General features: G+C 37.8%; 6 protein-coding genes and 2 long non-coding RNA genes across 19 annotated transcripts; 5 read left to right on the forward strand and 3 right to left on the reverse strand.

Annotated features, from left to right (window-relative positions):
* Window positions 1-162,225: 162,225 nt before the first annotated feature.
* LOC110675272 lies at window positions 162,226-163,135 on the forward strand. Its single transcript, XR_002499321.1, has 3 exons — window positions 162,226-162,342; window positions 162,407-162,546; window positions 162,606-163,135. It is a non-coding gene; the product is annotated as an uncharacterized LOC110675272 (long non-coding RNA).
* Window positions 163,136-220,347: 57,212 nt separating this feature from the next.
* Window positions 220,348-297,291, forward strand: LOC5567757 (molybdenum cofactor biosynthesis protein 1). 3 transcript variants are annotated; one of them, XR_002499906.1, is made up of 6 exons: window positions 220,348-220,519; window positions 221,161-221,394; window positions 262,800-263,385; window positions 271,127-271,561; window positions 272,073-272,223; window positions 295,504-295,625. XR_002499906.1 is itself a non-coding variant. In XM_021841914.1 (4 exons), the coding sequence occupies exons 2-4, from the start codon at window positions 221,182-221,184 to the stop codon at window positions 296,148-296,150; spliced, it is 1,446 nt and encodes a 481-aa protein (XP_021697606.1). In that variant the 5' UTR covers window positions 220,351-220,519; window positions 221,161-221,181; the 3' UTR covers window positions 296,151-297,291. The 3 variants fall into 3 exon arrangements, 2 of the variants coding, with proteins under 2 accessions (XP_021697606.1, XP_001657654.1); XM_021841914.1 differs by lacking the exons at window positions 271,127-271,561; window positions 272,073-272,223 and having other exon boundaries at window positions 220,351-220,519; window positions 295,504-297,291; XM_001657604.2 differs by lacking the exons at window positions 220,348-220,519; window positions 271,127-271,561; window positions 272,073-272,223 and having other exon boundaries at window positions 221,067-221,394; window positions 295,504-297,291.
* Window positions 243,600-244,777, reverse strand: LOC110675908. The gene is made up of 2 exons (XR_002499907.1): window positions 244,138-244,777; window positions 243,600-244,073 (listed from the first exon to the last, which is right to left on the reverse strand). It is a non-coding gene; the product is annotated as an uncharacterized LOC110675908 (long non-coding RNA).
* LOC5567753 (B9 domain-containing protein 1) lies at window positions 296,184-297,306 on the reverse strand. The gene has a single exon (XM_001657603.2). The coding sequence runs from the start codon at window positions 296,923-296,925 to the stop codon at window positions 296,299-296,301; it is 627 nt and encodes a 208-aa protein (XP_001657653.1). The 5' UTR covers window positions 296,926-297,306; the 3' UTR covers window positions 296,184-296,298.
* Window positions 297,307-303,138: 5,832 nt separating this feature from the next.
* Window positions 303,139-348,005, forward strand: LOC5567758 (retinoblastoma-like protein 2). 2 transcript variants are annotated; one of them, XM_021841913.1, is made up of 10 exons: window positions 303,139-303,271; window positions 306,709-307,260; window positions 316,820-316,959; window positions 317,027-318,347; window positions 330,559-330,742; window positions 330,816-331,019; window positions 331,084-331,193; window positions 331,610-332,098; window positions 332,166-332,336; window positions 346,754-348,005. In XM_021841913.1, the coding sequence occupies exons 2-10, from the start codon at window positions 307,126-307,128 to the stop codon at window positions 346,937-346,939; spliced, it is 2,940 nt and encodes a 979-aa protein (XP_021697605.1). In that variant the 5' UTR covers window positions 303,139-303,271; window positions 306,709-307,125; the 3' UTR covers window positions 346,940-348,005. The 2 variants fall into 2 exon arrangements, with proteins under 2 accessions (XP_021697605.1, XP_021697604.1); XM_021841912.1 differs by having other exon boundaries at window positions 303,140-303,271; window positions 306,691-307,260.
* A 4,425-nt stretch (window positions 348,006-352,430) lies between these two features.
* On the forward strand, window positions 352,431-471,015 carry LOC5567755 (voltage-dependent calcium channel subunit alpha-2/delta-3). Of its 8 annotated transcripts, none has more exons than XM_021841923.1 (23): window positions 352,431-352,995; window positions 394,917-394,998; window positions 395,138-395,242; window positions 408,313-408,580; window positions 408,647-409,488; window positions 409,551-409,691; window positions 420,144-420,227; window positions 420,553-420,609; window positions 421,604-421,684; window positions 421,763-421,837; window positions 437,181-437,285; window positions 437,365-437,436; window positions 437,545-437,747; window positions 438,030-438,178; window positions 438,976-439,017; window positions 453,061-453,163; window positions 453,496-453,534; window positions 453,673-453,783; window positions 468,564-469,122; window positions 469,188-469,287; window positions 469,347-469,548; window positions 469,844-470,045; window positions 470,109-471,015. In XM_021841923.1, the coding sequence occupies exons 3-23, from the start codon at window positions 395,192-395,194 to the stop codon at window positions 470,217-470,219; spliced, it is 3,597 nt and encodes a 1,198-aa protein (XP_021697615.1). In that variant the 5' UTR covers window positions 352,431-352,995; window positions 394,917-394,998; window positions 395,138-395,191; the 3' UTR covers window positions 470,220-471,015. The 8 variants fall into 8 exon arrangements, with proteins under 8 accessions (XP_021697615.1, XP_021697608.1, XP_021697609.1 ...); XM_021841916.1 differs by lacking the exon at window positions 352,431-352,995 and adding an exon at window positions 394,350-394,850; XM_021841917.1 differs by lacking the exons at window positions 352,431-352,995; window positions 453,496-453,534 and adding an exon at window positions 394,350-394,850 and having other exon boundaries at window positions 453,646-453,783.
* Window positions 382,919-384,248, reverse strand: LOC5567756. 2 transcript variants are annotated; one of them, XM_021841924.1, is made up of 3 exons: window positions 383,410-384,248; window positions 383,131-383,327; window positions 382,919-383,072 (listed from the first exon to the last, which is right to left on the reverse strand). In XM_021841924.1, the coding sequence occupies exon 1, from the start codon at window positions 384,138-384,140 to the stop codon at window positions 383,535-383,537; it is 606 nt and encodes a 201-aa protein (XP_021697616.1). In that variant the 5' UTR covers window positions 384,141-384,248; the 3' UTR covers window positions 382,919-383,072; window positions 383,131-383,327; window positions 383,410-383,534. The 2 variants fall into 2 exon arrangements, with proteins under 2 accessions (XP_021697616.1, XP_001657650.1); XM_001657600.2 differs by having other exon boundaries at window positions 383,131-383,307; window positions 383,410-384,246.
* A 7,866-nt stretch (window positions 471,016-478,881) lies between the features above and the next one.
* Window positions 478,882-479,715, forward strand: LOC5567754. Its single transcript, XM_001657598.2, has 2 exons — window positions 478,882-479,380; window positions 479,446-479,715. Exons 1-2 carry the CDS (start codon window positions 478,884-478,886, stop codon window positions 479,558-479,560), a joined length of 612 nt encoding a protein of 203 aa, XP_001657648.1. The 5' UTR covers window positions 478,882-478,883; the 3' UTR covers window positions 479,561-479,715.
* Window positions 479,716-530,715: the final 51,000 nt, after the last annotated feature.

Genomic DNA, 530,715 nt, shown 5'->3' on the forward strand with positions numbered 1-530,715 from the left:
TAATTGCTTCTTACTGTTTGGAACATAAGGCGAATTGTATTTTTCTATGCGGGGTGGTATATCTGTCAAAACACTGGATGGCATTTAAACATGCCCTGTATTCGAATATAAAGCCAATATAGTGCTTATTTAATGCCTGTATGCATCAGGCTTAGAAGCATTAATGATGCTGTAATAGGGTTTCTATGCAGCGGAAGTGCTGTTATGAGGTGTGTGAGCATTTGTGGTGCTATTATAATGCATGTACGCATCTATGATGCTGATTAAGGGCTTATTATTAGTGCTTATGGTTACTTGGGAATAACGACCAAATTATATTCCTGAAATTTAAAAAAAGTAAAAGGTTGTTTCCGAGATACGACCGCCAAGTTAACGTTGGATAACGTTAGCCTTCTATTTCCTGGCTTGAGACCGTCACGAACTTATATGAAAGATTTCTACTTATAAAAATCCAATCAATTTTCATACTAATTGTTGCATGTGTGCATTGAGTTTGAGCTTGATTGACCGCCCGTGGATGCTACTCCAGTATAGCCAGATCAGCTGTACTTACACAAGGAGCCAACCGAATGACTGCTTGGGACTAACAGGCATCCAGTGTATAAGTGCTGGTGATCTTCTATTTTAAGCGACAATGGTGCCTGCCACGTCAGAATGCAGACCAATGTGGGGAAAGGTAAGGAATTGATGATGCATTGGCTCCCACGTAGACCGCATATACCACTGCGTCTAAGCCAGTTCATGCGGGAGTGTATGGATTGGGGGAAAGGCATGGCAGAGAGGTTTGCTTTTGTGGTTAGCAGACTGCCTATGTATCAGGCGTAAGGAAAGGCATGCGCGTGGAAGAATGGAAGCGTTAGGGAAACGGTTTCTTGTCCGTCTCTGGTCTGGTTCTAGCGTTGGCTATGAACGAATAGGTTGGCCGTGATAGATTTAAAATGGAACATAGAAGCAAGTGAGAGATATACAACTACAAAGTACGAAGAAAAGGACGGGCCTGGGATTGAACCAATGACCTTCTGCTTATGAAGCAGAAGCGGTAGCCATCAGACCACCAACCCCGTCATCATTGTTGCATATGTGCATTATAGACATTGTGTGTTATTATTTGGTTGGTTCGGTTACCACTTCAACACCGATAGGGCTTATTCATTTTTTTCATAACGCTGAAATAGATCATTTTGGACACCCACCCACCCCCTTGTAACGCTTTTTGTATGAATATCATTCAGTTTTTGTATGGGCCGTAACATCGTTAGGATACCCACCCACCCCCTCCAGCGTTATGAAATTTTTGAATGGGCCCATAGAATCGGTCGATGGAAGAAGAAGCATGAGCGGTAACTCTTGCTCCCTAAACAAAGATTCCGGTTGAACGTTAGGTCCACGCATGATCAACTAAGATTAGTTGCTTTAGTGAGTTTCGAAGCCAGTTTGAGGTTGAGATACTTAAGGGGCCCAGATAGCCGTAGCGGTAAATGCGCAGCTATTCAGCATGACCATGCTGAGGGTCGTGGGTCCAAATCCCGCTGGTCGAGGATCTTTTCGTAAAGGAAATTTTCTCGATTCCCAGGGCAAAGAGTATCCTCGTAACTGCCACACGATATACACATGCAAAAATGGTCAATCGGCAAAGAAAGCTCTCAGTTAATAACTGTGGAAGTGCCCATAAGAACACTAATCTGAGAAGCAGGCTTTGTCCCAGTTGGGACGCAACGCCAGAAAGAAGAAGAAGAAGATACTTCTCCATGAACTGCGAACCCTATGTTCTCCTCTTTGCTCAAATCGATGTTCAAGTTGCGTCCACATGTAAACTTCATAACGTAAAAACCTTATAACAGCAAGAAAAATGTGCTTTCCTATGAAAAATAAGACATAACTCGATATTTCCCAATTTTGCAATAGTTTAGTCATGAACATCAATAGTTTTCATTGTTGGAGTAGATTCGTAGAAAGATTTCCAATCGATTGGTGCAAGAATCTTGAAAATCTATCCGGGTGTTAGTAAGTTATTAAAAGTCAAAATCTAACCACTTTTCGCGACGCGAGCGATTTTTCCTTTTTCGAAATTGTACCCCAGTATGTTGCCGCAAGACGTGATCCAACGTCAAAAATTGGTTCCGATTTTGGCACGGTTCCGTTTTTGGCAACTGAAAATTTCGCTTTTGTTGCCAAAAACGGAATCCCACTGTATTACATCGAGGGCATTCCAGCCAAAGGTATCAAATGCATAAAATGCCTGTATCCACTTATTAACAGAAAAAAAAATGAAACTTTGTCTTGACGAAAAAAGACGTTCACTGCCGTACTATGCATATTATAGGGCAGAATAACTATTGTACTCCAGAAACAATCGCGGATGGTTCTCGTTTCACTTTGATCCTCCTCTCCGTACTCAATTCCGTACAAAAACCGTAGTCCAATTTGAATCAAGTTAAGGTAATTTGCAAAACGAGCATCTTCGAAGCGATAGGTATCCGAAATGAGAGTTTGTATAATAGATTGAGGAATTAGTGTTTTCCAAACAGTACGAAATTTCACACCGAGCTCTTTCATCATCCCGCCTGTATGGAAAGAAACGCCGCATCACTGACGCAAACATATCCTCGCAAATTACACTTCCGGCTTCGGATCCGTCGGTCTTAGCGGCCCATTCGGTAGTATGAATATCCCGTTTCAACACCAGTAGCAGCTCTTCATAGCAGACAAACAGACGTAGCACTTGGAACACATTTTAGTAAAATCCATTGCCCAGTTTCCACAATCATCACAAGCGAAATACTTCGTTCAGATGACGATAGTGTAAAACATCAAATACGAAGAAAAACGATGCGCGCGTCTCTGGGTGTGAGGTTTGAAACAAAATTGAATTGATCGTTAAGCGAGTGCTCTATGGAAATTTCTTCAGTGCAACCCCTGTTTGTCTGTGTCTCCATCATCAACAGCAGCATCAGCAACATCAGCGGGGAGTTGGTCGGCCCAATTGGAAGCCTATTTCCTTGCTCGTTTCCTCAATTGTTTGGCCCGTGGTATTTTCCGGCAATTATCATCACTTGACTGAGCTGCGGCTAGTTATGAGCTCATCATACATGTGCGCCGCCGCTGCCGAAGTCAGTCAGCCAGTGGCCAATTATCACGCAGGAAGCGAACAGGAAATTACCGCAGCAGCATTCGAACCAGTCGATGCATAGTCCCGAAGCGCCATGGTATTCAAGGGGAGCGAAGAGGGATAAGGGGGAACGGGCCTCAACAAGTTCTTGGCGCAGCGTGGCTGTGGCTTCGGCGAGACTTATTTCCGAGAGTATTCGGACAATTGCTCGCCCCTTGGGAGGGAGAGAGCTGTACCTTCCGAAATAATTTCGTATGGAATTTGAACCACGCTAAACGGTCTCTCTTTTGGTACGTTTTGTGTGAGCTTTCATGCTCGAACATTACGGACAAGTCATGCCTCACGGTGTGCCTGAAACCGTTATTAACGGTTAACGGATAAAATATTATCATTGATCCTGCACCCACCATTTGAAAGATATGGTATCCTAGTAAGAAAGGTGTACCGGTGTGCGCCAAAACACCAGTATTTGCCACCCCATGTTACCGTCTAACAAAAGACGAAAAAAGACATAGAAGTCGGGCTCTGAATGAGTAGCACTTAACGTACTATATACGGTTCCTTAGTAATGCAAAAGTTACCCAAGTTTGACTGATCATTCTATATGTAGGTACGTTTAGATACTTCCGATACATCGATATTTTTTTCTCTATATTCGATATTTTGGTATCGATATTTCCTATTCAGTATATCGGAGATAACGATATTTCTTCTTCTTCTTCTTCTTCTTTGTGACGTAACGTCCCCACTGGGACAGAGCCTGCTTCTCAGCTTAGTGTTCTTATGAGCACTTCCACAGTTATTAACTGAGAGCTTACTATGCCAATGACCATTTTTGCATGCGTATATCGTGTGGCAGTTACGAATATACTAGGTATATGCCCTGGGAAGTCGAGAAAATTTCCAACTGAAAAGATCCTCGACCGGTGGGATTCGAACCCACGACCCTCAGCTTGGTGCTGAATAGCTGCGCGTTTACCGCTACGGCTATCTGGGCCCCCATATCGATATTTCCTTTCGATATTTCACTAAATGGTAAAATATACAGTGTCAGGCCAACTCAAGACGCAAGATCTCTCCGAAAATCTCAGGGTCGACTAGCTACTGAGTAATCAAGGACTTTCGCGTACAAAAAACTAACACGGGGAACTTTTACTTTACTTAATTTTATTAAAATTTCATAATTTTGGCGTGTGCGTGTTGTTCCTAATCTAAATGCTGGACCACAGATAACATACTTTGAAATCCGATTGAAAAACTATGTAAGACAAATAACGTTAATTTTGAATGGCAGCACAAGTAGCAACATCGTGGTGGTGCTGTCATCGCTAAGTTCCCATAACGATGTCAGAGGTGAATATGAAATATTTCAAGATACTGATATTCACCACTGACTGACGCAATTCGCTGGGGCCTTCCTTAGCCGAGTGGCTAGAGTCCACGGCTACAAAGCAAAGCCATGCTGAAGGTGTCTAGGTTCGATTCCCGGTCGGTCCAAGATCTTTTCGTAATGGAAATTTCCTTGACTTCCCTGAGCATAGAGTATCATCGTACCTGCCCCACGATATACGAATGCGAAAATGGCAACTTTGGCAAAGAAAACTCTTAGTTAATAACTGTGGAAGTGCTCATTGAACACTAAGCTGAGAAACAGGCTCTGTCCCAGTGAGAACGTAATGCCAAGAAGAAGAAGACGCAATTCACCGTGTGGCTGCGCTAGTGATTGCAAGGAGTCTCAATTTGAATATTTACACAGGTTTTCAGAAAAAAATTGTTCCAGCATAAACATCTGTTATCTGTGGCTGGACCGATACATACCGCTGCCGTTAGTTGGTGGATGACGAATGACCGACACAGCGACTCCAATCCTGCTGTGCGGCCGGAACTTTCGCCGGAATGACGAAGCGGGCGGATGTATGGACGGGTACACAGGTCCGTTGACGGGCCAGCTGGCGTTGCTGTACTAGGTGGGTAGATGTCTTCCCTATTAGACGCAATCGGCCGGCCGTGGCATGGCCACCTTTAACGGCCGAGAGGGAAATCTTCTTTACGATCTGTGGAGGACAAGTTCCTTCAGTTTTAGGCCCGGAAGCCTAATGGCTTTACGAGCCGAACCGTGTGCTGGACGGTGGATCCTAAGGTCAGAAATGAAAATACAAGACAAGAGCAAGACACGAGGTCCAACGAGGAATTGAAGATAAATGTCGTTTAGTGCAGGGTTGACAATTTATCTGAGTTAGGTTTCTTGGGGCTTTCCTTAGCCGTGTGATTAAAGTCAGCGGCTACAAAGCAAATCCATGTTGAAAGTGTCTGGGTTCGATTCCCGGACGGTCCAGGATCTTTTCGTAATGTAAATTTCCTTGACTTCCCTGGGCATAACGTATCATCGTACCGGGTGCACGACGTTAGGCATAAATGCGATAGGCATAATGGACGTTAGGCATAATGGATATTTGGCATAATGGTCATTAGGCATAATGGACGATAGGCATAATTTCCAAAATGAAAATTGAAATTGTTGGTGTGAAAAGTGAGCTGACTTTTTTGGTAATTGTGGAGCGCTTCAAAGATCAAAAGTATGTCCTTTGAAATGCGATTGCCTTACAGTCGTCTCATATTTGTGAAACCTTTGAGGTTAATTTCTAGGACAAAACTTGATTAAATGATTAGCATGAAAATGCTGTTAATTGCCTTTATAAGCTTTGTGGTAACTTCTGTGATCATAGAGTAAAGCCATGCTGACGGTATTTTAGTTCGGTTTCAAACCGATCCATGATCCTTGGCCATGAAGTATAATCGTGTTCATGTATCGTGCACAAATAAGAATGGGAAAAGGCAAAGTAAATTTGGTTAGTAACTTGTTTAATAACTGTAAAAGTGCTTCTAGAACACTAAACTGAGAACTTGGGTTGGGGCGTAATGCCAAGAATAAGAACGACGCTGTAACTGCTGTTCATCTTTTGGGTTTGGTTGTACACATATTATTGGCAAATATTTCATCAGAGATTACCCTTCTTAAAATTGAAGGCTGTTCTTTATAGTTATACTGTCGACATAATTACTGGGGTTTTTTTGACGTTGGATAACGTCTTACGGCAACATACTGGGGTACAATTTCGAAAAACGAAAAATCGCTCGCGTCACGAAAAGTGGTTAGATTTTGACTGTTAATAACTTACTAACGCCCGGATAGATTTTCAAGATTCTTGCACCAATCGATTGGAAATCTTTCTACGAATCGACTCCAATAATAAAAACTATTGATTTTCATGACAAAACTATTGAAAAATAGGTAAATATCGAGGCATGTCTTATTTTTCATAGAAAAGCACATTTTCTTGCTGTTATAAGGTTTTGACGTTTTGAAGTTACATGTACCGTAAAACGGGGTAATTTTGATAGTTTTTTCGAAGAAAACTTTAATATTTATGGATGCTGTTTCATAGAATTATTATTTACATTTTTAAAACAAGTACTGGTGTCCTAGCTATCGATTGCAGTCGATAAATTGCCAAAAGATTTATTTTGAATGGATATATAATTTTTCATATAATCGAAAGTTGGTTTTCGGTTTTGGGGTAACTTTGATAATGGAGCATAATTCAAACAAAATTGAATGAATAACTAACATTTGTAGGGCATTGCATACCTCTAGGCGTTTAACGTTATATGGAAATTTCTAACTTAGATTACAAAAATGGTCCCAGTTTGTAAAAATGCTTTTCGCTAAGAGATTTGAGACCGTATTCAAGTTCTATGATAACTAGGCTATCAAAAATAAGTGGCCAACTATTCAAAACTACATCAAATAGTGATCGTAGAACAGATTGTTTGTAAGCGTTTCAAAAATGCTAAAATTGTGTCAATTATTAATATTCATATAAAAAGCCTCAAATGTTCTTGATTCAAATGAAAACCGCTCTTACATGAAGTGTCATACTGATATACTTTAGTTTTGCATTCGTTTTGCTTAACTGATTAACAGAAATTATGATATTTCGTTTAGTATGTGGTGGGTCTCGCACTATCAAAGTTACCCGCATTATCAAAGATACCCCGTTTTACGGTACCGTGATTTCGGGTAAAATTGATCATTTTTCATGCTTTTTCTTGTCTGTTTTCAATTATGTTCAAAATGCCAAACAACTGAATGCAGGAAAACAAGTACGACGGTCAACTTCTTTGACTCATGTGACAAAATTTTCTAACAAATGTGTTTGACGTTGGATAACATCCCTCGTACAATTCCAAAAAACGAAAAATTGAGCATGTAATGAAAAATGGTCAGGTTCTGACCGCCATTTATCGATAGATTTTCAATATTTATCCATCAATCGATCGGAAATTTACCTACGCGTTGATTCAAATGGAGAACACTAATGATTATTAGCAACAAACTATTGAAAAATCGTAAAATGTTGACCCCTTTCTTATCTAACCAATTACGTTCAAGCACATTTTTAGTTTCCGCTTCCCACTACACAGAGCCAAAAATTACGTACGAATTCTATAAGAGAACGCTTGTGAATTGCTCTCTTGACTGGGTTTCCCTCTTTCATAAGATTATTTTGAAACACAAAACGTCCGATAATCACAAGAAATTCTTCTCGTTGTCATTAGCGATCTTATGAAAATCTCTCTTTGCTTAAATTCAAAGAGCGATTATCTCATGATATTATACTTAATTAATCTTAGGTGTATATATATGTATTTTGTATTTATTTTATGTTACTTAGCTAGCTTCAGTTTATCATGTGTTCATTTTATGTAATTCTGCTGCTGTCAGCTAGTTGGATTATGCTCTTAGGTTTTCTATATATATGTCTCTGTCTCGGCTGCTAAAATAATGTGTTATATAGGCACTTAGGTTGAGTTGGCAACAACTTCTGAAATGGTTTAGGTAAATCGATGATCAGTGATAATCCCTCACTGACGTGCTGCGCGCAGGCGGCGCTCTAAGGCACTCATGCCTATTACGCTAGGCTGCGGAGTCAAAACTGATGTTGTAGTACCATGTGGTTTTAAGGTGACAGCCGCTGATGGGACTGGGCCAGCACCTTGAGAAACAGGGGTCTTCATGGGCGTCATGAACTGAGTCAATATATACCTGATGGGGCTCTTGGTAGCTGGGGGCATGGTGTCTATATAGGGTTCTAAAATGCTGCGGGTGCGAGAGAACTTACTCTTTTGCTCCTGATCTAAAGCCATATTGATGCCAAAAAGGTATGCTATAGAAAATAAGCCTTTACACTCCATCTCCAATGCTTGGTAATATTCCAAGTATTGGGGCTTGGTGTTCAACAGAGTCATTATCGCCGACTCTGTATTTGCTGCATTTCCAGACGAATAGGCAGAGAGATCTTTGGCCAGCGCCTGTTTTAATTGACCCAGCTGCTGTTCAGCTGATGGAGCAGCAGGTGTTAGTATCGATGCTGTAGGAGGGACAATGGTAGTGCGAGGTATGCGTGTATCGGTCTGGATAGCATCCTGCTGTTTAGCAAACCCAGACTGGGCAACAATAGTCGACAAGTTGTGCACTTGTGTAGTCAGGGCGCTCACGGATGATGTCAAGGTTTCTAGCTGGGTTGTTATTTGGATCATTTTGTCGTTCAAGTCAAGTCTCTGGGCATGATCATGATCTAACTGCTCTTGCAGATCCTGGAAACATGTCTTTAGGCTATCCACAAATCCACCTGCTTTCCCTGACACTTCATCATGTAAGATATTCAGATATTTCTTTAGTTCGCCATGATCTTGCCGGTGGATGTCGGATCCCCACTTGAACAATAGAAGGGTGTGCATCATCGTGCCGGACGGTGTTAATGGTATGTAATCGATCTTGGTGCTGTAATTGCCGTAGGTTACCAGGAACTGAGATAGCCCGCAGAGGAGCTTATGTGACAGTCCAGCTGGGTAATTTTGTGTCCGCTTCAGCTCCCTGATATCTTTGATAACTTTATTGTTCATTTCATTACGAGTTGCTTCTATGCGCTCCAACACTTTAATGGCGGTGATGTGATCAGTCACCTCAGGCATACCTGCATCAGCCAACTTATAAACGGTTGCCGAAGCATCCCGCAACTTGGTGATCACCTCCACAGGAGTCATGTCATTGGTAGTATACCGGTCGACGATTGCCTGATTTGTCCGGATCCACTCAAGTTCGTCTTCCTCGGAATGTCTGGAGGGAGTGACAGGATGCGGGGCTAACATGTGATCATCAATCGGTGATAACGGAGTCGGAGCTCGTGATTTCGGTATGGCACCGGTGTGCAGTGCCGGCAGCTTGATCTGGTCGGGCAGTGTTGCGGCAGATCGAGGTTTAGACTGTGCTGGATGAGGGGATGACTGATAATCCGAGCCTTTTGCAACAGAATCAATTGGCTCAGCTAGTACCTGATCAACAGCCATAGTGGTCAGCCGGCTAGCATGTGCCATTCGATCCATTGCTTCGGCCAGCTGATCCAAGCCGTCTGAGCCCGGGAGATCCTGCAGCACACCTTTGAGAGCGGGATCTATTGTAGCCTGCATGCATTGCATTGAATAACGGGTTGCGGGGAAAACCTTTCCGCAATTGTTCAAATGGGACTTCTCTCAGTGCAGAAATACTAGAGGTCGTATCAGGGGCAGAAGATGTCAATGTGCCCACTCTAGCTGGGTTTATGAAAAAACCGGCAGGATTAACAGTGGGGGTGTCAGGATGCATTCAACTATATCAACCCCTATTAGAAGGCAATAGAAGGGAAACAATTAACAGCTAAATTACTTGTAGTGTATGATGTAAACAGATTGATTTTGATCACTCAGACTCATTTGTATTATGAACGCAATGATCGATGGAACTTCACAAGTTTTTTATGAGTCTCATTAGCTGCTTCTTATGTCTTTATTCCATAAGAAATTCGTATGAAATTCCTACATTTTGATAGGAAGTTGACTCTTTTTCACAAGTGTTACTAATCATTGTCATACGCACGCTTATGAATCTCTATCAGTAATATTATTCACTGAGGAAATGGAACGTATGAGGTACATAAGATTTTCTTATGGAATAACGACATGAGAAGTATTTTTTTTGACGTTAACTACGTCTTACGGCAATATACTGGGTGTCAATAGAAAATCTAAAATGTTGCAACCGTCACGAAATTATGTAAGATTTTAAATACTAATAACTCAGCCATTTATCGGTAGATTTTCAATATTTTCCCACCAATCGGTCGGAGATTTATACAACATTTTACTCAAATGGAGAAAACATTTGATTTTTGACGACAGACTGTCGAAAATTGGGAAAATGTCGACCCCTTTCTTACGCAACCAAACTCGTTCATATTATCTTCCACGAATGTTTTGGGCTGGGAAGCGCACTATAAAAGCAGACCATTTTCAGCTTCTTCGCTCATTCTTATTTTGATGTTAACTACATCTTGCGGCAATATACTGGGTGTCAATTAAAAATTTAAAATGTTGGGACCGTCACGATATTATGTTAGAGTTTGAACTAAAGGAAGGCTGCAACTATGAAAATCGACTAAAATTCAAATGCAAAAAATCACTTGGCGTAGTTGACGTCATGCGGTCGTGTCTTGTACACAACCCGCTCTGATTTTTCATTCGAGAATCTTATAATATTCCATAAAAGACTCATAACATAAACAGACATAATTTTATAAGAAACTCTTTTTGGTAATCATATGCATTGATCGTTGGCTTTCATAAGACAATCTAATGAAGTACGATTTTTGTAAAAAAAAATCATGCCTAAATCATATGAATTACGAGGAGCGATGTCAATAACATAATATTAAAAATAGAGATTCATAAGTGTGCGTATGACAATGATTAGTAACATTTGTGAAAAAACTTTCTATCAAAAAACACGTAGGAGTTTCATACGAATTTCTAATGGAATAAAGACATAAGAAGCAGCTAATGGAACTCGTAAGAGAAACTTGTGAACTTCCATCGATCATTGCGTTCATAATACAAATGAGTGTAATATCATAAGATACTCTTACGAAGGATTATAGATTTCAATTATGGAATTCTTTAGGACTATTATGTATTTAGAGAATCGCTCTTTGAATTTAAGCAAAGAGAGATTTTCATAAGATCTCTAATGACACCGACAAGAACTTCTTGTGATTACCGGACTTTATGTGTTTCATAAGAATCATTCATTATGAAAGAGGGAAACCAATTCAAGAAAGCAATTCACAAACGTTCTCTTATGAAATTCGTACGTAATTTTTGGCTCCGTGTAGTGGGAAGCGGAAACCAAAAATGAACGTGGATCAACCGTAATATTTGTTTCAAGAGCAAAAGTTACCGCTCATGCTTCTTCTTTCGTCGACTGGTTCTATTGTTGAAGTGTTAATCGAACCAAACAAATAATAACACAAAATGTCCATTATAGGTCAGAATTGACATGCACCAAATAGTGTGGAAATTGATTAGATTTTTAGCAGTGGAAATCTTTCACAGGTTCGTGATGGTCTCAAACCAGGAAATAGAAGAAAATAACGTTATCCAACGTGAATTTGGCGGTCGTATCTCGGAAACAACCTCTTACTTTTAATAATAGTTCTCACTTCTTCCAAATCAGTCTCCCAGGCATTTTCGAAAACGTTCTCTTGATTGAGAATATTTTCGAACTCCTGAGTAATTTCATTTTCAATTGGACTAGTAAGTCCTAAATTAAAATTGTGCGCACTTTCAAACTGCATAGCAAGTTTTTGAGCTTTTTCGCAATTAAGTAGTTATTAATAATTTGTTTTCCTCTTTCAATGCCGGTATTGGCTTCTGAGGTTTTTTCAAGATTTTAGATAATTTCCAAAAGGGCTTAGAGCCAGGGTTCAATTGAGAAATTTTATTTTCAAAATTTTTGTTTCTTAATTGAGCAAAACGCTTTTTGATTTCTTTCTGCAAATCCTGCCATATAATTTTCATAGCAGGATCGCGAGTGCGTTGAAATTGCCTTCTCCTCACGTTTTTAAGACGGATCAAGAGTTTAAGATCATCGTCTATAATCACGGATTCAAATTTTACTTCACATTTTGGAATTGCAAAGCTCCTGGCTTCAACAATGGAATTTGTTAAAGTTTCAAGAGCATTGTCAATATCAAGTTTAGTTTCTAAAGAAATGTTAACATCAAGATTAGAGTCAACATACGTTTTATATATATTCCAGTCGGCTCGTAAATAATTGAAAGTGGAGCTGATAGGATTGAGAATCGCTTCTTGGGATATTTGAAATGTAACAGGGACATGATCAGAATCAAAATCAGCATGAGTAATCAGTTGGCTACAAAGATGACTAGAGTCGGTTAAGACCAAATCAATCGTAGATGGATTTCTAGAAGAGGAAAAACATGTGGGGCTATCAGGGTATTGAATTGAGAAATATCCTGAGGAGCACTCATCAAATAAAATTCTGCCGTTGGAATTACTTTGAGAATTATTCCATGACCGATGTTTGGCATTAAGTAAAGTCACCAATGACAAAAAGTAAGAGGTTGTTTCCGAGATATGACCGCCAAAGTGACGTTGGATAACTTTAGCTTCTTCTATTTCCTGGCTTGAAACTGTCACGAACTTATGAAAGATTTCTAAGAGAGCAGCATCAATTTTCGACCCAACACTAGGTTTCGACCGTTTTTCGACCGATCGATTTTCGATACGGTTTTGGCCTACTTTGTATGAAAATCCGAAAATAGGCACAGAATTCTTGTAGGTCGAAAATAAGTGCTCTTCTAATCAATTTTCACACTATTTGTTGCATGTCAATTCTGACCTATTATGAACATTTTGTATTATTATTTGGTTGGTTCGATTAGCACTTCAATTGGTCGATGGAAGCAGAAGCATGAGCGGTAACTTTTGCTCAACAAACAAATATTCCGCTTGAGGATCCACGCATGATCCACTAAGATTGATTGCTTAAGTTCCGAAGCCTTTCGATACTCGTCGTATCCGTGGCGAACGCGCTTGAATTGCATTGAATCACAGCTTCAAACAACTGCCCTTTTCAGGGCCACAATTGATTAAATAATTTATTTAGTTATCATTATAGTTTCGGATGATTAGTTTTCAACAATGATAAAGATAAATGGCAAACAAAGTTTAACATAGGTTCCCGCCGTTCAGTCGGGCGGCGGTAGCATTTTCGCAGTCTTTTCTGTGTGCGTATTTCCATTCGATCGACAATGTCTTACCATATCGAAACGTCAACAAAGCTGTTGCTGATTAGTTTTAGCTCTGTGTTCGACGAGTTGATATTGATCGCTCTAGTATCATGTAGGTAGCGACGGCGATAACGGCATTATGCAATCATCACTAAATGCGAAACAAACCGGGAGGGATTCTTCATTCAAGTGCCGTTCGCAATTTATCCGACTCATGCACACACTGTCGACGATTGCCCCGCGCGCGCACAATCGGAAATTCATGTCCCATTTATGGTTGCGTGTAAATGACTGACCAAAATCTGAATCAATTACATCCAGTCATCAGTAATTGTCGGTGGAAAATTCTCACAACTTTTTTAAAATGTAATTGTCGTCCTGAAAAGGACGGTTGGTGGTAGTCACCGTCGATCAAACTGGGTTTTCATTCCATTGTTAGACAGAAACACACCAAAAGCTCACCGAAGACGATTAAATTGAAATGCGGTCGGTAATTTTGTGCTTTCTTGTCCATCCTTGTATTCGATGGTTTGCTCACTCCTCCGACGGTAATTATCAAGGTTTCTGGACGAATTCGATGGGCGAGCTGGATGCCAAGGGCCATGATGAGCGATAACACGGAACCCGCAGTTTTTAGCTTGGGAATAAACAGCAGCAGCAGCAGCGACGAACGTGTAAAATTTATTCCGATATGAGTCCTTCTCCGGTTGCTGGTCTACGATTGACTGATGCGCGCGTGAAGTCGAGTTTGGTTGGCTTCGACTGAACACGAGATAATAAGAGAAGTAAGAAGAAGACCGAAAGGGGCGTTTCCCTTTGAATGACGAAAGTGGCTAAGATATCGCGCAATGATGTCTGTGTCAGGAATACACAAGAAAAATGTGCTTTTCTATGAAAAATAAGACATGCTTCGATATTTCCCAATTTTTCAATAGCTTAGTCATGAGAATCAATAGTTTTCATTGTTGGAGTAGATTCGTAGAAAGATTTCCAATCGATTGGTGCAAGAATCTTGAAAATCTATCCGGGCGTTAGTAAGTTATTAACATTCAAAATCTAACCACTTTTCGTGACGCGAGCGATTTTTCGGTTTTCGAAATTGTACCCCAGTATGTTGCCGTAAGACGTTATCCAACGTCAAAAATTTTGACTTATTGCGAGTGAAAATTGATTGACCGCAAATTAACTTGCTGTCCAGAGCATTGAAAAGGCAAATAGGCAGCTATGAAAGTATATTTACCAAACTGTGTTTCAACAGAAACACCTAAAGTTTCAAAAACTTTAGTTTCAAATGATGAAAACAGGTTGATGTTTTATACGCCTATGAATGATGATTGCAACTCCCCCACATGCCCCATCAAGTCGATCATTACGATAAACAAAAAAGTTAGGATCTCTTTTGAGTTTGGATCCAGGTTTTAAATACGTTTCGGTAATAACTGCTATATGCACGTTATTAGTTGTAAGAAAATTAAACAGCTCGTCCTCTTTACCATTCAGAGAACGAGCATTCCAATTTAAAATATTTAAATTATTATTTGGATCCATTAGAAAAACGTAATCCAATAACAATTTGATTTGTAAATTTTACACCTACTTGGATTGCTTCAGTCATAGTGGTGGCTTTGAACATTGCATCAATCATTAGATTCAATTGTTCAGTTAGAAAATTAAAATCAGAGACAGACATGTCATGTGATTTCCCATTAGAATTTCCGGTAGACGAAGAAACGGAATTACCTGTGGCGGTAGGGTTTTTTTCCATTTGATTTGAAACAAGTAGAATGGGTACCCATGGATCGAAAGGGGAGGAGTTCAAATTTCCTGCTACGATATCGGCAAAGGATTTACCGTGGGTAGATACATTCGAAATTGAAAGATTCGAACGGCTACCCGACGGATTAAAATTAGTTTGTGAATGAGCATGATTATGATCTTCCTGATGGGTATGATTCATGATCAAGCGATCGTTAACTGAAAAATGAGCATTGTTCGATACTCTACCAGGCAAATTGCGGAAACGACCATTATCGTAACGGATATTATCTTTCATCTGCCTAGCACGAGCCTCAATGACCCTTTTGCGTGAAGGGCATTCCCAAAAGTTAGCTTTATGAGGGCCCTTGCAATTGGCGCATTCAAACTTTCTGGTATCTTCTTTCACAGGACAGACATCCTTAGCGTGAGAAGAACCTCCGCAAATCATGCATTTAGCATCCATGCGACAATTTTTTGTACCATGACCCCACTTTTGGCACCGACGGCACTGAGTGGGGTTCTGGTAATTTCCTCCAGGTTTCTGGAAATGTTCCCATGTCACACGGACATCAAACAAAAGTTTTGCTTTTTCTAAAGCTTTAATATTATTTAGTTCTTTTGACGTTGGATAACGTCTTACGGCAACATACTGGGGTACAATTTCGAAAAACGAAAAATCGCTCGCGTCACGAAAAGTGGTTAGATTTTGACTGTTAATAACTTACTAACGCCCGGATAGATTTTCAAGATTCTTGCACCAATCGATTGGAAATCTTTCTACGAATCTACTCCAACAATGAAAACTATTGATTCTCATGACTTAACTATTGAAAAATTGAGAAATATCGAAGCATGTCTTATTTTTCATAAAAAAGCACATTTTTCTTGCTGTTATAAGGTTTTAACGTTTTGAAGTTAACATATACCGTAATTTCGGGTGAAAATGATCATTTCATGGTTTTTCTTGTCTGTTTTCAATAAAGTTGAAAATGCCAAACAACTGAATGCAGGAATACAAGTACGACGGTCAGCCTTTTTGGCTCATGTGCCAACATTTTCTAACAAATGTGTTTTTAGTGCTAAAAATTATCCCTTAAATAAAAAATTGGGGAATCCCATTTCGGAGTGAAATTGATCACTTGTCAGTGCGATTATTGTTATTTCTTGAAACGACTCTACATAATAAATATGAGCTCCCTGAATCCGAATATGCTTGCTAAATTCTTCATCATATATATAAAATCCCAGAGTTGTCTGTCTGTCAAAAACGCTTTGAAATATTTCACCGAAAAGTTTCACTGAGCGCTAAAACAGCAATTTTAGAGGACTACAACAGTATATTTGATTGTAAGAACATTACAATTGCAAATTGTAGAGCACTACAATAGCTCTTTGACAGAATATTCTGGAGTTCTCTGGAACTTTGTTCATTCCAATTTGTAGAATATTCTCGAACCCTTCGTCATTGTCGTCTGTTTGAAAATTTGGTTGGTGACTAAAACGTGAACAAATCAACTTCAAGCAAATTGTAATTCGGTCGAACTTGAATCGGGTTGGAGTTGAAAATGTAAAATAGGTTTCCACAGTTCCAGCTCAGGTTCAAAAACGAGCTCGACACATATAAAAGCAAGATAAACATGAATGAGATGAATGTGCGCCGAATATTCGAGATTTATTAATTTACAGTGGAACCTCTATGAGTCGATGTTCCGACTCGATATCGACTCATGGATGCATACTAAAAAAAACAAGATTTTATGCTTACTATGATGATCCCTTAAAACAGCTTTCCAAAACATTCCTGTTCCATGACTCGATATTTCCTTGAGTCGGTAGTCTTTTCACCACAACTGTGATTTTGGAAAATGACAGTGAATCATACTAAACTGCGGCAACTATTCGGGAGAACATGCTAGAATTTTTGGTAAGATTCTACTCTCTAAATAATAGAATTTTCTGGAACTTCTGAAATATTTCACAACAGAAAAAACACTACAACAGCATATAAGGCTGTAATTATTTCAGATTAGAACACTACAACAGTTTGTAGGCCACGTGCTCTATGGAGTATGGCCAGTGCATAAATTTAGGCGATTTTGTACTCATCAATATCATGCGATTTGAATCGTACCGTAATCCGGGGTATCATTGATCATTTCTTAGGATATTTCTTAAAAAATTTATTTGAAAATGCATATGTGGCAAGTTTTATATTTTCAAAACAAGTACTGACACCCAATGCTCGTGTCTATATACTGTATTTTGTTTTCTCAAAGTTTGAAGCATGTTGATTAAAATGTTATAAGTGATTTTTTGATTTAGCTGATATGGGGTAACATTGATAACCCATGAAAACAACATTCGGTTATATTTAAAACATCATTACTAACTAAAATCATGGTCCCTGAAGCCGAATATGAAGACCAAACTCTTTAAATTCATTTACTTCTTGAGTTATTTCAAAATAAAAAAAAACACCTTGAATTGTGAAATACGCCTAAATGTAGGCAATTTCCTAAGGAATATTTGCATTCTTAATAGTAATTTGTGAATTGTGCTTAACTGAACATATTTATAAAAAAATTGGAAACTGAATCGTTTTCAGCGATGTCATTTTTAGTAACAAAAGCTTTTCTTCTGCTCATATCGTTTTCAGAACTCATGTGAGACATGATTCATTGAGCATTGCATCCATATCCATGAAAATCAATATTTCCAAAAATTGAAAAAAATACGCATAGACACAACTCAATTTTTGCAAAAACCATAATGTTCAATAGATCGTGCATAGAAGGAAGGAAATCACCATTCACGCATTGAGAATATTTCATCGATAAATGTTGAGTGGAACTTTTTACGAGAAGGGTCATTGCGATCAATGTTACCCCGGATTACGGTACGTATAATATTAGAGTGATGCAAATTTTGAAATTTTAGCTCCCCTATGCTTAAACGATTTTAATTATGGTAAATAGCTTCTTCTCAAAGTTTGAAGTGATTCGGAAGAAATTTGACTGTGCACACGCCATTTGAAGTTCATATGGAGATTACTATGGAAAACGCCAATCTTTTGTGCTCAGCCCTCTATCTCTTCGTCATAACATTTTATGAAAAAGTTTACACACTCATCTCATGTGGAAACTTCCCAGCTACAACTTTGCCGAAGACCACTTTTTGATTGGACGTCTGGATAAATTGTTATTCATAATCATAAAGTTGGTTTGCATGTAGCATGCTTCACCAACTGTTCGGCAGGCAACAGTGGTGCTCTTGGTGGGAAGCATAGATCAAAGTAATCCAGGCTACTATGTTCTATAGCAAAAAAGCAGTGTTGCTCTGAAAGTAATTGAATGATCATCTAAGCATGGTTTAGACTTTGGAATCAAGAATAGCAAATTATCCTTACGTCGCATCAAAATGTGGTCTTCAGCAAAGTTGTAGCTGGGAAGTTTTCACATGAGATGAGTGTGTTCACTTTTTCATAAAATGTTATGACGAAGAGATTGAGAGCTGAACACAAAAGATTGGAGTTTTCCATAGTAATCTCCATATAAACTTCAAACAGCGTGTGCACAATCAAATTTCTTCCGAATCTCTTCAAATTTTGGGAGGATCATTTTCATCATAATTGACATCGTTTAAGCATAGGGGAGCAAAAACTTCAAAATTTGTATCAGTCTAGTATAATATACTTAGCTTTTAACTTTAAAATTTCGTTGGAACGTGGCTAACCACGTCGGGTAAGCTAGTAATGCAATATTTAAATAAATAATGAATAGTAGTTTTTCCTCGAATACGACGAGTCAGCAGGATGTCCTTCGGCATGATGCTGACACGTTGGCGTGGATCGCGCACAGGTTGGTATCCTCAAACAAACCGATCAGTTAGGCCACTCACTTCCTGCAGGACCATGACAATCGAGCTCTGGAATCGCAGATTTGCTTCTACATTTCCCCGGAAACCACGACCAAGCAGAAGAAGTTCTTCATGGCGCGGAACTTCTTCGAGTATCAAAAGAAGATCATGCCAATCATCGTGATTGGCAACTTTAACATCGATTTGAGCAAAAAGGAGAACATGGAGCTCGCGGACTTCATTGAGAAGTACCTAAACCTCAAACTGGCTTCGGAACCCACTAAAGCAACCAATCTTAGTGGACCTAACATTCACCCGGAATATTTGTCTGGAGAACAAGAGTTACCACTTATGCTTCTTCTTCCATCGACCGATTCTATCGGTGTTGAAGTGTTAAACGAACCAACCAAATAGTAACACACAATATCCGTAATAGGTCAGAATTAACTTGCAAGAAATAGTATGAAAAATTATTGGATTTTTATCAGTAGAAATCTTTCATAAGTTCGTGACGGTCTCAAGCCACGAAATATAAGAAGCTAACGTTATCCAACGTCAACTTGGCGGTTGTAACTCGGAAACAACCTCTTACTTTTTTGTTAAAGTGAACTAAATAAAATTCTTGAGAAAGCCCTTTCCGAACAATGCCAGATTGGGTTCTCTTTTTCATAATGATTATTCGGACTGGGGGAAAATCCAAGTAAATCATTTATTCCATTTTTGATCTCTTCAGGTGATTTATAGTCACTTGAGAGACCTTTCAAGACAACTTTGAACAAACGTTCAGTTTTGTCGTCATAAGTAAAAAAAATTGTGCGTCTTCTCTTCAAGATGTCTGAGAAGAAGTTCACGATCTTTAAGAGTTTCCGGCAAAACGCGACAGTCTCCTTTCTTTGCGATTTGAAAGGAAACCTTGATTCCCCTAATGGAGTTCAAGATCTCCTGCCTAAATCCCCCAAATTCGGAACAACTGACCACGATAGGCGGCACTCTTTGCTTCCTCACTTGAATCAAAGAGCCTGGGCTAGAGGCTGCTTCAATTTGGTGTTCGGAAAATTTGTCTAGAGCATCGAACTGATTGCTCATTTCGATACAATTATTCATTTCACCCTTGGAAGAAACTTCGCATTCCGGGGAAGCGTCCTTCCTTCCATTCTTGCCACGTGTAGCGACAATTTTAAAACCCACTTTTTTGGAAGGAAGTAGTGAATTCAGAGATTCACCCTTCCTTTTGTTTGTTGTTGATACCATGTTTAGTTAATACCATGTTTAGTTAATAATGAAAGAAGACGTGACCTTCGAGAGGTTTTTTCCCAAGACGGTGTCCAAGAAGGTTTACCACCGCTAGCTTTCGCCAACGGGTCCAACGAAAAATCGAAGGCACGGGTCCAAACAAGGATCGTAAAGGGATCAATAGTAGAAAAAGTAGTACTGAAAAGTACTGTTTATGTAGTACTGAAAAGTACTGATTTATTGCTTTAGGTAGTTTTAAGAAAACTTCCAAGAGCAGAGAGAATTCGTGTACGCACAACACGAAGGTACGATGCGCGATCTGGGCCCCTTAAGTATCTCAACCTCAAACTGGCTTCGAAACTCACTAAAGCAACTAATCTTAGTTGATCATGCGTGGACCTAACGTTCAACCGGAATCTTTGTTTAGGGAGCAAGAGTTACCGCTCATGCTTCTTCTTCCATCGACCGATTCTATGGGCCCATTCAAAAATTTCATAACGCTGGAGGGGGTGGGTGGGTATCCTAACGATGTTACGGCCCATACAAAAACTGAATGATATTCATACAAAAAGCGTTACAAGGGGGTGGGTGGGTGTCCAAAATGATCTATTTCAGCGTTATGAAAAAAATGAATAAGCCCTATCGGTGTTGAAGTGGTAACCGAACCAACCAAATAATAACACACAATGTCTATAATGCACATATGCAACAATGATGACGGGGTTGGTGGTCTGATGGCTACCGCTTCTGCTTCATAAGCAGAAGGTCATTGGATCAATCCCAGGCCCGTCCTTTTCTTCGTACTTTGTAGTTGTATATCTCTCACTTGCTTCTATGTTCCATTTTAAATCTATCACGGCCAACCTATTCGTTCATAGCCAACGCTAGAACCAGACCAGAGACGGACAAGAAACCGTTTCCCTAACGCTTCCATTCTTCCACGCGCATGCCTTTCCTTACGCCTGATACATAGGCAGTCTGCTAACCACAAAAGCAAACCTCTCTGCCATGCCTTTCCCCCAATCCATACACTCCCGCATGAACTGGCTTAGACGCAGTGGTATATGCGGTCTACGTGGGAGCCAATGCATCATCAATTCCTTACCTTTCCCCACATTGGTCTGCATTCTGACGTGGCAGGCACCATTGTCGCTTAAAATAGAAGATCACCAGCACTTATACACTGGATGCCTGTTAGTCCCAAGCAGTCATTCGGTTGGTTGCTTGTGTAAGTGCAGCTGATCTGGCTATACTGGAGTAGCATCCACGGGCGGTCAATCAAGCTCAAGCTCAATGCACACATGCAACAAATAGTATGAAAATTGATTGGATTTTTATAAGTAGAAATCTTTCATATAAGTTCGTGACGGTCTCATGCCATGAAATAGAAGGCTAACGTTATCCAACGTTAACTTGGCGGTCGTATCTCGGAAACAACCTCTTACTTTTTTTTGTTAATATCAGACACAATCACACCGTGCCCTCATGTTCGTTGTTTTAACCCGAGCACGTTTAAGGTCGTTTTGGTATGCGCCTAGGTTCCTGGGCCCAAAACCGTGGCAGCGCGCGAAGACGCCGAACTCCAAGCTGATTGATCAATTGTCGATAGTTATGAGTCTGATGCTCCAACCCCGGGCTCTTCACCCGCAGAAGAGAGTTTTGAATTGGCGTTGATTGTGTGTAAATGGCCGCCGCCACTCGGTCAGCCAGCCCAACCAGCCGCTGTAATTCCCAATTTCCTTTCAATTTCCCTCGGGCTAGAAAATTCCGGGGCGTTTCGGCAAGAACACACGAAACACAAATTTCCCAATCAAAATTCCTCGAAACGAACAATTTCGGAATCTACGGGGCGCGCAATACCGGCGAGAAGCAGCAGAGCAGTTTGGCGGGCGGCTGACTGGAAAGAAGAGTAAAATTGTTGAAATTAGATAATGAGTAACAAACAAAGCAGCATTAGGCTTCGGAAACAATAATTATGCAATAAAATACCGTGCGGCTCCATTTTTGGGGGGCGATCCGCTGGAAAATTTACGATGATTGGCGCGAAAATGTGGGCGAACGGAGAACGCCTTTGTGCCAAAGCCGAATGATTTGCGTGAGATCAGAGAAGGCGCAAGAAAATTGGGGCTTACCGTCACTTATTTAGTGTAATTACGGTATACAGTTAAATTCTATGCGCATTGATCATGCTGTTTAGCACTAATTACAACGTACGTGCTCTTCAACGTCAATCGGCGCTTTCAGGGTGATTTCGATTGGATCTCACTGAAAATGAAATCAAAAATAAAAACTTTTCAACCTCGTCATTCGAAACCGCAAATGTTTAAAATTGTGTTTTTCTCAAAATGCCTTTAAATGTTTAACCCTTAAATCAGACACCTGTTGAAAAGTAATTATTCAACAAATTTTCTCAAAGTCAACGGAATTTGATCCAGTTTAAATATGAAATGAATGAAATGTTCAGAATGATACTATTAAACCAATTGAGCCGAAGAATTGTTGTCTCGGAATTGCCTTGTGACGAGACAAACCTACTGATCGTGGGAGGTCGTCTGACTGTCACCGGTGATGGAAAGAGACCACCTTCGACGAAAGGCTCATCCGTCCTGTCGGGCTTTCTAAGAATGTCCTATCCTAGCAAATGTATCGCCACACTCAGTAGGATGCACATTATACGCTAGCTGTGCACCTTCATAGTACCGGAGGACTATTTCAATGCGAGGCCACTTGACCTCTGTCTGAACGACAATTCCTTTGCCAGCAGGCCTGCAATAAACGTAAAAATGGGAGAGAAAAAGCAATTCTTCCTAAATACTCCGGCTGTTTGGCCGATCGGTTGGTCGGTTGGCGGTACGGGTCCTTTGATCTCGGATCGAAATCTGAATATAATCCTAACCTGATCCTCGAAAACAAATAAAAAGGATCCTCTTCAAGTGCTAACGTGCGGCGGTACGATGAAAGGGCAATCGAAATGTACGACCCCGGCAAGGGTCTGAGCTGGGTGTGAGTGTGAGTGCTGTAGGTATGTCTCCCTCTCTGTTCCTCTCAGGTCTCAAACCGCCGCACAGTGGCCCAGAGCTGTCCAAAAGTCAGATAAATGATGTTTGCAGCTGTCTTCATGGATATTTGTTTAGTATTGAATAACAATTCCCCAAAATTTTAGATCGATTGGAGTATATTTTGATTTTCCCTATCATGTGAACTTAAGGGCCTTCCTTAGCCGAGTGGTTAGCGTCCGCGGCTACAAAGCAGATCTCTCAGTTAATAACTGTGGAAGTTGTACGCTGAGTAGCCGGCTCTGTTCCAATGAAGACGTTGATCTTGCCTTGAACTTTTTCAACAACTGTTTAACGGAACTTTTCAATTCTTGTTCTAGTTCCGTTAAGAACTGCTAAGCTCAAGAAAAATTGGTTTAATGATGAAATTTGTAGTGCAATGATAGTCAGAGATATTTCTTGTGCTCATTGGAAACGTACGAAAAATATCATTGACTTCAATAATTATAAGCGATTTCGTAACCGAGTGACTCATTTCATTAATACTGCTAAATCAAATCACCTAGCATCTTCTAACTCGAATAAAGACTTGTGGCATAAACTAAAGCAGATTAATGTAAGAAGTGGTTCTGACCATTTGGTTGAAGTGACGAATAGCGCTAATGAAATAAATGACTATATTGGTTCGAATTTTACTGCATGTGATCAGAATCTGTCTATCATTCCTTCTCAGTATAACAATTTTAGTTTTTCAACTGTTGTGGAGAGTGATATTGTATTTGCAATCAAGTACATTAAGTCAAATGCAGTTGGGATCCACAAGCCTGGAAAGTTGCAAAATAATTCCTATAAAGAAAAAAACCTAGAATAAGTTGTTTGGAAAATTTAAGACCAATAAGTATACTTTGCGGTTTATCGAAAGTGTTTGAAAAAATTATGAAAAATCAAATTTTCCAATTTGTTAAATCATTTAATTTACTCAGTGAATGTCAATCTGGTGTGAGACCAGCGCATAGCACTACATCTGCGATTCTAAAATTAAATGACGATATTCTTGCTTTAATAAGTTAACTTTAGTGATTTACCCATTTATGGCCAAATTTGCTGATACACCATCCTTTCACTCCCAGCAAAAGAGAAAAGTAAAAAGCGTGTTCAAAACTAGTTTGGATTACTAAAGAAACTATATTAGTATAAACGAAAGCTAAATCGTGAGATTAAACCACAGTCTTAAGTATAAATTTTACTGTTTATGGTAGTTTTACTAAAAAGTCTCATACTTTTAAAATCATGTACGCATATTTATCGATCTACAGCAAATTGTAAACAGTTTTCTCCGAATTTTTCAATTGGTAATCTCAGAATAACATATTATGTTAATAATATGTGGAAAATAAAATCGATTTTATTACAGCAGTGTTGCCAATTTTGATGATTGTCAATGTACTTTGATAGGTCTTCTAAGAATAAAACAATTGTGTTTCTGTTGTGCTTTGAATGTGACGTGGGGACTTACTAAGTAACTCTATGAAGGCGTAAGTTATTTTTCATATTAATACTATATAAGGACTTCCGTCAGGACGTACTTTTACACAAAAAATTCTACTCATATCAATTCCCATCAAATTAAGAAAAAAAATTCTTCAAAAATATACGGGAAAATTGATTTTATTATATCTGTAAAATTGTTGCTCCAAAAATAACTTGATTTTTTCCATCAGGCTTCTGATTGATGATGCTTTCGAAGAACAAGCCTTTTTTGAAAATAGAAAATATAAATTATCGAATTTTCCAGCCAATTTCTTACAATCATTGATTTTGATAACCTCAAAAAATCGACCGATCTAACCGTTGTTCCATATTCGTGTGAAATTTAATTATTTTGGAGAATTTTTGTTATCACAACATTGTACAATACTAGTCGAACGATGTGCAAAAAAACGATTGAAATTTCATTGATTAATAAGAAAGATACAGCATGCATAAGGTGTCCACTTTATAAAATGAACAGTCCTTAGTTAACGAAGTTTTCTTTGAATTCTGCATAGGGTAAAATTTTGATATACTCAATAGATTATACAGTACTGCCAAAAATGAAGTATATGAAGACTGATTTTTATACTAAAATAATCAAATTTAGGGAACTGTATAACAGCTTCCAATGAACAATGATTGGCCTGAAAATTGGACTACATCTCACAAATAACTTGAAACGGGGAATCAATCAAATTCTATTCAAGAGTTTTAGAAGCTATTAAAAAATACTATTTTGAGAAAAATGACAAAATTTTCAGTTTGAAATATTTTTTGAAAAGTGAACATTAAGCAAAAATCATGTTTTCTGTTTTCAAAAAATATCTAAGTGTCAAAATTTTGTCATTTTTGTCAAAATAGATGGAGTTTAAAAACTTAGACACTTTTGCATAGAATTTAATGATTTATTTACAAATCTAATTTGAAGTTATTTTCAACATGCTATTTAAATTTCAGGTCAATCGGCCTTGTATATTTTATTTTTGCTAGTACTGTAAATACTTTGTTTTTTTGGAAAATGCGGAAACCAGAGAAAAACTGGAAACTTGTACCAAATAGAATCATAAGCAGAAGGTCATGGGTTCAATCCCAGGCCCGTCCCTTTCCTCGTACTTTGTAGTTGTATCTCCGAGCAAATGCGAATAACTGGATGATACCAAAATGATAACAGCTTTCATTATCACTGTTATCAATTTGATATTCTGTTACCAAAGATAACCCAATGATAACAAAATTGGTTATCATTGTATCCGCAACAGACATTATTGGTAACAGGTTGATAACAAAATATGTTATCACACATCTTTTCAATAACATTTTTACAAAGTGTGTGTTAAACAAAGTTGACTTTTCGTCATACAAAATTTCGTAAAATTATTTGAAGCGTAAGTTTAATCCAAAATACTCATTTGGAGTTACGTTCTTTTCAAGCGTACCCATTGAAAACACTAATTTCCAATAGATTAATTAGGCATTCTTTTGAGCAGGCATTCCGTTAAGCATGTTAAAATGTTTTTTAATGACACATTGCACTTCTATGTCGCCAAAGCCTTTCACAATTGATTATTTTTTCAAAGACTCAAGCGCTATAAGACATTATAGAGCAATTTTCGTGTCATTATTATTATTCATAAAATATTGTTATGGCCCAACTAGCTACCTTGGGCCTTCCATAGCCGAGTGGTTAGAGTCTGCGGCTACAAAGCAAAGCCATGCTGGAGGTAATTGGGTTCAATTCCCGGTCGGTCCAGGATCTTTTTGTAATGGAAATTTCCTTGACTTCCCTTGGCATAGAGTATGTTCGTACCTGCCACACTCTATGATGCGAAAATGGCAACTTTGGCAAAGAAAGCTCTGGGGACGGACCTGGTGTAGTGGTTATAACACTCGCCTCTCACGCCGAGGACCTGGGATCGAATCCCATTCCCGACATAGTCACTTATGACGTAAAAAGTTATAGTGTCGACTTCCTTCGGAAGGGAAGTAAAGCCGTTGGTCCCGAGATGAACTAGCCCAGGGCTAAAAATCTCGTTAATAAAGTCAAACCAAACCAAAGAAAGCTCTCAGTTATTAATTGTGGAAGAGCTTATTGAACACGAGTAGAGAAGCAAGCTTTGTCCCAGTGGGGACGTAATGTGCCAATAAGAAGAAGCAGAAGCTACCGGCTTTTGCGCCTAATTTTGTACTACCTCAGAACATAAACTTCAATTGCTGAGTAATGCAAAATTGGCCAAACAATAAAACTCTAGACCCCTGTCAATACATTTGTGATCATTTGTAGCACACATTACTACATTTGTATTTTTCAAAAATCTACAATTTTACCTTTGGGTTTCGGTCTTTTCGGTTACACAAACACGTTAAAGCTCTGTATAAATACAATAGTGAAAGAATTGTATAAATCAATCAATCCATTCTCATGCTAACTGGTGAAGAGAGAGCCTCAGTACTTGAAATATGTTTAGGAAAGTAAGAAACATTCGTTATTATTTGGTTTCATTGAATTTAAAATTATAACACTTTCAGAGCTTTATGTTACATGTCTCCCTTGAAATTCAAACTCTCTTGAGAAGATTAACTCCGAATTTCATTACCCCAGAACGCACTATTACACTGAATGCTATTGTTAAGAATATATTATTACCTTGTATAACATTGTCCCGTGATAAAGGGGGATTTTTTTTTTATTATCGTACAAATTGGGCCGAAGGGTCTCAGATTTTCATGAAACTTTTTCTACAGGCAGGGCTCATGGATATATGAATGAAAAAAAAATTGAGAAAAATTCAGGGTCGCCTATTTTTCCGGAAAACTCAGGTGGAATTTTTTTGTTTTCCCTTGACACTACTTACTTTGAAAAATCATAACTCAAGAACGAAGCATCGTAGAAACAAAGTTTCTATATGAAAATTTAAGCAAATTTTCTCAAAAATCAAAAAAAAAATATGAACTGGAAAAAGTTTTCCACAAAATTTTCCACCGTTGGGGAAATTCATAAAGAAAAGCTGGAAAATCTATGCCCGAACTCGCGGAAAATTTTTATTAAAATATTTTTGAGAAGGAAACTTTATAAACTTCAATTCTAGTAACCTTTAGGATGTACTTTTTTTTTGTTCCTGAGTTATGGTCAATTTTGTGAAAAATGACCATATTAGCCTTTTCTTTGAAAACCCATATTTCAATCGAAGCATCAGAAAAACAAGGTTTTTTTTTTATCAAAGCAATTGCAATTTTTCTAAAAGATCTGAAAGAAACGATATGGGATTGGTTTTAATGAAGTATAAGTCGGATTGGATTATATTTTTCATGAAACATTACACCGTTAAGCAAAGCTGAAAAAACTGTTTCTTTTCCATTCCAAGGGATTCTTTCTTTTCTATGGAACAAATAAGATTCTTTTTATATTTTTCTTTAATTTTATTTATTCAATTATTCAGTACATAACTTACATTTTGTCTTAAAACTATCTATTTTTTCAACCGGGAAGATTGCCTTTGGTTGCTACCACCAGAAGATTTTCGTTTCTTTGTAGTATTAAGAACAAAGCATGCTGTATTTTCTTGGTTTTCATGTGCATCTGAGAATTCACTCGCAAAAATGCTTCGTTCGTCTTTTGGAATAAATGAATGATATTTTTTTGTTGCTGGAATTGGAACAAGGTTAGAAAATCTCTCCTGAAGTAATTTTTCAGCCTCTGAATAGTCATTTTCAGTTGCATAGATGAATTCCCAATCTTTTTTAAATTGGTCTTTCACCTTTTGCGACACAGCCCAGTCAAAAAATTGTTTGGCGTTATTAATTTCCGCTGACTTTCTAATACTAGCAAATCTAGCCATTCGCTTAATATTGCCACCGATACCATCACATGGACCTTTTCCATGTGAGGTTGGGAAAAAGTGCCATTCTGCTCTAATTTTAAAATCATTTTCATGGTTGCATACATTTTTGAAATTTGATTCATTTTTGTACTGCTCTCCGCAACCATCAGAAAGATAAATGATTTTTTCAAGCTAAGGAAATTTATTTTTCAATCTTGAAATTAGTTTTGTTTGAAAAGCATAAACTGATGTCGTGTTATGCTTTTTTATGTCAGCAATTACAACAAAATTTAAGACTTTGATCGAAGATTTGTCTTAGTAATAAATTACAAATGGATGTATTGTTACTTGAGGTCGTACAAAGTAATGGCTTTGAATGGAATCTTGTATCACGCACGAATAATTTTCCGCGAAATCCATCTGGCACATTATTTCTTTGTTTTCAACTAGTGATTCCTTTTTAACTCTTATAAATTTATTTTGTTTATCTACTTTGAATTGATGCACAAGAAACTTCTCTGTGAGATTTTTCAAGTTTTCTATAAAATCATTTACATTTTCCTCTTTGTTGATAATTTCACAACGAGGAGAAATAATCCAAAAACAATACTTAACTTCTTCAACGTTGTTTTCATCTAAGCGATTGGCAACAAAATTGGTAACAATCATCTGTACTATCTGGACATATCATTTGACTAGTCAAAAAGGTGTTAAGTTTTTTTTCTGTATTATGAACTTCAAAGAAATTAGTTTTTTTCAATGCATCAACCATGAATATCATATTCTCATGTATCATGCAAACACAAACATCCATGGCCGATGAATCCTTTGTATAAACACATTGTTTTGGTTTAAGTTTCCAGAACGATGTGAATAAGACAGATTCCTGTTCACTCTTACAGGTTTCCAAATATTGTTTATATAAAGTATCCAAAGGGTCAAGCAAAAGGCGTTTTTGAACATTTTGGCGCACTCCATTGGATAACTTAATAGATATGGTATCTTTCAAGCCAGGAAATGGCCGACTGATATCATCCCTTAGGTAAAAATTTGAAACTATGTCTTGGACATCTGATCCATGCGAGGGTCGTCCTACTTTTGAAAGTGGTTGGTTGAATCCCTAAATTGTATTTTTTTGATTCAGTTATAACGTGTTGAGACACGTCAAAATGAGCTTTAACTTTGGCATATGACCAATTCCTAGGAAGTAATTTTAGAAGTTCAATTTGCTTTTCAGGTTCGGCTTTTGTAACAGCTGTGTTCAAATTTAATAAAACGGAATTAAAATCCTCTGTAACATCGACAATATTAGGCGGAAACCAAGTCTTTATTTTACTCAAAATTTGATTGAACATTTCGTCCATAGAAGCATTGCGATAGTTACTACTAGAAGCATCCAAACGTGAAGATTTTACTTGAAAAGAAATTTCCATGAATTTAGCAAGCTCTTGTATTTTTTGTACATTATTTATAGAACCAACTGACTCACCCGAGGAAGGAGTTTCCTTTGGCGACGCCAACGAAGATAGTGGTGAAACATGTTCCTCAAACGCCATTGCTTCTGGAAGATCCGTTACGAGAGCCTTCTGGTCACCGGTAATGGAGCACTTCACGCAAATTTTCATCTTTTCCGTAATCCACCGAACTCCATTCGAATGAAGCTTACTGATGAGGCCTTGGCTGATCGATCGTAGATTTGTCCTTACTGATTTGTGGCCGTCCAGTCCGAAGGGGTTACAGCATAAAGAATTATATTCGTAATATTGAACTTTGTCCATTTCAACAGCTTCGGGAAAACTTTTTTCACTTTACAAAAAATAATAACCAGGAATATACAGCTGATAGACAACGCTTGCACTTTCTCACTGCTCTTTGTTAGTTTTTGGTAAACTTATGATTCTCAAGCCATTTCAACGATTTAAACTTGAATTGGTAAATACCTATTTGTCATATTGTCTACCCATTTATTTAACTGTCAATTTTGTAGTTACCTAACAGGAAAAAATTGCCTACATTCTGATTGAAGAAAACTTTGTTTCTATGTAGTTTCGTTCTTAAGAAATTTTGTTTATGAACTTATAAATTTGTAAATATATGATTCAAACAGCTCATCCTAGCAATATTTGATCATGTTTTAGGAATGAAAAATGAGCGTATTGAAAAATATTGTAGGATTGGATCTTATTGATCGCTCTTTTCAAATATACTTTGTTTGACAGCTGGAATAGCTAATCGGGTTTTCATTATTTGTTTCCATAAACAGTGAAAAATGTCCTGGGAAACTGATTCCATTTCAAAAATTTCATATTTTTGAGACAATTTGAATCCGGTTCGACAAGTCATGTGATGAGTCTTGAGTCATGATTTTTAAACGAAAAGGCATGTATGGCAAATCTTTGCATTTTTTACAAAATTGACCATAGATCAGGAACTAAAGAAAAGTACATCCTAAAAGTTTCCAGAATTGAAGTTTATAAAGTTTCTTTCTTAAAAATATTTTATTAAAAAATTTCCGCGAGTTCGGGCATAGATTTTCCAGCTTTTCTTTATGAATTTCCCCAACGGTGGAAAATTTTGTGAAAAACTTTTTCCAGTTCATATTTTTTTTTTGATTTCTGAGAAAATTTGCTTAAATTTTCATATAAAAACTTTGTTTCTACAATGTTTCGTTCTTGAGTTATGATTTTTCAAAGAAAAGTCTTATATGGCACATCTGGACATTTTTCACAAAATTGGCCATAACTCAAAAACGAAAAAAAAAGTGCATTCCAAAAATTTCAGTGATGAAAGCTTATAAAATTACCTTCTCAAAAATATTATTTTGAAAATTTTCCACGAGTTCGGGCATAGTTTTCCTGGCTTTTCTTTACGAATTTCCCCAACGGTGGAAAATTTTGTGGAAAATTTTTTCCAGTTCATATTTTTTTTGGATTTTTGAGAAAATTTGCTTAAATTTTCATATAAAAACTTTGTTTCTATGATGCTTCGTTCTTGAGTTATGATTTTTCAAAGTAAGTAGTGTCAAGGGAAAACGGAAAATTTCCACCTGAGTTTTCCGGAAAAATTGGCGACCCTGAATTTTTCTCAATATTTTTTTTATTCATATATCCATGAGCCCTGCCTGTGGAAAAAGTTTCATGAAAATCTGAGACCCTTCGGCCCAAACCCGTACGGTAATAAAAAAAAAATCCCCAAAGGCATTCAAAGTAATGCTATTCTAGAAAATGGAACTTGCGGAGATGGTCTTAGGGTATTCGGGGTAATGGAATTCAAAGTCAAGGGGTATAATTTAGAAAAGATATATAAAATATGGTTAAAACAGAGTTGTTCATGGATTTTATGTAAATTCCGGTTTTGATTACCGGAAAATCGTAAATTGTTCTGTGGCCCTGTTAATAACCTGCTGGTCTACCTACCAAAATATGGTTTTAATCCTACACAAACTGAAGATTTCCATGTAAACTTTTATTTGCTTTCGATCGCAGACTGTGCTTGTGAAGTAAAGACTCACCAGCTGCTATGACTTATCACAAACCAAAAAAAAATCACTTTGGGAGCTTCACAAAGTTTTCCAAATTGACAAAGACATACATTTAAAATTAAGCTCTGTAAATGCTACAATTTTGAACTCCATTAAACAAAATAACAACGGATGTTCTAAACTTTGCATTGTTTTCTTCCATTTTGTGTCGCTGCTTTCTACGTTGTTAATTTTATTTTATTTCATGCACCGAAAACATAACTCGTAAAGTATTCCTTGACGTATACTTCGCTTCGATGTACAACAGGTAACAATCAATTGCATGTAAAATAATCTGAATCGTGTGTACATGGGTTCACCAAGCTAGTCAGAATATTGTGCTACAAGAACTAATTTGGTTACATGATGAAATTAGCTCCGTAGTGCCTTAAAACACTTGAGCTTATGGAAAATCAGTTGATTGTGAAATACTTTGGCGGCAAATAAGTGCATTGTGCCATTGGAAACATTTGAATATGCTCAAAGGTATAAGAATGCCTAATTAATCTAATGGAAATTTGTGTATTCAATGGTTACGCTTCCAAAAGGACGTAACTTCAAATTTCGTCTATCTTCTCATTCAAAACTCCTCCCAGAAGTTATAAATAACTATATAAACCAACTTTGGTTCAAATTTTAGTATTATATCTATCCTGATAATCACGGCCAATGAAAACTCGTTCAAATATCTCCGATTTACTTTGAATTAGTGGACTTATACATTCAAAAGGGCGTAACTTCAAAACGGGCCCTACGTTTTTTTTTTCAAAATTTTGCCCAGACATGCAGCTTAGCTATAGAAATCGACTGGTGAGCACAGATTTGATGGTGATTTTTTTCTGATAATAACGGTCCGGGAGCACCGCGGATATCAAAATCAATTATCAAATGATGATAACCAGGTAACAAGATTTATTATCATTTTGCTATTCAACTTTCTTCGGGTCATTCACTTGCTTCTATCTACCACTCTTAATATATCACAGTTGATCTATCACAGTTCATAATATTTGCTAGAACCCGAGACGGAAATAAACCGTTTCCCTACGCTTCCATTCTTTAATCATTATAGCACGCCTTTCCTTATGCCTGATGCATAGGCAGTCTGCTTATCAAACCAGCAAGCCTCTCTACCATAAAAAATACCCCACTCCTTCACTCTTCCCGTATGAACTGGCGTAGACGCAGTGGTACGGTCTACCGTGGGAGCCAATTGAATGCATCATCAACTCCTTCCCCTTCTCCACATTGCTCTGCATTCTGACGTAGCAGGCACTATTGTTGTCTAAAACTGAAAAGATCACCAGCAGTTATACACCGAGGGTGCCTGTTGATCCCGTTGATCCGAAGCAGTCATCTAGTTCAGCGGTTCTCAACCTTTTCAGAGTTGCGGCCCATTTCGAGGTCTTACAAACATTCCACGGCCCCTAGAAACTAAATCTTGAAAAGTATTTCAAATCAAATTGATAATTTGTCAACATAAAGATAAAAAGAATTTATCTAAACATCAGGATCGCGACAAGCCGTGCGCGCGGGCGGCTGCGTTTTTAATTTTCTTCGGTTCTAACAAAAAAATGTTTTTAAAAGTTATCAGTGTCTTTCTGTTTTTGATTTTTTGCAAAAATGTTTGGAAACCTTTTGTTTTACACGACTTATGCAAAATTTACCGGAAATATCATTTTTTATGTACACTGGGATTCCGGTTTTGCATGCTCCAAGTTAGCACCAAGGCACGGTACCAGCAAACCAGAAGGCCGCGACCCAGTGCGTCAGCAGCAGTCAAATCAGTTGCTAGGGACAAAGTGCACTATAATATAAAATAGCTAGGTTAGCAATAATATGTTTCAACGATATAATAAATCCAATAAACGATTAGTCTCTGTCAGAACTAGTTAGGTCTATTTCAAAAACCCCGAAACTTCGTCTCGGATGTAACATTTTTGGCACCCACCGATTTTGGAAACATTTTTGAAAACTATTGAAATTTGTAAATTGTTGTGAATATTATTGTGTCTGTTGCTTCAGTCTTTTGATTAGTAAGTCAACAACACACCGACCTAAGGGGTCTCATACTCGTCTATTTACTTCGGGATGGTCAATGATCATTCCTTCGCAACGTTGCATGAGGTCAATAATCTCCATCAGTACCTCAACTATAGAACAATCTCTTTTCTTAGGCATTCATACTGAGTGGTTAGCCCACATGAATCTGCCAGTAGGTGGTACAGTGCGTCCCAGCTAATTTGAACGGTACCTCATGCAAACCATCTGGGTTCATTTTTAACTTGAATTTGTAATTAGCTTACGCACTACTAAAACACTTAATTCTATTCACCTTATTGGCTGTTTTGTTTTGATTCTACGTATGGTTTCACATCGTTCCATGCCACTTCATTGCGTTCCATGAGCTAAATGCCGTTTGAACCATTTTCAATTTGAACTAGGGTGGCTGACCAAGTGGTAGTGTGTGTACTAAAAATAGTGGTAGTGTCGTTTCAAGCGTGCTGTAGGAATTTTAATTTTTATATGCATTTTTCATACATGGCCATTGTCAAAATGATATGAATGTGTGAAAAAATCTTGGAAATTAGTAAGGAAATGGTAGAAAACAATTAAAAACCTCAACTTTTTTGTTCCTGTAATAGTGAGTCTCAATGGGAAATCAATGGAAACCGGCGATTTAGGTATGATAGGCAAACAGTTTCAACACAAAATAAATCACACTCGCTCTGCGCGCGTGTGTAGTAAACAAGAGATGGATGGATGTGGGTTATGAAAAGGTCTGTCTGGTCTGTGGGGATCTGAATTCTAAACTTGTAATCAACTGAGTTATTGGGTCACCAAAAGGTACGGTAGCTTAGTTGGTAAAGCACTCGTCTAGCATACAAGAGTCCTGGGTTCAAATCCCAGCCGAGCACGTGGATTTTTTTCCTTAATTTCACCCATAATTTATCCATCTTTACCACGCGTAATTAGTTAATCAATCTACACTCTATTCTTAATTATATAATTGAAGCGTGCGATAGATGCGATTGAGAGTGTTTGAACTTGTTGTCTCTGGTATTAGTTGGTTGGTTGGTTTGACTTTATTAACGAGATTTTTAGCCCTGGGCTAGTTCATCTCGGGACCAACGGCTTTACTTCCCTTCCGAAGGAAGTCGTCACTATAACTTTTTACGTCATAAGTGACTATGTCGGGATGGGATTCGATCCCAGGTCCTCGGCGTGAGAGGCGAGTGTTCTAACCACTACACCAGGTCCGTCCCCTCTGGTATTAGTGTGTATTGCCCATTGCACGGTAACGTCTTTAGCAATTCGCTCTTTTTCTCTCTTTTGGATAACCTGAAAACAACGGTGCCAGTATCTTTCAAAGTCGACAGGTACCGTTGTTTTCAAGCTTTGTTGAAGAGCAAAAGCGAGAGAATTTCACCGTGGAACGAATTATATTGGTCTTTCTGCGTCTACTATTTAAAGCTACAAATGGGGAATTTTGTTAGAGATTCTGTAAGACGTTAAATTTGTTAAGAGACGATCCAACATTCCATATAATATTTAAAATTCATGGATATGGGTTTCGTAATATAATGATAATGGTCTTTACGAGCTGGATCTATGTTCCTTAACTGATCCCTGGAGAAACCTTAGAGGATTCTTGCTTTCAGGGGACTTCTCAGAAATTTCAACTTTTTTTTTGCAGATTCCTAGCGCACACTGAGGGTTTCTTGCGGGATCCTGAGCATGTATAATTAATTATTGGAGATTATGTCCAATAACTGGTGATTCCTGGTGAACTCTTAAGATTTCTAAGGCGTCCTGAGAATTTCTAGCAGGATAATGGATTTCCATTATTTGAGTAGTCCTTGAGAAATTTTGGGAATTTTGAAAAGTTGATTTCCAGAGGAATTAGGGAAGTTCCGAAGCCTGTGGTAGCCGAAGAATAATGAACTTTTAAAAATTTTCATCCGATAATAGAGAATTTTCAGCAATATCGAAGCGAAATTCTAAGTTAGTTCCTGAGAATTTTGACGGGATCCTGCGGATTCCTAGCAAGATGTTTCAGAGTCCTAGCGTGTTCCTATTGATTCCTTACGAGCACCCAAACATTTCTATCAGGTTCTTGGGATTTCATAGCAGGATTCTGTAAATCTTCGTTGAATTTATAAGGTAGGTTTATAACATACAACGAGCTCAATTAAAACTCATCTATCTATAAGAATAAAAATGGAGTGGTGTTTGTATGTCACAAAATGGCTTGAGAACGGATAAACGTAAGTTATTCACTGTTGCACTCGATAAGGCCACGTTTCTCAACAGGGGGTCCGCGGACCCCCGACCAAGTTAAAAGCACGCTGAAACGAACACCTCACAGCGAGTCGTTTTTTCGCTGTTACCAAGGTTGAGAAACAGTGCGATAAGGGATGTGACGTGATCCTGCGAGGAAAAAAAATGGGAAAGTCTTCGGAATAATTGAGGAAATAGAAGAATGCTAATGTGCCATTTTGTATGACGGATTACAAGTCGTTTTACATCAGCCTACTTGATGACAAGACAAAGTTTGCCGGGATCACTAGTTTCAAAAAAATAATATAAGAAGCTTGTTTGTGCATTCTACAAGATCAGGTTCAGGATCTTTTCGTAATGGAAATTTCCTTGACTTTCCTGGACATAGAGTATCATCGTGCTTGCCACACGATAAACGAATGGTAAAGAAAGCTCTTAGGTAATAATTGTGGAAGTGCTCATAAGAACACTAAGCAGAAGAGAAGGCTCTGTCCCAGTGATGACGTTAATGCCAAGAAGAGGAAGAAGAATGTATCTTTTTGGACGTTTTGAGTGTACTTTTGGCCAGCATATGCATGGAGTGCGGCCACTGTGTGCCTTTGCTCCGGCAATGAATGCCTCTCATAAGAGGAACCCGAGCGAGACAGATGTGGCAAACATTTGAATCCGAGAAATTTTTCACTTTTTTTTGTTTTCAGAACATTGAAAAGTTAATTTACGAAACCGGCGGAATCCTCAAGGTATAGTGGGGCATTTGTTAGTCGGACAATAAAACAATAAAATATTCACAACTGCTTTACGACAGCGAGCCGATCGTTTTTCTCTCCCCTGCTGACTGGTGCAGTTCTGAAAAGGACCGACCGGAGATCGGAGACAGATCGTGCGATGATAGTTTATTTTGGTAGCAAGTAGCACGGCGCAAATTGGGTCGTGGTTTAAAATTATTATTGGCTAATCTATATATGTCAATAGTGACAATACTCTCGAAACTTTAGCAAGTACCACTGATGAAGCAAGGGGCATTGCAATACCAAAACGTGAAGTACAATTCGAATTTGTGATTACAGATGATGATCTTAAACTCTTGATCCGTCTTTGAAACGTGAGGGTAAGGCTATTTCAACGCACTCGCGATCCTACTATGAAGTGATAAAGCAGTATCTGCAGAAATAAAATGAATAACGTTTTTCTCAATTAAGAAACAAAAATTTTGAAAATAAAATTTCTCAATTGGATTTCAACTCTAAGCTATTTTGAAAATTATCAAAAATATTGAAAAAAAAAATACTTAGGAGCCCATTCCGGCATTGAAAGAGGAAATATTAGATTACGGAACAAGTTGCAGAATGATGATTTTTACAGCACGAGTCGTAAATTTATCCTACGAGGCTTGCCGAGCACTTCCCTTCATTACAGCACTGATTTCAGTTCCGTAATGACTATTCCCGCACTGCATACTTCAGTGCAGGAAAGTAGGCCGTTTCATGACAGATTGGCGTGATGGAAAACAGCCTATTACGATGAGAAATTGCAAAAACACATTATTACCAACTAATTTCAAAAAAGCTCAAAAACTTGCTATGCAGTTTTGAAGAGCACACAATTTTTATTTAAGACTTAGTTACTCAGGAAACGTTTTGGACGACTCCAGTTGGACTGATTTGGAAGGAATGAGAACTATTATTAAAAAAAAATATGGAAGCCCCTAGCGATAATGGAATTTTTGACATCCTCATCAAGAAACTTTCAGAGAGTAGCTTATCGTTCTTGGTTGATGTATTTAACAAATGTTTTCAGTTGGCATATTTTCCTGACAAATGGAAAAAATTTCAAGGTTGTACCAATTTTATAACTGGACAAAAATCCTGCAGAAGCTTCTAGCTATCGTCTAAGCAGTTTGCTTTTCTGTATGAGTAAATTTTTGGAAAGGTAATTTTGAACAGAATGGTTGTCCACATCATCGAAAGTTCAATTTTTGCCAAAGAACATTTCGGATTTCGACTTGAACATTCGACCACTCATCATCTTTTACGTGTAACAAATTTGATTCGTTCCAACAAATCTGAAGACTATTCAACTGATCTTGCTCTTATAGACATATACAAAGCATTCGACAGTATTACTGTAAAATAAAAAAACCTTTAATTTTACAACAAACCTTGTAAGAGTAATCAAAAATTATCTGTCAAATTGAGGAGTCTCGTAACAGACAGATGATCCGAAACGTTTATCGTACTCGTAGTTCCGTAGGTTGAATCTCCAACAATTCTCAATCAGTGATAAACAATCATACCCATCACAAGGTAAGTTTGAATCATTCAAATCAACAAACTATTTTTTACATCCATCTGATTCTGAATAATATACAATATTTTTGATTAAAAAAATCTCTACTTGAACTAGAAGAAAACTATACTATTAATTTTTACGATCAGCAAAGAAGAGAGCATTTATTCGGATCCTTTACCTTCCTCCTTAACCTCACGGGCGGCTCAAACACGATGACGGTGTCTGCTAATGTGCTTCTTTCTCCTGCTGCGCTTCCACCTTCGCTCATCTGGCTGACTGCTGGGCAAGGCATTATTCCTACACAACCTGTGCTGCCCAGGTAGGGAAGGTGTATACACATATAATCTTAATGTCAGAAGCAATTTAGTCACCACACGGGGGCTACCGAACTACGCAGCGCTTGAACCAACCACCGACTCGACTTGGCATCGATCGTACGCTGTTGATCACCGATCCTCCTACGGTGTTGCTTAGCACTATGGGCGATCAGGTGACCAAAAGTCGAAAAAAATACTTGTAATTTAACTCTAACTTGTTTTTTGAAGATATTAAATCTTCAAGCTGTTTTGTGAAATACCTGTAAAAAATAAATGAAAACCCGAATTTAGTAGCATACAATTTCATACCACTAGAATTTGTATCCTCTGACAGAAACGCGTATTTCTACCTTAAATGAAAGGCCATATAGACTCTAGTAGACGGCCTTACAGTTGAGGTCGTAATAAGCGAAGGAATACAAATGCTAGTGGATTCCAATGTTATAGGACTAAATTTGGGTTTTTTGAAAACAAAATATCGAATCAAAATAGTATCACGAAACTCATAAGTATAACACAAGACGGCGAAAATAATTGTGACCACTAGGTTACATAAAAACCACCCATAGTGTTTAGTCGGGGTACCTGCTGCAGTGCACACACAAGGACAAAACCAATGATCAGCGGGGGAGGAACAGGAGATGGTGGAGGCGGACCAAGATCGGAGGAACGGCACGGATCAAAGAGAAGTGACGGAGAGATATTAGGTTTTATGATTTCTCGGTTTCATGTTCGGAACTGGAAGGAGGTTCAGCGTGGTGCAGTTCATATTTATATTTTTTTTGTTCCGAACTGTAATTTTGAAAACGATAAAAGTTTTGGATTGTTTTTGGAAGAGTTGTGCGAATCAAAATAGAATTGCGTAGTATGGTACCCCGGGGCAAATGGGACATAAAAAAACGATAGTTCAAACCGATTCTTCAACATAATTTGAAAATTTCAATATTTTGCAAATCCAACAACACGGTCACATTTTGGCAACATATTTGCTTCTAAGGTTTTCACAATTTCGAAATTATTCGATCAAATTCATGCACACGAATTTGATCGAATAATTTCGAAATTGTGAAAACCTTAGAAGAAAGATGGACAATGAGCCAGTTACCCCGCTAAACGGGGTAAGTAGGACACATCCAGTTTCATGCGTCAAACCACATCAGTAAGTCAACCATTTCAATAATAGGATTGATAAATCATGGATTTTCAATTCTGAGTGCATATTTGATGTACAGAAGGGATAAACCATAAAATACGTAATGTTTAAGGAAGAAAACGTAAATGTAAGGTTATGTCACATCGCATTTAATTTTAACTGAAAATTCCTCACTAAAAGCGTGAAGAGGTATAAAACATGTTCAAAATATATCATTTATAAGTCATCAATCGAAATGCAGCACGGCTCACTTACCCCGTGGTACCTTACATCGTATAGTCCGAATATATACAATTCAATAAACGTGCTATGTATAATCACGTTATCACCATCAATTGCAGCTCAAATTCAAGCTATCTAAGCCGAGGAAGGAAGTCTTCTGTTGGTAAACGGGATAACTTTGACAGGTTTTCAGAAGACTTACTGCATCCTAAATCTTGGTAAACGAGCAGCTATTCAACAAGATCAAGCTGAGAGTCGTTACCTGTAACGCAGGTAGACCACCTTTTTAAATAGAATTTTCGCACTGCTAGCAAATCTTCGACGAAGATTTCCCCGGTGGCGGAAGATCTTCCGAACCGAAGCTATCCGGACAGATGCCGAGGACGGTCCTGCCATTCCGGTGGAGGGAAACTTCCGGTTCACAGGCGCCACGACGACCATTTGCCGGTGCTTTTACGCGATCTACTCAACTAGTCTCCGGCGGAGGATCTAGCCTACTCCGACTCGATGGTGGTCGGCGAAGTGTTAGGGTCGGTTCTGCAGTTCGGGTTGGAGGGTGACTTCCGGTTTTCAGGCGCCTATTACGACCTATTACCGATACCACGGTGTACTATATTAAGAAGGTGATATATTCCGAAAACTGACAGCTGCTTGACGACGTCATTCCTATCCACCTCGAACAAATTTGCGAAAAAAAATGATCTAGTGGTCCGGAAGGTATATGGTACGATAGGAGTGACGTCACATGTTTACAATCGAACTTGATATTTACATCAGTAAAGAGCCTGCCTTGTTAATTTTTATGCCGTGACCGATACTACGTTACGCTCGTTCTACTCGGTCTAGCCGATGGTCTCCTCTCATCAACAGACTGACTTGTTGAGTGCCGAGGTCGGTCCGACAATTCCAGTGGGAGGTTGGCTTCCGGTTCATCAGCGCCCCGACGATCCGACGTCAAGCGACAAATCTTTATACACTCAGAACAGAATGATGAAGACGCATGTCCGAATCGATGCAGATACTACTTGAAGCAGCCGTAACCTTACAGAAATTGTTGATACCTTCGACTTCACAGTCAACAGTTTTTTGGTGGGCAATCTTCAGCTTGACTCTCTTCATCCAATCTTCGCCCAGATCAATTGCCTCTGCATTTCTACTTCCTTCTGCGTCTCACCTATTACCGCTAGGACTACGTAATTGGCCAAGCTGACTATCTCGACCCCCTTAGGTAGCTCCAGCAATAGGATCCCGTCGTACATTGCATTCCACACCGTCCGTTCTCACTCTATGTGCATTTCATCACCCTGCTGCACCCGTTCCAAGAGTTTACCGAGTGTCTCCAGTAAACATATAGGCCTATATGATCATGGATACCCGTGCGGTTTTCCTAATTTCGGCAACAATGCCAGTTTCTGAATTTTCCATATTTCTGGAAATTGACCTTCGTCCAGGCATTTCTGCATAACCTTCCTTGCCATATCTGGATACGCAAGGACCGCTGCTTTAAGTGTCACGTTGGGGATTCCGTACAGACCAGGAGCCTTGTTCAGCTTCAGCGCTTCCACTGCTGCTAGAAGCTCATCGTTGGAGATCTGACGAGTTTTGGCATTTCCTATCTCTTCATTGCCATATGGTGAGGCCGGCCAGTTTGTAGGGTCATATTTTGGGAATAGACAGCTTTCCGAAGCAGTCAGACTTGCTCAGCTTAATCTCACGTTTGAAAGCCGCTCTGGCTTGCTGGACTTCCTCGTGTCTCGCTCTGGGGTATCGTCCTCTGGCTTTAAGACGAAAGATCACCTTTACGTAGTGCGTTACGGGGTAAGATCTACTACAGGGATAAAAGTCCAAAGGCTTAACGGACCCAGCACCCAGGATAGCCCAAACTAATAGGAGTGCCAACCGGCACATCAGGATTGATGCCAGTAAGATCCTGATTATGGCATACTGGTCGCGACACAAACGGACAAGGCATGGAGCTACGAGTAGAAGTTACAGTGTCCATTTCCCGGCCATTTTTGTCGTCCCGGGATTCGGGACAAAAATCTTAGCTTATCCCGGGAAATTCCGGGGTCCCGGGATTTATATAATTTTCAATGAAACCAGTATTTTGTTAGAAATGGAAGTACAAATTCAACAATACAATGTTTTCAAATGAAATAAAAAGATAATGTAGCTTTACAATAATTATAACAAATCATATTTCATATATGGTGTTTGTATTTTGTTGAAGTAACAGCAAAAATCAAAACTTAGCTTGACTAAATACCCGACTAGAGGTATATAACAAAAATAAAATAAAATTTTATCAGAATATGTTTAACATATCTTATTATGATATAATTTTGTTAGACACTGTTATCCACAGAAAATATGAAAACAAAAATACAGTCGACTCTCCACATCTCGATGTTCTACATCTCGATATCTTTCCCTATGTCGATGATTTCGGTCCCTTCACTCTGCATACATTTTCACTCTCCATATCTCGATATCCTCCTTATCTCGATATCTCCACATCTCGATGTGATTTTCGTTCCCAATTTTCTCTCCGTATGTCGATATGCCCATTATCAAAGGTTACTAGAATAGATTTTAGAGATTCAAAACAATTTGCGAAGACGAAATGACATCTGTTTGTTTTTGATTTTCCTGGCAACGGGGTGATTTTCAATCTAGTATTCGTTAAAACTTTGTTCTACGTCTCGATCTCTCCCTATCTCGATGGTCCCTTCGATATCGAGATGTGGAGAGGCGACTGTATATCATAATATGTTATATTAATTTTGAACATGTTCCTATTTGTTTATTTTTAACAGTTTTATAATAAAATTGAACACAATATTTGGAAATTCCCTTTTTTTCTAGACTTACGATTGTTTGGTTTAAAGTTTTTTCATCCATTTCTCGCATAACTTGTGATCTCAACCTAAAAGCCATTGGTGACCGAGTGTGTATCACCTTGTTTCTAAACAAATGAATGGACCATGATGAAAACTATCACCACTGGGAGATAGATGAGAATCTTCTCTTCATCGTAGTATTTATGAATAACGTGTAAATCCATTCGTTTGCTCGGTAACAACAACCTACACACACACACACGGTTACCAATGGCCTTTAGGGCGAGAACACATGTTATGCGAGATTTCATTACAATCCAATTCTTTATAGTTTCAACATTTACACAAAATGTATATCTATATTGTTGTTAATCATCGTTATATACTGGTTTGAAGTTAATGGGTTGTAAATCTTTCTCGGTACTGGCAAATGAAGTTTTCAGGTCATCTTTTTTTTTTGTAAATATTAACTAACTTATGATAAAAACGAGTTACTTTGTTTTTATTTGGGGAGAATAAACGAAAAATCTCTTGGATTTGTTAACAAAATGTTATGATCATCATTTAATAATTGAATAAACGCAAGTGATTAAAAATTCACTTGTTGCTACACAATTCCAATATTAAATTGCTTGTTTTATAGCAAAACATTTTTTTTGTTTATTGTGTGGAATATCATGTAATATTAGAATTTTCTTATGATTGATGAAAAAACTCGTAAATAAATGAGTTACCCCGTATATTACACAGTATTAAAATTTTGATACATTGTATCAATAATTATAGCTGAGTTTGATATGTTTTTGATAGATTTAAAAACATTTAATTATATTTATTATACAATTCATATTTTTTTTTGTTATAATTTCAGTTAATATAACAAAATTCTGCATCAAAATTGTATCAACCTATGTTCGATAAAATATTTATATCATAATATCATAAGGTGATATAATTTTATTATGTACTCATAGTCAGGTATGGTTTTACTAGGGTTTTTTTTATCTCAAATTTGCTAAAACACTTATGAATGGAAATATGGTAAAAATTAAGTCATAATATTAAATCAATTTGTTTCAGGCATTGGAAAACTCATCGAAACTTTAGAACAAAAGAAACAATTAAAGATAATTGAAGGTATTGTAGAATATCATGCTAAAAGTTAATAACTTAAAATTATTGACTGAAGTTTAGATGTACTTTTAAATTAACTTTCTCAACATTGGCTTATAAAATGGCTAATGTTGAAGAGAAAAGCATTGCCCATCATTCGTTTTGGCAGCCATGTTGATTTTGCAGCTCGCAATTTCAAAGTGATAAAAATAAAACTTAGTCAACATAAATAATATTGATCATAATCACTACTTGCGCTTACATGCAGAAAGTATGTTGATACTTTTTCAGTTATGTCAGTGGAAAACCAAGCGATTTTCATTAATTCGTAATTATGAGGTGAATTAGCCACAATCATCGATGCCAAGTACAAATTTCAATAACAGCGCACGACTAAGGATAAGTAACGGTATATGTTCTGGGTTATATGCGTTGAGGCTGAAAGCGGCGACATTCTACTCCCTTAGTAGGGTCGGGTGATACTGGTCTGAAACGACGAGTGAACTGAAGGCGCAGGCCCGTCCCATAAAACCGTGACAACCCTTACCCTTAGTACATTCCAAATCTGTCTCCTGGTTGTTCCAATTCGCTAGGCTCAGATCCCATTACCTGACTTGCGCCGATCCGGTTCTGAATATAGTACCCCATGAAGGACTATGTCAACCCTAGCATGGCCTTCCTGCTTGCATAGATAACCATGAGATTACAAAGGTGACTATTTCAGCGGCTCTTAGGGGGACCCATTAGAGATGATTCATCGAAACAAACAACTAGCGGAATATGAAGGGGAGGCTTCTGGACCCATCAGTAACCAGCTAAGAATCCCGCCAATAAAGGAGGCGGCCAACATCAACTTAAGTGAGAACAGTGTATAACGGGTCAGCCTGTCGAGCTTACTTTTTGAAATTGGGTAGCTAATGCGCCACTCCGAAAGGAGACCACCCAACAGAGATTACGTTGCCCGGCTTGAGACCTTCCTGCACGGATAAAAATCTGATCCCCACACCATGATTTACAAATCATGAAATTCATAAATTCTCGAAAACTTATTCATACAGACTCAAGTGAAAAAAGTATACAAACTTACTTTATCGATCCTACGTGTTAAGCAGGCGGAATTCTACACGTACCGCTCTGTACCAATTCAACTTTTCACTTTTAGAACGTTTAATTTCCGGATTTACAAAACGACGAAAGTAACATTTTCAACTTTCGCAACCTAACCACTACTTTCGCCGCCCCGCTGTATGGAGAGACAAAGTGACTTAACCACGAATCAAAACAAAACACTACTTGAGCCGATTTTACACTGGTAGAAAACGTCGAAAGTAACTGAATGAAACGGCTTATCATTTTCTTATAATTATTTTTGTGGGAAATAATAGAAACTACCTAGTTTTTGAACGTGAGCTGAGTGTATGCAAAATTTGAGCGAAGTACACGGCAAAAAAATGTTAAAAAGGTGATTCATTTTAAAACAGTTTTAGAAGATAGATTGTGATTTTTCCTAATTAATTTTCTCAAAGCCGTATAAAAGTTACTTACGTCGATTTGAAAAAGTAATCGAGAATTGGTTAGGTCATAATATCAGGATCACAAATCATGGTTCCTGGAGTCATAATCATGATTCCTCATAAGCGTAACATCCAGTGTGAAAACACTAAGCGGCGCACTTTGCTTCATCACATTCGTATCGATCACTCTGAATTCAAGATGATGAAGCGATTAACTGGTAGAGTACGTGGCTCACAATCGGAAGGTTCTTGGCTCGAATCTCAATGTATGCTATTTATAACTTTTTTTTATTTTGTCGATCATAAACGGATGCGCGACTCAGCATTTTTGGCATTTGAATCATGATTCCGAGCAATCAGCTACAAAAACCTAACGCGTGTGTTGCGTTATGGCAATCTGACTCATAAGATCATGAGTCCAAATCATGGTGTATTTTCATAAGACGAAAACACGCTTGAATCATGATATCATGAGTCATAATCTTGTTTTTGGATTCTGATTTCTACCCGTGTGGGGAAGGGTCACTTTATTAGTGAGTAAGCTGACTGGCTGACTCAAATAGGAATCAAATGAGGACTGCTGGAGTAGTCTCAAAGCAGCCATTAACAACGCAGCGGAAGGTGCCGTTGGGTTCGTGGAAGGAAATCGACGGAACGATTGGTTCGACGAGGAGTGTCGAACGAGAAGAATGCAGCGCGGGCGATGATGCTGCAGCAAGGCACCCGTCAAAACGTGGAACGATACAAACAGAAGCGAAGACAGCAAACCCATCTATTCCGGGATAAAAAGCGCCGTCTGGAAGAGTTGGAGTGCGAAGAGATGGAGCAGCTGTATCGTTCTCAAGACACGCGTAAGTTCTACAAGAAACTCAATGCATCCCGCAAAGGCTTTGTGCCGCGAGCCGAAATGTGCCGGGATAAGGATGGAGGTATCTTGACGGACGAACGTGAGGTGATTGAAAGGTGGAAGCAGCACTACGATGAACACCTAAAGTGGGCTTCGTGGCCTTGCGGTTAGCGGCGTCAGTCGTCTAGGCGTATTGTACCACGGGGTGTGGGTTCGATTCCCGCTCCAGTCGGTGAAAACTTTTCGTCAAATGAAAAATTCATCGTTGGGCTACTGGGTGTTTCGTGTTGTCCGTTGCCTAATGTTAGTGATCGTTTAGTCTGTGTAGCCTATGTGCTGAAGACGTATAAATTGTCTTTTCTTAACGGCGCAGAGGAGGAAGATCAAGATAGCAGGAGGAATGGCTTCATCAGTATGGTGGATGAAGGAGACGTGCCAACTCCCACAATAGTTGAAGTTAAGGATGTTATCAAACAGCTCAAGAACAACAAAGCAGCTGGGAAGGATGGTATTGGAGCGGAACTTATTAAAATGGGCCCGGGCAGATTGGCCACTTGTCTACACCGATTGATAGCCAGGATCTGGGATACAGAACAGCTACCGGAGGAGTGGAAGGAGGGAATAATATACCCAATATACAAAAAGGGTGACAAGTTACCAAGACAACCAAAATGTACGTATAACGAAATCACCTGGAGGCTTTGTATGTGCAAAATTTCATTTATAAGATGTCGCGAAAAGGCCTTCTACGCACAAAAGTGGAGGCGATATGCGTGCATATATTATGTGATGAATAATAACATACAATGCGAGTGTAAAAATTTGCTACCGAACTAACCTGTGATCTTATGCGACTTAACTTATGATAACAAACGTTGATTTGACAGCTGCCTCGAATTAATTCGACTTACCTTGTACGAGTGTACGAGACGAAACAAAATGTACAAATGAATTCAGAAAAAAAGTGTTTTATGCGAGGAAACTCATCAATCTGACGAGTTTATCCACAATGTTTTGCGGGTTTGATGTAATTAGTATGAATAAACGAGTTGTAACGTGAACTTTCATGCGATTTCTGGTTGTCTGGGTAGAATGTGAGAACTATCGAGCAATCACCATTCTTAACGCAGCCTTCAAAGTGCTTTCCCAGATGATCTTCCGTCGTCCATCGCCACTGGCAAGCAGATTTGTGGGAAGTTATCAAGCCGGTTTTGTGGACGGGCGATCGACGACAGATCAAATCTTTATGTTGCGGCAGATCCTCCAAAAGTGTCGCGAATATCAAGTCCCTACGCACCACCTATTCATCGATTTCAATGCGGCCTATGATACCATCGACCGCGAAGAGCTATGGAAGATTATGGACGAGAATGGTTTTCCCAGGAAACTGCTTCCTGTTCAATTTTGCGCTAGAAGGTGTTATGAAACGGGCGGGCTTCAATATGCGGGGCTCGATCTTCAATAAATCCAGCCAGTTCATTTGTTTCGCTGACGACGTGGACATTGTCGGAAGAACGTTCCAGGTGGTTGCTGAACAGTATACCAGGCTGAAACGTGAAGCAGATCGGGTTGGATTGAAGGTAAATACGTCGAAGACGAAATATCTGCTGGCTGGAGGAACCGAGCGCGATAGAGCTCGCATAGGCAGACGCGTGACGATCGACGGGGATGAGTTCGAGGTGGTGGACGAATTTGTCTACCTCGGATCATTGATAACGTCGGATAACAACTGCAGCAGTGAAATTCGAAAACGTATCATTGCCGGAAGTCGTGATTACTACGGACTCCACAAGACCTTGCGGTCTGGCAAACTTCACTTCCGTACTAAGTGTACCATGTACAAGACGCTAAGACCGGTAGTCCTCTACGGGCATGAGACGTGGACAATGCTCGAAGAGGACCTGCAACGACGTGTGCTTAGGACGATCTTCGGCGGAGTATGTGAGAACGGCGTATGGAGGAGAAGAATGAATCCCGAGCTTGCGCAACTCTACGGTGAACTCAGTATCCAGAAAGTCGCCAAAGCTGGGAGGGTACGATGGGTGGGTCACGTTGTGAGAATGCCAAACAACAATCCCGCAAAAATGGTGTAAAAATCTGGATGAGGTCACCGATGCAGTAGAGGTCTCGGCTGCCCTCCAAGAGCATTGCGACATCGATGTAGCCGTAAGGCCATTCACTTTAGAAAGGGCACCCAGATGGCAGCGATAAGGCTGCCGGATGCAGAGGCCAACAAAGGGAAGAGCTTGGGCGTACTCAAGGTAGGCTGGTCGATTTGCCGGCTGAGCATATAACAGCCTCCTGAAGTTTGCTTCAAGTGTTTCGGGCCATAAGTCGTGGAATTGCAATGGTCCCGACAGAAGTAAGATGTGCAGAAAATGCGGCACCGAAGGCCATAGGGCAAGCGATTGTAAGCAAATCGCTAAGTGCCTAATATGTGTCGACAGAGCAGACAACGGACACTCAAAGGGCGGACCCAAATGTCCGGGCACAAGCGGAGTATCAAAGCAGCCAAAACGGAAGTAACACATTTGAATTTAAACCACTGTGATGCAGTCCAGCAGCTGCTTTGGCAGTCAGTCTCGGAAACCAAGACTGACGTGGTGTTACTATCGGACCCATACCGCATACCAGCCAACAACGGGAACTGGGTGGCGGATAGGTGTTGAGACCTTGCAGCTATGCGGACGACAGGACGATACCCAATCCAAGAAGTAGTCTCTATAGCTTTAGCTGAAATGACGATTTTGCGATAGCAAAAATCAACAGCGTGTTCTATTGTAGTTGTTACGCGCCCCCAAGGTGGTCGATTGAGGAATTTTCCCACACACGGTGTCTTTGTGGAGCAACTTTATTACAAAAAAATAGGTAAGTCTGAAATTTCAAACTAAAAACAATTAGATTTTTCTCTGTCATTTGCGACCACAATCAAAATAATCGGTCGGGGGTCCAGAACATTTTTTAAATTTTGTGTAAAGTGTTTATGGATATACGTTGTTGTACCGACGCACATTGCGTGGAACGTATGGAGGTACGGGACAAACTGCAAGATCAAACCATTTGAATATCTTGGCACGGAAATTAAAGTTGCTCTTAATCAAAAGAGCTGTAATACGCATAATCGCAAAACTGTCTCAAGCATCATTTTAATAATTTTACACGAAAACCCTTGAAAATCGTACCTAAATTGATCATAATGATGTAAGAAGTTATTAGGAAATATTTCTCGCATAACTTATGATCTCGTCCTAAGGTGAAGATGCATTGAAGTCAAACCTCGAATTTTCAAGAGCACAAATCTAGAGAACCAGACAACTTTTTACGTCGAACATTTTATTGATTGGTCGCCACCAGCGAGTGACTAGTGAGTTACCGGTTGTCTGCTTCTCTACACTTGTGCTTTTGAAAATTCGAGGTTTGGCTTCTATGTATCTTCACCCTTAAAACCATTGGTAACTGAGTGTGTAGCTCGTTGTTATTAAGCAGATAAACAGACAAAAAAAAACTGTCACCGCTGAGAGACAGAGGAGGATCTTCTCTTCATCGTAGCATTGTGAAATAAAGTGTAAATCCATTCGTTTGCTCAGTAACCTATGACTTTTAGGACGAGATCACACATTATGCGAATTTTCTCATTTTACTCGTAGATACAAAGGTGAAATACCGGAATCTTTTCAAATGTGTTACATACTTGCACATAAATTACAAAACTTGATAATTTAATGTTTTTATTGGAAATAGTTGCTTCAATTGTTATTCTAATAGGAGAATACTTAAAGATGAATAACAGTTTTATGAAATGACCGGTCGCATTTGAAAAAAAAGCGCTGACTAATATCCATTCTCCAGTAATCCTAGTATAATTAAATATTTACTAACAGATATACATACGTACATTCATTTATATATACATCAAAACATATGAACAATAGGGCGATTACAATATGAAAATTGTTTGAAAATCTAATCTTCCATATGCTCCTTAGCATCGTTACCATAAAAATAGTGTTCTGTGAAATTTTCAGCTTTCTAAGTGGTGATTTAAAGGTGGCCCAAAGACAATGTAGGTCTATATGGAAATTACTATGGAGAATTTTTGAGAAATGTTCCAAACACGCTATTACTGTAATGTAAGAAAAAACTTATCATCCCATATTGAAAACTCATTCTTTAAATCTTAATGAAGGATGTTGCTGAAGAACCAAATCCCATCGAGCTAATTTTGTTTGGGATTTTTGTACATGTTTACAGGACTATAATCCCATATTAAGCTAAATAATAGCAAACAAACTCATGAATATCTCTTCTGCTATCCGTTGGATTGAATTTCTCTCTTGAGCAAATTTCTTTGTTATGGTAGAAGAATGAGTTTTTATAATGGGATAATAAGTTTGTACTTATATTACATTACAAGCGTGTTTGCATATCTCAAAATTTCTTTTTTGTAATTTCCATATAAACCTACATTGTCTTTGGCCCACCTTTAAATCACCACCTAGAAAGCTGAAAATTTCATAGAACACTATTTATATAGTAAGGATGACAAGAAACATATGGAAGATTGGATTCTCAAACATTTTTAAATTTTGAACCACCCCAATGTACATAAACACACGGATACGCAAATACAATATGTGCAAGTCTCTCGAAATCAAACAAAAAAAAATTTACTCTAGACCCCCCCGTCCGATTATTTTGGTTTTTGCAGCAAATGAACGCGAGAGACCTAGATTTTATTGTGACGAAGTTTCAGACTTACCTATTTTTTTTTGTAATAAAGTTGTTCTACGAAACACACCCCAGTCAACATTTTGGTTGGTATATTTTTTGTTATACATCATTATATCTGAATCAAATCACTCGTATAAAATGCATGAAAACGCTATATACACACCAAAGTGGAGGCCATATACGCACTTCCCACGATTTTTTCAGACTTTTCATGGTCAGCAATACGATGCAACAAAATTCCGATAAAAATTAAAAAAAAGTTTCCAGCGAGATTCGAACACCGAACCTTTAGATTCCCTAACCCGGTGCCAAACCACTACACCACAGAATGCTTCATGAATGAGATGTGATTATTTGGCAATATGAAAGGAAGCTTGCTATACAGCACTCACGCTTTGTTGTTCTTTGAAAACCACCGCCAGATGATATCAACCTCGGGTGGCAAATTTTGCTAAGTAATTGCGATTTCATTTGATGCTTGTCTGCATTGATATATACAACTTGACGCGATTCTAGATTATACTATTTACGGCATGGTTTGTTGTCAACAAAGCTTGTCGACAATGAATCGTAGTGGAGAATTATATACAATTTGTGTTAACATTTATTCGTTTTGATTTTGCATATTGTGCGATTCTGATTTTTGACGTATGAATATGAGATTTTTGTCGCACATTCTTATACGATACGTGGTTCACTGGGACCGTACCACATGGTCGACTGGATGATAGTCGAACTAGCTAATCGGCAGCCAGTAGTGATAGTTGGCGATTTTAATGAATTGGCAGTGGAGTGGGGTAGCCGCTGCACCAATCAAAGAAGCCAGCTAGTTTTGAAATCCCTGGCCGCATTAAATGTAGAGCTGGCAAATATGGGTTCAGTGAGTACCTTCCGCAGAAATGGTGGAGAATTAATTATCGACGTGACGTATGTAGTCCTAACCTTTTAGGTACCATAAACTGGCGCGTTAATGACGGTTATACACATAGCTATAGTATAATACCAGGCGGGCGGAAGGCAGCGCGATGTAACTCGACCCAAGCCCGAGGATTTAAAACAGCGGGCTTCGACGGCGCAGCGTTCGGAACACTCTGGACTTAAACGGTGAAGAGCTGGTTGCTGTGATATAACGAGCGTGTGATGCTTCCATGCCGAGAAAAGCCCCTCTTAGAGAGAACAGGCCACCGGTGTACTAGTGATGCGAATCAATTGCAAATCTTCGAGCAATATGGCTTCGGGCTAGAGGAAGAATGCAACGCGCACGCACAAAAGCACAAAGTGAAGAACGTGGTGCAGCATTGAGAGAGGCAAAGTTGGCTCTCAAAAAGGAAATCAAGAGTCGCAAATGGACAGAGAAATCACCCGAGCTGCTGTGATCGTTAACCGATATACTCTTCTTGCATCACCTCACAAGCCCATGGCCTCCAGTATGCGGCAGATGAAGGAGAAGAAGTGGCGAGGGTGACGAACGAAGAACTGGCAGAAGTCGAGAAATCATTCGCGTCAAACGAGGCACCGGAACCCGATGGTATCCCGCATGTTGCCTTAAAAGCAGCAGTCAATGTGGATCTGGACATGTTCAGAACTACGATGCAACGCTGGATAGATCAAGGAATCTTCCTGGATGTATGGAAGCGACAGAAATTGGTGCTACTACCCAGGGCGTTGACGTATAGACCTATCTGTCGACTAGATACGTCAGGCAAGTTATTGGAGAGGTTGATCCTCAACACGCTAGTAACGTTTTCGGTAGGTTTGGATTCAGGAAAAGTAAATCCAGTTGGCTGATCAGACAGCTGAGGTGGCAATCGAGCATAAAAGGAGCGGCATCCGTTACTGCACGGTTGTCACTCTGGATGTGAAGAATGCGTTCAATAGCGCAAGCTCGGAAGCGATAGCACGCGCACTTCACCGCCTCAAGGTAGCGGTGCAGTTGTGTAAGCTTCTAGAAAGCTATTTTGATGGTAGGATTCTACTGTATGACACAGAGGAGGGACAGAAAAGCGTTTGAATTACCGCGGGAGTACCTCAAGGTGCGATCCTGTGCCCGCTGTTATGGGATGCGATGTACGATGATGTATTGAGGCTGCCCCTTCCGACGGATGTTAAGATTGCAGACTTCGCCGATGATATCACCCTAGTGGTCTATGGTGAATCGATGGAGGAGGTAGAGTTGACAGCAGCGCACTCTATTTTTATAGTTGAGAAATGGATGAAGTCTAGAAAACTAGGACTGGCACGTCACAAGGCTAGATAGGTGATTGCACCATAGAGTACAAGCGATCCCTCAGGCATTTTGGGATAATGACAAGCTCAGCTTCGCTAGCCACGTTGAATATACCTATAAAAGGGCATCTACGGCTACAGCGGCACTATCGAGGATTATGTTTAACAGCTCTGCTGTAGTTGCCAGCAACCCGTCGGGCTCATCATTGAGGAAGATTTTCAATGCTTCAACCAAAGAGGTACCAAATGCGTGTAAAAGGCAACGCTCAGAGGTTGGTAGCAGGAATGGGATAACTCCACTAAAGGTAGATGGATCCATCGGCTAATACCAAATGTGTCAGATTGGTATAAAAGAAACCATGGGGTAGTGAACTTCCACATGACGCAGTTTCTACAGGACATGTTTGAGATCGCATACTCGGTGCATGCTGAAGGGATACATGCCCGGATAATATGATCAACGAATTGCTTGCTTTTCCCATAGTAATTCCTATACAAATTTTGAAGGGCTTATGCGGTCTAAGTTTTCATCCAAATGAGTTCATATTTTGCGAGGACACTCGCAATTTGATCTAGAATTGAATGAGTGATGTGGAGTGAAAACATTTTTTGAATCACCTCAAAAACTATTCAGTTTATAGCCTATTTTAGAGTGGGCCAACTAGGTACGATCTAGTCTTCAAGAGGTTTTTGAGGATGCAATGGAGGCGGAAGTACCTTGACCGTGGTTTTATGACCGTTTATTTTAAGCACCCTGGAAGTAATTCGGTTATTTGGGATATCTTCTACAAAACGGAAGAACTCAAAACATCGGAAGCAAAATGGTAAACGTATCGGAAATGAGTGGAAATCTCTTTCTCCTTGATCCTCACATACGTATGTGTGATCAATACCAAGATCTATACGGCAGTACAAGCGCTCAACGCCCCTCTAAGAGAAGGTTCCAACCGTCGTCATCCTCAAGAAACTCGTGGTGGAGACGGAGGCCAACAAAAGGTAAATTTTACTTCCCTTTCGGAAATTGTTTACCTTGAAAACCACTAAAGCCGCAAGAACCCGGCCAGAGTAGTACCTAAGCCTCTAGCAGAAGAAAAGCTGTTGAAGGATGAGGCGGCAAAAGTGCGCCCGGATTTGTTTACATCGGCGGGATCAAAGGAGAAGGCCGCCTCAGCACGCTTATTAGACCGATTTATGATCGGATTGTTATACCCATCTGAAGAGCGTTTTTACTTCTCTTCTTCAGCAGAAGACTGCATGCAATCCCGAGAAAGGAGCCACCTCAGAGAGAGGGAGCAAAAAAAGTGGTGCACGCCTGTCCAATTCGAAGTGCAACGGTTCGGCGTCGGAGAGGTTAATGTAGGACTTCAATTCGAACCCATACTGATTGCTTTCATTTATTGCTTTTTTAATGTGATTTTTGTAACAATGTAAAGAGCAGTTTCAGGGAAGTTATTGATCACATATCGGTTCGAAGGATCGTATTATTTCAAAATCTTCCGAGAAAAAAACTGGTTGAGATAATTTTTTCTTTTATATTTATCATTTCATAAATAACATTAATTACTTATATCTAGGTGTTCTGTATAAGGCAACACTGTCATTCTAATTTGGTAAAACCAAATGTGTCATTTATTAACAACATATTACATTCCAATGTATCGTAGCAGTTCAGAATATTTTCAGAGAAGTTTATTCCATCTGCTTATAAGAGAAAACACACGTTTTCAATTAGCTTAATGTAACTTAACCTACATAAATAACGTATTTATCGTGGCAATATAAGATTGTAACGATTTTTGTCTGAAGTTATTAATAAGTTTATTCGACATTTTCTATGTACCGTTTTGTCTCAAATTCCGAACAGACTCATATTCCGAACACTTGGTTTTTGTATGGCGATGTGGTTGAAATGTTTCGCTGAAATATGTCATCAAATTATCACCAAATGATAGTCAATTGCAATTCAATTTAAACATATTCCAATCTATTTTAGACCTCGTGAGTAGTGATGATTCTCTAGTTCGAGGTCAGTAGAACTAGCCCAGATAAATTTATTTGCGAAATTGTTTATTTGAATACCGTTTTGACTCATATTCCGAACACTTAAGGCCAAGCGTGTCTTCAAATGCATTTCATGGACATAAATTACATGATATCTGTAAAAATTTCAATTCATTCGTCAAATCTGATTGTTAGCTGTTGGGTGTGTTGGTAAAAATGTTTATTTTAACGAGTTTAGTATTGTTTTTATGCAAAAGTATGGAACAACATTTTGATTCAAATGCCGAACACTGTGTTCATTCTGTCTCATATTGCGAACACCTTGATTCAAATTCCGAACAGCATGAATAAAACGTATTCAAATCAATAATTTCGCAAATAAATTTATCTGAGCTGGTTTTACTAGCCTCGAACTAGAGAATCATCACTACTCCCGAGGACTACAATAGATTGGAATATGTTTAAATTGAATTTCAATTGACTGCCATTTCCTAGTAATTTGATGACATATTTCAGTGAAACATTTCAACCAAATTGCCATACAAAAAGCGGGTGTTCGGAATATGAGTCTGTTCGGAATTTGAGACAAAACGGTACATTTTATTCTTGCTGTTCGGAATTTGAATCAAGGTGTTCGGAATATGAGACAGAATGAGCACAGTGTTCGGCATTTGAATCAAAATGTTGTTTCATACTTTTGCTTTAAAACAATACTTAACAAGTTACAATAAACATTATTAACGGCACACTCAACAGCTAACAGTTAGGCGCTGCGAAGAAAATAAAATTTTCACAAATATCGACTAATTTGTGCCTCTCAGATGCATTTGAAGTCACAGCTGGCCTTAAGTGTTCGGAATATGAGTCAAAACGGTAACTCATTAGTACTATACCAGGGAGGGAGCTTCAGGATCATTTCCAAAATTTGATTTTCAATCCTCTGCAAAGCTCTCTTTCTGGTATTACAACAGCTAGCCCATATTGTTACATAGCATAGCATAGCATAGCATAGCATAGACTGACTGTACATGTCAATGGTTGCTACTCCGTGATTGATCGGAACTGGTAAGAATTGCACTACGATCCAAATGAATAAGGGATGGGAGTTTCCGCTTACTCTCGAAGTGCAATTTTAGCAGATCTAATATTATTGATCAATAACGGCGCCGGCCAAGTCCTTACAGTCAGTTGGGAAGGGGAAGGAATGTTAGGGTGTAATGATTGTTGCTTCTAGAGACCGAGAATACCTCTGCATCTCCACAATCACCACGGGAAGGGTGATTATTATTGAAGGTGGAAAAGATCTGGGAGTCACCTCTGGTCGATGATGCGATCCATGGAAAAGGGGGAAAAATACGACTCATATTTAAAGCTAGTGTTGTATTTTTGTCTCGAGAAGGTAGAAGCTTTAAAAAATACGTCAACATCTATAATGTCGAACAATTCAAAAGAGGTTTTTATTAATGACGAAAATTACATGTATATATTTTAAATTATATGAAACAGGAATAATGCCGACACTTGTAGTGACGAACTATACATAGTTTGTTTGAAAATTACATATGAGTATTACTGTGCATTTTGTCTCGATATGGTAGAAGTTTTAAAAAAATACGTCAACATTCACAATGTCGAACAATTCAAAAGATAATTTTTAATAATGTCAAAAAGAGACAAATATATGTATATTGAAATTGTATAAGAAAAAAGCATAATGCCGACACTTATAGTGACGAACCATACAAAGTTTGTTTTAAAATTACTTAAAAGTTACGCTTTCAAGAAAATATGTGTTATCACAAGCATGAAACGAACTCACCAGTTGGTAATCCATCCTCGACTGAACACAAAACTGATACTGACAGCAAAACTTCTTGGCGTCCCGAAAACAAACCGTCTTGCTTGTGCCTTCCAAATACCTAACCAGCAAGACGCTCCAAAACAGAAAAAAAATCTATGGAGACGAAAACACGCGCGAAACCGTGAGCCAAATCTATCGGACGACGCAAAATCGAACTGTCCTGCTTGGGCTTCACGAAGCACTGACAACAGCTAGCCCACATTGTTACAGCATACATAGCTGGCCTGAAAATTAATTTGAAGATCTAAACCTTCTCGTAAGACTGCATCCAAAGTAAATAATATCGAAGGAAGATATGAAGAAAAAATGGACTGCCACGCAAAAAAAGTTGGTCTAAGTGTTGTACAGGTCCTTATGTGTAGTGTGAAGAGAAAAGTTCGTGCATTTGGATATGGAATTGCAATTGAATGAAACAAACATAGAAAAATATTCTTAACATGTTTAATTTAACTCCCTCAAGGTTTGAAGATAATTGGTTGAACGTGCGAATTTTGCCAAATATTTGTGTTTGTGTCGCAATTTGATTCCGTGCACCCTTTATGACTTATTATTGCTACATGCGTATCTTAAATTTGCTCTACAAGAAACTGCTTGACCGCTTCTCTCAGAGTCGTAGGAATATCAAAGGGACATGGAATGAAATTTTATGTTCCTTATGGAAGATAAAAAAAAACTAGAGTACAAGAAAGTGCGTGGCGAAACCGAAATCGATCAAGCAAAGGGAGCATAAAAAGACAGATAACAAAATACTACAAATACAGCCATACATACATACGCGCGCACGCTAATAATAAGGCATGCCGTCAAAGTAATAAACCAATTACGAAAAGATCAAACGAGCCGCCAAGTCAGTGGGCGCAGAGAGCAAACGAACCGACCGAAACCTTATTCCAGCCATCAACCAATCACGCTGACTGCTGTGCTGCTCGCTCACTGCTGCCGATTGAATGTTGGGCTCTTTGGGAGAGATGACCAAGGAGAGAAAATCTGTCGTTCCGGCAAGACCCGAGGCACAGACAAGCAGACGTAACACTGACGAATTTCCCATCGACCACTCATTCAACGATCGTTTCAAATTTGCTATGTTTCAAACCTTACAACCAGAGGCTCCCGCATCGTTTCTCCTCGTGTTTGGCGTTTCACCCTAACGCCATCTGCAGGTCTTGTTGCCCAAATTGTTGCTTGTGCATCATACTCACCACATGATGATGGTGTGAGCTAGGCTATGCATTTCGATGAAATTGTCATCCAAGTGTTACATCCGTTTGTCTGTGCCTGGGACAAACAATCCACGAGGGCGAGGGTTTATAAAGGGGCCAGAATCCATCCTGGTTAACAATGGGAAGAAATTTTGCTACTTTTCTCGCCGATATTGATGATTGGGCTTCCAGTGTCCTCTCTCGACGATCGTAATGGAAGATAAGTGCTCTGCCCAAGGGGATACACTGAAAACTCCATTTACGTCGGAGGCTTCTAAATAAGGTTCATTATAACAAGTTTTGAGTTCAACGGCTGACCAGCGTTATCCAAAACCTCCGTAGAAGAATTCGGATCACAAATCGTGACTAATGGTGTCTTGGAAATAAATAAATAAGTTTACACTCATGAGGACTCATCCCGAGGAGGAAAGAATAACTCGCAATAACTTATGCATACCATATTTTGGTATCATACCACAATGAGGTATTGTTCAGTTATCAATACCTCATTTTGGTATTACAATGGTATTTGAAAAAAATGTTTAAAACAATTAAAAACACTTCATTTTGGTATTCGGTAGCTATTGAGGACTGCTGGAGGTATTGAACTATTATTGAAAAATTTCACTTTTATATGAAAATCCATCAAGTATTATTTAGGTATTGCAATACCTGATCTAATTATCAACTTGGTATTTGTAGAACATGCAGAAGGTATTATTTGAGGTATTTTACCTCTTATGCAGGGGTCATTCATACCTCATTCAGGTTGTAAGTATTGGAAATTATCTGGTATGGAATACCTCAATTTGGTATTCAGTAGTTATTTTCTTCTGCTCGGGATACAAGGATCAAGTTTTGGTTCCGACTACACTTTCAGATTATCATTGAAAAGGATAAAGGCCTCCAGCTCTGCTTCATAACTGGTTATCTCTTGAATGTTAACGAATAAGGATTTTACCCAAACAAGCAAAATAAAATATATCTCACTCAAATTTGAGTTCAACAACTGTCTTAACCCACCGTCGGTCGCCCTAGTGTACTGAGTACACGCATTTTGCGCAAAGTCGAAAAACACGTTGAAAATCCCTTCAAATTGATCCGGGTGTTGGTCCTATTCCAAGATCTACTCTTCTTCTTGCTTGTAGAGAAGAAATTTTTCGAACAAATCAACGAAAAGTATTCGAGAACATCGTGTATGACAGAAAACACTTTGGAAACATCCTCATCTTCCTGATGCCATCGGATTGTGCCCCGGGGGAACCGATGTAGTGGACATTTCGCAATGCAACATCTCTTACACAAATATATCAGGATCTAGATTTGTTAGCAAGATGATGTCTTCGACAAAGTTGTTTAGTAGGTCAAGGACTGACATATGATAACCTACCTAACAAGAAAAACTGCCACAAGATGGTGCTAGTGAGCAAGCAATATTTTAATCACGGATATCTCAGGATCCCGATTTTTTAGAAAGATGGTGTTTTCGGCAAAGTTGTTCAGTAGTTCAAGGGCTACCATGTGATGATCTTCTTGATTCGGAATTCTTTCAATAGATGGCGCTAGTGAGCATGATATTTTGCGAACACAGATATCTCAGGATCCTGGTTACCTATAAAGTTGACGTCTTCGACAAAAGTGTTGAATAGGTCAAGGTCTAGCATGTAATAAGCCACCCAACTTGAAATTCTACCAACAGATGGCGTATTTTGATCGCGAATATCTCAGGATAACGATATTTTAGCAAGATGGTGTTTTCGGCAAAGATGTTTAGTAGATTAAGGACTAAACATGTGATGTGCCGTTTGATTCGGATTTCTTCCACAAACGACGCTGAAGATGCCATTTTTCGAACGCATATATTTTTGGATCCTGATCGCTTAGAAAAATGATCTTGAGATATTTTCATTACTAAGAAATATTACCCCTTCGGTAAGGTTTTTCTAAGATGAAGGCCTAAATGCAAGGAACCTCAAGTTTTAAAATTCTTTCAACTGGTGGCGCTATTCAGCATGCATATTTTGATTGCTAATATCTGAGGATCCCGATTACATCCAAATATAAACTTCTCGGCTCAAAAGTTCAGTAAGTCAAGTACAAACTTGTGATGGGCCACACTTGTTTGGGAATTCTTCCACTAGATGGTGCCACTGAGTATGCTAAATTTTCAACCCAAACATCTAGGATCGTGATTGCTTAATCATGAAAATGACGTCTTCCACTGAGTTGTATATTCTGTTCAAGACTGAAGCATGTTGGACATGTAATAAACCGTTTGATTCGAAAACGGTGCTCTTCAGCATAAAAATCCCATCAGAATATACTTCAGAATTTCAGGGACAGTCAAATTTCCAGTCGATACTCAAAAGATCATCGACTCATGGAACAGATGTTCTTTAGAAAGCTGATAAAAGAGAGCATTATAGTAATTATGATTTTTTTGTTTTAATTATATTTTTATGAGTCGATATCGAACTATGGAACATCGAGTAATACAGGTTTGACTATATTTAAAAATAGGACGATCAAAATCATTGCAGCCTGCAGTTGGTCGCATATTTACGAATCGGCCTTTTGTCTGAAATCAAAGAACTGTCAATGGTGGTTACAATTGAGCAGTAGGCCTTTTCACGAGACGTCTCAAATCAGCTGATTCAGAAGGTCTTTGACAGTTCTTCTATGCAAATGCCGAACAATAATAATAATAATAATAATAATAATAATACAAAATAACGATCAAATAACTATGAAGGCGTAATCGGTTTTCTAGAAAACATCTATTCTGTGATTTCAATTGAATTTTCTGATAAAATAATCAATAGGATACTGCAGTAGCACGTAGTATTTTTCTGCTTTCAAACAGTATATTTCAAGCACATTGATTGGTTTAAATAATGCGAATAATAGCCTTAAATCTGGTGCTAGACTTAGTACACGCGGCTTTTCATTTTTACTTCCATTTGAAAAAAAATTAAAAGGCCTATCATATATCTAATGAGCCTATGCATGCTATAAAACGTTTTACTTTTTCTGTGCGCGCTGATGTCGAGTTGCCCGTGAGAGAGAGCGAGACAGCTCCAACACACGGCGCACAGTAAAAGTTAAAAGAACAAAAGAATTTATGGCACGTACAGAGGCTCATGGGCGGCAGAAAGCTGTTACACAATAACAAAGATGGATGTGTGTAAGTGCAAAGTGATATGAGAAACTCGGTCTCTCATGGCGACTCACGGAATGGCACGCACACTACAACATTGTTCGAATCACCTTGAATGTGATAGTCTTTTTTTTTTTTGTAAGGCACTCCGTGCTCGTGGCCACTACTATGCCGGAATCAGTTGATCTGTAGCTTCTTAACCGATACAGATCTATTTTTAACTTATCCATATTTACATCTACACTCTCTCCTACTCTTTTTACTCTCACACCGAGCAGGTAGGAGAGAGCTCTGCTGTTAGTGAGGCTAGTTGCCTGCGAAGAGGGTCAGTTTGTCTCAGTCACCATCTGATACTGACGGAGGGTGGATGTACTCCCCAAAGCACGGTCCTCCGTGAGGCGTCTTCTGGTGGCTGGGCGGGTTTTTTTTTGTGGAGGGGCTGGGAATCGAACCCATGACCTTCCGCTTATGAAGCGAAAGCGTAACCTCAAGGCTACAGAACCCCCCCCCCCCCTATGTGATAGTCATTGCCTGTGTTGTTTAGAAATCAATTCAAAGTGCTCTTTGTGCTAGTATAACCATATTATGACCAGTAAGTAAAATTATCGGTCACGGCGATAATCATAAGCCTATCTCTCAAGCTGATTTTCCGGAGGAGGGTGTGCTCTCACGAGATGTGCAGCAACGAGTTTAGATTATCACCAGCAACGACAAGTTTGCGTCCTACTTTTCTACTAAATATAAAAATAATATTGTTCAATTTGAATCTAGAATTTGAAGAAGAATGAACCCTACATGTTTAATTTTATGTTGTGCTTATCTATTAATTTACTGGTAGCGAAATGTTTTAACATTTGACAAAACGTGTATTGATGAACCCAAATGATCAGTATCATAAGATGTTCAGAAAATTAAATGCTTACTGGCGCAGGATTACATAATTCAAAATATAATTGCCAATAACATGTAATTGCCAATAACAGATATTCGCGATCAAAATACAGCATGATCACTAGTGTATGGTGGTAGAATTTCAAGTTGGGTGGCCTATTACATACTAGACCTTGACCTATTCAACACTTTTGTCGAAGACATCAACTTTGTAGGTAACCAGGATCCTGAGACATCTGTGTTCGCAAAACACCATGCTCACTAGCGCCATCTATTGAAAGAATTCTGTATCAAGAAGATCATCACATGGTAGCCCTTGAACTACTGAACAGCTTTGCTGAAAACACCATCTTTCTAAAAAATCGGAATCCTGAGATATTCGTAATTGTAATATTGCATGCTCACTAGCGCCATCTTGTGGCAGTTTTTCTTGTTAGGTAGGTTATCATATTTTAGTCCTTGACCTACTAAACAACTTTGTCGAAGACATCATCTTTCTAGGTAATCAGGATCTTGAGATATCGGTGTTTGAAAAATTAAATGCTCACTAGCACCATCTGGTGGCAAAATTTCGAAACAAGCAGCCTATCACATGTTAGCCCTTGACCTACTGAACAACTTTGCCGAAGACTCCATCTTGCTAACAAATCTAGATCCTGATATATTTGTGTAAGAGATGTTGCATTGCGAAATGTCCACTACATCGGTTCCCCCGGGGCACAATCCGATGGCATCAGGAAGATGAGAATGTTTCCAAAGTGTTTTCTATCCACTGACCAATTGGTACCGTTGGACTGGAGAAATTTGTCGAAGAATCCATATTCTATCTTGCCTAGCTTTGGATGTACAATCAAAATTGCTCCGCGTGTACTCAGTACACGATGCGACCGCTGGTGTAGGGGAAGGGGTGGTAAAATGAACACCTTAAGGAAATCATCTTATTTCTGATAGATAAACGAGGAATTTGTGTAGTTCTTTCGCATAACATTGAATATAGGGATGTAATCTATAGCAGCGACACGGATTCAGACTAAAATAGCTTAATTTTCACGTATTTTCATCGCTATCAAAAAGCGATGCAAATGTTCATTTTACCTGCAATATGTGGGTAAAATGAACAGCAGTTGGTGGTAAAATGAACACCACACAAAAAAACGTGAGTAAAACAAATATTTCTGAAAATTTTCAATGCCCCACCGAAAATACATCCATTAATGATTGTAACCCATTCAAAAAGAATTATAAAGGTATCAGGTTTGACATCATATCATAACAATATTCACCTCACTGAAAAACCTCAAGCCTTCCGAGCTAAAAGTTACGTCAGTTCTAATTTTCAAACGTGGTTTTCTAAAATCTTAGTTTTTGTTGGTATTTTCACTTCAATTGACCTCCGTATCAACTCGAACACTCAGATTTATGCTCTAAATCGTCCGTGCGTGATAAAAATTCATCGAAATTGTTTTTTTCTCGGTGAAAGAAACGGTGTTCATTTTACCACCACTTCCCCTAACTTTTTTTTGAGCGACTGACGGAAGGTTAATGTTATCCGGAACACTCCATTAGGAACAGGAAGGACTTTGGATCTACAAGCGTGACTAATGCAGGATATATATGGTTAGGGTAAAAGCACCGGTTTTGGCCAGTCTAAGAGGAAATGTCAATAAAAATTATATGGGAAACCGTAGTTATACTACAAACATGTCAAATGCAAGCTTTTAATCCATATTATGTGTGTAAAATATCACAACTGAGCTAAAACCATCGTTTCGCTTCGAAAATATCGTTGGTCAATATCAGCCACCAGAACCACTTTTGGCCAGTAACTTAACTTCGGTTCCCAATTTGGCCAATCACATTGATTTCTTATGAGAGTGGCCAAATTAGGAGCACCCTGGCAAAATTAGGTGTATGAGAGTTAAAATTATAAGTAAAATGAATTGTTTTTCATATGTTTTGAATCAATTCGGACGAGTAAATGATTGTAGCTCTATTGTATGAATGTGATCTACTGAGAACAAGTTTCTTGCTGATTGACTATGTTAAAATAATGTATAATTCACTATGGCTACAACTGGCGTATGGCCAAAACCGGTGCTTCTGCCCTATAAATGTTTTTTTTTTTATCTTGATTAACCCGTATCCGACCGGGTTAAGAAAAAAAAATCAAAAAATTCTCGTGAAGCTATTTTCTATCCGATTTGCAAACTTCTTTCACTATATGAAATCCAAACTCTTCTTTTTTCCTATGGTGGAGAAAGTGGTCCAAAATTTTGCCTGTGGCCGGAGTTATTCCGGTGTCCTCCTGGGTCAAGTCGGGTGAAAAAATGATCAACTTCCTTTCCTGAACAGTTTTATAATACTAAACTGTCATTTAACTACTTAAGTTTTGTAGGAACAGTCAATCGTGCAACATGAAAGATATTCAAGTGATTTAAGGAGTCACTTTCATGGAAGTTTCCTTGAAAAACTGAAATATGCCTTCCGGAAGATCCGGAACATCCGGTAAAGTGGTCAAATCGTTAAACATGACTTGGAAAGCCGCGGTTTTTTTCAATCTCACTTGTTTTCAACATATATGGACATTAACAATGCTTCGAGTGCATAAGACTCTGTATGGCCATTGGGGGGCTCACCGGAAGATCCGGAACATCCGGTGAAGTGGTCAAATCGTTAAACATGACTTAAAAAGTCGCGGTTTTTTTCAATGTCGCTATTTTTCAACATACATGGACATAAACGACGCTTTGAGTGCATAAGACCCTGTATGGCCATTGGGGACTCACCGGAAGATCCGGAACATCCGGTAAAGTGGTCAAATCGTTAAAAATGACTTGGAAAGCCGCGATTTTTTTTTCAATCTCACTTGTTTTCAACATATATGGACATAAACAATGCTTCGAGTGCATAAGACTCTGTATGGCCATTGGGAGGCTCACCGGAAGATCCGGAACATCCGGTAAAGTGGTCAAATCGTTAAAAATGACTTGGAAAGCCGCGATTTTTTTTTCAATCTCACTTGTTTTCAACATATATGGACATAAACAATGCTTCGAGTGCATAAGACTCTGTATGGCCATTGGGAGGCTCACCGGAAGATCCGGAACATCCGGTAAAGTGGTCAAATCGTTAAAAATGACTTAAAAAGCCGCGGTTTTTTTTTAATGTCGCTATTTTTTAACATACATGGACATAAACGACGCTTTGAGTGCATAAGACCCTGTATGGCCATTGGGGACTCACCGGAAGATCCGGAACATCCGGTAAAGTGGTCAAATCGTTAAAAATGACTTGGAAAGCCGCGATTTTTTTTTCAATCTCACTTGTTTTCAACATATATGGACATAAACAATGCTTCGAGTGCATAAGACTCTGTATGGCCATTGGGAGGCTCACCGGAAGATCCGGAACATCCGGTAAAGTGGTCAAATCGTTAAAAATGACTTAAAAAGCCGCGGTTTTTTTTCAATGTCGCTAGTTTTCAACATACATGGACATAAACGACGCTTTGAGTGCATAAGACCCTGTATGGCCATTGGGGGCTCACCAGAAGATCCGGAACATCCGGTAAAGTGGTCAAATCGTTAAAAATGACTCGGAAAGCCGCGATTTTTTTTTCAATCTCACTTGTTTTCAACATATATGGACATAAACAATGCTTCGAGTGCATAAGACTCTGTATGGCCATTGGGAGGCTCACCGGAAGATCCGGAACACCCGGTAAAGTGGTCAAATCGTTAAAAATGACTTAAAAAGCCGCGGTTTTTTTTCAATGTCGCTAGTTTTCAACATACATGGACATAAACGACGCTTTGAGTGCATAAGACCCTGTATGGCCATTGGGGACTCACCGGAAGATCCGGAACATCCGGTAAAGTGGTCAAATCGTTAAAAATGACTTGGAAAGCCGCGATTTTTTTTTCAATCTCACTTGTTTTCAACATATATGGACATAAACAATGCTTCGAGTGCATAAGACTCTGTATGGCCATTGGGAGGCTCACCGGAAGATCCGGAACATCCGGTAAAGTGGTCAAATCGTTAAAAATGACTTGGAAAGCCGCGATTTTTTTTTCAATCTCACTTGTTTTCAACATATATGGACATAAACAATGCTTCGAGTGCATAAGACTCTGTATGGCCATTGGGAGGCTCACCGGAAGATCCGGAACATCCGGTAAAGTGGTCAAATCGTTAAAAATGACTTAAAAAGCCGCGGTTTTTTTTTAATGTCGCTATTTTTTAACAAACATGGACATAAACGACGCTTTGAGTGCATAAGACCCTGTATGGCCATTGGGGACTCACCGGAAGATCCGGAACATCCGGTAAAGTGGTCAAATCGTTAAAAATGACTTGGAAAGCCGCGATTTTTTTTTCAATCTCACTTGTTTTCAACATATATGGACATAAACAATGCTTCGAGTGCATAAGACTCTGTATGGCCATTGGGAGGCTCACCGGAAGATCCGGAACATCCGGTAAAGTGGTCAAATCGTTAAAAATGACTTGGAAAGCCGCGGTTTTTTTTTTAATGTCACTAGTTTTCAGCATACATGGACATAAACGATGCTTGAGTGCATAAGACCCTGTATGGCCATTGGGGGCTCACCAGAAGATCCGGAACATCCGGTAAAGTGGTCAAATCGTTAAAAATGACTCGGAAAGCCGCGATTTTTTTTTCAATCTCACTTGTTTTCAACATATATGGACATAAACAATGATTCGAGTGCATAAGACTCTGTATGGCCATTGGGAGGCTCACCGGAAGATCCGGAACATCCGGTAAAGTGGTCAAATCGTTAAAAATGACTTAAAAAGCCGCGGTTTTTTTTCAATGTCGCTAGTTTTCAACATACATGGACATAAACGACGCTTTGAGTGCATAAGACCCTGTATGGCCATTGGGGGCTCACCAGAAGATCCGGAACATCCGGTAAAGTGGTCAAATCGTTAAAAATGACTCGGAAAGCCGCGATTTTTTTTTCAATCTCACTTGTTTTCAACATATATGGACATAAACAATGCTTCGAGTGCATAAGACTCTGTATGGCCATTGGGAGGCTCACCGGAAGATCCGGAACACCCGGTAAAGTGGTCAAATCGTTAAAAATGACTTAAAAAGCCGCGGTTTTTTTTCAATGTCGCTAGTTTTCAACATACATGGACATAAACGACGCTTTGAGTGCATAAGACCCTGTATGGCCATTGGGGACTCACCGGAAGATCCGGAACATCCGGTAAAGTGGTCAAATCGTTAAAAATGACTTGGAAAGCCGCGATTTTTTTTTCAATCTCACTTGTTTTCAACATATATGGACATAAACAATGCTTCGAGTGCATAAGACTCTGTATGGCCATTGGGAGGCTCACCAGAAGATCCGGAACATCCGTAAATGTGATAAAATCGTTAAAAATGACTTGGAAAGCCGCGGTTTTTTTTCAATTTCACTAGTTTTTAACATACATGGACATAACCAATGCTTTGAATGCCTAAGAGTGCAAAAACCCAGTATGGCCATTGGAGCCCCCCATTCTATTTATTAGGTTCGTCCTTGAATGTAGAAAACTAATGTAATAAAAAACAACGAGAATTTCCGAGACATCTTCTATAATAAGGCCAGTTTAACGGATGTTCCGGATCGTTCGGGGGACCAATCAGCCATCTAGAGTCACATGGTGGGCTAAATACTGAAAACAATAAATTTTCAAAAAATTGTAGTGTTGTAGGGTAAGTCACGTTAATTGTCCACTTTTCCGGATACACCCGATTCTGTTTTTGCACGGGGGATGCGTACCGTGCAAAAAAAGTTTTCAGTTCAAAATTCCAAAAACCGTGCAAAAAAAGTAACACCAGTTCTCGACGTTTCACGCAAAAATAAGGTTTTGGCGGGAAAAAATGTATGGAAACTTTATTTTGCACGGCCGTGTAAAAAAAATCCGTGCAAAAACAGAATCGAGTGTATTCCGGATCTTCCGGTGAGCCCCCCGATGGCCATACAGGGTCTTATGCAATCAAAGCATCGTTTATGTCCATGTATGCTGAAAACTAGTGAGATTGAAAAAAACCGCGGCTTTCCAAGTCATTTTTAACGATTTGACCACTTTATCGGATGTTCCGGATCTTCCGGTGAGCCCCCCAATGGCCATACAGAGTCTTATGCACTCGAAGCATTGTTAATGTCCATGTATGTTGAAAACAAGTGAGATTGAAAAAAACCGCGGCTTTCCAAGTCATGTTTAACGATTTGACCACTTTTACGGATGTTCCGGATCTTCCGGAAGGCATATTTCAGTTTTTCAAGGAAACTTCCATGAAAGTGACTCCTTAAACACTTGAATATCTTTCATGTTGCACGATTGACTGTTCCTACAAAACTTGAGTAGTTAAATGACAGTTAAGTGTTATAAAACTGTTCAGGAAAGGGAGTTGATCATTTTTTCACCCGACTTGACCCAGGAGGACACCGGAATAACTCCGGCCACAGGCAAAATTTTGGACCACTTTCCCTAGCATAGAAAAATAGAAGAGTTTGGATTTCATATAGTGAAAGAAGTTTGCAAATCGGATAGAAAATAGCTTCACGAGAATTTTTTGAATTTTTTTTTCTTAACCCGGTCGGATACGGGTTAACGAGGTTTTTACCCTTGTTTGTTTGTGGTTTGTTTTTCTCTGAACAAACGGCTTTACTTACCCCGAAGGAAGTCGTTATTATAACTTCCTAAGTTGTATGTGACTTTCTTCGTGTTTGATGTTTCCTACTACCGTCATCTGCAGATCTTGTTGTGTCGAACAGGATTTCGTGCAGAGTGCTCACTAGACGATGACGGTGTAAAATGGACGATGAACTTTCATGAAATTTGTTCTGACCTGGTGTAGTGGTTAGAACATTCGCCTCTCACGCCGAGGACCTGGGATCGTATCCCATCCCCGACATAGTCCCTTATGACGTAAAAAAGTTATAGTGACGACTTCCTTCGGAAGGGAAGTAAAGCCGTTGGTCCCGAGATGAACTAGCCCAGGGCTAAAAATCTCGTTAATAAAGATAGAAAAAAATGCCCATGACCAGCTGCTTGATCCTGAGGTGGACATTGTATTGGATTTTGTCGAACTTGCTCGTTCGTTGAGATTCCTCTTTACTTCTAACAACTCCGACTTCTCATGCTGCCAGTCGTCTTGAACAGTGCTACTCCCTAACTTTGGTGTGAACACTTGACTCAGGAAGTCTGCATCCTGCTAGTTTCCTGGTGGCTCATTCAATGTGCTGCATCTGCTAGCTGCTACCGCCTGTGGTATCGCTGCATCTTTCCACTCCTTGCAAACATTATCGAATCTTCCCCAAGTAACCACGAAGCTATATATGAATACTTTATGTTTGCTCTGTAGCGTGCTATCAGATTTTGTTTTAAAGTGACATAACCTTTAAGAGCTTTATAAAGCATAATTGAAGTGGAAAAGGGCCCCACAACAACCAAATTAATGCAATACTTGGTAAAGCAGTTTTAATGCACAAGCCCTACTAAAGCATTTATGTTTGTATATTTAGGGTTCATGAGCTTAAATTATGTATGTATAGGGCTTGCGTTAAAAATAAACAAAACAATGAATCCATTGACTACCTTCCAATGGTTTTCCTTACCAGCTTAATGATTTTTTTTTTGTTGGAATCAGGATTCGAACCCACAACTAGGATGATGGTGTGCTGGATGCATGGCGCGTTAATGTCCTGTGCTAAAGCTGCTGATGTAATAAGGTAGAATAAAAGTTCCTTATAAACGAAGCCACTGTGTGTGTTAACATTACTATTCGCCCAGTTATTACGAATAGAAAGAATAGAAAGAATTATTCTCTTCGGCGATTGATTTCCTTCCCTCACCAAATGAAACATCAATAAAAAGAATTTGATCACCATTCTTTCTCGTAGAGGAAATAACAGAACTTAACCCACAAAACAAAGCCCTATCGCATTAAACAGATTTCAGGTGAGAGAAATTGATCTACATTTCCTCTCGCTCCTTATGAATAAAAGAGTCTCATAGATAAAATACAACAATTTTGAATGAATACATATATCCTTAGATCATGAAATGGGGGTTCGAGATGAGAGAAAGTCATTTCAATATTCTTCCATATCCCACAAAACGTAATGAGCGAGTGCAAACGTGCTCGATCGTCTTACTTATTTATTACAGATTCGAGTGCGTTTAATGAGGTTATGTAATCTTGTATGACAGCATAACTGTATATTCACTCTAAACGCTTAGCATAATGCTATATTAAAATAATGCTACAAAGCATTTACAATTTTAATCAAATGCATCATTGCTTGACAGTTATTGAATAAATGCATGATAACATTATTAATGCAAAAAATGTTGACTTTCGACCAAACTAATGCAATGGTATAATTCTTGTGGTTACTTGAGTCGTTTCATCCACTAGGTTCGGTTTTTGAGTTTTTCGTTTTCTCCGTGTATGGGATTTTGACGTTTACTGGCCTTGCTGTTTACAAATTTCAAAATAGAGTGAAAGAGAGAAATAGATTTTTGTGCAGAGCCCAATACTGTCCATAAAGGCATAACTGTCCCATATGGAAAAAGTAGGCATTGAGAAAATGGCACTCAAAGTTTGAAGTTTGTCTTCTCATACAAATATTCATAATTTTCTAGTACATTTCTACATACCATATTCATTGAACACAATCGCTCATATAAGTCATATTGCTTGTATTGATCAGCGAAAAATATAAACTTGAACGCAATTCCCACTTTGCAGTTGTTATTAGGGTTAAATGTGCATATAAAGTAACTGTTAAGCCTTTATTTTTCAATATGGGACTGCATTAACTTCATATTTTTCCACAACATTTTCAAACAAAGTAAGTTAATTTTTATATGCAAAGTAAAATATACATTAAAACATGAATATTGCGACGAAAAAAGGTGTTGGCTCGAAAATCAATATGGGACAGTTATGCTTTTATGGGCAGTATAGCTCAAAGTAAGTAATCCAGGCCACTATTTTCGATAGCAAAAAAGCAGTGTTGCTCTGAAAGTAATTGAATGATCATATAAGCATGATTTAGGCTTTGTTATCAACAATAACAAATTATCCTTACGTCCTACCAAAATGTAGTCTTCGGCAAAGTTGTGGCTGGAAAGATTTCACACGAGAAGAGTTTGTTCACTTCTGCAAAGATTATTATGACAAGTGGGAGGACTGAACACAAAAGGATTTCCTTTCCATAGTAATTTCCATATAAACTTCAAATGGGATGTGCACAACCAAATTTCTTACAAATTCCTTTTCAGTAACATAAATTTTATTTACGTACCCCGACCAAATAACATGAATAGAGGTTTCAGTGTAGCTCGCTCAACATGTTAAGATATCGTCTGTGGTCCAGGTATTGGGTCAAAGCAGTGTGAAAGTATGAAATCTGAAAGAGGAAAAAATGGTTGAGTAATTGTCAAACATTGAAAATAAGAACAAGTTGTACCAGATAATTGCTGACCACGGTATTCTGGCAAAACTTATCAGGTTCGGGTAAGTGTAATATTAGATGAAGAGAGGAAGTATTACTGATTTGCGAATCCAGCTTTTGAAATTGAATACGATTGATGATATATAGGCTTGGATGATTATTATATGAATTTTCTATTTTAGGTTTGTTTTTTTTTGTCGCAGAAAGCAAAACTCTACTACGATAAGTATTCCCCAACGGCAACACAGGGATCTCTCCATTTTTACAAGTTTTTCTCTCTTTACTGAACCATCTCTACAAAATTTCCGCTGCTCATTGCTGCAGTACCTACACCATCGTGTGCAAGTTGCTGCCGCCTCTGCTTGCTACTACTACCGCCGCCGAGGTATCGAAATGAATAAATAAGGTATACATTTTTCGGGGCACACGCCATTCCAAAGATCAAAGAGCGAATGCCGCCGAATAAAAGTTCTGCTTACGTTCCTGCCAACACCGAAAAGCTCTCTTCTCCCGTGGCGTGGTGGCGATGGTTGTTATTCAGTACCTTTGTAGGCTAGACGTTTTGGACGTTTATTAAATCTAATATATTTTCCTGACAAATGGAAAAATGCCAAGGTTGTACGTATTTAAAAATCGGACAAAACCCTTCCAAAGCTTCAAGCTATCGTCCAATCAGCTTACTTTCCTCCAAACTTTTTTAGAAGCTCATTTTGAACAGAATGATGGTCAACACGCTATTCAGCAAGACCAAGCTGAGGGTCGTGGGTTCGAATCCCACCGGTCGAGAATCTTTTCGGGCTGGAAATTTTCTCGACTTCGTAGGGCATAGAGTATCTTCGTACCTGCCACACGATATACACATGCAAAAATGGTTATTGGCATGGTAAGCTATCAGTTATTAATTGTGGAAGTGCTCATAAGAACACTATGCTGAGAAGCCGGCTCTGTCCCAGTAGGGACGTAACGCCAGAAAGAAGAAGAAGATGGTCAACACGACAGTGTTTGGCATGAAGGCTTTATTGTGAAGTCGAACAAAAAACAAATTTTCCAACCTACATTGTCATAATAGTCCAAAGTTATCTGTCAAATCGTACACTTCAGGTTAATTATCAAAACTCCAAGTCTGAAAGACTTCCTATAAGAGCTGGTGTTCCTCATGGCAGCAGTTTGTGGCCAATATCATACAATATTTTTACATTTGACTTAGCTGAATTACCTCAGGGATGTCAAAAATCTTTGTTTACGGATGACACATGCCTCTCCGCCAAAGGACGAAGTCTGCGTGTCAACTGTAGTAGATTACAAAAAAAGTTTGGATAATTTTTCTTCATACTTGTAATGCTTCCAAACCTCAACTTATAATATTCCCACATATACCAAAATCTCTTGATTTGAAATTTTCAAGTAGAGGGTCTTGTTCCAAATCGACCTCCACACGCAATAGAAACCGAAACAGAGTAAGAAAGAGGCAAGGGATCAACCGACAAACGGACGACGGTCGCGCCGGGTGGGAAAAATACGATACCTCTACGCAAGTTTTTCCCTTTGATCTTTTGCCGCCTGTGACAGATTGCGTATTTTATAGGGTAACCGTAAAAACTAGAAAGACCATCCACACATAACCAGGCAGGTATACCCAGGGCTGGCAGCGAAAAGTGGTGTTAAAAATAGTTATTTTAGTGAGCGGATTTGAGAAAAAGTTTCTGACAGATTTCAAAAAGTGATTAACAGTGACTTTAAAACCAATCATTCAGTTAAATTTAAACTCAATTCAGTTCAAGTTCAGTTAACTTGGATATTTCTGTTAAAACAGATTTTTTATATGATTGGTGGACCACACAATTTAAAAAGGTGAATATTTCTCGCTGAAACCAGCCCGCCATCGGCACATATCGTTGGAATTCCAATTTCGTTGCGGAACACGTTTCTGTCTCAAGCACCAAAATAGCACTGTTCACATAAATAGTTGCTGAATTCATATTCGTTTTCATAAATTTCACAGCACGCCTAGTTTCTGAGATATTGGCTGTTGAAAATGCAGAATTAGACTATTTCAACCAACTTGCATGCAAGTTTACCAGCTTGTATGGTAATTTATTTGCTTAATTTGTCACAGAATTTAAACTTCATGTGTATAACAAAACAAATCAACAAATTTCATATTACTTGTTTTTAATTATGATTCGTGGTTAACGGCTAACCTGCCGAATGGAAGTTTAACAACTACCGAAAAGCTAAACATTACATATACTTTGCAATTGTATTAAATGGACAAATTGATGTGAAATTTTGCAAAAAAGTTACATGTCTTCTCGGTGAGAATCGAGCTCACGACTCCCTGATCTCTAGTAAGGGCGCGTTACCCCTACGCCACGAGAGGACTCATGGACGCAGAAGTTAACCTGAATTCGATTTCAGCTCAAAGAATAACGTGGTCCTTTTTTCGCAAAGTGCACCTCTTTCGGAAGAATTAGATGCCCATCCAAACACAACGCATTCTATTTAGGCAGCCCATTTATTGCGTAACGCTAAAATTGGAAATTTTTAACACCAGCCACACCCCCCCCCCCCCCTAACGCTTTTTGTATGAAAAATTTCGAAATTTGTGTGAACTGTAAGGCTTGAGCCTACTCCCTCCCCTCCCCCTAGAGATTGTTGCTTGAATTCAATATATTCTCTTAGCGTCTCTTTTTTTTTGACAACGATCCATTGTGATCGCTTCTCTGGCCGTTTAAACGCGTGTCAAGTACTATCATGCATGTCATTGTTTCCGAGGTATCCAACGAAACCAGAAGCCTATCCGTGTGTCTTTCTTTTTGCAAGTTTCCTACAGTGATTGTGACAATCTATAACATTGAAAATTTTCAATTCTTCAAAAAAGGTTTTTGTAACTACTTTTATTTATCGAAAGATGAATCATCTTTTTATCGACAGTTTTTGTTGTTTCAGCGATGTACTCTGACGAAGATACCCTTTTATCAAGCCCGCAGACAAGTGCAACTCAACATGCTGGAGCCTCCTCTGGCACGTCCGCTAACATTGGAGACAACAATTTTGGGAAACGCCCCTCTACTAGCGACCATCTCAAGTTGGTTTTGAAGCGACCAAATGGAAATGTGGACGATTATTATTTCGGCAAAATTGCTCACTGAGCTGGTGGGATTGCAACGTTCAATACCATCAGGTCGTCCCCTTAATGCTACAACTAGATAACTCGAAAATCAAAATTTTGAGATGTGCAACTTTGAAAGTATGACCGTTTAACAAGGTGATGGTTAATCGCAGAGGTTATGATTGAAAAATAATCTCTAACTTGTGTATTTTGAATCACACGCTTAAGACCTGTGGATATTTTGCAGATCTAATTAAGAAAAATGTTTTGACATATTGAAGTCAAAAATTTCAAATTTCGAGTTATCTAGTTGTAGCATCAAGGGGACGAGGTGATCCCCAACCAAGATTTCATGGATCGGGTCACACGTGTGGTATAGCGTGGTTTCATGCAGTTGATGATGCCAGTCTAAACCGGCTGAAGTCATCTCTGACGATGGTAAAAGAGAATGGGGTTGTGAGTGACTTTATTATACTACCATATACACCGATCCCTAATTGAGACGTGTGTCGCTTTCCTTTCCGTATGTGTCCCGACTGAAAAGAACTGGTCCGTCCTTTGTTTTACAAACAATCGGTAAGTTGAACAAAAACTTGAACACTGGCTTTTGGAAAGTGTTAAAGATGTGTGCTCCAGAAAACGGCAAACAGCTTGTCATTGAACATTTGAACAACAATCAAACAAGATTTACTTCTTGCTTTCAAAAACCTATGTTAAAATTTATCCTAAAACTAAGCAAGCATAAACTAGTACAAATATAATATATGATCAAGAAGATCTGAAATAAATAATGTGAACTCAAAGTTTGGTTCTTTACTTTATTTCATCCCAGAAACAGCTACTTGCGTCTCCCATAAGTTGGTTGCTTTGTTGATTAGCCTCACTGTTAGCTTTGTGCTACAAATGTGATTTTGATTGACTGCAAGATACTTCCCAGGTAACATTGGTGGCGGTATAAAAGTTTATTCAGTTGAAAAAAAGGCTGTATAAACAGTATTTTAGCTGTATAAGCTATTATTCAGCTACCAATGTGGCTTGGGTTATGTTTACATTTATATTTAGTAGTTTATTGAAAATATCATGAACCCTTTTTCCTCATTTCTTATATTTGATATTTTAATATTTGTACGTTACCATTAATATCCCAATGTGGCTTTGAGCTAATGCTCAATATCGCTTAGTCGTTACAGTGATCATGTATATTTTACGCGATAATTCGAAGATTTTAATTTGCAATCTACCACATTATTGGATTGATTAAAAACAATTACCTTGTTGTACCTACAGTAAATCCAACCGTGCAATTCTGTTTTACAGTCGAACATACTACGAGCTAATAAAAGTTCAACTATGATGCCGAATATTAGGCAACCGCTGTGATAAGGCAAACTTTGCGTTCATACATATTGCAATGCCTTTTTTTCCGAACCCATTGTGGTATGGAGCTGCATGCCCTCATTTCGCTTATGCGATTTTCCCTCTTCAAGGGACCCCACTCCTATTTCCTCCCATCTTTCCCTTCCCTTTCCCATCGGGTAGGGTAGGTGTGCCAATAGTGGAGGTACTAAGCACGATTGAACTTCATTTAATCGCCTAAATTCAATAAGTGCATTTAAGGCGAAGTAGGCCGTCATTGAAATTTGTACGCGTTGTTGATGATTGTTGCTATTTCATATTACGATTTCGAATCAAAGAAAATCAGTTGGTTTTGCACTGACACAGCTGAAAAAGTATCAGCATACCTTATGCATGTTAGCGCGTACAGTGATACATGTTCAAGTAGATATAAACTATCAAGACTAAGTTTTATCACTTTGAAATGCAAGCTGAAAAGTCATCATTGTTGCCAAAACGAATGACGGGCTACTTAGCCTTAATGTACATGTTTATGTTGTAACGCGAGGAAACGATCATTGACTTAATGAGAAAAATGATTTCATCGCAGTAATCCACGGCATGTCAGTGAAAAATAATACCTCCACTATTGGTACACTGTTCCTTTAGTTGCGGTATATTTTTAATTTGTGTTCCTATAGTTGCGGTATCCGTACTTTTCTTATGCGATCCTCCACTATAGGAACACTTTACCGCAACTATTGGTACATGTAAGTAAAGGTTTAGCAATTTTAGTGATATTTAATCAGTTTCTAAGCAATTTGAACGCTCGTTTTAGCTATTCCGTGTATCAACAAGCCAATACGTCGATTGGCAGTGTCGGTTATGTGGCTAATGTAATAGAATCAGTAAAAAACGGCACTACCGCAACTATAGTAACACCCACAACTAAAGGAACACTTACCCTAGATGATGAAATAGGCTCAAATATGGCGATGGCACAAATCTCCCTAATGGTGGGGAACGTGTCTCTGGAGCCGGCCTTCTAATACCTGATACCCATTTATTGCGTAACGCTAAAATTGGAAATTATTTGCAAATATTTGCATAAAGTCTGACAAAAGCTAGTAGGTAAATGAAGTTCATAAAAGCTGACAAAAATCAGTGAATGAAGTAAATTTAGGGGTCTATTTTGTATTTTGAGCAGATTCAAGTGAGTCATCTGTAGTCACTGTCGATCAAAGTAAGTATGCATATTTTAGATGTCACCATTCGACAGCCATAGAAATTCAGTTACATAGAGTGACAATTCTCGCATAACCTGTGATCTCGCCCTAAAAGCCATTGGTAACCGAGTGTGTAGCTCCATGTTTCTAAGCAAATGTATGGACCAAGATGAAAACTATCACCACTGGGAGATATAAGAGGATCCTCTCTACATCATAGCTTTGATGAATAACATGTAAATCCATTCGTTTGCTCAGTAGCATCAAGCTACACACTCGGTTACCAATGGCTTTTAGGGCGAGATCACAAGTTATGCGAGAATTGTCGAAAAACTCGAATGAGCCGCTTCGAGCGAATTTTTTGGTCGACAGTAACTCCAGTCGAATAATTTTGTTCGACTCGAGTTATAAAATAGACCCCTTAATATGAAGAAATCGAAAAAAAGAGATAATAGGGTCCTAAAGCCATGTCTTAATTTTAGTGCCAAACGCTTAAGTTTAGGCTAAAAACAATGTCTACTCAATTTTTTAATGTTTTTCGTTTGTTTAAGTTCAAAAAACATGTTTTTATGTTTATTTAGATTTTGTCATAAACTCAAATTTTGTTTTTTTTTCCGTGTCCCTATCGACATGTCAGATAGGAACAACCCCAGCACAGACAAACAGACGTAACACTTGGATTATTTTCATCGTACAGCAGAATAGCGCTCAATTCTATTATTTGGTAGTTGGCCGACGGGCCACTCGTGGCGCTCGCATCAGTTTTGTTTGAGTTTGACGTTTGCACACTAGCGCCACCTAGTTCGCGTTTTGCCAACCTTAGTGGTTTTAGCATTGTGCGTTAATGTTCACGAGACTATGTTTTGAATTAATAATTGTTCCAGCTGTTACGTCTGTTTGTCTGTGACCCCAGTGTTAATACTACAATCCCTGTGGTGTTTTTGTCGACTTAGCAAACGTCATACATGATCAAAAGTGTCTGGGGACGGACCTGGTGTAGTGCTCTAGTAGCACGCGTGTTATAATTGAGGCAGAATAACTCATATATAACTAGATCTGGTCATATAATAGTTATTCTGCCTCAATTATAACATGTGTGTTACTCGGGTGGTTAGAACACACGCCTCTCACGCTGAGGACCTGGGATCGAATCCCATCCCCGAGATAGTCACCAAAAATTTCAGTGACGACATCCTTCGGAAGGGAAGTAAAGCCGTTGGTCCCGAGATGAACTAGCCTAGGGCTTAAAATCTCGTTAATAAAGATAAAAAAAATAAAAATAAAAAAATATCAAAAGTGTCAAGATTCATTTATGGACCTAAATTTTAAAATAAAGTTTAAATATGATATAACCGTTATTTGAGCGAAAAAAATTGCTAAAGTAGTTGCAGTAACATGCTCTTCCATGTTATCAGATAAAAACACGATTTCATTAAACATTTTTGGACCCTATTGCTGCAAAGCATTCTGTTGTATATTGTGAGAATCCCTTTCAATATTTTAGAACAATCTATTCCTGAAATGTTGGATCCTGTGAGAATACCCAGGATTTTTTGGTGTCTATTTTGTAAATCGAGCAGATTCATGTGACTTGTCTTTAGTCACTGTCGATCAAAACAACCATGCATATTTCAGATGTCACCCGTCGACTCCCATAGTAATCCAGTCACATTGAGTGATAACTGTCGAAAGACTCGAGTGACAGAGCCGTGTCGAGTGAATATTTTGATCGACAATGACTCCAGTCGAGTCATTTTGATCGACTCGACTTATAAAATATGGCCCTATAAAAATCATCCGAATTCTGTTAGAATCCGTCCTAGTATTATTAGCATGGCCAGAAATGGGATAAAATCCTGATCTAGCTTTCACAAAATTCTTGGTCAGAATGTCCAGGGTTTAACAAGAATCGTGCATAGGACTCCTTCAGAATCTCAATCAATAGTCATTCTGAAATGCAACCCTGAAATCTTTTGAGAATGCTAAAAAGTATTTCAAAAGAAACCTACTCAAAATTTTATTGTAATTTAGCTTAAGGTTCTGGCAAAATGTTACATAGTAACATAGTAATAGTTTAATCTTGCCCAGAATTAAAAAAAATGTGTTTATTCCAATGAAAATTCTGGCTAGCAGTCTTTTAACTCAATGAGAATCTTGCAAATGTTATCCGTGAAAGTCGTTTGCAGAATTTCAAACAAATCCTGATCAACATTTTGTTGAAAGCCTGTCTTCTTTATAATCCTGTAAAGAATTGTGCGTGAAATATGCCAAGGTGTTGGCAAAATTTATTCACAAGATTCTGTGAGAATAATAGACTTAAGTGAAATTATGTATGAAAATTTAGCCTTTTATGCATAAGTTTTGTTCAGGCTGCATTTTTTGAGTATTGAAGGAAGTCTTGGTAGAAACATTGTCGAAACACCCAGAATTCGACGTTTCATAAAATATAGTATCTTAAAAGATTGAAAAAAAACGAGTTTAAATAATTATCCAAGCTAAAATATTAGGATGAAACTAAATTGAAAATAAAATAGTCTTGGTATGTTCTAACTTCGGTTCGGTACAATAGTCTACGGGCCAAATATGAGAAGAATCTTCGAATCCTCCTCGGGCCGCATAAAATGAGGTCGCGGGCCGGATGCGGCCCGCGGGCCGTACGTTGGGCAGCCCTGCCATAGAGCGTTACGTAATTTGTGGATGCCGCCTTATTTCCAATGCCTAGCTCGAGAGCAGGTCCGTCGTACTCTGGCTCAGATTGGGTACCACTTCTAATACTGCATTTGGTCCCTCGGTAGTGTAAAAGGTACCCAAGTTTGACAGATCGCAGTACACTTTTCACGGCATTCTAGATTACCTTATGAGCCATAAAATTTTGGGCAACTGCAAGGGACATGGAGGTCTTTAATTTGTCTTTGCCGAGAGCTCATTATTTTTTTTTTCAATACCCAAAAAATAATGCGCTCGTTTATGGCTTAGCAAGAGAAAAGTATTGTGTTCAAAATAAACTATTATTAAAAACCTCAGTCAGCGGAGCAGTTTTTCCAAGCATGCTGATAAATATAAACACAAGACTAGTTATTTATAATGTCTGCTACGTTTGCTAGCATGATATTTCACTAAAAATGCCGTTTATTCTTCGGTGTAATTCAAATGAAACAGTTTTTTGCTGAGATGGCCATGTGAGAGCTTGAACGGCTTGCGCAAGATTGATATAAACACTGAATGGAATAAGAAAAAACTCAGCAATCCCAGAAAAAGAAGACCGTCTCCGCGAGTCTCGTCTTAGGGTTTTACTAAACGCACTCTTTTTATAATCTAACGCACAATTTCCAAAATCAATCGATACACTCACGACGGTACAAAACGACGAAGTCCAATCGATTCGCGGTGGTTCCCAATAACTTACGATGGACAAAAATATTTTTTACCTACAAACAGCACTATTTATTAAATACAAGAGAATGGAACTTTAAATAGTTGCACTTATCAAGAAATTTGATTAGTAAAACCGTTTTGCGATTCCGCCAGCAGAAATATTTTGTTTTAAGCTAAGTAATTTTGTTCAGCTCAAGAAAAGTAAAAATTTCTGCTCAAGAAATGATCAAGAAATTTTTTACAGTGAGCTCCATTTGAATTGACATTTCTTTTCAACTGCGTACTGCGATCAAAGAAAAATGGTTTTCTTGAGCATTTCTTGCAAGAAATTTCCCACGCATCGAGATAGGCGATTACTTTTCTGTCGAAGTGCATACTTCGCTTTACGGAGAAAAAACGCGACAGAAAAGTTGAAACACGTCAGTTTGCACGCGTGGCCTGCTGCGATCCATCTGTCTGTGCAGAGTGATATTATGGAAAAAAAACTTTTCTGCAATGCTATTTTACTTTTGCAAATAGCTTTAGTCCAGGAGTTAGAAGGTGATAGCTCTATTGCAGATCCAGTGACCCATTTTAGAATGGCTGGAGAGACAGGTTCATGCAGAAGTCACCTTCACATACAATAAGCTCCGCATGTATGCATTACAAGGGGTGGATCACTTCTTCGATGTATTGCAATTTCAGAGAAAACTTTCCGTTTTACGGTTCAACGGAAAGCTACCGCAGCTGTCACATCACTGATTTGCACTGGTAAATCATCAGTAGGCTTCAATGATACCTTGGATACCGTCTTGATGATTGTTGTTTGTTGGTGTTTTTCATAGCGCTTTCTCTTTCAAGCATACTATGATTGAATTGTTTACTTCAATGATAGAATGATTTCGAAGCCTGCGGTAGAACTTTGACAGCTGCGGTAGAACTCGGCGGCTACCGCAAAACGGAAAATTTTCTTAACAACCGTAATACATCAAATGTACATTTATTTGCATCAAATGCATTTCTTCAACATTCCCATCAACTCAGCTTTGACGTTAACAACACCAACTTATCAACCTATCATTCTATGGCAACGCGTAATTGTTTGTTGTTAATGTTTCAAAATTGTTTGCTCTTTCTAATTAAAATTTGTTGCATTTTGAATTGGGGATAGAACATGTTTAAAACATTATGTAAAAGTTGTTGTTTTAGCAAGCAACTAGGTCGAAAGTCCACGAATTTTCTGTTAGTGAACGTGGGCAAGTGTAAAATGCTTCTGTAGTAAAAATATACCTTGTCCAGCTTTAAAGCATAAATCTGGACAAACATTTGAAAAGGGCTCAAGAGGTCTTGGGCCTTTTTTTCGGAAACGTTGCTGTTGAGTAGTGGTATTGGTGAGCGCGATCGAGTTGAATTGGGCTCAACAGCGTCTTGCAAAGCCATTGTTTACCAATGTCGATGTGCCCTTTTGAAATGTTTATCCAGAAATATACAGTCATTTATAACATGCGGCACTCAGAATCACTTTATTATTCAACGCAGACGCTAACTCTTCCCTCTTCAAATGTATTTTGTTCAAATCAGATTTAGAATTTTGTTTCACAATTATTGGAATTTGATATACAGACGACGATAATCTGGAAGTATTGCGAAACCTATTGTTAAGTCTTGGAAAACGAAATAGCTCTTTCCAATTTGGAAATAACAAGATTGACACTTCGACAAGGTCAACACCCAACCAAATAACATCTTTCTTCGAATTATCTTCTGGATGGCATAGCACCATAAACCGTTTAAGCACTTCACCAGCCGAATTTAAAATTACGCGGATTCGATATAAACGCGACATCCACGCACAGCCTGCTGCGATCTTCTTTCAATTAGCAACAATGGACCGATGCACGGGTTCACTAAATTGATATTTGAGCGGTGCCTAATTCATTGATTTCCATGGTCACATAAATAACACGGCACCGCTAAAACGTCAAATAATGAACCCGTGCATAGGTCCATACATATTGGTCCAAAAATCGAATGTTCATTTCAATCAACTCAACGGTTTTGAGCGAAACAGTAAATGCTATTCCTGAGTCCAAAAATATGTCGAAGAATCATTCTGGTGGCATTATAAACACAGAGTGGCCAAAAGTATAACTTGTCAAATCAAACATGTTTATAGTCATAAATACTGCAACTGTGGTTAAATAAACCGATTATATTTTCTTGTGTAGAGATGTTGACTATATTTTGGTAGAGTTAACAGATTAATGTAGTCGGTTGAAAATCGTTGGTGCAGTTCTTAATTTTACCATGGATTTCGTCATTTCTACAATAAAATTCGTTTCAGTGTACCTCGTCGGGAGCTTGGAAAATTAGCCAAAATTGATTAATTTGACTCAACTACGGAATTGCGTTGAAACAACCCAAAATTGAGGGGAAACACGCGTGCAGTTTTCAGCAGTAGCCTCAGAAAAACTCAATCTACCACCTAAATTCATGATGGCGTCAAACTCTAAGATAACAGCCAAAGTTTTTTTTAATCCTGACGATAGTCCTATTTCCTACTTGGATCAAGGAAAAACGGGGCTTTCTTAACCGAGTAATCAAAGCCATGCTGAAGGTGTCTGGGTTCGATTCCCGGTCGGTCCAGGACCTTTTCGAAATGGAAATTTCCTTGATTTTCTTGGGCATAGAGTATCATCGTACCTGCCACATGATACACGAATGCGAAAATGGCAAGTTTGGCAAAGAAAGCTCTCAGTTAATAACTGCGCTCATAAGATCACTAAGCTGAGAAGCAGGCTCTACCTTAGCTTGGACGTAATCCCAAGTAGAAGAAGATGAAGACGAATTGAAGCCAAGATTCAAAATTCAAAGATCACAAATCTAGAGATCCGAACATCCGTTTAAGCTGAAAACTTAATAAATCGATCACTCGCTTCGCTAGTGGTAACTAATCGATTAAGTTTTGTTCGGTTCTTGAGATTTCTGCTCTTGAAATTTGAGGTTTGGCTTCGATTTATCTTCACCTTGAGTAGAACTGACTTAAAAAGAGACTTAGAAAAGAGAATAAAAGTGACGAAGTCACTAGAAGTGACTCGCTAACAGCCCTGCATAAACTGCTCTACCTGTATCACAAGGAACGAGAGCAGACCCCAATGATTCGTCACACGGCACGCACAAAGAGGTTAGAGAGCTTTGGGATCTTTTCTTCGCTGGAATTGGATGGATATAGGTACGCAACGCACGCAGGCACGCACCTCTCGCCGGCGTCATCGAAAGACGGCGGCGGAGTTCAGAGAACGACCAAAAACGGTTTAGTTAGAGGTTTAGAGTTTCCCACTGGCCTCGGGGCAAGTTTTACAAATTTGATGAGCCAGTCGCGTTACCGTTGGTGAATTGGTGAACCCCACTAGCATAACTTCCTTGATAGAAATATTATTTAAATACAATAGATTTTATTGTGACAACACAGCATTTATCAACAGATGAAGCTTCATTTTATTTCTTAATTAGTATCATTTCAAACTTTACATTCATTTCCTATATCTAGGTGATCTGTGTTGGGCAATGGATGATAGTATCCTAATTTGGTAACACAAAATTAAACTTTTATTAACATTTTGTTACTTTCTTACCTACATATTACATATCATTTGATTGAACAATGCAAGCTGCAGGATTTTGCTCACTTTTAAAATTGGTACAACCTTTGCGTTTTTCCTTTTGTCAGGAAAATATGCTAATTGAATGCATTTGTTAAATATATCCACGACGAATGATATGTTACTATGCTATACTATAGGTTGTAAAAAATTACATTTTTCCCAGGGACTTACATATTTTTGATTTTTTTAATAATAGGGTAGATGTACCAATAGTGGAGGTACTAAGCACTATTGACCTTCATTTAACCGCCTAAGTTCAAGAAGCGCAATTAATGTACATGTTAATGTTGTAACGGGAAGAGACGACCATTGACTTAAGCCTGATTTGCTACTGAAAAGGAATCGCTAAAGAAATTTCTCGCCGATTCCTTGCAGAAATTTTCTACAGCGACTCCCATTTGAAGTGACAGTTCTTTTGAAATGCGTACTGCGATCAGAAAAAAGCGCATTCTTGATCGATTCCTTGCAGAAATTTCCCATGCATCAAGATAGGCCGAGAAATTACTTGTCAGCAGCGAATCAGGCTTTAATGAGGAATAATATTTCATCGAAGTAATCCACGGTATAACAGTGAAAAATATTACCTCCACTATTGGTACACTGTTCCTTTAGTTGCGGTTTGTTTTTAATTTGTGTTCCTATAGTTGCGGTATCCGTTGTTTTTTACGGGATCCTCCACTATACACACTTAAACAGACTGTGACTGTTCGGTAAACAAAACTACCGAAACTGATCGGTAAATCTTCAAATTACCGACGTTTCAGTAAACGATCACATTTTGACAGCGCGCCATAATTGAAATTACAGATTTGCGGTGAATCATGGTTTATCTGTCAAATATTTTACCGACGGGTCTGTGAATCTTCAATGTTACCGAAAACTGTAAAATATTGAACTGAAATTTCGGTAATCAATCTCATGGATTACCGACATCGGTAGTTGGCTAGTTGACAGCATAAAACCCTCAGGGATTTTTTTTTTCGTATTGTCGTGGGGTTGTTATTAGTGTTTGGTCGTTATTAATCTACTAATTGCACATATAAATGCGATGGAGGTAAGTCATTCTAGTTTGTGCATGCTTCATGTGATAACTATCAAACGAATTTGCAGTCCAGATATCAACGACGGAAGTTTTTGTGCGCTGCTGGATCTCTTCGATTGCCGTGGATCGCGCGTCAAGAAAAATCATCGACGGCGTCCCTCTCCTTGTTTTGATGGATCCTACAAATTATTATTTCCTTTTCTAGGCAGCAGGTTGAATAGGGTGCAGAGCTACTTGGGCACTTCCAAGATTCACTTTGGCATGAGGGGTTTTTCTCGACCGAATTGTCTGAATCTTTGCACAAAGAAGCACTTCAATACGACGCTTTCAAAAAACCCCACTGCCGAAGTGAATCAAAAGTGTCAAGAATAGGATCCAGCTTTCTACATTGAATGTATCATTTGTTTGTCAAAATAAAGTTTTGGGATGAGAAAAAAATATCAAGTTCGGTTCTTTTTTTCAGTAAAAATGTGAGATTCCCAGAAAAAAAACATGTACAGCTAGATTACCGTTCTTCGGTAAACGATTACCGAAGCGTCGGTGATTTTTGACAGCTGAGCAGCAATATCCGAATTACCGAACGATCTGTAAATTTTTCATTTACCGAACGCATTACCGAACGTTCAGCTGTTGAGATTTCGGTAAACAGATTACCGACTTCGGCGATTTGGGCTGAGTGCGTAGGAACATTTTACCGCAACTAATGGTACGAGCAAGCACAGTTTCAGCAATTTTAGCGATATTTCATCAGTTTTAAAGCAATTTGAACAGTGTTTTCAACTATTCTGTGTATCAACAAGCCAATACGTCGATTGGCAGTGTCGGTTCTGTGGCTAATATAATAAAATCAGTGAAAACGGCACTAGCGCAACTATAGGAACACCCACAACTAGGGGAACACTTACCCTAGTTCTCACTTCTCCCAAATCAGTCTCCAAGGAATTTTCGAAAACGTTCTCTTGATTGAGAATGCTATCGATATCCTCAATAACTTGATTTTCAAATGGAACAAAAAATAGATTATAAATTGTGTTGTACACCTTAGGTTTTATAATGTATGAATAGGATCAACAATTGAATTAATGGTAATTTTCTTTTCGGGTTAATTCAATCCGCTTCCAAATTCCAAGGACCCCCTCTCATTTTATATGAACTTTGGTTTGTCACTTCCCCGGCACACAAGTCTTTGGTTTCGCAGCCGACGACTCGCGGGAAAAATCACCACTCATTAATCAAACGTTTGATGAAACTATTGGAGCGCCTGTGAGAACCACCAAAAACCGGATTCTCCACGAATTCTTCGGCGAGAATATCTTCCTGGAAGAATCGAGCCGAAAGTTTAGAAAATTAAATCAGATTTTTCTCCCAGATCAGTATCACACATCTGATAGTTTATCTCCGCCAGCAGCAATATCTTGATTAACCGATCAGTGTTGTAGAGTAGAGGCCGAAAGCGTCAATGATGGCCGGCGACACCGTAGGCATGTTTATTGTGGTCATAAATCCGATGCTTGATTGTTTTCCTAAATGGCGAAAAATGATCCCTTTGTCGGCGACTAACGATGATCGTTCAAATTCATATTGCGGACAGTATACTTCGCATGGGAAATTTTGTTGAAATATTCGACCAGAAGTGTTTCGGCTATTATTTTTCTGAATTGTCGTTAATTAATACCTATATATATAACAAATTTCCACTTCCACTTTGATTTTGATAAGATATGATTCAACTACGACAAATGTTGCTTCACAGTTTTATAACAGCATGATCTTGGCATTACGTCCTCACTGGGACAAGGCTTGCTTTCCAGCTTAGTGTTCTTATGAGCACTTCCATAGTTATTAACTGAGAGCTTTCTTTGCCAAAGTTACCATTTTCGCATTCGTATATCGCATGATAGGTACGATGATACTCTATGCCCAAAGAAAAATTTCTATAACGATAAGATCCTGGACCTTCAGCATGGCTTTGCTTTGTAGCCGCAGACTCTACACGGCGTGTATACGGGAGAGGTTTATCACAAAAAATAGGCATCGCTAAATCTTTCACCATTCGAAAATAAAGGTTTTTAGCTTTCATTTGACATGTTCCCCAAAAAAATCCACCGAGGGATCCCGAACATTTTTTTTTTATTTTAGATTTTTGTTCTTTCAAGTACATTATTTTTTAATGTAATCATTGTGAAAGACTGTTTCATTGTTATTTAGCTCGATTAATACTTCAATTCCAAATAAAAGTTCATAAAATAAATATATATTAGGTTTTATTTTGTAAAAAAACAAAACTGTCCTATGTGATTTTACGGATTTAATGAACCATAGGACACTTTTTCGATTAGATATGGTAAAAGTTCGACTGTTGGACACTTATTAGTACTGTGGAAGTATATTGATCCGAGCACTGTTTCCTATCATGATTAGAATACATTGAATTTCTTCTTCTTCCTTTTCTGTTTGGCAATCAACCGTTAGTGCATTTGTATTTTGTGTATTGAAACCAATCTGCCATTTGATCGTGCGGTCTATTAATGCGATCTTGTCAGGCTGAAATGCTGAAATGAGTTATTTGCGAATTATCCCGGTCATCGTCTCATAAACTGCGCAATAAAACTCATAGATGCCTCGAAAATACCCAAGACGATAGTGTTTTTTCCATAAATTATTGTCTGTATTGGTTTATTATGAGGTTCATTAAAAGTAGAATGGATCAACATTCCAACAGCCTGCGAAACGAAACGTAATATGCTTAAACGCCCTTTACCCGAAGCCTTGGTAAAAAGCTTCAAAAATCCTCATTATGTAGCAAGTAACTATCCGAGGGCTTTTTTAATAGTATTGAAATTGTTTTGATGTTTGTAATATAGAATTTCAAAATTTAAAAAGAATATAGTGGAAGATATTTCCTGTTCAATCAAAATTTTTCCATCGTAAAAGTGGTTTTCTGAAAAACATAACAGCAATCACACAATCTTTACTAGTATTACGGTTGTTAAGAAAATTTTCCGTTTTGCGGTAGCCGCCGAGTTCTACCGCAGCTGTCAAAGTTCTACCGCAGGCTTCGAAATCATTCTATCATTGAAGCAAACAATTCAATCATAGTATGCTTGAAAGAGAAAGCGCTATGAAAAACACCAACAAACAACAATCATCAAGACGGTATCCAAGGTATCATTGAAGCCTACTGATGATTTACCAGTGCAAATCAGTGATGTGACAGCTGCGGTAGCTTTCCGTTGAACCGTAAAACGGAAAATTTTCTCTGAAATTGCAATACTGCAGTAATTGAAACACGTAAGCAGCCCAAAAATACGATTAATTATGTGATTAACAGGTCAAATTTCATTTGGCCCACTTGCCCCACAGATTGAAACTTATTATAGATTTTTAAGATTTTCTTCTAAGAGTTTCAATACCTCGAAAAGATACCTTCCCCATCGCTCGCACATCAGTGCAATCATAAGATGATGAATGGATCCAATGAGATATTAAAAATATTTGGAATTGAAAATTTTATTGGAAAATTTATCTGAATTACTAATTTCTATGTTCCACTAGCACATCAACCATAATACAAAATAAAAAACACAGTTTTCAACAGACTGAAAGATTTATCTTATATCACTTGTTTTTCCACTACTAAATTAGTAAATCTTCGTGTATCATATTAAATGTGAAAAAGATGAAATTATCAACACAGCAGCAAGTTTTATTGGTAATTAAAAATTGTTTATAAGAGCTATCGTATCAATCGTTTTCAGCTTGAATTTCAACGGAATTTAACACTAAAATATGTAATTGAAGGAAAAGCTACGCCAAATTGTTATGAATTACGCAGTGAAACAATTGTCACCTAACACGCAGCAACGAAGACATTGTCATCTCCTATTCTTGTTGCAACCATTCTATTCCGCAACATCAGTTTATCATCACTTGAACAGAATACGACAATGATCGATCACTACCGTTTTGATTCATATTACGGACACTTAAGGACTCAGGGAAATATAACCCAGCATAGAGCATACAAAATAAATCATTCTGTATGATTCCTTAGCGCTATCGAGCGTCGGAAGCCCTTACTTTCGAACGGTGGGTGAAGAATACGCTTCCTCAACTTCAATAATTTTAAATAAATGAAAATGTGTGGCCTTTTCATGATTCTTATTCCGGACGCTTCCTCACTTTTGCTTCATATTCCGGACACTTTGAATCGAATTCCGGACAGCTCATGATAATCATTAATGGAACAGTCAAATCATCAATCGAAATCGTTAAACCACCAAAGAGACATCTAAGGTAGTTGGGCATTATAAATTTTCAAAGATATTTGTGGAAAAAGTTTACTAAAACGAGCCTTGAAATTGAGAACTTTTGAACAGCAAAAATTGAAACATTTCGCGTGAAATGTTTCCCATACAAAGTAGAGTGTCCGGAATTTGAAGCTGTCCGTAATATGAATCAAAACGGTACGTACACAACAATTTTCTGGGCTTCTTATTGCAATTTTCGAGAACTTTACCTGTGTTGGTAAACATTGACACTTTATCGAATAGCATTCCTAAAATGAATTTGCTTATGTGTTTGAAACGTTTAATTAATCGCGAGTGAAAAGGTTGCAACAATGTTGCGCCCTGCGATTGTCATGACAATTATGCTTTTGATTGTATCCCAATCCACAAAAGTTAGGATAAACTGTTGTGAGAGGGTTCGCATTGTTGCATATTTTCCGTCTTCTTTCTTCAGGACAATTTGATTCACTGGAATTACGTATTTGTTTCTGGATGGTTGGTTCGATCTCACCGGTGGAGAATATTTTTCCTACATACAATATAAAAACACATTGATGAACCATTGGCGAAGCAAATTCTCAGTTAATAAGTATTAGAAGAAGCTGAGAAGCTGTCTTTGTCCCAATAGGGGTGTAATTCCAGGCAGAAGAAGAACAAAGTTCATGTATGCTAACCATGAAAAGAAACAGTTATACGCTAGAATCAAATACACATTTGAATCAGAAAACTGATCTCAGCTGTGTAAATCTTGGTTAAAGGTCGTTTGCTGACATCTCAGCAAAAAATACGATTGTTGTCAGCAGTATCCTGCATTAAATAAACTTGATTTTTTGCTGGCATATCAGTTAAAATTCATGTACTGACCGTTCGGCTATGCGGATCTTGGTAGAAAAATGAAAAATTCTAGGGCTCAACTGACTGTGTACTTCCACTGTACGAATAAGTGTCCTATGGCTCATTGAATCCACAAGATCACATAGGTCAGTGATGTTTTTTACAACATATAACCCTATATATCTTTGTTTTATCAACTTTCATTGAAATTAAGACCACCATTGAACTAGAGAGAGAAAAAAAACTGCCTTTCACCATGATTACATTTGAAAATAGTGTACTTTAAGGAACAAAAATTTAAAATAAAAAAAATGTTCCGGATCCCTCGGTGGATTATTTTGGGGAACACGTCAAATGAAAGCTTAAAACCTATATTTTCGAATGGTGAAAGATTTAGCGATGCCTATTTTTTTTGTGATAATATTGTTCTACCAGACACGCCGTGTCTGTTTTTTATGAAATTCACTGTTTTTGGATGCGCTCATTCAACCCTGAAGCTGAGAAGCAGACGCTGCCCCAATAAGGATGAGGAAGAGGAAGAAGAAGTACCGTGGTGAATCAAAACATCATTCTGATAATATTAAATCATTTTGGCCTAATTTGAATGTTAATAAGACTGGATTGCATTTACATTTTTATTGACGTTTAATATGTAATATTAATTACTACCATTTTCAATCTAGTTAGCATTGCCAAATAATTTATAGAAATAAAAATAAGTTAGTTGTTTCTGTCGGACGTCATTTCATCGCAGTCCGATTTGGTTCAATTTTGACGAGCTGTGATCGCACAAACTAGGGCACGAACAAAGTTTAGTGTAATAATAAGTGTGTGAAGCATATTTTTGTGAATTGTTCGAACAGAATTAAGTCCTGAAAAATACTTTTAGTGTTTGATAACACTAATGATGTGAAAAATAATGCGAATATGTATTCAACGGTGTAAAAAGAGACTGTCCGGAATTACGAGCCAGTGATTTTATATCCGGACATCATATGGGAAATCTAATTTGAACAAGCTTCTTCTTTCTTCTTTCTGGCGTTACGTCCCAACTGGGACAAAGCCTGCTTCTCAGATTAGTGTTCTTATGAGCACTTCCACAGTTATTAACTGAGAGCTTTCTTTGCCGATTCACCATTTTTGCTTGTGTATATCGTGTGGCAGGCAGGCTTGATAGAAACTCCTCTGCGATGCTAAGAGGAGGCGATTTTGCCGTTTTTCTGAGGAGAAAAAAATAAACTCAAAATTTTCAACACAGATCCTCAAGCGATTCGAGTGAGAGTGTAGAAAAATGCGAGGATTTTTTCAGGCACTCTCTCTCTCTTTCGTTGCGATGCTCACCATCACTCACACTTCAAACGAACTCTCGAGTCTGTCGCCCAAACAGACAGTCCTCGGGGAGTTGTGAAAGCACCCTTTTTTGATGGAATTTTACTCGTTTTTGACGTAGAAGTACGTCTTTCTTCTCTATACAGGAGTGAAATTGGAATTTCAAAACCAGGAGCGTTACGTTGGCATGAAATATTTTAAACGTTTATAACTTTGCACTGGCTTAACGGAATTTCTTGATTAGCACCTCAATCGAAAGCCAAGACATCAAAGCTTCATGTCGTTTACTTACTGAATCCCACATACCTGTCTAAATAGTTTAATAACTGTTTTAAAAGAGAACGTTGAATTCAAGCAAATCTATAAATAGGGGTGGCTAGAGAAAATTTGACGTCATTTGCTTTTCACTCTCCGATTGGCTCGCATCTCAGCAGGCGACAGATCGGCTTGCTCTGACCGCTCTGCTTTTCTAGCACAGACATCGATAGCGAAGGACGCCCCCGTTTGTCTTGCTTCGCTCAAATCAAACTGTCGAGCGAGCGAGAGAAGATGCCGTCCGAAGCTAAAGCCATCACCGCTGTCGCCGCCTAGAAGAAGAAGAGGAAGCAGTCCACAGGAGAAATTGCGGTCGAACTGTGAACACGGTCGGGCGAGTCATTCTCGCTTTGTGGTTCACCGCTTGTTTGCGTTCACCCAGCCATCGTCATCGCCGCCGCAAATTTAATCGGCCGAGAAGCTGTTGACCCGCGCTTCAAAATTTCGACTCGTGATGAAATCATCATTGGTGGTCAAGAAGCAATCCCGTTAGGAGCAAATACCAGAAGCCCCCTGAGTTTTGCTGGTCCGAGCAGTGTTTTTATCCGTAACAACATCGAAGCTAACAAAGCCATCGGTTCTTTTCAGAGCCATCAAATTTGTGGAAAAGAGTTAAAAGAGAAATATTTCCGATTTTATTTATAACTTCTAATATTCCTAAATCAATTTCACAGCTTCATACAAAATTTCATTTGTCACGAATAATTTATGACTCAACCATTTGAGATTGTACTCGCGGACGCTGCTGCAGTGCCGTCGGGGTGAGTGCTCAACATTTCACAACGATTGCAAAATAGAGTGGCTTTTCCAACAGCGCCTTTTATGTTCCATATTTTATGGGAACACTTTGATTAGGAAAATTATCCCATGTGACAAAATTGCGACATATTTAGAATGCTTTTGAAAAGACATTGTCATTGAACAATTTTTATAATTTTGGCACCCATGGATCAGAAATTTACCGTCATAATAAAGAAAACTATTAATTATCAATAGCTCGTATTGAATATTTAGGGAAATGCCAATCATTCCAACAATTCATGTTCGACCAATTTCTCACGTAATAGTATTCTCCGCAATTTTCAAGTAATTCCAAGCCCAACACATTATTGGCACATACCCATTTCCCAGATTGGTCGTTTAGAAAGCGAAGAGCACAAAAGGGAGGAGCATCATCTGCTATTCCAAGGTTATAAAACATGCTGCCTTCGTTGGATTCAGTTTCATTCCATTTCCGCTTTCGAGCTGGTAAGAGCTCCTCCGAACTTGCTTAGCGAGAAGTACCTCGCTGCTAGAAGCTTGCTGAGCTGTTAATCCAGAATCTGGTTTGTGAAATCACTCAAGATTTCAAGATTGAGCTACGTTTCCAGATTTCAACTAAATCCCTGTGATCCGCTACCCTGTTTCTGTTGTGCACCCATGAATTAATCAGCTGGTTTGTCGAATAAACTGAGAAATTATTCACATCTTCTTCTTCTTGGCATAACGTCCTCACTGGAACAGAGCCTGCTTCTCAGCTTAGTGTTCTTATGACACTTCCACAGTTATTAACTGAGAGCTTTCTTTGCCAAAGTTTCCATTTTTGCATTCGTATATCGTGTGACAGGTACGATTATACTCTATGCCAAGGGAAGTCATAAAAATTTCCATTCCGAAAAGATCCTGGACCGACCGGGAATCGAACCAAGACACCTTCAGCATGGCTTTGCTTTGTAGCCGCGGACACTAACCACTCGGCTAAGGAAGGCCCCAACTTATTCGCATGCATTTGCAACTTTTTCGACTTTCCATACAAAATGACCAACTTTGGTAAGTTAGATCTCAGTTATCATGGAAATATTTTCGAATGAAACTTTCACAGAACATCAGATGTAACTTGAATTTTAACATATATTTTTGAATAATTTTTCCAATCACAAGTTTATAAGTAATAACGGTTTGACTAAACTGTAATTTTCGACGAAAAATTCAAAACTTTTTATCTTAAAATTTCATAGCCTTACACAAAAACTGTCTTCAGCAAACTTATTCATCTCGTCAAAGTCTACAACTTTGCTGAAGATACCATCATAACAAATCGTCAAAAAATTCACTTTAGTCAAACCGTAACTGCTTTTCAACGTGTGATTGGAAAAATCACTCAAAAACATATGTTAAAATTTAAGTTATGTCTGATATTCTGTGAAAATTTCATTCAAATCGGTCCATAAATAACTGAGATATAGTTTATCAAAGTCGGTCATTTTGCATGAAAAATCAATAGAGTTGCATTTTTTTTTCTCAGCGAAGAATTACACCATCAACGAAAATAGCGCGAAAGCAATGACCAATCGCGTGCGAGTAGCGAACGGAGTGACGAAACAATCAAGCGAGAACCCCAACACTCGCCATCGGTGAACGGAGCTCGAGCAAATAAAACCACTGGTTGTTCTGCTCCCAGCTCATTCACAAATCGAACGGCATAATGAACGGATCAAGCAGCGGAGCAGCAAAGAAGAGCGCGTGAAAGCCACAGCAGTGTGCGAGTAGCGAACGGAACCAGAGAGCAACGAAGCGAAAGCAACAACTGAAAAACATTCAGTGGACGGATTAGTAGTCAGCGCCAACCGGCGACCTGTTGGAAACTAACGCCAGCGATATATACACCATCTGCCTCTCCTTACCATTCATATTTTTGTACTTGATGAATTCAATGAAATGGTTTGGTTTGGCGATGGAGCAAAGAGTTATTTAGGATGATTTTACTTGACAGAGTTGTTGATAAATATTCCAATCAAAAAGAGTTGTTTTGAAAAAGTTCACTTTTATCAGAATTTTCCTCGGAAAATTTCTGCTTTACCAAAGAGTTGTTAATGAAATTCCTGCAGTAAAGGGTCGAGTTTCTCCCCACGAATATATCCAGCCAGGACCAGTCATGGAGGACAATCCATCCAGAGCATCACGGCCCCCGCTTCCAAAATTCTCGAGTACGGAAATTGGAAAATGTATTAAAATTGCGACATTAAAATCAATAAATTGTTTCTTGACCAATTGTAATGAGCAACTATTGATCTGAATTGATTTTTCTACATGTTGTCTATTGCGTTAATCTGAAAAATAGGCTATATGAAATTGATTTCTTGGCAAGGGATGTACAAGATGAGCATTATGCTGTTATTGCATCCCGACGGCACTGCAGCAGCGTTCTTGGAACATCCTCAAATTGTCGTATTGTCGATTATTCGTGATAAATCAGATATTGTATGATGCTACGAGATGAATTAAGAGATTATAGCAAGTTTTTGGTAAGCACATTAAGAAATATTACTAGCTATATTATCACGAGAAATTCTTACTAGCTCGAAAGTGTAAATTAAATGAACCGAATCCTGTTGTTGTTACAGAGGGATTTTAATCCGAAGGTCATTCGTCCCTTAAATGAACCGAATCTGTCAAAGATAGTATGTTTTACATAATTTGAATTGCAGATGATGCTCCTCCCTTTCGTATTCTTCGCCTTCTTCTGATTGACCAATCTAGGATAAGGTACATGAAGTTGATGTCTTGGTTAGGGATTTACATATCTTGTAAAATTCACATGCGCGTTCGTATGGACAGTAAAAATATCAACATTATTTTAATAGCTTACAATAAATTAAAATCACGCATGATGTTCAATAGTTTTCTTTATTATGACGGTAAATTTCTGATCCATGGGTGCCAAAATTATTACAATTGTTCAATGAGAATGTCTATTCGAATGCATTCTTAAAATGTCGCAATTTTGTTACATGTGATAATTTTGCTAATCAAAGTGTTCCCACAAAATATGGAACATCAAAGACGCTGTTGGAAATGCCACTCTATTTTACAATTGTTGTGGAATGTTGAGCACTCACCCCGACGGCACTGAAGCAGCGTCCGCGAGTACAATCTCAAATGGTTGAGTCATAAATTATTCATGACAAATGAAATTTAGTATGAAGCTGTGAAATTGATTTAGGAATATAAGAAGTCATATATAAAGTCGGAAATATTTCTCTTTTAACTCTTTTCCACCAACTTGATGGCCCTGAAAAGGGCCGATGGCTTTGTTAGCTTTGATGCTCTTACAGATAAATAACACTGCGGGATGTTATCAGTTGATTGCCATGGTCAAACGGGGAATCCTCAACTCAAATGTATAAATTTGAGCAAGTTATTTGCTTATACGACGAACCGAAAGATTCGTGGCGTGGATGACGCACAACAATAACAGGTAGTGGATCACCGGGCTTAAGTTGAAATCTGATGATGGCGGCGATGACAATGACTGGGTGAATGCAAACAAGCGGTGAAGCACAAAGCCAGAATGACTTGCCCGACCGTGTTCACAGTTCGACCGCAAATTTTTCTGTGGACTGCTTCCTCTTCTTCTTCTTCTTTTTCTTGGCGGCGGCAGCGGTGATGACTTTGGCTTTGGACGGCATCTTCTCTCGCTCGCTCGACAGTTTGATTTGAGCGAAGCAAGACAAACGGGGAAGTCCTTCGCTATCGATGTCTGTGCCTGAGAAGCACGTCCGGTCAGAGCAAGACGATCTGTCGCCTGCTGAAATGCGATCCAAGCGGAGAATGGAAAGCAAATGACGTCAAATTTTCTCTAGCCACCCCTATTTATAGATTTGCTTGAAATCAACGTTCTCTTCTAAAACAGTTATTAAACTATTTAGACAGGTATGTGGGATTCAGTAAGTAAACGACATGACCCTTTGATGTCTTGTCTTTCAATTGAGGTGCCATTCAAGGAATTTCGTTAAACCAGAAAACAGTTATAAGAGTTCAAAATATTTCATGCCAACGTAAGGCTCTTGGTTTTGAAACTCCAATTTCACTCCTGTATAGAGAATTTTTATTTTACTTTCAAACTGTGCGGCATAATCAAATGCAAACGCATTCAGTTCCCGATGGTTAGTGCCTGTGCTTTTACTGTTCATAAGTCGCAAGGTGGAACTTTCCCCGAGGTCGTGTACGACTATGACAAAAGCCAGGATCAGCAATTGGTATATGTTGGTTTGTCGCGGGTTACTTCACTGCAAGGGCTATTTTTGACAAACTCTTCCAATTTTTTGACGTTGGATAACGTCTTACGGCAACATACTGGGGTACAATTTCGAAAAACGAAAAATCGCTCGCGTCACGAAAAGTTGTTAGATTTTGACTTTTAATAACTTACTAACGCCCGGATAGATTTTCAAGATTCTTGCACCAATCGATTGGAAATCTTTCGAATCTACTCCAACAATGAAAACTATTGATTATCATGACTAAACTATTGAAAAATTGGGAAATATCTAAGCATGTCTTATTTTTTATAGAAAAGCACATTTTTCTTGTGTATTCCTGACACAGACATCATTGCGCGATATCTTAGCCACTTTCGTCATTCAAAGGGAAACGCCCCTTTCGGTCTTCTTCTTACTTCTCTTTATTATCTCGTGTTCAGTCGAAGCCAACCAAACTCGACTTCACGCGCGCATCAGTCAATCGTTGACCAGCAACCGGAGAAGGACTCATATCGGAATAAAATTTACACGTTCGTCGCTGCTGCTGCTGTTTATTCCCAAGCTAAAAGCTGCGGGTTCCGTGTAATCGCTCATCATGGCCCTTGGCATCCAGCTAGCCCATCGAATTCGTGGAGAATGCGTCCAGAAACCTTGATAATTACCGTCGGAGGAGTGAGCAAACCATCGAATACAAGGATGGACAAGAGAGCACAAAATTACCGACCGCATTTTAATTTAATCGTTTTCGGTGATCTTTTGGTGTGTTTCTGTCTAACAATGGAATGAAAACCCAGTTTGATCGACGGTGACTACCACCAACCGTCCTTTTCAGGACGACAATTTCATTTTAAAAGAGTTGTGAGAATTTTCCGCCGTGAAGAGCGACATTACTGATGATTGAATGTGATTGATTCAGATTTTGGTCAGTCATTTGCACGCAACCATAAATGGGAAACAAATTTCCCATTGTGCGCGCGCGGGGCGATCCTCGACAGTGTGTGCATGAGTCGGATAAATTGCGAACGGCACTTGAATGAAGAATTCCTCCCGGTTTGTTTCGCATTTAGAGATGATCGCATAATGCCGTTGTCGCCATCGCTACCTTAATGATACTAGAGCGATCAGTATCAACTCGTCGAACACAGAGCTAAAACTAATAAGAAACAGCTTTGTTGTCTTTCGATTTGGTAAGACATTGTCGAACGAATGGAAATACGCACACAGAAAAGACTGCTACCGCCGCCCGACCCGAACGACGGGAACCTATGTTAAACTTTGTTTGCCATTTATCTCCGTTGAAAACTAATCATCCGAAACTATAATTGATAACTAAATAAATTATTGAATCAATTGAGGCCCTGAAAAGGGCAGTTGTTTGAAATTGTGCTTCAATGCAATTTCAGCATGTTCGCCACGGATACGACGAGTATCGAAAGGCTTCGGAACCCACTTAAGCAATCAATCTTAGTGGATCAAGCGTGGACCTTCAAGCGGAATATTTGTTTGTTGAGCAAAAGTTATCGCTCATGCTTCTTCTTCCATCGACCGGTTGAAGAGTTAATCGAACCAACCAAATAATAAAACAAAATGTTCATAATAGGTCAACAATGGCAACAAATGCAACAAATAGTGTGAAAATTGATTAGAAGAGCACTTATTTTCCTCCTACAAGAATTCTATGCCAATTTTCGGATTTTCATACAAAGTAGGCCAAAACCGTATCGAAAATCGGTCGAAAGTTAGTGTTGGGTCGAAAATTGGTGCTGTTCTCTCAGAAATCTTTCATAAGTTCGTGACGGTCTCAAGCCAGGAAATAGAAGATGCTAATGTTATCCAACGTCACTTTGGCGGTCGTATCTCGGAAACAACCTCTTACTTTTTAAGTTCAATCACGCCAAAGGCATCAATTCTACCAAGAGGGTTGACTTGAGGAATGAGCTGCAGCGCTTAGGCAACCATCGATTAGTGACTCTTTGAGACAAACTGCGTGAAATACGGGATCATAGCGGCCAAGCCTGCATATTGATGAGTATCAATGTACAGAGCCTAAATGCTCATGCAATGGATATTGCTACAGACCAAAGCACTGGACCGATTCTATCGATTATCACGATCGAAGCACCCGAGCTATCAAACATCTAATCTACTGGAGGAGTTTGGCGAAACCGGCCAGAAACCGATCACCCAACCAAGCAACACAAGGAAGCAACGACCAAACAAACAAATTCAATCATCTGGCATTATTCCTGGAACACCAAACACTGGTTCTCGGAACCACAGAACGACAAATGGTTCTTTTCAGGACTACCAAAATAAGTCCAAAAAAAGTTAACTTCTGAAAACTTCATCCGATCAATAACAACACAAAACTAGTACACTTACAAATTCATACACTTGACACTTCTACGTCAACCCCGCGGTAATGTAATAGACATTACCCACCCCAATTTTTTTGACGTAGAAGTACGTCTCTCTTCTCTATACAGGAGTAAAATTGGAATTTCAAAACCAAGAGCGTTACGTTGGCATGAAATATTTTAAACGTTTATAACTTTTCGCTGGCTTAACGAAATTTCTTGATTAGCATCTCAATCGAAAGCCAAGACATCAAAGCTTCATGTCGTTTACTTACTGAATCCCACATACCTGTCCAAATAGTTTAATAACTGTTTTAAAAGAGAACGTTGATTTCAAGCAAATCTATAAATAGGGGTGACTAGAGAAAATTTGACGTCATTTGCTTTTCACTCTCCGATTGGCTCGCATCTCAGCAGGTGACAGATCGGCTTGTTCTGACCGGGCGTGCTTCTCAGGCACAGACATCGATAGCGAAGGACGCCCCCGTTTGTCTTGCTTCGCTCAAATCAAACTGTCGAGCGAGCGAGAGAAGATGCCGTCCGAAGCTAAAGCCATCACCGCTGCCGCCGCCTAGAAGAAGTAGAGGAAGCAGTCCACAGGAGAAATTGCGGTCGAACTGTGAACACGGTCGGGCGAGTCATTCTCGCTTTGTGGTTCACCGCTTGTTTGCGTTCACCCAGCCATCGTCATCGCCGCCGCAAATTTCATCGGCCGAGGAGCTGTTGACCCGCGCTTCAAAATTTCGACTCGTGATGAAATCATCATTGGTGGTCAAGAAGCAATCCCGTTAGGAGCAAATACCAGAAGCCCCCTGAGTTTTGCTGGTCCGAGCAGTTATTCGTAACAACATCGAAGCTAACAAAGCCATCGGTTCTTTTCAGAGCCAACAAATTTGTGGAAAAGAGTTAAAAGAGAAATATTTCCGACTTTATTTATAACTTCTAGTATTCCTAAATCAATTTCACGGCCTCATACAAAATTTCATTTGTCGTGAATAATTTATGACTCAACCATTTGAGATTGTACTCGTGGACGCTGCTGCAGTGCCGTCGGGGTGAGTGCTCAACATTTCACAACGATTGCAAAATAGAGTGGCTTTTCCAACAGCGCCTTTTATGTTCCATATTTTGTGGGAACACTTTGATTAGGAAAATTATCCCATGTGACAAAATTGCGACATATTTAGAATGCTTTTGAAAAGACATTCTCATTGAACAATTGTAATAATTTTGGCACCCATGGATCAGAAATTTACCGTCATAATAAAGAAAACTATTAATTATCAATAGCTCGTATTGAATATTTAGGGAATGCCAATCATTCCAACAATTCATGTTCGACCAATTTCTCACGTATTAGTATTCTCCGCAATTTTCAAGTAATTCCAAGCAAAACACATTATTGGCACATATTCATTTCCCAGATTGGTCGATCAGAAAGCAAAGAGCACAAAAGGGAGGAGCATCATCTTCTATTCCAAGGTTATAAAACATGCTGCCTTCGTTGGATTCAGTTTCATTCCATTTCCGCTTTCGAGCTGGTAAGAGCTCCTCCGAACTTGCTTAGTGAGAAGTACCTCGCTGCTAGAAGCCTGCTGAGCTGTTAATCCAGAATCTGGTTTGTGAAATTGCTCAAGATTTCAAGATTGAGCTACGTTTCCAGATTTCAACTAAATCCCTGTGTATGTACTCTGTTGCTGTTGTGTACCCATGAAATATTAGGTTTGTTTGTCGAATAAACAGAGAACTTATTCACATCTTCTTCTTCTTCTTCTTCTTCTTGGCATTAACGTCCTCACTGGGACAGAGCCTGCTTCTCAGCTTAGTGTTCTTATGACACTTCCACAGTTATTAACTGAGAGCTTTATTTGCCAAGGTTTCCATTTTTGCATTCGTATATCGTGTGGCAGGTACGATTATACTCTATGCCCAGGGAAGTCAAGAAAATTTCTATTACGAAAAGATCCTGGACCGACCGGGAATCGAACCCAGACACCTTCAGCATGGCTTTGCTTTGTAGCCGCGGACTCTAACCACTCGGCTAAGGAAGGCCCCAACTTATTCGCATGCATTTGCAACTCTTTCGATTTTCCATACAAAATGACCAACTTTGGTAAGTTAGATCTCAGTTATTTATGGAAATATTTTCGAATGAAACATTCACAGAACATCAGATGTAACTTGAATTTTAACATATATTTTTGAAAATTTTTCCAATCACAAGTTTATAAGTAATAACGGTTTGACTAAACTGTAATTTTCGACGAAAAATTCAAAACTTTTTATCTTAAAATCTGATAGCCTTACACAAAAACTGTCTTCAGCAAACTTATTCATCTCGTCAAAATCTACAACTTTTCTGAAGATACCATGAAGCTATTCCTTCAATATATTTAGTTATGTCAATCATAAAAAATCGTCAAAAAATTCGCTTTAGTCAAACCGTTACTGCTTTTCAACGTGTGATTGGAAAAATCACTCAAAAACATATGGTAAAATTTAAGTTATTTCTGATATTTTGTTAAAATTTCATTCAAATCAGTCCATAAATAACTGAGATATAGTTTATCAAAGTTGGTCACTTTGCATGAAAAATTAAAAGAGTTGAAGTTTTTATTTCTCAGCGAAGAATCACACCATCAACGAAAATAGCGCGAAAGCAATAACCAATCGCGTGCGAGTAGCGAACGGAGTGACGAAACAACCAAGCGAGAGCCCCACCACTCGCCATCGGTGAACGAAGCTCGAGCAAATAAAACCACTGGTTGTTCTGCTCCCAGCTCATTCACAAATCGAACGGCATAACGAACGGATCAAGCAGCGGAGCAGCAAAGAAGAGCGCGTGAAAGCCACAGCAGTGTGCGAGTAGCGAACGGAACCAGAGAGCGAAAGCAACAACTGAAAATCATTCAGTGGACGGATTAGCAGTCAGCGCCAACCGGCGACCTGTTGGAAAGTAACGCCAGCAAAATATACACCATCTGCCTCTCCTTACCATTCATATTCTTGTACTTGATTAATTCAATGAAATGGTTTGGTTTGGCGATGGAGCAAAGAGTTATTAAGGATGATTTTACTTAACAAAGAGTTGTTGATAAATATTCCATGGGCCCAAATAGCCGTAGCGGTAAACGCGCAGCTATTCAGCATGACCAAGCTGAGGGTCGTGGGTTCGAATCCCACCGGTCGAGGATCTTTTCGGGTTGAAAATTTTCTCGACTTCCCAGGGCATAGAGTATCTTCGTACCTGCCACACGATATACACATGCAAAAATGGTCATTGGCATAGTAAGCTCTCAGTGAATAACTGTGGAAGTGCTCATAAGAACACTAAGCTGAGAAGCAGGCTCTGTCCCAGTGGGGACGTAACGCCAGAAAGAAGAAGAAGATGATAAATATTCCAATCAATAAGAGTTGTTTTGAAAAAGTTCACTTTTATCAGAAATTTCTGCTTTACCAAAGAGTTGTTAATGAAATTCCTGCATCAAAGGGTCGAGTTTCTCCCCACGAATATTTCCAGCCAGGACCAGTCATGGAGGACAATCCATCCCGAGCATCACGGCCCCCGCTTCCAAAATTCTCGAGTACGGAAATTGGAAAATTAATACATAATGCTCATCTTGTACATCCCTTGCCAAGGCATCAATTTCATATAGCCTATTTCTCAGATTAACGCAATAGACTAACATGTAGAAAAATTTCAGATCAATAGTTGCTTATTACAATTGGTCAGGAAACAGTTTATTGAACAGTATTTAAAATCTGTCGCAATTTTAATACATTTTCCAATTTAATACTCGAGAATTTAGGAAGTGTCCCCCATTATATGATAAATCAACGATGCTGTTAGAAATACCATACAATGCTGAGTAGCATGATGTTATTACGGTCCGACGGCGCTGCAGTGGTAAATTCTCAAATTCATGTAATTATGTGGGGTAAATTATGTGAACCAAATTGTAGTATACCGCGATATTTAGATCATTATAGATAAATCAGTAAATATCATCCAATAAACCGTTTTATGAACGTATGTTGGCCCTGAAAAGGGCCGATTGAGCTTGGATGCTGTGACCACGAGTTTACCACGAGGCGAAATCTAGAAGCGCGGATCGGTCAACCTAGAAATCTTGAGCGATTTCACAGACCAGATGCTGGATTGGCAGCTTGAAGAATGACAGCTCAGCAGATTTCTAGCAGCGAGGTACTTCTCGCTGAGCAAGTTCGGAGGAGCTCTTACCAGCTCGAAAGCGGAAATGGAATGTAACTGAATCCAACGAAGGCAGCATGTTTTATAACCTCAGAATAGCAGATGATGCTCCTCCCTTTTGTGCTCTTCGCTTTCTGATCGACCAATCTGGGAAATGAATATGTGCCAATAATGTGTTGGGCTTAGAATTACTTGAAAATTGCGGAGAATGCTAATGCGTGAGAAATTGGTCGAACATGAATTGCTGGAAGGGTTGACATTAACTAAATATTCAATAAGAGATATTGATAATCAATAGTTTTCTTTATTATGACGGTAAATTTCTGATCCATGGGTGCCAAAATTATTAAAATTGTTCAATGAAAATTTCTTTTCAAAAGCATTCTTAATATGTCACAATTTTGTTACATGTGATAATTTTGCTAATCAAAGTGTTCCCACAAAATATGGAACATCAAAGACGCTGTTGGAAATGCCACTCTATTTTACAATTGTTGTGGAATGCTGAGCACTCACCCCGATGGCACTGCAGCAGCGTCTTGTGGACTGGTTCATATTCTTCTTCTTCTTGGCGGCGGCAGCGGTGATGACTTTGGCTTCGGACGGCATCTTCTCTCGCTCGCTTGACAGTTTGATTTGAGCGAAGCAAGACAAACGGGGAGGTCCCTCGCTGTCGATGTCTGTGCCTGAGAAGCACGCCCGGTCAGAGCAAGACGATCTGTTGCCTGCTGAGATGCGATCGAAGCGGAGAATTGAAAGCAAATGACGTCAAATTTTCTCTAGCACCCCTATTTATAAATTTGCTTGAAATCAACGTTCTGTTTTAAAACAGTTATTAAACTATTTGGACAGGTATGTGGGATTCAGTAAGTAAACGACATGATTCTTTGATGTCTTGTCTTTCAATTGAGGTGCCATTCAAGGAATTTCGTTGAACCAGCAAACAGTTATAAGAGTTCAAAATATTTCATGCCAATGTAAGGCTCTTGGTTTTGAAATTCCAATTTCACTCCTGTATAGAGAATTTTTATTTTACTTTCAAACTGTGCGGCATAATCAAATGCAAACGCATTCAGTTCCCGATGGTTAGTGCCTGTGCTTTAACTGTTCATAAGTCGCAAGGTGGAACTTTCCCCGAGGTCGTGTACGACTATGACAAAAGCCAGGATCAGCAATTGGTATATGTTGGTTTGTCGCGGGTTACATCACTGCAAGGACTATTTTTGACAAACTCTACCAATTCTTCCCAGTTCCATCACGCCAAAGGCAGCAATTCCAAGGGTTGACTTGAGGAATGAGCTGCAGCGCTTAGGCAATCATCGATTAGTGACGCTTTGAGACGAACTGCGTGAAATACTGGATCATAGCGGCCAAGCCTGCATATTGATGAGTATCAATGTACAGAGCCTAAATGCTCATGCAATGGATATTGCTACAGACCAAAGCACTGGACCGATTCAATCGATTACCACGATCGAAGCACCCGAGCTATCAAACATCTAATCTACTGGAGGAGTTTGGTGAACTACAGCTGGAGCCAGAAACCGATCACCCAACCAAGCAACACAAGGAAGCAACGACCAAACAAACAAATTCAATCATCTGGCATTATTCCTGGAACACCATACACTGGTTCTCGAAACCACAGAACGACAAAATGGTTCTTTTCAGGACTACCAAAATGAGTCCAAAAAGAGTTAACTTCTGAAAACTTCATCCGATCAATAACAACACAAAACTAGTACACTTACAAATTCATGCACATGACAAATCAAATTACTAATCATCGTAGTTCTACGTCAACCCCGCGGTAATGTAATAGACATTACCCACCCCAATTTTTTTGTGCTGCATTTTCCTCGCTCATTTTTCGTTGCCTCTCTGCTTTGCATTTTTTCGCTCCCTCGCAAAGAGGCAAAGGCAGCACGCTGCTCTAGAGTAGGTCACCGAACTCTGATGATGTTGAGGAGAATTATCAAGCCTGGTGGCAGGTACGATGATACTCTACACTGAAAATATTTCTTGGTATTTTATTCAAAATCTATTTCGTAAAATAATATTTCGTACATATTACGCTATTTTCATTCACCGTACGAAATATTTGTATTTGACAGAATGTCGCGATTCAGTTAGTTTATGAAATATTCGTAGGTTGCACGAATCTCAATTCGCGGATATGCGTTTTCGATATTTTAACTTTTGTTTCTCATTTATGCTACTCACACCGGATGAAAATTCTCGAATACATATTCAAACAGCCGTAAGTCGAAAAAGTATTCAAACTTAGATTTCACTCTGAACCTACTTGATTATCACTTTTATTACGTTTAAGTTTCAGAATTACGACGTAACCATAAATCAAAACAGAACAATACTTGAGTCAATCTTACATTGTAAAGTGGTCCAGAAAACAGATTTACGTGAAAAAAATGCATTCAGAGCTTTGGAATGCAAACAGTCTTCTACAAAGTTATTAATATTTGTTAAGCCCTTTGATGTTTGATGTTATTCAAAATAGGGTGGTCCACATTATCATAGAATTGAAAAAGCCAACTTTCTTATTTGTAGGAATTATGGTATACATGCTTTAGCAAAGTAATCAACCATTCCATTTAAAAAAAATTAAATAAAAAAAAATATTTTGCAGCTCTTAAATTCATCGATTTATAGATTTTTCCTATGTTCACATCCACCCTATGCATATAGATAACAGGTTTCCTGGCTCCAGTCTATTCAATTCTAATATCTCATCAAAGTAGTCTATGAACCACTTTTAGAAATTTTAAAAGTACTTAAATTTGGTGAGTGGAGGAACTCGGTAGATAGGAGCTCACTGACAGTTGGCATGTTTTCTTGCCTTCTTTGACTTATTTCTATAATTCTTGGGTTGTGCACAACGGTCAAATGAACTTATTTTGGTCAAAATCATATTCAATTCTTGTTGTTCACTATGAAAAAGGATATGAATATAAACAAATCAAATCAGTTTGCCAACACACAACTATGCTTAGGTATTCTACTTTTTTAAATGTAATATTGCATGGGGTTTCAATGATTTTACCAAACCGGAGGCTGCCATTTGGCTTTCAAAATGGCGTCGGTCATCGATTTCTGTCATCCTCTCGTCACACCCGTTCCGAAAATACCCGTATTGCATTGGTTTTCAATGATTTTCTTTAACCGGAGACCGCCATCTTGGATTTCAAAATGGCGTCGAATATAGATTTTCGTCATCCCCTCATCGTGCCCGTTTCAAAAATACCCATATTGCATGGGTTTTCTACCATTTTCCTTGGCCGGAGGCCGCCATCTTGGATTTCAAAATGGCGTCGGACATAAATTTCCGTCATCCCCTCACCATGCCCGTATTGAAAATAGCCATATTGCATGAGTTTTCAATGATTTTACCAAACCGGAGCCCGCAATCTTAGATTTCAAAATGGTGTCGCACATCGATTTCCGTCATTCCGTCGTCGTGCCCGTTCCGAAAATATCCATGAGAACATACATTGAGTTATTTCTATTAGCGCAAGATTTTGGTTTCGGTTTTTGTATCAATGATAGGATAGATCTGTTTCTGTTCGGGATGAACCACTGCGACCAGTTTCCTTTAATCTTTGATCTTTACCCGTGTCCTTTGTTTAATGCATGTCGTTCTACTCCATTACTATTGAGAAATAATGAAATAGTCGTTTTTTTATACAAATATCATTCTTTACCATTTTGCATAGAGCCTCTTTAGAAAAAGATACCGCTATTTATACCTTTTAAAGAAAACAGTTTGTCACCATTAAACTCTCAAAAGCGCGCCCCTTAATCAGATTCGGCCTCTAAACTGGTTGAATGATACTGATTTTGACCACGCATCGGTACTCTAGCGTATCAAATTATTGCTTCTACTTATAAGGTTCAAAGTCGTTTTTTGAAACTGTGAACAGGTTCCATCGCATGAGACATTTAGGTTCCTTGAAACAAAAAGCTTATTTTAGAAGTTAAGAAGTCTGCTGCTCCACTGATTCGGAATTGTTTCCCTCCTAGATATCGAAAGATATACTCCTGAACTCGGAAAGAACCAACCTCAGATGCTGACTGAGCCATTTTTCCACTTCAACCTCTTCATCATCTAAGACAAATAGGTGGGTCTTAGTGGCTTGTTACTCTCTTATACTCTTCCGACCGTAAGTTATAAGTATTCTCAAGAACAGATACAACAAGAGTACAATATGGTAGACCTTACCCCGTAACGCAGCTCGAAAAGGTGATCTACCCGCGTTACGGGTAATAATAGGATAGATAGGGATAGCTATAGAATTTTGCAGATAGTATATTTTTCTATCCATCATTTTTCAAGATCCCTATCACTACCCATAGTGATAGTATCATTTGATAGTATCAAAAGATAGACGTGATAATGGTAAATGAGAGGGATAAATTTGGTCTGGTCTAGGTTCGATTCCCGGTCGGTCCAGGATCTTTTCGTAATGGAAGAACTGATAAGCATGCTTTGTCCCAATGGGGACGTAATGCCAAGAAGAAGTAGAAGGTGTGATTTTTAATCTAGTTATCATTAAAAACATTTGTTCTATGTCTCGATTTCTCCCTACCTCGATAATCTCTTCGATATCGAAATGTTGAGAATCGACTGTAATTCAAAATAAATTACGAAAAGTGAAGTGAAAAGTGTTATTTCCTCTCAATCATTTGTTTTTTTCTCCAAACCATGGGAAAGTAATCTACGTTGATTTTAAAAAGTAATCGAGAATTGTCGTTTGTTCTACGAAATCATTCGTTGTTTTCTGCAACGAAATGTTTCGTAGACACATTTCGTAGAATGAACTTATTTACGATGACGTCACACTGCATCTTCCAGCGGGAAAAAAACTTTACTGCAGGCCGTGTTTACAAATCTCAAGCCGGGAATGATCAACCACTACCTTAAGGAGTTATCACAAGGACCGGCTAGCTCGGAAGATCCGGTATTGGTGGCACCTACAGATCCCGTTTCATTCCTCTGAAGTAGAGTGGGCTGGTGTTTTTATTTTTATGTTTCAGGTATCGTAAAACGGGGTAACTTTGATAGTTTTTTCGAAGAAAACTTGAATATTTATGCGTGCTGTTTCAAAAAATTACAGTTTATATTTTTAAAACAAGTACTGACATCCTAGCTATCGATTGCACTTGATAGATTACCAAAAGATTTATTCTGAATAGATTTATAATTTTTCATATAATCGAAAGTCGGTTTTCTGTTTTGGGGTAACTTTGATAGTCGAACGAAATTGGATGAATTACAGAACATTTATAGGGCGTTGCATACCTCTAGGCGTTTAACGCTATATGGAAATTTCTGACTTAGATTACAAAAATGGTCCCAGTTTGTAAACATGGTTTTCGCTAAGAGATTTGAGACCGAATTCATGGTCTATTATAACTAGGCTGTCATAGACAAGTGACGAATTCGTTATGACTTTATCAAATAGTGATCGTAGAACAGATTATTTGTAAGCGTTGCAAAAATGCTAAAATCTTGTAAATTTTTAATATATGCTTATAAACCCTCAAATAAACTTGATTCCAACGAAAATAGCTGTGACATGAAGTGTCATACTAATATTCTTTTCTTTTGCATTCGGATTTCTTAACTGATTGACAGAAACTTCGTTATTTCGTTTAATATGTTGTGGGTCTCGCACTATCAAAGTTACCCGCATTATCAAAGTTACCCCGTTAGATTGATCTAGTGAAAGCGAAAAAAAAAATACAAAAAGCATATATGCCCTGGGAATCGAGAAAATTTCCTTTACGAAAAGATACTCGACCGGCGGGATTCAAGCCCACGACCCTCAGCATGGTCATGCTGAATAGGCCTCTGCACTGTTTTGGTTTTGTATGGGGTTTTGACGTTTACTGGCCTTGTTGTTTACTAATTTTATGTAAGTGTGGAAGAGCGAGAGAATGATTTTTGTGCAGAGCCCAAAAGCTGCGCGTTTACCGCTACGGCTATCTGGGCCGTTTGAACAGGCGTAAATTTTTTAAAAGGTTGGAAAAGAGAAAAGATAAAATAATATTCATAAACAGCGATCAAACAACGTTTTGATCTTTGTACAATTATGGAAGAATACATACATCGAATTGATACCAGAACGATATTTAAACGAGTTTGTGTGGCTTTCTTGAAAAGATATTGTATTAAATGTGTCCGGATTTCGATCCATAAGTGTCCGGATTTAAAAACAAGATAGATTCTAATATTTCATCAATTAATATTTTATCCGTCGCTCTCGTGAAGATTCGAAGTATAAAAATGTGTTGAATAATAAAACTTTAAGTAAATTCTTTAGGCTTTAGCGTAAAATATGATAAAATTCGATAAATTTAGAATTGCTCCTTTAATTTATGATCCTGATAAAGTAAAGCATTTTATAATGAATGATTGACTGCAGTCAAAAAGGCAAACATAAACACCTACATATCATGATCCATAAATTCGGCACGTAATTTTGTAGAATACACTAACAAGCTCTTATCATTTTTACTTGAAATGAGTTTTAATTGAGCTTGATAATTGTAATGAAATCAACGTAAATTTACAGGATCCTGCTATGAAACCGGTTGTAAGTAATCTACAGGAAAACGCTAGGGCTCTGAAGCATCTTGCAAGGAATCTGTAGGATCTCACCTAGAATACTCAGGATCTCGCAACATATTTTGCAAGGAATTACAATCTTGGGACTCCGCAGCAATATTGCTAAAAACTCTCAAGTCACTGATGAAAATTTTCAAAAATTTATTATTCTTAGGCTACCACTAGCACTCCTCAAATTATTCTGGAAACCTTTTCAAAATCCCCAAGTTTTTGCCAGAAATACTCAAAATACCACTAGAAATCCACATTACTCCGCTAAGAATTTACAGGATGCTCTAGAAATCGTAAGAATTTCTAAGAAAGCCCAACATTTAGTCCATATCGCCAATAACCAATTATACATTCTCTGGATCCCGCAAGAAACCCTTAGTGGCCGCTAGGAACCTACAAACATCCTCAAGAATCCGTTAAAATTTCTGAGAAGTCGCCTAAAAACCAAGAATTCCTCATGGGTTCCCCTTCCCCATGGTACAGTAAGGAAACTCATAGACCAAGCTCGTAAGGAACATTTTGATTATGTTTAGACTTGATTAAAAATCTTGTATAGAGTTCTGGATCGTCTCTTAACAAATCTAACGTCTTACAGAATCTCTAAGAAAGATGAAAAAATGATTCCGGGGGCTACTTGCTTCTTTGTTGTACATAAAATTATGTTTTCATTGATTGCACTCACCATATAATTTAAAATCGTAGAACATGATTTAGAAAATCATTCATTTCATAGGCTAAATACCATTGCTGACCTAGTTTGTGTAGCTTATTTTACTCAGTTTTTCCTCAACTTTCAGATGGTGACCTCAGAATTCTAAACGAGCGGTGCGCTTATGGTGAAAAATCGGGTTTTCTAACGAAATTCAAGATGGCGGCCAAATTCGAAATGGCCGTCAAAATTATTTTAGTGTCAGATAAAAGCCATATCCTTCCTCTATACGATGCCACTAAGTTTGCTATGTGTTCCAAGCGAAATATGAGGCATAGCACGTGAAGAAATACCCAAGATTTATCAAAAAATGGGCTTTTTTTGCAAACCGTTTAGCTAGCTGGCGCACGAGGGGTCCACCTATTTGAGAAAACTGAAAGGACCACCCTTTAGTTTTAGCATATACTAGCTATCAGTGACATAAAATTGGAATTCCAACGATGGGTGCCGATGGCGGCCTGGTTTCAACGAGAATTGCTCTACTCCAAAAATACAACACTATATAGAATCTCAAGAAACGGTTAATTATAGGAGTTCCGAAATTTTGCAGAATTCTTAAACGTATGGTTCCTAATGTCTGAAAGGCCATCAGGAATTCCTAATCAAATTTTCAAAGTAATGAACAAATTTCCAACAAGATTTAGTTACAGTAAAATCTTACATTACGAATTTCATAATAAGACATGTTTGTTGATGCTCTTAAGAAATATCGCCAATATATTCACGTTAAACTTATACAGTTCTACTACAATAATTGGTAATAGTCCCTCAAAAAAAGTTAGTTTGGAATATTTTCAAGTTGGAAAAAAGAATAAGAATGTCTGTAGTAGATCCGAGAGTTTCCAACCTCGGTAACATTTCCCGGGGAATAAGAATCATAAATTATAATCATAGCGAGCTGGTGGGAAATAAACGCTCTCTTTCGATACCGACATTCAAGTAGTCAACACGTGTTTTACTGAGTTGGGATTTTTTTTCTGGAGCATCGGCGGAAGTCAAACGAAGAGATCAGTACCAATTTGGAAAAATGACATCGGTAAAGTATAGAATTCAATTTTGTGTGATGGTAAAATTAGAAAAAAAAAGTACATTCGTGAGTGTGAACTGAAAATGGGATACTTATTCCTATCGTCAAATCCAAATGGAAAATCTATTTTTCATAGGAAAGACGATAAGAAAATGTTCTAGTTAGTTTCCATGAGCAACACAAACGGTGTGGGATCTTCGATTTCCAGCCCACTGGAAGGAAAAAGGAACAAGCGAAGGGGATTCAAGTTCGCAGTTTTTTTAATAATTATAGGAGGTTTAAAGAACCTCAGTCTTATTCCTGGAAGAAACGTAGGGAACTTTCCGGAAGTTCTATGCCGTTTCTACATTCAAGTTTAAAGGGAATAAAGCTATTCCAGTCTGCTTGGGTTGAAAAAAAAGAAAAAAACGGAAAAATTGTTGCTATGGAAACAGCATGCGTTCACGTTACGTAAAACGAAAAATAATGAATTTGAAAATCATCACTCTGAGTCTGACAGATACATACATGCTGCTATAGTAACTAGGAAGCATTATTTTTGTTGTGAAAACATATATGTTATGTTTCAATTGAGTTACAACATTACACCTTTTTGTGAATCTGGAGCTGGCCACGTTAGTTCTCGTTGGAAAGAAGTTTATTGCATACCTCGACCTGAAAAAAATATGTGACGTAGATGAAAAGCATAAAGCACTAATATGTTTTGGTGGACCTGACGTGAGGAAGATTGCCAAGGATGTGACTATAAGCGGAAATATTTTGGACAATGCTTATCGTGCTGTATTGGAAGCACTCGACAATTATTATTCACCTCGAAATGGTGAGCATCGCAACGAGATAGAGAGAGAACCTGAAAAAAATCCTCGCATTTTTTTTTTTGCACTCTCACTCGAATCGCCTGAGGATCTGTGTTGAAAATTTTGAGTTCATTCAGTAACCACATTCAGTCTCCTCAGTAAAAACGGCTAAACCGCCTCCTCTTTGCATCGCATAGGAGTTTCTATCAAGCCTGAGCCATCCTGAATCATGGTAAGCATTCGCTATTTTCCGGACGTAGCGCAGAAAAGCTCGGTGTAGTTAAATTTCTGAGATCGGTGAGTGAAGAGATTTTCCCGGTTATCAAAGGTAAGAATCTGTAATTGAAATAGGTTAAGTTATTATATTGTTAATTCATTATGCAGATATGAGTGCAAGCATTAAAATAGACATGACAGTACCCCTGTTCGTCAGAGTTATCGCCGTATCCCAATTCCTCTAGAAGAAGTTACTATTCTGAAACTATCCTACAATGGAACAAATGATGGCTAAATTAAGGGACAGTACAGTTTTTGGAAAACTTGATATAAAACAAGCTTTCCACCAACTTCTACTACGAGAAGATTGTCGATATATGTCGTAATCTTCGGAATCCGGATGGTCTCCGGAATTATGAGACTCCATTTTGTTTTCGGACGAAACTCTTAAGATGATACGCGCACAACTTTACTGCCCGAATTTACGCTAGTGAATGATCGTTTTTTCCTTCGTTCCGCGAAGCGGTTGGAAGCTTTCGCAGTCTTCGTTCATTTCAAAAGCTTTTAACGTCGCTGCATCAAGACTGCTGTCGTTCGCTACCAACACAGGGTTTGGAGTTATCGTAAAGCAATCGATACACAATAAACGCAATGTAGGTAAACTGCCAAACAATTCAATAATTTCAAAACTGGTTCTATAATATATTTTATAGTTCATTTTATTTGATCCAACCATTTATTAGTCCAGTATTTATGGCGTTCTTAATTATAGATTTTTTATTTAATTTAGTTTAAACATTTATTGTTCTGCATATGGGTACTACAACACCCTCCTTGTCTATTCTAACAATAAACATGATACAAAAATTTGTCGGTTTTCTAATCACATTTTTCGGTTGAAGAATTCTTGTGACCGAAACACTTCCCTCATCTCGAATGTTAGAAAAATTATCATTGTTATGATCATGTCCTCCTTCACCAACACTATTTCCATGAGCTCTTCCTTGATTACCAGAATCGAACAATTTTTCTGGAGCTTGTTTCACGTCGTTTATACTTCGGGTATATTGCACTCCATTTTTGTTAACTACAACTATTTTTGACCCATCTCTTGAAATAACCGTGTATTGTTCTGCCGAAAAGTTAGGATCTACTTTGTTACGTTTCTGTTGCAGTATCAAAACTTTATCACCAACCATGATATTAGAGTCTTTTGCCATACGTGCCGAATCTGCATATTTCTTATTTATTAACTTCGATTCGGCATCACGCTCTCTTATTTCAGCTCTGTCCACCTTGTTGTAAGAGCCACTCCAAAGGCTTGGGAATGTTCCATGGAACTTCCACCCTGTCATTAATTCAAAAGGAGTAACTAATAGCCGTGAATGGGAAATTAATGTATTGTGATGGTGTACATAACGCTGAAGAGCTACTTTCCAGTTTACTCCATCTAGTTTGGATCCAGCTACTGCTTTTATTAAACCCTGATTTTGCCTCTCCACTAGTCCGTTTGTTTTAGGGCAAAGAGGGATAGATTTTCGAACCCGTACTCCTTTTTTGACATTGGATAACGTCCTTTGGGGGTACAATTTCAAAAAAACGAAAAATTGAGCATGTAACGAAAAATGGTCAGGTTTTGACCGCTAATAACTCAGCCATTTGTCGATAAATTTTCAATATTTATACATCAATCGATCGGAAATTTATCTACGCGTCGATTCAAATGGAGGACACTATTGATTATTGGCAACAAACTATTGAAAAATCGTAAAATGTTGACTCCTTTCTTATCTAACCAATCACGTTCAAGCACATTTTTGGGTTCCGCTTCCCACTATAAAAGCGCACCGGTCCTGCTTCTTCCCTCAGTCTTCTTTTTGCGGTCGGACTGTTTACACGGTCGGGCGAGACATTTTCGCTTTGCGTTTGCTCGCGCCGTCACAGTTCAATTTGTGTCGTCGGAAGAGGAAGACGCAAGATTGATTTACGGCGGCGATGACGATGGCTTTGGAGCGTCCAAGCCATCGTCATCGCCGCCGCAAATTTATCCGCGCTTGCAGATTTCAACCCGTGATAAATTCAGTTTCGGTGGTTAAGAAGCAAGCCCGCTAGGAACGAAATACCGCAGGCCCTCTGAGTTGCTGATCCGAGGAGCTGCTGCTAATCGTGCGTCGGATTGGTGAAATCGCACAAGATTTCAAAAGTGAGCATCGTTTTTTCGACTAATGCCCGGTGATCCACAACCCGCTGGTCTTGTGCGCCATCCACGTCACGAAACATTTAGCTGGTTCGTCGTATAAGCAAATCGGCGCTTTTCAGGGCCATCAAATGTGTTGAAAAGAGTTAAGAGAATAATATTTCCGACCTTATTACATCTTATATTTCTCAATCAATCTCACAGCTTCATACAAAATTTAATTTGTCATGAATAATTGATGGCACGACAATTTGATATTGTATTCGCGGACGCAGCTGCAGTGCCGTCGGGGTAAGTGCTCAACATTTCACAACGATTGTAAAATAGACAGGGTGTCTACTACCTGGAAAAACCTGGAAAACCTGGAATTCTCAGGGAATTTTATTCAACCTGGAAAAAACCTGGAATTCTCAGGGAATTTTGGCCACACTCAGGGAAATAATTTTGAAACAGTAATTCATGGTTGAATATGTCCACAATTAACTATTTCGAAACTATTTTTGCACACTTGATTCAATATAAAAAATTTCGGCTGCGCCGCTTAAAAATGCTACTAAAACGATTCAGTTCATTAATAAACTTGGACGTGTTCCGTGAAATGCTTTCAAATAATTCACCATATATTTATCATAAGGTACTAAAATCATCAATTATTCGTAGTTCCGGAAAAAATGTCTGTTTGTTGCTGGTTATGAATAAGCATGATTAAAAATTTCAAAGGTAGCAGTACAGTTTAACAAAGATAACATTTTTGCGTGTCTTAAAGATTAAATCATGTGCCTAGTGAATTTGGAGTTGATGAATTTGAAGCTGATTTTGAAAATGTTTCAGCACGTTTTGAATTACGGGGTCCTCAAAGTTGTAAATGCTGTTTTTTAATGTTGAAAGTTAAACTATGATTGGTATATTAGATCACTATATACCATCATAGTTTAACTTTGAGGACCCGTAGCTCAAAATTGTAATGTGCTGGAACATTTTTGAAATCAGCTTCAAATTCACCAACCCCAAATCCAATAATCATCAGAATTGGATTATGTAGGATTCAATTTGGGTTGAATGCCAAATAAATGTTGAATAGGGGCAATGGGGGCAATATGAACATACGGGGCAATATGAGCCACCCCGGTTTTGACCTCAAAAACAGTGTTTCTATGACACTAGACATGATCTGCTAAAGGATGCCTCAAATAGCCACCACAATAAAAACCGTAAGATTATTTGTTTGAACACTCAATATACAGGGGATAGGCAAAATGATTGAGATAGGCAAAATTTTGCCCAAATTCAAATGCTTATAACTTTATGAAAAATGGATGAAATTGGATGCATCTGGAAGCAGTCGACGGCAAATTTGGTCCAGTTCTAGGAACTTCCTTGGCCATGCATATTGGCCACTAGACACCGGAGATGTTCCGGATTTTCTGAGGTCATGTCCAAATGTCATTTTTTCTGTCGCTTGTATTTTTGTGTGGTGTAAAGTTAGATAGATGTTTGCAATTTTCCTAGAAACTAGAACTAATAGGAAGTTGAATGCCACCGGACGCATTAAGATTGGTTGGAAATCTTCAGAAATATGACCATTTCCGTAAAACTGGTTCCGGAAAGCATGGTCAGTCATGTTTGTATTTCCAATCATGTAAATATTATCCGGAGCTTTATCCAAGTGGACATCAACCTTAAAAATGATATTTCCTGCAGCGTATTCAGAACCATTAGATGCACAGACCACTCTATAGAAGGTTTCAGGTGCCCTGGGGAAGTGGTCAATTAGGAACATATCTGGAACCATATCAATATGGGCATCAATCTTCATGATTTTCAAAGGTTATGGCAAATGGAGCAGTTGTAGTAACATAGTGCTGGCGCAATAATACTCGAATTATGCAATAATTACCCATGTTAAAACTGAAGTGTAGTGCACAAATAATCGATAACCAACCTATTTAATCGTGAACTGTGATATTCTTTCTCAATTACTCTTCTGTGGTGTGAAAAACTCGGAATTGCTGTCTGTCTGAGGACTGGTGATATAATCTATCCGTCATCAACTTCGTCTGTACCGGTTGGCGGTGTAATTCATCGAAATGAACACAAGAAGAGATGTATCTACAAAACGCACTAAGCCAGACGAGACATCCAACAGTACCGATGAAATGTCTGTCGCTCAACTCGCTCAGTGGATTTCTAACAAGTTAGACAGTACAAAAGATGAGTTGGCAAAACAAATCAACGATGGGATGCTGAGTGTGAAGATGGAGATTAAATCTGAGCTGGACTCTATGCGCTCTCAACTGGACAAATCGATCAGCGATCTCAACCGATCGGTCCAAGCCAACAAGGAGGCAATACATTCTACAGCATCTACCCTCTCGCGCTCTCAGTATTCGAACGATCTCATCGTGAGTGGCGTTCCGTACACGAAAGACGAGAACCTAATGGAATACTTCGATGTATGGTGCAATCAGCTTGGATATAGCAGCACACCTCTTGTGGATATCCGTCGACTTTCAAAGCAACCTATGACCGTTGGCAAAAGCTACAAAATCCTTCTGCAATTTGCAATAACAAATCAACGATGTGATTTCTATTACAAGTATATTCGCACGAGAACGCTAACGCTTGATCAGATCGGGTTCAAGAGCAACGATAGGATTTTTGTGAACGAGAATCTCACACCGATCGCAAGAGAAATTAAAAATAAAGCACTACTGGCTAGAAAGGATGGCAAGTTGCAAGCTGTGTTCTCCAGAAACGGTGAAATATGCATCAAGAAGACGGTGGAGGCTGGAGTGATTCCTATATCGTCTGTGGATCATCTGAACAACATAATACATCAATCTTAACCTTTCCTAGTTAGTGCTCTCTTTTCCTTTGCTTCCATTCCTGATTGCTCCCGTGATTTCTTTCCTGAAAGTCAACAACATGATACCTATCCAATAAGAGCTCTCTGTCCTTCCACTCCTTCCTGCAGTTACTCCTTGTATCCTCTCCTAAAAGTTATCAACGTAGGGTAACTCGGTATAATATGCCCCCCCTTAAGCAAAAATGGATATATCTCAGTCAAAAGCATTATCTCTAATGAAAAAAGCACTTCAATAGGACCATTATCTTACTAGTTGTTGGAAAAATGTAAGCTTTTCCGCAACATATATTTAATTATCTGAAAATAACATCTTTTTTACAATCATCTGAATCACGCACTTCAAAAAGAGCCTGGGCAATATGCCCCAGTATCAGTATAATATGCCCCACAACAAACGGATAGTACGCCCCATGACAAATGGACAGTATGCCCCACAACACAGGGGTTATATGCCCCAGAACTGTCAGCTGCTTATGCACGCTGAAAAACTGCTAACGAGCTTGCTCGGGAATAGATGGCATCAAGAGTGGGGCATATCATCCGGCCCGTGATGGGGCATATTGCCCAGGGATGAGAAGTTGTTGGAAAATGAATATATCAGTGAATTTCCACTCTTTTTGGTCATTCTAACTAATGATATTTGTTCATTAGTTCAAGAGTCAACGTTTTACAATTGGTTGCTTTGATGTTGTGGTATTTGACTCAAAAAAATGCTTAAAAACACTGCGTGAAAAATTACATCGAAATTCAACTTTTGATACTTTTTGCATTATCTCTGTTTTGCTGCGCGTTATAACTGTCAAATTTTCATAGTGAGACAGTCTCATGAATTGGTAAGGATTCTCAGTCATTTTCAATTTCATATTGAATCTGGTTCGTTAAATATCGAGGAGGGGCGTATTGTCCGGGTGGGGCGTATAACACCGAGTTACCCTAACTCATCAATGGATACTGCTGGGCGGACTGCGTGATGTTGCTGTTGCTGCTGTCGTTGTTGCTGTTGGCTGAGCTGCTGGGAATTTACTTTCATTTGTCTTGAAGCTACTACGATGTTAATATTGAATATCTATTGAAATTGCTACACATGAAATTATCAAGCATTTTTTGAGTTTTATTTGCGTCATTATGAATGAATTTAATTGATTCGAGTTATGTTTTGGTTAGACTGTTTTTGTACAATGCATTGCTTCTTAAACATTCTCTCCAGTGATTATGGCTAGTCATCATAATTCTGACACCTCAACGGATTTATGTTTACCTGGGATTGTAATGAAATCTATGCTTGTTGCTGAAAAATTATCCATTATGTCTTTGAACGTTCAAAGTCTATGCGCTAGGGATATGACTAAGTTTGATGAACTGCGCCAAATTATGAGTGTATCCAACGTAGATGTTGCATGCGTGAACGAAACATGGTTGAATGACAGAACTGGTATGGGAACTATTAATATCGATGGATACAACATGATAAGGAATGATCGTTGTGGGAAAATTGGTGGTGGCTTAATAATATATTTGAAAAAGTGGTTGAAATACAAAACTATTGAAGCGTCGCAAGTTTTGATTGGAAACCATACCATCGAGTTTATTTTTTGTGAAGTTTTGTGCAACGGTAGTAAGTTATTAATTGGTAATTTTTATAACCATCCAGATTTGGAATGTTCCGATTCAATCAGCCATAAACTAACTGAATTTGGGATACTGTATGATGAAATTATACTGATGGGAGATTTTAACATAAATATTTTGAAACAGTGTGGAAAAACCGATCGGTTTTTGGATACTTTAAACGCGTTTGGTCTTCGGAATGTCGGTCAAGAACCAACTTTTTTTCATTCTCATGGAGCCTCACAGCTTGATTTAATTATCAGTAATAACCCAGATAAAATCCTTAAATTTGGACAAATTAGCGTTCCTCTTATCTCCCATCATGATCTCATCTTTGCCTCTGTTGATTTTAACACAACTTCTGAAACAAATGAGTTCTACTATCGTGATTATAAAAATATCAATCCAAACATTGTGATTGCTGAATTCCATGAACTTAATTGGAATATTTTTTATTCGAATACAGATCCCATTACATTAATAAACATATTTAATCAGTACATTAAATCTTTGCACGACAAATGTGTTCCATTGAGACGTGTTAAAAATTCTGTTGCTAGGCACAATCCATGGTTCAATGCAGAAGTTCAAAGAGCAATCATTGATCGGGATCGACAATACAAGAAATGGAAGCGTACAAACGTTGAAGATGATTTTAAGCTATTCAAAAAACTAAGAAATGCTGCATACACATTGATTTTAAGAGCTAAACGTAATTATTTTAAAAGTCAGTTAGATGTAAAAATGCCTTCGAAACAACTTTGGTTAAAACTATGTGAGCTAGGTTTCTCCACTCGTCCTTCCAGTGCTGAAATTGACTTCAGTGCAGATGAAATCAACAAGTCGTTTCATCAACACTTTTCTTCACCCTCTGAAGATATAGCTGGAGGTCACAGTGTTGCACAAAATGGTTTTACATTTCAGAACATCAATGACTACGACACAATTAATGCAATTTTTAAAGTAAATTCCAACGCTGTCGGGCTCGATGAACTACCTATAAGATTCATCAAATTCATTTTACCATTGCTCCTTCAGCCAATAACTTTCCTTTTCAACTGCATAATCAACTCATCAGTTTATCCCGATGCATGGAAACTTTCGAAAGTAATACCTATTAAGAAGAAGCATAATTGCAATACGCTTGAGAATCTGCGGCCGTTAAGTATTCTTAGCGCACTGTCCAAGGCTTTCGAACGAATTTTAAAAAAGCAAATTTGTGCTTATGTTCACGATAAGCAATTACTTTCCGATTATCAATCGGGGTATCGTCCAGGTCACAGTACCAAAACTGCAATGATAAAGATCTGCGATGACATTGGTATCGTCTTGGATAAAGGAAATAAAGTCATTATGATATTACTGGATTTCTCAAAGGCCTTCGATTCCATATCACATTCAATGGTGTGTAATAAGCTTGCAGAACAATTTTTATTTTGTAGGCAATCTGTGCAATTGATTCAATCATATTTGCAGAATCGTAAGCAGGCCGTTTTTTCTAATGGTATTTTATCAAGTTTTCTTAATGTCAGCTCGGGCGTTCCGCAAGGATCTGTTCTAGGTCCTATCTTGTTCAGTTTATACATAAATGATCTCCCATCTGTTATTAAATATTGTTCTATACATTTATTCGCTGATGATGTTCAGTTGTATTTTGATTGTAAAAAATATGATGCAGAGACTATTGCATGTTTCATTAATGAAGATCTTGAATCTATCAGGAAATGGTCTGAACTGAACTCTCTCAAACTGAATGCTCGAAAAACCAATGCTCTTTTAATAAATCGTGGAAATAGCTGTGAATGTCCAAAAATTCAAATAGGTTCTGACCCCGTAAGATTTGTTGATAGTGCAACCAGTTTAGGGTACACTGTTGAAACTTCTTTCAAATGGGACAAATACGTTTTAGGTCAGTGCGGTAAAATTTATGGTGTTTTACGATCTCTTTATTCAAAGGCTAATCTGTTCAGCTTCGATATGAAATTGAAATTGTTCAAAACTTTCATTTTACCATATTTTATATCTTGTGATTTTTTGTTCTTCAGTGTAACGTCTAGAACTCAAGAAAAACTTAGAGTAGCGCTTAATTCATGTGTTCGTTTTGTATATGGTTTAAAACGTCTGGACCATGTTTCTCACCTTCAACAAACACTGTTGGACAACTCCTTTCATGGTTTTTACAAGGCACGTATTAGTATCATAGTCCATAAGTTAATTCTTACCAAAAATCCTAGATATTTGCACACAAAATTGAGATCCTTAAGAAGTAATAGAAGCAGAAATTTTTCCATCTAAGTTCATTATACGTCACAATATACAATATTCAGGTACATTTTTCGTGAAGGGTGTCGGTTTATGGAATGCTCTGCCGAATTTCTTAAAGGAAATAAATTCAATTATAGTGTTTAAGAAGCAATGCAAAGTACACTTTAATTAGTTTTAGTATATTTTTTTTTCTGTAATATGTAAAAGTAAAAGTGATTGTTACCATGACGCACTCCATAACTACTTTGTGGCAATTATAAGATTTATATCTTACGCTGCTTGTGAAAAAAAAAAAAAAAAAAAAAAATGCTTCGGAAAGCATAACCTTTGAAAATCATGAAGTTTGATGCCCATATTGATATGGTTCCAGATATGTTCCTAATTGACCACTTCCCCCAGGGCACCTGGAACCTTCTATAGAGTGGTCTGTGCATCTAATGGTTCTGAATACGCTGCAGGAAACTTAATTTTTAAGGTTGATGTCCACTTGGATATAGCTCCGGATAATATTTACATGATTGGAAATACAAACATGACTGACCATGCTTTCCGGAACCAGTTTTACGGAAATGGTCATATTTCTGAAGATTTCCAACCAATCTTAATGCGTCCGGTGGCATTCAACTTCCTATTAGTTCTAGTTTCTAGGAAAATTGCAAACATCTATCTAACTTTACACCGCACAAAAATACAAGCGACAGAAAAAATGACATTTGGACATGACCTCAGAAAATCCGGAACATCTCCGGTGTCCAGTGGCCAATATGCATGGCCAAGGAAGTTCCTAAAACTGGACCAAATTTGCCGTCGACTGCTTCTAGATGCATCCAATTTCATTCATTTTTCATAAAGTTATAAGCATTTGAATTTGGGCAAAATTTTGCCTATCTCAATCATTTTGCCTATCCCCTGTATTTATAAAAATGTAGAAATTTATCCTTCGTCATGAAAAGCTTATAATTTTGTCAGTTATTAATTAAGCCTGTAAGACTATTATATTTATAATTCTGGTAATTTTTACCAATCCATTGAAACTTCTGATCATAATGAACAGTTCATGAGCGAAATTAGAATTGTTCGTAAACAAAATTATTGAAAAACAATATATTATTTTCAAGATGAAAGGGCGGGGCAAAATGAGCCACCTAGATTTAAGCAAAACTAACGATGTTTTGAACATAAAAATACATTGCCTAAATATACCAGATTATTTTTTTATTTTTTTATCTTTATGCACCATTACAAGTGGAACACTTTGCTAGAAAATACGTTGAACCATGTATCGCAATTTAGTACTAGTATAACATGATCTGTTTACTATGTATTATGTATCTTTAAAAAATAAGCCGCTAGAATCAATAATTTCAAGCAAAGCTAATACAATTACCTTTCCAATAATGTACTCTTCACGACTAACTCTTCTCTATACTGTTTTAAATTAAAACCATTCGATTGAATGAGGTGGCTCATACTGCCCCATATGGTTGGTGACCACGTAGAAAAACATGGTTGTCCAAAAAGTTCCTGAAGTAATTTGTAAGTTGATGTCAACATTAATTATCGACGTAACATGGAAGATAACATATTATAGTACAAGTCACTTGCATTTAAACTATAATTTTTGCTGTTTTTCTATGCATTCCATGACGTTTTCACCCCTAAATCGATTTTTTCAACATGCCGCCATCGTCACACAAAATTATTCGTTCCTATTATATGGCTAGATTCCATACTTTTCTAATACATCAACTAACAACTTTTGTGCTTTGAAAGTATTATGAAATTTGTTGAAAAGCATTTTCTAACACATTAAACTTGAATTCTGTAGTAAACTAAGCAAATAAATCTTCATAAAAGCTGGTTCTTGCATGTAAGTTGACTGTAGTCGTTAAACAATGCATTTCAACACCCAATATCTCAAAAACTAGAAAATATTTTTGAAAACGGCCATGGTTTCAGTAACTCTAATTTAAGTAAATAGCGATATTTTGATGCTTGAAACAAAGACCAGACTAGCTGTTTAGAGCCCGCTCTCAGAATATATTTTAAGCATTCCCGTTTTTAGTAAAACTTCTAATGTAATGCAAAAAAAACTTACAGTCTTTTGTAGAGTTGGTAGCAGGTCTCTTTCAGAATACTTAGTGTCTATTTCAATGCAAGTCTTGAAAAAGTTACTATTTTTTAAGGAAGCTCTGATGCAAAATTATACACAGCAACATTCATAGACTATAATGCGACTATTCAACAGGCTCAGTAATTCCAAGAGATTTGAACTGGAATACTTTCAAAGATGTTCTCTTGAATTTTATAGAGTTCTCTCTACCAATAATCCCAGAAATTCATACAGCGATTTTTTGAAGGATGCTTAGAGGAATTTCTCCAGATTGTGCTCCCGTAATTTCTTAATTTGTTTCTTTGATTCATTTTTTCGAAAACTATCCCAAACTATGCACTAATTCTTCAATCGATTCCTCTAGTTGTTGCTCTATAGAATTTTGTAAGATTCATATGTAAAAATTTCTTCAAGAAAACCCACAAATATTTATTCCATAGTTTTGAAGAACTTCGCTTAGATATTTTACCAAGAAAACCGCACAAAAATTCCTACGCTTTTTCATGTGAATTCCTTTAGAGTTCATCTATGGGTTCTTCCAGAAATTGCTCCAACAGTTTCTCGAAAGGTTATAATAGATTTAGGAAGGAAGGATTTCCCAATAAACTCGATCGTCGATTTATCATAATGCTGCTATATTTTTTTTCTAGAAGTTTCTTCAGCATTTCATCCAAACGTTTTCCAATGAATTTCTCGTATAAAATTCCCTTGAAATCTTCTAAAGTTTGTTAACACCACTGCAAATTTCCAGTAATTCCTCCGATCATTCTTACACAAACTTCTTTGGGAATTCCTTCCGATGTTATTCAAGGAATTAGAATTCAGAAAATCCTACGTGATAAGCTATATCGATTGATTTTTGTTTACAATATCTTAACAATTGATCTAGGAAATCTTCTAAAACTTCCTCAAGTTTCCAGGAGTTCTTTCAGGGATCCTTGTTCATCAAGAGTTATGTACTTTCAACCTTTTATAAGCTTCACCAGAGTTTACTTTAGGTTTTCTTCTAAAATATTACTCGTCAAAATTTTGTATCAAAGATTTATTTAATAATTTCTAAAAAATTTTCATGAACTTATTTTGGAGATATTCTTTTAAAAATGCTTGAAAAATATTCGAAGACTTATTTGGGAAATATCTCAATGAATTACTAGAGTAATTCCTTAAGAAATCATAGAAGGAATCTCTAGGATACATCCAGAAAATATCCATAGAGAAATTTCAAGTTGAAATGTTTAAGGTATCCTGAAAAACAATGTTGTGGGGAATACTTAGGTGCTTTCTGGAGAAGATATTGTTTTTTAGATGTTCTAAATGGGTATTTTGAAAATGCCCAAAAGGAAGCGATGGAAGAATCATTGTATGAAAGTCTGGAGGACTTAAGACTTTTTTGGAGAATCTTCGAACAATTTTTATCGAAATATCTGAAGTGTTTTCTGTGGTTCTCCTTCAAAAAATCCATATTGTATTCTTGAGGTTTCTAAAATGACATTGGAGGGGGAATTTTTTGGGATATAATCACTAAAGAACTAAAGAAATCTTTGTTTTTTTGTTCAAGTGTTTTAAAGCCACCTACTGTTAGAAATGAATTCATATTCATTCAACATTGATAATTTAATAATCATTAGTATTTAAGAGGTTTTCTTGAACCTGGAATTATTTCTTAAGACCTGGAAAAAACCTGGAAATATCAGGGAATTTCATTTCAGTAAACGAGTAGACACTCTGATAGAGTGGCGTTTCCAACAGCTTCTTGAACTTACCATATTTTATGAGAACATATGTAACAAAATTGCGACATATTTAGAATGTTTCTGAAAAGAAATTCTCATAGAACAATTTTCATCATTTTGGCACCCATGGATCAGAAATTTTCCTTCATACTAAAGATAACTATTGATTATCAATAGGAAATCTTTCTACGAATCAACTCCAATAATTAAAACTATTGATATTCATGAATAAACTTTTGATAAATTGATAAATATCAAGGCATGTCTTATTGCCCATAGAAAAGCACATTTTTCTTGTGTATTCCTAGCACAGACATCATTGCTCGATATCTTAGCCACTTTCATCATGCAAAAGGAAACTCCCCTTTCGGTCTTCTTCTTACTCCTCTTTATTCTATCATGTTCAGTCGAATCCAACCAAGCTTCAATGAGCCCCGCGCACATCAGTCAATCGTCGACCAGCAATTGGAGATGGACTCCTATCGGAATAAATTTTACACATTCGTCGCTGCCGCTGCTTCTGCTCTTGTTTATTCCCAACCCATGCTAAATGCTGCGGGTTCCGTGAAATCGCTCATCATGGCCATGGGCATCCAGCTAGACCATCATATTCGTGGAGAATGCGTCTAGAAACCTTGAAAATTGCCATCGGAGGAGCGAGAAAACCATCGAAAACAAGGAAGCACAAAATTACCGACCGCATTTCGATTTAATCGTCTTTGGTAATCTTTTGGTGTGTTTCTGTCCAACAATGGATTGACAACCCAGTTCGATCGACGGTGACTAGCCCCAACCGTCCTTTTCAGGACGACCATTTCATTTTGAAAGAGTTGTGAGAATTTTCTACCGTGAAGAGCGACATTACTGGTGATTGGATGTGATTGATTCAGATTTTGATCAGTAATTAGCATGCAATTATTTATGACGGCTAAATAATGCTTCTCGAGAATCATAGTGTCAACAAATAAAATTTCCATTGTGCGTGCGCTGACAATCGTCGACAGTGTGTGCATGAGTCGGATAAATCGCGAACGACACTTGAATTAAGAATCCATCACGGTTTGCCTCGCATTTAGTGATGATTGAATGATGCCGTTGTCGTCGTCGCATGCTAGAGCGATTAGTATCAACTTGGCGAACAAAGAGCTAAAACTTATCAGCAACAGCTTTGTTGACGTTTTGATTTGGTAAGAAATTGTCGAATCGAAATACACACACAGAGAAGACTGCGACGGGAACCTAGATAAAACTTTGTTTGCCATTTATCTCCGTTGAAAAATTATCATTCGAAATTACAATTGATAACTAAATAAATTAATTAATCAAGTGTGGCCCTGTAAAGGGTTGTTGTTTGAAATTGTGCTTCAATGCAATTTAAGCGCGTTTGCCACGGATACGACGAGCCAGCTGGATGTACTTCGGTATGATGGTGACACGCTTGGCGTGGATCGCGTACAGGTTGGTATCCTCAAACAAACCGACCAGTTAGGCCACGCTCGCTTCCTGCAGGGCCATGATGGCCGAGCTCTGGAATCGCAGATCGGTCTTGATCAAGAAGTCCTGCGCGATTCCACGACTAGGCGCTGGAATGGCAACTGCCGCACACGATCCACAAACTCTGCACCAGTTATAACGTAGAGCTGGGCTTGTCAGATGATTATGGTGACATCTACGCTGCCGAGATCACTACAATGAATTGTTGGGCACTACTGGTTTGTCTTTACATTTCCCCGGATACAACGAAGAAGCAGAAGAAGTTCTTCATGGCGCGGAACTTGTACAAGTATCAAAATGGCATGGTCTCCTGCCAATCATCGTGACAGGAAACTTCAACATCGATTTGAGCAAAGAGGAGAACATGGGGTTAGCGGACTTCATGGACAAGTACTTGAACCTAAAACTGGCTTCGGAACGCACTAAAGCAACCAATCTTAGTGGATCATGCGTGGAACTAACGTTCAACCGGAATATTTGTCTAGAGAGCAAAAGTTGCTGCTCATGCTTCTTCTTCCATCGACCGGTTCACACAATATCCATAATAGGTCAGATTTGACATGCAACAAATAGTGTGAAAAATGATTATATGTTTATCAGTATCAGCACTAATTTTGAGCTACAAGAATTGACCATTTTCGGATTTTGATACAAAGTAGGCCAAAATCGTATGAAAGGGTCGAAAACCAGTGTTGGGTTGAAAATTGGTGCTCTTCCCCTAGAAATCTTTCATAAGTTCGTGACGGTCTCAAGCCGCGAAATAGAAGAAGCTAACGTTATCCAACGTCAACTTGGCGGTCGTATCTTGGAAACAACCTCTTACTTTTTTTTTCTATCTTTATTAACGAGATTTTTAGCCCTGGGCTAGTTCATCTCGGGACCAACGGCTTTACTTCCCTTCCGAAGGAAGTCGTCACTGAGAATTTTTTAGTGACTATCTCAAGGATGGGATTCGATCCCAGGTCCTCGGCGTGAGAGGCGTGTGTTCTAACCACTACACCAGGTCCGTCCCCCCGTACTCCTTTTTCTTCCCAGAAGTGCACAAACTTATCGTAAAGCAATCGATACACAATAAACACAATGTAGGTAAACTGCCAAACAATTCAATAATTTCAAAAACTGGTTCAATAATATATTTTATAGTTCATTTTATTTGATCCAACCATTTATTAGTCCAGTATTTATGGCGTTCTTAATTATAGATTTTTTATTTAATTTAGTTTAAACATTTATTATTCTGCATATGGGTACTACAATATATCACAACTTTTATATCGCCTTTGGGCCTAATGCGTTACAAACGATTAGTATTTGGATTGTCGGCAGCACTAGAAATTTTCCAGAAATGTATGGAAACCATACTTGCAGATTTTCCATTGTAGGTAATTTTCATTGACGACGTTCTGGTTCATGCTCCAAATAAGGAATCACTAGAATAAGGAATGAGTTTGGTGAAGAATCGTTTGAAGCAGTATGGTATTGTTTTGAACGAAAATAAGACGGTAGAATGTGCTACAGAGATAGATTTTCTTGGATATCAATAATCTGCTGAAGGTATCAAAATCTCACCTGGAAAATTAGAAGCCATAAAAACATTTCGAATGCCAAAATCTGCCGAAGAAGTTAGAAGTAATTTGGGGTTAGCTACCTTTATAAGTCGGCATATACCAAGCTTCTTAACAATAAGTAGTCCTTTGAATGCATTAACAAGCATAGGTACACCATTTGAATGGAAAGATTCACATCAAGAAGCTTTTGAAGGATTTGATGAGCAAATCTGAAACATTGGCGTTTTTCAACCCAAATCTAGAGACGTATGTAGAAACCGATGCGAGTCCAGTTGGGTTGGGTGCTGTCCTGTACCAGAAATCTGTAAACGGGATGTTTAACATTATATGTTACGCCTCAAAGACCCTTTCTGAGGTAGAAAGACGCTACGCTCAAACAGAGAGAGAAGCTTTATCATTAGTATGGGCTCCAGAGAATGTCACTGATCACAAACCTTTGGTTTCAATATTTGGCGATAGAATCAAACCTTCAGCAAGAATCGAACGGTGGAAGATTTGGTTAATGTCCAACGACTAGTAAGTTCTCTATTGACTGAATTGATGCGTTGGCTGCCATATCCGCCAAGACGTTGGCCGAGCACTCTTACACGATATAGACCAATAGCTGATGATCTTTCGAGTGACGGTGATATTGTTCTGAAAAATAAGAAGATTATCATTCCACGAAAACTATATGATAAGATACTTAAGCTAGGTCATGAGCCACATTTGGGAAAAACAGCTATGAATAAGCGGTTATGAGAAAAAGTCGGATGGGTACAAATGGACTCGATGGTAGAAGATTACGTCAGTTCATGCAATGGATGCGTTCTAGTTTCCGAACCGGCTATTAATTCAATGGTAAGGTCCCCATTACCTGACAAATCATGGAACTGACTAAAGGAATTCATTTGTTGGTAATTGTTGATTATTATTCAAGGTATCCCGAAGTTGAAATCATTACTTTTATGACTGCCAAATCCACGATATTCAAACTCCGTACAACATTTGCAAGATTTGGTTACCCTCACGAAATTGTGTGTGACAATGGGCCACATTTTACATCAGACGAGTTCGTACATTTTTGCACCGCTTTTAGTATAGTTCTTAAGCATTTGATCCCATATGCCCCTTTTCAAAATGTACTAGTAGAGAGACATAACAGAACTCTTCTGAAAACAGTCAAGATAAGCGTAGCAATGGGAAGAGATTGGAATAACGACCTTTATGATTTTCTTCTGGCTTACCGGAATACACCGCATACGGTCACAAACATTTCTCCAGCAAAACTCATGTTTGGTAGAAATTTGAAAGACAAAATACCTGATATGCTGACAGAGTAATCGGAGGAAAAGGATAATGTAACCAGCATAGGTGACAAGATTAAAGAAAAAGGGAAGAAATATGGCGATCGGAAGCGGAAAGCAAAGCACTCTACAGTCGATATCGGTGATCACGTGTTGATTAAAAATGTGGTTAAAAAAAATAAGCTCACCTCAGCCTCACATCGTGGTGAAGAAAACCGGAACCCGCCTTACGTTAAGGAATCTCGATACAGGAGTTGAGCTAGATAGGCATGTTAATCATGTAAAGATCCTTATTTCTAACAGTCCATTCCGCAGCCTGGAACTTTCTGACCTTACAATGAACAACACAGTACAGTCTCTGATTTTAGAAAATTCTTGTACTAAACCGAAGACTACCCGTTGAAAGCGACAGCGCGAAAATGTCTAATCAGAACCAGTTACACTATAACCTCAATTTACGAACTAGATCGGAGGTGCGTAAATTGGGTTGGTGCGTAAATTGCATCAGTGCGTAAAACGAGGGAGCTCAGTTCGTAAAACGAGGTTTTGCCGCTTGGAATCTACTTGTATGAAATTAATTTATATTACTTAGAAAAAATATGTTCTTTTAGCACCATTGACATATTATTAATACATTGGGTTCTAAATCAGGCAAGTTAAGGTCTTCCAAGATCTCTTTGAGTTTGGGCATGTGATTCTACATGAGTTAACGGAGATCAATTTATCATTTCTTAGAAGAATGTCTCACAATACTGGACCCCAGAAGATTGTTATATTTTTAAGAAGCGTTTGTATTGTCAGATCCAAGTTTTGGTAATTAAGTGAGTACAACAGGTGTTCTAGTTGATCCAAAAACTTCCTGGAATATTTACCTGCAATGTACTGGCATATTTAGCGATCCTTTGATGTTTTTTGATATGCCACAGGCCCTTATCTATTCATAGTAGCAAAATGAGTATTTTTATAATTTGTGCCGATGTCCTAGGTCCTCCAAGGCCTCCATTGCATACAGGCCTTGGGATCTAGACCGTAATTAGAGATTAGAGGTTAGTTTCCAAATACTCCACAGGCCCTAACCATTCAAGTGAGTAAACGGTGTATTGTAATAATTTGTGCGGATGTCCTAGTTCCTCCAAGGACTCCATTGAATATAAGCCTTGGGATCTACGACCGTAATAAGAGATTAGAGGTTAGTTTTCAAATACTCCACAGACCCCTAACCATTCCTGTGAGTAAACAGTTAATTGTATTAATTTGTGTGGATGTACTAGGTCCTCCAAGATCTATATCGAATATAGGTCTTAGGATCTACAAGCGTAACCAATTATCAATAGATGCTTTTTTGATATGGCACAGGCCCTTATCTATATGTAGCAGTAAAATGAGTATTGTTATAATTTGTACCGATATCCTAGGTCCTCCAAAGACTTCATTGAATATAGGCCTTTGAATCTACAAACGTGATCAATGATCCATAGGTAGTTTTTTAATATGACACAGTCTTTAAACCATTCATTCAAGTCAACGGAATATTTTATTGATTTATACGGATGTTTTTGGTGCTCCAAGGACTCCATTGAATAAAATCCTTTAGATCTACGGCCATAATAAGTGATTAGAAGATAGTTTTCAAATACTCCAAAGGCCCCTTACCATTCCTGTGGGTAAACGGTGAATTGTATGAATTTGTGCGGATGTCCTTGGTCCTCTAAGATCTCTATTGAATATGGGCATTAGGATATACAAGCGTAACCAATCATCAATAGATAGTTCTTCAATATTGCAAAGGCCTTTTACTATCCATATTAGCAAACGAAGTGTTGTGTTGAGTTGTGTCGATGTTTTTGTACTTCCAAGTACTCCACAATATATAAGCCTGAGTATCTACAAACTTAAGTAGTTGTACATTGATGATACTTAATAAAGCTTAAAATCTTAGCTCTTAAGGCTAAGTAGCCATGTTGATTTTGCAGATTGCAATTTTAAAGTGATAAAACTCAGTAATCTTAAGTAATATTAATTCATAAAAGTATCACTACTTGCGCTTACATACAGAAAATATGCTGATACATTTTAAACAATGTCAGTGCAAAACCTAGTGATTTTCTTAGATTCGCAATCGTGAAACGGATTGGCCACAATCATCGATGCCCACTACAATTTTCAATGACGGCCTACTTTGCCTTAATATAAGCAAATGGATCAATGTACTGATCCGTACTGATGTTTATGAATTTACTTCGTTAAACAAGTGACGTCAATTGAATTTGCGTAAAAACAGACTTCGTTGATTGAGGTTCTGGTGAATGAATTTGAATGGCGTCAGACATCGATTTTCGTCAACAATATTCTCCAAACGTAGGTCGCCATCTTGAATTCCCAAATTGGGTCGGACATCGATTTTCGTCATCCCCTTGTCGTGCTTGTTCCGAAAATACCCATATTACATGTGTTTCCAACTATTTTCTCCAACCGGAGGTCGCCATCTTGGACTCCAAAATGGCGTTGGACATCGATTTTTGTCATCCCCTCGTCGTGCCCATTCCGAAAATACCCATATTGTATGGGTTTCCCTAAACCAGAGGTCGCCATCTTGGATTCCAAAATGGCGTCGGACATCGATTTTTGTTATCCCCTCGTCATGCCTGTTCCGAAAATACCCATATTGTATGGATTTCCAACGATTTCCCAACGGTTTTCCCAAACCAGAGGTCACCATCTTGGATTCCAAAATGGCGTCGCACATCGTTTTTCGTTATCCCCTCGTCGTGCCCGCTCCGAAAATACTCATATTGCATGAGTTTCCAACGATTTTCCCAAACCAGAGGTCGCCATCTTGGATTCCAAAATGGCGTCGCACATCGATTTTCGTTATCCCCTCGTCGTGCCCGTTCCGAAAATACCCATATTGTATGAATTACCAACGGTTTTCCCCAACCGGAGATCAATAATTTCCCACAGAATTGTCAAAACTCAATTTACGCACTGCGTAAAAAAGTGACGTAAATTGAGTTTACTTCGTAAAAAAAGTGACTTAAATTGAGGTAGCGTAAAAAAAGATTTCGTAAATTAAGGTTTTAGTGTATCAAATTCAGGTCCAATACGAAACAGATTAACAAGAAATCATCGAAAACCAGATTTTCTTAAAAACTGTGTAAAGTAAATAAAAATATAAAATGTAATAATTCATAATATAAAAATAGATTATTTAATATAAACTAAGGGAGAGATGTAGTAGGCTAAGAATCATAAATTATAATCATAGTAAGCTGGTGGGAAATAGGGTAACGTATATAATTTGGACATGCATATAATTTGGACAGGCTAGTCGTTCTATGCTTATTTCCAATGAAATGGTGAGGAAAACATGTACGGGAAATCATGTTTTGTATTATTAATACACTATGCTACTTATTAATGATGTCCATTTTCATAACAATTACAAATTGGCTTCAAAAATATAAAAATTGTAAATTGTATCTACAGAACATCTGTGAAACCTACGAATGCAAGAGGATGTGCATTTCAAGAACATACATTAAATGCAATAATAGCGCTCAGAATTGGCATTTATAAAAAGTTTGAAAGTGGAAACATGATTAAATATGTCTAAAATTTAAGCTAAGGTCATCTAAAATCTTAACATGAGTATATAAGGCATAAATCAAGTGTTGTCCAAAATACATTATGGTTTTTGTTCAGTTAATATAATTTGGCCATCTGATGAAACACACTGGAATGTCGCATGCTTGCATACTTGCAGGCGTTTTTCGTGGATCTGATATTTGCTTGCATTATATTAAATTATTAATTTTTACTAATATACACATCCAATAAGCGAAAAAATGCATAAGTCACATGTAAACTCTTAAAGTTTTATGATATACCGTCGGACGGGGCTACTTTTGATTCCAGGGGCCAGTGCCGTAGCGTGCGGTTGGCCAGGTTGGCACCCGCCAAGGGCGCCAGCCTAAAGGGGGCGCCAAAATGCGTGAATCACTCGGTAAAATTCTCAAAGTTGCATATTAGATTAGGGCTTATTATTAGTAACAATTCAACAAAACAGGTTTTGAAAGGCCTTAACAAAATATGCAATAAGTATTTCAAAAGATATTGTTTATTCCTATATATATTTTTAAAGTTTGAAGTTCAAATAAATACACATAAATTTAGTTTGTTAATGAGAAGAAACAAAGATCTGTATCATTCAGATTTGTATGTATGCCAAAAATTAGACTGTATGTTTCGATCACTCGTTTTTTTAGTAAAATTACAAGAAATATTTTCACAGAATACTGAACATGAATCTAAGATTATCCTGAGTGGGATCCACGAAATTATGAGCAGATTTTCAACAGAAAATTGGGCAAGATTCTCACAGAATCAATTACAAGATTCTAAGCAGCAGGCTCTTGCTTTATCTTGATCGGTCTTTCACATAATTCTAGGCGTCATTCTGATATAACGTTGCGTATTTTTTTCATAACTCTAATTATTTTGTAAACTGGTCTATACCTAGACGAACATTCTCACACCAGACATAATTCTAGAATTTGTAATATATTTTTAACTAGTGTTCCCAGCAAACTTCGTCTTGCCATCAAGTAGTCTGTTGAAAAACGCTATGAATCGTCGCATACAAAATGACAGTTCCGTGCACTCTCGTTTTTTTCAACGTTCCCTGGGATTTTTATACACACAAACTCGTTGGAACCCTTGACGAACAAACCGGAGAAAAAATCATTCAAATCCGTTGACCCGTTCGTAAACCATTTCGTGACATACAAACACCATTTCATTTTTATTTATATATATATAGATAACCGTAAACATGTTCTACACTAGATGAAACTCGTTTGGTTTAAAAAAAAAATGCGGTGGAAAAGTTGAATGTAACTATTTAGACTTCTTCATTTACATTATTGTTAATATTTGATCACCTTTCAAGAAGTTTGCATGATTGACATTTTCCATGTTCAACTTCTCTTCCACCATAAAGGTTCTTGAAAAAAAACTTTAGATTTTTTGTGAATATTTCCATTTTTCGATATCTCACTGTGAAGAATGCTTTCAATTTGAATGGTAATAGCAATTCCTTGAAAATAAATTGAAAACTCTTCGATATATTTCAAATATTTTTTAATTGATTTACTAACAGCAGTTTTGCAATAAAGCTTTTAAATAATGTCTTGACTAAATCTACGCAAAATTTCAAATAAAAATATTTCCTTTTAAATCCTAGTGTTTTAAATCCTTTCTCTTTGCTTTCCCTATGAATTTCCTGAAAAATGATATTTCTATAAAAGTCCAAAGAATCTAAACCATCCTATCACATCTCAGAAAATATAACAATTTTTCCTTTACAATTACTATTATGAGGTCGGTCTTTGTTTAAGAATCATAATTTTGTAAAGGATTGCTATGGCTTTCGAGTTGTATTTCTGGCATAAGCTCTAAAATTCCATAATAAACAAAGCAAACAGCATGCTTGGCTTCATTAAGAGGTTCAGTAACAATTTTCAAGACCCATATACTATTAAACTATTGTATGTTACATATGAAAGACCAATTCTGGAATATTGTCACCTAGTATGGAACCCGTACCATGTTGTACACGAAGAACGCATAGAATCAGTACAGAAGCAATTCCTTTTATACGCCCTTCGGAAATTGAATTGGACTGTACTGCCCCTTCCGTCGTATGAAGCACGCTGCATGCTCATCAACTTGGAAACACTTAAGCAACGCCGGGAGTTCGCAATGATTCTCTTTATAAACAACATTATTTCAAACCGTGTAGACTCTGCTGCACTTCTTTCTCAACCTAACTTCTACACACCCTCTCGGCATTTAAGAACAAGAAAATTATTTTCAGAAAAATCATGCAGGACGCATTATGCTCAAAACGGACCAATAAACCGTATGATGCGTCAGTATAATGTACATTGCGAATTCATTGGCATTACTATGTCCAAAGAGCAGCTTAAAACACGACTAAAAAACAATAGAAGTAATCCATAGCATGTAAGAAAGTATTGTAATTATTTTATGTAGTCTACCTATGCTTGACGAAATAAATAAATAAATAAATAAAATTCTTTCCAGTTATTCAGAGCGAAAAGTTTTAAAACTCTGCTTGAAAGCAAATGGTCTTTAAAAATTTGCATTTCACCAAAATTTACAATTTTTGTTTGAAACATCTAGTAGAAACTGTAAATTTGTTCTTAGCTATAGAAACTCTATATTTCTTCGGAATTTGTCAATGCATCTTTCAGATTTATTCAAAAGTACTCAGAAAATTTTCATTTAAAAATAAAAGAATACTTTTTTTTTTCTTGCAGGAGATTTAGTCAATAATTTAATATGTTCTGATCTCAAGGAAATTATATAACCTTTTGACGATTTTCATAAAAATTCTCGTAGAAATCGCTCAGAATTTATTTTTATTTTTTTGTTGAGCTTTGATTAAGGGGCGCTGAAATGGAGGTTCGCCAAGGGCGCCATGAAGCCACGCTACGGCTTTGCCAGGGGCTACTTTGGACGCTCACCTTTTGTATTTATTAGCAGCGTAAATATTAATCTGAGCAATTTTGTGTCTTCAGCACTTTTATTAACCAATATATGCTCTACCACTAGGCATGATTTTTTCTTGGAACAACATCAACAATAACAGGATAAACAAGAAAACATTTCAAAAAAGCTCGAATAAATATTCACAAGGTATAAAACATTGGCTTTACAAACATTGTTTGAATTTTACCCATGTCGTGGAAACTTATTGGGAGCATCACAAAACTATCAAATCGTCATGTTTCATAAAAACCTTGTGATTTGTTTTGCTTAAAATTGTTGTTTTATCATAATAATTGATCAAAGGTCTTATTTTTGCGACTTTAATTTTATTATAATGTTTTGGTTTGTGTATTTTACAACATAAAAATAAATAAAATAAATGTTTGTTCAAGTGAATAGACACAAAACACACATATTTCAGTACGTACCAATGCCAAATTCACAACATCATCTCTATAAAACTATTTTTCGTCATATTTTACATGAATTTGTAGTACAGAACAGTTGCATCTTTCAAATGCTTAAATTAAACTGTTCTTAAGCCAGCTCTAAACTGCTAAGAAGCTAAAAGCATATTACAAAAGCAAACTTACTTCTTTACGATCTTGCGAAACTTTACTTCATAGATTGCGTTTTTAATGAAAATAACATGCTGGTAGTAAATAAGTTACCGGTAATAATGTAATCCTTCTACATATCGTTCATATTACTGTAAGAATAGAAAAAAAAAGAGTTTTTGTACATAACTCATTTATCATCGCAGTACCTAGTAGTTACGTCGTTCCTTTATGTCAACTTGAATATCGAGCATTCGTAACGGATAGTTCCATTTAAGAGGAAGTTGAAAATTTAAGTTTCATACTTCAAACTGAGAATAGTGAATGGCATGTTTCGTTGAAATTTGTTATATATGTGTAATTGATTCTTGCTTTGCGATTTTCTACATTAAGTTTATCAATGAAAAACGTTCAATAACATCACAGCGGACGACAATTTATTGAATCAGTTTGAAAGTTATAGAGAAAAACCATTTCATTAGCAAATTGTGAAAATCTCGAAAAATTATTCATATAGACTCAAGTCAAAAAAGTATACAAACTTACTTTATCGATCCTACGTGTTTCGCAGACGAAATTCTACACGTTTTGCTCTGAACCAACTCAATTTTTCACTTTTAGAACGTTTAATTTCCGGATTTGCAAAACGACGAAAGTAAGATTTTCAACTTTCGCATCCTAACCACTACTTTCGCCGCCCCGCTGTATGGAGAGATAAAGTGACTTAACCACAAATCAAAACAAAACACTACTTGAGTCTATTTTACACTGGTAGAAAAACGTCGCAAGTAACTGAATAAAACGGCTTATAATGTTGTCATAAAATTTTTGTGTGAAATAATAGGAACTCCATAGTTTTTGAACGCGAGCTCATTGTATGCAAAATTTAAGCAATGTACACGTCGAAAAAATGTTTAAAAGGTGATTAATTTTAAAACAGTTTTAGAAGACAGGTTTATGTTAAAATAAGCCCCGTTTGCTGTAATCGTCTTTGTAAGAAACCATTGTATGGATATTGAGATAACGCCTCTGTCCAAATTATATTCACATGAGGGTGTCCAAAATGTATAATAGGTGTCCGAAATGTATGACAGACAAGCCGCCAATAAACGCTATTATGGAAGCTAATACTACAGTTTGTAAGCTTTTTATCCCCAGAAACTCAAGGTACAATGGGACATTAAGCAGATAAGTAACATTACGTAATGAAATATTTGTATCTAATGCAGTTAATCGATCGCCGTTTCCAGACATATCCTTAGCCTGTCCAAAATACATAATTTACCCTAAACGCTCTCTTTCGATACCGACATTCAAGTAGTCAACACGTGTTTTACTGAGTTCCTACATGAGATTTCGCGGAATTCCCGTTTCCTGAGAAATGATTTTCTGTATCCCGGCCATCTTTTTCTTTGTTTTTTTTTGACAAAAACCATCGCACATATAATTTTAACCAATGACCTCACTTGATCACTAGTTATATTTCTATGTTTATTTATTGTTTTTCTTCATCAAATAGTTGTTGTAGTAGTTGATAAACGAAATAAATATATTTGGCAATACGTTTTTCAAAAAAAAAAGATTATGTAGAATAAAGGATGTTTCGCGGGATCTTTTCCGTGAATTGAGTAGGTTTACACACTTAAATGATTTTACCGTAATCCAAATACGGTGAAAATCTCAACAACTTTCAGTGAAATTTTACCGAAAACTGTAAAAATTTACCGTATTCCGTTAATTTATTTCACCGAACTTTTCAGCTGTTGAGATTACGGTGAAATTCATGGATTACGGTAAAATAATTTAACTGTGTATAATGTTTTCAAGTCAACAGTCACAATTTTCATTATAAGACTCTAGTTGGTTTTTATTCTAGTGCTTGAAAAGATTGAATTAATGTTTGTATATATTATGTGAGTTTCATACGATTTTTCAAGAATAAGCTCCACATGGACTGTTGCTTAATGATGCAATTGAAACTGAAATAGCCTAACAATTTTTCTTAGAAGTTCTTGCAAAACGTTTGCATGTTTTACTTTAGAAATGAGAATAAATTTAATTCAAGAATTCAAGAATAAATTGCACAATTCGCTTGTAAATCAATTGATTTTTTTTAAATCCCAAGAAGATTCGCTAACGATGTTTAAAGAAAACAATCTCTGGATGATACTTTGACGAATGTCTGATGAATTTTTCGGAAGATTCCAAAAACCACATCCCAGGGGAAACCATAATTTATTTCTCTGAAAAAATTCTCGGGGATTGTAGTTCAACGTATTCCGTCAGAAACTGTATAGGCAGTTTTAATGAAGTTTTAAATAGGAAGATCTAATTGAGATCTTACAAAATTTGCTGTGAAAATATGCAGAAAGATGCAGAGAACTACTCTGAGAAATCGTTAAGAACAGTTTACAACTTGAATTATTTTTAATTGCTCAAGAAAATCTCGTGGAATATTAGGAAGAAGCTTCAGAATTGCATCAGGAAGAATTATATAATGCTTTTTAATATGAAGTCTTGGATAATTTTTGCCGTGATTTTTCTAAAAAAAACTATGAGGGTACATCCCTATGGGGTTGTACGAACTGGTGACGTAGGACCACGATGGTTAATTTAACTGAATTTGATGTCGTTCTTGTTGCTCGTTTTGGCTTCATACTGTTTTCAGTGCTCGAAACTTTCGTAAATATTTATGCATATAACGATTTGCAGCCAAGTGTACGTTTAATCATGTCCCAAATATACATTATCTTTATCCGATGAATTCGTCATATTTATCTATGAAAATGTGAAATTTCACATCAGGTTGTATGATCATTTTGAAATTATATTAGTAACCTCCTATGAAATATAAGGTAGCATTGGAAAGAACAGTAGTGATTGAGGCTTGTTCAGTATGCTGAAGCAAAATCAAATTAATTCTAATTAAAGAATATTTAACAGCAATGTGTCTATAGGAAGTTATTCGAGGATTATAATGAAAGCTTCAGTCATCGCTTTGTTGATCCTATGGTTTGAGAGAAATATTATTCATCGCTTGGCAATGTGATAAATAAAGTCTGAAATATTACTCTGTTAACTCTCTTACACACATTTGGTGGCCCTGAAAAGAGCCAAAGGCTTTGTTAGCTCGGATGCTTTCATAGATGAATCGCACTACAGGATGTTATCAGTTGATTGCCATGTTAAACGAAGAATCCCCAACGCAAGTGTAGAAATTTGTATAAGTTCTCTGCTTATAAGACGAACCAGGTGAATGTTTCGTGGTGTGGATGGCACACATCAGCAACAGGTATTAGATCACACGGCTGAAGTCGAAATCTGAAAACGTAGCTTAAGTTTGAAATCTTGAGCGATACCACAAGCCGGACGCTCGATTTGTCTAATAATAGTAGTAATGATGCCTAACGGGCTTGATTCTTGACTGCACCACAGATGAGTTTATCACGAGCCGAAATCTCATAAACCAGATGCTGATCAACAGCTTGGAGGTTAGCAGGTGCGGACGTCGCTGCACAGGATCGGAGGAGCTCGTGCCAGCTCGGAAGTCGAAACGGAATGAAACCGAATCCAACGAAGGGAGCATGCTATATACCCTTAGATTAGCAGATTATGCTCCTCCCCTTCGTGCTCTTCTCTTTCTAATCGACCAATCTGGGAAATGCATATGTGCCAATAATGAGTTGGACTTAGAATTACTTGATAATTGCGAAAAATGATAATGCGTGAGAAATTGGGCAAACATGAATGAAAGGGTTGACAATTACTAAATATTCAATAGTTCGCTATTGATAATCAATAGTTTTCTTTAATATGAAGGTAAATTTCTGATCCATGGTGCCAAAATTATGAAAATTGTTCGATGGGAAATTCATTCAATGGGAAAGCATTCTAAACATGTCGCAATTTTGTTACATGTGATCATTTTCGTAATCGAAGTGTTCTCATAAAATATGGCAAATCAAAGACACTGTCGGAAATTCCACTCTAGTTTACAATCGTTGTGAAATTTTGAGCACTCACCCCGACGGCACTGCAGCAGCGTCCACGAATAGTCTCAAATTGACGTGCCATCAATTATTCATAACAAATTAAATTTTGTACGAAGCTGCGAGATTGATTGAGGAATATAAGATGTAATAAGGTTGGAAATATTATTCCTTCAACTCTTTTCCACAAATATTATGGCCCTGACAAGGGCCGATGGCTTTCTTAGCCTCGATACGGTTACAGATAAATAGCACTACGGGATGTTATCAGTTGATTGCCATGGGAGCGCGGATAAATTTGCGGCGGCGATGACGATGGCTTGGACGCTTCTCCGAGCGGCAGTAGTTCGCCGCTCGGAGAAGCGCCCAAGCCATCGTCATTGCCACCGCAAATCAATATTGCGTCTTCCTCTTCCGACGACACAAATTGGACTGTGACGCGGGTGCAAAAGCAAAGTGAGAATGACTCGCCCGGTCGTGTTCACAGTCCGACCGCAATAAGAAGACTGAGGAAAGAAGCAGGGACCATAAGAAAGAGGTCAACTTTTATCAATTTTTCAATAGTTTAACAACAAAATTCACTTATCGGATATATTGCTAACGATGCGTAGATACATTTCTGATCGAATGATACTAAAATCGTAATAATTGGTTCATAAACAACTGAGTTATTAACGTTCAAAATCTCCCCTAATTTCGTTACATGTCTCATTTTCCGTACTTTTAAAGTGCACCCCGATATAGAAAACAAAGACGTAGTCCTACGTCAAAATCTTGAAGAATTTCCAAGTGATTTTCTGAATGATTTTTTTTTTTTTTTTTTTTGAAGGAATCTGAAGAGAAACTTCAAGAGATCCTCAAAAGCAAAGTTGAAATAACTATTGATGGACTCTCTGAAGATTTTTTTGTGGTGGTGACTTTGAAGACATTTTTGATGAGATTCCTAGAATTTATTGGAGAAATCCTAAGTAGTTAAAGAAAATCATAAAAAAGTTATTAAAGAACTGGATGATATTTTGAACAAAAAAAATGGATTTATATGTAATTAGAACGTAGCGGTCTTTCTTAGAGAAATGGTTAAAAGAATTTCCAAAGTTTTCTCGGGCGGACTTTATCAAGATAGTTTTTTTAAGACTCTAGATAGATATTTTTCGAGAAATTTCAGGTACAATCACGAAGCCTTAAAAATCTGTTGAACTACTACTAATCCCGAGTAGATGCAAATGCGAATGCGATCCAAGGGACATCGATGTAGCCATGAAAACCAACTTTTACTATGGTTCTCTAACTCGACATCGATATACGACATATCGAGTAAGGGCAGATTGTCTGTATTACTTATTTGAAACTTGGATCCCAACTCAAAAGAGATCTAGGGTTTTAAATGAAACTAATGAAGAAGTTAAAAACAATATAACAATGATATCTTGGGTTACGGTACTAAATTATGAATCACTCTTAGCTTTTCCATTGAAGTCGGCAACAGATTTTTTTGGAAATGTCAGTAATTAATCAGTGAACAAACAATAAATCCCTCAACGGTGTGGTCGTCTAGATCAACTCATTTGAGTCACACCACCGCGCCAACCATCCTGCGTGCATCAAAGACCACTTTCCTTGAATTGAAAATCATAAAAACTCAGCATGACTCCTCAAACAACACCTACTGACTGACTGGCTCTTCGATCGTCATTATGGGTGCCGTTTGGGAAAAGACGATCATAATATTTGCTTAGACATTGTTTCCTCCCGCTGCTTGAGGTTGAAACGTTCCGAACCGGCATGAAATATGGGCCCTCTGAATGAGGCTTCCCGATAGAGATCAATTTGATTCGAGGAATTTGGTACAACGAAGTCAGCCTACTAACAAGCATCTTCATCGTCGTGTGCGGCAACTTTTAGGCGGCGGCGGCGGGATAACAATCAATCCTGATTCCTGATCGGAACACCTAAAACAAGCAATGAGTACCGACCCCAGCGCCACAGTGGTTCAGTTTTCTAAAGCTACTCTCAAGTAGACATGTTGTTACGATGAGAAGGGTTCCAATAAATTGGTCAGATGAAGTTAAGTATCTAGGGCTCATGCTAGATAAAAATTTAACTTTCAAAAATCACATTGAGGGCATTGAAGCCAAATGTAACAAATATAAGAAATGTCTGTATCCACACAGGAACAAATTTCAAATAAAATCATTAATAATTTTAGACAAAAAAAAACGTTGCAATCTTCTATAGCCACGATTACTAGGTTATATAAGTAGCTTAAGTTTATTGCAAGCGTTTATTTCTCTCTTATAAGCAGGTGAAACCAACTCACCTGTAAATCTGAATTGCTACGGCAAATGAAATGTAATATGTTGTTATCAAAATCTCAATAAAAGTTTAATTTAGTTTTACATAAATAGGTTGACAATGTTTTCTAATACAAAGCACCTAGAAATGAGAAATAAATGTAATGTTCAAAATGACACTAATTAAGAAATTTGAAAAAAAAATGCGTAGTTTTCAACATGATTTTCTAGTTTTGGACCACTGTGCGGCGGCCAGCGAAGGAACTGACAAAATATTTGGCCGATGCCGGGTAAGATCGATGATAAACCGTTTCGAGGAACTTCTCGGAGCCTTGGCTCGGATTTGTGCGTATCATAGACATTCTCCGGTTCGTATCCTGCCGAGTTGATTATAAATCGTGAAGGGATGTTCTTAGATCTGTCCGACTCTGCGGAGTGCGTTTGAGTTTCGATGGTGAACACGAGGCATTTTCCGATGCCATGGTGATTGAGTCATTTATGTGGAATGCGCTTTCGGGAAATAGACGAATGCAAAAATATAGTGTGCGAAATTGAATTTCATTTGAAAAGTGTCTTTATTGTACAGTGGTTAAATTTCATATTCGTACGGGGCACTGATTTCACATCAAGTTGGTAATCAAATGGCTATCAAATGAAAAATTTAATTTAAAATACTTTATCAAAAATAAAGGACATAGGTGTCATCTATAGCGAACCATCCTTAGCCGAGTGGTTAGCGTCCGCGGCTACAAAGCAAAGCCATGCTGAAGGTGTCTGGGTTCGATTCCCGGTCGGTCCAGGATCTTTTCGTAATGGAAATTGTGGCGGTACCACGAATAGTTGAATTTGAAATGAATTTTAGTTTAAGTTGTACAGAATAATTTCGTATCGTTGAATTATATCATTGAATTACCCCTTGTATATAGACCACTCACTCGAGTGAAAAAACTGAATTCGAGTTCATTTGTTCATTTGCTCCACTCCGCATACCATTTGTAGAATGAGTTCCCTGTTCGATTCTGGCTCTGAGCGTAAATCGACAGCCAAGCGATCCTGTTGCAGAAGACCGTGATCTCGGTTCGAGGCTCGGGCATCGACCTGGGTTCATGTTTCGTTGACCCCTTAAGTCTTTTATAAAACTTCGGGTGGGCAGCGAGTTGGATGATCGTGCCCACTTAGGGAAATTGAATGCTTTCTCCCGACGGGTAGAGAAAGTAGTATGCGTGAAGGCGATTTTTGACCTTCGCGAAATTCTACTTCGTAGATTTCGCGTAATTTCCGGCGACGAAGATTTGCCAATCTCGCGCCTATTCTGAGGATCCTTGAACTTGACTCTTTCACTTCGTTCTGGTCTGCGGAAGAGGCGAGAGCGGTCCAAGTTTTAGTTTAACCGCGCCGTGGTGTGATAGTTCAGGTGAACTAAAAGTGAACGTGAAAAGCCTTTGAATTTTACTAATTTAGATTTCTTCCATATCCCTCAAGTAGCTTAGAAAGGCAAAGTCAAGTGCGTTAGTAGCGATTTGTGCGAGTTGGCGGTTTTAGTGCGAGTAGTTGATGCGACAGGTAATTTTGGTGCTTAATAGTGTGCTTAGGGTGCAAATGCTAAAAGTCACTCGTTGTGTGACCGTATTCTTAATACAGATTTGTGGCAAGTTGCAAGGTCCGTCACACCACACCACCAAGTTAGCGACCGTTTCCGACCCCGCTTTCCAGCTTCGGAGTTTTCCCGGCGGTACACGTGGGCCGGAGAGGGCAAGCGTACCATCAACCCGCGCCCTTGGCAGGGCAGCAACAGCGAGCGAGTCGGTTTCGGACCGACATTCATCAACCCAGCATAAACCCGTGCGAACTACAAGCAAAGTTCCGTCGAGCGTCCCGAACCGGTTTCGAACCGGTAACCCCCGCGTGAGAGTCACGCACGCTACCATCTGAGCCATCGTTGGTGACGACCACCGATGTGACGGCTGTACCCCGTCGAGCAAGTCCACGAATCCCGTGTGAGGCGCCGTTGAAAACGGCAAGCGAGTAGCAGAAGCGAAGTCCGGAGGAGATCCGCGTGTCGGCCACGTGAGGTGCCGCAGCAACAGAAGCAACCGCCGATGCCTCCACGCAAGTAACCGTTCAAACCGTGAGTACTCATTTTTCTATCCCATGCGCATGGTGAATTTCGCCCCTAGCCCGAGTTAAACCGCTAGCGTGGCCACACCGTTCATTTCGGCCCTACCGTTCGTCCCGTTTATGCGTCGGTAGTCGGCAACATAAATTGAACCCACAATGAACACCCTAAGTCGCACCGCACACAAATGAATTTACCGCACACAAGAAGAGAGAAAGAGAGTAGCTAGATTAAAGAGGGAATGCAGTAGTAGAATAGGCCTAGAGTTTAAGATTGTAAATATGAAGAGAAACTGAATTGTCGATAAAGTAGAAGTAAGAAATGAATTTAATATAGCATGAAACGACAGGGAGGAAGTTTGAATTTGAAGAGGCGGTGTTTTAATAAATGAGTACACTATAGTCCAAAAGTGTTTGAATAGCTTTTTCTTGGGAGAAGTATAGAAAGGTAAATGTAGAGGGATTTTCACGTTTCGGGTAGTTTTGTGTTTGGTCATTTTTTTTGGATATTTTACTGGAGAGGTTGACTCCGAATTCAACCAAGGGACAGCTCTTTAATCGAACGAAGATTCGTTCGAGGTGTTTGAGTCTTGTTTTCCCGTGATGATAACCATCGCGAGCACTAATTTGTCGTCGGAGAAAATCACCTTTACGCACTCTAGTTTCTTTATTTGCACGACTTCGGTCGTGAAGCATTTCGTTTCCCGGATCAGCCAGCTTGTTTCCCGCCCATTCATTTGGGAAAAACCAGAACCCTCCCCTGAAGGGTCTCAGTTCGGTCGGGCAACCTTTCAATCTCGGTAAGTGGTCTCCCTCGGGAGTGGCGCGTAAGCCATTTTTACTTGTTTCCGGGAAACTCGCAAGGCTGTCGGGTTACATTTGGCGCCCAACGTGGGGCCCCCAGCGTTTCAGTACGTAGAGCAAATCAGCGACATGCTTAACGAGGCAGCTAAAAGTAGTTCCGGTCATACCGAACAGCGACTACAGAACAGCAGCACCCCTAAGGCAACCGGTGCCATACCGAAGGCACCGGGGATGACTCTAGACGACCCGATTCCGAACAGCGCAGCAAAGTCGAGTGGGCAAGAGGATGAGATGCACGAACGTATGAACCACTTGGAGAGGATGCTCGAAAGTGTGACGAAAATGTTGACGGAGCGAGAGCCACCGATGACGCGGACGAATGCGACATTGCCGCCGAGAGAGGTAACAACGCGACCACCGAAAGTGGTAAGCGCCACAGCGACACCACAACAAACGATTCCAACCAGCCCAGCAGAAGACGAGTTTTTTGATTTGCTGAAAAACGTCAATAGATTATTGAGCGAACGGCAGGCACAGGTTATGCAACAGAGGAGAGAACCGGAAGCAGAGCGTGTAACGATTCGGCCTAGGCTTTCCGGATTGTTTGCTCCGGTGGAACCGGAGGAAACGGACGAGGAGAGCGTAAGAGGTAGGAGGCCTAGCAGCCGGCATTACGAAACGGCTCGAGGTCAGCAGAGGACTGTGAGAAATCTAAGAGCGCGAGACGATTCGGAGGTTTCAGACGGAAGTAGCTTTACCTCACGCAGGAATGAAGGCTTTTGGAGGCGAGATCGAGGACGTGATCAGGGTATGAGAGACCACCTGAACCGAGTGGAGAAATGGAAACTCAGATTCAGCGGTGACTCGAGGTCTGTTAGCGTAGAGAACTTCCTCTATAAACTGAACAAAATCGCTGAATTGGAGGGAGTTCCAGAGCGACAGCTGCTGAGGGACATCCATCTTCTTTTAGAAGGGCCCGCATCCGATTGGTTCTTCACCTTTGTGGACGAGTTCGAGGATTGGTCGTCATTCGAAAGGCTCATCAAATTCCGATTCGGGAACCCTAATCAGGATCAGGGAATCCGCCAGAGAATTCAGGAGAGGAAACAGCAGCGAGGAGAGTCATTCATCGCATTCGTCACCGAGATCGAGAAGCTTAACCGAATGCTCTCCAAACCGTTGTCAAAGACAAGGAAATTCGAAGTCATCTGGGACAACATGAGGCAGCACTACCGGTCGAAGATATCCATTGTCGACGTGAACGACTTACAGCAGCTGGTCAAGCTGAACCATCGGATCGATGCGGCAGATCCAAGCCTGCAGCAGACTGGTGAACCACGGCGTATGGTCCACAAAGTAGAGGTCGAAGAGGGATCGGACTACAACAGCGATGAGTCAGCAACGATTAACGCAATGCGACCGCGTCCAACCAGAGAGAACAGGCAATCAACCCAGAGCGCACCGAAGCTACAGCAGAACAACAACCCCGGACAATCATTGTCCAATACTGCGGCCCAATCAGCTCAACGAGTTTGCTGGAATTGCCAGCAAAACGGCCATGGATGGAGGGACTGTCCTAGACCCAAGGTAATATTCTGCTACGGCTGTGGAAACCTTGGGAGGACGATCCGTTGTTGCGAACGGTGTTCAGGAACATCGAACCAGGGAAACTAAATTCGAGAAGTGGAGAAGGGAATCGAACCGCTTCTCAAATCAAAAAGGTTCCCACACCGAATAAGACTAATTTTGACCCTATGAAACAAATCTACCACATTCGTGTGAGTGTGACGAAATGTCCTCACATTAGAGTGCAGGTTTACGAGACAGAGATTGAGGCACTTTTAGATTCCGGTGCCGGCATCAGTGTCATCAACTCTTCAAGTTTGGCAGAACAGTACGGCTTGAAAGTTCAACCGGCAGCCGTACGTGTTAGTACAGCGGACGGGACGGAGTACCGATGTTTGGGGTACCTGAACATACCGTTCACGTACAAAGGAATGACTAAGGTTGTTCCTACGATAATCGTTCCCCAAATCTCCAGATCGCTGATTCTCGGAGCTGATTTTTGGGAGAGTTTCGGAATCCAACCGATGATTGACGTAGGGAACGGGCCAGAGAGGATCGAAACCCTCAACGAGGTAGCAGGACCGTACCTCTGCTTTAATATAGAGCCATCCGGTGAACTGCCAAAAGTGGAGGAGAAAGTACCGGATGAAACCCTGGACTTGCCGACTTTTGAGGTGCCAGCAGAGCCGTTACCAGAGAACATCGAGACAGAACATGAATTGACGAAGAGAGAAAGAACGAGGCTGATTGAAACCATCAAAAAGTTCGAGTTCACAGCACCAGGTAAGCTGGGACGAACCGACCAAATCCAGCACGAGATCGTACTCAAGGACGATGCGAGGCCAAGGAATCAGCCGATCTATAAATGTTCTCCTTTCATACAGAAGGAGATAGACGCGGAAATTGAACGGTTCAAGGAGCTTGGCGTGATTGAAGAATGCTACAGCGAGTGGACTAATCCGCTGGTCCCGGTGAGAAAGTCAAACGGGAAGATTCGGGTTTGCCTTGACTCCCGTAGGATCAATGCGATGACCGTTAAGGACGCGTATCCGATGCAGAACATGCAGGACATCTTTCACAGGCTGGGCCGCGCAAAATATTACTCCATTATAGATTTGAAGGATGCCTATTTCCAAATCCCTTTAAAGGAGGAAAGCCGGAATTACACTGCATTCCGAACGTCGAAAGGGCTGTTCCGGTTCAAGGTGTGTCCGTTTGGCCTGACCAACGCACCCTTCACTATGTGTCGCTTGATGAACAAGGTCATTGGCTTTGATCTTCAGCCCTTCGTTTTTGTTTATTTAGACGACATCGTGATCGCCACGGAAACTCTGGAGGAACATCTTCGACTCCTAGAGATAGTGGCAGAACGATTGAGGAGGGCAAAGCTAACCATTTCACTAGAAAAATCTAGGTTCTGTAGGAAACAGGTGATGTATTTAGGATACCTGCTGACAGAGCGTGGCGTGTCCATCGATCGTTCCAGGATTCAGCCGATTCTGGACTACGCTCGGCCCAAATCAGTCAAGGACATCCGGAGGTTAATGGGCCTAGCTGGATTTTACCAGAAATTTATCCGGAATTACAGCAGAGTGACTGCGCCTATCACGGATCTTTTGAGGAAAGACAAGAAGAAATTCACCTGGTCGGAAGAAGCGGAAGCAGCGTTCAATGAGTTGAAATCTGTCTTGATATCCGCTCCGATTCTGGCAAATCCGGATTTCTCCAAGCCATTTTCCATCGAGTCTGATGCTTCAGAGAATGCGGTAGGAGCTGCGTTAGTCCAGGAGCAGGAAGGACAGACGAGAGTAATCGGATATTTCAGCAAGAAGCTCAGTTGCACCCAGCGGAAGTACTCGGCAGTAGAGAAAGAGTGTCTCGGAGTCCTACTGGCAATAGACAACTTCAGGCACTACGTGGAAGGCACTCGATTCAAGGTGGTGACGGATGCGAGAAGTCTGTTGTGGCTCTTCAAAATCGGAGCAGAATCGGGGAATTCGAAACTCCTCCGGTGGGCCCTTCGAATCCAATCCTACGACATCGAACTCGAGTACCGCAAAGGGAAGAACAACATAACCGCCGACTGCTTGTCCAGATCGATCGAGACGGTTATGGTGATCCAGCCGAATCCAGACTACGAAGAGCTAGCTGCGGACATTATAGCCAACCCGGTGAAATACGGCGAATACCGGGTAATAGACGGGAAGATCTGGAAGTACACGAAAGGTACAAACCGTCGAAACGATCCACGGTTTTCGTGGAAGAAGTTGCCAGATGAAGCAGAGAGGCTCGCCATTATTCGAGAGGAGCATGATAAAGCACATTTCGGGTTTGATAAAACCTTATCTGCTATCAAGGAACGCTACGTTTGGCCAAAGATGAACCAGCAAATCCGCAAGTTCTGCAAAGAATGTTTGAGTTGCCAAACAAGCAAAGCAGGGAACAAGAATGTGACACCGCCAATGGGGTCACAGAAGCCGGTGGAGTACCCGTGGCAATTCGTCACACTGGACTACATTGGGCCTCTACCAGCATCTGGCAAAAATCGTTGCACCTGTTTGCTAGTTGCTACAGACGTTTTCAGCAAATTTGTGCTCGTGCAGCCTTTTCGAGAGGCTAAGGCAGAACCGTTAGCAGAATTTGTGGAAAATATGATTTTCCGGCTGTTTGGTGTTCCGGAGATAATTCTTACGGACAATGGAACACAGTTTGTGTCCAAGGTGTTCAAAAACCTCTTAAAGGCGTATGGCGTCAACCATTGGCTAACTCCCGCTTATCATCCCCAAGTCAACAACACTGAGCGTGTCAACAGGGTGATAACGACGGCAATAAGAGCGACCTTGAAAAAGGATCATAAACATTGGGCAGAAGGAATCCAGGGAATCGCTAATGCGATCCGGACTGCCGTCCATGATTCCACAAAATACAGCCCCTACTTTGTTGTGTTCGGGAGGAATCAGGTGTCAGACGGACGAGAGTATGCTCAAATACGAGACAACTACAAACCGAGCGAGACGAATGAGACGGAGGAAGCGGAAGAAAGGAAGAAGCTGTTCGCAGAGGTAAAAGCGAACCTCTCAGCCGCCTACAAAAAGCATGAGAAGACCTACAATCTGCGCTCTAACGTAAGCTGTCCTAAATATGTTGCTGGGGAAAGGGTATTGAAAAAGACCTTTGACCTCTCGGACAAAGGGAAAGGGTTTTGTAAAAAACTTGCTCCTAAGTTCGAGCCTTGTGTTGTAAGGAAGGTTCTTGGATCCCACACCTATGAGCTGGAGGACAACTCAGGCAAAAGGATTGGTGTTTTCTTTGCGGATCAGCTGAAAAAGCTGAACGCAGCCTCGTCTCATCTAAACTAAAAACAGGAGATCAAGCTATGTGCCTCTTTAAGAGCAACTACCGATTACGATGAGTACGAATCGAAAATAAAACACCAAAAGGGCAAAATTTTACTTCGATCATGTCGAACCACGACGAGGAAATCGGAGAGGTGTCAAAACCAAACCGAAAGTACTTTGAGTGATGTCCAAATCACGACAAATTTTCGAAATTTTAATCAAAAGCTATGTAAAATCTCATATGAGTGACAACGAGAAACAAATTTCCCCTAAAAAGACCAACTACGGGTAGAAAATTCGTCTTTAGCGACTGACAAGACGAGAAACAGAACGTTTCAATGTAAATATTATTGTAAATAGTAGATTAGATTAGTTTGTTAGTGATTGAAGTCCTACGCTTCGTCCTACATTAAAACTAAGATTAGTACTTAGGCTAGATTAGTAATAGATATTTGAATTCACTCACGATTTTCCTTGAATTTTCCCATTTTTCGTTTTCGAATTTATTCCATAGTTGTAGTTGAATTATTCATAACGTCCATTGAACTTGTTGAGTAATTACCTAAAAGTCGAAATCAAGCATTAGTTTTTAAGAAATTTATGGTAAAATATGTTAATTAGAACTTTTATTTACCTTTTTTATAGTTGGCAGTTTCCAACGTTGCACTCTTTTCCGATTTGGCTCGCCGTCCAATAGTCCTCCAGACTCTATTTTCCCGTTCCATCCAGTTACCCTCATTATTTTCGTCCCAGTTTTATCCTTTTCCGTTTAGTTCAATCCATCCACACATAGCTAGTCCTCTTTCATCGATCCATAAACATCAAGTCCTTCTCCTGTAGTCAGCCCTCCTTATTCGGTCCTATAACACTTCCCCGAATACCATTACCCCGAAAACCATCTCCCCGAAAACCAGTACCCCGAAAACCATTACCCCGAATGCAACGTTACCCCGAATGACACATTACCCCGAAAACCATTACCCCGAATGGTAAGTTACCCCGAAAATCAGTTCCCCGAATACGACACTTCCCCGAAAATCAGTGATGCACTTCAAGAAATTCTTCAAGGAAGCTCGCGAATTTGAGCCTTAAAGTTTTTGGCTTAATAACTAGGGAGACTTACGGCTTCGGCACCATTCGACTATTATCGGCAACCAATTTTCAAACGCCATATATACAGTATTTTTCTATCAATACACTTCAGTGGAAACATTCAGATGATTCTTTGTTCTGCCCGCTTCCCGCTTGCGAGATTTTCAAGACTAAACAAACGATATCGCCGGAGATGTCATCAATTCAAATGAGCACGCCTCAAAATGCGACTGATTTGGAGCTGCCGAAGAGATTCACCAGCAGTTGTTATGGGAAAGTTGCCGAAGATATTGAGGCTGCCGACAATAGTCACAGTGACACGGGATGTTCGCAGCGTTGTAAAAACGTTTCCAAAAGCATTTTGACAAGTCTGTCGGTGTGAATCGATAGAGGATTGAGCAACACATAAATGTAAATAGACACACACGGAATTTGTCTGCTGATGTCCGAGAAAATTACAAAAGAAGCACGGCATCGGCTTAAGCTGCCGAGAACACGTAAGTTCCCCTACTACTATTCTTATTAGTGATTTTTTATTCTCTCAATCATCGGCTGTTCTTTCGAGGTTGTATAATGGAAGTGTAAAAGTTTTAATCAAAGATTTTCTCTTCTTTGAGTTATAGGCTGTTCTTTCGAGTTGTAACGTTTGAGTTAAAGTTTGAGCGATAGCGGTTAAAAAAATCGACTGACAAAATTGTCTTGAGCGAAATTCAAAGTTGACAGTGACTTCAGACGAGCAACCTTAAAAATAAGCCCCTGCATTACTTGTCTCTATCTTGTCAGTATTTCATTTTCCAACAAGAAATTTGTCCTTCTTCTAGTTTTCGGCTATTCTTTCGGAAGTTGCACTAGCAAAGTGATTGTTGGTATCATAATTATTGACGCTTTCATCAGTGATTTTTTCTTCTTTTATCATAGACTGTTCTTTAGCGATGTACTTTTGAAATAGTGGTCTGTTTAAACTCAATTAACATTTTCATCTGACATTTTTCAAACCATAGTCTAGTGCCATTTTAGAATATGTTCAAATCGCATTTCCTCCATCAATATAAAAATATAATTATGCACTACCAAATATTATAACCAAAGACAAATTAAAGACCTCCATGTCGATGCAGTTGCCCAAAATTTTATGGCTCATAAGGTAATCTAGAATGCCGTGAAAAGTGTATTGCAATATGTCAAACTTGGGTACCTTTTGTACTACCGAGGGACGAAATGCAGTACTAGAAGTGGTACCCAATCTGAGCTCGAGTGTGACGCACCTGATATAACGCTTTTGAAAGTGGGCGGGAGATGTCTCTAATATTAACATGTCAGCATTATCATCAGTTCGAAAAATGATTTATTTCTGTGAACACAACCATTCTCACAAAATCAAGAACACGCCTGTGAGTTTGATTTTGGTTTTCGCTAGGCCCATGAAGAATAGCTGTTGATTAAAAGAAGAATAAATTTTTGATAACAAGAACATGAATTCAAATGAAAATCAAAATTCTATAAAATTGGTATATGGGATTCATTTGTCGGATCTTCATTTTGAATTTTTCGTGCCAAGAAAATTCGGGGTTATGGTCGATTCGGGGAAATGGTATTCGGGGTAACGGACTATTCGGGGTAATGGATTTCGGGGTATTGGTTTTCGGGGTACATGACCATTCGGGGTATTGACTTTCGGGGTGATGGTTTTCGGGGTAATGGTATTCGGGGAGATGTTATAGGATCCCTTATTCGATCCTTCTTCAGTTTGTTTTGATCCATCCATTTCTCCTTTGCCGATACATCAAACTCCCGTCTATTTTTAGGCACTCCATCGAGTCCTTCTTTATCGATCACTTGTTGTGGTTGATTTTGGTCGATTCATTGCTCTTCCCCCAGCAACGAACACCTCCGTCGAGAGCTGGTGTGGCGTACCTGCGAAAAAAAATAAACACAAATATTACTCTTTATACTTACATCTTCGATGGAACGACGATGATAAAACTCTCCTTCCATGATCCATCCGCACAGCTACACATAATTTCCACAAGTTTCGCACCGATTTTCACGACTTTGCAGTCAATTTTCACGCCGAGACCGTTTTCCACATAACTTTTTTTTACACCGATCCGTCAAACTTTGTTTTGGTTCATCGGCAGTGTTGGCAGAATGCGTGAAATGAATGAATGAGATGAATGTTTGGGTGAATGTATGTTGCACGCGAGGGGTGCATAGATGGTGAATTATGTGTTTTTGTCTTTTTCGGGTTATTTTCGTAGTCGGTCGAATTCTGACGGTTAGAAAGTTCCCAGTTTATGTTTTGAGTTTCAATTTTATGATCAACGCTTTCTGGGAAAAGTTCTGGGTAGTTGATCGTAAGTTGAAACAGACCCCCCATTTAAGGTGAGTTTTTGTGAATCCGTTCGTTCTCGGGTAGAGACCTGGGGTTAGGATTGCATTAAAATTCACCAGTTAGATAACGTTTTTCACTGAGGTGATAGTTTTTCGGGAGAAATCACACCGTGTTCTTAGTTGTTACACTGAGGTTGGTGCTGAATTCTCGTTTTTTAGTTTTTGTTGTTTGTGATGTAAGATTTTTGAGATTTTTTCGTTGATATGGATTATTTAATGTTTTAGTTGATTTTATAAATGTATGATTGTGTGGCCAACAGCCTGATGCGTAGTTTCAGTTTAATTGTTTGATCAAGATAGTTGTTTCTTTTTGCTTTGAGAGTTGCTTTTGTATATATTTGTTTTTAATTTCCTTGTAAATATTAAAATTAGAAATTAGTTTAAGGTTTTGATTTGCTTTTGAATTTATTTGGAGATTTCTGCTGGAGACCGGAGTTGTAAAACGTTGATGGTCAGTGGCAGGCATGATAATTCTTTCATGACTTGTAAATAGAGGTTGAGTCAAATTTCTGACGATGAACACATATGACCCCGGAGGTCCTAAGTAACTACAAAAGCAGTATCAAATGACCTTCAAAAATTTGATTGGTTTTTGAACCTTTCTATTCAACTCCAATCAAATTTTCGAAAATTTAGTGAGGAATGATGTGGCGGTACCACGAATAGTTGAATTTGAAATGAATTTTAGTTTAAGTTGTACAGAATAATTTCGTATCGTTGAATTATATCATTGAATTACCCCTTGTATATAGACCACTCACTCGAGTGAAAAAACTGAATTCGAGTTCATTTGTTCATTTGCTCCACTCCGCATACCATTTGTAGAATGAGTTCCCTGTTCGATTCTGGCTCTGAGCGTAAATCGACAGCCAAGCGATCCTGTTGCAGAAGACCGTGATCTCGGTTCGAGGCTCGGGCATCGACCTGGGTTCATGTTTCGTTGACCCCTTAAGTCTTTTATAAAACTTCGGGTGGGCAGCGAGTTGGATGATCGTGCCCACTTAGGGAAATTGAATGCTTTCTCCCGACGGGTAGAGAAAGTAGTATGCGTGAAGGCGATTTTTGACCTTCGCGAAATTCTACTTCGTAGATTTCGCGTAATTTCCGGCGACGAAGATTTGCCAATCTCGCGCCTATTCTGAGGATCCTTGAACTTGACTCTTTCACTTCGTTCTGGTCTGCGGAAGAGGCGAGAGCGGTCCAAGTTTTAGTTTAACCGCGCCGTGGTGTGATAGTTCAGGTGAACTAAAAGTGAACGTGAAAAGCCTTTGAATTTTACTAATTTAGATTTCTTCCATATCCCTCAAGTAGCTTAGAAAGGCAAAGTCAAGTGCGTTAGTAGCGATTTGTGCGAGTTGGCGGTTTTAGTGCGAGTAGTTGATGCGACAGGTAATTTTGGTGCTTAATAGTGTGCTTAGGGTGCAAATGCTAAAAGTCACTCGTTGTGTGACCGTATTCTTAATACAGATTTGTGGCAAGTTGCAAGGTCCGTCACACCACACCACCAAGTTAGCGACCGTTTCCGACCCCGCTTTCCAGCTTCGGAGTTTTCCCGGCGGTACACGTGGGCCGGAGAGGGCAAGCGTACCATCAACCCGCGCCCTTGGCAGGGCAGCAACAGCGAGCGAGTCGGTTTCGGACCGACATTCATCAACCCAGCATAAACCCGTGCGAACTACAAGCAAAGTTCCGTCGAGCGTCCCGAACCGGTTTCGAACCGGTAACCCCCGCGTGAGAGTCACGCACGCTACCATCTGAGCCATCGTTGGTGACGACCACCGATGTGACGGCTGTACCCCGTCGAGCAAGTCCACGAATCCCGTGTGAGGCGCCGTTGAAAACGGCAAGCGAGTAGCAGAAGCGAAGTCCGGAGGAGATCCGCGTGTCGGCCACGTGAGGTGCCGCAGCAACAGAAGCAACCGCCGATGCCTCCACGCAAGTAACCGTTCAAACCGTGAGTACTCATTTTTCTATCCCATGCGCATGGTGAATTTCGCCCCTAGCCCGAGTTAAACCGCTAGCGTGGCCACACCGTTCATTTCGGCCCTACCGTTCGTCCCGTTTATGCGTCGGTAGTCGGCAACATAAATTGAACCCACAATGAACACCCTAAGTCGCACCGCACACAAATGAATTTACCGCACACAAGAAGAGAGAAAGAGAGTAGCTAGATTAAAGAGGGAATGCAGTAGTAGAATAGGCCTAGAGTTTAAGATTGTAAATATGAAGAGAAACTGAATTGTCGATAAAGTAGAAGTAAGAAATGAATTTAATATAGCATGAAACGACAGGGAGGAAGTTTGAATTTGAAGAGGCGGTGTTTTAATAAATGAGTACACTATAGTCCAAAAGTGTTTGAATAGCTTTTTCTTGGGAGAAGTATAGAAAGGTAAATGTAGAGGGATTTTCACGTTTCGGGTAGTTTTGTGTTTGGTCATTTTTTTTGGATATTTTACTGGAGAGGTTGACTCCGAATTCAACCAAGGGACAGCTCTTTAATCGAACGAAGATTCGTTCGAGGTGTTTGAGTCTTGTTTTCCCGTGATGATAACCATCGCGAGCACTAATTTGTCGTCGGCGAAAATCACCTTTACGCACTCTAGTTTCTTTATTTGCACGACTTCGGTCGTGAAGCATTTCGTTTCCCGGATCAGCCAGCTTGTTTCCCGCCCATTCATTTGGGAAAAACCAGAACCCTCCCCTGAAGGGTCTCAGTTCGGTCGGGCAACCTTTCAATCTCGGTAAGTGGTCTCCCTCGGGAGTGGCGCGTAAGCCATTTTTACTTGTTTCCGGGAAACTCGCAAGGCTGTCGGGTTACAAAATTTCCTTGACTTCACTGGGCATAGAGTATAATCGTATCTGCCACACGATATACAAATGCGAAAATGGCAACATTGGCAAAGAAAGCTCTAAGCTAATAACTGTGGAAGTGCACATTGAACACTAAGCTGAGAAGCAGGCTCTGTCCCAGTGAGGATGTTAATGCCAAGAAGAAGAAGAAGAATGTGTCATCTATTATTCAACAATCATAATGTTTTTATTCATCGTAATCCGGGGTAAAATTGATCAGATTTTTGTAATTTTCTTAAAAACTTAATTTGAAAATGCAAACGTTGCTAATTTTATATTTTTAAAACAAGTACTGGCACCCAATTCGGTAATATTGATTCAATATTACTGAAAATATCATTACTTACTAATATTTGAAAACCAAAATCGTACAAATCATTTACTTTTTGATTTTTTTTTATTATAAAAAATACCGTGATAGGATGTAGAACCACTTGGGCACTTCACTTTGGCATGGGGGGTTTTTCTCGGTCGAATTGTCTGAAACTTTGCTGTAAGGAGCGCTTTAGTACGACGTACATTGTGGCCAAAAATGAACTTCATAGCTTTCAAAAAGTAAGAGGTTGTTTCCGAGATACGACCGCCAAATTCACGTTGGATAACGTTAGTTTCTTCTATTTCCTGGTTTGAGACCATCACGAACCTGTGAAAGATTTCCACTGCTAAAAATCTAATCAATTTCCACACTATTTGGTGCATGTCAATTCTGACCTATAATGGACATTTTGTGTTATTATTTGTTTGGTTCGATTAACACTTCAACAATAGAACCAGTCGACGAAAGAAGAAGCATGAGCGGTAACTTTTGCTCTTGAAACAAATATTACGGTTGATCCACGTACATTTTTGGTTTCCGCTTCCCACTACACGGAGCCAAAAATTACGTACGAATTTCATAAGAGAACGTTTGTGAATTGCTTTCTTGAATTGGTTTCCCTCTTTCATAATGAATGATTCTTATGAAACACATAAAGTCCGGTAATCACAAGAAGTTCTTGTCGGTGTCATTAGAGATCTTATGAAAATCTCTCTTTTATTAAATTCAAAGAGCGATTCTCTAAATACACAATAGTCCTAAAGAATTCCATAATTGAAATCTATAATCCTTCGTAAGAGTATCTTATGATATTACACTCATTTGTATTATGAACGCAATGATCGATGGAAGTTCACAAGTTTCTCTTACGAGTCCCATTAGCTGCTTCTTATGTCTTTATTCCATTAGAAATTCGTATGAAACTCCTACGTGTTTTTTGATAGAAAGTTTTTTCACAAATGTTACTAATCATTGTCATACGCACACTTATGAATCTCTATTTATAATATTATGTTATTGACATCGCTCCTCGTAATTCATATGATTTAGGCATGATTTTTTTTTTTTACAAAAATCGTACTTCATTAGATTGTCTTATGAAAGCCAACGATCAATGCATATGATTACCAAAAAGAGTTTCTTATAAAATTATGTCTGTTTATGTTATGAGTCTTTTATGGAATATTATAAGATTCTCGAATGAAAAATCAGAGCGCGTTGTGTACAAGACACGACCGCATGACGTCAACTACGCCAAGTGATTTTTTGCATTTGAATTTTAGTCGATTTTCATAGTTGCAGCCTTCCTTTAGTTCAAACTCTAACATAATATCGTGACGGTCCCAACATTTTAAATTTTTAATTGACACCCAGTATATTGCCGCAAGATGTAGTTAACATCAAAATAAGAATGAGCGAAGAAGCTGAAAATGGTCTGCTTTTATAGTGCGCTTCCCAGCCCAAAACATTCGTGGAAGATAATATGAACGAGTTTGGTTGCGTAAGAAAGGGGTCGACATTTTCCCAATTTTCGACAGTCTGTCGTCAAAAATCAAATGTTTTCTCCATTTGAGTAAAATGTTGTATAAATCTCCGACCGATTGGAGGGAAAATATTGAAAATCTACCGATAAATGGCTGAGTTATTAGTATTTAAAATCTTACATAATTTCGTGACGGTCGCAACATTTTAGATTTTCTATTGACACCCAGTATATTGCCGTAAGACGTAGTTAACGTCAAAAAAAATACTTCTCATGTCGTTATTCCATAAGAAAATCTTATGTACCTCATACGTTCCATTTCCTCAGTGAATAATATTACTGATAGAGATTCATAAGCGTGCGTATGACAATGATTAGTAACACTTGTGAAAAAGAGTCAACTTCCTATCAAAATGTAGGAATTTCATACGAATTTCTTATGGGATAAAGACATAAGAAGCAGCTAATGAGACTCATAAGAAACTTGTGAAGTTCCATCGATCATTGCGTTCATAATACAAATGAGTATAATATCATGAGATACTCTTATGAAAGATCATAGATTTCAATTATGGAATTCTTTAGGATTATTATGTATTAGGAGAATCGCTCTTTGAATTTAAGCAAAGAGAGATTTTCATAAGATCGCTAATGACAACGAGAAGAATTTCTTGTGATTATCGGACGTTTTGTGTTTCAAAATAATCTTATGAAAGAGGGAAACCCAGTCAAGAGAGCAATTCACAAGCGTTCTCTTATAGAATTCGTACGTAATTTTTGGCTCCGTGTAGTGGGAAGCGGAAACTAAAAATGTGCTTGAACGTAATTGGTTAGATAAGAAAGGGGTCAACATTTTACGATTTTTCAATAGTTTGTTGCTAATAATCATTAGTGTTCTCCATTTGAATCAACGCGTAGGTAAATTTCCGATCGATTGATGGATAAATATTGAAAATCTATCGATAAATGGCGGTCAGAACCTGACCATTTTTCATTACATGCTCAATTTTTCGTTTTTTGGAATTGTACGAGGGATGTTATCCAACGTCAAACACATTTGTTAGAAAATTTTGGCACATGAGTCAAAGAAGTTGACCGTCGTACTTGTTTTCCTGCATTCAGTTGTTTGGCATTTTGAACATAATTGAAAACAGACAAGAAAAAGCATGAAAAATGATCAATTTCACCCGAAATCACGGTACCGTAAAACGGGGTATCTTTGATAATGCGGGTAACTTTGATAGTGCGAGACCCACCACATACTAAACGAAATATCATAATTTCTGTTAATCAGTTAAGCAAAACGAATGCAAAACTAAAGTATATCAGTATGACACTTCATGTAAGAGCGGTTTTCATTTGAATCAAGAACATTTGAGGCTTTTTATATGAATAATAATAATTGACACAATTTTAGCATTTTTGAAACGCTTACAAACAATCTGTTCTACGATCACTATTTGATGTAGTTTTGAATAGTTGGCCACTTATTTTTGATAGCCTAGTTATCATAGAACTTGAATACGGTCTCAAATCTCTTAGCGAAAAGCACCCGCATAGAAATATACAATTTGCCACACATTGCTAACAGTAAGCTTCATGTAACTGATAAGGTAAGTGTATTCTAAACTGTTGCTATTGTGTTGAACAGTATGAAACATAAAGCTAAAGACCATTAAAAGCTATTTATGTAATGTATACCAAACTGTGACATGCTAGTACAGTGTACAAATATTGTTGAACTGTATAGCAATGAAAACTCGAGAGATATGGTGAAAATGTAAATCAGCCGTTTGTCAAATTGTTTTGCGCAACAAACTCACACTTTAGCATTTCACTATATTTGACTTAATAGAAACAGTTTGGTGAACTGTTATATAATGCACGCTTGAAAAAATATATGTAGATGTAGATGAAACATAAAAAAAACTTTTTTTGCCGAGATGTACCCACGCATGCATTTTTTCAAAAAAAAAAAAAGAAGTTCTGTTGAAAAGATGCATACGTGCGTACATCTCGGCAAAAAAAAGTTGTTTTAGTTTACGATCAAAATAAATAAAAATTAAAAATTAAATTTTGTTCCAAACTTTTAATATATGTGCCGTCACTGAGTTGATTTTTTTAGCGTGCATTCTTTCGCATTGTTGTAAACAAATTAAGTAAATTTTTGTCTCCGATACTTTTGCTCCGGTTTGTCGTCACCGTCGTCGCAGAAAAGTCGGAGGAAATAGGAAATGTAAGTTGTTGAACTTAAGTTTAAATTAATAAGAAATTCACATAATATTGTTTTTCTATTACAGCTTTTACGACCGGGATTTTATTACAACGGAACGCAGAGAACCCCACAACCTGGTAAGTGTGGGGCCGCAAGAAAAACAGAAATCCAAGGCGCGTTCGTCCTACAGCCATGGAATCATCGTTCTTCTGCTGCTAATCACAAGTAAGATCCAAAAACCGTCTTGTTTCCAATTGTGAATCAATTTGTTGTTCATATTGCAGTTACCAGACCAACAAAACAGACCTCCAGCAATCAACCCACACGCAAAAATTGAGCACCGCCCAAAAAGCATTCAAGAGATGAACCACTAGGAGTGGGTGCAATAATGAATACTGTCCGAAGCTCTGAAGTTCCCTGACTTGCTGAATAGTACCGGGCAGTTGCTGACTTACATGGAATCCACCCGAGAAACGATGAGATCTACAATCCTGATGGCTGCGGACTGCGTGCAATGCCCCATTTATACTGCTTCCCGACTAAAAACGGGTGAAACAACGTGCGAAGTTCGATTTTTGACCAACTTCGCCACGTCGCGAGTCACTTCGCTGTGGTGCGCATCTATGTCCTCCACCGTGTGCATTATGCGAATTAAGCACTATTGAGAATCGAGTTGCGACGCGGCGAAGTTGGTCAAAAATCAAACTTCGCACGTTGGTTAACCCATTTTTCAATGCGAAGCAGTATATATGGGGCATTGCATTTGTGGCGACAAACTTAAAAGAATTCTGCAAGTAAAGTTTTAATACACTTATTTTTTTTGTTTTATTTTACCTATTTGGCTATAATATTCTTTTTTCATATAGTGTAAATACATCAGTACAGTAAATCATATGGTTACATTACCATAAAACACAATAAACCAACAATTTCACGTACATTATTCATTTTTATTCCAACGTAATGGTTAAACTGTTTCCAAACAGTTTGCTTTACAGTAAATTGTGCAAAAAATGGATAATAAATCAAATATTTGGCAAACAGTGAACGGACAAAAATGTTCGAGAAAATTGGCGTTTTGGAATGGTTACATAACTTAACCGCCTATTCCCCATATTGTACTTTTCCCAATTACAATTTCCGAAACTGTCAAAACCGTTCATGGAACTGTAGTCTTATTGTTATTTTGGGTGTTAAAGGAAACTGTTCATATATTGTCGCGAATGGTTTTGGATATTACGGGAAACTGTACTGATATGGTTCACGATTATGCGGGCATTTTTACAAACTGGGACCATTTTTGTAATCTAAGTCAGAAATTTCCATATAACGTTAAACGCCTAGAGGTATGCAATGCCCTACAAATGTTAGTTATTCATTCAATTTTGTTTGAATTATGCTCCATTATCAAAGTTATCCCAAAACCGAAAACCAACTTTCGATTATATGAAAAATTATATATCCATTCAAAATAAATCTTTTGGCAATTTATCGACTGCAATCGATAGCTAGGACACCAGTACTTGTTTTAAAAATGTAAATAATAATTCTATGAAACAGCATCCATAAATATTAAAGTTTTCTTCGAAAAAACTATCAAAGTTACCCCGTTTTACGGTACATGTAACTTCAAAACGTCAAAACCTTATAACAGCAAGAAAAATGTGCTTTTCTATGAAAAATAAGACATGCCTCGATATTTACCTATTTTTCAATAGTTTTGTCATGAAAATCAATAGTTTTCATTATTGGAGTCGATTCGTAGAAAGATTTCCAATCGATTGGTGCAAGAATCTTGAAAATCTATCCGGGCGTTAGTAAGTTATTAACAGTCAAAATCTAACCACTTTTCGTGACGCGAGCGATTTTTCGTTTTTCGAAATTGTACCCCAGTATGTTGCCGTAAGACGTTATCCAACGTCAAAAAATGTTTAAAACAATTTAAAATACTTCATTTTGGCATTTTTTTTTGCTGGAGGTATTGAACTACTATTGAAAAATTTCACTTTTATATGAAAATCCATCATGTATTATTTAGGTATTACAATACCTGATCTAATTATCAGCAGTAAGTATTATTTGAGGTATTTTACCTTTTATGCAGGGCTCATTCATACCTCATTCAGGTTGTAAATATTGGAAATTATCTGGTATGGAATATCTAAGTTTGGTATTCAGTAGTTATTTTCTTCTGCTCGGGTAGACATCATTGTTTCGAACAGTTGACAAATTCACGCATGAACTAAACTTTGCAATCAGAAGAACTTCAATACGACGCATACTGTGGCCAAATATGAGCTCAGTAGCTTTCAAAAAACCCCACTGCCGAAGTGAATCAAAAGTGCCAAGAATAGGAACCGGCTCACTTTATAGATCAGAACACTATAACAGCAATTTATCTGTGAGGTAAACGAATAGGCCCATTCACGTGCGTTCAAAATTAGCTGATTGGGAAGCTCTTTGACAGTTCATCTATGGAAATGACAGCCTCGTGTTTGCACCGATTCTCCACCGATGTAAAGAAACTCATAGACGGACCTGTCACTTGAAAAGGCCTATGCAGTGTTTATGAAAGTTTACATTTTGGCGTTTCTTCCGGAATCGTCTTATCTTTGATTCATAACTGTGGTATGGTTTTCAATGCCCACAGTTATGAATATGAAAAAATATGCTTAACCATGTGTTTGGACAAACACTATTGTGCTACCGGCGGAGTGGCCTACCCTATTGTATACGTCATCATCATATCCACTTTAGTATTAGACACAACGTAGGATAAGTTAGATGTACATCTATTGTGATCGTTATTTAATTTTTTTTTTTTTTTCATGGATTTTTTCGAAGAAAAACAACAGTCTTTATCCCAGTCTAGGGTTGTCCACCCAGCTTCAGCGCCCCGAAGGCCTTGAGATGCTCCCCTATGGTGCCTGCCCTCACATTGGAAATCTGTGTCCAGGCCACATACATTGGGCCGATGATGTATGCAGGGACAGTTGCTTGGTTTGCGACGACAAATTTCCACCAGGAGTGAGGCAGTGTATCGGCTGGTTCTGCGGCTCGTTGCATGCCCTCCATGACGCCAGCTTCGCTCATAAGCTCGAGATCAAGTGATCCGGCAGCGGACTGCGCCTCCAAAGCAACCCGGGCCCCCTCCGGCGCCATTACGCTACCGGGCCGATAGAACTCCGGCTGCAAGTTGTATCGGGAGCCTCTCACATAGTTTACCACGGCGGCGTTGGCAATAGTATCGGCAAGGTTCACATCGCCAACCATCCGGGCGTTTATAGACCGCACCCGGAGGTTCGAATGGACGAAAATGTGCAAATTGGGGTTCGCCGTGGCAGAGTACGGACTTTTGGTACATAGTCTCATACTGGCAACGTATGGAGTATATGAATCGCGTTTGTCTATTTCCTCCCCAGGTCGCAGAATCCGCTCTAGATCATCGGCCAGCGAGGCGGTCCACACCCATTGAGAAAACTCTACCAGGGTCAGACCCAAGATCTTCAGGATAAATCTTAAATCCCCCACTCCTGCACAGTCCCTAAACCGAGTGGTGACTGTCGCGAATCGGAGTTTAGAGTGTTCGTGGTCTCGGAATTTAAACAGGAACATATCCAAAGACGCGGCCAGCCGGAGATAGGTGGAATTCTGCGTCCACGCCGAGTGTTGCAACGCGAATGTGCCGGGAGAGTCGTTTACTCGCATCCCGGCAAACTCTTCAATTGTGGCCTTGTACCGGACAGTCAGTGCATCGAGATATTCTCGTCGTAGTTGAGTATTTAACCGTATGGGGCTGAGGACAAGAGCGAGGGCTCGGAGCCATTGGCTCTTGTTCCCCGGATTCCCCGCTGCGTACTGGGCGCCATCTTCGCCCTCGGTGTAATATACCAGGTTCCGCGGTGTAACCTCTCCTCCAGCCGGTCCGATAACCACCCCGTGTGATCTCCACTCCGCATCCAACCGCCCGCTGATCTGCTCGAAGCAGAGCCACATGTACCTTATCGCAACTCCAATGTCTAGAACATTCTGGCCGGTGCCGAGAATAGCGCCTATCAATCCTTCCATCGTCTCTCCTGGTGGGCTTCGAGGGATGCGGACCGTCGGTCCGACGTTGGGGTTAACCGCGAAATAGGCCAGGGTGTCTACTACCTGGAAAAACCTGGAAAACCTGGAATTATCAGGGAATTTATTTCAACCTGGAAAAACCCTGGAATTCTCAGGAAATTCCGGCTACACTCAGGGAAATTATTTTGAAGCAGTAGTACATGGTAGAATATGTCGTTTTTGTGATACCAAATCTTCTCAATCGAAAAATTTTCGGCTGTGCCGCTATCAAAACGCTAAATGATATGCTTAGTCCTTTTAACGATTGTTATTTATTCAGCACAAAACATGTTTAGACAAGGAAGCAGAACTTAAGATTGCCATGTTGGTAAAGGCAAGTACAGTTCAAGTTGAGTGTCGTACATGAGCTTATGGAACATAGTTTGAAACATTCCATTTTTTTAATTTATTGTTTGCCTTTTGTACAATAATAATAAACTTTGTATGAAGAGAACGAAATTTATAAAAGGTAAAAAAAGAGTATATTTTCTAGAGTTGCTCACTATTATGCAAGTCTCTATTGATTTAATTATGTAATTAATGAATCTGCTTGCAGTGAATTCTGGTGCAAAACTTTAGACTCAAGAGAAACCATCAGAGACTATTACGCGACTTTTTCACAAGTTCTTAATAATATTTTTATCAGATCCCAAAGAATGCTAGAATTCTAGTATTTTCTCCAGAATGTTACCAGCTATTTTTCATTGCATGCTTCGAAAAATTTCTTCAGAATTTGGTCTAGAAAATCTTATAGCACGCGTCCAAAACGGTTTATTTCAGAGTTAAAAAAACTTGCAGTAATATTCATAAAGATTTCCTCCAGATGTTTTTGCACTGATTCTTTCGATTCGATTTCTTCAGTTGTTACTTCTAGAAGATTTACCACAGATCCTACAGGAGCTCTTCTGCTGAGTTTTTAATAAATATCGTTTCGTCATTTTTTCAAGAAACCCAACAATAATTCCTATGTCGATTTTTTTATTTATGGCGTAGTTTACGTCATGCGGTCGTGTCTTGTACACAACCTCCTCTGATTTTTTTAATACATCCTAGATTACTCTAAAAATTCGCTCAAAAAATCCTTCAGGCATTGTTCGATGAAATCTTTTATAAACTTTTCTAAGAATTCCTTGATAAATTTGAACGTTAATTTCTCATTAGGCTCCTCCAGAACTTTCTCACGGCATTTTCCCAGCTTTCCATCAAAATATTATCATTGCTATACCATTTAATTCCACTAGAGTTTGTATCCTTTGAGCGGTTCCATTTGAATTCGAATGTCGGTTTACTTTTGTATTTTTTGATTTGGCTGAAATTTGGCATATGCTTTCTTTATACCCAAAAATGTCTATTTGCATCATCGGTTCGCCATTTTTACCCTAGCGTTACTTTTGAGAAGGGCCTAAGAAAAAAAGCCTTAACAATTTAAAAAAAATTAAAACTCAGAAACTGTTTGTCTGATCGGTTTGGTGTCTTCCGCAAAGTTTTAGGTTATTGTTGGAACTATCTGGAAAAAATATACACAGTAAAAAAAAATTGTATTTTTTTTTATTTCGAAAATAAAGCATAAAAATCCATTTTCACAAAAATCGTTTTCTTGATTTTTTTATTTTTTTATATTTTAAAGTAGACAAAAAATGGAGTCTTTTGCACAGTGGGTCAAGATGGAGAAATCATGGACAAAAAAGTTATGATTTTTTGAAAAAAGGTGATTTTTGAAAATGGTCATAATAAACTTCTTAAATATTTTTCAACTCGATTTTATGAAAGTACGCAAAATTTACAACAAAAAAGGTATACGGAAAAATCAGGCTAACTTTTACCGTTTTAAAGATACAGCGATTTTAATACAAAATTATGATATAATTTTCAATTTTCGGTCATTATAATATAACTTAGAAACGGTTTGTCCGATCAGTTTGGTGTCTTCCGCAAAGTTTTAGGTTATTGTTGGGACTATCTGGAAAAAAATATACACTGTAAAAGAAATGTTGTAATTTTTTATATATCGAAAATAAAGCTTAAAAATCAATTTTCTCAAAAATCGTATTTTTGATTTTTTTTATTTTTTTTTATGTTGAAGTAGACAAAAAATGAAGTCTTTTGCACAGTTTCGGAAATTGAAACTTTTAAAAGTTTTGAAAATTGAAAATTATATCATAATTTTGTATTAAAATCGCTGTATCTTTAAAACGGTAAAAGTTAGCCTGATTTTTCCGTGTACCTTTTTTGTTGTAAATTTTGCGTACTTTCATAAAATCGAGTTGAAAAATATTTAAGAAGTTTATTATGACCATTTTCAAAAATCACCTTTTTTTCAAAAAATCATAACTTTTTTGTCCATGATTTCTCCATCTTGACCCACTGTGCAAAAGACTCCATTTTTTGTCTACTTTAAAATATAAAAAAATAAAAAAAAATCAAGAAAACGATTTTTGTGAAAATGGATTTTTAAGCTTTATTTTTTATATATAAAAAATAACAACATTTTTTTTACAGTGTATATTTTTTCCAGATAGTCCCAACAATAACCTAAAACTTTGCGGAAGGCACCAAACTGATCGGACAAACCGTTTCTAAGTTATAATTTTTTGAAAATTATTAAGGATTTTTTTTCTTAGGCCCTTCTCAAAAGTAAGGCTAGAGTCAAAATGGCGAGCCGATGATGCAAAAAGGCATTTTTGGGCATAAAGAAAGCATGTGCAAAATTTCATCCAAATCAAAAAATATAAAAATGAAATTTGGGAAAAAAGTCGTCATTTTCTGTGGAACCGCTCCTTAGACAGATACGCGTATTTCGACCTTAACTGTAAGGCCGTCTTCAGTGTCGTGTACTAGACTCGACTTAAGTCGAGGTTACTCTAAGATTTTCTTTCGATATTCTTCGCGAATATTTTTAACAATTTTCTCCACAACAATCTGAAAAATTTCCTTGACATTTCGCTCGAGACATCCCTATATGAATGGCTGGAAAAAAATCTTTAAAGAATTCCTTGAGTATTAAATAAATAAAGGAGGAAGTCCTAGGGATATCAATGGAATATTTTTTTGAGAAAATTAAACTTCATTAAAAAATGTCTGAAACGATGTTTGGAGGGATTCTTGATGGAGGAATTTCTGTGAAAAATTTCAGATAGCATTTCTGAATTGTATTTCAAAATTTGATAAATCTCAAAACAATCTCCTGAAGAGATATTCGGTAATATTTGAATGAAATCTATAGTAAAACGAGCAGTAATACTTGTAAGGTCACGAGGAATTCAAAAAAAATCTTGAGAAACAATCTTATAAAAATGTCTGTTCTTGTTAGGTGTCTTTTTGTATTTGTAATTCATGTAAGAACTCGTTTTGGTTTATAATTGTTTTTTTTTTTTTTTTTTTTTTTCAAGCAAGAGGTCTCAAAAATTCTTATTTTGAGAACGATTAGTCCTGATTTCCCCACGATATCATCTAGGAAAAAAATATCAAATTCTCCCAGATAAATATTCTGGGTACGTCGCTGATGTTCAAAAATCTGAATTCCATTTTAAGGAAATAACTATTTTTTCTTAAGATTGAATATTTTTTTATATCTGACTTTTATGATCATTTGATAAACATTCTTGTTTTTCGTGGAAATTAAATAAAAATCACCAATATATTTTTTTTTCTCATCTTGTCTACACGTTTAGAACAAATCAGATTGTTTTTTTTTTATTGAAGGAAAACATGAAATTCATTGTTAGATATTAGGTTAAGTACTATGTTTGGAAAAAAATTTTAGTCATGGGGATTTTTTTTTATTTCCGTACGGGTTTGGGACGAAAGGTCTCAGATTTTCATGAAACTTTTTCTACAGGCAGGGCTCATCAATATATGAATGAAACAAAATTGAGAAAAATTCAGGGTCGCCTATTTTTTCCGGAAAACTCAGTTGAAAATTTTTTGTTTTCCCCTGACACTACTTACTTTGAAAAATCATAACTCAAGAACAAAGCATCATAGAAACAAAGTTTTTTTATGAAAATGAAAGCAAATTTTCTCAGGAATAAAAACAAAATATTAACTGGAAAAAGTTTTCCACAAAATTTTCCACCGTTGAGAAAATTCGTAAAGAAAAGCCGGAAAAACTATGCTCCAACTCGTGGAAAATTTTCAAAAAAATATTTTTGAGAAGATAATTTCATAAGCTTTAATCGCTGAAATTTTTGAAATGTATTTTTTTCGTTTTTGAGTTATGACCAATTTTGTAAAAAATGTGCAAATGTGCCATTTTGAGCATTTTCTTTGAAAAATCATAACTCAAGAAAGAAGCAACGTAGAAACAAAGTTTTTTTTTCTTATGAAAAATTTACTCAGGAATAAAAAAAAATAAAAATACTGGAAACAGTTTTCCACAAAATTTTCCACCGTTGAGAAACTTCGTAAAGAAAAGTCGGAAAAACTATGTTCCAATTAGTGGAAAACTTTGAAAAATTTATGAAAATGGATTCTTTCTTTTGTATGGAACAAATAAGATTATTATTATTATTATTATTATTTAATTTTATTTATTCAATTATTGTGTATATTTTACATTTTCATCTTAATACACTGATAAAAAAAGCATGGTAAGGCTGACTATAACAAGGGTAAAATTAAAACCACTTTACCACTTGATTTTTACAGAACATGTTTCAATTTTGAAACGACAAAACGGTGGTTGTGATTACTATGTTTTGACAGAAAATGGACATAGTGATATATACCATGTTTATAGTTCTAATGAAAACATGGGGTGGTACACTTTTATAGCAGAATTATGATCGGAAATATAGCATCAGTGACGATTTGTTTTATCTGATGTCATCTTTATTGTATTATTACTCTACATTTACTCATTTGGAATAACATATGAGGTGATCACTGATCATATTGGCTGACAAAAAAAAACGGCTTTCGAAGCAGCTCTGTCCGGCTTCACTTGTACCTTTAGCATCGTTTTATCGCTAGCGCAAATCGCAAATTACCACCGCACTCTCACTGGCATATTGATATCCATGCAGCTATCCCTGACTTCCGTAAAGTAAAAGGTCACCCATAGAAAGATTCCGACAGGCCGACAGTTTAGTAGAGCTGGGAGTAACTCCAGATTCTTCGTGAACTTATGCGAAGTTCTTCACGAACCTCTACCAGTCTTGATCTGGAAAATTGAATGTTTAAGAATGTTTATGAATGTTCCTCTCCAAATCGCTGGAGTCAAGGAAGGAAGCAAGCGGTTCGACCTTAACGATGTACGAACTGTGAAGGACCTAAAGTTACCGCAACAAACGTTGGACATGCCCAAATTCTGCAAGGAATATCCACACCTTCGAGATTTGCCGATCGATTCCTACAGGGATATACGGCCACGTATACTGATCGGAACCAAGCACGCCCACCTCGGCCTTGTCCTAAAAAGCCGAGAAGGAGAGTTTGGGCAGCCGATTGCAGTCAAATCAAGGCTGGGATGGACTATCTGTGGAGGACAAAGCACTGACCAGGGAGCAAGTCTGCATCATTACAGCTTTCACATTTGTCCGTGTAACACCGAAGCAGACGAGAATCTTCACCAAGCGATGAAGGACTACTTCTCCCTTGATAGTCTCGGGGTTACCAAACCGGACAACTCGCTGCTATCCGTCGAAGATCAACGGGCCATGATATTGCTCCAATCACTTACTCACCGCCGAGATGATCGGTACGAATCTGGCTTACTGTGGCGATATGATGACGCTCGCCTACCGGATAGTCGATCCATGGCGCTGCGACGATTCCAATGTTTGAAAAAGCGGATGGAAAAGGAACCAGAGCTGCATACGACGTTGCAAGCCAAAATCGAGGAGTACCTAGCAAAAGGCTACATCAGATCGCTCAGTGAAGAAGAAATCAACGAGAAAGTGCCTCGCCGGTGGTATCTACCGGTTTTTTCCGTTACCAATCCAAACAAACCTGGAAAGGTACGTATAGTGTGGGACGCAGCGGCTAGCGCCCATGGCACTTCGCTGAATTCGGCTCTCCTCAAAGGACCAGACCTACTGTGCTCCCTCCTCACCATTCTAATCCAGTTCCGAGAACGTCGCATCGGACTCACCGGTGACATCCGTGAAATGTTTCACCAGGTTTTGATTCGCACAGAAGATCAGTTCTGCCAATGTTTCTACTGGATGAACCAAAATGGAGAAACCCAAGTGTACGCCATGCAGGTGATGACGTTCGGAGCATGCTGCTCACCGACCACTGCGCAGTTCGTGAAAAACACAAATGCTGATCGATTCGCGAACGACTTTCCAGCGGCGCATCAAGCCATCACAAAGTCCCACTACGTGGACGATATGCTTGTCAGTCTGGACACTGAAGAGCAAGCCATCCAGTTGGCCAAGGACGTTAGGCACGTCCACCAGAAAGCTGGCTTCGAGATTCGTAACTGGATCAGCAACTCGAGAATGGTCCTGGCAGCGCTGCAAGGGGCAGAAACTGACGAGAAGTGCCTTGATATGTCCTCCGAGCTGGCCACGGAAAAGGTTTTAGGTATGTGGTGGAATACGATCGACAACGTCTTCACCTACAAAGTGGGATGGAACCGCTACGATCCAGCTTTGTTGGGAGGTGAACGTAGGCCCACAAAGCGGGAAGTTCTTCGCGTCCTGATGACCATCTTCGATCCGTTAGGGCTAATCTCCCACTTTTTGTCCTATCTGAAGATTCTGCTTCAGCAAATCTGGCGATCCGGTATACAGTGGGATGAAGAAGTCGACGATGATGCCTACAACAAATGGCTTACCTGGCTAAAGGTGCTTCCGCGCGTCGAACAAGTGAAGGTTCCACGATGTTATAATTCCAAGTACCTCATAAGCGAAGCCGACGAAGTACAGCTACACACGATGGTTGATGCAAGCGAAAACGGCACGGCCGCCGTTTGCTATCTCCGTTTCATCCACGACGGATCTGTCTCTTGTTCCATTTTTTTTTTTTTTTTTTTTTTTTTTTTTTTTTTTTTTTTTTTTTTTTTTTTTTAACGAATGCAGCTGTAGAAGTTACAATCCTTAACTGTGGCCAGCCACTAGCTAGGGAAAACAACAAGTGAGCAAGCAGTTTAACTTAAATATTATATACAAATCTTAAAACTAAAACTTCAAGTGACAATATAATTCAGTTATTCAAAGAAAGTTATCAAACAGGTATTTTTTCAACTGATTTTTATAAACTGATATGTTCTGTTGTATTTTTAAATAATTTGGAAGTGCGTTGAATTGTGTCAAACCGGTGTAGAAGAAGTGCCGAAGTGCAAGCTCAGTTCTTGGCCTAGAGACGAAAAAATTTCCTCTTGCTCTTGTGTTATGAGTGTGTACGTCTTGAAATTCTATTAAACGTATGTTGCAGCTAAATGCCGAGTTGCTCCGCTCAAGTTCACTTCGATACCACGACTAGAACTTGAAGCTGCCGTAGTGGGCGCCCGGTTATCTCACTCCGTTCAGGAGTCTCTGACCTTCAAGATCCTGCGGAAGCTGTATTGGACCGACTCGAGAGATGTTCTCTGCTGGATCAACTCGGACCACCGGCGCTACAGCCAATACGTCGGCCATAGAATCAGCGAAATTCTTGAAACTTCCGAGGCGCAGGAATGGCGATGGGTCCCGGGCAAACAAAATCCTGCCGACGACGCTACTAAGTGGAGTAGTCTACCAGAATTGTCATCTGAGGACAGGTGGTTCAACGGTGCTGACTTCCTTTGGCGCCCCGAAGCGGACTGGCCGATAACGCCCAGCCGGCAAGATTCGACTGATAATGAACTACGTCCATCGTTTCTAGCACACAATACTTCGCCGGAACCGGTTCTATGTATCAGCAACTTTTCGACTTGGGAGCGATTGCGCAAGGTTGTAGCATACGTCCACCGATTCTTCAATAACTGCCGTCACAAGCACCGAGGAACAACGATGGAAACTGGTCCATTTTTGGCAAAACAATTTCTCACGGCCGAAATGTGTCTGATTCGACTCTGTCAACGGGAATCTTATGCAGACGAAATGGCAGTGCTGCAAAATATACTCCAGCGTCCCGAAACTAGTAAGACCATACCAAAATCCAGCGCCCTATACCAGCTCACACCGTGGCTAGACGGTAATGGCATCATGCGCGCATGCGAACCCGTATTGCTGCATGTCACTATGCCACTGATGACGCCAAAAACCCAATCATTCTCCCACAAAAACATCACACCACCCATCTGATCGTTGCGCACTACCACCGCAAATATCATCACCACAATCATGAAACAGTTATTAATGAAATCCGTCAGAAATTCCGCATTCCTCGCTTGCGAGTTTGTTACCAGCAAGTGCGTAAGGACTGCCAGCAGTGCAAGAACCGGCATGCAACTCCAAATCCACCATTCATGGCTGACCTCCCACCTGCCCGCCTCGCAGCCTTCTCACAGCCGTTCACGCACGTTGGAGTCGACTATTTTGGTCCGATCGAAGTCACCGTCGGCAGGAGAATGGAGAAACGGTGGGTACTGCTTGCCACATGCCTCACTATTCGAGCAATACACTTAGAGGTCACACATTCTCTTGACACGAGCTCCTGCATTATGGCCCTCCGAAACTTCATGGCTCGTCGTGGTACACCCCAGACGGTCTACAGTGACCGTGGCACGAACTTTGTTAGGGGAAAAAAAAGAGCTGATGAAGATTAACGAAGTCATGAACGAACGTGAATTCATGAAGGAGTTCGGAAAGACCGGGATTGAGTGGGTCTTCAATCCACCTCTCACACCGCACATGGGTGGTAGCTGGGAGAGGCTTATCCGAACCGTGAAAAATAACCTGGCAGTAGTGTGTTTATCAGCAAGGCCATCGGACGAAGTGCTCCGGAATCTGCTGACTGAGATCGAGAATACCGTGAATTCGCGGCCCCTATCACACGTCCCGATAGACGACGACTCGGCACCAGCGCTGACACCGAACCACTTTCTGCTCGGCTCGTCCAATGGCTCGAAGCCGTTAACCGACATCGACGACAGCGGCGCAGCCCTCAGGCAAAACTGGCTTAAGTCCCAAATCCTGGCAAATCAGTTTTGGAAACGCTGGGTAACGGACTACCTCCCAGAAATCACCCGCAGAAGCAAGTGGTTTCAACGACCGCAGCCGATCACCGTCGGAGATATCGTAGTCATCACCGATCCTAAACTTCCACGTAATTGTTGGCCAAAAGGAAAGGTCATCGCCACCAAATCAGGTACAAACAATCAGGTCCGGTCCGCTACAGTGCGGACATCCAGTGGAATCTATGAGCGTCCAGCGACTAAGTTAGCAGTTCTGGATGTGAGGTGCGACGGTGAGTAAGCCAACCTACAGTTGGCGTACCCGGTGGGACTGTTATTCGGCACGAATAGCGCACTATCCATCACTACCTAAATACGCCGCTGCTATAGGTGAGTTGCACTGGCTCATCTTAAAGCCGACAAGCCCGTGAGTATGACCGCCGGTGAGTATGCTGATGAGAATAAACAACCCCAAAGCAGAGTAGAATAATGAGAGAGTAGAAGTTTGTTAACGATAGACTGTTGTTAAGCTAGTAATCTGATAACAGCATTGATTATTAATCAGTATACTTAAATATCTAAAAATACTATTGAATTCGGTAAGCTGAGCATACATTAGGCACCAAATTAGAACGGTAGATTATCGCTGTATTGAAGTCGAATCCGACCGTGAATTCTGATCATTCCCGTTGACCATACAATACCCCATCGGGTTTTAGGCATAGAGCAGCATATCGCAGTTGAGAAACAAACGGAAGACTAAACGAAAATTATATTTTGTTGGACTTCGGTCCAACGACGTTTCCGAAATTATTATCCTTCTTACAACCACGGATCATCTGTCTTTTATTCATTCCGAGGCGAAGGATAATAATTTCGGAAACGTCGTTGGACCGAAGTCCAACATGTAGCAAACAAGTTCTAATGAAATGATTGATAAGCAACTCACTTGTTCTTCAATTTTGTGGAAAATCTCCAGAACGGAGGAATCCATGACGCTGAAAATTGTTTTATGGAAAACGTCAACATGAAATAAACACTCGCTGAATGCGTGTTCAACTTCACTTTGCTCAATGGTTGGAACTACTATCAAATCATGGCGTCATTGATTAAAACATGGTAATAGCAACAACGCTTGGTGGTAGTTTTACTATATTCGGATATAGTAAAAATGAACATGAAGCCGTAGTTGTTGATACCACAGAATTATTTTCAGTGTACTATCTATTTTTTCAACCGGGAAGATTGCCTTTGGTTGCTAACACCAGAAGATTTTTGTTTCTTTGTATTTTTAAGAACAAAGCATGCTTTATTTTCTTGGTTTAGATAGTATTAAGATGAAAATGTAAGTTATACACTGAATAATTGAATAAATAAAATTATAAAAATAATAATAATAATCTTCTTTGTTCCATAGAAAAGAAATAATCCCTTTTCAGTGTAATGAAAAATTGAGGCAGAAACAGTTTTTTTTCTTAGCGGTGTAATATTTCATTAAAAATATCATCCATTCCGACTTATACTTCATTAAAACCAATCCCATATCTTTTTTTCAGATGTTTTAGAAAATTTGCAATTGCTTTGATAAAAAATCTTTGTTTTTCCGATGCTTCGATTGAAATATGGGTTTTCAAAGAAAAGGCTTATATGGTCATTTTCCACAAAATTGGCCATAACTCAAAAACGAAAAAAAGTACATTTCAAAAATTTCAGCGATTAAAGCTTATAAAATTACTTTCTCAAAAATATAGTTTTGAAAGTTTTCCACTAATTGAAACATAGTTTTTCCGGCTTTTCTTTACGAAGTTTCTCAACGGTAAAAAATTTGATGGAAAACTGTTTCCAGTTAATATTTTTTTTTTATTCCTGAGAAAATTTTCTTTCATTTTCATAAAAAAGCATTGTTTCTACGATGCTTCTTTCTTCTTTCTTGAGTTATGATTTTTCAAAGTAAGTAGTGTCAGAGGAAAACAAAAAAAAATCCAACTTAGTTTTCCGGGAAAATAAGCGACCCTGAATTTTTCTCAATTTTGTTTCATTCATATATTGATGAGCCCTGCCTGTGGAAAAAGTTTCATGAAAATCTGAGACCCTTCGGCCCACTTTGTACGGAAATAAAAAAATATCCTCTCATCTAAAATTAACTATTCGTCAATCATTTATGTTTGAAGAATTTCATATATCTGGAATTATTTTTTGAATCCTGGTAAAACCTGGAAATATCAGGGAATTTCATTTCTGTAAATGAGTAGACACCCTGTAGGCGCTCGGATAGGTAGCCTCCTGGCCGTCGTCCAGCTGATAGTTGACAACTTGAAAACCATCTTGTCTTCCTCTGCGTGTGATAGCAAAGGCTTCGTTAAGGTCCGGATTAATTTCCGCTTGTGCCATGATTCTGATGTCTCTTGGGTTCATTGATGACGCTGACGGTCCGATGAATGGATGCGGGGATCCAGCGGGAGGACGCAGGGGTCCAAGGGATGAATGGTTCGTTTCGGCAAATCGACGCTTCGGCTTTGCACTGGTGGACGCAGGGGTCCAGGAAATGATCACTTCGCTTCGGAAGTCGACTATTCGGCCTTGCAGGTGGACGCTACGGTCCCGATGGACGGCTAAGGTCCCACAGATGGACGCAGGGGTCCGGATGGACGGCAGAGGTCCGGGAATGGACGCAGGGGTCCGATGCATGGACGGCAATGGTCCGGTGGGTGGACGCTAGGTCCTACAGGTGGACGGTGAGGTCCGATTGGGCGACACTTCGGCCCGGGGTGAGTTGTCCGTTGACAGTCCGTCACTCGTCGATTGGTCCTCCGGGGTATCCGTTATCCTGGTCACGGCACCAATGTTTCGTCCAGGGTTGACCAGGCCCTACGTTGTGTTAACTTTTTGGTCCCGAAGGGGCAGACGAATAACGAACAAACGAGCTTCTATTACGATGACTAATTTATTGCCCACCACCGAGAGGCAGTGCTCCTGCTCGGTGGGGATACTGTATGGAACGGTTACAACTTACAACTAACATTACAAACGAAACGGTGCCTCTTTTATACTAGCGAGGTAGTACGTAGGTGCGAATTGCATTACAATGATATGATGCGCCGACAGCTAGCATCACGCAGCCCAACGCAAGAGCATCAAAGCAATTGGGCTGCTTGCTGCTAGCTGGGGAGAAAGAAGAGAAATTGAATATGCACTGCTGCGCTGCTGCTGTATCTTACTGCGCCTTGTAATGGGTGATGGTTGCGGTGAGACCGAACATACTGCCGCCCGAAAACGAATGTTTTCTACTGTAGGTAGTCGGCTCGGCGCAAACGACGACAGCTTGCTGCTGGCAGAGTGGGACGGTACACTTTCAACGATGGTTCAGGTAGCATTCTGGCTACATCGCCGGATCGCTCGGTTGATGGTGAACGGGAATGATGATTTCGCTTCTCGTTGATTGATTTTCGATAACGTTGGATGGGGTGATAATTTCGCTTGATCGTGCTACCGGCGGAGTGGCCTACCCTATTGTATACGTCATCATCATATCCACTTTAGTATTAGACACAACGTAGGATAAGTTAGATGTACATCTATTGTGATCGTTATTTTATTTTATTTTTTTTTCATGGATTTTTTCGAAGAAAAACAACAGTCTTTATCCCAGTCTAGGGTTGTCCACCCAGCTTCAGCGCCCCGAAGGCCTTGAGATGCTCCCCTATGGTGCCTGCCCTCACATTGGAAATCTGTGTCCAGGCCACATACATTGGGCCGATGACGTATACAATAGGGTAGGCCACTCCGCCGGTAGCACAATAGTGTTTGTCCAAACATAGTTTGGACAAACACCATGTTATAATTGATTGCGATGCTGTATAGATTTCAGGATTACGTAGGTAAAATGTGTTCTGCGCAACTTTATTCGATGAGATATTCTCCGTTTGATCCCACTCCATAACTCCATCCATAACTGTGGGGCGACTGTATATATATATATATATATATACATATATATATGCACCAAAAAGACACTGGAGTAGGGTGGGACAAAAGCTCGACCTCAGTGGTACAGTAAACTCTCCCTTACTCGATATTCGGTATCTCTAAGTAGAGTTAGATAACCATAATAAAAGTTGGTTTTCATTACTGTTTCGGCCCTTAGAACACATTTGTACTGGTTTTGTATTCTTCAACTCGATACCTCCCTAACTCGATGATCCTTTCAATATTGAGTTATGAATAGTTGACTGTACAATCAATATTCTAAGAAAAGCTACAATGAGCATGAGCATAGATTGACCAGAGCAATCGAGCTTGCATAGAGATTTAATGAATGGGGCTTGGGATTAGCTAACCATTCTCAATGTGCACAAATCGAGAACTCAAAATTTAAAAGTAAATAATAACGCCAGCCAGTGGCGCGGGAAGTGGGTAGGACAGGTAGGACATGTACTACGCACAAGAACACCTGGGTAGGACAGTCAAAGGATTGTCCTACCCACGATTCATCGATTTGTTATCTAGAAATAGTTGAGGAAATTAGAACATCCTCACTGATTATAAAGGCAAGCAATTTGATAACAAAAGTTGATCCAATGTATGATCCTAAAGACAGAACTGGTAGTAGGTCTCTTTTCAGAGACTTCGTCTCTATTTCGATGCAAGTTCCTAGAAAGTCTGTATTTTTAATGAAAGGTCTCTAAAGTATCTCTTTTAACCAAAATAGTGCTTGTCTTGAATCCTGTTGCAAAATTACACAGGCTCCAAAGAAACTTTCAGAGGTCAGGCTTTTTGAGAATAAGATTTTTGAGAAGGGTTTTTTTGACGTTGGATAACGTCTTACGGCAACATACTGGGGTACAATTTCGAAAAACGAAAAATCGCTCGCGTCACGAAAAGTGGTTAGATTTTGACTGTTAATAACTTACTAACGCCCGGATAGATTTTCAAGATTCTTGCACCAATCGATTGGAAATCTTTCTACGAATCTACTCCAACAATGAAAACTATTGATTCTCATGACTTAACTATTGAAAAATTGAGAAATATCGAAGCATGTCTTATTTTTCATAGAAAAGCACATTTTTCTTGCTGTTATAAGGTTTTAACGTTTTGAAGTTAACATATACCGTAATTTCGGGTGAAAACGATCATTTCATGGTTTTTCTTGTCTGTTTTCAATAAAGTTGAAAATGCCAAACAACTAAATGCAGGAAAACAAGTACGACGGTCAGCCTTTTTGGCTCATGTGCCAACATTTTCTAACAAATGTGTTTTTAGTGCTAAAAATTATCCCTTAAATAAAAAATTGGGGAATCCCATTTCGGAGTGAAATTGATCACTTGTCAGTGCGATTATTGTTATTTCTTGAAACGACTCTACATAATAAATATGAGCTCCCTGAATCCGAATATGCTTGCTAAATTCTTCATCATATATATAAAATCCCAGAGTTGTCTGTCTGTCAGTAACGCTTTGAAATATTTCACCGATAAGTTTCACTGAGCGCTAAAACAGCAATTTTAGAGGACTACAACAGTATATTCGATTGTAAGAACATTACAATTGCAAATTGTAGAGCACTACAATAGCTCTTTGACAGAATATTCTGGAGTTCTCTGGAACTTTGTTCATTCCAATTTGTAGAATATTCTCGAACCCTTCGTCATTGTCGTCTGTTTAAAAATTTGGTTGGTGACTAAAACGTGAACAAATCAACTTCAAGCAAATTGTAATTCGGTCGAACTTGAATCGGGTTGGAGTTGAAAATGTAAAATAGGTTTCCACAGTTCCAGCTCAGGTTCAAAAACGAGCTCGACACATATAAAAGCAAGATAAACATGAATGAGATGAATGTGCGCCGAATGTTCGAGATTTATTAATTTACAGTGGAACCTCTATGAGTCGATGTTCCGACTCGATATCGACTCATGGATGCATACTAAAAAAAAAACAAGATTTTATGCTTACTATGATGATCCCTTAAAACAGCTTTCCAAAACATTCCTGTTCCATGACTCGATATTTCCTTGAGTCGATAGTCTTTTCACCACAACTGTGATTTTGGAAAAAGACAATGAATCATACTAAACTGCGGCAACTATTCGGGAGAACATGCTAGAATTTTTGGTAATATTCTACTCTCTAAATTATAGAATTTTCTGGAACTTTTGAAATATTTCACAACAGAAAAAACACTACAACAGCATATAAGGCTATAATTATTTCAGATTAGAACACTACAAAAGTTTGTAGGCCACGTGCTCTATGGAGTATGGCCAGTGCATAAATTTAGGCGATTTTGTACTCATCAATATCATGCGATTTGAAAGATTTAATCGTACCGTAATCCGGGGTATCATTGATCATTTCTTGGGATATTTCTTAAAAATTTTATTTGAAAATGCATATGTGACAAGTTTTATATTTTTAAAACAAGTACTGACACCCAATGCTCGTGTCTATATACTGTATTTTGTTTTCTCAAAGTTTAAAGCATGTTGATTAAAATGTTATAAGTGATTTTTTGATTTAGCTGATATGGGGTAACATTGATAACCCATGAAAACAACATTCGGTTATATTTAAAACATCATTACTAACTAAAATCATGGTCCCTGAAGCCGAATATGAAGACCAAACTCTTTCAATTCATTTACTTCTTGAGTTATTTCAAAATAAAAAAAACACCTTGAATTGTGAAATACGCCTAAATGTAGTCAATTTCCTAAGGAATATTTGCATTCTTAATAGTAATTTGTGAATTGTGCTTAACTGAACATATTTATAAAAATATGAAAATCAATATTTCCAAAAATTGAAAAAAATACGCATAGACACAACTCAATTTTTGCAAAAACCATAATGTTCAATAGATCGTGCATAGAAGGAAGGAAATCACCATTCACGCATTGAGAATATTTCATCGATAAATGTTAAGTGGAACTTTTTACGAGAAGGGTCATTGCGATCAATGTTACCCCGCTGATCAATGTTACCCCGGATTACGGTACGTATAATATACTTAGCTTTTAACTTTAAAATTTCATTGGAACGTGGCTAGCCACGTCGGGTAAGCTAGTAATGCAATATTTAAATAAATAATGAATAGTAGTTTTTCCTCGAATACGACGAGTCAGCAGGATGTCCTTCGGCATGATGCTGACACGTTGGCGTGGATCGCGCACAGGTTGGTATCCTCAAACAAACCGATCAGTTAGGCCACTCACTTCCTGCAGGACCATGACAATCGAGCTCTGGAATCGCAGATTTGCTTCTACATTTACCCGGAAACCACGACCAAGCAGAAGAAGTTCTTCATGGCGCGGAACTTCTTCGAGTATCAAAAGGAGATCATGCCAATCATCGTGATTGGGAACTTTAACATCGATTTGAGCAAAAAGGAGAACATGGAGCTCGCGGACTTCATTGAGAAGTACCTCAACCTCAAACTGGCTTCGGAACCCACTAAAGCAACCAATCTTAGTGGACCTAACATTCACCCGGAATATATGTCTGGAGTTCAAGAGTTACCACTCATGCTTCTTCTTCCATCGACCGATTCTATCGGTGTTGAAGTGTTAACCGAACCAACCAAATAGTAACACACAATATCCGTAATAGGTCAGAATTAACTTGCAAGAAATAGTATGAAAAATTATTGGATTTTTATCAGTAGAAATCTTTCATAAGTTCGTGACGGTCTCAAGCCACGAAATATAAGAAGCTAACGTTATCCAACGTCAACTTGGCGGTTGTAACTCGGAAACAACCTCTTACTTTTTTTTGTTTCAAGAAACGCTGCAAGAATTACTCCGCTTGGTCATGTGGATTTCTTCGCGAATTCATCCACGTTTCCTCCAAAAAATCCAAATTTCCTTGAATTCATTTCTTGGAATTTTCAGGCATTTGATCTAAGTATTAACTCCCTGTAGTTTTACAAAACATTTCTTGAAAAGTTTCTCAAAAAATTCCCATGCAATCTTCAAAAATTTATTTGAGGTTTTACGCCAGTTCATACTACAGCATTTTTTTCGGTAATTCCTCCGATAATTCCTTCACAAATTTCTATAGATATTCTGTTTAAAGTTATCCGGAAAATTTTATTTAAAAAAAAACTGCAGAATACTATCGTAAGACTCGATTTTTTTCTTGATTATATTAGCAAGTTATCTTGGAAATCTTCTAAAATTTTCTTAAGAGTCCAGGAGTTATTTCAGAGATCCTCGTTCATTAACGGTGACTTAGAAACTTACACAAGTTTTATCAGAGGTTACTCTAAGTTTTTCTTTAAAAATGCCTACTGTATTGATTTTTCAGAAAAATATTTGTGACATTTCCCTTGAGACGTTCCTGGAAGAATTCCTTAAAAACTTCCAAGACTTACTTGAGAAAATCTCAAAGAATTGCAGGAGGAATTTCTGTAGAAATCGTGGAAAAAAAAACTCTGAAGTTATCTTGAGGGAAATCTCTAGTTGGAATCTTTTATAAAGCTTAGCTTAGCTTAGCTTAGACTGACTACACATATCAATGGTTGCTATTCCGTGATTGACCGAAGTCAGTGAAAATGCACAAAGAATCAACTAGAAGTTCGGCTGGGATTGGCCATAATCTTCTTCAGTGTGCATAATTCAGTGCCTCTATTTCTTCTTCTTCTTCTTTCTGGCGTTACGTCCCAACTGAGACAAAGCCTGCTTCTCAGCTTAATGTTCTTATGAGCACTTCCACAGTTATTAACTGTGAGCTTTCTATGCCAATTGACCATTTTTGCATGTGTATATCGTGTGGCAGGTACGGAGATACTCTATGCCCTGGGATGTCGCGAAAATTTCCAACCCGAAAAGATCCTCGACCGGTAGGATTCGAACCCACGACCCTCAGCTTGGTCTTGCTGAATAGCTGCGCGTTTACCGCTACGGCTATCTGGGCCCCTTGCCTCTATTTATACAGGGTCAATAACGGCGCCGGCCACGTCCTTGCAGTCAGGTGGGATTGGAGGAAGGAATGTTAGTGTGTAACCTTTGCTATATGGAGACCGTGTTTACCTCTGCATCTCCACAAAGGTTACTGGGAGGGATGTTTGTTAATGGGGAGGATCGTTGGGTCACAGGATTCACTTTGATAAGCGATTAGACCATGATAAATTATTTGACGCGAGCTAAGGATCAAACACTACCAACCTGCTTCGCGAACCGCGCCACTAATAAATCATGCCACGCGAGCGACGCGCGACACGATTGATCCTGCTCACATCACCCGCCCCCGCAGGAGCAAGTGACGCGAGCAAAGGATCAAACACAACTCTCTAGTTGGAATCTTTTATAAATCCTAAAAACAATTTTAAAGGAAAGCCCTAGATTTCTGGAGAAGTTATTGTTTGAATTTTAGAGGATGTTTTGACCGGCAATCTTGGAGGATGTCCCAGGAAAATCGATAGATGAAATGAAAAAAGTAAATATAAAAATAAAACCTTAGAGGAATAAGGATTTTCTTGAAAAATTGTCACAGAATTTCTGGAGGATTCCAGATGATTTCTGAAATAATCTTTGGATAAATTCATTTCTCTGGTTCTTCTTGGGAAAATTCTGGCTGAATTCTTGAGGTATTTTACACAAAATTCTTAAAGAAATTACCTTGGAAAGTTCGTTTGAAAATTCCTTTGGAAATAAACACTAAATGAACTCATTTAAAAATTTCCGGAGTAATCTATTAACATAAATATCTGAAAAATATTGTGATAAAATTCCTAGAAAAAAATCATGAAAGACACATACAGAGTATAGCTGTCAAAATTTAACGAGGAATTCTGAAAAAAAGTCCTAGATCTCAGCTCTGTAAAGACGAAAAGTTTTCTCATTCTTGTGGTAACAGCTGGTATGAAAATGAGGAGGTTCATTGGCGTAAATAGGGAGGGGCCAGGGGGGGCCTGGCCCCCCCGAAAAAAATAGAGAAGAAATGACAATATAGTTAAAACTAGTTTTTAGTATCAAACATTATGTTGCGTTAAGGTGAAGATGAATCGAAGCCAAACCTCAAATTTTCAAGAGCACAAATCTGGAGAACCAAGCATCTGTTTAAGCTGAAAAGTTAATCGATTGGTCACTAGCTGGTGGTGACCAATCCATTAAGTTTTCAGCTCAAACAGGTGTTTGGTTCTCCAGATTTGTGCTCTTGAAAATTTGAAGTTTGGCTTTCATTCATCTTCACCTTATATGCATTTTGAATATAAATTTCTGGATGATCATTGTTTGATAGGCAATAGCAATATGTAATTTTAAAACGTCACATACTGCCATACTGTTTCCTTTTTGTCTTTTCCCGATATTAAAGTTTATTGAAGCATGTTTTAGAATTAGTAGAACTAGCTTGATCCATTTTTAGTGGTATTGTTAATTAGAAAGCCAAAATCTCTTCATATTTTGAATCAAGCTGCGATATTTTGTGATCAATTATCTAGAACGAATCGTTGTTACTGGGAAATGTTTGTGTATGAGAGTTATGGTAAAGTTCTACAAAAAAAATCTCAAAAATAAACAATGGTGCGGCAAGTAAACTTAGTTTGTATACACTTTTTGCAAACTTTTAAATGTTTCATATTCAAATTTGTTAGTCATTAGATAAATTTGTCTCCGAGACGTCGGGAATAGATCTGAACTGCTGGTAAGTAGACGACAGTGAAGCAGTTGTATTCAAATGTGACAGCAAAACTGTGAACTTTGAAATCCCTTTACGTATAGTAAGATAGTGATGGATTCGTACAAAACAACAACATTGAACCGTGTAAAGTCGTAGATGTCGCAACATTTTTTTTTTCAATGTTATATTGACACCAATTTTCTGAAGTTTTTAGATTGAAAAGATAATAAAACTATGTTGCTATTTGTTACTTTAGAACAAACGTAAAACTTTGTTCATACTGAAGATTATTTTTAGACACGCTTTTAATTCTGCTATAAGTGTTTATAATATGACGTTTTATTATTTATTTTTCCTACCCAACATTTTTTGGCGTCTCACGTAGGTTATATGGACATTACATCAATTATTTTTTTGTCTTTGTTAACGAGATTTTTAGCCCTGGGCTAGTTCATCTCGAGACCAAAAGTTTTTCTACTAAGTCCAATGAAACAGCCGTTTGTTAGGTGACCTTTACTTACATCTTTGTCAATCTACTGTATAAAAACTAATTGTTTTCAAGCTTGAGCTCATCTATTTTTCAGTACATATGTATTTCGCAGTCGTACATTTATGTTTTAAGGCCGATCGGATTTATTTTTCGATTTTTAGTAGCTCAAAATTAGAGAGTGGAGCAAAAGTTCGAGTGGACCAGATTTTCTTTTTAAGATTTCTAGCTCAATTCAAATCAATGCTTATAAATGCCACAGTGGTCAAGTAGGAGACTTTCACTACAAATATCATAAGAATCGTTTGGAAAAAAATATATTTTTTGGTCAAACTTTCATTGCATGGAAATTAATATTGATCAAATCTACTTTGATTTTTTTATTTAAGGGCGTTTTTAGGCATCATAAGGATACTGTGAGGGGTATTAGTTACTACATAATTGCTTGGAATCGTTTATTGGCCCATAGTGTGGCAAAAGTTTAATCAGCGGGGCAAAAGTTTGACCCATGTAAGCTCGCAGAGAAACTTACAAATTACCCCAAATTCATATATTATATTCAAAATTAGCGAAATTGGTCCGATCGTGCGATAAAAGTCACCAACATTTTACATTTTCACTTAGTTTTGTAAAAACTCCTATTTTTGAGCTTTGGGCAATTTTATGATGAAAATTTAGTAAGTTATCTAAACATAAGTTTATGGCTGGTATAAAGTATGTCTGTTGTGAAAGTGTCAGTATTTTGTGTTTCGGCCAGCGAACTTTTTCCCCACAGGTGAAGCAAAAGTTCATTCAAGACAATCAGCGAAATTATAGCAAATATTGTGAAGGCTTACTGTGTAGTAATTTCTTTTCTACTGCTATTGTTTTTATGAAAATTTTGATTACACCACTAATGTCGAACTATTGTCCTACCTTAGTCTGATTGGATATTAATAAATTCATGAGCAAAATACCTTCCATCCTGCTTTCTTCAAACAACTGTTATGGTACGAATTTGCTGACGACAGTTTTTTTTTGAATACAAAAAGAACCTTCAATTCTTCAATATGATACGGTAGCCAAGCAGTTTTAGGATTTAAAGTTTTTAACTCTAACAAAAAAGGTATTATTCAATCCTATGTTCAAATTTTGGTTTCGAGAGGTTTAGAGAAATGAATCGTTCGCTACAGAAATACTGAGCAACAGTAATCCATATTTTCGAACTAGCAAGCGTTTTTTTTCAAAGGCTTGGGTTTTTTTTACTTGTCGGCTTCAAGAGGTTTGAATTTCACATTGATCTTGAACCTTAATTGAACTGATACATTTAAATCTTTATCTTGTTTTATAAATTTCCAAAAATTCTAGTTTAAATCGAATTGGAAAGGTAAATCCTGATTATAGTCTGCTTTTAAATCCTTGTATTCTGTTCGAGATCTATTAGATTGGGTTGAATACGTCATCTTTTTGCAATATAAAACGAAAAAAAGTAAGAGGTTGTTTCCGAGATACGACCGTTAAGTTGACGTTGGATAACGTTAGCCTCTTCTATTTCCTGATTTGAGACTGTCACAAACTTATGAAACATTTCTACTGCAAAAAATCCAATTAATTTTCACACTATTTGTTGCATGTCAATTCTGATTTATTATAGACATTGTGTGTTATTATTTTGTGTTAATACAAAATAATCACTTTACATGTATTCAGAAGCTTAGGCGATTATATTGAAGAATTGTTTTTTAAGTGTATACTTCATCATTGCTAATTTGGTGCGAATAATTCAAAATAACTCTTTTGCATTGATTTTGTGGCCCTGAAAAGGGCCGTTTGGTTTGTTTGTTGGTTGGTTAACATTTCAACACTGATAGAACCGGTCGATGGAAGAAGAAGCCAGAGCGGTAAATCTTGCTCTCCAAACAAATATTCCGGGTGAACGTTAGATCCACGCATGATCCACTAAGATTGGTTGCTTTAGTGGGATCCGAAGCCAGTTTGAGGTTGAGGTACTTCTCCATGAAGTCCGCAAACTCCATGTTCTTCTCTTTGCTCATATCGATGTTGAAGTTGCCTGTCACGATGATTGGCATAGTCTCCTTGTGATACTTGAACAAGTTCCGCGCCATGAAGAACTTCTTCTGCTTCTTCGTTGTATCCGGGGAAATGTAGAGACAAACCAGTAGTGTCCGACAATTCATTGTAGTGATCTCAGCAGCGCAGATGTCACCATAATCATCTGACAAGCCCAGCTCTACATTATAACTGGTGCAGAGTTTGCGGATCGTGTGCGGCACAGCCATCGTTGTTGCTGAGTTGTTTTGATATATAGCGACACCTGCAACTCTAACGTTATTACGCTTAGCAGTTGTGATACAGGTGAATCCATTCAATACCGTGTGGCTTTGAGCACCATCCCATGCCTCGGAAAAGGCCAGGATATCCACCATCATCAGCACAGGATCGGCAGAGATATCGGATGCGTGTTCCACGAGGTTTTGAACGTTTAAGCTCATCAATCTGCAAGCAGACTTGCAGCGTTCGATGGCTTCAACGATTTCCAGGATGTCAAAGACCTCAGAAGGGCACGGTTCCTTCTCCCAAACTTCGGACATGATTGTTCACAAGTACAGAATGCAGTACACAAGCCACTTGATTTTAGATGTTGGTTCATTAATTGGCTGGATATATTGATTTGATGTCTGTGTTAGGGAAACCAATGGTATAAAGAGTGTAAAACTTGTCCAACCCTGTGTATGTTGACAATTCTCACAAGCCGAAATTTGACGATCTTTTCTTTAAATTGAGTGCATATATAGATTTAGCCACAGGTACCTATTTTCAATTTTACCAAAACCATTCTCCACGTCGAAGTGGAGGATTAAAGTGATATTTGTGATACATATAATAGGAAATATCGTTTAAGCTAACTCTTTATCAAAATGTTGGTGGCCTTGAAAAAGGCCGTTTGTTGTGAAAGATGATGTTGACGGTGTGACTGAAGGAAGGTCGAGGCCCATCAGATGACTCGACAGGACGGATTCGTTGTTGACTCTGAAAGAGTGGGAGAAAAGAGTTATATATTTCATAAAGTTTTGCGTTAAATTATATTTACCAGATGGTTGAGCCTTATATCACGGGTTGCAAAACATCCATGATATTTTGAAGAATGCATCAACAAAAGAATCAAGCATAATATTGCGATAGGTTGGTAGCCATGATCTGATATCCAAAATTAATCGGTACTTCGTCACAGAAACAGACTGTGCACTGGGAAGAGCTCAACTGCAGTTTATGAAACCTTCGAATAGACGATGTTCCACTGTTGGTGCTGAACGATTTGGAAGAGAACGACACGAATCACATATTATGCAAACCTTACATCATCAAATTACATTTACCAGATTATCGAGCCTTGAATCGCGGGTTACGAAACGTCTTCTCTCACGATGCAAGGATTTGCCAAAGAAAGCATATCGATGGACGGGTTGGAGATTTCAAAACCAGGCACAGCAAAACGGGAGGAAAGCCGACACTCTACCGTCATGAATGCACTGGCTGCAGGAATAGTTGTCGATGGGAACCATTTACTGGACAATGTTTCACTGTTAACGCTGAACGATGTAGAAGAGAACGAAAATAATTAGTTATTTTGTACATCTTAGCCTAAAAGACTATTTACCAGATAGTTGAGCCTTGTATCGCGGGTCACGAAACATCATGAAGAAAGCGCATTGATGGACGGAGTGAGAACGAAGTCAACGACGGGAGTAGAACTCAGAATAAGGCAGAGCTCAACTGGAGGCAGGCCGAGATTCTCAATTTGCAGACCGTTCAAATCTCAAGCACTGAGAGTATCGGTCGGTGGTATGAGAAATACGCACAGTATCTCTTGCACTGTATGCGAATGTTCCGGGTGAACGTCAGATCCAGACATGACCCTCCCATGGTAGTCGCTTGAGATCGATCTGAGGCCAAATCTAGGTGCAGGTATGTCCTCATGAAATCGATGAACTCAAGGTTTTCCGGCTTCAACACGTCGATGTTGAAATCCCCCGTTACGATGATTGGCATGGACGTTTTGCTGTACAGGACCAGATTACGCGCCAAGAAAAATTTCTTTTGCTTGATCGTGGTGCCTGTAAAAGAAAAGAATTTATTATGAAAATGAGAAACACAAACTCCGTTTTAGTCATACCTGGTGAAATGTACAACGAAAACAGTAACGTGCGAGTACCCATAACCGAGATTTCGGCGGCGCAGATATCACCGTACTTGTCTGCTTCACCCAACATTGCATCGTAGCTAGCACTGAGCTTGTCGATGGCGTGAGAAACGGCCGCGGTGGATGCTGCTGTGTTCTGGTAAATGGCCACACCGCCAGCTCTTGTTTCGTCACGTTTCTCCTGGGTGATGCAGTCAAATTCAGCCAGGACCGCCTGTGTGCCATTGTCCATCCATGTTTCACTCAGTGCAAGCAAGTCCACGGCACTGAGAACACGGTCTGTTGTAATGTCTAATGAGTGTGCGTTCAGGCTTTGCACATTTATACTCATCAACATAACAGCAGACGTGTTTGATGCTATTGTTGCCATAACATCCTCGCCGATGGTACGCAGACGGTGGTTATTTAAACGTCCAAGCTCTGTTCGGAGATCTCTGATTCTTGGCGTTACAGCGGCTTTTCCGTGGTGAAACTTGAAATCGTTGCTCTGGTTCGTCAGGTACAGTCCTTCGATGGAAGTAACCCTTGAAAGGCCAACGTAAACCAGTTGCTGCTCCTGGCTTTTCTCGTAGTTGTACACAACTTCTGAGAATGTGCCTCCTTGCGATTTGTGTACCGTAAGGGCACAAGCGCTCACAACCGGAAATTGAACCCTCTTGCACTTAACTCCACCATTGAGGCTAATGTTCGCTGATCGCTTGGCGATTGGGGTCCACTCAGCTTTCAGAACACCAGGCTTGGAGTATACCAGTGGTCTGGCCTTCACTCTCAACATTCTTCCAATGGAGTCGTTCTCAAATTTTATCCACAACCTAGTAATCTGCTGCTGAGTATCGTCTTCGTCGCGTTCGACGAACATTAGTTCTCCGATCGCACCGTTAACGATTCCGTCTTCAACGTCGACATTGGTCGTCAACATGTACGGAGTACCCACAGCAAGCCGCAGTAGGTACGGCAGGCAACCAGTCTCTGCTACACTCATCTTATGCACCTTTGTGCGAGCACCAGCCAGCTGAGAGTTGTCCTTGAAACCGGAATAAATGTCATCCGCCGTACATTCAGCTGCCTCCCGATCCACTAATGCGATGGAATTGTATCGCTCCACGTCGACGTTTCGATGGAACAAGCGGATTGCACGCGGCACGTGTTGCTGACACCACTCCGCTGTACGGAATCTGCTCTCAATGATGACGACTTCGTCCGGAGACAACTGCTCTCCATTACCGATTTTGGTAAGGATGGTGGAGAATTGCTCATTGGTTTGTCGCATAACCTGGACCAACGGGTAGAACTCGAGAGACTGCCATAAGACGGCACCGTGCATTGAGTTGACACTCGGCTTGAAGACTGGGCGTGCGTTTACTGGAGGTAGCTGACGAAGATCACCGCAAAATACAATCTGCATTCCACCAAACGGATCATCATAATTCCCGGTGATTTCCTGGAGTCGAACGTGGACGGTGTTCAAAACATCAGCACCAAGCATGCTGGTTTCGTCGATGATGATAGCTTTCACGTTTGCGAAAGCGTTGCGGTACAACTGCAATGCCTCAAAGCTTAGCTTCGAACTTTGCCTCCGAGACATGGTGATCCGAAAGGCGGAATGCACTGTAGTTCCTCCGATAGCCACAGCTGCTTTCCCAGTTGATGCGCAAGCAACATACGCATTATTCTGGGAATTGTGTGCTTGGCTAAAGCGATTCACGGTCTCCATGAGTATTCGCAAAGTGAACGTCTTGCCACAACCTGCCGGGCCTGTGAAGAATATCTGCACGGGTTTGATACTGTCATCGAAGCTGTGCAAACTGTGAATGATGTGCAAAATCAAATCACGTTGCTCCGCATTTGTTGCACGTACCATCTCACAGTACTCCTGCTTGGACATGACGTTTGCACGCTGCTTGACGACTGCCGCCATGGGTCCATTGGGCAAGTTATTTATGTCGTCATCGTTCGGTTCCATGCTGATGGTGCGAACGTACTCATCGCGCTTCTTGTTAGCAACCTCTTGCTGTACGTCATCTTCATCAGACAGACGGATATACTCGGCTACGACCTGGTCCAAGTTCAGCTCGCAGTCGTACTCCTTGTGTTTGGCGAGTATAGCAGCCTCGTTGTCTTCATACAACATGAGGAACTTATTGCGATCGAGTACATCGCAGACTTCATTTCTGAATGGCAGAAAGAGCAGCACCATCTCCCGTTTGTACTCAACTAGTTCCGACATGTTGTATCCACACCAACGCAATATACGGGGAAATCTGCGTATCTTGTACGTATTCTTCGCCCTTCTTTCCTCCGTATAAAGTGCTGCAAAATCCGCCAAGCACACCTCGTCCATGCCTTCACGTGCCTCATAGCGTTGTATAATGTTGAGGGTCCAAACATCGGTGGAGTCTTCTTCGAGTTCTTCTTCGTCCATTTGCTTCGTCCGTTTCCGCGACTTGATCCGCTCGTGTGGCCACATCGTCGGAATGAATTCCACCTATAAGATAAAATAAGTGAGAATTATCATGACCTGCACCAATATGTAACAAACAAAATAGTACCTTACGGCTAGCTTCCGACATCGGTTGCCTGAGCAAATACCACGCAGCTTCCTGGGCGGACATTTCCACGCTGTTGAGCATTTTGATGCTAACTTTCTTCAGCAATCCATTATAGTCGTGATCGGGATGCTCTTCCTGAAGCTTTATCAGCTCGCGGTGTAAACTGCTTATGCCCCTGTTTGTTTTGTTGACATACTCAACAACATAAGCAGCACACGAGAACTCCTCCAAGACAAACTGCAGGTCCATGTTGGAGCGCAGAATCTTACCAATCCAGGGATTGAAAGGGTTGGTCCAGAGTTCTGACATGGAGCGTTTCAGCATGACTGTCGGTCGCCGAATCGAGGAACGGATCACGTCAAGGTAGTACTCGTACGTGCAGTTGCGGTCAACAAGGAACGCTTCCATGCTATCGTATGCCTTGGTTTCGAGAGCATCCCGCATGCTCACAGCAGCTCTGCGCAACTGATCAAGTCGGCCATCTCCTGTTGTGATCGGGAGTAGTACCCTGGTCTGATCCATCGGCCAATATGGTATATTGAACCGGCACCGCTTATCATTGCGTTTGAAGCAAGTAAACGTATGCTTATGGACCTAGAAAACATTATACTCATAAGTAATAACTCATCACACTATACATACTTTCAATTTACCTGATTGCCATAAGTTTCAGTTAGGTCATCTGCACGGACGGAGCAGAGCATGTCGATCAGTTGAACAGTGGCAGGCATATTCTCTGACATGTCTTCCCGAGGATCGTTAGCCAACCAGAGAAGAATGTGAGCGTGCGGACTGCCACGGTGCTGGAATTCTATGCGTTTGAAATAATCAACAACATAGTACTTCCCAAACGGACTGTATCGTGTGGACGAGAGCAGCTGCATGATCACATTCACCAGTTTGTTGAAATATACACAACAGGTCACGGGATCCTCGCTTACGAGGGTAGCACGCTGTAGCGCAGTCAGCTGCTGCATGATATCTGCTACACCGGCGTCACTGGATCCGTTTGACAGCTTATGCAGTACGGTGAGCAAATGCGGCCATCGAATTTCATTTGCGCTCAATGTGAGGAACATGGTTGGCTTCCCCAACTGGCGGATCATGGCAAAGACATCCCGCTTCCTTTGCTGCCAGTACTGGATCGAGTTAGGGATGGATTTAAGGAAGGACAGATTACGCTCGATACATGTCTCCAAAAACTCCCGGTCTTGCAGCTGAGCGCGAGTTATGTTGGCCGTACCCATGCATTTGAAAGTGTTCTTCAATCCCTCGGAAACTCGCAAGCGCATGATCTTCATCGCCATGAAGAGGATATGCTCCGGCTTTGCTCCTCGTCGATCACGGCGTCTTATTTCGCTAGTAGCCATCATGAATGGCGTTACGCGAACTTCAGGATTGAAGGATCTTGGATATCCCAGATATATGTCCGGGAAGGACAACTCTTCCGCAAATTCATCATAGATGATGGATAGTGGAGTTCTGTTCTGGCCTGGCGCAATTTCGAGACATTTGTCCTCATTCCACAACAGGGTATGCTGTTGACCAATGAGAAGCTCAACCTCGTTCGATGCGTCGATAACCTCCAAATCGAAAGATGTATTTGCCGTTTGGGGTATTCCAAGTTGCTGTACTGGCTCGATGGCCGCCAAATGTTCTTCACTAAACGTAATGCCGTTTCGCCTATACAGCGGTGTGGCGACAAGGTAGTTAAGCCAGGCCTTAACCGTACCTTTCTTGACGTACCCGGACAAATAGCTTGACTTGTGTATCATGTGCTTCTTGATGCACACATTGAATGCACAGTCGTCGTCAAGCTGCCGTGGAAGCTCCTTCACCATCGCAGACACATCCACCGGAACGTTGATAATTTGACCAATAATGGCCAAACTACCTATTTAACAAAAATTATACAGGAAAATGAATAAAATATATCTATAAATAAAAATACCACTATAAACTACAAACCTGCTGCATGCCGCAGACGGCGCAGCTGCATAAAGCAGATTCTTGGTGAAACCAGTCTGGTGGTGATTGGATCAAGTGGAGGCAGATTTGACGGAAATTTTGGATATGTAAAGCCATTCGTCTGGGACAGTGTAGGGATCAGGCCACGTTTTAAGCTGCTTCGACAAGTAAGACACGCTGAGAATCCATCAACAGTTTCGAAATAGTTCGCTGCCATCAACACGGCACCATCGGCATTACTAAGTGGTTTGAGATCATTCTGAAACCAAATTCGTGCACACACGTCACAGGCATAGCCGAACTCGTTTTCGATGAAACGTTTCTCGAATTCTCGATCAGCACGATCCAAGTTGGGTTCTCCCTGAGTTAAATACAGCGAAGGATCCTCATCTTCATAGCGATCATCGCCATCGTCTTCTTCCGGGATAACAGGAACATCATTGGCTTCTTCTTCCATGGGATACGATGAGGAATCACGAAATGCGTCAAGCACCACTGGAATATCACCGACGTTTGATTGTTCTCGAACATAACGTGGTGATGGGGTGCGTACCGGAATCGTACGAGTGGTGTTGAATTCTCCTCGAGTAGAACGTGATAGGAGAATAACTTTTAGACACAGTTTTTGACAGCACAATAAAAATGATAAAATTTAAAGCAATTGTTAAGAAACGATGTTATACGATGCAGACAAAACAAGCCGCATCTTCTTGAATATTTTATTTCAAAATTACTCGAATAGCTGATTAACTGAAAGTATTCAACGGCTAATGGGAGTAAGTGGTATAATCCGTGTTGTAAGCAATCACTGTATTCGCCACGTTTTCACTGATATTCGGCAGCGCTTTCCTTAAACATTCACGACACAAGCGATTAAACGGATGTCGGAAAGAAAAATGTCAATTGAATGCACCGACCCCGACCATTTCGCTAGGAAATGTTAAGGTTTAGTTTGTTTCTGACATTTTTCGTAATAGGCTGTCGTGTGTTTCTCGATGTTCATTCTACCGCTCGTGCTGTGTGTAAGAGGTGACGGTAGCGGATGAAAGTAGCAAAATAAAATGACTGCTAATCATGGCAACGAAACGAACGTCGCGCAAAGTGTCGAATGTTTGCAGCACTGGTAGGGTACAATTCAATTGATAAATTAAACAGATATAACTTTAAGAATTTATTCAGCTCTGACCCCAAATATTAATAAAATATAATTGGATTAATACAATATTTCCAAATCATTTATTCAGTATTTATATAATATTTATTCAATAAACTTATTATCCTTTACCTTTTATTACATCAGAGTGAAAACTGTGGATTGATTAGAAAGACGTGTAAATGTGAAAAGCTTTTTAATCGATTGCAGCAACTAAAACAACACCTAATCGGTTGTTCCAGTATATGGGTTTCGTGATCAAGCCTCTCACTCTTCATTAACCACCCATAAGTATGTGTTCCGAAAATAGAAACGTCAAATCAATCAAAATCAAAATAAATATTTGAAAATAGAAAATATGATTGAAATTATCGCAAGTAAAGCACTTACAGACCGTTACCAGACACAGGAAAGAAAGTAACAAATAATATCGAATTACAGGGTCCTACAGTAAACAAAAAATTACTTAAAAGAAAATCCTTCAAAAATGTGTATTCTTATATCATAATTTCAGCGATTAGACTTTTAACGCTTTGAATGAAACGCAAAAGCCGGAAACCCAGATTTACAGAATAACATTACACTTCAATTCAGTGAAACGAACATAAGATATATCCTTATTTATTTCTATATAATTATTAATTATACTTTTGAATATTATATGCTAGATAGAACTAGTCGGGAATTCTCAACTACCTTTTAGCGGTACGAATTATTAATAACAATTAATGATAAATAACACTGCGGAACACGATTTTGTCTCAAGCATCAAAATACCGCTATTAACTTAACTAAGAGTTGCTCAGTCTATTGCCGTTTTCAAAAATATCACAGCACGTCTAGTTTTTGAGACATTGGCTGTTGAAAATGCAAATTTTCCTATATCAGCCAACTTGCATGCAAGTTTGACAGCTTGTATGGAAATTTATTTGCTTAATTTGCCACAGAATTCAAACTTCATGTGTTAAACAATACTTATCATAAAAAATCATAATATTGTCGGCGCTCAAAAATTATTTTTTGATGGTTCTGAAAATAATTGTATTGTGCCGTTTCAGAGAAACGAAGAATTTTGTATGGTGACTGCAAACATGGCTTTACATGTTGAAAAAATCAATTTAATCTAAAATTAACCGTGCAATTTCAACCAAATTATATCTTAAATGAAAGTGAAAGTCCTATTTTGCATGCTTGGTGGATAAGATCACAAAAAAGTTTGATAAATCATACTTTAAATTTTATGTAAACATCAATAAAACCAGTGTTTTATTCATCTTTGGCGACCTGTAGCTAAAAATTGTGACGTGCTGGAAAATTTCTGAGAACGGCATCAGATTCACCAACCACAAATCAACAAGAGACACACAATTTGGTTCTCTTGACAAGCCTAAATGTCATTTTTGTTACGCTGTGTAATCAGAGTAACAAGCGAATTCCCTACCTTGTCGCGAAGTCCCTTCACCAGCATCCCAAGCAGCAGATGAAGCAGCGTCGTCCTTGGCCATTCTCATTCTGGCTCGATAACACCGAGCCCTTTCTGCATCAGTTTTCGGTTGTTTCTTCGGTGCTTCGTCCGGTTGCTGCTCCTTTATACGCTTCCGCGAACTGCGCATATACTTCGCAGCCAAATGATCAGACATAGTATTCTGAATTCACTACTCACAGTTTCACAAAACTACACTTGAAAAAATATCACGCAACTTTGAATGATACTATCACGAGAACATTCGCAACAAATTGTACGAAATAAGGTGAAATACAAATCCTTTATTGATATGGTATGTGAATTTGATGTCTGTGATAGGGAATATGCCTTTTGCGTGCAATAGATTATGGTGAAATAGTTCTACTTTTATGTTATTTATTGTTCAAGAGAGGCAGATTTGGGAGCTGTTAATAATCACATTGAACTTTTAGGCAAGAAGAGGAATGTATGACATTTTTATGATTCGATCCACTACGAATTTTATGAATGATATCAATATTTATTCAGTAATTTGATAAATGCACCATTTACACTGGCTCTGAGTGAAAAGCAGCCAAATTGGCGCTTCGCGCTAGGGGAAGATTCAAATTTGACGGCCATCGTTTTTCGGGGTTTCACCCTCCCTCCCCCAAATGATTGACATCATTTTTGAATGACCCCTAGTGAAATTATTAAATTTTATGGTCGCATAAACCAAATTGTATTTGTATTGTACGCCATGTAAAAATTCCATCAATGATCACTATTACCAAAATTTTAGCAATTTTCAATAGTGTACCTATAACAAGTAATCCATAGTTTTTTGCATTGGCATTGACACGTAGATAAATATGCAATCAATTTGAAGGATTAGTTTTCTAATTAACAAGGTAACAAATGCATTTGATATTTTTTTTCAAAATACAAATAAATCGCACTACCAAAAATTCAAACTGGAGCAGTGTTATGTAATCAGAATTCTCAGTTATGTCAATAGTAGAGAGAAATTTGCAGTAAAATTGGCTTCCCCGTTTTTGCCCGTGTGCCTTAATGCTAGCGGATGAGTTAAATCTGCTTCTCCGGCAATTGATTGTCTGCTGGTTCGCGCCGGACCGCAATTTAGTCAGTTTCTCGTCGTCGCGATTGGCCAACTCAAGATGCGAAGAGTGATGCTGGTTTTCTTGTCCACACACTAAGGGTGAGTCACGAATTTCGATAATAACTCAGCAGCGGAACATTCGGTAAACAAAATTTGTAGATATTGTTGGAATTTTACTGATTTTGGTAAAATGTTTACCGCAAATCACTAAAAATTTCACCAAAACTATTATTTTTGATTCACCGACAGTTCTGTTGCTGTGACTATTGCCAATAATGTTGCGTGAAATATTTTCGAAACTCTTTCAAAATTAAATTGTCGTCCTGAAAAGGACGGTTGGGTCGGGTTGGGTTGGTTTATCGTCGATCGCCATTTCATGCTCAGGTTTTGTGAATTCAGTGGTAGTTTTGCTGTCGGTGATGGGGACGATTGAGCTTCCAAATCTGTACAGCGTATGGCCCTGCCACTTCAGAGCGTAGCCGACAGAATTCTGGATGACTTCAGCACACCGCGGGTTTCCTCGTAGATGAGACCGGAGGTACGATTGACGTCGCCACGGCGAGCCAGACGGCGGATGGCGATGATGCAATGGATGTTGTCACGCTTGGCGCTTCCTTTTCCGAGGCCGGTCTAACTTCGGCAACGATTGTAACAAAACTGATGCTCGGCCGCCGGCTCGGCTGCTTTTATGCGGTACGCGATGGATGAATTCTTCTTGCTCGCTCGCTGTTCGCTGTTCGTCTCGCTCGCTCGCAAGAGAAGGTCATAAAAGGGACCGGCAGCCGCGCAAATTCAATCATTCGTTTGTTTCAATCCGTCCAGAGAACACCACTACGACGATGGCTGGAAAGCAGCCCCTCGCAAGCAGCCGGTCACGAAAGTCGCTCGCAAGAGCGCCCCAGCCACCGGAGGAGTCAAGAAGCCGTTTCGCTATCGGCCAGGAACGGTCGCTCTGCGTGAGATCCGTCGCTACCAGAATTCTACGGAGCTGCTGATCGACAAGTTGTATTTCCAGCGCCTGGTTCGTGAAATCGCTCAGGACTTCAAGAGCGATTTGCGATTACACAGCTTGGCGTCATGGCCCAGCAGGAAGCGAGCGAGGCCTATCTTTGAGGGTACTAACATGTGCGCGATCCACGCCAAGCGTGTCACCATCATGCCGAAGGCCTTCTAGCTGGCTCGTCGTATCCGTGGCGAACGAGTTTAAATTGAATTAGGACGCAATTTCAAGCAAAACGGCCCTTTTCAGAGCCACAACCATGTATTCCACGTAAAAGAGTTACGGCTTAAGATATTTCACCTATTATTAATTAATTAATTTATTTAATTGCCAATTTAAATTTCGGATGATTAGTTTTTCAACGGCAAACAAAGTTTTAGCTAGGTTCCCGTCGGGCGGCGGTAGCATTTTGCAGTTTTCTCTGTGCGCTTATTTGGTTTCGATCGACAATTTATTACCAAATCAAATCATCAACAAAGCTGTTGCTGATAAGTTTTAGCTTTCAATTTGACAAGTTTATACTGATCGCTTTGGCATGCATGTGACAAATGACTGACCAAAATATGAATCCATTCACCAGTAATGTCGCTCTTCACGGTGTAAAATTCTCATAACTCTCTTTCAAAATTAAATTGTCGTCCTGATAAGGACGGTTGGTGGTAGTCACAATCCATCGAACTGGGTTTTCATTCCATTCTTAGACAGAAACACACCAAAAGATTACCGAAGACGATTGAATTAAAATGCGGTCGTGCGCGTGCGCGTGAAGTGGAATTTGATTGGCTTCGACTGAACACGAGATAATAAAGAGAAGTAAGAAGAAGATCGAAAGGGGCGTTTCCCTTTGAATGACGAAAGTGGTTAAGATATCGCGCAATGATGTCTGTGTCAGGAATACACGAGAAAAATGTGCTTTTCTAGGAAAAATAAGACATGCTTCGATATTTCTCAATTTTTCAATAGTTTAGCCATGAGAATCAATAGTTTTCATTGTTGGAGTAGATTCGAAGAAAGATTTTCAATCGATTGATGCAAGAATCTAGAAAATCTATCCGGGCGTTAGTAAGTCATAAACAGTCAAAATCTAACACTTTTCGCGACACGAGCGATTTTCGCCTTTCGGAATTGTACCCCAGTATGTTTCCGTGAGACGTCATCCTACGTCAAAAGATATAGCTTAAACAAAGTGTCCGCTTTAAAACGTGAACAGTCCTTAACTGATTAATAATATAATCACTGAAATCTGTCCAAAACAACTCTTTAATCGTAATTTTGGCCCTGAAAAGGGCCGTTTTTGAAAGCTCTTCTTAGACTCTTCCGTACGTGATAGTAACAAGGATGTTACTACCGCGTCGGAAGACTGTCCTGTCGATACTTACAAATTGCATTTGTAAGTATTTCTTCCTTTTCCGTTGGCGTGCCTTCCTTTTGATCGTAGAAAGATTTCTACGATCAAAAGTCACGCGCTTCTTACGGACGGGACCTCCAGGTTGCGTCATCTCGGACGCTTGAAACGAAACTGATGGCAAACAGATGATGTCTGTATCTTTTATACACCCAAAATTTGGACCTAGGCTCCTCCCCTTCTATAGCCAATCATAGACATCATTAAAGAAGATTAATTGGCGAGATGGACCGTGATCGGTCTTAGCCGTCTAACTAGACATCCCAATGAAAAAAAAAGAAGATAACTTTTGCATCTGGCGGTACTGAGGAAAATTTTATCTTGGCTTTGGCAATGACGGCGCATCACAACGGAGATTGGAAAACATGCGAACGCAGTGACGACATCAGGCCTTATCGTTCAAATATATCGTTCCGTCACAGGGGGAGGGAGAGGGTCTTCCATAGTGTTACAGCCCTTATACACAATTTAAATCTTCCATACAAAAGTTGTTACATGGGGAAGGAGGGGGTCTAGAACTGGCACATTTTGGGTTATGTAATATTTGAATCATTCCTTAACAATAGAAAATATATTTATTGCATTCCGCCAGCACGACTCGGAAACATTCTCGATTTGTCGTTTTGTCAATTATTCATAACTAATCAGATATTGTATGATGCTACGAGATGAATAAATGTAAGAATATGGTAAACACATTAGCAAATATTACACAAATAACTCTTTAGGACACATTTGTTGGCACTGAAAAGGGCCGATTGAACTGTGAGAATCGAGTAACGCGGACACATTTTGCCAGCGAACAGGTTGAAATCCTCCTCGCCCGATAAGATTTGCGGTGGCGATGATGATGGGCGCTTGAACAAGCGGCTTGAGCTGATTTTCTTCAGCCATCTCGTAGCCAGCGATTTCACAAACCGGACACTGGATTTGCAGCAGCTTAAGGTGAAGATGAATCGAAGCCAAACCTCAAATTTTCAATACATACGTTTAAGCTGAAAACTTAATCGATTGGTCACTCGCTGGTGGTGACCAATCGATTAAGTTTTCAGCTCAAACGGGTTTTCGGTTCTCCAGATCCGTGCTCTTGAAAATTTGAGGTTTGGCTTCGATTATTCTTCACCTTAATGATTGTAAATTATTGATGCTGGTTTTCTTGTCTACACACTAAGGGTGAGTTACGAATTTTGATAATAACTCAGCAGTGGAACATTCGGTAAACAAAATTTGTAGATATTGTTGGAATTTTACTGATTTTGGTAAAATGTTTACCGCAAATCACTAAAAATTTCACCAAAACTATTATTTTTGATTCACCGACAGTTCTGTTGCTGTGACTATTGCCAATAATGTTGCGTGAAATATTTTCGAAACTCTTTCAAAATTAAATTGTCGTCCTGAAAAGGACGGTTGGGTGAGGATATCGTCGATCGCCATTTCATGCTCAGGTTTGTGAATTCAGTGGTAGTTTTGCTGTCGGTGATGGGGACGATTTAGCTTCCAAATCTGTACAGCGTATGGCCCTGCCACTTCAGAGCGTAGCCGACAGAATTCTGGATGACTTCAGCACACCGCGGGTTTCCTCATAGATGAGACCGGAGGTACGATTGACGTCGCCACGGCGAGCCAGACGGCGGATGGCGGGCTTGGTGATGATGCACTGGATGTTGTCACGCTTGGCGCTTTCTTTTCCGAGGCCGGTCTAACTTCGGCAACGATTGTAACAAAACTGATGCTCGGCCGCCGGCTCGGCTGCTTTTATGCGGTACGCGATGGATGAATTCTTCTTGCTCGCTCGCTGTTCACTGTTCGTCTCGCTCGCTCGCAAGAGAAGGTCATAAAAGGGACCGGCAGCCGCGCAAATTCAATCATTCGTTTGTTTCAATCCGTCCAGAGAACACCACTACGACGATGGCTGGAAAGCAGCCCCTCGCAAGCAGCCGGTCACGAAAGTCGCTCGCAAGAGCGCCCCAGCCACCGGAGGAGTCAAGAAGCCGTATCGCTATCGGCCAGGAACGGTCGCTCTGCGTGAGATCCGTCGCTACCAGAATTCTACGGAGCTGCTGATCGACAAGTTGTATTTCCAGCGCCTGGTCCGTGAAATCGCTCAGGACTTCAAGAGCGATTTGCGATTACACAGCTTGGCGTCATGGCCCAGCAGGAAGCGAGCGAGGCCTATCTTTGAGGGTACTAACATGTGCGCGATCCACGCCAAGCGTGTCACCATCATGCCGAAGGCCTTCTAGCTGGCTCGTCGTATCCGTGGCGAACGAGTTTAAATTGAATTAGGACGCAATTTCAAGCAAAACGGCCCTTTTCAGAGCCACAACAATGTATTCCACGTAAAAGAGTTACGGCTTAAGATATTTCACCTATTATTAATTAATTAATTTATTTAATTGCCAATTTAAATTTCGGATGATTAGTTTTTCAACGGCAAACAAAGTTTTAGCTAGGTTCCCGTCGGGCGGCGGTAGCATTTTTGCAGTTTTCTCTGTGCGCTTATTTGGTTTCGATCGACAATTTATTACCAAATCAAATCATCAACAAAGCTGTTGCTGATAAGTTTTAGCTTTCAATTTGACAAGTTTATACTGATCGCTTTGGCATGCATGTGACAAATGACTGACCAAAATATGAATCCATTCACCAGTAATGTCGCTCTTCACGGTGTAAAATTCTCATAACTCTCTTTCAAAATTAAATTGTCGTCCTGATAAGGACGGTTGGTGGTAGTCACAATCCATGGAACTGGGTTTTCATTCCATTCTTAGACAGAAACACACCAAAAGATTACCGAAGACGATTGAATTAAAATGCGGTCGTGCGCGTGCGCGTGAAGTGGAATTTGATTGGCTTTGACTGAACACGAGATAATAGAGAGAAGTAAGAAGAAGACCGAAAGGGGCGTTTCCCTTCGAAAGACGAAAGTGGCTAAGATATCTCTCAATGATGTCTGTGTCAGGAATACACAGGAAAAATGTGCTTTTCTTCGAAAAATAAGACATGCTTCGATATTTCTCAATTTTTCAATAGTTTAGCCATGAGAATCAATAGTTTTCATTGTTGGAGTAGATTCGTAGAAAGATTTCCAATCGATTGGTGCAAGAATCTAGAAAATCTATCCGGGCATTAGTAAGTTATTAACAGTCAAAATCTAACCACTTTTCGTGACGCGAGCGATTTTTCGTTTTTCGAAATTGTACCCCAGTATGTTGCCGTAAGACGTTATCCAACGTCAAAAAAGATTTTTAAATACGTTTACTATTTTTCCATAAAAGTGACATTTGGTAACTAAGAAAGTTGATCAATCGATTTTGGACGATTTCCAGGTTTTGATCTACCTCTGTGTGAAATTGCGCCACTATAATCGGTTCACAAATATTATCGAAACAAGCATTATCAGGTTATATAAATCCTTTACGACTTTTGTCTCTCATGAGAAGTTGCCGCACAGTGCTTCGTCCCTTGGACAAAAGTCAAAAAATCAACTTTCATATTCGACCGAATCAAGTAGGCCATGATGGTAACATATGTTTTGAGCGTGTAGTACAGATATTAGAAAGTTCGTGCAGTTTTCAAAACAAACCAAAACACCACGTGTTGACAAGTTGTTTCATCGTTCTATATTATTCATTGTTTTCGTGTCAATCGAGTCCCTCTACAATTCGCTTCATTCGCATCCTTATTATATTTACAAAATGAAAATCGTTATGGACCGTATTGAAACAAGTAAGTAGGAGTCATTCCATTCAATTTTCTGTGATATATTTTAGCAATTGTTGAAAAAGATGCTTCTGAGGTACATGTTTTTTAATATAGAAGAAAATTAAAACACTTATCTTCTTTTTGCCCATACAAAAAAGTACCTCAAAGTACCTTTCTGAGATCCACTTTAAAATAAAATTAGAAGTATTTTTTTTAATTCTGGAAGTGATTTCAGCTGCATATGTTTGCCAATTGTACGTCATCTTATGATTTTTAGGATATACTGCCACAACCATCAATAAAGATTGTTTCGAGTGGTAGTTTTCTGCCACTCCACCCAATCGGAAAAATCATGTTCTGAATTTCATGTACACCCGATTCTGTTTTTGCACGGATTTTTTTTTACACGGCCGTGCAAAAAAAGTTTCCATACATTTTTTCCTGCCAAAACCTTATTTTTGCATGAAACGTCGAGAAACGATGTTACTTTTTTGCACGGTTTTTGAAATTTTGAACTGAAAACTTTTTTTGCACGGTACGCATTCCCGCAAAAACAGAATGGGCATGTTATGGCACTGTTTCTTTCTCCAAGATATTTGAGAACGAGCTAAGGATGGTAGTATGTTTCGACTGGATAGGTGGTAGATATTTTCGGAGTTTCGGCTTTCAGTCTAATTGATTGCGTTGACTAATTTCTAATCATCGCCGACGTTTCGGTCCGGCTATTGGACCATCTTCAGGGCTCGATATATAAATCAACAAGTTAAAACTTTTTTGGACAAAATTAAACTGTCGGGTTTGAAAGGGTCACGCCGTCTGCTCTGGAAAATCGGATGAAAATTTGCTGACCGGAACCATTGCGACGTGCCATTGAAAAGGATCGAAATGAAAGAAAATAAAACCCTTTGGTCATACGACATTTCAATTTTCTATTGTAGCAATAATTCAGTTCTCGGATGATAAATAGGTCATAAATGAATTGTGTTGCTAATAAAAAGAAACTTTATTCAACCTTTTTTATTCGATTTCATTTTATTCAATGGAATAATCCGTACTTCAATATTTTTATAAGAAGTTGATTATTGAGACACTTTTATGTTTACGCATGTCACATACATCGGTCATGCGAACGACTCAAGTACTTTTTCATGCATTTTATTTTGAACATTTCTTCCAAGCGAGCACTGTTTTATGGTGTCAAATGTAAAATTTGACCTATAAGCCACTCATGCCATTACTGATGTAATGTGTGTCATTTATGCTAATAATGAGTTATTTTTTGTGTATACTCCTCAACATCTTAGGGCAAAACCGCATAAAACATCCCGTTATGACTTTTGTCCCCAAGTGCCATACGTTCGAAGCACTGTGGGCCGTGGCCCCCCTCAAGTCTGATGGCTATTTACGCCCATGAGGAGGTTATAAGCAAAGGGGTATCAGTGACAAAACCTACTTTTGAGAAAATGTTCTATAAACATTTTTCAGCATTCAGTCTTTTAACAACTATTTTATTTATTCTGTTGAGCGGAAAAATTAACTGATAATAGCTTGGAAACAGTAGAGTCTCTTAAACTCAACTCAACTGAAGATCGACCAAAATGTCACTTTGCGTTTGAGCCCCTCAAATATAGTATCTTTCAATTTCCAGTCCAGGATTTAAAAAAATCTAGCTTCACTGTGCACAAAATATTTGCCAACGTTTGTCCTACCCATGGTTTCGAACGTGGACGCGCCTCTGACGCCAGCCATATCATTACGGTCATCGGGGAAGGGAAGCAATGTTAGTTAGACAACCGTTGTTACTAGAGACCGAGTATACCTCTTGTAACACGCCAGCCTGCGCGTTTCGGGGGTTAAGGTAAGATGGCTTATAGCCACTCCTTTCGGAGACCACCTACAAGTTTAGGGCTCGCCCGGTCGTAGAGACCCCCAGGAAACGAGTCTAATAACTCCCGATCGAAGATATTTACGAGTCAGCTGGCGTCCAACTTTGGGAAAACAGTTAAAAGGAAAGGACGGGATCTCAAATTCCGTGAAACTTACGATAACGCAAAACTAACTCGCTTAGTTTTCATCAGGCGACCAAAACCTCAAAAATCAAAGTTGTTTTATTCGAATGGAAATATTTTTCCCGACCTCCTTAGGGAACGTCCATAAACCACGTGGACATTTATTGGGGAAGTGAGGGTTTGGCCGATGACCCCCGTCCATACAAATTTTAAAAATGTTGTGTGGACAAATAACCACGAGGGGGAGGGGGGATGTCTGGTATCCCTTACAAAATGTCCACGTGGTTGATGGACAGCCTCTTAATACTTCTGTGGTTTAAATCCAAAGTTTGAAGCAGATTCATTGGATATTGAATTTTATACAGCTCCTTGAGTGGACCGAGAACATGGTTTTTCAAGAAAATTTATTTATTTATTTATTTATTTATGCTGTTATACAGTTGTGTTCAGAATAATAGTAGTGAAAGCCGATTTTCATACAGAATGCTCAACTTTGGAATGCTGTAACTTTGTTTTCATACGAGCAATCGGCATGAAATTTTGACAGTGAACTACAAATATGCTCAAATTCATTATTACAAAATTTGAAAATTTTCACACTACCGGCTAAAAAGTTAAGCACCAGGTGAAATCGCTCAAAATAATAGTAGTTTTTCTTTTGTAAATTTTTGTTCAGTAACAATTTAGTAAAAAATTGTATTGTCTATACATCTAGAGCTTGGGTGGAAATGGTTGAAACGATGTGTAAAGAAAAATTCTAAAACTCAAAAAACAGCAGATATTTAAATTATTAAAACTACTATTATTTTGAGCGATTTCACCTGGTGCTTAACTTTTTAGCCGGTAGTGTGAAAATTTTCAATTTTTTTGATAATGAAATTGAGCATATTTGTAGTTCACTGCCAAAATTTCATGCCGATTGCTCATATGGAAACAAAGTTACGGCATGCCAAAGTTGAGCATTTTGTATGAAAATCGGCTTTCACTACTATTATTCTGAACACAACTGTACATGTAGAGTGAGGAATTCTCCTTTTTTAATTCTACAATTAGATTGATAATCAAGTTCATGATATTTTGGTAATTCTTACTTAACTAATCTTTACTCGTTTAATTTCTAATTCCTTGTCGCAAACCATGCCGTAACCTCTCTACGGAAAGATTGTAAATTTCTTAGAGATTTAATTGCGGGTGGAAGTTGGTTCCAATGGACAATGCCACGTACAAAGAAAGTTCCACCATAGTGCGAAGTGTTGTAGTGAATTAATCTGAAATTTCTATGACGCGTACCATGAAAAGGTTGTAGTTTTTGAAACAAATAGGGTGGTTTTTCATCATTTATTATTTTGTACAGCACAAGACAGGAGCGTAATTTAAAAAAGGTATAAAATGAGCATCCAAGAAGTTGGTTGTGGTACTGTGTTACCCTGGAGTATCTTGAAAGGTTTAAAATCCATCGTATGCAACAATTTAAAGCTACTCGCAATCTGTCAATTGCCCTAGCTGAAGCATTTAAAAGAAGTTCACATCCATAAGAAAAATGTGGCAGTAGCAGAGATTTGAATAGCTTAAGTTTGACATCACAGGGTAACATATTAGCAGTGATTCTAAAAGTGCGAAGTCCGTTATAAATCTTACTGCATTGCGAATTGACATGACCTTCCCATTCTAAATCATTCTGTAGGATTATACCTAAATTTGAAAACTTATTTACGTATTCTAGTTCTTCATTCCCAAGTTTAATCGTAGGTAAATCAGGAGGATGGCGTGATCGGGAAATGAACATAGCACGCGATTTTGAGGCATTTAGAGGCAATAGATTGCGTTCTGACCAGCCAAAAATATTAGATAAATCCGAATTGATTAGACTTGCCATTTATATTTGCGATCCATAATTTACCAGCTTATTATTAATTTAAGGAGAGCTCAAACCGGAGGAGTGAGGAGAGAGTAAACCTAAGTTGAATAAAACATTTCATTAAATTCATACAAAGTTAGTAAAGCTAAAAAATTGTCCAAAAAACATGTTAGGTATCTTTAGACCGCGAATGCCCGCGATAACAATAGGTCCACTCGAAAGCTTGAAACAAGAGCTATCAAGTAGAGTACAATTTATTTTGAGAAAACTTGCGATAGACCACTTTTAACACGTTTGAATGTGTACGGAGCGTACTTCCTGTTAAATAATAACAACCTATTGCTATGCTAATACGTGTATTGCCATCGCAGTAGCCATAAATACTATGTGGTGTGATTTTTGATAGGATCTAAACGTAAATGTTAATTCTTTACATCACGTAAAATTTCACCATTTCAATTTTCCTATTCATGTTTTATGAATGCTCCCCAACAATTATCTTGCGATTGTTAATAAATAATTTGTAAAATTACATCATGCTTTAAATGCTATGAGGATTCTTGATAACAATTCTATAATTTCCTGCTGCTTTTGAAATAAAAAAACGCATAAGACGAAAGTAGGGTGTCCATTTCCCGGCCATTCTGCTCGTCCCGGGATTCGGGATAAAAATCTATGATTGTCCCGGGAAATCCCGGGATTTATCGAATTTTCATTAAAACTAGCATTCCGGTTGAAATGGAAGTACAAATTTCAAAATACAATTGTTTTCAATGAAATAAACAGATAATGTAACTTTTCAAAATAATATGTTATTTACCATCAAACGGGGTAACTTTGATAGTTTTTTCGAAGAAAACTTCAATATTTATGCATTCTGTTTCAAAGAATTACAATTTATATTTTTAAAACAAGTACTGACATCCTAGCTATCGATTGCACTTGATAGATAGCCAAAAGATTTATTTTGAATAGATATATTATTTTTCATATAATCGAAAGTTGGTTTTCTGTTTTGGGGTAACTTTGATAATGGAGTATAAATCAAACAAAAATGAATGAATTAAGGAACATTTATAGGGCGTTACATACCATGAAAATTTGTGACTTGCATTACAAAAATGGTCCCTGTTTATAAAAATGCTTTTCGTTAAGAGATTTGAGACTGAATTCGTGTTCTACTATAACTAGGCTGTCAAGAATAAGTGACGAACTCATTATGACTTCATCAAATAGTGATCGTAGAACAGATTGTTTGTAAGTGTTGCAAAAATGCTAAAATCTTATAAATTTTTAATATTTGCATATAAATCCTCAAATGCACTTGATTCCAACGAATATAGCTTTGACATGAAGTGTCATACTAATACTCTTTACTTTGGCATTCGTTTTGCTTAACTGATTAGCAGAAACTTCGTTATTTCGTTTAATATGTTGTGGGTCTCGCACTATCAAAGTTACCCGCATTATCAAAGTTACCCCGTTTTACGGTATATCAAATCACATTTCAGGCAAGACTTTCTTATTCTGAGGAGGAAACCTAACAAACATCAAAACTTACCTTGACTAATTACAGGTTTGCTATGGATTTTTTCAAATTCTCTATAACACTTATGAAAAACTTATGTCATAATTTTAAAGCAATTCGCTTCAAACATTTGAAATGTCATAAAAACTTTAGAACATAAGTAACGATTAAAGGTCATTGAAGGTATTGTAGATCATGCTGAAAGTTAATTACTGAAAAATATTGACTGAAGTTTACTGCCGTGAATCACAAGCCAGTCCCATCTGCATTTTGTTTTCATTATATCTTCTAATGAGCTTTCAGCTGCACTAACGAGAAATCACTTTTTGTTCAGTAAAATTAGGAAAAAACGCCATGTCGAATTGACCCATAATGAAAAGTAAACGCATGTCAGTCCCACTGCAGATTTTCACATAGTGTAACACAAAACTGAATCGTTATTCGGTCATCTTTATATTTTTCTTGGCAAGGTAACGGAGTGAAAATCAAATTATGAAAGTTTCATTAAGATCGGAACATGCTCCTGGAATTTTTTGAATATTTGTATGAAAAACGAGATTAAAAACTTCTCAGTCAATTTTCTCAATGCCTACTTTTTAACAGATGGTACTGCGATTTGCGACAGTTTATGTGTACTTTAAAATTTGTTATCTCAGCATAGACTTATAAAAACGGCTAATGTTGAAAAGAAAAGCATTAAAACTTTGCAACTAGCCAACAAAAAATATGTGTTTCTTACTTGGTAAATTGATCTTTTCATGAAAATAATTACTCGTTTATTCTCTTTTCCATTATGCTTCACTACTTTATCAAACAAAGTTGATAGTGAGGAAAAATGTCATTGTTTTACATTGAAATTTAGTGGTTTTCATCAAATTCTACGTAGATTTTAGGGAATCCCGGGATTCCCGGGATGTCAGAAATGAAATCCCGGGAAACGGGAAATCACGAAATATGCCAAATCCCGGGATTTTTTGTCCCGGGCTGGACACTCTAGACGAAAGGTCTTGATTAAAAATTAAAAACCATAGTTCAAAATCCTAGAGGAAAACAGGAACTACACGAGGCTTCTTTCTATGTTTTATCAATGATGCAGTATTTGTGGTATTTCGGAAGAATTTCTCTTCTGAGTTCCTTAAAAGTCGGAATACTTTAAGGTAAATTTTGAATTGTTAATAAATAAACACATTAAATCTATATAAATAAAAATGGAATTGTGTTTGTATGTCACGAAATAACTTACAAACGGGTCTACGGATTTGGATGATTCTTTCTCCGCTTCGTTCGAAAAGGGTTCCGACGTGTTTGTGTGTATAAAAATCCCAGGATATTCACCAGGAAAGTCGAAAAAACGAGAGTGAACGGAACTGTCATTTTGTATGGAGCGATTCAAATCGTTTTCCAACAGCCTACTTGATGGCAAGACGAAGTTTGCCGGGACCACTAGTACAATATAAAAATCATATTGGCTTACTAAGGTACTAAGTAATATGGAAAAAAAATCCTACATGTACATTAGGGCGGTTCAAAATTTAAAAATGTTTGAGAATCCAATCTCCCATGTGTTTCTTACTTAGAGGCGAATGAACCCGGTAGTTTAAAACCTCTATAATAAACAAAAAAAATATGTTTCTTACCATCCTTACCATAAAAATAGTGTTCTGTGAAATTTTCAGCTTTCTAGGTGGTGATTTGAAGGTGGCCCAAAGACAATATAGGTTTATATGGAAATTACTATGGAGACATTTTGAGAAATGTTTCAAACACGCTAGTACTGTAATGTAAGTACAAACTTATTATCTCATAGTACAAGCTGCAAACGTGTACAAGACAAAATAAGCTCAAAAGGGATTTGTTTCTTCAGCAATAACCTTCATTTAGGTTTGAAGAATGAGAATCGAGTCGTGACGCGGTGAAGTTGGTCAAAAATCAAACGTTGGTTAACCCTTTTTTTTAACGCGATGCAGTATATATACTTTGAGGGTCCCAAATGTATTGGTGTGTCCAAAATAATGAAAAACAGTGCTTCACAATTCAATTATTTTCGACGTTTTTTGGATCCTACATGATCGTATGGGCATTTTTATCTCATAGAGGAAGTTTTTCTCTACATTTTTGCATGTTCTTTCACTTGGTAACGCTGGGCAATTAATTATTTGGGACAACAAACTAAAATCACTTCCTTAGGGGGTCCAAAATACGACCGTTACCCTATAAGGTTGAGTTACTAATGAACATATAAGTGAGTAAAATGAGGTTGTGAATATTAATTAGGCCACTTTCACTTTTGCACTTAGGTGAGAAGATATTTTTTTCGCTGCCACTAAATTCACCAAAATAATCAGAATAGTGCTAGGGTCGTGTTTTTTTAGAAGTGCGTTAATTTTGATACGATGTGTGTGAAAGTTTGATAAAATAACAAATCGGTTCCGCAGTACGTGTGATTTTGTGCTTTAACCATGAATACATCATTGTTCCGAGAACATAGAGAGAAAATTTCAGAAAAAGTTCGCAGACTTTTAGTCAAACACTGCAAATTTAAACAAAAAAAATCGTTTTAACGAACTGCCTCCTCCACCACATTCAAGCCTTCCATCCGGCAAGCTATAACGTCTTAAAACTTGGGAAGCAAATTTCTTAGGAGAAAATTGCAGCGCAGAGCAGAAAACGACCTAGGGGTGAAAAGGTTGTCACGGCACAAATAACAAAATGAAAAGTGCCATGGATTGGGAGGGCTTGAGGGACATAGTTGACCCTTTGTTAGATGCCCTCTTAGAGTGACGGTCAATAAGCAAAACATTGTGAAATATGATAAAGATGCCAGTGATGTCATAAACGGATTTATAATGACGGAAACGAAGAACTAAAATTAGACACTACTTCTAAAATGCATAGGAGTGAAATGCCAGTGAGCGTACAATTTTACAAGGATTTAACGTTCATTCGACGATCGCTTGGTAAATAGTTCTTCCCAGCTTACACAAATTTAACTTCTCGGCTGAGAGCTTCCTTTGCAAGTACCGTAAAACGGGGTAACTTTGATAGTTTTTTTCGAAGAAAACTTTAATATTTATGGATGCTGTTTCATAGACTTATTATTTATATTTTTAAAACAAGTACTGGTGTCCTAGCTATCGATTGCAGTCGATAAATTGCCAAAAGATTTATTTTGAATGAATATATAATTTTTCATATCATCGAAAGTTGGTTTTCGGTTTTGGGGTAACTTTGATAATGGAGCATAGTTCAAACAAAATTGAATGAATAACGAACATTTGTAGGGCATTGCATACCTCTAGGCGTTTAACGTTATATGGAAATTTCTGACTTAGATTACAAAAATGGTCCCAGTTTGTGAAAATGCTATTCGCTAAGAGATTTGAGACCGTATTCAAGTTCTATGATAACTAGACTGTCAAAGATAAGTGGCCAACTATTCAAAACTACATCAAATAGTGATCGTAGAACAGATTGTTTGTAAGCGTTTCGAATATGCTAAAATTGTGTCAATTTTTAATATTCGAATAAAAAGCCTTAAATGCACTTGATTCCAATGAAAACAGCTTTGACATGAAGTGTCATACTAATACTCGTTACTTTTGCATTCGTTTTGCTTAACTGATTAACAGAAACTTCGTTATTTCGTTTAATATGTTGTGGGTCTCGCACTATCAAAGTTACCCGCATTATCAAAGTTACCCCGTTTTACGGTACTCAAAAATATCGTTGTTTTATGCCTATTAGTGATACCCTAATTGCAGCCAAACGGTATACCAATTCAGAGGATGAACTAAACATATTCAATTTATTCAGTAAAGCCCAAAAATAATGTAAATATTCATGTGCAGATGATACGTTTTAGGAAATATAGCAATAATAAAAATAAAAACAAACCACGACTTTTTTCATAAGCACAATATTGACCCTTTCCAGATTGGCTTTGACCAAATAAGAAATGAAATATTATTGTGATATCTTTCCAACCACAAAAAAACCCATCGGATTGTTAGACGGAGTTGATTTTCTCATAAGCGAGATCAATTTAATTTAATTAAAAAAAAACTCTGTATAATTCCGTTTTATTTCTTTTAACTACTCCCAATAAAACAAATATGATCTATTTTGTGATTAAAACTCATTTATCACTTGAAAATATGATCATACTAGACTATTTAAAGCGAAATAAAAATAAAATAAAAAATTCATTTTGGACTTAAAAAATCGATGTTTGAAAAACTTTTTTCTCTAAACTATGCCCAATTTGCAAATGTATGGACGACTTTTAGTAAATTTAATTACGAAACTTTTTGCTTAAGGATGATCAAAATCCGAAGTTGCCGTTTTTTTTAAATCGACTTTAAAAATTTGAATGATTTTTTATTTCAGTGTAGAAAATGTTTTTTTTTATTTTTCATTTTTTTTTTTCTAACGTCAGGAAATTTTACGACAGTCCTCCATACAACACTTTTTTGTAGGTCTTACCGTTTTTGAGTCATACGGGTTTATAAAAATAAGTAAAAAAAAACTTTGACTCTTTCCAAATGTTAGTCTAGATCGATTTTGAAAAAACAAAATATGCAATTGAAAAAAAAACAAAATATGCAATATCTAAGTTTCACATACTTTTGACATCCAGAAAGTTTCATTGAATTCTGATGGGGTGCTGCCAATCGCGTGTCGAGTTGGCGTGAAATCCGTCAATAGTGCTTAAGCCGTGTTTTTTTTTTGGAAGTGCGTTAATTTTGATACGATGTGCGTAAAAGTTTGTAAAACTAAGAAGTCGTTTGCACGGTAGGTACACGGAGAAAAAAAAATGGTAGAAACAACTAATCTTCGCTTCATTTCAAACAAAATCTTAGGTTGAAATTTGCACAATCATGTTCTACATTAGATTTTACTTTGTGCGTTGGTTGAAACAAACTAACATTTTAGGTGGTTTTTATCTTGGAAATGACGTTCGATTTTAACAACTTTTGTTTGAAACAAACTAGAAATTTGTTGTTCGATTTAACAGAAGTAAAAATAACCAAAATTTTAGTTTGTTTTAAACTTAGAAAAGCGGTTTAAAAGAAAAAAAATGTATTTTGGAACAAAGTAATCTATTGTTTGTTTTTAACATTTTTTTGTATGAAATCCTCCTTTGCTTTCATTCTAAAGCTAAGTATGCAGTTCAGCTCAAGAAAAGTAAAAATTTCTACCCGAGAAATGGTCAAGAAATTTCCTACAGTGAGCTCTATCTGAATTGACATTTCTTTTCAACTGCGTACTGCGATCAAAGAAAAATGCCTTTCTTGAGCATTTCTTGCAAGAAATTTCCCACGCATCGAGATAGGCGATTACTTTTCTGTTGAAGTACATACTTCGCTTAAATATTTCAATACAAAAATGATTTGAAGAGCATATATTTATTGTTTTATATTACTATATACATAGCAAATTAATAATTAATTTTATATACAGCTTTCAATGTGGTCCGCATAAACAATCCATTGCCCCATACGTCATTTGCGTGATTCTTGCGTTAAATTTTCCGGAATACATCATCTGTAAAATAACTTAACAGTTGATACATGTATAAACATATGTAAATTTCAAATTTCACCTTTTTCCTGAAGAAGGGAAACACAGATAAACCAAACTTCTTCCTGGGGAACTTAAACAAAGGGAATCTGAAATATTATGAAAGGTAGCGTAAAGGTCATTATTTCCGGAAGCGGTTGTGAAATTAAAGCAAAGACAAATTAAAGACCTCCATGTCCCTTGCAGTTGCCCAAAATGTTATGGCTCATAAGGTAATCTAGAATGCCGTTCAAAGTGTACTGCGATCTGTCAAACTTGGGTACCTTTTGCACTACACTCTGAAAAAAATCTAAACTAAATAGTTTAAATGTCGCACTAAATCTCTATTCGCCTGGTTGACCCCAATGTCCGTATTCAATGCGGTAAAACTGGCCTAGTATAACTTTAGTTTACCGGAGACATGTATAGGTTTGATTTATATGCGCCGAGATTATCTTTTTGTGATTGATTGTTTCTGGATTTATTCCCATTATTCTTATTTTATTCCCAATACGATAAATCAAAACAAATGAAACATAAATCGTTTATTCACTCCAATAGTTCAGAAATCATCCGCGAAAGTTTTTATAATCCATACTATTCCATCGCAAACCAAAATTGGTGTTTCCGGGGCCACTAATGCCATACACTTTAGATTAAGGTGAAACTCCTTTGAATCCACTAATAACTATATAAAACTAGTGGTACACAAAAAATATTCTCCTATTTGTTGGTAATAGTGAAATTATAATTGATAAGACGTTGTTGCCAGTAATCGCTACTTCAATTTGAGTCTTTCCCCCTTCGACTAAATCAGATTGCTTGATGGCGTACGTAACCATCAACGTATCTGACAGCCCTGCAAGCGAGCAGCAGGCGTAAAATTAGAAAAATAAAAAAAGCGAAATGCTGTGATCAAGTGATTGTTTTTAGCACGGTTTGGTGAAATTTTAAGTTTTTTTCATCAGAAATCAACCAGTAATCGTTCTTTTATTAACAAGTAGTGAAAGTAAACTGTGTTGGAGGTTCTACGTTTAGCGAAAGTGGTAAAGTTTGGTGAAAAGTGTTATTCGTTCGCAGGCGGATAAGTGTAAACAATGTAGCAAAGTTAAACGTCCGTGTTGAAAATTAGCACGGTTTTTGAAATTTACACCAGCTAGTAGTGTTAAAACTTCGGAAATCGTAAGGTAATAGTCTTCTGATGTCTCGTTAGCAATTTGGGTGTGAACTTAGTGTAGGTAAGTGAAATATTTTGAGAAATAATGTGGACTTCCAGAAATGTGTTTGTATATGTGAGGAAGCCATTTTCACTGCCATGACAGGGATTCCTTCCTATATGTCCTTAAAGTGACCAGACGTCCCGGATTGTGCGGGACAGTCCCGGATTTGAGCAACGTGTCCCGCATCACCAAGCGTCCCGGAAAACGTCCCGGATTGACGAGATAACCAAAACTAATGGAATTTATACTTGAAATATGAACAAAGAAATGTTATTCATTGTTATAAAAATTCAAAATTAATATACTACGGCTTTCTCCATGGACTAACAAGATTCTAATCAGGATCCACACAAAACATTAGTAAATATCCTAACAGAAATGTGTTCTTGTGCTCACAAAACTTACTTGAATCCTAACTTGATTTTGCTCGTACTCAACATTGCTGTAACTGCTTCTGATATAAATTGATGGAATCCACAGATATACCTTTAGAGGGAATTTCAGGCAGAGTCTTGTCAAAACACTCACAGGGTTCAAAACAGCATTTATTAATCGTATCGTATAAGATTTATGCCTCAACATGATTTAGTACAATATCTTCTCATATGGCACTGTTAGGAAACCTCTTATGATGCCTTTCAGAATTTTTCAATAATTTTCTTCTGTTTTCAAAATATTTTTTTTTTTCTATTCCTGCATTTTGCACAGAATGGAGCAACCTCACCGAATATGGAAGAGAATCCATCTAGATTTAGAATATGTCTTGAAAAATATTCAATCCAGAATCCTTAAAGCATTCAGTTTGAAATACTATAAAATTTAATTTAATGTTCGCATGTTTATCTTAAAATTTAATTTGATAAGCCTACAAAATTATTATTTCAACTTCATAAAAAAGCTGGTAAGGAGCCTTCCTTAGCCGAGTGGTTAGAGTCCGCGGCTACAAAGCAAAGCCATGCTGGAAGTGTCTGGGTTCGATTCCTGGTCGGTCCAGGATCTTTTCGTAATGCAAATTTCCTTCACTTCCCTGGGCATAGAGTAAAATCAAAAATGGCAACTTTGGCATGGAAAGCTCTCAGTTAATAACTGTGAATGTGCTCATAAAAACACTAAGTTGAGAAGCAGGCTCTATCCCAGTGAGGACGTTAATGGGGATTTTTTTTTATTACCGTACGGGTTTGGGCCGAAGGGTCTCAGATTTTCATGAAACTTTTTCCACAGGCAGGGCTCATGGATATATGAATAAAAAAAAAAATTGAGAAAAATGCAGGGTCGCCTATTTTTCTGGAAAACTCAGGTGGAAATTTTTTGTTTTCCCTTGACACTACTTACTTTGAAAAATCATAACTCAAGAACGAAGCATCGTAGAAACAAAGTTTTTATATGAAAATTTAAGCAAATTTTCTCAAAAATCCAAAAAAAATATGAACTGGAAAAAGTTTTCCACAAAATTTTCCACCGTTGGGAAAATTCGTAAAGAAAAGCCGGAAAAACTATGCCCGAACTCGTGAAAAATTTTCAAAAAAAATATTTTCGAGAAGGTAATTTTTGGAATGCACTTTTTTTTTCGTTTTTGAGTTATGGCCAATTTTGTGAAAAATGTCCAGATGTGCCACATAGGACTTTTCTTTGAAAAATCATAACTCAAGAATGAAACATTGTAGAAACAAAGTTTTTATATGAAAATTTAAGCAATTTTTTTCAGAAATCCAAAAAAATATATGAACTGGAAAAAGTTTTCCACAAAATTTTTCACCGTTGGGGAAATTCATAAAGAAAAGCTGGAAAATCTATGCCCGAGCTCGCGAAAATTTTGAAATAAAATATTTTTAAGAAAGAAACTTTATAAACTTCAATTCTGGTAACTTTTAGGATGTACTTTTCTTTAGTTCATCAGTACTTCATTGTTCCGAGAAAATAAAGAGAACATCTCGGAAAAATGTTTGCGGACCATTTCGCAGTGGAGATGGTGATCTTGAGTGCAGTTTAGGCGAAGGCTGCAAATTTAAACCAAAAAAATTCGTCTTAACGAACAGCTTCCGCCACATTCAAGCCTTCCATCCGGTAAGCAATAACGTCTTAAAGCTTGGGAAGGAAATTCCGGAAGAGAAAATCGCAGCGCTAGACAGGAAACGACCTAGGTGTAAAGAGGTTGGCACGGCACGAATAACAAAATAAAAAGTGCTAGACGGTCTGTTCAAAATTGTGCACCATTCAGTCCCATGGATTGGGAGGGCTTGAGGGACATAGTTGATCCTTTGTTAGATGTCCCCTCAACGTGACGGTCATTTAGCAAAACATTGTGAAATATGTTAAAGATGCCAGTGATGCGATACACGGATTGATAATGACGAAAACGAAGAACTCAATGATAAGTGTAAGAGTTTAATGACCGTGAGCGTACTATATTACAAGGATTAAACCTTAGATCGACGATCACTTGGTAAGTAGTTCGTCCCAACTAAGACAAAATTAACTTCTCGGCTGAGAGCTAAAAGTTGACATCTTTATGTCGAAAAGAGCAAAACGGCCGAAAATACGTAAAGTTTTGGGAACTTCGCAATCCAAGCCAGCTGTATCCTATTCTCAGTCATGAACCATCCAATTGATAAGCAGAAATGTAGGGTTGAGGATAAAAGTACCTTGACGCAAAAATGTGATCAGAAAGTGGAAGCAACGCTTCGACGAACACCTGAATGGCACAGCAGTGGAGAAATGCTTAGTTTACTGAACGTTGAAGGCTAGCCAGTTCCCGCTTTAACAACGATAGCATAGATTAAGTAGAGTAACTGAAAGTCATGAGTGTCAACTATCGTATATTATGATTCTTGAACAATATTATCCATCTCATCGTTGTGCTGTACAATGCTATTTTACGTTGCTGGCAACTAAAAATTTGCGTTTACACCGCCACTGTGACGACATAACGCAGGAAGTCAACTTTTAGGCGCACTCAAAGTTGTGCGATGACGGTGTATTGGTAAGCGTCGGAATACTCTCTTGAAACGTAACGAAATATGATTGATAGACGAGAATTGATGAAACGAGTACACGGTTCGCAGTTTCACTCTAGAATTCGTACGGTGCACACGTTAACACTAAGAACCGGTTGAAAAAGTGATTTGGTTTACTTTTGCATTCGTTGTTGAAGCTGAACAGCATCAGCTGTTTTATCGAGCTTGTTGAGCGTTGTCGTTGGAAGCCTAATGCTGTTCTAGTTTTGTGAGTACTATAGTAAATCTAATATGCATGAATCCATCAATCACGTTTCGGTGAACATATGGAGCGAACTCAAACAATCATTTCCGATACGGCCTTGAATTGGCCCTATCAAAATTGCGATTGTAGAAATGACAAATCTCTCCCATCAACTATTGAATCGTTCTTATCAGACGTAAATATTTAATCGTATGAATACTAAGTTTGCAAGACCCTCCCATAGGCTAGTTTTGATTCATTCATTTCGCAACGTAATGACTCGGCATATGTCCCACCTGTTGATCAATTGCAAATTATTGTTTTAGGTTTTATCTGTGTCATTCTCGCTAACGCCTTACTGGTGTTCGTATACTAAATGCTACTTGATATGAGTACGCACATGTACATATATTCTTATTTGCAAAATTTGAAGCGAGCACATGCTACTCCGTGAAGCGTCGCCTACAATGCCGAACAATTCAAAAGCTTCCAGAATTCATATAGGATTTACTCTCTGCTCTCTCAACTCTCAACCTTCTGCTTTCCAATTGGAATACACTTCGCATACGACGCAATCATCAGTCATTATCAGTCTAGCAAAACAAAAACATGTTTCTGTGTCTGGTCGCCGGCTAAAAAGTGAAATTTTGTGATTTTTTTTTCAGAACAACCCATAGCACGACAAAATGTTGAGGATTGTACGGACAGTTCCGGGTGCCGTGCGAAGGGGAGGATCTTGGTCGGAGTGTGGAGATCTGCCGTTTCGATATGGTTTCGGAAAGATTGGCTCCAGCGCTTCTGTGAGGTCGGTGTCTATCGGAGGATGTGCGCAGCAAGTTGGTATTATCAGTAGGGCGCTGTCATCGCTGGCAGGCGAAAAGGGCGATACGACTCAACAGGTATGTTGCTATGGCACACAAATGATCTACTGCGAAAATTACTTCGATACTAAACCAAAAGAATCTGTTTAAAACCTCTTGTGTAGTGTAGATTTCCATATGAATTCAAAAGAACTCGAATCAAAAGATAATGAAATGGGACCGAAGCAAGCAGTGATTATGTTTTGCCTGTAAGGAAGTCAGGTCTTAAACGTACTCGCAAGGACATAATGACTCCAAGACTGGTTGTAGTGATTGACGCTTGTAAAATTTTAGACCGTTCCACCGTGCACGTAACCATTTGTGGTATTTGACTCCAGAAACATCTGCTTTAGCCGTTTTTGATGACAGCAATTCTGATGATTCTAAGCAGTCAAGTTAAGAAATTAGTGAGTAAGGATGTCTAATGGTTATAAAATCTAGAAATAGGAGACTTTATCAATGCAAAATCCATTACGATGTTCAAACAGTACGGCATCCCGAAAACTTTTGTTTCTTTAAATCCAGATCAGTGGCAAACTTGCAAAGATTTCAAGAAAGGCATTATGTTCGTCAGCAAGCTCAAAGCTGTTTACGACATTGCAGAAAGAAGAATCAAGCTCATGACTGACTACAATAAAATGTTAACGCATAATGGAGATGAGAAGCAAATTATGGAATGAAACTATCGTAAAACGGGGTAACTTTGGTAGTTTTTCGAAAAAAAAAACTTGAATAATTATGCATGCTGTTTCAAAGAATTATAATTTATATTTTTAAAACAAGTACTGGCATCCTAGCTATTGATTGCAGTTGATAGATTGCCAAAAGATTTATTTTGAATGGATATACAACTTTTCATATAATCGAAAGTCGGTTTTCTGTTTTAGGTTAACTTTGATAATTGAGTGTAAATCGAAAACAAATGAATGAATAAAAAACATTGATATGAATTTATGAAAATATGAATTATGAAACATTTATAAGGTATTGCATACCTCTAGGCGTTTAACGTTACATAAAAATTTCTGACTTAGATTGCAAGAGTGATCCCAGTTTGTGAAAATGCTTTTCGCTAAGAGATTTGAGACCATATTCAAGTTCTATGATAACTAGGCTGTCAAAGATAAGTGACCAACTAGTCAAAACTACATCAAATAGTGATCGTAGAACAGATTATTTGTAAGTGTTTCGAAAATGCTAAAATGTGTCAATTTTTAATATTCGTATAAAAAGCCTCAAATGCACTTGATTCCAATGAAAATAGCTTTGACATGAAGTGTCATACTAATACTCTTTACTTTGGCATTCGTTTTGCTTAACTGATTAACAGAAACTTCGTTATTTGGTTTAATATGTTGTGGGTTTCGCACTATCAACGTTACCCGCATTAACAAAGTTACCCCGTTTTACGGTACGATAAAGCTCTGATCAAAATAAAATGATAACGGTGTGTCCTAGTAATAGAGGTTCTAATTTACTATTTCCAGTTAAAGGCCCAAACACAATGATAGCGGAACGGCAACGGAACGCGGAACCGGTTCGCCAGCATGAACTATACCATGCTTGTCGACTCAGTGTTGGTTCATTTTCATTCGTTGACAGCTCAGTCGAGATGGTGTGAATCCTATTTGCGTTTGGGCCTTAAAAAATAGCTACCAGTCTTGAGAAACCACTTACATCTACTAACTCTGCGTGCGATTTTCTGTCACAGATTTTCGACGCTTGTAAATTGAGCTTAGTACAAAGTCAACCTGGTTGAAACTAATATTTTTATAAACCAATTACATTCATTCATAACACCCTTAACCTTTTGAACAATGCAGTAGCTGTTGCCCTCGAAAAATAATCAGCAATGTTGCGATTCATGTCACTTGGTTGGAATAGCTTCGCTTTCTTTTTTTCTATAGAGATATACTGTTGCAAGTAGGGGAACTGGGGAAATTTCCCCATATGGGACAGAACGCGTCACGGTGTGCTTTAGGATGCATTTTTTCGTACGAGATAATAGAACACGGACAAAAATGCTTCTCTTTAAATATTGTTAGGTGGTTTCGTGAAAAACGAATAAAACATTTTTCGCTGTTTTCGTTGCTATTTTGAGTGATTTTCAAGGTAATTTTGTAGCTTGATATAAAACCAAATTTCTAAAACTATCACAAAGAGCCAACTTGTGCACTCCCATAATTTGTATACCATGAGATTCAGTAACGCTGTGAAATGTTTTACCGAAATGTGTCATTGAGCGCTACGATATAAATTATAGAGCGCAACAACAGCTTTTCAAAACTGTCTGTCTGTCAGTAACGCTTTGAAATGTTTCACCGAAATGTATCATTAGGCGCTACAACAGTAATTTAAGAACACTACAACATCATTCGAGAATATTCTGGAACATTGTTCCCAATTCATGGAATGTTCCCGAACTAATTATTTGTAAAAAAAGCGCCAAATATTGTAAATTTAAGGATACTATTTCCACTTCCATTTTTCCGAGTAAAGGTTTCAGAAATTTCTTTAATAATACACATTTATTTCTAATAATCGCATAGGAGACAAATCATCGGGAGATAATTTAAATAATCTCAGAGTTGTATGTATGTAATTTACCGAAAGAGAGCAACAAAATAGTTTATTTTCATGTGAGACCATTCAAATCGTTATTTTCAAACATGACAATATATTGACAAACGCTACAGCAAATATTCATCACAATATTCGAGAACTTTGCGTGACCCTTCCATTCGTGGAAAGTTCTGGAACTTTAGAAATATTGCACAGTAGAAGAACCATTACTACAGCATTTTATGTTGCGATTATTTGAGATCGGAACATCACAACAGCATTCGGGAAGCTGACTCCATGGAGACCTCTTAGTATAAATTTAGGCGATTTTGCTGTCATTTATGCCATGCGTGTGTCGATATCGGGTGAAGTTAAATAAAATTATAACCACTTCCTTGACATCACATCTTCCCAAGATCGGAGACTTTTCCTCAGCTTTGTGTTGTTTGAGTATTTACACAGTTTTTAAAAGATACATTTACTTGCCCAAGCTATCATTTTGCATTCGAACATAGAAATTATCAAACGATGGAAGGTCAAACACTTTTTCGCTTCCAAATTTCGTTGGAACGTGGCTAGCCACGTTGGGTATTCTAGTCATATATTTAAAATCCCAGAGTTGTCTGTCAGTAACGCTTTGAAATGTTTCACCGAAAAGTTTCATTGAGCACTACAACAGCAATCATAAATCATTATAAGTTAATTTTGATATTAGAACATTACAATTACAAATTGAGGAGCACTACAACAGCATATTTAAGAGTTTTCTGGAACATTGATTTTTACAGTGTAGTAGGAACTTGGTCGGTGATTAAAAGGTAAACAAACCAACTTCAAGCTGATTGTAGTGCGGTCGAATTGGAATCGGGCAGGTGTTGAAAATAAGATTCAGAACGGACCATGAGCCGATGTTCAATAACTTGATATCGTCTCATGAATGCATACTAAAAACCAAATTTTAATGTTACCGTAAAACGGGGTAACTTTGATAGTTTTTTCGAAGAAAACTTGAATATTTATGCATGTTGTTTCAAAAAATTTTAATTCATATTTTTAAAACAAGTACTGGTATCCTAACCATCGATTCCAGTTAATAGATTTCCAAAAGATTTATTCTTAATGGATATATAATTTTTCATATAATCGAAAGTCGGTTTTCTGTTTTGGGGTAACTTTGATAATGAAGTATCACTCGAACAAAATTGAATGAATAACGTACATTTGTAGGGCGTTGCATATCTTTAGGCGTTTAACGCTATATGGACATTTCTGACTTAGATTACAAAAATGGCCCCAGTTTGTAAAAATAGTATTCGCTAATAGTTTTGAGACCGAATTCGAGTTCTACTATAACTAGGCTGTCAAGTATAAGTGACGAATTCATTATGACTTCATCAAATAGTGATCGTAGAAGCGATTGTTTGAGAGCATTTCAAAATTGCTAAAATCTTATAAATTTTCCATATTTGCATATAAATCCTCAAATGTACTTGATTCCAACGGAAACAGCTTTAACATGAAGTGTCATACTAATACTCTTTACTTTTGCATTCGTTTTGCTTAACAGATTAATAGGAACTTTGTTATTTCGTTTGGTATGTTAAGAGTCTCGCATTATCAAAGTTACCCGCATTATCAAAGTTACCCCGTTTTACGGTACTTTTATACTCCTTTGGAACATTTTTCCAAACTTTTCCCGTTCCATGACTCGCTACTTACAGGAGTCGATGGTCACTTCATCACAACTGTGATTTTGCAAGTTGATAATAAATTATATAGCATTGCAACAACTATTCAGCTGGATATTGTTGAAGTTTCAGCAAGATTCTACTTCTCAATTCATAGAATCTACTGGAGCTTCGAAATGTTTCACAATAGATGAAACACTACAACAGCATTCAAGACTTTCAGATTTGAACATTACAACAGCATTAAGGCCACGTGCTCCCATGAAGTAAGGTCGAATCATAAATTTAGGCGCTTTTGCCGTCATTAGCGTCATGCGCTTTGAAAGATTATGCATAGCTCTTCGCTATAAAATTCCGTTGGAACGTGGCTAGCCACGTTGGGTAGGCTTGTTTGAATATAATTCTCTTATAGCAGAAGAAACACTATAAAAGCAATGTAGGCTGTAATTTACATCAGAACCTTATAACAGCATTCAAGCAACGAGCTAAATTGAGTATGGTAATAACATAAATTTAGGCTCTTTGCAGTCAGTTACATCCGAATCTGTTTTTACACGGGGGAAGCGTACCGTGCAAAAAAAGTTTTCAGTTCAAAATTTCAAAAACCGTCCAAAATAGGAACAGAGATTCTCGACGTTTTATGCAAAAATAAGGTTTTGGCGGAAAAAATTGCATGGAAACTTATTTTGCACGGCCGTGTAACAAAAACCCTTCCAAAAACAGAATCAGGTCAATGCGTATGTCGATATCGAGTAATGTTAACAAATTTATAACCATTTATGCAGAGTAATTTCCTTGCTTAAGTTTCCATTTCGCATTCAAACATAGATATAATCAATCTTAGAAAGGTCATAAGTAGATTCTGGCTTTCAAATACCGTTGGTAACATTTCTAACCAATTTGAGTAAGCTAGTGTATAATATTATAGAACAACTAGCTTACCCAACGTGCATGCTTGGCCTTCAAATCGCACTGCCCATCAAAACGCGTAAACCGAACACTTACTCCGGCGGAGAAAACAAAAACAACCAACAACGCAACAGTACATACAAATTTTACAAAAAATGGCCAGATTACTTCCACCAACAGTGGATGTAGTGAGTACCAAATGTTACTGACTTCGAAAATGCATTAATGAACGCATGCGGTACTGTTTCACTCAGGCAACACATGGAGGCTGTCTGTTTCATTACAAACAGGTTAGTAATTATGGATAAAACGTCCTACCTACCAGATTCTACCTATTCTCACCTTTTATCACCGGTGTAGTATTGACAACTGATAAATGTTTTAAATTATAGGCAATGAGAGATCGACCAGAGAGATTCGTACACGCCATATGTAGCAAGTATGAGGTTGTGCACAAAAAGTCCCTATTCAGCGACAGCCAACCCCAACCTGCACATATTCGTGCACGCTATAGGCTGTGCGAATCTCAGGGTGCGATCAATAAATGCGAGAATGGTGGGCGATGTTATCTTGGCAGACACGATTGCCAATGCGGCCGTCGTGAACTATGTCAGGGGCTCGCGGTATAACCTCCAGCCAGAGTTTTACCGCCCGGGGAGTGTCATGGCCCCCGAAGGAGCTCGAGCAGGACTAGAGGAGCAATCGGCTGCAGGGTCCCTTGACTTAGAGCTGATGAGCGAGGCAGGAGTTATAGAAGGGATGCAGCGGGCGGCGGAACCGGGAGACATGCTTCCACACTCATGGTGGAAATTCGTAGTGGCCAACCAAGCGACAGTCCCACCTTATATCATTGGGCCCATGTACGTCGCATGGACTCAAATCTCAAGCGTCCGCTCGGGAACCATCGGCGAACACCTAAAGGCCTTCGGGGCCCTTAAACTAGGAGGACAGCCCTAGACCGAAACGATCACTATCATATTTCTTCGAAAAATAACATCATGAAACGACATATGGTATGCAAGTGTGGACTGCAGCGGAAATATGGTGTATACCGTATTGTACTGCAGCTTCCGCACTTGCCTGCGGAGAAAATACCGCAAGGCATTAACTTTGTTATGAAGCATATCCGGAAAAATATCAACGATAACACTAAGGGGGCAGCATTTGAGCAGTACCTCCGTTCGCAGTGGTTGAGCAATGTGCCTCACCATGTATATTCAGCATACAGGGTAGGCACATCCTCAAATAACGCGGCGGAGTCGTACCATGCCAAAATGCTAAGAGAGATCGGGGAATCGCCGAGCTCGTGGTTATTTGTAGGTATGTATACGATTCATATATCACTTTTCTATTTGTACATTAATACATTTTTCTACTAATTTCAGAAAAAAATAAAGGACTGGCGAAAACGATTTCTGCTAAAATCAGTCTGGCGCAAAATCTTCCATATGGGCGGGAGCAAAACGCGCGTCAAAATTTCGTGACCCAACAATCGCGAATTTTTGACATAGTCGGCGAGATTGAGAAGTTTCTTTTGACACTCAATCGAAAAAAAAACCGTTAGATTGGTTGTTTTCCGCTACCGGCGATAGAGACGGTGTCAGCATTGGATGGTAATTATTCTTAATTCTTATTTTGGTTAATCATATGCTCTTTATTACCTTATTGTTTCTCTTCTGCTCTAGAATGTGTGACATGTGCGAAACCCGCCGCCGTTACCCTACAGCCATGTGACCACAGGCCTTACTGTGGCACATGTATGTTAGCCGACATCGCGAATGAGTTCTGCCCAATTTGCGGCAACCCACCGCATACTAAACGAAATATCATAATTTCTGTTAATCGGTTAAGCAAAACGAATGCAAAACTAAAGAATATTGGTATGACACTTCATGTAAGAGCTATTTTCATTTGAATCGATAACATTTGAGGCTTCATAGGGCATATTCTCCCGTATAGATGATGTCATTGTCATTTTCCAAATTCCCAGTTGTGGTGAAAAGACCATAGGCAAATGCGCCACCGTCATAGAGGTCGCTGAGGAAGAACGAGAGAAATGTCACTGAAAACGTTTGTTTACGTCCAAAATTCAATTTTTCAACCCAAAAATTAGGTCATAATCAATCGATTATTGAACTATTTTCCATTGGCATAATAATTTTGTACCACTATTCTTGCGATACGCGTGATTCCACAACAAATTAAACCACTAACAAAGAATCCGGAAGTTTATAACCTATGTTGCCAAACACAAATTTTCCAATTTTATCCCACTAATCGTACAAGAGCACTGACCGGATCTGTACATTTTCGAAGGATCAAAAGTTTATTTTGTTTTTCAATGATCTCTGATCGTCTACTAAATAACTATTTTGAGAAAAATTGTATATTGTGTGTTCCTTCCTATGCAGCACACGGCACGTTCTCAATCCAACCTCTTTTTTGTCGGTTCTCCTACTAGCCACCAGATGTCGGAGTGATCGTTTAGCTTCGAAAATATTTGCCTACTAGCTTACCCGACGTGGCTAGCCACGTTCCAACAAAATTTTAAAGCGAAAAGCTACGTATAATCTTTCAAATCGCATGATTTTGATAACCTCAAAATCGCCTTAATTTATGCTCAGGTAATACTCCATCGAGCACGTGGCCTCAATACTGTTGTAGTGTTCTAATATGAAATAAGTAAAGCCTTTTATGCTGTTGTAGTGTTTCTTATGTTGTGAAATATTTCAAAAGTTCCAGAAGATACTATGAATTAGAGAGCAAAATCGTACCAAAAAATCTAACATATCCTCCCAAATATAGTGTAGTATGATTCATTGTAATTTTTCCAAATCACAGTTGTGAAAAGACCATCGACTCAGAGAAATACCGAGTCATGGTATAGGAATGTTTTAAGGGATCATCATAGTAAGCATAACATTTTTTTTTAAGTATGCATCCGTGTGTCGATATCGTGTCATTGAGCATCGACTCTTGGAGGTTTCACTGTAAATTAATAAAACTCGAATATTTGGTGCACATTCATCTCATTCATGTTTATCTTACTTTTACATATGTCGAACTCGTTTTTGAACCTAAGATGGAACTCGAGAAACCCGTTTCACATTTTCAACTTACACCAGACTCAAGTTCGATCGAATTGCAATTTGTATGAAGTTGATTTGTTCACGTTTTGATCACCAACCAAATTCCGAAACAGACGACAATGATGAAATGTTCGAGAATATTCTACGAATTGGAATGAACAAAGTTCCAGAAAACTCCAGAATATTCTGTCAATGAACTATTGTAGTGCTCCACAATTTGCAATTGCAATGTTCTTATATTAAAATCGGCCGTTGTAGTGCTCTTAAATTACTGTTGTAGTGCTCATCGATGAAATATTTCAGAGCGTTACTGACAGACAGACAACTCTGGGATTTTATATATATGATAGATTCAGGGAAATATTGAGTCATGGAACTGGAATGTTTTGGTAAGCTGTTTTTAAGGGATAATAAAAGTAAGCATAAAATTATGCTCTAAGTATGCATCCATGAATCGATATCGAGTCATTGAACATCGACTCATGGAGGTTTCAATGTAGAATAATAAAACTGGAATATTTGGCGCACATTCATCTCATTCAAGTTTATCTTGCTTTTACATATATCGAACTCGTTTTTGAACCTGAGTTGGAACTGGAGAAAACCGTTTCACATTTTTAACTCCAACCCGATTCAAATTCGACCGAATTACAACTTGCTTGAAGTTGATTTCTAAACAGACGACAATGGTGAAAGGTTCGAGAATACATATTCTACGAATTGGAATGAACAATGTTCCAGAAAACTCCAGAATATTCTGTCAAAGAGCTATTGTAGTACTCCACGAATTGCAATTGTAATGGTCTAATATTATGACCGTTGTAGTGCTCTTAAATTGCTATTGTAGTGCTCTACGAAACATTTCAAAGCGTTACTGACAAACAGACAACTCTGGGATTTTATTTATATGAGTAGCTTACCCGACGTGGCTAACCACGATTCAACGAAATTTTAAGGGTGTGAGCCGTTTCACCGATTCGTTTAACTTTTACTTAAATTTGACAGCTCGATAGTTATTTCCCCTCCGGTTGAAAGTAACCCTGCTCTGAAGTATGATTAAACTTGACAGTTCGAAAGTTATTTTCCTAACCCTCTGTCAACTTTATTCAGAAAAAAACTACTCGATTGTCAAAGCTCAAATGGGTTGACCGTGAAGTTCAATTTAACCATTTGAGGGAAAATAACTATCGAAATGTCAAATTTTAACTAATAGTTGAACTAATTGGTGAAACGGTTCACAGCCTAATGCGAAAAACTACCTATAATCTCTCAAATCGCATGATACTGATGACTTCAAAATCGCCTAAATTTATGCTCAGGCATCCATCGAGCACGTGGCCTCAATATTGCTGTAGTGTTCTAATCTGAAATAATTATAGCCTTATATGCTGTTCTAGTGTTTCTTATGTTGTGAAATATTTCAAAAGTTCCAGAAGATTCTACGAATTGGGGAGTAGAATCGTACCAAAAAATCTAGCATATCTTCTTAAATAGCTGTTGTAGTGTAGTATGATTCATTGTCATTTTTCAAAATTACAGTTGTGAAAAGACCATCGACTCAGAGAAATACCATGTCATGGAACAGGAATGTTTTAAGTAATCATCATAGAAGCATAAAATGTTGCATTAAGTTTGCATCCATGAGTCGATATCGAGTCATTGAGCATCGACTCTTGGAGGTTTCAATGTAAATTAATAAAACTCGAATATTTGGCGCACATTCGTCTCATTTATGTTTATCCTGCTTTTACATATGTCGAACTCGTTTTTGAACCTGTGATGGAACTGGAGAAACCGTTTAACATTTTCAACTCACATCCGATTCAAGTTCGACTGAACTGCAATTTGCTTGAAGTTGATTTATTGACGTTTTGATCACCAACCAAAGTTCAAATCAGACGACAATGATGAAAGTTCGAGTATATTCTACGAATTGGAATGAATAAAGTTCCAGAAAACTCTAGAATATTCTGCCAAAGAGCTATTGCAGTACTTGCAATTGTAATGTTCTAATATTAAAATGAACCGTTGTAGTGCTCTTAAATTGCTGTTGTAGTGCACAACGAAACTTTTCGACGAAACATTTCAAAGCGTTACTGACAGACAGACAACTCTGGGGTTTTATATATATGACCAGCTTACCCATCGTGGCTAGCCACGATCCAACGAATTTTCAAAGCTATGTGCTATGTCTAAGCTTATAACAATTGATAAGTTCTGTGTCCAAATGCAAAATGATAACCTGGACAACTACATTTCTCTGATAAAACCTGTGAAAGTGGTTCATGAATAATAAGCTGAGAAGCGGACTCCGTCCTAGTGGAGATGTAAGAGGTAGACGATAATTGTTATAGTTTTATTAGCATGACCCGACATCAACACACATAAAACTAATGACCGTAAATTCTCCTAAATGTATGCTCTGAGCATACTCCATAGAGCACGTGGTCTTCATGCTGTTGTTATGTTCTAGGTTGTGAATCATTTCAAAACTTCCAGAAGATTCTATGAATTAAGCCTAATTTGTTGCTGGAAATAAATCGCACCAAAAATTTCTAGTCGATTCCTTGCACAAATATTCTACAGCGACTTACGATTTAACTGACATTTCTTTCCAACTGCTTACTGCGATCAGAATAAAAGCGCTTTCTTGGATGATTTCTCACTGGATTTTCCCACGGATCAAGAAAGGCCAAGAAATTACCTTTCGGCAGCAAACCAAACCAATCAAAAATTCGACTGAATAGCTGGCGCAATGTTCTGAAACTTACTGTCATCTTTTGAAATCACAGTTGTAATAAAGGTACCATCGAAATATCGAATCATTGAACGCTGTAGAAAACCAACAAAATTTTTGTTTGGATTTGTTTAGTTAGTATGATTCCATGAGTCGATATCGAGTCATGGAGGTTTACTGTGAATTGAAAAAAAAGGACTCGAATATTAAGCGCACATACATCTTATTTCTTGTTTATCTTGCTTTGTCGAATTCGAACCTAGCTTGGAACTGGAGATACCTGTTCTGAAACATATATTCGATCCTAACCCGATTCAAATTCGACCGACCTACAATCTGTTTGAAGTTGATTTGTTTTCGTTTTAGTTACCAACCATGTTTCTAAAAACGAAACTGACAGAGATGAAAAGTTCGGGAATATTCTACGAATTGGAAAGAAAACTCATGAAAACTTTAGAATATGCAATGAAATAGCTGTTGTTGTGCTCCAAAATTAGCAATTAGCGTTCTAACATTAAAATTTACTTTTGTAGTGCTCATAAATTGCTGTTGTAGTTCTCAATGATATATTTCGATGAAACATTTCAAAGCGTTACTGACAGACAGACAACTCTGGGATTTTATATATATGACTAGCTTTCCCGACGTGGCTAGCCACGTGCTACAAAATTTTAAACCGAAATACTATGTATAATCTTTCAAATCGCATGATTTTGATGACCGCTAAATCGCCTAAATTTATGCTCTGGTTATACACCATCGAGCACATGGCCTCAAGGCTGTTTAGTCCTCTAATTTGAAATAAGTGTAACCTTATATGCTGTTGTAGTGTTTCTTCTGTTGTGAAATATTTCAAAAGTCCCAGAATATTCTACGAGTTAGAGTAGAATCTTACCAAAAATTCTAGCATATTTTCCTGAATAGCAGTGCAGTGTAGTATGATTCATTGTCATTTTTTAAAATCAAAGTTGTGGAATAGGAATGTTTTTGAAAACTGTTCTAGGGGATCATCATAGTATTAAGCATAACATTTTGCTTTAAGTATGCAACCATTAGTCGAAATCGAGTTCTGGAGCATCGACTAATGGAGGCTTCACTGAAAATTAATAAAACTCGAATATTTGGCGCACATTCATCTCATTCATACTTATCTTGTTCTTACATATGTCAAACTCGTTTTTGAACTTAGGTTGGAGCTGGAGAAACCCGTATCACATTTTCAACTTCAGCTCGATTCAAGTTCGACTGCATTACAATTTGCTGGATGTTGATTTGTTTACGTTTTAGTCACTGACCAAATGATGCAGAGTTTGAGAATATTCTACGAATTAAAATGAACAAAGTTCCAGAGAACTTCAGAATATTCTGTCAAATAGCTATTGAAGTGCTATACAAATTGCAATTGTAATGTTCTAATATTAAAATTCACCGTTGTAGTGCTCTTAAATTGCTGTTGTAGTGCTCAATGAAACTTTTCGATGGAACATTTCACAGCGTTACTGACAGACAGACAACTCTGAGATTTTATATATATGATGATCATTTATAGGGCGCTTGCAGCAAACAAAAGTGTGCCCAACGCCCCCCTTTGATTTTGCTGGGTAACGGTTTGAAACGAAAAACACGTTACGAAACGTTTCCCAGCAAAATCAAAAGGGCCCGTTGGGCACACTAAACAAAGGCTGCAAGTGCCCTATTAGCGCGAAACATGCCAAAACACACTACCGTAATCCGGGGTATCATTGATCAGCGGGGTAACATTGATCGGAATGACTCATCTCGTAATACGCTCGTCGAGTCTCTAGAGCTACCTCCACTAAGGGAGCTTTTGCCCTATACGAATATTCAAAATTGATACGATTCTGGCATTTTCGTAACGCATACAATCTGTTTTACGACCTTTATTTGATGTAGTTTTGAATAGTTGGTCACTTATCTTTGACAGCCTAGTTATCGTAGAACTTGAATATGGTCTCAAATCTCTTAGCGAAAAGCATTTTCACAAACTGGGACAATTTTTGCAATCTAGGTCAGAAATTTCCATACAACGATAAACGCCTAGAGATATCAATGCCCTATAAATGTTACGTAATATATTTAATTTTGTTCGATTTATACTCCATTGTCAAAGTAACCCCAAAACAGAAAACTGACTTTCGATAATATGAAAAATTATATATCCATTCAAAATAAATCTTTAGGAAATCTATCAACTACAATCAATAGCTAGAATACCAGTACTCCGGGCACAAGGACATTTGGGTCCGCCCTTTAAGTGTCCGTTGTCTGCTCTGTCGACACATATTAGAAACTTAGCGATTTCCTTACAATCACTTGCCCTATGACTTCCAGTGTCGCATTTTCTGCACAGCTTACTTCTGTCGGGACCATTGCAATTCCACGACTTTCGGCCCTTCCAGAAACACTTGAAGCAAACTTCAGTATGCTCAGCCGGCAAATTCTTCGCAATTGTGTATCGTGTGGCAAGCGGGAAGATAATCTATGCCATGGGAAGTCAAAAAATTGTTCATGGTGGTGTTCAAACCTACGACCCTCAGCATGATCTTGCAGAACAGTTACGATGAACGCTGAACCTATTTGGGTCCCTTGCCATGTTCCAACATTTAAATAAACTGTTATAGTGTTCTAAAATGTACACTACTCGTCATAAATACGGACTGGCTTGAAAAAGTTTAGCATCACCTCAAAACAGGAACATTGATTATGCTGACGATTTATAATGGAACGGTCTTCAGCAAAGTTGTATAGCACATAAAGGACATTCGAAAAGCAAATAGTACCTACCTTGATACCTCGATGGCTACAGCGTAGCGTCACGCCATTGCCGGGCGTATTGTACAGCTCCATCTTCGTCGGTCTTGGGCGAAACTTCTCCAGTTGTCCCGAACGTTTAGGGTCGCCAGGTCCTCTTCCACTGCGTACAGCCAGCGTATTCGTGATCTTCCTCAAAGCCGCCGACCTCTACCTGGTTCCCTGCTGAATATTAATTTCGCAATTCTTTCTTCCGACATTCGCACTAAGTGACCAGCCCACTGAAGTCTGCCGTATTTTACACGCTTGATAATATTCACATCTTTGTACACTTGATACAACTCGTGATTCATGCGTCTGCGCCACACACCATTTTCGAGTTTCCCACCGAGTATTGTCCGCAGCACTTAACGCTCGAAAACACCGAGAGCTTTCCGGTCTGGCTCTTTCAACTTCCACGCTTCGTGCCCGTAGAGAGCCACCGGAAGAATCAATGTTTTATACAGGACGAATTTGGTTCCGGTTGCAAGCTGTGGGACCTAAGCTGATTACGTAGTCCGTGAAAGGCCTTTTTCGCAGCCGCAACACGTCTTTTCACTTCGCGGGAAACGTTGTTGTCACATAGTGTTCCAAGGTAAACAAATTCTTCAAACAAATCCCCATCGAAGGCCTCTTCCACTAACCTGCGATCGATTTCAATTCGGTCTATATCGTCCGCAAAGCCAAGGAGCATGTGCGACATTGTGATAATAGTGCCATTTCTCTGCACGCCAGATCTCCTAATAGCACCCACGAGTGCAATGTTGAACAGTAAATTCGAAAGTGCGTCTCCCTGCTTCAACCCGTCTAACGTCACGAACGAGGTTGACACCTCGTCTGCGCTCCGAACACTTGATTTCGAACCATCCAGCGTAGCATGTATCAGCCTAATTAGTTTCGCCGGAAAACCATTTTCAGACATTATCTGCCAAAGCTAATTTCTTTTCACTGAGTCGTACGCCGCCTTGAAATCAATAAACAGAGTCTGCGGTGAGTCTGCAAGTTATACCCCCAGAATTTATCTAGGATCATTCGCAAGCTAAACATCTGGTCCGTTGTCGAACGGCCCTCACGAAAACCAGCTTGGTATTCGCCGACGAAGGACTCCTCGAGCGGTCTCAGTCTGTTAAACAGGATGCGCGACATAATTTTGTACGCCAAATTCAGCAGGGTAATTCCTCTGTAATTTTGGCACACTCCAGTCTGTGTCCTTTCTTGTAGATAGGGTAAATGAGGCCATCCAACCAGCCAGTGGGCAATTCTTCGTCCTCCCATACCTTCAGAAGTACTCGGTGGATCGACTGGTAAAGCATACAAGCATACGGCTTCTGGCGACATTCTTCATGTCTGTCACCCCTGGCACTCTTCATTGAACCAGCCGTTTCGTCTTCGTCGTTGACCAGAGAAAATCACTTCCCGCGCCGTTGTTGTCACAGCTTCGTGGATAGGGTCCCACAGGCTGTCGACTTCTCCAGCAACGTTGATTCTTCCCAACTGCTCGTCTAGCTGCTGGTGGTACTGTGCAGCTACCCCATCAGTCGACAAGCGTTGTATATTGAAGCGCAGCGTTCTGTTTGTTGTGGAACCGCGCCCGAATTTTAGCTACAACGAGATAATGATCCGAGTCGATATTAGGGCCTCGGAAGGTCCTGACTTCCATGATATCTGAGAAATGTTGCCCATCAACCACCACGTGGTCTATTTGAGAGCAGGCATCGCCACTCCAGCGTCACCAGGTGTGTTTGCGGTTATTCTTTCGTGCGAAGTAGGTACTGCTGATTGCCATCCTTCTAGCACCAGCGAAGGTTACTAGTCGCAGACCATTATCATTGGTAACGGAATGAAAGCTTTCCGTTCCAATGCCGGGTCGGGAGAAATCTTCTTTCCCGATCTGCGCATTTGCGTCGCCGATGACTACCCGCATAAACCAGAACCGTACTCGCACTATTCCCCAAACCATCCACAACCATGAACGACAATATCTAGCCAGTTTCCTACAACATCTAAAATAACAATAAAGCAACACTACCGCGGACTGTTTCGACAGTTTGCTGAATGGTAAATGGACAAATAACAATGTGGGGAATAGGCGGTTAAGTTATGTAACCATTCAAAAACGACGATTTTCTCGAACAAAATTTGTAGTGGATGGTTTGCAAAAGGTACGTAAACCATCCATTTTTTGCCAAATTCAATGTAAGGCAATCAGTTAAGAAATTGTTAAACCATATTTTTTTAAAGCAAATAATGTATGGGTAATTATAGGTTTATGGTACTTCATGGTATTTTAACTGTATGCCGAACTGTTATATTACATTTAGACAATTAACCAATCTACGGGGATATTTCTAAGAAGAGGCAATGAAATAAGTAGGTACGTGTGGAAAAACTCATTTCAATTAAAAATACATAGGGAAAGTGTACCAGTTATGGCAATAGTGGTTCCCTATTTGGCCATACGTGTTTTCTCGAAAACATTCACATTTTTAATATTTTTAACATCAAGATATATTTGATATTAAACTACTAAAACACACAGAATGATTAAAAATTTAAAAATAATCAAATTATCGCGTATGGCGAAATAGAGAACCATCATTTCCATAACTGTACACCTACCCTAATCATTTTTCTTGTTTGAAATGATTCAGTCCACATGTTCCTCTTGTTTCATTATTCGTTATAAAAGGAAAATAATGAAGGTAGAATTGTCTTTTATAAAAAGATTATTTTTCATCACTAAATTCCTTCCCAACATTTTACACAATTTTTGTATTAACACAGGAATTTCCCGGTCTGTAATTAAGACCGTAATTAGGAACACTAGACACTGGGTGTGATTAGGTGCAATATGAATGCAGCGAGCTTGATCGGCACGGTGACCATCACTTCTTTCTCCGGTTCGAATTCGATTTATACTCGTTCCCCTGCTTGGATGATTCCGAACGATTTCGTCGAGGACGAAAAAGTTTATCTTCCGTTACTCCAGCAGTTCCGGATTCGGTTCTAACATCACGTTGGTTGAAAAAAACGAATGCAAACTAGTAGGAGCAAAAATTTTAAGCTCGCGAGTTTTTTTTTATTTTTCTATTTTTTCAGACAGCGTGAAAACAAACACGCATGAAAAATTGAACAGAGCGTATGTTACAAATTTTACATGGCAGTTATATTTTTTTTACTTTACATTTTTATATAGGAGTAGAAGCGTTGTTTCAGTATTTTAAACAAATCTGTGGAGATTTTTTTGTTTTGTTTTGAAATATGTAAGTTCTACAAATATACTGGGAATTTCATCACGGTGTAATTTTTCTAGCGTGTATCGCTTATACCTACACCAGTCATTCAACTGTTTGCCAAATTTCATGTGTATAACAATTATTATCAATAAAGTTAATAATACTTTCGATGCTCAAAAGTTGTTTTTTGCTGGTCTCGAACAGTACTGTATTTTGTCATATAAAAGAAATGAAGAATTTTGTATGGAGACTGCAAGCATGTTGGAAAAATAGATCTAATCCTAATTTTATCATGCAATTTCAACTAAAAGATATCTGAAATGAAAGTTAAAGTCATATTTTGCATACCTGGTGTATTAGAGCACAAAAAAGTTTGACAAATCATAGTTTAAATTTCATGTAAGGGGTCATGCACAAACTACGTCACGCTCCTGTTGAGTCCGGGGGTATCCAAATCATCCATTCCTACTATTTTCTGCTCGTCTTCTCTTCTTCTCCAAAATTGTCTGCTTTAAATTATCCGTCAGTACTCTTCCAGATTCGTTGTAAGACTGACTTTCGGTGAAACATTCGATTCTTCAAAGCATCCTTGATTGATTCCTATTTTCTCAGGCTTCTTTGTTTTGTATGAAATTCAAAGTAATATCTTTTCACTAAGTCTATTTTATTTCTATTTTCTTTTTTCATCTATATATATTAGATTTTTTATTCTGAATATCTTATTTACTATTATTACTGATACTCTATCTGGTACAACATTGCTTCCCATCTCCACTCTTACTCAAAAATGGTATATAAATGCATATCTTTAAATCTATTTGGTTTAACAATATCTCTCCTTGGCCTTTCTCTTAAATTTGCTGGACCACTTCCCATAATGACATCCTCTTTGCTGTCGGTTGGTTTGCTACTTGAGTTCTCTGTAATGTGTCCATTTGAATCGTTTTCTTGTAACAGTGTCTCTTGAAAGATTTTTTTCACATCCTGGACGTTTCTTGAAAATTGCACTCCACGGTCGCTCCTGATCACCACTTTTGCTCCTTCTCGCGCAATTACCGTATACTTTTCAGCACCAAAAGTTGGATCCGATTTGACCTTTTTTATGAAGTGCCAACAACACATTGTCTCCGACTGTAACATCTGAATCTTTCACTCCTCTTTTCCAATCTGCATACTGTTTAGTTTTAAATTTGTATAAATCGTCTTTCTCTTTGATTTCCGCTCTGTCAATTGGAGTTCGTGAAGAGCTGTCCCAGAGGCAGGGGTATGTTCCCCTAAACTTCCATCCAACCAGTAGTTCGAACGGCGTAACACCAAGGTTTGCAATGGGTCTAACTTTGTTATGAATATGAACGTATTTGTCCAATGCACTTCTCCAGTTGACATTATCCAACTTTGCTGCTACCAAAGCTTCTTTGATTCCTTTGTTTTGCCGCTCTACTGCTCCATTGGATTGAGGACTTAATGGTATCGATTTCGTTATTTTGACTCCTCTGTTTTCCCAGTTCGAAATAAATTTTTCGCTTTGAAAAGGCGGACCATTGTCACTTTGGATGACAAAAGGGTATCCCCACACCAGAAATACTTTGTTCAGTGCTTCATTAGTCCGATCAGCATCCATTTTGTCCATTTCTATCACATGTAGGTATATAGAACAAATTCATAAGTTGTACATACTCTCTACAGTAAAATCCTTAATTGTTCCAATGAAATAGTATTACCTTGAATATGTATCAACGATAACTAGGAATTCGCCTTGTCCAAAGTCTTTAGCAGTAAAAAAATCTATTTGTAATATTTCCCAAGGCCCCTGTGGCAGCTTCCTGGTGGATAATGGAATGGGTGGATTTTTTCTCGAAATTTGTAAGCATGTTGAGCATTTCTTCACGAAATTTTCTGCCTCGGTGCTCATACCTGGCCACCAAAAATATTCTCTAAGAATCCTTTTTGTTGACGCTATACCAACGTGGCCTTGATGTGCTGATTATAGAACTTTGAACCTCAGTTGCTCAGGTACTATTATACGATCATCTTTGAAAACTAAGCTTCCTAAAAACGTAAGTTTGCTGCTTGTACCTCATAACGTTGTAAACCAGACTGCCACACTCCAACATCCAGGGAACAACGTACTTTGGACAACTCCATATCAGTTTCTGAAATTCTCTCGATCTCATCCCATGATAAATCCATGATTCCGGCATCCAATTTGTACAATAGATGTTTCTCGAATGAATCGTCGAAAGGCTCTGCTGGTCTACTTTCTTCAACTAATCTTGACAATGCGTTAGCTATATTCAATGATCCTGGAATACACTCAACTTCAAAATCGTACGGCTGAAGTCGCAAAACCCAACTTCCTGCCCGCGAAACAGCACGTCTGCCTATTCTGTGCCTGCTATTGAAAATGAATTCATTGGACTCTGCGTCTGATCGTATGGTAAAGAATTCTCCAAGTAAATACATAGAAAATCTTTCCACACCCCATACCATAGCCAAGGATTCCTTCTGGGTGTGTGGATACTTTTTTTCTGCGTTCGTAAGAGATTTTGAAGCACAGGCTATAGCCCGAGGTTTTGATTCACCATCAAACTGAACGAGAACGGCACCTGTGATGCAATTATTCTTTTAAAATTAATTAAACAAACTGTATAAATATATATATAATTACCTAAACCATTCGGAGATGCATCAACATACAATTCAGTGTGATCTCCCTAACTGAAATATCCCAGCGTATTGATTCCCTTCCATGCCTTGTGCTTTAGATTTTGAAATTCATCCTCCAATTCTTGATTCCAGTAGAAAACATCACCATTTGCCAGTTCGCGTAGACGCCTTGTCTTATCCGCTCTTTGATGGATGAACTTTTCAATGAAAGTGATTAATCCAAGAAAACTTTTGACTTTCGCCAAGGATTGGGGAGCCCGAAAATTTTGTATTGCTCTAATTTTGTCGTCTTCAATTTGCCAACCATTTTCAGAAAGCCTGAAACCCAAAAATCTTACAGATTTTTGTCCAATAGCACATTTTGATAGATTGATCCTTACGTTATGATTCTCCAGCCGTTTCATCACCTCTGCTAAATTTTCGTCATGCTCTTGTTTTGTTTTTCCGTGAATTAAAACATCATCCGAGTAATTTACCGTTCCTTTGCAGCCTTTCAAAATGATTGATTGAAGAATTTCTTGAAAAATGTCTGGGGCATTGCATTACCCAAAAGGCAATCTGCAGTATCTAATAGAGTGGTTCAAAATATCGTTTTTGCTCCACACCGCTCATTCGATTCTAGATCAAATTCTGAGTGTCCTCCCAAAATTTGAGCTCATTTGGGTGAAAACTGAGACTGCACAAGCCCTTTTAAGTTTATATGGGAATTACTATGAGAAAAGCAACCAATTCATTAAATCAGTCATAGTGTTTGCCCCTGTGCTCTTGAGGATAAGAGCTACATTGATGCTGTGAGATACATTCATCAGCTACAACTTTGCCGAAGACCGTTTTTCAATCGGACGCCCCGGTAATTAGTTATTGATTTATATCCAGTCTCAAATTCTTCAGCAGTGCTCATTTAACTTCTGAACAGGCAACATTGCTGCACCTGGCGCGAAAGATAGCACGCACAAGTCATGGCTACTATGTTCTACTGCATATATCCAGTGATGCCTGCAGAACAGTCCAATAATTATAGCCAAAGTTTTACAACTCATTCAAAAATCAATAACTAATTACTGGGGCGTTCGATTTGAAAACGGTATTCGGCAAAGTTGTAGCTGATGAATGTATCTCACAGTGTCAACGTAGCTCTTATCCCCAAGAGCACATGGGCAAACCTTATGACCGATTGAATGAATTGGTTGCATTTCTCATAGTAATTCCCATATAAACTTTGAAGGGCTTGTGCAGTCTCAGTTTTCATCCAAATGAGCTCAAATTTTGGGAGGACACTCAGAATTTGATTGAGAATTGAATGAGCGGTGTGGAGCAAAAACGATTTTTTGAACCACTCTAGTATCTATACAAGGCATCACCAGCAAAAAAAATTGTTAGATGTCTTGAATCTTCATCAAGTTCGACATGGAAATATGCACTCGTTAAATCAATCGTTGAGAAGTAGGTTGACCCATGCAATTCCATAAGTATCGAGTCAAACGTAGGCATCATAAATGGCGTTCTAAAAATACACTTATTCGGGCCTCTCAGATCTATAACCAAACGAATGCAATGCTTTCCTTTTGGAACCACTAATAGTGATGAACAGAATGATCTATCCATAGACTCGTTAACTTCTTCGATTATTCCTACCAAAAAATAATTCATCAATAAAAAAATGAGTACTCATCTGATTTATTCATTTACCTGACACAAGCAAATCATCGATCTTCCTTTTAACTAGATTTTTAAAAGGTGGCAGTATGTGAGTATAAACATTACGGGATGGAGGCATATTCTTATCATATTTTAATGAAACTGGAGGAACATTGAATCTAGGGAATTCTTTAGAAGCAGCGATCATACTTATATCCATATAGTCCGATAGCGTTAGTTCACATGACCATGCACCAACATCTTTTATGGGTACGTCAAGTCCAATGGCTAGAACACTATAGTGTAGCGCTGTATTATATCCCAATAAAGCTCTGGTTTCATCAACAACATAAAATTTTTGGTCTATCTTCTGTGATATACAGTTCTGCAGAAAATGTTGCCAGAACATCAATATTTTTATTGGATCTGGAAACGCACATCATATATTAATTTCTTTACAGGTTCGTTTGCCAAAATTGAATCAAACACCGATTTTGTAACGGTACTAACTTGAGCTCCTGAATCTATAAAGAATTCTACTCCAATTCCAGCAACTGTGCCAACGATAACTGCCTCGTCTTTTCTCTGAACATCTTTCTTGTCCACTTTCGAGATGTTCATTGGACCCATATTTTCATTTAACTTTGTAATCTACAATTCATTTTCATCATATATTGCTGTTTGCGTTTGACGTGCAAATTTTGCTCGAATGCGTTCCAAATGCGGTAACACAAACTAATCAAAGGACACTTAGCAACCATGATCCATATCACTGCCAACCTAGCAAAGAAAAACGATCTTTGACTTCGCCTTCCTTGTTGAAAATCTTACCGCATTTGGTGTTCCCGCATTTGTTATTTGCATTTCAAACGCACACAGCAATATTACCAATAATTAAGAATGTTTATTTACGATTCTGAACTGATCGTTTATTTAAAGTATTTTAACTACGTCGTTTATACATTCTTATAAAATTAAATAAACAAAAAAAAAGTTCATTGTTGAATTTCTAATCTAATTATTGGAATCAGTGTCGGAAAATCCCTTTACTTCTTTTTCATCTAACTCCTCATCACGTTGATTAACCAGAGAAATTCGTCGAGTTTCGTTTGATCGGAAATTCGTTACAGGTTCGCATTGAAGTCGTCTCTTAATGCCTCGATCGATGCCCAATATCGGTGGTACACATACGAGCAATGTGGCCTTTTGTTTGACATTTGTGACAAACCTTATCAATCACAGGACACTCCGAAGGTGGGTGATACACGCTACTACACCTCCAGCATAGGCGCGTCTGGACCGCGGTAGAAAAGCGAATTTCCTCCTCTTCTTCCTCTGTGTGCGCCACGTCTACCGTTAGAGTTCCAGCTTGGTCTGCCACCTAATATTAATCATAAATTACACGAAATTACTAAATCATTTGTAAGCAAAAAAATTATTCATACCATTAAATCTTTCTTGTCGATAATTCGTCAGATTTGAATATCTCTCGACTGCTGCAATGACTGCTGCTCCAGATGGTGATGTTGAATTACGTTGTTGTGTTCTCATGAATTCCTCTTCGTTTAATCTCTCTATTTCAGAATCTAGAACCGCGTCAATCAGATCTTTTAGGGATCCTTGGCGAACCCAGTTCCTAAGAGCTAGCTTACAAACTCGACTGTCCAGTGCACCCATGGTTATTGTACGCATTACAGATTCCAGGTAACCACAGAGCTTGGTGGCTGCTCCGACCCTTCTTACAAATTGTACGCTGCTTTCTAAAATGTTTTAAGTTCCGGAACCAGACCGGATTGGAGTATAACTTTTACTCACTTCTACGGACAACGGCAAACCGAACTAGGAGATTATCACTCAACTAATTCAGGGGGAACTTGGGGGTTTTCTCACTTGGGAATAAACACGACTTGTACGTTTGAGGTGTAAAACTGAAGAGAGCCTCTTTGGGCTTGTTTATTGTAAATATAGTTCGACAGCAGTGTTGCCAGTTTCTGCTGAATAGTTTATGTGGTGCTGAATACACTCATAAATGTTTTTATACAAAGTATATAATTTCGATATACATCAGCTCTTCCTTCTTATAAAAGATCGAACAGTAATTCAATAACAATAACTTTAATAATATTCGAATCCACTTTCTACTCTAGACTTCCTAATTCTTTTTGAACGCCGGGGTAGGCCAGTAAGCGCTACCGGTTCCGACGGAAATTTTCTTTTCCTATTCATACGCTCTACTATTTCATTTTGATCCTTTCTTAATTCACTAACACTCTGATCCGGTATTTGCCAGACATCGATCTCCTCAGATGGTCTTTCGGGTTCGGCTACAGTCGGTAACGACCGACCAGTGTCAACTACTCGCACTGTACGTCTTGGCTGGTCCCGTAGACCTCGTCCATCCTTAACGAGCCTGATTTGTGTTGGATGTGCGGTAGTTGTCGCCTCGTTTCCAACCATGATCTGCAATACGTTTTTAGAAAATCGTTTTAGAAAGGATGCCTTTATCCATTTTTCGCGTACACGTGGAATGTTATGCTTGTACCACACAATGTCCCCTGGTATCAGAGAATTTAACGGATCTGTTCTATAACTTGCAACATTTTGGCTAGTATTTGCCTCATCATTGGGGGATTGTGGTACAAGCATCTGCTTATAATGTTTCTTAGGGTTAACCAAATCGATTAACATCTTAGGAGTATACGTAAAGATTTTCTCAGAAGGAAAATTACCTTCCATCGTCAAATTGTTATTTCTATAATTGAATAGAAACAAGTTGATCTGATCCTCCAAACTCAACTCCAACATTCCAGGTTCTAATAAGAATTTCTTGAGTACGTCTTTAACTGTTCTTACAAGTCTCTCCGCCTGGCCATTACTAGCAGGATTATATGGAGGACTGTTCAAAACCTTTATACCTTGTCTTTGAAGGAAACTTTTGAAAGAATGTGAGTTGAAAGGAGGACCATTGTCCGACACTATGACGTCCGGTAATCCAAAACGAGCAAAAAATTCAATGAGTTTCGTCAATACCTCTGAACAGTTTGTACCTTTTCTCATCTATTCTACCTCCACCCATTTAGAGAAACTATCCACCATCAATAAGAAGGTACGATGTTCAAAATGGAAGAAATCAATGTGTATTCTGCTAAATGGTCTCGTGGTAGGTATCCATTTTGAAGTAATGTTTTGTTTTGGTACTATTGCCATACTTGCACAAACGTCACAAGCAGCAACAAAATTTTCAATATGTGTGTTTATTCCAAACCAGTACACTGTTCTTCTCGCCAGTCTTTTCATTTTGACGATACCCGCATGGTTGCCATGTAAAAGTTTTAGAATCTCTTTTTGCATTACCTGTGGTATTACGACTCTGTCTTGAAATAACAAGCAGTCTTCAATAATCTCTATTTCCTGTCGATTGGTATAAACATCAGCAAATTGTCTGTCTATCTTCTTTGGCCAACCATGGTGTATACAATCTATGATTTTCTGTAAACAGTCATCCTTCTTAGTCTCTCTAGCAATAACCAGAAAATCAATAGGCAAGTTGTCCCCAAAATTTATGCTTTTAATAAATTCTTGATCATATTCACTGGGAACTGACACTTCTAATGGAAATCGCGAACAAAAATCCGCATTACCCATTTTTGCAGAAGGCCTGTACTGAATGTCGAAATCATACACCGAAAGTTCTAAAATGTAGCGTTGAATTCTTGTCACAAATATTGAATGTTTGCCCTCTTTACCGAAAATCCCAACTAAAGGTTTGTGGTCGGTAAAAACTGTAAATTTTTGACCATACAAATATTTATGGAATTTCTTAATTGTGCAAACAAGTGCAAGTGCTTCTAAATGTAATATGGGGTATTTCTTTTGTGCTGCATTTAACGAAAAATACGTGAAACATATTGGTTTCTCAACCTCGTCAATTACATGAGCAATTACTCCTCCCAAACCATAGCCAGATGCATCTGTGACAACAACAATAGGTTTCTCCGGGTCATAAAATTCAAGAAAATCAGTTTCTAGTAATAACTTTTTAGAATTCTCAAATGCTTCATTACAATTACTGTTCCATTCAAACTTGACATTGTTTTTCAATAAATTGTACAAATGATACCATTTTGAAGACAAATTTGGGATAAATTTGTTATAATAATTGATAAGTCCCAAATAAGACTTCAATTCAGTCACATTTGTTGGAATTTTAGCTTCTCTTATAGTTGCAATTTTGCTTGAGCAAGGAGTTAAACCTTTGCTACTAATCATATGACCAAGATACTCTAGTTCAGTCACAAAAAACCTGCATTTGTCCCAATTAATTTTGATATTTGCTTTAGACAATCTATCTAGCACCATGTAAAGTTTTTTCTTGCAATCCTTCAAGTCTTTTCCTGCAATAAGCGCATCATCCAAATAGACGCAAACGTTATCAATACCATGCAATACTTGATCCATAACCTGCTGAAATATAGATGCACTAGAGGAAGCTCCCTGTGGCAATCTATTATAGGTAAAAAGTCCCTTAATTGTGTTAATTACCATTTTCTTGATCGTTCAGATAATGATAGCTGTGTATAAGCGCCCTCTAAATCAAGAGCACAAAAAACAGTACATCCCGCCAATTGAGCGAAAAGATCCTGAGCAACAGGTAATGGGTAAGTATTTGGTATGATAAATTTATTAATCGAGACCTTGCAGTCAATTACTAGTCGTATGTCATTATTTTTCTTCATTACTACAACTACAGGTGATGCCCACTCACTGGTTTGAATAGGAGTTATCACTTTCTCTGCTTCTAATTTGTCCAAATAATTTAAAACTTTCTCCCTCAAACGATAAGGAACGTCGTAAGCCTTCTTAAAAATAGGAATATCACTTTTCAGAACCAAATCGGCTTCAAAATGTTTTATAGGCTTAGAGAAATTCTTGACAAATACGTCAGAAAAATTCAGCTTAATATCTGCAATTAGTGCATCATGTTCCTTCACTGAAATATTATTCACTGGCATCAAATTACCAAAAAAAATTCTCCAGTTGGGAAAGAACTCATCCAACCACGGTCTGCCCAGCAAAGGAATAAACTGGTAATCACAATCAAGTACTAAAAGTGTTAAATTAGCTTCCTTACCATTGTATTTAACCTTAACCCCAACTTCCCCAGACACCTTTAATCTGGAACCATTTATAACAATCAGTTGTTTAGAACTTTTTACTAGAGGAAGGCCAAATTTGGAAGTAAATAAATTTTTGCCCATTACTGTAACAGAAGAACCACTGTTCACCTCCATCTGTACAATATTGTTCTCAATAGACACATTCAATAAACAGGGATCGCTTATCTTATTGATTGAAGTAACATGCATACATTATAAATCACCTGAATCATTTTCGTCCGTATCCCAGTTCACCGACCTCAACCTATCCAGTCGCTCGGCCAAGCTGACTGTACTGCTTCCTTCCTGGGCATCGATACGGTTGACTTCGCTGTTCCTCTCATTTTTCAGCTTGTAGCATTTTCTGCGTACGTGTCCACTGCGTTTGCAGAAGTCACAGTAGCGCTGATCCAAGGGCCATTGATCGTTGTCTCGGTTGAACCTCCGATGAGCAGGTCCAGCAGATGAATCTCGATACCTGACTTGCTGAAAATTTGAGTTTTTCCGGGAATTATAATAACGATCCTCCGCTGGTCGAATATCCGGTCGTACACCAAGTCGGCTTTTCACCGAACCGCGAAAACCTTGTGCTGCCTCCTTCATTCGCTGAACGACCGCGCCTCTTCCTCCAGTCAAAGGATATCTTGTGTTTAAAGAAGCTACCAAGCCGACATCTTCGTTGTTCGCCAAAGCTTTTGTATGGGTCGCCGCCATTTCCCAGGTGGCAATAATCTTCTCCGCTTGCTCCAGCGTAAACTTTGCACTGTCCTCAGTGAGAAGACGATGCTTAAGATTATTATCCGTTAAGCCAACAAGAATGCGATCCAAAATGAGTCGATTCTTTTGGTCACCGAACTCGCAGTGTTCTGCTTGGAGCTTCAGTGAAAAGATAAAATGAAAAGATAAAATCGCTAGCCGACTCACCAGCTTGTTGTACCTTAGTACCAAAATTGTACCGCTGGAGTAGAACTGAGTCTGTTTTATCGAGCCTCTCCTTAAGCTTTTGGATTAGCACTTCGTAGGACACTTCGTCCATCAGTGCCTCTGTCGGATAGAGCTTTTCAGCCATACTGAACAAATAGTCTCCTCCTAATAAGAACATTTGGTCTTTCTTATCATTTTCGTTGACCCTGTTCACCCGGAAATGGAAAGCTAATCGCCTGACCCAGGAAGCAAACGATTGTCCCTTACGGTAGGGTTCAATATTGGGGGCCACTACATAGGACATATTTGCCAATATCTAAGCAACAACGAAAAAAATTAAATTTTACAAAAAGTTCACAAAATTAAAATGCAAATTCAAAAAAAAATAAACTTGGACCGGCCTAATCTTCACAACTGAGTCGAAAAAGATATAAAAGAATGATTACACTCACCCAATCACAACGTAACCTCACCAACGCACCAGCCAACAAGCGGAAGGAAGGCTTGCAACTCGCCACCCAGCGATAAAGGAACAGCCGGAAATTTCCCGCCAAAGCCAGCTACCGACGCCGCACAATTCACTGCGCAGATGCCTACACCGCTCCAGTCAATTTTGGACCAGCCTAATCCTCCTTCCCGCGGGAGATGGGAAAAAAATCTCACCGTGATGGCTGCCGCCCGAGCTGTTGCACTGATCGCGCGCCGAAAATCCAACTTTCGGACGCCGTTTTCCTCGTCGCCACTAAAATGTTTTAAGTTCCGGAACCAGACCGGATTGGGGTATAACTTTTACTCACTTCTACGGACAACGGCAAACCGAACTGGGAGATTATCACTCAACTAATTCAGGGGGAACTTGGGGGTTTTCTCACTTGGGAATAAACACGACTGGTACGTTTGAGGTGTAAAACTGAAGAGAGCCTCTTTGGGCTTGTTTATTGTAAATATAGTTCGACAGCAGTGTTGCCAGTTTCTGCTGAATAGTTTATGGGGTGCTGAATACACTCATAAATGTTTTTATACAAAGTATATAATTTCGATATACATCACTTTCGTCTTTCTTTTGTAACATGTTAAGGAGCCTGCTTCTCTGCGACATCATATATGTTCTTGATCCAAAATATTCGTTCAATCGAGCAATCGCGTTAACGAAGTTTCATCAGGCATTCCAGGAGCCGTTTTAGTACTATCCAACATTTCCAACAGCTTTGCTCCAGCCTTAATCTTGAAAATACCAATCCGGGTTTTTTGTCCGTTGATTCCATAAGATCCGTAGAGACCTCCAAAATCTTTTTCCAATGCTCGTATGCTTTTCTATCGATTTCTATTTCTCCATCCGACGGTAGGCATTCTGGAATGTTCAAGGCTCCAAGCGACAGGCCACCGGTAGAAAATGATGACTTTTCCAGGGATTTGTTTCTATCCGTACTTGGCCGAGTTTCTTTGAAATTCTCCGATGGTACTGATGGTTCCCCTTGAACATCCTCTGCCAACGTCGTCAGTTCTTTCAATAATTCAATTTCCGTCATCTTCAAGTTGCTGAGAAATAATCATAAGAAAACAAATTACTACTGTTGTCATGGTAATTGTTAGGAATTCAAACAGAAAATTTTCATCCGAATAAATCGAATCGTTATGTGTTTCAATTATCTATCATTCATAGCGTTCTGGAAAACTCTGCCTTCTCTGAATCCTAATTTATGAATCTCCGCCTTCTCTATCGGAATTCAAACTTTTAAACTTCCGCCATCTCTATCGGAGTTTTTTTTTTTTTTTTTTTTTTGGAACTGCCGCCTTCTCTATCGGAGTTTAAATTTGTTTTTTTTTACATCCGCCTTCTCTATCGGTGTTTAATTTTTAAATTACTAAACATCCGCCTTCCCTAATGGAGTTTATAAATAAGCATTTTTGATCACAGTTTACAGGATATTCGCCTTTTTCATCGAATATCCAGATCTGCTTCGCAGTAACAAGCAGTTAAGAAAAGGTTTCCACTTTCTCAGTTCCACTGGATATTCACCCACGACCGGAAGACTCGGCTGCACCATTGTTGAGTCCGGGGGGGGTATCCAAATCATCCATTTCTACTATTTTCTGCTCGTCTTCTCTTCTTCTCTAAAATTGTCTGCTTTAAATTATCTGTCAGTACTCTACCAGATTCGTTGTAAGACTGACTTTCGGTGAAACATTCGATTCTTCAAAGCATCCTTGATTGATTCCTATTTTCTCAGGCTTCTTTGTTTTGTATGAAATTCAAAGTAATTTTATCTTTTCACTAAGTCTATTTTATTTCTATTTTCTTTTTTCATCTATATATATTAGATTTATTATTCTGAATATCTTATTAACTATTATTACTGATACTCTATCTGATACAACAGCTCCAAGGGGGGGGGGGGGGGGAGGGGGGGGGGAGTCAAGCCAAGCGTGACAAGCCTTACAAAAATTTCGGAGGACTCCTACAAAAAACGTGTCAAAAAAGTTGAAATTTACATTTTACGTGACATAATTTGTGTACCATCCCTAAGCATCAATGAAATCAGTGTTTTATACAACTGTGTATGTGAACTGTAGCTAAAAATTGTGACGTGCTGGAACGTTTCTGAGAACGGCATCAGATACAGCAACCCAAAATTGATAATTGACATAATTTGATCCTTGAGACACGCAAAAATGTAATTTTTGTTACGCTGTGTAATCATCAATAAGAATGCTTTTAAACTACCAAAATAGCCAAAGTTATCTCGTTCAATCTTTTATTATCGATTAATCGAAGCTTTGATTCAAATAAAACGTGCAATTCTAAACACCCTGTGCATGTTTTTGACCCGCCCGCATATGCATCATCCATCCGTGACATGGCTTCGAATTTTGCTCAATCAATTATATTATCGCTAAACTAGCACTGGGACGAAAATGAAAGAAAATTTCCAATGCTAAATTGTGGCTAACTGCTCCGATGCAAACAACAGCCGACTGCTAAACGGATCCGATAATGAATAAACACACCCCTCCACGCCTACTTTGATAGGAAATTTGCTCCATATCGTTACATCAGAATGAGTTTACATCTACACACTCAAATTTCGCCGGGCGACTGGTTTTTTTCTGAAGTTGTTGACATAATTGCTGCGGACACGTCTTCGTTTCTGTGGTTTTTAGCTGACTTAGTGATGGTTTGATTGCTATGAGGGTTATAAAAATTCAAATATGTGATAAACAATCTCTGTCACTCATACTGCTGATGCTCCCCGATGATGGATGAAAAAATGATGGCATGTGCAGAATATTAATCAAACAACATCTATCAATTCTGTGAATTCTTGTTTTTAAGGATCAATTCCAATCAGATTCAATGTATTTTTGTTCGTGCTACTTTTAGACTAATCTTGCCTCGATCCTAAACAATGTGCTGCATAAGCGTCATTGGCCTACGTGCGCGATCGATGACTTGCGTTTTCCTATGTCAGACTTTATCCAATATTTATGTTTTTTTCTCGCCTCACTTCGTTTGTGTAGAATGGTGGTTAAGGTTGAAATCACGAATACACAACATTTCCGATATAGAACATCAAACCACGCAGGGAAAAAGAAGCCGGACACATGCGCCACTCATTCGACTTTTTGGGCATTCGCGCAAACGCATACCGGTTAACCGGATCAATCTGGTTCGCGATAACCAGATTCGGTTCGTCATTTTGCAGAACCACTACATCGTACGAGGGCCGGGGCACCGTGTCCGTATGAAGGCCATACCCATGTATTTCTAGCCGGCTGATTTTTTCACAGTGCGTTGACTGGCGTGGTAACTGGCTGGTTCGGATTTAGCTCAGCCCGAATGGAGGCTCGATACTGTTTGTTTGTAAATATTGGCTTGGCCCGAGCGAGACGAGAAACAGCGAAGCGAACAAGTTTGTTGAAATGATTAGCGATTAGACGAGATGAGAGGCAAACTCATGTTTTGACGAATTTTAACGTTGCTTGCGAAAACACCATTTTAGCGAGATTTAACTATTATAATTATTGGGTTTCTGCAAAAACCATTTTAGCGTAACGGCAATACTTTGGACATCTACGCAGGCTGATTTCTAGTTGAAAGGATAACAGCCTACACAAGAAAATGATCTGTCGTAAAAATTACTATTTTAGCTGACTATGTCCATTCTTTAAACTACTATGGAATTCCATAAAAATTTACTATGTTCATGGTACAAATGGAAACGGAAATAAAAAAAATATCGCGGGTCTTCAGTACTGCGGCGCTCATTTTAAATCCACATCCAGCGGCGGCGGTAACGTGCAGAAGATATGCGCGCAATTCAAACGCAACGTCAAAATTCAAGTAGGCTTGGATTTTCTAATTATTCATGGACGCAAATGTTTCAAATTTGCTAAATCTGAAACATTTGGTGATTTTTATTATCACTGCGACGGTATATCGACATTTCCAGATAATCGCATTACGTGGATTTATCCTGCAGAGCACAATAGTGGGCGACAAATACCCTTTTTATACTTTATTAGTATTTTTCTAAACATTACATTCATTTCTTATATCTAGGTGATCTGTGTTATTAGACAACACTATCATCCTAATTTGGTAACACAAATCTAAGATTGTATTAACATTTTGTTAACAACAAATTACATTGAATTTGCCTTAGCAGTTACGAATTTTTACAGGTGAGTTGATTTCACCTGCTAAGAGAAAAAAGAAACGATTTCAATTTACTTAACCTAAATATATAACGCATTATCGTGCCAAAGCCAATAGAAGATTGTAACGATTTTTGCCTGAAATTATTAATTATTTTATTTGACATTTGTTCCAATGTTTCAACATTGGATATTCTATGCAACTCATTAGTACTATACCAGGAAGGAAGCTTCAGGATCATTTTCAAAATTTTATTTTGAATCCTTTGCAGAGCCTTCTTCCTGGTATTACAACAGCTAGTCCATATTGGTACAGCATACAACATAGCTGGCCTGAAAATTTGTTTGAAAATCAAAAGCTTGTTCTTAAGGCAAAGTTTCGATTTTCTGTTAATAAGCGAATACAGACCTTTTATATATTTGTTACAGTGCTCTCAATGTGATTTTTGAAAGTTAAATTCTTATCTAGCATGAGCCCTAGGTACTTAACTTCATAACCAATTTTTTGGAACCCCTCTCATCGTAACAACATGTCTACTTGAAGGTTTCAAATAAAGATTTTCTGGTTTATGTTGGAATATTATTAGTTGAATTTTGGAAGCATTAGAAGAAATTCTCCATTTTTGCAAGTATGAAGAAAAAAATATCCAAACTTTTTGCAATCGACTGCAGATGACACGCAGGCTTCGTCCTTTGGCGGAGAGGCCTGTGTCATCCGCAAACAAGGATTTTCGACATCTCTGAGGTAAGTCAGATGTGAAAATATTGTATCATATTGGTCCCAAAATGCTGCCTTGAAGAGCACCAGCTCTTAAAGGAAGCCTTTCAGATCTGGAGTTCTAATAATTAACCTGAAGTGAACGATTTGACAGATAACTTTGAATTATTCTAACAATGTATGTTGGAAAATTAAAGTTTTTTAATTTTACTATCAAACCTTCATGCCAAACACTGTCGAATGCTTTTTTTATGTCTAAAAGAGCAAGACCAGAACAATAACCTTCAGATTTGTTGGAACGGATCAAATTAGTAACACGTAAAAGTTGATGAGTGGTCGAATGCCCATGGCGGAATCCGAACTGTTCATTGGCAAAAAATGAATTTTCGTTGATGTGGGCCATCATTCTGTTCAAAATGACCTTTTCAAAAAGTTTACTGATGGAGGAAAGCAAACTGATTGGACGATAGCTAGAAGCTTCTGCACGATTTTTGTCTGGTTTTAAAATTTTTAACCTTAGCATTTTTCCATTTGTCAGGAAAATATGATAACTGCAAACATTTGTTAAATATATCAACTAAAAATGATAAGCTACTTTCTGGAAGTTTCTTGATGAGGATGTAGAAAATTCCATCATCGCCAGGAGTTTTCTTATTTTTGAATTTTTTAATAATAGTTCTCATTCTTCCAGGAATTTTCGAAAACGTTCTCTTAATTGAGAAGTCCTGAGTAACTTGATTTTCTATTGAACTAGTAAGTCCTAAATTAAAATTGTGCGCGCATTCGAACTGCATAGCAAGTTTTTGAGCTTTTTCGCAATTAGTTAGTAATAGTTTGTTTTCCTCTTTCAATGCCGGTATTGGCTTCTGAGTTTTTTTTTTCCAAATTTTAGATAATTTCCAAAAGGGCTGGAAACCAGCGTCCAATTGAGAAATTTTATTTTCAAAATTTTTGTTTCTTAATTGAGCAAAACGTTTCTTGATTTCTTTATGCAGATCCTGCCGTCTATAATCACGGATTCAAATTTTACTTCACATTTTGGAATTGCAATGCTCCTGGCTTCAACAATGGAATTTGTTAAAGTTTCAAGAGCATTGTCAATATCAAGTTTAGTTTCTAAAGAAATGTTAACATCAAGATTAGAGTCAACATACGTTTTATATATATATTCCAGTCGGCTCGTAAATAATTGAAAGTGGAGCTGATAGGATTGAGAATCGCTTCTTGGGATATTTGAAATGTAACAGGGACATGATCAGAATCAAAATCAGCATGAGTAATCAGTTGGCTACCGACTCTAGTGGTTAAGACCAAATCAATCGTAGAAAGGTTTCTAGAAGAGTATGGCCATCAGGGTATTGGATTGAGAAAAATAATTAAGAGGAAAATAACCATCATCGTTTTTCAAATTTTCAAAACCAGTTTTTTTGCTCAAAATTGAAGCAACATTCTTGAAAATCTATCATTGCATTTCACTTGCCATCTGTAATGTAATGATAGATTTCCATGTGGATATCTTTAAATTTGAACAAAAAAACTGGTTTTCCACTTTTGATGATTGCTGATGATTGAATGATGGATTCTTGAGCCTTAAGAGCACTTATCAAATGAAATTCTGTCATTGGAATTACTTTGCGAATTATTCCATGAGCGATGTTTGGTATTGAAATCATTAATGACCTTTTTTTTACTTATTGCGAGTCAATTTTCGCAAGTCAGTTTGGAGCAAATTAACTTGCTGTCCAGAGCATTGAAAAGGCAAATAGGCAGCTATGAAAGTACTATGTTCTACAGCAAAAAAGCAGTGTTGCTCTGAAAGTAATTGAATGATCATCTCAGCATGATTTAGACTTTGTTATCAATAATAACAAATTATCCTTACGTCCTATCAAAATGTGGTCTTCGGCTGTTATAGCTTATAGCTGAGAAGATTTCACATGAGAAGAGTTTGCTCACTTTTCCATAGATTATTATGACGAGAAGTTAGAGGACTGAACACAAAAGGTTTGCCTTTTCCATAGTAATTTCACATAGAGTTTATGTCAAACATTTTCGTCTCTCCTCTTCAGCTCACTGTTTTTTCATTGTACAATTATACGCATTACGTATGTAGAAACAGATTCTAACCCATTATCTCAAATGCCATTGCCCCGAATTCCATTACCCCGAATGTACCATTACTCCGAATGCTATTTCCCCGAATTTAAAAATATCTTGATATGATGATATTGATAACATTTCCTCATGATATTGGAATTCGGGGTGATGGGTCGTTCGAGGTTTTGGAATTCGGGATAATGGCGTTCGGGTTAATGGCATTCGGGGTAATGAGGTAGAATCTAAATTATGTAAGTATTTTATGTAAATTTATATTCAAGCAAATTTGAGAAGTGTCAACATACATATTCTGTCTGATATTCCTATCAGACATTAGTAGTTCCTTGCGGGATCCTGAGAATGCATAATTAGTTATTGACAATGCTGTACGAAATCTGTCGATTCCTTGTAAACTCCTAAGATTTCCAAGGCGGCCTTTTCTAGCGGAATACTGTGGATTTCTAGTTGTATTTTGCTGGTAATATATTGAGGATTCTGAATAGGTTTCCAGCGGAATTTGGAGATTGCTAGTGGCAGTCTGTAAAGTCTTTATTAACTTAATATTACAGCGGAATCTTAAAATTCTAAGTGATATCCTCAAAATTCTTAGCAAGCTCTTGGGTAGATGTCAATTCATATCTGGCTCCTAAGCAAGATCCTGAGAACTCTAAGCAAGATTCTGTGGATTCCTAGCGAGATACTTCAGTGTTCTAGCGGGTTTCTACAGATTCTTGATGGACACCTGGAGGTTGTTATCTGGCTGTTCGGGTTTCATAGCGGGATCCTGCAAATTCCTGTTCAATGTATATTCAAGCTCAACTTCTGAACACAATAAAAACTCATTTTGAATTGAAGTGATGAGAAGCTTATTGGTGTATCCTACGGAATTATTGGCCACAGTTTTGGCTTGTGGGCCACATGTTGAGCCACATGTTTAATACCATTTGATAAAATGGTCCCGAAAAATACCAACAGAAATTGATTTCAGCTGTTTCTGTGCGCCCTTTTACTGTAGTCAATCATTTGATGTGCAGGAAATATAATTTTGAAGGGCCATTTTCAAGTTACCGAATATTGTCAAATTTTATGCTTGGGCTTAACAGAAAAAATATTTTGTTAAGTGCATTGAACAAGAAACATTCAGTTTAAAACCCCTAGAATTTTTGTTTGTAAATTCGTTTCTAATGAAATGTATTGCATTTCCGTATTCCTTCTCTATCGAATTGTCCAGTTCACGAATCAAGGTCACTTATATGATTATGGTTTTTACATGAGCGGTTCCACAGGAAATGACGACTTTTTTTTCCCAAATTTCATTTTTATATTTTTTGATTTGGATGAAATTTTGCACATGCTTTCTTTATGCCCAAAAATGCTTTTTTGCATAATCGGTTCACCATTTTGACTCTAGCCTTACTTTTGAGAAGGGCCTAAGAAAAAATACCTTAATAATTTTCAAAAAATAATAGCGTGGAAACGGTTTGTCCGATCAGTTTGGTGTCTTCCGCAAAGTTTTAGGATATTGTTCTACAGTGAGCTCCATTTGGAATGACATTTATTTTCAACTGCGTACTGCGATCAAAGAAAAATGCTTTTCTTGACCATTTCATGCAAGAAATTTCCCACGCATCGAGATAGGCGATTACTTTTCTGTTGAAGTGCATACTTCGCTTAAAGCTTAAAAATCAATTTTCTCAAAAATCATATTTTTGATTTTTTTAAATTTTTATATGTTAAAGTAGACAAAAAATGAAGTCTTTTGCACAGTGAGTCAAGATGGAGAAATCATAGATGATTATGATTTTTTTTAAAAAAAGGTGAATTTTTGAAAATGGTCATAATAAACTTTTTAAATGTTTTTCAACTCGATTTTATGAAAGTACGCAAAATTTACAACAAAAAATGTTTACGGGAAAATCAGGCTAACTTTTACCGTTTTAAAGATACAGCGATTTTAATACAAAATTATGATATAATTTTCAATTTTCGGTCATTTTCGAATGTTTTTCGAGGCTCATAAGCCTAGAATTTTGTTCATTGTCTGAAAGAGCAGATAATTTTTGACTAGAATGTTTGAAAAAAATATTGATTTGGTAATTTTTTATGGTATGAGGCGAAATAAAAAATGTGCCCTGTAAAAATGATTTATTTATTTTTTTAACGAAACACAACTTCAACATTCAACATTGTGATATTTTGATATGTAATTATCAAGAAAATATGGAACAAAATGTTAAAAGTTAATAAATAACAAAATAACGAATATAAAGCAATCAATACGTGAAAGGCGTTTATATCGATTTAAGATAATGAAATATTTCCATTCGAAAACAAAAGCTTTATGAGTAGAGGAGTACGGTGCCCAGTTGTCTCACACAAATATACCTGATGTTTTCTTAAAGTACAGCACGTTGGTATTTTTTGTGGTCGGACAGAAACGTACCTAATAGATGATTCAAGTACCCATGTTGGTATAAAAAAGAGCTGATGCAGCAAAGACACAAGCAAGTGATAATCAAGTGAAAAGTAAAAAATAGCTTAGAACAATGAAGTATAACATGAACACCATCAACAAAGGTTGGGTAAATGTGTTTTCAAAAAAGTGTTCAAAAAGTTACCGAAATCTCACGGAAAGTAATATTGCCAAATTAGTTGAACTAGGATTTGCAGATGAAAATCAGCTTAATAAACAATTTAAAATTTGCGATTCGTGTCGTTTACAATTGGCTAAAAGAACAGCATTATCAAGTAGTGATGACTTATCAAGTAATGAAGAGGAAGATGTTTGCATGGAAGAGGAAACAATAGAAGCATCAGCATCAGCAGCTTTAATACAGTCAACGTAGTCAATACAGTTTCCGTGAATAAAATAGAAGTTAGGCGATTTTCAAACTGTAATGATAGTAAACAAAATTGTAAACATTATGAAAAAGTAAGAAATCTGTATCAAAATAGGACGCTCCACCATTGTATAAGAACATGAAATGAAATGCTTTCAGAAAAAAAAATCTTTATTTTATCAACTCGAAAAACATCCGAAACCAACCAAAAGTTGTGAATTTTCAGTAAATTTAATTTTAAAATCACTGTATCTCGGAAACGGTAGCAATAAGCAAAATTTTCTCATATACCTTTTTTGTTGCAAATTGTGCGTACTTTCATAAAATCGGTTCGAAAAGCATTCAAAAAGTTTATTTAGACAATATTGAAAAATCAACCTTTTTTAAAAAAAAAATCATAACTTTTTTGTCCATGATTTCTCCATCTTGACTCACTGTGCAAAAGACTCCATTTTTTGACTTCTTTAAAATATAAAAAAATAAAAAAAACGATTTTTGAGAAAATGGATTTTTAAGCTTCATTTTCGAAATAAAAAAAAATTACTACATTTTTTACAGTGTATATTTTTTTCTGATAGTTCCAACAATAACCTAAAACTTTGCGGAAGACACCAAACCGATCAGACAAATAGTTTCTGAGTTTTAATGTTTTGAAAATTGTTAAGGCTTTTTTTCTTAGGCCCTTCTCAAAAGTAACGCTAGGGTAAAAATGGCGAACCGATGATGCAAATAAGCCATTTTACGAAGCCTGGTCAAATGACAGGAGACCTGGGATTTTTCAATCATCGTCGTCAGTTTTCGCGATGATGATGGTTGATGACTGTGCGCATCTCTAGCGTAACTTTTCATCCAGGCGAAAACTTAAATGGAGAAAAATTATTAAAATATGTCTGATCACAAAAGTGCTTTTTTATGTGCAATATGGGTAACAAAGAGGTAGCTGATACAATAACTAGGTGTAATGTTGCAGTAACGAACATTTTTGGATCTCATTTTTGTCATTTTCTCCATTTCCACGTTTGGTAAGATGAGGCGTTGTTGAAAATTACGCTGGATTTAATCCCAGGTCTCCTGTCAATTGACGCCGTTGCGGCGATCAGCTGTTCCGAAACGTCTCGTAAAATGGCTCATAGGCATTTTTGGGTATAAAGAAAGCATTTGCCAAATTTCAGCCAAATCAAAAAATACAAAAGTAAACCGACATTCGAATTCAAATGGAACCGCTCACATGGCATACATAGGCACAAATAGTATACTTAAAGCTTATAATACATCATTGATAAATTTCAGCAATAAGAAGTGTGTGGAACGCCTGTCACAATTAATATCCAGCTTTTTACGAGCGCTAATGGCTGCCGCAAACAGGCTCGCAGTCTGGTAGGGATAAGTCGATTTGACGTTTGGCTTTGGTCCGTTCAATCCAGGTTTTTAAAAGCGCTAATGGCTGCCGCATAAAGGCTCGCTTTCTTGTAGGGATAAGTCGATTTGACGTTTGGCTTGGGTAGTTTTGTATTGAACGGACCAAAGCCAAACGTCAAATCGACTTATCCCTACCAGACTGCGAGCCTGTTTGCGGCAGCCATTAGCGCTCGTAAAAAGCTGGATACAAAACTACCCAAGCCAAACGTCAAATCGACTTATCCCTACAAGAAAGCGAGCCTTTATGCGGCAGCCATTAGCGCTTTTAAAAACCTGGATAACGGGTCAATAGAGTTAACACATAGTCCTACTGCGGTCCTACCCTACGAAAATCTACTTCGAAGTGCACCGTTCAAAAGTCTGGCTAGTTTGGTTCCGTTATGCCTGATGGCGCTTGAGCCTGTAATTAAACGAATTAGTAAAAAAAAGTACACAGCGCACTACTACATATTCAAATTTTTAAACCTTGTTGACCGAGAAAAAATAAAATTGAAAAAGGTAAACAAAAGTAAACAAGTAAACAAAACATAGACAATTGTGAAAAAAACATCAATCGCTGCTGTTTAATAAAGTTTAAAATTTCAAAAAAGAATCATGTTGTTTATCAGGTGACTGGTTTCGGCACGCGACGAGTTAAGGTACCGCGGGGCAAGTGGGTAAATGGGGTAAGTGAAAATAATTGGTATATTTTACTAAATGTTTGAATTAACGTTTTAAACTCATGCGTAAACCTTTGAGGCCATTGAGAACACTACGATAGGTAAGAGATTTCTGAGATTTTTGAGCCGCAATTGCACAATAGAGCAAAAAATTGTTAACCTGTCAACTATCACTCCGTAACAAGTTGGCGGAGTGCAATCTTATTCTAATATTTTCAGCGGAAAAAAGTTGCGGAAAATAATTTTCTGTACCACTTTTAAGTTGTGCCCTCTGATAGTTTTAAACTGCAGTAAAAAAAGTTTTAGAATTAATTCGACAATAACCCAGATGGGGCTCAGATAACCGTAGCGGCAAACGCGCAGCTATTCAGCTAGACCAAGCTGAGGGTCGTGGGTTCGAATCCCACCGGTCGAGGATCTTTTCGGGTTGGAAATTTTCTCAACTTCCCAGGGCATAGAGTATCTTCGTACCTGCCACACGATATACAAATGCAAAAATGGTCATTGGCATAGTAAGCTCTCAGTTAATAACTGTGGAAGTGCTCATAAGAACACTAAGCTGAGAAGCAGGCTCTGTCCCAGTAGGGACGTAACGCCAGAAAGAAGAAGAAGCTTGGAAAGTCTCTGAACGGTGGTGTTCGTTGAGAACCTACCAAATTTTTTTGCTATGGGCTCGGTGGTGTTGATTTCGGTAAAAGCTTAAAAAATGCCGATATTTATTCTAAGTTAATCATTATGCCAAACGGCAATTATGCCAAATGACCTTTATGCCTAACTACCATTATGCCAAACGACCATTATGCCAAACGACTTTATGCCAAACGGCTTTATGCCAAACGGCCTTATGCCAAACGACTTTATGCCAAACGGGGTACAATCCCCACTTGTAGGGCAAGTGAAAAGCAAGGAGACGCTTTTCAAAAACTTTTTCTGTACTTTTTTCTTCAATTTTACATAAAAATAAATTTCAGCATACTGCTTATATTTGGTGGGAGTCAAGCTAAGAAATATACAGGACCTCATTTGTTTTAATTAAAGTCACTAGAATTTGAAGAATCTCAACTATGCGAAATCCGTTACCCCACTTGCCCCACGGTACCTTACCTTAAGATTCAAGATTCATTTGCGTCTTTCGTAGATATCAAAATTTGAAAGCAATCTTTTTTTAAGGAAATCTCTGATAACTCTGCAATTACTGGAAAACATTTATGACGACGGTTTAGGTGCAAACATTTTTTCCTTCCTAGATATAGGACTTTGGGTCCAATGTGCAGTGTACTGCTACAGGACTCCCGCACGAATATGAAATAGAGTCACTCCATTGAATGTTCCAGTTCACGTGATGTGTGGATGCACTCGTCATGTTCACCGACGATCCTTTTGAATGGAGAAATATCGTAAAAAACCTTCCATCGACAGAATCTAGGTAGATTTTACATAAATTTTCAAACCGACGACATCCAGGTATTACCAATGCTTTCAGCCGCACGTGTACAGCAGCGAACCGCGCATGGAAGCGAAGAACTCCATTCGCGCGGAGCAACTTACTCAAACCGATACCTGCATGGCTATGCCTTCTACACAGCAACTGCATGCTCTATGTAACGTTGTATGGTGTGTTATTTTCTCCATTTTCAGATCTCATCGAGCCGGAGCAGCAGCGGTAGTAGCAGTGCGAACACGACAACCGGCAAAAACAGCCGCAGCAGTAGGAAGTGGCAGCAAGAAACGGACTCTCCTTTGACCGACAACTTCGGTAGGTTTCACAGTTATCTGCGAATATCGCTCACGGAAAGGTGCAATCTACGTTGCAAGTATTGTATGCCCGCCGAAGGGGTACAGCTAACGCCCAAGGACAATCTACTCACAACGGACGAAGTGCTCCGATTGGCCACTCTCTTCGTCGAGCAAGGCGTACGGAAAATCCGTCTGACCGGAGGTGAACCCACGGTGCGAAAAGACCTCCCGGAAATCATCGAACGACTGAAGCGCATTCCCCTGCTGGAAAGTGTCGGAATTACGACGAACGGCCTCATGTTGACCCGACAGCTTGTGGGCCTGCAGCGGGCCGGCCTCGATGCGCTCAACATCAGCTTGGACACACTGAAGGCGGCCAAGTACGAACAGATCTCCCGGCGCAAGGGATGGGAACGGGTCATCGCCGGAATCGACCTCGCCATCCAGCTGGGCTACAAACCGAAAGTGAATTGCGTTCTTATGAAAGGTATGTGCATCCATTCGAGGCGAATATTCTATCTGGCGAGGCTCTGTGGGGGATGGGATAAACTTTTATTGGCTGAATGTGCACAGTTTAAAATCTCATCTGAACATGTTTGAACCCAAATTTAGGAATTTGAGAATCAATGTTTACGGAACATTCCAGTTCCGCTCCGATTTTTGAATCGTAATCCCCCCTCTCCAGAGCCCGCCCACAACGGCATATCCGAAAGGGCAAACATATGATGACCTTCGCAGGGGCGTAGTCAGGATTTTAATCAGGAGAGATGGGAGGTGCGCTTAATGACATTTAAAAATTAATACCCTTTAATTAAACTTTTTCAACAATATTGTTTGAGATTTTACACTATGAAGGCCAACTAGCTTTCAATACACCTATTGAAAAACGTGACAAAGTTGAATTTCTCGGTTGTCCATATTCCGTTTTGGACCAATTTCGATTAGAAGAAGTGCTGAAACTATTGGTGATCGGAATCAACTCATGTTTCTTATGGTACCATAAATATGGTTAAGAATAATCGGTACGGTGAAATTGATCCCCATTGCACACAATTCCATTTCAGTCTTCAAAGATCATCCTTCTACTCCAGGATTCAAACCAGCATGCTTTGAATAAATCTCAATAAGTGGGATCGTTTTGAATCCCGGTTTTACGATCTTAGTGAGCGTATTCAATCCCAGAATTGATTCCTTGTTCATGAAATGTTATCATTGTTTCTCTGTACGTAAGATGTTTGTTTCAATTTTGTATGGAATTCTGACAGTTATCCAGTGTTTTACTAGCGATCATGGCCGTAGTAGTCAAGTAAGCTCGCTTTGGGATCATTCAAAAATGACGTTCACCATTTGGTGGGGAGGAGGGGTCTACGAAAGTGTGATAGTACGTGTATATTATACGTATATGGTATTGGAAAAATCTTGACAGAGGGGGGAGGGGGATCTAGAAATCCCAAAAAGCGACCTGAGGGGGGGACTTTGACAGATGCATTCGTCTGAAATATTATAGTTAGTGAAGCTCAAATATCTTATGAATGGTTTTACCTACATATAGATTGCTGAAACATTTAGCAATTTGAAAACCAAATTTTTACTGATACTAAATCATCAATAGTAACTAGATACATTTTCATCGTTACGCCAGACATATATCATCATCAAGGATTGAATCCTGGGATTCAATCATCTCATACATGAAGCAAAATTCAATGCATGCCTAGATTTAAACAATTTTGCGCGCGCAAATGATCTTGCACTGGAAGATTTGGTTCTTAGCAGCTCTTGGAGTGAGATTTTTTGAAGACTGTTTCATTTCTTTCAAATATATATATGTAATTTGTATTTGTATTATTATTTGGTCGGCGTTAAGTCAGAGGGGACCAAGTACAAAACTTGGAAAAATTGGATTATTCTCTCATTAGATGCGAAATTATCTTACCTCAGTTTCACTTTGACCAGATTTGATGAATACTGTAAACTGCGAGAGATATGTAACAAATTTACTTTGGATGATCAATAAATATCGATAAAAGTGTGCAGTCAGAGTGGACCATGTGCTTATTACCATAATAGCGAAAATGATCAGCGCACTGAGGAATGCGAGGGAATTCAAGAGGTTTGCCAGATTTTTTGACATCGAATGATTCTTCTACTTATCCATCGATAGAAATTTATAAATATTACTTAATTCGATGCATTTGATTTTGATTTTTTACTATTTACCATATTTGGATGGGTGGTCAGAAATTGCAACAATTTCTGTGCAGACAGAGCGGACCAAGTGTTGAAAAGCAATAAACTGATTGATTATTGCATTTTTTGAGCCAATTTCATAGTCCGATAGAAGTTTATGGTAATTCAATGGTATATGAATGGAATGTGCTAGAACCTGCTCTTTGGACCAGTATATTTTGGTCGGTACTCAAATTTTTCACTTGGTCCACTCTGACTGAACACATATTTGAATATTTCTGGTCTTCAATGCCATGCCCCTGCGAAACCTTAATTTTCAAACCATCGTAATGCCACTGATTTCGGTATTGACGAATAAATTATTGAATAATTTACGATACTGGCGATACTGGATACCCTTGTCTTGTTAATCTGCTTATCTTAGAGATATGCACCCAGTTTGACCATATAGTGCAATGCAAATAATTGTTATTTTCCTAGAAATTGTTCAGTCAGAGTGAACCAACTCACTGAACGGTGGTCTTTAGTTCAGTCAGAGTGGACCAAGTACACATAAGTCAATAAAAAAAATCGTTCTATCAAAGGTTTGGATTATAACTTTTCATGATTACAACTTCACATTATATTGTTTGAAGGTAACATAAAGATGTGTAGAAATATTGAATCAAAATTTATACGAGTTCAAAAATTACAGAGCGTTAGACTTATAACCCATTTTTCTCAAAACATGAAAAATGTCACCTGGTCCACTCTTACTTAAGGCCGACCATTTGTATAATTATTTTGTTTTGATGTTAAGAACTATTTATTTATTTTAAAATATTCAAAAATTATTAAAACATGTTCTGTATAGTAATGACAGACATTAAGAAACGCCTGGCTCTAATCTAAGTATATTGACAGCTATATAATAGCTGTCAAAATACGTTGGGCTCTAATCAAGAATTTAAGCATGGTGACAATCTAAATGTTTCGGGTGTCAACTACCTGGAAAAACCTGAAAAGTCAAGGAATGTCAGGGAATCCAATTTTTGACCTGGAAAGTCAGGGAATTTCACTAAAGGTCAGGGAAAAATATCAATACTACAACATCGAACGACTTGATTATCTGCAAACATATTGATCAGCTAAGTCAGCAATACAATTGTTGATAATCATGATATTTACATTCAGTACGATGTGTAAAAAAATGGGTAATCAATCTTTCAATACATCAGTTAACCATTGAGGAAATGCTCTTATGCGTAAAGCTAAGTATGCTGTTTCGCTCAAGAAAAGTAAAGGAATTCCTTGACAGAATGAGTCAAGAAATTTTCTACAGAGAGCCCCCTTTGACATTTCTTCTCAACTGCGTACTGCGATCAGAAAAATGTGATTTTCTGGACCATCACTCACTTCTGGACGAGTCACATGAATTTGGTCGATTTACAAAATAGATCCCTAAATCTATCCTCAGAATTCATTTTTTCTTGAATGTAAAGCATCAACAGTGCTTTCCGAACAGCTTATTCGAAGTTAGCATGGATTGCTTTGAAAATATTTTGTTCTAAAGTGTCCTAAATTTTCGTGGGCTTCGTGCGGTTAGTGTCGTCAGGCAATGAGCGCATCGTGTCATGAGGTGTGGGTTTGATTCCCGCTGCAGCCATTGAAACCTTTCGTCAGGAATGTTTCTCGGATGTACCATTGGAGCATGCTTGTCCGTTGTCTAGTGTTAAGTTACAGTCTGTGTGTGTCTTTTGTGTCTTTTTTTTAAATCAGCTCCGCCCAGTTTTGCGCATTTTGCTCAAAATCTTGAAAAAAATGGAGTTTACTCCATCAAATTATGTCAATCTTTAAAAGTTTACTCAAAATATCTAAGTAAAACTGGTGAAACTGGAGAAAAACCAAAAAAGATCCACGTATTTAAGTGCAGACGAATAAAAGTCGTATCTCAGAATTTTAAGAGCATACATCTGGTGAATCAAGCAATCATTTGTTTAAAACAAAATTTATCGATAAGTTACTCGCTGGTGGTGGTCAATGGACCAGTTGATCAATTTTTTCAGCTCTAAACACTATTCGATTTTCTAGATTCTTGCTCCTGATGATGGTACATTTGTTTGATTAAATGTTTTAGACAGTTTCACTCTTTTTATATTCTATGGGAAATTGCAGCTTGAGCAAATAAATGAAAAATCTTCAATTTGGTTGAAAATACGTATGTTTCAGATATCCGAGGATTGTTTTTCAGGTTGTTTTTGAAAACAGTTTATTTGGATAGTACCGCTTTTCTTTAGGATTTTTATCAAGAGTTTCCTTAAAATTATGCCTAGTTTTTTTTTCTTTTCTGAAAATTTACCCAGAAAATGCTCCAGAAGGATGCCTCTAAAATTCCTCGATTTTTTTTGTAAAATCCAGAACATCATTGAAAATCAGAAATTTTTGGAAAATTCTTTGAAATAATCTTAACTTAAATTAATTATCAGCACACTAATCAATCCCTGAAAGCATTCCGTTAAGATGTTTAAAAAACGAAGCCAAACATTGAATTTTACAGAGCAATGGTTTAGATTACTAAACAGCGCTCTGAGCTGAAAACTTGTTCGTTTGATCATCACCAGCATGCAACCAAACCATCAAATTTTCAACGCGAATGGATGTCATGTTCTCTTGATCTGTGAACTTGAAAATTCGAAGTTTGGCTTCGTTTTATAATCACCTTAAGAATATTTAGATAAATCCCTCGGGGAGAAAAAACTAGGGGCAATTCATATCGGAATTCTAAAATATTAACTAAAATGAATTAGCTGTGACGACTCATCGCGAAGAATTATCGAAAAAAATGAAAACCTTTTGGGAACAACTCTGTGATTCCTAAAAATATCTTTAGAAGTATTCCTGAAATAATCCTAGGAATTCCAAATGCTATTCTTGAAGAAATTTAAGACTGAATGAAATTCTCCAACATTTTTTAGAGAATCCTGGAGATAAGAAGGTTCAAGGAGAAATTTTAGTCGAGTTCATGGAGAAGTATTGAAGGAATATCTGGAATAATATGCTCAAGAATTTCAAGAAGAATTTCTGAAAAATCCATGTGGGGTTCCTTGAAGCAATTCTCCAATTACCCTGAAAAAGGAAATTATATCTGAAATAGTTCAGTAGCCAAGTACATCTTTGTTCATACGGATTTTCAAATTTGAAAAGTAAATAGGTACTAAATTGCTCAGTTTTATCATATCAACTTGAATAAACGTTCAAGAATGTTATGCGACAGCTAAGTATATTTAAGTGAAGTAAAAGCTTCTGATTATGCAAATCGTCGGATATGTAGCTTCTTGTACAAATCGTACTTATTTCGGTTCAAATTAACCAATTCAGCGGTCTGGATTTTTTTTTTCTGGAAAACTACTGGAAGGTCAGGGAAAGTCAGGGATTTTTATTTTCAAAATTTAGTCAACACCCTGTGTGAGGATGCTTAAAATATCATTAAAATACGTACGTACGAATTTTCTCATTTTGTTGAAAACATTAATTTCTGCTAGATTTCATTTGAAATTTGGATTGAGAGATTCCCGAAATGTATGCGTTTTACAAGGTATTTTTATTTTTTATTTCCATAAATGTTGAATTAGTAAGAATTAAGCTAACATAATCAAAGACCCAAAATTTATGATATAGAACTGTTTTTCGATCAACAACATTTTCAATTTCACCTCGAAAAGGGATCGACAGATTTTCTAAGAAAATTTTTAGCATTAAAATAACATTTGAAAGAGAATTTCGATACATGTTTCAATGAGGTTCACCGTCAAACATTATTTCCCGCATTCACTTTTAAGGCATCAATAACATTACTGAGAGATTAATAATGAGAGAGAGAAAGATACGAAAAGAACGACGCATGTCGCGCAACAGGGAGTGAACCGCTCTCTTTCTGTTCGCTCGGTTCAGTTCATTCTTTTTTTTTTGCGAGCCGCTGAGTCACTGTACCGTTCAAAAGATCCGGTTAACTAAAATGAGTGATTCGGGTAGGATCCGTTTACTGAAATGAGCCGTTTTGCCTATCTCTTGTTTCAAGTATTGAAGCAGGGTACCCTGAATAATTTATAAAAGTATGCTTAGAATAATTTCTAGTCCGAAGAATTATGAAAAAGTCTTGGAACAATTCTTAGGAAGATTTTTTTTTTTGTGAAATAGCTATACGAATTCCTGAAAAAAATCTAGTAGCTACCATTGCATTCTAATATTTCCTCTCCTCTGCAGATTCATAGCATCAGGCATTTTAATATTCTACCATACATAAGGAGCTCAAAAACGGATACTGGTACGTGTGCTGTGATATGCCAGAAGCAAACTGATCACGCTCCTCTCAGTGTTACTCATGGCCACACTGAAACAATTTTTCATCACATTACGGGCTGTGGAAAATTTGTTTTGAACAAATTTCTCAGTATACGTTCTCCTAAACACAGTAAAAACCATATACTTTCTTCATGATCGACTATACTCTAAATACAAGATATCTATCGTACTTTTCATTCACAGGTCTCAGTGTGAACTTAATGAACCAATGTCCTTTTTTTTCGTTTGTTAAAATATATTCTTGCATTATAATAGACCAACGAAATTTCAACTCCTTGTTTGAAATTTCTGGACGGCTTTGAAGATATTTACTACGTCCACACTTATTGATTGGCCTGGAACCGACGTTTCCTTTAATCTTTTCCTTTTTAAGACAGACTAGAAACTGTTTTCTCTTCGTCTAGTATAACAGACTCGATTTACTCTAATCCCTATGTATCATGATTTTTCCAGAACAGACTCTCTGTTCGTGATCTTTCCTCAGACATACTGGAACTTCTTTCTCTTTGTCTGATTTTTTTTTCTGGCCAGACTGGAACGACAGCTTCTGTTCCCTTCAACACAGGTCACATTTGAACGAACAAAATTAATGTTACAAATGGATCATCAAAATAACCAAAAGGGCCGCTATGGAAAGCATAGATAGCGCCACCGTAGCCTTGTGTGTTTGACAGAACAGCAATGCTGTGGCGCCTTTGTTTTAATGCGGTGAGCACTGACAAAAACGACCTTCAATAACCCAGTAGAAAAACTGCAACTAGAATGAAATTGATTAACGTTTTCATTGTCCTGTTTCACTCACCGGGATTGATTGTTGGCTTCCAAAAGATGTTTTTCACCTTTATGTGTGGATTATCCGCTGTAGTTAGAACTTCTCGCTGAAAGCCGAACGTTCTTCATCCCATTTTCATCGCCAATGTAGAAGTATAATAAACGGAAGTGGCTTCTAACAGCTTATGTACAAAAGTTACATTTTATTATTCCTTCTGATGAGGGTCTTCTGTGATAAATATCTTATTTTTTGCCTACTACAATTAAATGCAACAATAGGTAGAATCGCTTAAGAGTTTCGCAAAAATTGCTAGAAGAATACTTGAATGTGTTTTCTCAAATAATTTCAATAATCTCCCAATAATACCATATGACTTACAAAGAGAGATTTTCACAGAAGAATTGGATGAATTTTGGTAGGAGTACTTGAACATTTTATTGAAGTGATTTCTGTACTATTCCTAGCAATATTTCTGAAATGAAGCCTGGAAGAATTTCGTGTGTAGTTATTGGAAGAATTCAAACAAATATCTGTAACATGAACCATTAGAAGTTGTTGAGAATATTTATGTAGGAATCACTAATCATTACTTGGTGAAACCCATCGTAGTACTGCAAACAAAACTTCCTAAAATCAGATGTACCAGGAAGAAACATACGGAAAATTCCGAAAAGACACTCAAAAGAAATACCTGGAGTTATCTATAAAAAGTTCATTTTGAGATAAATGGTAGTTTTGTTCGTAAGATCCTTACCAGAAAACTGGAGAGATTCATGAAGAATGTTTAGTAAATCATCCCCCACCTGCCTCCCTCTGGCTACGCCCATGGACCTCCGGTGCGCTCTTGTTTTGTTGTTGCCACTACTGGCATGCGTAGATATTCCCTAACTATGTGCGTTTGTATATGTGCGTACCTACGCGTTAGGATTCAACGATGACGAAATGTGTGACTTTGTCGCGATGACCGAAGATCGTCACGTAGACGTGCGATTCATAGAGTACATGCCATTTAGCGGGAATCGGTGGGACACCAGCACGATGGTTCCGTTCCGGGAGGCACTGGCCACCATTCGCGGGCGCTACCCGGACTTTGAAGCGCTGGAGAATGGCCCGAATGATACGTCGAAGGCGTACCGTGTTCCGGGCTTCCGTGGCCAGATTGGGTTCATCACTTCGATGACGGAGCACTTTTGCGGCAGCTGCAACCGGTTGCGCATTACGGCCGATGGCAATTTGAAGGTGTGCCTCTTTGGCAATACGGAAGTCTCGCTAAGGGATGCCCTGAGGGCCGGATGCTCCGAGGACGATTTACGTTGCTTGATTTCGGCTGCGGTGAAACGGAAGAAGAAACAGCATGCAGGTTAGTGAGTGTTGGTGAATGGCCAGGGCTGGTAGCGGACAGACAACAAAATTATAGTTACTTTAGTGATCAAATTAGTGACAAAAAAGTGATTCCTTCTGCAGCCGAAGATTATTTTAAGTTCACTAGAAATTCTTTTAACAGTGTGTACGTCAAACTAGATAAAAAATTCTCCCAGCTTTTTGGTCATGAATTCAGAAAGATATCAAGGAATCCTTACCTCTCGTGAAATGCTAATAATCTGCGAAATATTATTGTTTTGCTGTTTGAGTTTGAGAAGCTAATCCAACGTCTTATTTTCTTACAACCAGATCATGAAAATAGTGACTTTAGTGGCCATTTATTCTGAAAAATGTGACTTTTACTGACTTTTTGTTGCAAAAAGTGATTTTTCTGTGACCAATTCAACTAAAAAGTGACTCGCTACCAGCCCTGATGAATAGGTGCATAGGGTGAGGGACCCAGTGATAGCCAATAAGTGTGGTGAATTATGTGTTTTGCTCGTCCGCAGGTATGCTGAACCTATCGCAGATGGAGAACCGGCCCATGATACTGATAGGGGGATAAGCGAGTGCACGCTGAAGACAAGCCTGTAGAGTAGAGACTGTAGACACAGATAAGGTCGTGTGATAAGACAAGAAACATGTTGCTAGAATTTACCGGTAAGCAGAGACACTATTGCATAAACTATGTAGCACATAAGAATCGGTTCATCGGGATATGTATCGGGATGTGAATGTTTTGTTTTGCTCTAGTCGAAAGGGGGATACTGGCTTATAAATGTGCATGTGAAGACTCATTGGACTACATCAGTGTTGGTCGACCTCGATAGACCCGGTTAATGGCATGTACATGTGAATCGCTTGGCGGCACTCATTCTCATATTTGACAACAAACCAATGCACGCGACGGAACTAACGGACGACGGAATCCATAATGTAAATGAAACGGCGAACGGCTTAACGAGTTATTATAATTTCAACTGCCTTCCGGTGGCGGTTGATTGATTGGTGAGCTATTATCTAAGGAGCTATGAAACGTAGAACACACGTTGGCGAATATCTATCTACTAGCTTACCCGACGTGGCTAGCCACGTTCCAACGAAATTTTAAAGCGAAAAGTTACGTATAATCTTTCAAATCGCTTGATACTGATGGCCGAAAAATCGCCTAAATTTATGCTCTGGCCATACTCCATCGAGCTCATGGCCTCAATACTGTTGTAGTGTTCTGATCTAAAATAATTACAGCCTTATATGCTGTTACAGTGTTCCTTCTGTTGAAAAATATTTCAAACGTTCCAGAAGATTCTACAAATTAGAGAGTAGAATCATACCAAAAATTCTAGCACATTCTCCCGAATACCTGATATCAGGGCCTTCCTTAGCCGAGTGGTGAGAGTCCGCGGCTACAAAGCAAAGTCATGCTGAAAGTGTCTGGGTTCGAATCCCAGTCGGTCCAGAATTTTTTCGTAAAGGAAATTTCCTTGACTTCCCTGGGCAGAGCCGCATTATACCTGCCACACGATATATGAATGCGAAAATGGCAACTTTGGCAAAGAAAGCTCTCAGTTAATAACTGTGGAAATGCTCATAAGAACACAACGCTGAGAAGCAGGCTCTGTCCCAGTGAGGACGTCATGCCAAGAAGAAGAAGAAGCTGATGTCATTGTCATTTTTCAAAATCTCAGTTGTGGTGAAACTACCATCGAGTCAGGGAAATATCGGGTCATGGAACAGGAATGTTTTGGAAAGTTGTTTTAAGAGATTATCATAATAAGATTAAAATTTTTAAATATACATCCATGAGTCGAAATCGAGTCATTGAACATCGACTAATCTAGGTATCACTGTAAATCAATCCAACTCGAATATTTGGCGCACATTCATCCCATTTGTCTTGCTTTTACATATGTCGAACTCGTTTTTGAACATCAGTTGGAACTGAAGAAACCCGTTACACATTTTAAACTCCCACCCGATTCAAATTCGACCGAATAACAATTTGATTGATGGTGAAGGGTTCTAGAATATTCTACGAATTGGAATGAACAATGTTCCAGAAAACTCCAGAATATTCTGTCAAAGAGCTATTGTAGTGCTCCACAATTTGCAATTGTAATGTTCTAATATTAATATTGACCGTTGTAGTGCTCTTATATTACTATTGTAGTGCTCAACGAAACTTTTCAATGAAACATTTCAAAGCGTTACTGACAGACAGACAACTCTGGGATTTTATATATATGATTCGAAGCAGTGGCGCAACCAAGGGGGGGTTTTGGGGGTCAAACAACCCCCAGAGCAGATTTTTTTTATAATAAATTTTAAATATATTTTTGAAACTCAACACCAAAGTCAACAAACACTGGACCAGTAAGTTGTATTGACAATTATGTTGTTTTGAGTTGTGGATCTCTAATTTGAAGACTTTTGAAGGAGTTAAAAACGTAGTTTACTAGCTTTTTCTGATAAATTAGCCACAGATTTTCGAAGAGAAATTTGTATCAAACAAACATGCAAATATGTTTGTATATCTATACCGTTCAAAAAGCTGTTTGATGCAAAATTCGATGCTTTGAAAAATCTTTTAGTTGGCTCAGCATTTGGCAAATTTCAAGATCTCCAGATAGCACGTGAATTTCCAGAGAAGCAATTCTTTAGTTTTAAGTATATGATTACAAATAAAAACCCTAGGAAAGATTATGGAAGATGGTGATTCCATTGCTAAGCTGAAAATTCGTCTACAATATGAAAATGCTTCAATATCTACAATGCTGATTTGCCCTCGACAAACTGCTAATGACAGTCGCAATGCTTATTACTGCGACTTGTACTTGAAAGATTCTGATAGTTGAAAAGTGTGTATAAAATGGGATTTCGGATGGACGGAGAAACTCGATTGAAAATCCAGATATTACTTCGGGAGATAACATAATCTTGTAATTCGTATTACAGTATTGGGTATTCATACAGGCCTGGTTGCCAGAGGTTGATCCTTTACAGTGTATGTGCGCGCATCCATATGTAGCTTGGATAAACTTTCGAACAAACTACGCGATATGTAATACGCATTTTGGAAAACTTCACCAGGTACAAAAGATTTCCTTTGAATAGAGTTGTAAATTTATATAAAAATGTATGCCCAGAATGGAAGAGAAAAGCTTAAGTTTGCATTTGGTGTTATTTTTTTCTTATGGTAATCTCGCAATAAGGCTGACACAAATATTAATTTTCTTTTATGTCCGAGACCACTTGAAAGGTACGAGGGGGGGGGGGATAAAAATAAATAAGGAACAAAAAAATAAAAATAGAAAAAAAAGTTATTTTTTCGAATTTTTATTTTGAACGATAGTTGTTCAACTTTTTTCAATCGTCCTCTGGACCTTTATTTTACCTGTGTTTTACTTCGAAAATTAAAAAATCCCAACTGATGCCAACAAATTGATGAATCTTTTTTTTTTCCCCTGCAAAATTTTCGGATTTTTGAAGGGGGGGGGTGACATAAAAGAAAATTAATATTTGTATCAGCCTAATTTTAAATTATTCAGCCCGAAAGTTTTTACACCCGTTTTATTTTACCAAAAACACATAATCTTCAGCTTCACAAAACCCCCCCTAGAGCCAAATCCTGGTTGCGCTACTGATTCGAAGTCATTAACTGCACTACCGTAATCCCGGCTAAAATTGATCTCTGGGATCGCTGGACCGGATCAGCTCAAAATTAAATTGTAGTTCCTTTCAAATGCTCCGTAAAACATAATGAAACATGTTTTTTTGTGGAGTCATAAATCAATCATATATTGAGTATCGTAAAATCAGGAATGATCACAAATGAAATACCTACCAAATCATTAATTAATGATTAATGCAACTTGTGGTATAAAGACGTAGTTTTATTTAACTATCATCGATTTATATTCACTAATGTTTGTTATGTTTGACAATGTTGTGGAAAAATGCTGATTTTCCAAAACCACGATTCATATACCGTGCACCTCCGTGAACGGTACCTCATTAGACTGATGCAAATTTTGAAGTTTTTGCTGCTCCCCTATGCTTAAATTAGACACCGTCTATGGAGATCATTCTCCCAAAATTTGAAGGGATTTGGAAAAAAATTTGGCTGTGCATACGCCATTTGAAGTTTATATGGAAATTACTGTGGAAAAGCCAGTCCTCTATCTGCTTGTCATAATAATATATGAAAAAGCGAACACACTCTTCCCATGTAAAGTCTTCCCAGCTACAACATTGCCGAAGACCACATTTTGTTGGGACGTAAGGATACTTTGTTATTCTTGATTCCAAAGTCTAAACCAAGGTATTTAGAAAAAAGGTAGATCAATGTGTCAAATAGGGCATTCCGCCATATTGGAAAACAATCAGCCAGCTGGCTGGTATGTTATGATTCATCAGATCAGCAAGCCTTGAGATCCTAGCAACATGTTTCCCCTTAAACCACTTCGCTTTGTTTCTTGTCAATCAACCGCAGTTTGAGAACTCTGTTTTCGAATTACTTTTTTGAATTATTCAGTGCTTATCACACATTTGCATTACAAGAAGACTCGATGGTGATACAATTAAAGACCTTAATATGTAAAGTAATTATTTCTCTCAGTAACATGATGTGAAAACAGTTGTGGCACAATATTACACCTATGTCCATTGCAGTAACTGCAATCGCCGGTTGTACTGCCCATACTCGAAAAACAGTCCCATATTCTATGAGATTTCCTTTATCAATGGAACTGTTGTGCGAGTATGGGCAGTGTATCTACGGTTACATATTATAAAAATATTTAAACCTCATAATATATTTTTGCACATTACAGCTATTGCAGTTCATGCAAGTGGGTAGAATTGAATTTTGTACACATTAAGCGAAGACGCAAAGAACTACAACTATATTTTGTAGCTTTTTCTGGTACAACAAAAACATTTAAATAATCTGCAAATAAAAATCAGTTTTGACGAATATAGAAAATTGTTACTGGATCAACTCCGAAAAACGATCAAAATGAGAAACCATTTGAGCGACTTTCATGCTCTATTTTGTCTGTTACCGTTGCAAGAAACAGTCTGAAAAGAAGAATATAGTTTAGTTACCAATCATAACCACCTCCATAGCTCAAAACTTTGTTCTCAATTTGAAATAATACCGAGTAAAGCTCAATGGCCAATTGATGTTTCAAACAAGCTGACATTTTCTATTTCACATCAGATTGCCAGTAACAGAATTAGTCCTTGTACGTCCTTCTTGAATATAAATTTCGTTTCAATGGACAATCACGACATTCTAGAACTAGATAATTGAAATTAGACATGAATTTAAACCATAAAATACGCTTACCAACCTCTCTACTCAGAATCTGTCTTCGCTAGAGCACACATTTTCAATATGTTTTTAAACATAATAAAATAATTATTGTGCCATGGAAACGAGATCAATCAGCGGAGGGGAAAGGAAGTAGCCAGCCAGCCAACTTGTCAGCTGTCATTTTCTACCCCCTCGCTGCTTATCATTCCCCGCATCAACTGAATGCTTAGATCAATGTACCTTTCTATAAATACCTTGGTCTAAACCATGCTGAGATGATCATTCAATTACTTTCAGAGCAACACTGCTTTTTTGATGTACACGCTAAGATGAAAGTACCCATTAAATGGGTTTCTCGTAACCATTTTTATAGCCAGTATGGAGTTGTCAAAAGAAGGGTATTTTTCAATGACATAAAAAAGGGTACTTAAACCTCATAATGAAGTATCCCAACTGTCGGCAATAATGGGTAAATAGTACACAGGTTTGTTTGCAAAGCAAGCTTGCCATTTTTCAAGTTTTGCTTTAGCTCGGTGTGAAGAAAGTGAAAGCTCCCATCAAAATGATGAACGAATACTCTTTCTTCGACAAGTAAGTAAATATAACAATATATTTTCTAATATTTTGATCGTAAACATCACTTATGTCGTTTCAGGTTTTTTGGATTCATTAGCTAATCACAGTTCATTACTCGCTGCCGAGATTCTCGTGTTGTCCTCGTAGGAATGCAGAGATTTCATACGCAATTAAATATTCACGCGGAGAGATTTTAACAGTTTTATAAATGGAATAAATGCTGAGAATTCAATGTTATCCGTTGTATAAAGTCTTTTATTTCTGCTTTTTGTATTTAGTGAACATTTTTCTTATTCATAACCTCAATCTACAGCGTCGGTTTTGCAAATAATGGGGTTTTAATACCCATTTTCATTCTAGGGACCAAGAGTGAAAGATACCCTTTTATTTGAAGTTCAAAGCGAATACTCTTTAATGAGTAAATCGACTTTACTCTTTTAATGAGTTAAGCCACTTTTCTTGAAAATGGGTACCATAGTACCCATTAATGGGTACTTCCATGTTAGCGTGTAGAACATAGTAGCCTGGATTACTTTGATCTATTCTTCCCGCCAGGAGCACCACTGTTGCCTGCCGAACGGTTGGTGAAGCTTACTGAAGGCAAACCCACTTTATGATGATGAATAACATTTTTTCCTGACGTCCAATCAACATGTGGTCTTCGGCAAAGTTATAGCTTGAAGAGTTTCACATGATAAGAGTGTGTTCACTTTTCCATAAAAAATTATGACGAAGAGATAGAGGGCTGAACACAAAAGGTTAGCGTTTTCCATAGTAATCTCCATATAAACTTCAAATGGCGTGTGCACAGTCAAATTTCTTCCAAATCATTTCAAATTTTGGGAGGACGCTTTTTACCATAATTTAAATTGTTTAAGCATAGGGGAGCGAAAATTTCGAAATTTGCCTCACTCTAGTACCTCATGCAAACCATCGGGATTCATTTTAAATTCAAACTTCTAGTTACCCTACGTACAATAGAAAATTATATTTATGATTTACCTCATTACCTGTTTAGTGTTGATTATGCATTACCTTTCACAATGTTCCATTTTCCTTTGTTCTGTTCCATAAAATTAATGTCATTTTAACCGTTTTTAATCTGAACGATGTGCAGATTAGCGGAGTGTAAATTAAAAAGTATTCGGATTAAATGCGCTCAAGCTAACGGAGGTATCCGGTAGTAGTACGCAAACTTTTAATTTTGTACTTGGATTCAAACGAGGTGAAAACTGAAAATTTTAGAAAATGTTCAATATGGTCCCATGAAGAATAAGGCTTTTGTCTCAAATTCCGAACATGGTGAATTGAAGAAATTTGTTTCATTATTTTTGTTTTAATTGTGATCGAATGACGCATAATTTTGCTTATTTGAGCTACAAACTACAGAATATATGAAATAATATAATAATTTGTACTATTGATTTTATGCCGTACAATTTTAATCATTGATGCGATTAACATTTGAAAAATACCCTTTTTAAACGAGTCGTTGAAAATAAATCGAATATGATAGGCTTGTTATTGGAAAAATCCTTTTGCTACCTTCAATATGGCTGTTTCTCACTCACATATTTTCAAATGGAAATGGAAAAGTTTGTTTGAGTGTTCCAGGTTGTTGAACAGGAAATAAATAAGATTTTATTTTTAATTATGTTACAGACTGAATTTGATTATGCTGGGATTCCAACAACCAGACGCACCATTATTCAGCTAAATAGGCTCGACTATTTGGAGATCCAATAAGATGACACATGCTAAAATATGTAGCAAAGGACTGTGCTACAATCACCGACAATTTTTTTTTTTTTTTGCTCAACTATCGAGGAGACCAGCAATACAATAATTGAAATCAAACCCTTCACTCAAAAATGGTTTTAAAAATGTTTAACATGGAGAGTGCATTGAAGAAAAATATGTTTATTTTGCGCTCAGTGTATCATACATATATTTATTAAGTCGAATTATAACTACAATAGTAAATGAAATAATAATGAAACAGTTATCGTGGAGATGAAATTACAGTAAAGTTTAAATTGTCTATAGTTTTTGCATTGTCTTAATTTATAGTTTTTGCTTGTTTCTTCATTTTGTTCTTCATTTTCTCCAGGCGTTCTTTAGCTTTTTCAATTCTTACTGCATCTCTTTCTTTCTTCTTCTGTTCTTTCAGTTCATCTCTTTCATGCTGCTTCAGTACCCTCAACGCGGCTTTTATTTTCGTCTGTTCTTCCTTTTCTAATGATTTTTGTTTCCGTTCTTCTTGTCGTTTTTGTTTGGCAAGTTGAATTTGTTTTTTTATTTCTTGTTCTTCTTTATAAAACTCTTCCCAAGCCTCACTTGCCGCAACTGCTGGTGCGCATCGTTTCCTTTTCTTGATAGAAGATTGAGCTTCTGAGTTACTCTCTTCAGCTCTGTCTTTTTCTGCGGAACAGCCCAGTAATAGAGAAATGTATTCTACTGTATCAGAGCGATCTCCTTTAATTAAAGTATTGTATACTTAAAAAACAAAAACATTTAATTTTAATTTCTTTCAATTACGCTCAAAATCCAACTCTTCAAACATATGTTCGTCATTCTCCAATTGTATAACTTCACAGGTCTGGCGTTCATGCTCAAAAAAGTTCGCATTTTCATGTTGATCTGAAAATATCAATTTGATTTCCTTACTACAAAAATGAACAGATAACCACTCCTGTCTTTCTTACAATCAACATCATTAGGAGCACATTCATTCAAAACAGCGCTTCCTTCTCCATCAAGGGTAATATCGAGGCCAACTAATGCTGGATCTATTTCAAAGTACTCCGGTGGCCCGTATACTTCATCTTTGATGGTTCTCCATAAATTAAAGAGATGCGATGCTTCAAGCTCCCCAGTCCACATGAGATTACACCGCTGGTCTTCGAAAGTTTCCAAAACTTCAGGTGAAAGCCGACGATTTAGTTCACGAATGAAAATTGTTGAAGGTATGCTCTGGTTTAATGGTTCCGTACAGGTCGTAGATACAATATTGCTTGGCTGTTTGCTTTGATGAACTGCAGATGGATCAGGAAAAGATGCATAATCAATGGCCTCGGAGTTTCACGGATGCAGGCCACATTTTCTGAATCCATTGATCAATGTTTGTTCAATGCCGTTCATCGAATCAATAGCTTGTTTCAAAAGAGGAGCAAAGTCCGGCTTTGAAATTATTGCTCATCCGTTGTCGAATCGCCACTTGACCAGTGCAGTGTCCCAAGCAGCTTTCATTGGTTTAAAAAATGAAACGTCAAGTGGTTGGATGAAATGGGTAGAATTCGGAGGCAAACAGATCAAAATGATACCATGACTTTTACAAAAATTAACTGTATCGTAGGTCGCATGTGAACGGTGACCATCGACAAATACAACGACGGGAAGCTTCACATTATTTTTGAGCAACCAAGGATGGAAAACGTTCCTCAAGCAGTCTACAAACGCTTCCGACTTCATCCAACCACTCTCAGTGCGCCCGACACCCCATCCTTTTGGGATATTCTGGGAAACATCTCGCGGCAGCCTTTCTTTGTACGGAAATAGAATTAAAGGGGCCACAAGTACTCCAGAAGCAGATCCAGTCATCAGTACCGTGTATGACTCACGATTGGAATTTCCTTGAATGGACTGTACGTTTTTCGTACCTGCAACAAAGAGAAAGAGATGTTAAATAGCCGGTGAATAATATATTATATAACAATACGTATACCTCGCTTAGCAAAAACTTTCTTCTTGCGAGGATTTGGGGCCATTTCGAAAGCACTTTCATCCATATTGAAAATGCGGTCAGGATGGTTCAGAATGTCCAAGTAATCGTGCTTTGCGAGATACCGCTCAACTTCCTGGAACCATAAACGAACTTCATCCGGCGTGACAATCCGCCTTTTCGAAATTGGATTTGCAGTTCGCTTCGAAATCAGTGGATGCCTTTTTAGAAAGCGCAAAACCCAGCCACGTGAGGGTATTCCAGATCGGATTGCTTCCGATTTTCCCAACTTCTTAGCGTACTGGGCCACATTGATTTTGAGGATCTCTGTGCATATCGGATGACCTGCTGCGGCCATGTCCTCCAACCAGCCAACAATCTCCTCACTTGGTGATAATACAGTGGGTTTTCCAGCGGCATCTCTACGATTGACTGCTTTTTTCCGATAATACAGCGTTGTTACACGGATGTTGAACATCTTAGCTGACGCTCGGAGAGTTGTACCGCCAGCTACAGATTCCAACGCTCGTTGAATGTTTTCTTTTTTAGCTTCCATTTCACACGATGCAAGCACCTGAAATAAAGATTCTTACACTATGTTCGACATTTAAATCAAGCTTCAGAACATGATTTATATTACGAACACTACATATTTTATTGATTTTTGTAGGATTTTTGCCCAAAATTGGCATTAAGTTGTTCAACAATCAATTATTCTTACCTTTAGTTATCTTGTAGTACGAAACAAATCAAACGAAATCGCGAAACAACACTGAAATAACTGAAATAGTAACGAATAACTGAAATAACTGAAATACTAACAATTACGACAAGGTGTTCGGAATTTGAGACAAAACGGTACTGAGAAAAAAAAAAGCTTGTGCGCATCAATGTGTGCGCGACGCTCGATGTAAAAATAAGGTTTCTTTGATTGTGTTGTTTTCGCTGTACTGTGAGCAAATGCCATAATTGTACGGTCAAAAGGAATTGTGTTCATATGTTTGGGCTGAATTTTGATAACGAACAATGAATTTTAAAGGAAATTAGTATATTCCATCATGCTGAAGAAATGGAGGGAGATGCCAGTAGATCTATATATTCTAGTAAAACATTTTATTATAGCGTTGATATGTTGTGTTTTAACCATTCAATACACACAGTGAACCGTAAGTTGTGAAACGAATCTGGAAACTGATTGCGACGGAGTTGAAAACGATACGACGGACTGAGAATACGGTAAGATGCATTTTCTTTGCATTATTTCCAAAAAGAGATCAAGATTTATCAAAATGTTATTGTACAATGCTAAAGCCGTTTTGAGCAATAATTGTTTGGCATCGGTTTGTGTCAGCATCATTCACTGGAATACTGGGAAAATTGCAGTTCTCACTGATCAATGCTTAATACGATGGATACTAGCACATCACCCTATTTTGTTATCAAAAGTTGTACAAATCAGAGCATTCCGTTGAAATACACTGTTATCTTTGAGAAAATTAGCAATTCCATCAGAAATTGCCTACAATTAGGCGTTTAGCGCTGTGCTCTTGAAATTCAATTATGTACCGTGCAAGCACCATATTCTGAACGGTTAAGAAAATACAATATGAATAACTTAAATTATAAAGGATTTCAACAACTGGGATATTGTTTTGTCTTGCCGTTGCATTTGTCATCTAAATAAACGTATAGATTAAAAAATAAAACGTCCATCAATTATCAATTATTTAAAAAATCATATGTGAGTCTGACGCATGCATGGTCCTAATTATAGACGCCTTATACATCAATGATCCTAATTATAAACACACATTGTTCCTTATTATGGACAACAAACGAACTTTACGTATAATATTTGTTGAAAAAACAACTTAACCATGTTTTTTAGTTTTGAAATGTTACAATGAATCATGTTTTGAACTGACAGTTTACTGTTTGGGATGTAAAAACAACGAATGTTCAACATAAGGAACGGACCGTTCAGAATATGGCGCTGACTATAATATGGTACTGGCACAGTATTAAAAATTCGGGGACCCTAAATTTATCATACAGAATTGTTTTTTAAACAAACGATTATTATTTCGACTAGTGATCAATTTCATTCCGAAATATAATTATCATAATTAGCTTTATTATAAAGATTTTCAATCTATCGCTTGTTCATCCCCGTCTACCCTCTCTATAAGAAAACTCTTGTAAACAAATTTAAATTTTGAGGCCCATAATTTGATGTTTTAGCACGTATTATTTGATATGATATGGATCAAATCGACTAATATTCAGAACACTATAAAAGCAATTTATCTGTAAAGTTATACGAATGGTGTAAACATTTTGGCGTTTCTTTCGGAATCGTCTTATGGTTGATTCAAAACAGTTACTGTGGTATGGTTTTTAATGCCCCACAGTTATGAATCAACGATTCTAAGGATATTTGCACAGACAAACAGACGTCACACTCTCATCACTGTCCATCGACCACCTTTTTAACGGTCGATTCAAAAATATGGTAGGTGGCCAATCCGCCACCCGCAGCGCTCGCATCGTTTTTGTTCGTGTTTGACGTTTACACACTACCGCCATCTGTTGGCCTATCGGCCAAACACACCGATTTTAGCATTGGGCGTACATGCCCTCGTGACTATGATTTTGATCGAGATTTGTTCTAAGTGTTACGTCTGTTTGTCTGTGATATTTGTATCATACGGACGGAAAAAATATGATGAGATGTTCTCCGTTTAAGCCAACTCTGATCCTTTTCTGTGTGCTATCCATAACTGTGGGGCGACTGTACTATTAGATGCAAGGTATTTCAAGAATCAAACTTGCACTTTGATTTTTTTTCACGAGCTCGGCTGTGCGAATCTCGGTTTCCCAATTTTAACCGAGATTCAGCTAACAAATTATCCGGTTGCTTAGTAACGAAGCACGTTTATCTAATACTCGGCCACGGTGTACTACAGTCGCCTCTCCACATCTCGATATCGAAAGGACCATCGAGATAGGGAGAGATCGAGACATAGAACAAATTTTTATAGAATACTAGATTGAAAATCACTCCGTTACCAGGTAAATCAAAAACAAACATAAGTCATTTTGTCTTCGCAAAATGTTTTGAATCCTTTAAATCCAGTCTATGGGGCCCAGATAGCCGTAGCGGTAAACGCGCAGCTATTCAGCATGACCATGCTGAGGGTCGTGGAATCGAATCCCACTGGTCGAGGATCTTTTCGTAAAGGAAATTTTCTCGATTCCCAGGGCATAGAGTATATTCGTGCCTGCCACACGATATACACATGCAAAAATGGTCAACCGGCAAAGAAAGCTCTCAGTTAATAACTGTGGAAGTGCTCATAAGAACACTAATCTGAGAAGCAGGCTTCGTCCCAGTTGGGACGTAACGCCAGAAAGAAGAAGAAGAAATCCAGTCTAGTTACCTTTGATAATGGACATATCGACATACTGAGAGTAAATCGGGAACGAAAATCACATCGAGATAGAGAGATATCGAGATAAGGAGGATATCGAGATATGGAGGGTAAAATATATGCAGAACCAAGGGACCGAAGCAATCATCGAGATGTGGAGAGTCGACTGTATATTAAGAAGGTGATATATTCCGAAAACTGACAGCTACTTGACGACGTTATTCTAGTGGTCCGAAAGGTACGATAGGAGTGACGTCACACGTTTACAATCAAACTTGATATTTACATTAGTAAAGAGCCTGCCTTGTTAATTTTTATGCCGTGAAACTCGGCTTTTATTTCCTGACATCCCAGGAAATTTGCCAGCCGACTACTCGGCTGTGAAAATCTATGTTAAATTATCCGAGATTTGGCATTACAAATTAAGCGTGTGTATTCAAATTAATGTGTAGTTCTGAATGAACATTGTCATAGATCTTGTCTTCCAACCCTGTTATGATGGCTGATAATCAAAAGCCTGTTGAAAGAACTCCGAGAATGTAGCATCGGATCGGACATCAAACGATCTAGTAGGCATGGCACAACTTCAACGCCTCACTCCTATAGTAACGTAAGAATGGAATGAAAGGTTCCTCGTGGGGCTCGCGCTTGCCAACAACGATTCTGAACTCCACAATTAAGCAGTATTTTTAAAGGAAATGAGCAGAAATTCAATTATGATGCTCCCATTCAAGTATCCGGTTGCATTTTGTGAGTCCCGGGAAGAGTTTGAAGACCCTTGGCTTAAACTCAAATTTTGTGTGTATTTTATTTTCCGTGTCCCTTCCGAAATGTCACATAAGAACCCAGTGTTAAAACTAAAAGCCCTGTGGTCTTTTTGTCGACTAACCGAACGTCAAACATGATGAAAAGTGTCAAAGTTCATTTATGGCCCCAATTTTTAAATTAAAATTTAAATATGTTATAGCCGTAATTTGAGCGGGAAACATTGCTAACGTAGTTGCAGTAACATGCTCTTTCGTGTTATTAAGTAAAAACAAGATTTCATTAAACATTTTAAGACCCTATTTTCAACTAAAGATGCTTACATGATCGTGTAAATTTACAGTGCATTCGATTGAAAAATAAGCGATTTGCGTTGACATTTCAGTTTATTTTGATGCTCCAAATATGTGCATGAAAATAAACTGAAATTTACAACATATTTTTAGCAGTGTATCCAAGCTGAACGTCAAATTGTTTAATCCCTACCACAAAGCGAGCCTGCAAATGCGCTCTTAAAAGCTGGATTTGTGTGCAATGCTGCGTTTCCCCCCAAGCGCACCAGCTACATTGTTGATGTTTGAGTGAGCTCTGCTCTCGTTCTAAGAGACAACAAAAAGAGATCAGCCTAGCAGTCCATTGCTTGGAAGAACACATAGCAAATTTAGACTGTGAACCATTTCACCGATTCGTTCAACTTTTAGTTAGAATTCGACATGTCGATAGTTATTTTCCCCTCAAATAATTAAATTGAACGTCGCGATCGACCCATTTGAGCTTTTTAGTTATTTCAGAACAAAATTGACAGATTATTTCAGAACAAAATTGACAGATGGTAAGTTATTCCCAAATTCACGGGAGCAAAAAATAACTTTCGAACTATCATGTGTAACCATGCTCCTGAGCAGCATTATTCACGATTTCTGAAAATTATTGCAGTAATTTTAGAAATAAAAGATAAATTAGTATGTGATCACCATTAACGAATCATCCCCCAAATACGTTACAAGTTTGTAGCCTACTAGCTGCTTAGGGATAGGATCACTACCACCCGAGCAGAAGAAAATAACTACTGAATACCAAATTGAGGTATTCCATACCAGATAATTTCCAATACTTACAACCTAAATGAGGTATGAATGAGCCCTGCATAAGAGGTAAAATACCTCAAATAATACCTTCTGCATATTCTACAAATACCAAGCTGATAACTAGATCAGGTATTGTAATACCTAAATAATACTTCATGGATTTTCATATAAAAATGAACTTTTTCAATACTAGTTCAATACCTCCAGCAGTCCTCAATACCTGTCGAATACCAAAATGAAGTATTTTTAATTGTTTTAAACATTCTTTTCAAATACCATTGTAATACCAAAATGAGGTATTGATAACTGAACAATACCTAATTTTGGTATGATACCAAAATATGGTATGCATAAGCTATTGGGGAGTTATTTGTTCCTGCTCGGGCAGTTACGGTAGTTATGTTAACAGGGTCGCTTATGCTGTCAGGTAGTTACACGCACACAATTACAGCTATGTTCATTCGAAGGGGATCAAAGGGGAAAACAAGAAACTCCGTCACACTGGGAAGGTGAACCACAGATATCTCACTAATTCACTGCTCACAACCCGAGCAGGAACAAATAACTCCCCAATAGCTTATGCATACCATATTTTGGTATCATACCAAAATTAGGTATTGTTCAGTTATCAATACCTCATTTTGGTATTACAATGGTATTTGAAAAGAATGTTTAAAACAATTAAAAATACTTCATTTTGGTATTCGACAGGTATTGAGGACTGCTGGAGGTATTGAACTAGTATTGAAAAAGTTCATTTTTATATGAAAATCCATGAAGTATTATTTAGGTATTACAATACCTGATCTAGTTATCAGCTTGGTATTTGTAGAATATGCAGAAGGTATTATTTGAGGTATTTTACCTCTTATGCAGGGCTCATTCATACCTCATTTAGGTTGTAAGTATTGGAAATTATCTGGTATGGAATACCTCAATTTGGTATTCAGTAGTTATTTTCTTCTGCTCGGGAAGCCACACTAATCTACCCTTCAGCAAAGTCCAATCAGGGCGAGGCCTGAAACTCCTTTACGAGCACGGAAAATAGGAAACAATTCAAAAAAGGTGTAAATTACCCAAATCAAGAATCACGGAGGGAAAAACTAAGCCACTAATTTCAATCTCAACTTGAACATTTTGGATTTTATTCTTAATTTAAAAATTGGCCTAAAGTGACGTCACTAATCCTAGGAATACTTGCGGTTTTACAATTGTGGTAGGTAACAGTGGCAGTTGGTACGGTACAGGTGGGCAATGGCGGAGGAGGTGGTCATACGGGGTCGTTCGTAATGGCGGGTAACGATTTAAAGTTGGCGGTTTATCTCAGTGGCGTAGCAAACTTCTTGGCGGGATCTCGGGACTGGGATGAATTTCTGTCCGTTCGGTGGGGGGTTGATGATCGAAACGAATTGGCGATGTTCGATCCTTCAGTCCAGGGAAGTTTGAATGCTAGGCCAGCCACTAGCATAAAGCACAAGAAAAAGGCCCACACTTGTTGGACCTATCAAATTAATTAGCACATTTGAACCACCTGAATAATTGCCCTTCCCTGGTAACATAACCACTGCATTAAAACCGTAATTACCTTTTTCTCTTAGTACTAAATGCGCACTATTGTTTCTTCTATTAATTATTAACAATAGATTTCTATTCACTGCAAGACAAACAAATAATCACATTAACACACAATAGATTTTTGATTTTTCTTCGACTAACCGTACTATTAACTGTGATACTAGTTTATAAGAGTATTTTAATCCTAGTATTAAGTTTTAACCTATAATGATAACAAAAATTTAAGAAATTTACACCAATAATTTTACAACTTGGACACACACTATAACTTTATGGAACACGTCGCGCACTTCTAATTCCTTGAAAGGACTCGGACAGAAAGACAGATTCTGATTTAGGCCAAGCCATCGAAGGTTAAAATTTTGAGAATCGGACCCGAATATTGCCGAGAATTTGGTAAACGGATCCTCCGTGGGTTACTTTTCATGCCGTTAAACATTGTTTCTTGCATGCAAGTTAATTGATTCAAACCGCTACAAACAAACAAGATGGAATGGGTGAGTGACGAGCTGACAACATGAGCGGGTGAGTTCTTTAACGAGAACAGGGTCGAACTCTAAACAAGGGAGAACTCACAATTGAAGGATTAGGAATTGCTTGTGGTGGAGCTACAAGCCACATAATGGGACCAACGGTTACAAGTTGGCGCCTATGCATATATTACATTCAAATAGTTTAAACTGGACTGAACTTGCATCAAAAACTGATTCAGTAGCCTGTAATGCAAGCAAAATATTGCTAAAATTGCTATTATAAATTGCAATCTAGTAAATCATTCCTAATAATTTTGGGATATCGATATTAAAGAATATATTTTTAAATGTACATAATAGTTATTGTATCATGATTCTGTGAATATGCGAGTCAAAGGCATTTATTGACGTACAGCACTTAATTACATAATTGAAATCACATATTAGAGGTGCGATTCGAAATAAATGTTGGCCTCAAGGGGGCGAAAGTTGAAAAAATTTGGGAAGCACAGAGAAAGGATATAGCTTTCATTTGAAGTTAAAAAAAATTGGCGGCCATTTTTATTTTTCACCATTAACGCTCATTTTGAATTCTGAGATCACACTCAGAGGGCTGAGCTGAGTATTTGCCTATGAAATGAACGATTTTTCAAATCATTTTCTACTATTTTGACGTTTATGACGAATGCAATCAATGCAAACATCATTTTTTTGTACGTTAAATTTTCAACTTCTATTAATTTCTTTTGCCGCTCGCTTGCAATTCTATCCATCTTTTCATTTCATTACTTTCGTTACTCTGTTTCACTTCGAGTATAGGTAGGTAACGCGTTCAGCGAAAAAAAGCCAATGAATTTTCATAATGATTTAATTAAATTAAATTACGGATTTTTCAAGAAATTCTTTTAAAGGTTACGTTATAAACTTCTTCCAAGAATTTGCCAAAATTTGTTCAAAGTTTCTTTGATTTATCCATTAAAGAATTCCACGCATGAATTTCACTAGATATTTTTTTAGATACTGTTTCCAGTAGTTCGTATTGAATTTCTCCGGGAATTAAACCCAGAATTCGACACAGATTGTCTCGATCAAATAAATTCAAGAGTTCCTTCAAATAAAAATCTTCCGTAGATACCACAGATAATACCGCCATGGACTCTGTAAAGAATTTCCTTAGAAGTTTTCCACCATATTTGCTTTGGAAATTATTGAACATATTCTTAGAAAAAGTTCCTGAACGAATCCGTGACAAAATTCCCGAAGTTGGTTTCGGAGAACACCTTACAACAACTCTATAAGAAATTCTTGAATCTAAATATTTCTTGAAAAAAGCATCTATCGACGAAATTCTGCAGTCGCCTTTGACGGAGAAGAATCTTGAATAATCTTCGCAAAAATTTTGTAAGGAATTAGTGAATATTTCTTCAGTTCAACAGCTTTTTGAAGTATAGGAATTTCTTCCATAACACCATAAAATATGTGGAGCAATGTTTTTAGAAGCTTCTATATGAATTTCTCGATTGATCTTTAGAGGCATTCTTAAATAAATTTCTACAACAAGCCTTGAAGAAATATCTGCAATAGTTAATAGCAAATTTTGTTAAAATTGGGAATCCACTATAAAATAATTTCTAGTCGAAATATCTAACGACTTTTGAAAAAAATCTGGCCCAATTCAAGGAAAAACTTGCAGTTGAGTTAAAATATGTTTCTGCTAATGAACTTTCCAGAGAAACTTATGCAAGAATATTGAGAGGCATTACTAGACTCATTTGTGGTTGAATCGTCAACGAGATTATGAATGAATTACTGGAATAAATCCTTGCAGAAATGCCAGGAAAAAAGTGCCGGACGAATCCAAAAGAGGATGCCTAAGATCCAAGGATTACCAATTATAATTCTGGGGATTCTCGCAAACTTCACGGAGGAATGCCAGAAATTTATCCATGGAGAAATACCTGAAAGCAATCCATTTTCAAGGAGTACAAAATTCTTAAAGAATTTGGTATAAAATACTTGGAGTGCTTCTTCCGGATACATTCAATTTTTGTTTCGAAAAGTTATAAGCATTTTAATTTGCGCAATATTTTGCTCATCTCAATCATGCCTATCCACTTTAACTCTAATGTCTATTCCAGGTTCCTTACATATTCTTCAGGATTTTATTCAAACGTTGCCTCCCACACTCGTCAAGGAATCACAATCAGCTTTCCTCAACAGGGTTCATCACATCTACGTCATTCGACTCGCTTCTTTTATGTGCATCCAAAAGACGTAAAATCACATGATTTTTTGGGAGTGTATAGATTATATTCTAATGGAACAAAATAAAGTACGCATTGATCGTTTTTTCATACAAAATGGTCAAGTTTGTAGACTTGGATCTTGGATTTTACCGGTCCGATTGACCTGGAATTTCCATCATAGCTTGAAAGTAACTTCAAATTCGCTTCGCTCGAAGCTTTCCATAAACAATCAAATATATTGCAAATCTTAAATTTTGACTTAAATGACAAAATTTCATATTATAAATTATTTTTGTATACTTGGAGCTTATATATAAATACTTAGAGCAATATACCACAGGCAAACAGACGTAGCAATTACAACCAATTCTTTAAAAATCCATCGCCTACTATACACAGTAATCATTTGGCCATGCTTAACGAAATACGATAATGTGAAACAAGACCTGCAGAAGGCGCTAGTGTGAAATGTCAAACGAGAAGGAAAACGATGTGTGTGTCTCCTGTTGTGATGTAAATATTCATGCTCATGGAACGGAGTAAAGTGAAATAGAACGCTGTGGAACGGAACGCAGAATCAAAACAAAACAGTGAAAGAGGTAACCAGAAACACGGTTTAAGGGTGACTAGAAATTAAAAAAAAAAAGAGAAACAAACCCCGATGGTATTTGTTTTAGTATTTCTAAGCTGCGGTGAAAATTTCAGAACAATCGGATCACTAGAAGCCGATATCCATAGCACCGAATTTGACCATTTGGTTTGGAAAACGGCGCATCCGTACTTCATTCTATCCAGTACGGTATCTTTACTTATTCTATACGTTTTTATAACTACTCCTGATCCTCTACACAGGTTGTGTTTTAATTGCCCCATGGGGTTTTACTGAATTACTCCAAAGCTTCCTATTTTGAATAATTTCCCCACAAAATTTTGATGAAATGCATTATTTAACTAATCAAAATATTCGCTTTAAAATACCTTTGACCACTTTTTCTCAGAAGAAGAAGATTTTATTCAATGAGCTTAGTACAAAGAACTACAACCTCCTATAGAGATACTAATTATTGTTAAATAGTTCATCAGGAAGTCTTGCAAAGATTTTTGAAGTATGCCTACTGGAGTTTCTCTATGCAGGGATTCCGCAGAAAATATCATCAGGGAGTTCTACAAGTATTGCACTTACGATTTCCTCTAAGAATTAAAGTATGAAACTGTCTAGAAAACACACTTAGATTTTTTTCACGAGCTCGGCTGTGCGAATCTCGGTTTCCCGATTTTAACCGAGAATCAGCTAACAAATTGTCCGGTTGCTTAGCAACGAAGCACGGTTTACTGATACTCGGTTTTTATTTGCTGAGATCCCAGGAAATTTGTTTGCCGACTACTTGGCTGTGCGGATCTCGGTTAAAATTAGCCGAGATTCGGCATTCTAAATTGAGTGTGTACCTTTGATGGGTTCAACTCCGATACCGATGCTGGTAACGCAGCTTTATTATTCTTGGGCTCTTGAATTCGCTGAACAGTAGACTGGCCCTTACACAAAAAAGTTGTAAAACTCAACGGGGCACTCCCTAGATATGAGCCTTAGGGCAAGAAAAAAACTCTCTCGAAATTTCTACTCAATCGGTTCCTCCACCAACTGGCGCATTTAATTTGAAGTTTGTATGGGATATTCGTCTCAAATATATTGGAAACTAGTGGGCCCGGCAAACTTCGTCTTGCCATCAAGTAGGCTGTTGAAAAACGCCATTGATAGTCCCATACAAAATGACAGTTCCGTTTACGCTCGTTTTTCCGACTTTCCCGGTGAATATCCAGGGATTTTTATACACACAAACACGTCGGAACACTTGACGAACAAAACGAAAGAATATTCATTCGAATCGGTTGACCCGTTCGGAAGCCATTTCGTGACATACAAACACCACTCCATTTTTATTTATATAGATTGACCTTATGTCACTGTTTCGTTCCGTATACTAGGTTCGTTCAATTAAGCCCAGAATGACAAATATATTAGTTGATACCCTAATGAACATAATTGCAGAAAGTTGTGTGTGGATTTAATCTCATTTTCATTACCCTTTCGATTTTTGAAAGGCATAGATCAGAACTTCCCATACAATCAGTTATATGCATGCGCCTTTTGCAGCAGCTCGCCTGGAGGCCCCCTGGAATCATACAACTTTATTTTTCTCCCATACTGAGCTGTGCCAGTCTACTGAACAGACATACATATTAGAGTGGTTCAAAAAATCGTTTTTGCTCCACACCGCTCATTCGATTCTAGATCAAATTCTGAATGTCCTCCCAAAATTTGAGCTCATTTGGATGAAAACTGAGACTGCACAAGCCCTTTAGAGTTTGTATGGGAATTACTATGAGAAAAGCAACCAATTCATTCAATCGGTCATAGTGTTTGCCCATGTGCTCTTGGGGATTAGAACTATGTTGATACTGTGAGATACAATAATCAGCTACAACTTTGCCGAAGACCGTTTTCAAATCGGACGACCCAGTAATTTGTTATTGATTTTAGAATGAGTTGTAAAACTTTGGCTATAATTATTGGGCTGTTCTGCAGGCATCACTGGATATATGCAGTAAAACATAGTAGCCATGATTTGTGCGTGCTATCTTTCGCGCCAGGTGTAGCAATGTTGCCTGTTCAGAAGTTAAATGAGCACTGCTGAAGAATTTGTGATTGGATATAAAGCAATAACTAATTACTGAGGCGTCCGATTTGAAAACGGTCTTCGGCAAAGTTGTAGCTGATGAATGTATCTCACAGTATCAACGTAGTTCTAATCCCCAAGAGCACATGGGCAAACACTATGACCGATTGAATGAATTGGTTGCTTTTCTCATAGTAATTCCCATACAAACTCTAAAGGGCTTGTGCAGTCTCAGTTTTCATCCAAATGAGCTCAAATTTTAGGATGACATTCAGAATTTGATCTAGAATCGAATGAGCGGTGTGGAGCAAAAACGATTTTTTGAACCACTCTAATACATATATTTCGTTCGTTGTCTTGATCATCATTTTATTTGTTGTCAGAGCCATTCAGATGTTCATCGAAGTACTGCTTCCACCGTTCGATCATCCATCTTTCGTTCGTCAAGATGCTCCCACCCTCATCCTCATAAGCAGCATCTTGGCCCGTAGCACTAATCCGTCCAACCAGTGTTACAATTTCGTCATAGATCTTTGTTCAGCGATGAAGATGATCGCAGCAGGCTGTGCGCGCGGATGGATGTGTTTTTGCTTTTGCTGTCACTTTTTGTCTCGGTTCTTAGATTTTTTTTCTAATTCGGCAGAATAGTGGTGCTATGCCACCCGGAAGATATTTCGATGTGAGAAAAATTGTGAGAATTGTGCCCCCAAGTGTTGTTGGGAAAAGATTTATTTGAATTCCGCATTATTTACAAGTTCAAATTGATAAAATTGAATCGGCTGATGGTGCTATGCCACCCGGCAATAGTGTGAAGAAAATTCATTTGTGAAGTGACTGCAAATGCTTGTAAAAATTGAAATGTTTAAGAAAACGGAGTTGTGCATAATGTTTAAGTGTTTTTTTTTTCTGCGCTTCAGGAAAAGTGTTGTTCCGGGATAGCCGAAGCCGCGGGAATATTTTCGCGTCCCTGTGAGAATATTCTTCCCGATCACCACGTTTGGATGGTGCGTGGTGAAGCGTGTTTGTTTTTGCATCTCCGAACGCAAAACGGGTTTGCTGGACAGTTTAGCGGTGAATTTAATAAAAACTTCTAAGAAAAATCGGTGATATTGTACGAGTACTGTTTGATTGGCTTAGTGTGTGTTGATTGCTTTTGCGAATGAATTAGTAAAACAAAATTCAGGATCAATCATGTTTAATAAGCAGTGCGCGTAATCAAAAAGTAATGCGGATCGCGTCGTGTTTAATCTCTCGAGCGTTTAGCTTACCCCTGCGGGGATGAGCACAAGAGTGATTCCTACAAAGCTGCTATGAAAAGGACAACAAACTGGTGAGATCGTTCTTAATTATATAACCTTTTGAAACCACTAAATACGTGCCAGGGTCGAAAATTATACTTTCGATTGCGGAAGTGTGAACTCATTTTAGATATCCATTTGATATCTAGATGTTTTCATGCGGGGCTTGCTGTAGTGAAAACGACCTCAGAATGTGTGTGTATGAACAGCCATTCTTGAAATGGGTCGTTGGGATTGCAGTAGAGCTATCACCTTCCATCTCCAGGGCTAAAGTTGTCTGCATCTATATAGACTATGTATCTCGATAAATATATGCAAACAAATTTCTTCCATAAAAGCACTGCCGGTCAGTGGGCGATGGATTGTAAAAACACACACACACACACAGATCTTTGTTCAGCGATGAAGATCGCCAACGATTCAAAATGAATCGATATCGATTGCTAGCGAAAATCACTCTTTGGTTAATCGAAAAGTCTTTGGGATATTTTTTGAGAATTACAAATACATACATCTTATAGATCATTGAAGTCTCTTGACGCCTTTTATATTATGATGGGCCCAGTATTTACCTTCTGCTAAGAAAGCTAACGATTTAGATCGTTGTTAACGTCTTTTGAAAATGTACATTTAAATGATCTCAAAGATTCTTAAGTTCACTCTAATATTTCTCAGATTTTCAAGTTCACCAACAAAATGTTGCAAAACCCCAACATTAAGCTTGTTAACATTCTTACTGTTACTGATTACATATTGTCTCCATTTTTTTTTTCAGCTTCATCACCATACATATCATCAACATCCGGCAGCCAGCGGCCATCGTTTGGCATACGCCATTTCTCCTCCCTAAGCCACGTGGACGAACGCACCGGTAAGGCAACGATGGTCGACGTAGACGACAAGGAATCGACAAAACGGGAAGCCAAGGCACAAGCCACCATCTACGTGGGACCACTAATCTCCTCCCTGATTGAAAACAACGAACTCAAAAAAGGTGACGTACTCTCGATTGCCCAGATGGCGGGAATCGTCGCTGCCAAGAAGACCTCCGATCTGGTTCCCCTGTGCCACAATATCCCACTTTCGTCGATCAAGGTGGAAGCGAGCCTAAACTCCTTCACGCACGAAGTCAACATCCTGACCAAGGTGAAATGCGACGGCAAAACCGGAGTCGAGATGGAAGCCCTGACGGCGGCCTCCATCGCTGCGCTGACCGTGTACGACATGTGCAAATCCGTGTCGCACGAAATCCTGATCAAGAACATTATGCTGGTGGAGAAAACCGGCGGCAAAAGCGACTACTACAAGCTGGCCAACAAGCCCAAAGTGGAGATTAGGAACGACGATCCGCCGATCGTCGTCAAGCGATACAAGACTGATCCCATCACAAGCCACGAGGAATTCGTTCCGACTCATATTTAAACAACCTCTAACAAGTTTTAAACTATATGTGCCTTTGAATCCAAAAATTTCATTTTTATTTTGACCTCTGGTAAATTTGATTTGGATGAATTTACTTACAATTAGCATACGATCTGTATCCAGATTCAAAAAACGTATTTTCTTAAGATCAGTCATAGGATTGACCCCAATCGAGGCCCATCTTGTTGCATCCACGAGATATCGCCTGCAAGCTAACCACCAGTTCCCCGTAGCTCTCCGTCGCCAGGCCCTTATGCTTAGATCCATCCGCCAGAATCTTCGGATCGCGCATTTCCGCATTAACTCCTGTAATCCAGCTCATGGCCGCCGACCAAATGTTGCTGAACTTCGGCACAAAAAGCGGTGCACGTACGGTCCTCTTCATTCCCATCAGGGGGCAGTGAATCCTGGCGTAGCCCCGGTTCGTCTCCACATTCCACAGATTGTTCCCGTACATGCTGAACACAATCTGCGGCCACCCGTACGGGTTGGTCGACTTCATCGTGAACTCCAGCGGCATATTGAACACCACGGTCCGGTAGTTCCCTTCCGGTTTGGCACTCTGCGTTATGCCGGAGCGCATGCCGGACACCAGCTCCCAGTCCGGTCCCGCCACGACGTCATACCGGCAGAACAAAGAGCCACTGTCGGGTCCCATCGGGAAGTAGGCCGATTCCAGTTGACCGGAAACCGCCAAATGGAAGTAGCTTTCGCTGTCTCCGGTGTTACGCCGGTGTGTGCCGTCACCATCTTCGCCCCTGGTAGATTCTTTCATGATCACTTCGAAGAAGATGTACTCGGAAGTTTCAAACAACAAAGCAATCGTTTGCGGCTCCCGTTGCCATTGGTTACCGGTTGGTTCGAGCGCGTGCGCGTACAGTTTTTGAGAGTTGCATGCAAGATGCAATTATTGTCGTAATGTCGGATGTTTTCCGTTGTTGTGAGGAAGGTCAGGTTCTTTTAAAAAAATTTAAGTTTCCAATAGACATATATAAAGGTTATAACTGCATTTTAAAGTAAATTCAAACATTTTTTTTTCGTTTCTTCAATGTTGGCGCTCAATCTTAACTGTTTCTGCTGAATCATATATGCATTAGCTTTAGAAAGTAGTTTTGTAAATATTTTAATAAATATAAACATTTAAATTACGTTGTTATTCCGTTATATCCGAAATAAGCCCCAATTGTAAAAAGAATCAGTTGTAAAAAAAATCAGGGTTATAATTATGTTTTTGAAAAATGCAACGTCTGGATGTGGAAACACTGATCCGAGATATTTAGCAAAGTTGAAGCATGGATTGCGAAAATGACCATTTATGTTTTCATATTCTGATAATACATGGCAACACAGCTCAATTGTTATTTAAAGAGTCAATTATAGGCCTATTCACATGACGTCTCGAATCAGCAGATCGGGAAGCACTTTGACAGTTCTTCTAGAAAATGACAGGCCCGTGTTAGCACCGGTCCTTCACCGATGTAAACAAATGCATAGACGGATCTGTCACATAAAAAGGCCTATAGGCTTATTCACATGACGTTTCAAAACAGCTGATCGGGAACACAGGACACCCACGAACAACTGGAGTGAAGCCGAAAATTTGGTGCTGAAGAAGGTGCTGATTTGACAGCTCGTCCAAAAATACTGTTTTAGGCACGAGACACACTAGTTTTGGAATGCGACATACATATTTTACTTATCATTCTGGTAATAAGTGCGTAGTACTTCATCTAATTATCTGTAACTGCTAGATAATTTGACCACATTTTATTAGGCACAATAATAAACGATTACCAATAGTATAATTTTATTCTCATACGACATTTGTCGTGGGTCTTAGTGGCTTGTTACTCTCTTATACTCTTCCGGCCCCAACGTATTAGTATTAACAAGAACAGACACAACAAGAGTACAATATGGTAGATCTTACCACGTAACCCACCTCGAAAAGGTGATCTACCCGCGTTACGGGCAAGATAGTAATATCCCAAGGAACAATTGGTAGCTTTTAAGATACTTACGTGCTTAATACAAGCTGCATAGCAGCAACCATTGCTGAACAAATTTTTAGTTGAATAATTAATTGAATAATATTAATTTCCGCTTATAAAAAAAGCTGTTATTCCACTTGCAGTTTGTGTTTTGAATAAGAGCTGAATAAACCTCCGAAAATGCAAATATACACACCAAATTTTTATTGCTGTAAATCAGCAAATTTTTGCTGATTTTTTTGTGCTGTAAATTCAGCAATCGATCCAGCAAAATAAAATTTGCTGAACTAATCAGCACTGCAAATTCTCATCCAAATGACAGCTGGGTTACTGATCATTCAGCAAAGCGAATTTTAATTTGCTGAATAATCAGCACTAGTTTATTTGTTATTCTAGTGGGATTTCTCGCTGATTTCCAGCAATTTCAGATCGCCAGCACCCGGTAGATGAAACATTTTAGGTAATATTTGTAAAAGATGTCATAGAAAACAATATAAAATGCGAATGCATTGTATGTGATAAACATTTATTTAAAAATAAACGCATTTTTCTGCTCTCTGGGGGAAATGGACACCGTCTACCGTAACGGTAATGTTGCCACCTATTTTGATATTTATTGAACCATCAATATCATAGTGAATGTTTAGTACTTACCAAATACGATATTGCGAAAAATATACATAAATATATGAATGTTCGGGTAAACATTTGTTTTAACTCCATGCTGATATTGTAAATAAAACGAGTGGGAGATTTTGTTTTTTTTTTTCAGTTTTTCGGGTGACAGATAAAACAGTTTGCTGATACGAGTTCAGCAATAATGTTTGCTGGTTTACAGCAAAATTTCAAATGGATTGCTGGTTATCAATCATGTGTCATATAAATTACTGAAAATCAGCAAAGCTGATGGTGATGACAAGTATCCAGCAAGTTAGATTGCTGAATTCCAGTAAGCAATTTCAGAAATGCTGTATATCAGTAAATAGTGTATTGCTGGATTGGTTTCAGCAAACGAAATTGCTGGAAGATTAATGGAAAAATTGGTGTGTAGCTTTTGTTCTACAACACATAAGAAGTTTGACAATTGACTGAATAAAGACTTCTATAGGTTGTAGACATCATTTTAGTAGAATATTGAACATTTGATTAACAACAAATCGTACAAAAGTTTCAGTGTCTAATACTTAAAATGTTGACCAGCATGATTAGTAAAACTTATAAACAATGTGAATAACAGTATATGAGTATGCTCTTATTCAAGCAAAACGTATTATGTCTTTTTATGTTATTTTCAAATGTTACAAATGTTCTTCAAATCAAATCCAAGACGTGTATGCGATGGATGAATTAACGAAATGGACGTAATGGCGACGTAATGGATCAACAAGGGTAAAGTTCGAATCACATTGGATTAAAAATATCAAAATTTATTTTTTCCAAATGTAGTGATCATCATCTACGACGTTATTGATATCGGAAAAAGTTACTAATCATAACATTTTTAATGATAATCGAAGTATAAATAATAATTTAACAATAGTTACATGAAAGTGGTTACCTAACTTACAGTCCAGTGTCACAAATAAACATATACATAGTTAATTATTGTTGAATAATGGTAACAGCTGAAAAAATGCCCTACAAAGAGCTGAGAAGATGGTATTTAGATCCAAATTTAAGTCAATGTTCAACATTTTTCATTGGAATGAATTATAGTAGAATCAACACTTATTAAACTCCTCCAAACAATCTCTGCCGACTTGTCAAAATTGTTTTACTAATGAGTTGAACAAGTCATTTTTCCTTCTATTAAAGAGCCAATATTCCACCAAATAAATATAATTGTGTAAACAGATGTACAGGAGATGAACTAACGTTTTGGTTGCTTCGCACTTCAGCTGTTTCCATGTTTAACATGAACATGATTAAAAGCTGAATAGGTATTTTATAAAATCCTAATACAACATAGATATATCATCCGAGCAGGTCATCCAAAGAAGTCCAAAATAACGATTACTAAACACATTGTTCAGCAACAAAGAAGCCTTACAAAATAGGTCCCACCATAGCCAAATTTTAAAAAAATGGACAAAATATCTAAAAATTGCGTTGTATTCCTAATGTATTGCAATGTTCAACTTACTAATATTATTATTATTTATCTTTATTTGAGTGGCTTTTCGCTCTTGGCAAATTCGTCACTAAATTCAAATATTCAATATACAAATATGTTTAGAAAATATTTGAATCAGTCTTCTGACATTGATTGATTATTGATTGAAATATATTTTATATTTGTATAATGTTTAATAGATGGAAAAACTGTGACAATTAATTAAAATATTAACCTAGTAGAAATATTATACATTTAATAAATGAATTTTAGTATAGTTAGATGAACAATTCAATTAAAGTTTTAACAAGTTAAAACTTATTATGAAATTCGATTAATCATTACAGACTGTTTTTACTTTGTGAATAAACTTTATTTTTGACCAGCATTGAAATAAATTTTCTCACTGTGCGCTATAAATAGCCCTCTGAGTTCAGCTCGCATCAGTACTGAACAGCAGCAGAAGTAATGCGCTTATTCAGTTATTGATCAGCATAGCACGTGTTGATTAGTTATTGTTGAATAGAAGCTCAAGCATGATCAATAATCAGCTACAAGAGGTTTATATTGGGCACTGGAAGGCTGATATATGAATTCAAGGATGGCGCAGATGGCAAGGTATACCCACAGACAAACAGACGTAACACTTAAAACAAATCTCGATCAAAATCATAGTCACTAGGACATGTACGCCCAATGCTAAAATTAGTGTGTTTGGCCGACGGACCAACAGATGGCGTTAGTGTGTAAACGTCAAACGCAAACAAACACGATGTGAGCGCTGCGGGTGGTGGATTGGCCACCTACCATATTTTTGAATCGACCGTTAAAAAGGTGGTCGATGGACAATGATGAGAGTGTGACGTCTGTTTGTCTGTGGTATACCGCTGACGATGGGAAGGTCTCGAGTTTGAATCCAGTATTCAGGTAATTATTAAAAGTGTGGTTATTAATTCATGGTAAAGGTATACACTGCATTTGATGTATACAGTGTTAGCTATTTTTAGTCATTTATTTGTTTTCAATCAATTTTGTGGCAGTTGAATAAAAGCTGAGATGAATGCTTATAAAGCGATTTTGAAGTTGTAGAATAAAGTCAATTTTTTCACAAATTTCATAACGCTTTAGGGGGTACATACAAAAATTGTAGAGTATCAATCATCACAAGGGGTGGGTGGGTGTCCAAAATGGCCAATTTAAGCGTTATGAAATATATGAACCAGCCCTAATTGAACTTTAACTTATCACTTCACTTTTGCAAAAGAAAAAATAAAATACTAAAAATCACTAGTAAGGCGAGCAAATACCTCTAAAGTCTAATATGTTGCTTATCTTGACAGATAGGCCTATTTCGTCTGCAACTTACTGACTTCTCGAGCACTCGACACTGAAGAAGTCTATAAGTCGCAGACGAAAGGCCTATCTGTCAAGATAAGTAACATATTAGAGTTTAAAGGTATTTGCTCGCCTTACTAGTGATTTTTAGTATTTTTTTTTTGCCATAGTGAAGTGAAGTGTTAAAGTTCAATTAGAAGTGAAGTCAACAATATCCCGTTTCAAATGTTCTATTATTTCGTTTTAGTAATTTTATTTGAGCTTATTTTTATAAATTTCGCCCATTTTGCCGGATTTGTTTGTCGATATTTGTGAGGGCCATGACCCCCTCGGCCCCAAATAAATGCGGCCCTGCCATCAACCATATAGTTTAACCGGCATTTAAAAAGGTGGTCGATGGACATCGGTGAGAGTGTGACGTCTGTTTGTCTGTGGAAATACTTTTAAGAAATTCAGAGAGACTCCCTGAAAATATTTAAGTTGAATAATTGGATAAACTTGTATTAATCGCTGTAGTAATACACAACTGGTATGGAACCTTGAAGAATCCATGGAGATTTAAAAATATTATTCGAAAAATGAGAGAAATGTTTGAACCACAGCAATAATATTCGGATGAAATGCTGGAGAAATTCTGAGAGAAATTTCTGGAAGAGCTTAATGACCAGTTTCAGGTAGAATTTATTAAGGAATTCTGGAAAAAATTGTACAATTTTCTTGACAAAAATTGTAAAGGAATTCTTTCAGTCATCTCGAAATATTTCTGGTAGCATTCTTGAAGGAGTTCATGAAGTCCAGAAGGAATCTTTGGAGAAATAACTAGAATACGTGAAGTATTCCGACAATGCGCAATGTGCTTATTATACCCCTTCTAGCACAAAACCGAATAGGCCTATTCACATGACGTCTCAAATCAGCTGATCGGGAAGCACTTTGACAGTTCTTCTATGAAAATGACAGGCCCGTGTTAGCACCGGTCCTCCACCGATGTAAACAAATGCATATACGGATCTGTCACATGAAAAGGCCTATAGCGCCTTCCGCTTTTTTAGGGGTCATGCACAAATTACGTCACGCTCCAAGGGGGTGAGGGGGTCGAGCCAAGCGTGACAAGCCTTACAAAATTTTCGGAAGACTCATACAAAGAGTGTGACAAAGGGGGGGGAGGGGGTCGATAAAGTTGAAATCTAGCGAGACATCATTTGTGTACCATCCCTTACTAGCGCTGCCTTTCTTCTACATTAAACCTAATGTCGGAGGAAGTAGTGCGCTGTATAGATCACCTGATGTTATGAAATTCGTTCCTTGGCATGATTTAAAGTTGTAAATACTAACATGTTTCGTTTTGCACTCGCTTGATACGATTTCTAAAAAGTCCAATGATGTATTTTACTCACAGTGTGGGTGATGGACTATCCCATCAAAGAGAGAACCCCTCGTTGCCTGCGAGGCGGGCAAATTTTACGCTTCGCACAGCCCTGTTGCACGCGCTCTCAGTCGCATCCAGTGTCAAACGCCACCCCCTCGCACACCTGCTCATGCTCAGTAGTCAACTTCCCACCCGCTCGCAGGTGAAATTTATCTGTGACTAACCCACCCACTGTTTTTACGTCCCTGTGACTTTCGATCGGAGTTTTTGTGCCATAACTACGCGAAATCGGTACCATATCATTAGTGAACAGGTAAATTCATCCCCTTGAAAGAGGTATGCTGTCGTTCAAATCTCCGTTTAGAAGCGGCAAGTGATCGAACCAAGTGCGCGAAAACAACAACATCGAAAAATGACGACGCTGTGATTTTCCCGCCATCCCGAACAGAGATTTCGCGCGTTTTTTGGCCCCACCCAGTAGCCCGTCACTAAGACGTCGAGAACGGGTGACGTTTCTCATACAAGCCCGCCCGGCGCCTTACCGCCCCCTTTCGCTTCCTCCACCCGTCGTTTCGTCCTTGCTTTGGGTCGTGGTGTGCACGCTTTGTTTTTATTTCCATCAAGTGCGGTGTTTCGGAGACGAGATTTTGGCGCAATTTCGACGGGTGTCGATGATAATCAGGCGGTAAAATTTGAGGAAGTTCGAGCCGAGTGTAAATCTGATGATCTTAAACTCTTGATCCGTCTTTAAAACGTGAGGAGAAGGCAATTTCAACGCACTCGCGATCCTGCTATGAAAATTATATGGCAGGATTTTCAGAAAGAAATCAAGAAACGTTTTTCACAATAGAGAAACAAAATTTTTGAAAATTTCTCAATTGGACCATGGTTCTAAGCCCTTTTGGAAATTATCTATAATTTTGAAAAAACCTCAGGAGCCAAAACCGGCATTGAAACAGGAAAACAAATTATTATTAATTAATTGCGAACAAGCTCAAAAACTTTCTATGCAGTTTGAAAGCGCACACCGCTAAAGTCAGTTTTTTCAGAAAAATTGTCACTTTTTTCGTGATCTGATGATAATGAAATCCATGGCTTTTCAAACACAAACAGAAAGAAATAGATATTTGTTAGGGCAAGTGTGATTTTGAAATCAAAGGGCCCGGTTTCTTGACTCAAGAAAAATAGGGACTCCTGGCTAACTATATTATTATCGACTCTTTATTATGAGGAAATCCAGCCCGAGGTAGGTTCATCCACGCCCCCCCGGCTAACTTTTTGGAAAAATTGAAGTGAATATTCGTGTATATTTCCAACGGAAAATTTCCTGGAAAATTTCTGGCAGAACTTAGAAAGTAACTTTGGGATGAATGTCCGAAATATTTTTAAATAAATGCTGGCAAAAACCAGGACTAATATCTGATCGGAATAATCTACGGCTATAGAAGAAATTCTAAACCAGCTTTCTGAAAGAACATCATCCAAACCCCTCCGGAAGATGAGCCAGAGAGGGCTTGGAATAACAACCAAGAAAAGGGTCTACCTCGTTTGGCATACAGTGTACTGAAGGTCCCATAGGAGTTTTAACTTTCGAACTCCTCCTCCACCCCATACGCTTCTTGCAATGGTGAGGCTTACAAGACTTGGTTTATCAATTTGATATTTGATTCGTAGTGTCGCATATCGATGCACGTCTGATCCGTATGGCACGTTCTCTGTCAAATATTTCGGTGTCAATCCATTTCTTATCTTAAAAACAAGAGTCAGTGTTCGAAAGGTTATTCTCTCTGATACTGACATCCATTGTAAAACTTCTCTCATTAGTCGACTTGAAGTCGTTCTGTCACATCCTAATATTAATCTCATTGTCCGGTTCTGCACAGTTTGTATCCTTCTCATTTGTCGTTTTGAAGCCAGAAACAGTATCGAAGCGCAGTATTCAAAATGTAAGGCGGTTAAAGTTTTATATAGCATTATTTTGTTATCGAACGTCAGATTTGTTGAGTTGTTTGGCAGTGGGATGCGTCAAAAAATACCATGTTCCTTTTTTTTTCAAATGACATGGAATAATATGTATAATGCAAGTCAAAAAGAGCTTTACTGGATATTGGTTTTCTTGAAAAATGAAGATTAGAAGTATGTACTATCAATAACTGACAACGGAATGTACGATCGTGAGCAGTTTATCCTTGCTTAATGGAAAGAATTTGATCAAATTCAATGTTTTTCACAATTATGCCAAACGGCTTTTATGCCAAATGGCGATTATGTTGAACGACCGTTATACCAAATGGCATTATGCCAAACGACATTATGCCATACGGCATTATGCCAAACGGGGTAGACCCCAAAAAAATCAGAGTTAGCGTTAGCGTAGTTTAGACCCCAAAAAAATCAGAGTTTGTCAGAAACTCTTCCAGGACTTCAAAAGCAAGTACAAATTTTGCTGGAAATCATTTTAGAAATTACATTACAAATTCCAACAAATACACAATACATTTTTGCATTGATTAACTGTTGTCAGTAAATTCCTCATGAACAGGAATTTTGCAAAAAAAAATCTATTACGAGAGAAAATAAAAAGTAGAGTACCCTGTACCTTTTAATTCCGCCCTAAATGCTTATCTTTGACACATACGCGTATTTCGACTACCACTCGCAATCTTCTTCAGTGTCAGTTACTCGTATCCACTCCGTTTTTTTCAACCCCCTGAAGAAAGCACTAGTTCTTGAAGCCAGCCACTTTGAGCGCGGCGCTAGTGCTGAAGTAAACAAATTGAAGCTTTGTGCACATTAAACGCCGTGCGTAAGCGACATATGTCGCATGAGCAAAATCGCATACGTAAAATCAACGTTGATTTTGTACCAAACACTATATGGCTGAATAATCACATCCAATTGTGTAATCAAATACAAATTAAACTCCCAGAAAGTAAAGAAAATGAGAATATCGCAATCATTTCGTTTGTAAATCGCGTATGTTTACTGCCTAATTGAACTTTTTGCGACGAGCTGTCAAATCAGCACCATCTCCAGCACCAAATTTTTGGCTTCACTCCAGTTGTTCGTGGATGACAGCCGTTTCAGTCCTGTGGTTTTTTTTAGCCTACACGGGTTAAGCTAATGTTCGTCTCGTATAAACGATAAATGCAATCCCTAATGCGGTATCTTTTTGATGATTTCTGACAATCAAGTCTTATCTCGGACAGATAACTGTTAAGAAAGATTTGAAATTACTGCAGTTCTCTACATTCTAAATTCGCCTAATACGTAGATTGGTTAATATACACAGAGAAAGTATTTTAATTTCTAGTCTAGTCTAATACTTGTAGTTTTCAAGTCGCTTTTTGGTCACTTTTTTGATCCTTTTTCTTCACTAAAGTCACTATTATTTTGCTGTCTGACTGCTACCAGCCCTGATAATGGATTAAAAATTGATTATTCCGATAAAAAATAATGTTATAGAGATCGAAAGCAAATTTGATTAGCTTTCATTAGGAGAAAAGAGATTATAAATCAGTACTCTCGATCCTCGAAGTAGAAACATTAATTTAGAAAATCAGTAAATTCAAAATTTGAATGTATCTCAAAAACGGTTCTGCTTATCAAAATTTCAACCGCATTTTCGGATTCAGCGCACGATTTTACATGAAAAATGATGATCAGCTCATCGAGTTCAAAAATACTGTAAAATAGTGTTATAACTTATAACTCTGATTTCCAATTATTCAGCGGAAATCCTCCTTTCAGCACACCGCCTATCACAAAATCCCGTGCGAGCCGTCAAATCTTTTTGCTCGGTTGTTCTTGCTGCTGCTGCTTCCCCGGCGGGACAGAAGCACGGCATCGTCACGGTCGTCGAGTTCTCTCGCCCACCTCCTCATTCAACATCGGAAGCTTGATGGCATCGGATCCCTAGAAGACGACGGCGTAGAGGATTTCGTTCCGATTCCCCCGACGACTATCCGTCCGACCACCGTGACAAAGGTTCCAGGGAGTTGGTCGGATTAGCTGCCAGTACCGGTTCGGTGTTCGTGTTCCGCGGTCCGTACAAGTCCAAGTTCGGGATTGTGGGATTGAATCCTCCGGATAGTGAACTTGGTGCCTATATAAATAGGAGAGTGTTGGTGGTGAAGGGAAGAAAAACGAAACAGCAGTGCAGTGAAAATGACGAACATGAGTGAAGGTGAAAAACTCCGAACGGAGCATCGGGACATCTGCGGGCAGTTGAACATCGATGCCGCGACGGAGGAACAGTCGTGGAACTCGTTCCAGGACACCCAGAAGACGTACAACTTGGATGTAAGTACCCTCCCATCTCAATAGCATTGATTTGGCGCGGCCAAGCGACATTTTGGCGATGCCTTGCTTCAATACTACGTCATTAAGTTGATGCCTCTTTCTGTGCTCTTATCAGTTCGCGGCTGACGCGAAATTAGCGTCTCGGCTTAACATTGGATTTGCGCTCTCCCCTTTTCTAAGAGTGGATGTCTGTGAATCGGGATCCTATTGCGTCCTATATGCATTCAATTTAATCCAGTATTATCAGATTTCGAGTCCAATTTGTTTTATAAGGCTGATATGCTCACTCAGATCATAGGCTATAATTAGCCATGATCGTTTTCCTCAGTTTCAAATATGCACCTACATTGCACTACTTTGTTGTTGCGCTCTGGCCAGCATGATGAATGGATTGCACTTCGATTGACCACGGTGTCTTATTCTTTTGCACTCATAATCGTGCTTTCTTCAATGTGTGAAATTGTTACAATCATTGGTATGTGTTTATTACTACGTGAACAAAGCGCACTAATTCTTAGGGTACCAAATAGGAAAATAAATTTCATTGGATATTGCATGACCTCTAATACTCCGTCAATGCCCTCAGCAAAGCATACCTTAAAGGTGCTTAATGGGGCAGGATCCGTCATCAATTTAAGAATTTTTAAAAGCAGTTTTTTTCGTACAAAATCATGAAAATTTTTATGAAAATGTGATGCGAAAAACAGTGATCACATTTTCGTCAAAAAAAAAAAAACTGCTGTTGAAGTTTCGATGATGAACGATAACGGACCCTTGAACGTTGATATGTAGGTTTTCTTGAACAGCGTCCTATAGATTGGTATTAGTAGCTCAGCTCGACAAGATTTAACATGTTCGATGCGTAGTGGAACCCGCGAATCAAAAGATTTGACCACGGCGATTGGGAGAATGCATGTGATATATAACAATCACAGGACTATCGTGATCGGATTAAAAAAGAGAATGAATAACTATTACATTTAATTTATCAATAATTATTCAATTTTACACAGTCACTTAAATCAATTCGACTATCTTCACATAACAACCACCGATGACTGATTGATCGGAATCCTATCGGTCCTATTTAATAGCTTAAACTGCTGATACTGCAAGTAGCCTAAAATGTCGTCGTTGTTGCTAAGTGCGCTGGGTGCTTATGATGCATCCGGTCGCATGTTGTGCATTGAGGTTAGCTGCCGGCACTGGTGAAGTGTTCACGGTAACTCCTCGGAGGGTGGGTGGTAGTGTAGAAAAAGGTCGCCCTCGATTTATTTATTTATTTATTTGATTAGAAAATTTTTGAAAGAGGAAAAAACCCCTTTGAGAAATTTTAATTTGAAATCCTTCTCAAAAAGGCACAAAACCTCTTTATATTTATACAAAGCGTTATAAAACAAACTTAAACTAAAGGCTCACACGGTTATGAACCATAGCTAAGCCATAATCTTGCAAGGGACATCAATTAATTGATGCGATATAGGTAAATGGCTGTTACAAATGTAATGAATCATTACTAATGATTTGAAATTTTTCTGGAAATGCAAATAAAATTCCTACTGACAGACATTGTATTGAACCATAGAAAATTACCTACATTGGGACAAATTGAATGACACCAACCATTGGAGTAGCTAGGGGGGTGCGGTCCCGAGTTCCTAGGGGCCCCGAAACCATGGTGAATATTTTTCATAGCAGTAGAAATTCAGGTTTTGAAAACTTAAATGTATGCAAGAAGAGAAAATCAGGTTTGGAGGGTAACTGAATTGGTAATGAGTTGAAGCCACTGTAACATCTAGTTGATAAATGTAGCATTGATTTATATCTTACTAGTGGGCCCGGCAAACTTCGTCTTGCCATCAAGTAGGCTGTTGAAAAACGATATGGATCGTTCCATACAAAATGACAGTTCCGTTCACGATCGTTTTTTTTACTTTCCCGGTGAATAGCCTGGGATTTTTATACACACAAACACGTCGGAACACTTGACGAACAAAACGGAAAAATGATCATTCAAATCGGTTGACCCGTTCGGAAGCCATTTCGTGACATACAAACACCACTCCATTTTTATTTATATAGAAGATAGATAGATAGATAGATTGAACAGTCATGTTTACCAGAACACCGTGATTTTCGATTCAAAAATACATTATTCTGTATATCATCAAATACCTGAAAGCCCTCAATAACTTGGGCCGGAGGCAGCCAGGAACTGCTTTGGAAACATTTTTATTATGACTCATATTCCAAACCAAGCCGGTGTCCAAACCTTTTAAAATGAATGTTTGCACTCCAAACATTACTACGCGACTGTTCCACAGGTTTACAACTTCACCAAGGAAAAGCTTCAGAGATTCTAGAACTTTCTTCAGGAATACATACAAAGACTCTTCCAGAGATCCTTCCAAAAAATATCACAGTACTGACCCGATTTTGTCAGCCCCCGATTTGGTCTACCCCCGATTTGATCAGCTTTTTGACCCGATTTTGTCAGCCTATTTTAAATCTATTAAAAAAATCGTCTTCGTCATGTTTTACCACGTTTACAATAATACTGATGATGATGTTCACTTATGGTCGTAGCCAGAAATGGCAATGGCAATGCCTCCTGCCCTCTGTACGATAGAACAATTTTTTTTTCGGGAATTATTCTTGTGTGTGAATTCTTCAAGGATTGTCCCCAGCACTCGTATTTATACACGTCATGATAGGTTTTAAAACTTATAGAGTCTACCAAATGATCAGGCTTTTTCAAAACATCTTGCCAGAAATTGTTCTAAGGTTTTATCAACAGTTCGCAATGGAGATATGCACAGCCGAGTAGTCATAAGATCTCCAGTATCAGTAAATCGTGCTTCGTTACCTAGCAACGTGACAATTATTGGTTAAAATTGAAAAACACAACCAAGTTCACGAAAAAGAAACTAGGTGTGAATTCCTCCAAGATTTTCTCTTAATACTACTTTAAACAATATTCTATGGAATCCTGGTGAAACTTTTTTTCAAAAATATTCATGTAATAATTTTATATATTGTTTCAGAAACATACTGGGTACATTAAAAAGTATTCGTTCAAGATTAAATTTCTTTATACGTTCCCTCTTGAACTCGTCCAGAAATTACACCTCGAATTCCTATGAAGTAATTTTAATTTTTAAGAAATGACTTCATATTTTTTATCTTCTTGTCACATTCTTTCGTATTTTTCTTCAGCAATATCTCAAAATATTCCTTTAAAATTTTCTCTAATGTTATGTCGGGATTCTTGAATTGAATACTATAAGAATTTTTTTACAACAATTCCAGGTCAAATTCTTGATTAAATGCCTGTAAAATTTCTGAAGAAATTCTATTAAAAACTTTATAACACTTCGGGATAAATTCCAAAATATTTTTTAGAAAAGATTTTTTAGAAATCTCCAGTTGAAACATTCTATGAATTATACTTAAAGGCATTCCGAGAAGACCTTCGAGACAATTACTGATGCCATTTTGAAGAAATTTCTAGAAAAAAAACTTAAACGAATTTTCATATGATTTTTTTTAGGAACTTCGGTATCCTAAGCAAAATTCTAAGATAATTCAATGGTTATGTAGAACTAGGATTCGGATTGATTCTGGTTGTCTTAATGGTCAGATCAAAATTGCCGATCAAAGGAATCACTACAAATTGAATCTCCAGAATGTTTCCAATAAGTAATTCTCCAAGGTGTTAAATGGACCCGTTACTAAGGACGCGTTCAGGACCTTTCTTTGCTTACTGTGAAAAAGTAGGTTGATTATCCTGCATAGATTTATGATTCATCAGGGTGTCCATCCATCCGGGAAAAACCCGGGAAAGCTGAGTTTGTGAGGCCAAAAGTGAAACACAGTCATGCATACCACGACCTCTTCTAAAACCAAATTGAGAAGATGGAAAAATGTTTACAAAAACATGATAACAAACCGATTGGTCTTCTACTATCTGCAAAAGAAGGATCTCTTTCAGGCTCAACAATACTAATAACTTTAATGTATCGCCATTCAAGAGGTATGATGTTTTGACATAAGAAAAAAATATAAATTGAAAGTAAATGAAGTTTTCCTTCATCAGGCAAATGCTTCACTACAATAAATTTAAAGTTAGCTATAACAGGAGAAGTATTTATGGTAATTGATAAAGCCATGTTAAATTCAGCCAATGAAAAAGGAATGGACAGTAATTAAAAGAATATGTTTTGAAATTTATTTAAAGAGGAACAAAATCAGGACATATTTTTAAGAAAAGTTATCAACCCATTTTTCCGAATATTCCAAAACTGTAGAGAGAAAAGATTTATAATTTCTTAAGTTTCGAACTACAGATCAAAATTTGTATAATGAAGTCTAAGATTTTCAACAAATTTTTTCCAATAATTTCTCTGTTTGAATTTTATAACTCTTGTGAACTGTACACCAGCTTTACAATATAATAAATAATGATTTCTGGAGCCAGATCTGCGAAATAATTTAAATGCATCTGATTTTTCCTTAAAGAAACAAATTTTCTCTTCTGAGAAATCCGTAAACAATCAATTAATAATTTTGTAAAAATATAATTTTCAATAGGTGAATCAGAATGTACAATGTTTATTGATGAACTAAATATAAGACCAATTTACATTTTTACAAAGATCAGGAACACATTTTTACATGACATTATTGTGTTCAGCAATTTGTATTACAATTATAATAGGTAAAAGATCAATACCATTAGAATCACTAATTCCACTAATTCACTAACGATTTAAATTGTTTGAACACAGGAATAAATCAACACATTAATGATTATTAGGAGGTATTTGATCCAGCAAATTGATCCATCATTCAAAATATTCAAATTAAAATCATCGATTAAATCCATAATTAGAGAACCTCTACCATTAGTTTTTTTTCACTATTCCATGCAAAACTATCCCATGGAAAGATAAGTTTATATATTTAAATTCAAGATTATCACGAATTCCAATCAAAACTCCTCCAAATGATGAATCTTTTAAGTTTAATTTTGGAACACAGAAAAAATTGGATGTGCCTAACCATGTTTCATTTAAACAAAAATGTCTACATTAAAGTTTGTTATTAATGCTTTTAAACTATCAGTTTTGAGAATAACACCACGGCAATTCCATTGTAAAATATTCAAACTATTTAAAAAAATATATTCAAAGCCATTAGGATGAGAATGATGAGGCAATGAGGGGAACAAATGAATTCAAATTATTTTGTTCATTAGAAATACTGTTTGGTGTATGATCTTTAGTTCTGGAAAAGGGATCAGAATCAATTCTTCGAAAACCAGGAATATTTTTGTGCGATGAGATGCCTTAAGGGGAGGAAAATTCGTGTTAAAAGTAGTTGATGGCTGAGGTTCATCAGAAATATTATTTTGCTTGTTTATTAGCTTTATTAGAAGTTTTTTAAAACGATGCAACTCCATCATCATAAGGTAGAACTTCAAAAGCATAAGATGAAGAAAAAAAAAAGATTTTTTTTTTATAATTTTAATTTGTTTAATAAACAAATTCTTTCAAAGAATTGTGTTTTTGTTTACAATAAATACGAAGGTCCGAGTGTTTATTACACTCAGATGAAGAATGTTGCTCACATTTCGAACAATTTTGCTTATTGTATATTAAATGATACTAATAAAGAAAGAAAAAAAAACTAAATTCGGTTTCCATTTATTTCAAAATTTATCATATGAGATGCTACCAAGAGGAACCGGTCCAATATCCTCCCCCCTCTAATTTAAAGGGACGAATAAGGCAGGAAACGGCTCTTCTAGGTTTAAAGGGTAAACAAGAAGAACGATCCTGCAACGATCAGCTGTCGGGTCGTAGGTGTGCGAAGGAAAGGAAAGAAGCAAGAAAGAATAAAAGTGAGCATATACTTTCGTCCCGCGCCAAAAGACGCATTTAGAAAGAGCAACGCAAAACGGAAAGGGCGGTAAATACCCAAAGTAGCTCACATTGTCGGGCAGCTACAGACACCACTACAGTCAGTCGGGATCATAAAAGTAGGTACGCTATGTACTGAGCGAGGCGCAGGGCAAAGTAGAGAAGGAGATCAGATTCCAGAAACATCTGTTCGGTGAACACATATTGGCTGAAGGTACACTTAATAGGGCCGGTGTAAAAGAACCGTATCATATGCGCAGAATGCTCAGAAAAAGGAGCCCAATTGAAAAACATATGAATAATAAATATGCATAGTTCACAATCCCACCGCATTTTTCTCCAGATTCAAAAACATATGATTGAAAGACTTTTTAATTGTACTCAATAAATACATACATTCTTTGATAATCTTCTAACACTTTTTCTGAATAAACTGAAAAGTTAGCAAAACATGTGTATGAGGGGCATTTTACGGAATATTCAAACAAGATTTATTATGTGTCTTAGGGGTCTATTTTATTAGTAGAGTCGATCAAAATGACTCGACTGGAGTCACTATCAGGTCACTATCACTCTATGTGACTGGATTACTATGAGAGTCGACAGGTGACATCTGAAATATGCATACTTGCTTTGATCGATAATGAATATAGACGAGTGACATAAATCTGTTTGATTTACAAAATAGGCCCCTTAGTGTCGAAGTATTCAAAGATATTTTTAATTACAAAAATAAAAGTAAGAGGAAAGGGGTGTTTTGAAAAAAATATGTGAAACATAAATAATTTATAAATATAAGTTTATGCCGACACTCATTTCCAAAGTTTGTTAAAAAAATCATATTGTAACGATTAAGGGGTTTATTTTGTGAATCGAGCAGATTTATGTGACTCGTCTGTAATCACTGTCGATCAAAGTAAGCAGGCATATTTCAGATGTCACCCGACGACTGCCATAGTAATCCAGTCACATAGAGTGACAACTGTCGAAAAATTAGTGTGCCAGAGCCGTGCCGAGCGAATTTTTTGGTCGACAGTGACTCCAGTCGAGTCATTTTGATCGACTCGACTTATAAAATAGGGCCCTAAATGTGCGTCATACATATTTAAGGGAGCGAATTCACGTGACTCGTCTGAAGTCATTGTCGATCAAAGTAAGCATGCATATTTCAGATGTCACCCGTCGATTTCCATAGTAATCCAGTCACATAGAGTGACAACTGTCGATAAACTTGAGTGACAGAGCCAAATCGAGCGAAATTTTTGGTCGACAGTGACTCCAGTCGAGTCGTTTTTGATCGACTCGACTTATAAAATAGAGCCCTAAAATAGAGGCATGAAACGAGCTCAATTGATCCTTTATCCTTAACTGAGCAGCCACAATCCACTTTCAGTTTCACCAAATACATACAGACTAAGGGGCCTATTTTGTAAATCGAGCAGATTCATGTGACTCGTCTGTATTCATTGTCGATCAAAGCAAACATGCATATTTCAGATGTCACCCATCGACTCCCATATTAATCCAGTCACATAGAGTGACAACTGTCGAAAAACTCGAGTGACAGAGCTGAGTCGAGCGAATTTTTCGGTCGACAGTGACTCAAGTCGAGTCGTTTTGATCGACTCGACTTATAAAATAGACCCCTAAGTGAGGACGAAATTACTCAGGAGACGCGAGAAAAATTACACATTTGCTTTTCATGGAAAAAATCGCTCTCCGAAATCAAAAGACCACACTACTCGACAAAAAAAACGCAGAACCTTAGAGGGAAACCAAAATCACTATTGCTCGGGCTTTCTCGATGCCTTGCCCAGCAAAACGACGCGCAATCCGGGGAAAAACGGAATTAACCTTAATTGAGGTTGTGGTCGATTATTTCAAACGTTTCATCAATCAAATGAAACCACTTCATTGAATAAACCTTTTCGAGTAAAGGTTTACCTCTCCAGTTTTCCTGGACCATTCGTGTTTTTTTTTTGTAAAAGAGAAAAACCGATCAACGTTTCAATGATTTTATCCGAGATTTATAAAAAAATACAAATCGGTAAAAGAAATTGAAAAAAATCTCTCGACAAGTTAAGAGCAATTTTTGTCTTAAGACACGATGCCAACTCTCTTTTGGAATCATGATTATTTTTTAATTCCTATCGCGTGTATGCGCCTTGCGATGCATGCGAAATTAATGGAATTATTTATGATGAATTTTTTGATTGTGAATATGTAAGGATCCATGGTTCAGTAATTTTCAGGAACAAATCTCTTTCTCCTGTCGGAGTTTTGGATTGTGTTCGATTAACGACACATTTTTTTGATGGAAATGACTCCAAGTATATCCATTCAAATTGTATTAAAGTTACGGTTGCTGGTTCAGTCCTTTCAGACTTCGTAATGAATGATAATGTTAAGTTTCGCGTGAGATTTTATTATCCAAAGCTCATGTATTGCGACAATTTAATGTCTTTTGATTGGACACACTTCGAGTTTTTGCTCCAATAAGCAATAATGTTCTTCATCTGAGTGTAATAAACACTCTGACCTTTGTATTTATTGTAAACAAAAACACAATTCTTTGAAAGATTTTGTTTATTAAAAAAATTAAAATTATAAAAAAAAAATCTTTTTTTTTCTTCATCTTATGCTTTTGAAGTTCTACCTTATGATAATGGAGTTGCATCATTTAAAAAAACTTCTAATAAAGCTAATAAACAAGCAAAATAATATTGAATGATACTAATTTATTAGTATCATTCCAAACATTACATTCATTTCTTATATCTAGGTGTTCTGTGTTAGAAAATACCATCATCTTAATTGGGTAAAACTAAATTAAGCATTTATTAACATTTTGTAAGAAACATTTTACATTTAATTTGCATAGCAGTTCAGAATTTTGGTACAGCATACAACATGGCTGGCCTGAAAATTTGTTTGAAGATCAAAAGCGTGTTCTTAAAACAAAGTTTTGATTTTCTATTAATAAGGGGATAAAGACATTTTACAAACTTGATTTGTTACATTTGGTTTGAATGCCCTCAATGTGATTTTTGAAAGTTAACTTTTTATCTATCTAGCATGAGCCCTAGATACTTAACTACATCTGAGTAATTTATTGGAACCAATCTCATCGTGACAATATGTCTACTTGAAGGTTCAAAGAGCTTTTGGTTCATGTGGAAATATTATAAATTGGGTTTTGCTAATGATTCCAAATTTGCAAGTATGAAGAAAATATATCCAAACTTTTTTGCAATGTCACGCAGGCTTCGTCCTTTGGCTGAGTTCTTTGGCCTGTGTCATCTATACAAACAAAGATTTCTGACATCCCTGAGGGAACTCAGGTAAATCGCTCAAGACCAAATCAATCGTAGAAGGGTTTCTAAGAGAGGAAAACCAAATAGGGTTATCAGGGTATTGAATTGAGAAATCCTGAAGAGTACTCACATAAAATTCTGCTTTAAAAAAAAACTTTGGTTTCAAATGACGTAAAAAGTTGATGTTTTATACGCCTATGAATGATGCAACTCCCCCACATGCCCCATCAAGTCGATCATTATGATAGACAAAAAAGTTTGAATCTCTGTTGTTGATTTGGAGCAACCTTCTTAACCAATATCTGCTTCTCTGCCCCATGATAGGTTGACCAACTGCATTGGCTATGCTGTTCATTATTCATCACCTGCCGAAAGAAGGTGACACCGACCGTGGGGAACACCAATTCCGTACTACATGGCAACTGCGTCTCGATGACACGGCTCCTCAGGCTGTGCAAAATCAAGTGAGTAGCACGATCGCGAAACGCTTCGAAACTGTCCTGTTTTCTCACATGCTCACTCTGATTTCAGCTTGAACGAATTTTTCAAGAAGATCAACCAATGGATGGAAATGACCTCGCAGCCGGAAGATTGCCGCAATGCCATCAGCAGTCTGCAGCACAATTTTATCGTCACGATGTCCATCTACCAGAAGTACCGTGATATGTTTCCGAGCATGTTTGTGGCACCCGGCGAGGAGGAACAAAGGCGTGGCAAAAAGTCGAAACCCCAGCCGTGCACATCCGGTCAGCTGTACAAGTTCTGCTGGAAGCTGTTCATCTGTGCCAAATCCGAGTATCCGGACCAGAACGGCGATTTGGTCAAATCGTACAACATGCTGTTGTGCTGCTTGGACCTAGTTTACGCCAACGTGATCGCAGAAGGGCGCACAGATCTGGTTAATCCGGCTTTTGAAGGTTTGCCAAAAGACTTCATTAGCCAGGGTGTAATTCCCCCGGAACCGGTTTGCATCATCGAGCACATCAAAGAAGATAACTGCAGCTCCGTCATAATGGACATGAGAGAAACCATCTGGAAGAGCACGATCCAGCAGTTCTGCCAGACTAATGTGCTTCGTGGCAATTCGGAAACACTGATGGAACTCATCACCGTCGCAAACTTTGAGTTCAATCTCAAATCGCTGGACACCACATACAACACTTTCATCCTGAGCTATGGAGAATTTGACGAAAGCATCGCTCTTGAACAGAAAACTCCTGAAGGGCCTCTCCTAGTAAAGTCAGAGATTCCGCTGTCGGGAACTCCGGAACGTATTCCGCTTTACCAACAGACTCCGTTAAATGGTCGAACTCGTCACGTCTCCAACGATGTAATCAAATTCACACCAATTTCCACCGCAAATGCCTCGGTTGCCAAGCTTCACATGAAGCTTATGATAAGCAACGCCGGTGAAGGACATGGTTCGTTCAAAGAGTTGCTTCGGATGTGCCCTCAGGATCTGTCCCAAATTTTGCGAGAGCGGGTAGCTGCTATGCGGGAGAAGTTCGTCAGGTATATGCACGATCAGAAATGGAGTCGCCAGGCCATTGCCAGCCGATGGGAAAAAATTCAGACTCTGTACTACAGACTGCTGGAATTTATCATTCGCGCCGAAGTGAAACGAACCAAGGTCAACATGGTGAAGGAGCTGTGCTGCGAGGACATGTTCAATCAAACGCTGTTGGTGTGCAGCGCGGAAATTGTCACCTTCGCCCACAACCTGCAGCAAAACTTTCCCTGCATTCTGAAGGTGTTCGATATGCCGCCGTTTATTTTCTATCGCATCATCGAACTGGTGATGATGCACCACAACGATCTTCTGTCCAGAGAGATCACCAAGCATTTGGATATCGTAAGTACCTTGCTGTTATTACTACTATTATTATTATTATTATTTATTTTTTAATCAAAACATTTGAAAGAGGGGACTGGGGACTCTATATTGAATTGGTTGCGACCAAATTTCATGGATATTCTCCGTCCATTGAAAATCCAAGTGATTTGGATAATCTACAACATCCTACATTATGGAAGCTTTTGAAGAAGCATGTCCTCTGCGGTCTGTAAAGACTACAAGAGGGACCCCATGGTGGAATTCCGATCTGACTAGACTCAGGAAACAATGTAGAAGGAGTTTGAACAGACGCCGTATAGCTGGATCAGAGTCGTTCAAGTTGGCTTACAAGAAGGCTCTGCTGAGCAATCCGCCTGGAAAACCCTTGTACAAATATTTCCAGTTTGAGTGAAGTTAGTCGACTGAACAAAATCCTTGCAAAATCCAAGGATTTCCAAGTGAACGAAACTCGCTTACCTAATGGTGACTTCACTTGTTCTGAAGAAGATGTCTTAGAATGTTCATTCAATACACAATTCCCCAGATGTGTGGTGTGGACCTGGCAGCTGTTTATCCTGTTCAGCCCCAGAAGGGATTAGAGTTGATATGCAGAAGCGAAGAGTTTTAGACCATTCTTTCATTCTGAAATGCATGGAACGCATCCGTGATGTCTATTTGGCAAACATGTCTCTTCATGTAAATCAACATGCTTGCCAATCTGGAAAGTCCACAGTGACTCTTTTACACAAAGTTGTATACGATATCGAGAAAACATTCACTCAGAAGCAATTCTGCTTGGGTGTTATCTTGGATGTTTGAGGGCCTTTGATAACGTGTCTTTCGATGCCATATTGGAAGCTGCAGGAAATCATGGGCTACCTACACTGATTACCAATTGGATTTACCAGATGCTCAAAAACCGACATCTCTTCTCGACGTTGCGTCAAGCTGCGATTCGGAAATCAAGTGTTTGCGGATGCCCCCAAGGGGGAGTCTTATCACTACTTTTTTGGAATCTCGTAGCGATACGCTATTGAGGCAACTCAATAATAGCGGTTTTCCAACTTATGGATTTGCCGACGATGTACCTATCTAACTTTGGAGGCGATGCGTTGTTTCGTATTCTGATGTGCATTCATGATCTCAACTTCCAAAGTTATACATTTTGCATATTCTAGATGTAAGATCATTAGGTGATATGAATGTTTTGTTTTTCTACCGTATCAGCAATAACTGCGAAGAGTAAAAATAAACCATATCAGAGTAGAAACGCATTTTTGTCAGGGAATTTCTCAATAGGCATTATGTAGGCAATACTGCCGTGAATCGCAAGTCAGTCCCATCTGCATTTTCATCAAAATTGAGTTGAGTTCAGTTTTCAACATCTCTTCCAATGCTGTTTCAGCTGCACTAATGAAATAATATAATTTGTTCGGAAAAGTTTGGGAAAAACAGCAAGTAAAATTGTCCCATAATGAAAAGTAACCGCATATCAGTCCCACAACAGACTTTCGCACCGTGAAACACAAAAATGTAACTTTTTTTGATCATTTTTATATTTTTCTCGGAAAGATATAGTATTGCTGTTTGCATTTGAGATGCAAATGTTGAGTAAACGTCCTCCAAATGCGGTAACACAAAATAATCAAAGGACACCTAGCAACGATTACATAAATCACTGCCGCAAGAGCAAGAAAAACCTATCTTTGACATCGCATTTCTTGTGAAAAATCTTACCGCGTTTGGTGTTCCCGCATTTGATATTTGCATTTCAAATGCACACAGCAATATTGACAAGCAAGTTGTGAAAGTTTCATTGAGATTGGAACATGTTACAACTTCCAATGCCTACTTTTTACAGATGGGACTGACTTGCGATTCACGGCAGAATAGTTCAGAGCGAAAACTCGTCCAGAGAATGCAGTAACTCCTTCAATAATTTCTTTAAAAAAATACGCTAGAAATATATCAGAATTTTTTTAAAAACTTTTCCAATGACACCTCCAGAGACTCCTCTAAGAATTCTTCCACAGATTCCTCGAGAGATTCTTACGAGAATTCTCGAAGGGACTCCTCCAGTATGCCACCGCGTATTTTGCCTGCTGTTTCTCCAAAGAATACCTCTTTGTTCAGAATCTCCTTCAAGGATTTCTTTCCACCACGAAAAAAATCAGGACTTTTTTTCAAAAACTCTTCTAAGGATTTCAGAAGTTCCATCAAAGATTTTACCTAGACATAGTTCAGACATTTTCCAGAAATTGCTCTACGGATTCCTCCAGGGATCTCTCCGAGAACTCCATCTAGAGTTCTTCCAGTGTACCACCAGTGATTCCTCCAGGAATTCATTCTACAAAGAGCTCCACTAGGGATTCCTCATGAGAATCCGGCTAAGATTTTTAAGGAATATGTTCATCGATTCCCTCAGAAATTTCTCAAGGATTTTCTCTAGGAATATATTGCCAAGAAATAATTCAGAGATATTTTAGGTATTTTAGGTACTTCAGTGTTTCCTTGAAGGGTTTCTTCAAAGATTTCATCAAGAAATAGTTCAGATATTTTTCACAAATTTCTCCAAGGATACATGCAGAGACTTCTCCAGATTTTTTTTCCACAGATTCAACCAGGAATTCTTCCGAGGATTTCCACAAAGATACCTGCAGGGTTCTACCAAAGATTCCTCCAGGAATTCCTCTAGACAATCCTTCACTGACTTCCCAAAAAATTTCTCTAGTGGAATTCCGTCGCCGAATAATTCAACGATTCTTTCGAAAACTCCTTCAAGGATATCAGTAATTCTGTCAAAGATTTTGCCTCGACGTAATACAGATACTTTCCAGAAATTTATTCAAGGATTCCTCCAGCGACTCTTTCCCGAATTCTTCCACAGATTTCTCCAGAGATTTTTCCAAGAAATTTCAAAAAGACTCCTCCAGGGTTCCATCAGGGAGTCCTGCAATTTCTTGAAAGATTCATCCACAGTAATTCCTTCAAGGCTTTCTTCATAGAATTCATCAAGAAACATTTTAAATACAATCTTCCAGGAATAGCTCCAGAGAGTACTCCATAAACTTTACCAAAGATTCATCCAGGGATTCTTTCGAATATTCCCACTGAAATACCTAGAGATTCACCAAGGCTTCCTTCAGCAATTCCCTATGTGGATGTCTCCAGGGATATCTCCACAGTATACCTTAAGAAAATCCTTCTGAGATTTATTATAGGATTATAATTCAGAGACTGTTTCGAAAACTCCTCCAAGGATATCAGTAATTCTTTCACCTAGAAATTCAGATATTTTCCAAAAATTTCTCAACGGGTTCTTCCAGAGAATTTGTCACCGCTCCACAGAAGGCGCATGAGACTCGGAGACAAAGTTAAGTAATTAAATACGATTCTTATGAGTATTGATCCGCCGATCCAAATACTTAATACGCAGCAAGAACCAGGTTTGAGAAGAGCGGAACCATCGCTGAATGTTAACGAGTTATCCTAAATTAGAAAAAAAATTACAGTCTCACAATAATAAAATGGGAGTGATCATTTAAAGTGTACTTACATTTTTATTGATGTACTTATCCTAGTTGCGGCTTATGTCCTAATTATGTTGGAGTGATGATAGTGTGTTTTGTGTGCCCAAGGCGTCTTCAAAGCGACTAGCCTGTCCGGACAGTGGAGGGGAAGGACCACCGGCGCCATGCCGGCCACCCCGCTGCTTAGCACGCCCATAGCCAAAGGTACCACCACACGACATCACCACCGTTAATGTACCATCAAGAATCGTAGCTGGTGTCAACGAAAGGCCTCCAGTAGCCGTCGAATTGGACCATTGGTGATAATCCTTTGGGATGCGGTTTAGAGTATTCATTCCGATTGCTTACCGATCTCAAGAAAGAGCTTATTGCTCTACCGCCATTGCACCACACTGCACATCATAGCCCAGTGTTTCCCAAACTTTTTTGACTTTCGCCCCCTTGAGGCCAATATTTCTAAGGAATCGCCCCCCTGATATATGATTTTTATCGACTGTCGAGGAAAGTCGACTGTAATTACGATTTGAATATTCTCTGGCGTGTATTACCGGCTACTAAATCAGCTTTTGATACAACTTCGGTCCGCTTTAAATATTCAAATGTAATATGTATAATAAAATTCGTTAATTGTGATTTCATATTGATTTATATGTTATTTCTAAAATAACTGGAATAATTTGAGAAATTGCGAATAATATATGTTTGTCCACTTTTTTATCCAAAACCCTGAAAAAATATATGAAAACCCAGAATGTTCTTCAATTCATTTTTCACTGCAATAAATGTATAAGGTATTTTCTTTGGCTCATATTTTTACTCATGGTCTGAAGGTTCAAATTCGACGGTGGTGGTTGGTCCCTAGTGATAAATCCTACCTCCGTTCTGGTCACGATCTTCAGATTATCGTGATACGTCAACATTCTTATTGATAAAGTGGGGGGACAGGCTTGAAATGGGGTTTGAAAGAAAAGAATGTCAGAACAGGTATCCACCGGCGACGCCAAACGGACCAACGTAATGTGGTGTAATCTGGGATTTGTGGATTGAATACTGATATTTTTTGCCAAGCATCAATATGGGTGACTTCCGAGGATAGCGAAACGTAAGAGGGGTTATGACAAGGTTGTGGGTAAATCCATCACATTGGGGTTGTGACTCTGTGTCTTGTCAGGAATAGGGTCTGATTGGTATTGTAGTATGCAATAGAGTTCGGAATTGATAGACAGACTTTGAGGAAAGAAGTTTTGAACGTAAGGCAGCAGCACCTTGGATCTTGGAGGGCGTTGGTCTGGAGAGTTGGGCAGCTGTTTATGCTGGGTTACATTACGTAGAAAGTGGAATCTGTTTTGCTTCGCATAAATTATGGGAAGTATTTGAAAATGGTTTCTTGTTCAGATTGTGTAACGCAAGAAAGAATCTTTAGCTCGGCGTTATATTAGGAGGTTATTATAGTGCAGGGTCGAAGATAGGATGAATATTTGATCACTTAAACTTTACGCTGCAAGATATTCGAAGTCGTTTTTCGTTTTTTTTTTCTGATGTACAGGTATAAACAGGTATATTTAGCCTAAATAATGAACAATCATACGCGTAGAGCCTACGGGTCATGAAGTTAGGATTGAAATCAAAATAATATTGCGCATTTCTTTCACACCACAGGATTATCGCAGAAGTTTTTACATGTGCGGAGGTGCCGGTAGAGGTGCGCGATTGCGTCGAGTCGGGTCGGTGTTTTCAGCGGACTCATATTTCGCAAATCGAAGAAATAGGAATACTTTGTGTTAGGGAAAGTGGAGGAGAATAAATTATGATTTATTAGAATTTTCTAATAGAGGCAGAGTTCACATGTTACTTAGGTATTTGAAAGCAAATGAGAACCACATTAAATAATAGATAAACACTAATGCTCATATTTTTATATTTTTATATTTTTCATTTCATCACGGTCCTCATTGCCCGAGCGGAGTCGACAAAACTCGAGGTGGATAGAATCGACGGAACTACGATACGGAAAAGAAACAGATGAGAAACTATCGATACATTTATTCAACTATAAAAATCACGTTTTAACGTAATAACTTTATTTATTTCTTCTCGTTCCAGCAATCCAACAGCCAAACCATTTCTACTATCTTTTCATTTCCTCTTCGTTACATTTATAGTCCTTCTGGTACTGAATCGAATGGCGCATTCCGCTTTTATTAGCGCTGTCTTTGCTGTACGTTGAGCATGGTGTCGGAGGTGGTGTGCTCTGTAGAACATCTGATGTGCTACACGGCACGCCACTTCCGACATTTTGTTTGGTGTGCGGGATGGGCAGTGCTGGTGATGAGGTGGAGGGCGCTATTCGGTTTAGTGGCAGAGGGACTATATCTATTTAATGTATCTGAAACTTGTGGGACCGCTTTAATTCCGGCGCCTGCTTGTGGAAGAACCCGGTGTGCTAAACGGTATAGGACATGTTAACGGGGGAGGCTTGGTAGGTCCTCACCCAGCCCGTGTCTAGATTGGCGGATAATTGTCTGCCAGGGTGTGGATTGAGCAATTACAAATTACAATTACAATGGTCTGAAGGTTCAAATTCGACGTTTCTCTGATATTTCTTCAAGTAGATATTTTAAAATAGGGTGTTTTTCGTCTTTGGTATCCAACTGTTTTATTGTTGGAAGATGGAACACTATTTGAGCCTGCCATATTTTCTGAATTTTGTTTTTAAATAATTTGTACCACAACTAAAATGATGGTTTTTTTTTTCTTGAGAACCCGCATGCCAGCCAAAGCAATATAAGCTGCCCAATATCAAAGTTACCATGCAAAAAAGTTCCTGTAATACAATATTGAGCATTTGTAATAATTTCTTAAAGTTCTCAGATGCATGTTTTGTACATTCAAAACATGTTATCTGTGACTTATAATTGCGATTCTGAGAAAATCTCATACTCCGACAATTCTTAAAACTCACGTGATATGAAAAGAAACGTGCTTAGAGTTTCAAGCAGCCTAAGGTAAAAGAAATCCTGCAAAAGTTTAGTTTAGTTTTATTCTTAAGACGCGTAAGTAATATTTTCTATGCACTTGTGTGTGTCCTTCAAAGGTTATGAGTAATTGTATTCAACTGCATGCACTTTTCGCCCCCTTTCTGGATTTTTCGCCCCCCAAATTATGTTTTTCAAATTTTCGCCTCTAGGACCAGAAAATCGTCCCCAAGGGGGCGAATTCGCCTACTTTGGGAATCACTGTCATAGCCATTTCAATAATTTTCTTCACTACGCTCTAGAGGGATCCAAAATATTAAATGGAAAAAACGCACAACTCACACAAGAGGCTTTCTAACTCACATCGGTCAGACCACACAATGCTTAGAGCTCAAAACTTCGATCACTTCACACGGTCTGTTTGATGATTAACCGATAACTGCTGGTTCTCCCCTTCTTGTGCATTGGTTTTATCGACACTAATCGAGTGGATTCGTGAGTGATACACGATCTAGAGGTACTAATAATTGATCGGGATCTTTGGTAACGGGAAAAGATTAATCTCTCCGTAGTTGATGAGCGCAGATAATGTTCCTGATACCGGTGTGTTTTTTTGCAATGGTTTTAATGATCAGCTATTGGTGGGATGAGTGGGTGGTATTTACGAAATGATGTTATTGGGGATAATCAATCGCTATGAATGTGCATTAAGCAGTTTACGCCAAGCGGAACATCCGCCTTATTGGATTAATAACGATCAACCCGAAGATCTTGTTCTGTTGTTTAGTGTGGTGATTTGACACGGTATTAATAAACCAAAACTTGTTTGCTGATTGGCGAGGCTGAGAGCACCATCAAGGGCTCGATGCACGGAACAACGATTGCCCGCCACGGCCTTCAAGCGAGAAGAACAGGATACAACTTCTCCAGAAATTTTTCCTAGGATTCCTCCAAGAATTCCATCTAAAATGTCTCTATTTTGCAATTGGGTCCTAAAATGTTTAATGAAATCTTGTTTTTATTTAATGACACGAAAGAGCATGTTACTGCAACTATTTTAGCAATTTTTCCCAATCAAATAACGGCTACATCATATTTAAACTTTAATTTAAAAATTGGGTCCATAAATGAACCTTGACACTTTTGATCATGTTTGACGTTCGCTTAATCGACAAAAACACCACAGGGCTTTTAGTTTTAACACTGGGGTTGTTCCTATCTGACATTTTGGAAGGGACACGGAAAGCAAAATACACCCAAAATTTGAATTTAAGCCAAGGAATGTGACAAAATCTAAAGAAATGTATTTTGGACTTAAACAAAAGAAAAACATTAAAAAATTGAGTGAACAAGTGTTTTTAGCCTAAACTTAAGCGTTTGGCATTAAAATTGGGACAGGGCTTTAGGACCCTATTGTTATAAAGATTTTTTTAAAAGGGTTGCTTCAGGATTTTTTCCAAAGATATCCTCAGGAATTCCTTCAAGAGCTCCTTCAGAGATTTCTAAACGAATTTCTTTAATAACATTTCCCCAGGTAGTAATTAAAAACTATTTTCGGAATTGCTCCATAGATTACAGTACCGTAAAATGGGGTGTTAAGGACTCGTGGGGTTTTAAGGGATTGAACTTCTCAGTCAAGTTTGACAAATCACAGAAACGTGGAAAATCGGTATATAAATCATCTGAAATTTGTTCGGAGGATTGTGAGCTGCATTATGTAATAGGAGCTATCTAATAATATGAAGTATTGTGGTTGCTAGATATTGAAAACTTTTCAAAACATTTTCGTTCGAATTTTATGGGCTAAATACATTTATTTACAAAACCATGAAATATATTTGAGAAAAATTCGCGAGTAACGTAGAAGAAAGGTAAATTTAATTGAGATTATAGTGCAGACAAAAACTTCCTAAAATTATATCTGGGTTTCGATTTTGAGAAACTTTTATGAAAAAAGTCTCGTTTTGAAAATAAGTGGGGTGTTAAGGGATTATCTATTCTAACTTTTCTAAGTTACTAAACTCATTTGTTTTATGCCGTTATGTATTTCAATATAGTTTTGGGTTGTTCCGTGAAGTTGACCTGCATGGAATGTTAAGGGATCTATTTCGTAAGTCACTGAATATCACCAGAAAAGACTTATCTCAAAATTTGGTAAAATTGTTAGGAAAATGTAGATTAAAACTGAATTGGGGATACGACTGTGATAGTTATGTTCTAGGTTATAACTTTCACTGTACTATGCTCAAAAATGGATTTTAAATGTGACATGAAAACTTAAAATCCGTTTTTAGCATAATAGACTGAAGGCCATAACCTAAAAGATAAAACTGATTAATCTAAATATCGGGTTTTCATGATAGTATTTTCAAAAGTTGTTCCACCGCATTGGTGAAAAGTTTGGAAATAGGAATGGTTATCTTATATGAGATGGTTTTGGAGCTATTGATTTTTTTTTAAACTACCTACGTCCTAGATAAACAATAATAATATAAGGTTATACCGATCTCTTTTTGGAAAACTTTTACTCGTGGTCATGTGTTAAGTGTTGTCGAGCATTGGGTACATTGTAGTATTGCAATTATAGGGAAAACTTTCCTTTTTACGGTTCAACGAAAAGCTACTGCAGCTGTCACATCACGGATTTGCACTGGTAAATCATCAGTAGGCTTCAATGATACCTTGGATACCGTCTTGATGATTGTTGTTTGTTGCTATTTTTCATAGCGTTTTCTCTTTCAAGCATACTATGATTGAATTTTTGCTTCAATGAAGCCTGCGGTAGAACTTTGACAGCTGCGGTAGAACTCTGCGGCTACCGCAAACTGGAAAATTTTCTTAACAACCGTAATATAGTGTGTGCGATTTCCGCTTTATATTGGAAACTTTTCGTTAAGATTTTTTTCCGATTATGCCATTGGGTGTTACATGCAAATCCGTTATTTGGAGTGGTGCTTTATTGAAAAGGCAAATTGGACACTTACTCTATTCAAACTGAAAGCTTATTGAAATTATCCTTCTTTTGACAAGTCATGACAAGGTTGCTCTGCACTATTCTAGGATACGAATACTGCATATAAGTATACAAATCCTTTCAAGACAATTGTGCGATGCACTTATAGCTTGGTTGAAAAAAGAATCAATATGTGTGAGAGATTTAGTAGGTAAATTAAAACGGTTAACGTTTGCAGGAGTTCCAATTTGAATTATATTGAAGTATTATCATCTTTAGATTGAACACATCATCGATATTGACCAAAATAATATTTTTTTTTGCTGTTGGCAAAATATAGTTTTATTTACAAAGCTCAAATTCCTTAACACCCCATTTTGCATTTTCGTCAAAAATCACACATTTTTATGATTATCTCAGAAATCTGCCATATGATCATCTTCATTGTAATTGACTTTTGATATACACGTCGGGAGAATGGTAGGACTGTATTTTGTTCAATTATTGACATACTAGAAGTTGCTCAAAATTTAGGTAGATTTTTTTTTCATCCCTTAACACCCCATTTTACGGTACTTTCTCAAGAATTTCCATAAGAAAGAAATTTCTCCAAGAAATGTTTTAGATATATTCGAGTTATTTCTCTAAAGAAACTACTAGTAATTCTTGCACAAACTCCTACAGGAAATTCTCGAAAAAAATCAGGCATTTTTGTAATTATTTCGAAAATTTTACGTGGATAGATATCTGAATACAATTTAACTCATTCAGAAACTTTTCAAGGAATTGCTCTAGGGAAATTTCACCGCTGATTGATGAAGATATTTTTTACGAGAATGCTCCGAGAACTCTCTGGAATTTTTCCCTCAGGAATTTCTCTATATGTTACTTAATGTATTTCTCATGGAACTTCTCTAAGATCATTTTGACAAATATTAAGATATATTTTCAAAAACTTCGACATGGATGTTTCTTTAAAGGATTTCTTCCAAGAAAGAAATTCAGATATTTTCCCGGAAAATCCCCTAGGTATACCTCCGGAGTGTCCCAGGCGTTTCTCCCAGAGTTTCACCAGTAATTTCGCCAGAGATTCCCTCAGTAAACACTCTGTAAACACAGTAAACACTGCAATTTTTCCAGAAAATTCCTTTAATGATTCCTCCAGAGAACGGTCTTCCTCAGAGTTTTTCAAAGTTTTTTTTTCTTTCAGAAGTTCTTCTAGGGCTTCCTTCAAAAATGTTCCCAAGGGTTTTACCAGATATTCTATCCGGAATTCCACCTGAATCTCGTCATACAATTTCACTGAAAATTGTATGGACCATGGTCTTTTACCAAACCCACTAGTGATAACTTCAGTAATTCCACCAATAACCTGAGTATCTCCAACGGAAATTCTCCCAGCAATTTCATCATGTATTCTTCCAGAAATTACGCCTGGCGCCACCAGAAATACAGTCGACTCTCCACATCTCGATGTTCTACATCTTGATATATCTCCCTATGTCGATGATTTCATAAGTCCCTTCAGTCTGCATACATTTTCACTCTCCATATCTCGATATCCTCCTTATCTCGATATCTCCATACCTCTATGTGTTTCTGTTGATTTTCCGTTCTCAATTTTCTCTCCGTATGTCGATATGACCAATGGACCGATGCACGAGTTCACTAATTTGACGTTTGAGCGGTGCCGAATTCACTCGTTACCATGGTCACGTAAATAACACGGCACCGCTCAAACGCCAGATAGTGAACTCGTGCATCGGTCCATATCGAAGGTTAGTAGACCAATAGGCCAGGAGAAGTGGATGAACTTGTCATTCAATTTTCTGTCAATTCTCATACAAAATCTACTTTTTCTTTGACATAAATGCTGTGTTATATACATTACCATAGTGGTTTCTGCGCTCGTGTACATACACGGTACATGTCACCAACACTGCTTAAAAATTGCTGGTGGTAAATATAAACAAAGATCAGCTGTTCCCAGCAAAATCAAATGGCAGTATTTTCCACCAGCAAATTTGCGAATGTGTTCGTGACACCGCTCGGCGAGAGCTCAATGGCAACGAGTGAATTCGGCACCGCTCAAACGTCAAATTAGTGAACTCGTGCATTGGTCCATATTACTTTCTTGGCAACGGAGTGTTTTTCAATCTAGTATTCATCCAAAATTTGTTCATTTCCTTGCGACGCGCTTCACAGGTAGACAAAAACAAACGAATATGGCGGATTTGACAGTTCGTGCGGCTAGATCACCGAGTTCGGTGATGCAGGGCTGTGTTTACCGAACAGTCAGCTTTATATTTCACCGACATCAATGCTTCGAATTATTTACCGATTTGTCAGTGAAAATTTTTACCGTGTTCGTCGAATCGTGATAGAATCACTGACAATCGGTAAATTTAGTTACAGTTTTCGGTGAATATGCTGTTATTTACCGATACATCTGTGCTTTATTTTTTCACCGATTCAAATCGGTAAAACAAGTTACCGAACTCAGAAGGTCTGTTTAAGTGTGTATGTCCTTTGTATATGATAACATCGAACACACCGCTGATCCAATGGATAGGGTGGTCACTACAATTCTTTAAGCCATTATCGCAGAAATTCCTTCGGAAACCTTCCCAAAGAATCGCTCCAGAATCACTCTGGATCACTCCGTGTGAGTGAAAATTTCTTCCAAATTGGTCCATAAATAAATGAGATTTAGCCTAATCATTATTATATCTTTTCAATGTTTTAATTTTCACGTAATTCTTCCGATCTAGATCGAGAACCAGTGCATCGAATCGCTTTGCTGGCAAAGTAATTCTCCTCTGTGGCGAGCCATGGAAAACATTGGCTACAGAGTGCCTTGCGCCAAGGATGTGGAATGTTCCATCGATCTATCGGGCATCACTCCGCACAAACCTGGCGACAGTGCCAGCAAAATTAACGGCCAGCTTCAATTGGGTATGTGTAGCAGATGAGTCTTGTCACAATTGTATCTAAAGACGGTTCATTCTCTTTACTTAAAATCCTGCAGAATCTACGCCCTCAACATCGACGTCCACGCCTTCGACCAGTGCCCCGGGCAGTGCACGCAAGCCTCCCAATCCGGACTCGGCCAAGAAGCGCCTGTTCATGTTGGACGGCGGTGACGAGTCGGGCAAATTGGACGCATCACAGGGCAAGGATTCGACGTCCGAAACGTCCGAGCGTCCGCCGGAGAAGAAGGAAACACCGAAAGGTCCGTTCGACGCATTTCCCTTTGCATTGGTATGTTTGCGTTAACATGATGGTTTGCATTTCAGAATCTACGGCACCGATTTCATTCATGTCGCCCTTCAAGGCTCCCATCCCGAATGGATCCGTATCGAAGCGGAAGCCAGGAAATGCCTCATTGAACCTGTTCTTCCGGAAGGTAAGTTCTGTTGAAGTAGAAAAACGATATCAGATAACAATATTACGATTCAATTGCTGTATATTAAACCCATGGGAAAAACTACTGAAAGTTCTATTGTCAGTATACTCGTACACATAGGTATCTGGTTTATAAAAGTGGCCAACAGATCTCAGGAATGTTCCTGTGGCCGGAGTTATTCTGCTGGCTCACTGGACTGGACTAGACGTACTGTGTACGAGTATACTGACAAAAAATAATTGAAATCCGTTCCGTTGAAATGTTCTAAGTGGGTTTCGTTGTTTTTTGGTCACATGTAGTTTTGGTTCGAACAACCAGTTCAGATTTTTTTTTTGTGAAAGTTTTCTGCAACATAAAGTTGCATTGCTTTTAAACACTTCAACCAATAATGAAAATTGCTCTGTCCCATTCCACAGTACTACGCTACCGCGGCTCTTCGGTTGAAGCACTTGTGCGCTCATTTGAACCTATCGTCGAGAGCGATGGTAGAAATATGGACCATCTTCGAGCACTCGGTGGTCAACAGTTCCAAGGAGCTGATCCGCGATCGCCACCTGGACCAGATGGTCATGTGCTCGATCTATCTGTACGCCCGGATCAAAAGAGACACGAGAACGTTTGCCGACGTTATGAAGGCCTACCGGACCTTGCCGCAGTCGTACAGCCACGTGTACCGCAGCGTCTTCATTTCGCGCAAATCGGTGGATCAGCAACAATCGCAACAAAATGGGACCAATAGCAATACGGAGGGTGGGGCAGAGTCGCGTCGAGTCCAGCCGGGAGATATAGCCGGTGTTTCGGTGCAGCACGGTGACGAAGAGCGAGGCGACATCATCCGGTTCTACAACACGGTCTACATTACGGAAATGCAGTCCGTGGCCACTCAGTTTGGCAACGAAGAAGGGGTAAGTTTGGCGAATGCCTGTTTTTTTTAATAGTTCGTTTTAACGATGTGTTCTATCATTCTTTCAGCGTTCGTTAATGTTGTCTCCGCTGCCTAAAACTACCAATCGGTGTCTGCTTCAATCACCGAAAAAGGTCGATAATCGTATTTCCTTGTACCTCACTCCCATGGACAAGAGCAACGAGTTGAAGGAGTCGCCCAACGCCATTACGATCCAGTTCTGCCATAGTCCTGCAAAGGTGAGTATCCTGGGGGTCGTCCTTATACCACGTGCATAACTTAGATCAGGGTGTCGACCATCTGACAAAACTTGGAAGGTCACGAAATGACAGGGAATTCATTTCCTGATCTGAAAAGTCAGTGAATGTCTGCAGAGGCGTTGCGTGCCCAAACCAACGACCTGTGCAACAACAAGAATTTTTATGAAATTTAATTAATAACGCGTATTTTAACAGTAAATTCCCTGTCCTTTGATTCAACATGGACGTTCTAAAGTGCCAGAATGAAGTGTTGTGCTTGTGGAGAGCACTTGAAAATGGGATGGAAGGCAATTACTTCGCGCTCGTGCTTTACTTCTCACGGTGTCTATGGTAGAACAACATTAATATAAAAAAATCAGTATCGCTAAAACATCCACGAAATGAAAGCATAGGCTTTTCCCTTTCATTTGAGACCTGTTTGGAAATGTTCTATCGGGGGGTCCTGAACATTTTTTTTTTTTCAAAACACTACAATGCCTTTTTTTTCAGTTCTGATTTCTAAATTATAGTTCACATAGTCATTCGCTTTCATGCTTATCTAGGTAGCAATGAGAAAATTTACTACGAATAGGTAACCAATTAATAAAAAGGATTTACCATTATACCATTCTATTTAAACCAATTACAAACACGACATATCGATACAGTAAATACGGTTAATACGGCCTACAAATGCTCACTATTGTACATTACTACAGCTCAAAGATGCTGTCGATCACATGCTTCGGAGTTCTCCGGAACCTTAACATGATTCCATGCAACTTGAAGATCGAAATGCACGGTTTCACTGGCTTGTTTCCCGTATTTGCTCAAACTACTTCCTGTGATTTTACAAAACTCCGGGATATGATAGCGCCAATATGGAACTTCCAGCTATTGGGTGAGAAATCCACGTTTTTGAAAAGTTCTCAACCTATTCTGCAAAATCATCATCCAGACTTCTTTGAAAACAACTTTTATGTACCTGATCAAAATGATCAAGCGCCTGAAATGCATTTTTTCATTGAAAATTGATAATTTACAGAACAGTACGATTAATTTTAATTGCTAGCAAACTTGGATCCTATTTTACTTCCAAAACATGCCGATTTTTCAAAAGCTTCTGACAGTTTCAGCTGGTGAATCCACATTTGCTGTGGCTTAGGCAACTGGTGATCCTCACCTGTAATAAAAGAATTAATTTTAAAGTCATCTTTATGAATCACACAATCAAACTACTGATGCTTACCCATTCCTCGACATTATTTGGAATAATGTATTATACTTTTTTGTCAATTTGTCAACACCTAGTGAAATATGCAAGGAAGGTGGCGGACAATATGTTCGTCGGGTGATCTATCGAGCAGTGGATAGTAAATACATGCTCCTCCAGTTTATAGTCCGAGCCGAGACTTTTCCATTTCGCGGACGCGTATGTAACCAAGTATTCGTGGATGAGCAGCTACATTGGATAGACCTTTTTTGTGTGGTACAGTATGAGCAAGGAAATGTTGAACTATCTCCCATTATTACGCAAAACAGATTGACGATTTTAAAATCTCCAGCAATGAAGCACCTAAAATTATTCAAAAGCAACAGTGTCTTTCAAATTTTCTCAATATTGCCATATCTATCTGAAACACCAGAAGCAACAGCAAGCAGCAACATTTTTTTACGCCAGTATCTTTACAACTGCCTTGAGTCCCGATGATGTCGGAATTATACTCGATAATCGAGAGGGTAACCGTAAAGGACCCTTTTCTATCGCTTGCAGATTGAACTGCCCAGGCCAACCCCCCTGTTTGGACGTCACATAATCAACTAACCCCTGAACGTTATTACAGTATATTACAGGTTTTAATTCAGTTCCTGCATTGTCGTTCAAATCAGAGTGCAGATGTGTTGCCTCTAAAAACCCCTGAACTGATTGGTTAAGTCTGCAACGTTCATCTGGTGCTCAAATCACATTTTTTTTAAATAAAAAACAAGTCATCAGCGAACAAATAGTTTTTTTTATGTTGTACATTGGGTGGTAAACCGTGTAGATTCGACAACCAACCAATTCAATTGGCACTTACTTTTTGCATTACTGTGTCTACCACGTTTTACCTTTAGTTTTGGTGAGATTGTTGTTCTCACATCATTACATGCTTCGAGTGGTAGATTTTAAATTGTATTTATATTTATACAGTGCTATATTCAAAAGTTTAAATTGGTTACTGAACGAAATACGACAATACCAGACTTTAATCCTTATGTCGTGAAAAATGTGCTGTTCAATAATATCAACCACTATTGCTGATAGCGGTTGCAGACACATATTCTTTAAACACAATACGCAAATCTTCGAACGATTGTCTTCATGGCTTTTTGGTTTCATGTTTCAGGTCTCCTGACAGAGTGAATCTAAATAAGGGTTATTTATTGAAAATCTTTTAAATCTTCAAACATTTTTTTTTTTAATTTTAAATACTATTTACAACCATTTTAGTTTTGTATAAACAAATAAATTTTGATTAAAAATATACAATTTTACTATTTACTGAATTTATAATCAACTGAACAGCAACACTGCAAAAAAAAAACAAGCTTGTTTTATGGAAATCTGGACAAACATTTAAAAAGGGCACATCGACATTGGTGAACAATGGCTTTGTAAGATGCTGTTGAGCCCAATTCAACTCGATCACGTTCACCAATACTAGTATCAGGAAGAACTAACACTAATCTTTCTGATAGTGGTGTTAGTTTGCATGGGCGAGCTAAAAAGGGATCAACAGCAACGTTTCTGAAAAAAGGCTCAAGACCTCTCCAGCCCTTTTCAAATGTTTGTCAAGAAATATTTGTCATGACCTTCTACCGTTCGATTGAGTTGTCATCTTCTTGGCTGCTTGGGCACGTCAGGAGTTAATCATCAATATTAACTTCCTTTTCCCGAGCAGCCTAGATAGCCGCGTAGTGTCGGTAGCGGTTGTTTCAACTGGCTAAGAATTAACACTACGGACTGCCTGTTCCGGTGGTAAAAGTCCACCTCACAGGTGACCCCTAATTTATGGTGTGATGCGTACCGTGCCTAAGAATGAATGGTTAGGGGGGTCTAAATAAAACCTAACCGCAAACGGAGCCTGTGGGGTACCAGGGCGCCCTCCACAGTATTGAGTCCTTCCTGTGCTACCCGGAGCAATGGTGCAGGTGACCTTGTGTTTCTCCGAGATAATCGGCTGCCCTTCTTCAGTCTCTATCTTGAGGCTTAATAAGGGTGGGATTATGAATATGTTGACATTTAATTTAAATTATCACCTATATGGATTCGCATTATGCGTTTTACACAGTGTATTCTGTGCTCTTTCGCCTTTGGCGACTTTAAATAGATACCGATCTGGTTTTTTCGTTGCTGGTCTTTTTCGTGCTGAGATTGCAAAAAGCTTAATCCTGCCTAGTTTGGGTAGTGGCTACGGTTAGGTTAGCTCAGATCAATCTTCAGCATAAAAGAACAGCAACGATCAATCTTTGCAGACTCATGCAAAATGGTGCAGCCCAAGTGGCGCTAGTTCAAGAACCCTACTTTCGTAGAGGGAACTTCTATCTAGGTAACCTTGTGGACCCAGTTTTTGCTACTTTTAGCAAGCTTGAAATGGCAAACTCACGCTCCATGCCCCGCGCATGCGTGCTCGTTAATAAAGCAATCGTTGCTACACTCATTTCTGATTTAACTACCAGAGATGTATGTGCTGTCACAATCGATGTTTCTGTTGGTGACCTCAACAGGAAATACGTCTATTGTTCGGTATATTTACCACATGATGAACCATCCCCAACGGATGACTTCAAACGAGTTGTCGCACACTGCGTAACAAAAGGCCTTCCGCTGATTGTGGGCAGTGATGCCAATGCTCATCACATCATCTGGGGCAGCTCGGATATCAATTTGAGAGGCTCCAGTATGATGGAATACTTAAGTAGTACAGACCTTGGATTACTTAACATAGGCAATCGCCCAACCTTCATGGTTTCTAATAGAGAAGAAGAGTTAGACATAACGCTTTGCTCGAATAGAATCAGTCACGAGTTGACGAATTGGCATGTATCAGATGAGGAATCATTATCTGATCATCGCTACATCTTCTTTGAACATTCAAATGTAACTGCGCAGACTTTGCGTTTTAGGAATCCCCGGTCAACAAACTGGGAACTCTACATTGAATTGGTTGCGACCAAATTTCATGGATATTCTCCGTCCATTGAAAATCCAAGTGATCTGGATGATGCCGTTGATACTACAACATCCTACATTATGGAAGCTTTTGAAGAAGCATGTCCTCTGCGGTCTGTAAAGACTACAAGAGGGACCCCATGGTGGAATTCCGATCTGACTAGACTCAGGAAACAATGTAGAAGGAGTTGGAACAGACGCCGTTCAGCTGGATCAGAGTCGTTCAAGTCGGCTCGCAAGGCTTACAAGAAGGCTCTTCGTTCTGCTGAACGATCCGGCTGGAAAAACCTTTGTACAAATGTTTCCAGTTTGAGTGAAGTCAGTCGGCTGAACAAAATCCTTGCAAAATCTAAGGATTTCCAAGTGAACGAAATTCGCTTACCAAATGGTGACTTTACTTCTTCCAATGAAGAAGTTTTAGAATGTTTATTCAATACACACTACCCCGGATGTGTGGACATAGCATCTACGGATGAACCAAATGTCTTTTCATGTAGTTACGAGTCTCTGGCCTCGGCTCGCAGTATCGTAACTACTGAATCGATTCAATGGGCACTTAATAGTTTTGCTCCTTTCAAATCTCCAGGAGCGGATGGGATTTATCCTGTTCTGCTCCAAAAGGGATTTGAGTCTATCAAACATGTTTTGAAAAAGCTACTTGTAAGCAGTTTTGCTACCGGGTACATTCCCAAATCCTGGCGTGATATTACTGTAAAGTTTATCCCAAAAGGAGGACGTGCGTCGTATGAAGAAGCGAAGAGTTTTAGACCAATCAGTCTGACCTCTTTTCTTCTGAAATGTCTGGAACGCATTATCGATCATCACATCCGTGATGTTTATTTGGCAAACATGCCTCTTCATGTGAATCAACATGCTTACCAATCTGGAAAGTCCACTGTGACTCTTTTACACAAAGTTGTATACGATATCGAGAAAGCATTCGCTCAGAAGCAATCGTGCTTGGGTGTTTTCTTGGATATTGAGGGTGCCTTTGATAACGTGTCTTTCGATGCCATATTGGAAGCCGCACGAAACCATGGGCTACCTACAATGATTACCAATTGGATTCATCAAATGCTCAAAAACCGACATCTCTTCTCGACATTGCGTCAAGCAGCGATTCGAAAATTGAGTGTTTGCGGATGCCCCCAAGGGGGAGTCTTGTCACCACTTTTGTGGAATCTCGTAGCAGATACGCTATTGAGGCAACTCAATAATTGCGGTTTTCCAACTTATGGATTTGCCGACGACTATCTAGCTCTGATAGTTGGTATGTGCATAAGCACCCTATTCGACCTGATGCAAAGTGCTCTTCAGGTAGTCGAGAGTTGGTGTCGCAAATATGGCCTTTCGGTTAACCCGAATAAAACATCTATTGTTCTGTTTACGGAAAGACGAAACCGCGATGGAATTCGACCTTTACGTCTTTTTGGCACTGAGATTAATGTGACTGATCAAGTAAAGTATGTCGGAGTCATTCTAGATTCCAAACTTTTATGGACAGCTCACATTGATTTCAGAGTCAAAAAAGCTTGTATGGCCTTCGGTCAATGCCGGCGAACCTTTGGTAAAACTTGGGGCCTCAAACCCAAATATATCAAATGGATTTACACAACAGTTGTTCGACCAATATTGGCATATGGATGTCTTGTGTGGTGGCAAAAGGGCGAAGTGAGAACAATCCAATTGGGCCATCTCCAAAGGATGTGCTTGATGGCGATGTCTGGTGCGTTCTCTACAACTCCCACAGCGGCGCTCGAGGCCCTTTTCGACGTTGCGCCACTACACATATATCTTAAACAAGAAGCACTTTCTTGCTCTTACCGTTTATGGGTACTGGATCTACTGGAGAAAAATCCAGTGAATCGTAGATCTACACACACTTCGTTGTTTCCACTTTTGGTGAATTGGGACAAAATTGTCCTTGCTCCAAGTGATCTCACAATTGCTTGTAACTTTCTTTACAGGACATTTACCACACAATTCCCTTCACGGGAAGAGTGGACGTCTGGCTATTTGGAAAGAAGTATATCAAGCAATATAGTATGTTACACTGATGGCTCCCTTCTTGAAGGTAGAGCTGGTGCAGGAGTATATTCTCGTGAGCTAAGGCTGAATCAGTTTTACTCACTTGGTAGAAACTGCACCGTTTTTCAGGCGGAAATATTTGCCCTTATGTGTGGAGTGCAATCAGCACTTCAACAGCGTGTAATGGGTAAAGTCATATACTTCTGTTCAGATAGTCAAGCTGCTATAAAAGCTCTCGCTTCGGCCAACTCAAGGTCGAAGCTTGTTATCGCATGTCGAACTCAAATTGAGGAACTGAATTCAGTCAACTCTGTAAACCTTGTATGGGTACCTGGCCATTCTTCCATCGCTGGAAATGAATTGGCTGATGAGCTAGCTCGCGATGGAGCATCGCATGACTTCATTGGCCCTGAGCCGGCTATTCCAATTTCGAAGTGCTGGGTGAAGCTTCAGATAAACTCTTGGGCGGCAACTCAGCACAAGCAATATTGGAATAGTTTGGAGTCGTGTCGTCAAACAAAATTGTATATTACTGAGCCATCTCCAAAGGTGGCGAAGTATTTAACAAATCTGTCAAAGCAGAATTGCAGTCTCTTGGTCAGAGCGTTGACAGGCCACTGCCGACTCAACTATCACATGGCAAATATTCAGCGTGCTGACTCATTTGTGTGTGTGATAGTTGTGACTCCGATTATGGAACTTCGTATCACCTGATATGTAACTGTCCAGTTTTTGCGCAAATGCGATTCCAATTACTTGGTAAACACTTAATAAGTGAAACTGAATACAGAAGCCTGAATCTTCAGGACATCCTGTTATTCTTAACCCGCTGTGGTAATGAGCTATAGGCTCTCTTTACGCTCATGCGTTTTGCAGTGTCCTTTTTAGGGCGCTGTTCGAACCCATTGTGGTATGGAGCTACATGCTCTCATTTCGCTTATGCGATCTTCCCTCTTCAAGGGACCCCACTCCTATTTCCTCCCATCTTTCCCTTCCCTTTCCTCTCCCATCGGGTAGATGATGAAATAGGCTCAAATATGGCGATGGCACAAATCTCCCAACTGGTGGGGAACGTGCCTTTGGAGCCGGCCTTCTGATACCTGATAGTTGTTTGTGCAACTGTGAAACCATTTGTAATGTAATGATCCATGAGTAAATGTTTTCTAAAACGCTTTGTTTATTACTAATCGTAAAAAGCATTATCTTATGAAAATATATTCGAATTTTAAGACAACTGAATCTAAATAAGGGTTATTTATTGAAAATCTTTTAAATCTTCAAACATTTTTTTTTTAATTTTAAATACTATTTACAACCATTTTAGTTTTGTATAAACAAATAAATTTTGATTAAAAATATACAATTTTACTATTTACTGAATTTATAATCAACTGAACAGCAACACTGCAAAAAAAAAAACAAGCTTGTTTTATGGAAATCTGGACAAACATTTAAAAAGGGCACATCGACATTGGTGAACAATGGCTTTGTAAGATGCTGTTGAGCCCAATTCAACTCGATCACGTTCACCAATACTAGTATCAGGAAGAACTAACACTAATCTTTCTGATAGTGGTGTTAGTTTGCATGGGCGAGCTAAAAAGGGATCAACAGCAACGTTTCTGAAAAAAGGCTCAAGACCTCTCCAGCCCTTTTCAAATGTTTGTCAAGAAATATTTGTCATGACCTTCTACCGTTCGATTGAGTTGTCATCATATGGTACAAGCGATTCATTGTATCATACTATTGGTGGAAGAAGATCACCTATGGTACGTATCTCTTACTAAAATAAAAAAAAAATGTTCAGGATCCCCCGATAGAACATTTCTAAACCGGTCTCAAATGAAAGGGGAAAGCCTAAGCTTTCATTTGGTGGGTGTTTCAGCGATACTGATTTTTTTTATATTAATGTTTTCTACCAGAGACACCGTGTTCTGCTTATGTAAAAAGTTATATACAATATTCGACCCTTAGCTTAACTATCTAAATTAACAGTTGCAAATACAATATTCTCCGACATTATCGACGTCAGGACCTATCGTGGCGCTAACATCGACTCTGACCACTATCTGGTGATGGTTAAACTGCGCCCAAAACTCTCCGTCGTTTATAACGTACGGTACCGACGGCCGCCCCGGTATGACCTAGAACGGCTCAAGCAACCGGATGTCGCAACTGCGTACGCGCAGCACCTCGAGGCTGCATTACCGGAAGAGGGTGAGCTGGATGAAGCCTGTCTTGAGGACTGCTGGAGAACATTGAAGGCAGCCATCAACAATGCAGCTGAGAGCAACGTCGAGTACGTGGGACGGAGTCGACGGACCGATTGGTTTGACGAGGAATGTAGGCAGATTATGGAGGAGAAGAATGCAGCGCGGGCGGTCATGCTGCAGCAAGAACTGCCGTGGAACGTTATAGACTGAAACGGCGGGTCTGCTGCCTCTTTCGGGAGAAAAACGCCGCCTGGTGGAGACGGAGTGCGAGGTGATGGAACAGCTGTGCCGGTCTCAAGAAACACGTAAGTTCTATCAGAAGCTCAACGCATCCCGCAAAGGCTTCGTGCCGCGAGCCGAGATGTGCAGGGATAAGGATGGGAGCATTCTAACGGACGAGCGTGAGGTGATCGAAAGGTGGAAGCAGCACTTCGACGAGCACCTGAATGGTGCTGAGAGCACAGGCCTTGAAGGTCGGGACCACGGAGGAAATGCCTTCGTCGGTACTGCGGAGGATGGAAACCAACCAGTCCACACTTTGAGGGAGGTTAAGGATGCCATTCACCAGCTCAAGAACAATAAAGCTGCTGGTAAGGATAGTATCGGAGCTGAACTCATGAAGATGGGCCCGGAGAGGCTGGCCTTTTGTTTGCACCTGCTGATAGGCATAATCTGGGAAACAGAACAGCTACCGGAGGAGTGGAAGGAAGGAGTGATATGCCCCATCTACAAGGAAGGCGACAAGTTAGATTGTGAGAACTTTCGAGCGATCACCATTCTAAATGCGGCCCACAAAGTATTATCCCAGATCATCTTCCGTCGTTTGTCACCTGTAGTAAACGAGTTCGTGGGAAGTTATCAAGCCAGCTTCGTTGAGAGCCGATCGACAACGGACCAGATCATTACTGTACGGCAAATCCTCCAAAAATGTCGTGAATACCAGGTCCCAACGCATCACCTTTTCATCGATTTCAAGGCGGCATACGATAGTATCGACCGCGTAGAGCTATGGAATATCATGGACGAGAACAGCTTTCCCGGAAAGCTCACGAGACTGATAAGAGCGACGATGGAAGGTGTGCAAAATTGTGTGAAGGTTTCAGGCGAACACTCCAGTTCGTTTGGATCACGCAGGGGACTACGACAAGGTGATGGACTTTCGTGCCTGTTGTTCAATATTGCGCTACAAGGTGTTATGCGGAGAGCCGGGCTGAGCAGCCGGGGTACGATTTTTACGAGATCCAGTCAATTTGTCTGCTTCGCGGATGATATGGAAATTTTCGGCCGAACATTTGAAAAGGTGGCAGACCTGTACAGTACACCCGCCTGAAACGCGAGGCAGCGAAAGTTTAACTGGTGGAAAATGCGTCCAAGATAAAGTACATGCTACCCAGCAAACCAGAGATCATACAAGGATGTTAATTTCAAATTGTATATACCTATGTACAGTATACGTTGGAATCGGATACGATGCAAAATTCAGGGTGTCCATCCATCCGGGAAATCCGGGAAAAGCGGGAAAAACCCGGGAATTACAAAAGGCCGGGAAAAATACGGGAAATACCCGGGAGATTGTAGAACACACCGGGAAAAAGCGCTAGATAATTTCGACAAGAGATGCACAACTGAGTTGCGAGATAGATAGTTTAACGTTTTTAGTATATTTCAAGAAGGGATACTTGTCAGGTGTATTTTCACAATTGGGTCCTAAAATTTTTAATGAAATCTTGATTTTATTCAATAACACGAAAGAGCATCTCACTGCAACTACTTTAGCAATTTTTCCCGCTCAAATAACGGCTATATCATGTTTAAACTTTAATTTAAAAATTGGGTCCATAAATGAACCTTGACACTTAAGATCATGTTTGACGTTCGCTTAGTCGACAAAAACACCACAGGGGTTTTAGTTTTAACACTGGGGTTGTTCCTATCTGACATTTCGGAAGGGACACGGAAAACAAAATGCACCTAAAATTTGAGTTTAAGCCAAGGGGTGTGACAAAATCTGAAAAAAATGTTTTTGGACCCAAACAAACGGAAAACATTATAAAATTGAGTAAACATTTGTTATTGGCCTAAACTTAAGCGTTTGGCACTAAAATTGGGACAGGGCTTTAGGACCCTATTGTTACCGATTCCTTGTAAAATGTTTTACGAATTTTTGGCTGAAGATATTTTTAAGACATCAAAGTTGTTTTTAGTAAATATCATTGCGATCCTTGAAAAGTGTTAAAGTATTCAGGGGTTGTTGGCAAGGTTCTTAATGAGATGCTTTATGATGTTCTATTATGATGGCACATTTTCATGACATTTTGGCGGAATTTTCTTGAAATTTTGGGAAAATTCCTGAGTGTTTTTTAAAAACTGAGCTCACACATTATTGGGAAATTTGTTCAATTGAATTTTGGACACATTCATTAAGAATTGCTTTTTGGCGGATTCCCAGATGAACTGATTCGGATTTTGAAGAAGCTTTATTTGGATTTTTATCTTGAATCCGTGATCTATGACCATGAGGTGCCTAACGAGTTTTTGAATGGAATTCTACAGATTTACAACGAATTCTTCCAGTCATTCGTAGCGTATTGCTAGTGACATCCTCATGGAGAGTTTTTTTGGTGGATGAATGAATGTAAAAGTTCCTTCTGGCATTCTTGGGCAGGCTTTTATTTGCTTCTTGACGACATTTTTGGCAAACTCTTAGATGTATTCCTGGGAAGAATCTTGTTTGGAATTATGTCAAATTATTTTGGTGAGATGTCGTTTCTGTCATAAAGATCTGTACTTGTATTCTACGAGAATTACACCCGGAGATATACTGCCCATAAACGCATAATTGTCCCATGTGAATAGGAAATCCAGCAAACGTGGGACTGGCATGCATTTATGGGCAGTATAGTCAGTGACAAAAGTTAGTAACCAAATGCTGTTTTTCCATACAAAATACCTAAGTTCGGGGCTCTGTATCTCAGGTTCTGGTAGCCCGATTTGGCTGAAATTTTAATTACGAACTACAAATAACTTGAAGTTTTGCCTGTAGTAAACTTATAACATTGCTGTCATTTTCCATAGAGTTTTAGAGGGTTGTTCGAAGAGAAAAGTAAGTAACCGAAAGATTTTTTATTTTAACTTGAAAACGGTAAGTTGTGAGAGGTTAGCGTATTCTGCAAATTTGTGTAACTTCTGAAATTGAACAACTTTAGCAAACAGACCAAACACCTAATATTTACCGTTTTTTGAATTAAACTAAATTATCTTTTTTTTCTTTGAACAACCCTCTGAAACTCTAATGAAAATGACAAGTACTTCAAGTTATTTTTAGTTCGTCATTCAAATTCAAATCGGACTACCAGAAGCTGAGAGATAGAGCCCCAAGCTTAGGCATTTCGTATGGAAAAACAGCATTTGGTTACTAACTTTTGTCACTGACTGTAGGTTGGCTTAGCTTGAGATAGGTACAATTCCAAAATTTATCCGAATTTCTTATGAATTCTAGTGAGTGCATAGCATCCTCCTTATTTTGGCCCTTTCGATTGAAAATAAATACTAGTAGGTAGGTTGAACCTACTAGGTTCGACGCAGAGCGCTAATGATGATTCATAAATTTAATCACAATTTGTGATTAAAAATTGTGATTAATTTGCTGTAGGTCCAGTATCTTTTTTGTGGGAGTTGTTGTTTATCATGAGTAATATTCATCATATTCTAGTGTATAACCTATTCGTTGCATATTTCAAGGCGTTTATTGCATACTTTTGGGCTTTTAATCATCGGCCAATGAATGATTAATCATTAATCATTGATTACACTGCGGAACACGTTTTTGTCTCCAGCGCCAAAATACCGCTATTCACTTAATTGAGGTTTGCTGAATCCATTGCCGTTTTCAGAAATATCATAACACGTCAAGTTTTTGAGATATTTACTGTTAAAAATGCGAAAATTGACTATTTCGACCAACTTGCATGCAAGTTTGCCAGCTTGTACGGCAATTTATTTGCTTAATTTGCCACGGAAATAAAAATGTATGTGTATAACAATACTAATCATCAAAGTTTATTATACTTTCGATGCGGAAAAGTTATTTTTTGATGGTTTAGAATATTATTGTATTTTGCCATATAAGACAAACGAAGAATTTTCTATGGAGACTGCAAGCATGTTGGAAAAATCGGATTAATCGAAATTTAATCGTGCAATTTCAATTAAATTATATATGAAATGAAAGTTCAAGTCCTATTTTGCATGTTTGGTGGATAAGATTAGAAAAATGTTAGATAAATTGTACTTCAAATTTTATGTAAACATCAATAAAACCAGTGTTTTATACAACTTTGGCGACCTGTAGCTAAAAATTGTGACGTGCTGGAACATTTCTGAGAATGGCATCAGATTCAGCAACTCCAAATCCACTAGAGACACATAATTTGATCCTTGAGACACGCAAAAATGTCATTTTTGTTACGCTGTGTTAATCATAAAAATAGTGATTAAATGGCTTTGGAGATGCCCTGAACGCCTTGAAGTATACAACAAATGTGTCAAACAGTTGAAAATAATTAGCCCATGATTAACAAAAAAATCAAATGGAGAAGCGTTTTGCATGATTTACCGTTTAATCAGCAAATTTTTAATCATGATTAACTTAACGCTCTGGTTCGACGGATTCTAAAATTAAATGCGATTTTTGACAAAAAAAAAATGAATTGATATATCTAAGACTAGTTTTGTCGATCAAAATCGATAAAATCCTCATGAAAATTTATCATCGCATTACATATATAAAGTACAATGCAATGATAGATTATCTTGAATATTGCTTAATTTTTTTTAGCAAAAAACTGGTTTTGAAAATTTGTAAAACGATTATGGTTTCAACCACAGAATTAAAAAAAACCTTATTTTTCATAGAGATCAATTTTTGAAAAGTTGACCATTTTGTATGACAAAACGAAAAAATGACACATGTTTTGATTAGTTTTATATTAGATTATTTTGTTATGGCTATATCGGTCATGCGACTCGAAGGTAAAGGGAGTCTGTAGAAGATTTTTGCTAATGATCAAATGAATAGGCGTCACAAGGAAAGATTGAAATTTTATTATGTGGTGAAAATTGAGCAAGCCATCGGGGAACCAGTAAGCCAAAAAACTTTTCAAAACTTTTCATTAAAAATATCTAAAAATATTAAGGCACTGTTTCATGATTGCACCCGGTTTTAAACTTTTAGGCATCCGGGAAAAAATCCGGGAATTGGAAAACTGATTTTGAATGGACATCCTGAAAATTGAATCGATTGAAATTGGTGGCCGAGCGTATGTTCCATCTGAACAGTGCCAGTAAAATTCTGATTATGGTATACTGGTCACAGCGTAGAACAACGGACAGGACACGGATTACGCATTGGATACGTCGACTAACAGTCGTGGGCTGGCAGTGTACTCTACTGTTCCCTGAGTAAGAATGGGCGACACCAACTTGAACGGCGAATAGGACTATGAGGAAACTGCCCCCGTTCTGATAAAACCTTGGCAGGCCTTCGTGTACTTTCGAAACTCGTCACCAACCGCGGTGAGTAGTAGGCTCAGATGTAACATTCCTCACTTACGCCAATCCGGCTCTGAACACAACCCCCATGAAGGATTGTGTCAACCCTAGCATGGCCTCCCTGCTTGCATAGACAACCATGAGATCACGAGAGGCGACCATACACAACGAGTAGAGATAGCTTTCCGAAGGGGGGACCCAATCGAATGGAGCAAATGATCGATTTGGATGGAGAATCTAGTGGAGGAAATGAAGACGCGATAGTATTCGTGTGTGTGTGTGTGTGTGTGTGTGTGTGTTCAAGAACTTTTGCTTAGGTGGACCATACTGCGCCTATTGACCCTATATCGATGGCCCCTTGTAAACCCCTCAATTTGCCATAACTAACAACATATTTCTCCTATTGTGTCCAGTTCCAGGATCTGCAGAAAATCAACCAGATCGTCAAGAACGCTCCCCAGAACTCGTGCAAGCGCAGTCTCAGTGATCCGGATTCCTACGAACAGCCGACGATGAAGCAGGCGCCGCGCAAGTGCAGAAAACTGGACCGGCTGGTATCGGACCGCCAGCAACAGGAAAGCAATGTTAACCCCAAATAGGTTTTATTTCTAGCTCTGAATTGTATGTAAGGCACGATCACGATATCATTTGTTTATTCTTATATTGCACCAATAACAATATCTATTGTTTTATCACTACTATGTTTCATAAGCACTGGGGCCTTCCTAAGCCTAGTGGTTAGAGTCCACGGCTGAAGGTGTCTGGGTTCGATTCCCGTCGGTCCAGGATCTTTTCGTAATGGAAATTTCCTTGACTTCCCTGGGCATAGAGTATCATTGTATCTGCCACATGATATGCGGAAATGGCAACTTTGGCAAAGATAGCTCTCAGTTAATATTAACTGTGGAAGTCCTCATAAGAACACTAAGCTGAGAAGCAGGCTCTGTCCCAGTGGGTCCCAGTGTCCAATAAGAAGAAGCACATAAATAATTATATCAATTGATAAGTTACAAATTTCTAATAAAATCCACAGAATCGCAAATCTATACTGTTGCTTGCTGAGACTAGCACAGAGTCGCATTCGATATCCGGAAACCAATCTTGGGGACACAACGAATATTACAAGGCTAATTGATCTCAAAGTCGGGTCGTTTATTGTGTAGTAACTTTTTTTTAGCTATATTTATTTATTTAAACTCCAAGGGAGATCGAATTTGTTGGTTAGGTAATTTTTATTTGATTGTATTATCGCGAAAAGATTCGTTTGAAACACCCGCCCGCGGCATGGTGACTCGTGCCGGAGGTTGAGATTCCGTCTTCTACACGCAGTTTGAAATATTTCTTCCAAGCGGACCCTCAAACTTTTCCCACCTTCAAACACCGATGAGGAAACAAATTTACTGTCGAGATTGCAGAAAAAAAAACTACGAAGCAGCTTGAAACAGCCATCTCAACAAAGTTCAAAATTATACTTCTATAGAATCGCCCATTGGTGGTCCGGATTGGATGCGTCTCCAGTGCATAAGATTGCTTGATCGTGACTGGCTTACTTATTTCGTTTATCTTAGATCTACAATTACCTAACTAACTATGTTATCAACGTTAATATATAATCAGGTTATAACCCTATTTTACAATATTACTAAATAAACATTTATGTACCAATTTGATGTATCTTTTTTGTTTCGAACACATTCCGCTACTGTATCTTGGATCGTCGGTATATTGTATATCAGGACAGGCTTCAAATTTATCCCTATCATTTATCATTATCACGTCTATCTTTTGATACTATCAAATGATACTATCCCTATGGGTAGTGATAGGGATACTATCACTTCTTGAAAAATGATGGATAGAAGATAGACCATATTATCTCTATCAATTGATAGACGGATGTAGATACTATCAGCATTTTTTCATCACTGATGAATCAAGCTATCTTTATCATCTATCTTTGGGGAAAAAGATACTATCAGCAAATTTCCATAGCTATCCTCTATCTATCCTATCATTGAAACAAATAGCGAAACCAAAATCTTGCGCATAATGGGAAAGAGCTAATAGAAATAACTCAAAGTATGTTCTCATGGGTATTTCGGAACGGGCACGACGAGGGGATGACGAAAATCGATGTCCGGCGCCATTTTGAAAACCAAGATGGCGGCCTCCGGATTAGTAAAATCATTGGAGACCCATGCAATATGGGTATTTTCGGAACGGGCGCGACGAGGGGATGACGAAAATCGATGTCCGACGCCATTTTGAAATCCAAGATGGCGGCATCCGGATTAGTAAAATCATTGGAAACCTATGCAATATGGGTATTTTCGAAACGGGCGCGACGAGGGAATGACGGAAATCGATGTCTGACGCCATTTTGAAATCCAAGATGGCGGCCTCCGGATTAGTAAAATCATTGGAAACCCATGCAATATGGGTACTTTCGGGACGGGCACGACGAGGGGATGACGGAAATAGAAGATAGAATGATTTTACTAATCCGGAGGCCGCCATCTTGGATTTAAAAATGGCGTCGGACATCGATTTTCGTCATCCCCTCGTCGTGCCCGTCCCGAAAGTACTCATATTGCATGGGTTTCCAATGATTTCACTAATCTGGAGGCCGCCATCTTGGATTTCAAAATGGCATCGGACATCGATTTTCGTCATCCCCTCGTCGCGCCCGTTCCGATAATACCCATATTGCATGGGTTTTCAATGATTTTACTAATCCGGAGGCCGCCATCTTGGATTTCAAAATGGCGTCGGACTTCGATTTTCGTCATTCCTTCGTCGCGCCCGTTCCGAAAATACCCATATTGCATGGGTTTCTAACAATTCTTACACTTTAGTTAGTTAATTTAGTTAATTTTTATTCTATAATATTATCAATTGATAGAGATAGAACCTCTATCATTATTAATTGAGAGATGTTGTACTGATAGTATCATGATGAGAAATTTTTGGGATAGGGATACTATCTCTCTATCCTCTATCTCTGATAGGAACCGTTCTCTCAGTGATACTATCAGAGATAGACAAGAAGTGATAGTATCAGTTGTCTATCAGATAGATGATAGTATCATCGTCTATCTGATAATTTTGATGCCTGATCATCAGGGATGGTGTAGCAAACATTTATCACCTCTACATTTACATGTTTGGGGCGATCCATTAATTATGTAAGACAATAGACCATATTTTCCGTCAAAAAAAATATTGGCTCATAAGCTTTCTTTTAATTTGCTGAAAAAGTTTTACTAAGATACTCATATGTTTTGAAGCCTCTAACTATTGAAAAACAACGAAAAACTGGCGGCACGACGTTTTACCCCACGATGTCCTATGAATTATTTCACTTCGATTTTTTCTCATACCCCTTCTTCCCCTACAATTTATCACTACGTTGATGATGGATTTCTGATCAGCTGACTGCCAAACATGACAGTTGTATTTTGTTTGTAATTATTGTAAATTTTGCACCCTATCGGACGCGATGATTTGTAATCGTCGCCGATGAAACCGTCGCCAAAATCGTCGCTAGCCAAGCAACCGCTGTGAATTTGACGTTTTACCAGTCTTACCAACGCAATGGCAAAACACCTCCTTTGATTTATTTTCTGGCATTTGACGTTTCACCAGGCTTGCCAACACAAAAGAAAATCACCTCCTATGATTAGTTTGCTGGCGACGATTTTTTTCAGTTTGTTCGAAAGTTGGTGGCGCGTTTTGTTGCGAATGAAACAGACAATATTCATCATCGTTTAAAAATGGCTGCAGCTCTACTCTTCCAATATATGGAGAGGCTTCTACTTCTGGATCCGCAAGTCCTATCAGGCCACATCCTCGTATTCTGCTACGGTCATCATGGAAATAACCTTCACTTCGACAGATTCCAACATCTACCGATTCCACGATCGGAATCGTAACGTTGATTAAGCGTATTGAGATCGGTTGTCTATCATGGAGCGTCCCGAACAATTGCCGTTGATTATCGTAGCGCGTTCTGTTTTTTTGTTGTTGAAATTTTTGTCTCGCATATTATCACTTCCCATTTTTTCTGCCACCCAGCATTGGCTGCGGTCATTCCTTTCATTCCTGTGGGGCTGCGCTGAGATAGTCCCAGATCAAGTGCTTGTTCCATTTCCGGTCTTAAGGTCGGCGGTAAGCAGTCGAAGATTTTTCTTATAAAAGCTGAAGATATGATTCTAATAAACTTATGAAAAAGCTAAAAATATAATTATCAGCTGATATGTTTATCGAGAAGCTCTAAGACTTGTTGCCTTGCAATCGATAATGTTCCGGATTTTCAGTTAGTTTAGAAAAGTTTTCAATAATAGGGTCGATGTACCAATAGCCGCATAGCTAAGAACAAATATTCGTATAAAATCGAAAAATAACGCCAGCGTCATTATTTTTACATCATCTGAAAGCTTTTTATCTTGGTTTTGTGGGAAAAATACGAAAACTGAGAAAATTCATAGGTTTGCATTTATTATCGCTTGTGCCACTAGAGGAATATATGTGCCTATAGTAGCACTATTTCTAATTTCTGTTCCTATAGTAGCACTAGCATCACGGCGTTGGCAAAATACTAATCAAAACCGTATTTTTACAAAGCTTTTATATTTTTCCTTCAAAGTGTGAATCAAAAGCTTTCGTTTGATGTAAAAAAAGTACTTAATTCATTAATTATTTCGTATAATAAAAAATAGTTTCTCTCAGTAGTGCTACTATAGGAACAATAGGTTAACTATAGGCGCAAGGGAGCTCAAATTTTAAGCAAAACCAATTATTTCGGCCACAGCTCCAAAAAGGTTGGGAATCACTGGCTTAGATGGTTCTTATGAGACCTCTGACGAGATTTTGTATAGATTTCTGCAGATTGACAGCTAATTCTTTCAATAATCCAAAACAAATGTCTTTGATAAATAAATAAATAAAGAGGTCCTTTAGGTACTCTTGGTAAGATTTTTGTAAAGTATTTGACTAGATTATTGATATGTTGATTAAATCTTTTGAAGATTACTTGGAAGATGCAATCTTTGATTCATGTCAAAAGTTTTAGCCAGCTTCGTAGGAGAACAATAACATGTATTTGGAAATATTGTTTCTGTTAAAAGAACTTTTCTTGGATCCAAAATGAGATTCATCACAGATCAATCATTTCTCCATAAATCAGGCATAAGCCATGTGGGCTTTTTTTTAATTATCGGACAGGTTTGGGCCGGAGGTTCTCCGATTTGCATGAAATTTTCACCAGAGGTAGAGCTCGTGGATATACGACCAAAAGTAAAATTCAAAAAAAATTATAGTGGCCTATTTTCCCGGAAAACTCTAGATGAATTTTCACGATTTCCCTATATATCTCAAACTTTAAAAATTCATATTTCCTGAACTATGCATCTTAGAATAGAAGTCTTTTAGTGAAATCGAAAGGAAATTTCCTCAGCAACCTATTAAAATATAAAAAGAAAAACATTTCCCGGAAAAATTTTCACTATGAAGAAAATTATCGGAAAAATAGCGGAAAAACTATTGTCTGTATCGTGAAAAATTTTCAAAAAAATATTTTTTGTTTCATCAATCCATACTCTAGACGCCAAAGTGGTATCTTTTACCGTTTAGGCGACAGAACTGAAAAACCGATGACCACCCGCACGCTTCCCATAGGAAAATGTGTTCTATTGTGCGCTTCATAACCATGCGCTGACGGCGGCAGTAATTTACACGCATTGTACGTGTAACGCAGTAAACCATCCTTCTCTTTCCAGTCAAAAGAAGCTTTTTGTCAATCCGAGCACTCTCCATTGGTCTTTTGGGTGTTTTGTGTGCTCTTTATCAACATTGTTATTTAGTATTAAAGCTAGCAGCCTCTATGGGAGCCGCACGGCAAGTTCTTGTAACAATCAATCATTATGCTAACGTTTGAAGGATCAAATCTCAAGATCCAAACTTATCAATATATTCTAAATATGTTGTTTCGGCCAGGATGTCTTTCATACGTGTTGTGTCTTTTAAGATTCAACGGACGACAAATCAAACGAACGACTTTCATTTTAAGATGAAACTCCGTTGAATCCACAAATTTGAATGTTAATGTAGTGGTAGGCACAACATTATTTTCCTATTTCCGGGTAGTAGTGAAATATGAATCAAATGTACATCGTTGCCAGTGATAGTTGTTCATATGATGTTTGTAGTCATCCTTTTTTTTTAATGCGCTTTAAAATTGCTGGATATCGTACATAACTTCCAACGATACTGACAACACTGCACTAGCGAAAGTGGACAACAAGTAGAAAAATAAAAAAAGTGAAATATTGTGATAGCGTGATTGTTTTGACCACGGTTTTTCTTAGTTTTGCGTTATTTCTACCAGAAATTAAGTGTTACGTGTTCTAAAATCTACGATAAGTGGAAGTAAATCGTGTTGGACGTCCTACGTTTAGCAAAAACTAGACAATCGAGTGAGAAGTGTCCTTCATTTGCCGGTGGATTTATGAAAACATACACCAAAATACTCGCCGAACGTGTTGAAAATGACCACGAATCGTCAGATTCCGGGCATTATCAGTTAAGAAAACGATTAAGACGGAAAAGTAATCCTGTTCTTGAGGCGTCTTAGCAATTTGGAAGTGATTTATTACAGGTAAGTTACATAATTTGAGAAAAAGTGCAAACCGCTGGCTGAATTTGTCTGTATGCGTGAGGAAGCCATCTTCCCTGCCATGACAGGGATTCTTTCCTATATGTCCTTGATTTATTACCACTGAGAGGCAGCATGCCTACTCGGTGGGGAAACGAGAGAAACTACGTTCTTACAAGGTCAATGGGGGCGCCTTATATAGACGCAAAATACGGACAGATATAACATACAATAATTATCCAATTTTATTAAAATAATTAAGCCTCATGAAGCCGGCAGTTTTATTCGTCGAAAATTGACGGAATATTTCAACAACGTAAACATTTTACCGTTTCAGTTTGAACGCGCTAACTGTATTTAGAACATAGAGAAATGTGCTTAATTTGAGGTTAGCTCAACATCGTAATAACGTATATAAGTAAATGGAAAAACTTTTGCAATTCATTTGCTATTTGAGAAAACATTATTTTGATTTTTATTTGTTTTATACATACAGAGCCTCCTTTGATTTGCGACGAACTCCAGACAAACTAAGGCAGATGAATATTATGTAATGTTTGATATAAAAATCATTAGAACTTACAGTCAACTAATTGCTGCAATAGTATTGAATTACGATGCAAATCACCATTGTTGAGTTACTTTTTTTTTGTTTTCAGCTCAAACCGATGTCTGGTTCTCTAGATTTGTGCTATTGAAAATTTGATGTTTTGCTTCCATGTAAAAAAGTATGTAAAGGATAATAAAGACTAGCTTATTATTTATGTTATAAAATTTGTATGGAGTCTTGCGAAAGAAAGGGTTTAATACAATATAATTAATCGAACAGTTTGCCTATACGTGCTGTGTGCAATGGACAATATTGTAAGACAAAATACTTTAGCGCCAGTCGTTCCAAGTTTGTATGGAATTTACTATAGAAAAACTTACTTTTGCAAAGAAAAATCATTAAAGGTTGACCACTGACATCTGTAAAAATTGTGAACACAAACTTCGATAGGTATTTTTACGACAAAGATTATAGCCGAAGACCGCGAAACAATCCGACACTTGTGAAAAAAGTTTTTCAATAAAACCTATTGACAAGGTGACGTTTATTAAATAATAATAAAAATATTTCTATGTAGGTACTTGTAATTCTCCGCAAACAATGAATTCTGCATAATAGTGAAGGCATTTAACTAGAAGCATCATGAGCAGTAACAGTCTTATTTATTTTTCATTTTCTTGCTTTATAAGTCTTCACGTACCCAGTAGAACATGTCATGTATTTAACATAGAAGCTTTACTAAGAAAAGTTAATTCTATCTATAATTTCAATAATGATAGGTGTAGTGTATGAATCACGACGTCTAACTTAAAACTAAATAATTAGAACATTTTTGATGCAACCTCGATTCAAGAATTAATAAACCATTTTCGTAAGCAAACATTTGACATTTACTGCGATTTTGTTTATACATTGTCATTGTTCCTAATACAGTGGTTTCACTTATAATGGGTCAACCACCATGTGAAATAGAGTGACTAATCATTACTGACCCATAATAGGCCTATTCACATGACGTCTCAAATCAGCTGATCGGGAAGCACTTTGACAGTTCTTCTATGAAAATGACAGGCCCGTGTTAGCACCGGTCCTCCACCGATGTAAACAAATGCATAGACGGATCTGTCACATGAAAAGGCCTATAGTGTGGGCAGTATAGTTTATTGGCGTTTTCATATTGCAGATGGAACTCATGGAATAATTCAGAAAATAAAAATTAAGTCAATTGCATGACTATTCCAGTGGTTCCCTCAATCTAGATTTTGAATGATTTCGATGGTCACGGTAAATTTTATTACTGAGTTTCAACCACTGACTATATAAAACCCTCTATGCCGAAGCGAATGATGGAAGTGTCCATATAGGGGAAACGCACTAGACTTCGGCCTACAAAACGTTTATGCTATCTATTCAGATTTTCACACATTTCCACGGATTTTCAGCCAAAATCCTATTAATGAGTCGTAAGCCGGGGCTCTTTACCATTGACTTCCCATAATTGCACCATGTGAATACGAAATCTAGCAAATTGGGACTGACATGCAATTATGGGCAGTATTAATTATTGCACAAATTTGTGCCTCTTTTTGTAATTCATTTTTCAAGCTCTATATGCTCAATCGAAAGCATGTCATCGTGGCTTTCATAAGCATTTAGGAAGAATTTAATAAATTCTGATAGGAAATATTATGGTAAGCAAAAGCTTACCAAAGACGCCGTCCCAAAATTACGTAACGCTCTAGAGGGAGTGAGGAAGTAGACTCAGACATTACGACTCATAAAACAATACAGTCAACCCTCCGCTCTATGGTTCGATATTGTTTCATGGAGTCATAGATAAAATGAAATTTCACGGCCATTATGGTGAACACTCGAAACAATTTTCCAAAGGATTTCTGTTCAATGTCTCGATATTTACATGGTTTCCTAAATAACGACTAATGGAGGTTTGACTGTATACACATTTTTATATAAAATCGTAAAGGGGTGAAAATTTTATTTTTTTTTTTTCATTGCGTAATATCACTAGGTGGCGGTAGTGAGCAAAAGTCACTATTTTCATGTACGATGAAAATGATTCGAGTGTTACGTATGTTTGTCTGTGGTAATACATTGACGCTGCAAAAGAAAGTACAAATTTCTCAGTTTAGCCAAACGATTTCCTACCGAAATTGGACTACAGCTTACGTTGAAGGTGAGTTCTGTTTAGTGCAGCAATAAATAATATTACAGTGGATTCAATTTTTTCAAATAATGTTAATTTTTTTATTTAGTAATTCAGCATAACTTGTTTGGTTTATCATACATATACTGTCCATAAACGCATGATAGTCCTATGTTTGCTGGACTTCAAATTGACATGGGACAGTTATGCTTTTATGGGCAGTGTTTGAGCCACTTACTTTCAGATTAGCTCATTATTATTTTGCAAGGCGTCATTGGCTTGCTTCACCATATCCATGCAAAACTGCATACCTTGCATAAATGGCATCTGACGCAGAATTTTGTCCAGCTCAACATGGAACTCTTTGAACTTCAGATCCGTTACATCTGCTGCCGATTTCCTTGCATCCACAAGCTTTGATAACGACGACGCCACTGAAGACAACGTTTCGTCCAGATGATTTTCTGCGTTGCCGGTTTTGTTAGAGCGACGGCTGTTTGGTGTTGCAACTGGGAGGCTCTGAAACATGTTGAACAAGTTTTATTTTTTATTTTTCTATCTATGCTTATGCGTTGACATTATTACCTCGATTTCTTCGAATGAACATTCTTCTTCGGGCTCCGACGTTTTCTTCAACATTGTCGTTGAAGAACGATCTCCGATGGAGATAGTGTATGCACTCCGCGCGCAGGAGGGGAGGAAAAAGCTCATCGCCTCCGCCAGAGGCCATCGCTCCTGGTAGATATCGAAATGTTGAGATCCGTCCGAGCGATAAAGGTCCAACAAATCGGCAGGTGCACCAGACTTGTCGCCGATTTTGCGGATTTTTGATTTATCCAAATAAATTCTGAAATGAAACAAAATTTTAAATAATTCAATCTAAAACTCTGGTGTTCTTTAATTTACCTTGTTGATTCTCTGAGAGCGTCCCAGAATTTTCGGACCTCGAGGACAGTGATGTGCTTTTCGAAATTGTCAGAAAGAACTACACTGATTTTATGCCAAATCGTGTCTTTGGCTATTTTGTTGGAATATTCCTTGCTTGTAATTTGATACAAGCAAGGATATTTCCTGTCTTCCTCGCAGAGAGCAAGTTTTACCTCCAGCTCTTGGTCACGCTTCGTAGGTTTCTTCACACGCTTCCGCTTCTTCGGTTGTGGTTCCGGAGTTTGAGGCTCAAGGCTCTCCTCTGACACCAAGAATTCTTCCTGGGTCTGCTCCTCACTATAATCGAGCCCATCAACATCGTCCGCGTTCAGGGTTTCGATATTTAGGAACAAAAAGTCAGCGTCGGACATTTTCTAACACTTCAACCCTCGTTTTGAAAAGGAATAAATTCAAATTCCGCGCGGAAACAAATCGAAGCTAATTGTTCCCGCCGGGAATCTTGTGTGTAGAGTTGCATTTTTCCCAGCACATCAAAACCCGCAGTCGGATTTACACTTCTGGAAAACAGTCATTTTCTTGTAGATTCGTTTCCCGTCACGGGATTTGGAATCCCGCTGTCCATTTAAAACACACAGGCGCCCAAATCCCGTGACACATTTTCCGAACTGTAAACCAGCCTTTAGCGCATTCGCTTCTCATTACAGTTAGGCGCGTTGTTGGGTTGGCGCCAACTGTAGAGGCTGCATGCTGACTGGTAGTGGAATATTCCACAGCAGCCATCAATGGAACAATAGATAGCGTTCCTGAGTGTTATACAGTTGATTAATATTATTTACATGCGAATACTTCCAAGCATTAATCACAATTTATATTAAACATATCACTTTGTATAGAAAACAAAACTTAAAATTTATGCGCACGCTTTTAGTACATTATCTAATCATTTGATAAATTGACAAAAAATTGAAACAAAAACAAGTAAATTACAAATAGCATTTTATGTACGCATAAACATCCGTTTTGCTTGTCAACTACTTGACACTGAGGGTCAGTACCTATTTATTAACTATATCATTACCAATATTATTTAATGTTAGCATCGTTTTCAATTAAAGACTGTTAGCCTCAATAGTAAAGGTTGCGAATAAAGGACATACAAAACACCCAACAGACCAATGGAGAGTGCTCCGATTGACGAAAAGCTTCTTATGACTGGAAAGGGAGGGATGGTTTACTGCGTTAAACTTACAATGCGTGTAAGTTACTGCCGCCGTCAGCGCATGGTTATGAAGCGCACAATAGAACACATTTTCCTATGGAAGCGTGTGGGTGGTCATCGGTTTTTCAGTTCTGTCGCCTAAACGGTAAAAGATACCACTTTGGCGTCTATGGACGAAAGTTAGAGTATGGATTGATGAAACAAAAAAATATTTTTTTGAAAATTTTTCATGATACAGACGATAGTTTTTCCGCTATTTTTCCGACAATTTTCTTTTCGATTTGACTAAAAGTCTTTTGTTCTACAATGCATAGTTCAGGAGATATGAATTTTTAAAGTTTGAGGTATATAGGGAAATCGTGAAAATTCGAGGAAGAGTGACAAGCAGCTTAGAGGGAAGGTTGTGCATTTTCAACGTGGTACTCAAATTGTGAAAAAATGTGGAAATATCAAAGTAAAATCGACGAAAAATACATATCTGAACGCAGAAAAGAGCAAAGTCGCGAGTGCAAGTTAAATTTCAGTTGGAAAATGGATTAAAAGCTAATAATTTAGAATTTAAAAAAGTGGAATTGCTGTGAAAAAAAAAAAATGATTGAGCGGGGGAAGCGATTAGTGTGTGAGTGAACGCGGTCTCAGTAGTAGGGATAGTGAAAGGTAGGACGGGTGGATGTGGTGTGGTGAGAGAGGTGAACGTGTGGAGAATTTTCGCTTGCGAGTGTTACCCACACCAATTGATTAAAGTGATCTTTCGGAAGCGGGAAAGAGAAGCGGGTATGAGCAAGATGACGGTACGATTAGAAAACTGGGCATGTACAGTGGTGTTCAATTCTGGAGATCGATTTGAAAAGGTCGAATGTGACATTTTTGACTGTCTGAGATAACTCTCTATGAAGTTTCACAAACGAAATTCAATTCCTATTTCAAGCAAACAGTTAAAAACACACAATATACGTATTAAGACACAAAACGAAATCCCTCCTAGTGAACCTTTAAACGAAAGCATAAGAATACACTCATTTTTTTTATTTACGAGCATAAACAAGTTTTCCGTCTATCTGAGATTGTTTGTGTTTCATTCGACCTAATCGATACGACCTAACGCCAGTCACCGCTGCACATCGAACGGGCACGTTCAGACGTTTGACGTCTGAAAATGTCCATACGTCAAAGTACGATCGGACTGGTTGATGGTCAGTGAAGCACATACGACCCACCGTTGTAAACAAAAATAGAGATTTTCAGAGAATTTCTGGAGTTTTCTGCATATTTATATGTTTTGTATAACGTTGACGAAGTGATTAATGCGATCAGCGATGTTACTCAGTCCAAATTCACATCTCTGCGGAATGTCTACTTTACAGAAGATGAAACGGATGCGGCTGTCGGAGATTTACTTGTTTATATCGTTGGAGAAGTCTTCATAAGGCATCGTCGGTACTTCTGCGGTGATGCTCGGATAGCAACAGGCCGAAGATTAAATCAAAGTTGAACGAAGAGAGCAAAATGTCGCTGTCGGTTTCCCTAAACTTTTCCTTAAGATCTTTCACAATCGCGAACACTAAAACATGAATTCCTAGGAAATGACACAGCACCAGCTGCTGTTTGCCTTCATCTCAATAAATGGTTTGCTCAGTAGCTCAACCAGAGTCTGATTCTGGGGGGATTTTGTAAACTTGAAGATATAAGACAAAAGGTCGAATACGCGTTTTTTTCGATTAAGCTACATTCGACCCAATGCGCAATAGGACGAATGGACAAATTTTTACTGTTCCTAGTTTTTGTTAATTACGTCAAAGTGTTAATTATTTTTTGTATTTTTTAAGAAATATAATATCAAATTGGTACTTCACCCTCATATTAAGATGAGTAGAATCTACCTAATGGTGAAATAAACACAAATTATTAACTTTTGTTACTTAGGACCTTTTCAAATCGAGCTCCAGAATTGGAGTGTTGCAAATTTAATACAGTGCCAGTTCGATTTTTGGCAACTCTACCGTTTGATCTTCATTTGGAGAAGCCCAGCAAGCGGGTACAGTTTTCGCATAGCAGAAGTGTTTTTTTGGCTTTCGGTTCGTCGGAATGGAAGTTTTTTTTTCGGTTTTCAAGCAGTGCAGTTTGAGAAGCCCAACAAGTTGATTTGATTTTCGTATCGCTTTATTGGAAGAGTGGAAGTTTGGTTTTTTTCTCGGTTTTTGAACAGTTTCGCATAAATGATACTTTATAGCTAATGGTGAAATAGTTCGACGACATCGTTGCGACGACCAGCTTCAAAATACAACAAGGATAGAAAAAAACCGGTGAGATCTTTCCATGATGACTTGTGTTATTTGATTATATTTCCAATGTTATATGCATTTTGGGTTGGGTGGGACCATCAGGGCACCCGATTGAAGCGAGATGGATAGGAAGAGTGAAACTGTCAACTTCCTATCGCTAACATTTCGTGGAAAAAGGGCGGGCTCTTCTTCCTATCTATTGGGTCTTTCTGACAAGCAAGGGCTTGATTGTACGACTGTTCGTGTGAACTTACTTTTGGAAGGAGATTCTTTTTCCTTGCGGGTTTCGCGTAAGTGTCTCTGCTTACGGGTCCGCCATTCGTTTTTGGCCCTTCAGACAGGAGTATGATTTAATACGAATAGTCATACAATCTTGAACAAATTGTTTTGTTAGAATAGGCCATTGCTACCGGTGGATACCTTGCTACAATAGATGGCAGCCTATATCATCATATAGGGAAATCGTGAAAATTCATCTAAAGTTTTCCGGGAAAATAGGCCACTATAATTTTTTTGAATTTCACTTTTGGTCATAAATCCACGAGCTCTATCTCTGGTGAAAATTTCATACAAATCGGAGAACCTCCGGCCCAAATTGTCCGATAATAAAAAAAAATCCCCATGTCTAACGCATAAAGGCTGGTTTGCTACTGACAAGAAAAGGAATCGCCAATCTCGATGCGTGGAAAATTTCTTCCAAGAAATGGTCAAGAAAATCACATTTTTCTGATCGCAGTACGCAGTTGAGAAGAAATGTCACTTCAAAGGGGGCTCTCTGTAGGAAATTTCTTGACCCATTCAGTCAAGGAATTTCTTTACTTTTCTTGAGCGAAACAGCATACTTAGCTTAATTCTTAAGGCATTCTTAGAAGGTAATGACGACCTATTGAATTTTGCCCTTTTGTGGAAGTTTAGATGCACAAAGCAGGCATTTATATTATTCCATAATTTCTCTGAACTTCCTACGAATTCCAGGGGGTAACGGTGTTTTAGATAATTCAGCAAATCAGCATTATTTTTTCATAAGGGCCTATCTACATTAATCGATTTCTCTTCATCGTTAATCTCTTTGCGTTATTGCAGAAAACTGATTCTGTTGTCGTAGGATGAAGAATTACTATATCTTCTTCATTAATAAGAAATATTGAAGATTTATCTAATTTAGCAAAGTTATTAGCGGAAGAGAGGATCGATGAAGATGTGCAGAAATATTTTAAATCTTTTTGTCCAAAACCCTTTTAAAATGTAAACTGTTTTTTTGAATGTATTAAAAATAATTCATAAATAAATTAGATCATGTCCTCCAAATTTGTCAATAGGGTACCGGTGCCATTAGTGGACTATCTAAGCTATAAAAAATCATGAAAAAATAACGAAAAGCCTTAACAGAGATCTGTTGGCGTTAACAGAAAGATTTCAACCTCTACTATATAGGAAAATATAAGAAGAGTGATAAAACTAATTTTTTGACATAAAATCGCTTGAGCCACTATTGGTACGCGTGTTCCAGTAGTTGCGCTAGTGCTCCAGTAGTAGACGTTCGGGAATGATACAAGGAATTTTAAACAAAATGGTAAATTTTTACAAAGGTTTAACATTTTTCCCTCGGAACAGCAATTAATATCTTTCGAATGAAGCATAAAGATCATCTCTAGAGCTTTTCTTCATTTTTATACATCTATTTTAAAAACTGCTTCCATCCGTTGATCCACTACTGGAACACGACGGCAACTACTGGTGCAAGGGAGCAATTTTTTTTGCGTAAACTCAATTGGTTATATGACTTTTTGATAAAATATAAATCTGAAATTCGGCAAATCGACTAAACTAGAGACGATCTATCCACCAAAAATAGCACATGTCGGTTTTATCGAAAAATGTTCGTTTTATTCCATAGTCTAATCTACTGGTACATTACAACCATTGGTACCGGCACCCTATCGTATAAAAAAGAAGAAATTTCTTGGACACCCGGGAAAAATCCGGGAATTGGAAAACTGATTTTGAATGCACACCCTGAACGTAATTAACGAAGGTTCTTTCAACTGCGTCACCACCGAGTACTGAATGGAACGTTGAGCAACGGTCATGTCTGAGGTCGGTCAAAATTCAGATGAAACCCAATGCGGCAATTATTCGTTCGTCAACCAGCCATGAAGTACCAACTGATGACAATCTTTGCGTTGATCGCAACGCAAATACGATTTTCCAAAACCACTCAGCTAAATGGCATACAAGCCGGACTGGGAGACGATCGCCGCAGTGCACTTTACGTCAATCGTATCGGACAGTGCCGGGGATTCGAAAACCTGCCGGTATACATTTCGGATTGTAGAATCGCTCAATTGAACACCACCCATTACGTGTCCAGTGGAATGATGGTGTTTCGCAAAAGCTATGAAGGAAACCTGAGTGGCTCCGTTTGGATCGAACAGTGCAATTCTACGGGCCATTGCAAGCCCTTTACGAGAACCATCGTATTTGAAGATGCATGCGACTACTTGGAAGCGGTAGATCCTGTCATAGTGTCGATCCAGAACCATTTCATTCCACCGTTCCGCTGTCCATTCCGCGCGGGAATTTATCGATATAATGATGCCATAACGGACAATATGGTGTTTCTGTGAGTGGTTTGATAGCGTAATTTGAATATTGAGCGCATTGTTTGGACTATTCCGTAGATACTTGTCTCCTCACGTTTCAAACGATTGGCGAATAGTGATCACCGGATCACACCAGGGCAAAATGGTTCTGTGTCTTAACATGGAGGTCAGCATTTATGACTGGGAAGAAATGCTGGTGAAAACTATGTATCAATAATTTCAATAAAAATGTGAAAATAAAAATAAAAATAGAGAACTCATGACTAAGAAACTAAAAAGAGACAAAATAGGAAACAAAAGTAGACCAAAGATTAACCAAGAAGAGACCAAACATTAACTAAGAAGAGACTAGACAGGAACCAAGAAACGCACTTTAACGATTCACTTTAGCATGGGGTGTTTTTTTTTTGGTCGAATTGTCTGAAACTTTTCAGTACAAAGTGTTCTCATACGACGCATATTGCCGAAGTGAATCAAAAGTGTGAAGAATAGAAACCTGAATTTGATTTCAGCTCAGTAATCACCTGGTCCTCTTTCGGAAGAATTAGATGCCCATCCAAACACAACGCTTTCTATGTAATGTATCTGTAGTCATAGTTCTCATAATTTTAAAATTCCATTATGACACCTTGCCATTTCATCTTACTCCAACCGTTTCAACTTGCCCGGTGTACCTTACTTGAGAAATTACTCGAGAAATATTGGCAAGAGCTGCAGGTGTAACTCTTTAATGAAATACTGGAGACGTTCCCAGAAACATTCCTGATGAAACTTCATTAAGAATTCCTGATATGGTATTGAGAAATTCGAATTACTCCATGATTACCATCATTCCATAGATTTCCAGGAATAATCTCTGGAGCAATTTTCTTAAAGTAATCATAAATAAAAATGGCTGGAATAATAGCAGCAAAATTGGCTTAGAAACTCCTGCTGCAATCCTTAATGTTTTTTTTTTTTTTGAAGAACTCATGTAGGAATCTTTGGACTATTTTGTAGAGTTAGTTCTTACTTAGTGCGAAACATTTCATTAGGGGTATTCACTTAAAGCTGCGTATAATGCGTACAGTCCACAGTTATGGATAGCACACAGATATGGATCAAAGTTGGCTTAAACGGAGAATATCTCATCAAATAGAGTTGCAATTACGCAGAATAATAAATAATAATAAATTGCTTTTATAGTGTTCTGATCCATAATATGAGTAGATTTGATCCATAATAAGGACCCTCCTGTTCCACTGATCCACATCTGTGGGATGGACAACGTTTGAAATTCCTATCGAAATCGACACTTTTTCGTAAAAAATTGCGATTTTTTATGTGTATTCTGGAAAATAATAATATTCGGCATTACCAGGCGGGTAATTTTGTTTTGTACAAGGTCACCATGATTTGTAATCGAATTTTATTCTAAAAAACGACCCTTAGCTGATCCATAACTGTGGGGTGACTGTATATGCGTAACATTTGTAAAGAAATATTTCAAATGAAAAGTTTCTCTTCGGATTGTAATGTCATGTCTTATGAGCAAATTATAATCTAGTTGTCCGCTGTAAACGTTAACTTCAAAATTTTGCTGTTCCAGCTAAAAAGGATTGTTTTATGGGGTTTGTTCCTGGGAGGGAGGCACCGATACTACACACGAAATTGCATACAATTGTTTTCCAAATTGCATGAAATCTCCAGTTTGCCAACGGCAATCAAGGCAGGCTTAGTGAAAATCGTTAGTTTTCATTTGTTGTGTACCTTCGATCTTTCTGGACAAACATTGAAAAAGGGCCACAGTTTTCTGTGCGTTTAATTTTCAGTTTTAATGAAAACAGTAAAGAGAGCCTCATTCCAATACGTTACATTCAATAAGAATAAACGGTGCTCTCGTGACGTTACTTTTGAATGTGCATGAATTGATTCTAATTCGATTTTTTCTACTTTTGATAAAATGCAAAAATATGCTTAGGCTAATTACGCGCTTTTATCATGTTTGTCCATTGTTTAGGATCCGGGCTCACAGTGACAGTTTGTGACAGCAAAATCTCGGCTCACTGTGACGTAGAGAAATTTTGTATTGGTTTCTCCCTCCCAGGTTTGTTCTATTTCAATTTTAAATTTTCAATTCATATTAAGGCCAATCCGTATATTAAGTTTCAGGAGCAGCAATAAACGATGTAAAATAAGGCTTGGCTCGATCAGTGCGAATCGTACCTTCGTGCTGTGCGTACACGAATTCTCTCTGCTCTTGGAAGTTTTCTTAAAAACTACCGAAAGCAATAAAACAGTACTTTTCAGTGCTACAAAAACAGTACTTTTCAGTGCTAAAATTAAAAACGGTACTTTTCAGTGCTACCAAAACAGTACTTTTCAGTACTATTTTTTCTACTATTGATCCCTTTACGATCCTTGTTTGGACCCGTGCCTTCGATTTTTCGTTGGACCCGTTGGCGAAAGCTAGCGGTGGTAATCCTTCTTGGACACCGTCTAGGGAAAAAACCTCTCGAAGGTCACGTCTTCTTTCGTTTATTAATTAAACATGGTATCAACAACAAACAAAAGGAAGGGTGAATCTCTGAATTCACTACTTCCTTCCAAAAAAGTGGGTTTTAAAACTGTCACTACACGTGGCAAGAATGGAAGAAAGGACGCTTCCCCGGAATGCGAAGTTTCTTCCAAGGGTGAATAATTGTATTGAAATGAGCAATCAGTTCGATGCTCTAGACAAATTTTCCGAACACCAAATCGAAGCAGCCTCTAGCCCAGGCTCTTTGATTCAAGTGAGGAAGCAAAGACTGCCGCCTATCGTAGTCAGTTGTTCCGAATTTGGGGGATTTAGGCAGGAGATCTTGAACTCCATTAGGGGAATCAAGGTTTCCTTCCAAATCGCAAAGAAAGGAGACTGTCGCGTTTTGCCGGAAACTCTTAAAGATCGTGAGCTTCTTCTCAAACATCTTGAAGAGAAGAAGCACAAAATTTTTACTTATGACGACAAAACTGAACGTTTGTTCAAAGTTGTCTTGAAAGGTCTCTCAAGTGACTATAAATCACCTGAAGAGATCAAAAATGGAATAAATGATTTACTTGGATTTTCCCCAGTCCAAGTAATCATTATGAAAAAGAGAACCCAATCTGGAATTGTTCGGAAAGGGCTTTCTCAAGAATTTTATTTAGTTCACTTTAACAAAAAAGAACTAAATAATATTAAAGCTTTAGAAAAAGCAAAACTTTTGTTTGATATCCGTGTGACATGGGAACATTTCCAGAAACCTGGAGGAAATTACCAGAACCCCACTCAGTGCCGTCGGTGCCAAAAGTGGGGTCACGGTACAAAAAATTGTCGCATGGATGCTAAATGCATGATTTGCGGAGGTTCTTCTCACGCTAAGGACGTCTGTCCAGTGAAGGAAGATACCACCAAATTCATATGCTGTAATTGCGGGGCTAACCATAAGTCAATTTTTTGGAATTGTCCTTCACGCAAAAGGGTCATTAAGGCTCGTGCCAGGCAGATGAAAGATAGTATCCGTTACGATAACGGTCGTTTCCGGAATTTGCCTGGTAGAGTATCGAACAATGCTAATTTTTCAGTTAACGATCGCTTGATCATGAATCATACCCATCAGGAAGATCATAATCATGCTCATTCACAAACTAATTTTAATCCGTCGGGTAGCCGTTCGAATCTTTCTATTTCGAATGTATCTACCCACGGTAAATCCTTTGCCGATATCGTAGCAGGAAATTCGAACTCCTCCCCTGTTCGATCCATGGGTACCCATTCCACTTGTTTCAAATCAAATGGAAAAAACCCTACCGCCACAGGTAACTCCGCTTCTTCGTCTACCGGAAATTCCAATGGGAAATCACATGACATGTCTGCCTCTGATTTTAATTTTCTAACTGAACAATTGAATCTAATGATTGATGCAATGTTCAAAGCCACCACTATGACTGAAGCAGTCCAAGTAGGTGTAAAATTTACAAATCAAATTGTTATTGGATTACGTTTTTCTAATGGATCCAAATAATAATTTAAATATTTTAAATTGGAATGCTCGTTCTCTGAATGGTAAAGAGGACGAGCTGTTTAATTTTCTTACGGTTAATAACGTGCATATAGCAGTTATTACCTAAACGTATTTAAAACCTGGATCTAAACTCAAAAGAGATCCTAACTTTTTTGTTTATCGTAATGATCGACTTGATGGAGCATGTGGGGGAGTTGCAATCATCATTCATAGGCGTATAAAACATCAACTGTTTTCATCATTTGAAACTAAAGTTTTTGAAACTTTAGGTGTTTCTGTTGAAACACAGTTTGGTAAATATACTTTCATAGCTGCCTATTTGCCTTTTCAATGCTCTGGGCAGCAAGTCAATTTGCTCCAAACTGACTTGCGTAAATTGACTCGCAGTAAGTCAAAATTTTTTGTCATTGGTGACTTTAATGCCAAACATCGCTCATGGAATAATTCTCAAAGTAATTCCAACGGCAGAATTTTATTTGATGAGTGCTCTTCAGGATATTTCTCAATTCAATACCCTGATAGCTCCACATGTTTTCCTCTTCTAGAAATCCATCTACGATTGATTTGGTCTTAACCGACTCTAGTCATCTTTGTAGCCAACTGATCACTCATGCTGATTTTGATTCTGATCATGTCCCTGTTACATTTCAAATATCCCAAGAAGCGATTCTCAATCCTATCAGCTCCACTTTCAATTATTTACGAGCCGACTGGAATATATATAAAACGTATGTTGACTCCAATCTTGATGTTAACATTTCTTAAGAAACTAAACTTGATATTGACAATGCTCTTGAAACTTTAACAAATTCCATTGTTGAAGCCCGGAGCATTGCAATTCCAAAATGTGAAGTAAAATTTGAATCCGTGATTATAGACGATGATCTTAAACTCTTGATCCGTCTTAAAAACGTGAGGAGAAGGCAATTTCAACGCACTCGCGATCCTGCTATGAAAATTATATGGCAGGATTTGCAGAAAGAAATCAAGAAACGTTTTGCTCAATTAAGAAACAAAAATTTTGAAAATAAAATTTCTCAATTGGACCCTGGCTCTAAGCCCTTTTGGAAATTATCGAAAATCTTGAAAAAACCTCAGAAGCCAATACCGGCATTGAAAGAGGAAAACAAATTATTACTAACTAATTGCGAAAAAGCTCAAAAACTTGCTATGCAGTTTGAAAGTGCGCACAATTTTAATTTAGGACTTACTAGTCCAATTGAAAATGAAGTTACTCAGGAATTCGAAAATATTCTCAATCAAGAGAACGTTTTCGAAAATGCCTGGGAGACTGATTTGGAAGAAGTGAGAACTATTATTAAAAAATTCAAAAACATGAAAGCTCCTGGCGATGATGGAATTTTCTACATCCTCATCAAGAAACTTCCAGAAAGTAGCTTATCATTTTTAGTTGATATATTTAACAAATGTTTTCAATTAGCATATTTTCCTGACAAATGGAAAAATGCTAAGGTTGTTCCAATTTTAAAACCAGACAAAAATCCTGCAGAAGCTTCTAGCTATCGTCCAATCAGTTTGCTTTCCTCCATCAGTAAACTTTTTGAAAAGGTTATTTTGAACAGAATGATGGCCCACATCAACGAAAATTCAATTTTTGCCAATGAACAGTTCGGATTCCGCCATGGACATTCGACCACTCATCAACTTTTACGTGTAACAAATTTGATCCGTTCCAACAAATCTGAAGGCTATTCTACTGGTCTTGCTCTTCTAGACATAGAAAAAGCATTCGACAGTGTTTGGCATGAAGGTTTGATTGTAAAATTAAAAAACTTTAATTTTCCAACATACATTGTTAGAATAATTCAAAGTTATCTGTCAAATCGTACACTTCAGGTTAATTATCAGAACTCCAGATCTGAAAGACTTCCTGTAAGAGCTGGTGTTCCTCAAGGCAGCATTTTGGGACCAATATTATACAATATTTTCACATCTGACTTACCTGAGCTACCTCAGGGATATCAAAAATCTTTGTTTGCGGATGACACAGGCCTCTCCGCCAAAGGACGAAGCCTGCGTGTCATCTGTAGTCGATTGCAAAAAAGTTTGGATATTTTTTCTTCATACTTGCAAAAATGGAAGATTTCTCCTAATGCTTCCAAAACTCAACTAATAATATTCCCACATAAACCAAAAGCTCTTTATTTGAAACCTTCAAGTAGACATGTTGTCACGATGAGAGGGGTTCCAATAAATTGTTCAGATGAAGTTAAGTATCTAGGGCTCATGCTAGATAAGAATTTAACTTTCAAAAATCACATTGAGGGCATTCAAGCCAAATGTAATAAATATGTAAAATGTCTCTATCCCCTTATTAATAGAAAATCTAAACTTTGTTTTAAGAACAAGCTGTTGATATTCAAACAAATTTTCAGGCCTGCCATGTTGTATGCTGTACCAATATGGACTAGCTGTTGTAATACCAGGAAGAAAGCTCTGCAGAGAATTCAAAATAAAATTTTGAAAATGATTCTGAGGCTTCCTCCCTGGTATAGTACCAATGAGTTACATAGAATATCCAATGTTGAAACATTGGAACAAATGTCAAATACAATCATTAATAATTTCAGGCAAAAATCGTTACAATCTTCTATTGCCACGATTAATGCGTTATATGTTTAGGTTAAGTTAGGTTAAGTATATTAAAAACGTTTTTTTTTTCTCTTATAAGCAGGTGAAATCAACTCACCTGTAAAAAAACTGAACTGCTACGGCAAATGAAATGTAATATGTTGTTAACAAAATGTTAATTAAATCTTAAATTTGTTTTACCAAATTAGGATGATAGTGTTGTCAAATAACACAGAACACCTAGATATAAGAAATGAATGTAATGTTTGGAATGATACTAATAAAGAAATTAAAAAAAAAAAAAAAAAAAAAAAAAAAAAAAAAAAAAAAAAAAAAAAAAAAAAAGGCTTGGCTCGATGTTTGATATGATTCCTTCCAACGGGATATGCGAAGCTGGTTCCAGATCATTACCACAGACAAACAGACGTAACACTGACGAAATTTCCATCGACTACTCATTTAACAATCATTTCAAATTCGATATCTTACAAATCTCACAACCAGAGGCGCGCGCATCGTTTTTCTTCGCGTTTGACGTTTCACACTACCGCCATCTGCCGGTCTTGTTGCACGAAACACCGTTTTGTGCAACATGCTCACAGTTGATGATGATGTAAACTGGGCGATGGATTTTTAAGAAATTTGTTCTAAGTGTTACGTCTGTTTGTCTGTGTCATTACTATCCTTTTTAATCTGTGATAAAATTTAAAAATGTCTACCTCTCACTCCCAGTCGTCGCTCATAATACAGTGATACCTCCATGAGTCGATGTTCCATGACTCGATATCGACTCATGGAACCATACTAACAACAAAATTTCCCGGTTACTATGATGGTCCCTAGAAGCAGCTTTCCAAAGGATTGCTGTTCCATGACTCGATATTTCCATTAGTCGATGGTCCCTTCAATATCGACTCATGGAGGTTTCACTGTATTTAAAATAAAAACGGGTTCATCTTGTTAAAAAATTATATGTGCACTCAAAAAAATCCAAACGTCAAGGCTACGTGAAAAATCACGTAAACCCTTAGAAAATGAATTTTGCCAGGATTTACCTGACAACTGTAACTATCACCGTTACATGGATCAAAATTGAATGAAATGTCGATCGTATTTACTGTGGTGCTCTATCACCCTTACGTGAAATTCACGTACCTAGCCATGTTCATTTTGACAGCTCCAGTTGTTTGTATTCATTTTGTAGCTCAGGTATCTGTGTGTAAAGATGGTGTTCATAAAAAAAAATCGCTAGTCATTTTTAATATTGCAATCCATTAGTTGGTGCAGTTTTGAAGTAAAATAATTGAAATTAGATTAGATTGCTGTAAAAGTGTGAAATCGGTATGTGATAATTGGTGTTTTAAAAGATAATAACCATGCTTGTGATGGACCAAATCCGGAACGAACTCAAATCCGTTCGTTAACTTCCAACTGATGCTGTTCAATTGTCTCTTGCCTAATATCAAACGTAAGTGAATTCCTAAAGTGTAATAATTCAAATGATATAGATTTTCATATTTTGCAGAAACCTAACACCAAAAATAACGGCGAACCTGCAGCCGGACTCCCAATTACGGACAAACAATACTCGATTATGACTATCCAGACCGCATGTGAAATAATAACTCAATAAACCAGCAGCGATAAAAATATCTGATATAAAATTACTTCTACCTAAGTTTGTTTCAAAAAACATAATAAAATCTAATGAAATTAACATTATTTATATATTTATGCCTGATACAATGCATTGGAGTCTCATTTATGTTTTACTCATACACCCTATGAGACTCACGAAAAAAAAACACGTAAAAACTACCGGATGCCTCGGTGAAATCAGAGGAGTCCATCAGTTCATGAGTTCATTCATGGTTACCTTTGATTCACGTAAGTGCTACGTTAAAAGTACGATGGAAAAAAAACTACGTATGTTTTCACGTAGCCTTGACGTTTGGATTATTTTGAGTGTGTTTTAAAGATGCGTTGGTTTTATTCTGTTTAAAATTTAAGAAATTGTCCCATTCCGTAAAGATGCAATGATAAAAATACTAGTTTATCCATAATCCTCATGCAAGACGGAAAGCACATTAGTGGCAACCAATAGCTTACGGTACCATACTTTTTTTTTTATGTTTGTGCTGTATAATGAACATCATTCCCTGAATATGTGGCTTTCATGTAGTTTCAAGAGCAGCATAAATGGAACCAGCGTCTACTGAGAGCTTTCAATTAGGCGTACCGTTTTGACTCATATTCCGAACACTTAAGGCCAACAGTGACTTCAAATGCATCTGATTGGCATAAATTAGCTGATATTTGTGTGAATTTTAATTTCTTCGCAAAGTCTAACTGTTAGCTGGTGGGTGTACCGATAATAATGTCGATTTAATTAGTTTTAGTATTGTTTTTACGTAAACGTATGGAACAACATTTTGATTCAAATGCCGAACACTGTGTTGATTCTGTCTCATATTCCGAACACCTTGATTCAAATTCCGAACAGCACGAATAAACCTTAATCAAATGCATAATTTTGCAAATAAATTTATCTGAGCTGATTCAACTGGTCTCAAACTAGAGAATCATCATTACTCCCGCGGTATAAATTATATTGGAGACGTTAAAATTGAATTGCAATTGACTGCCATTTCCTTGTTATTTGGTGACATAATTCAGCGAAACATTTCAACCAAATCACCATACAAAAACCGAGTGTTCGGAATATGAGTCTGTTCGGAATTTGAGACAAAACGGTAGATTGATGTTGTACCTTATCCGCAGCTCATTTTTAGATGATTTTTCGTTTGGATTAATTTGTTTATTTGTAATCATAACGGTTGTCAAGATCACTTGGTTCTTGGATGGATAAACAGCCAACTTTTGACAACCTGAAATGTTTCATTTGCAGTTTAAACAATTGCATGAAATATTTGAGATACTCAACATACGCACCAATTTACGCTATTAAGTGAATCCCCTTATAAACCACCCCTCAAAATAATTACACACATTTCTGGGGGAATTGGCAAAGGAATTCTGGAGGGATTCCCTGCAAGTATACCAGAAGAATTCTGTTCGTTGTATGCACTTAACACTGGTTCTGGATCGTCGGATATATGCAGTTTGTGAACACTTAAACTCGCGAGGTACTTTTGCGAACTACGTGACGGTTTATTAGAACTTTAAGAATTTTCACAACGTTCCAACATGCAAACATGCGACTTAAGGAAGGACCACTTAACGTGCGAAAGGTTTATTACAGACTAAATTAATGTAGTTTACAGTGCGGTTTGCTGACTTGGTGCGATGTTTTTGAACACTCGATCGCTACTTGCGGTCGGCCCTATCATCGATCGTGAAGCGATCGATACGATACGGAATAGATTGATATATACACATTAGCTAGAGTAGCGCGACAGTATTTTTGTGATGGGACTTTAATGCTAGGGTTAATGGTCTTATAATAGTGGAAAAACTGTCTAGATATTATTCGATTCGTATCGGTCAACGTGTGGTTGCTGGCGATCGGCGCAAACATACCGGCCGCCTTGAAATATCTCATTTCAACTGGTTTTATAGCGATTTAAGTTACTAACCAAATAAGGTCCTAACAACTTATAGACTATCGGATTAGATAAGAAATTCATACGTTTGCACTAGATAGTACTTCTTAGTTGGAGATGTTGATCTGCTGTTCGTTTTACGATTCATGAGGAAACGACTGGTGATGTTGATGACTGGTTGATTACTGGTTTCCGACTCATCGTCCTTTCATCATAGCTGGATATGTTCACACGGTCTGTGTGTCATCTGTCGTTTTAGTTGTAGGCCACGGATCCCTTCCCTCCAGCGGGAGCCCAATCGACCTCGGGTGAGGCAAGCTATGAATGAGATGAGAGGCGATTTTTTAAATGAAAAAAACGTAACAAAAAACGACTTCCCTGGGTCGCAGAGGCCGTCCGCCTCCGCAGGCGCCAAAGCACCATCGATGACTCCGTCGATCTATTCTCGGTTGTAGACTGGATGAATGTTCCTGGTATCGGAACTTCAGGGTGAACGTGGACATGCTGGTTGGAAACACCAGAGCGACATCGGGCATCGTGACTCCTGTGAGGATAATGATGTAGGCCGTCGTCCGCCAGGTGAATTCACGAAGTGTGGCGTATATTTGGACTGTATCCTGCTGAGCAAATGGAATGGTGTTTGATTGCACGAAATGACTAACGACATGCAATACACGTAACTTTGTGTGGGGATTCCTCAACCCCCACAGAATACTTGACGCGTCAACTTCATAAATAGACGACCACAGGAACCGAGTTGAGATTGTAGTAACGGCTAGCAAATGGATGGACCACAGACATCGTAGTAGTGGGATGACAGACGGAACTTCGAACAATCGGATGGGCGGCTCCGGCCGCCGTGGGTGAACTTGACTCTGGAGGATGAAATATTCTCTAAGCTTTTTGACCATACATTAATAAACAAAAACTTAACTGGACCGCCGAGACCCGAAGGCCTCGGCAGCGCCGTAGGGCGCTCGTTGGAGAAGGAATCAATCCTCCTCGTGAGCCGACGAGGGCGACGTTTCGTTGTCCCGTATTGGCAGGACACAAACCTTGGAGATCGCTCGAAGAAAGTTGCCGTCCTTCGTGCGAACCTTAACGACACGGATATTGCCGTCGGTCCCCGGGTGAATCTCTGTGACTCGACCCATTCGCCACTTGAGGGGTGGCACGTTGTCCTCGCAGAGTAGCACCATAGTGCCGATAAATAAATTGTTCCGTTGCCTGATCCATTTTGTGCGGGCGTGCAGATTGGACAGGTATTGAGTTGACCAACGATTCCAAATTCGTTGGAGAAAATACTGCACTCGCTGCCACCTTGACAGTCTTGCCTCATTGAGATCTTGCAGCGATGGTTCTGGTATCGCTGTGAGTGGCCTTCCCACCAGAAAGTGACCGGGAAAGGGGTGTAATTGGCCTCGAGTTGAGGATAGCTTCAATTTGTGCCACCAGGGTAGCCATTTCATCCGACTTCCGCAGCTCATCCAACTCACGCTGTGCGCCGACAAAATTTGTTGCGTTGTCGCACATGATGATTTCTGGGCGACCTCGACGGGAGACAAATCTTCTCAAAGCGGCGATGAAGGCTTGAGTCGTGAGGTCTCCAACGACCTCCAGATGAACGGCCTTTACGACAAGACAAACAAAAACGGCGACGAAGCATTTAATATAACCACTCTGCGATAGGGATATTGGATGTAGAACGGACCACAATAGTCCACCCCTACGCGCAGAAACGCTGGAGCTGGATTGACACGTTCTGCTGGTAAGTCCGCCATGAGTTGCTCGTGCGCCTTCGGACGGACCCGAAAACATTTTACGCAGCTGTGGATGACCTTTCGAGCCAAGGTACGGGCTGCCAACGGCCAATACCTTTCCCGCATGCTGGCGACAAGCAATTGTTGCCCAGCGTGCAGATTTTTCTGGTGATAGTGAACGGCGATGAGGACTGAGAGGGGATGATGATAGTCTAGTATGACCAGATGCTTCCGACCAGCCGAAATGTTGGCGTTCCGTAGCCGGCCGCCAACCAGGATCAATCCGTTCACTAGACGTGGAGTTAGTTGCTTCAATTTTGAGGTTGACTTAACCTCTCCGGTTCTACGAAGAGTTATGAGATCTTCAGGAAAACTTTTTCGTTGCGCAAGGATCAGCAGCTGATGTAATGCCTCTGCTCGTTCTTCATGCTTCAAGAAGCCTGCTCTACGATCGCCAGGATTTCTGCAGTTGTGGGCGAATCGCCGAATGAGGGACACAATTCGAACCAAATCTTAGAGTGACGATCGTAGACTGAAGACAGGACTAGGATTGAAAACATGAGCTGGAACTGAGACCGTGGATCTCTCCTCGAGTAGCGAAGGATCCAGATCCTCCGGATTGATATTAGCCGTTTTCGGCCAGGAAGATTTGTCTAGGTGCAGCCACGGTGGTCCATGCCACCACATTTCGAAGTCCTTCAACAAATCAGGAGTCTTTCCCTTGACAAGACGTCTGCCGGATTCTCCGGTCCCGCAATATGGTTCCAAATTCCTCCTCGTGTGATGCGTTGAATTTCAGACACTCTATTGGCGACGAACATGTTCCATCGTGATGGTGGAGCAGCAATCCAGCACATAACGATTGTTGAGTCAGTCCAAAAGTACGGTTGAGCAGTGATTTTGATGCTTTGGACGACCTTCTCGAACAAATAGACTCCGGTGAGCACAGACGTCAGTTCTAGACGGGGTATGGAGGTTTGCATTCGCTTCTTCTTAAGATCTTCGAGCGGAGCTACTCGAGATTTCGCAGTCAATAGCGTGCCATCGAACGAGGTGCAGCGCAAATAAATGCAAGCACCATAAGCCTTCGTGGAAGCATCGCCGAACATGTGGAGCTCCACGGAAATTGTGTCGCTCCCGAAAGCGATCCAACGAGGAACTTGAAGATTAGTGAGGCCTTCCAAAGTTCCTCGGAACTCTCTCCACCATTTCTGAAACTCGTCGGGCAGAATATCGTTCCAGGAACACTTTGATCTCCAAAGCTCCTGGAGGAATACCTTAGCTGGAACCAAACTAGGACCAACTAGGCTTAGCGGATCGAAGAACTTCGCAAAATCCGACAGGATGATTCTCTTGGTGAACTCAGTAGCAGGATTCCACTGAGGCACAGTGAATCAGAATATGTCCGATCTGGGTTCCCATTTGATTCCAAGGGTTTTGACGGTGGGATTTGAAAGTTCGAGGTCCAGGTCTCGCAGATAGGGTGGGATTTGGTCTAGCAGTTCACGAGAATTAGAGCTCCATTTCCTTAACGTGAGTCCAGCAGTACCCAGCACATGAACCAGGTCTTTCGAGAGCTGGGTTGCCTCCTCGATGCTGTCGACGCTCTTCAGCATATCGTCAACGTAAAAATCGTAGATGATCGTATTTGTAGCGGCGGGAAAATTGGCTTTCTCATCCTCCGCCGGCTTCTTCAGACAACGTGTTGCCAAATATGGCGCTGAGGGTGCCGTACGTGACTGTTGTCAGGACGAAGAATCGAAATGGCTTGGTTGAATCTTCTCTCCACAAAATGCACTGGAGTGGGTGGTCCATCGGGTGCACCTTGATCATTCTGTACATCTTTTCGATGTCAGCTGTCATTGCGTACTTTCGTAAACGAAATCGAAGCGTGATAGAGGTGAGATCCTCCTGGACAACAGGACCCACCATAAGAGCGTCGTTCAGCGAAACTCCTGTAGTGTTTGCGCATGACGCATCAAACACGACCCGCAGTTTGGTCGTTGTGCAGTCGGGCTTCCACCGCATGGTGTGGCAAGAAATGCGTGACCGGAAAGGTGCTCAATTCTCGTGAAGAAATTTCGCGCATGTGCTGCATCCGGAGATACTCGTCGATGAACTCGGTGTACATCTTCTTCAAGCCAGGATCGGCATTCAATCGTCGTTCTAGTGCCATGAAGCGACGAGTGGCAATAGCTTGGGTGTCTCCTAGGCGATCAAGCATAAACTGTTTCTTGGGTAGCTGAACGATGAATCTGCCACTTGAGTCCCGTTTCGTCGTTCTCTCGAAATGTGTTTCACACGCTGACTCCTCCAACGACAACGTGCTGGTGGTGCGACACGATTCCAGCTCAAAGAACCGTGCCAATCCTTCTTCAATCTGCTCGGTTGCGCATGCGGACACGACTGGTGTGTATGTAGATTCATTCTGAACGCCTCCAGAAACAATCCAGCCCAGCAGAGTGTTCTGCAGAATCGGACCAGACCCTCCTAATTTGATTTGACGTTCGGCGATCATCAGCTCCAAGTACACTTCAGCCCCAATTATCAGGTCGACTGCTCCAGACTCGTGAAAGGTGGGATCGGCCAACACCAGCTCCTTAGGCATGTTCCAGGATCGAATATCGATACTTCGCGTAGGAAGATCGACGGTAACTCGCGGCAACACGTGAAATTTGAGGTTTGTCACGTATTTCGTGACAAGCGAATGGACCTCAGGGAAAACTGCTTTGGTGGAAGCAGTTCGTGAACCACCAATTACAGCGATCGGTAAGTGCTCACGAGTACGCTTGAACTTAAGGTTTTGCGAGAATTTCTCAGACATGTAGCATCGCTGAGACCCAGAGTCTAGCAATGCACGAGCGAGCAAAGAGTTACCGAACTGATCGTAGAGATTTACGATCGCGGTAGAAAGCAGAACAGTGTGTGGAACGTGTCGTTGTGATGCGAGAGGAGCAGTGTGTAGGGATGTACTAGGGCAGTCTGTGGCGGAATTGTGTGATTGAGCATTACTTGCGTTTGTGGGACTCTGTGGATCATTGCGTCCGCTTTGTGTAGGCTGAGTGTGTGTTGAGTGACCGTTTGGTGTTGGCTTAGCTTGTGGTAATTGCATATTCTGTCCGTGTGGTTTCTTGGATGACTGATTCCCAATTGACTGTCCAGACTTAGTCGGTGAATTCGCGGTGGTCGATGAGTTTGCGTGAAGCAACGAGTGGTGACGTTGACCACAGTGGAAGCACGACCCACGGGTGCAGAATCGTGCGATGTGTCCCGATGACAAACAATTCAAGCAAAGCGAATGCTTCTTCACGACATCGACCCTTTCCGAAACTCTCATTTTCGAAAACTTTGTACACTTGAAGGCGGAATGGGCCATTTCTCCACAAAACGGACCGCTACTTGAGGACTGGACTCCAGCATGGCTGATGGATGGACGAATAAACTTCTTCGGTTCACTCTGGACCTGCCTTCCAGGGGCGATGGATTGTAACACCGAACAGTGACTCTCAAGGAACTTAATCAGATCCTTGTACTTCGGTACTTCCTTTGAGCTATAATGCGACTCCCACTGTCTCAGTGTGCTCGAATGAAGACGTTTGCAGAGCATGTACTGCAGTAGCGTGCTCCAACCTTCTGTATCTTCACCAATCTTGGTGAGCATTTGGAGGTTTTTTTCAAAACCGTTAACGAGTTTGCTTAACGTCTCGAAGTTTTCTTGACGAAGTGGTTCAAGAGCGAACAAAGAATCTAGGTACGTCATCACTAGAAACTTCTTGTTTTCGAAAACGCTTTCTAACGCCTTCCATGCAATGTCATAATTGACGGAGGAAATCTCAATTGAGGCGATTTCCTGTAGAGCATCGCCGGTGAGAGACGTGCGTAAGTACCGTCAAACGGGGTAACTTGCAACAATTTTCAACTTCAAAGCTATATGGATGAAAAAATTGAGGATTCAGATGAGACAAAAACCACCTGGTACCCTAATCGCTACGTAAAGAATACCACGCGGTATTAATTTTATCAATATTTAGTTCTCCGGAATCAGGAGAGACGCAAAATATGCATTTTTAATGCTACCCTTGATGTGGGGTAACATGCAACACATAGTGCTACCTAAAGTACACAATTAAAAATCGTGTTTTTATTGTCATTTAATAATTTTCTACAGTAAAAGCATGACAATTATCAGAAACAGGCTAGTTAATAAAATAAATATTATTGATTGAATTATGAGTATTAAATAAATTTGATTGAAAACTTCATTGGCATTGCATAGGGTGTCCACACTGGAAAATTCTAGCATATTGTAAGTCTTGACAGTTATTGGAAAGCCATCAAAACGTTTAAATGCAACTTTTCTACGAAAACAATGGTATTTTAGGTTTTACTTCACATAACTTATTTTTTAGACATATTTAAATCTAAGCGACGTATCGCATATTGATATGTATGTTTTAAATGGTCTCTGTTGGGTTTTGACATAACTTTCATCACATTTCATGCAGAGAGTTCCCAATGACTGATATGTGAGTTAATTTTTATGTAGATTGTATAAATTATTAATTTTTAATTAACTTTCATGAAGAAAATAAGACTAAATCTAATAATAACACGATTTATTTAAATTTTCCAAAAATTAATACAAAAAGTGTATTGAATTGATTGAGGTACAAACATTTTAATGTTACTGTACAAATATATGTTCAATTTTGCTTTTTCATGTGTTTTCGATGACAAACGGCAGGAAATATCAAACAATTGAGATCAAAATTGCTGTTGCAAGTTACCCCACTAGGGTAGTCAAAATCGTTTTTGAATTTTTAAAGTGTTTAAGCAAAAAAATATCAAAACTTTTATGTTGTCAATTTGTACACTACTAAGTACTGTACCTGATAACAAATGCCTCGAATGACATATTTTTACCGTTTGTGTGGAACGTAGAACGTTTTTCAACATTAGTTTTATACAATCCAAATTTTAATAAGATTTTCACCTCCAGCAAACTCACCAAAAAAGAAACGATACCCAAACCCTTGTCAAAACCTTCTGTTGTATACCTAAGGTCAATAAACGGCGGAATAAATCAAAATAATTGAATTCAATGCTGAACAAAACGACTATTCGGTTACATGTCAAAGCGTTGCAAGTTTCACCCCTGTTGCAAGATACCCCGTTTGACGGTACGTAAATTTATCCATGTCGGAAAGGTTGATGTCATTGTGAATCAGGTTCTTGTATGTGTCACGAAATGTGACCCAGTCTGACATCCTCCCGCTAAAGGTTGGAAGTTTAAGTTCGGGCAGCTTCACTTTGGACTGCGGTGCAGTTTGTGCAACCGCCACTCGATGCTGCTGTTGCTCACAACTCGAGCCTGCTTGGAGCTGCTCAAACATAAGCTGCTTAAGATCGAATACTTCGTTCTCGAAGTCCTTCAGGATTTTTGCATTGTCACGATCATGCTGCCTTTTGATCTTAATGTGACGTTGCAACTTTGCCTCCTCCGTTTCTTCGGTATCGGATGAAATCTCATCCTCGGCTGCATCTTCGGTTAGCAACTCGATTCGCATTCGCACATCACTAAATTTCTCCCAGATTTCGTCCAATTTGTTGATTCGTAGGTCCAATGCCCGCCGATCCGGCCGATCACGGTGGGCGTGTACAAACTCCTTCATATTCTCCAGGGAAACACGCAACGCATGCTCCTGCTTGCAGAACAATCACAAATCTTCACTAGCTGGCATAATGAATCACTTTAAGGGTCAAACTTGCACTTAAACACTTCACTCGAACGCGATACTCTACTCGACCACGCGGTTTGACTGGACAATTAAGGCTTTGATTAGGAACAGAACAAAGCAAACCCACCAACGAAGCGGACAAACCAACAGACGTAGCGAACTGGTCAGGGCTCAACTCAGCGAAATGATTTGGACTACACAAACTTTCCATGCAAGCAATCATAAAAATCTTTATTGATTCGAATTTATCGTTTTGGGAGTCAATTAGCTCACTTCACATGCAATCGCCAGCGTTGGTCTCACATGCATCAGAGTACCACGCCACAGACAAACCTGCTCAGCCCTCGGTACTTATCCTGATTTCGCCTCACAAATTCGTCCGGCTCCGGTCGAAGCTACGATGACACCGTCAAATCCGTCTCAGCTCTCCGAAAAACCACTCAAGGAAGGTGCCAGATGGCAGGAACGCACTTGAAGATGGGGACTCCCGTGTCCTATTGTTCTCCCTCGTGAAGAACAATTAGCGACCACGCGGTAGCTCACAATAGGTACCACCAATCACTATCGCTTTTCCCGACGATCCGGTTCGATTCGGACCAAAATGTTCGTTGTATGCACTTGACACTGGTTCTGGATCGTCGGATATATGCAGTTTGTGAACACTTAAACTCGCGAGGTACTTTTGCGAACTACGTGACGGTTTATTAGAACTATAAGAATTTTCACGACGTTCCAACATGCAAACATGCGACTTAAGGAAGGACCACTTAACGTGCGAAAGGTTTATTACAGACTAAATTAATGTAGTTTACAGTGCGGTTTGCTGTAGGGTTCCTAGTACCGACCTCTTTTGACGAGTACCGGTTCTACGGTACTGAAACTCTCAGTACCGGTAGTACCGGTAAAATACCGGTACTGGAAGATTTTTTGCAATGTATATATAGAACATACAGTACTGCTCAGTAAATTTTGAAACTTTTCCATGTTCGTCAATAAACAGAGGTTTGTAAAAGCTTATTCTTTATTTTCATGAATTAGAACACTAACAAAATATGATCTTCAAATAATAATGAATAAACCGTACTAACTTTATAACTCATGAAATACTCAAAAATATGAGCTGGAATTTGGAATTTGATAAATTTACAGATGTATTGTGTAAAAAATGCGGAAAATCGTTCAAGGTAAATAATTTTATGTCTATTTTCATGTAATAAACATGCTTTTCAATAATTAAATAGGACTTAAAAATGCAAAACATGTTCAAAGTTTAATATTTAACCGCCATATTGTGTGCGTATTTTTATAACAAAACTATACACCATAACTGTGTGTGTATTTTTATATAAAAAAGCTTGCAGACACGGTTAAAGCTCTTTCTGTGTTCACCTGGCTTTACTCGAATTGTTGCTCATGCATCGTGGAGTGTCAACAAATATTTTGCTTTGATCGGACTCGTCATACACGAACTATTCCAAACATTTTTTTTATAAATAAATCTTTCCTGAAACTTTTTTTTATTTGCGCTTCAAAAGCTTGATATCCACCATCAGCAGCTTTATTTGTATTCGGTAATCTCGTTGGTAACCATAGGATTTTCTGAATCATTTCAAAACCTTTATAATAATTTTTTTTAATTTTTCAAAACATGTTTTAACGGAAACCAGGTGCAAACAATGAGCATGAGCATTAACAATGTCATTGTTAATGTTGTAAAGATGATAAATAGAATAAGCCTTCTTGAAATACATTCCTTGATTGACCCGAGAAATTCGTCATAAACGAACATTACCAAAATTAAGTATCATATATTGTAAAGATATTTATTAATTAAGGTGAAGATGCATCGAAGCCAAACTTCAAATTCTCAAGAGCACGGATCTCCACGGAAACATCCATTTAACTTGAAAACTTAATCGATTGTTCACTAGCTGGTGGTGATAATCGATTAGGTTTTCAGCTCAAACGGGTCATTGGTTCTCCAGATCCGTGCTCTTGAAAATTTGAAGTTTGGCTTCGGTTTATCTTCACCCTAAAACGATTATAAGATTTTTCATCAGTATCGAAAATACCGGTACTCAATGCGTTCCAGTACCGGTATTTCGGTACCAAAAAATGGTCCGTATTACCGGTACTTTCGGTACCGGTACTCCCGGTACCAAAACCCTAGTTTGCTGAGACTGGAAAAACTGTCTAGATATTATTCGATTCGTATCGGTCAACGTGTGGTTGCTGGCGATCGGCGCAAACAAATTCTTTGGAAAGATTTTTTGAAGAATTCCTGAAGCTTTTCCCCGAGAAATCTGAAGAGGAATTCCGAAAGAACCTGTATCAAAAAACAATTTTCAAACCGATTTTCTAGTACACAGAGTAGATCATAACTGGGTTCTTCAAGAAAACAGTGCTACGATCATCAGGAATACGCGTGGAAGAAGTAATTTCTGGGTTCATCCAACTTGCATCCTTCTTGACGACTGTTTCAATAATAAAAAAAAAAAAGTTTTATAACATGCTATGGGGTACTTAAATTAAGGAAAAATCCATGTTTATTGCACCCAATGTAGTTTATTTGTGCGTCATTCGATTGCGGGAATGTAAGACACTACAGTAGCTATCGTGGAGGATGCACGTGTGAAGAAACATTGGACCAACTGAATCGACTTTGCCATCGCAGTTGCGTAGTGCTCGTTGAAAAGAATCTGCAAAGTACGGGTTTTCAATCGTGATTTTAGGGACCGGAAAAAAACTGGAACTTACCAGAAACACGAAGCATAAGATGATGGGGAAAATGAGCTTGATGACCGTGCTAATGAGCCAGGTGAAAAGTTGCCAAATGGCAAAGGCGCACACGAGAAATATCAGGCAGGAAAAAATGTCATCCAGTGTTTGGAAATGTCGCTGAACCAGTTTGCTTAAGGTGGCCTTCAGTACGGTCTAATTGGAAAAAGAATAAGCTTGTTTAGTTATTTGTCAGACTTAATCGAGGAACCTATCGGTTTTATTTGAAAACCTAAAAAACATATTGTTTTAATATACCGTAATCGTGTCTCCTTCCATTTTATGATTTTTATATGTAATTTACTTGATTTTTAAAACACCTCTAATTTTGAAGAATACCAAACTGTCACTGGCGAAAAAAAACATATCTGAACCATGGTGCACTACGATTCTTTTCGCTTCGGGCGCGCGTTCAACTGCAGTATGAAACACAAAACCGTGCGGTCGCCAACCTTCCCCGATGACCGCACTTCCCAATAGGTGTTCCCAGCTCCAGGCAAAAATCGAGCCATCTCGTCTTCCACCCGTTGGTCCTTCAGCACGTAAGTTCCCTTCTTAAAGGGACATTTCGGTCTCGGGACCATCATATCCAAATACTTGGCATATACCGTGTTCGGGATGCTTAGCAACGTGCACACGTCCGTATTGGCGATGTTGTTCAGAAACGGTCGACAGTTGGCCGCACTGCTGAAGTCGTCGCACTTTTTCACCGACGCTGAACCGGTCCACCCGTTGGGGAAGTCCTCGCGGAAGATGACTTCGCCGTTCACGACGTAGTCGGTTTTGTTGTGCTGGGATACCTTGAAGTCCGGGAAGTAGATGGGCAGATTTTTCTGACCCGGACATTGGCCAATGCGATGAATGACCAGGCGCTTCGATGGAACCCCCTTGAAGCCATCACCGGTGAGAATGTCCAAGAAGTCAGCAGCCGTTGATCTGCGGACCAGCACGAGCAGGATGACGCACAGATACCTAGGGCCAAACTTCATCTCGTTGAACTAGATTGGGTTTGGGCAATGTGACCGTATTTGAAAGACTGAATCGTGTGAGGAACAAAATGTTTAATTGGGCTACCGCAAATAATTTGGCCCAATTGGAAGAGGCCACTCACGAATCCAGATAACATCAATTATGAGGTAGTTGAAAATCATATCTGCCCATGAGTTAGTTAATTACTGCTTTTGCTGATGTTTATGCCATGTCTAGTTAGAGATACTGCACAAATTATGTCACTAAAAGAGCTAGAGTTTTGGTCTGCGCGTTATATTCCTGAAATTGTGTATACAGTCGACTATCCACATCTCGATATCGAAGGGACCATCGAGATAGGGAGAGATCGAGACATAGAACAAATTCTTAATGAATACTAAAAACAAACAAATAATGGACATATCGACATACGGAGAGGAAAACGGGAATCAAAATCACATCGAGATATGGAGAGTGAAAATGTATGAAGGGACCGAAAAAATCATCGATATAGGGGAGAGATATCTAGATGTAAAACATCGAGATGTGGAGATTCGACTGTATTACGTTCCGCATGACCCTTTACCCGCTTGACACCAATTTTAGGTGATTTTTTTTGACGTGAAAAATGGATATTCTTCCATCAAATCTCAAATGCAATGCAAATATTTACTATGAAGTGAGTTCAAAAACGATCATCCATACTAAAATTCATCAACCAACGATTTTTTTTATAAAATGTATCGACATTTTTCGGAAGAATTTTCTGTGGCCAAGCCTCATTGATTTGTCTTTCGAGTGGACCATTGCGAGTTTTGATCATACTTGAAATTTAGAGATAATTACAAAACATTGGTACATGTTTTTTCTTTTGGGAAATCCTATTTCTTTACACGGGGGCACGGTTTACAATATTAGGAAGGCTAAATATTCCGAAAACTGACAGCTACTTGACGACGTCATTCCTATTCACATCGAACAAATTTGGTCAAAAACTGGTCTATTGGTCCGGATGGTAGCTACATGGTACGGTAGGAATGACGTCACATATTTACAATCAAATTTGATGGAAAATTTGGCATAGGAGTGTAGGGTGCAGAACCACTTGGGCACTTCCATAATTCACTTTGGCATCTGGGGTTTTTCTCGGCCGAATTGTCTAAAACTTTGCACAAATAAGCACTTTAGCACGACGCATATTGTGGCCAAATATAAGCTCTGTAGCTTTCAAAAAACCTCACTGCCCAAGTGAATCAAAAGTGCCAAGAATAGGATCCGGCTCTCTACCTACATCTCAAACATTTTGAAAATCATCATAGCTAACAAAGGAAATCAACTCTGCTGTTATGCACACATATTATTGCAATGTGTCCCTCGTTTTTCACCGCACAAACTTGATAACCAAAATCCAATCCCCATCGCATATTCAACAAGTTCTCCCCCCAAATGGGAAAGTGTTTACAAACAACGCTTGGGCATGACCGAAAATGGCGTTTATTTATGGATAAATCGTCCCCCCAGGGCGCATGTCCTGGCCACCCGGCGAACGTAAACAGTCAACAAAACCGCGTGCTCCAAACACGTGCTCCCTAGAGCAACCACCATGGCGCAGTTGAACAGCTGATGTTCACCCCACCATGCATAGTAACAGTGGTTCTCCCATTGATCATAAATTCAATAATTCAACTTCAACAAAACCGAAATATTTTCACAATGATATGTTGTCAAATGATTGTGAAACACAGTTTTACGACTATTTTTTTTTTATTTTTGTCTTTGGTTTTCGATATAGATCATGTAGGGTAACGTATATCTTGGACATGCATATAATTTGGACAGGCTTGTAGTTCTATGCTCATTTACTATGAGATGGTGAGGAATTTATGTACGGGAAATCATGTGTTGCATTATTAATACACTATGCTACTTAATAACTTAATAATGATGGCCGTTTTCATAACAATTACTAATTGGCTTCAAAAATATCAAAATTGCAAAAAAAAAACCTACGAATGCAAGAGGATGCACATTTCAAGAACATACATTAAACGCAATCATAGCGCTCAGAATTGGCATTTCTAAAAAGTTGGCAACATGATAAAATATTTCTAAAATTGAAGCTAAATTCATCTAAAATCCGAGCATGAGTATGAGTAAGGTGGGGCAAAAGTTCGACCTTAGTGGTAAATTCAAAATTTCCATAAAAGCAATGGCAGTTGAAAAGAAATAAATACCACACAGTGAACCTTCAACATATTGGCTACAATTTTGCTTAACAAACTTGTGTCAAAATATTTACCCATTTTTAGTTACAGCAGTTTCAAAATTGATTGTCTTAAGCTAACTTTTGCCCCACCGGTGGGACAAGAGTTCGAATCCAGTGTGAGGCAAAAGTTCGCTGGTTGAAACACAAAATATCAACACTTTTACGACAGACACACTTTATATCAGCCATAAAGTTATGTTTAAAGATAAACGCACACTAAATTTTCATCAAACAAAAAATCCAAAACAGGATGAAATGTAGTATACCTAAAAAAGAGCAGTTTCTCGCAAAACTAAGTAAAATTGTGAAATTTTTGTGATTTTTTTTAGCATGATCAGGCAAATTTCGCTAAATTTGAAGATAATATGTTTATTTTGTGCAATTTGTAATTTTTTCCGCAAGTTTATATATGGGTCGAACTTTTGCCCCACAGATTCGAGATTTTGCCCCACTATGGGCCAAAAAATGATTCCAAGAATTTATGTAAGAACTAATACACCTCAAAGCATCCTGATGATAGGCATAGAAACGCTCTCACATCAAAAATCGAATGAGATTTTATCTTCATTTCGTTTCATGCAATGGAAGTTTGACCAAAAATTACAATTTTCACGTCAAAAACCAACACATAGCCATAACTTTTCCAAATATGAAACGATTCTTATGATATTTGTAGTGAGAGTCTTTGACTTGAATAGCATTCTAACCACCCTGGCATTTATAAGTTTTGTTTTGAATTGAGCTGAAAATCTTGAAAAGAAACTTTTGCCCCACTTTACTCTAAGTATCATAACGTAATAAGATATTAGTATCTAATGGAGTTAATCGATCGCCGTTTCCAGACATATCCTTAGCCTGTCCAAAATACATGATTTACCCTAAGTGATAAGATTTGAGCGGAGAAATAAGCTGTCAATATAAAAGTGTTGTATTTTGTCCATGTCGGGTTCTAGCAAAAGCTATGAACTGTGATAGCTTATGAGTGAGAGGTAGAAGCAAGTGAAAGATACAACTACAAGGTACGAGGAAAGGGGACGGGCCTTGGATTGAACTTATTGCTTATGAAGCAGAAGCGGTAGCCATTAGACCACCAATTCCGTCTCTTTACTTACACACTTCAATTACCATATCAGAAATGTTTAGGATGTAGACGGGGTTGGTGGTCTAATGGCTACCGCTTCTTCTTCATAAGCAGAAGGTAATGGGTTCAATCCCAGGCCCGTCCCTTTCCTCGTACTTTGTAGTTGTATCTTTCACTTGCTTCTATCTACCACTCTTAATATATAACAGTTAATGTATCTATCACAGTTCATAGCATTTGCTAGAACCCAAGACGGACAGAAATAAACCGTTTTCCTACGCTTCCATTCGTTCATCATTATAGCATGCCTTCCTTTACGCCTGATACATAGGCAGTCTGCTAACAAAACCAGCAAGCCTATCTGCCATTCAGTCTTCTAAGATCATCCTTCTGCTCCCAGATTTAAACAAGCATGCTTTGAAATCATCTCAAAACGCGGGATCGTTTTGAATCCTGATTTTTTTCAATCTCAGAGTACGTGATTCATACAAGGATTCAATTCCATGATTGAATCTCGTCATTACGCTCATAGGCAATCGAGTCAAGGTAATATGCTCTTCGTTTGGAATATTTGACGTTCAATTGGGAATTGGGACAAATAGAACCTGCCTACCGAATATGAGATGAAGTGATATAGAAGGCAATGAAGTTCAGCAATGAGGATAGAGCAGAAATGGTATCATAGCACAGCAAAATTCCACTAGGTACTTTTGATCATTTCCACTCAGGGAGAAATTAATCAAAACAAAGATTTGAAAGACAGAGTTTCGTTGAATCCTGACATGTTTCAATGGAAATTCAATCTAAATTGTCCTGATTCATATTTTCTGTTAAGGAACTAGGTGTCCCGTCTACATGTGAATTCATTACCAGCAGTTGTCGCTAGTTTCCTGAAGCCGTTCACTGGAAACAGCTATGCATGATAAATTCCTGTCAGACAAAAGTTTTCAATCGGTATGGAATAAAATTTCAATGCTTACTCGATTTATTTAGCCGGCCAACAATCGATCAAGGATTGAATCTTGGGATTCAATCCTCCCATACACGTGGTATGATTCATTGCATGTCTGGATATGAGCAAAAATGCGCGCGGAAAAAGTTTTATTCTGATGGCTTTCGATCTCAGCAGCTCCTGGAGTGGGATTTTTTGAAGACTGCTGCCATTAAAATAATCCCACTCTGTCACCCTTCCCGCATGAACTGGCGTTGACGCAATGGTATATACGGTCGACCGTGGGAGCCAGTTGAATTCATCATCAATTCCTTCCCCTTCCCCTCATTGGTCAGCATTGTTACGTGGCAGGCACCATTGTTACCTAAAAATAGAAGATTACCAGCAGTTATACACTGAGGGTGTCTGTTAATCCCAAGCAGTCATCTGGTTGGTTCCTTGAGTAAGTGCAGCTGATCTGGCGATACTGGAGTAGCAACCACGGGCGGCCAATCAAGCTCTCAAGCTCAAGCTCATATCAGAAATGTTTAGGATGTGCTAAAAGCGCGTCATCAATGGTACTCTTTTCAATATGGTTTTAAGGTGAAGATGAATCGAAGCCAAACTTGTAATTTTCAAAAGCACGGATCTAGAGAACCAAATAACCGTTTGAGCTAAAAACTTAATCGATTGGTCACTAGCGGGTGGTGACCAATCGATTAAATTTTCAGCTCAAACGGATATTTGGTTCTCCAGATCCGTGCTCTTGAAAGTTTGAACTTTGGCTTTGATTCATTTTCACCTTAATCGATCTTTATCAATAACAAGATTGGAATTTTTTAGAATTTGTTTGGAGACTGTATCACAAATATACATGTTTTTTTAAAAAAATCGAAATTTTAGAAATATTAAATAAGTCGGAAAAAGTGTTTTCTCTACGAATCCTTTCAGCCGTTCTTCCATTAAAGTTGCTCATGTAGTTATATTACATTTTGTGCAAAAATGCAGATGCAATCGTTTGCGACTGGGTTGGTAATGGAAATTTTATTTTAACGTTCAAAAATCCGTCATTGCAGTCGTCATCATCATCGAAACTTCAAAAGCAGTTTTTCTGCTAAAAACTGAAATTTATTGGCTACAAAGATGTTCACTGTGTTTCGGTTGGAGAATACAATACAATGAACACAAAATTTTGTAGATTATAAGCTATACAACTGCTTTTGAAAATTCTCAAAATAATGACGGATCTTGCTACTCTTTTTTGTCATTAGTCCAATAAGGGATCGTTCAAATATTACGTAACGCAACAAGAGGAGGGAGGGGGTCTTACATTGAATTACGGTCCATACAAAACTTTAAAATTGTCCATACAAAAGCTGTTACGTGGGGGAGGGAGGAGGTCTAAAAATGGAAAATTTTGCGTTACGTAATATTTGAATGAACCCTAATTAGACCGCTTGGCAGCAATGCAACCTTGGGTGGTGAGGTGAAAAAATGCTGATAAACTTACATCTTGTCACATTTATTCACAGAAGAGAGGATCGATGAAAAGAAATCGATCATATTACTTACGCCCTTATTCTAACACACGCTTGAATTGATATTACTTTAGAAACCATTAATGTAAAAAAATACTCAAATATTGACTTATAGATCGTTGCACGCTTGACCTAACCTCGAAACTCCATATAAAAAAAATGTCAACAATTCCAGCAGTGAATGTCAACTCCATATAAAAAAAATCTAAACAATTCCAGCAGTGAGTGTCAAAGAGCAGGACAGTCAATTGAGCGTGATGAAAGAGGGACAGAGAAGGAGAATTTTTCGTGACGTCACCATGCACTCTTCTATCCATCGGTGTACTAAATTCACTCGGTCCAAGCATTGTGACACTTGACCGGTTACGCTCCATTACACTGAGGCAAAAATACTTAGGTTGCCATATACAGTAGCGCAACCAGGATTTGGTTCTGGGGGGGTTTTGATATCTTGAAGGTAATAATTTTTGGGAAATTAGGAAGCCAGACCCCATTCTCGGCTCACTTCGGCAGTGGGGTTTTTTAGAAGCTAGAGCGCTCATATTTGGCCACAATATGCATCGTAATGATGCGCTTCTTACACCAAAGTTCCAGACAATTCTACCTAGAAAAATCCCCCATGCCAAAGTGAATCAGGGAAGTGCCCAAATGGTTCTGCACCCTATGTTTCAACAAAAAAAATGGGTTGTAGTGTTTTAGTATATTTTGTTTTGAATGTGCATACTTGGTTAAACTCATTTAACAAGATTAAAATACATAACGCGAGATAATGCTCAATCAGCATTTACTTATCTGTGTTCGTTGAATATTTACCATAACATTCGTTGTCGTCCCATGTTACAGTATTCGATATGCAGAAGGAGAAAACATTGTCTGCGTATTTTTTTAAAACTGAAGAAACGATTCTCCGGAAATTCATATGCTCTGAAGGTCGGGAAAGTTTGCAATGTAATGAGCAAATTGAAAGATTATTTATGCTGCGGATCGGACCTTTTTCCCAATATATTTAAATGGATGACCAACTTCTGACACAAATGCTTCAGTTAAGTTTTCAGAAAAGGCAAAACAATATTATAGCCTTACAGCACTGAACAGAATAAATTGCCCACGCGTCGCTTTTCATATTAAAAGATCAAACTTGGAGACCTGGGTCTTGGCTTCTAGTGGGCTTTTTGTAATTTGCACTGAAATTCATAAATAAGCTTTCACTCATTTCCCATAATTTCACTTAGCAGAAAATTCATGATATTTCAAACACAAAAATGTCTTAACTTTCATTTTGATTTTATTTGAATACAAAATTGTTACTAAATAATATAGTTCTAAAAACAAGTTTGAATTATTGATCAATTTCGCAAAATAGTGGAACGAACAGTTTTATTTTTGTGTTTTTGTTAAATTTGAAGATTTATTATTGCTCAAAAGATTGATTTTTTAAAGTTGCGAATTTCCGGCTAACCTATGTATTTCCAAGTTAGGATGTAAATTTTAAGTCAATCCAAGTACTAGAAGCCGAGATCCAATCCTCCAAACTCGACCATTTTGTTTTGATAAAACGACCAACTTGTACTATATTTTATTCAGTACTATATTGTAGTATAAGTTTGCAAATATTTTTGTTCAATTAATCTCTTCAGGGGTCTAAGAATTTAAAGAAACCATAGAATAAGAATGTTACTGTTAAAACCGCTGAAATTCAGAGTGTTAATACGAGCCTAAATTACTTATCCATAATTGTAGAATGTTAATGAACTACAGAAATGTACAAGATAAGCCTTATATTTTTTCGGCTCTGGGGGGGGGGGGGGGTTGACCCCCAAAACCCCCCCTTGGTTGCGCCACTGTCCATATATCATGACTTATGAACCTTTTACAAATTTTGGTTTCATTGAACGCTTTAGTTCAAAAATGGGATCATAAGTTTCATAAATGAGAGCTTTGAATTATGTAAGAACCATTATTTAAAATATTTTTCATAAAAATCGCTAGAAGAACATCACCGCTTTCGATGCTGGGTACTAGTGAATTGAAGACTGGTAACATGTTGTTTAAACATTGTAATTTTTGAAATAAAAAGCAAGCATGATAAATAATTTAATTTAGGCAAATATCATTACGTTAGTTACTGATTTTCATTTATTGACTTATAAAATTAAGTAATTAAATTCCTCACCAAAATCATAAGTAAAACTTAAAAAAATTCAACAATAATCGTTGTGGCGCCAAATCATAATTATTCCTTAAAACATCAGGGGAAAGGGTGGTAAAATGAACATGGGTGGTAAAATGGACACCGTGTTTTTTACCGAGAAAAAAAATCGATGTATTACTTTCATGCCTAAATATTCACATCATTAGTCCGTTGTTATCCTAATGGATCATTCAAATAGCCAAAACGGCCGCTATGGTAAGCATAGATAGCGCCACCGTAGCCTTGTGTGTTTGACAGAACAGCAATGCTGTCATAATGTTAAATCCCATATACAGTGGTGCCTTTGTTTTGATGCGGTGAGCACTAACAAAAACTACCTTCAATGATCCATTCACTGGATAATGGAAGATTTTACCTTTAGCCAGTGCCGGATTTGGGCTTCGGGGGGCCCGGGTCAGATCTCATAAAGGGGGCCCTTTTACAAAATTCAAATTTTCAAACTGTTTTCAAGCTTTCCAATAGTATTTTTAGGTGGTTTTTCCGTCCAATGGGAAAAATAAAACAATTCGTAGAAGATTGGCTCGTTTCTGGCTTCTATACAATTTGTATGGAGTTGCTGATAAAATTGCTGAAAATCTTCAAAGCCGTTTTTCTCCAAAGCTCCTTTTGATTCTATTTACTACAAGTTTTCAATTTCAGATCAATCGATTCATTAGAAGATGTTCTACAGTACTTTTTTCTTGCCTGTACTGTATATTATATGGATTATATTCAAAGCTAAGCCTATACTGAATTCAAAGAATACTTCATGTACTATGGCATACGAAAAAGAGAAGTATTTAAAAATACTGACTACCACATCACAAAAGAATTCCTTTATACTTCAAGTTTCTGATAGAATTGAAAATATGTTTAAATTTATAGCTCTGATAGGAACCCAAAAAACTCTTTGAATTGGGCAGTGCTTTACAGGTTCAGTCGTATTTTTTTAGATCCTGCAAAACGTTAAGGGCATTTTTAATTCCAATATTTTTTTTAAGAGAAGAGAAGAATTTTGAAGATTTTGGCTTAACATTCATGTTTTCTTGTAATATATTGAAGGATAATCATTGAACAAACCATACTGTGAGATTCAGATTTAAGAGGTAAAAAAAATACTTAAATATTAGAAAATTGTTGTTCAAATGTCAAAAGAGAACATATTGTAAGGTATTTCAAAATGTTTTCTGTTTTAAATTTTGGTTCCTTGGGGGGCCCCCTTGATCGGGGGGCCCGGAGCATTTGCCCCCTTGGCACCCCCCCAAATCCGGGCCTGCCTTTAGCCATGAAGTACACTTCCTACATTTTGTGACAATGCCAAAGAATGACTAGAAATATATTAAACAGTTTTTTTTTCTGAATAAAACATTTAGGTGCCTTCAGGTACTCTACCAATAAAACTGAAAAATTAAAAACATTTTGTGACCATGTTAAACGATTAAATTCACGGTACAAGCTAAACACGCTACTTAGAAGATTATTCTACACATACGGATTGTTTCAATTACGAAGAAATTTTACGTAGCCCTTAAACATAGTCGGGACAATTCACAATAAATAGAAAAAAATATCTTGTATTTTTTATATGATTAGGCTTTATCTGTTACAGTACTGGTCTTATTAATTAGTAACTATTTTTTTAATTTCTAATAGGAAAAAAATCCATTTTATAGCCTTAATTAAATAATTAATTAAGTAGATTGACAAGGAAACGAAAAAAAATGCTAAGTAATTGTTTTTGCTTAGGTGGTCTTCTTGTTTTGTCCGTAACTGTAAGTTTCAAACAAATCTTTTTTTTAGTGCCAAAAACAGATACAATGTCCAAGATGCATTAAATAAATGACTAAACAACCTTCTGTCAATTCGTACTTTAGGTATATGTTAGTGAATAAAGCAGAAATCATATTAAAATCACGAAGTCGAATTTAACCCCCTTCCCTTTCGCCAATATACACCTATAGGTGTACTTCGCATGCAAAACACAGACAAATACCTATTAAATAGCAATAATGAGTAATATAACAAATTTTGTATTGATGACCGCCCTTCTATGTAGCAGGTGAACCACTGGGCCACGTGTTGATTGTTTACTATCGCCGGCTAGGCCTCCTCCGGGAAGCGTATGGGGGGAATCGGGCCTGCTCACAGGGGGGGGGGGTACCGTTGCGCAGGACCGACCGAAAATGGAGTCCCTTTTTATCCGAGGACCATGGTGAAAATTTTTGACAGATAACACTGGGAAAAGTTGGAAAAATGGACGCCATTGTTCTGGCTGGTGACGAGTTGTGAAAGAAAATCGTTCAAAATGGCCAAGTACAAGTCCGGCCAGTGCTAAAGTTGCCAGCTACCGAGTGCTGTCCACGCTAGCGACCGGAAGTGGGTAAATTTGATCGGTTTGGGGGAATCGGTGGCGTGTGAAGTGATTTTTTCGACCCCGTCGAGTTATCTGCGGGGTGGTGGTCGACATTTTTTTCTACATCTCCTGAAGATCCGCAGAGGAAGACGGTCCCCCTTGTTGTCCTGGATATGGTCCAGAGGGATCTCCTCGCGGACGGATGCAAACGAAAACTAGCTCTAGGAAGTCTGCAGGAAGCTAACTAGCCAATGTTCACAACCATGTACATAAAGAATAGCTCGGGTTTCATCGCTTTTTCCGTTCTGTTAGTTTTCGCAATCTCGATTACACGTAGTGCAGATGAGCCAAAAACAATCAAGTACAGCATGTGAGTGTGCTTCTGACGGGAGCCCTGCAGCGGAATGTGACCTAATTGCATATTTTTCGATTCCAGTGTCCAAGGATGGGCGGACAAGCTAGGCGGAGAATTAGCATCCTTAGGAGATTTTATAACTAGACGAAAAGACGTAGAAGATGTAAGTTTTTGGACATTCGATCCAGTCTAGCGAATGACACATCGCAATTATCGATTTTTCATTCGCCCGTCTCGTCGTGTCATGATGATGATGACATCGCTCTCTACCACTCAACTTATGCTACTTTATCTGTTTGTAGAGTTTTAAACAAGCACAAGTAGTTAGCAAAAATGGACAAAAAATTGTGGAAGAGATGGCCAAGGACCTCAAGTACATGATGGATGCGAAAGTGAGCGCCGTTAAGGTGAGTTGAGGAAGCGTAGCTTTCACTTTTGAAGGATTATCGATTGATTTTTCCCATGACTATCTTATTATAAGGGGCAGGGGTATGTACAGCTTTAGTCTTCGAAAAAGGAAGCACAGCTGAAAGCGAAGCAATTCGTGTCTTGCACAGTCTGGACATTTTTGGCAAGTCATAATACAAAGTTTGAGCTTGAATGGAATGCATATGCAAGGCCGATAGCGATTAAGTATTTTAATGAAAGAAACATGGAAGTTCTCTTTTTTTTGTTTTTTGTTGGGATTTGAACCACTGCGACCATTAAGTTGATCTATTGTGGTATACCCCTGTTTATTTTTCGCATATTTTCAGGACGACAAGTTACTATTAAGACTAACTGCCGTTGATTGATAGTGCGACGTACCCCAATCTGGTATGATTCTTAAAATGAATTCAACTACCTTATTGGGATTTCCTTGCCAAATTTGAAAAGGACTCAGTATGCCCTTGTTGAAATACTGTCTTCTTTGCGCAAATAGTGCTGAGCATTCACAAAGCAAGTGTTGAGAGGTCTCTATCTCACAGTCGCAAAACCGACAGATATCAGTTGGACTTCGACCCATCTTCTTTAAATGATATCTAGCTGGACAATGTCCTGTAAATAGTCCAATAACTATACAGAATGATTTTTTATTTAAGTTTAGAAGTTTTTCTGTAATTTGTTTATTTGAAGTTATAAACAGTTTAGACTGTCTTGATGTATTTGTACCAATCCAGTTCGACTGTATCATATTACGCTCCCATTTTTTTATTTCCATTTGTATTACACATTTTGAAACTCCACAAAAGGGTTCTGGTCCTAAAAACTGAGTATTCGATCCTCGTCTAGCCAGAAAATCAGCTTTCTAATTTTTTTTCGATTCCACAATGGCCTGGTACCCAGTACAGGGAGACCTGGTTTTTCATAGCCAGTTGCTTCAATACTTGTATGCATTCCCAAACCAGTTTTAATTGGCATGTATAGGATTTTAATGCGTTCAGAGCCGCCTGGCTGTCTGAAAATACGCAAATCCTTGCATGTCTATACTTTCTTCTAAGACATATAGAAACACACTCTAAGATGGCGTATATTTCTGCAAGGAAAACAGTTGTCCATCGTCCCATTGGTATTGAAACATTAACTCCTGGGCCTGTTATTCCAGCCCCTGTATTATCACTCATTTTAGAACCATCGGTGTAGAACATAATCGATCCTGGTGAAATACTAGGCCCACCCGATTCCAACATTTTATATGGTATATCTAGGTTTAGGGTTTTTTTCCATCCAGTCTTCGTTCATGACTACTAATGGATTAATTTGAAAATCTTTCAGTATACTTAGATGTCCGGAAAGATTTCCTTCAAGAAAGATATTCGTTCTTCGCAGTCTTAGTGCATTCTTTTCAGCTTCCATTTGCACGTGTTGATTTAGAGGAAGCTTATACAGAACTGCCTCTAAGGCCTTTGATGGCGTACTACGCATTGCTCCTGTCATAGCCATGCAGGCCAAACGTTGCAATTTTTCTAGCTTTTTTTGGGCTGTGCTTTGCTTTGTTTTAGGCCACCATACTACTGCGGCATAAACTACCCTGGGTCTTACAATAACCGTATAAATCCAATGAATCATTTTAGGTTTGAGACCCCATTTTTTACCAAAAGTATTCTTAGGGTAGAAGCACCGGTTTTGGCCATACGCCAGTTGTAGCCATAGGGGGTTATACACCGTTTTACATAGCCAATCAGCATGAAACCTTTTGTTTTGTGTAGATCACATTCACATGATAGAGCTACATTCATTCACTCATCCAAATTGATTCAAAACACAAGAAGAACAATTCATTTTCCTTATAATTTTAATTCCCATAAATCTAATTTGGCCATGTCACTCCTAATTTGGCCACTCAAATGAGAAATCAATGAGATTGGCCAATTTAGGAACCGAAGTTAAATCTCTGGCCAAAACTGGCTCCGTTGGCCTATATTGACCAACGGGATTTTCAAAGCAAAAAATGGTTTTAGCTCAGTTTTGATGCTTTACACACGTAATATGGATTGAAAGCTTGCATTTGACATATCTGTAGTATAAATACGGCTTCCGATTTAATTTTTATTGACATTTTCTCTTAGGCTGGCCAAAACCGGTGCCATTACCCTACTCACCCACAGGGCAATAGTGGCTTTGCTTATTACCTGCTCTAAGTGCAAGTTCCAATTAAGTTTATCATCTAGAATAACTCCTAGATATTTCACACTGGATGCATATTGGACAATACATCCCTCAAATGTTATATTTTTAAAAGTTACTTTCCGTCTGCGAGTGAACGGTACCAAAACGGTTTTCGATGGGTTTATAATCAACCCTTCGTTTTGGCACCACCGCGAAATGCAGTTTAGTGCAGACTGCATTAAATCTGTGATGGTATGTTCAAACTTTTCACGAACTATTATGGCCACATCATCAGCAAAACCGATGACTTCGAAGCCTTGTTCTGTCAATTTATTAAGAATATCATCAACAACAAGCGACCATAATAAAGGCGCCAATACGCCTCCTTGAGGACATCCTTTAGTGGTCTTTATTGTTATAGATGATACTCCCAATTCAGCAGATACTTCTCTATTTTTCAGCATTTCCATAATCCTAGCTATAATGCCAGGATCGAAATGCCTGTTTTCCATTGACTTTTTTATTGAAATGAAAGACGCATTGTCAAAAGCACCTTCGACATCAAGAAATGCTACAAGAGCAATTTCTTTTCTATCGAGAGTACTTTCTATTTTTGTAACCAAATTATGTAGAGCAGTGACTGTAGATTTGTTAGTTTGATATGCATACTGATACCTGTTAAGAGGAATCTTTTGTAGGTATTCTGTTTTGATATATTCATCTATTATCTTTTCCATGATTTTAAGCATAGTAGATGTTAGACTTATTGTCCTTAAAGATTATGGATTTGTTTTGTCTCTATTTCCTACTTTAGGAATGAAGACAACTCGTACTTGGATCCATATTTTTGGTACATGGCCTAACATTAAACTTGCTATGAAAATATTTGTTATAGAATCTAGCAGTATTTCGTCACCCTTCTGAAGCAGTGCAGGAAATATACCGTCCATTACCGGAGTTCATCGCCCATTCAACTTTAGATTTTGTGAAAATGGTATCAGGTATAAGCGAATTATATCTTATAGTCCCGGTCGGCCCATAATTATCTTCAACGTTTATACTTTCTTCATTATCACTTAACACTAAGTTTGATCCTGGGAAATGAGTCTCCATCAACATTTCAAGGGTTTCTTGTGAGTTAACAGTAAAATCACCATTTGTTTTCTTTAAATTTCCCAGACCATTTGAATGGTCTTTGGAAAGCACTTTTTGCAGTTTAGCTATATCTGGAGTTTTCTCTATGTTTTCACAATAGGATCTCCAGGTTCGTCGTTTTGATTTTCTAATTTCTTTGTTGTACATTGTAAGGGCCTTTTTATATTGATCCCATTGCCCAGAAATTTTCGCTTTATTGAAAAGTTTTCGCGATTTTTTCCTTAAATTATTTAATGTTTTATTCCACCAAGGAACCTCTCGATTTGAGATTTCTTCCTTGACAGGACAATTTACATTGTATGCTTGTATTATTTGTTCAGTAATATTTTTTGCAACTCTATCCAATTGCATTGTTGATTGAATTGTAGTATTTAGCAATAAACATTCAGATTGCATTGTTGAAGCATATCTCTCCCAGTTAGTATTCCTGGGATTTTTATACGCTATTTTAACTATTTCCCCAGCATTGTATTGAAACACTGTGTGCTTGTGATCAGATAAAGATTGTTCATCTGAAACATGCCAGTTTTTTATACGCGTCGAAAATAAAGGACTACACATGGTTATGTCCAATACATCTTCCCTAGCTTTAGTTATAAATGTAAGTTGATTTCCTTTGTTACATAAATCGATGTTGTTCGAAGATATGTATTCAAAAAGGTCTTCCCCTCTTTTATTGATGTTGGTGCTTCCCCAGATTGTATGATGGCAATTTGCATCGCAACCAATGATAAAGTGTTTATTATTAGTTTTACAATAATTAATGAAAGCTGTCAATTCGGGTGGAGGTACCGCCTCCACATCTCCAGGGAAATAAGCTGAAACTACATAAGCTTCAGTTTTGCCCCTAGTTGTGGGTATTTCCATGCGAATCACCACTATAAGTTTTGCAATAAACTGTGTTATAGGTACGAATTTTATTCCCCCTTTTATTAAAATTGCTGTCCGAGGATTTGAGTTTCCTTCATCATAAACTAGTTTTCCTATTTGCCCAGCGATTCCAAGAACTCGGTTTTTGTTAACCCAAGGTTCTTGAATAAACGCGACACTAAAATTTTATTTCAAACTCTTTTCTTCGTATTCCTGTTGTACCTTTGGCATGGTGAAGATTTATTTGAATAAATTTAATATCAGTATTCATTTTTATAAATGTTCATTAGAGGACTAGTAATTCACTCTTCATGTTTCGATTGTTTTTATATTTTCTGCTGTGCTGGTCCTTTTCAGGCCCAGAAGGCATTTGTTCCTTCGAAGGTTTGGATGAATTCCGGTCTTTTGTATGTCCAGAACGACTTCGGACCTTTGGAAGCCCAGATGTGTTCCGGTCCATTGGAAGCCCAGATGTTCTCTTGCCCGCAAAAGAGACTAAACAGGAACCATGAAAACAAAAAATAAACCTGTCATGAACCAGGAGATGAGAGTTTGACTCCTCATAGAACCTTACCAGTAATTTTACAAGGACTTATTTTTCAATATTTTGAACCGATGTGACATTGGAACCGTAATTTTATAATCTTTGAAGAACACTTTAGCAAAATTTGGGCGGAAAAATCTAAAAATTTTTCAAAACCATTCAGTCATTCAAGTTATGGTGCATCTGAGAGAGACTCGCGAAGAGGAAAAATTTCAACGTCATATGCAGCCCAGATTCCGCTGTCACGAAACGTCAAATGCAGCCCGTCGTTTGAATGGCTGAAAAAGTGAAAAGTATTGTATTCGAAATAAACTATTATAAAAAACCTCAGACAGCGGTGCAGATTTTTCCAACGATACTTTTTTTTTAATTTCTTTATTAGTATCATTCCAAACATTACATTCATCTCTTATATCTAGGTGTTCTGTGTTATTAGACAACACTATCATCCTAATTTGGTAAAACAAATTTAAGATTTAATTAACATTTTGTTAACAACATATTACATTTCATTTGCCGTAGCAGTTCAGATTTTTTACAGGTGAGTAGATTTCACCTATTTATAAGAGAAAAAAAAAATGCTTTGAATATACTTAACCTAACTTAACCTAAACATATAACGCATTAATCGTGGCAATAGAAGATTGTAACGATTTTTGCCTGAAATTATTAATTATTTTAATCGACATTTGTTCCAATGTTTCAACATTGGATATTCTATGTAACTCATTGGTACTATACCAGGGAGGAAGCCTCAGAATCATTTTCAAAATTTTATTTTGAATTCTCTGCAGAGCTTTCTTCCTGGTATTACAACAGCTGGTCCATATTGGTACAGCATACAACATGGCTGGCCTGAAAATTTGTTTGAATATCAAAAGCTTGTTCTTAAGACAAAGTTTTGATTTTCTATTAATAAGGGGATAGAGACATTTTACATATTTGTTACATTTGGCTTGAATGCCCTCAATGTGATTTTTGAAAGTTAAATTCTTATCTAGCATGAGCCCTAGATACTTAACTTCATCTGACCAATTTATTGGAACCCCTCTCATCGTGACAACATGTCTACTTGAAGGTTTCAAATAAAGAGCTTTTGGTTTATGTGGGAATATTATTAGTTGAGTTTTGGAAGCATTAGGAGAAATCTTCCATTTTTGCAAGTATGAAGAAAAAATATCCAAACTTTTTTGCAATCGACTACAGATGACACGCAGGCTTCGTCCTTTGGCGGAGAGGCCTGTGTCATCCGCAAACAAAGATTTTTGACATCCCTGAGGTAGCTCAGGTAAGTCAGATGTGAAAATATTGTATAATATTGGTCCCAAAATGCTGCCTTGAGGAACACCAGCTCTTACAGGAAGTCTTTCAGATCTGGAGTTCTGATAATTAACCTGAAGTGTACGATTTGACAGATAACTTTGAATTATTCTAACAATGTATGTTGGAAAATTAAAGTTTTTTAATTTTACAATCAAACCTTCATGCCAAACACTGTCGAATGCTTTTTCTATGTCTAGAAGAGCAAGACCAGTAGAATAGCCTTCAGATTTGTTGGAACGGATCAAATTTGTTACACGTAAAAGTTGATGAGTGGTCGAATGTCCATGGCGGAATCCGAACTGTTCATTGGCAAAAATTGAATTTTCGTTGATGTGGGCCATCATTCTGTTCAAAATAACCTTTTCAAAAAGTTTACTGATGGAGGAAAGCAAACTGATTGGACGATAGCTAGAAGCTTCTGCAGGATTTTTGTCTGGTTTTAAAATTGGAACAACCTTAGCATTTTTCCATTTGTCAGGAAAATATGCTAATTGAAAACATTTGTTAAATATATCAACTAAAAATGATAAGCTACTTTCTGGAAGTTTCTTGATGAGGATGTAGAAAATTCCATCATCGCCAGGAGCTTTCATGTTTTTGAATTTTTTAATAATAGTTCTTACTTCTTCCAAATCAGTCTCCCAGGCATTTTCGAAAACGTTCTCTTGATTAAGAATATTTTCGAACTCCTGAGTAACTTCATTTTCAATTGGACTAGTAAGTCCTAAATTTAAATTGTGCGCACTTTCAAACTGCATAGCAAGTTTTTGAGCTTTTTCGCAATTAGTTAGTAATAATTTGTTTTCCTCTTTCAATGCCGGTATTGGCTTCTGAGGTTTTTTTCAAGATTTTCGATAATTTCCAAAAGGGCTTAGAGCCAGGGTCCAATTGAGAAATTTTATTTTCAAAATTTTTGTTTCTTAATTGAGCAAAACGTTTCTTGATTTCTTTCTGCAAATCCTGCCATATAATTTTCATAGCAGGATCGCGAGTGCGTTGAAATTGCCTTCTCCTCACGTTTTTAAGACGGATCAAGAGTTTAAGATCATCGTCTATAATCACGGATTCAAATTTTACTTCACATTTTGGAATTGCAATGCTCCTGGCTTCAACAATGGAATTTGTTAAAGTTTCAAGAGCATTGTCAATATCAAGTTTAGTTTCTAAAGAAATGTTAACATCAAGATTAGAGTCAACATACGTTTTATATACATTCCAGTCGGCTCGTAAATAATTGAAAGTGGAGCTGATAGGATTGAGAATCGCTTCATGGGATATTTGAAATGTAACAGGGACATGATCAGAATCAAAATCAGCATGAGTAATCAGTTGGCTACAAAGATGACTAGAGTCGGTTAAGACCAAATCAATCGTAGATGGATTTCTAGAAGAGGAAAAACATGTAGGGCTACCAGGGTATTGAATTGAGAAATATCCTGAAGAGCACTCATCAAATAAAATTCTGCCGTTGGAATTACTTTGAGAATTATTCCATGACCGATGTTTGGCATTAAAGTCACCAATGACAACATATTTTGACTTAATGCGAGTCAATTTACGCAAGTCAGTTTGGAGCAAATTAACTTGCTGCCCAGAGCATTGAAAAGGCAAATAGGCAGCTATGAAAGTATATTTACCAAACTGTGTTTCAACAGAAACACCTAAAGTCTCAAAAACTTTAGTTTCAAATGATGAAAACAGTTGATGTTTTATACGCCTATGAATGATGATTGCAACTCCCCCACATGCCCCATCAAGTCGATCATTACGATAAACAAAAAAGTTAGGATCTCTTTTGAGTTTAGATCCAGGTTTTAAATACGTTTCGGTAATAACTGCTATATGCACGTTATTAACCGTAAGAAAATTAAACAGCTCGGCCTCTTTACCATTCAGAGAACGAGCATTCCAATTTAAAATATTTAAATTATTATTTGGATCCATTAGAAAAACGTAATCCAATAACAATTTGATTTGTAAATTTTACACCTACTTGGACTGCTTCAGTCATAGTGGTGGCTTTGAACATTGCATCAATCATTCGATTCAATTGTTCAGTTAGAAAATTAAAATCAGAGGCAGACATGTCATGTGATTTCCCATTGGAATTTCCGGTAGACGAAGAAGCGGAGTTACCTGTGGCGGTAGGGTTTTTTCCATTTGATTTGAAACAAGTGGAATGGGTACCCATGGATCGAACAGGGGAGGAGTTCGAATTTCCTGCTACGATATCGGCAAAGGATTTACCGTGGGTAGATACATTCGAAATTGAAAGATTCGAACGGCTACCCGACGGATTAAAATTAGTTTGTGAATGAGCATGATTATGATCTTCCTGATGGGTATGATTCATGATCAAGCGATCGTTAACTGAAAAATTAGCATTGTTCGATACTCTACCAGGCAAATTCCGGAAACGACCGTTATCGTAACGGATATTATCTTTCATCTGCCTGGCACGAGCCTCAATGACCCTTTTGCGTGAAGGACAATTCCAAAAAATTGACTTATGGTTAGCCCCGCAATTACAGCATATGAATTTGGTGGTATCTTCCTTCACTGGACAGACGTCCTTAGCGTGAGAAGAACCTCCGCAAATCATGCATTTAGCATCCATGCGACAATTTTTTGTACCGTGACCCCACTTTTGGCACCGACGGCACTGAGTGGGGTTCTGGTAATTTCCTCCAGGTTTCTGGAAATGTTCCCATGTCACACGGACATCAAACAAAAGTTTTGCTTTTTCTAAAGCTTTAATATTATTTAGTTCTTTTTTGTTAAAGTGAACTAAATAACATTCTTGAGAAAGCCCTTTCCGAACAATGCCAGATTGGGTTCTCTTTTTCATAATGATTACTTGGACTGGGGAAAATCCAAGTAAATCATTTATTCCATTTTTGATCTCTTCAGGTGACTTATAGTCACTTGAGAGACCTTTCAAGACAACTTTGAACAAACGTTCAGTTTTGTCGTCATAAGTAAAAAACTTGTGCTTCTTCTCTTCAAGATGTTTGAGAAGAAGTTCACGATCTTTAAGAGTTTCCGGCAAAACGCGACAGTCTCCTTTCTTTGCGATTTGGAAGGAAACCTTGATTCCCCTAATGGAGTTCAAGATCTCCTGCCTAAATCCCCCAAATTCGGAACAACTGACCACGATAGGCAGCACTCTTTGCTTCCTCACTTGAATCAAAGAGCCTGGGCTAGAGGCTGCTTCGATTTGGTGTTCGGGAAATTTGTCTAGAGCATCGAGCTGATTGCTCATTTCGATACAATTATTCATTTCACCCTTGGAAGAAAGTTCGCATTCCGGGGAAGCGTCTTTTCTTCCATTCTTGACACGTTTAGTGACAGTTTTAAATCCCACTTTTTTGGAAGGAAGTTGTGAATTCAGAGTTTCACTCTTCCTTTTGTTTGTTGTTGCAATCATGTTAAGTTAATAAACGAAAGAAGACGTGACCTTCGAGAGGTTTTTTCCCAAGACGGTGTCCAAGAAGGATTACCATCACTAACTTTCGCCAACGGGTCCAACGAAAAATCGAAGGCACGGGTCCAAACAAGGATCGTAAAGGGATCAATAGTAGAAAAAATAGTACTGAAAAGTACTGTTTTAGTAGCACTGAAAAGTACTGTTTTATTGCTTTAGGTAGTTTTTAAGAAAACTTCCAAGACCAGAGAGAATTCGTGTACGCACAGCACGAAGATACGATGCGCACTAATTTTTAATGTTGAGAACTTGTAATGTACAATCTTCAGAAACTTGTAATTAGCGGGTATGATCATAACTATAAATTCTTAAACATAACTAGCTTTTTTCTGAGACAATAATCTATCACATTTCCGAATACACTTGGGTGCTTTGATTTTTGATTTTGCTAGGTATCCCCGCTGTAATCTGACAAATATATTTTGATCTGACAAGTATTTTTTCAAAGGAAGGAGTTTAAGACAAGAAATTCAAATTCTTTTTTACCGGACTGTCACTTGGAATAACATCAAGCATTCGTCAGGAATTTACCAAAAGGAATCCTTTGGGAATCTGCCGAGGATCTCTAACATCCATTTATTTATTTAGTCCAGGAAATCCTACAACAATCTCGCTATTAATTCATCGATAATTTTGAGAAAATTCGGCTTAATGGCCTGATAAAGATCACACTAGAAAATTACTAATTGTCAAAAAAAAAACAGATTAAGAATATCAAATGCATCCTAAAAGTCTCTTCGAAGATTATTTAAATATCATTCAAGGAAATGCCGCGTACTTTGTACCATGGTTTTACAAAGAATCTGCTAAGTATCTTTTTAGATAGTTTCATGAAGCTTCCGTTAAGTTTCCATTGAGATCCGGTGATAATTTGCTAAAAACTCGCTAGCAATTCATCAAGAGTTCTACAAAAAAAAATCAAAACTTTTGGGAAAACTCTGGCAAAAAAACTTCACAGGAAATCGACAGTTTTTTCAACGCGATTCTGAGAGATATTAGTTAAGCGTGGCAAAAGTGTGCGAGATGCTCTGCGGCCGTACTCAACTGGTTTAATTTTGTAGTTTCGAACATGGTTTTTGTAAATATTAGCTCCAATGAAAGACCAACTACGTCGCATAAAGTAAGTAAGTGAAATTTTCCACATGCAAAGCCTCCAGGTAATTTCGTTACACGTACATTTTGGTTGTCTGGGATACTCACAAAAATTGTCCGGAGCGCTATTCTAGGATTCCATATCTTTCATATAAAGCAAAACACAGGAAAATTGGTTCAAAATGGATTTTTGAGAGCGCTTCAAAGTCAGGGGTCGAAAGTTAAGTGGTAGGCTCTATCTCAGTTAGGACGTGATGCCAGAAAGAAGAAAAAGAAGAAGATGATGAGTACAAGGGTGTGTCCTTAGATACTTTGAGGACTTTGTGCCGTGCGTTTATTATAATAACGATCCTTGGAAAAAAAATGATGTTGGGAAAATGCTTATAAAAATCGCTGATGTAGCGTTTTAGTGTATTAATGTTTTGGAAATATTTCAGTTGAAACTAGGCTGATTCAAAAATTAATTTTCTTCTATATCGCCCCCCCCCCCCCCATTTCAAAAATCCGAATATTTTGAAGGGGAGAAAAAAAAAGATTCATCATTTTTTTGACATCAGTTAGGTTTATTTTAATTTTTAAAGTAAAAAACATGTAAATCAATGATCCAGAGGACCATTGCAAAAAGTTTAACAACTATAGTTTAAAAAAAATTGAAAAAATTACTTTTTTTTTCAGTTTTATTTTTTTTTTCCTTAATTATTTTTATCCCCCCCTCGTACCTTCCAAGTGGTCTCGGACATAAAAGAAAATTATTATTTGTATCAGCCTTACTGGAAAAATTGCCGAAAGAAACCCTGAACGTATTCTTGGAGATTTTCTAGAGGAATCAAAGAGTATAGAATATTTACTTGCTTACCACGCTGTTTATAGAGAAAGCTCTCAGTTAATAAATATGGAATTGTTCATTACAACATTGAGGTAGAAGGAGCGGGCTGCGACAGAACCCGGGATGTAGAAAAAAATAAAAAGAAATTCTTTATGAAATACAAGCCAGAACGTTTTTAAAAGGTTTTCCATAAATAACTCGTAAGGAGCAGAAGAACTACAGGGAATTCGATAGACAGTAATTTTGATCGATTTGTAGTTTGTTTCCATTGAAATAATCCAGATGAATAATTATTTCATGAAATTATTTCGTGAAGAATCTCTTGGTGGGTTTCTAAAGGTTCTAGCAGTGGATTCGGGAGATGAGTATTTGAAGATGCTTTTGAATTATGCTTTTTTTAGATTTACTATAGCTTTTCGTGTTTCCAGTCAAATTTATGTAAGATTTTTGTAAAAACCTTAGTACAATGGATAAACGGATGAATTTCTCCTGAAATTCTTGGAAGAATTTTGGGATAAATTTAGATAATCATTTTAGAAATACTGGAAAAATTTTAGAAAAAAAATACCTGGGGTAGTCACTGAAGGAATCCTATTTCACCCTTCACCGTTTCCCCCAAATTCGTACAGAATTGTCAGGACACCTTCCAGTATTTCTCGAATGCCGTTCAAAACTGTATGGATTCCGTAAGGAATGTGCTATACTCCATCCAGCATTGCTCGGATTTCATTCCTAGTTGCCCGGAATTCATCCAGAAATACTCGAATTGTATCCAGAATTCCCTGAAGCCCTTCCAGATTTCTCCGAAGATGGTCTAATACTCACCGGAATCTTTCTAGTTCATTCGAAAAAAAAATTGGAGTTTGATCCAAACTTCTTGGGTACCCTGGGTATTTCGAAATAGAAATGATCTGACCATTTTCGGATGCTCGGAAACATGTTCTGACTGGGCTCCAAATGGTAACTTTTGGACCCTCTTGTGCCGTTGTCGTGAAACGGCTTGAATTTCATGATTTTTTACACATAAGTAAAAAAAGGTCCTTTTATAACCTTCCTCTTCTTTCTGGCCTTACGTCCTAACCGCAACAAGCTTGCTTCTCAGTCTTTCATTGCAAATACACCATTTTTTATTTGCGTGGATTAATCTCCAAACAGAAACTGGTGAAACATTCTGTCAAGTAGATCAATACATTATTTTTTAAAGTTTCGATTTTTCTTGCATTTTTCGTCATTTACATTCCGAAATATCCTAGTTACCCCAACAAATTTCGGCGTAATGGGTCATTGTAGGTGGTTTTTGCGGCGCACACCGAAACAAAACAAATGTGTTACCGTATATGGGATACAACAATGTAATAGCATTGTGTTCTCCATAGTACGTCAGGGATTCCTTGTATTCATCCGGAATATTCCGGAATTCATTTCAAATTCACTGTTTTCTTCGAGTTCTTCGAGTATAGGACAGGATTTCTTTTTTTTATATTTCCTCTATTTTCATGGAAATATCTAATTCTTTGCGATGCCAGTCATATTTTATTTTTTTGCGAAAATATCCTTCAATCTAACTTTGTCATTTTATCTACCAACAATCCAGCGCATCATGGACACCGCCGAGAACACGGCCATCTCGTACGACGAGGAACCGGTGAACCAGAGTTTCCAGTACTACAATGCGAAGGAGATGATCGAACCGGGCGAGATCATCACCACACCGATACCGATGATCGACGAAGATCCCGCTGACATAACGACGCCCATCCCGCCCAAAGAGATCGTTCTCACCAAGAAGAAGCACTTCTTCAACGAAGCGGTCAATACCTCGGTCAGTTCGGTGCACGTGCCCACCAATGTGTACGATAGAGGTAGGTATTGAAATGCTGCTGTAGATGTCCGGTGATCACCTAAATCTGTATTTCAATCTTCCGCAGCAACCGAAGTTATCAAAGCGATCAAGTGGTCCGAAGCGTTGGACTCGATCTTCTACAACAACTACATCGGCGATCCAACGTTAACATGGCAATACTTTGGAAGCTCTACGGGCTTTCTCCGGCAGTTTCCGGCGACCAAGTGGGTGGAGGATCCGGTCGATCTCTACGACTGTCGGCTGCGCTCGTGGTACATTGAGGCGGCCAACAGTCCGAAAGATGTCATCATCCTAGTAGACAGCTCCGGTTCCATGACGGGCCAGCGCAAAGACATCGCCAAGCACGTCGTGTCCAACATTCTGGACACGTTGGGTCCTAACGATTACGTCAACATCTTCACTTTCTCCGAAGAGGTGACCGAAGTTGTCGATTGCTTCCGCGATACGCTGGTCCAAGCCAACATGGGTAACATCCGAGAGCTGAAGCTAGGAATGGATAACATCGAAACGACTGAGATTGCGAACGTTTCGGCGGCATTGACCAAGGCCTTCGAGCTGTTGGAAACCTTCCGCGAGAGTCGAAACGGGGCCCGGTGCAATCAGGCCATTATGCTCGTTTCGGATGGTGTTCCGTACAGCTTCGAGGACATCTTCGAGCAGTACAACTGGAAGGAGCTGCCATTCATTCCGGTTCGGGTCTTTACGTATTTGATAGGCCGGGAGGTCGCCGATGTCAAGGAAATAAAGGAAATGGCCTGCAAGAATCAAGGCTACTACGTACACTTGAGCACGCTGGCCGAGGTGCGGGAAGAAGTGCTTAACTACATTCCGGTGATAGCGCGGCCACTGGTGTTGAATAAACGGGAACATCCGGTGGTGTGGTCCGAGGTGTATGCGGACGTTGAGGTAATTGAGCTCTTTGAATCTTTTAAAATGTATGAAAATGGCAAACACGTACTTTGTTTCAGGATCCAAAAATGACAGACTGGTTGTGGGAGATTAAGGAACGAGCCGAACAGAAGGAACGGTTCATCGATTACCGCAAGAATCGAGTGATATTCTTCTCTCCGGAGGAACAGCATCGCCGGATGATTATGAAACAGCGAATGGTAAGTGTTTAACCAAAATGGTCGTTTAAAAGCGATCATAAGGCAACAACAGTGAATATTATTGAAGCAAAAATGCAACAACTACCGTTTTGTAAAAAAAATCTCAGGAAATATCTGTGGAAGTGGTCCAAGCTGTGAGGTTCACAATGCCCTTTTTTAAGAGCTGCTTAGTTACATTTGCGTAATTTTTGAAATTTTTTTGTCGAGATCATTAACAGATTCCCAGAAAGATGCTTGTTGAATCCTGCCATGGTAATTTGCGTGTTTCAATTTTGATTCACGATATATTCTTGAGGAGATAATTGGAAAACAAAATACCTTGTTCGGATCCTTGCAGAACCTTAAGAAAAACAAATAGCGAAACCTCAGGTTGACTATTTAAATCTCTAACGTATCCCTGAAGAATTCTTGATAGGGTTTGTACAAAGAAACCTGGAAAGATCGTGATAGGATTTCTTCTAGATCCTTGGAGGAATCGTGATCTTTTTTTTTTAGATTATTTATGTTTCGGATTCCCTCTTTTTCAAAATACATAACGCGATCCTTGAAGGACCGAGGTGGCCGTAGCGGTAAACGCGCAGCTTTTCAGCGAGACCAAGCAGAGTGTCATGGGTTCGAATTCCATCGGTCGATGATCTTTTCGTAAAGGACATTTTCTCAACTTCCCGGGGCATTGAGTATCTTCATACCTGCCATACGATATACACATGGAAAAATGGTCAATCGGCAAAGAAAGCTCTCAGCTAATAACTGTAGAAATGCTCATAAGAACACTAAGCTAAGAAGCAGGCTCCCTCCCTGTTGGGACGTAACAGAAGAAGACATGAACGCAATCTTTGACAGATGTATAGCGAAAGTTTAAAATACATGGAAATCCTTGATTCCTGTTTAAATTGCTGACAAGATGCCAGGTAAAAATATGGATAGAAACTTAAGACATTTTCCCATGGAGTCTGATCCAGTCTGTAAATCCTTGAAAAAAGTTGGGAATTCCGGTATCAATGCGAGATTTTTCTGTTGGTAACATTAGGTCACAAAGTAAAGCTGAGAATACCACAAAAAAGCTGATATTTTTTTGAAAAATATAAGAATTTTTGAAATATGTTGAAAATTTAATTTGCGAGGCATGCTTAATCCTTTCCATTTTATTTTTCAAACCCTGGAATTTTGAAGGAATTTTCTATAAAAATTCTGAAATCACCGATCATTGAAAGACTCTCTAAAAATCCTTGGTGGAATCTTTAGAGGAATTCTTGGAAAAAACCTCGGGAGAATTTCTGAGAAACTCCATACATTACAAATTTTACAGCATAAAAATAACATTTTTGTGTATCTCGTGGATCAAATCATGTGTCTGTTGTCAATTTTGGGGTTGCTAGTCCGATGCCGCCTCAGAAATTTTGCCGTTTTTTGGTACAAAATAAAAGTTCCGCAGTTTTATTCCTATTGACATGAGATTAGTCGAAGGAAGAAAATATAGGGTTCGATGGAATTTGGAATCGACGGGTTTAGTACGAAGCTTATTCTCATGTTCAAAACTCTCACCGAGTGCTTTGCAAAAGCCCAAGCTGTCCGATTCATTTTTCGCGCGCTCGGAGTGATTTTTCAATTAGCACTTCATTCGCGCAGTCTCACGTCTCTTTCAGACACCACGATTCTGTCCAACAATAGTTCATCTTGCATATCTCCGTATTGACAGTGCGCATCGTACCTTCGTGCTGTGCGTACACGAATTCTCTCTGCTCTTGGAAGTTTTCTTAAAAACTACCTAAAGCAATAAAACAGTACTTTCCAGTGCTACAAAAACAGTACTTTTCAGTGCTAAAATTAAAAACGGTACTTTTCAGTGCTACTAAAACAGTACTTTTCAGTACTATTTTTTCTACTCTTGATCCCTTTACGATCCTTGTTTGAACCCGTGCCTTCGATTTTTCGTTGGACCCGTTGGCGAAAGCTAGCGGTGGTAATCCTTCATGGGTGTCCATCTTGGGAAAAAAAAACCTCTCGAAGGTCACGTCTTCTTTCGTTTATTAACTAAACATAGTATCAACAACTAACGAAAGGAAGGGTGAATCTCTGAATTCACAACTTTCTTCCAAAAAAGTGGGTTTTAAAACTGTCACTAAACGTGTCAAGAATGGAAGAAAAGACGCTTCCCCGCAATGCGAACTTTCTTCCAAGGGTGAAATGAATAATTGTATCGAAATGAGCAATCAGTTCGATGCTCTAGACAAATTTCTCGAACACCAAATCGAAGCAGCCTCTAGCCCAGGCTCTTTGATTCAAGTGAGGAGGCAAAGAGTGCCAACTGTCGTGGTCAGTTGTTCCGAATTTGGGGGATTTTTGCAGGAGATCTTGAACTCCATTCGGGGAATCAAGGTTTCCTTCCAAATCGCAAAGAAAGGAGACTGTCGCGTTTTGCCGGAAACTCTTAAAGATCGCGAACTTCTTCTCAAACATCTTAAAGAGAAGAAGCACATTTTTTTTGCTTATGACGACAAAACTGAACGTTTGTTCAAAGTCGTCTTGAAAGATCTCTCAAGTGACTATAAGTCACCTGAAGAGATCAAAAATGGAATAAATGATTTACTTGGATTTTCCCCAGTCCAAGTAATCATTATGAAAAAGAGAACCCAATCTGGCATTGTTCGGAATGGGCTTTCTCAAGAATAATAAAATTATTTTATTTAGCTCACTTTAACAAAAAAGAACTAAATAATATTAAAGCTTTAGAAAAAGCAAGAATTATGTTCGATGTCCGTGTGACATGGGAACACTTCCAGAAACCTGGAGGAAATTACCAGAACCCCCTCAGTGCCGTCGGTGCCAAAAGTGGGGTCATGGTACAACAAAATGTCGCATGGATGCTAAATGCATGATTTGTGGAGGTTCTTCTCACGCCAAGGACGTCTGTCCAGTGAAGGAAGATACCACCAAGTTCATATGCTCTAATTGTGGGGCTAGTCATAAGTCCAATTTTTAGAATTGTCCTTCACGCAAAAGAGTCATTGAGGCTCGTGCCAGGCAGATGAAAGATAATATCCGTTACGATAACGGTCGTTCCCGGAATTTGCCTGGTAGAGTATCGAACAATACTCATTTTTCAGTTAACGATCGCTTGATTAGGAATCATACCCATCGGAAAGATCGTAATCATGCTCATTCACAAACTAATTTTAAACCGTCGGGTAGCCGTTCGAATCTTTCAATTTCGAATGTATCTACCCACAGTAAATCTTTTGCCGATATCGTAACCGGTAATTTGAACTCCTCCCCTATTCGTTACATGAGTACCCATTCTACTTGTTTCAAATCAAATGGAAAAAACCCTACCGCCACAGGTAACATCTACTCCGCCTCTCGTCTAACGAAAATTCTAATGGGAAATCATCAGATAATGTACCCACTTCAAGTGATATGTCTGCCTCTGATTTTAATTTTCTAACTGAACAATTTAATCTAATGATTGATGCAATGTCCAAAGCCATTACTATGATAGAAGCAGTCCGAGTAGGTGTAAAATTTACAAATCAAATTGTTATTGGATTACGCTTTTCTAATGGATCCAAATAATAATTTAAATATTTTAAATTGGAATGCTTGTTCTCTGAATGGTAAAGAGGACGAGCTGTTTAATTTTCTTACAGCCAATAACGTGCATATAGCAGTTATTACCGAAACGTATTTAAAACCTGGATCTACACTCAAAAGAGATCCTAACTTTTTTGTTCATCGTAATGATCGACTTGATGGGGCATGTGGGGGGGGGGGTTGCAATCATCATTCATAGGCGTGTAAAACATCAACTGTTTTCATCATTTGAAACTAAAGTTTTTGAAACATTAGGTGTTTCAGTTGAAACACAACTTGGTAAATATACTTCCATAGCTGCCTATTTGTCTTTTCAATGCTCTGGACAGCAAGTTAATTTGCTCCAAACTGACTTGCGAAAATTGACTCGCAATAAGTCAAAACATTTTGTCATTGGTGACTTTAATGCCAAACATCGGTCATGGAATAATTCTTAAAGTAATTCCATCGGCAGAATGTTATTTGATGAGTGCTCTTCAGGATATTTCTCAATTCAATACCCTGATAGTCCTACACGTTTTTCCTCTTCTAGAAATCCATCTACGATTGATTTGGTCTTAACCGACTCTAGTCATCTTTGTAGCCAACTGATTACTCATGCTGATTTTGATTCTAATCATGTCCCTGTTACATTTCAAATATCCCATAAAGCGATTCTCAATCCTATCAGCTCCACTTTCAATTATTTTCGAGCCGACTGGAATATATATAAAACATTTATTGACTCTAATCTTGATGTTCATATTCCTTTTTAACAAATTCCATTGAAGCCAGGAGCATTGCAATTCCAAAATGTGAAGTAAAATTTGAACCCGTGATTATAGACGATGATCTTAAACTCTTGATCCGTCTTAAAAAAAAACATGAGGAGAAGGCAATTTCAACGCACTCGCGATCCTGCTATGAAAATTATATGGCAGGATTTGCAGAAAGAAATCAAGAAACGTTTTACACAATTAAGAAACAAAAATTTGGAAAATAAGATTTCTCAATTGGACCCTGACTCTAAGCCCTTTTGGAAATTATCTAAAATTTTGAAAAAAACAACTCAGAAGCTTATAGCGGTATTGAAAGAGGAAAACAAATTATTACTAACTAATTGCGAAAAAGCTCAAAAACTTGCTATGAAGTTTGAAAGTGCGCACAATTTTAATTTAGGACTTACTAGTCCAATAGAAAATCCAGTTACTCAGGAGTTCGAAAATATTCTAAACCAAGATAACGTTTTCGAAAATGCTTGGGAGACTGAATTGGAAGAAGTGATAACTATTATTAAAAAATTCTAAAATATGTAAGCTCCTGGTGATGATGGCATTTTCTACATCCTCATCAAGAAACTTCCAGAAAGTAGCTTATCATTTTTAGTTGATATATTTAAAAAATGTTTTCAATTAGCATGTTTTCCTGGCAAATGGAAAAATGCTAAGATTGTTCCAATTTTAAAACCAAAAATCCTGCAGAAGCTTCTAGCTATTGTCCAATCAGTTTGCTTTCCTCCATCAGTAAACTTTTTGAAAAGGTCATTTTGAACAGAATGATGGTCCACATCAACGAAAATTCAATTTTTGTCAATGAACAGTTCGGATTCCGCCATGGACATTCGACCACTCATCAACTTTTACGTGTAACAAATTTGATCCGTTCCAACAAATCTGAAGGCTATTCTACTGGTCTTGCTCTTATAGACATAGAAAAAGCATTCGACAGTGCACAATGGTCGGAAAAAAGTGAAGTTTGGCCAAAACTATTTTTATCGCCTTAATCGATGAAATATGTAATCTGAATATGTTATTTGGCGTTTTTGTTGTTTCAGTAGGGGTTATTCACAAATTACGTAACTTTGAAAAAAAGATTTTTTTTAATTAAAATTGTTATCAAACTGGGCTGAAAGCACAAATTTTGTTTATATTTGATTGAGTTTGGTCAAAATGTGTATGAATAGTGGTAAAATATATTTTAAATAAACTTTGTATGAAAAATATCATCAAAATATATGTAAAATATTGAATTATTCAAAAAGCTCTAACTTGCAAATCAGCAAATTTCTGCAAAAATTTTAAAGGTTTTTTGTAAGATCTAAGGATGCTTTTTGATGTGCAATATTCGAAATGGCGGCGACATGACGCGACAAGAGTTGTTTTTCATATTCAAAATCACCAAAATTACTAAAGTGTAATATTGAATAGTATTAAAACTTAAACCAAATATTTTTTTCCATCCTTATGCTAGATAAAAGTGTTGAACCATAAGCTTTCAAATAGTGGGTAACTTTGGGGAAATATTGCATTCCTAAATTATAAATTTTGTGCTCTATTTTATTGTTACATTTTTCAATTTTTTGACTTCAGCTGGTTTGCCGGCATAAAAATGATAGAAATTTAAATTTTAGTTCAATTTCAATTAGGGATCATAATAATGTAACACATGAGGTATATTTTAAAACTAAAAAAATCATAAAAATCTCGAAAAAGTTTTTGGTAGTTTTGGCCGCCCCTTTATATGGAGCCCGACCATTGTGCAGTGTTTGGCATGAAGGTTTGATCGTAAAATTAAAAAACTTTAATTTTCCAACATACATTGTTAGGATAATTCAAAGTTATCTGTAAAATCGTACACTTCAGCAGTGATGGAAAGTGGCAAACACTTCTTCTGAACTGGAACAAAAACAAAACCAAACGCTCCCGAGCGCCAGAGCGCTGGTTTACTCGCATCTGTCGGCTCCCGAGTAACTGAAGCTAAAGGTGATTCGCGAACGTGTCGGAGCTGTTCAGAGTCATATTGTGCTTTTGGGAAAAAAGCTGCTTCCCCTCCTAGATTTGTGGTTTTCAAGGGCTTTTGACTACTAACTAGTAATTTACTGTCGATATGATGGTTGTACATTTAATTTGTCTGTCAAAATCATAATAAATCACACCTTGCTCGGTTACTCGCGAGTAAATGCTCCCGAGCTTGTTGCTACTTCTTTGGCATGTTCTCCCGGTGCGGACTTACCCACACCTAACCAGTTCCTGAGTTTGTGATATTTGTTATGCGTTGGTACACACTCGGGAGCTGCTTCGTGATGCGAACTTTTCCAGCACTGCACTTCAGGTTAATTATCAGAACTCCAAATCTGAAAGACTTCCTGTAAGAGCTGGTGTACCTCAAGGCAGCATTTTGGGACCAATATTTTCACATATGACTTAGATGGGGACGGACCTGGTTTAGTGGTTAGAACACTCGCCTCTCACGCCGAGGACCTGGGATCGAATCCCATCCCCGACATAGTCACTTATGACGTAAAAAGTTATAGTGACGACTTCCTTCGGAAGGGAAGTAAAGCCGTTGGTCCCGAGATGAACTAGCCCAGGGCTAAAAATCTCGGTTATAAAGTCAAACCAACCAACATATGCCTTATTTCAGTTACCTCAGGGATGTCAAAAATCTTTGTTTGCGGATGACACAGGCCTCTCCGCCAAAGGATGAAGCTTGCGTATCATCTGTAGTCGATTGCAAAAAAGTTTGGATATTTTTTCTTCCTACTTGCAAAAATGGAAGATTTCCTCTAATGCTTCCAAAACTCATAAACCAAAAGCTCTTTATTTGAAACCTTCAAGTAGACATGTTGTCACGATGAGAGGGGTTCCAATAAATTGTTCAGATGAAGTTAAGTATCTAGGGCTCATGCTAGATAAGAATTTAACTTTCAAAAATCACATTGAGGGCATTCAAGCCAAATGTAATAAATATGTAAAATGTCTCTATCCTCTTATTAATAGAAAATCAAAGCTTTGTCTTAAGAACAAGCTTTTGATATTCAAACAAATTTTCAGGCCAGCCATGGTGTATGCTGTACCAATATGGACTAGCTGTTGCAATACTAGGAAGAAAGCTCTGCAGAGAATTCAAAATTAAATTTTGAAAATGATTCTGAGGCTTCCTCCCTGGTATAGTACCAATGAGTTACATAGAATATCCAATGTTGAAACATTGGAACAAATGTCAAATCAAATAATTAATAATTTCGTTACAATCTTCTATTGCCACGGATAATGCGTTATATATGTAGGTTAAGTTAGGTTAAGTAAATTGAAAACTTGTTTTTGTTTCTCTTATATGCAGGTGAAATCAACTCACCTGTAAAAAAATCTGAACTGCTACGGCAAACAAAATGTAATATGTTGTTAACAAAATGTTAATAAAATCTTAAATTTTTTTTACCAATTTAGGATGATAGTGTTGTCTAATAACACAGAACACCTAGATATAAGAAATAAAAAAAAATCACAATGTAGGGGGACATAAATACATATATTGAATTTTATCAAGAATCAGTGATGGAATAGGAGGTGTACACTACATTTCCTGTCGTGTATCCGAATTGATCACCATATTTGTCTATGCAATTTGGACCTGCGGCTAATCCCCTACATTATAGTGTTAAAATTTTTATAATTGATCAATTGAGTCAAAAGATATGAGCAAAAGAGTGCAAAAATATTGGTAACGTCTTTTAAAGTATAATATAAGATTATTATGGCAATCAATACAGAATCCCTAATACATTTTATTATGAGATTTTTGGATTAATTTTCCAAAAAAAAAACTAACCAAACTCTTAGATAAACAGCTGGAATATTTTTTGGATGCATCTAAAATAATCTCTGGAGTCTGTAGAATTGTTAGCAAGAAGCTTGGACAAATCATTGTAGGAGTTCCTTAGAGCGTTTCCGGAATAGTTTTAGTAGAAATGCCATTATTGTTAGAGGAATTTTCAAGAAACTATTTTTTTATTTCTTGTGGAAACCTATACGAAAATTCGCTGGATGTATTCCAGGTAGAAGAAATTACTATCAGATTTTTTTTTTATTTTCAGAGTAGTTGCTAGTGTTTATTCTAAAATAATTCCAGAATTCTGCAATAATTTTAGGAAAACTCTAAAAGAATTCTGATTTGTATTCTCAGAAGCATCTTTCGATAACCGTTTAGTTAAGTCCTTGAATGCATTTCATAACCAAAGCTCCATGGAGGAAATTTTGGCGGAAATAATGAAAGAATGTCATACAAATTACAGGTAGTTCTGTTTAAGAAATACGTCGGGGACAGTTGCAAGAAAAAGATTAGAAGGAATTATAAAAAAAAGTCTTGAAAAAAATCCACCGAATTCCTACATATATAATTTATAGATTATTGTAGACTCAGGTTTATCCCAGAGCTCTTACTGGTCAGAGCGAAACCCTCGATCGATGAGCGCAAAAAAAACCAATATAGCTCTTTACCACGGTGGGTTAAGAATAACAAAATATCCTGCAGATTCAGGCTTCTGAAATTTGTTTTACTAAATAATCGATTACCTGATATGAGACTCCTCAAATGTAGCGATAAGACTTTCCTTGGGGCATCCGCAAACATTCCATTCCCGAATTGCAGCTTGACGCAATGTCGAGTGAAGATGTCGGGTTTTGAGCATTTTATAAAATCAATGATTCCGTGCAAAAAGGTGTCCTTTTCAGCGAACGAGTCATAGTGGATTAGTAAGCTTGTTGATTCACAGTAGACATCACGAAAGAAAATGTAGAATAGTAGAAAAAAGTTAGACAGAAAGCAAGATGTTTAATGCTTCGTCATACGACCATTACATTATTATAACGCTAGGATCTGGAAAAATACCTGGTAGCAAAACTATCATGCAGAACAGACTACGACAAGGTGATGGACTTTCGTGCCGGTTGTTCTATATTGCGCTAGAAGGTGTTATGCGGAGAGCCGGGCTCAACAGCCGGGGTACGATTTTTACGCGATCCAGTCAATTTGTTTGCTTCGCGGATGATATGGACATCGTAGGCCGAACATTTGAAAAGGTGACAGACTTGTACACCCGCCTGAAACACGAAGTAGCAAAAGTTGGACTGGTGGTGAATGCAACCAAGACAAAGTACATGCTACCTGGTAGGGCCGAACGCGACAGGGCTCGTCTAGGTAGCAGTGTTACGATAGACGGGGATACTTTCGAGGTGGTCGACGAGTTCATCTACCTTGGATCCCTGCTGACGGCTGACAATAAGGTTAGCCGTGAAATACGGAGGCGCATCATCAATGGAAGTCGGGCCTACTATGGCCTCCAGAAGAAGCTGCGGTCAAAAAGATTCACGCCCGCACCAAATGTACCATGTACAAACCGCTCATAAGGCCGGTAGTCCTCTATGGGCATGAAACAGGGACGATGCTCGAGGAGGGCCTGCGTCTTCGAACGTCGGGACGATCTTATGCGGTGTGCAAGAAAACGGCGTGTGGCGGCGAAGGATGAACCACGAGCTCGCCCAACTCTACGGCGAGCCCAGTATCAATAAGGTGACCAAAGCTGGCAGGGTATGTTGCAAGAATGCCGGGCAGCAACCCTGCAAGGATGGTGTTCGCTTCGGATCCGGTTGGTACAAGAAGGCGTGGAGCGCAGCGAGTTAGGGGGGTGGATCAAGTGCATATCGATTTGGCGAGCGTGGGGCAGAACCGAGGATGGAGAGATGCGGCCACGAACCGAGTATTGTGACGTGAAATTGTTGATTCAGTGTTATCTGTCTAGATTTTCACTAAATAAATGAATATCGGTGGTCAGATAAGGGATTACTCATCTGACACATGCCAATTAGCCAACTCGTTCTGATTCTGTTCGATCAGAACGTCTCATACTCTGTCTCTGTATATCTTGAATCGCATTCTTCTCTCGTCCTTCTTTTGACTTCTAAGCAAGATATAGTTAATTTACTATTTCTTTCAGTCAGTTTGTTTCTATATATACTAGCCTTGTACTAAACCAAATTTTTAAAACACATATCATCATTATTAAATTATGCAATTCTAATACTTGAAACGTGTTATTTTCAGAACCAAGATCCCTACTCCAACAACCAGAAGTACAATTTCATGACAACAGTGTCGGTGCCTGTGTTTGATCGTCGGGAAAATGCCGTAAGTATTCGCAGTCAGAAAATTGTTTGCCTATTTTTTTCATTTTCAGCAGATCTTAAGGTTGAAGGTAATTTCTGTCGTTTCTGGAGTTTCGTTCGAATCTATCAACTTTTGGTACTAACCTACCAAACAGACATTCACAACCAAACCGTGTACATCTGTTCATCGATTTCCATCCTACTTTCTGTGTCACTCGCTTCTCTGTTTTATAATACTGATTTTCTTTTCGTTCTATGCCCTAAACATACAAACCAAAAACTGTCCCCTTCTGTACCTTGTGTGTGTAAAAAAAATCCGATCTTGCTATCGACTGTCCCCTGTTCAGAACATCACCGAAGACATCCTCGTCAATGCGGCTTACTGGGTTACGATAACACGAGAGGTACTTCGCACAATAAGCGCAGATGCAGAGTTAGTTAGTTAGTTTTGGAAAATCAAACAGAGTTCATTTAGGCCAGTGCTTAGGGCGCCAGTTTGTTTGAGAATTGAACAATTATAATAACCGCTATTTAACCACCTAGCAAGAGTTAGACTTTATTAGACCTTTAAATCCAGTCAGATAAATCGGAAGCTTCGAGAAGCAGATTACCCACATTTAGAATGCGACGTGAAGCATTCCGTTTGGCTAGTTTCGTGCGTGTGTGTTTTCAAGTTTTACACTAGAAATATGTAACCCAACAAAAAATAGTCAGTTTTTCACTAGGAAATCGTTCAAAGTTTTATTAGTAAGTTAATTTTAATGCGAACGAGTTTTTCTTTTTTGGAAAATATATATGAAATTTTGTAGGTAGTACACTTATCAGTAGCAAGTTATTCATTCCACCCTAATCCAAGCAGTGTAGAATAGTTTCCAGGTTAATTCAAAGACAACGAATTCCAACACCCATATATAGAGTTTCGTATCTCATTTAATATATATCTCAGTGTGCGTGTGTTTTTCTAGCTAGACCCTACAATCCACAACGCATTTTCCGTGTTCTAAGTTTTCCAAATATGTATCGGGAAATTTAAAGTTCACAATTATTTAATAGGTACTGCTAATAAAACCAACATTGAACACCTTCAAACGTTCACAAAGATATTTGTTCTTTTTTCCATTTTTTTAAGTTTTTGATTTTTATAGTTTTTTTTTGTGAAAGCGTGTTGTTATTAGATTTAGAATTTGTTTATGTTAACTTATATATCTATGCATTCATTGAGACAAATTTTGTTGCGTTCACCCTATAGTCAAATTTATTATACACATTCATTGAATAGATTTTTTATCAATCTTCATCAAACATACATTTTAATGCTAGTGTTAGACAATATTCCGTAGAATTGGAAACGACCCATAAAATGCGCAACTAATGAAAACTCATGAATTTTCTATGCAGACCAAGGTGGCGAACATTCTCGGAGTAGCCGGGGCTGACGTACCAATCTCGGAAATCAAGAAATATTTGAAGCCTCATTTGGTAAGTTCTATGACAATTATAATAAGGTTGAGATATTTATCTCATCCTCAATAATGGATTTCTTCATGTTTGTTGCAGCTTGGAGTCAACGGGTACGCCTTCATCGTTACGAATAACGGCTATATTCTAACGCACCCCGATTTCCGTCCAGTTGTAAGTATACGAGAATAGGAAGACATGTCCTGCCACTTTGTATTCATTTCGTCATAAGAAAGTTTATAGGTTCAAAAAATGACCCACACATTATAATGCATATCATGTCCTATAATTTGACTGGTTGGTTTGCAGGAAATACCGGGTTTATTTTGATAATCACACTTAGATATTAATTTGAGATACTATAGTCAGATGAACTACTAACCATCTGGGTTCAGTTAACACATGCTGTCATTCAAACTTCATGGTATCATTGTTTTCCTGGAATCCAAATCATGCTAGGAACTTCATATTAGGCCGTCCATCAATTACGTATTTTTGGCGATTTTACAAAAAAAAACCTTTCAGCCACAATCACAAACACCCCTTCCCCATAATCCCTTACGTAATCTATGGACATTGGACAACCCCTATGAGTGTCCGACCATAGAGGACATGCTTTAATTACTTGATTTGTGAAGATAGAAATGTCATTCTAATCGTGTAACCTCATAACAACCCAATAAAATACGATTTATTTATAATTTGAGCCCAATAAAATAAAGCCTGTCCACGTTAAATTTCGGACACCCAAATAATGGCAGCAAAAAAAAGTTACTCATAATTCAACAAAAACAATTGTTTATTTCAGAATAAAAGAGTTATATCTACAAAATAAACAGTTGACAAGGATGTTAATCCTTCTTTCTGTAAAATTCTCGAACTTTCTGTGGTACACCCGCCATCCGTGTCCGAAATTTATCGTGAACAGGCTTTACTATATATTTATAGCATTGGCCATAAAAGTGTACCAATTATGGACTATCGATAGACTCGAAGGCCACCCTGAGCGATTGATAATGGAACACTAATAATAATGAGGTGATTGCTTATACAGTCGCCTCTCTACATCTCGATATCGAAGGGACCATTGAGATAGGGAGAGATCGAGACAAAGAACAAATTTTTAATGAATACTAGATTGAAAACCACTCCGTTGCCTTTTCAAAATTATATCCCTCAACTCTGAATTGTATTACTCCGAATACCATTAACACGAAGAGCATCACCTCGATTACCAGTTCCTAGAATGGCCTTACTTCGAATTCCATTATCACGGAAAATGTCATTCAAGGTAATATTATATTCAGAACAACAGCATGCAGCGTAATAATGCGTTCAGCGTGATGACACTCGGATTAATGACATTTGGGATAATGAATTTCGGAAATAAGATAAACAAATTTCTTCTTTAAAAAATAATTACCTGCTCCCGATATATTTTTTTTTTCGCGGTAGCTGTTGATAACTTGTAACAATATCTATCTATCTATATAAATAAAAATGGAATGGTGTTTGTATGTCACGAAATGGCTTAAGAACGGGCCAATCAATGTGCGTGATTCCTTTGCAGTTGCGTTCCTCAAGGGTTGCGACGTGTTTGTGTAGAATAATATTAGCAAAAAACTCACCGAGGAAGTGGGAGAAATATGAAATACACTTTGACATTTTGTATGAGGATCCTTCATGGCCTACTCCAAAGCCTACTTGGCGGTACGAAGTATGCCGGGACAACTAGTTTCCAATATTTGCGGATGACGGAACTGCGCGTCGTCCATTTATCGTGTCGTAAGAGTTCATTACGCAGAGATTTGTGTAATAACTCATTATGCAACGGTTTTGCACTAAGCAACCGGGTGCAAAACTAGAAAAAAAAACTCGTAATAGATACTCAACTCAGCAATCCTCGTTGTACGGCATGCTGTAAAAATCATCATTCTGCAACTTGTGCCGTTAAGTACTATTAATTAATTAATTAATTGGTTTATTTAAGATGCATAGCACTATAATGGCTATTTGCATCTACTCCAGAGTATATAACGTTACAATACATATGATATACAAAAACATACTTAAGCCTAATGATTAATGCTACATGTTATTTTACATTAAATTTCATTATAAAGTTTTGATTCCATTAAGAATTTGAATAAATTTCCAATTTTATCGAAATCATTACCTAAATTTTGGATATTAACCCCTCTACCGGCAGCTTCATTTTTTCCCGCAAAATTCAAATTCAAAAAAATCTTCTTGTTTTAGGATCTGTGTCGATATTGATCATTGGTCATCTGGTTTTGAAGATATTCCAAAATTCCTTGGGGGACCGATCCGTAACTAGAACCCCCTGTTAATTTCTCAGGCTACAGAATTTTAATCGTATTCGGATATTCACTCTTCGAAACAATACATTAATGAGACTATGTTGTGAAAAAATGAAGCAATTTCGTGCAGCCGTCTTTAAGTAATGACCATTTAAGTTTCTGGAATCACGCTGGCCAAATAAAGATTTTAAAAATTTCAAAAAACTTCATATAGTAATTTTCAGATATCTCCAAGAATACTGAACCGATTTGTATGATTTTTTCAGAGAAGCTCCTTATTACCTGGCATTATATAGCCCATATTTTTTTTTTTTTTTGATAAATTAATAAAAACAAAATGGCCGTCAAAGACATTTTATATGGAAAATGTCGGTCCCCCAAGGAACATCGGAAAAACTTTAAAACCAGATCACCAATAATGAATTTCGCCACGGATTCCTAAACTAGAAGAGTTGTTTGAGAACTTGTGAAAAAATGGTGCAAAAATATTGAAAAACAAAAAAGTTATAACGATTTGAATTTGAATTTTGCGGTAAAAAATTAAGCAGCCGGTAGAGGGGTTAACACTGTATTTTCTCCGGATAGTTGCATATAGTGAACAAGAATCTACTAAATGTTCAACAGTAAGTGCTGTATTGCAATTTGAACACTGTGGAGGATGCTCACGCTTAAAAATATACTCATGAGTTATTCTGGTGTGACCAATTCTTAGTCTAGCTAAGATAACCGAGTCTTTTCTTCGTGAGCAATTTGAGGTGCTCCATTGGGATATCGTAGGTTTTATTGACCGTAGTTTGTTGCCCTCCAATGCTTCCCAATAGTGTTGCACTGTGCTTCTAACACTTTGTTTTATTAAAACGATCAAATCATTATGGGCAATATTATCTAAATAGTTTTGGCATTGAGTGGCTTCTTTTGCCAATTGTTCGGCAATTTCATTACCTGAAATACCCACATGGCTTGAAACCCACAATAAATGTACGATTTTATTTAATCTACGAATTGTCATCAGAAGTTCTTGGATGTTTTGGATTAATGGTTGTTCAGAAAATGGGTTCTGTAGCGCTAGTGAACTCATTGAGTCTGATATAATTAGGTGTTTGTAATGCGATTGATCATCGACAGGGATGCCAAGCCAATTTTTCAATTTTTCAAAAATCTGGAAGATTTTGAAAATTTTTCCTGGAAAAGTCTGGATCGATTATCTCGTATATGGAGAACCTTACAAATTATTTACAAAACCTTACAAATTCGTTTCCAATTTTATCTGGATCTTCCAGATTTTTGTAAAATGGGGCCTCAAAAATCTGGAATATTCAAGACAAATCTGGAAGGTTGGCAACGCTGATCATCGAGAGCGTATTCAATTGCACTGGTTATAGCCATCAATTCTACGGAGAATATTGAGGACTGGTTCGATAGACGTATTTTCTTGGTGTGAAATGTGCTGTAAATAGCACATCCAATTTTATTGGCGTACTTTGATCCATCAGTATAAATAAAATAGTATCCTACGTACTCATATATTTTGCATGAAAAGTCTTTTTGGAACAGCACTGGATTTGTATTCGATTTCTGAGTGCTTGCCATTGAGTAATCAATTTTTATTTCACAGAATGTCCACGGAGGTTCGCGGTGATATTCCCGACTATAGATGTTTTCAGTATTGATTTGGAAAGTCGAACAAAGTTTCTTAAATCGATATATAAAAGAATGTTTGGCTTTTGTTTGGATCAAATGGTCTGTACTCGTAATTTTGTTATTTAAGGACATATCTCCTTGAGTACCAAAATGGCTTCTAATATGGCACCTTACTTCCCCCTTCACTTTCCGCTCCCTCCTCCCAGACTTCTCACGGTGTTTTTGAGAGCGATGACAAAAAATGATTATTTGAAGTTACTAACCTTATTGTTGAGGGGTGGTTTCTTAACTGAAAGCATTCCATAATGTGTTTTTCGCAAATTACCAGTTTTTGAATGCAAACACGTAGTTATTGCTGTGATTTGTGTTGTAAAATACCACGCACTACCGAATCACTTCTTCTTCACGCACCGAGATATTGTTTGCTGGCTTTTCGGTGCCCGTTCTAAAACTCACTTTTAATCGTATTTCTACTCACCGTAGCAATTCAAAAATCTAATGCGATACTTGAAACACTTTGATTATTCACGCATAATGCTTCTGGGAGCAATAAATAAGGAAGTGATGTCAGTTTTTATGTTTGGAATTAAAATTGTTTGGTTATTCATACGCTTGCTTCAACCACGTTTTCTACAATTTCAAAACACTCAAAAGGTGTACAATGTCACAGGTGTTGCAAAACATGTTTATGCGTGAGAAAAACAATGTACGACGCAATTTAACAGCAAAAATGAATATTAGATATTAAACAGTACAATTGACTGTAGAATTCAAATGCATACTGATGGCAACTTTCTCCGTCCGTGAGAAGCCAGAGAAGAGAGGAGTAAACTGCCGAAAAAAGTAAACAACACACGCATGGTGTGAAAAATGCTTATAATTTTGGTCAAAAAACATATTTTCACTACAAAATGAAACAAATTGTGATTTTAAGCTTTTATGAAGTTGTTGATGAATTCATACCGACAATAATACCTTTGTATGAAACGTGTGCAAGTAATACTGCCTACATAATTCTGTGGGTGGAGGTATACATGGAACATGATGATTTATTTTTGGCCGACGCACATAACATTGTGCTCAGCCTTGTTGGGTGGATCGAGAGGGCAACATTATGTTTACGTGCTCAATGATCTTTGGGGGATGGGAATGTAAAGTTATTACTTTTATTCCGTAAATCAGCGTTTGAATATCTCTTCTGTATGATAACGGTAAAATACCTGCCTCACAAAGGATACTTACAGTAGGACTTGTCCTATAAGCTCCTATTGCCAATCTAACACCAAGGTGGTGAACAGGATCTAATTGCTTCAAGCGTGTTGCAGAGGCTGAGTTGTATATGATACTTCCATATTCTAATCTCGACAATACTAATGCATTGTGCAGTGTAAGAAGAGTTTTTCTACTAGATCCCCAAGTCGTGTTAGAAAGAGTTCGAATTATCTTCACAGCTCCCATGGATTTCGCTTTGGTTTGTCTTATATGGCAATTCCAATTTAGTTTTTTTTATCGAAGATCATGCCTACAAATTTGTGGGTATCTACTACTTCGATAGGTTGATTATATAGCGTTAGTTGAGGATCTTGGATGCAGCTGGTCTTCCTGGATAATCTTAGTTTTATTAACTGAGAATCTGAAACCTGTTTCTTCACTCCAACGCTCTAGCCGATTCGTGGTAGATTGTAGGTTTCTTTGAATTTCTATTAAAGATGATCCTGAAATATACGCTGCTACATCGTCTGCAAACTTAATCCTTTTAACTCCATTTGGGATGTAATTTGATAAAGAATTGATGGTCACTAGAAATAAGGTCACGCTTAGGACTAATCCCTGTGGGACTCCGGACTCTTGCGAAAATTTTGACGAAGAGGTATTACCAACTGCTACTTGAAATTTTCTATCTTGCAGAAAGTTGTCGATGAAATAAAGCATGTTTCCTCGAATCCCGTACGTTGAAAGGGTTTTTAGAATTTTATCCTTCCAAGTAGTATCATAAGCTTTTTCAAGGTCGAAAAAGACACAAACCAAATGTTGCTTATTCGAAAAGGCTTCTTGTATGTCGTTTTCTAATATTGTTAAATTATCGAGAGTACTTCGATATTTTCGAAAACCAGATTGGCAGCTATCAATGAAGTCATTTAATTCAAGGTACCATGTAAGACGTCGATTCACCATTTTTTCAAAAACTTTACATACACAACATGTTAGAGAAATAGGCCGCTAGTTTGTCGGATTTAGAGGGTTTTTGTTCGGCTTTTTAATGGCAACAATTATTGCCTCTCTCCATTGGTCAGAGAAAACTCTTTGGTTCCAGATTCTGTTGAAAGTTTAGATTCTGTTGAAAGTTTGAAGTAGATAGTAGTAAGCATCAAATGGAAGGTTTTTCAACATATCATAATGGATATTGTCTGGACCAGTAGAACTTACCTTACGACTCTTTAGCGCAATATGTAACTCCTCCATCGTAAATTCTTCATTAAGATCATCTTGATCGATTTCGTCGTACAAGATAGTTTCGTTGGCTTCAAAATCTATCATTTGTTGCCTGAATTCAGGTGAATAGGCCGCTATACTTGACGTAAATGCAAACTGTTTGCCCTATTCTTCAGCGATTTCATTCGGCGAATGTATTAATCCTGAGCTACCTTTTAAGCATTTTATACCTTGGAAGCTAGTTTTTTCCTGAAATTGTTGACCAAATTTCGTTTAAAGGTGTTGAGTTATCGAAAGATGATACATACTTTTGCCACGATTCTCTTTGGCAACGACGAATAACGCGTCGTGCTTTCGCTTTTGCAATTTTGTACGCTTTTTCTGTCTCAGAATTAAAAGTGCGATTGAATTCTATAAGCGCTTTATTTCTGGCTTTAATACAATCAGAGACCTCGCCATGGGGGTTTACACTTTTTGACTATACTAGACGTTTGAGGGATCGTTTGTTTCACTGAATGTAAAACGCTAAAGGAAAAGTGGTCTAGTTGGTCTAAAGGAGTTGATGGATTTTGCTCATGGGGATTTTTTTTTATTACCGTACGGGTTTGGGCCGAAGGGTCTCAGATTTTGATGAAACTTTTTCCACAGGCAGGGCTCATGGATATATGAATAAAAAAAAATTGAGAAAAATTCAGGGTCGCCTATTTTTCCGGAAAACTCAGGTGGATTTTTTTTGTTTTCCCTTGACACTACTTACTTTGAAAAATCATAACTCAAGAACGAAGCATCGTAGAAACAAAGTTTTTATATGAAAATTTAGGCAAATTTTCTCAAAAATCAAAAAAAAAATATGAACTGGAAAAAGTTTTCCACAAAATTTTCCACCGTTGGGAAAATTCGTAAAGAAAAGCCGGAAAAACTATGCCCGAACTCGTGGAAAATTTTCAAAAAAATATTTTCGGGAAGGTAATTTTATAAGCTTTATTCACTGAAATTTTTGGAATACACTTTTTTTTCGTTTTTGAGTTATGGCCAATTTTGTGAAAAATGTCCAGATGTGCCATATAAGACTTTTCTTTGAAAAATCATAACTCAAGAACGAAACATTGTAGAATCAAAGTTTTTATATGAAAATTTAAGCAAATTTTCTCAGAAATCCAAAAAAAAATATGAACTGGAAAAAGTTTTACAAAAAATTTTCCACCGTTGGGGAAATTCATGAAGAAAAGCTAGAAAATCTATGCCCGAACTCGCGGAAATTTTTTAATAAAATATTTTTAAGAAAGAAACTTTATAAACTTCAATTCTGGTAACTTTTAGGATGTACTTTTCTTTAGTTCCTGATCTATGGTCAATTTTGTAAAAAATGCAAAGATTTGCCATACATGCCTTTTCATTTAAAAATCATGACTCAAGACTCATCATGACTTGTCGAACCGGATTCAAATTATCTCAAAAATATGAAATTTTTGAAATAGAATCAGTTTCCCAGGACATTTTTCACTGTTTATGGAGTTCTGTTTGATCTTTCGACCTTGACGCTTGCTTCTGCGGGAGCGAGTGACGAGGGCAGGATCAAACATGTCGCGCGTCGGTCGAGTGAAGTGAAAAAGTTCCGCGATCGGTTAGTTCTGTTTGATCTTCGACCTTGACGATTGCTCCTTGGCAGTGCGTCAAGAAAGCCCAAGCAGTCGTCAGTTGTTTTCCCTCTCGGGTCGTGCGCCTATTATCTCTGAGTGCTTTTATATAGCCGAGCAAACGAGTGAAGCTGAAAGTGGATTGTTGCTGCTCAGTCAAGGATGACGGATCAATTGGTGAGCTCGTTTCATGCTACTATTTCTAATCTATAAAATATGTATGACTGCACATTTAATCGATACAACGGTAGGACGTAAATATGATTTTTCAACAAACTATGAATGGTTCGTCACTGTGAGTGTCGACATAAACTCTAATTCATGAATTATTTATGTTTAACTTTTTTTTTGTTTTCAAAACACCCCTTTCTTTTTATCTTTGTTTTTGTAATTATAAAAAAAACTTTGAATGGTTCGACACTACAAGTGTAGACTTGCGAAAGGTTCACTTTATTCAACAAACTTTGGATGGTTCGCCACTGTAAGTGTCGGCATAAGAATAAGAGTGTTCTATGATGTTCCAGCCAATCGAGTTTTTGTTTCTTTTCAAATAAGTAAAATATAATAACACATGCTTTCGTCCTGACAGCTGTAGGAATGTTACATTTAGATATTCGTTCAACAAACTTTGAATGGTTCGTCACCTCAAGTGTCGGCATAATTTTCCTTTACATAGAAATTGTTCATATCAAATAAAAATATTATATTTTCATAAAAGCATATTTATATTTGACAAAAAAACTATCTATCATGGTCTAATCACTTATCAAAGTGAATCCTTTGACCCAACGATCCTCCCCATTAACAAACATCCTTCCCAGTAACCTTTGTGGAGATGCAGAGGCAAACACGGTCTCCAAATAGCAAAGGTTACACACTAACATTCCTTCCCCCAATCCCACCTGACTGCAAGGACGTGGCCGGCGCCGTTATTGACCCTGTATAAATAGAGGCACTGAATTATGCACACTGAAGAAGATTATGGCCAATCCCAGCCGAACTTCTAGTTGATTCTTTGTGCATTTTCACTGACTTCGGTCAATCACGGAATAGCAACCATTGATATGTGTAGTCAGTCTAAGCTAAGCTAAGCTAGAATCAGTTTCCCAGGACATTTTTCACTGTTTATGAAAATAAATAATGAAAACCCGATTAGCTATTCCAGCTTTCAAACAAGTATATTTGAAAAGAGCGATCAATAAGATCCAATCCTACAATATTTTTCAATACGCTCATTTTTCGTTTCTAAAACATGATCAAACATTGCTAGGATGAGCTGTTTGAACCATATATTTACAAATTTATAAGTTCATAAACAAAATTTCTTAAGAACGAAACTACATAGAAACAAAGTTTTCTTCAATCAGAATGTAGGCAATTTTTTCCTGTTAGGTAACTACAAAATTGACAGTTAAATAAATGGGTAGACAATATGACAAATAGGTATTTACCCGACCAACCAGTTTTCCGATTTCTTTATAGATCTTTGTCCAACGATGGCGATCGTCAACGATTCAAAACGAATCGGTATCGATCGCTATCGAAAATCACTGACTCGTTGACCGGGTACCAATTCAAGTTCAAAGCGTTGAAATGGCTTGAGAATCATAAATTTACCAAAAACTAACAAAGAGCAGTGAGAAAGTGCAAGTGTTGTCTATCAGCTGTATATTCCTCGTTATTATTTTTTGTAAAGTGAAAAAAGTTTTCCCGAAGCTGTTGAAATGGACAAAGTTCAATATTACGAATACAATTCTTTATGCTGTAACCCCTTCGGACAGGACGGCCACAAATCAGTAAGGACAAATCTACGATCGATCAGCCAAGGCCTCATCAGTAAGCTTCATTCGAATGGAGTTCGGTGGATTACGGAAAAGATGAAAATTTGCATGAAGTGCTCCATTACCGGTGACCAGAAGGCTCTCGTAACGGATCTTCCAGAAGCAATGGCGTTTGAGGAACAAGTTTCACCACTATCTTCGTTGGCGTCGCCAAAGGAAACTCCTTCCTCCGGTGAGTCAGTTGGTTCTATAAATAATGTACAAAAAATACAAGAGCTTGCTAAATTCTTGGAAATTTCTTTTCAAGTAAAATCTTCACGTTTGGATGCTTCTAGTAGTAACTATCTATGGACGAAATGTTCAATCAAATTTTGAGTAAAATAAAGACTTGGTTTCCGCCTAATATTGTCGATGTTACAGAGGATTTTAATTCCGTTTTATTAAATTTGAACTCAGCTGTTACAAAAGCCGAACCTAACAAGCAAATTGAACTTCTAAAATTACTTCTTAGGAATTGGTCATATGCCAAAGTTAAAGCTCATTTTGGCGTGTCTCAACACGTTATAACTGAATCAAAAAAATACAATTTAGGGATTCAACCACTTTCAAAAGTAGGACGACCCTCGCATGGATCAGATGTCCAAGACATAGTTTCAAATTTTTACCTAAGGGATGATATCAGTCGGCCATTTCCTGGCTTGAAAGATACCATATCTATTAAGTTACCCAATGGAGTGCGCCAAAATGTTCAAAAACGCCTTTTGCATGACCCTTTGGATACTTTATATAAACAATATTTGGAAACCTGTAAGAGTGAACAGGAATCTGTCTCATTCACATCGTTCTGGAAACTTAAACCAAAACAATGTGTTTATACAAAGGATTCATCGGCCATGAATGTTTGTGTTTGCATGATACATGAGAATATGAAATTCATGGTTGATGCATTGAAAAAAACTAATTGCTTTGAAGTTCATAATACAGAAAAAAAAAACTTAACACCTTTTTGACTAGTCAAATGATATGTCCAGATAGTACAGATGATTGTTACTTGAGGTCCTGTGAGGATTGTAAATTAAAGAAATTAGATTTTGTTGCCAATCGCTTAGATGACAACAACGTTGAAGAAGTTAAGTATTGTTTTTGGATTGTTTCTCCTCGTTGTGAAATTATCAACAAAGAGGAAAATGTAAATGATTTTATAGAAAACTTAAAAAATCTCACAGAGAAGTTTCTTGTGCATCAATTCAAAGTAGATAAACAAAATAAATTTATAAGAGCTAAAAAGGAATCACTAGTTGAAAACAAAGAAATAATGTGCCAGATGGATTTCGCGGAAAATTATTCGTGCGTGATACAAGATTCCATTCAAAGCCATTACTTTGTACGACCTCAAGTAACAATACATCCATTTGTAATTTATTACAAAGACAAATCTTCGATCAAAGTCTTAGATGTTGTTGTAATTGCTGACATAAAAAAACATAACACGACATCAGTTTATGCTTTTCAAACAAAACTAATTTCAAGATTGAAAAATAAATTTCCTGAGCTTGAAAAAATCATTTATCTTTCTGATGGTTGCGGAGAGCAGTACAAAAATAATTCAAATTTCAAAAATGTATGCAACCATGAAAATGATTTTAAAATTTAAGATAAAATGTAAGTTATGTACTGAATAATTGAATAAATAAAATTAAAGAAAAATATAAAAAGAATCTTATTTGTTCCATAGAAAAGAAAGAATCCCTTGGAATGGAAAAGAAACAGTTTTTTCAGCTTTGCTTAACGGTGTAATGTTTCATGAAGAATATAATCCAATCCGACTTATACTTCATTACAACCAATCCCATATCGTTTCTTTCAGATCTTTTAGAAAATTTGCAATTGCTTTGATAAAAAAAACCTTGTTTTTTTATGCTTCGATTATGGGTTTTCAAAGAAAAGGCTAATATGGTCATTTTTCACAAAATTGACCATATCTCAGGAACAAAAAAAAAGTACATCCTAAAAGTTACTAGAATTGAAGTTTATAAAGTTTCCTTCTCAAAAATATTTTAATAAAAATTTTCCGCGAGTTCGGGCATAGATTTTCCAGCTTTTCTTAATGAATTTCCCTAACGGTGGAAAATTTTGTGAAAAACTTTTTCCAGTTCATATTTTTTTGGATTTCTGAGAAAATTTGCTTAAATTTTCATATAAAAACTTTGTTTCTACAATGTTTTGTTCTTGAGTTATGATTTTTCAAAGAAAAGTCTTAAATGGCACATCTGGACATTTTTCACAAAATTGGCCAAAACTCAAAAACGAAAAAAAAGTGCATGTCAAAAATTTCAGTGATTAAAGCTTATAAAATTACCTTCTCGAAAATATTTTTTTGAAAATTTTCCACGAGTTCGGGCATAGTTTTTTCCGGCTTTTCTTTACGAACTTTCCCAACGGTGGAAAATTTTGTGGAAAACTTTTTCCAGTTCATATTTTTTTTTTTTTGATTTTTTAGAAAATTTGCCTAAATTTTCATATAAAAACTTTGTTTCTACGATGCTTCGTTCTTGAGTTATGATTTTTCAAAGTAAGTAGTGTCAACGGAAAACAAAAAAATTCCACCTGAGTTTTCCGGAAAAATAGGCGACCCTGATTTTTTCTCAATTTTTTTTTATTCATATATCCATGAGCCCTGCCTGTGGAAAAAGTTTCATGAAAATCTGAGACCCTTCGGCCCAATTTGTACGATAATAAAAAAAATCCCCTCATCTAATGTAGTAGTTTCTGTTCGGGATGAACCACTGCGACCAGTTTTCTTTGATCTTTTGTGGTAACAATGTAGTAGTTACTACATTCTGGAATGTATATCAGTCAGCAGCCGACGTTATCCAACGAGCCGACGTATCGAAGAATTGATAATCCGCGTGAGTGGTGAAAATAAAATTGGGAAATGGTCACTTGAGCATAGATCAGTGTGTACCATCCAATTAAAATGTCTTGATAAACAAGGAGATCCGAATGAAATATCTATGGCTGAGAAACTAATGTGCGCCACGCTGAAGTGGGTTGGTGAACCGTCATTAAAGATGTTAAGGTTCCAGTCATTGATTGTCGATTCCATCATTCTTCCCCGGGCATTATCCAACTCACTACCCCATATCCTATTATGTGCATTACAATCAGTAGTTACTAAGAATGGACTCGGCAACTGTTGAATGAAGTCATCTAACTGTGATCTTTGTATCTGCTGATGTGGAGGTAGATACAATGAGACAAGTGTGAATTCAAGCGGGTAATACATTCTTACTGCTACAGCTTGTAGATCATTTTTAAGTTCTAACTCTCTTGAGTGAAATCCGTCTTTGACGCAAATCGCTACTCCGCCCGAGGCTCGCATGTGAAATTGGTCTAGTTTAATATATTGAGTAATTTTTAAGCGTAGGTTTTCGAGAGTGATTAAAATGACTCTCTTGGATACAAATTGCAAAGGGGTTGAAGTTACGTTTTAACAATTTAAGTTCATTGAAATTGTTGTAGAATCCATTTAAATTCCACTGTAATATGCAACTATCCATGGTTGTAACGAGAAATTATCCAAGAGATGTGTAGTGTTATTACAAAAAATTACATTGTGTTGTCACTGAATTGCTCTTCATCGATATTGATCGATTGTGTAATAAACTGTGAGAGTATGCTGAGATTGTTTGATTCTGTTATAATGTTAGTCGTGTTAGAATTAGATATTTTCTTTTCATTTTCGTTTGATGTGTTATTGGTGGTGTTAGTACTGTTTTTCATTATTGGGATACTGGGTTGGTTTGGAAAAGGTTGTTCCATACTTGGTGGTACGCTGTTTTGGTCGTTGAGATTGTTATCTCTCTCATTTGTTGTACAGATGGGTATTGATGTATTATCGGAGGTCCTCGTAGAATTCATCTGAGTGCTGCTGATTGCTCGGCTTGCTACCGGGCGTTGTTGATTTGGTCGATGGTTGGATGAGTTACGTTCTGTTGAGGCGATGTGATCTTCGTTTGAACGATTGGTCATTTCATTGTTCTTTTGTTGATCTGCTTCATTGTGCTGGGATTTGAATAGGCTAGAGAACGGTTGCCCCAGCCTGGGAGGATTAGGGTCGGGTGCTTGTAGTCTTCTTTTTTGTCTGGCTTCGCGATATGTTATCTTCTCGGTGACCTTCATGCGTTGAATCTCTAATTCATCTTTGTAGACAGGGCAGTCCTTTGACAAAGTGTAATGATCTCCACGACATACGACGCATTTCAACTCTTGTTGACACTGGGTCTTGTCATGATAGAGGTTAGCACAACTGGCACATATTTGGTTGCCTTTGCAAACTGACCTCTTATGGCCAAATTTCAAACAGTTCATACACCGTAGTGGTGGAGGAATGTATTGCTTGATTTTGCAGCAATGGAAGCCAGCGTCGATCGAGTTTGGTAGATGCCCAAGGTTGAACGTTAAGATGAACAATCCGGAAGCTTCGAAATCACCTTTTTTGTTGCGACGCTGAACCCTTTTCACGTCAGTCACGTGTTGGGAGCTCAGCTCATCAAGGATCTCCTCATCAGTGTGCATTTTGAGATCAGGACAAAACATGCTTCCGCGATAACTGTTCAAGGTAGGGTGTTCGGAAATTTCGATATTGATGATTCCTCCAAAAACCTTTTGCTTCTTCAGTTTCTCTGCCTGTTGTCGGTCAACGGTCTTCAGTAAGAGACCGCCATCTTTCGTCCTAACAATAGTAATATTCGGGGTTATGTTGTTCATTGCCTTCCTGATGAAAAACGGGGATACCGTTTTCATTGTTTCGTCCTGGTCCGTTCGCTTCAGGGTCAAAAAACGTGGTCCATTGTAACTGTCCACTTTCATCAGCTTTGTAAACTGGATCTCCTTTCGCGTCGAACGATTCGCTGTTCGTTTCTTCCCATTGTTGTAACGACTGCTTTCTTTTGTTGTCCATTCCAACTCTTGTTGATCTATATCCAGGCCATTATACCTAGACCCGAACGCCCAGGATGGCCCTCCTCCGCCGCCTGAATCCTCTGCCATGTCACCCACCAGTCCGCTAAACTATTTGTAACGATTTGCTTCAACAACCATTAATTTAATGTGTATAGGGTCTCCGCGGTATGAAAAAAGGGCTTTAGCTTGAAGAGCGCACGATGAAACGATGTTTCCCACTCAAAAACTTCAACCAAACTGTTAAGTACTATTAACTCTAGAAGTTTATAGTAGTTTAAGCTAAAAGTGCAGAATGATGATTTGACAGCACGAATCGAACAAATTTCTAACGAGGCTTGAGTTCTGCAATGAGTTACATACAACATATTTTGCAATTTCGTAGAAGAAGAAAGATACTTGAGGGTATCAGATTTACCATTATTTTGTAATTACTGAAAATTGATATTTAATTATGTAATTACGCAACTCAAATCAGTTGCGTAATGAGAAAGCGATTTCAGTTGCGTAATGACTATTATCACACTGCAATATTTAGTGCAGGAAAGTAGGCCGTTTCACGATAGACTGGCGTAATTAAAAACAGCCTATTACGTTGAGAAGTAGCAAAACAAAACATAACAAGGTGTATCATGTGTGTGAAAATATTACACGAATCATATTAGTAGGATTGTTGTCTAATCATTTCAAACTTTATGTGTTTTAAACAGTGTGACATGATATTTCTTCACTTTTTCCACAGTTTCAAGATATTTTAAAACCAGCCTACAATACAGTGGACATGATAGAGGTTGAACTAACCGATGACGACCGTGGACCACGGGACTTCAATCTTGCCTTATTGCATGTGAGTATCAAACTAAGCATGACCCATTTACCATACAAAAGTACGAATAAAAAAAATACGATCTATCTTCTTCCACTAGATACGAGAATCTATAATAAATCAATCTACCGGAGCGAAATGGGTGCACGTGAAATATCATTTCGACGAAATGGTAAGTCAAACAGACACGAGAGCCCAAGTTACCAAAAAAGGCGAAAGAGCAGACTAGTGGTTGCTTGCGTAATGCCTGAGAAATTAAATTGGTGCTTTTTTTTTTCAGAAACGGGTATCTCGCACCCGGCGCCAGTATTACTGGACTCCGATCAAGAACACCCCGTTCACTCTGGTAGTAACGTACCCGGAAACCTACGGTGTCCATCGGCTTCAGATCCGGACGGAGGACGAAATACACCGCATACTCGCCAAGGGCGGTAATGTCGCTAGTTTCTTCAGCGGCATTAACTGGAAAATTCATCCCGATTGGTAATGATGGTTTTGATAGCCAGTAGCCATATTTAGCTTCACGCTACTTATTAATCTAGTAGTCTTTTTATTAGAATTTTATCTCAAACATCGAACATGATTCTTATTCCGAACAATAATTTCAAAAAATAGATTACTTCGAATATTGTGAGATGAAATTTCAGAGATTTACTTGAATAATCACATTTTTTAAGTGTAGTGTTCGGAATAAGAGCTATGCTTGGAAATTGAGACAATTTAAAAGAAAAACAAAGGCTGCATTATATTTTTTAATAATTTCAGGGTGTATTGCAAATATCTGAACGAACACGCAAATGAAACGTTCGCCACCCCAGAACTGGAATTGAAGCACTTCCTAGAGCGAATGAAAGCGGGCGGCTGGAAATGGCCAGCGCTCCGGACACCGCCTCCACCGGAGCATGCCATGTTTTGTAAGTGTTGACACTTTTCAGCGTAACAAAAAAACTGTTCCTCTATATGTGTTACCAAGCAACCAAGATGGCTAACGTCGACCCAAGCCGGATTAAATGTCAACCGTTCGTCAAATCATCATTCAATCATCAATCATTACCATTGCCAGTGTTGTTCATGTACCATCCCATTGCTATTGTCACCATGCCTATCACGTTTCATGAATGTCATAAGGAACCCATATATAATGACAACCCGAGCAGAAAACAAACATCGAATTGGATACTTCTTTAAACTAATGCACAATGGTTGTTTGCTATACACATATTTAGCCAAAAGTACTAGAAATGATTTGAACATTTTCATGTTTTTTTTGTTTTTTTTTTAAATTAAACCCAATTTGCTTTAATTTTGATCCCAGATCTGAACTGTATTAAAATTTCAATTTCTTTGACTTGATGATATTAAAATAAAATCGATTCTTAAAGACAAAGCAAGGAATAACGTAAATTTTAAAGCGATCATTGACAATCTTCAATAAACATTCGATTTTTAACTCTGCTCGGGAACCCTTATCAACTCAATCGTAGAATCCGTTTGAATAACCAAACTATTTTCCTTTTTTTCTTTTTCGATTAATTTCGATATGTTTCAAAAATATCATCCAATCGAAATTACCTCACCCTGTCTTCTGTCGAAATTCTGACGATTTTCGTGCGCCAATCATCCACTACTACTACAACAACTGGCTCGAATGTGTGCCAAAACCAAAACCAAAAAATATATTTAAAAAAAACTGAAAATTGCAAATCCGCAGCTAACATTTCGACCCGAATGCCTGAAAAGGACTACTATTACTGTGAGTAAGATTTCTCTAACCAAGCGTATTCAAAGCACAATTCACAAACAGACTCAATTAGAAATCGAAGTAACAGTTACTCCAAAGCTCCCAAACTCTAGTTTCGTTGTGAATCCCACGAGAATCGATTTTTACGTATTGTTTCGGATTTAATTAGTGAATCGACCGATCAGTTTCCTTCTCACACAAAATCCTCGATAATCTGCACAGTTCGAAACCAGCTCGATTTTGATTACGGATTTCAATTGAGGACGATCGAATCAAACTCGAATAGGTTGTTTCTACTGCACGTTTTAATCGCACCAAATCTTACAGCCTGAGTTCATTGATTAGTTGGAAGTTTTAGTTTTATAGTGAAGTTTAATCCGGAAAAGTTATCAGTAATACCGTATAGCCGAAGTTTGGAGTTTTAGTTTCCAATTAGTTGTTTTTTAACATCACGTGTGATTTGTTTTAGGTCCCTATACTCAACGATAAGCGTTTTTTCTTAAAGAATATTTTTATGTTTAATAATATAATCACTAACCTTGTTTGTAGTCTGCAAATGTCAATGCATAATATCCCAACTGTAAAATTTTCTCCAAATATTTATTCACTTGCACAACGTTTACGAAAGCCGTTCATTTGTTAGCTGAGGAGTTGCATATGCAGGAATAAGTACCACTATTACACCACAATCTACATAACTAGAGACACTTCACAACATGATTGACTGACACATTTCACGCAGAAACAAAACATTATAATACATGTTACGACTGCCCTTTTTGTTATTGAAAAAAGTGATGCAATGATAATGAAGGGCGTAGCCAGAGGGGTTGTATTCCATGAACTTTGCTTAGAAAGTCTTCAAGTATCTCTCATGGACTAATCCAAAAACTCTTTCGGAGATTCCTACTTCCAAGAGTTTTTCAGGAACTTCTATTTAGAATTCTATTATAAACTTCTCCAAGGATTCTTTAATCAGCTCTTTAGAGAATATCTCCAAGAAATTTCCGAGATTTTTTGATGATTTTGTTTTATGAATCAATAAAGTATTCATTCCTGGATACTTCCAAAAATTGCATCAAACATTCTTCCCAGATTTCCTTGAAAGATTCCTTAGGAATAGTTTTGAAAAATTTTCGAAAATTCTGTTAAAGATTCATAGGAGAAATCTGTAAAGATTATTAATTCTTTTTTTCAAGAACTCTTGGAGAATTCGAAAGAATCTCTATAATTTGTGTAGTCTGAATAAATTGGTAGAAGGATTCCTGAACAAGTCATTTTTTTTTTCTTTATTATTGAGATTTTCAGCCCTGGGCTGGTTCATCTCATAACAAGTCATTGAAATAGTTCATGTGAAAATTTCTATGTCAATTTTAGGAGCAATTTCAAAGAAGCTATTGAATAATTTTTCGAGGAACTAGTGGAAAGATCATTTAAAACATCTCTGTGTAGATTTCTGGTGGATTCTATCGAGATGTGCTTTAAAGACAACTAAAAGGAGCTTCTGAGAAAATTACTTTTAATAATAAAAACAACAAACAAAATTTTAAAAATTCCAGAATATATTCTAGGAAGACTTTATATTGTGGCTGATTTCTTGAAAAATATCTGTCACATTCACTAATTAAGTTCTATAGATTTGACTCCCTGGTTGAATTTCTGGCATTATTCTTGCCAATGTCCTTAGTATCTAGGGGATTTGAACTGGAAATTAACAAGCAGCCAGGCTACTGTCAAGCAAAAAAAAAATCATCAAAATGATCCGAGTATGCCTAGGAGTGTGCGGTCATTAGTTCGTCACGGTAAAAACTGCTATACGTTTTATGTGACACAAAAACTATCAACTGTTGAAATACGTTTACTTGGTCTTATTGATGCGTAAGTTTTTCAGATCTTTTGTGAAATATATTTTTGACTAACATATGGTCAGAAACTATCTAATTAAGCTGATTTTTGCACTTATTGCCTGCATCAAACTGCAGAAGCTTTGTTTGAAGTATTTTAAGTGTGCATCTTGAAAATGGTTCCCTGCGAGACAAGCAAACAAACAATGGTTTGCACTGGTAGAAAAATGTGTGTTCGAATTGAATGACCAACATGTTGGAGACCGCACCCCTCAGCTTTGCATAATTCCTTGAAAAATCCTTGAAGCCATTTCTGATGTAAAATTCAAAATTCTGTAATTTCCTTCAAAATTACGGGTGAAGGATTTTCTGGGAGATTATTGCTCAAGACAAGTTCTTAACACTTGGAATAATACTTGTTATTTATGAACCTCTGGAGAGATTCGTGGAAGAATCACTGACAGAATTCATGGAGTCTTTGTTTATTTTCTGGAAGAACTACAAGTATGCCTGGTAGAACTTCTCAGCGAATTTCTGAAAACACTTTAAATCAGAGTTTCTCTAACTTGGCACCGCGAAAAGCGAGTTTGGGAAGCATGGCTTTGTGTGGATGAAGAGACATTTTTGAAACTCTAATTTTAATGATGCCAAAAATCTTTGGCAATATTTCTGTACTTATCTTTGAAGGAACTTCAATGATTATTTCAAAAATAATTCAAGCCTGAGAAGTTTCTTTAAAAATCTCTAGGAGATTTACTACAGGTATCAATAGTACGTTATTGAATTATAGAAGCTTCAATCGAAGTTTCACCACCACTTAACAGAGCAACCTTTGGAGAATTTTCCAAATGATCCAGATGTAGGTTATCATTTGTTAATGATTTTCAAGAATTACTGAATTTTATTGCCAGTTCTGTGTGTAGGAAATCAATAGAACTTTTGCTAGATTTAATATATAAATCTCTTAAGGAACACTCCGAGTGGATGCTGAAAAAATTCCCGCCGAGACACAGGGGATTCACTAGTGAAACTCGTCGGTGAATGTTCAAAACACTGCCTAAAATAATTTTTCAGATGATCATCAGGAGAAATCATAAGTACCGTCGTTGGGGGTGACAATGGGTCAAAAAGGGATATGTGCGATTTATTTTTTGAATAACTATCGCAATTTAACTCCAATTAACTTCAAATTTGGCGTGTATGTACTTTGATGGTACATTAACAACTGTTCAAAAAATTAAAGACAAATATTTGTTCACAGCGGCATCACAAGTGAATGAAAAATGACCCAATCTCACCCCATAGAGGGGGTGACATTGGGTCACTGTAATTAAAATAACTTGTTTTTGAGAATATGATTTCAAAACCATTCACAACTGAAAAATATTGATAAAAAACGATGCAAACAAGACAAAAAGATATCTAAGATGTTTCACAAGTATGATAAACCCACTTAAAAGAAAGATTATACAGAAAATTGAAGAGCTATGAGAAAAAATATGTAAACCCAACATTTATCGTCAAGTTTACATAAATTTTCTTGGTTTTTCCCTCAAATTGTCTTCAAAGTCTCATCCCCAATTGCTATAAAGCCCATTCAGTTTCCCAAAAGGTGTACTGAAACAGTGATTATTTTAAACCTTCGCAAATAGTTAAATTTCGGTGCGACATTCCACGATCAATAAATTTCAGGCAGAAGTTGACGTCATAATCCCAGTATTTCAGCGATCCAACTCATTTGTACTTCCTTGAGATGTTTCTATTATATGAGAACACTAATAAATAATCAAATTTAGAAAAAAATACACCCTTTTGATAAAAATTTACGATGTTGCTGCGCACGAAACACAGTTGCTTGTTTGAGAAGTTGTCAAAATGCGTTATATTGTTATTCAATGCACGGAATACTCAAGTAGACTTGTTTGATGTTTCAGAGATGCTGTATATAGAAAGAATAAACACATCTTTATGAAAAAAGAGAGCACCCGGCACCGTAAAATGTCAAAAAAGTGGACTTGGAATTTCATTTACTATCGTTTTTGCTTGACCCAATCTCACCCCCATTTTCAATGTTTCAGACATCGTACCGAAAAAATGATTTTTTTTTTGTGGGAAAATCAAACAGATTCCGGAAAATACCTGTGATGTGTAATGAAAAGACTTTCAACATTCTACTAATACAACGATAGAGGCTAGAGTACATGCGTGATACTTTGTACAGGAGAAATTTAATGTTGTAAATTTTATCTAGTTGCGACATGTCAGTTTATTGATGTAGTAAACAAAAACTACTATTTCTAAAAATGTATATTGTTATGAATTATGTGTAATAATATGTTCCCTAACATATGAATTATTAATTTTAGTAATATCAGCGTTATTAGCTGAAATATTTCACAAAACATATTTTTCCGTTTTGACCCAATCTCACCCCCTAGACCCATTGTCACCCCCATCGACGGTATAATTGGTGGATAACGTTATTTCATGGATTTGTTTGCAAGATCCGTGTTGTATTCCCGACAGAACCTGTGGTAATATCTTTGATGAAAGCCTGCATTTTTGATCAACTGAAAGAATTATACAAGGAGTTTCTCATTACTCATTCATTTTATTACGGAAAAATGTCTAACAATATAATTAAACATAAGATGATTAATGATTATGGCCGTGGAATCCCCACTGGCTACACTCAAGTTCTTGCCGTATATATTTATACGTCAAAATGCCTCTGTTGATGATTTTTTGAGTACAGCAAATGTTCCAGAGATCACCCAACAATTTATTGGTGTTAAGAATGGAAAGGATTGTAGATATTCACAGATCTTCGCGAACCCTTGCGGATCATTATGGACCTTCGCGGTCCGTGAAGCAAGGAATTAGGGTCCCAGAACATTTAAAAAACATACATAACATTGCAAATCCGAGGGAATATATTTAATGAAGTCTTGAGGGGACCTAAGCTCTAATTTTATATTCTGTTTACTTGTATACGAGTCAGTGTCTGCGACATATAAAAAAATCCCACTGATTACGCTTATTAGATCCTTAAGACGTAGAAAATGCGTACAACTCAAAAATATTTCGTTTTCTTGTATGCAGGGTTAACGATCTGTGTCATATTCAAATTCATTAACAGATCGCTGGTTATGTTACAGTTGAAGACCCTAAGGATTATATTACAGAGAATTTTTGGATGACCTATGACCTATGACATTTCTATGAAAATTATCATCATCAGGCATTGCATTTTTTCCTCATCTGTAGAGCCTTCCATTATTTAGGAATATTGTGGTATGACCCATATTTTATTTGGTGCTCATCAAATATCCTTTCACAATTGAGATGTGATAGACATTGGTTGATGTGTCACACTGTCCCAACTGGGCACAACTCGTTTCATAAAGTTTATTACTCTATTAGGACTACCTTGCCAAATTTCCAAGGGCTCTAATGACCCTTTTCCAAATGCTAACATTCTTTGATCAAGCAATGCTCCGCAGTTGCATTGTAAATGCTCAGCAGTTTCGTTTTCAGCTTGACAAAAACGACACTCAGAGGATTGTATTTTTCCTATCTTTTTAAGATGATACCTACTTGGGCAGTGACCGGTCATCAGACCAGTTATTACCCTAATATTTCCTTTATTACTGGGTTTTATAAATCTTCTCGCTTGCTTGGATGTATCCGTGGTGTTCCAATTGGATTCTACCATGGATATTTCCCAATTTTTCAGTTTCATCCTGAGAGTGCACTCAGAAACGCCACAGAACGGTTCAGGGCCAGCAAAGTTCGAAGCTGCACCCTGTCTTGCTAGATTTTCGGCGATTTCATTCCCCTCAATTCCACAATGGCCGGGCACCCAGTACAATGTAACTTCGTTCCTACTGGCCAATTGCTTCAGAGAAAGAATGCATTCCCACACAAACTTTGATCTACATGAGAATGTCTTTAGATCATTCAAAGCTGCTTGACTGTCCGAGAAAATACAGATCTTTGCCATTTGTAGTTTCTTTTGAGACAAACTTTTGTACAATCAATGATAGCTTGTATTTCAGCTTGGAACACAGTGGGACTACGCCCCATAGCGATTACCTTGCTGATACCAGGGCTGAAAACTCCAGGTATTGCATAATTCGTTTTCAATTGATTTCGAAGCGCGATCAAAGCAAGCGAAGAAAAACATCGCATCTGTGTCGTTCCATGACCAGCAATGTATGAACAAGGTGTAAACAGTAGCACAGATAGACTCTCACGATGTGTAGCGGATCATGAGTGTTACAGAGAGTGATAAGTGAGAGACACTGTCAATTTTTTTTTCAGAATTCAACCCCTGACTATCATTTAGGCGTTTCCGCAGTATTCTCGAAATTTGATTATATTTTATTCCCATAAATATTGTACTGGTAAAACCTAAAAAGCATATTCGGATTCAGGGAGCCCAAATTAAGTAGAAGTGAATTGTTGTTTTTTTTCAGCAGCTTCGTTCTCTTCGACATGGGTGGTTTTCTAAAAGCTTTGGTCTAAAATTTGCATGAATACTTCCAAGTTTCAGAAGATTTATCCGACAAAAATCTGACCGAAGAGAACAAAACGGCCGAAAGTACGTATGTTTCCTATGTAGATTTTTGTTCAAAGCTTACAATAATCCCATTGACAAGTTATTAATTCATCCCAAAATGGATACCCCTTTATTTTTATTTTAGAAACGACTTTTTGCACTAAAAATATATTTGTTAGAAAATTTAGGTACAGGGGTTAATGGTGTTCATCGTCATACTGGTTTTCCTGCATTGCATTGATAACATTTTAGAAAACAGATCTGAAAAACTGTGACCAATTTCGCCCAAAATTACGGTACCTGTAAAATTTTTCGGAAGCATTCCTGGAAAAATGCGTTTTTGAAGAGAAGTCGTGTAGAATTTTTAAGACACGTCCCTGCGGAAATGGCAGAAAATATTAGGGGAAGTGTACCAGTTTTGGCCACCCTAAGGAAAAATGTTGTTTATACATAAATCAAAAGACCTTTGGTTACTGTCAATACATAAAACAAAAGCTTTCAATTCATGCTCAGCAGGGAAAATATGAAAACATTGTTTTTGTGTTAAAAATGGGGGTGGCGAATGCCGGACCACTTGCAGCAGTATTCGCCACGATTTTAATTTCGATTCCTGAATTCGCCACCTACGTTGATTTCTTATGGAGGGTGGCGAATCAGGAACACCATGGCGAAAAATAGGTGCAAAGCGGCAAAAATTTTAAGAAATTAAGAAAAATGACTTTTTTCTATTATTTTCTGAGAAAATTTTGAGGTTTCCAAGAAAGTTTCCGTATCATCTTAAAGCAATTTAGCAAACACTAAACAATTGGTAACCATGTATGTCGTAAAACGGTATATAATCCGGGGTGGCGAATAACTGGTACATGGCGAATACCGGCACACCTTCCCTACTCGAAATATCAAAACAGGAACTCCTAAAGAAAATATAGTGAAATTTCAAAAAAAAAAATCCCCAAACGATATTTTTAAAATTAAAAAAATAGAAGTGGTTGTGTACAAGACACGACCGCATGACGTTAACTACGCCATATTATTTTTTGCTTGCCGATAGTTTCTGAGACGATCCATGATTTCTTCACAATATAAATTTTCTTTACTTTTGAGGGCATGATTTGCCATCGGAGCCACACGTATCCTATACGATATAAGAATGACAAAATTGAGAATAAAGCTCTGTCCCAGTGGGGACGTAACGTCATGAATAATCAAAATTGTAAACGTTTTATTATTGAACATGAGCATGAGCATGATTGCCGCCCGCAGTTGTTACTCCGTTATTGCAAGAACAGCTGTACTTACACAGGGAACCAACATATGCTACTCAGGATCATTAGCATCTTCAATGTGTAAGTACTGATGCTCTCATTATTAAAACAAACAATACCGGCGTCGGCTGCGTCCGAATGCAGGTCAATCCGGGAATGGGAGGGAAATGTCGACGTGTTACTTGCTTTATGGAAGCCGAGGAGTCCTCTGAACTTCCACAAGAAAACACTGGGAGTTTGGATATGGGAAAGGATTCGTTTTGGTAAACGATAAAGATATAACTTGCTTCAAGTACCCGTTGAAAAACCGCTGGAGGAATTTCTGGACGAATCCCTAGGAGCAGTGTTGTGAAAAGCTCAATTTCTCATAACTCACGCTTGAGATGTTTCATGCGTGAGTTGTAAATCACGCAACTCAGCAGTCAAAAAATCATGGATGAGTTGGCTCACTCTTTTGACTCATTCGGGTTTATTCTACGACTGGCGTGAGGTGACAATTGTCGGTCTCGTATAGCGAGGTGACAACTCTCGACTCGAGTGAAGTGACTCTCCATTTGATTTACACGGCGAGTCACTTCACTCGAGTCGAGAATTGTCACCTCGCTATACGAGACCGACAATTGTCACTTCACGCCAGTCGTAGAATAAACCCAATTGTCTCGTATTTCTACAGTTTACTCACACACGGTAATAATTTCTTGTTAGTCTGGTAAAATTATAATAATCCTTTCTAACGTAAACAACAACATTCGGGTTCCACAAGTTTTTGACGAGTTTTGCGACTGGATCAATTTTTACGGTTTGAGTTGATTTAGTGATTTTGATGCAAAAACCTGAAGCGTGAGATTGGCGAAGCAGATCTCTAATGAGGAAATCCTGAAGAACATGTGCATAGGAATGTCTGAAGGTATCTATAGTAGTCTCTAGGATTTCACGAGGATTCTTCCACAATGCTTGATTACCAAAAGGATTTTGTCGACAATTTCAACAAGATATGATGAACGGTGCTTGTTAAATTTAAATTTCTGTGGGAAATCACGAAAAGAATTTCTAACGTTATAATAGAATTTTTCATTGCATGCTTACGAGGATTAATCGATAAATCACTATAAAATCATAATAGTGAGATTTCCACCTTTTAAAATCCTCAGGACTTCGTTGGCGTTTCGGATTTTCTTTCAATGATTTCTTTAAGAATCATCAATTCTACAAAAACTTTAGATGTACTTTTTTTCTTAATCCTTGTTGAGTATCTTAACCTTTGCGGTAGTTTTTAACATTCAATTTTTATCTTTGATCAGTTCCAATTTGATCAAATTTCAACCGATTTCAATTCTTTTAGCTTCATTCGATAAGGAATCTATTTCGATGGCCAGAAACAAACCCTAGCATGTGACCCATCAATTTTCATTAATTTTCAGCGCCAATGCATTGGTGATCATAGCAACTACATTTTTTCATACTTGGAACCACCCGGCCAGGTCACGGATATTATGCCCCCCCGGAGAAGTGACCACATGTCAACATGGAACGAACCCTAGCATGTGACCCATCAAATTTCCTGCAACTCATGGAGTAAAACTCCGTAAGAATTTTCTATAAACAACAATTGTAGGTACTTTGATCTCCAATGAATTGGCGCTGAAAATTCATGAAATTAACTGAGCCTCATATTAGGGTTTGTTCCAAATATACAAGTGAACACTTTTCTAGGAGTATCAAATCCGTGACCTAGCCGGGTGGTTCCAAGTATGAACATACGTAGTTGCTATGATCACTACTGGATTGGCGCTGAAAATTTATGAAATTTGATTGTTCACATGCTGGGATTTGTTCCAGATCGACAAGTGGCCACTTACCCGGGGGCATAAAATCCGTGAAAAGACCGAACAGTACCAAATATGAACAGACGTAGTTGCTACGATCACCAACAACACTGCATAATTCATTGCAGGAAAGTATGCCGTTTCATGACCGATTTGAAATATGAAAAGCAGCCTATTACGATAAGAAATTGCAAAAATATATTACTATTTCTCATCGTAATACGCTATTTTTCATCACGCCAATCTGTCATGAAACGGACTACTGAATGTTTTTTTTGTTTTGTTTGTTTGTGTATTTAGGACACTTTACACTAGAGAGTGCATTCGTGTCGTACTACTGAATGATGTCGTATAGTTATTATCCAGCTGAAACCAGTTGAGTAATGACTATTACGCAACGATTTTGCCTTTATGCAACTGTTCCATAATGAATTATTGCACAATAATTGTCAGAAACTACAAAATAGTATATAATTTCTGATACCCTCAAGTGCTGCCCATAACTGCATGTTTGTCACATTCGACATTTTTGACAATTTCGTGTTAATACCGGGGAGAGTCATCAAATGACAAATACTTTCGATCAAATTACTGAAATCTGTGAGATTGTTCTAGAAAATTCGAAAAAAATACCAAGTTGTTTTGTAACCACATGAAAGTCACATTGAGATTATACATGAGCCGCATAATGCAGTAGCAACGAAATTTCTATCAGAATTATTTTCTGACTATTCACCCAATATGCGATATGAGTTATACAAAATTTCAGTCTCCAATAAGTAAAAATGGTTCCGGGTCATTTGGCCGAACGCCATTTGACCGAAAGGGTCATTTGGCCGAATGCCGTTTGGCCGAAATAGAATAAAATAGTGACCTGCAGTTGGCATGCATTTTAATGAATTCTGAAGCTGAATCTCGAAGAACTTATTCAGCTTATTCTTAAAGAAGGCTGAATCGTCATTGTTATACAAAGCATCCTAAATGTTAGCAGTTACCTGCTTCTCTGCTAGCGGTAATAACTTCCAGCAAAGGTTTTTGCATTGTGTCTGTAGTCAGTAACTAAAACGGTTTACGACTTATCCGTCCTTCTGCAGGACCAGTTTGCTTCGATCCATCGAAACGTGCTAAGTAAATTGTTTCAATCACAAATATTGGCTTCTTCTTTTCACAACGGAGAAACAGTGAGCTTCTTTGGCGTAATTGTCCACCGAGTCAATCGGTTTACTGCAAGCATTGGATGAGAATGACATCTTACCTCTCCTGAGCTGACCCTTGTGCTAAACAAAATGTTTTGAATAAGATTTTTATGAACGTATTATGAGCATTATTTTTAATAAGCATGAAAAATACTTTACGTTTGAAAGAATAGCCTATGATCAAAAGAAGGAAAAAAAGTTCACAACTTCGTCCTGAATTACCAGATTGATTTTATCGTTCTCTTGAAGCACTTATGAAGCAACAAACTTGACGTCCCATCACATCGTAGAAGTCTAAAAATTAATTAGCTGAACAATTATTGTTCGTAATTCGGCCAAACGACCCGTTCGGCCAGATGTCATTCGGCCAAATAGCGTTCGGCCAAACGGCATTTGGCCAAATGGCCGGACACCCATTTACTCAATGCCTACTTTTGTCGAATGTTACAAATATGCTGTTATGGGCAGAGTGGTCTTCTGCCAATTTGTAAAAAAATACTATTTCCAAATCATATCCTCTAGTTTTCTATTCCTGTAGAAAACCAAGCCTTAATTTTGCAATACAGCCATTGGAGAACGGCTAAAAATAATTATAACTACTTACAAACTTGAACACCTTGAATAAAACTTAAAACATTAGAAAATGTTAATTTCATTCTAAAGCTATTAATAACTTGAAAACGCCAAAATGATGATGTCTGAAATGCATTTTTTGCGCTTTGGACTCGAAATGTTCTAATGTTCAAAAACATACCAAAAAGCCGATGTAGCTTATCCATGATTTTAAGGTGTTTAGGTGCGTGTACTCTCAAGCGAGAGATATGGCAATTTGAGATTCTTCCAAAACTGCATCAAGGAAATACTTTGGAGATTCCTGCAGACCTAGGTCCAAAAACTTAATCAAAAATTTTTCCAGAAGTATATCAATGAATTTATATACAAATTCTTCCTAGAATTTCTCTAGTAATTTCTTCTGAAATTTTAGAGCATATTTTATTGAAGGAATTTCTAAAAGTAAAAATCTCTGATAAACTCCTAAAAGGATCTCTTAGTAAACAATTCTGAAATTTTCTGATTCCCTGCAACAATTTTTGTAGTATTAATCAAAGGAATAATGCTGCAGCATTTGCTGGTAGGAACCCTTCATATATTTTTTGAACAATCCATTGAGAATTTACTGAGGAATCTTTGAGAAGTTATTCGAGGAATTTTTGAAAGAGACTGCTGGAGCTCTAAGCGAATTGCTTGTAAAGTTGTGGAGGAATATCTGTAGGAATTTCTAGAGACACTCATGAACTAATTATAAAAGGATTCATTTTAAAAAGAGTACGTGGAAGATTTGCTAGAATAATCCTTAAAAGAATTTGACGAGCATTTTTTTTTTTTGAAAATTTGTGGATCATTTCTGAAAAAAACTCAGAATTACAAAAATAAATCAAAAGAGGATGTCTTACAAAAAATCTTGTGGATTCCCTAACAAATGCTTAAATCATGAATCTCGTAGAACACTGTTTCCCAACCTTGGTAACTACTAAAAAACGGCTCGCTGTAAAGTGATCGTTTCAGCGAGCTTTTCACATAGTCGAGGCTCCACGTACCCTTTGTTGGGAAACGTGGTACCAGAGTAGCAACTGAAGAAATCGGCGGAAGAATCCTAACCCAGAGAGATTCCTGAGGACATTTTCAAAGCAATCCTAGTGGAAACATCTAGAATTATCAGCGTTGGAATGCTGACGGATGAAATTTTAGACGCTTCAAACATATATTGAGAAATTTCTGGGAGAATTGATGGAACAATCCCAGAAAGAATTTCTAGAGAGATCTCTGGAGAATTTTGTGGAGAATTTTCGATAGAGTTCCTCAAGGCATCTGTAAAGAAATTTTTAAATAAACTGTGTATTTTTCTGCACACAAAAGTTTATGGCTGGTGTAAAGTATGCCTGTCAAAAAAGTATCCAGATGTTGTGTTTCGGCCAGCGAATTTATGCCCGAAACTAGATTCGAACTCTTGCCGCACCAGTGGGGCAAAAGTTCGTTTAAGACAAATTATTTTAAAACTGTTATAACCTTTCCACTAGCTAGGTTAGAGTTCATGGCTAACAAAGCAAAGCCATTCTAAAAATGTCTGGGTTCGATTCCCGGTCGATCTAGGATCTTTTAGTAATGGACATTTCTTTAACTTCCCTGGGCATAGAGTATCATCGTCGTTGCGACACGATATACGAATGCGAAAATGGCAACTTTGGCAAAGGATGCTCTTAGTTAATAACTGTAGAAGTGCATAAGAACACTAAGCTGAGAAGCAGGTTCTGTACCAGTAAGGACGTAATGCAAAGAAGAAGAAGAATGTTTAAATTTCATTGTGTGGTATTCATTTCTTTTCAACTGTTATAGTTTTTCTTGAAATATTGATCATTCCACTAAGATCGAACTTTTGCCACACTTTTTTCTACACTTCATGAATCTTAACACTTAAGAAATGTTGACAATAATTATGGAACAAATAATAAAAGTTTGTAACAAATTGAATTGGAATCCATCGGAATTCGTTATATTTCGAAACCACAAGAAAACTTGCGCTACATGGCGACCGTTGAAAGTAAGACATATTAAATAAATTTAATTAAACTCAAGAATAATTGGAGGCTGAACGTGAGTGGATGACGTCTAAGTGATGTCTCACTAATTATTGTTCCTAAACAAATGTAATAAACACGGTAAAAATATAAAACATCGAGGCGTTTTATGGAGACATTTCGCATAATGGACCTTTGACATAACGAAAGTCACATGCCTTCTTTAAAATATTAACTTAAAAACTAAGGAATGTCCATCATGACAAACATCCTCATGGACACCTTTTTGTCCAATTCAATGAAACCATTAGCTAGGTACATATAAGAAACTCAAATCAAAACAATAACACAACACACAAGTAACAACTACCAACACATCGTATTCACTGCAGTGTGTCAACTCTTCTTGTGTTGTATTTCCGTGTCAGCAATTAAGTTGTTTTCTTGAAATGCACCCTATTTTGAACCCCTAGTCAGGATTCACAAAGCACTTGGTGTGTGACTTGTATCATTCCAATCTCACAACTCACTTGACTGTTTCACAGATTACCCATTAGTTGCACATCCATTGTTCATATTCACTGGAAACCATTATAGAATTCTAACAGATATCCTCCATTCACCAAACTCTTAGACACCTCACCAGCCAGCACTGAATTTAGTCTTAACATTAGTGTAGAACTGACTTTTGAACGTCAAAAACCCTAATCATTGTCGGTTTTGCTCGATTCCTCCCTTACAATTTCCGTTGTCCATGCAACCGAACATTGGCCCACCACTCCTTTAGGCGATCGCAATTTAATGCAAGCCCTGGTTTACGACGCCAAAGTGACGGAATGGTTCTCGAAAAATACCAGCGGAGGTAGCGGCAGCAGAGACGAGAAGGGCGGGTAAGAATAGTTCCAGCAAACGTGTTTGATTAAGCACCATTAGATTTGTCTTTTCTATGTAGTTTTTAATTTCCAACATTGCCCATTCTGAATAGACTAATTAATGCTAAACGATTTCGTACGATTACATTTCTAATTTTCCCTTCCATTAAACATGAACCCTAATTTAACGCACCGCGGAATTCTGAATTCTAACGAACACTAATCCACTAATCGCTAATCGCTTAAACAACACATACGCACAACGGGTTTGGTTCTCTGTTTTTTTTTCTTTCCCTCTGGTTCCGATTTGTTTGATTTTTTTTACGATAATTTTCACCCATGTGGAATAGCCCTAGCCCAATTGCAGTTTTGATGGGTTTATTGCCAAGGTAATTGCACTCATGCTAGTGTACACGTGTGAATTTCCAAAAAAAAAAACGCAAACCGTTTGACTGATGCGATTTATGTTTCATGCTATTTAACTGTTTTAATATACCAAGTTCCTTACTTTCATCAATGCTGCAAAGGAATGAATTCAAGCAACGATTTGGAGTGACCGTTTCATTCCTGGCAACCCACAGTGGGCTTACCAGGTGGCAGGACCACATGAACTTTGGCGATGAGTCCAAACAGTCGGAGTAAGTATGAATGTGATCTAGTGTAGGAGGCATTCCCAAGGGCAATACACCCGATTCTGTTTTTGCACGGGGAATGCGTACCGTGCAAAAGAAGTTTTCAGTTCAAAATTTCAAATACCGTGCAAAAAAGTAACACCATTACTGCAAACAAAAAAAAAAATGCAAAAACAGAATCGGGTGTATAACGACGAGCATTGACGTATCATTGTACGAGTAAAAATCAGAATCCCAAAATCATGATTAGGGTAACGGTCGTATTTTGGACCCCCTAAGGACGTGATTTTAGTTTCTTATCCAAATTAATTAATTGCACAGCGTAATCAAGTCAAAGAACATGCCAAAATGTAGAGAAAAACTTCCTCTACGAGATAAAAATGCCCATACGGCCATGTAGTATTCAAAAAAACGTCGAAAATAATTGAATTATGAAGCACTGTTTTTCATTATTTTGGATACACCAATACATTTTGGACCCTCAAAGTATATATTTTGGACCCCCGGCATTTTTTATCGTTTGGCAACAAAGTCCACGACACTGGTTGTATAATATGCTTGCCCATAGTCTAATCAATCGATAGACAATAGAAAACCGAAGAAATTCTACGCTACTAGTTCAGAAATTTGAAAAAAGTTTTTGTTTGCATTTTAAAAATTTCTGACGATTTCAATTTTTGTGTGTAACGTGTTGTAACGGTTGCATGGATGAACCGATTAAATTAAATTAATTTCAGATAAAATAAACACATTTTCTATGTACAAACGGTTGATGCAAGTGCGGAGTTGTCCTATCTATCCAAATGGCATGCAAATTGAGTTGGTCTTTCGATTTAAACTGGGAAATTTGCAGGAAAATGGCCAAGGGGGTCCAAAATATATAGAGGTCCGAAATATATTGGTTACCCTATGACTCATGTGAGTTTTGGGTTTATTCTACGACTGGCGTGAGGTGACAATTGTCGGTGTCGTATAGTGAGGTGACAATTCTCGACTCGAGTGAAGTGACTCTCCGTGTAAATCAAATGGAGAGTCACTTCACTCGAATCGAGAATTGTCACCTCGCTATACGACGCCGACAAATGTCACCTCACGCCAGTCGTAGAATAAACCATAGCGAGGTGACAATACTCGACTCGAATGAAGTGACTCTCCATTTGATTTGCACGGCGAGTCACTTCACTCGAGTCGAGAATTGTCACCTCGCTATACGACGCCGACAATTGTCATCTCACGCCAGTCGTAGAATAAACCCAATGATATCATGATTCCAGTGTGTTTAATGTTACGAAATAATAAAATAATACCATGATTTAGATTACCGAAATAATCAAATCACGTACTCATTTATGATCTACTTATAAATCTGTCGCTCATCCCGACAAAATGAAAACAAAAAATGTCAAAACTGGTTCCGAACCAAGATTCTTTTTTAAGTGAGCAACATAACCACACAACCTCCTCGCCGTATTGGATTATAGAAAGTCGATATGAATGAGTAGATTCAAAGCTCGCGCTTAATGTTGTCACTATGGATACCATGGATTCCAAAATCATGATTATCACTCATGAAATCATGTTTTGTCATCACCTATTCAATTCATGAACTTCATGACTTGTAATTTCTATCCATGCGATATGGATAACTACAAAATAACGGTACCAGCACCAGTGTGAAAGGGCCCAGATAGCCGTAGCGGTAAACGCGCAGCTATTCAGCAAGACCAAGCTGAGGGTCGTGGGTTCGAATCCCACCGGTCGAGGAACTTTTCGGGTTGGAAATTTTCTCGACTCCCCAGGGCATAGAGTATCTTCGTACCTGCCACACGATATACACATGCAAAAATGGTCAATTGGCATAGAAAGCTCTTAGTTAATAACTGTGGAAGTGCTTATAAGAACACTAAGCTGAGAAGCAGGCTTTGTCCCAGTTGGGACGTAACGCCAGAAAGAAGAAGAAGAAGCACCAGTGTGAGCAATGTGAGAGGTACTATTTTTTCCTTATTTTCTACAAGAGCGAAAAATAATTTATTGTCGTGATATGACCTGTTATCCAAAACAGTTACGTGAAATATCATGAATGCAACTCGTGAACTGTTCTGTAACAAAATATATTTCAGACTTAATCACACATTTCCCAGTAAACACGCGATCGTATATAATAGGATATAAGAGTACAAGTATGGAGGCGATATACGTACATTTTGCATGTAGTCTTATGGCACCTGTACGTATATAAATAGCCTCCACCTTTGTACTCATACAGTATTGGACAAAACATTTGCAACTTTTTCAATTTTCCATACAAAATGACCAACTTTGGTAAGCTAGATCTCAGTTATTTATCGTCCGATTTGAATGAAATTTTCACAGAACATCAGATATAACTTGAATTTTAACATATATTTTTGAGTGATTTTTCCAATCACGGGTTTATAAATTATAACGGTTTATCTAAAATGTAATTTTCGACGAAAAATTCAAAACAATTTATCTCAAAATCTGATAGCCCTACACAAAAACTGTCTTCAGCAAACTTGTTCACCTCGTTAAAATCTACAACTTTGCTGAAGATACCATGAAGCTATTCCTTCAATATGTTTAGTTATGTCATTTATAAAAAATCGACAAAAAATTGACATTAGTCAAACCGTTACTGCTTTTGAACTTGTGATTGGAAAAATTACTCAAAAATATATGTTAAAATTCAAGTTATGTCTGATGTTCTGTCAAAATTTCATTCAAATCGGTCTATAAATAACTGAGATATAGCTTACCAAAGTTGGTCATTTTGTATGGAAAATCGAAAAAGTTGCAAATGTTTTGTCCAATACTGTATGTGCTGTCATATACGAGTTTGTGTTTACTGGATTATCATTCTTAAATCACTCTCAAATCTTGTTTGAAATCCGTCAAAGATCTTGCGAGAATGTACCAAAAATGCCTTGCCCTTTCTAGGTTTCCACAAGGATCATTAGCAGAATAACAAGTTTTTATTTAGATGATTTTTTTTTATCTTTGCATCATGGTTAGTTTTTATCGCGGAAATTTTTTGGAGGTCTCGTTCAGAAATCTCTTTAGAGGAGCCCTTTAAAATTCACTCAAGAATTACAATTTAAATTCTGCTATAGATCTTAAGGAATTTTCTTGATGTATTTCCATTAGAGTGATGCAAATTCTGAAATGTTGGCTCCCCTATGCTTAAACAATTCATATTATGATAAATAGCATTATCCCAAAGCTTGAAACGATTCGGAAGAAATTTGACTGTGCACAAGCTATTTGAAGTTTATATGGAGATTACTATGGAAAATGCCAACTTTTTGCGCTCAGGCCTGTATCTCTTTGACATAATATTTTATGGAAAAGTGAATAACCTCTGCTTATGTGAAATCCTTTCAGCAACAACTTTTCTGGAGACCACATTTTGATAGGACTTAAGGTGAAACAGTTTTGAATCAACTTCTAAGATTGCATGGAAACTTCAAAGGCACAAATCTCGCGAATGAAGCATCCAACAACAGTGCACTTTTTATTTTGGCTTTGTGCACTAGCAGAAAGCTTAAATAAGAAGATCAGAAACGTTTGCCAACTGTTCCTCCAGTTTAGTGCATTTGAAAACGTGAGTAGGAGTACAAGTCGGCCATCTTTGGATTCCGAGATGTTTCACGATTGTACCCCGTTTGGCATAAAGTCGTTTGGCATAAAGTCGTTTGGCATAATGGTCGTTTGGCATAATGGTCGTTTGGCATAATAGTCGTTTGGCATAATGATTGAGTAAGAATGAATATCGGCATTTACGAATCTTTCACCGAGATCAACACCACTGAGCCCATAGCAATTTTTTTTTGTAGTTTCTCAATGAGCGTGGTGGTCGTTCAGAGATAATCCAAGCTATGAATGTCATAAATTGTAGTGACATTAGAGAGCATAACTAAATAAAACTCGTGACGGGTCTGGTGGAAGATCTTTTCGGAACAACAATTTTCTTCACATCCCTGAACATAAAGTATTGTTGAATTGTTGCGATATAGATAATTGAAAATAGTAAATTGGCAAAGAAAGTTCGCAGTTATTAATAAAGGGAATGCACATATTTTGCTGCAGATCAAGCTCTGTTCCAGTTTGTACGTAATACTTGATGAAAATTACTTGGTAGAAGAAGGAAACATTTATTTGCTAAATATTAAAAACTCTTATCTAGAGATCTATTATTGCAGCATAATGCAAACATAGCTTATATAAAAGAGCAGATTTTTTTTCGTTTAAAATTTTTAAGGCTGTAACACTAAATATCTTCTCACAACATAACTCAAATGAACAACACATTCAATATAAATTTTAATTTTGAAAGTGTACATCAAAAACACTGGCTATTATCGAAAGGAGGGAAAATGTGTGATTGAAACAATATTTTTCCAGCATATCTTGAAAGTAGATCTTGTGTTTGCAAAAAAATATGTTGAATATTTACAGGTTTTAAAGTAATTATTATTCTAACAGCACATCTTGCAAGAATTGCGAAATATATAAATGGTGAACATTTAGCTTGACTGAATAATAAAATTTAAAACAGTATAAATATAAAGAACAGCCTATTTTTAGAAGCAGGCAAAATGTATGATTAAATCAATAGAAGATTGGACGCCAAAAACTATTGCGGCATAATAAAACGAAAAGACATCAAAAATTTCGTTCAGAATCATAGCTCTTGTCCTACTTTTCCCCGAATGCCAGTTCCTAGAATGACTCGTTTCCCCGAAAAGTGATGCAGTTTGAATAGGTGCTATAATAGTCTTTAGTGGCTGGAAGGTGAACGAGCATAAACGATAAGCAATCAAAAGAAGTAGGTATTCTGTCATTCTTGGCTATACACATGTTGGCAAACATATTGAGGACGGTAGAACTCGAAAGAACCACCAATTAAATAAAGAAGGGTGCATATCAGATGGCCAGTTCGTTCACCACCCTGAAATGTTTAAAGTTACGACAAGTATGAGTGACACAAACTTTTCGGGGAAGTGGACTTTTTGTTGAAGCGGGATATTCTGGGAACTGGTATTCGGGATACTGGCGTTCGGGGTAACGATATTCGGGGAACCGACATTACGGGAAAAGTAGCACAACCCATCAAAGTAACTCCAGTAATCGATTTCTTTTTTCGCTGATAACTTGAGCAGATCAATGTCATCGATTGCTGCCATTTTGTCAGTTGGGAACAACGAAATCTTAAAAGATTGATTGACTCTTTATTAAGGGGAAATTCAGCCCGAGGCTGGTTCATCCCCGCTCTTAAAAGAACAGCCTATGTATAAAAGAAGGTAAAATTTGTTTCAATTTCAAATCAACAGTTTTTATGCCTATAATTTGGTTACATCACATTTAAAAGAAATCCAATGTTTGAAAGAAGGGTAAATTAGTGCTAAATCTATCAAAATCTTCAGTGCAAAAAAATATTCCAATAGCGGAACTCAAAAGAAAAATTAATATTTTAAAGAAAGGTAATTTCTGCATAAATTATAAAATATTATTGACAATAACTTTTCTTATATGCTTTAGTTTATTCAAGAGCATATGATTGTTGAATAAAGTGACATTTTGTATCAATTATTGTCAATTATTGACTCCGCAACAAGCCTAATGTCATCAGAAAGATTCAAAAGAAACGTAAAAACGAATCTCATCTTAAGAAATTCTTGGTTTCAGACTTATTATGCCAAACGACCGTTATGCCAAACGACTTTATGCCAAATGACCATTATGCCAAACGACTTTATGCTAAACGGCCTTATGCCAAACGACTTTATGCCAAATGACCTACCACCGTTTCACCTTAAGGATAAATTGCTATTTTTAATCATAAACTGGGTCTGCATTTTGCATGCTTAACCAACTGCTCGGCAGGCAACAGTGGTGCTGAATCGGTAGAATAGATCAAAGTAATCCAGGCTACTATGTTCTACAGCAAAACAACAGTGTTGCTCTGAAAGAAATTGAATGATCATCTCAGCATGATTTAGACTTTGTTATCACTAATAACAAATTATCCTTACGTCCCTTCAAAATGTGGTCTTCGGCAAAGTTGAAGTTGGGAAGATTTCACATGAGTAGAGTTTGTTCACTTTTCCATAAATTATTATTACGAGCAGTTGGAGGACTGAACACAAAAGGTTTGTCTTTTCCATAGTAATTTCCATAGAAACTTCAAATGGCCTGTGCACAACCAAATTTATTCCAAACCACTTCAAATTTTGGGAGTATGATTTTCATGATAATTGACACCGTTTAAGCATAGGGGAGCAAAAATTTCAAAATTTCTTCTTCTTCTTTCTGGCGTTACGTCCCAACTGGGACATAGCCTGCTTCTCAGATTAGTGTTCTTATGACCACTTCCACAGTTATTAACTGAGAGCTTTCTTTGCCGATTGACCATTTTTGCATGTGTATATCGTGTGGAACACCGCTAGCGCATGACGGCTCACCATAGTAGCATGTCCGAAAGTACTTGAAACTATTGAGAACCAGAACTACAGGTCCAAAGCCCTGATAAAGGTGGATGGTTGTGATGGCTATGACCGTGGTCATCATTAACCTTTCGGTCGTCGCGCGAATTTTTGTAACGCGAGTAGTCGCGCGTTGTACTTTGTACAACACCCTTGGTTTTGCGAATATCCCAGGAGTCTGACCACTTAGAAAGATGACGTCTTCGGCAAAATTGTTCAGTAGCTCAAATTCTTTCTTTGTTTAATCCTAAAAGTTCGAGATTTTGTAAAATAATGATAGTCCCTGAGCTTCTGAACAGCTTTGCCTAAGGTGTCTGTCTAAAAAGTCAAGATCCTGCAGTACCCGCAAAACAAAAATTTCATACTAACTAGCGCTGCCTGGTGGAAAAATATCCTATTTCTTGGCTCAAATAATGATAGTCCTTGAGCTACTGAACTACTTTGCCGAAAATACTATCTTTCTAAGTGGTCAGGCTCATGAGATATATACAAACAAAAGTTGCATGCTCACTAGCGCCGCCTAGTGGCAAAATTTAGAATCAACTGGCTTGAAAGATGATAGTCCTATTATTTATTTATTTATTTAGTTGGTGTTACATCAATGATAGTCCTAAGCTTACTAAATAACTTTGCCGAAGACGACATCCTTCTAAATGATCATAATCCTGAGATATCTGCAAAACAAAAGTAAAACTTCCATGCCCACTAGTGCCACCTAGCGGTCAAATTCCAAATTAAATGAGGTACCATCAGATAGCGCTTCACCTCCAGAACAACTTTACCAAAGACCCCAAGTTTCTATATTATCTGGATTTTGAGATATGACGATTTCAAACTGTGGTTTCCTCGAAACGTACATAGTGCGTTCATTATTATGCGACTTCCATGTACATTTGTTGATTTTACCGTATTATAAAGGGCCATACTGTAAATAAAAACTGTCGAGTATTGTTCTTAAGATGATTCTTGAGGAATACATTTTGGTTTGGTGTCGATAGATATCTTTGTTGCAAAATGATAGCATATAAATCACAACTGTTGTACAAAGTACAACAGCGCGACAGCCCGAAGGTTAAAAGAACAAGCGGATGCTGTATCGTGTCAGCATCGAGGAGGCAGCCCCTCTAGCACGATCTAGGTAGCGCAACCCTGGTTAGGTGGCCTATCGAAGACTCTTCACCAACCAAGAAAGGCAAAAGTAGAGCAAACGGATTGATTTTACGGCAACAGACCCGGCAACGAATAAAGGACAACGATTGGAAAGTTGGATCTTGGAACGTGAGAACTTTGAATGAACCCGCGCGTGTTGGGCTCCTGGCTCGTGAACTGCGGAATGTCGGCGTGAACGTGGCAGCTATTCAAGAAATACGCTGGCCGAGAACCGGAGAACGCGAATGGACCCCATCGCCAACACTTCATTCAAGTACCACATCTACTACAGCGGTGGCGACAGAGCAGAACGTGGGGTTGGCTTCATAGTGATTGGGAAGCAGATGAAGCGAATTATTCGGTGGAAACCGGTAAGCGACCGAATCTGTGTGTTGAGAATGAAGGGCAAGTTCTTCAACTACAGCCTGATCAGCATATATGCGCCAACGAACGATAAGCCCGATGACATGAAGGATGAGTTCTATGGATAAGGCCTACGGAGAGTGCCCAAAACAAGACGTCAAGATAGTCATCGGCGACGCAAATGCGCAGATCGGGAAAGAAAATTTCTCCCGACCCGTCATTGGAACGGTAAGCTTTCATTCCGTTACCAATGATAATGGCCTGCGACTAGTAACCTTCGCTGCTGCTAGAGGGATGGCAATCAGTAGTACCTACTTCGCACGAAAGAATAACCGCAAACACACATGGTGACGCTGGAGTGGCGATGCCTGCTCCCAAATAGACCACGTGGTGGTTGATGGGCAACATTTCTCAGATGTCATGGATGTCAGGACCTTCCGGAGCCCTAATATCGACTCGGATCATTATCTCGTTGGGGCCCAGATAGCCGTAGCGGTAAACGCGCAGCTATTCAGCATGATCATGCTGAGGGTCGTGGGTTCGAATCCCGCTGGTCGAGGATCTTTTCGTAAAGGAAATTTTCTCGATTCCCAGGGCATAGAGTATCTTCGTACCTGCCACACGATATACACATGCAAAAATGGTCAATCGGCAAAGAAAGCTCTCAGTTAATAACTGTGGAAGTGCTCATAAGAACACTAATCTGAGAAGCAGGCTTTGTCCCAGTTGGGACGTAATGCCAGAAAGAAGAAGAAGAAGAAGATCATTATCTCGTTGTAGCTAAAATTCGGGCGCGGTTATCCAGCGTCACGAGTTCCGCAACACACAGAACGCTACGCTTCAATATACAATGTTTGTCGACTGATGGGGTAGCTGCGCAGTACCGTCAGCAACTAGACGAGAAGTTGGGAAGAGTCAACGTTGCTGGAGACGTCGACAGCCTGTGGGACCCTATCCACGAAGCTGTGACAACAACGGCGCGGGAAGTGATCGGCACTGGTCAACGACGAAGACGGAACGACTGGTTCGATAAAGAGTGCCAGAGGGTGACAGACATGAAGAATGTCGCCAGAAGCCGTATGCTTGTGGCCGGTACCCGACAGAACAGAGAGCTGTACAGGGCAGCGAGAGCCGAAGAAAAGCGAATCCACCGCAGAAAGAAAAGGCAGCACGAAGAAAGTGTGGTAGCTGACGCACAAGAAAGCATGAACCGGAATGATATGCGGAGATTTTATGCAACGGTCAATGGTGTGCGGCACAATACCGTACCAGTGCCCGCCATGTGCAATGACCGAGAAGGGAATTTGCTGACCGATAAAACGGCGGTGGCTGCCAGGTGGAAGGAGCACTTTCAGCAATTGTTGAACGGTGAGAATGGAAATGTAGCGAGGAACAGGATGAACATAGATGATGACGATCAAGCTGTGGACCCACCGACCATAGGAGAGGTTAAAAAGGCTATCAGCGAGCTGAAGAACTGTAAGGCTGCTGGGAAGGACGAGATCCCGGTCGAGCTTCTCAAGCACGGAAGTGAGCAGCTTTACCAGTCGATCCACCGAGTACTTCTGAAAGTATGGGAGGACGAAGAATTGCCCACCGGCAGGTTGGATGGCCTCATCCGCCCTATCTACAAGAAAGGGCACAGACTGGAGTGTGCCAATTACAGAGGAATTACCCTGCTGAATTCGGCGTACAAAATTCTGTCGCGCATCCTGTTTAACAGACTGAGACCGCTCGAGGAGTCCTTCGTCGGCGAATACCAAGCTGGTTTTCGTGAGGGCCGTTCGACAACGGACCAGATTTTTAGCTTGCGAATGATCCCAGACAAATTCCGGGAGTATAACTTGCAGACTCACCATCTGTTTATTGATTTCAAGGCGGCGTACGACTCAGTGAAAAGAAATGAGCTTTGGCAGATAATGTCTGAAAATGGTTTTCCGGCGAAACTAATTAGGCTGATAGTAGCACTGGATGGTTCGAAATCAAGTGTTCGGACCGCAGACGAGGTGTCAACCTCGTTCGTGACGTTAGACGGATTGAAGCAGGGAGACGCACTTTCGAATTTACTGTTCAACATTGCACTTGAGGGTGCTATTAGGAGATCTGGCGTGCAAAGAAATGGCACTGTTATCACAAGGTCGCACATGCTCCTTGGCTTTGCGGACGATATAGACCTGATTGGAATCGATCGCAGGTCAGTGGAAGAGGCCTTCGTGCCTCTGAAGAGGGAGACAGCGAGGATAGGCCTGACCATCAATTCTACCAAGACGAAGTACATGGTTGCAGGTAGAGATAGAGTCAGGTACGGTGGTGTAAGTGCTGAGATAGTGTTTGATGGGGATGTGTTTGAAGTTGTTGAAGAATTTGTTTACCTTGGATCACTTGTGACATGTGACAACGACGTTTCCCGCGAAGTGAAAAGACGTGTTGCGGCTGCGAATAGGGCCTTTTACGGACTACGTAACCAGCTTAGGTCCAGCAGCTTGCAAACCGAAACAAAATTCGCCCTGTATAAAACATTGATTCTTCCGGTGGCTCTCTACGGGCACGAAGCGTGGACGTTGAAAGAGGCAGACCGGAAAGCTCTCGGTGTTTTCGAGCGTTAAGTGCTGCTGACAATATTCGGTGGGAAACTCGAAAACGGTGTGTGGCACAGACGCATGAATCACGAGTTGTATCAAGTGTACATAGATGCGAATATTATCAATCGTGTAAAATACGGCAAACTTCAGTGGTCACTTTGTGCGAATGTCGGAAGAAAGAATTTCGAAAATAATATTCAGCTGGGAACCAGGTAGAGGTCGGCGGCTTCGGGGAAGTTCACGAATACGCTGGCTGTACGCAGTGGAAGAGGACCTGGCGACCCTAAACGTTCGGGGCAACTGGAGAAGTTTTGCCCAAGACCGACGAAGATGGAGCTCTGCAATACGCCCGGCAATGGCGTGATGCTACGCTGTAGCCATCAAGGTATCAAGGTAGGTAGGTATCGTGTGGCAGGTACGAAGATACTTGTATGCCCTCGGAATCGAGAAAATTTCCTTTACGAAAAGATCCTCGACCAGTGGGATTCGAACCCACGACCCTCAGCATGGTCATGCTGAATAGCTGCGCGTTTACCGCTACGGCTATCTGGGCCCCAGAAATTTGCATCGGTCCGATTTCCATGAATTTCTCCAGTAAGTATAACAGAAATCTTTTATGAAATTTACAATGAACTACTTATGAGGTTCATACAAAAACTGTTTAGGCAATTATTTCATTTTCTGGAAAGGAATCACGAACGTTTGAAGAAATTCCCCTAAGTGATCCCATTTCTCGACTTTTTTCATTAACGTGCTTTTAACCGTTTTATGGTCGTTCAGGTCAGTATGTTGACTAAAAAATATTTAAACTGATCACCAACGATAATGGACAAGGGGTGTTCTTCCTTCAAAATACATAAGCATCGGAAAGGAGCCTATCTTCATACTTGATCATGTCAATATGCACCATCTTCATTAATTTGCATTTCATTGGTGATTCACCCTTTTTTTTAAATAAGCTGTTCTTTCAACTTATCTTTGCTGCTTGGCTTGGCTGAACTGGCCAAATTTGGCTACAACTATGTAACTTTACTTTTAAAATTCGGCCCTCGGTTCTCCAAGTGCCGAAATATTAATAAATAAGCAATGATTAGAATTTTTAATACGATTGGTTGTGCTACTTTTCGCTGAGTGTCAATTCAGCGAATGTCATTTCCGCAAACGTCAATCATCCGAATGCAAATCCCCCGTATACCCTTTTTTCTAGAATGAACTATTTCGGGTCATCTGATATTCACTTTATTTGATTGGCGGTTCTTTTAAATTCCACCAATCTCGGCATTTTTGGCAAAATGTTATGCAATTTTTTCAAAAATGACTAAATATCTTCTTCTTATTGCTTATTGTTCATTCTACTTTATCACCCTGGCATTGAATTCGAGGTACAGCCATTCAGAGTTATGACTTTCGGAGAAAATCGCTTTCCTTAAACCATAAAGCTAAAATGAGAATTGCACTGTTGTATGTCACTTCCCTCGCAAGATTAGTGTTTTTATTTTAATTTTGATACAATATTATAATTGGAATCTAAACTGTTTTAACTTAGGGGAATAAGAAAACCATCATAACTTCAGCCATTTTACAATTCTGAGATGTTCAATTTACTCAAATGCACCCTACCTTATTTGTTAGGCAATTTTTTCGATTTATATTGACCTCCTCAATATTTCGCCTCCAATATGTATCACAAAAATATTGTTTTTCATTCTTCCTTACCTGTAATTTTTAGTTTTATAGCCTTCATTTCCGATCTATATCAGGCGATTCATTTATAATTAAATCGCAAAAATAAATACATGTTCAATCAAATTTTTGATATCGTAAAATACGTTGCGGCAAAGTGAAGCTATTTAGAAAGATCAAGATGAGGTTGGTAGAATTGAATACCGCTGGTTCAAATTTATTTCTGGTTGGCAAATTTGTCGACGTTTCAGAGCTAGAATACTTACATACTTGTCAAACTGAACGGATGCAAAAATGGTCGGTTGACTTAAGCTCTCAGCAATTAATTGTAGAAATGCTCCTAGAACAGCTGAGAAGCAGAACATATTTGGTCCATAGCTGTTTGGAGATGTATTTTGAAAAGTGTTTTTGGAAACCGAGAGAGTCAAAAATGTTCATGGTTAGCGTGATATAAATTGTGCTGAGCATTAATGAAAGAGAATAAAAATTGTACACAAATGTACTGAGAAATGTCGTTGAAATTGGAAGATTTGGCTTTCCGGGTAATGGTGCATTCTGGTAAATGGTGAATTCCGGTAAATGGTTTTTCCGGGTAATGGTACATTCCGGTAAGTGATCTTACGGTAAATTGCATTCCGGGTAATGGTATAAAATCTCTTTAAATTAAAAAATTACGAAAAACGTTATTTTTTAACCCGTTTGTCTGTAACTTTAAATTGATGACATATGCTTTGTTCGACATGAAATGATTGTGAAAGCCAAGTGAACATGTTCGAGTAAAACATGAATTTTCGATAACACTCATCATTCCTGAGCTTTTTTGTCTGTAAATCAAAACTTCGGGTTTTTCGTAATTTTTTAGGTTAAAAATATTTTGAGTGTTATAAAAAATTTCAATTTCTGCTCAAAAATGTTCACTTGACTTCTAGAAGTAAATTCATGCCGACAAAAACTACATGTCAAAGCCTTCAGTTTTTATTCACAGACGCACAAACCCGGGAAATAAGTTTTTTTAATATGGTTTTTAGGTAAAAACAATTTTGAGTGTAGTCAAAAAAATTTTCTACCCTAAAATATTCACTAGACCCCTGAAAGTAAATTCATTTTCAGGTGTTTAACTCTAGAAAATTATCGCAGAGGTATTGCTTCAGAAATCACACACTAAGTTCAGCACGACAATTCTGGTACCGAGTTTTCCCGTCGGAACACTGTAGTTTGGCCCACCGCTCCATGTAGAATCTTTCATCTCCTCCGTCATAAAAGATTTCAAAAAGTATCACAAGTAATCCACAAAGAGCTCAACTAGAATCATGACAGAAAATCTTTCCATGAGTTTCACCTGGTGCTTGTCAATCAACGATCCAGGCGAAAAAAAACTGTCAAGTTAACTATGACTTTCGGGATTTGAGAGGATATAACAAGGATTCAAAATTCTCTTCAGAAATCTTTAATCGTTCTGTCTAAGTATGTTTATTAGATTCTCGCCTCAATACAAAATTTTCCCACGAATACTCCTGAGATCTCATGTGAAATCTACTCGAAAAATTGTTAGTATTTCAACAAGAACCATCAATATTGTTATTGAAAAAGATTTGCCAAAGAACCTTGAAAGAATTTCGCCGAGGATATTGCCAGAAATCTGCCAAACATTTCGTAGAAACCACCAAGTACGTTGCCAAGAACTTGTTGAAGCTCTCGTTATGAGTTTGACAAGAATTTCATTATAAACATCACTCATAAAATTCAATTAAAAAAAGTTAAAATTGGGCTCTGCTCTCCCCGTAAGAAGAAAATGTCATTGCTCGGGAAAGATTAGCTTATGAGTGATAATCTACCTGAGAATTATTGAAATGATTCTTGAGCTTGAGCTTGAGCTTGATTGACCGCCCGTCGTTTCTGCTCCAGAATCGCCAGATCAGCTGCACTTACATAAGGAACCAACCAGATGCCTGCTTGAGACTAACAGACACCCTCAGTGTTTAAGTGCTGGTGATCTTCTATTTTTAGGCAACAATGGCGCCTGCCACGTCAGAATACACCCCAATGAGTGGAATGGGAAAAAATTGATGATGATCAAACCGGCTCCCACAGTAGACCGGATATACCCCTGCATCTACGCCAGTTTATGCGGGGAGGTGTAGGGGTAAGGTAATTTTATGGCAAAGAGGATTTGCTTTTGGTTAGCAAGCTGCCTATGTATCAGACGTAAAAAAGCGTACGGAAACGTTTTTTTGTCCGTCTCTGCTTTTAGCAAATGCTATGAACGAATAGATCAACTGTAATAGATTAAGAGTGAACAATAATAGAAGTAAGTGAAAGATACACCTACAAAGTATGAGGAAAGGGACTTATGAAGCAGAAGCGGTAGCCACCAAACCCGTCTTGAAAATTGTTGAGATGATTCTAAAACAAAAAAGACGCTGTGCAGTTTTTTAAATTGTGTCAATGCTCACAATCGTAACAGAAATCGAGAGATTATCTAACACATACAATTCCACTCCCACAGACCCGACTTCAGCGAAACGCACAACCGCGCGATCGATGAAATTTGGTACAAGCGCGCGGTGGAGCTGTACTACAACAACAAGAACAAGCGAAGCCAAGACGGCAACGGTAAGGATGACGACGACAAGAACAGCTACGTCTACTCGGTTCCGTTCGATGCTGGCAATCGGAACGACACCCTGGTGACGGCTAGCAATGCAATCTTCCATACCGAGGGCGGCAAGGAGACACCGGTGGCCGTGGTTGGCTTCCAATTTCACCACTCGGCCATGTACACTCTGTTCAAAAACATCACTAGCCAATGCAGGCCGAATAGCGATCACAGCTGCGAGAAGACGTGTTTCACCGGGGACTACCAGTGCTACGTGATAGACAACAACGGGTTCGTGGTGATCAGCGAACAGCTGCAGGAGACTGGGGCGTTCTTCGGGGAGGTGAAGCCTGCGTTCATGCAGCGGATGCTCGATGATGGGATTTTTAAGAACGTCACCATCTACGATTATCAGGCGGTGTGCTTCGTGGGGAAGAACATCATCAACATGGCCAATATCATTCAGACGGTTCGTGTTGTTCGTTCTAGGGTAATATCTGGAGTTGACAGTAATACGGATTTCTCTTCTTCCAGCCTTTGAAGATTATCTGGTGGTTCCTGAAGAATGCTGTTTCATACGTCCTATGGCTGATAGTGCAGATATTTTTTACCATCGTGCAAGCCTACGACGAAGGTAAAACAACGATTTAATTCGTGTAGGAAATCTTATAAGTAACGATTTTGTTCTTTCAGTACCGTACGATAACCAGTATGACGCGATGGCCGATCCGGATTTTGAGGATCCAACAGCCGGTCGGTACAAGGAGCCAGAGTTCAACAAGGTTCTGATCAATCGAACGCGACCGGAGCCTTGCGATCATGTCATCACACTGTACGAGATCAACAACGATGTCGATCCGACCGTGTATCGGAAGGATGCTCATCAGTGTGAAAGGTTCGTAGGGTTTGTTTGAGTAGATAGATACCTACTCAATTCAAGGCAAAACCAATCTCCATCAAATTCGCATCCAAATCCAGTCCAAATCCAAATCCAATCCAAATCCAAATACAATTTCAATCTTCATTCTAAACTTGTTTTACTCAATAGATTATTAAGAAGGCTCAAGTGCTCTTAGGCATTACGGAACCAAGTTCAATTGATTTGTTTTTCAAAGCCATATATCACATTATGAAGAAGTCCATAAACTCAGTAATCGTCAAAGTAAAATTCTATTTTTCCTTTGTTCCAGACCGTACGTGGTACTGCCAATCCCATCCAGCAATCTGATCCTGCTGGTTTTGGACACGCTGTGTCCGCTGCCTTCGCACGTCCCAGTGCTCACCACGTGGCCCGTCGAGCACGACTACAATGCGACGTTGGCATGTCACAAAGCTCGCAGTGTTGAGCTTCCACGGAGGCGACCGCTCACCTGCATCAATAAGCATGCGAATGTGAGTGTTTTTTCCTTCAAATATTAAATGATATTAGTTTCTGACTATATTTATATCCTACAGGAAAGTATTATCGAACTATGTGGCCGAGGATCGTCGCTGGTCGGATCGAGCTGGGCGCTGATAGCGAGTGTTCTGCTATTAGGACAGCTGTGGCACGTTAATGGCAATTGAGTCCTCTTTGTGAATTAGGGGTCATTTCTGTGTATCGCATTTTGAATTTCGCCCCACTCACCTCACATAACAGCCTCCTAACTTCACGTGAGATGCGAAAAATGGATTTTATGACATTGCACGAACGGAAATCCAAGTGACGATTAATCCATACGCAAAGACAAACTTTCAATAGATACGGTAATAAAGAAAAATACTGAGAGCTTTCAATCCGGATGTCACTTACCACTGATGAGTATGGTCTCCGAGTCCAAGGAACATTCAAAAAGTGAATCATCAGAACAAACTCACCACTGGTTAGCATCCTTCCAAGTAAAACAAAAAAATACGAACAAGTCACAACACTTTCACAACTATAGCTAAATTTTGATTGTTACTTTCAATTTTCAATAAGAAAACGTTTTAATTACCACTTCAACGGGGAAAAAAGTAAAACAAAAGCGTTATATTTAGTACAATAACTGCTGCTATAGAACCATTGAAACTATTTAGCCAAATTCTGTTACTCGATTTCACAAGATTTTTAAAACTAACTAAACTCAAGTCTGCTGAAGCAAACAGGAAAAAACTATACACATTTTGTTATCGATTACTAATGTGCTTCACAAAAAAAACAAGTTTTATAGAATCAACTAATCTCATCATCTTGTACAAAAGTAAACTAACGAACGACGAATTTCGATATGAACCATAGTAGAACGGAAGAGGCCAAAGTAGATGGAAATGACGCAAACAATTGGTTACAGTGTTGGCCAAATCCATAGTTGGATTTTTATTTATGTTTGCGATGTGAAATTTTAGGAAACTATATCTACAAACTATACATTCCTTTCTGACGCACGATTAATTACCGAGATACTTGTAGTCGCCCTGAATTTCATACCAATTCATCGTGATATTCTACTATAATTCTCCCTAGGATTATTTGCATGAGAACCATTTGTTATCATTATCGTAAAACTATACGACTCAAATCGTTGTGCATTATTATTTTTGGAACACATTGAGTTTTTTTTTTCAAAATATTCTAGATCAGCTGTGGTTATGTCCAACATGAATTTACGTTTTTAGTGGAAAAAACGTGGAAACACTATTTCAAACAACATCATCATCTTTCCGGAATTGCTTTACGTATTAAGAGGCTGTAGAGATCTGTCACGTATGTGAATATTTTGTCGAAAATGTGTTCATTATCCGCAAAGCAAACAAATTGATTGGATCTGTTGAAAATCGTATTGCATCGCATCACGGACTTTTGAACAACCGGCATGTGAGGATCCTATAAGAAATAATAGATTGCGCCATTAAGGTGAAGATGCATCGAAACCAAACCTCGAATTTTCAAGAGCACAAATCTAGAGAACCAGATAATCGTTTGTGCAGGTCACTCGCTGGTATGGTGGTGAGCAATCGATCAAATGTTCAGCCAAAACTGTTGTCAGGTTATCTAAATGTGTGCACATGAAAATTCCAGGCTTGGCTTCGATGCATCTTCACCTTAAAGGAACAATGCTAAAACACATCTCCACTAAAAAAAACAGTGTTTCACTCACTCTGGATGCGACATGTCTTGACCCTCACTGCCTGTTCTCTCAGCGCCGTTCAGACATTCATCAAAGTAGTGCTCCCACCTTTCGATCACCAAACGTTGGTATATCAAAGTGCTCCAATTCATGTTTCTGTAGATCTCCCAGGGCAGAAGCGAAGTGTTGACCATTAAAACGTGATGTTGACTTGATTGATATAAAAGATAAAATATCAAAATTTTATTTCTGAAACTTTTGAGCCATAGCATAATTTGATGTTTACAGATTTAAGAATAGCTCGCTGCTATTGGTTAGATCTCACAAAAGCTAAATATGATATGCAAAATGGTATAACAGGAGTAAATATTAGCTATCATTTTCAGATCTTTTATATCTTACATACTAAGTTCTTACGATGAATTTCCCCGTAATCTCAACAGCTGAACAGTTCGGTGAAATAAAACACCGTTACTTCGTCGGAATTTAACGGATTCCGGTGATTTTTTAACGAATACTGTAAAAATTTACCGTCCTTCGTTAATTTATTTTACCGAACTGTTCAGCTGTTGAGATTTCACAGGAATCCGTAGTCAGCATCTCTACCTTTTCCGCAGTCTTGCCAGTTATCGCAAGAAGATATTAGCTGCGCAGCTGACGATCTCGACTCCATTCTTCATTTTCAGTGCTAACAGCACACGTACATCGTAGTCCACAACATTGAACGAATTTTTGAAAGTAATTTCACAGAACCATCAGTCTGTTGACCTTCTTCAGAAGCTTACCAACGCTTCCAATATTCCCATAGCTCAACACGATGCAGCATCGTTGCAGCATCAACTTTTGTCGGGTATGTAACTATTCGCTATCCGATGGACGTTGTCCAAGGCGTTTGCATCTGGATCCTGGTGCAACTCCTTATAGCACTGTGATTTCCACATCGCTTTCTTCCGTAGGAACGCGGCCCTGGCATGCCAGAACACCAGCTTACGTTGTTTCCAGTCCGCTTTCAATCTAGCTCTCTGAAGGTGTTTTCTGCCTCTTAAGCACTTTTCGCCAGTGATTCCTAAACTACAATTGTTTTAAGCGTATGCGAAGTCAGCCTTGTATATTTTTTTTGTCTTCCACTTTCGTGCTGGGCAATTCTGTAATATCTAATGTAGCCTAAACGCTTACATGGCTTATGTTGAAAAAACAACCTTCACGTCTTCACTGGGGCAGAGCTTGTTTCTCAGTTATTAACTGACTCAGCAATTAAGGTTAAGATTAATCGAAGCCACACCTCGAATTTTCAAGAGTTCAAATCTAGAGAACCAGACAATCGTTTGTGCTGAAAATTTAACTTATTTGTCATCACCAGCGAGTGAGCTTGAGCTTGATTGGCCGCCCGTGGTTGCTACTCCAGTATCGCCAGATCAGATGCACTTACACAAGGAACCAACCAGATGACTGCTTGGGGTTAACAGACACCCTCAGTGTATAAGTGCTGGTGATCTTCTATTTTTAGGCAACAATGGCGCCTGCCACGTCAGAATGCAGACCAATGAGGGGAAGGGAAGGAGTTGATGATGCATTCAACTGGCTTCAACGGTAGACCGTATATACCACTACGTTTACGCCAGTTCATGCGGGAAGGGCAAGGATGAAAAAAAAATCGTCTCTAGCGACAAACAACACGATATTGGAACGGTCAAAGAGGGCCGTTTTTCTTGCAGTATCATGATTTGAACACCTCACTACGCGCGCGTGGAACCGATATATGAAGCATCCGATGCATTGCTTGTCGTGGGACAAAGAGTTTGTCGGATAATGTTACCAGTAGCAATCAGCTTTAATTATGGCGCATTCAAGCTATTATTTTTTGCGTAGTCCATGCCAAAATGATCTTAGAACCATAAGAAACATATCCGAGGGCAAAACATCAAGTAAAAATGAAAAAATCCTCAAAATAAAAAAAAACTTTCACTTGCGAACGATTAATCGCTAGCGCACATGCAGAACGATGCATTATTCGCGGAGCGTAGTTTGTTGTGATAACTTAAGCCTGATTCGCTGCTGACAAGTAATTTCTAGGCCTATCTTGATGCATGGAAAATTTCTGCAAGGAATCGATCAAGAATGCGCTTTTTTCTGATCGCAGTACGCAGTTCAAACGAAACGTCAGTTCAAATGGGAGTCGCTGGAGAAAATTTCTGCAAGGAATCGGTGAGAAATTTCTTTAGCGATTTTTTTTTCAGTAGCAAATCAAGCTTTAAGCTAAGTATGCTGTTTTGCTCAAGAAAAGTAAAGAAATTCCTTGACTGAATGGGTCAAGAAATTTCCTACAGAGAGCCCCCTTTGAAGTGACATTTCTTCTCAACTGCGTACTGCGATCAGAAAAATGTGATTTTCTTGACCATTTCTTGGAAGAAATTTTCCGCGCATCGAGATAGGCGATTCCTTTTCTTGTCAGTAGCAAATCAAGCTTTAACGACAAAAGGTTAATCGTTGTTGCTATGATCGCAGGATAAAGAACAATAGCGATGCATCATTGATTTTGTCATGATCACTAGATTTCCATGTTTGGGGACGGGTGAAGGGTTGGGATAGTTTTTATGGCAGAGAGGCTTGCTGGTTTGGTTAGCAGACTGCCTATGTATCAGGCGTAAGGAAAGGCGTGCTATAATAATGAAAGAATGGAAGCGTAGGGAAACGGTTTATGTTTCTAAGTGATCAGGATCCTGAGATAACCGGAAAACAAAATTTCTATGCTCACTAGCACCACCTAGTGGCAGAATTCCGCAATTCAATGATCACCATATTTGCTGAACATCATGACCTTCTATTTTGAATACTTTTTAAGATATTGCTCATTTATGAAAACGGTCGTTAATCTGAATTTCGGTCGTAAAAAAGTGGTCGTAAAAAGAACCGTCGGTAAAATAACGATCGTAAAAAGAGGTTGGAATGTATGTGAATTGCTATGGGAAAAGCATGCAATTCATTCAACCGGTGTTAGTGTTTGCCCATGTGCTCTTGGGGATTAACTTTAAAGGGCTTGTGTAGTCTCAGCTTTCATTCGAATGATCTCAATTTTTAGTAGAACACTCAGAATTTGATCTAGAATCGAATGAGCGGTGTGGAGCAAAAATAACCACTCTAATAGCCATGTTTCCTGCATTTGATTGATCCTGCATATGATCATTTTTGAGTTCCTGGACCCTCCAATTACTATAAAAAAAAGTCAATTTTTATCTAAACATCTGTGCCAAGCTTATGGGAACACATTTTTGTGAACTGTTATGATTGTTATCTACTTCTCGAGAATTTGAACGGTTTAGGCTGTGAACCGTTTCACCAGTTCGTTTAACTATTAGTTAAAATTTGACATTTCGATAGTTTTTTTTCCCCTCAAATGGTTAAATTGAACATCGCGGTCGACCCATTTGAGCTTTGACAGTCGCGTAGTTATTTCAGAACTAAGTTGGCAGATGGTTAGTTATTCTCAAATTCACGGGAGCAGAAAATAACTTTCGAACTGTCAAGTTTAACGATGCTCCAGAGCAGGGTTATTTCTAACCGGAGGGGAAATAACTATCGAGCTGTCAAATTTTAACTAAAAGTTAAACGAATTGGTGAAACGTTCACAGCCTTAGTATCCAACAAATCTATAGCCGATTCTACCGGTAATTAAGCCCGATTGGCCACATCCGGTACATTCTAAACGGTGCAAAACTCTTCAATTATAATGTTGAATAGCAAATCTTAATTATTTATGTAAATTAGATTGTCATTGCAAGCAAATAAAGATAACTTGACGTGTGTGACTACACACGAAATATAAAACATAGTTTTTTTTTCAAACTGCAAGATAACTCCAACTTGCCAAAAACAATCAAGGCAGACTTGATTGAAATCGCTAGTTTTTTTGTTGTATACATTCGATGTTTTCGGAAAAATATGGAAAAAGGACCATAGTTTTCTATGCATTTTATTTTTTTTTTTTTTTTTTTGTAAAAGAAATATATAGATGCGTATTTTAATATTTTATATTCAATCAGAATAAAAGGTTCTCTCGTGACATTACTTTTAAATAAGCGTGAATTGATTCACGCTTTTTTATTGGAAAAAGTAAAAAGATGCGTATTCTAATGGTTTATATTCAATCAGAATAAAAGTTTCACTCGTGACATTGCTTTTGAATAAGTGTAAATTGATTCTCATTAAATTTTTGTCACGATTGATGAAATGCGAAAATATGTTTTTGCAATTCCTCATCGTAATAGGCTGTTTTTCATCACGCCAATCTGTCATGAAAAGGCCTACTTTCCTGCACTGAAGTATGCAGTGCGGGAATAGTCATTACGCAACTGAAATCAGTGCTGTAATGATTCATTACGCAACGCTTTCTCATTACGCAACTGTTTTGAGTTGCGTAATGAATCATAACACAACAATTTTTCATAAATTGCAGAATAATGGTGATTGCATTCCGATACAATTTCTGATACCCTCAAGTGGTCCTCTACGAAATTGCAAACAATGTTGTACGTAACTCGTTTTTTTACAGCACTCGTCGTAATTACGACTCAACTGCAACTTGTTCCGTAAACTATTATTTGCGATTCCGTATCAAATCAATAAACTTTTCATTGATAAGATGCACTACATAATGGCCTGCATTTCCTACAAAAAAAAAACAAATGCTGAAAGTGCTACTTTTCAGCACTGTTTTCGGTGCTAAAAAGTAGCACTTTTCGGTACTGTTTGGAAGGCGTCAGCCAAATACCCCAATCTATTCTGCCATAGCATCTGATTTTATATGTGACGTGCGATCCAGATAAAAGTCTGATGATATTGTCGGCGCGATAAAAAGTTAGAATAAGTTTCTCGCTGAAGTTAGATTTTTCTCAGAATCTATTCGAGATACCTAACTTCGGAAGTGGTGCATTCGATTCGCATCCGGATGCACTCTAACACGCCCTACTTCCGAAAAAGGGTATCTCGCATGGCTTACGAGAAAAATCCATTTCAGGCGAACTGCATTTTCAAACCGATCTGACAATACTTGTTTGGGAACGGATCGTCCAGCATTCATAGAGGTGGCAGCAGAACCCGCTATTGTACGCACCTGTTCTGTCCTTCAGAAGGGAATATGAGTATGTATGATGTGAACGAATAGATTTGTGACATTCGTAGATACTACTATGTCGCAGCCTACACGATTGAATAATTCTGAAATGATATATGGATATGGATGTACGCCCACGTAGTTTCTGTTGAAATGTTTGCTTGTTTTTTTTTTGGAAATAATCCAGCTTAAACGAAATTTTTCGTACTAGGAAACGAGGTTCGCCGAGTTGGATAAACGCAAATTAAATAACTATTTTAATTTATTAGGCGCTTTTATCATGTTTGTTCATTAATTAAGAGCTGTCACTGTGAGCCGGGCTCACTTTGACGTACAGAAATTCCGTATCTGTTTCTCCCTCCCAGTTTAGGCCGATACGGGTTAACACATCCAATATCTAGGTTTACAGATCGACTATCCATCTCGGGAAAACCTTACAGCTGAATACGATGACGAAACCTTCGTATGAAACAATTTCATGTAGATACCAAATAGATTGAGTAGAAACTCTTGAACTTCGATGCCTACGAAGTCTATTGGAGATAACGATTTTTCAGCAACCTTCCAAAAACTCTTTATACTACTTCTTAGGTTTAGCAACATCCTTTTTGTGAGATTCCGAGAGTCTATTAAAAAATATTTCAACTCATGTTTGGAAGATTGCGGCATGACCACCAAAATCGATTACATTGCACTGGTCTATGCATATTAGTGTTAAACTCCAAATTAAATATCACAACAGTATCAATGATCTAATAGCAGCATATTCAGATTTCTAGAACGATTTGAGTAAGAATTTTAGAAGGATCACGAAATGGTATGAAATTCGAAGCTCTTCAAACAAGAAAATAAGCTACACTTTAGTTACCTTATAATTAAATATTGTTGCATTCCGTTGTTGAATTTAGCTAAATGAAAAGAAATCTATTTAACTAGTAAAATATTCTGCTTATTACACGTAACGCATCCAATGTTACATTTAGTTCGAAGTTGATTGTTGTTACTACTTGATTACTACATTTGCGGAAAGAAAAAAAAATCGTTAGGAAGAAATGCTCATAAGCGCATCCAAAAGGAAACGAATTCAAATCAACTCTTGTAAAAATAACTCGCCAATCACTAAAAAATAGCAAAATAAAAGAAGAATCGGATGAAAGTTTTCTGCAGTTGTAAAACTTGAAAAACACTCAAAGTGACTCGATTCAATTTTTTCTCGAAATTTATAACAAACTTTTTCCGCAGTCATACGCAAAACCTGAATAAATAAGCTGAAAATGCATCGATTTTTCTCCCCGCCATCCCATGTGTGTGTGACTCTGAGTCGTCACACCGGCGTAGTAGTTGCTTGAATATTTTGAATCAAATCTATCAGCTGCTGAACAAACAAACAAACAAATAAATCATTACAGCGTAATTAATAACTAACTGATAAGCAAATAGGAGAAGAAAAAACAGGCGCGAAGAGCGCTGAAGCGGAAAGGAAGAAGCGGAGTCAACTTAATCCTCAAAGTTACATTATGAAAGCGACCCTCTAGCTGAAGCGCAAAACTGAACTTTTTTCATTAAATTTTTGGTAATAAAATCTGTGATAAAACAAACACCCAAAGCGTTTCAATTATATGGACCATTTCCGAAACCATATGCGTGAGCGGGACCGCGCAGATCGAAAGCAGTAGTTCCCAACATGGAAAACCTATGGAATGAACCCCAGAAGTGTATAGACTAACGGTAATTCAAATTCTGGAGAGATTGAAGAATTATACTACAAATTTCTCTAGGTTTTTCAAAGAACCCTACTGAACAGGACCTTTCTTGGTCTAATGGTAACGTACGCGGTTATAAAGCAAAGCCATGCTACTAGTGTCTGAACTCGAATCCCGGCTGCCCTTCTTCAATATCAATTCTGGGGCTGATATCTCCCAAGTTCCCTCTTTGGGAACCACTGAAATAAATGCACCCCATTTCCGTGTCACTCGTGGCCAACATGTTTTAAATTCGCCCCATCCACCTTCTCCAGCAGTCACTTCGATCATGATCGGCTCGGAAAAACCATCGGTGCCAATTGGGTTGCTGCTGCTGCTGACGGCCCTGCCACCGCTGGTCATCGGTCAGAATCTGTTCGGCCTATCGGCCACCCTCAGCAACGTTGGTAAAAAGAAGCTGGTTGTCCATCGGGTCGGCCAATGTCCGGGTCAGAAGCATCTTCCCATCTTTGTGCCGGATATGCGCATTGGACCGTACAACGCTACCAACAATGCCGTCAGCGGAACCATCGAGTTTCGGGAGGACTTTCCCAACGGGTGGGACGTTTCGGCGACGGTTAAGAAGTGCGACGATTTCCGGTCTTCGGCAAGCTGTCGGCCCCACTTGAACAACATTGCCAATTCGAACCAGTGCATGCTGCTACGTCTGGGGGGAGACATGATGTGGATGAAGTACCTGAAGAGCATCAGCCCCAAACCGGAGTGTCCCTTCCGGAAGGGTAACTATACGTACGGGGAAACGCTGGTTGATGATGATTTGGTGAAGTAAGTGTGATTTTGGAAAAAGGTGGTGAAAAGTACAAATTGTGCAATTTTTCCGTTCGTTACAGATACATGCCGGGGAGCGGTACCACCTACTGGGAGGTCGAAATCAACGGAAAAGTGAAAAATCAACTGGTTTTGTGCATTATAGTGCAATTGAATGTTCGACCAAAGAAGGGTTAATTTTTTGGGATATAATAAATCATTGTGAATCCGGTCAGTAATATGAAAAGCGTCAAATTCATTAGGAAAAATCCGAGCCAGACGATAGATAGAAAGACAATACACACAATATTCGCTGTAATACCAGTGTTAATAAATACTTGATAGCCGATTTAGAACAGGGTCTGAATTGGATTTCTCCATGTATTGCCTAATACAGGGGTTTTCAGCCTTCTTGGCTCGCGGAGCTCTTTTTGAGATAAATTTGTTGCGCGGAGCACTTGTTCTGCATAATAATTCTGTTTGAAATCTGGATTTTTTACACGCTTAAATCAACTTTACAATTCTTGCAAAAACCGCCTAAAAAGATTTATGATGGTCAATCTTTCATCAATTTTGATCTTATTTTTAAATTCTAATCCTTTTTTTAAGATATTTGATTTTTTTGAATGAGCAAAATTTTTAATTTCATGATTAAACAGTGACAATTAGGCATCTAATTGAAACTATTAGGTTTTTCGTTAAATGTTTCAAAATTCATACCTTGAAAACGAATGTCTTTGATTAGGATATTTGCCGAGATCGAACAGCTGAGCGAGTTTCTGGAGCAAAATATTTATTTTTCAAGTCTTTATCAATGTGTCTGAATGGTTGATCACAAATTCAGCACTCTCGAAAACATTCATCATATTGATGAAACTTGTGAAATATTTCTGATTTTGTATCACGGTGTCAGATCTTAGACAAAGATAGGCATCCCAACAACACCCTAAATGCTTCATTACATCGGGAAAATTTGATTTCTTTAGTTTTAATGATTGCTTTCCATATTAAATTCAAGAAAGCTTAATTTTCCAGCTGAAATTGTGAAATACAAAATGTATCAGAAAATTTTCAACGACACAATATTTTGACATCCCAATTACATAATTGTTGGTCTGAAAGCTGAAAGTTCTCGTAAAATATTTTCTAGTGCACAAATCTAGAGAACAGAACAGACTGCACGGGAAATCATTGTAATCACTCTATCCATTTGAAGAAGCAAATCTCAAGTATCATTCTATATATCGATGTGAAAATGTATCACTTTAATTCTATATATGAAGTGCACAACTAAATAAATGATTCTATAGATTCGTCGAAACCAACGAGTTGGTAATCGGTCAAAGTTACAGCGCGATCGGTCGTTTTGTTCTTTGAATTTATACTCTTGAAAATTCTAGATGTGGCTTGATCTAGTATATCAAAAAGCGTATTTTAAAATAATAAGTTAAGATGTTTCAAGTAAAAACTGTTGCAGAGCACCTGCCAAGGTTTCGCGGAGCACCAGGTGCTCCGCGGAGCACGATTTGAAAACCGCTGGCCTAATACTTCTGGGCCAATAATTGCTGGGCCTTCCTTAGGCAGCATCCATTTATTACGTAACGCTAAAATTGAAAATTTTCGACCCCCTCCCCCTCGTAACGCTTTTGGTATGAAAAAAAATAATAAAATTTTATACGAGCCGTAACGCTTGAGCCTACTCCACCCCCTAGGAATGACGCCTTAGCCGAGTGGTTAGAGCCCGCGGCTACAAATCAAACCCATGCAGAAGGAGTCTGGGTTCGATTCCCGGTCGGTCCAGGATCTTTTCGTAATGGAAATTTCCTAGACTTCCCTGGGCATAGACTGTCATCGTACTTGCCACACGATATACGAATGCGAAAATGGCAACTTTGGCAAAGAAAGCTCTCAGTTACTAACTGTAGAAGTACTAATAAGAATACTAAGCTGAGAAGCAGGCTCTGTCCCAGTGAGGGCGTTAATGCCAAGAAGAAGAAGGTGTGTGGTAATTCTAAACTAAGCTAAGCCACTTCTATTTGTTTTTCTTCTTTTTTTTTTTTTTAACTAGTTCGTTTATTTGGGGCTCAAATGCGTGTAACGCTTTACGGAGCCGAAGTTCATTTTTGTACTATTTACAATTTGTTTACTTTTTCATTGCCAAAGTTAGCATGGGATGGAGCCAGGGTACTCGTGGCAACTCGAGGTTAATGGTCACAATTTTGAAAGGGAAGGACATGGTAAGGATTGGGTTTAGGGTTCTCTGCAGCTCATCCGGGAGGTATAGCGTGGTAGCTCTATTATCGTGTCATGGCGTTGGTACCAATTTCTTGCCGGTATTCGTCTGCCGGATGGCCAGGATCCTCAATCCAACACAAAAGGGACAACACAGAAGAAAAAAAAAACTGGAGAAGAGAACACAAGAGAATTAAACTTTTATAAAAGACAAGCGAAGGAAATCGTAAATTGCGACCATATAAATTAAATCGCGGGTGCCCAACACATCTCTAACTGGAACATAGGGTTGTCTACCTCGGGCCGCAAGGGTATCCAAAAGTTGCGCTCTGGAGGCGTCCATATCCGGGCACTGCCAAACTACGTGATCGATGTCGTCATAACCGGAACCACACCTATTACAAATATTGCTCAGCGCGAGGTTAATCCTGTGTAGATGTGCATCTAGCGAGTAATGGTTGGACATAAGTCTTGACATCACGCGAATGAAATCTCGACTTACGTCCAAACCTTTCCACCAGGCTCGCAAGGAAACTCTAGGAATTATGGAATGTAACCACCGTCCCAGTTGGCCATTTAGCCAATCGCTTTGCCAACCGTGAAGAGAACTTTGACGTACTAAATGAAAAAAATCATCGTGTGAAATTCGTCTATCACCTTCCTCAGCGCCCACCTTTGCGAGAGAGTCCGCCTTCTCATTGCCATAAATTAGGCAATGTGAGGGGACCCATACAAAGGTAATCTTATATGATCTTTCGACCAGTGCACACATCTGCTCTCTTATTTTTGTAAGAAAGTAAGATGCATGCTTTACAGGTTTCATCGATCGGAGTGCCTCAATAGAACTGAGGCTATCCGAGAAGATGAAGAAGTGGTCTGCGGGCATGTTTGAGATCATCCCCAAAGCGAAGTTGATTGCTGCCAGCTCAGCAACATAAACCGTGCAAGGTTCCTGAAGTTTTCGGAAGGCGGAAGAGTTTTCATTGAAGACACCGAAGCCAGTGGATCCCGTCAGTGAAATATCTCCTGTAGGAATCGACATTCTGGTACTTTGCGTTAAAAATACGTGGGATAGTAATACATCGAAGTTGATCTGGAATTCCATGAATAGCTTGTTTCATGGACAGATCAAATTCAACAGAGGAACTGTCATTGGTGAAGCGTACACGTGGGGGGTTATAACATGGAAGGCTAATGTCAGATGACATGTAGTAGAGATAAACTCTCATGAATTTTGACTGAGCATTCAGTTTGAGCAATTCTTCGAAATTTTCGATAACGAGTGTGTTGCTCACTCCACACTTAATCAGTATTCTTAGCGAGAGCTCCCAGAATCGGTTCTGTAGCGGTAAAACCCCTGCCAGAACCTCTAGGCTCGCATTATGTGTTGAGTGCATACACCCTAAGGCGATACGCAAACAACGATATTGAATTCGTTCCAATTTAATCAGGTGGCAGTTTGCTGCTGAGAGAAAACAGAAAGAGCCATACTCTAGAACAGATAAAATAGTTGTTTTATAGAGTTTTATGAGGTCTTCCGGGTGAGCACCCCACCATGTTCCGGTAATTGTTCGTAGAAAATTGATCCTTTGTTGGCATTTTTCCGTTAAATGCCTATTATGAGTTCTCCAAGTGCCTTTTGAATCAAACCAGACCCCAAGGTATTTTGAAGTCAAAGACTGGTCGATGTCTGTTCCCAAAAGCTTAAGCTTTAGTTGGGCAGGATTCCGCTTCCTAGAAAATACAACCAGTTGAGTTTTTTGCGGAGCAAACTCGATCCCTAAGCTTCTAGCCCAAGTGGATAGATTATCAAGGGAATTTTGCAATAGTCTTTGCAGAATTTCTGCTCGTGGGCCCTTCATAGAGACCACAGCATCATCTGCAAGTTGTCTAAGCGTGCATGGTTCTTCCAAACAGTTGTCAATATCTTTAACATAAAAATTATAAAGCAAAGGACTTAGACATGAGTCTTGGGGAAGGCCCATATAGCTAATTCTGGAAGTTGTCAGTTGACCGAGAGTGAAGATCATGTGTTTTTCTGACAACAAATTGTACAAGAAATTATTCAACATTCCAGGTAGTCCACTATTGTGCAGACTTTCTGACAATATTTCTATGGAAACTGAATCAAAAGCGCCCTTAATGTCCAAGAAAACCGAAGCCAATTGCTCCTTGTCTGCAAAGGCTAGTTGCATATCTGATGAAAGCAACGCTAGACAATCGTTTGTTCCTTTGCCCTTGCGAAAGCCAAATTGTGTACTGGAAAGCATGTTGTTTGATTCGACCCAGTGATCGAGTCGGGATAGGATCATTTTTTCTAACAATTCCCTTAAACATGATAACATAGCGATCGGGCGGTACGAATTATGATCAGACGCTGGTTTCCCAGGCTTTTGAATAGCTATTACTTTGACCTGTCTCCATTCAGGTGGAACAATGTTGTGCTCCATGAATGAGTTGAACAGGTCAAGCAACCGTCTTTTAGCGATATCAGGGAGATTTTTAAGAATATTGAACTTAATCATATCGCGTCCCGGAGAGGAGTTGTTTGATGAAAGAAAAGCCATAGAAAATTCCAGCATAGTGAATGGTCTGTCCAACGCAACGTTTCTCTGGGTTTCCCAGAATGGCGGTTGAGCTGGAACTGGACAGACCTTTTTTACGAAGTTGAATATCCAACGATTGGAGTATTCGTCACTCTCATTTGAGGATGAGCGGTTTCGCATGTTGCGAGCCACTCTCCAAAGCGTCGTCATTGAAGTTTCTCGTGAGAGGCCATCGATGAAACGTCGCCAATAGCTGCGCTTCTTCGCTTTAATAAGATTCTTCAGTCTTTTTTCGAGCTTCGAGTACTCTAAATAAAGTTCTGAGGTACCATATCTACGAAAAGCTTTGAAGGCATTAGATTTTTCTCGATACAACTGAGTGCATTCATCATCCCAACCAGGTGTGGCTGGTCGTCTTTTGAAGGATGCACTTGGAACTCGTTGCTTTTGGGATTCTAATGCACTTTTATAAATCAATTCTGTTAGGAATCGATACTCATCCAACGGTGGGAGAGTGTTGAATGATTCGATACCAAAAGTTACCGCTGATGCAAATTTTTGCCAATCGATATTCCTAGTGAGGTCAAAAGGAACCTGAATTGACTGTGCTGACCATACAAAATTATTTCTGATAGAAGTTATTATGGGCAAGTGATCACTACCATGGGGGTCATCGATCACCTTCCACATGCAATCGAATGATGGTGAACTTGATCCCAAAGACAGGTCAAGACGGCTTTCTTTGCCGTCGGATGAAATACGTGTCACTTCACCTGTGTTCAAAATGTTCAAGTTGAAATCGTCGCATAAGTCATAGAAAATAGCCGCTCTATAATCGTCATAAGATTCGCCCCATCCAGTACCATGTGAGTTCATATCACCCAGTATTAAAACTGGAGATGAAAGCATGGAGACTGCATTCCAAAGATGACGGCGGTTTATTGAAACTCTAGGAGGAATATAAACAGAAGCTACGCAAAGCTCTTTACCCTTTACGTTTATTTGGCAAGCAACGATTTCTATGCCTGGATGAGTCGGGATGGGGATTTTGTAGAATGAATGGCACTTTTTGATCCCTAAAAGCACACCCCCGTAATTATCATCTCGATCCTGGCGTATAATGTTAAAATCGTAGAAGTTAAGATCATCTTCAGAAGAAAGCCATGTTTCACAGAGTGCAAATATATCACAATCGGAATTGTGAAGCAAAAATTTAAATGTGTCTAATTTAGGTTTTAGACTATGACAGTTCCACTGTAGCACAGTGATCATATCTTGTACCTCACTTGATGAATTAGCCATCGAAAGATATGATCGAAGCAAGGAGGGGCCACGAGATAGTCAATTCCCTGAGATATTCTTCTATAGCGGGGAGAAAAAGGTCGAGTATGCCTCTGAATGATTCTGAAACTCCGAGAGCATTACATATGCGATCCACAAGGGCCGTAAAAGTTATCAGTACTCGCTTAGCCCGGGGGGTTTTCGAGGAAGAGCGAGGGACTTCAGTAGCATTTCTTTTGCTTTCTTGTCTAGAGCTTCTTTTCGAAGTGTATTTTATCTGTGGAGGCGGGGGCGGCAGATCTTTGCTGCAACATGGAACGGAAGCATCAAAGACCTGTTTCTTCGGGATTTTCAAATTTGCCCCACCTCCTTTGGAATTAGGCAAACTTCTGAGGGAAGATTTCAATACCTTACGGCGCAGTCCCGGAGAAGATGGAGACTTCCTTTTTCCGGGTGCGTGTACCTCCGAAGAATCTCCCCCATCGGTTTCGTCGTCGTTCGCTTCATCGGAAGACAACTCTTGAAAAGAGTTACCAACTGGGATGGCTGATGAAGACTCTTTTGCAGGCGGATTTAAAGCTTTCACCATTTCCGCATACGTCTTCTTCTTCTTGGAGCGCTTCACAATGGAGCGACTCTCATTTCGAATGCGCCTTTTGTATGCCGGGCATTTCTGCAAGTCATGAAGATCCTCACGACAGTAGCTGCATTTTTCAGCTTCCTGTGTGCAATCATCTTCCAAGTGAGCTTGGTTGCATTTGCCACAACGGGGCTTGTTGTCGCAAAAGGTAGCACTATGACCAAGCTGCTTGCAGTTGGTACAATTGAAAACCTTCGGCACGTAAAGACGCACTGGGTAAAAAACACTATCGATGCAAACAAATTTTGGGAGGACGGAACCAGGGAAAGTCACTCGAAACGAGGCTGACGGTGAAAACACTTTCTTATTTCCTTCCATGGAAGCTGATTGTAATTGTTTACAATCCAGTATAGCCACATCAGGAATGGACCGGTTCTCAAAAACGCCTTTGCCTGTCTTAATGTCTTCACAGGTCAGACTCACGTCGATAATTTTCCCTTCCACCTCAACCTCTCTGGCCAAAATATACACATAATATTCCACAGTAAAAGCCTCATGCTGAGCAATCTCATTCGCTGCTTTGTAACTAGGTGCAGTTACACGCAGCTTGTATTGCTTCACTTGGTGAATAACGGTCCCAGGATATTTACGCGTCAGCTCTCTAGAAATCGAGAGCACATTCAAAATCTTGTTTTTGCGCCGGAAATAGACAACCCAAGGCCCAGCCGAAGACGGTTGATAAAACCGCGTTCGTGCAACGAGATCTTTAGGAGGCGTATCGCCTCCATCCGATTCGTCCATGCGGGATAAAAATCAACCGCAACCATATAAGAAAAAAAAAAAACAAAAAAAATATATGCAGAAAAAAAATAACCTATCAGTGGACTATTTTGTACACACTTCCCCTGTACGGGCAAAAACAAAAATACTAAATACTAAAAAAAAAATCGAGAAAAAAAAACTTAACCAATTAGTGGGCTATTTTGTACACGCCTCCCCTATACGAGCAAAACTTGCACCGGGAGAGAGACAGAAGTGAAGCGAAAAACAACCTTGAACTCAACGCTATTTGTTCGGAGATGCGAAAGCAATTCTATAGATGTATACAATAGATACTTATCCGTTCCCGTTCGATAACCGCACAGCAGCTGGTCTTCTACACTGAAGGTAGGCAGAAAAAACGTATCGCCGTTCTCACTGCTGATTGATACGGGGGAACCAATCACCGGGGGATGAAGGTGACAATGTTTTATTGTGGCACGATACCAGTTGACCCTTGTCAATCTGGTTCGCTTCCTTCACGATGCGCGGTTTAAAGCACTACGGTACAATACTGCACTGGTAAAAACCACACGGGCGGTGGAAGAAAAACCCAAAAAACTACCGACTGCCAAAAACTGAACTGGCTTGTTCAAGCGCACAGCAAGGAATGATATTTTTCTTCTTCTACTTTTACTTAATCTTCTATTTCTTTTTCCACTTCTTCTTCTACTTCTTCTACTGCTTTTTCTTCCGTTTTTGACAGTAAACACCCACTGCAACAGTCTGATTCTAAGCTCATTAGCGTTAGCGTAGTTACGGTATACTTAGTATATTGGATATTAGCTATATTCATGTTTTATCTTTGACAATCTCATCTAGACTGCTTTCAGGAACAAGGCTTGGGAGTTAATCTCTAAAACAAGAATATCAAAACCATTAATATCGCTATTCCCGACCACGCCCATCTTTACCGTAACTTGGGATTGAGGTAGGAAATGTTGATGTAGCACTTACTTAAGGCGAAACTGGAGGCTTTTCCGTTGGGATTAACATAGCCAGATTTCAAATTCAAATTTTCTTGGTAGTAGTGAGCTCATCCAAGTACCGCTATGGGGAGTATTGTAATCGCGTGTAATTCAAATAACGGAAAATGTAAGAATGCCATAATCGAGTGGACATTAACAAAACAATTACTCAAGGAACTGAAATAACTTACTTTAGGCTGAACGACCTTGGTAGCCTGTCACAGTGGGGCAAAATATCATAATTTTCAGTCAATTTCTCTATAGTCATAGATATGAGTTTTTGAGAATTGTTTTTCCGACGAACTATATAGCATAGATATGAACTATATTTTGTGAATCGAAAATTCGATCTACACGGTTTTGAAATCATATAGGCTAGTTTTCCATTTCACTAGTATCAAATAAATTATAAGAAGTATTGCGAAACGTTTGATAAAAATTGAAAAAAAACAATAACGATTTTTGGGCAAACAAAATGTGAGCAACATTTTTTTTATATCTATTGCATAAAATTCTAGTGATCATGGGTTTGATTTTCAGCTCCTCCACAAAAAACTTCGTTTTGCCATCGAAAGAATCCAAATAGCGGGGAAGTCCATTCATTCTCCATCAGTATCAGATTGTTAAAGCATAAAATGAATTAATTGAGAATCAAAGACAACTCTCAGATTATTTTTGCATTGTTGGTAAATGCTTTGCTATTCTGGGAGATTGCCTGGACATATTGGAAATATGTGATATTTCTGAACCTCAATCTGCTCTGATTTTTCAAAGCAGATTTCGTTGAGTATTTCTGAAATATTGGCAAATGCTTAGGACATATTTGAATGTTGAAGGATAATAATAAAGGGAAGAAAAGCTCTGAACTTCACAAAGCACTATAAGATTATTTTGAAGTTTTTATAATTTTGGTGTTTTTGAATAGATGTTCCGAAAATCCATTTTTTTTTTATCGATGTTGGGAGCACAAAAAATCTATTGAATCGATTTTCTTCATTTGATTTTTTGTTTCGATTCAAGAGGAAGATATTGAAAACTATTTTTTAATGACTTGATAAATCATAAACCTAGTTATGAATTAGCCTGTAAGTGTTTCATATATATATTTTTTAAATTTCAATCGTTATTCAATGGAAAGAATTAAAAAATCGTGCGTAATTGCATTTGGTCGTATTTTAGGAGCAAATATCGGTCAATTGATTCGACATGTTGAATTTGAATCGATTCAGTAACATCGATGTTGAGATCAAATTTGCCCTACGCTTCTCTCAACCCATAGGGTCGGTGTTCCCTTAGTGGACAGTCCCCTATAGTCGCACTAGTGGCTTTTTACGGCCGTTTTGCTATAAATCTTTTCAAAATATTTTTTGACATGAAGGTCAGGAGCTACTAATCTAAGTACCATTTATACACAGCTTGATTTTTTTCAAAAAATGATCGAAATAATTAGTTTTGCTTAAAATTTGAGCTCCCTTGCGCCTATAGTTAACCTATTGTTCCTATAGTAGCACTACTGAGAGAAACTATTTTTTATTATACAAAATAATTGATGAAATAAGAACTTTTTTTACATCAATCGAAAGCTTTTGATCCACACTGTGTAGGAAAAATATAGAAGTTTTGTAAAAATACGATTTTGATAAGTATTTTACCAAAGCCGTGATGCTAGTGCTACTATAGGAACAGGAATTAGAAATAGTGCTACTATAGGCACATGTATTCCTATAGTGGCACACGCGATAATAAATACAAAAATTTGAGTTTTCGTAGTTTTCATATTTTTCCCACAAAACCAAGATAAAAAGCTTTCAGATGATGTAAAAATAATGACGCTAGCGTTATTTTTCGATTTTCTATGATTTTTTGTTCTTAGCTATGCGGCTATTGGTACATCGACCCTATTTATCAATTTAATTTACACACACGCGCATAGAGCGAGTGCGATTTGGTTACTGAACACCTCAATATATATGACAATATATTTCTAAGTTATTTCTCAATACTTATTTTGATTCATTGGTGAATAGTTTGGAATGCTGAAAAAATGTCTGGACTAATTTGGAATGATGACGCATAACGAGGGATTCTTAGGTTGTTTCTGAACTACTTTTGATATTTTTTTAATGTTCCATATTTGTTGATGAATACTCTGGAATGCTGAGAGAATCTCAGAATGAATTGAAGATGTTTAAGAACAACCATAAATTGCTAGATTAGTTCGTAACTAAATGAAGATCGCATTAAAATCTTCGAATATTTCGGAATCGTTGGTAAAAACTTTTGTATTCAATGATACTTTCTGCACAAATTGGGAATGCGGATAATCACAAGAAATCCTGAGGATCGCCAAGAATTATAAAAATATGTTTAAATTGTTGTTGAAAACCTGGTATTCTTAGAGAAAGTCCAAAAAAAAATTGGTTGTAGCCAGGTAACGACAAACTCCTGGAATATATCTGAATCGATCATAGATCACAAAAATATTCTCTCTGAAAGTATTTCAAAATATAAAGACGGATAAACAGCGGCCGAAATTTTTTTTCTTCCTAAAGTTAATCAGTTAATTTTTATTTTTTATTTCTGAATAGATGGTGAATAATTTAAAATTATTATAGATTGTCAGAGTAATTTGGAAGTGTTGATAGCAACGAGAAATTTCTTGAAAATTTCTTCACTAATTGAGAATCACAGAGAATTGGTAAATTATTTCAGAATTGTTGTTGAATATTTTGGTATTCTGAGAGAATGTCTGGGCAACTTTGGAATGTTTACGAGAGAATCCTAGGTTGTTTCTCAACAAATTTAGGAGTACAGAATACTCTAAGATCAGTATTGAATTTGCAAGATTATTTTTGAGATCAAAAATTTACTTTCGAAATCCGGGGAGAATGTTTCAACGAATTAAGATTTTTCAAAGATAACCAGAAATACCTGGAATATCACTCAACTTATTGAGCACCATAGACATCTGTAGGAGAATTTCTGATTTTTTTGTAATACTTTGAAATTCCCAAAGAATGCCCAGGCAAATCGGGATTGTTGATGATAACGAAAAATTGCTTCTTGACGATCTCAGAGAACAATAAAGATCACCGAGATCCCTGAGAGTATTTCTGAATTTTTGGAAATACATTGAAATTATGAGAGAATGTCTGGACTAATTGGAAATGTTGAAGGGTAACCTGAAGGTTTACATAGACCTCTAAGATCTTTTATGAAAAGTTGGTAAATACTCTGCTAAGAATAACGAGAACTTCTCAAAATATTTATGAATATTTTTTTCTAAATTGTTGAAAAATAATTTGTGATTCTCGCTTCGGGCTAATCGCAAATGTTGAAAAATAACAAGAATAACATAGAAAATTTATGAACTAAATGAAAATCACAGAAAATGCAAAGATTATTTCTGAATTTTAAGTGAATATTTTGGATTTCATGAATAATGCCTGTACAAATTTTGAATTATTGCGGATTCAAGAGATTCTTAGGATATTTCTTAGCAAGTTGAGGATTACAGGAAACTTTAAAATTATGTTTAAACATGCAATATTGATATGGATTGTTCGTAAACACTTTGGAGGATTGAGAGAACGTCTGAAAAATTGAGAATGTCGAAACATAACCAGAAATTCATAGAATATTTCTGAAATTATTAAGGATGCGTAATTCTGAAATGTATTCACCAACATTATCTTAAAATTATGGGAGAATGTCTGCGCCATTTGGTAAAGTTGAAAGATATTAAAAAAATCCAGAATATGTTAAAGCTAATTGAGAATCACATAGATCTTTGAGTATTTATGAATTGTTGGTTAATACCTTGAAATTCAGACAAATTTAAAATGTTAGATTCTTAGGTTATTTCAGAACAAAATATAAAAACAAAGAATTCTAGGGATATTTTTGAATATTTAAGATGATTGTTTAAATGTTGATAAATACTTTGGAATTCTAAGAGAAAGTCTGAACTTATTTGGAAAGTTGTACATAACGAGATATTCTAAGAATATTTCTTAAGAAATAAAGGATTGCAGGAATGTTCAAGCATATTTCTGAATTGTGTTTACAAACTTTGACAATCTGAGAGAATATCCGTACAAAATAGGAATGCTGAGAGGAAATTGTTTTGAACATTTTTGTTCCTATTGAGGAGTTTAGAGAACCCTGAGTGTATATTTGAATTGTAGTTGAACACTTTGGTTTTATGTGAAATGTCTAGACAAATTTAGAATATTGATGATAACGAGAAATTCGTAAAATATATTCAAACGAATAACGTTACACAGTGATCTATAAGAGTATATCTAAATTGTTAATGAATAATTATAATGAAATTCTGAAATAATGTCTGGGCACTTAGGGAATGTTGAGAAAAACGAAAACTTTGTAGTATATTTCTGTATTGTATTGAATGTATTAAGCATCACAAAGAATTCTTGGATTATTTCTGAATTGTTGTTCAATATTTTGGAACCCTGGAAGAAAAAAAACAAATTAGGAATACTGGTGATAACAAGCAATTCCTAGAACATATCTGAACTCACCAAGGATTTCAGATAATTCCTGGATTATTAAAAATTGTTGTTGGATACTTTGAGAATCTGAGAGAACGTCTGGAAAAAAATGTTACATGGAAAGATAACGAGGGATTCTTATGTAGATTCTAAACTCATTGAAAATAACAAAGATTGCTAAGATTATTTTTTAATTTGCAAGATGATTTTTTAATTGTCGATTAATACCTTGGAATTCTGAGAGGATATCTGAAAAAATTAGGCGTATTGAAGTATAACGAAAAAACCCCAAAATATTTTTTAATTAATTAAAACGCAGAAAAACCTCATAACGTATTTCTGAGTTGATGATGAATGCTTTCAGAATCCTAAGAGAATATCTGAATAAATTTGAGGACGTTAAGGGATTACCAGAAATACTTAGAATATATCTGAACTAATAGAAGACCACAGAAAACTCTAAGCGTATTTTAAAATTGTTGTTGAATACATTAAATTTTGAAAACATGTCTGGGAACATGGGAAATGCTTATGATGACGAGAAATTTCTAGTATCTTACTGAACTTATTCAAGATCATAAAGAACTCTTGGACTGTTTCTGAATTGCTGGTCAATTCCTTAGGAACTCTGAATGAAATTTTGGAAAATTTGGAAATTTTAATGATCCTAGACTATTTGTAAATTTATAAAGGATTTCAGATAATGCTGAATTATTTTTAAATTGTTGTTGAATACTTTGATTATCACAGAAATAAATTAAAGTATTTCTGAATTGTTAATGAATAATTTGGAACCCTGGGAGAATGTCTGAATAAATTTGGAATGTATAAGCATTATCAGAAATACCTAGAATACTTCTTAGCTTATTCAGTATCACATAACTCTCTGAGAGAATTTCTGCAAGAATTTCTGAGCACGTATGAATCTTTAATGGTAATTAAAAATTTCCGATATATTTCTGAACCTATTGAGGATCACAAAGAGCACTTTGATTATTTTTCAATTGTTGTTCAATAACTTAGGCATTTTTTGGAAAAACTGGGAATTCAGATAATAACGAGAAATGTTTAGAAAATTTCTAAACTGATCGAAGATTTTAGAGAATTTTAAAATTATTATTAAATTGTTGTTGGATACTTTGAGAATCAGAGAGAACGTCTGAAAAAAATTGGTATATTGAAGGATAACTAGAATTTCCCAAGAAATCTGAGCTGATTGAGAGGAAATCTATGACAATATTTCTGAATCGTTGTTGAAAACTTTAGAATTCTGAGAGAATGTCTGAATAATTTGAAGTGTTGAAGGATGACCAGAAATTTCCAGCATATTTCTAAATAATTGGAAGACAAAACAGAACTATAAGATTACTTCTGTATTATTGGCGAATATATTGGAATGCTGATTTCTAAGTTGTTTCTAAACACAAAAAAGATTACAGAGAACTTCAAGTTCTCTTGGAGTTCTGAATGTCTGAATTTATTTGAAATGTTGAACCTAACGAGACATTCCAAGAATATTTCTGAACTAATAAGGGATTGCAGAAATATTCAAGGATACTTCTAAATTGTTGGTAATTAGAAAATCTGAGAGAATATCTGGACAAAATGGGAATGTTGAGGGAAAATTTCTGATCCTATTGAGGAGTATAGAGAACCCTGAGTGTATATATGAATTGTAGTTTAATATTTTTGGATCATGTGAAAATGTCTAGATAAATTGAGAATGTTGATGATACCAAGAAATTCCTAGAATATATTCAAACAAATTGCGTACAACAGAGATCCCTAAAAGTACATCTAAATCTTTGATGAATACTTTGAAATTCTGAAAGAATGTATGGGCACATATGGCATGTTGCTGTTAGGGAATGTTGAAAATAACGAGAAAATTGTAGTATATTCTTGAATTTAGTGAGGATCACAAAGAACTCTTTGATTATTTCTGAAATGTTGATCAATATTTTGGAACTCTGGAAGAAGTTTTGTACAAATTGGGAATGCTGATGATAACGAGAAATTCCTAGAATATTTCTTAACTAATAGCGGGTCGCACAGAATTAAAGTATTATTTCTGAATTGTTGGTAAATATTTTGAAAATATTGAAAAAAGCTTAGACAAATGTGGCATGATGACGGTTTGTTTTAGAATTTTTGTTGAATACATTGAATTCTGAGTGTACAACGGGACAAATTTGAAATGTAGAAAAGTAATCAGAAATTTCTATAATATTTCTGAACCATTTGAGGATTATAGAGTACTACATGCTTTTTTCTGAGTTATTGGTGAATATTTTGTAATTCTTGAAGAATGCCTGGACGGATAACTAGAGATTCGTATGTTTATACTGAACTATGTAAAGAATTACCTAAAATATTTCTAAGCTGAATTAGGACTACAGAAATCTCCGAGTTATTTTATGATTTATAAGCAAATAATTTAAAATTATGCAAGAATGTTTTGATACTTATGGAATGTTGCTGAAAAATTTACAGTACATTTCTGAACTTATTGATAATCTTAAAGAACTCTTTGATTATTTCTGAATTCTTGTAGAATAACTTAGAAACTCTGGAAGGAATTTTGTACATATTGGGAATGCAGATGATAGTGAGAAATTCCTAGATTTTTTAGATTATTATTAAATATTTTGATAATCTCAGAAAAAGTCGGGAAAATAACGAAAAATTAAAAAAAAACTGGGCTTATTGATCAGAGATCTTTGAGTATTTATGAATTATTGTTGAATACTTTGGAATTCTGAGAGAATGTCTGAATAAATTTGGAGTGTTGAAGGATAACCAGAAATTTCTAGAATACTTCTGAACTATTTGAGGAGTACAGAGAACTTAAATATTACTTATGAATTATTGGTGAATATATAAAAAATCTCAGAAAATCTCTTGACAAATATCGAAAATAAACGAATAACAATATAACTAATTTGTTTCTGAAATTATTGTGGATACAATGATTTCAGAACGAATTAGGAATCTCGTTATTCGTTTATTTTACAAATTTGTCCAGACATTTTCCAACAATTAGTACTCTGTGATCCTCAAATGGTTCAGAAATATTCTGGGAATTTCTGGTAATCCAACACTCCAAATTTATTCAGACATTTTCTCAGAATTTCAAAGTATTCAATAAAAAAAACAGGAAAATTCTTATAGATCTCTGCTGAATAAGTTTAAATTTTTTTTAAAGAAAATCTCGTTATCCTTCCAAATTTATCTCGACGTTTATAAAATATAAATATAATATAAATATAAAATATTTAAAAATAATCTAAGAATTCCCTAAAATCTTCGATTAGTTCTGCATTCCCAATTTGTCCAAAATTTCTTCCAGAGTTCCAAAAATAATCAAAGAGTTCTTTGTGATCCTCAATAAGTTCAGAAATATACTGGAAATTTTTCGTTATCAGCAACATTCTATAAGTGCCCAAAGATTTTTGCAGAATTTTAAATTATTTACTAGCAATTCAGAAAATACATTGTAGATTTCGGTAGTCTTAATTAAGCTTTGAAATATTCTAGGTATTTTCGATAATTCTTTAACATTCCAAATTTATTCAAACATTCTCTCAGAATTCCAAAGTATCCATCAACAAAACATAAATAATATCATTTATTTCTGTGATTTTAAAATAATTCCTCAATGTTCTAGGAAATTCTAGAAATACTTCAATATTTTAAGGAAAATCTTATTTGTTCACATACTTTTTCAACATTCCATAAACATTTATCATAAATTCTAAAAAAATCTAGTACATACATAATTTTAGAATTCTCTACTTAGTTCAGAATTAAAATACGAATCTCTAGTTACCCGTCCAGACATTCTTCAAGAATTACAAAATTTTCACCAGTTATATTTTAGTTCTCTAAAATTCTCAAATGGTTCAGAAATATTCTAGGATTTTCTGATTATCCTTCTTTCAAATTTGTCCAGTTGTATTTTAAGAACTGAATGTATTCATCAACAATTAAAAAAAAAACCGTCATCATGCCACATTTGCCTAAGCTTTTTTCAATATTTTCAAAATATTTACCAACAATTCAGAAATAATCTTTAAGTTCTCTGCGATCTTCAATTAGTTAAGGAATGTTCTAGGAATTTCTCGTTATCATCAGCATTTTTAGATTATTTTTAAATATTTTGATAATCTCAGAAAACGTCGGGAAAATAACGAAAAATTCAAAAAAAAATCTGGCCTTATTGATCAGAGATCTTTGAGTATTTATGAATTATAGTTGAATACTTTGGAATTCTGAGAGAATGTCTGAATAAATTTGGAGTGTTGAAGGATAACCAGAAATTTCTAGAATGCTTCTGAACTATTTGAGGAGTACAGAGAACATAAATATTACTTATGAATTATTGGTGAATATATAAAAAATCTCAGAAAATCTCTTGACAAATTTCGAAAATAAACGAATAACGAGATAACTAATTTGTTTCTGAAATCATTGAGGATACAATGATTTCAGAACGAATTAGGAATCTCGTTATTCGTTTATTTCACAAATTTGTCCAGACATTTTCCAACAATTAGTTCTCTGTGATCCTCAAATGGTTCAGAATTATTCTGGCAATCCAACACTCCAAATTTATTCAGACATTTTCGAAGAGACGAACCAGCCAAGGGCTGAAAGTCTCTCTAATAAAGAAAATTCATTCATTCATTCAGACATTTTTTCAGAATTTCAAAGTATTCAGTAAAAAAACAGAAACATTCTTATAGATCTCTGCTGAATAAGTTCAGATTTTTTTTTAAGAATATCTCGTTATCCTTCCAAATTTATCCCGATATTTATAAAATATAAATATAATATAAATATAAAATATTTTAAAATAATCTAAGAATTCCCTAAAATCTTCGATTAGTTCAGAAATGTTCTAGGAACTTCGTGTTACCAACTGCATTCTCAATTTGCAGAGTTGCTTATTATCAATCATATCAGCTGATGGCTGATGGTCTAAAACTATCACTATCACTTGCGAGCTATCAATATCACTTTGATTCGACAACCAACAGCAGTGATGCGACATCGCACTCTAGATCATAATCACTGCGGAATGAGTGACCACGTGGTAATTATCCATGCTATTACTGTTTTTCAGTGACCAACAAATAGTTTCATTCTATCTGCAACACTGTCAAAAATATCGTACAGATAACTTGCCATTTTAACTGCTTAATTTAAGGCTGAACTTAACCCATCAGTGATATCCATAGTCTATCGCCATCAATGCACTTGTGATGGAGTAGACAGCATGATGTTGATGTGATATAGATTGATCCGAATTGTATCGCAGTCGGCCTGTACAAATCAGCAAATTTGAAGCGTTGATAGTGACAGCGAGCAACTCTGCCAGTTTGTCCAAAATTTCTTCCAGAGTTCCAAGTTCAGAAATATACTGGAAATTTTTCGTTATCCACATCGTTACTTCCACAGTTATTATTTGAGAGCAAAGTTGCCATTTTCGCATTCGTATATCGTGTGGTAGGTACAATGATACTCTATGCCCAGGGAAGTCAATGAAATTTCCATTACGAAAAGATAATGAATCGACCGGAAATCGAACCCAAACACCTTCAGCATGGCTTTGCTTTGTAGCCGCGGACGTTAACCACTCGGCTAAGGAAGGCCCCTATTGAGGATTATAGAGAACCTTGAGAGTATATTTGAATTGTAGTTGAATACTTTGGTTTTATTTTAAAATGTCTAGACAAATTTATAATATTGATGATAACGAGAAATTTCTAGAATATATTCAAATTAATTACGTTACACAGTGATCTCTAGGAGTATATCTAAATTGTTAATGAATAATTATTATGAAATTCTGAAATAATGTCTGGGCTAAAATATTTGTAATTAATTAAAACGCAGATAAATCTCATAGAGTATTTCTGATTTGTTGATGAATGCTTTGAGAATCTTAAGAGAATATCTTAATAAATTGTGAATGTTAAAGGATTACCAGAAATACTTTCAACTAGTTGAGGACCACTGAAATCTCAAAGCGAATTTTGGAATTATTGTTGAATACAATAAAATTCTGAAAAAAATGTCTGGGAACACGGAAAATGTTGATGATAACGAAAATTTCTAGTAACTTTCTGAACTTATTCAAGATCATAAAGAACTCTTGGACTGTTTCTGAATTGCTGTTCAATTCATTAGGAACTCTGAATGAAATTTTGGAAAATTTGGAAATGCTGATGATCCAAGATCATTTGTAAACTTAAGATTATGCTGAATTATTTTTAAATTGTTGTTAAATACTTTGAGAATCACAGAAATGAATTAAAGTATTTCTGAATTGTTGATGAATGATTTGGAATCCTGGGAAAATGTCTGAATAAATTTGGAATATATAAACATTATCAGAAATACCTAGAATACTTCTTAGCTTATTTAGTATCACATAAATCTCTAATAGAATTTCTGAATTGTTGGTATTTCTGCAAGAATGTCTGGGCACGGATGGAATGTTAATGGAAACTAAGAATTTCCGATATATTTCTGAACTTATTGAGGATCTCTAAGAACTCTTCGATTTTATTTTGAATTGTTATTTATTAACTCTAGGAATATTTGGACAAATTGGGAATACAGATGATGATGAGAAATTTTTAGAAAATATCTAAACTGATCGAAGATTTAAGAGAATTTTAAAATTATTGTTATATTATTGTTGGATACTTTGAAAATCAGAGAGAACGTTCGAAAAAAATGGTATATGGAAGGATAACGAGAATTACCTAAAAAATCTGAATTGATTGAGCAGAAATGTATGAGACTATTTTTGAATCGTTGTTGATAACTTTGGAATTCTGGGAGAATAGCTGAATAAATTTGGAGTGTTGAAGGATGACCAGAAGTTCCTAGAATATTTCTAGATTATTTGAGCATTAAAGAGAAGTATAAGATTCATTCTGAATTATTGGTGAATCTATTGGAATTCTTGGAGAATGTATGGACAAAATTTGGAATATATACGGATAACGAGATTCCTAAATTGTTTCTGAACTCATGAAAGACAGAACAGAACTTCAAGATTATTTTTGAATTTGCAAGATTGTTTTTAATTGTTGGCGAATACTTCAGAATTCTGAGAGATTGCCAAAAAGTAATTTGATAGTAGAAGGATAACGAGAAATTCCTAGAATATATCTGAACAAATTCAGCATCACAGAGATCTCTAAGAATATTTTAAATCGTTGGTGAAAGCTTTGCAATTCTGAATGTCTGAACTGATTTGGAATGTTGAACATAACGAGACATTTCAATAATATTTCTGATTTAATTAAGGATTGCAGAAATGTTCGAGGATATTTCTAAATTGTTGGTAAATTCATTTGAATATGTGAGAGAATATCCGGACAAAATGGGAATGTTGAAGGAAAATTTCTGATCCTATTAAGGAGTAAAGGCATCCATAAGGGTATATATGAATTGTAGTTTAATATTTTTGGATTATGTGAAAATGTCTAGATAAACTGAGCATGTTGATGATAACAAGAAATTCCTAGAATATATTTAAACAAATTGCGTACAACAGAGATCCCTAACAGTACATCTAAGTCTTTGGTGAATACTTTGAAATTCTGAAAGAATGTATGGGCACATATGGCATGTTGCTGTTAGGGAACGTTGAAAATAACGAGAAAATTGTAGTATATTCTTGAATTTATTGAGGATCACAAAGAACTCTTTGATTATTTCTGAATTGTTGATCAATATTTTGGAACTATGGAAGAAGTTTTGTACAAATTAGGAATGCTGATGATAACGAGAAATTCCTAGAACATTCCTTAACTAATTGAAGATCACAGAGAACTTAAAGATTATTTCTGAATTGTAATATTTTGAAAATATTGAAAAAAGCTTAGGCAAATGTGGCATGATGACGGTTTTTTTTAATTGTTGATGAATACATTCTTAAAATACAACTGGACAAATTTGAAAGAAGGATAATCAGAAAATCCTAGAATATTTCTGAACCATTTGAGAATTATAGAGAACTAAAATATAACTGGTGAATATATTGTAACTCTTGAAGAATGTCTGGACGGGTAACTAGAGATTCGTATTTTAATTCTGAACTAAGTAGAGAATTCTAAAATTATTTTTGTACTAGATTTTTTTAGAATTTATGATAAATGTTTATGGAATTTTGAAAAAATATGTGAACAAATAAGATTTTCCTTAAAATATTGAAGTATTTCTAGAATTTCCTAGAATATTGAGGAATTATTTTAAAATCACAGAAATAAATGATATTATTTATGTTTTGTTGATGGATACTTTGGAATTCTGAGAGAATGTTTGAATAAATTTGGAATGTTAAAGAATTATCGAAAATACCTAGAATATTTCAAAGCTTAATTAAGACTACCGAAATCTACAATGTATTTTCTGAATTGCTAGTAAATAATTTAAAATTCTGCAAAAATCTTTGGGCACTTATAGAATGTTGTTGATAACGAAAAATTTCCAGTATATTTCTGAACTTATTGAGGATCACAAAGAACTCTTTGATTATTTTTGGAATTCTGGAAGAAATTTTGGACAAATTGGGAATGCAGTTGATAACGCGAAGTTCCTAGAACATTTCTGAACTAATCGAAGATTTTAGGGAATTCTTAGATTATTTTTAAATATTTTATATTTATATTATATTTATATTTTATAAACGTCGGGATAAATTTGGAAGGATAACGAGATTTTCTTAAAAAAAAATCTTAACTTATTCAGTAGAGATCTATAAGAATTTTTCTGTTTTTTTATTGAATACTTTGAAATTCTGAGAAAATGTCTGAATAAATTTGGAGTGTTGGATTACCAGAAATTCCCAGAATATTTCTGAACCATTTGAGGATCACAGAGTACTAATTGTTGGAAAATGTCTGGAAAAATTTGTAAAATAAACGAATAACGAGATTCCTAATTCGTTTTGAAATCATTGAGGAATACAGAGTTCTTCAAGATAACCTTTGAGTTCGCAAGATTGTTATTGAATTGTTTGTGAATATTTCCGAATTCTGAGAAAATGTATGAAAATGATTTGAATGTCGAAGGATAACGAGAAAACCCTACTATATATCTGAACAAATTAGGATCACAGAGATCTTTGAGAATATTTCTTAGTTGCTGATGAATACCTTGTAATTTAGAAAGAATATCTGAATAAAATTTTAAGTGATAAAAGGTAACCAAAAAAATTAGAATGCATCTGATTTATTTTAGGCTTACAGAGAGTAACATAGTTACTTCTGAATTGTTGATATATAGTTTGGAATTTTGAAACAATGTCTGAATAAGTTGAGAATGTTCAATTCCCCTGGAATTTCTTGGAATATTTTTGATTCAATTGAGGATAACAAAGATCTCAATCAAATAGTAAATCTCTTAGGTTTTAAATAATTTTTGGAAAATATTTTGAAATTATGAGAAAATTTGTGGACAAACGTTAAACTAATTGAGCAACATAGAGATCTGTGAGAGTATTTCTAAATTATTTTTGAATACATTGGAATTCTGAAAAAATATCTGAACGAATTTCAAATTTTTAAGGAATATCATGAATTCTTGAGGATCAGAGAATTATAAGAATATTTTGGTATTTTCAAGATTGTTTTTTTTTTTCGAGAGAATGCGTAAACAAACTTAGTATTAAGAAGGATAACGAGAAACTTCCAAGATATATCAAAACAAATTGAGGCAATATAAAATATGTTTAACCCAATTGAGGATCACAGTGATCTCTGAGGGTATATATGATTTTTATAAAAATACTTTAAAATTATGAGGAAATGTATGAACAAATTGGGAATGTGGATGGATGTCCAGAAATTTCTAGAATTTATTTCAAAAGAGTTGAGGATCACATAGACCTCTGGGAGTATTTATGAATTGTTGGTAGTTTCATTGTTTTACTGATGGAATATCTGGACAATTTGGGTCAGTTGCAAATAACTAGATGGTCAAAGAGACTCTGACAGAATACCGAAATTGTTAGTAAATACGTTGGAGGAATATAGAGGAAATGTTTGAACAAATTAGGACTGTTGAAGGAATACTTAAAATATTTCTGAACTAATTGAGATTTATAGAGACTTCTTAAATTATTTCTGATTTATTGATGAATAGCTTGAAATTATGAAAGAATGTCGAGACATGTTTGCAATGATGATGGATGTTGAGATATTCTTAGTTTATTTTTAAAATTATTGAGAATCAAAGAGAACTTTCTAAAAATTCCATCAATCCATCTGAAAATTCTAAATTACTCTTATAGCTCTCTGTGATCCTCAATTAGTTAATCAGTATTCTAGGAATCCATTATAATCCTTCAAAATTTCAAATTTGTCAAGACATTCGCTCAGATTTCCAAAGTATTCAAAAACAATCTAGAAAAACTCTCACAGATCTCCGTGTTGCAAAATAAGTTTACCATTTGTTCACAAATTCTCTCGTAATCTCAAAATATTTGACAAAAATTATTTATAGCTTCAGAGATCTCTATTAAGCTCAATTAGTTCAGAAATATTTCAAGAATTTCCAGGAGAAATCATCATTTTCAAATTATTTAGACATTGTTTCAAAATTCCAAACTATATATCAACAATTCAGAAGTAATTTTGTTGATCTCTGTAAGCCTAAAATAAATCAGATACATTCTAAAATTTTGTGGTTATTCTTTCACACTAGAGATTTATTCAGATATTTCCTCAATTCAGAAATAATCAAAGAGTTCTTTAAGATCATCAATAAGTTAAGAAATATACTGTAAATTTTTTAGCAACATTCCATAAGTATTCAAACATTCTTGCATAATTTTAAATTATTTGCTAACAAATCATAAAATAACTCAGAGATTTCTGTAGTCCTAATTCAGCTTAGAAATATTTTAGGTAATTCTCTACTTAGTTCAGAATAAACATACGAATCTCTAGAATTACAAAATATTCACCAATAACTCAGAAAAAAACATGAAGTTCTCTATAATCCTCAAATAGTTCAGAAATATTCTAGGAATTTCTGACTACTCTTCAACATTTCAAATTTGTCCCGTCATCATGCCACATTTGTCTAAGCATTTTTCAATATTTTCTAAATATTTACCAACAATTCAGAAATAATACTTTAATTCTGTGCGACCCGCAATTAGTTAAGGAATATTCTAGGAATTTCTCGTTATCATCAGCATTCCCAATTTGTACAAAACTTCTTCCAGAGTTCCAAAATATTGATCAACAATTCAGAAATAATCAAAGAGTTCTTTGTGATCCTCACTAAATTCAAGAATATACTACAATTTTCTCGTTATTTTCAACATTCCCTAACAGCAACATTCCATATGTGCCCATACATTCTTTCAGAATTTCAAAGTATTCATCAAAGATTTAGATGTACTTTTAGGGATCTCTGTTGTACGCAATTTGTTTGAATATATTCTAGGAATTTCTTGGTATCATCTACATTCTCAATTTATCTAGACATTTTCACATGATCCAAAAATATTGAACTACTATTCATATATACCTTCAGGGTTCTCTATACTCCTCAATAGGATCAGAAATTTTCCCACAACATTCCCATTTTGTCCGGATATTCTCTCAGATTTTCAAATTACTAACAATTTAGAAATATCCTTGAACATTTCTGCAATCCCTCATTAGTTCAGGAATATTCTTGGAATGTCTCGTTATGTTCAACATTTCAAATAAATTCAGACATTCAGAACTACAAGAGAACTTGATGACTGAAAGTCTCGTTAATAAAGACAATTCATTCATTCATTCAGAGAACTTGAAGTTCTCTGTAATCTTTCTTGTGTTTAGAAACAACTTAGGAATCATATTATCCGTAAATATTCCAAATTTGTCCGTACATTCTCCAAGCATTCCAATATATTCGCCAATAATACAGAAGTAATCTTATAGTTCTGTATAGTTTTCCAATTATTTAGAAATATGCTGGAAATTTCTGGTCATCCTTCAACACTTCAAATTATTCAGACATTCTCTCAGAATTCTAAAGTTTTCAACAACGATTCAGAAATATTGTCATAGATTTCTACTCAATCAGCTCAGATTTCTTGGGAAATTCTAGTTATCCTTCAATATACCAATTTTTTTCAGACGTTCTCTCTGATTCTCAAAGTATCCAACAACAATTTAATAATAATTTTAAAATTCTCTAAAATCTTCGATCAGTTTAGAAATTTTCTAAACATTTCTCGTTATTATCTGAATTCCCAGTTTTTCCAAAAAATGCCTAAGTTATTAAACAACAATTCAAAAATAATCAAAGTGCTCTTTGTGATCCTCAATAGGTTCAGAAAAATATCGGAAATTTTTAATTACCATTAAAGATCCATACGTGCTCAGACATTCTTGCAGACATACCAATAATTCAGAAATTCTCTCAAAGAGTTATGTGATACTGAATAAGCTTAGAAGTATTCTAGGTATTTCTTATAATGCTTATATGTTCTAAATTTATTCAGACATTCTCCCAGGGTTCCAAATTATTTATCAACAATTCAGAAATACTTTAATTTATTTCTGTGATAATCAAAGTATTCAACAAAAATTCAAAAATAATTCAGCATTATCTGAAATCCTTTATAAATTTACAAATAGTCTAGGATCATTAACATTTCCAAATTTTCCAAAATTTCATTCAGAGTTCCTAAGGAATTGACCAGCAATTCAGAAACAGTCCAAGAGTTCTTTATGATCTTGAATAAGTTCAGTAAGGTACTAGAAATTTCTCGTCATCATAAGCATTTTCCATGTACCCAGACATGTTTGCAGAATTTTAATGTATTCAACAACAATTTAAAATACGCTTAGAGATTTATGTGGTCCTCTATTAGTTCAGATATATTCTAAGTATTTCTGGTAATCCCTTAACGTCCTCAAATTTATTCAGATATTCTCTTAGGATTCTGAAAGCATTCATCATCAACTCAGAAATACGTTATGAGGTTTTTCTGCGTTTTAATTAATTAAAAAATATTTTGGGGTTTTTTCGTTATACTTCAATACGCCTAATTTTTTCAGATATCCTCTCAGAATTCCAAGGTATTCATCGACAATTAAAAAATCATCTTGCAAATTAAAAAATAATCTTAGCAATCTTTGTTATTTTCAATGAGTTTAGAATCTACATAAGAATCCCTCGTTATCTTTCCATGTAACATTTTTTTCCAGACGTTCTCTCAGATTCTCAAAGTATCCAACAACAATTTTTAATAATCCAGGAATTCTCTGAAATCCTTGGTGAGTTCAGATATGTTCTAGGAATTGCTTGTTATCACCAGTATTCCTAATTTGTTTTTTTTTCTTCCAGGGTTCCAAAATATTGAACAACAATTCAGAAATAATCCAAGAATTCTTTGTGATGCTTAATACATTCAATACAATACAGAAATATACTACAAAGTTTTCGTTTTTCTCAACATTCCCTAAGTGCCCAGACATTATTTCTGAATTTCATTATAATTAGTCATTAACAATTTGGATATACTCTTATAGATCACTGTGTAACGTAATTAGTTTGAATATATTTTACGAATTGCTCGTTATCATCAATACCGTCGATGGGGGTGACAATGGGTCTGGGGGGTGAGATTGGGTCAAAACGGAAAAATATGTTTTGTGAAATATTTCAACTAATAACGCTGATATTACTAAAATTAATAATTCATATGTTAGGGAACATATTATTACACATAATTCATAACAATATACATTTTTGGAAATAGTAGCTTTTGTGTACTACATCAATAAACTTGCATGTTGAAACTAGATAAACTTTACAACAATAAATTTCTCCTGTACAAAGTATCACACATGTACTCTAGCCTCTATCGTTGTATTAGTAGAATGTTGAAAGTCTTTTCATTACACATCACAGGTACTTTCCGGAATCTGTTTGGTTTTCCCACAAAAAAATCATTTTTTTCGGTACGATGTCTAAAACATTGAAAATGGGGGTGAGATTGGGTCAAGCAAGAACGATAGTAAATGAAATTCCAAGTCCACTTTTTTGACATTTTACGGTGCCGGGTGTTCTTTTTTTTCATTAAGATGTGTTTATTCTTTCTAAATACAGCATCTCTTAAGCATCAAACAAGTCTACTTGAGTATTCCGTGCATTGAATAACAATACAACGCATTTTGACAACTTCTCAAACCAGCAACTGTGTTTCGTGCGCAGCATTATTGTTAATTTTTATCAAAAGGGTTTTTTTTCTTAATTTGATTAGTTATCAGTGTTTTCATATTATAGAAATATCTCACGGAAGTACAAATGAGTTGGATCGCTGAAATACTGGGATTATGACGTCAACTTCTGCCTGAAATTTATTGATCGTGGAATGTCGCACCGAAATTTAACTATTTGCGAAGGTTTAAAATAATCACTGTTTCAGTACACCTTTGGGGAAACTGAATGGGCTTTATAGCAATGGGGATGAGACTTTGAAGACAATTTGAGGGAAAAACCAAGAAGATTTATGTAAACTTGACGAAAAATGTTGGGTTTACATATTTTTTCTCATAGCTCTTCAATTTTCAGTATAATCTTTTTTTTTAAGTGGGTTTATCATACTTGTGAAATATCTTAGATATCTTTTTGTCTTGTTTGCATCGTTTTTTGTCAAGATTTTTCAGCTGTGAATGGTTTTGAAATCATATTCTCAAAAACAAGTTATTTCAATTACAGTGACCCAATGTCACCCCCTCTATGGGGTGAGATTGGGTCATTTTTCATTCACTTGTGGTGCCGCTGTGAATAAATATTTGTCTTTAATTTTTTGAACAGTTGTTAATGTACCATCAAGGTACGTACACACCAAATTTGAAGTTTATTGGAGTAAAATTGCGATAGTTATTCAAAAAATAAATCGCACATATCCCTTTTTGACCCATTGTCACCCCCAACGACGGTATTCTAAATTTGTCTAGACATTTTCACATAAAACCAAAGTGTTCAACTACAATTCAAATATACACTCAGGATTCTCTAAAATTCTCAATAGGAACAAAAATGTTCAAAACAATTTCCTCTCAGCATTGCCACTTTGTACGGATATTCTCTCAGATTGCCAAAGTTTGTAAACACAATTCAGAAATATGCTTGAACATTTCTGCAATCCTTCATTTCTTAAGAAATATTCTTAGAATATTTCGTTATGTACAACTTTCCAAATAAGTTCAGACTTTCTCTTAGAATTCCAAAGTATTTATCAACATTTAAACAATCATCTTAAATATTCAAAAATATCCCTGGAATTCTTTATTTTTATATTTTGTTCTAAAATAACCTAAGAATCTAACATTTTAAATTTGTCTGAATTTCAAAGTATTAACCAACAATTCATAAATACTCAAAGATTCATGTGGTTCTCAATTAGCTTAAACAAATTCTGAATTTTTTTAATATCTATCAACTTTACCAAATGGCGCAGTCATTCTCCCATAATTTTAAGGTATTTACCAATATTTCAGAATTACGCATCCTTAATAATTTCAGAAATATTCTATGAATTTCTGGTTATGTTTCGACATTTTCAATTTTTCAGACGTTCTCTCAAACCTCCAAAGTATTTACGAACAATCCATATCAATATTGCATGTTTAAACATAATTTTAAAGTTTCCTGTAATCCTCAACTTGCTAAGAAATATCCTAAGAATCTCTTGAATCCGCAATAATTCAAAATTTGTACAGGCATTATTCATGAAATCCAAAATATTCACTTAAAATTCAGAAATAATCTTTGCATTTTCTGTGATTTTCATTTAGTTCATAAATATTATATGTGATTCTTGTTATTTTTCAACATTTACGATTAGTCTAAAGCGAGAATTACAAATTATTTTTCAACAATTTAGAAAAAAATATTCAGAAATATTTTGAGAAGTTCTCGTTATTCTTATCAGAGTATTTACCAACTTTTCGTAAAGATCTTAGAGGTCTATGTAAACCTTCAGGTTACCCTTCAACATTTCCAATTAGTCCAGACATTCTCTTGTTATTTCAATGTATTTTCAAAAATTCAGAAATACTCTCAGGGATCTCGGTGATCTTCATATGGTTCAGAAATATTCTATGAATTGATCGTTATCCTTCAACATTCTCAATTGAAACATTATCTCAAATCTCCAAATTATTCAACAGCAATTGAAAAAATGTGGATAATGCAAAAATATTTTTATTGTTCTCTGAGATCGTCAAGAAGCAATTTTTCGTTATCATCAACAATCCCATTCTTTTGGAATTTCAAAGTATTACAAACAGTTCAGAAATTCTCCAACAGTTATTTTACAGTTATCCTTGAAAAATCTTAATTCGTTGAAACATTCTCCCAGGATTTCCAAAGTAAATTGTTGATCTTAAAAATAATCTTGCAAATTCAATTTCTGTACTCCTAATTTAGGAGTCCTAAATTAGTTGAGAAACAACCTAGGATTCTCTCGTTAATCGTTAACATTCCAAAAATGTCCAGACATTCTCTCAGAATACCAAAATATTCAACAACAATAATTTACCAATTCTCTGTGATTCTCAATTAGTTAAGAAATTTTCAAAAAAAATCTCGTCGCTATCAACACTTCCAAATTGCTCAGCCAATCTATAATAATTTTGAATTAATCACCATATATTCAGAAATAAAAAAATAATAATTAACTGATTATCTTTAGGAAAAATAAGCATTCAGCCTCTGTTTTTTCGTCTTTATTTTTTGAAATACTTTCAGAAAGAATATTTTCGTGATCTATGATCGATTCAGATATATTCCAGGAATTTGTCGTTATCTGTCTACATCCAAAATCAATTGAAATATATTTTTAAAATTCTTTGTGATTCTCATTAGGTTCTGGAATATTCTAGGATTTCTTGTTCTCCGCATTCCCAATTTGTGCAGAAAGTATCTTAGAATTCAAAAGTATTTACTAACGATTCAGAAATATTCGAAGAATTTAATGTGATCTTCATTTGGTTACGAACTAATCTAGCAATTTCTGGTAATTCTTTAACATGCCCAATTCGTTCTGAGATTCTCTCAGTATTCCAGAGTATTCATCTACAAGTATGAAACATTTTATAAAATTCAAAAATGACCTAAAAGTTCCCTGTAATCCTCAATTAGTTCAGATATAACCTAAGAATCCCTCGTTAAGCGGCATCATTCCAAATTAGTCCAGACATTTTTTCAGAATTCCAAACTATTCACCAATGAATCAGAAATAAGTATTGAAGAACATTATTCCTAGAATATATTTGAAATAACTGATTATCACTTGGAACCCTAAGATTATTTGTGAATTATTTGAAAATATTTTGGAATTCTTGAAATATGTCTGGACATATTTGAAATGCTGACGAGATTTTTGAATTTTTTTTCCCTAATAAATTAAGGATGACAGAAAATTTATGAATAGTTCGTTAATACTTTGAAATTCTGAAGAAATTTCGAGACAAATTGGGAATGAAGAAGTGTTATCATAAGTTGTTTTTTTTTTAATTTAATGTTTGAACTTATTGAAGATTACAGAATATACTTGAATTGTTTATAAATTATTGGTGAATTCTTTAGAATTCTGGTAAAATGTTTGGGACAATCTGGGAATGTTGAAGGAGAATGAGATGTTTTATAGAATATTTGTGAATTTGTTGAAGCTTCAATCAATAGCAATCCTTGTACTATTGATTTATTGATGAATACTTCGGAATATTTGAGAAATGCATATATGAACGCTGAACGTTAACAATTATTATTTCAGTATTATTTCAAAATTTTTGAAGGACGATAGGAAATTGTTTTAAATCCAAAATAGTTGGTGAATGCTTTAATATTTCTGAGAGAATGTTTGAATAAACTGGGAATATGAATGGAGAACCAAAAATGTCTAGATTACTTCTGAACATTGCATTCTAAGCATTACAGACAACTCATTATTTATTAATGATTTAATTATCATATAATAAAAGATTTCGAGTATTCTAGATATTCAGAATTAGTTTAAGATTAAAGTATATTATTCCTTTGTTTATGGTTACTGCTTTGGATTTCTTGAAGAATTTCACAACCAATTCGAATGTTGATGAGAAATTCAGAAAATACTTCTGAGCGAATTGAGGATTAAATACAACCTTAAGAATATTTTTCAATATTTGATGAGTCCTAATTCTAAAAGATTCTTTGGATACATTTGGTCAAAGTTGAATGTTGAAAACAAATGTCTTGCTTATTTTTAAAGGGTTTAAGGCAAATCTCAGAAATAATATCAGAAATATTTTTCTAATACGATTAAATATTTTTTCAGAAGTATTGATCACTCACCAAGTCTTTAGATATATTGTCAGAATACACCGCTTTCTTTAAATAACTTGAAAAATATTTTCAAATGTTCTCATTCCTTTCAAATATTCTCCTAGATTTTTCGTCCTCTCACCAATTAAAAAAAAATCTAAATACCTGTATTCCTCAAAAAAAATCAAGAATCGGAGAGTCCCATGTCAATTATCAAGCGTTCCCATATCTTTTAAATATTATCCTAAGAGTTGTTATCATTAATAAATCGTCCAAAAATATCCCAAAAATACCACGTTATTCAAAAACTACTTAAAAACTATCAAAAAATTTGTCATAAGCCTTAAACATTCTTATATCCCCCAAATATCTAATCTATAGTTTTGATCATACATCAAAAAATAAAGATAATCTCTTATTCTTCGAATAACTCTGAAATAATCTCAACACTTCCATATTTATTTTCAATATTACTCTCAGAAGATTTTATTAGGTACCAATAATTTGAAAATATTGTAATTTATTGTAACATTTATAAATAATGTCAAAATTATCCTTCCTATTAACTTCAGAGTTTCCCAACCGGTGGTCCGTGAACCCCTAGGGGGCCGTGCAGATTTCTCAGGGGGTCCGCGAAGCTGTTTTATATAACTGTCAGTTTTGAATTGATAAGTAAATAAGAGGAATTTTTAACATCGCTTATTTTGCAAGTGATCGTTATTTAAACGGACTCGATCACATTTTTCTACTTGGCATTACGTCCTCACTGGGACAGAGCCTGCTGCTCAGCTTAGTGTTTTTATGAGCACTTTCTCAGTTATTTACTGGGGGCTTTCTTTGCCAAAGTTGTCATTTTCGCATTTGTATATCGTGTGGCGGGGTCCAGATAGCCGTAGCGGTAAACGCGCAGCTATTCAGCAAGACCAAGCTGAGGGTCGTGGGTTCGAATCCCACCGGTCGAGGATCTTTTCGGGTTGGAAATTTTCTCGACTTCCCAGGGCATAGAGTATCTTCGTACCTGCCACACGATATACGCATGCAAAAATGGTCATTGGCACAGTAAGCTCTCAGTTAATAACTGCACATAAGAACACTAAGTTGAGAAGCAGGCTCTGTCTCAGTGGGGACGTAATGCCAGAAAGAAGAATATGCCCAGGGAAGTCAAGGAAATTTCCTTTACGAAAAGAACCTGGACCGACCGGGAATCGAACTCAGACACCTTCAGCATGGCTTTGCTTTGTAGCAGTGCACTCTAACCTCTCGGCTAAGGAAGACTCCATCAATCGTTCAATTTAAAAATGGTTGAAGAGAAATGGAACGTTGTGAAACAGGACACAGAATCCAAAACAAACACGTTTTTTCGTTGTGCTTAGGGTAACTACAAGTTCAAATTAAAAATAAGCCCCGATGGTTTGCATGGAGTATCGTTCAAATTAGCGGGATGTGCAGTATAACGTTACCTCACAAAATTTGCATGTTTTTTAGTCACATTGAAAAATGGTAAGCTAATGCCAAGCCCCATTCACTAAATCCCTGTGCAACTTCGATTGCTCTGGTCAATCATGGAGTAGCAACTACGAATTGTACGGTCATTTATTTGCATGTTTTTAGAGCAAACTAGAAAACAGAATGAACATCATTTCTATAGCATTGTTATTGGAAAATTCCTGGCAAATTTTTCTTGGCCTAATCCTTATCAGATTTCACCAGCTTCTTGATGAGATCCTCGAAAAGCTTCTGAGCAGTTCCTCAGCGAAATTTTGACGGGATTCAAAAGAACAAAATGAGATTCTTCACTATTTCCATCAGGATAATTCTTGACGGATATCGCACAAGATTTTTGTAGAGTTAATGATGAAAAGTTTCACGAATTTTTCCAATGGCTGTTATCTGGTTCCTTAAAAGCTCATTAGAAAAGTATTTTAGTATATTCGAAGCAGCTTGCAGAGATGGAATCATTAGATATTTTGATTTCGCGGATTTTTGTTGAAGCCTTGGGTATACCCGAAAAAATATTTAACATCTTGTAAAACAAATTTACAACGTTTCTCGGGTTAATCTTGTAAAAACTTTTGAAAAATTTCTGTCGGTAGTTTTTGTTGAAATCTTCTCAACCAACTGATTTTTGTTGGATTGTGGTATGATCATTTAGAAATTGCTTATCAAACGTTACTAAGATGTTTGAATGACTCTTGGTAAGATTTTTAGTGAACTTCGAATGGTGTTCACAGCCAATTCAGATTACCGACCCCAGTAAAATTTAAAAAAAAACCCAGTAAATCACAATATGTTTTGATTGATGGAAATTGCTGACTTAGTCAGTAAAATTGTAGAGCGTTTTTACTGGCTTTCCAGTTTCCCATGCTCCATGCTTTGCTTTTCCGGATACTGCTTTTTTCAAAAATCAATACAAATTAAAACCCAATCGACATGAACATGGACATCGACATGCATTTTTCGTACGAATATACATCTACGGTATATATGCTCATATCTCAGTGGAAGTAATCGAAAAATGTGTGACAAATCATTATTTGGATGGTTTGCATACAAGAGGCAAACTCAATGATGCAGATGAATTTACCTCTTGTATGTAAACCAACCGAATTTACCAACGTAAGCAGTCCTGAGCCTTTTTGGTTGCTTAAAATGGTTGAATTTCTCACTAAATTTCGACTACTTACCACAAGAAAGCGCAAAATAAGTGCAGGAAAAGATTGGTTGCCATAGCTGTGTCTCCCGGCGCCGGACGATTTTACAGCAGGAGATTCTCATTTGACACTTCCCCGCATGTGCACAAGTTTGTTTTGATTTTATTTTGACGACAAGTCAGTAAAAAAACATCAACTACTGAACAGTCGGTAATTGTTTTTACTGACTTTTCGGCCTGTTCGGTAATGCTGGAAAATTGGGTCTGACAGCAACCGTAGTTCAGTAAAAAGTAAAAATAATTACTGAACCTCAGAAGTTTTCAATCAAGAAGCTGAAAGTTCGATATTTTTTATGATTTACAATTCGTACCCAGTATAAAAAATTACCGAACAAGCAAATCGTGATTGAGTGTGTTGGAAGAATTCTTGCATCGCCTGTGGTGGGTTACAGACAAAACATTTAGGTGAGTCTTTGAAAGGTTTATGTTGATTCATAATGAATATTTCAAAAGTTTTCAAAAGCTTTCGGTGCTGATGATCTCTCAATCATTTTTAGAGGTCCGCGAAAAGTTTGGGAACTACCGATTTACTTAAATATTATTCCAGCAGCTCGAAACAATAACGAATAGTTTGAAAATTATTGAAGAAACTCACAGTGAGTCTGAAGTATTCCCATGTTGCACATATTAAACATTATGTGATAAAAAATCATCAATAAACTATTCCAGTATTTCTTTATATTTGCAAAAATCATATATGTTACTGCCAGAATCATTGGTTCAGTATTCCTGAGCATTCATTACTAATCCAGAAAACAACATAGAAAATCCGATAATTCTCAGACTGTCTTATGTTACTTAAATTATCCCCATTATTTGTAAATCGACCAAAAGTGGAAAGGAAATCTCAGTATTTTTCGTTGTCCTCAACAGTTCCTCCATTTTTAGAAACAATTTGCTTCTCGTATGTGTTTCTTGGTTGTACTCAAAACTAGCAGTTTTGAATTTATAGCCATTGAATACCTAAGAATATAATCTAATCTGATCCACCATGAACAATCTTGTTGCAAATTATTGATATTCACGTTAATAAATCCTTTACAGAGTAAATCGATTTGCTCAAAATAGAAGTTACGCTCACGCTTCAACGCAATGCAAATAGCGAGTATAGCCACTATTTCTATAGACTTGCGAATGATGATTTTGTAGAGCCAAACAAATTGACAACGGTTGTACGGTTGCAACAGGCAAACGAGTACAGAAGGAATGATGCCAACTCTCTCATTGCATCAATCCGCCAGTCTATGGCTAAAATGTGTTTGCTGCCGCAGGAATCTGTTCAAATATCCCACCCGTCCTTGATGATTTTCGTTCTCCGTTTAGTGCCGTCCGTAATCGACCGAGCAAACCGGTCATCTGCTGCTGGTTTCTTGTTTTACACATACACGCATGCGTATGATACTACTGGGTGATGAAAATTTCCGTGGAACGCTCCCTAGAAAAATGGTAATCTCGCGAAAAACGCATTTTTCACATATAGTGTCTTCGGCGATTATTTTCCTTGTAAAATTCCCCATCTTTCGACGAGTTCCAAATTTTGCGTTTCCATATCAACTTTGCGAGATATCGGCGTGCAAAGGCAAAAGTTGGCTCAGGGGAAATCAAAAAAATTTCACAGGAAAATGGTAATCTCGAAAACGGAAAACATTTTCCACTAGGAAAAAAATTCAGAAGATACCTTGAACCTTCCTCTATCTTTCGACGAAAACCGATTTTGAAAATAATGAACCAAAAAAATATGAAAAATCGTGAAAGCCGAACATGGAAATCCAATCCAGTTTCGCCTTAAGGTGAAGCGGCGTGTAACTCAGAGAATCATTAGAATCGTCATTGATGTAATAGTAGTAGTGTCGCCTTTCCATGTATATTTTCAAAACAAACAAACAAAATATATAACATTTGTGTTAAGCATATTTTTATGTATGGGGGGTCTCGTAGCCTCGAGGTTACGGTTTTGCTTCGTAAGCGGAAGGTCATGGGTTCGATTCCCAATCCCCCCACACAAAAAACTCCGTCCAGCCACCAGAAGACGCCGCACGAGGGACTGTGTATAGGGGAACACATCCATCCTTTGTCAGTATCGGATGGTGACTGAGACACACTGACCCTCTTTGTAGGCTGTTGCCTCACACGACACATATACATGGCTAAATGAACCACCGCACACCAATGGACTTCGATATGGATATGGATTGAACCAACGGCAGCACTCTCATCTACCTGCTCGGTATGAGAGAAATAGCAATAAGAACTAGGATATAAATAGATTCTGTATATATGATCCTCGGCATAGTAGTGGCCAAGTGCACGGAGTGCCTAACAAATAAATATAAAAAAAAATATATTTTTATGTAAACACATGGGAAAATTTAGTAGATCGACAAGTATTGGAAATCCAAATCAACTCTTCAATCGTACATATCAAAAGAAAACAACACAACTTAATGAAGGGCAACGGAATTTCTCTGTTTTTTATTGGATTTATCGCATATTTTTGTTATGCATCGGTACGATTTATGTTTGCAAGGGATGACGGTGTTGCCAGGTGATTGGTGACAGATTTTTCTACCAATTGTTATATGATTGTTTTCGGAACATTTGCTGCATATCATAAAAACTTATCATTTTGCAAATAGTTTTCCGTCACAAGATCACTAATTTAATCAAATTTTAATGATTTTTGTGATCAATTCACATTAAATGCTATGATTTTACAGATAGCAACTCTGACATCACTGCGCTCAACGATCGCGATGATTGTGCACACACGATAGACGCGTCCCGACGCATCGCACTGTGGAGCTTTTCAATTATTTTGGGTAGTCCAAATTGATTAATTCTTGGTATGATTTTATGCTTTGTAGAGATGGTTTCTGTAATTTGAGAGAATCGAAAAACAAACAACGTATGAGTTTTATGTTTCTATGCTTTGCCCAACTTTTCCGCACTGAAAATTAATACAACAGAAAAAAAAGTTGGATATTTTAGACTATAAACACAGGCATGTCTCAGTGTGCGGCGGCGGCGTCGATTCGCAGCAAGTGAAAACCACCGCCATAATAGTTTTGAGTGTTGCGGTTGATAAAACTTTATAAATATTTGATTCCCGTTTGAAATGTGTTCCTTTAAGGAAAGCGAATAGAAGATTTGTTTAGTGGAAGTGTAGTGAACGCAATATGAAATCCAAAACACAAATGCTTGCTGCAGAATTACAGTGGAAAAGGTAAGCACCTTCTATTTACAAAGGCTTAAATATTAACGTCCCATAAAAAAATATAAAATTTCCATAAAAAATGCAAAATTTGCCAGTAAAGAAACAAGGGTAAAACCAACAGAAAAGTTAAAAATTTACATAAAAAAATAAAGAAGTGCATAGAAAAAAACAAAATTTTCCATAAAAAAATTTTTTTGAGCAATGAATAATGACTGTTCATTTTATAAAGTGGACACTTTGGACATGCAATATCTTTTTAATTTATCAATGAAATCGAAATCGGTTTTCTGTACGTCGTTCGACTAATATTGTACAATGCTGTGGTAATAAAAAAGTTACCAAAATAATATGATTTCACACTAATAAGGCACAACGTTTAGAACGGTCGATTTTTGGAGGTTATCAAAATCAAGGATCATTAAAAATCGGCAGGAAAATTCGACAATTTATATTTTTTATTTTCAAAAAATGGTTGTACTTAGAAAGCATCATCAATTAGAAGCTTGCTAAAAAATATCAAGTTATTTTTGGAGAAGCAATTTTGCAGATATCATAAAATCATTTTTTATCAATTTTTTTTTTAAAGAAAAATATCTTAAATTTAAATGGAACTGATATGAGTAGAATTTTAAGGTTTAAAGTACGTCCAGACGGAAGTAATAATATAGTATTTATAATAAAAATAACTTACGCCTTCATAGAGTTGCTGATTTAGTCCCCACGTCATATTTTAAGCACAATAGAAAAACAAATAATTTATTTTCAGAAGACCACTCAAAGCACAATGACAATCATCAAGATTGGGAACACTGCTTGAATTAAATCAAATTTATTTTGCATGTATTATTTTCAGAATGTGTTATTCTGAGACTACCTATCAAAATATTTTGAGAAAAACGCTTACAGTTTGCTCTAGATCGATAAACATGCGTATATAATTTTAAAAGTATGGGATTTTTCAATAAAACGACCATAAAGAGTAAATTTGGTACCCAAGAATGCGGTTAAAACTCAAGATTTTGCTTTTTTTATACATATATAGTTTCTTTAGTAATCTAAACCAGTTTTGAACACGCTTATTACTTTACTTTTTTTGCTGGTAGTAAAAAGATGGTGTATCAGCAAATTTGACCATAAGGAATATATCACTAAAGTGATTCAGCGTCAGGAACTGATGGAATATTATTGATGTTTTTAAAAGCTCTACCTTAAGTTGAATAGTAAAGGATACCAACATACAATTTGCTCATTAAATTTAGGATTTTTTTCATGCGAAAAATAATGCTAAAACTTGACGAACAGTTTTTCTTAGGAGTTTTTGAAAAAACTATTTAGTTCTTCAACCGAAAGCATTTTGTAAGTTTCTGTGTTTTCATAACATTGTAGAATAACAGTTGAACGATACACAGAAAACCGTGCACGATTTTATCAATAAATAAAAAAGATATTGCATAAACAAGGTGTCCACTTTATAAAATGAACAGTCCTTAGATTCAAAAGTACAGTAGAATCGACAATAATATCACTAAAAAATATAGAATTTTACATTTATAAATCTCAAAATGTCCCTATATAAAATAAATAATAATTCGCCCACAATAAATCAAAAATTTCCATTCAAAAAATCAATAATTACCTATACATTTTCCACAAAAAAGCCAAAATTTGCAATAAATAAATAATAATTCGCACACAATAAATCAATTAATTAGCTCCAATTGTGAAAACAATGCTTCAGTTTGACTGAAAATTTATGAAATCCATTACACACATTATTACTCATTATTGGAAAATTACGTTATTTTTATGGGAAGTTCTACTTAAATATTGGAATTTTCTAAAACATTTTCATGTATTGATTGTCAGTTTGAATTGCTCAGTTGGGTTTGTTTATTGCAACTTTGCATTTACTGCTATTGCTATTTTTGATTTTTTGAATGGAAATTTTTGTTTTATTGTGGGCGAATTATTATTTATTTATTGCAAATTTTGGCTTTTTTTGTGGAAAATTTATAATTATTTCTTGCGTTTTGTGAATAAAATAGGGACATTTTGAGGTTTTTAAATGTAAAATTTGATATTTTTTAGTGAGATTATTGTCGATTCTACTGCACTTTTAAATCTATTTATTACTCAAAATTTTTTTTATGGAAAATTTTGTTTTTTCTATGTACTTCTCTATTTTGTTTGCTCGTCAATCTCCATTTGTGGATCAACTCATGGAAGCAGTTTTATAAACAGATTTATAAAAATGAAGAGAATTCCAAGAGATTATTTATGCTTCAATCGAAAGATTTTAGTTTCTGCTCTGGCAAATGGCAAACTTTTATACTTACAGTCAGTGACATAAGTTAGTAACCAAATGCTGTTTTTTCATACAAAATGCCCAAGTTTGGGGTGCTGTATCTCAGCTTATGGTAGTCCAAATTGGCTGAAATTTGGATAACGAACTACAAATAACTTGAAATTTTGCCTGTAAGGGATTTATTACATTGCAGTCATTTTACATGGAGTTTCAGAGGGTAGTTCAAAGACAAAAGTAAGTAACCGAGAGACTTTTTAATTTAATTCGAAAACGGTAAGTCGTGGAAAGTTGGTCAATTCCACAAAGTTGTTCAGTTTCAAAAGTCACACAAATTTGCAGAACACACCAACTTTCCACGATGTATATCGATTTATTTAACAGGTCCAACAAAAAATCGGTATTTTCTTTACCGTGACATGCTCTATTACCGTGAGGTTAAAAAAAAATCAAGTTTCAATCGATCAGATAAAAATAACGTATGATTATTTTCAAGTCTTTTATGTTTTATATAGTAGACCGTTTTATATACTTTGCATAAAAAATATGATTTGAACCATTTTGAAAATTTTAACCATAGTTATAGTTGATGTTGATAAACATACCAGTGTTCCAAATACCGTGCATCTGACCCCAACTGCTGAGTCACATTTTGAAACATCTCTCAATTGAACGAACGAAGCGCATCAAAAATAAAACGAAGAACGTATTGAGGTTTGCAAGATTTATTCGGGAAATAAAATATACATTTCATTTCGCCATTTTGGAATTATAACTGAAACACGGTATTTGGAACACACAAGCAACCGTGCCCTAATACCGTGAATTGGGACCAAGCGATTATATTCTAACATTATTTTTGCTTGTTTGTGTGTGCAACTTTAGTTCAAGTTTGTCATGGCTTTCTAAATACTACTTAATGTGCTAACGTTTGTGACAATTATTTATGCTAGAAATCCACATAATTTCCAAATACACGGTATTAGGCAACACACGGAATTAGAGCAGGTCACGGTATTAATCTATAAAGATCCAAAGATTACTAATATATTTTATTAGGAATTGAACCCTAGTTAGGTAAAAAGTAACTCACGTCTTCAACATGATTTTGCTTTAGGGGGAGTGGTGGTAAAATGAACAGGGGTGGTAAAATGAACACCTTGCCTTTTATCGAGAAAAAACAAAATTCGATACATTTTTACCACGCACGGACGATTTATAGCATAAATAAGAGTGTTCGAATTGATACGTAGGTCAATAGAAGTGAAAATATCAACGAAAACTAAGATTTAAGAAAACCACGTTTGATAATTAGAACTGACGTAACTTTTAGCTCGGAAGACTTGAGGTTTGTCACTGAGATGAATATCGTTATGATATGAGGTCAAATCTGATACCTTTAGAATTCTCTTTGAGTGGGTTACAATCATTAATGCATATATTATCAGTAGGGCAATAAAAATTTCAGAAATATTTGTTTTGCTCGCGTTTTTTGAATCATGTTTATTTTACCACCAACAGCTGTTCATTTTACCTTCTTCTACTTCTACATATTCTTCTTCTTCTTCTTCTTCTTCTTCTTCTTCTTCTTCTTCTTCTTCTTCTTCTTCTTCTTCTTCTTCTTCTTCTTCTTCTTCTTCTTCTTCTTCTTCTTCTTCTTCTTCTTCTTCTTCTGTTTCTACTTCTTTTCCTACTTCTTCTTTTCCTACTTCTTCTTTTCCTACTTCTTCTTTTCCTACTTCTTCTATTTTTATTTCATCTTTTACTTCTTCTTGACAATAAACAGCCACTGTAACAGTCTGCTTCTGAGCTCATTATTCAAAAAGTTCATCACAATTACTTACTAAAGAACTGTTTTTGTCGAAGCACCAAGTGTTTCAGGAAGAACGATCTGCAAACCTATGCTGTATAAGGGAGAATGAAGTACGCATGCATCTCAGCTTCTGATTCTCTGATTGACCTGGATTTTCCATCGCAGCTTGGATATGTCATATGACACACTACTCATAAAAAATATTGCAATGTTCCATGTTGTAAAAAATAGCAAAATGTATGTTTTGAGCTATTTTCCATGGGGTACGGTTTTGAATTATCTTCTCCTTAAATGAATTCTTCACAGCTAACTCAAAAAATCGTTTCAGTATTGTATCCAGAGATTCACACAGAATTGCATTGCTCTTCCAGAGATTCACACAGAATTTTTTTTTATCTATAGAATTTTCCCAAAGATGCTTGGATTTTTTTAGAATGATGAATGAATGAATTTCTCCAAGGAATCCTTCCAAAGATATCCTAAAATAATCCTGCCCTCGATTCCTCCTGGTGCTTTTCCAGGGATTCACCCAAGAATCACTTCAAGGAATTTTTCAGGGATTTTTTTTTCTATCTTTATTAACGAGATTTTTAGCCCTGGGCTAGTTCATCTCAGGACCAACGGCTTTACTTCCCTTCCGAAGGAAGACGTCACTGATTTTTTTAGTGACTACACTGTTCGACAAAAAAATTTTTTTGGATGGATCAGGGACGCGTTTATATGGGTCTTGAAGTGCAAGAAAAGTATAGAAAGAGGCCGTTTTCAAATGATTTGCAGCACCCCTGGATTATTTTTTGATAAAGCTTGAAAATTTGGCATTTTTAATCACAAAAAGTGTAATAAGCAAAATATCAATATCTTTTTTTTGTCAAATCAATATTTTTTAGCACTGGATGACCTCAGGGAAATGTGCACCATTTCAGAAGAATTTTGGCATCTATTTTGTATATGAATTTGGAATGTTAACGATCATTAAGCAAGTACGTGAGGATGTGCACCATATAAATACTACTTTTTTCTATTCCACACATCTGGTTCATTATATAATAATTATTATAGGTTCAAGAAGAAGCTTGATTAGGATTTTATTCATTGCTCTGTTAGATAAAGCAATGAGCAATGCAATCCAGTAACATTTGATTTCAACAAGGATATGACAACTACGGAAAATTTATGTGTATGTTATATTTATATGGGCTGGTTGGTCTAATAAACTCTTAGCAGTAATACAAAATTGATATAGGTTGGACACTGGCATGTAAGTAGTCTTACATGCGCTAGCTGGTTTATCAGAAGACGATGTCTGTAAAAAAATGTGATAACATTGTTATTTGCGATTTCTAAATATTTCGATAGGTTCTCATTGAAAATAGTTTACTTATTGTGAGATTAATTTTCATCAGAATATCCCTACAAAAATTACGGAATTACAGAAAATAGCAATTAAAAATAGGAGCCCAGACAGCCGTAGCGGTAAACGCGCAGCTATTCAGCAAGACCAAGCTGAGGGTCGTGGGTTCGAATCCCACCGGTCGAGTTGGAAATTTTCTCGACTTCCCAGGGCATAGAGTATCTTCGTACCTGCCACACGATATACGCATGCAAAAATGGTCATTGGCACAGTAAGCTCTCAGTTAATAACTGTGGAAGTGCTCATAAGAACACTAAGCTGAGAAGCAGGCTCTGTCCCAGTGAGGACGTAATGCCAGATAGAAGAAGAAGCAATAAAAAAATTAGTAATCAACATTGTCTCATTTTTTTTTGCGAAAGCCGCTCAGGCAGGCATGAGCTCTTTATGATTCAGTTTGTGCACAATGCTTATCATTTGTGAAAACTGATTTAGTGGTAACATGCCTGCTTCTTACTTGTAAGATGAAACAATTTCTGGTTAAACCATTTTTTTTTTTTTTTGATTCTACATTTCACATACTTTTCGGCAATTTCAATCAAACTTTCTGTTTTGAGATTTAGAATAAATTTCACAAAAAATTGTGATATAATCTAAATAAGTAAAACACTTTTTTTATGTCTTCCTGTTTAAAGAAAGAAAAACCGACATTACGTGAAGTTTCGCAAAATTGTTTATCATAAATGTATTAATAAATTGTTTCTTCACTTAATCGAAAAGAATTTTTACTCATTTAGAGGATATGGGAATGGGGGTTCATAAATGGACACGTTTGGCCTCATAAGGGCAACGAGTTTAAAATTAATTTTAATGGTCGACTTCTTTATGTTTCCAATATGCTTACAACTAAACCCATTTGAAGAAAACATCCTATTGAACAAGAAACTAACGTTCCATTTGAAAGTTTGATTAAAATTGCCGAAAAAAGGTAAAATGAAGAACCAAAAAAAAAAAGATTTGGAAATGGTTTAACCAGATTTTTTTTTCATCTTATAAGTTAGAAGCAGGCATGTTACCACTTAACCAGTTTTCACAAATGATTAGTATTGTGCACAAACTGAATCAAAAAGAGCTCATGCCTGCCTGAGTGGCTGTCGAGTGGTGCCACAACAAAGGTGAAATTGTTGATTACTGAATTGTTGGTTGCTATTTTACGTTAGTCTGTAATTTTTAGGGATATTCTGATAAAAAATGGACTTCACGATAGGTAATCTATTTTTAATGAGTACGTATCAAAATCTTTGGAAGTCGCAAATAACAATATTGTCACATTTTTCATAGACTTCGCCATCAGTTCCTGATAAACAGACTAGCTCATGTAAGACCACTTACATGTCAGTGTCTAATCTAATTTTGTATAACTGCTAAGAGTTTATTAGACCAACCAGCCCATATAAATATAACAGACACATAAGTTTTCCGTAGTCATCATATCCTTGTTGAAATCAAATGTTACTGGATTGCATTGCTCATTGCTTTATCTAATGGAGCAAAGAATAAAATCCTAGTCAAGCTTCTTCTTGAACCTATAATAATTATTATATAATGAACCAGATGTGTGAAATAGAAAAAAGTAGTATTTATATGGTGCACATCCTCACGTACTTGCTTAATGATCGTTAACATTCCAAATTCATATACAAAATAGATGCCAATATTCTTCTGAAATGGTGCACGTTTCCCTGAAGTCATCCAGTGTTAAAAAATATTGATTTGACAAATTCAATGGTTGTATAATTGAATTTAAAAAGATATTGATATTTTGCTTATTACACTTTTTGTGATTAAAAATGCAAAATTTTCAAGCTTTATCAAAAAATAATCCAGGGGTGCTGCAAATCATTTGAAAACGGCCTTTTTCTATACTTTTCTTGCACTTCAAGACCCATACAAACGCGTCCCTGATCCATCAAAAAAAATTTTTTTGTCGAACAGTGCTATCTCGGGGATGGGATTCGATCCCAGGTCCTCGGCGTGAGAGGCGTGTGTTCTAACCACTACACCAGGTCCGTCCTTTTCAGGGATTTATTTTTGTGAATTACTCATGGAAGTCTTTCAGGAACTGGTCCTTGCGTTAGTCTAAGGATTATTTCAGAAATTTCTCCTGAGATTCCTGCACAATTTTTTCTAAGAAACATGTTTAGGAATAATCTTTGAGATATTTTTTTCCAGATGTTCTGGAAACAAATTTACAGGCATCGATAATCCAGTTTTGGAAGAGCTACAGCCCAGATTAGCGATCAGTGACAGTCTGCCTCGAACTTTTTTTTTCTGTATTCGAGCGGCTTGATAAAAAGTATGTGTAAGGAATATTAAAACCAGAATATTTCTCTGGAGAACTATTAATTATTTTTTTCCTGGATGACAGCTTGGGGGCCTTCCTTAGCCGAGTGATTAGAGTCCGCGGCTACAAAGCAAAGCCATGCTGAAGGTGTCTGGGTTCGATTCCCGGTCGGTCCAGGATCTTTTCGTAATGGAAATTTCCTTTACTTCCCTGAGTACACGATATACGAATGTCAAAATGGCAAGTTTGGCAAAGAAAGCTCTCAGTAAATAACTGTGGAAGTGCTCATAAGAATACTAAGCTGAGAAGCAGGCTCTGTCCAAGTGAGGACGTTAATGCCAAGAAGAAGAAGAAGATAGATGGTCTTGAAAATAAGAAGTTAAGAGACTTTTTACGTTGGAATTAAAAATAGACCATGCATGAAATATGAATACAAGAATAAACCTAACAGGAACGACGACATGTGAGTTTGAATCCTTATTTGAACAGACATTTCTCTAAGGCTTATTTCTAGAATTCCTCGTGGCATTACGAGTATTACTGCTCGTTTCACTGCAATTTTTTTGACAAATTACTCCAAAGACCTCCTTAGGAGATTGTTTTGTAATTTTTATAAATTTTGAATGTAATTCTTCCAAGAATTTCGTTCTATATACCTTTAAGAGTTCAATCTGATTTTTTTCTAACAAAAACCAGGCTTTTCCAGTAAACTATACTAATACATCTACTACGGATAGTTTTCTACAGTTTTCCTCATACGAACCATGGTTTTAGCTCAAAAGATCAACATGTTGATTGGTTCTTTATCATGGTGAAGAAATTACTTCGGAGGTTCCATCAGAAATTTCTCAAAAGATTGTTTCAGATATTTTTCAAGAAAGTCCCAAGTTTTCCAGATTTTATTCCATTCATTTACCTAGAACTTCCTCTATTTTATTTTTTATTTTAATAAGAAAATCTCCTTTTCAGTCATTTATCCAGGAATTGCACGGTAATTTTTCAGATTTTTTGGAGAATTTGATTAACAAAATATTGAAAAAAATCCGCTGGGATAAACTTTTGTTGAAGAACTTTTGTAGGACCTGTGGGAATAGTCCTAGAAGAAACATTTGAAGAAATTGGTGAACAATCTAGAGTGTGCAAATTACTGGTAGTACTGAAGAAATTTCTCTAAGCATCCATTGAAAAATAGCAAGTGGCATTCCTGGAGGAGTTCCTGAAAATATCCCGAAGGAATTTCTGGAGAAATAGTCGCATAATAGTCTCTGAAAGTTTCTCTGGAGCTTCTAGAACAGTGCTGCCCAACGTATGGCCCGCGGGCCCGTGGCCTCTTTGGGGATATTTCCGTTTTATGTGCAAAACATACCGTGCGACGTCTGAATCTTTTTGAATTCAAATGAACATGTCGATAAAGGAAGAATAAACTAAATATTCATAGAATTGGCCACTCCAGAGCGCTTGACACAGGTTGCTCCAAGGCCTCTTTGGGGACATTTCCGTTTCTTGTCGGAAACATGCCTTGCGATGCGACGTCTCAATCATCATGAATTCGAGGGAACTTGTCAATAAATCGAAGATTTGGCCACTCCAGAGCAACACAATTTGAATTGGGGCGAAGGAACTGGCTTATTAAGTTTCAAGCTTCAAAAATAAAAAAAGAAAAAATGCATGAAGAATTTGTAAGTAAAACCCTTGCGGATAATGAGCATGAGCTCAAGCATAGATGACCGCTTCGTAGTTGCACTCCGTGATTCGAAGATGTACAGAGGTTTAATGAATGAGGCTTGGGGTAAGCGAACCATTCTCAAAGAGTACGAATCGAGAGTTCAAAGACTGAATATACCTCTGCATTTTCACAATTGTCTTGGAAAGTACATTGGGTTAGTGGGTGTTTCCGGTCCCATCGCTCGCTCCAGCTGGAGCAAGCAATACAATCGATGGACCAAACATTTATGACTGGATTACACCACTTTTTCTTCGCACTGCGCGAACCGAACACGTGTGACTTCTATTGCATCGCTCTCCCCCGTAGGGGCAAACGACACAATCGATGGACTGAACACTAATCTGTAGGAAAATCCTTTGCGAGTAATAGATGAAATCTCGAATGGGTTCCAAATTAGATAATTGCTGGCTAGATTATTGTACAATTTCTGATGAAATCCTTAACATATTCTAAGCAAAATTTTTATTCTTTTGCACGTGGAATTCCTTCATTTATGAATAAGCGGTACGATTGATGGAACCGACGTTTGATCGAATTTACTCTTCTTTAAACGACCAATAGGTTGTTCTTTTTTATACTGTTAAAACAAATATTGGCAGTAAATATGCCAAAGGTCAGTAAGCCAAAAGGATTCCATAAATCATAAGACTGTTTTTATGGTGTATTCATGAGGAGTTCCAAAGCGAACTCCTTTCAAGTTTTTATCAACAAATTTATTGAGAACCCTGAGTAATTAATAGAAAATTATCTTCGAAGTTTACAATAGATTCTTGGTAACAATCTAGCCAAAACCTTTTTAGGATTCTTGTTGGATTTCTGATGATATTCGAAACAAAGTTCTGGTGGATTCCTTGCCAGTTTTCTTATCAGCTTTCTTCTGAGTTTTAACTAGTTGCACAGTGCGTTCCTGACGTATTCATGAAGATCTGCATAACAGATTTTCCATAAATCGTGGAAAACATCTGTTCAGAAAAATCCTGTCTAAGACTGCATTAAGCCAAATCAGTGTGTATGTATTTTATCCTAGATTTATTTGAATACTTTTCGAATATTCATTATGCTTTACCCGTGGCACATCATGTTTTGTTCAAATAACGGAAAATTTTCAAAAAACGTTTTCGGCGAAACCTATTTCTTGTGCTCTGGAGTAGCCAGATCTGTTGGTAGCGAGGTCATTCTTTATTTATTGACATATTTTTTCCTTCAAATAACGGTAATGTCATAAAATAGGCCTTTTTGGAATCTGTACATGATGCTCATGAAAGGAAACACAGGTCTATTCCTCATTAATTGACATGTTCTGTCGAATGCATGAAGATTGAAACGTTGCATAATAGGCTTTGTACATGAAACTGAAATGTCCCCTAAGAGGTCTTGGCGGAACCAGTACCAGGTGCTTAGGAGTGACCTAATTAGTTGATACCTAGTTCATACTTCATTAATTGACATGTTCTTTCGAATTCACGAAGATTGACACGTCACACGGTTTGTTATGGATATAAAACAGAATAAATCTCCAAGGAGGCCCTGGTTGAACCTGGTGCTTGGCCACATCAAATGTTAATAAGTTGATTCTTCTTTTATTGACATGTTTTTTTACAATTCACAAAGATTGAGACAAAAGCAGAAATATCCCAAAAGAAGCCCTTATGGAACCTGTGCCAGAAGCTCTGGAGTGGCCAAATCTTTTATTACCGTGTTATTTTTCATTTATTGACAAGTTATTTAAAATTTATTAAGATTGAGATGTCGCACGGTATGTTTTTGGACATGAAATGGAAATGTTCCCCAAGAAGCCCTCGTGGAACCTGTACCTGGAGATCTGGAGTGGCCACATCTGTTCGTACCGAGCTTTTTCTTCTTTTATTGACAAGTTCTCTCGAATTCACAAAGATTGATACGTTGCACGGTATGTTTCCGACAAAAACGAAAATGTCCCCAAAGAGGCCCTCTAGGAACCTGTGCCAGGATCTGTAGTGTCCACATCTGTTTGTACCAGAGTTTTTCTTTTTTTATTGGCATGTTCTCTCGAATTCATAAAGATTGATACGTTGCACGGTATGTTTCCGACAAAAAACGGAAATGTCCTCAAAGAGGCCCTGACGGAACCTGTGTCAGGTGCTCTGGAGTGGCCAAATCTATTGAAATTTAGTTTATTCTTCCTTTATCGACATGTTCTCCCGAATTCATGAAGATTGAGACGTCGCACGGTATGTTTTGGACATGAAACGGTAATGTCCCCAAACTGCCCTGGCGGAACCAGCTACCATGTTCCGGTAAAATCAAGCGCATTTCTGGTCTGCTGAAAATTTCCGGCGCGAGCGCTTAAGTTAACCCCTAAAATGGTAGTTTTTACCGCACATTTTGTTTTGCGTGTACATGACTTTGCTTCAGACAGACATGGACATTAATACCGAAAACGAAAAATTTAAAAAGGAAGGATTTGATATTATCACTCACTGAAAAATGGAAACCAGGCAATATTTCATTTCCATTGAATTTCAGTATCACTTTATTTTTCTGTTCAGTGTTGTTGTAAGGGTTGCGGGTTGTATCTCACTGTTATACTCTATTTCAGCTTTGAAACCCTCCCAAAGGAAAAGAGGGCGCATGCGACGAACACAGAACTTTGAATTAACGCTTTCACGAGATCACAAATCTATTGTTGCAAACTAGCGCGCCTGTTGTCGCGGAATGCAAGTCCATTTCCTCGGATCTCGGAATTGAGTCGAAAACTGAATCGACAAGCATTCCGCGACAAGATTCGGATCCGACGAAAATTAACCTATTACAGCTATTGTTCATTTTATTTTTTTAGCAAAACACGTTCTTGCCCTTAAAATTATGAAAAGGAGCAATTTCAGATACATAGTACAAAACTGTGACGGAAGATGCGTCCGAAATTGGAAAAGAAAAAAAAACAATTGTATAAATAAAATTTGTAATAGAATAGAACCAAAACGAGAACAATTTTAGTCATAGTTTGCTTGTAGCAAAACCTCCGATAGAAAGACATATATAAACTGTTTAACGAAATGCCTAAGAACACGAGAACCGTTTGCCCCATTTTCAGAACTTTTCGTTTCGCACGTTGATTATTTACACAACTTAAAAAAAACTACACAAAACTATCACTTGCAACATAATAGTTCCCTTGCCTAAGTCGAAATAAGTGCATTACTCTGCTCTGTTCTACTTTATAAAACATTCAAACTTAAATGTGTAAAAGCATGATTGCGATCTCTAAAAAATAATAATTGTAATAATAAAAACTACTAATACTATTATAGCTTTCTTCTAGATAAATCTTTTGCTTCTTGCTTTCTTGCTGCTGTGGACTTACAGAAATGCATTCCCCACGTTTCGCGACTCCTGTCCCGGTAATTAGCATAGATGATTCTTCTTATACACATTGAACTTGTTTTTTTCTTTCTAGGGACGTTTCCATGTTGCACATTGACGCTAAACTATACATAACGCTATGGAGTGATAAGCGAGTTTACCCCGAACGGATTACGGTATTGCGGTTTGTTCTGTGAGTGTGTGTTAGTGCCTAGGACTCTATTTCTGGGTAAGTTCGAACGGCTTGGTGGCTTTCAATTGGCAGTCGTTGGATTTTGGAAGTATCAGGCGGTGCATGGCATGATCGTCCGGGATGGGGCTTTGAAAATGATCGGCTCATGAATAGACATTGCAGAATTTGTTCTCGGTTGATTTAGAAGCACGATCTAAGCAAGCAAAGAAAAACATCCCATCTGTAGCAGTCCATGGTCGACAATGCTTCGCAAGTTGTAACAAGCTTGATAAATAGCAGCAGCGAACGAGAGAACGGACTCAATCCATGCTCATGAAAGTTGATTTTTTTTTATTTCAAAATTGGCTAACCCCAAGATTTTTGTATCGCTGGAACGAGACCACTCGAATCTCTTTAAATTGGTTTCCATGATTTTTTGTGAACGGAGTTTATCGTTATTCTCTTATAATGAGAATTTTTGAATCTTTCAGAACGATATGTCTTCAATTCCACAAGATTCGAGAATTCCTTCGGAGCGGTATTTTGGAAATGCATTTCCTTGAATCTCTTGGATTAGTTGAATCTATAGAAGCATTTTATTCCGAGAATTATATTCCTCGAATATTTTAAAGCGAGGTTGCAGGAATCTCTCAAAGTGGGATTTATTAAATGTTTTGGAATATTGTTTGCTGGATTTCTATAAATATTTTAAAATGAGATTCGTAAAATCTCTCAGAACGTGATTCTTAACATCTTCCGGTATTAGATTTCTTGAATATTTCGTAACAAGATCGTCTGATGATTCTGTAGACAAATTGTGAGAGAAATTATTGGCAAATAATCTTTCTTAGTCTTCTTCAAATCTTTCTCCATATTTTCGATCAAGAATACTTTAAGATTTCAACTAGGAATTCCTCTAAGGAATTATTCCTTCAAGTCTTCAGAAATTATCTCCCTAATTCCGTCAGGAATTCTCAAAAAAAAAATCACTAGAAAATGTTAGAAATCACTAGAAATTCTACACTGTCTTGGAATGAGATTCCTTAAATCTCCAGTACAGAATCTCTGAATCTCTCAGGCTGAGCTGAAATTCCTCG

Source organism: Aedes aegypti, chromosome 2 (assembly GCF_002204515.2).
Source record: "Aedes aegypti strain LVP_AGWG chromosome 2, AaegL5.0 Primary Assembly, whole genome shotgun sequence".
In the NCBI taxonomy this organism is placed as follows: Eukaryota; Metazoa; Arthropoda; class Insecta; order Diptera; family Culicidae; genus Aedes; species Aedes aegypti.

Bases quoted from the DNA above. Each gene is read 5' to 3' on its own strand.
- LOC5567757 (XM_021841914.1), top strand. From the start codon at position 221,182: ATGTTGAGGATTGTACGGACAGTTCCGGGTGCCGTGCGAAGGGGAGGA. The intron at 221,395-262,799 runs GTATGTTGCTAT...CTCCATTTTCAG, and splicing joins AGGGCGATACGACTCAACAG to ATCTCATCGAGCCGGAGCAG. The intron at 263,386-295,503 runs GTATGTGCATCC...TTTTTTTTTCAG, and splicing joins GAATTGCGTTCTTATGAAAG to CTTCATCACCATACATATCA.
- LOC5567753 (XM_001657603.2), bottom strand. From the start codon at position 296,925: ATGAAAGAATCTACCAGGGGCGAAGATGGTGACGGCACACACCGGCGT.
- LOC5567758 (XM_021841913.1), top strand. From the start codon at position 307,126: ATGACGAACATGAGTGAAGGTGAAAAACTCCGAACGGAGCATCGGGAC. The intron at 318,348-330,558 runs GTAAGTACCTTG...CTTCCGATCTAG, and splicing joins TCACCAAGCATTTGGATATC to ATCGAGAACCAGTGCATCGA. The intron at 331,020-331,083 runs GTCCGTTCGACG...TTTGCATTTCAG, and splicing joins GAAGAAGGAAACACCGAAAG to AATCTACGGCACCGATTTCA.
- LOC5567756 (XM_021841924.1), bottom strand. From the start codon at position 384,140: ATGAAGTTTGGCCCTAGGTATCTGTGCGTCATCCTGCTCGTGCTGGTC.
- LOC5567755 (XM_021841916.1), top strand. From the start codon at position 394,732: ATGTTCACAACCATGTACATAAAGAATAGCTCGGGTTTCATCGCTTTT. The intron at 394,851-394,916 runs GTGAGTGTGCTT...TTTCGATTCCAG, and splicing joins AAAACAATCAAGTACAGCAT to TGTCCAAGGATGGGCGGACA. The intron at 469,123-469,187 runs GTTCGTGTTGTT...CTCTTCTTCCAG, and splicing joins TGGCCAATATCATTCAGACG to CCTTTGAAGATTATCTGGTG.
- LOC5567754 (XM_001657598.2), top strand. From the start codon at position 478,884: ATGATCGGCTCGGAAAAACCATCGGTGCCAATTGGGTTGCTGCTGCTG. The intron at 479,381-479,445 runs GTAAGTGTGATT...CGTTCGTTACAG, and splicing joins GTTGATGATGATTTGGTGAA to ATACATGCCGGGGAGCGGTA.